Source organism: Puma concolor, chromosome C2 (genome assembly GCF_028749965.1).
Source record: "Puma concolor isolate L17-30 chromosome C2, mPumCon1.1.hap2, whole genome shotgun sequence".
Taxonomy (NCBI): Eukaryota; Metazoa; Chordata; class Mammalia; order Carnivora; family Felidae; genus Puma; species Puma concolor.
The window spans coordinates 37330278-37737116 of NC_141675.1; the positions used below are offsets into that span (position 1 = coordinate 37330278).

Below are 406839 nucleotides of genomic sequence, written 5' to 3' on the forward strand. Positions count from 1 at the left end.
ACGAGGAAAAAAATCCCCTCCGTGTCTTTACCAGAGACTGATGTTCAGTGTGTGACCTTAAGTTACTTAACCATTCTTTTTGAGGTTTCCTTATCTTTTTTTTTTAATATTGTTTCAATGTTTATTTATTTTTGAGAGACAGAGTGTGAGTAGGGAAGGGGCAGAGAGAGAGAGAGACACACAGAATCCGAAGCAGGCTCCAGGCTCTGAACTGTCAGCACAGTGCCCGATGCGGGGCTGGAACCCGAACCATGAGATCATGACCTGGGCGGAAGTCGGACGCCCAACCGACTGAGCCACCCAGGTGCCCCTGAGGTTTCCTTATCTTAAAACAGGGATAATAATACTTATCTTATAGGGTTGTTGTATTAAGTACTAAGACACCTGTAAAGTATTTAGCATGTTGAAATGACGATATAAAACAAGTTCCTAACGTTGTACTTAAAGCACACTGGTTTCTTCTTTGTTTATATCTTCTTCCTTTGTGTATTTACTTTCCTTTGTGTGAGCATTCATCTGGCCTTGCCCTCAGATAAATGAAAGCAATCTGTTAGTTCTGCCCTTGTTCTAGGACATGATTCACTAGCAAAAATCACCAGTTTCATGCAAATTTATGTTGCCATTCAAAAGAAAGGGTCAGCTTTGATATGAGGTAAAACTGATTTCATCTCAGAGTGTAGTTTGGGAAAGGAGCACACATTTCTTCTATAAATAGAACAAAAATATCATTTTCAAAAGGAGAAAGCTTTGTGTGTGAAGAGGGAAGTCCTGAGAGGAGGGTGTGGCTACTTTCCAAATCACAGTAGATGAAATTGCACAGAGACTTTTTTCTTACTGCCTAATATGGATTTGTATATAAATGGCCAAAGGAGGAAAGATGCTGAGCAGTCCTTCCAATGCTCACACCATTTCCAGAGCAGTGCCCAGAGTATCGAAGCCTTCCGTTAGTTGTCCGAAATAAGATCTAAGCAGGACATCCTGAGCATATGAATTAAGTTAGTGCCCTGCACTACTCTTTGCTTTCCTAGAGGGGACATCCTACAAATCACTCTTCAAATCTCGCATCAGAAACTAAACAGCTCATCAGGCCTTCCTTTGAAATGTAATTGTGCTGAGAGACAGGTACCGGTCAAAGGCGCAGGCTAGGAAAAGAGGTAAGTGATCCTTCTGTTCCCCCTGGCTAGATGAGAACAGTGAAGCCCAGCCTCTCAGTTAGAAAGCTTCATCCTGTGCATAATTTTTATTTATATTTATTTATTTATTTATATTTATTTTTTATTATTTTTTTATTTTTTTTTATTTATTTTTTATTTATTTTTTTTTTTAATTTTTTTTTTCAACGTTTATTTATTTTTGGGACAGAGAGAGACAGAGCATGAACGGGGGAGGGGCAGAGAGAGAGGGAGACACAGAATCGGAAACAGGCTCCAGGCTCTGAGCCATCAGCCCAGAGCCCGACGCGGGGCTCGAACTCACGGACCGCGAGATCGTGACCTGGCTGAAGTCGGACGCTTAACCGACTGCGCCACCCAAGCGCCCCTATTATTTTTTTAAAATATAATTTACTGTCAAATTGGCTAACATATCGTTATATGTGCTCTTGGTTTTGGCGGTAGAGTCCCGTGATTCATCGCTTACGTACAACACCCAGTGCTCATTCCAACAAGTTACTTTTATTTTTAAGTAGGCTTCATGCCCAGCATGGAGCCCAACAGGGGTCTTGAACTCATGACCCTGAGATCAAGACCTGAGCTGATCAAGAGTCGGATGCTTAACTGACTGAGCCACCCAGGCACACTTGTGTGCCTAATTTTTTTTTTTTTTTAATTTCTTATCGGGGTACATGGGTGGCTCAGTCAGTTAAGCGCCGGACTTCCATTCAGGTCATGATCTCTCGGTTTGTGAGTTTGAGCCCCACATCGGGCTTGCCGCTGTTAGCACTGAGCCTGCTTTGGATCCTCTGTACCCCATTCTCTCTGCCCCTCCTGTGCTTGTGCTCTCTCTCTCAAAAATAAAATAAACATTAAAATTTTTTTTCTGATCAGTTACTTGGTCGAGGAGAGAGCAAATCTGACCCTTTGTGATGGTTTTGTGAGTTTCCACCAAGTCTGAAATGAAGGGCACTCTGCCCAATGCTGGGTGGGTCTGTGGGGCCTACCCTGTCCACCTTCACTTCGGTAGCAAGTCCCAATTTTTAAAATCAAAACTGAATCCAAAAGTTTGAGGCATTTCCAGGATGTGAAACGTTAATTTTTCAAAAGTTTCATTCACCTGGTGTTTCATACCACCTACACGTAAGTTCTCATCAAATCCTGTAAGGAAAGTGTTCCTGTCCTTGTTTTACAAATGAGGGAGATGAATCTTGGAGCAGTTTTGTCTTTTCCAAGTTCACACGGTGATAAGAAGAGAGCAGAGGTTAGGTCAAACTGACCCTCTGATGTGAAGCCCTGGGCTCTCACACAATGCCCACTCTCTGTCGTGATTAAAAACTAAACCGAGCCAAAATGAAATTAAGTACTGCTTCCTCATCTAGCTGATTTTATCACAGAATCACTGTGACCCATGAGTCACAGGGTACAGGGCACCCACTTTCTCTACGAGGTGGTAGCCATGGCCACCAGTGGTTCCTGGGCCCTCCTGAGGTATTCCCAGCGTGGGAAATCTTGGGCAACACGTGTCTAATGCAAATGGAAGAAAACTGCTCATGTCGCTCTGCCTGCGCCTGATTTTCTTACTATTTTCTTCATGGTTCCTCTATATTAGCTATTAGTAACTTAGGAAGTGGGTGGGGTAGAGGGCATTTCTGTGCCTGATCATCGATCACTTAAAAAACCTGGCCGTCAGTTCCTCCCCCAAGTGCTGTAAACCTCACAGTTGATCCCCATCACTTGCAAATCCCCCTGTAAATTTTTAGCCAGGAATTAAGGGCCTATATAACCTAACCTACCATTCAAAGTTTATTTCCCTGGAATCCTGTGTAATACTGTTTGCCCTCCCTAGCCGGTGCTCCCGGCCCTCCCAATCGACAGCTTCTTACAGTTATATTACTTCCCAGCCTTTAGGCCCTCATTCCAACCTCATCTCTTTAGATGAGACTCCCCTGACCTCTACAACTAGGAGGGATTCCTCCTTCTTCTGAATCTCAGTAGTAATAATGGTTTGATAGCTAACCATCATCTTATCTTATCAATAAATATTTGTTAACTGGATGAGTATTCCCAAACGGATTGTAAATCACCAGAAGGAGGTAGCCAGTTCTTTATGTCACCAATACAATGTGTCTGTTTCAAGGGGATGGGATGGATGGATGGATGGATGGATGGATGGATGGATTGACTGATTTTCCTTCTGGTGTTTGCTGTTTGCATTCCAGGGATTAATCTATTACACCTGGCTCAGGAGCAAGCGCTGGTGAAAACAGTTTGGCCATTTTGTTATATCCTATAAACAATGGTGATTCTTTCTGAGAGCTAATGGTGCTAATGGGGCCTGTGGCCTTCCATCCTTTGGGTGGTTATATGAAGGGACAAATCAGATCTCTCTTGTTCACAGTGCACCGTGTACCCCTCTCAGGAGAATGGAGACCTGTGGCTGTTGTCCTGGCTATCCATCTGTCTGTGTTATCCCCTTCTATGTATGTATTCATTTACTGATGTTCCTAATGGCCATGGTAAAATCTCGGGTGCACATCCTTTCAGTTTCTTGGCCTTTTAATTCCGTATCATTCAGCTATTTGATGATTTTTGGAAGATGATTTTTATATATCACCCATCTTTTTTAGTTATGTTCAAAGGAAGAGTCTTTCAGAAATATTTAGTCCACTGATTTCAAAAATAAAAGTCATGATATTTTTCCCTTTGAAAGGTCAATAAGTAGTGTGTTGCAGCTGTAATGTCACTTTCTTAAATGTTGAATGTGGTGTTATTTTAAATCTTTAAAATTATTACAAAACTAAATGCAACATTAAAGTAATTATGACAGCCAAAAATGTCTCCAGATATTGCCAAAATGTCCCCTAGGGAGCAAAATCATTCCTGGCTGAGAGCTACCTTTCTAACGACAGACTGAGTCCAATGACTTGAATTTCTTTGTTTCTGTTTCCCTACATGAAGGATTCTACTGGAGTCAAATATTTCATAAGGTATTGCATTAGAAAAAATTTGAACATAGAAAAGAGAAATATACTAGTTGATTGAAATACATGAAATCTTAGAAATTCCAGATGTCCATAATGATGAGGGAAATCTAGGAAAAAACTCCTTTGTCACCATTTGAGCCACTTCTTTACTTAAGAAATGATTAAGCATTTAACTTGCCTATCAGGTAGCAACTATGTTGCAGAAACCAAGTGGCTCCAATTGAGAAGGGAAAGGTCACTTTACGGAAGAATCATTTTATAGTTCCTAATGAAATTATTGATTCAAGTAAAGACTACCAATTGATGCTAAAACCTCTATGAATGGGGTATTGGTTATTCATATGGTACAAAAGCGATAGCATTTGGGTTACTTTATGGCCATAAGAGATAAAAATATAACCATATAATGGAGGGATAGGCTAGTGGTCATTTAGTCTAGTGGTCATTTATCCCATTACTATCACTAATAGTGAGACAAGCAACTATTATGCATCTTTCTGATGTGATGTGATATGAAGTATACAACACCACTTCTATTGCATTCTAGCCAAAAGTGTTTACCTTGAATCTAACTGAATGTTTATATATAACTTATTTATGTGAATTATAGGCATATAGGGACAAGCTGAATAGTAATATGGGGAAGCAAAGCTAAAATGTGGCACATTCTTTAGGACAACTGGCCTGGGCTCTTCAACAAATCAATGTCATAAGAAAAGGGACTGTTCTAAGTTAAAAGGTACTTTAAAAACATGACAATTAAATAGAACATGTAGTTCTAAATTGGTTTGTGATTTGTACAAACCAGCTAGAAAGGACATTTTGGGGCCAAATGAGAAAGTTTGAATGTGTGTTAAGTATCAGATAATATTAAGGGGGTCCCTGGGTGGCTCAGTCAGTTAAGTGTCTGACTTTTGATATCAGCTCAGGTCTTGTTCTCAGGGTCATGGTTTGGGCCCTGTGTTGGACTCCACACTGGAAATGAAGCCTACTCAAAAAAAAAATCAACATTAATTTTGTTAGATAGTAAAATGTAATTTTGTCAATACAGGAAGATGTTCTTATTCTTTAGAAATACACAGTGAAGTATTTAAAGCTGTATCAAGAGTTTGGAACAACAAAGATTTATTTCTCACTAACACTACTTGGTTGTCTCAGGTCAGCTGCCACTCTTTATGTCATCTTTAGTCTGTCACGCAGGCTGAAAGAGCTGGTCTATCTTAGCACACTGCTCCAGAAGGAAAAGAAAGATTATAGAACTAGACCATGACTCAAAATGTGGGTTTCACTTCCACTCATATTTATTGGCTAACACAAGTCACATGGCTAAATCTAGCATCAATGGGGTAAGGTATAATTCTCCTTAAGGGTGGGGCAGCAAAATTATTAATAATTAATAAGAAGAATTATTAAGCAGGATTATTAAGAAACCAATGACAATGAGAACAAAGCATCTTAAACTCTAAGTCATAACAAAATTGTTTCTCAGGGAGCAAATTGTAATGTTAAATCCAGATGTTAGAAAGCAAGAGAGACTGAAAACAAATGAACTTAGCTTTCAACTGTAGAAACTAGAAAAGAAATAACATATAAACCAAAGAATAGAGAGGGAAGGAATTAATAAAGATAAGATAGATAATATGAAATAGAAAACCAAAAACAATAGACTTAAATTCTATGTTTTGACAAGATCAAAACAAAGAAAGCCTTTGGCAAGTATTATCCAGTAAGTAAGAAAAAAAAAAAAAAGACACAATAAAATGAGAAATGAAAACAGGATGCAGAGATTAAAAAATTTTTTTTATTGAGATTAAAAAAATTTTTACATGCTATGTGCAACTTTATTCCAATGACTTTAAGAATCTAGACCCTGAAGAGTGACTTTCTAGAAAAATGTAAATTACCAAAATTAACTCAAGAAATGAACTTACTTACCAAGGGGTGCCTGGGTGGCTCAGTCAGTTAAGTGTCCAACTCTCGGTTTTTGCTCAGGTCATGATCTCACGGTTTGTGGGATCGAGCCCCTTGTCATGCTCCAGGATGATAGCACAGAACCTGCTTGAGATTTTCTCATTCCCTCCCCTGCTCACATAGGTGCTCTTTCTCTCTCTCTCTCTCCCAAAAACAAACAACAACAACAAAAGTCCACACAGCCCATAAGGGTAAGTACTACTAAGAGTTTAAGGGGCAGATAAACTCCATAGAATATGAAATGTCTCATGGCTTAGTAAAAGTACAAAGCTTACCAATGGCAGATGATCACTTTTTAAAGATTCCATATGACTAAGTTCTGGTCAATGAGATGGAACAAGAGGGAGAGGGGGGTATGTGCTTTGGGGAAAGGTTTTCTTCTCCAACAAAAAGAAAGGGATGTCTCTGAGGAGACCCTACTCCTTCCTCCTGGCCTGGGGACATGTCCCTGTGGATCTGCTGCAGCTGTCTTGTCACCCTGAGGGAACACATGGCTGACCCACTGAGAATGAGATGGGAAGCCTTGGATTCTCCATGATGTTGTTGAGCATTGAACCAACTCTGGAACCCCCACGTGAGAAACATGTATTTTTGTTTTATGAGCCACTTTTAAAACAGTGGTTTCTGTTACAGGCAGCTGAAAATACCCTAATTAAAATGTGTGAGCCCTATCAAACTTCTACAGCATAAGTATCCCAAGTAATATCAATGGTTTCAGAGCCCAGAAAAAAATGCAAGAGCTTTACAGCTCATTTTGCATGTGTTTGTCTTATATAATGTTCATACTGCAATGAAATATTTTCATATATCATTTCTAAAGGGAATTTTTTCTTTTAAATCCTGTGCTGTCATTGGTCTCTTGAACCCTTTCAAAGGTAACATAGAGACAGAAAGCCCTTTAAGAAGATCCAAACGAATTATTATCTCTGAAGTTGAAACACATTTTTTTTCTGCCAAGATAAACTTAGAGATGAAACAGAATATATCATTTTCACATCCGTTTTTTTGCCTCCTGTTTTAAATAGCAAGATGATTATGACAATTGTTATGACTTCAATGATTATTCTTTTTTTTTTTTTAATTTTTTTTTCCAACGTTTATTTATTTTTGGGACAGAGAGAGACAGAGCATGAACGGGCGAGGGGCAGAGAGAGAGGGAGACACAGAATCGGAAACAGGCTCCAGGCTCTGAGCCATCAGCCGAGAGCCCGACGCAGGGCTCGAACTCACGGACCGCGAGATCGTGACCTGGCTGAAGTCGGACGCTTAACGGACTGCGCCACCCAGGCGCCCCTGATTATTAGTTCTTAAACTTTTTGTCTTTTATAAAAAATGAAAATGGGATTCTTGACCAAATGGCTATTACAGTAGGTTCATATTTTATTGAAATGTTTGTCCATATCTTTATTGATCTTTAAGGTTCTTTCTGATTATATTATGAGGTGTTAGGTATTGCCAAGTTTATGTGGCCTGTCTTATTTATATTCTTGTCAGCTGACAGAATTCAATGTAAATAAGTTAATGAGTTGTTTTCAGTGAGATTCAGGGCATTCTATAAGTTTAATGGCTCAGGTGTGAAGTTTTCTGTTTATTAAAAATAAAAAAAATTAAAGCTAAGTCATATATATACCCCAAATGAAAATGCTAACACTCTCCTACCTGCGTTAGGTAAGTGATTGCATGCCAAGGAGGGTGAAATGTATGCAGAGGACGCAAGCAAGCATAGTTTAGGACTCAAGGTCAGACAAATCCAGTTACTGGAGGAAACCGAGGGCAGTAATCTCACTGAGGGACTGGGAGGGAAATGCAATTACTGAGGACTCAGGAACAGAACAAGAGTCAGCCATGAACAAGAAGGTAGGCAAATACCTCGTTACTAGAAACCTGGAAACAAAGGTCGAAGCAGTGGCAGGAAAGAGCAAAACCAACTGTATCCTGAGCCAGTGAGTTTACCACCAGGGCTCTAAAGACCTCATGCCCACAGGTATTGATCCTAGGGTTGGAGGCAAGGCTGATCCTGGAGGTGGGAGGTGGAGATAGTTAGGAACAAGGCAAAACTTCCAAGTCAAGTTCATTACACCAGACAGGTGAACTACTTCTTCAGAATCTCAATTGCAATCAGGAAAGGGTGACAAACTACTGCTATAGGGAGAAGACCCATTTATCTCCTGGGTCTAAAAGGAGCTGAATCTGGAAAAAATTATGAAGACATCACATCTTATGTTTAATGTGTGTAAACCCCCTTCCAACCCCCAAGTTAACTCCAGTAATCCAAATACATTCATTTTATTTTGACATTTATTTATTTTTGAGAGACAGAGAGAGACAATTCACAAGCAGGGGAGGGGCAGAGAGAGAAAGAGAGAGAGATGCACACAGAATCTGAAGCAGGCTCCAGGCTGCTAGCTGTCAGCACAGAGTCGGATACGGGGCTCGAACTCACGAACCTCGAGGATCATGACCTGAGCCGAAGTCAGATGCTTAACCCACTGAGCCACCCAGGTGCCCCCAAACACATTCATTTTAGAAGGCTGGCTCCCATCCCGGAAGTCCAAAGTGCTTGAAAGACATCACCGAAATTAAGCCCTTCTTACGAAGCTCACAAGTAAACACCTCGCCCCAACTTCCAAAATAACTGTTTGAGGATCAGCTCTATTTGTAAATCTGCAGGACCCAAAAGGGAGTTTAGTGTCTGCTGGTATTAGCCTGTTTGAGAGAATCCATCCCTAAAGGCCACAGGTAGCAAGTTCAAATGTCAGCTCAGAAGCCATGCTGTTGGGAATGTCCTACAGAAGAAGAGCAGGGAAGCAGGATGGAGACTAAAGCTTGGATTTGAGTTTCCTCCTGGCCAATGTGCGTTTATCTTAAAGATCCCACTTTTCTCTTGCGCTGCCATTTTTCCTCCTCAACAATACCTAACGGATTTCCACTAAAATATTTGCTGAAGATACGGAGTCAAATCTTGGTAAAAATCAAGTTACATCTTTTTTCCTACTATTTTGCAAGTTGGGTCAAAGGCCTGCTGTTGTCTTTCTCTACTTTTCCATTTTCTTCTCTTTTGCATTTCCTCTCTCACCTTCCAAGTGTACGTTAGGTGTGCCTGCTCCCAAGCAAGGGCGCTGAACAAGTTTACACTAGGAAGATCAGAGCATCCCCGTTGAACACCAAAACATTTACTCCCCCCAGAAAAGGAAGTAGAAAGAATCCTCAAGGCCCATAGATCTAGTGAGATCAATTTTTTAAAAGCAGCAGCTGTGCTTAATATATGGTACAATCACCAGAGCCCCCCACACCTTTTCATGATGCCCGAGATGTGTAACAACTTCATTTGGTTATTTCAGAATGTTTTGTAAACAGGGCACAAAGAATGGTTAAAAACATTTCAGTTGTATTTGTCTCTCATTTTCTGCGTGTGTTTTCCCAAAGGCTTCTTTCTCAAAGTGACCCTGGAGAGGGGCCTTAATCATCTGTTCTCTCTTGTTGCTTCCTGCTCAGTCAGTGGGAACATTGAAATATATGAACATGCCTTGTCCCTTCCTATTTTGTATAACCCATGTGCTCAAGAGAGTAAGTTTTCAGATCTAACTCCACCCGGGACTTGGGTGGCATTTGGGAACCCAAGTCCAACCACTATATACTGTAACTACCTCTCCCCTCAACTTAGGTAAACCTTAAGTAAGTTCACCTTAGGTAAAAGTTGATCTCGCCCAAGAAATAGAATGTGCTTGTCTTTCTTTGGCCATTCAGAAAAGCAAGAATCTGTTTCAAATGTCACTGTCAAAACATAATATCATTGTAAATCTTATATCCAAAACTGGATCACCTGTATATCTTCATGATAATATTAGCCTAAGGGTTCTTAACCCTGGGCCTGTGAATGGGCTTTAAGGAGTCAACCTCCAAATTGTAAATGATACAGCTGGAAGATATGCCTGGGTAGGGTGTGTGGATAGTGGGATGCTGTTTTCTCTTCCTTTCCCAGAAACCTGAGAATGTAAGGAATGCGTCCTAAAATATGGAGGTTTTGGGAAACCAGTTTTCTTCATCTCTCTCATAATTCTTCCCCCAATCTGAGGTCCAATTCTTAGACTTTCCTCTTGCTTTTAAAGGGGAACCTGGAAATGGAGTGAAAAAAATGGAGTCAAGACCTCACATATAGGGGTGCCTGGGTGGCTCAGTCGGTTAAGCATCCAACTTCAGCTCAGTTCAGGATTTTGCCATTCATGAGTTCAAGCCCCATGTTGGGCTCTATGCTGTCAGCACAGAGCCCACTTCAGATCTTCTGTCTCCCTCTCTCTCTGCCTTTCCCCTCCTCGCTCTGTCAAAAATAAATAAACTTTAAAAAAAAAAAAAAAGACCTCACATATAGTGAGCCCTGAAAAAATGTTAGTTGAATGAATCAATGAATGCACAAATGACTCTAGGTTGAGATGCTAGTGTCTGAAGGCATTTAAATAGAGGGCTGTAGGATTGGGGTGCCTAAGTGGCTCAGTTGGTTAAGTGTTGGACTCTTGATCTCAGCACAGGTCTTGATCTCAGGAGCATGAGTTCACACCCAACATTGAGCTCCACACGGGACATGGAGCCTACTTAAAAAAAAAAGAAAAAAGAGGATTGTAGGATTTATCTCCCTTTCCTTCTCCCTAACACTATTTGGAAATTTCTTTTTTTGATTAAAAACTTTTTTTTAACTTTGGCAGAGTGCATGCAGCATGAGTGAGAGAGGGGCAGAGAGAGCAGGAGAGAGAAAGAATCCCAAGCAGGCTCCCTTTGTCATCACACAGAGCCTGACATAGAGCTCGATCCCAGGAACCATGAGATCATGACATGAGCCAAAACCAAGTCGGACATTCAGCAGACTGAGCCACCCAGGCTCCCACTATTTGGAAATTTCTTAATCATGTGTTTGAGAGGGATTGACCCCACCCCAGGTGGACCCTTCTGGGCTAATCCTATCAGCATGTCCCATCTCCCTGGCCTTCACAGTTGGTTTAGGACAAATATAATCATAAGTCAGGGAAGTGAGGAGCCAATGAGACTACATTTGGGAGTTTTTATTTAGATTGCTAAGTCTCTTTTCTGCTGGATATGAACCTGGAAGTATGTAGGTCCAGAAGCTTCTGGAAACTGACCCTCAATAATGAAAGCAAGAATCCAGGATTTATTTAATCCATTTGGGCCCTGAGTCAAACCTTTCCTGAAGCCGGGAAAACCTCTGGATTTTAAGCTATGTTCACCTGTAAATTCTCCTTACTATTTAAATCCATCTGAGTTTGCTTTCTGTTTCTTGATATGGAAAGATCATTACCCAACATAAACTTACGTGCTTTGCAGGAAGTTGAAACACAATATGCATTTATGGGGATTTCCTAACTCCCAAACCATCACTTAACCCAAAGACCACTTTCCTCCTAATATTGCCAGTAAGGCAGAATTATATACTTGTACACAATGAATTAGAAATAATGAATTTGTGTAAAAGTAATTAAGTTATGGTCATAGAGTGAGTAGGTTGCAAAACAATAATTAGAATCAAGGAAATTGGATTCCCACGCCCCTGGAGACATTATCAAGTCTCTTAGGAAATAATGTTGAGATATTGCCTAAAGTGACATTTAAATTTTCCCTCATGTTCCTCTTAGTCAGATTGTGACAGATAGTTCCTGCTTAAAAGAACATAGTCACTTCTCTGACACAATTATTTTCCACTAAGAACAAAACATCACACTGAAGGGAAAAGAGATTGTAAATAATAAGCCAGCTATTTATTAATGCTATCAGATAACACAATCCTGCCTGAAACTAGAAAATTGGATCCAAGTTTTGAATTGGTCCCACTTTGCCCTAGGAGTTGTCTGGCAAATGCACCAGAAGCCCACAGCTTATTTGAATAGAGGGAAATGAGTCTTGATCATGATTTGTGAGATATCTTTGTTCAAATAAAGATGGAATATGGATAGATAGAACCTTCTATTCTTTCAGACCACATTTCCTTATTCATAGAAAGATGCCCTAGACTTCAGGATATGGAAAGAATTTTGTTTACCATCATTATTCCTGACCTCTAAGGGGCAACATTTTTTTTATTTATAGAACTTCTGGAGAATCATAATTTTCCAGATTTTCAAAAGCCCCTTTTAAACTACTTTCTTGGCTTTTAAACACTGATATTTTTGATGGTGAGTGTTTGAGTTAAGGAAACAACAGTATAACAAATTCTCACCAGGAGCTGAACACTCTTTGGTCACTTTATATGTCTCATTAATTTTTTTTTAAGTTTTATGGATTTATTTTGAGAGAGACAGAGATTGCACAAGCAGGGGAGGGGTAGAGAGTGAGGGAGAAAAAGATAATCTCAAGCACTGACAGTGCAGAGCCAGATGCGGGGCTCAAACCCATGAACCGTGAGATCATGACTTAAGCTGAAACCAACAGTCAGATGCTCAAACGACTGAGCCACCCACGTGCCCCTATCTCATTAACTTTCTGTGGAGACTAAATTTCTCAGTCTCTGAGCATCAGTTTCTTCATCTACGAATAGTGGGGCTTAGACCAGCTGATCTCAAGGGCCTCTCCCTTAGAGACATAGCAGTCTATGAGCAATATGCTTATCCTACTGTAATGTCAAGAACTAGAATCTGAAACTACACATCCTCTGTAGCTTTTAGTATTTCATGGTAACAATCAGAAATAAACTGTCACATACAGAATGAAGGATTCTTCATGAAGGACTCTTAAGGAATCAAGTACCTCAAATTTGGCAGAAGCATTTATTTGAGTTTTATAAACAATAACAACAAAAGTCCTAGAGCTAACTTGTGAGATTTAGATGCTATCAAGTTATGCTATAAAACAATTATTAAATATGAGACATTATTCTTATAATTTATTTATTTTTGAGAGAGAGAGAGAGAGTATGCATGCATGAGCAGGGCAGGGTCGGTGTGTGTGGGGGGGGGGGTGGTGAGGCCAGAGAGAAGGAGAGAATCTCAAGCAGGCTCCATTCTTTCAGTGATGAGCCCAACGCCGGCCTCAATCTCAGAAACTGTGATTGACCTGAGCTGAAATCAAGTGTCGGCGCTTAATCAACTGAGCCATTCAGGCGCCCAGAGACATGATTCGTAAATCTGTTTTGCCTTTATACAAGGAAATTGTTTCTGGCCCCTCTTTAGTTAGCACTCTTCATGAAAGAAGTAAATTGAAAAGTTGCAGTGCATGTATTAATTCAACATAGCACATGTGCAAGGAGCCTGACTATTCATTAGATGCCTTCATATGACACTCTTTTAGTTTCAAATTTGTGTTAAATTAGCATGCTGCGTTGCAACAGACATGTGAGACAACCAACAGTCACTGGAGACTGATGGCTTAGCTCTTTTCTTTTTTTCTTTTCTTTTCTTTCCTGGTGCTTTCTACCTATGATTGAAAGTTTTGTGTTTTTGACAGAGTCCTGTGGGTTAAAAAAATTTTTTCTTAGTTAAATTAAGTAGGAAAATCAATACAGAAACTAAATGGTGTATAACAGCCTATAATTTTGGTTTTGGCTTCATTTCCACACTTTTTAAAATGTTAGTTCTTACCCTGTCACTGAAGAACTTGTATCTTCCTTTAAAGAGGGAAAAAAAAGTTTGCAGGTAGGGATTGTGAGTCTCAGAGTTTTTAAGGGGACTCACAATCCCTACCTGCAAACTTTTATACTAAAGTGCTTTTACCCAACCCCTTAATTTCAGCTATTAAAGCAGTACAACACATACATTGGTTTAAAAACAATTAAATAGTACAAAAGGATTAAAAATGAAAAGTACACATATCCTGTCCTCCATCCCACTAGAAAAACATGATATTCATTGAACTCCCTAGGAAATGACTTTAAATCCTGTCTAGCTTTATTTTATATGGTCACTGCTATGGTCTGAATGTTTATGCCTCCCAAAATCCATATGTTCCAATCCTAACCCCTAAGGTGATGGTATTAGGAGGTGGGGGCCTTTGGGAGGTGATTAGATCATGAGGAGCCCACATGAATGGTGTTAGTGCCCTCATAAAAGAGGCCCCAGCTCCCTCCCTGTTTGACCATGTGAGGATACAACTAGAAGTTTACAACCCGGAAGAGAACTTTCACTCAATGCTGGCGCTCTGATCTTGGACTTCCAACATCCAGAACTATGAGAAATAAATTTCTGTTGTTTATAAACCACCCAGTCTATGGTATCTTGTTATAGCAGCCCAAATGGTTAAGAGAGCCACTGTCTCCTTAGCTCTAAATTACATGCTTATATACCTATTCTTTTTGGTCAGTTTTAAACACTGTTAACTCCCTGGAGAGGAAGATGATAAATGAACTATTTATGTATTATATCCTACTTCATCCTCCATCTCATATTTTGTTAGTTGCAGCATTATTTTAGTATTAAAAATACACAGCATTTACTTTTTTACTTCTAATTTTTGAAAAATTTACTATTGGGCACCTGGGTGGCTCAGTCGGTTAAGCGTCCAACTTCAGCTCAGGTCAGGATCTCACGGTTCATGAGTTTGAGCCCAGTGCTGGCTCTGTGCTGACAGCTCGGAGCCTGGAGCCTGCTTTGGATTCTGTGTCTCCCTCTCTCTCTGTCCCTCCCCCGCTCATGCTCTGCCTGTCTCTCAAAAAAAATAAACACTAAAAAAATTTTTTTTAATTTAGTATTTATTTTTTCTATTGGTTATATATTTACAACTTTAAAGAATATATTTATATTTTCACTTCCAGCTCTACCATCTTTAAACTCTTAACATCTCTCTCTCTCTCAATCTCTCTTTTTTAAAAAGACACATTTATTCAGTGTCATGACCAGACTATTACATTTAGCAATCAACAGCAAGTGTTCCAAAAGAGAAAGGAAGAAAGAAAGAAAGAAAGAAAGGGAGGAAAGAAAGAAAATCTACATTAAAACTTTGTTGGAAAAGCGACATTAAAGGTTTGTTGGAAAGCTTTACACTTTCCGTAGAATAGAAACTAAAATAACCTGTTATACAATTAGTCACAAATACAGTCGTTGAGTTTTTTGCCCATACACATGAGTAGTGCCTAAAACATGTCTTCTTTGTTGCAGCAAGGCCCTGCCACCACTTGGCTGTTGTAGCCTGTAGCTTTCCTTGTCACTTTTCTGGCTTTTCTCTCCTGCTAAATTAAGTAGAAATGTTTCCTGGCAGTAATTAAAACCTTCTGCCACTGCCATAGCTGCTGCTGCTGCTGCTGCTGCTGCTGCTGCTGCTGGAACCGCCATAGCCACCTTGGTTTCATGGTTTGGCAAAATATTGGCCTCCACCACCACAGGGGCCAGAGCTTCTGCCTCCAAAATTTTCTCCTTTCATAGGTCCAAAATGTGAAGATTGATTGTTGTAATTGCCAAAGTCATTATAGCTTGTGTCATCTCCAAAATTGCTTCAACCATTACCAAATCTGTTATAGCTGTCCCCATCGCCACTATATCCACCACCACCTTGACTTCTACCAAAGCCACCTCATCAGTGAAGTTTCCTCCACGATCAAAGTTGTAGTTCCCACTAAAACCACTTCCATGACCACCAAAGTTTCCAGAATCACTTCGACATCTTTAGCTGGATGAAGCACTAGCCGTCTCTTGCTTAGATAGGGCTTTCCTTACTTCACAGTTGTGGTCATTCACAGCATGGTATTTTTTTAAATTTGTTTATTATTTTGAGAGAGAGTACATGCAGGGAAGGGGCAGAGAGAGAGAGAGAGAGACAGAATCCCAAGAAGGCTCTCACAAACAATGAGATCATGACCTGAGCCAAAATCAGAGTCAAACGCTCAACTGACTGAGCCACCCAAGAGCCCCCAGTATGGTATTTTTGAATGACAATCTTGTCCACAGAGTCATGGTCATCAAATGTCACAAAAGTAAAGCCTCTCTTCCTGCCACTGCCTCAGTCAGTCATGATTTCAATTACTTCCATTTTCCCATAATGTTCAAAATAATCTCTTAGATGATGTTCTTTAGTGTCTAATGCCACCAACAAAAACCTTTTTCACAGCTAAGTGGGCACCAGGTCTTTGAGAATCTCCTCTTGAGACAGCCCTCTTTGGTACCACAACTCTTCCATCCACCTTGTGTGGCCTTGCACTCATGGCTGCATCCACCTCTTCCACAGTGGCATACGTGACAAACCCAAAGCCCCTGGAGTGCTTGGTGTTTGGATCTCTCATTACCACACAGTCTGTGAGTGTTGCCCATTGCTCAGAATGGCTCCTCAGACTCTCATTGGTTGTTTCAAAGCTCAAACCTCCCATGAAGATCTACCACAGCTGTTCAGGCTCTTTGAGAGATTCTGACTTAGACATGTTGGTAGTGGCAGGGGAGACTTTAATAATACTTGTTAGCATCCACGGGCAGAAAGCAACTCTTAACATCTCTTACCTTATTATTTATTACGTAAGACAAAGAACACATCTACATTTCCCTTCAACTTTCTTCCTTCAACTCTCTCTCCATAGAAATCTCTTTTCACAATTTTTCTAAAGTTTATTTATTTTGAGAGAGAGCAAGCGAGGGAGCATGGAGGAGGGGCAGAGAGAGAGAGAGAGACAGAGAGAATCCAAGGCAGGCTCTGTGATGTCAGCACAGAACTGTAAAATCATGACCTGAACGGAAACCAAGAGTTGGACATTTAACTGACTGAACCACCCAGGCACTGCCCCCTCCATAGAACTCTTGACTTCTGTCAACTCCACCATTACTTTCATATTGTTAGAATTTATAACATTTACATCTTGTTCTGTGAATGGCCATGCAATTGACACTAATTATTGAAAGTCAATAAACTGTAATTATACTATTTTGCTTATGTAAATAGCATTTGCTGTAGAACAAAAGGCATTAGTTAGAATAGAAAAGGCAAATCTATATCACTAGCCCGTGACACTAGGAGGGATTCTTCAAACATCAGGATTATATAATTAGACTTTCAAATACTCCATGAGAAGGAACAAATAATAGCACATTTTAGTTTGCTTTATATTTGTTCATATTTCTGCTAGTTTTAATTGCTTTCCATTTTTCCTCTTAACAAAGGAAGCATGTGCCTTCACCATATGACTAAATTTGTCTAGGATCTTAATCCCAGTCTTTGTAGCATGGAATGCACTTTCTGCCTGAGGACAGACATTCTTCTCAAGTTCAGTATCAGTTGCTCTGTTAGCCTGCTGTACAGCTATCCTTCTAGGCCTTCCTTTCATTTGGTTAGGGATTAGTGTTTCTTGGGTCTCAAGTTTTTCTTATTTGTGAATTCCTTTCTCTTTGTACTGATTGATCCTTAATTGATTTTTTTCAGAAAGAATTTTTGAAAGGTGAGCTTTCTGAGTTCTTCATGTCTTCATTTTATCCTTACAGCTGAATGATAGCTTAGCTGGTTATGATATTCAGATCCTCAGAACTCTGAAAGCCATGCTCCACTGTCTTCTGGCACCGAGTGCTTTTGATGAGAAAACTATGAGTACCGATTGTCTTTATTCCGTTATAATTGACCTGTTGCTTGTTCTCTGGAAGCTTTTAGAATCTTCTCTTGGTATTTAATGTACTATAAACTCACAAGTTTATAGTGAAGTATGGGTTTATTTTCATTTATTTTGCTTGGCACTCAGTAAGCCCTTTTACTCTGAAGACTCCTATCTTAACTCTAAGAAATAGTCTTCTATTATTGCTCTCGTTATTTTTTCCCCTGCATTTTCTTGTCTCCTTCTGAAACTATTAGCTGGCTATTACCCTCCTGGATTTGACCCTGTATAGTCTTTGGACTTTTAAAAATATTTCTTCCCCTCTGTATTTTTGCTTTACACTTTGGGAGATTCTACCAACCTTTTCTTTCAGCCCTTATGTTGATTTTTTTTTAATTAAAGGACTTTGGGATGTCTGGGTAGCTCAGTCGGTTAAGCATCCGACTTCAGCTCAGGTCATGATCTTATGGCTTGTGAGTTTGAGCCCCGTGTAAGGCAGCTCAGAGCCTAGAGCCTGCTGTGGATTCTGTGTCTCCCTCTCTCTGCTCCTCCCCTGCTCGCGGTCTCTCAAAAACAATATTAAAGAATTTTTAAAAAGGAATTAATTATATTTTAAATTTGCAACAATTCCTTTTTTCTTTTCTTTTCTCTTTTCTTTTCTTTTCTTTTCTTTTCTTTTCTTTTCTTTTCTGTCTCTGATTGCTCCATATACATAAACTTGTTTTATGGATACACAGGCTTCTCAAATTTTCCTTAGGTCACTAATAAGAATACAAAAAAAAATAAAGTAGTTATCTATTTCCTCTGAAGTCAGCTTCTTTTTAAATAGTTCCTTTGAAAATATTAAAATTATACCTCCTTGTGGTTATTTTTCAATTAAGCGAACCAGAAAAATGTATATCAGGAAAATTGCCTAAACTTTTCTCAGTTAAAAAAACAAGTTCTATTTTGGAAAATTTCAATCATATACAAAGTAAACAAAATATAATGAACTCCAGTACTCATCACCCAGCTTCAATAAATATAAACATTCTGCCATTCTTGTTTCACCTGTACCTTCCCCTTCTCCTATATATTTTTATAACCAAATTATTAATTGATCTTCCACAATGAGTTAGTCATTTGAATTTATTTTTCATTTAGTAAACTATCCTGTTATATCGTATCATACATTTTTTCATAAGTCACCTAATATAGTGAATGACAGTATTAAAAATTATAACAAAACTCCCTCCCATTTAACAGAGCACTTTCTATGCCATATACTGTGCTCACGCTTTAAAAAAACACTGGTTCATTTAAGATGATTAATAATGTAGGCGTTGCCCTTTAATCTGCAAAGGATGTAGAGATGTTGTTTGTTAAAGGATTAATCAAAAATTAAAATTGAAACCGATGTTTCCATAAAGAGAATTGTGTGTTCATGACTTTGTTTCTTAGGTATAATAAAATGCCAACACAACTGGAGATGCTGTTTGTAAGGAAGGACTAATTCTAAAGAAATCTTTTTTTTAATGTTTTATTTATTTATTTTTGAGAGAGAGAGAGAGAGAGAGAGAGAGAGAGAGCACATGTGAGTGCAAGCAGGGAAGGGCAGAGAGAGAGAGGGAGGCAGAGAATCCAAAGCAGGTTCCAGCCATCAGCACAGAGCTAGACACGGGGCTCGAACCCATGAACTGTGAGATCATGCCCTGAGCTGAAATCAAAACTCAGACACTTAACTGACTGAGTCATCCAGGTGCCCCTCTAAGAAAACCGTAATATCTATTCTCTAAGGGACAAATAATGGTCTTTCAGTGATTTAGTACCGTATTAGCATGAGTTATATACCAAATTATAAATAAGATGCTATAAGAACTGAAATACTTTTTTACTGTGTACATAATTCTAAAATTCAGGAATAAACCAAGAGTTTTAGCAAATTGAGAGCCAAAATATCTTGTTTATGCCCATAGAAGGCAGAAAATGGGTTCTGCTGAGGGGGGAAAATATTTAACTAAGTGTCTCACAACCGTTTCTCTCATTTTCTCTCATTCTGCCTTGTTTAGCTTTATGAAGTTTCCCCAGAGCTCTGCCATCATTCGCTGGTGAACCAGTATTGGGTAGTTGAGGGAAGATGGGGATTTGAATCAATATACTGTTTTTTGATAGCTTTTTGACTATGGGCAAGTTACTTAATTTCTCTAAACCTCAGTTTCCTCATTTACAAAATTAGGAAAACAATACCTCCCTCTTAGAGTGTTTGTAAAGATTAAGAAATACACCACACTAAGCAAGTAGTACAGGGCCTAGGACTTAAATATGTATAAATGATCATTATTATTCCTGTGGGATTCATAGGATGCTCTATGCTACAGGCAGGGTAGCCAGATTTGGCAAATAAAAATACAGGATATCCAGGTAAATTTGAATTTCAGGTAGATAATAATTTTTTATTATATCTAAATATATCGCAAATATTGCATGGAATATACTTATACTAAAAACATTATCCATTGTCTATCTGAAATTCAAATTTGAGTGGGCATCCTGGCAAAATAGCTTCTCTTTTTTTTTTTTCAACATTTTTTATTTATTTTTGGGACAGAGAGAGACAGAGCATGAACGGGGGAGGGGCAGGGAGAGAGGGAGACACAGAATCGGAAACAGGCTCCAGGCTCTGAGCCATCAGCCCAGAGCCTGACGCGGGGCTTGAACTCACGGACCGCGAGATCGTGACCTGGCTGAAGTCGGACGCTTAACCGACTGCGCCACCCAGGCGCCCCTAGCTTCTCTTTTAAAAGGGCAACTTTAAAAAAATTTTTTTTTCAACGTTTATTTATTTTTTGGGACAGAGAGAGACAGAGCATGAATGGGGGAGGGGCAGAGAGAGAGGGAGACACAGAATCAGAAACAGGCTCCAGGCTCTGAGCCATCAGCCCAGAGCCTGACGCGGGGCTTGAACTCACGGACCGCGAGATCGTGACCTGGCTGAAGTCGGACGCTTAACCGACTGCGCCACCCAGGCGCCCCTAAAAGGGCAACTTTTAAAACAAACTTATACGGAATAAAGCTGTGATTAAATTTGATATTTCATCTGCTCATACTTGGTAGTCTCCTTCCTCCAATACTCTCAGTATTTTCTCTTCCAGGTAACGCTCAAGCATCATATATCAGAGAAACAAACAGTGCTCGTATTTTGGAGCAGAATATCGACTTTTCCCCCAAATTGAAATCTGTTGGATCGGTTACTCTCCTAAACTATGCATGGGTTTTAAAACTACTTACTGAATTATATTTGCATTTAAATCTTTATTTGGAAAACCACAAAGCACTACATAGGATAGTCATATTGAGGACCACTAAAAAATATACAAACTACAAATCCCTGACAGCGCTCAATAGCTCTGAAACACTATTTCAAATGTTCTCGTTTTCTTTGTGTGCACCATGTTTTCTTTGTGTGCACCAGGTTAATTATTTTTCAAACTGTGCTTGTGACTAGCACGGAGACCCACAAGATAAATGAAGCAGATGGGTTTTACATTTTATTCCAAGCAGACCGTACAGCTTAACCTCTTAGCTAGACTAAAAAGCCTGTTATCCTACCGGTATTTTGGCTAATTTGTAGTTAGATTTTTTAAGGAGATAAAATACAGCTTTCCTAAGCGCAGGGGTTGGGAATTACTTTGTGGTAATATATTCTTCTATCTCTTTTCCACTTGCGGGAAATGTAATCCATAATTCCTTGCTTCAACAAGCAACGTGAGGCAATGAGAGACGCCGGAATGTCTTCATCCATTTACTCCTTTAAAGCATTTGCAGGCTGTGTTTAAACTTCCAGGTAGATTATAATGCAATTATTCCAAACGGTACTATATGTGCCACATTTATTTCCTCATTCATAATTTATTTGCCAGTACACTAGAAGCAGTGCTCCATTTGTTTTTCCTTAAAAACACGCACCTTCTGCTCAAACTCCCTATTTCCTTTCCTCCCGTCGCCAACAGTCGCAGGGCGCTGTACTCTTCAGCTCCATCTCGTGTAGAAAAATGTCGACTGCACCCTCAGCCCGGACCAAGGGGCGCATCCACTAGTGGAAAAGATGCAAAAGCCGGGAACTTTACTTAGGCGTCACCACTAAACGAAGAAATTATTTCCTTTTAGATGCTGTCTCAGAAAAAAGCAGGTCTTTAGAGCTGACAGGAACCTCAGGAAAGCATATATATTGATCTCCTTGATAAATTCAACCGAATCTGGAGAAAAGCATACTCCGTTTCATTAGTACTGACGTAGTTAGAGTGAAATTTCCATCGAGCTGCGATTCCTGGCGAAATCCTTCCGAAGAGCCAAGTAAGGGCATTCTCTGAGCGGCAGTCGTACTACGCTGGATGCCTCACGGGATCCTACAGCAGAGTTTACGCACGTCAGAGAGCCCAAAGGAGAACGCCTCGAGGCGGCTTGGGAGGCCGGTCGGCGAGAGGGTGGTGAAGTCCTCTCCTCGGTGAAGACGACTCGAGCAGACAGGAGTCGTTTCCGCGTTTTGGCCCCACGCTGCCGCAGGCAAGGAGCTGAGGGGCCGCCGGGCCCCGGTTGCCCACAGCATCTCCCCAGAGTTCTCCTCCTGAGAAACCTGCGGGTCACGGACGCCCACCTTTTGCTTGTTAATGTAAATGTGCTTATGAAGCCCTCGTGATTTTTAAAGTTGCCATGTGTGGTTTTTGCTTCCTCGGACCAGGGCAGAGGGAGCCCCGAGCGTCCCTAAGCCTGGCGGGGAGGCGCGGGGCGAGGGGGGCGGGGCGAGGCGGGGCCGGGGCCTGGGGCGGGGCGTCCTCTCCGAAACCGGCCGCTCCGGGCGGCGGCGGCGGCAGCGGCGGCGCGGACCGAGCGGCGCGCGGATTGGTTGCGGCGGGCGGAGACGTCAGGCTCCCGCGGCCCGAGCGGCCGCCGGGCTAGCGCGGCGCAGTAGGTTCGAGTGCGTACCGCAGCGCGGAGGTGTCCTTTGCCGTCCCGCTTTCCGCCGCCGTCGCCGGGCTGTGCCGCTTGAAGCGGGACGCGCCTCCGCGCTCCTCGCCGCCTCCACCCGCGCGGCCGCCGCTCCCCTCGCCGTAGGCACACGCACCATGACGAAGAAAGAGAAGAAGTCCTTCAACCAGAGCCTAGCCGAGTGGAAGCTCTTCATCTACAACCCCACCACCGGAGAGTTCCTGGGGCGCACCGCCAAGAGCTGGGGTGAGCGGGCGGCGGTTGGGCGCCGGGACCGGCAGCGGTCCGGGGGACGCCGGGCGGGGTGGGGTGGGAAAGGAAAGGCGGGAGGCGGCTCCCCGCGCGGGGGCCCCCAGAGCAGCCGCAGCCTCCGCCGCCCACAGCGGTGTTCGTCCCGGGCCGCCAGACTGTCGTACGGGCGGTGGCGGAGGAGGGGCAGCGCGGCCCCATTCATTTCTAGCGTGGCGGGCGGGCCGCCGCTCGCTCCCGAGGCAGCCGGGCCCGCGGGCAGCCTCGGCCGGGCCGCGCCGCGCCGGTTCCTTCCTCCCAGCCGGGAGCGGGGCGCACGTGCTGCCCAGGCCTGCGGCGCCGGAGGCTGGGGACCCCTGCCCGGAGCCGAGTCCCGAGCGTGCGGCAGCCGAGAGCCCGGGCCTCCTTTGTACGGAGCGCGCGGTCCGGGAGAGGCCCTGGCTGAGGCGGCCGGTGGCGCCGAGCGGTTCGGGGAAGCCAGACCCTGCCCCACGCCCGGGGAGAGGAAATTTCCACCCTCGCCGCTATCTTGTGACTCGTCCACGCTGCCACCCCGGTCGGAAGAGTGTGAGTGAGTGTTAAGTGTGTGGGTTGCATCTTTGTGCCGCGGTTAGTTAATCACGCAAGTACTTGGTACACGCAAATGCGCTTGAATTCAGACAGGGAAAAGACCATTAAAAGGGTTGGTTCCTGCCTAATTCCTTTTTAATTAGAGACGTTTTCTTCCTGGCAGAGAGGCTTCTTTTGGGGAAAGTAAATCCCAGGGGGAACAGTTTTTGTGCCTTCAAAACATGTGATGGTTGTGTATGTTAGCAGTTTTTCTGTGTATGAGTTCTTTGTTTTAAAAGGCATATTTAAGCCATCCACCAGTGGAGTGCTGCTTTAGGGTGCGTTTTTGCTTTCCGAAAATTTATATTAATTTATAATTTATATTGAATAAGGACTAGTGTTTTGTTTCGTTTTTGCCTTTTAAAGAACACCTTGTTAGTAGGTCTTGACCTTTTTTTTCTGAGTGAGAATAAATTTCTAGAGTTGAGAACTATTTGGGCACGACATTTTTAAGAGAAACAGGGAGAGGGTAAATTAGCTATGACTCAAAAAATAAACTGTTGCTTTTGACTGAAATTGGCTCCTCCAGAGTGGAAAGGAGGCTTAAAGTCCTATCACAAGCTGAAAGGGGCCTTGGAGGTTTTTTAGCCCAACCCCCAGTTTAGAGATGAGAAAAATGAGATCTAGAGAGGTTGTGATTTTGCTTTGTGTAAAATTACATATTCCACAGAGCCAAGAAAAGAACCCAGTTGTCCTTTAATCCTAGTCCAGCAGTTTTATTATTTTACAGATGCCTTGCCTAACTAACACTCACGATTTTTATTTAGATAGCTGTCTTTTGGGAACCCACTAATGTGAAGAGGAAATAAATCTTGCATCCGGAGTTAAATGGGGGAAAAGTGGTGAACAATTATTGCTTCTAGAATGTGCTACCATTTTGCTGAAGGAATTTTTGAGTGGTGGAGAGGGATTAACTTTTGTAGACTACTTCCCTCAGTGCCTTCTTTCCAGTAATAAGTACCTTCATTTTATGTTAGAATGACATTTCTTAATGCAGGTAGTACTTCTTACCTAACCTTTGTATTTATATGATGTTGAAGTTGAGATTTTATTGAGTATATGTATTTAAGTAAATAATAGGCACAAACTGTCAAAGTGTAAAGGCATTATATAAGAGTTATAGTACTACAGGTGAAGTTGGGATTAGTTTTAGAAGGATTAAGGGAGACTTATTCAAAATTGAAAATAAGGGTTATTCTTTTTTTTTTTTTTAATTTTTTTAACATTTATTTATTATTGAGAGACAGAGAGACACAGAGCATGAGCAGGGGAGAGGAAGAGAGAGGGGGAGACACAGAATCTGAAGCAGCTCCAGGCTCTGAGCTGTCAGCACAGAGCCCGACGCGGGGATCGAACTCACCAACTGTGAGATCATGACCTGAGCCGAAGTCAGTCACCCAACCAATTGAGCCACTCAGACGCTCCAAAATAAGTGTTATTCTTATCAACAAATAATACATTTCCGTGTTTATTGGAGTAATAGTAAACCAGTGCAAAATGGCATAAATTGCCATCTATAATCCTATCCCAACATAAGGGCATCTCTCTAAGGATATATGTAGATGTGGTGTGTAGAGGCTGAAGTCCATACTCCACTCTCCAGGCTGTGTACCCTTGAGCGTGGGGAGTCTGCCTAGAGAAAAGGGTATCTTGTTCTAGTTCTAATTCTTAGAAAGGCACTGTATGGGCTAGCTGCCTGATCTCACCACCACAGAGATACCCACTGTTAATATTTTTGATACATATCTGGGCAGACTTAAATGGGTATAATGTCAATTTTTTTTTTTTTTTAACAAAAAGAGATCCTACAATAAGTGTTGCTTTATAGTGTTTGGAATATATTGTGGGCACCTTCCCATGTTAATAAAAATCTGTATCATCATTTTTAATAGCTCACTAATGTTCTATTATATAGGTCCATGTACTACCATGATTTTTTAAAACAAACATGTTGATTAACATGTATATCTTATGGATGCATGGGAGATACCCAGGGAAATATGAGTAACTCCTGATTTTTTTTTAACCAGTACTTTATTGTATGTACTGGTCTCTCCTCCGCCCATTCCCTCCAGCCTTGCATGTACATTTCTGCAAATTTATTTCTTGATATATGTTTCTACTAGTGCAATTTCTAGGTTGTATTTAATATGTGTACCCTTTACATTTTGGAAATAAGTTACTTTTTTTTTTTTTTTAAAGAAACTCATTTGCAAATTTTTTCTAGTTGCTTTTGAATTTCATTGTAGGTGTAGGGGGGAGATGGTTATGTGTTTGTTTTTTGGGTTGACTTTGGTAAAGTTGCAGTGTCTGCTGGCCTATAGAAAAAAGCCTTCTCTACCTCAAAGATTTTTTTTTTAATGTTTATTTATTTGTGAGAGAGACAGAGACAGAATGCAAGTCGGTTGGGGCAGAGAGAGGGAGGCACAGAATCTGAAGCAGGCTCCAGGCTCCGAGCTATCAGCACAGAGCCTGAAGCGGGGCTCGAACTCACGAGTTGTGAGATCATGACCTGAGCCGAAGTCGGTCGCTCAACCGACTGAGCCACCCAAGCGCCCCTACCTCAAAGATTTTATAAAGACATTCATTTAACATATTTCCTAATTTTATTTTTTACATTGAAGTCTAGTACATTTATCCCATCTAATTTGAGGTTCTTCAATGCGTGGGATATATTAAAAGCACTCATTTAAAGAGCAATTTTAGCATTTATACTTGGGATAGAGAAAATACTGGAGGTTATACCATATTGTCTTACTTTATAATATTTTTAAAAACTTCATTCATTTGTGAGAGAGACACAGCGTGATTGGGGGAGGTGCAGAGAGACCAGGAGAGAGAATCTCAAGCAGGCTCTGCACTGTCAGCACAGAGCCCGATGTGGGGCTCGAACTCACAAAACTGTGAGATCATGACCTGAACCAAAACTAAGAGTTGGACGCTTAACTGACTGAGCTACCCATGTGCCCCACATTGTCTTATTTTAAATGACCATATAAAAGGTTTTTTTTAAGATTTTATTTTTTTAAAGTAATCTCTATACCCAATGTGGGGCTCAAACCCATGACCCCAAGATCAAGAGTTGTGTATGCTGTACTGACTGAGCCAGCCAGGTGCTCCTATATGAAAGATTTTGAGCTGCTGCTTGTATGTTTGGCAGTTTCAAAATGCTCGCCGATATAAAATCACTTCAGTTGATTTTCACAACAACCTTCTAAAATGAAGTGCACTATGTAGATGATCAAAGTATACCTAGAGCTGGTTTCTTATGCTGAACAGTAATGACACATCAGGAATTAGTAGTTGCCATGTATGAAACTGTACAAAAAAATAGCATCTTGTGGCTTATGTTGCAAATACTAAAACTAAATGCATTAAATACAATTAGAGTGAAAGATAGCTTAGAAATCATCTATTATTTAAACTGTAACAGACCATGTGTTGCAATTAACATTTTTAAGAATAATGAAATAGAGGGGCGCCTGGGTGGCTCAGTTGGTTGTGCATCCAACTTCCACTCAGGTCATGATCTCGTGGTTTGTGTGTTCAAGCCCCGTGTCGGTCTCTGTGCTGATAGCTGGGAGCCTGGAGCCTGCTTCAGATTCTGTGTCTCCCTCTCTCTCTGCCCCTGCCCTGCTTGTGCTCCGTCTGTCTCTCTCTCTCAAAAATGAATAAATGTAAAAAAAAAAAAAAAAAAAAAAAATTTAAGAATAGTGAAATAAAATAGTAAAAATACCAGTTTATTCTGCCTGATAAGTTTATTCTAAGGAAACATGTTCCATGAAACTTTTCTGTACTTTATATATACAGATACCTTGAGTAAAATGTATTTCTTATTGTGGCTCACAGTCAAAAAAGCTTGAAAGCCACAAATGTAGCCCTGTGTCCTCATTTCATAGGTGAGAAAGTTGAACTCGTAGATCTGATTTGTCCACATTTACTCAGCGATAGAATCCTTGGCCTTTAAACTACCTCCAAGGCCAGAGGCTTTTTTTTTTTTTTTTTTAACTATGCTGTGACTTGATGTCATTTAATGACATCTGCTGTGGGCTTCTTTGGAGTTCATTATCTGAGGGCTGTCAGTAGATGCTCTATATTAATATTAACTTAAAACTTGAGTTACTGATTTCCAAGCATACTCGGGATTCTGGACCAAAACTATTAACATCTACGTTTTGTTCATGTGTCTTTTCTTTTATTATAGATTTACGAAGTGCCATTTTCTGTCACCTGCTCCCATTCTGGGTCATGCCTCAGTAAATGCTCTGCTTTGGAGATCAGACTCCATCCCATCTTGGGTGTCTGACTGTAGGGGAGAAGGCAAGTGTGTTTATTTTCCCAGTATCACATAGTTTTGTAAGATGTTGTTCTTTGTCCTGTGGAGTGTGACATACTAAAGAAACTTTACAAAAATGTGCGCTGTTGGGAAAGTAACAGGACTTGCCTTACCCTGTGTGCAGGCTATAAATGAAGGTCAGTGGTGGGTGTGGCAGCGGCAGCAGCAGAGGCATAATGAGCCATCACCCAGCAGGAGACAGCACTTCCTGGACTGGTAGTGGAAGGGAGGGGACGGGGTAAGTTTGTGTGTTATGTTCTAGATGTTGTAATTACAGTAGTATGTGCTTTACTATTGTTAAAGACCAACCTTCCTCTACCCCCAAAATTTGATTCTTTGAAACTGACTTTTGAATTTATATCTGTAGAATAAAATTAATTATATTAAAAGAAGTTTAAAAATCTTTCTATCTTTAGTCACAATATTTCCATGATTTGTCGTGTTTAAGGACCAATCGTGTAATGGAAAGAGAAACATTTAACGTTGAAAGATAAGTTTATTATTTTCTAATTATGCATTTATTGCATTAATTTTGAAGTAAAATTAATCTGTAATCTTTAACCACTTAGAATAAGCACTATTAACATTTTAATAGTCTGTTTCTTTTTTGTAAATAATTTTTTTTTTATGTATAAGTAAAAATTTAAGTATACACTTAGATAGCTAGTTTTATCTTAACTTTTGATGTTTGAGGGGATGGTTTTTACTCCTCTGCCACCTTGAGGGCATAACCTTGGGGTTATGTGTTGGGGATAACCTTGCCCCACTCCATCACCTCTGTGGGAAATGTTCACACTTCCTCTTAGAATTTATGTATTCTGGTGTCTTCAGTTATTCTATGTTGAGACTTCCAAATCTACATCCCTAGTTTGTATGGTTTTTTTTATTTTAATATAACCAACTGCCTGTCGGAAATCTTCAATTGGATGTTTCATAGGACTATGGAATGTTCAGTACACTTCTTGTGAATAAATCTCCATTGTCCTCAGGGGCTCCTTAGTATGACACACACACTATAACCTTGCTGACTTATTTCTCTGTCTACCATTCTCTACCCCTTCTGGGCCTGTTTCCTAGCTTCTGAATCTCTCTCTTTGACCTTGGCTTGGGTATTCAGATGTCAGCTTTGATAGCCTGATCTCTGGCACATCTTTGAATGCCTGTTTGCCTTAAGACTGCATCAAGTGCCTGTGTATCCCACAATATTTTTTTCTATTATAGCATTTATGACTTTATGTAGTAGTGTTGCCTGTTTACTAGACTATACATTCTTATTTACTCGTCTTTGATTCCCTAACATTGAGCCTTTTGCCCAGCACTTAGTAGGAAGGTAATAAAAATAAGTTGAATGAGTGAGCTCTATTATGAAGTGTTCCCATGTAATTAGTCTTTTACAACATTTTAAAAACTGTTTTGGTATTGGTGTATCATAGTATAAAGGTTCCCGCATGTTTGGGCGTCCCACTACCCACCCACCCACCCCCCCCCCCGTTTTGTTTATTTGTTGGTTTGTGTGTTGTAACATAGGCTTCATGCCCAGTGTGGGGCCCGGACCCATGGCCCTGGGATCAAGACCTGAGCTTAGATCAAGAGTTGAATGGGGTGCCTGGGTGGCTCAGTCGGTTAAGCGGCTGACTTTGGCTCAGGTCATGATCTCGCGGTCCGTGAGTTTGAGCCCCGCGTCGGGCTCTGTGCTGACAGCTCAGAGCCTGGAGCCTGTTTCGGATTCTGTGTCTCCCTTTCTCTGACCCTCCCCTATTCATGCTCTGTCTCTCTCTCTCTCAAAAATCAATAAACGTTAAAAAAAAAAAAAAATTAAAAAAAAAATAAATAAATAAAGAGTTGAATGCCCAACTCACTGAGCCAGCCAGGTGCCCCTACCACCCCCACCTTTTTAATAGCATTGTGAGTTTTCATAGAAGTTCAGAGGAAGCATCCACTTAACTTTCTTGTTGAAGATTCAGCTGAGTTTGTGACTGCCTGAGTGGGGCATCTGATTAGGATAACAGAAACAAGGTGATTATCCAGGTCTCCTGCTTCCTGCTTTATTGCTCTTTTTAGCCTTTTATACTGCTCTTATGAGACCTGCATAAAGGACCTGTGTGTGTGTGTGTGTGTGTGTGTGTGTTTTAACTTTTCTCAGATTTAATGGGCATTTATTTAACAGTAATGTCCTGCGTCCTGCAGGGTGCTTTACAAATAATATTTCTGAAAATAATCCTTTAACTTAGCAGCCTCCCACGTATCTGTTTAAACTTTGTTACTGATTGTGGACTGGCTCTTATTTGTGACTTCTTAGTATTTTGCTGATGCCATAGTAAGGTATGACTCACCCTCATCCAAAGGTACTTTTCTTTAAAAAAAAGTTTTTTTTAAGTTAATTTATTTTGAGAGAGACAGAGAGCTAGTGGGGGAAGGGCAGAGGGAGAGAGAATCCCAAGCAGGCTCTGGGCTGCCAGTGCTGAGCTCGATGTTGGGCTTGAATCCACAAAACCGCGAGATCATGACCTGTGCAAGAGTCTGACGCTTAATGGACTGAGCCACCCAGGTGCCCCAGCATAAGGTACATTTCTGTTGGTAGATTCTGGCCCATAAATAGTTGCCCTTTGTGTGCCCTTACCACCCCCCTCCCCCAGTATCTCTCATAATCATTTTCCTGATTCACTCCAGTCTGTTCTACCTTGTTTCCTAAACGTGTATTTCTCAGGTGCTGTCTTTGGCCTTGTTTTTTCTTCATCTTCTTCCCTGGCAGTCTCATAAAACAACTGCAAAGATCACTCACACATTTTACTTACTGGTTAACATCTCTCTCAGATACAGTTGCATCCTGCATATCCCATAAACCTTGAGAGAGAGAGGCTTAGATATCTTGACTAACTCCGTAACTAAATTATCTTATATGTCACCTTGCAAACAGAGCTCTTTTTTCCTTCCTCTACTGAAGTTCTGAGTTGCTCCTGTATTTGCAATTTTTGAAAAGAAGGTCACTATCTTTTTTGTCATTTGGGCTCTAAACCTGTCCAAGTCATGCCAGTTCTATAATGTCTCTTAAGTCTGTGACCCACATCCTCATTGCCACTGCTATAGTTAATTCAGGAATTAATTTACTCTGCCCTATTCCTCTCCCATCCCCATATCTTATGAAAACCCACATTCAGAGGGGGTGCAGGGTGCTCGTTTTTATAGCTTCATAATACTAACCACCTGTTTCAAATGTCATAGTCCTTAACACTTGCATCAACCCTGTCTTCACTGTATCAGGGTCTGGTAGTGCCTTTTCTTATAAATTCCCTGATGAAGGCACCTGGGTAGCTCAGTCGGTTAAGTATCTGGCTCTTGTGATTTCGGTTAGGTTATGATCTTGTGGTGGGATTGGGCTCCGCTTTGGGATTCTCTCTCTTTACTCCTGCCTCTCTCTCTCTCTCTCTCTCTCTCAAATAAACATTAAAAAAACTATTAAAAAAATAAAACTTAAAGCACCAGATGAAGAGCTTTCATAACTTTTCCAAAGTTGTTCCAAGTTCAAATAGACCATTGGCTTTCCAGCTTCTACCTGCTTCTTAAAACAAAAAAAGCTATAGTGTTATTGACTTTGGGGAAGCTCATAACTTCTGATGCATCTCCATAAAAACCCAAGGAATCAGTTGGAATCATTGTGACCTAAACCACTTCAACTTCACTGCTGTCAGGTTATTTTTAAGGCTACAGCTTTGATCATGCTACTTCCCATACCCTAAAATTGTATTTGGATCCCCACTGTTTTCAGAAAGTTTAAATAATTTCCAGACAGCCTGGCATTCCGGGCTTATTACATACTGGGTTAGAACTAAGTTTCCAACCTTATAACCTGTCATTTCCCACCGTACTCTACATATACCACATGTCATAGCCCAAATGGGTGGATCTGAGGGCCCTTGGTCTGGAATGCTCTGCTCATTCCCTCCCCCATGCCCTTTCATCTCTGCATCGAAAATTCTTTCCTACTTCACAGATCTAGCTTGAGTATCAGCTGTCATAAGCTTTCTCTGATGTGCCCAGATGAAAATAATACCACATTTATCTCCTGTAACACCTAAAACTTTGTATCCTGGATTATAGTTGTTTATGTACATTGCTCTTACTAACTAGATGTTCTCACACATCAGGATTTCATTTGCACATCCCTGTAGCATCTGGCACATAGTAATAGTAAAGCACTTACCTTTTTTTTTTTTTTTTTTGATGCACAAATTGTCATTTAATCAGTTTCATCTTGAGATTCACCTATTCCTTGGGCTAAAGTTGAAAGTATTGTTGGGCTAGTATGGCTATACACTGTGAAAGTCTTATTCGTGGAGATACTTGTACATAAAGGCATAATTCCCCATAACTTACCATGATTCTGCCCCACTAAAGTAATTCATTTTGAAGTTTCCACATAGGGCACTGTAGTAAAAGTGAGCCTGTGGGCATATATATTTTTTTACTTCATGAACCTTAGAAGTATATCAGTATTCTGAGATGACTAAACTAGGACTCAGAATATAGACCTAATTTTTGGTACCACACATCCAGCTAAGCTTAGATAACCCATTTAAAATCTCTTGGCTTTAATTTCTTCTGTAGGAGAAAAGTTGAATGAGAGAGTTTCAAATGTCACTTTGAAATGAAAAAAAAAAAATGTAAATGCTTTAGAACAAGAGGTGGCCAACTTTTCCTTTAAGGGACCAGGTAGTACTTTAGCCTTTGCCAGCCCACTGGTGTCTGTTGCAACTACTCAACTCTATTGTAGCTTGAAAGTAGCTATAGACAATGTATAAACTAATGGACCTAGCTATGGTTCAATATTTGATTTATAAAAACAGGCAGCACCTGTGGTTTGCTGACCTCTTTAGAGGTTAGTGTCAGTGTAGGCTAACTCAAGAAGTCTGGACTAGTATTAGATGTAGACTCTTGGCTTTGTTCCTTTTATATAATGAAAGTAACCCTGTTGGTTGAATTTTTACAATACAGATGTGAATAATCAGTAAGTCCACTGTCTTCTTCAGCTTCTTTCCAGGGTAACCACTGTTAACAGCAATGATTTTTAAAATGTAATACATGGTATATCCACTTTGGATAAAGGTCTGGTAGTTTTTTATAAAAGTAAACACACATCTACTCCATGACCCAGCAGTTCTACTCCTAGGTGTTTACCCAAGAGAAATGAAAACATAAGTTCACAAAAATACTTGTACAAGAGTATTCATAGTAGCTCCAAACTGGAAACACTCCAGGCGTCCATCAGCAGGAGAGTAGGTAAACAAACTGGTATGTCCAAACAGCAGAATACTATCCAACAATAAAAAGGAACGAACTATGGACACACAAAACATGGATGAGTTTCACAGTCAGGCTGAGCAGGAAAGAAGCTTTGCCTAAGAGAACACATATTATATGATTTCATTTATGTGAATTCTAAAACAAGCAACACTTATCAATTGCTGGAAAAAAGCCCAGAATGGTGTTTACCTCTAAGCTGGTGGTTGTGGGGATTGGGAGGGGGCACAAGAGAACTTGATAGGATGGTGGTAATGTTCTGTATCTTACTAGGGACTTGGATCATACAGAATGTAGTTGTCAAACAACCCCCCCCCCTTTTTAAAAATTTTTAAAAATTTCGTTAACATACAGTATATTAGTTGTAGGTGTACAATACAGTGATTCATCAGTTCCATACAACACCAAGTGCTCATCACAAGTGCATTCCTTAATCCCCATCACTTGTTTTACCAGTCCCCCTACCCACCTCACTTCTGGTAACCATCAGTTTGTTCCCTGTAGTTAAGTCTTTTGTCTGTCTCTCTGTCTCTGTCTGTCTCTCTTTTTCCTTTGCTCATTTGTTTCTTAAATTCCACACATGAGTGAGATCATATGGTATTTGTCTTTCTCTGACTGCCTTATTTAACTTAGCATTGTATTCTCTAGTTCCATCCATGTTGCAAATAGCAATATTTCATTCTTTTTTATGGCTGAGTAATACTCTGTGTGTGTGTGTGTGTGCGTGTGTGTTGTGTGTGTGTACACACGCGCACACACACACCCACACTACTTTATCCATTCATCAACTGGAGGACACTTGGGCTATTTCCATAACTTGGCTATTGTGGATAATACTATAAGCATTCTGGTGCATGTATCCCTTTGAATTAGTATTTTTGTATTCTTTGGGTGAATACCTAGTAGCGCAATTCTGGATTGTATGGTAGTTCTTCTTTTTCTTTTTCTTTCTTTTTTTTTTTTTTAAGATTTTACTTTTAAGTGATCTCTACGCCCAGTGTGGGGCTTGAACTCACAACCCCGAGATCAAGCGTTGCATGCTCTACTGACTGAGCCAGCCAAGCACCCCAGTAGTTCTATTTTTAACTTTTTGTGGAACCTTCATACTGTCTTCAGAGTGGCTGCACCAGTTTACATTCCCACCAACAGTGCAAGAGGGTGGTTCTTTCTCCACATCCTTGCCAACACCTGTTGTTTCTTGTGTTGTTGATTTTAGCCATTCTGGTAGGTGTGAGGTGATATATCACTGTAGTTTTGATTTGCATTTCCCGGATAAGTGATGTTGAGCATCTTTTCATGTCTTTTGGCCACCTGTATGTCTTCTTTAGAAAAAATGTCTATTCATGTCTTCTGCCCCTTTTTGGATTATTTGTTCTTTGGCTGTGATGGTCAAAACCTGTCTAATGGCACATTAGAGACTTGTGTATTTCATTAAGTGTAATTTTTCCCCTCTGTTTTAGTTATTACGCATGATGAAGTGTTTAGGAGTGAAGTGTACATACTGACGTCTAGAACTTGAAATGCGTTTAAAAAATAAGTGGTGAATAGATAAAAGATATAGTAGAATGTTAACGGTAGAATCTAGGTGAATTTCTGGATGTTCATTGACATTTGACCTTACTGTGTATGTATAAACAATGCTAATAAATACTAAAGAAAAAAAAATATGAATACATTTATGTGTTTCTCCTGACTGCTTTCCACCAGTTGTGGAGTCTCTCCTATAGAGAATGATTAATGATTGTTTTATCAGTTTTCCTGCTAGTCCTGTTTCAGTGCATTTAGATATATGTATATACTTATTTGTGTATGTGTATATATATGGAATATGTAGGAATAAGTAATTTTCCACTTTTACATGAGTAATAGGAAGAATGTATGTTTTTAAACTTGCTTTCTCCCTTCCCCTGTCACTTAATGCGATTTGACTGTGTTTCCATGTCAGTATTTATTTCATTCCTTTGAATCATTGTATAATCCATAGTGGAGAGATATATATCCAAGACATATATTTTCTGTTATGAATATTGAGATTGTTTCCAGTATTTCTCTTAAAAATTGCTGCTCTGCATGTGTGCCACAATTTATCTGGGCTAGATACTGAATATGCCACTTTATGGTAATGGAATTACCACTTTATAGTATATGCTTTTTTTTTTTTTTTTTTTTTTTTAACTCGAGAGAGCACAAGTGTGGGAGAGGGGCAGAGGGAGATAATGAGAGAGCATCTAAAGCAGGCTCCTTGCTGAGCCTGGTGTGGGGCTTGATCCCACAACTCTGGGATTATGACCTGAGCCAAAATGGAGTTGGACACTCAACTGACTGAGCCACCTAGGTGCCCTAGTATATGCTAATTTTTATATTAACATTTACTGTCCTCCAAAAAAGCTGTACCAATTTATACTTCCACCAGCAGTGGATGAATGGACCAGTTTCCCTTCAACTTTCTGAGCACTGGATATTATTACTCTTTAAAAAAATTTTTTTTGCCAGTTTGATGGGAAGGTAACATCTGGTTGGTTTATTTTGCAATCTCTCTGATAACTACACCTGAGCATATTTTTGTTTGCCCAGTTTCCTTTTTTTTTTTTTTTTTACAGTCCCTCATCTCTTTGCTCCCTTTTGTCTAATTAAATAATTAATTTTGATGCAGAGACAGTGCAGGTGGGGGAGGGGCAGAGACAGAATCATAAGCAGGCTCCCAGCTGCCAGCCCAGAGCCCAGGGGAGGGCTTGAACTTGGGAAACTGTGAGATCATGACCTGAGCCCAAACCAAGAATCAGAGGCCTAACCAACTGAGCCACCAGGTGCCTCTTAATTTGTTTATTTAAAAATACTTGTTTTTCATTAACATTATCACAGATTTAACATTTTTTTATAATTTATTTAGTTTATTCACTTTGGGAGAGAGCACCTACGCAAGTTGGGGAGGGGCAGAGGGAGAGAGAATGAATACCAAGCAGGCTCTGCACCATCAGCGTAAAGCCTGGTGTGGGGCTTGAACTCACAAACTGCAAGATCGTGATCTGAGCCGAAGTCGGTTGCTTAACTGACTGAGCCACCAGAAGTTTAATAGTCTTTTAATGGGCTCTTCCTAATCACTTACCCCAAAAATATGTTGAATAATCCATCATTTCCTCACTGATCTGAATTGCCAACTTTCTTACATACAAAACTTCGTCTTACGGATCGTTTCTTGGATTTTGTTGATTTGTGTCTCTGTTCCTGTGTCCTTATCACACTGTAGTATGTAAGCTGTATGTGAGCGTTTGTGAAATAAAATACATGTGTGAGGCATGCCTCTTCGGTGGCGCAATCAGTTGAGCATCTGACTCTTGATTCTTGAGATTCTCTCACTTCCTGTCCCTCTGCCTCTCTCCTCATGCACATGCATTCTCTGTCTCTAAAATAAAAAATAAAGTGGTGAAATTTGTGTGGATACTGAATGTCCAGTTTTGGTATCCCATAGGCTGGCCTTAAAGTAGGGGTGCCTGGGTGGCTCAGTCGGTTAAGTATCTCTGACTCTTGATCTCAGCTCAGGTCTTGATCTCAGGGTGTTGAGTTCAAGCTCTGTGTTGGGCTCCACACTGGGCATGAAGCCTAGTTTAAAAAACAACAACAAAACACTTAGGTAACTTACAGGGCATACTAAAAATATAGCTTATCTGTAGAAAGAGTCTATTCTCTGAAAATTGGGAGAACAGTTAAAGCCATTTGGACGTGTATGTGTTTTAGGGGTAGAGCTCTGTTTATTTTTTGTAAAAACTTCTGATTTGGAAATGTTTATTTCCTAAAACAATCGTATTTCATTTATTCTCAAGTTTGCTAATTGAAACTGGTTTTACTGATCAAGTTAAATATTTTTGCATTTCTATTTTCATCTTTATTCTTCCCTTTCCTTGAATTTATTTTAGTCTTGAATTAAAAACCTGGCTTGTTGTTGTTGTTAATCTTGTGTTTTAGTGAATGAATGTAAGGATTTTTGTTTGCTTTCTGCTCTGAATATATTATTGTTTTGAATTTTGAATATTTCAGGTTTCATTATCTTTTTTTTAAATTTTTTAAATGTTTTATTTATTTTTGAGACAGAGAAAAGATGGAGTACTAGCAGGGGAAGGGCAGAGAGAGACAGAGACAGAGAGAGAGAGAGAGAGAGAATCCGAAGCAGGCTCCAGGCTCTGAGCTGTCAGTGCAGAGCCTGACGAGGAGCTAGAACTCATGAACCATGAGATCATGCCCTGAGCCATAGTTGGAAGGTTTAACTGACTGAGCCACCCAGGCATTCTTTTTCATTTTTTTTCTTTTAACGTTTATTCATCTTTGATGATGGAGAGAGACAGAGCGTGTCAGGGGGAGGGGCAGAGATAGAGGGAGACACAGAATCCGAAGCAGGCTCCAGGCTCCGAGCTGTTGGGACAGAGCCTGATGCAGGGCTGGAACCCCCAGATGGTGAGATCATGACATGAGCTTAAGTCAGATGCTTAACTGACTGAGCCACCCAGGCATCCCAGATTTGTCTTTTTAATCCAAGGACTAAATAGAAATCCATTTTCTAAATTTTTGTTTTAATTTCTAATATATTTACTTAAATTTTAAAGAATGTGGCTTTGATTTTTTTTAAGTTTATAAATTTGGGTTTTTTTGTGTTTTGTAACTTGTCATGATCCCTTTAGGGACAGTGTTGCAAGTTTGTAAAGAGTTTATTTTCTGGTGGCTACAAAAGTTCTGCATATATTAGGTAACTGTTAGTTGTGTTTTAAAAATAGTTACTGTCCTTTTTGTTATTACTTACTTCATGTGTGGATTTTTGGGAGAGCTATGTTAAAACCTCTATATAGGATTGAGGTAATTTTGTAATTTTGCCTTTGCTTTACATATTTTAAGTGATTTAGCATCACAAAGGCTCATGGTTGTTATGCTGCATCTTCTTGATGTGTTTGTATTTTTATTAATAAGAAACATGTTTGTACTGTTCATGCTTTTTGACTTGAATTCTAGTTTGCTTAGAGTCATAATGTTACATCTAGATTTCTTTTTGTTAGGCAAGACCTACTTTGTTTTCAACCATTAGGTGGTATAATTTTAGGTTTCTTCCATTAATAGCATTCAGTGGATTTTTTTAACTCACTTTAAGAATGTTTTTTAGGGGCGCCTGGGTGGCTCAGTTGGTTAAGTGGCCCGGGTCATGATCTCCCGGTTTGTGAGTTTGAGCCCTGGGTCGGGCTCTGTGCTGACAGCTCAGAGCCTGGAGCCTGCTTCCCATTCTGTCTCCTTCTCTCTCTGCCCCTCCCCCACTTGTGCTCTGTCTCTCTCTATCAAAAATAAATAAAATGTAAAAAAAAAAAATTTTTTTTAAAGAATTTTTATTATTTGACTATTAATTTTTTGTCATATTATTTTTGGATTTTGTTATTAAATTTAAACAAATTAAAATTTTTAACTTTATATAAAATATTAATATAGTGACAAAAGGAGATCATTGCTCACCTGGCAAATGATGTGTGGATTGCAGAGGGGCACAAGGGCTCTTTGGAAGTGATAGCAATGTTCTGTATCTTTCGTGGTAGTTTCACAGATTATGCAACTGTCAATACTCACTGGGATTATACAGTTAAAATTGATAAAAGTTATTCTATCTAAATTATTCCTCAAACCTGAAAAGGAAAAGAAATTAAAATCAACACTTAGATGTTGCCAGTAAGTCTTACTGGTTGCTTTGCTCACCATTGTTTTATGTATTCCTCTTAGATTTTTAAAGAAAACTTTAAAAAATGGAAATACACAACTTATTTTGGAATTCAGTCTATGATCTTTGTCCTCTTTTTGTGAAGTTAGATATTATGTAAATAAATTGTTTTTCAAAAAAAGAAAAGAATGATGGTGTGCTAGAACTCAAATCCTCCTTGGCTACATCCCCAGTCCCAATCCTGAACCCTTCTTCCCTTATTCAGAGGTCACCGCTGTTTATGAATTTGATTTGCAAGTTTCTGTTCCATTAACAAAGACACTATTTTGTGTATATTTATAGAAATATAATTCTTTTGAGTGTTTTAAATTTAAGTATGTGGTATATATCATTTTGAGATTTTTTTCCACTTGGAGTTTTTGAAATCTGTTTCATTCCTTTTTTAATAACTGTTTATAGTTCTCCATACATTATGTTTTATTTCTTTGCTTTGTTTGAGGACACTTGCATTGCTAGCAGTTTTTTTGCTATTGCCCTTCAGTTTTTTGTATTGCATAACCAATTCTTACAGTTAGGATATGAGGTTAGTAAATTTTCTGAGTCTTTGTATGTCTGGAGATGTCCTTTTGTTTATTTAGTTGGTTGATCTTTTAGTTTACAATCATTCTTCCTCAGTTTGGAATATATCTCATTTTTGGCCAAGAAGATTCAATTACAGTTCTCTGTCTTAGGTACAGCCTGTTTTATTTTTTTAGAAGCATTAAGAAATTTCCTCTTGTTGGTATTCTGAAATGTTTCTAGGTATTGGATGTTTTCCAGCATTTTTCAGTCTTTTCCAGTCTAGACAAAATTTGTTACTTCTTTGAGCATTCTTTCACTTCTCTTTTCTGATGGAATTCCTATTAGATTTGTTGATGATATTCTGGTTCTGTCCCCCATATCTCAACAATTTCCATACATTCCCTCCCTCCTTTTGGGGATTGTTGTAGAAAATCTTGGCTTGATCTTTTAGCTCATTGAATTTTTCCTTAGCTGGCCGATTCACTAGGTTAGTCTTCTGTTTTTGTTATTTATTTATTTATTTGTTTTTGGGAATAATTTTTGTTAAGTTTTTATTTATTTATTTTGAGAGAGAGAGAATGAATGCAATTGAGAGTGGGAGAGGGGCAGAGAGAAAGAGAATCCCAGGTAAGCTCCACACTGTCAGCGCAGAGCCTGATGCTAGGCTTGAATCCATGAACTGTGGGATCATAACCTGAGCTGAAACCAAGAGTCTGATGCTTAACCAACTGAGCCACCGAGGGCCCCCTCCTGTATTTGTTTTTTTAAACAGCTTTATTGAAGTATAATTGACATATAGTAAGCTGTACATACTTAAAGTGTACAACTTGAGTTTTGACATATACTGGCATATATGTGTATACAATAGTGTACTCATGAAACTATGACTAATCAAGATAACAACCATAATCATTACCCCCCAAATTTCCTATTGCCCCTTTGTAATTGATCCTCTCTCCCTACCTCCCAAGTCTCCAGGCAAAAGTAGAGCTGCTTTTGACACTTCAGTTTGTATTTTCTGAAAAATTTTTTTAAATTAATTTATTTTTTTTTTAACGTTTATTTATTTTTGAGACAGAGAGAGACAGAGCACGAACAGGGGAGGGGCAGAGAGAGAGGGAGACACAGAATCTGAAACAGGCTCCAGGCTCTGAGCTGTCAGCACAGAGCCCGACGTGGGGCTCGAACTCACGGACCGTGAGATCATGACCTGAGCCGAAGTCGGACGCTTAACCGACCGAGCCACCCAGGCGCCCCTGTATTTTATGAAATTTTAAAAACATGGAATGTAGTTTATACTCTGTGTGTGCAAGAAGGGGATGACTTGTTTCATTTAGTATGATTATTTTGAGAAATAGTTTAAGAATAGTATTCCATTGTATGGATATACCAGAATTTACTTATTAATTTATTCATTGATGTGCATATGGATTGCTTGTACTTTTTAATAATTACAAATAAAGCATCTATGAATATCCATATACCTTACTTTCTGAACACGTGCTTTTTATTTTTCTTGGTTAAATATCTAGGAACGGATTAGCTGGATCCTATCATAGATGTATGTTGCTAATTTCAAAAAATTGTCAAACTGTTTTTATAAAATAGGGCTTTTATTTCTTTTATACTTCTACTAGCAGTGTGCGAGAGTTCAGTTGGTCCACTCCTGAGCCACCACTTGGTACTGTCAGTCTTAAAGTTTTCCAGCATTTTTGGTGGGCATGAGCTAGTGGTGTTGGTTTGCCCTTCCTTGATGACTAGTGATGTTGAGCACCTTTTCTTGAGCTTATTTTTTGCAATCCTTACATCTTTGATGAAGTTTTGTTTCAAAACTCTTGTGCATTAAAAAAAATTTTGTTGTAAGAGTTCTTTGCTAATTCTAGGGGCAAGGAAGTCCTTTGTTGGTTACATGTTTTGTAAAAGTTTTCTCCCAGTCTCTGGTTTGCTGTTTTATTTTCTTAGGTGTCTGGATTTTTCTTTAGAGTTTAACTCTTCTCCAGGTCAGCTTATCTAATGAGCTTTTTATTTTAATAATCAGAATATGAAATCTGATTTTTAAAAATTGTCCTTTCACCTTCTGTATTTTAAATTCACTATTTTTTCCCCTTTGTTTTATTTGCACCCACTTCTTCTGGGTATTACTTTTCTTTGTTGAGCTTGGTACTTTATCAGATTAGCTTTTTCTGAAATCTTTGGTACTTATTGGGGGTGTACTCCTGCTCTTTGTATTTAGACTTTCCTCTCTCGAGAAACGGAACTGTAGGTAGCAAATGTTAGTCGAGAGCTGGTCTAGGTATGGGAACTCTCTACTCCGTTAGGTTCTCACCAATCCTTCCGGACATTGCCAAGTTTTTCAGCCCAAGCATCCATACTCCCTGCTCCCACTCTGGAGTAGATGTTATTGCTACTATTAGTAGTTGCTTGACACTGGGAGCAAGTGTGTATTGGGGGGTAGGAGCAAAGTTGAACACAATCTGGCTGTTCCTCCTATGGAGTCCGCTAGTCCTCTGGTCTTTGACTCAGAGCTCACTCCTCTTCTTCATCTTTGGTGAGCCAACTCACTTATTCCTGGAGGCCTTCTCTGATGAAATCCTTTTCTTTCCTCTCCCTGCTAGAGACAGTTCATTCTTTCTCTCTCTCTCTCTTTCTCTTTTTTCCTCTAGCCCTTGATGTCTATAATTTTTTGCTTATAGGTCTGTCACTTGTGATAACTGAACTCTTGGAGAGAAGGAACAGATCTTACTCTTTGTAAATTTCTATCACCTGGAGCAACACAGAATGCTTGAAAGGTAGATTTTTCAGACAATGGGAGTTTTGATTATGAAAGGTAACAACTTGGAGCATGTGGCTGGCTCAGTCAGTAGAGCTTGTGCCTTTTGATCTCACGGTTGTAAGTTCACGCTCCACGTTGGGTGTAGAGATTACTTAAAAATAAAATCTTGGGGTACCTGGATAGTTCAGTCATTTAGGTGTCTGACTCTTGACTGGTTCAGGTCATGATCTCACGGTTGTGAGATCTAGTCCCACATTGGGCTCTGTGCTGAGTGCTGAGCCTGCTTGGGATTCTCTCTCCCCTTCTCTCTCTGCTCCTTCCCCACTCACGCTCTGTCTCTTTCTGTCTCTCTCTCAAATATGAGTAAACGTTAAAAACATTTTTTTAAATTAAAATCTTTAAAAAGTTAACAACTTGAGGCCCGCCAGGAAGAGCAGACCAGGTAAAGGTACCACATGGAGAGGTACTGCTCTGAATGTTTCTCTTATGGTAGGTTAATCTTCAGCAGGTTATTTAATCTTATTTAGTTATTTTATGCTACCATGATTTTAATAAATTATAAAATATGAGTGCAAGTGTACATATACATTTTTTTATTATAAAGATAGTATATGCCCATTAGTTTAAGAAAACTTTTTCAGTAGGAACAAATGTTTTGTGTTTTTTTTTTTTTTTTGTTAAGATTTTTAAGTAATCTACACACCCAATGTGGGGCTCAGATTTAACAGCCCTGAGATCAAGAGTCACATGCTCCACTGACTGAGCCAGCCAGGCACCCTGGAACAAATAATTTTTTGAACAAGTGGTACTGGGAAAACTGGATATCCACATGCAAAACAATGAAATTGAACCCCTTCGTTATACCTTATACAAAAATGAACTGAAAATAGATCAAAGACCCAAACCTAAGAGCTAAAAAAAAATCTTAGAAGAAAACATAGATGCGCGTCTTCATAACTTTGGATTAGGCAGTGGTATCTTTTATTTTTTCTTCATTCTTTTTTTTTTTTTTTAACGTTTATTTATTTTTGAGACAGAGAGTATGAACAGGGGAGGGTCAGAGAGAGAGGGAGACACAGAATCGGAAATAGGCTCCAGGCTCTGAGCTGTCAGCACAGAGCCTGACACAGGGCTCGAACTCATGGACCGTGAGATCATGAGCTGAGCCGAAGTCGGATGCTTAACCGACTGAGCCACCCAGGCGCCCCTAGGCAGTGGTATCTTAAATATGACACCAAAAACACAAACAACCAAAGAAAAAAATAGATGAATTAGACTAGTCAAGATTAAGAACTTTTCCAGGGTGCATGGGTGGCTCAGTCGGTTAAGCATCTAACTCTTGATTTTGGCTCAGGTCATCATGATTTCACCAACATTGAGCAGTGGAGAGCCTGCTTGGGATTCTCTCTGCCCCCCCTCCCACCTCCAACTTCACTTGCTTGCGATAATACATAAATATATGTATTTATATACATATAAATAACATTTCTAAGTTTTAAAAAATTTAAGAACTTTTCTGCTTTTTTTTTTTTTTTAATGTTTATTTATTTATTTGTGACAGAGAAAGACACAGTGCAAGTTGGGGAGGGGCAGAGAGAGGGAGACACAGAACATGAAGCAGGCTCCAGGCTCTGAGCTGTCAGCACAGGGCCGGTTGCGGGGCTTGAACCCACGAGACGTAGGATCATGACCCGAGCCGAAGTCGGACGCTTAACTGACTGAGCCACCCAGGCACCCCTAGAACTTTTATGCTTTTTAAAAAAGTTTCTAAAATGTTTATTTTTGAGAGAGAGAGAGAGCACAAGTGGGGGAGGGGCAGAGAGAAGGGGAGACACAGAGTCTGAAGCAGGCTCCAGCCTCCAAGCTGTCAGCACAGAGCCGGTCATGGGGCTCAAACCCATGAATTGTGAGATCATGACCTGAGCCAAAGTCAGACGCTTAACCAACTGAGGCACCCCAACAATTTTTCTGCTTTAAAGGACACTATCATGAAAGCGAGAAGCAACCCATAGAATTGGAGTCAACGGTTAGATATCTGATGAGAGGCTTGTATCTGTACTATATATAAAGAACCTTAGAACTCAAATAAAAAGATAACCCAATTTATTTTATTTTATTTTTTTTTAATTTTTTTTCAACGTTTATTTATTTTTGGGACAGAGAGAGACAGAGCATGAACGGGCGAGGGGCAGAGAGAGAGGGAGACACAGAATCGGAAACAGGCTCCAGGCTCTGAGCCATCAGCCCAGAGCCCGACGCGGGGCTCGAACTCACGGACCGCGAGATCGTGACCTAGCCAAAGTCGGACGCTCAACCGACTGCGCCACCCAGGCGCCCCAAAGATAACCCAATTTAAAAATGGGTGTAATACAGGATGTAAATACACAGTTCTCCAAAGAACATACCAATGGCTGATAAGCTCATGAAAAGATACTCGACATCATTAGCCATTAGAGAAATGCCAGTTAAGCCCACAATGAGATACCACTTCACACCTACTAGTATGGCTGTATAAAAAGACAAGAAGTGCTGAGGAGAATGAGGACAAATTGGAACCCTGCTGGTGAGAATGTAGAATGGTACAGCTGCCTTGGAAAACAGTCTGGTACTTAATCTAAGTTACTATAAAACCTAACAATTCCAGTCACAGGTGAATGGACTGTGAATTATACCTCAATAAAAAGCCACTTTTAAAAATTCAAATATACAAAAGATTTTGAACTTGCACTTTTCTATGCCATTGTGTTTTTTTATTATTATTATACTTGCCTCTCTTTAAAAAAAATTTTAACTGTGAACAGAATGCTAATTTATTTACAAAGAGGAAGTAGTTTCTAGTCATCAGAACTCTGAGGAGAGGAGTCTTTGTAGTAGCTGGGGTACCATCAGGTAACTAGGAAGTTTGCAGAAATTAGGGAATCAGATCACATGGTCTTAAAGTGTGTTGAGAGGATATGTATGTTCAGGCCTTGATAAAGCCTAGTAACTCCCTTGTGCCCAGGTTATGTGTGCTGGTATTGTGGAATAAAGAATTTTTATGGTCTTTTCCCAGGTGCCTCGAGTTTTGAAAAACCCTTGGAATTCCAGACTGGAGTGTCTATGTTATGCTAGCAGAGTGACTCCTGGTGGGCCCCTTAGTAGCTTCCCTGGAGGCTGGTCCTTAGAAAGACCAACCCTATGATTAGAGGGCTGGGACTTTGAGCTAACCTGACTGAAGGGAGGGAAGAAGAGGGGGCTGGAGATTGGGTTTAATTACATGGCCAGTGATTTAATCACACTCACATAATAAAACCCCAGTAAAAACTCTAGACCCTGAAGCTTAGTGGAGCTTCCAGGTTTGGGAGCAGATTAATGTTTTGGGAGGGTGATTCCCAGAACATTCCTGGAAGATTGGGTGTCAGAGACTGCATTCCATCTCAGACCCCTCTCTGTTTGTGTGGGTGTCCTTTATAACTAATCTTAAGTAGAGCCCTTTCTGGGTTCTGAGTCATTGTAGCCAATTCTGAAATCTGAGGGAGCATTGCAGATCTCCTAGATTGGTAGCCAGTTGGTTAGAAATTCAGATGGCATCTGAAGTAAGGGCATTCTTGTGGAGGGCCATGCCCTAAGCTAGTGGAGTCTGTGCTACCCTGGGTGGTTAGTGCTGGAACTGGATTGTTGAACACTCGTCGGGGTTGAAACAAAGTGGCCGGTCAGGACCTATTTCTCCTTCCCTTGGGTGATACAGAATAAACCTTGGCCAGCTTTTTGCTGTTTAGTTTTCTTTTATAGAATCCACATTAATCTCATTTATGAAAACATTTTTTTTAGAGTAAAATGCAATTGATTAGGTTAAGATTTAAACCTTAAATTTAGCCTTAAAGCCTAGTTGCAGTATCATTCCAAAAATATTTCTAGTTTTGTTGTTGGCCTTTTTCCCCCGTGAAGTTTGCTTTTGTCAAATATCTGGACTTTTACTTGCCTTTCTATAATGTGAATAATTAGATAGGTACAACCGTCACCCCTTTTTTTCGTATGGGAGTAGATACTTGCCTAGGGTCACAGCAGAAAAGTGGCCAGGCCAGGATTTGAGCCTAAGTCTGACTCTAGCATAGCCTGTGCATATACCCACCCTGCTCCATAACCTCCTGCTGCATCTGTCCTGTCACCCTTCCCCTAAACAAAATTAAAATGAGAGAGAAGAAAGGGATTTAAAAGTTGGGGCTTCTCAAGGAACAGAAATGAGAGCAGAGGAAAGTCTGTTCCTGTGTTAGAGAAGGGTAGAAGTTTAGTCATTGACAGTTCTGTAATGTGCCCTTAGATCTAAGAGTGTAAGTACAGAAGTAGCATTTGTTGTGCTTCTATATATGCTGTTAGAACAATATGATAATATAAAAATACCAATTACAACACGAAGCTTTTTGGTATTTAATATTTATTTAAAAATTTTTTTAACATTTATTCGGTTTTGAGAGACAGACATAGACCGTGAGCAGGAGAGGAGAAGAGAGAGAGAGGGAGACACAGAACCTCTGTGCTGACAGCTCAGAGCCTGACACGGGGCTCGAACTCAAACTGTGAGATGATGACCTGAGCTGAAGTCAGAGGTTTAACTGACTGAGCCACCCAGGTGCCCTGATATTTATTTTGAATAAACCTCTTTGGTTATAATTCTCTTGACCTCAGACTATTCAAAATGCTGATGTTTCTTCAGAATTTAGTGCATGCCAATTTCTTTTGTTCCTTAATGACTTAAGGAAATTCTTGAAGGATTTTAAGCTGGGAAATATCAGTAGTATAATAAGCACTATTTAGGCTTCATTTGCTGTTTCCTACTTACATTAAGTAAAACTGAGGCAGACGTGGCACACTGAACAGATTATGTCAGCACCATCCATTACTGACTAGGGTGCCTCCAATTTGATCCCCATCAGTATGTTTGCTAAGCCTATCAGCAAACTGCCTCTAAGGAACTATATATAAGAGCGGTAATTGACAACTTGTGTTTTTCTGGTATTTTTCTTAGTAGGAGAAAAGAGGTTAAAAGTTGATAAAGGTAGGGGTACCTGGGTGGTTCAGTTGGTTAAGTGTCAGACTTGGTTTCGGCTAAGGTCATGATCTCACAGTTCGGGAGACCAAGCCCCACGTCAGGCTCTGTGCTGACAGTGTGGATCCTGCTTCGGATTCTCTTTTTCCCTGTCTCTCTGCCCCTCTGCCACTCATACTCTCTCTCAAAATAAATAAATAAACATTAAAAAAAAAGTTGATGAAGTATTGCTACCCTTGGGAGTGATCCTTCATATATGATATTCATAAGAGATTAATTTTAAATATTAGGTGTGGGTCTTGGCAAAAGGAACAGATTCAAGTAGAGAAAACTCATTTTAGTGCTGGAAACCACGTCTATATTCTTGTTTCTACACTCCCTACATTCAAAATTGACTTAATAGCCACTAGTATATGGCATCAGATTTGGGACATGGTTCTTAATTTGTGTATTTTATGAACATAACTCTTTATAGGAACTTTCAACACTCTTTTTCATTGTGTAGTGGTTCTTTCGAAAGCCTGTTTGGGTATAGCTTGTTAATGTCTGTTTTATGTTTATTTGCTTTGTAACTTTTTATAAATTTCATTTACATTATTTTTCCTGGAAATTGAAAATCAGATTTTGAAAATGGTATAATATTTTGGGATGACTTAAAAACACAGCTAAATAATTAAACTCTTACCACTTTTGTTTTAAACTTCTCCAGTTTCATACTTACTGCATCAGTCAACATACTACTATGGCCTCATTCCACCTGTTTTTGTAGTTTTATTGAGTGTGGAACAGTCTACACTTGTTACATTTTATATATTTTTTAAATATTTTAATATAGTATTTTATATATTATTTTATAATGTATAAATATATGTAAATATATATATTTATATAAATATTAATAACATAACCCTGGTCTGTTGAATGCAGGATTTTATCTGTTCCTATAAACATCGAGATCTGAAAGAATCCTTTCTCCTATATCTTATTAAATTAGCTTTTGGACTCTGCATGTGTTTCATTTCCCTGTATAGTAAATTGAGCACTACTTTGATATTGGTCTTCCTTTTCTTTTTCTGCAACAGGATTGCTGTATGTGGTAGGATAGTGATGCTATCTGAAGGTCCTCCTGCTGTCCTATCTTCCTTCTGTTCTCTCGCTCCCTATTTTGGCCTGCTGGTAATTGGGGCAAGGGAGGATGGGTGGATTAAGATGAAATTGCTTTAACTCTTTCCCCTTTACTTGAAGGGAGGGGGCCAGTCTCCTGCCCACATTTAAGAAATAAAAATTATCTAGTTTTCGGCACAATCTGTTTTGGGGTTGTGGAGTCTTTTAAAAATCAGAAAAACATTGTAGAGCATTTTTCCGGGAGGAGGAAAATGGATATATTAAGAAATATATTATTATAAGAATCTCAAACTCTGAAGGTAATCCTTGCCTGGGGGTGGTAGGAGTCCTTAAATTATAGGTCAGGAACCTCTGCTGTAGCCCCTTTGCTGGTGATAGAGTCAGGCAAACAAACAAGTAGGTTATTAAGACTAGGAAGTAAAGCTGATGTTAATTCAACTCCGGGGAATTAGTGTTTCTCACTATTGCTGTATCTGGGGATTTATTATCCTTTGATCAATTTTTAAACACTTAAATGTAAATGTGTGGCTTTAACAACATATACTAATATGTAATCTTCATGGTGAACTCTTCTGATGTTGGAACTTTGAATGTGGACATTTGAGAAAAGTAATTGATTTTAGATGTTCCTAAAATAAATCACTGGCTTAGGATAGATCTGTTTTAGTGTTTCCAGATTTTGAAGGAAAAAAAGACTAAGCCCCAAGTTGAAACTTGGCTATGCCAATTCTTGCTTTGTGCTTAGCAGTAGAATTGTGAAGTCCCATTGGTTGGGTCACTTGTCCTATCACTGCTTTTGCATGAGCCTTCCACTTGACTAGTGTTTCCTAAACATCATTTATTGAATACCATCTTCATGATTTGCCTTCTGTGCACATTTCCTGGCTGTTAAGTCCATTCACTTTATAAAACTTAAATTTATGCAAATAACTATTGTGAAATATGGGATTGAAGTGCTAATTCCTTTCTGTTTGCCACTTAAAGGAATATGTGCATATAGGGGTTTTATTCCACTGAAATCATCTTTTATCTTCCTATAGGACAGCAAGTCCATCTTGGGAGACATTCCCCATGTGCTAGAATTTTAAAGCTCTGACCTTGAACCAGAGTATGATCTGTAGAAGCTATCTGTACTTGAAAGTATCAGTGGAGATGAGGGGTCATGGGATGGGTGGGTCCTGCCTGCTGAAATACCCTTTGCTTGGGCAAATGTGTATTGTTCTGAATATGGAGATATTTGGCTGTGTGCATGGCAAAGCTTGGAATCCTAGCTTTACAACAGTTGGTTTCTTTAACGTGTCTGCCCTCCCATTACCCCCACACATATGCACTGTGTGTGTGTGTATCTAAATTTCCTAAGTTTTATTTTCTTTTGCAGGTTTGATCTTGCTCTTCTACCTAGTCTTTTATGGGTTCCTGGCTGCACTCTTCTCATTTACAATGTGGGCTATGCTTCAGACTCTGAATGATGAGGTTCCAAAATACCGTGACCAGATTCCTAGTCCAGGTAATTATATTGCAGTTATTGTGGCTTTTAACAAAATTTGGTTATATTTTTTCTTCACTGTAAATTTTTTACATAGGTAAAAAGTTAAGCCTTAGGGTTAGGTAATGTGAAAATTTTGATTTTTGTTGTTAAATATTTACATACTGATAAAAAGACCTTTTATATTTACATACTGATTTGAAAACCTATTCTATTTACGTAGTGATATAAAGACCTGAGCTGATAAATCTTGAGTCCTTTGCCAGGAATAAGCAGAAATGAATATTGACAATTATAGTGAAGCCAAATTTGATCAGTATGGTCAATGGATGGCTTTTGCGAATATTGTATAGCATTTTCACTTGGCCTTGAGTAATTTACTTACAAAGTAAACATTTTAGCTCTAGCTTGGGCTAGAGCATCAGTCTTACAAAGCTTCATAGTTTTAATGGCTTAATATGGAAGTGGTAAGAAAAATAATGATACATCAGAGAATAAAATGAGTATACTGTTACTGTGTTCAATTCTTCTCTGTTGTCTTAAGGAAAAAATATTCTCCAGGGTTGTCCACTACAGAAGAAAATCTCAACTGAAACACTAATTTGAATGCCAGCTTTACCTTCGTTATTGGACATGGCCGTTCAAGGTGCTGGCACTTTCTATAGAGGAATATAACAACGTGCAGAACTCCAGTATAAATAATTCCCAAAAACGTGAACAACCTTTAGAGATACTAGAGAAGGGCAGGCTTCTCATGGAGGACTGGGATTTGGACAGCAGGCAGGGTGGGCAGGCAGGCCAGTGAAGGGACGAGTGTAGTAGAATGTTTCCTTTTGGAGCAGTGGTTCTCATCCAGCAGTGATTTGCTCCCCAAGGGCCTTGTGGTTGTATCTGGAGACAGTTTGTATTGTTACACCTCGAGAGATGCTGCTAATGAGCAGAGGTCAGGGATGTTGCTTAACATCCTACAAGGCACAGGACAGCCCCCTGCAACAAAGAGTTGTCCAGCCCAAAAGGTCAGTAGTGCTAAGGTTGACAAACTCTGAACTAGATCTTGGCTCATTGTATGGATTTATGAGCCATATCAACAGCCAGACTACACCACTTTCCCCAGCCATCTTTTCTTGAACATTTTGTTCTAATGACTTTTCCTTGGTTTGCTGTTAACATTTGTGTAAACATCAGGAATCACTCTTTTCTCTTTTTTAGTTTATTTGACCAAGTATCAGAGACTAACTCCATACTCATTTTCCCTCACCTCTCATTGTAGCATTTTCTTCTACCTAGACTAATCCTAAGATAACAATTTTTCTTGCTAAGTTGTGTGACTTTATTACCAGTGAACATGATCTGATCTATTTCAGAAATAAACTGTTTACAATTGCATGAATAATATAAGCAATAAGATGTGTTCCATATATTCAAGTTTCAAACCAAGTTCCTTAAAATTATTTATAAGTATATTATAGTACTTAAAGTCTTATCATTACCTTAAATAAATATATATGTACACACATACATATGTATATATAACACTGGATGAATATACATTAGTTTGTTAAAATATTCTCTTTACAAAGGGATTAAGGATAATATTTTTTCTTCCTACTTGTACGTTCTGCATTATATGCAGTATTTAATACACTGGTTTTTTTGCATTGACCATATTTTATTTTTATTTAAAAATAATTTTTTTTAACGTTTATTTATTATTGAGAGACAGACAGAGACAGAGCGTGAGCATGGGAGGGGCAGAGAGAGGAGGAGACACAGAATCTGAAGCAGGCTCCAGGCTCTGAGCTGTCAACACAGAGCCCAACGTGGGGCTCGAACTCAAAAACCGCAAGATCACGACCCGAGCCGAAGTCGGATGCCCAACTGACTGAGCCACCCAGGAGCTCCTTAATTTTATTTTTAAATAACATTATTTCCATAATATTGTTTCTACCCGGTAAAATAAATGCTGGTTTGAAATTGGTACATAAAATATACATACATATAACATAAACCCTGCCCATCACACCCCAACAAACATGTACATTGTATGCACACATTCTCATATTCCAGTGGTTTAAATTGTAAGGTGATAGAGGAGTTATTATAGTTTTTGCATTCCATTGATGATCTTCATTTTGAGTAAGATAAGACTTTATTTGGAGGACTTCAGCATACCGTGTATAAAATCCACCTGTACTGTACATGCCTGCTTTGGTTTTTTACTTAAGAGTTTCAAACACGTTGTTAAATAGCAAGTTACTAGGGCTCCAAGAGCGTTATTAGGCAAGGTCTAAGAAGTAATGGGTATCAGAAGTTCAGTTTTAGGGGCACCTAGCTGGCTCAGTTGGTAGAATATGTGAGTCTTCATTTTGGGGTTGTAAGGTCAAGCCCCACTTTAGGTGTAGAAATTACTTAAAATAAAATCTTGGGGCACCTGGGTGGCTCAGTCAGTTGAGCATCCGACTTCGGTTCAGGTCATGATCTCACAGTTCATGAGTTCGAGCCCCACATCAGGCTTTGTGCTGACAGCTCACAGCCTGGAGCCTGCTTTGGATTCTGTCTCCCTCTCTCTCTGCCCCTTCCTGGCTCATGCTCTGTGTCTCTCTCTGTCCTTCAAAAATAAACATTAAAAAAAAATTTGCTGGAGAGAGTGTTTAAAAAAATAATAAAATAAAAATCTTTTTTATTTTTTTAAATTTTTTTTTTCAACGTTTATTTATTTTTGGGACAGAGAGAGACAGAGCATGAACGGGCGAGGGGCAGAGAGAGAGGGAGACACAGAATTGGAAACAGGCTCCAGGCTCTGAGCCATCAGCCCAGAGCCCGATGCGGGGCTCAAACTCACGGACCGCAAGATCGTGACCTGGCTGAAGTCGGACGCTTAACCGACTGCGCCACCCAGGCGCCCCTAAAAATCTTTTTTAAAAATTCAGTTTTAGACTTTCATGTCTTAAAGTTTTTGCAAATTGAATCATTGAAAAATCCCTTAGGAGCACCTGGGTGGCTTAGCCATTAAGCGTTTGACTCTTGATTTTCGACTTAGGTTATGATCTCATGGTTCATGAGATCAAGCCCAAACATTGGGCTCCCTGCTGAACAGCACAGGGCCTGCTTGGGATTTTCTCTCTCCCCTCTCTCAAAATAAATACAATCAGTCATGTAGGGGTGCCTGGTTGGCTCAGTCAGTGGAGCATCCAGGCTCTTGATTTTGGCTCAGGTCATGATCCCAGGGTGGTGGGATCGAGCTCTGTTGGGCTCTGCACCAAGTGTGGCACCTACTTAAGATTCCCTCTTTCTCTCTTTTCCTCTGCCCCTCTTCCCTGCTCATGTGTGTGCTCTCTCTCACTATCAAAAAAAAACCCATTAGTCATGTAAAGGAATGTAATCTTTTGTATAAAACACAGATATCTTCATGTGTTTCTTTAAAATTTCTTTAGTTTAGGGACATCTGGGTGGCTTCAGTCGGTTAAGCATCCAACTCTTGATTTTGGCTCAGGTCATGATCTCACGGTTTGTGAGTTCGAGCTCCATGTGGGGCTCTGCCCTGACTGTGGAGCCTGCTTGGGATTCTCTCTCTCTCCCTTTCTACCCCTTTCTCACTTGTGCTGTCTCTCAAATAAACTTTAAAATATATGTGCCTACATATAAAATAAATACTTAAAAAATTAAAGTAAAATTTCTTTAGCAATCTGAATATTTTATGTTGGGTTTTTCTTAAAATTAGGGGTTTTTAATACAGTTATTTGCAAGCTGCCTTGATTCTCTTACTTTTTTACTTGCACGATATTATATCCTATTCCTGCTATAAAACCTTAAAAATAAAAGCAAACAATTTCAGACATATACAGATGGTCATTTAATATACTGGACTGTAAGATGTATTATTCATTAAATACTTTTATAAGAAGTCAAGGGGCGCCTGGGTGGCGCAGTCGGTTAAGCGTCCGACTTCAGCCAGGTCACGATCTCGCGGTCCGTGAGTTCGAGCCCCACGTCGGGCTCTGGGCTGATGGCTCAGAGCCTGGAGCCTGTTTCCGATTCTGTGTCTCCCTCTCTCTCTGCCCCTCCCCCGTTCATGCTCTGTCTCTCTCTGTCCCAAAAAAAATAAATAAATAAAAAAAAAGTTAAAAAAAAAAAGAAGTCATAAAGTTTTTGCCTAGAGATGTTGCAGTGGATGGAAAATCAGGCATAGGGGATTATCTAAATCCAAGTGATCTCTGGTTTGTTTATGTAAGTGAATAGGGAGTTTAATTGGGAGGTCTTTTGTGTTGAATATAGAAGATTTGCTCTGCTATTTAGGAACATTGTTTCATCATATTTAGGTAGCATTGCATCTAGTTTAACTCAAGATCAATGCAAACCAATACAGGCAAGGATTTAAAAGAAACTGGATCTGATCTAAAAGTTAACACTATTTAAAAAAACAAAAAATAACAAAAAAAGAACTAGAGATCTGTGAGCAGCAGTTTTAATGGAAATTAAAACAACCCTTGTCATTTGTATATTTTCAGATTCAGTGCAAGGCATAGCATCTCTAGTAACTTTGGTATGGGAAATGTTTAGAGGCTAGTGAAAATGTTAGGATTGTTCTTAAGCCTGGGTGCAAGGCTGAATTAATAATCTAGATCGGATGCTTTTAAAACAAAGAAAGCGTACATTAAAGTTGGAAGCCTGATTATGTTTCCTTACAGATAAATACGCTTACATTTTCTTTTCATAAACTCATGCAACATGTTCTGTATACATGGGTGTTGACTTGATATGAAATTGTTGGTTATATGCCAAATTCAATATGTGAAAACCACATTTGAATTATAGAGCAGTGTTTATTATTGAAGGAAGAATATTCAACCATAGAGTTAAAATTTTATAGGCCTCTTCCACTGAAAAAGTTTTATGTATGTTTCCATACAGTTGTAATTTGAATGACTAAAGTGCTGAGACTGATTTGCTAAAACTTTTCTGATTAATAGCAAATTGACAAAACCTAAAAATATTTGATAGAAAAATGAGTGTAGGAAGTAAAAAGTAAAATTTGCATCTTTTAAAATCAGGAACAGAGCAATTATAATTTAACTGTAGATTATCAGATTTCAGGGAGGTTTTTAATTGGTAATGCCTGAGATGATTTTGCAGATTTCCAATTCTGTTCATTTTAGATGTCTGTACCTTCATAATCAACTGAGAAGTTCTTGATAATTTCAGCATACCTATGAACACAGTTGTCCATGTAATTTACTGAGATCTGCCCCTTAGGTATAAGAATAAGCAGAAAGAAGGGAATTTGCTGCAGTTAATCTTCCCCCTTTTATCTCTGTATAGGACTTATGGTTTTTCCAAAACCAGTAACTGCATTGGAATATTCATTCAGTGCGTCTGATCCAGAGTCCTATCAAAGGTACACTGAAGACCTTAGGAACTTTCTAAAACGTAAGTATTTTTCTTAGAGTGAGGTAAAAGATTTTAGGTACTGAGAAACTGGTACCAAATAATGATTACTTTTAGAAACCTCTTTCTTAGAGTCTGTTTTACCTTTTGTTTTGTTTTGTTTTTCTCTTAAACTCAGTCAACTGAGAGGACTGGCAAGTACATTTTATAATTAGTCATGAGAATATTCTAACTTATGAAAAGACATAGGGGTCTAAGCTCAATGGGCAGTTGAATTTGACTTTTCTGTATTAAGTATATGAATAAATCTATTGAGACATGACATTTATATCTGCATTAAAAAGCATTTGACTAATAAAGCAAACTGAATTATACAAAATAATGCCTCTAAGCATTTGGATCTTTTGAATCCAATGTAGTACTTACTTGTGGAGGGAACAAGGAATGATGTTTGTTATTTAAAAACAAAACCAGGGGTGCCTGGGTCGCTCAATTGGTTAAGCATCCAATTCTTGATTTTGGCTAAGGTCATGATCTCCCGGTTTGTGGGTTCAAGCCCTGTGCTAACTGCACTGAGCCTGCTTAGGATTCTCTGTGTCTGTCTCTCTCTCACACACACCAAAATAAATAAGTAAACGTAAAAATAGAACAAAACCAGGGGTGCCTGGGTGGCTTAGTCGGTTGAGCATCTGAATCGTTATTTTGTCTCAGGTCATGATCCCAGGGTTGTGGGATTGAGCCCCACAGCAGTGTGGAGCCTACTAAGATTCTCTCTCTCTCTTCTTTTGCCTCTCTCCCCCACTCATGTTCTAATTTAAAATAAATAAATAAATAGGGGTGCCTGGGTGGCTCAGTCACTTGAGCATCCAACTTCAGCTCAGGTCATGATGTCACAGCTGGTGGGTTCCAGCCCCACGTCGGGCTCTGTGCTGACAGCTCAGAGCCCGGAGCCTGCTTCAGATTCTTTGCTTCCCTCTCTCTCTCTGTCCCTAACCCACTCACATTCTATCTCTGTCTCTCTCAAAAATAAACATTTTTTTAAAAAATGAAAATAAATAACCCATCCAAATACATATCTGCTGTGGGTTTTGGAGTTGCCGGTCTGTAATGCTTTCTAATAGTTGTCCTAGCCCAGTTTTCCTCCTGTTTGGTTTAGCCTACCTCTTTGGTGTTACCATTCACATGAATAATCATCACATGCCCTGGCCTGTTGGTTCATGATCACCTCACCTCTTCCAGATCTACATTCATTCCTTAGAACACGTAGGACCCCATTGCCAAAATCACTGAGGCTTTCCTGACACAACCTTGTAGTTTAATTGTTTAACTTTCCCTCACTATTCTACCTCATTGGGACTTCCACTTCACTGACCCTTTTATTTTGTCCCATCCTCTTCTCCCTAACTTCCCTTTTTACTAAGCTTATTAATTCCATGGTTTTTCATTTCACTTTCAGTTTTGCCAGTACTCTAAAATCCTTTGCCTGTCAGTCTGTCATAAAATGCACATGGATGAAGCCACATAGTTCTCCTAGATGAAACCATATAATTCCTGAATGAAGGCCCTTCCTTTGAGCCTGTCCCGAGCAGGCTGCTGAAGGCTTTCCATGGGACTATTTAGCACTGCGAATACTTGACCACCTCCCTCAAATATTTCCTGGCAATCCTGCTGAATTTCTCTGGATAATTCTTAGAGGATTATTTCCAATTTCTATTCAAACCTCTAACCCTTTTCCTCTATATAGAACTCACTTCATATAACTTGCTTCCCTGCTTCAAAAAGTAATGGAAGGACTCAGATGGGAACTCCTGCAGTTTCCTCATTACTAGAAAAGCCAACCTACAGTTACAGCCATTTTGTGTGTGATATTTCTCTTGCTCTGAGGCCCTTCCTTGCATAGGCCACTTGTACCGGTCCTGCTTTGGATCTCTTCCTCTTCCATGGTCTTGGAAGCATTGTTTACTCTCCTTTTCCTGTATATTTAGCCTCTCTTTATTGGATCCTTCTTGTCAGCATGCAGAATTCCTCAACTTCCTATCTTAAATCAAAAACCTCAATCCTACACCATCCACTTGACTTTCTAAATCTTTCCTTGATAGTTCTTTAAGGATGTTTTAGTGAGCGTATAATCCATGGCTTAAAAATCAAATAGTAAAGAAAGTTCTGTAATGAAAACAGTTTCCTGCCCTACTCTTTTCTAGCTGCAGTCCTTTTAATTTCCTCGACAAATATTTTTTCAAGGCTGTCTTTATGTCACGCACTCTTTGAAGTTTAATCAGTGAACACAGGAAAAAAATGTGTGTTCATGGAGCTTGTAGTCCAGTGGTGTACAGGAAGGTGATGAGTGCTGGGGAGAAACATGAAGCAGAGAACGGAGATGGGAAGGGTTTTAGTTTTGAACAGGGAGGTCCAGGAGGCCTCATGGAAGGGGGCCCCTAAGGAGGATATCAAGATGAGGGAACTGACCTGAAGCTTATTTATAATGCCCAGCACATTCAGGGTTTATCAGGAAAGCTGGAGGAGCTGGATGGAGTGAGCCAGGGCAAGAGTTTTAGGAAGTTAGGGAAGTAAAGGATGGGTTGTGTGGGTCCTTAGAGGCCATCACTAAGTTCTTTGGTTTTTACACTGACCAAGTGGGAGGTTTTTAAGCAGGGAATAACATCATCTCACTCCCAACTTTTAAAGGATCACTCAGGCTGCTTTTTTGAGACTGTGGGTTGAAGGGTACAGGGAAGCTAGTCAGGAGGCCATTACACTAACCAGATGAGTAGAATGGTGGCTTGGCAAGAAAGGAAGCAATGGAGGCTGTAAATGTTTTTTTTAACCTTTATTTATTTTTAAGACACAGAGAGCAGGAGAGGGGCAGAGAGAGAGACAGACAGACAGAATTGGAAGTAGGCTTCAGGCTCTGAGCTGTCACCACAGAGCCCAACTCAGGGCTCGAACTCACCAATTGTGAGATCGTGACCTGAGCTGAAGTCGGACTCTCAACCGACTGAGCCACCCAGGCCCTCCCCCCCTTTTTTTTTTTAAACCTTTATAGGTTGTGAGTAATTTGATTCTGGATACATGTTCAACAGGAAAGAACTTCATGCTCTTGAAATTTCTCTTACGGTATTTTTTCTGTATTTCTGTTATACTTTCCTTCTAGCTGTTGATTTATCACTTTTATATATTGTCTTTACTTCCTGCCATGACAGATGAGCATTTACTTCACATGCCTCAGACACTCCACCCTACAACCCAGTTTAGTAATTATTATTTTTAGTTTTGCTATTGGTTGCCTTTCTATACTTAATCTTTATGTCTTATTCCATCATCTATAGACACTCTTCTTGCTCCCTTATTTGCACACTGTTATTTGAGGTACCCTCTTAAGTCCTTTTTTTTTTTTTTTTTTTTTTCCCTGGAAAACTCTTTAGAGCTTTTCCCTTCCTGCCATAGTCTGTACTAGTAACTGTTTAGAACTTTACTATACAGCTGTCATTTTGGGACTCTTTTTTTTTTTTAATCACTTTAGCTGGATCCACTGTTTCTTGGCTTCTGCCTTTTTTCTTAATTTACTGCCTAGTTTTGGTGGAGTATATTTATTCTCAACTTCATAAGAAAAGATACATGAAATGTAAATTTTGAGTCCTTTCATTTCTGAAAATGACCTCAGTCTGCATTTATAGGTGGTAGTTTAGCTGCATCTAGAATTTTAGTTACTTTGTATTGCCTTTTTCTCCTCCCCAAGGCTGGATTTTTACTTTGTTTTTATATGTATTTCCTTGGGGTTCTAAAATTTACTTTAGTTTCAGTCTTTAAAATACCACTTTACTGGGGGGCACCTGGGGTGGCTCAGTGTTAAACATCTGACTCTGGATTTCACTGTCTCACAGTTCATGGGTTTGAACCCTACATGTGGCTGTGTGCTGACAGTGTGGAGCCTGCTTGGGATTCTCTGTCTCCCTCTCTCTAAACTTAAAAAATAAAATAGAACTTTACTGGGAACTTGATGGAGATCTTTCAGGATGAAGGCTTAGGTTAATAAATTATTATCTTTCAAAAATAATTTCACAGAAATTACCTTCTATTAATTACTTTGATCATTTCCACAACTCAGTTTTCTGGTTCTTTCTAGAACTGTTCTCTTAGTTGGCTCTTACATCTCTTGTTTTTCTCTCATTTTCTACTTTTTCAGTTGTCATTGCTGAGTTTTAGGAAAGCCTTTCTCCTGTTAAAGTGTACCATCTCTGGTTAAAAGATACATTGTCTTCTTTTTTCTAATAGATACTGCTTACAATTTGAAGTTTCATTCTGTTCAAATTACCTCTTTACTTTTAGGTCTTTATAGACACACCCACTCATTGACCTTTTTCTTATTTTAGACTTTGCTCGGGTGTATAGGGCTCTTTGGTTACTCTGTCTGGGGTCAGTGACCTGTCTGTGTCCCCATTATACCTTGGACTTGGGGGTAGGGGGCTCTTCATAATGTGACCATCATACAACCCCCTGCATTGTGGTTTTCTATGGAAGTAGAACATGGCACAATTAATACAAAAGTGGTCACTGAACGAATGGATATATTACCAAAAAGTGTATGCAGTAAAAGCCCGTGGGGAAAATTGGTGAAAGCCTTGAATATCTCTTGCAAAATGATCTTTATGATTGTGCCACCAGAGTCAAAAAGTGATGAATGTCATATGATAGGTACCTCTTGTGTTATAAAAGTTTACCCCACCTCCCAAATATTTGAATCATTCTTTTAAATGAGTACATAATTCCAATTATCATCTAATTTTTTATATATATAAGATGAAACTAAAGATTTTTGACAATTTTTCCCCCAAAGTAAAGATCTGCACTTTCTTGTAAATACATTTACTTTGCAATTTTTGTTCCTGTTTTGGTTGAATTCATTTTAAGTGACCTTTTTCTGGTACCAGTTGTACCCACACACCAACAGTTCTTATTGAGGCACTGTGGTAGATCTTAACTATTTATTAGTATCTTTCAATAAACACACTCATTGAGGGCAGGGACCACGTCAGGTTTGCTCACTGTTGTGCCAATTTTGCCTAATACTGTGCCAGTGTGGAGCAAACAGCAGAAAAACCATCGTGTGTCTCTCCCTCTCCTTTCTTCCCCATCTCCAAATTGTAACCATTTTACCCCTTTATCACTGAGTTTATCTAAGATGTTACCTCTAACTTAATATTAACTCACAGGTACCTTTGATGCTCAGCTTTGTTGTAGTCCCTGCTGAAGAGCATTCCATAGCACTCTGTGTCTGCAGGCCCTTCCTTCAGTTAAAATTGTGTGTTTTCCCTGTTACATTGTAAATTCCATAGGGGGAGAAGTGGCAATGCCTTTTTATGTTCTCACCTTTCTTTTTAATTTGGTGTATAGTTTACACATAATGTTACATTAGTTTCAGGTGTACAGCATAGTGATTGGACAAGTTTATAGGTTGTCATCTTTTTGCGCCATGAGCTTTCAGATAATGCAATAGTCATGGCTGGCGCCACCTGATGGTAACAGAAGACATTGATCTGTAATCCAGTTTGTTATTGTTGAATGCAGTAAACATCTGAAGTGTTACAGCTTAGTAAATCTGTTAAAAGTTGGACAAACTTAACATTCTTTACCTGGAATAATAATATGGTAATTAGCATGTTCTTTTTGTTTTTGAAGAGTGTTGTCCAAAGGATGATGTGTTCCTAGTTGTATTTAAGATCTATTTCTAGCTGATCTATATACGCATATGTTTTCTTTTTAGCATATGATTTAGAAGAACAGAAGAATCTCACAGCTTGTCCTGACCGAGTGCTTTTTGTACAGAAGGGTCCAATTTATCATGCATGTCAGTTTCCTGTTGCCTTACTTGAAGCGTGCAGTGGTGTGGATGATCCAGAGTTTGGCTACTCCAGAGGAAATCCTTGTATTCTTGTGAAAATGAACAGAGTATGTACCTATATTGCTGCTGCTGCTTTTTTTCTAATATCCTCTATTGAGTAGCTTGGAACTGTTTTTTTCTCATTTAGAGGTAACTTGCATAAAAGGTTAGCAGTGATATTAATTGACCTTTAGAAAGTGAATACAGCAAAAACCAAGACTGGTTTATTAAATCAATCATGGATTAGGGAAGTAAAACAACTTACGCTTTTCCCTTTTTAGTTACATGCATTTAGGCATGGGTTAATGCGTCAAGGGGCAGGTATTCTGGTTGTCATACATAAAGCATGGTTTTATTAACGTGCAGTGCTCATCTTTGAATCATCTTTGAGTTCGGTTATAAATTTAAAATTCCATTGAGAATCTATTAGGCTTTAGTTTAAACTTTGAATATTTAGTAGCAAAGCATAGTTTTATAGTGTATGTACATATAATTAAAAAGTAGAGATACAAATAAAATTGCATTATAATGAGCTCAGTGGGGTGTTACAGTTGTAACCAAAGTAGTAGCATTTTGCTTTGGTGTCCAGAAGATGTTCCTGAATTATATAGCCATTAGAAAATTTTGAAGCTCATTAGCTTCTCTGTGTGTAAGTATGACCTGGGAGTCATTGTGCAAAAGAAGATGCTTTTCTTATGTAATAAGTGATCTCTAACCCCTGTACCTTTCTGCTCTATAAATATTGTATTGCAGAGCTGTGTTCTGACACAGTTACCCTATTGAGGCCTGCAAGGTCTCCCTTGAAGAATGAGGTTATTCCTGATCATTTACTCCAAGAAAAGGCAGTTTCTTAAACAGGTGGAGACCTCTCAAGATCATGAGTTTATCACTAAAGTTACCCTTGATAAGCCAATTGCTACCATCTCTTGGCACTGCTAAATAAAGTGTTTCCTATAGGAAGAGCCAGCTAAACCCTGATGTACCCAGACTGACACCCCTCCGGTCTCTCCTCCTTTCCCCACATGGACAACGACAAGTTCCTAATTATCCCATCGTACTCTAGAGATCGTTCTGAAACATTGCCTGACACATAGTAGGTACTCAAGAATAATTATAGTCGGATGTTTCAGCAAGACTTCATTAAATTAAAGTTAACCAAATAAGCCAAGAGTAATGGGAAACTTGACAGTCTAGCTTGTAAGATGAAGTAAATGTATTTACCTTAACAGAAATGCCTTTTAGAATCCCAGCCTTCCAGAAGTGAATATCTTCATAAAGTCTAGATTCCTGGAAAATCTATTCCGAGTATAAAGCCAAGAGAAGTTCCAGTTCCTTCTCCTACAGGACCAACCTTCCAAGCTTGTTTTTCTCTTTCAGTATGTCCTCTTTGAATGCAGAGGGTCTGAGATTATACTTGGCTGATGGGACATGGCTTTACAGGGCATGACAAGATGACAACATCAAGCTCAAGTATGGATCATTCATGAGCTATGCATGCTGAGTGTAGCAGGGGATTTAATCCCAGTAGAGTTTGTTCCAAAGTCCTCACATAGGCAACGATAGTTAAAGATGTTGATATTATTTAGGTTCCATAATACTTACCTCTTGGGAGGAATATTTACATTTACAGGCATTCACATGTAAAATGAATATAACTTCAAAACATAAAAAGATCCTCCCACAAAATAAATATCTATTGCCATTCAGAGTTAGTTATATCAGCTACATACATGAAAGTAGCTTTATTACGTGGAACTGAATGGTACTGTGTCTTAAAATGGGATTCACCCCAGTGTATGCATTTTTGTGGAATAGATCGATGGGAAATACGGTAAGGCTCCATGCAAGCTTTATGGAAACAAATGTTGAGGGTTTGACCTAATACAGTTTCGTGAAAAACAGTTTTATTGTGCTTCTGCAATTCTTACATTTGCATTAAAAGTTTCTGTTTGCTTCTTGGTTTAAGGGTAGCAAAGTGCAATACTGTGTTTTATTCAGGAACTGATTTATTTTCTGCACTGCCCCAATACAATAAGACAGCAAATTGGTAAGATTATTATATTAAAAAGTCCATTGTAATCCTCTACACAAGAGTAAAAGGCAGATGTAATAGGGTTTTAATACCTAGAGTTGATATGCATCTCAACCCTTCCATCTCTGGGTCCCTAGCAACAACGCAGGAGGTTCTTTCATATACATTTGTGATGTTTCAATTAGTTTTTCTTTTCCTTAGATAATTGGATTAAAGCCTCAAGGAGAACCAAGGATAGAATGTATTTCAAAGGTTAGTATTCAAAAAGCTTTAGTATATCTGAATATTTTAAAAGTCTGTGAGTCTTAGTCATTGTTTTTTCTTCCTGTCCCTTTTTGAAAGTCCTCTGTAGTGCCAATCTTAGAAGAATAAAATTCCACCGAACTTTGGGTGTAGAGCCCTTCTCTACTTGCAAATGATAATTCCTAAAGACGTGTTTTCCATGAGCATTGATTTCACAGACACTGCCTTTGCATATACCATCTTTCATTGATTCTGAGATCACTTTTTTCTAGCTTAATAACACTGAAATCGGGGATGGCCTTATAGTTAATTGCATCTTAATACTGTATCATAAGAGTTTTTTCTATCTTAATAGTACATAAATCGGTGTACATCAATGGCATCTGAGATTTCAGGAAACAGGATACATTTTCCTTAAGGTGGAGGCAGTATTTTTCTCTCCTACCCCTATTTTATTTTCTTCCAGAGTGCTGTGAAGTTTTCATCTCATAACTTCTTTTGTTTTCTCTCCATGCTGCAAGTGCAACTAAGACAAATATGTAAATTGATGGGTAAGAGTTCTAAGGAGAAATGTAAAGTTCTACATTTAATTTTATTGTTGTGCAAAATATTAGCATTCCAGCTCTAAATCTATGTCAAAGGTATTTTACTTGAAATGTTACTTTGAAATCACTTCTCAAGTTGTTTGTGAAGAAAATTATATTCCTTTTCGCCTTGAATGGATTTCTTATGTGGGCAGAAATCTCTTGCTCCGTGGTTCTCAAATTCATTCATGCATCAGAATCACTTGGAGGACGTTTTGGGTCCCATTCCCAAAGTTTCTGACTCCCTAGTGTTGGGGTGAGGCCCAAACTTGGCATTTCTAACTCAAGTTTCCAGGTGATGGTGATGCCGATGGTCTGGGGCTCATGCTTTGAGAATTTCTGCTTTAGAGTATCCTTACTTCTTTTGAGTATTCACTATTTAGACTAGAATAAAAAGCCAGAAAGTTTGTGGCTTCTCATCTGGGTTGAAGTATAAGTGTGTGAATCCTCGGCAGTTCCCTTTACCTCCTTATACTAACATAGCTCAGTCAGTATGCTGCTTACAACCAGATGCTACATCTAAGCTGAGCTTTTCTTGATAAATCCTGCTGAAAATGAAGTAAGCATATGCTAGTATCTCTTAAGATGAAAAGGAAGCATTATGGCTATGAGATACATTTAGAAAAAGCAACTATTCTGTTCTTGCTTGCAAGCTTTCCAAGTAGGAAGTTTCTGAGGCTCAGGTGCCAGGCTCTGGCCAGGTTAGATGTGCTACTTTCGTGACCACATAGGACTGTGTATCTGGACGCAGGAGCTTTTGCCTTTGTGTGTGAGTGGACCACACTGATAAGCTTGGAGCAGGGGCTCTATGGGGCCAACGCTACTAAGAAAGGAAAGCACATTTTGGCCAGAAGGCCAAAAGCTTTAGTAAACTTCTTTCCTAAGATTTCAATTTTGTGAACCTTTGGGCAGTGTAAACAACTCCATGTAACTGTTCCCTTAGGGTTTAAACTGGACTTCTATCTATTGGATATCCTTTGCTTCTAGAATAGTTGGTGGAAATGTTAATGAAAAATCCTGGTCTAATGACTCAGATTTCAGTTTGTTGTCCCTTTTGCTTTCAAGAGTTATGTGTAAAGTACATAAACTAGATGGGGATTTTGTTAATTGAGTTGTAGAATATTTTTGTTTTTAGAAAGCTTGTAAAATTTTGCCTAGTACTCCTAGGTTAGTCACAAAGGAGTAATAGGTGGGGTGCGTACATTTTAGAGGTGGTTCTGTAGGGCAGATGGCCGCATTTATTGCACATCATCATAGTTGCTGTTTTCCATTATATTTGTCTTGTATCTTGTACTCTTAAATTTGATCTGCTTTAATTGCATTTATGTAAGAGTTCTGAAAATACTGAAATATTGAGGACAACATGCTCTTGAGCATTTAAAAGATGGTTCCTACAAAAGATGGAATATTCCTTTTGTCATTTTTTCAATTTTTTCTATAAAAATAAATCCTATTAATATAGAAAAATGCAGAAGAAAAAGGTAAATGCCTACCCATTTCCAATTTGTGTTCTTCAAGTCTTTTAAGGGTGGCGACTGTATAAAAAAATGTGATTTTAAAACTTTGTTTTCAGTGGAACTTAGTGACTGTCAGTTGCTCCTAGTTTCTAATATGATGTCATTCATATACTTAGAAAACTGTGACATGTATGCTTCACCCTAAGTATCTCAGTATTCAGATATGCATAATTTCTAAATGTTTATTTTAACAGAAGGTATAAAAAGTACAAGTTTAAATAAAAGCCTGCCAATGTTATGTTTTTGGTACAAACCAAGAGAACAATGAAGAGTCACCCTGGGTGATCTTGAGCATGTCCTCTTAACTGAGCCTCGGTTCCCCTCTTTGTAACTGATCCTGCCCACTTAAGGGTGTTGGACCTAAATGAGGTCAGTGTAAGTTAAGTGTGGTGTCTGGCTGGAATTTCCAGCTCAGTAAACTATAACCCAAAGAAAACCTCCTTTATGTGTTGGGGAACATCTCTGTTTCTGTGAAGTAGGCTCATGTATTAAGAGAAAATAGGTTAAACAATTAGTACAGAAGGGCACTCATCACAGTGATTATTTTTTAATTATAGAGTAAAAATGTGGTGACTAAACATGGTTTTTACTGTTTCTCTTAGCCTTGTCAGCTTCTGTGGGGTAGCATCACTCTGTGCTTTGTGCCGTCTTGCTTTGTCACTTGTTCCTCACACGTGCTACTCGTGATAGAGAAGCAGAGTAGGACTTCTCCTTAGAGGAGATTCTTAGTTTTGCTATAGTGTTTCCTGTGTGCTTTACAAAATAGAAATTAGGATGCAAGCATTTTCTAATATTTTAATTAGCGCTTAGTAAACTTCCACTGATTTTAGTCCATGTCATCTACTCATTGTGTGTTAAAGTTACTCATTAAAATTAGTCCTATTCAGAATGTGTTACTTGAGAATTCTCTATCAAGAAGAGATGATAATAGAGATATCATCATGAGTTGGATTGTGAAGGATTAACTTGTATATTGTATGTCATGTTTATTAGTTTAAGTACATGGAATATAATTCCAGTAATTTCAGTACTTTGATTTACACGTGCTCATAAATTCAAAGGTATTTAAATTGGTTGAGAAGACTTTTGTCACTTGCATCATAGTTTACCCTTCTGGTTACCATTACTAAGCACGGAAAACTTTCGGACCTGCTGCCTCCTAGGCCAGCCACACATTCTACAGTGTGGAAGCACAGTATTTTAAGTCATTTCAGGAATACACTGGTCCATACAGACTGGTGCCTTCCTGCTGTCAGTGGCTGGAGAAGTGGCATTTTAGTAGTTAGAGGCAGGTAAGATTTTAAGACAGTGTATGAATAGATGTTGGGCTGTGAGTTAGAAGGGACTCTCATGGAACAGCATGTAGGGTCTATCAGGAAATGTAAAAAGAATCAGGATAGTTTATGTCCAAGGATTTAAATCAAGATTAGCACATCTGTTCTCAAAAATACACTTGTAATTAATGCAGTTGGGATAGCATTGTAACATCATCATACTGTTTATAATTGATACTGCCTTAATATACATTTTGGTTTTTGTGACCTAAAAAGGGGTTTCTTTTGTTTTCTACTTTAGAGTGAAAACACAGCAGCTCTATCAACTTATCCTCCCAATGGAGCTATAGATTTAAAATATTTTCCATATTATGGGAAAAAACTGCATGTAAGTACTTAGAAGTTCATAAGTGGTTGTGACTCTTGGGAAATTGGTACATCTGTACTAAAATATCACTTGTCGGCAGACACATGTTCTGTGTAATTTGTGTATCTTCTATTCTGGTCTTCAAATGGTGATGCCAAGTAGAGGTTCCCCACCGCCAATCTACAGTTCAAAACGTAAGACTTACGATAAATTTTCAAAATATCATTTTCTCTTTCGTTAAGAATTTGCTTAGAGAGTATACAGAGGTGAAAAAACAAAACGGATAGAATAGTACAAAGAATTTCTGTAGACCGTTTACCTAGATTTCCCACATGTTAGTATTTTACCTCATTTGTCTTTCCAGTCTCTGTAATTTTTTTCCTAAACCATTTGGGACTAATGAAACATGTGCCTCTTGCCCTAAATGCTGAAGTTTTATTTTCCTAAAGACAAGAGGACTGTCATCCAATCTACAGACCTAGTCAATATTTTACTAGTTGTTCCAGTAGTGCCCTTTATTGCAAAAGAAAAAATGTTTTCCCAGTGCCGGATATCTCACCGTTACATTTTTGGTCACCTGTAACCTGGAACAGTTCCTCAGTCTGTTTCATGCCCTTGTACTCTTAAATGAACACAGGCCTTTTGGGGCCTGTTTTGTTTACATTCCTCAACTTGAGTTTGTCTGATGTTTTTCATGATTAAATGTCAGTTTACATCAAAATGTAAAATGTACATTTTTTTGCAAGAATGCCTCAGAAGAAATGTTTTCGGAATTAGCATATCAGGAGGGATGTGGTATTGATTGGTCACATTAGTGGTGATAGTAGATTAAGGTGTTATCAGCCCGGTGTTTTTTTGCTTTTTTTTTTGTAATCAGTAAATATTATGTGGAGAGAGTAATTGGAGAGTCTACACAGTTCTGTTTCTCCCTTCACTTGAAGCATGTATTGATTCTTGCCTGGGTTCCCAGATGTTTTCTAATTCCATCTTTTCCTTTCTCCATTTACAGGGTGGCATTCTGTTCTGAGAAAGAGCTTTACCTTCTTGCCACCATTTATTTCCATCTGTATATTGTCATGGACTCATTATCTGTTCTGTTTATTTTGATGCTAAAATTGTCCCAGATTTGGCCAGTGAGAGACCTTCAGGCTGGTTCCTATGTCCTTTAGACATGCTTCCATGATTGTTTCTAGCACTGTAAGACATTCCAGATTCATCTTGTAGTTTCTCTGCCCCAGTCCTGAAATCAGCCCCCCTAGTTCCTTTCAGTGAAGAAATGTATCTAGAAACCACAGTGATGGTAATATAGTTAGGAATATATTTGCATCAGATTATACAGCAACCGTAGTAAGGATATAGGAGATCTGGGTAATCAGTAGAGTAGTCCTTGGGTGAAAGAAGAAACTCAAACCAAGATTATAGAGAATGTCTAAAAAATGATCATGATTGACACAACCAAATTACAACCTATGGGATACATCTAAAGCCTGATAAAAGGCACAGAACGTACATGAAGTTACTGTAGCATTTGAATTAATGTGTTTTCCTTTATTTGCCAGGTGAGTTATCTTCAGCCATTAGTTGCTGTCCAGGTGTCCTTTAATGCTAGCAGCAGTGCCGTAAAAGAAGTAACAGTCGAATGCAAGATTGATGGATCACCCAACCTAAAAAACCAGGATGATCGTGACAAGTTTTTGGGACGAGTTGTGTTCAAAATCACAGCACGTGCATAGTAGGAGTTAGGATCTCCACAGAGTAAATGTCGTGTTGTCTGTCTTCGTTTTGTATCAGCTGGACCTGCCATTCTAGAATTTTGAGACCACCTTGGAGAAAGGTGGGGTGGTGCATGACACTGGGGTAACATCCTAACATGCTTCCAGATCATAGTGTTCGGTGTCCTCTGAAGTAACTGCCTGTTGCCTCTGCTGCCTCTTGAACCAGTGTACAGTCGCCAGATAGGGACCATGAACACCGATTCTGAACATGTAGTACAGGGGGCTTATTTTTATGTGGTTTAATTGCCAAGTGTCTAAAGCTTAATGTGCTGTGCTATGTAAATATTTTATAGATTTAACACTGGTTAACTTCCTATTTTGATGCCAGCAAAGTTGTAGGGATAAAATGGTACCTGAACAACATCAAGTGACTTTCATAGCTGCAAGAAATGTGGTGTGAGGAAAACTTCTGTGAGGAGGAAAAAAGAAAATAAAAGTGGATTTGAAAGGTTGACTTGGATGTTTTGTAAAATTATTTTTTACATGCTGAATTAGTCTGTGGATCTTTTTGATTAAGAGCACAAACTTTCTGTTGTAAAACATGTAAAAAATATATATATACTGATGGGTTTATTTTTAGTGCTGGAACTAAAATCTCTTATCAAGTATTGTAGACCATAGATGAAACAGCATTTTTAAGTTAGCCACTATGAATATGCACCTAATTTTTTATGGAGTTAAATTCATATGATTTAAATTGTACAATAGTTTGTGAAATATATTGTGACTGCTTTTATTTAGCAGACTGTGGACTCTAATAAAAAATATAAATTGTGAAATTTAAGAACTTGGAACTTATTCAAAGCTTCAAACCAGCTTTATTTCAGCATGCTTTAGTGTCGTGAAATGTCTTCTCCTTCAGTCAATGTTTGTAATGGTATGATTGTCATAATGTGAGCTATTTTCTCCTCTGTTGAAAGGTATGCTTCCTGTATCATCTCTGGGTTTTGTTTTTTTTTTAAGCCAGTTTTGATTTTTATCCTTAATGCTAAAGCTGATAATCTTGAGGTTTTCTTTGTGTTGGTACAAGCCAGGATGACACTGGTTTGTGACACAACCCAGCTGGTTCAGGAACAGCTATCTGGAGAGAACATCAATGCTCCAAGTGGTCTTGGCTAGCCAAATGACCTTGTTGACCCAGTGGCAGCCTCTCTGCCACTAAGATCTTCGTGATAACAGATTTTTGTTTTAGAAGTCTTCTTTGCAACTAAAGAAAATGATTCTTGGAGCTGTTAATGACGGAAACAACTTCTGGGCTTTGATTTTCCATTCTGCCCTCTTTTAAGAGTGGAAAACAATTTCAAAAATGCTACAGTGCTAAAGCAATGCCATGGGCTACAGCTAGAGCATCACTTTAGCTGGTCCCGTGTGAACAGGTCTTCAGTTGTTGGTTGTGGAATTCATATTATTATGTATTCAGTTAAATTTGTATTTTTGTGTCTTTGGAGTATAACACAGATTGAAGTTGTGTTCTAATGAGCTTAGATAAAAACAAACTAGTTCTCAGAACATGAAACAAGAATGGAGATAACCAAAATGGGGAAGTGGGTTTTGTAGAGAATACAAATAGGATATTCACAGAAGTGACTAAATCATATTTGTGCCTCCCTGGTTCAGGAGTTTGGGCATGGCTCAGCCCCTGATTGCTGCATGAGTTCAGCTGACCTCCCCAACTCTTCCTAGCTCTCTTCTACTGAAATTAGGGGTTTTTAACAATGATCACAGGCCTGCTCTGTGCCAGGTTAGTGATGTGCCAAACTGAGGATATAGAGATGAAGACATGGTCTGGAAAATGAGAGGGAACTAGAACAGGCCCTGGGACAAGATGTGGTGTAATTACAGTAATGGCAATTTATGTGCAAGGGTCCAAGGAGGTGGGTTATGACTCCTCTACAAAGGTCCCTCTAGAGATGTGTTTTGTGGAGGGGAGGGTTGGAAGGAGCTGGGCCTATATGATGAAGATGAAGAGTTTGGGAATGAAAGGGACTCTGGACACCATCTGAGTCTGCATTTCTGCTTCATTTCACGTTTTCCTCAGAACTTCACCAGACCTCTTACATGCAGATTGATTCCATAAGAGACTCTATATGCAACAATTTCTTAAGTCACGGCTATTCTGCTTATTCATAGATCACAGTTTGAATAACAAGGGACCAAAGGAATAAAGACAACCAGATTTGCATCCTTGGTGATTGGATCCAGCACTGGTTTGACTAGTGGATGGAGAAAAATTCAACTGTCAGCTGACTTTAGCTAATACTTAAAAATCCAGCAGGTTAGGGGCTCAGGGTCCAAGATGGCAAGGTAAAAGACCCTGAACTCCCTTCCATGGACACAACCAAATTTATACCTATTTATAGAGCAATTTCTCCTGAAGACAGCTAACTGAATAGCTGTAGAACAAGACAGACCACATAGAGAATGGTAAGAGAGACAAGACTGTAACAAAGGGAAACCCCAACCCTGATGCTTGCCATGGGGTGGAATAGTACTACAAGACTGAACACGTATGTCTGAGGGCACAGAAAAAAAAAAAAAAAGAAAGAAAGCTGTGATTTAAAAGGGCTTTGAGAGTATAAAAATTAATAGCACTAGAACTCTACCAAATGGATGGGACCTGTTGGAACTCTCAGGGTTGGAGGGACTGGTGATTGCTACCATCTACATTCACCCTTCACCTTGATATCAGATGGGAGCAGGGTCCAGATGGGAGCAGGGTCCAGGCACTGTCATCAGCCTACTGTCAGCCCGACTACTTGGCACCCCTTAGCCCAAGGCAGCCCGGTGTGGTGCACACCAGAACACTCCTGATCAATGCTCACAACAGCACCTGTCTCAACAAGGTGACCAGTCTGAAGCATCCTGGAACACTCTAGACCCACACCACTTAGGCTCCAGACAGCTTGCTAGGACACTCCAGTGGAGAGTCCCAGGACCTCCATGCTCCTGCTCATTTTGGCCCCTGCCACCCCATAAATGTGCCCCTAGCCCATGGCACACAATGACTCCAAGCTCCCCACCAGGACACCCTGGTGTGCACTCACTTTAGCTCTAGCTGTCCTGCCAGGGTGCCTTCTAGAGAGTCCCAGGACTGCCATGGCCTGTGCCAACATCAGCTGTCAGGACACTGGATGGAAACTCACAGGACCACCCCACCCTGTGCCCACTTCAGCTTCAACATCCCAAGGGCAACCCCATCATGGAATACCCCCAAGAACCCAGCCCATGCCACCACAATTCTAGGCAAACAACCAAAGTTGCCAGAAATTCAGCCTGCACAAGGGGACAAGTATACATGAGACCAGTCCTTCAGTCCTTCAAATTTAGGAGAAGTAGCTATTCTAATTCAGAGAAAAACAAAGTCAACCAAAATGATAGGAATATGCTCCATATTAAAGAGCAAGACAAAACCAGAGGGAGAAAATGAAATCAAAAGGAGATAACCAGTCTACCTGATACAGTGTTCAAAGTAATGGCCATAAAGATGCTCACTGGACTGGAGAGAAGAATGGACATGACATATTCACAATTTCAAAAAGAGTATTGAAAAGAGCCAATCACGGTTGAAGAAGAAAATGAGAAATGCACTAGAAGGAATCAACAGATTAGAGGATACAGAAGAAAGCACTAGTGATCTGGAGAACAATCAAAAGTAAACACCCCTCAAAATAAGAAAAAGGGGGAGGAGTTAAGATGATAGAGTAGTAGAGGGACCCTATACTTGCCTCATTCCTCAAACACAGCTAGAGAAGTACCAAATTCTTAACATCCAAGAATCAATCTGAGGACTAAGAGACAAACTGCATAACCAGAGAGAAAAAATAGGCCACATCGTGTAAGATAGGAGATGTGGAGACAGGACTTGGGAGAGAAAAGAATTTCAGGTACTGTGGGCAGGAAGGAGCCCTGACCATGGAGAGCAGAGAGCAAGCGAGCACAGCATGCAGGGCACTGCATGCAAAAGACAATTCCCCAAAACCATTGACAGGGAAAATTAGAGGGGCTGATTATCAAATTTTTACAAGCAGCTGAACTAAAAGTCTGAAGTTATAGAAGTCTGCACCATTGCTGGGGTATAGCCTGGTTGGCATAGCACTGCTCCTGTAGCGAAGGAGGGCAGAGGCCCAAGAGCAGACAGTGTGGTCTGAGGATCCCCTGGGTCACACTTGGAGAGACCATTCCCCTTGGAGTGCTTTTGGAAGAGATGGCACTGGTTCTTGGGACAAAAGAGGTGGTGGATGCCACTGAGCTGCCCTGTTCATTCGTGTATGAGTAGAGGCACCTACTGAGGGCAGTGAACCTGGGCACCTGCTTTTTGCTGCACTTTACCATAAACTCTAAGCCCCTGTGCATTCCTGCAACTACCTTTCTAAGACAAACCAGCACCAGCAGCAGCATAGCAAGACCCTTTCCCAGAGGATCAGTGCTGGTGTGCACCATGCCAGGTCCTAAATTTGACTTTTGAAACCCAGCCAGTGTGCCTGAGATGAAACACAGGAGCACTGTGCTGCTGGGTGGGCAGATGGCTCAGATGCAGACAGGGTGAAGGCAGCGATCTGAGGGATGCCTGGGACACATGAGGGAAGATTGTTCACTCTTCCGTGAGCACTTCCTGAATAGTAGAGAGCACAAACTCCCCTCTAGGGTGCCAGAGAGCCAGCTGACACCATTTTTATCCCTGCCCATCAACATGGACTGACTTTAGTGAGCAGCACAGCATCTACAGTGGAAGCTTGAGTCACTTACACAAACGTTCCCCTGAACTCTACTGGTTCTTCTGGACTAGGGCAAGTGTACCTGAGAATCAGAGCAGCAGCAGGCCTCTCCCCCAAGAAGACCAGCACAAACTGCCCCCCAAACCCTCACATGCACCAAGTCCACTGACCACAGAGTGCTCAGCTCTAGGGGAAATAGGATCTAGTTTCTTGTAACAAACAGACCAAAATACACCTAGCTAAAACTTCCTACACGGTGGACAACGTCCCAACAGTCCCCACTGCAGGCAAGAAGCTCTGCACAAGACTGATCTGAGAGAAAGAGTAGCAAAAACCTAACAGCCAAGTGCGCACAGCATACACCAGAAACACTTCTGATGCGTCAGCCCCTGGACAGAATATGACTTTTTTTTTTTAATGTATTTTAGTGTTTATTTTTGAGAGAGAGAAAGAGAAAGGGAAAGCAGGGCATAGAGAGAGGGAGATAGAGATCCAAAGCAGGCTCCAGGTTCTGGGCTGTCAGCACAGAGCCGAACACGGGGCTCAAACTCACAAACCATGAGATCATGACCTGAGGCGAAGTCAGATGCTTAACTGACCGAGCCACCGAGGCGCCCTTTTTCTTAATGTAGTCATTACTCTCAGGAGCAGGAAACATAACTGGCATTCCTAACACACAAGAGACAGAGACCTAGACAAAATGCCAAGATGGAGGAATTCATTCCAAAAGAAAGAACAAGAGGTCTTGGCCAGGGCTCTAATCAAAACAGATATAATATGCCTGAACCAAAATTTAAAATGACAATCATACGGATACTAGCTGGGTTTGAGAAAAGCATAGAAGACACCAGGGAGTCCCTTACCACAGAGATAAAAGACCTAAAAACTAGTCATGCCAAAATAAGAAAATGTTGTAACTGAGATGCAAAACCAACTGGATATAATAACCACAAGGATGGAAGAAGCAGATGAACAGACAAGTGATAGACAAGATAAAATTATGGAAAATAATAAACTGAAAACAAGAGGGAAAGAAAAATAATTGGATCACAAATGTAGACTGGGAACCCAGCAACTCCATAAAGCATAGTAACATTCCTATCATAGGAGTCCCAGAAGAAGAGAGGAGAAAAAGGGACAGAAGGTTTCTTTTAGCAAATTACAGCTGAAAACTTCCCTAATCTGGGGAAGGAAACAGACATCCAAATCCAGGAGGCACAGAGAACACCCATGAAAATCAACAAAAGCAGGCCAACACCAAGACGTATCATAGTAAAATTTGCAAAATACAGAAATAAGGAAAGAATGCTGAAAGCATCAAGGGAAAAGAAATCCCTAACTTACAAAGGAAGAAAAGGTTAGCAGCCAATCTCTCCACAGAAACTTGGCAGGCCAGAAGGGAGTGGCATGGTATTTTCAACATGCTGAATTGGAAAAATATGCAGCCAAGACTACTGTATCTAGAAAGGCTGTAATTCACAATAGAAAGAGAGATAAAGAATTTCCCAAACAAAAACTAAAGGAGTTTGTGACCATTAAACCAGAAAGATATATTAAAGGGGACTCTTTAAATGGGAAAGAAAGAACAAAAGCAACAAAGATTAGATGGGAACAAAGAAAATCTAAGGAAACACTGACTTTACAGGTACTACAATGGCACTAAATGTGTATCTATCAATAATTTTTCTGAATGCAAATAGACTAAATGCTCCAATCAAAAGACATAGGGTATAGAATGGTTAAAAAAAAATCTATACGCTGCTGCCTACAAGAGATTCATTTTAGACCTAAAAAGACCTCCAAATTGAAAGTGAGGGGATGGAGAACCATTTATTATGCTAATGGACATCAAAAGAAAGCCAGAGTAACCACACTAATGTCAGACAACTAGATTTTAAAACAAAGACTGTAACAAGAGATGAAGAAGGGGCACTATATCATAATAAAGGGATCTATTCAACAAAAAGATCTAACAATTGTAAATATTTATGTCCCTACCTGCAGGGAACCCAAATATGTAAATCAATAACAAATATAAACTCATAGATAACAATACAGTAATAGCAGGGGACTTTAACACACCACTTACAACAATGGACAGATCATCTAAGCAGAAAATCAACAAGGAAACAATGGCTTTGAATGACACACTGGACCAGATGGACTTAACAGATCTATTCAGACAATTTCATCCTAAAACAGAATACACATTCTTTTTTGGGTGCACATGCAACATTCTCCAGAACAGATCACATACTGGGTCACACATCAGGCCTCAACAAGTACAAAAAGATTGATATCATACCACGTATATTTTCAGACCACAACACTATGAAACTTGAAGACAACTACAAGAAAAAATTAGCAAAGGCTGCAAATATATGGAGGTTAAAGAACATCTGACTAAAGAATGAATAGGTTAGGGGCGCCTGGGTGGCGCAGTCGGTTAAGCGTCCGACTTCAGCCAGGTCACGATCTTGCACTCCGTGAGTTCGAGCCCCGCGTCGGGCTCTGGGCTGATGGCTCAGAGCCTGGAGCCTGTTTCCAATTCTGTGTCTCCCTCTCTCTCTGCCCCTCCCCCGTTCATGCTCTGTCTCTCTCTGTCCCAAAAATAAATAAACGTTGAAAAAAAAAAATTAAAAAAAAAAAATGAATAGGTTAACCAGGAAATGAAAGAAGAAATAAAAAATATACAAGGAAGCAAATGAAAATGAAAACATGACAATTCAAAACCTTCGGGAGACAGCAAAAGTGCTAAGAGGGAAATATGGAGCAATACAAGCCTACCTCAAAACCAAGAAAATTCTCAAATACACAACCTAACTTTATACCTAAAAGAGCTAGAAAAGGAACAGCAAATAAAGCCAAGAGCCAGCAGCAGAAGAGAAATAAAGATTAGAGCAAAAATAAATGATATAGAAACAACAACAACAAAACCAGTAGAACAGATCAATGAAACTAGGAGCTGGTTCTTTGAAGAATTAATAGAATTGATAAACCTCTAGCCAGGCTTATCAAAAAGAGAAGGGACCAAATAAAATCACAAACGAAAGAGGGGAGATCACAACCAACAGCTCAGAAATACAATTATAAGAGATTATGAAAAATATGCCAACAAATTGGGCAATCTGGAAGGAATTAATCAATTCCTAGAAACATATAACTAACAAAACTGAAACAGGAAAAAACAGAACATTTGAACAGATCCATAGCCAGCAAAGAAATTGAATCAGTCATCAAAAATCTCCCAAGAAACAAAAGTCCAGGGCCAGATGCTTCCCAGAGAAATTCTCCCAAACACTTAAAGCAGAGTTAATACCTGCTCTTCTCAAACTGTTCCAAAAATAGAAATGTAAAGAAAACTTCAAAACTCATTATACGAGGCCAGCATTACCTTAATTCCAAAACCAAAGACCCCACTAAAAAGGAGAATTATAGATCAATGTTCCTGATGAATATGGATGCAAAAATTATCCACAAAGTACAAGCAAATCAAATCCAACAGTACATTAGAAGAGTTATTCACCATAATCAAATGGGATTTATTCCTGGGTTGCAAGAGTGGTTCAATATCTGCAAATCAATGTGACACACCAAATTAAAAAAAAAAAAAAAAAAAGGAACAAACACATGATCCTAATAGATGCAGAAAAAGCATTTGTATTTGACAAAATACAGCATCTATTCTTGATAAAAGCCCTCAAGAAAGTAGGGATAGAGGGAACATACTTCCACATCATAAAGGCTACATATGAAAGATCCACAGCTAATACCATCCTCAGTGGGGAAAAACTGAGAGCTTTTCTTCTATGGTCAGGAACAAAACAGGGATGTCCACTCTCACCACTGTTATTTAACATAGTACTTGAAGTTCTAGCCTCAGAAATCAGACAAGAAAGAAATAAAAGGTATCCAAATTGGCAAGGAAGAAGTCAAACTTCCACTATTCTCAGGTGACATGATACTCTATGTTAAAAAAAAAAAAAAAACCCAAAGACTCCACCAAAAAATTGCTAGAACTGATACACAAATTCAGCAAAGCCACAGGATACAAAAATCAATGTACAGAAATCTTACATTTCTATACACCAATAATGAAGCAGCAGAAAGAGAAATCAAGGAGTCAATCCCATTTACAATTGCACCAGAACCATGCAAGATACCTAGGAATAAACCTAATCGAAGAGGTAAAAGATCTGTACTTTGAAAACTATAGAACACTTATGAAAGAAATTGAAGATGACACAGAAATGGAAAACCATTCCATGCTCATGGATTGGAAGAATAAATATTGTTAAAATGTCTCGGGGCGCCTGGGTGGCGCAGTCGGTTAAGCGTCCGACTTCAGCCAGGTCACGATCTCGCGGTCCTTGAGTTCGAGCCCCGCGTCAGGCTCTGGGCTGATGGCTCGGAGCCTGGAGCCGGTTTCCGATTCTGTGTCTCCCTCTCTCTCTGCCCCTCCCCCGTTCATGCTCTGTCTCTCTCTGTCTCAAAAATAAATAAACGTTGAAAAAAAAAATTAAAAAAAAAAAATAAATAAAATGTCTCTACTACCCAAAGTAATCTACACATTTAATGCCATCCCTATCAAAATGCCAACAGTATTTTTCACAGAGCTAAAACAAATAATCCTAACATTTGTATGGAACCACAAAAGACCCTGAATAGGCAAAGCAATCCTGAAAAAGAAAAGCAAAGCTGGAGGCTTAATTCCAGATTTCAAGCTGTATTATACAAAGTTGTAGTCATCAAGACAGTATGGTAGTGGCACAAAAACAGGACACATAGATCAATGGAACAGAATAGAAAACCCAGAAATGGACCCACAACTTTGTGGTCAACTAATCTTTGACAAAGCAGGAAAGAATATCCAATGGAAAGTCTCTTCGGCAAATGGTGCTGGGAAAACTTGACAGTAAAATGCAGAATGAAACTTGACCACTTTCTTACACCATACACAAAAATAACTTCAAAATGTATGAAAGACCTAAATGTGAGACAGGAAACCATCAAAATCTTAGAACTAACATAGGCAGCCACCTCTTAAAAAATTTTTTTAATGTTTATTTTTGAGATATAGAGAGACAGAGCATGAGTGGTAGAGGGGCAGAGAGGGAGACACAGAATCTGAAGCAGGCTCCAGGCTCTGAGCTTCAGCACAGAGCCCTGTGCAGGGCTCCAACTCATGAGCTATGAGATCATGACCTGAGCTGAAGTCAGACGCTTAACCAACTGAGCCACCCAGGCACCCCATGGCAGCAACCTCTTTGACCTTGGCCATAGCAACTTCTTACCAGACACATCTTTGGAGACAAGGAAAACTAAAACAAAAATGAACTATTAGGATTTCACTATGATAAAAAGCTTCTGAACAGCAAAGGAAACAACGAAAAAAACTAAAAGGCAACCTACAGAATGGGAGAAGATATTGGCAAATGATATAGCTGATAAAGGGTTAGTATCCAAAATCTATAGAGAACTTATCAATCTCAACACCCAAAAAAACAAATAATCCAGTGAAGAAACAGGCAAGACATGAATAGACATTTTTCCGAAGAAGACATACAGATGGCTAACAGATACATGAAAAGATGCTCAATATTACTTATCATCAGGGAAATATAAAAACCATGATGAGATACTACCTCACATCTGTCAGAATGGCTAAAATGAACAACACAAGAAACAACAGATGGGGAGGAGCTTGAAAACTCAGCTGACTCAGCACTGGGCTAGCCAGGAAGTCCAGTGATAGCTTGACTGCTGCCCTTAAAGAGATAGCAGCCTGCACAGAGGGGCAACATAAAAACAGCAGTTTACCCAATGTCAGGCGCAAATGAGAGGTCTATTCATTCTGATTTTGGAGTGTGTTGGGGGACTGCTTTGAAAACAGGGGACCTGGCATCCACCATTTCCTCCCCTGCCTCTCAGCTTCAATACAACCACCTGTGGGAGGTGGGGCTGCACAGACACTTGTAGCCTAGGCCCAGGGCTCAGGGAAAATTTCGTTAAAGCTGCATATGCACCATGTCAAGACACTGGCTACACATCCATTTCTGCACACCAGGTCCAGCTGCACCCAGCCAGTGCATCACATCCAGCCATGTGCCTGCAGCCACCATGGTGCACTGGGTCTAGCTACACCCAGCCTCATAGACCCCAGAAACTGCACTACTTTGTGGCATTCAGCATACGACTAGTGGCCCAATGCAGATTTTGCTAACACTGCTGCGCAGCTCCCAAATTATCCAACAGGCACACCCCCTCAGCACTGGCCTAAGTCCCACTACCACCAAAGAGAGGAAGCACAACACAAAACAGGCAGAAAGGAAAAGTGACTCAGACTCAACAGCAGGGTAAAAGCAACACACATAGAATATTCTCCTCAAGCACCAGGTTCTGGTGTGAACAGAGGATACTTCACTGCAGGGCACTCCAGGACTTCCTCTTCATACAGTCACTACTTTCTAGAACGAAGACACAGCTAACTTTCTTAACACATGGAAACGGACACAGAGAGGCAGAGACAGATTTATCCCAAGTGAAAGTACAGGACAAGGTCACATCCAGAGATCTAAGCAAAACAGATCGAAGTAACATGCCTGATAGAGAATTTAAAGCAATGAGCATAAGCATATTCACTGCATTTGAGAAAGGAGTGGAAGACACAAGTGAGATCCTTAACACAGAGATAAGGAATAATATAGCAGACATAAAGGGATCAATAAACAAAATAAGAAACACACCTGATGGAATGAATAGCAGATGGAAGAATCAGAGAAATGAATGAGTGACCTAGAAGACAGAGTAAAAGAAAGTAATTAAGCTGAGCAAAAAAAGAATTGCAGAAAACGAGAAGAGACTTAGGGAACTCAGTGACTCCACCAAATATAATAACATACATATTATAGGAGGAGGAGAAGGAGAAGAAAGAAGAAGAAGAAATCAGGAAGAAGAAGAAGAAATCAGGAGGAAGAAGAAGAAATCAGGAGGAAGAAGAAGAAATCAGGAGGAGGAGGAGGAGGAGGAGGAGGAGGAGGAGGAGGAAGAAGAAGAAGAAGAAGAAATCAGGAAGAAGAAGAAGAAGAAGAAGAAGAAGAAGAAGAAGAAGAAGAAGAAATCAGGAAGAAGAAGAAGAAGAAGAAATCAGGAAGAAGAAGAAGAAGAAATCAGGAAGAAGAAGAAGAAGAAATCAGGAAGAAGAAGAAGAAGAAATCAGGAAGAAGAAGAAGAAGAAGAAGAAGAAGAAGAAATCAGGAAGAAGAAGAAGAAGAAATCAGGAAGAAGAAGAAGAAGAAGAAGAAGAAGAAGAAGAAGAAGAAGAAATCAGGAAGAAGAAGAAGAAATCAGGAAGAAGGAGGAGGAAGGAGGAAGAAGAAAGAAGGAGGAGGAGGAAGAAAGAAGAAGAAAAAAGAAAGAAGAAAGGAAGAAAGAAGAAGGACTAAGGAAGAAGGAGGAAGAAAGAAAAAGAAAAGAAAGAAGGAAGAAAGAAGAATAAAGAAGAAGAAAAAAGAAAGAAGGAAGAAGAAGGAAGAAGGAAGAAGAAGAAAGAAGAAGGAAGAAAGAAGAAGAAAAAACTAGAAAAAAGAAGAGAGAAGGAAGAAGAAAGAAAAAGAGAGAAAAGGGGGAAGAAAATTTACTTGAAGAAATAATAGCTCAAAACTTCCCTAATCTGGGGAAGGAAACAGACATCCAGATGCAGAAGGCACAGAGAACTCTCCTCAAAATCAACAAAGCAGACCCCCACACCAAGACATACTGTAATTAAACTTACAAAATATAGTGATAATAAAACAATTTTAAAACACAAGAAGAAGTCATTAACTTACAAGGGAAAACCCTTAAGGCTAGGAGATTTGTCGACAGAAACTTTGAATATATCATGCTACTCCCTTCTGGCTTGCAAAGTGCTGAAAGGGGAAAATCTGTAGCTAAGAATGCTTTATCCAGCAAGGCTGTTATTCAGAATAGAAGAGATTAACAGTTTCCCAGACAAAAACTAAAGGAGTTTGTGACCACTAAACCAGCCCTGCAAGAAATGTTATTAAAGGGCCTCCTTTGACTGGAAAGGAGAGACCCAAAGTGACAGTATACAGGTAGAAAACACAAAAGCAGTAAAAATAAATATTTCTGAAAAAAAAAATCGGTCAAGGAACTCACCAAAAAAGAATATAAAATAACATACCAAAAATGTGAAGAAACAAAGGATTCAAACTTAAATGCTCATCAACTTATTATAGACTGCTACATGTACAAGAGGTTATAAACAAACCTAAAGGCAACCATATGTCAACAACTAATCAAAATGCGAAGAATAAAGAGAAAGAAATCCAAATATATCACTAAAGAAAATCAGCAAAACATGAAAAAGAGAGAGACAAATCAAGAAACAGGCGCTTAACTATAGAGAACTGATGGTTACCATAGGGGAGGTGGTAGGGGGATGGGTGAAATAGGTGATGAGGGTTAAGGAGTGCATGCACTTAGTGATGAGCACTAGATGATGTACAGAAATGTTGAATCATTATATTATACACTTGAAACAAACACTAAAAAAGTAAAATAAAAAAAAAAGAATTTTTAAAATTAGGATATGGTAGGTTAAGCCATCACTTTGACAACGTTCAGGTTATATAGGACCCAAAAGGAGAAGACCAAGAGAATGAGTAAGAGTATTTATTTGAATAAATGACAGCTGAAAATGTCCTTAACCTGGGGAAGGAAACACACATCAAGTTTCAAAAAGCACAAAGAGTTCCAAAAAAGATAAACCCAAGGACATCCACACATGACACATAATAAACAAAATGTTAAAGACTGAAGATAAGAGAATTTTTAATGCAGCAAAAGAGAAGGAACTTGTGATGTAATTTAAAAACAAAACACAATGGCTAAGGTGGTGGAGGGGCAGCCAGCCCACCTAGCAAGACAGAGCCCCTGAGTCTGGCTTGCAAAAGTGGAGGGGCTGGTCGGAGTGTGTTCCGACAGCCAGCGGGACTTAACATCTGGAATGTTATAAGTCAACAGTTCTGCTAGGAGAGCGGGAGGGAGAGTTGTTGAGCCGCAGAGGACAGAGCTCAGCTTGGCGGGGAACAAAGGTGCTGGGAAGTGCCATCTCCCTCGCCCATCCCCCAGCCAAAATCCCAAAGGGAATTAGTTGCTGTCCCGGAACTTGCTTGCACAGCACAAACACCCAACGTTGTGCTTCTGAGGATCCATCCCTCCGACGATTCTGCCTCCCTCCTGGCACCACAGGGCCCCTTCCGAAGCAGACCACCGAAGGCAAAGCAAGCTGAGTCTGCCCCTCCTGCCCCTGTGCACTTTGCAGATCCACCCCAGCTAATACGCCAGATCCCATTGAAGCAGCAACACAAGCCTGGCAGTGTGCAAGTAGCCCAGACAGGGGCCACACCACTGCACAGTGAGTCCTGCCCCTGGGAGAGCGGAAGATAAGGTACACACCAGTCTCACTGTGGCCCCAGCAGTGGGCTGGGGGCACACATTTGGTCTGAGCGCGGCCCTGCCCACCAACACAAGTTACTCAGGACAGCATAGGAGAAGTGCCCTGCAGTTTGGAGCCACCACAGGGACTACCCAAAATGACAAAACGGAAGAACTCTCCTCAAAAGAAACTCCAGGAAGTAGCGACAGCTAACAAACTGATCAAAAACGATTTAAGCAATATAGCAGAGAATGAATTTAAAATAATAGTCATAAAATTGCTGGGCTTGAGAAAAGTATAGAGGACAGCAGAGAATCTATTGCTACAGAGATCAAAGGTCTAAGAAACAGTCAGGAGGAGCTAAAAAATGCTATAAATGAGCTGCAAAATAAAATGGAGGTGACCACAGCTCTGATTGAAGAGGCAGAGGAGAGAATAGGTGAATTAGAAGATAAAATTATGGAAAAAGAGGAAGCTGAGAAAAAGAGATATAAAAAAATCCAAGAGTATGAGGGGAGACTTAAGGAACTAAGTGACATAATTAAACGAGATAATATATGCATAATTGGGATTCCAGAGGAGGAAGAGAGAGGGAAAGGTGCAGAAGGTGTACTTGAAGAAATCATAGCTGAGAACTTCCCTGAACTGGGGAAGGAAAAAGGCACTGCAATCCAAGAGGCACAAAGAACTCCCTTCGGACATAACTTGAATCGATCTTCTGCACAACATATCATAGTGAAACTGGCAAAATACAAGGATAAAGAGAGAATTCTGAAAGCAGCTAGGGATAAACATGCTCTAACATATAAAGGGAGACCAATAAGACTCGTGACGGATCTGTCTACTGAAACTTGGCAGGCCAGAAAGCAATGGCAGGAAATCTTCCATGTGATGAACAGAAAAAAATGCAGCCAAGAATCCTTTATCCAGCAAGTCTGTCATTTAGAGTGGGACAGATAAAGGTCTTCCCAAACAAAAACTAAAGGAATTCATCACCACTAAACCAGCCCTACTAGAGATCCTAAGGGGGATCCTGTGAGACAAAGTACCAGAGACATCACTGCAACCATGAAACCTACAGACATCACAACGACTCTAAACCCATATCTTTCTATAATAACACTGAATGTAAATGGACTAAATGCTCCAACCAAAAGACATAGGGTATCAGAATGGATAAAAAAAAAAACAAGACCCATCTATTTGCTGTCTATAAGAGACTCATTTTAGACCCGAGGACACCTTCAGATTGAAAGTGAGGGGATGGAGAACTATGTATCATGCTACTGGAAATCAAAAGAAATCTGGGGTAGCCATACTTATATGAGACAAACTAGACTTTAAATTAAAGGCTGTAACAAGAGATGAAGAAGGGCATTGTATAATAATTACAGGGTCTATCCATCAGGAAGAGCTAACAATTATAAATGTCTATGCGCTGAATATGGGAGCCCCCAAATATATAAAACAATTACTCACAAACATAAGCAACCTTATTGATAAGAATGTGGTAATTGCAGGGGACTTTAATGCTCCACTTATAGCATTGCATAGATCATCTAGACACAGGATCAATAAAGAAACAAGGGCCCTGAATGATACACTGGATCAGATGGCCTTGACAGATATATTTAGAACTCTGCATCCCAAAGCAACAGAATATACTTTCTTCTCGAGTGCACATGGAACCTTCTCCAAGATAGATCACATACTGGGTCACAAAAGAGCCCTTCATAAGTATACAAGAAATGAAATCATACCATGCATACTTTCAGACCACAATGCTATGAAGCTTGAAATCAACCACAGGAAAAAGTCTGGAAAACCTCCAAAAGCATGGAGGTTAAAGAACACCCTACTAAAGAATGAATGGGTCAACCAGGCAATTAGAGAAGCAATTAAGAAATATATGGAAACAAATGAAAATGAAAATACGACAATCCAAATGCTTTGGGATGCAGCAAAGGCAGTCCTGAGAGGAAAATACATTGCAATCCAGGCCTATCTCAAGAAATAAGAAAAATCCCAAATACAAAATCTAACAGCACACCTAAAGGAAATAGAAGCAGAACAGCAAAGACACCACAAACCCAGCAGAAGAAGAGAAATAATAAAGATCAGAGCAGAAATAAACAATATAGAATCTAGAAAAACTGTAGAGCAGATCAACAAGACCAAGAGTTGGGTTTTTGAAAAAATAAACAAAATTGATAAACCTCTAGCCAGGCTTCTCAAAAAGAAAAGGGAGATGACCCAAATAGATAAAATCATGAATGAAAATGGAATTATTACAACCAATCCCTCAGAAATACAAGCAATTATTAGGGAATACTATGAAAAATTATATGCCAAAAAACTGGACAACCTGAAAGAAATGGACAAATTCCTAAACACCCACACGCTTCCAAAACTCAAACAGGAAGAAATAGAAAGCTTGAACAGACCCATAACCAGCAAAGCAATTGAATCAGTTATCAAAAATCTCCCAACAAATAAGAGTCCAGGACCAGATGGCTTCCCAGGGGAGTTCTACCAGACATTTAAAGCAGAGATAATACCTATCCTTCTCAAGCTATTCCAAAAAAGTAGAAAGGGCAGGAAAACTTCCAGACTCATTCTATGAAGCCAGCATTACTTTGATTCCTAAACCAGACAGAGGCTCAGTAAAAAAAAAGAACTACAGGTCAATATCCCCGATAAATATGGATGCAAAAATTCTCAGTAAGATACTAGCAAATCGAATTCAACAGCATATAAAAAGAATTATTCACCATGCTCAAGTGGGATTCATTCCTGGGCTGCAGGGCTGGTTCAACATTCACAAATCAATCAACGTGATACATCACATTAATAAAAGAAAAGATAAGAACCATATGATCCTGTCAATCGATACAGAAAAAGCATTTGACAAAATTCAGCATCCTTTCTTAATAAAAATCCTCTAGAAAGTTGGGATAGAAGGAACATACTTAAACATCATAAAAGCCATTTATGAAAGCCCACAGCTAATATCATCCTCAATGGGGAAAAACTGAGAGCTCTCTCCCTGAGATCAGGAACATGACAGGGAGGTCCACTCTCACCGCTGTTGTTTAACATAGTGTTGGAAGTTCTAGCACCAGCAATCAGACAAGAAAAGGAAATCAAAGGCATCAAAATTGGCAAATATGAAGTTAAGCTTTCACTTTTTGCAGATGACACAATATTATACGTGGAAAACCCGATAGACTCCACCAAAAGTCTGCTAGAACTGATACATGAATTCAGCAAAGTCGCAGGATACAAAATCAATGTACAGAAATCAGTTGCATTCTTATACACTAATAATGAAGCAAAAGAAAGACAAAGAAGCTGATCCCATTCACAACTGCAGCAAGAAGCATAAAATACCTAGGGATAAATCTAACCAAAGATGTAAAAGATCTGTATGCTGAAAACTATAGAAAGCTTATGAAGGAAATTGAAGAAGATATAAAGAAATGGAAAAACATTCCGTGCTCATGGACTGGAAGAAGAAATATTGTTAAAATGTCAATACTACCCAAAGCTATCTACACATTCAATGCAATCCCAATCAAAATGGCACCAGCATTCTTCTCAAAACTAGAACAAGCAATCCTAAAATTCATATGGAACCACAAAGGCACCGAATAGCCACAGTAATTTTGAGGAAGAAGACCAAAGCAGGAGGCATCACAATCCCAGACTTTAGCCTCTACTACAAAGCTGTCATCATCAAGACAGCATGGTATTGGCACAAAAACAGACACATAGACCAATGGAATAGAATAGAAACCCCAGAACTAGACCCACAAACGTATGGTCAGCTAATCTTTGACAAAGCAGGAAAGAATATCCAATGGAAAAAAGACAGTCTCTTTAACAAATGGTGCCGGGAGAACTGGACAGCAACACGCAGAAGAATGAAACTAGACCACTTTCTTATACCATTCACAAAAACAAACTCAAAATGGATAAAGGACTGAATGTGAGACAGGAAACCATCAAAACCCTAGAGGAGAAAGCAGGAAAAAAACCTCTCTGACCTCAGCTACAGCAATTTCTTACTTGACACATCCCCAAAGGCAAGGGAATTAAAAGCAAAAATGAACTACTTGGACCTTATGAAGATAAAAAGCTTCTGCACAGCAAAGGAAACAACCAACAAAACTAAAAGGCAACCAATGGAATGGGAAAAGATATTTGTAGATCACATATCGGACAAAGGGCTATTATCCAAAATCTATAAAGAGCTCACCAAACTCCACACCCGAAAAACAAATAACCCAGTGAAGAAATGGGCAGAAAACAGGAATTGACACTTCTCTAAAGAAGACATCCAGATGGCCAACAGGCACATGAAAAGATGCTCAACGTCGCTCCTCATCAGGGAAATACAAATCAAAACCACACTCAGATATCACCTCAGGTCAGTCCGAGTGGCTAAAATGAACAAAACGAGACTATAGATGCCAGAGAGGATGTGAAGAAATGGGAACCCCCTTGCACTGTTGGTGGGAATGCAAACTGGTGCAGCCACTCTGGAAAACAGTGTGGAGGTTCCTCAAAAAATTAAAAATAGACCTACCCTATGACCCAGCAGTAGCACTGCTAGGAATTTACCCAAGGGATACGGGAGTACTGATGCATAGGGGCACTTGTACCCCAATGTTTATAGCAGCACTCTCAACAATAGCCAAATTATGGAAAGAGCCTAAAAGTCCATCAACTGACGACGGATAAAGGAATTGTGGTTTATATACACAATGGAGTACTACGTGGCCATGAGAAAGAATGAAATATGGCCTTTGTAGCAACATGGATGGAACTGGAGAGTGTGATGCTAAGTGATATAAGTCATACAGAGAAGGACAGATTCCATATGTTTTCACTCTTATGTGGATCCTGAGAAACTTAACAGAAGACCATGGGGGAGGGGAAGGAAAAAAAAAAGTTAGACAGGGAGGGAGCCAAAACATAAGAAACTCCTAAAAACTGAGGACAAACTGAGGGTTTATGGGGGGTGGGAGAGAAGGGTGGGTGGGTGATGGGTATTGAGGAGAGCACCTGTTGGGATGAGCACTGGGTTTTGTATGGAAACCAATTTGACAATAAATTTCATAAAAAAACAAAACAAAACAAAAAACCCAATACGGTAGGGGTGCACCCGGGTGGTTCAGTTGGTTGAGCGTCCAACTTCATCTCAGGTCATGATCTTGCAGTTCGTGGGTTTGAGCCCCACGTTGGGCTTTGCACTGATAGCACAGAGCCTGTTTTGGATTCTCTGTCTCCCTCTCTCCCTCAAAAATAAACATTAAAAAAAATTTTTTTAGACAACAAGGCTGACAACAGATTTTTTAAAAAAGAAACACTGCATACCAGAGGGAGTGCCATGGTGTATTCAAAGTGAAGAAAGGAAAAAAACTAAAACTAAGAATACCCACTCAGAAGGGTAATTGTTCAGAATTGAAAAAGAGTTTCTCAGAAAAACACAAGTCAAAAAAATATATTATTACTAAAAGAGCCTTACAACAAGTTTTCAAGAAACAAAAAGTAAAAGATAAAAGGACATAAACCATAAGTAAGAAAATTAGAAAAAGACAAAATTTTGTGAGTAAAAGCATATAGCAAAGTTACTAGATAAATAACATAAAAGCATTTACAAAGGTTTAAAAAAAGTACCAAAATCAATTATATCTTAAAAATTAGCTATGGATCTCAAGATATAAGAAATATAAAATAGGACATGTAAATAAATTGAGTATGGGGGAGTGAAAATGAAGTTGACTGAAAATATATTCAAACTTAAGTGACCATCAACTTAATATGTACGGCAATATGCTTAGGATGATATATATAAACCTCACATTATTCACAAAATAAAAAGCTATTATACACACACACTATACGCATATATATATATACACACACACACGTGTGCATGCAAGCATGACATGAGTCACTAATAACAATCAGAGCAAGAAATGAACTATAAAAATAATTTTTTACCAAATTAGCAAAAAGTAATCAAGTATCAATAATTACATATAGTGTAAATGGTCTAAATATTCCTGTCAAAACCATAAAATAATTCAATAGATTTAAAAAAAAATCTGTATGAAGCAAACAAGAAATTCACTTCATACCTAAAATCATATACACATTAAAAGTAAAGAAATGGAAAATATCCTATGGCATGGATGGAAAAAAAAAAAAAGAAAAACCAATACTTATACTAGATAGTGAGGGTTTTAAAAGAAAACAAATATAAAAACACACTGATGAACAATACATAATCATAAACCCAAAAAAAAGCCCTTAAAATATTAGAGACACACTGAAAAATGTTCAAAAGTAGGAGGAACACTTATAGCAAAAAAGAGTTAACCCATAAAGCAACAACAACAACAACAAAAATTCAACCCATCCAACATTATGCTGAAAATTACAAAGAGACGAATGAACAAAGCCCCAAGTCAGCAGAAAGAAGGAAATCATAAAGATCTGAGCAGAAATAAAGAAAACAGACAGAAAGAAAAGAAGAACAGAAAAGATCAGTGAAACCAAGAGCTGGTTCTTTGTAGAGATAAACAAAAAAGATAAATTCTTTGGCCAGACTCATCAAGAAAACAAGAGGGAGGACCCAAATAAAATCTGAAATGCAACAGGAGAAGTGACAACTGACACCACAGAAATAGAAAGGATTAGAAGAAATTACTATGAAAAATTATATGCCAACAAACTGGAAAAGCTAAAAGAAATGGGTCAATTCCTAGAAGTATACAGTTTCAAATGAATCAAGAAGAAACTGAATCAACATACAGAATCAACTGAATCATACAGTTTTCAACTGAATCAACAGACCATTTGGTAACAAAACTGATTCAGCAATCAAAAAACTACCAACAAACCAAAGTCCAGGACCAGATGGATTCACAGCTGAATTCTACCATATACTAAAAGAAGAGTCCATGCCCTTTCCCCTCAAACTATTCCAAAAAATACAAGAGGAAGGAAAGCTCCCAGATATATTCTAATGAGACCAGCATTAACCTGATACCAAAACCAAAGACACTTCAAAAGAAAAAAAAAAAAACAGGACTAAGAAGAAGAGGAAGAAGAGAATGAAAAGGGGGAACAAAGGTAGGAAAGAAGGGAGGAAGGCAGCAAGAAGGAAGAAAGAAAACTACAGGCCAATATCACTGATGAACGTAGATGCAGAACCCCTCCACAAAATATTAGCAACCCTCATTCAACAATACACTTAAAGGATCATTCACCACCATCAGGTGGAATTTATTCCAGGGATGCATGGATAGTTCAGTACCCACAAATCAGTCAATGTGATACAGCACTTAACGAAAAGGAAGGATAAAAATCGTATGATCATCTCAACAGACAGAAAAGACATTTCACAAAACATCTGTTCATGACAGAAAACCTCAGCAAAGTGGATTTAGAAGGAACACACCTCAACACAATAAGGGCCACCCAAAACAAAACCCACAGCTAACATCGTACTTAGTGGTGAGAAAACTGAGAGGTTTTCCTCTAACATCAGAATGGGAGAAGAATGTCCAATCTCACCACTTGTATTCAACACAATGCTGGAAGTCCTAGCCATAGCAATGTGACAAGGTAAAGAATTGAAAGGCATCCAAACTGGTAATGAAGGAGTAAAACTATTTGTACATGCCATGATACTATACATAAAAAATCCTGAAGATGCCACCAAACAGCTAAGGAAACTCATAAATGATATCAGTTACGTTGCAGTACACAAAATTAGCATACAGAAACCTACTGCCTTTCCACACACTAAGAATAAAGCAGCAGAAAGAGACATTAAGGAAACATTTGTGATTACACAAAAAGAATAAAATACCTGGGGACAAACCAAGCCAAGGAGGTGAAAGACCTGTGCTTTGTAAACTTCAAACATTGATGAAGGAAATCGAAGATAATACAAAACAGCAAGATGTAGAATGCATGCTCATGCTTTGGAAGAATATCATGAACATGCCTATACTACCCAAGGAAATCTACAGATTCATCACACTCCCTGTCAAAATACCAAAAGTATTTTTCATGAACTAGTGCAAATAATCCTAAAATGTATATGGAACCACAAAAGACCCTGGCTAGCCAAAGCAGTCTTGAGAAGAAAGAACAAAGCTGGAGGTATCACAACCCGAGATTTCAAGGTATACTACAAAGAATCAAATAGTAGGGCATGGATGCAGAGGTAGACACACAGGTCAATGGGACAGAACAGAGAGCCCAGAAACAAACCCAGGCAGATATGATCAATGAGGTGAGAATAAACAATGGGGGGAAAGACAGTCTCTTCCACAAATGGTGCTGGGAAACCTGGACAGCTTCATGCAAAAGAATGAAACTGGACCACTTTCTTACACACCATACACAAAAATAAACCCCAAATAGGTTAAGGACCGAACTGTGAGGCCAGAAACCATAAAACTCCTAAGCACAAAGGTCTTTGACAATGGCCTTAGCAACATTTCTCTAGAGATGTCTACTCAGGCAAGGCAAACAAAAGCAGCAATGAAACTATCAGAACTACACAAAAATAAGGACGTTTTGTGCAGACTAAACGAAGAGGCAACCTACCAAAAGGGAGACAATGTTTGCAAATGATATATCCAAGAAGGGGTTAATATCCAAAATATATAAAGAACTTATTCAACTAAACCTTATAGAAACAAATAGTCTGATTAACAAATGAGCAGGGGAACTGAATAAACATTTTCCCAAAGACATGCAGAGAGCCAGCAGACACAAGAGGGAATGCTCAACATCACTAATGGTCAGGGAAATGCAAATCAAAACCATCATGAAATATCACCTCACACCTGTCTGACTAGCTTGAAGCAAAAAGACAAGAAGTGACAAGTGTTTGCTAGGACATAGATAAAAAGGAGCCCTTGTGCACTGTTGGTAGGAATGTAAATTGATGCAGCCATTGTGGAAAACAGTATGGAGATGGTTCTTCAAAAAATTATAAAGCACACCTATGCTTACTACAGCATTATTTACAATAGCCAAGACGTGGAAGCAACCTAAATGCCCATCGAGAGAGGAAGAGACAAAGAAGTTTATACACTCCAATGCATACGCACACGGACACACACAATGGAATATCACTGAGCCATATAAAGAATGGATTCTTACATTAGCAACAACATGGATGGACTTACTGGGTATTATGCCTAGCAAAAAAAGAGAAAAAGACAAATACCGTACGACTTCACTCATATATGGAATCTAAAGTATAAAACACACAAACCATAGAATTAGGTCCATAAATACAGAACACCAACTGAGAATTTTCAGAGGGGAGGGGCATGAGGAATTGGGCAAAGTAGATGAGAGGTGCAGGCTTACAGTTATGGAATGAATAATTCATGACGATGAAAGGTACAACACAGGCAACACAGTCAATGGCACTATAATAGTGTTCGATGGAGACAGATGGCAGCTATCCTTGGGGCTGAGATTAGCATAACTAACAGAGTTGTGGCATCATTATGTTGTAGACTTGAATCTAATGTAACAATGTTTCTCAATTATACCTCAATAAAAAATAGAAATTTTTTAATAAAATAAAATTCATTAAGTATATTTTATTTCTAGTTCAAGGATAATTGTGCATTAATTTCTGTAGATATCCGTGCTGGTTTATACTTGGAAATTTTTTTATACTCTCTTTAATTTTGATCACTTTAGTGGGTGGCAAATAACATATACGGTATGGTTTATTTGGTCCCATTTTGTATATATAGGCATTCACTCTTACACCGTGTTTAGTGCCTCTTTTAGGTTTTTCTGTAAAAGATATTCTTTAAGTAGGTCTTCTGTAGTTTGTCCTGTACCTTAAGCTCTGTTGTCCTTTCTCAGTGCGAATTTTCCCCATGTGTGCAGTGGTGAGAGGAGAAAAGCTTGTTTGCCCTCTTTGCATAATTCAAACAGAACAGGACTGCCCATCACTGCAGTCTGTGCAGAAGGTACAGTCTGTGAGGAGGTGTTCCCAGGTTCCCTATAGAGTCTGCTGGAAGAGATCACTTCAGCTTAAATCCATGATCACTCATCTTAGAGAAAGAGGAAAGTAGTCTTGGCTTTAATTCACATTTACAGGGGCGCCTGGGTGGCTGTTGGCTAAACATCCAACTCTTGATTTTGGCTCAGGTCATGATTTCACAGTTGGTGAGATCGAGTCCCACACCAGGCTCTGCGTTGACATTACAGAGCCTCCTTGGGATCTCTCTCTCTCTCTCACTGTCTCTGTCCCTCCCGTGCTTGTGCACACTCTCTTAAAATAAACAAACTTAAAAAAATTATCATTTACATTAGATCACTTAGAAATGTGAGGCAGATTATTTAACTTCTGCTCTGCAGTTCTTTCATGGTAAAATGAGTGTAATGCCATCTTTCAGGGCTGAGCAAATTAAATGAGGAAATATATACATGGTGCTAGCATGTAGAAGTTTACAATTGTTAGTTTCCAAGGGCTCACCCTCCTTAAGTTTACAGATTTGTCAGGAGTGTTTCTTTTCTGATAACTGGAAACAGTGTGCACCACTGCAGTGTTGACGTGGAGTGATTGTTTATCACGCACACAAAGAAGTGGTGAAAACGGGGTTGAAAGTCTTCTCTGCCTGCCTACAGCTTTGTGCAGAAGGTATGTAAGACAGGAGGGGGTCACAAATATGGGAACCTGAAAGTTACTCCATATGGAATTTTTAATTTCACTTGCTTTTCTTGCTTTAGTAAAGTTGTCAGTTTGGAATTTAAAGAAGACTTAAAGAGAGTTTGCTAAATGGTTTTCCAGATCCATTAGTTCCCACAAGGAAGGAGCTGTGTTTTGAGCAGTGTATCTGCATGTGATCCTCAATGAGATTAGCCTGAGCATGTGCTAGTGCTTCAGGAAGGGAGAATCTGCCCACTGGATGCCTCTGTTCATGCTGTTGGTTGCAAAGGTAGATCAGAAATGACTAGAAAGCAGTGTGTTTGCTCTCTGAACAATTTCCTCAAATCCCAGTGACTACTGTCCTTCAAATAAGCTTCTTTAGACCAATTACGCTATCATGTTTCAAACTTAAAAACATTTTAGGAATGGAGGCGCCTGGCTGGCTCAGTCAGTGGAGTGTGCGACTCTCGATATCAGGGTTGTGAGTTTGACCCCCATGTGGTATGTACAGACTAGTTAAAAAATTTTAAATCCTTTTAAAAAAATCATTTTAGGAATGATATTTGGATTTCCTTTCAGGAGCCTGGAGCACAGTCTTTGACCATTGTCAGAGGTGGCAGGATTTGATGGGCTTGCTTTTTAGAAACAATCAAAAACATGGGGTGCCCAAGTGCCTCAGTTGGTTAAGCATCAGACTCTTGATTTCAGCTCAGATCACGATCACACAGTTCATGAGATGGAGCCCCATGTCAGGCTCTGTGTTCACAGTATGTAGCCTGCTTGGGATTCTCTCTCTCCCTCTTTCTCTGCCCCTCCCGAACCCACGCATGTGCTCTCTCAAAATAAATATTAAAAAATAAAGAAACAATCAAAAATCACTTGGGAGTCAAGACCAGTAAGGGTTGGTATTTAAGCATGAAAAACAGAAAACAAAGTAATTCATAAGAAAGTGTCCCCTAAATCAGTCTTTTCAAATTATTTGTGTGGTCTTGAGGTAACTCTTAAGGGCCTTCATGAGAACAAATTGGATGTGACTGGTGACCAACCAGCTAGTGATAGACTATTAGCTTTGGATTTGTTTGAACACATGACCAGTCTATCCACTCAAACATGTGTCTCTCTGGAATTCGAAGAATTTACAATCCTGTTAATGGCAAGAGACCTCAAGAAAACCAGGAGGCTAGGCTGCTTGTTTAGGTGAACTGGGGTGGTGCAGAGCTCCTGGAGGCCTCCTGATGACCCTTATGCTTCCAGTCTCCTTATGTCCTTCTGTCACATCACAGTCCCAGGTCTCTAATGCAGGGGACCAACGGTGAATGAAATGGCAGGCATGGGTTGCCACATTTTTTGAGACTTTTTCCTTGTGATTCTTCCTCTGGGTGGCTGAGAACAGCTAGGAGTGGTGTGGCAGGGGATGGACTATGCAGAATTATGTGTACCCTCAAATAAGAGCTCTCCTGGGGTGGAAGAGAATCGAGATATGCTGAAAGACACTATATGGCAGAGTGGAGGGTGGGCAATGGCTAACTGGAGTGAAACTGAGAGCCAAGGAAGAAGAAACAAATGGGGTATGGCAGGTAGAGAAGCGGACAGAGATGAACAAAGACTCAGAGCCTTTGGGAGTACCCTTTTGAGATGATTAATCTCAACTGGACGTATTGCTGATGATCATTGTGCTAGGCAGAATTTTGGCCCACATGACCTTCATCTTCGGATGTCATGCCTGTGGTTATGTTATATCACCTAGCAAGAGGGAAATTAAAGTTATAATCAGCTGATCTTACAGAGATTATCCTGGATTATCCAGGGGAACCAATGTAATCATGGGAGCCTGAAGCAGAAGTCATATCCAAAGTATGAGAAGTTGCTGTCTTGAAGATGAAGGGGGCCACACACAAAACAGGATAGGGAAATCAATCCCAGAAGCTCAATACTCCTCAAGCCTTCAGAGGAGACCCCAGCCCATCCAACACTGTGACAACAGCCTTTTGACACCGAGCATAGAACCCAGAAGAGGTACACTGGGCCCAGAATGCTAAACACACAAATGGGAGAGATAATAAGTGAGTACTGTCTGAAGCCACTAAATTTGTCGTCATTTGTCATGGCAGCAAATAGAAAGCTAGTACGATCATTTTCTCAATGAAGATTATACACTCCATCCTAGTACTTCTCAAACCTAGTGTGCATGTGATTCATCAGGAGATCCTGTTTAGGGCGGAACAGCATGGAAGTGTTTTTTGCATCTCTCGTCCCCAAAATGCAGCCAGATCAACAGTAAACCATCTTGCACACCCAGAAAACTGATTTGAGGATTAAGACAACAATCTGCACAACCTGAACCACAGAACTCAGCAGGTACGTGGCATAGAGAAGTGAACTGGGGGAGAGAGAAGCCACCCAGGGCAGGGAGCTGTTTTTGCTTGTGGAGAGAGGACAGAGACAGGGTGAGAGTACAGGAAAGCACCACCCCTTGCCCAAAAGCAGCTGGAGAGAAAAGGAAGTACGCAAGGGACTGAACAAAAAAAGGGAGAAAGGAGAGGGTTTAAATTCCATTAAGACTCTATAGACAGGAGGAATGCAGAGTCTGAAACTCTGCAGCTTGATAGCTGGTGGTGCTCTGGCAGGAAGGGTGAATCCCCAAAAGCAGAGAGTGTGATCCTCAGGCCACACAGGGAGAGGCAGTTCCCCTGCTAGGGAGACATTTGGTAAAGGTTGTGCGGTCTCTCCAGAGACCAAAGTCCCAGCGAACCCTGGAGAACAACCACATTAACTGGTGTTGGAACAAGGACATTAAGGGAGAAGCCTGGTGCCAGAGGCATGTTGCAATTTACCATAATTGAAACACTGCTGCTACACCATTGCGTGAACTTCTTCTGGGGCAGGCTGGCACCCAGCGTCAGCCTCCAGTCATCAGCAGCAGTGTGGTCTCACAAATGTCACCGGCGGTGGGTACCCAGTCAGTGCTCGATGAGAGCCTCCCCCAGAGGGTCACAACGGATCAAAGCTGCAGTCCCTCAGAAGTGAGGGGTTAGGAAACACAGTTGCATCTGAGATAAAATTCAGGAGGGAGGTGCTGCCTAGCAGCCTGATGGCTTAGTCATGGACAGTGTAGAAGTGGGGAGTGGACAGAAGCTGGAGACAGAGGAGGGGTGCTTGATTGCCAGTCGGGGAGAACAGATTTCCCATACTAGAGACTGGGTAGTTGGGTGATGCCATTTTCACCCCTCCCATGCATGCGCATACATGTCTACATGCACCACAACAGTCCACCCCAGTAAGCTGAGCAGTGCCATCTAGTGGAGAACGGAGCCATTAAACTAAGCCCCACCCTACTGGGCCAACAGCACTCTTGACAAGTCTCTCTGTCTGCTTAGTTTATGGACTATTAAATGCTTCATAGTTTGACTTCTAGGGGAAACTGATGTAATTTCAATCGTATTTCAGTCTGTTCACTGATATATCTATTCAATGAATACAGAAAGAAAATATTTTTATTTTCCTTTTTTATTAAAAATATTTTTGGGGCGCCTGGGTGGCGCAGTCGGTTAAGCGTCCGACTTCAGCCAGGTCACGATCTCGCGGTCCGTGAGTTCGAGCCCCGCGTTGGGCTCTGGGCTGATGGCTCGGAGCCTGGAGCCTGTTTCCGATTCTGTGTCTCCCTCTCTCTCTGCCCCTCCCCCGTTCATGCTCTGTCTCTGTCTGTCCCAAAAATAAATAAACGTTGAAAAAAAAAAAATTAAAAAAAAATATTTTTAATTTTTTCTACTGTATTTTTTTACTTTTTGGTAAATTTTTAAAATTCTATTTTACTTCCATCATTGCATTTTATTGTATTAATTTTTTCAAATTTTCAAATGTTTTCACTTTTTTTTTTTGCTTATCTTTCCTTTTTTTCTCTCATCTACCAAGCTCCTTTCAACAACCAGACCAAAACACACCTAGACTCTAGCATCCTTTGCTTTTTTTGTCTGTTGTTTTAAAATTTTTAATTTTTTTTTACCTTATTAATTCCTTTTATTCCTTCATAATGACAAAACAAAGGAATTAACCCCCCCCCCCAAAAAAAAAAGGAACAGGAAGAAATGACAGCCGGGGACTTAACACAGATACAAGCAAGATGTCTGAACCAGAATTTAGACACACAATAATAAGAATACTAGCTGGGGTTGAAAATAGATTAGAATCCTTTTCTGCAGAGATAAAAGAAGTAAAATCTAGTCAGGATGAAATTAAAAATCCTGTAACTGAGCTGCAATCTCGAATAGATGCCATGGTGGCAAGGATGAATGAAACAGAGCAGCAAACTGGTGACATGGAGGACAAACTTACGGAGAACAATGAAGCAGAAAAAAAGAGGGAGACTAAGGCAAAAGAGCACAATTTAAGAATTAGAGAACTCTGACTCATTAAAAGGAATCATAGGGGTCACAGAAATGAAGACAGAGAAAAAGGGGTAGAAGGCTTATGTGAGCAAATCATAGCAGAAAACTTTCCTAACCTGGGGAAAGACACAGACATCAAAATCCAGGAAGCACAGAGGACCCCCATTATTCAACAAAAATGGACCATCAACAAGGCATATCATAGTCAAATTCACAAAATACTCAGGCAAAGAAAGAATCATGAAAGCAGCAAAGGAAAAAAGTCCTTAACCTACAAGGGAAGACAGATCAGATTTGCAGCAGACCTATCCACAGAAACTTGGCAGGCCAGAAAGAAGTGGCAGGATATATTCAATGTGCTGAATCAGAAAAATATGCAGTCAAGAATTCTTTATACAGCAAGGCTGTCATTCAAAATAGGAGAGCTAAACAGTTTCCCAGACAAACAAAAACTAAAGGACTTTGTGACCACTAAACCAGCCCTACAAGAAGTTTTAAGGGGGACTCTCTGAGGGGAGAGAAGATGGGGGGAAAAAAAGAAACCAAAAGCAACAAATACTAGAAAAGACCAGAGAACACCACCAGAAACTCCAACTCCACAGGCAACATAATGGCAATAAATTCATATCTTTCAGTCCTCATTCTAAATGTCAATGGACTAAATTCTCCAATCAAAAGACATAGGCTAACAGAATAAGAAAACAAGATCCATATATATGCTGTTTACAAGAGACCCACTTTAGACACCTTCAGATTGAAAGTAAGGGGATGGAGAACCATCTATCGTTCTAATGGTCACCAAAAGAAAGCCAGGGTAGCCATACATATATCAGACAATCTAGACTTTAAAATAAAGACTGTAACAAGAGATGAAGAAGGGCATTATATCATAATTAAGGGGTCTATCCATCAAGAAGATCTAACAATTGTAAACATTTATGCTCCAAACTTGGCCACCAAGAAGATGTAACAGTTGTAAACATTTATGCTCCAAACGTGGCCACCAAGAAGCTGTAATAATTGTAAACATTTATGCTCCAAACATGAAACAACCAAATATATCAATTATTCATAAACATAAAGAATCTCATTGATAATAATACCATAATAGTAGGGGACTTAAACACCCCACTTAACAGCAATGAACAAATAATCTAAAGAGAAAATCAACATGGAAACAATGGCTTTGAATGACACATTGGACCGGATGGACTTAACAGACATAGTCACAACATTTCATCTTAAAGCAGCAGAATACACATTTTTCTCCAGTGCACATTCAACATTCTCCAGTATAGATCACATACTGGGACACAAATCAGCCCTCAACAAGTACAAAAAGATCAAGATCATACCGTGCATATTATCAGACCACAATCCTATGAAACTTGAAATCAACCACAAGAAAAAATTTGGAAAGGTAACAAATACTTGGAGACTAAAGAACATCCTACTAAAGAATGAATGGGGTAACCAAGAAGTTAAAGAGGAAATTACAAAGTTCATGGAAGCCAATGAAAATGGTAACACCACAATCCAAAACCTCTGGGATGCAGGAAAGGTGATCCTAAGAGGAAAGTATATAGCAATCCAGGCCTTCCTAAAGAAGGAAGACAGGTCTCAGATACACAACCTAACCTTACACTTTAAAGAGCCGGAAAAAGAACAGCAAATAAACCCCAAAACAAGCAAAGGACAGCAAACAAAAATTCAAGCAGAAATTAGTGCTATCAAAACCAAAAAAACCAAGAAACAAACAAAAACAAACAAACAAAAAAAACAGTTGAACAGATCAATGAAACAAGAAGCTGGTTCTTTGAAAGAATTAACAAAATTGACAAATCCCTAGCCAGTTTGATCAACAACAATAAGGATCCAAATAAATAAAATCAAGAATGAAAGAAGAGAGATAACAACCAACACAGCAGAAATACAAGCAACAATAAGAGAGTATTATGAGCAATTATATGCCAAAATGGGCAATCTGGAAGAAATAGACAAATTTCTAGAAATATACAAACTACCAAAACTGAAACAGGAAGAAATAGAAAATTTAAACAGACCCATAACCAGTAAAGAAACTGAATTAGTAATCAAAAATCTCCCAAAAAACAAGAGTCCAGGGCCAGATGGCTTTCCAGGGGAATTCTACCAAACATTTAAACAAGATTTAACACCTATTCTTTTGAAGCTGTTCCAAAAAATAGAAATGGAAGGAAAACTTCCAAATTCATTTTATGAAGCCAGCATTACCTTAATTCCAAAACCAAAGACGCCACTAAAAAGGAGAACTACAGACCAATTTCCGTGATTAACATGGATGCAAAAATCCTCAACAAGATACTAGTCAACCAGATCCAACAATACATTAAAAGAATTATTCACCATGACCAAGGGGGATTTATACCTGGGATGGTTCAATATCTGCAAAACAACCAATGTGATATCACATCAATAAAAGAAAGGACAAGAACCACATGTCATACCTCAAGATCATAAAAGCCATATATGAAAGACCGACCGCTAATATCCTCAACGGGGAAAAACTGAGAGCCTTCCCCCTAAGGTCAGGAACAAGACAGGGATGTCCACTCTCACCACTGTTATTCAAGATAGTATTGGAAGCCTTAGCCTCTGCAATCAGACCACACAAAGGAATAAAAGGCATCCAAATTGACCAGGAGGAAGTCAAAGTTTCACTCTTCACAGATGACATGATTCTCTATACAGAAAACCCAAAAGATTCCACGAAAAACTGCTAGAACTGATCAATGAATTCAGCAAAGTTGCAGGATATAAAATCAACACACAGAAATCGGTTGCATTCCTATACACCAATAATGAAGCAACAGAAAGAGAAATCAAGTAATCAACCCCATTTACAATTGCACCAACAACCATAAAATACCTAGTAATAAATCTAACCAAAGAGGTGAAAAATCTATACACTGAAAACTATAGAAAGCTTATGAAAGAAAATGAAGACACACACACAAAAAAAAAAAAAAATGGAAAAAGATTCCGTGCTCCTGGATAGGAAGAAGAAATATTGTTAAAATGTCGATACTGCCCAAAGCAATCTACATATTTGATGCAATCCCTATCAAAGTAACACCAGCATTCTTCACAGAGCTAGAACAAATAATCCTAAAAGTTGTATGGGACCAGAAAAGACCCCAAATAGCCAAAGCAATCTTGAAAAAGGAAACCAAAGCAGGAGGCATCACCATCCTGGACTTCAAGGTATACTACAAAGCTGTAATCATCAAGACAGTATGGTACTGGCACAAGAACAGACACTCAGATCAATGGAACAGAATAGAGAACCCAGAAATGGACCCACAAACGTATGGCCAACTAATCTTTGACAAAGCAGGAAAGACTATCCAATGGAATAAAGACAGTCTCTTCAGCAAGTGGTGCTGGGAAAACTGGACAGCGACATGCCGAAGAATGAACCTGGACCACTTTCTTACACCATACACAAAAATAAACTCAAAATGGATGAAAGACCTCAATGTAAGACAGGAAGCCATCAAAATCCTTGAGGAGAAAGCAGGCAAAAACCTCTTTGATCTCGGCCACAGCAACTTCTTACTCAACATGTCTCTGGAGGCAAGGGAAACAAAGCAAAAATGAACTATTGGGACCTCATCAAAATAAAAAGTCTTCTGCACAGCAAAGGAAACGATCAGCAAAACTAAAAGCCAACAGAATGGGAGAAGATATTCTCAAACAATGTATCAGATAACGGGTTAGTATCCAAAATCTATAAAGAACTTATCAAACTCAACACCCAAAAAACAACCCAGTGAAGAAATGGGCAAAAGACATGAATAGACACTTCTCCAAAGAAGACATCCAGATGGCCAACCGACACATGAAAAAATGCTCAGCATCACTCATCAGGGAAATACAAATCAAAACCACAGTGAGCTACCATCTCACACCTGTCAGAATGGCTAGCATGAACAACTCAGGCAACAACAGATGTTGGCAAGGATGCGGAAAAAGAGCATCTCTTTTGCGCTGCTGGTGGGAATGAAAGCTGGTGCAGCCACTCTGGGAAACAGTATGGAGGTTCCTCAAAAAATTAAAAATAGAACTACACTCTGAGCCAGCAATTGTACTACTAGGTATTCATCCAAGGGATACAGGTGTGCTATTTCAAAGGGGCACATGCACCCTAATGTTTATAGCAGTGCTATCAACAATAGCCAAAGTATAAGAAAGAGCCCAAATGTCCATCGATGGATGAATGGATAAAGAGATGTGGTATATATTTATACAACAGAGTATTACTCGGCAATCAAAAGGATTGAAATCTTGCCATTTGCCACTATGTGGATGGAACTAGAGGGTATCATGCTAAGTGAAATTAGTCAGAGAAAGACAAAAATCATATGACTTCACTCATGAGGACTTTAAGATACAAAACATGAACATAAGGGAAGGAAAGCAAAAATATAAAAAGGGGGGGGGAGGACAAAACGTAAGAGACTCGTAAATATAGAGAACAAACAGAGGGTCACTGGAAGAGTTGTGGGAGGGGGGATGGACTAAATGGGTAAGAGGCATTAACAAATTTACTCCTGAAGTCATTGTTGCACTATATGCTAACTTGGATGTAAATTAAAAAATAAATTAATTTTTTAAAAGAGAGAGAGAGAGATTGATCCTGTTTAAAATGCACATGCTGAGGCGCCTGGGTGGCTCAGTTGGTTGGGCGTCTGACTTTGGCTCAGGTCATGATCTCACAGTTCCTGAGTTCGAGCCCTGCATCAGGCTCTGTGCTGACAGCTCGGAGCCTGGAGCCTGCTTCAGATTCTGTGCCTCCCTCTCTCTATGTTCCTCCCCTGCTCTCTCTCTCCTTCAAAAATAAATAAAAAACATTTAGAAAATTAAAAAAAAAATAAAATGCACATGCTGATTCTGCACAATCTGGAGTGAAGCCTGAGATCTGCACTCCTAACAGCCTTCCACACTGCTGTTGCTCTGAGGAGCGCATTTGAGCACAAGGCTCCTGTGTACCACCATGGCCAGTGCAGTGCCTGGAAATTCAGAGCCAGAAAAATGAGGGAGAAAATGGGAATCGAGGGAAGAAATGCCTGGGATAGCAAGTGTTAAGCTGTGAAATAACATTCACGAGTGAGAAGGAGAGGTGCCCTGGGTTGGTGGGCCCCTGGCTTTGGCATCTTTAGGTCTTTGGCCTACAGCACTGTTACCCTGGTCTGTTCAGCCTAGCAGACAGGGCTTGGCTGTGGATGGGGCATTTTCATGTCCTTCGCTCTTTTCTGTGTCCCTTTGTAGGGACAAGGGCCTGTAGCTATGGGTCCAACTTCCTAAGGATAGCATGATGTATACTTCACTGTTAACAAGGTCTTTGCCAGCACCCCTTTTCTCCCAACTGAATAGGAGATAAGCTTCTGGAGGCTACCAACTGGGAGATGAAGAGAACTCCCCTCACTGACCAAGAAAACTGTGCAAAGTTGCAATCAGTCTTGCAATTAGAGAAGGAATAGACACACTCATGAACAACAACTAAGTTTAGGGAGCACCCAGTGTCTGTCAGTACCATACCATGAGCTTGGGACACGCCGGGGATTAAAATAAGATTCCCGCCTTCATGGAGCTGACAGTCTAGCAATTACAGCCTGGGTGACACTACTTCTGGTAAGCTGAGTGGGGTCCTCTCCGCTCTTACAGGAGGGTGATGGTCTCTGGAAGCTACAAGCTGAGGCCAGAGTAAGCTTGAGGTGCTTGCCCTCATGCTATGCTCACCTCCTGTCACCAGGTAGGCGGATCTGGCCCTCAGCCAGCACTGAGTAGGTCTGTGGAGCCTCTTACTGAAAAAAGTGTGTTGAAATGGATTTTAAATGCCTTTAAGTTTCATTTATTTTTGAGAGAGAGAGCATCAGGTGGGGAGGGGCAGAGAGAGAGGGAGACACAGAATCCAAAGTACAGAGCCCAACACTGGGCTTGAACTCACAAACCGTGAGATCATGACCTGAGTTAGACACTTAACCAGCTGAGCCACCCAGGCTCCCCTAAATGCCTTTAAATCCAGGACCACACAGAGGGATGGCAATAACCATAACAACATACCCATGATCTCCGGGATGCTTGACTTTTACTTTAAAGATAAGTTTTACTCTAAAACAATAAAAGACTGTAGAAGATTCTATCAGATCCTTAACAAATAACTGCAACGGACAAAGTTAGCCTATGCAGCAAGCAGAAATTTAAGCTCCTATGAATTAGAAAAGAATATGCTGTGTTGTTGGTTCACAGTCTCAGGAGCTTCCTGGGTGAAATCTGAAATCGGCCCCCGTATGCGGAGGGCAAGGAGAGGCAGGAGAAAGAAGCAGCTCACTCCAGGTTGGTAGGTGGCAGTTTTGGTAAGCAAAGGGAGCTTAAATTTAAGGCTCATCCTGGGTGGTGGCAAGATGAGTGAATCCCCACACCTGTGTGCCAAATCTTGAGGTGTATGGAAAGGCCTTAACTAGGATCAGCCGTGTATACCATGCAGGTGTTCTCGACAGCACATCATTATCTTAAGGCTATGCCCTGCAGCAGCCTCTGGGAGCAGAAAAGGCAAATGGAACCCTTACATTTCAGGGACAGGGGAGGGGGCGAGGAGCCCAGGCCCAGCTCATGGGCCAACTGGTGGTCATGTCTTTTCAGCGAGCTTCCCCAACATGTTTGCAGGTATGTTGCAAATATATGAAACCAAGACGTTATGGTTTAAAAGGAGCACAAGGGCTCTTTGAAAACCTCATATATGATACTTTGACTATCATCAAAGGACTAGCATCCTTCAGAGAAATAGCTACTTTAAAGAGGGGCTGTCCCAGAATCTATCCAAGGGAGTTTGTTAATAAGCTATCTGAAGTAAGGTGGTTCCGTAACATAGAACCCCCCAAGCATCAGCCAGATTCCGGGAGCCTTGGGCTTCTGTGGCAGCCTCACTAGAGGAACCCCAGATGGTGGTTTCCTCCTGTGGTGAAGAAACTGCAGATGCAAACAGTAGCCACTGGCTCATGTTCTCTTCATCTGAATGAGTTTTCTGGGATGTCTTTTCCTCAGTGAACCTTCTGATTAGGGGTGGCCAGGTGGTGGAGGAGATGGTCACAGTCTGTGCTCTGAGCTCTCACAGGGGCTGAGTGCAGACACACCCAATCCAGTCTTTTAGATGATGTCTTGGAACGCTTTTAACTTCTCCAAGTACTAACTTGCCATCTTTTGTGGATCTCTCATAGGGTCTTTTCTGATGGAGCGCCCCATGTCCACCATGTCTGCTGGGGCTGCGGCCCTGACTGCCCCCTGCCTTCTAGCAACGTGGCTCTCTCTCCACCGTGCTGTCCTGCCCCGGGGACGTGGCTCAAAGCTCATCCACGCTGTTCCAAGGCCTGCCTAGTGCAGGTGGTGGCCCTTTGCTGATAGGTGTTTCTTTGTTGAGTTCAGACTTGACCATTCCTGCTATTTTGTGACGCCAAATCGTAAGTCTTCAAAGTATTTTTCTTTTCCTGTGACTGTCAACCCCTCAAGGCCAGAAACCTGCACTCTAGTGGTCTTTGTTCTCCCCTCACAGAGGATACCAACTATAACATCCCAGCATCTAACGCACTCCAGGCACATGCACTTGTCACCCGTTGTACTGACTTTCGGCCATATTAGCTTGGCCCTACTTCCTTAGGGATTTTCCTCAGAATTCAACATTGCACTATAGCACCAACTACTTTCACCTGAAATGCATGTGAGGCAAGGAGGCAGAGTCGAGGCTGCCCTTCTACAAGGGTGGAAACTGAAGCCAGCAAAATGATGTAACAGCCCAGGGCCCTCTCTGGCTTTTTACTGGAGCCCACACTGGAAATTCTGGTCTTAGCTCCAGACCTACTGTCCCATGAATTCCAGCATTTCGATTTGATATTAGAAAGTATGCATATCTTTATAAGCACCTCCCTGCCCCCGTGCACTCCACTGTTTAACTTCCTGTTTTTTTTTTTATCCTGTGCAACTGTCCAAACCGCACAGATCTTTGGACTGGACTTGACTCCTTCAAGACCCAGAAAACTGACCACCCCCCGCCACTACCACCAACTCTTTGCCAAATGACAGACAACCTGTTTGACCTGGATTTTTTTTTGTATAAAACATAAGCAGTACACTTACCAGATTTGAAGACTGCCTTGGAGGTGCTTGGAGTACAATCCTTAAGAGCACAATTTGGAGTGGGGTGCCTGGGTGGCTCGGTTGGTTGACCATCCAACTTCCACACAGGTCATGATCTCTCAGTCCCTGAGTTCCGGCCCCACATAGGGCTCTGAGCTAACAGCATAGACCTTGGAGCCTGCTTCAGATTCTGTCTCTCTCTCTTTCTGCTCCTCCCCCACTCATGCTCCGTCTCTGTCTCTCTCTCTCAAAAATAAATATTAAAAATTTTAAAAAAGCACACAACCTAGAACTAGACGGAATTAACCTTAAACATAAAACTGCCAGTTAGTTTATTAGCAAAAACGGGTTTATTCCGGGGCACCTGGGTGGCTCAGTTGGTTAAGCATCTGACTCTGGATTTCAGCTCAGGTCATGATCTTGAAGTTAGTGGGTTTGAGCCCCATGTCAGGCTCTGTGCTGCTAGCATGGAGCTTGCTTGGGATTCTCTCTCTCTCTCTCTCTCTCTGCCCCTCCCCTGCTCGGGCTCTCTCTCAAAATATATAAACATTAAAAAGGGGGGACTTATTTGGAAATAGCAGAGAATTGCAACCCAGAACAAACAGGCAAGGGCAAAACCACAGAGAAGTTCAGAAGACAACACAGAGGAAAGCTCTTTTATAGTGGAAAGGGGGCAGCTGGGAGATGCTGTTATAAAACAAAGTCAAATGGAGTAAAATGGGAGCTCACAGTATCGTGGCTTTTCATTGGCTGAATTGTGACAGTCTCTCATTGGCTGGGCTGTTGCCAGGGGGAGGAGGAAACCTTTCTTTAAAGGTTTTTAAAGGATAGTAAAGTGGTATCGCCTTGCAAGGAGCTTCTCTTCCTGTTGGGGCTGCAATCCCCGGCAGTGGTAGGGCATGAGAACTGCCTCTCCTGGTCTCCCAACTCCATTCTAAATGAGTTGCCTTTTTATTAATTTTCATAACTGTTTAGGTTTAAATCCTTTCTCAGCCCCTTGCTCAAGCTGTTTCTCAGAGTTTGGGTTTGTAAAATAAAGCTAAGTGCTTGGAACAGTGCCTGGCAATTAATGCTATAGGTGTTAGCTATCTATTATTGTTGTTAAAGATTCGTTATTTGGGAAACTATTTCTCCCCTCCTGTGCATCGTGCTCTGGCCACAAGAGCCTTCAGTTTGGCTAGGCACATTCCCTACACTCATCACCATCAGCCATTGGCTCCAGTGCCAGCTCTTCAGCTTTGTAGACTTGCTCTGGGTGTGTGGGAGTTCCCTGGGGAGTGGAGAAGCACTCAACCAGTCAGATTAGTCACTAATTCAATTTACAAACTAGTGGCTACAAGAGTTTCTCCTTAAGAGAAGTATATCTCTGGCCTATTTTTTTGTTTATTTATTTTGAAAGAGTCCAAAGGATGGGGAGAGAGAGAGAGAGTCCCAGGCAGGCTCTGCACCATCAGCTCAGGGGCTCGAACTCACGAACCACGAGATCATGGCCTGAGCTGAAATGAAGAGTCCGATGCTTAACTGACTGAGCCACCCAGGTACTCCTATCTCTGGCCTATTAACACACCCATGGGTGCAGAGGATAGGAGGAAAACAGGCTGTATGTGACCCAGGAGGCCTTTTAAAATGGGCATTTGACTGATAACCCTGGATTCAGTTGAAATTTTAAGCCGGGGATCTAAACGGGACTGCCTTTGAACTTAAGGATGGAAGTGGGGTGAATGTTTGACAAACCTCTCAGAACTCAGGCTTGGAGCAGTAGCCTGATGCCTTGTGTTGGCCACTCTAGTGTAAGGCTTTTCCCCCTCCCTGGATGCAAAGATTGGGTGTGGAGACCTCTCTGGCTGCAACTCCAGGGTTGAGATCCTCTCTCTGCAAATGATTTGGTCTCTTCATGAACCTTGGGATGGTCACACACCTTTTCTACTGCTAGAACTTCTCTTGGGAAGCTATTACAGATAAGCTCACATGGAAACCAGCTGGGAGGTATTACGGACTTTTGGATGTAGTTCTGAGTCATCTGTTTTGAATATATAAGAAGCTCATTCCCTCCCATGCGCTCTTCTCTAGGCAAGTGTTCTCTTGTTAGCAGCTGCCCACACTTAGGTATGGAAAAATCCAGTGGCTGCCGGTTAGAACAAGTGTGTTAATGGCAGCAAGCGGACAACTAGCTGGTAAAGGACTGGGGGAGGGGAATGAAGCAGCTGTTTCAGTTTTGAAACGTGGACCATACTGGCTTGGGACTTATCAAAGATCTGCAGCCCTCATACTTCCATAGTGTTTTCTTGGCTCATAGCAAATAAACTACTGACCTTTCCAGGCAGGAGAGAAAAAGAGTACAGTTTGTAGGGGCCTGGGTCAGTCGGAAAAGCAGCTGGATTGGTAGGCTAGTGCTAGAAAAGATGAGGCAATCAGTCTCTTAGGAAGCAGAAGCGGGGTGACCGAGGTCCTGTGCCTCCTCACATTTCCTCCCTAGGAGTCAGGGTATTTTTTCTGCTTAGATCAGCTTATTTGCTACTGCTACCCACTTGCTTCCAGAGCCAGGCAAATGCCTCACCTTTGCAACTTTTCACTCTTTTCTCTGTCCTCTCTTGACTCAATCCAGCAGAAGTAAGAACACAGGGTGGTAAGGGGCCAATTGTTCAAACCTACCCAGGTTTTGGCCAGATCATCTGTGCTGAAGGGGAGATATTTGTTTATTCAAAACTAACCAAAAGGTGAACATACTTTGAAAGAGTGTATAGGTCACTTTTTTCTTCATTCATGCATTCAGTAAAGACCAAGAACCTATCATTATATATCAGCTGCTGGACCAGACCCTGAATTTACAAAGATGAAAGTCCATGTATAACAAACAACTTCATGATTATAGGTTACTGTTAGAGAATTTCTAACTTCCAAGGAAAAAGATTTTCACTGGTTTCCCTCACGTTGACAAGTGAAGCTTGAGTATTCCCGAGTGGGGTGGGCACTGGCTTATGATTCCTAAGCTTATGAGCAGCAGTGACCTTTCCCCACTCCTCTTCCAAGCAAGTGTTCCTGCCATGGAGGACCTTCACACATCCCCAACCACCCACAATGTCTGTGTGCATGTGGAGAGAGGGCCACATGCACGCAGATATGCACAGTACCTCGTAGGAAGGAGGAAGGCCGGCGAGGGTGTGTAAAGTACACTCCCTACTTTCCCCTACTGAAGGGTGTCTCTGCACTTAAAACTATGCCAAGAAAGTTAACAGACTGTCAATCGCAGAGTGTGTTCTAACACCCCTTACTGAACATGACAAAATCCTACAGAAAATTTGGAATTTGGTTATAGGATTATGCATTATTTTATGGGATTTGGAATTTATGTACATCTATGCAAAGAAATGTCACCAAAATTTCTAAAATGGCAGCCCATGCAAGAGCATCAAATGAGTAGATTGTGTTAATGGCTGGTCTTGTCAATTCATTAATTTACACTCAGCAGGACTTTAATTCAATCAGGGACTCCTAGTGCAGCAACTAGTATCGTTGAGTCTTGCAACAACCTAAAGAAAACACAACACAAAGGGGATTGTGCTCTGTTTACCAACCGCTACAGCTGGTGATGGTTTTCATAACCTGCCCACCTGAAGGAAGACAGAGCTGCTGGTTGTTGATGGGCCATTGCCCTCCAGCACCTCTATGGTCTGCATGGCTGGCGATATATGGGTGTTGCAATCTTTAATTCCTATGCTTATTCTGCTATGGTAGTCAGCTGAGGAAGGTCATCGAAAAGACATGGCCACCAGTTGAGCCATGAGTTGGACCCTGGCATTCAGAGGCTCCTTACTCCCTCCCCTGTCCTTGGAATGGGGGTTCCACTTGCCTTTTCCACTCCCAGAGGCTGCTCCAAGGACACAGCCTCGATCTAGTTGGGAACACCTGCACGGTGTGCGTGACTAAACCCAGTTAAGCCCTCTTTATATGACCTTCTAAGATTTGGTGAGTGGCCGTGTGATCCATTCATCTTGCCGCCACCCAAGACAAGCCTTAAATGTAGGTCCCCTTTGCTTATTAAAACTGCCACCTACCATCCTGGAGTGGGCTGCCTCTTTCTTCAGCCTCTCCCAGCCCTCCATCTATGAGAGCCAGTTTCTGATTCCATCTGGGAAGCCCCAGGGGTTGTGAACCAACAATATCTCCCCAAACTTTTTCTCCCATCCGTTTCTGTGTCTGTCCTTTGTCCTGATGACAGGGAGCAGTCACAGCCTGCTCTAGCAGGCACCTACATCCCTGGCCAAACCCCAACTCAGCAACTTGCTTATGTTTTTGCCCTCCCGGCTCTGAGAAATCTTTCAGAAGGGATTCAGGATGGGGAAGAGATGGGAGGGAGGAACTCTCCTTAGCAGGAGAGTTTGGCCAGGCCTGTCTTTAACCTGTACAATCAATGTATAGACAAGTTTTCTGGCACAGGCCCAACAGGGAGGTAATGGCTGCCCTTGGGATAGTGATCCTTAACCAAGAGGTTTTAGAAATGTTTTCTTGAGAAACCGTCTCTAGAAGCCCTGGGATGGGTGTTGTCCCTTAATATGCACTGTCTGTCTCTGAAGACTCCTCAATAGGGGTTTGCATCCTTGAAACCAAGGTGAGGAAGCCAGAGGCCTGGGACCTTTCAAGCTGCCTGCCTTCCCCACCCTGCTGCCAGGGTCTGAGTCAACACCACAGTGAAAGTAGTAGGCAGTGTCTCACACTCTGCCCTGACTTGTCCGCCTGAAGAAGGTAGAAGAATGACAGGAACATGGAGCCCCTAGTAGGAAAAGTGGTTTGATGACCTGCGTCTTTTTACATGCCTTTAATCTGACTTTCAAGAGGGCCTACTGTGCTCATGTTTGGTTCTTGTTCTTAAAAATAATTTTCAAAAGTATTCGTTAAAATAATCTGTCAGGGGGCGCCTGGGTGGCGCAGTCGGTTAAGCGTCCGACTTCAGCCAGGTCACGATCTCGCGGTCCGTGAGTTCGAGCCCCGCGTCGGGCTCTGGGCTGATGGCTCAGAGCCTGGAGCCTGTTTCTGATTCTGTGTCTCCCTCTCTCTCTGCCCCTCCCCCGTTCATGCTCTGTCTCTCTCTGTCCCAAAAATAAATAAACGTTGAAAAAAAATAAAATAAAATAAAATAATCTGTCAGGGGCACCTGGGTGGCTCAGTGGGTTGGGCATCCGACTTCAGCTCAGGTCATGATCTCGTGGTTTGTGAGTTCAAGCCCCATGTCAGGCTCTGTGCTGACAGCCTGGAGCCTGCTTCAGATTCTGTGTCTCCCTCTCTCTATGCTCCTCCCCCACACACTCTCTCTCTCAAAAATAAACATTAAAAAAATTAAAAAAAAATAATCTGTCATTCTCATTCACATCTTTAACTGTGAATAGTGATTTATAAACTGAATTTTGAGAAAACTTGAGCAAGCTGTCCATCTTTTAGATGACGACAGGCAGGCTAGAGCCCTTCATGAAGGACAGCTGGCCACTGCTCTGCGGGGAAAGGCCTTGGCTCTATTTTAGGGACACATTACAAAAAGCAGACATTACCTAGATGTTTTAAAAACACATCCTGATGGGGTGTCTGGGTGGCTCAGTCAGTTGAGCATCCAACTTAGTTCTGGCTCAGGTCATGGCCCCAAGGTCATGGGATTGAGCCCCACAACAGGCTGAGCACGGAGCCTGTTTAAGATTCTCCTTCTCCTTCCTTCTACCCCTTCAGCCAGCTCAACGTTTCCCTCTGTAAACAAAAACAAAAACAAAAACCATCCTATAAAGGCACTTTTTGTTGTGTCTGAATTGAAGATCCATTACAAATCTGCATCCACTGGAGGCTTAAAAATAAGTCTATTTATTTATTAGCAGAACTTGAGAATGATTCCCCAAAAGATTGCATCTTTCAGGATCCTCATTTTCTTTCTCTTTTTCTTTCTTTTCTTTTTCTTTCTTTCCTTTTCTTTCTTTGTTTTTTTTTTAATGTTAACTTATTTTGAGAGAGAGAGAGGGAGGGGCAAAGAGGGAGAATCTCAAAGCAGGCTCACAGCTGTCAGTGCAGAGCCCAATGTGGGGCTCAATCTCATGAATCATGAGATCATGACCTGAGTAGAGATCAAGAGTCAGACACTTAACTGACTGAGCCACCCAGGTGGCCCAGAGAGCATGATCTCATTTTCAAACCTGAGTGCAATTCTTCTCAAAATTTCTAATTGAGTCCTGGCTTTTAGGAGCCATGGCCAAGTGCTAGGCATGAGAGAAGAAAACAAATCTCCTGGACTTAGTATGGTTGGCCTCTTGAGCAAGGCAGGAGATAAGCAAGCGAGAAGGAAACGATTGGGAGATAGTCACTGTACCTGGTGGCAAAAATGTCATAACATGATTTGCATGAAAGTGAGAAAGTGGTTATGACTAATTCTACTTTGCATTAAGTGGGATTGGTTTCACCACCCTCTGATACAGTTCTTCACCACGGTGCATTATATACTCTGAAAAGATTTCCTGAAACAAGTTTAAGCAAGGAGCTGGAAAGGTCTCCCAGCAGGAAGGTGGAGCTGGCAGTGTTCATGAAGCTCCTGGGCATTTGGCAATTGTCCACAGCAAGAACAACAGATGAAGACCTCCTGACAGGCAAGAAAGCTGGGAATGTTGGTGGTGTCTTTGGGCGTAAGCATTAGTAAGCAGAGCTAGTGCTCAAATAAAGGTGCAGAAATGGAAGAGGTATGGAGCTACAGAAGTAGTTCATCTGTCAGAAGGAATGGGGAAAAAACAGCTTCTATGAACAGGAATCTAAAAAGACCAGTTGAGGGGCGCCTAGGTGGCTCAGTCAGTTGAGCGTCCGACTTCAGCTCAGGTCACGATCTCACGGTTCGTGAGTTCGAGCCCCACGTTGGGCTCTGGGCTGATGGCTCAGAGCCTGGAGCCAGCTTCCGATTCTGTGTCTCCCTCTCTCTCTGCCCCTCCCCCATTCATGCTCTGTCTCTCTCTGTCTCAAAAATAAATAAACATTAAAAAAAAATAAAAAAAAATAAAAAAAATAAAAAGACCAGTTGATTGTCAGATGGGTTCGGACTCTGGAAGGAGACTCTCTCAGTTGAGGCTGTCTTCACTCTGATGATTGCCTGATGATTGCAGGCAAGCCCACCTCATCAAAAACTGGTTTTGAAGGGAACCAACTCCTGGGCTCTGCAGACATCTCCCCTGGTCAGTGCTGTGTCTGGCGGCTGTGTTGATGGCTACCAACAACACTCCCAGCAGTCCTTCTCAACATCCCCCACATGGCCACAACAGCTAAAGCACTTTCTCATGGTCAAAGAATCCAGTAGTTACTCCCATAGGTCCTTGGACACATTAACCAAATGGCTCCAAGAAGTGGCTACTAGGGGATGGATAGAAGGAGCAGAGGGCATACCAGCTCTGGTTTACCACTCCAGGAAATCCCTGGGACAGGAAGTGGGCATTGGCTCTCCATTTCAACACTAGGTGTTCCACACCATCACTTACTTGGTCTACTGAACTCAGGTGAGTCTTTACAGGAAGATACCTTCTGGGCATTAACATTCAAGGGAGTGCTTCCTCAGCCATTTCCTAATGTCTCAAGACCTGGCCCCATTGTATGGTCCCCAAATTGCTCTGAACCCTTCTGTACCTTCTTCCTATCCATGTGCCGACCATATACTCTGCTTAGCCTGTTGGAACAAAGGAGACAGACATTACTGAGAGCTCCTGCCTCTCCCTGAAGCAAGCAGACTGCTTGAACAGGTGCTGAGGGGCTATTACGGTTCCTGAGGCCCGGAACCTTGACATTCCGCTTGAGGCCTGGGAGCATCGCATTTTGTACTCATCATTGCAGTTCTCACTGATCCTGGTTTGGTGTAAAGAGAAGTTAAGAAAGCATCTCCCCCCCCTCCCCCCCCAAATGTATTCAGGCCAATGATTTCTGGCACTTTGAAGACATTATTCTTTGTGCTACAATCTTCACAAGTGACCTTAAAAAGATGTACAATCATAGAAAAACCTTTAAAATATCTGACATATTTCCATCACAGGTGGGACAGGTGGTGTCCATGTACTGAAGAGTGCTCCTGGAAACACCACCTGCAGAGTGGGGGAAGCAGGAAGCTGAACCATGGTGCAGTTGTTGGAGGAACTGCCCGGTTCCATGAGGAATTCTGTAGTTGGGAGGGTGCTTCAGATACCCCACACTGGAGCAAGGAGGCTAGGCTTTAATACCCTCACTGGCTGCATGTGGGCATAGCTTCGGGAAGGGTAGCTCTCTCCTGAGGGCACTTCCTGGGTGACTGAAAGGGAGTGTCGTGGTCTAAAGGAAGGGAGCTGGGCAGCAAACAATATCCACTAACCCCCCATGGGCCCACTAATAACAAGAGACCAACATCATTTAAATGATTTATTTTTTCTATAGTACATCTCATTCAAATCATAGAATAGTCTGACCCATCTTTTTTTTTTTTTTTTCCTCAAGCACAACTTACACTCATCTCAGATGTTTTTTCTTTCTTTCCTTTTTTAAATCTTACAGGATGGATAAAGATACACTTTAATGGACAAAAACCATCACTCAGAGTTTTTAAAAATACAGTTTCCCAGGGTCCACTCCCAGAGCTTCAGAGTGTCCGGGGTGGGTCCTAGGGAGGCAAAATCTTAAAACTCTCCCCATTAATTCTGCTGCAGGTGGTCCTTGAACCATCCTTAGAGGAACACTGCCTAGGACCTGTCTGTTATCTATTGGAAGCAATTTCAGGAAATCCAGGAATAATTAAGTATACAGAAATAGCTCTTCTATAAAATTTCCATATAAAAATAACGGTATTTATTTACAAAGTTTGAGATGCTATAAAATAATACATCATATTAGGTTAGGTACTTCAATCTAATAAAGTCTACATTAGGCAAGTCAGATGTGGTGTCTGCATTTTCCCCTTCTCTTGTTTAAACTGCTTAAAGCACGTGGCACCACAGTGTTTCCTTCATGCAGAAAAAAAAGCAGACCTATACTTTCTGGAAATAAAACCCAACAGCACATGATCAGAGTAAAGCATCTCCAAATGAAAAGTTGAACCAACTTGTGATTTGGGCTCACAGCCTCTTTTTGTCTAAAAGTCAGGTGTGGTGGTGGTAAACCAGATACCTCAGGGAACTCAGTGCTGAACCATGGTCCTCAGAGCTCAGGCCTACCTACCAAGCAGCCAGCACAGCTGGCTGGTTGCGAGTTTTGCTTTCAGGACACTGAAAGGCTGAACCTGCCATGGTACTATGAGGAGAAAGAGAACTACAGTGTGCTCAGAGAAGTCTTTTAGCAGAAAAGTATCTGGGTCCTCTACATTTTAGTACAAAAAAAACAACAAAAAAAACAAAAAAAACCTTTGAACTCAGTCATGAACAAGCAAAATAAAGAATCAGGCCATTTGTTATTAGGTGGTGCCTGGAACGCTGAAGATGATGCATGGTAAGTGCCAACATGGTGAGTTTGAAGCGATAAGGGGTTTTAAAACCCAAACATGATCTGGGGAAGTTTCCTGGTCATGCTGAGAGACATGGACAGAAACAAGCTAACGTGGTACACAAGGGTCCACTGATAACCCAACCTCTCAAGCCTCCTACCAATGACCATCATGCAGGATGGTCTTTGCTCGTGAGGAATGAATTTCTTCCCAGGCGTGAGGTCTAAGCCTGGGGTCTTCCAAGTTGACAGAGGCCCAAAGCTGACACCATGGCCTCATGCTGGGGACTTGTGGGTGGAGTCCCACTTCTCCTCAGCTGTTTAGCACTTGGTGTGACAGAGGACTGGTGCTAATCCAAAGGCTGTTTGGAAGGACCATGGTGAGGGTGTGGTTTCCAGGAGGCCGTGTGGCCCTCAGCGGAGGAAGACATTCTGGGTTGTGGTACAGACTCTGCCAGATAAGCTGAGGGATGTCAGGCAAGTCAAGCTCTCAGATTGTTTCTATGAGTGGGGTGGAAGAGATGTTCTCTTCCGTCCTGAGACCCTTAGTGGAGAATGGGGGAGTCCGGCTCCTCTGTTTCATCTACACTGGCTTCCAATGCAGCTATAAGCTGGGAGGCCCAAAGTCCAATCTGCTGCATTAGCAAGGGGTGAAGACAGCATTGACTTCTACAGCCCTTTATGTAAAGCAAAGGCTGCGTGAGAATGATACAAGATTTCACCTTGACTGAGAGAACAGCTGCACAGAATGCACATAAGAAACGAAGAAACTTTCTGCTGTCTTAGTCCTATCACGAATGGACACCTGCTGCCATCTAAGTTTCCATACTTGTCAGAGGTCCCCAAGGCATAATGGGAGGGTCAAAGTTTTGTGCCCCCCACTTTTTCTTCTTTAGCATGGAGTGAATGTAGATGTGGGGGGGAATCTCAAAGGTTATGGGAGTGTAACTTTTCAGAGATACCTTGGAGGGGCTAATTCCTGAGAAAGATTATAATTTATGTGGGTATTCAGTTTGAATTTTTCTTAAAAAGGTAAGATCTTAATCAAACATCAGACTTTCCCCTTTGGAGTAATAGCGTGGCTTGGCAGGGAGGCACATTTCTGAGGGTCAGACAGCATGGTGCAGGCCCCTGACACACACTCCGTGGGTCTTTGACAATGCCTGGGACCAGTGCCTTGGGTCATGAAAATGGGGAACCTATTTGTGAAAACATCCTCAGGGAGTCTGTGGCTCCACTAAAGCCAATCCACATGCAGAGTAAAAGATTACCTTTTGTGTATCTAATATAAAAAGAAGACCTTTGCGTATCCAACAGCTTGAAAAACTAGAAGAAAACACCTAGAGAAATGATTGCTTTTTTATGGTATAGGTTCCATTGCCAGCTATGGAGCTAATAATGAGAACGTCCTGGATTAGTTAGAATCTTCTCTTGGTCTATGGATACTGCTGGTAGCTAAGTTTAGTTTTCTTTTAAATCTTAAAAATTCCTTAACAAACTCCAAAACGTATGCTTCAACCTGGAATGGTGTGACTTTGGAATTCAGTAGGGATTCCAAGTACATGTTACGGGACAGAGTTGTGTGGTAAGAACATACAGAGACATCAATCTTTTCAATTGTCTGACTCAGGACAAACGTCACTTTCTCAGGGGGGCCTTCCCTGGCCACCCCCAGGCAAAGTGGCCTTTCCCCCACTGTCTCATTACCCGGTCATATTTTCCCTTAGCACTCATCATTCTCAAATGTTTTCTGTTCTGTCTTCACTCAAATACCTACTGGAGGATTCAATCTTGCCACTCACTGTCCCAACTCCCACCCAGTACTCCCAGCTAAGGAGGCACAATCTTAACGTTCACATCAGATTTGTTGGGTAGAGACCCTTCTTCCATAGGCCTGTGGATAGGGAGCCGGAGAGGTATTTAAAGGGCCCTTCCAGTGAATCCCTGATAAAGTTAAACAGGCTTCTCTCTGAGTGTGGTTATGAGAGAAACAGCTCTGGCAGCTCCCTTCCTTTGTAACTGCCCCCAGGAACAGGCACTGCTGCTGCGTTCTGACTCCCCGGGGCCGAAGTGACGTCTGTACTTGGAGCAACACTGTTGTCTTTTAAAAAGAGTCATGGCGAGGGCACCTGGGTGGCTCAGTTGGTTAAGCCCTGAATTCAACCCAGGTCATGATCCTGCACTTAGTGCGTTCAAGCCCCGCGTCGGGCTCTGTGCTGACAGCTCGGAGCCTGGAGCCTGCTTCAGATTCTGTGTCTCCCTCTCTCTCTGCCCCTCCCCTGCTTGCACTCTGTCTCTGTCTCCCCAAAATAAATAAACATTAAAACATAAATAAAAAAGTAAAAAAGTCGTGGCTTAGCAAACAGCCGAGTGATAGATGGCTAAAGTGGGCCACGTCTTTGTGAAATACCTCCATTTTAATTTTTTGATAGGAGCTCGTTTGCATTTGAGGACTGACCGTGGCTTTATTTTTCAAGTATGGCAGGGTTATGATTACAACTGTAAATTTTGCGAATGAGCGGAGTTATCCTCTTTCATCCTGGTAAGATAGCAGACATGTCGTAGTACATCTATAAAGAATTAAACTGAAGGAAACAAAAACTGTGGACATGATCTGTGAAGTCTTCCAGGGACAGTGCACATCACGGAGGTGAGGAATCACTGTGTTAGCACCTCCATTCCTGCCCCCTCCCTGACACCCGCTCTGATCATAAGGCACAATTCACATCAGCACTTACTAAAGCTGTTTTCATCATATGCAAAGATTAAGTGGATGAGACAAATTCTTAGTGGGTAGGGTGAAGGGAGGCTTGGGCAGGTACCCGGGTGCCTTCAGCACTGCCGTGGACTCCGGCAGCGTGGCCTTCCCACACAAGGGTCAGATGTGGCAGGTCTGGTGCCCCCTGTACAAGTGCTGAAGGAAACAGGAATTTACTGACCGAATGCTACTATGCACTTGAAAGGGTTAATAGCTGAACTGACCCTTGAGGAGGAAAAGGCCTCTTAAACTCCCCAAAGAGTAGAATATAACCAGCACCTTCGGGAGGGGTGTGTGAGTGCGTGTGTGTGTGTGTGTGTGTGTGTGTGTGTGTGCGTGCGTGCAACCCCCAAGTGCTACTCCTATAGAGAATCCTGGATATGGTAACAATCATTTCCTAACATTTTGTTACTTTGCTTTCTAAATGGAATTGTGATTAAGTGCTGAATTTTTCAAAAATCTGTTTGTGAGAGACACAGAAGAATAACAGAAGTTATCTTTCTAAACATGTCAACCTACTTTTCTGCTCAGGCAAGGCTTTACGCCAACATGTACTGGAGACTACGGTGCGGTGCCAACAGATGTCCTCCGCGGTAACCGAAACACCTTATCGAGGGACGGAGATCACCTCCCACCAAAGAGCACACACTTATAGCCAGCGATGGGACACTAATAATGTTGAGAGTCTTTGGTTGCTTTAAAAAAACAAACAAACCTATATTTTATCAGTTTGAAACACTACTGCAGCAGAGACAGAGAGAGAGAGAGAATAGAGAAGGGGGTGGTACCCCAAGAACTCCAGCAAGGACTTTGCTATTTGGTGGAGGAATGATTAGTGTACCTATCACAAACACTGATGTACAGGTCTTGGGACCTGTACACCATATTTTGAAGACTAAAGAGCTAGCTGTGGCCCTTTGCTCAGGGCTCCCTCAAGTATAGGGATGCGGGTACTAAAGGGTCAGTAAAGGAGGCGGCAGTTTGGAAGGAAACTTGGCTTTACCCGCCCGTGTAGCTGATGGTCTTCAAGTCAGAAGTATCTTGGAGGCCCTCAGGGACCTGCTGCAGCCTCTGCAGTATTTCGGACCCCTCTCGTCCACCCAGACTGAGATGCCCCAGAACTCAGGCTGAGACACAATTCTCTAAAAGCTGCCTCAATCTCTCTGCGCCCTTGACCCCTCTTGAGTTTGCACTATGGCTTATTTCTGACAGAATGAGTGTTGTCTCAAGGAACTTCAGTTAAAGCTGCAGGTCCTTGTGTATTAATTTTCATGGCCTTAGTAACAAAATTTTAGGTCAGCCAAATCTTTCACTGCTGGCTCACTCTAAGCAGAGTGGCAGAACTTTAAGAAGGCATCAGAAGGCATCTGTACTTCCCCCATGGATTTAGAAAAGAACTGATTTGGGATGGGCTTGGTGCTGGGCCCAAAGGTGTTAGATGCATAATCCAGAGGCATATCCAAATGAGTTGAGTCGAGTTATTTTCCATTATTATTTGCTCTTCTCAAGGCCTTAGTGTGAAATTAAATCGAGGTTAGGCCATGCTGGCGGAATATTCACTCCCCTGAATATTCAGAGGGGCAGGAACTGTGAACACACCAGTGCAGTATGCCCAGCGGCATCTTTGGCTATGAAATAACAAACTGTATACCGCACTGCTATAAATCCAATCGTTTGGAGTGATCAACATTTGTCGGTGTCCCTGTGAAACGGTGAATTATCGGGTTAATGTGAAATGCAATTTAGCCAGGAATAAACCTGATAAGGTAATTTTGATGAATGACAATGTACAAAAGGTGACATGTACAGGAGAACGCTGCTGTTCATATTCTTGAAACAGACTTTAAAGACAAGTAATGACGTTTGGTTCATGTTCACAAACTGCACATCGAGTGGAATCATACAAGTACTGCAGGGAACTAGAAGCAAGCAATTCGGTCACAGGAATCCGTCTGTTTTGTTTTAAATGAAAAAGCTATATGAAATGCACAGCTTTGATTAAAACTATAGGTACAATTTCCTTCTCTGTAAAACTCCAGATTTAGAATGCTGGCAAAGGCAGTGCTGGCAAAGTATTTAATGCACGTGGAAATGCTATTCTATTTTGGCTTCCAGAAGTAGCCCTAAAAAAATTCTATGCACCAATGCATTGGCTAATAATGATCATTTCAGGTTTACTATAAATTATTCTACATGTCACTTAAGTACTTAAGAATCAGCGCTTGCTCCTTTCTAGAAGCCGTCTAAGGCAGCTGATGCGTAAAGCACATCAACCAGGCTTTCAGCTGGCTCAGCGGTTCAACCTGTGCTGCTCACACCACGAGGACTGCCACCTCCGCCCTGCGCTGTCCCGCTCACCCGCACTGGGATCTTCTCTCGTTCATTTCTGCTTGTAAAAGGCAGCCCAGGCAAGGAAGAGAAACACGACAAACATGATGTCAAGGACTGTTCATTACAGCAATCCTGATTCTAAGGAGGGTTACGTGGGTGTGGGGGAACACAAAGACCCCACCTCGTGGAAGATAAACGAGCTTCATTCATGCTGCCAATTCCTTAGGGACTGTCCCCTCTATCACCTCAGAAAACCGCTTTGTCTGTGGTGTGATCTATTGCTCTGTTGTTTAAAGTTCTCGTTCACGCTATGTTAGCTTTTTTCATCTCAATCCTCTCAGCCTTCACAGAATTTGCTTATTGTGTTTCCCTAGTTTTCACTGAACACACAGTGCAAACAAAGGCAAAGACTGAAGCAATCATTTCAAAAACAAGAGCTCACACTAAAAACACACATGAGCATCAACTAGTAAAACGTGGGTTTTCTCCTGGCTTTATTCTGGGGAGGAGGAATCCTCCTCGTCATCTTCCTCGTCTTCGTCGTTGAAGGAACAGGGGGTCTCGCCTCGGGACTCAGAGCAGTGAGAGGCCGCACTGCTGGACTGGTGACTGTTTGGGGCAAGGAACTGCCCGGTTGCTAAGGCCACTTCAGCATCCAAGCACAACCCTTGGTTTACGCTAGCAAATGATTAAAAACACAGAAGCTCATTAATGTGGCAAATGTTTTAAGCACTGTAAAATGTAGGAATCAAAACATGGGAAAGGAGGTGCCACTGGGGAGTTCTGCCAAAAGCTGCTCGAGACCTGGGACGGCAGTGACACCTGCTCTCCCCCACGGGGAGGGTCAGGGCCGCATGGCTTCTCTTCCTAACCCTGAAAAAATACGTACCTTGATTGGGACAAGGTGGCACCAGTGGTCAGGTCTAAATTTGAAACTGATTGGGTAGAGTTCAAAAGTAGTCCCTGATTTAACCAAGAAGGTCCTGTGGAGATATCTATAGGAAAAAACAAAAACAGAAGATGTAGGCACGCTGAGAGCTCTGTGGCTGCTGCTGTTACAGTCTTAAAGAAGCACAGACAAGTAAGGAGACGAGCCTGATTTAAATCACAGCTAGGTAAGTCTCCTGCCCCGGGGAGAACCCAGGTTTCTTCAGAGCGGAAAAAAAGAAATTTCTAGGACATAAGAACAGGAAGAAAATACAGGAAGGCAGACTACAGTGAGGAAGAATTCAAATTAAACCAATCACAGACACCCATTCTTTTTTCTTAAATAACACCTGGAGAGGGTAGCTCAGAGTACAGTGATTGCTGAACTATTCCCGGACACCTACTGGCCTCACCACCAAAGACTCTGGTGTTAAAAGTCAAGCCAGGAGTGGGTAAAAGAAAGTCAAATCAGAAACAGGTAAAGAAGGACAGACACATACATGTTTGCTAAAACCCCCACTGTACCATCTTTTCACATGTCCCTGAGTGAACTCAGGGCTATTACTCATCAACGATCCATTCTTTATCCTGGTATCCTTGGCTTTATAACTCAAACAAGCCTTATTTTATTTTTTTAACATTTATTTATTTATTTTGAGAGAGAGCGAGAGAGTGTGTGAGCAGGGGAGGGGCAAAGAGAGAGAGAATCCCAAGTAGGCTCCAGGCTCAGTGTGGAGCCTGACACGTGGCTCAGTCTCATCAACCACGAGATGATGACCTGAGATGAAATCAAGAGTCAGACACTCAACTGACTGAGCAACCCAGGTGGCCCAAACCAGCCCTGCGTTAAAAGCCCTTATGTTACGCAGTCACATTTTTAACGGGGGTGAGACAGGCATTACTGTTTTAGTCTGCAGAAAAGTATATCCTTGCAATCTTATTTTCTGTGCATATACCATATTTCTCCAATCACAACCCTGATAAATTCTTATTGTAATTTTATTTAATACTTGTCACATTATCCAGAACATTAGCTCAAAGAAGGCAGTGACTGGAACATGTAAGATCTAAATGTTACTGAAGGCATGACATGAGTATAGTCTCTTCCAACAGTAAGTTTACAAAAGAGGTGGAAGAAATAATAAAAAATGTATTCCTAAAAAGAAATTCTTTGACTTACATGACATTACAAAATAAGACTGAATGTATACTCAGAAAGTATAACCTAGTAATGAACGTTTATTAGGGTTAACTGAAATTGTTTGGTAATTAATTACTGTGCAAAAACAACAACAAAGCAAAACAAAAAAGCCCCACCACTCTATGGACTGGGATTAGGAACCCTGCTATCCTTGTACTGTCTGACCAAGCGAGAGGCTTCCTATGTAGGAAAAAAGGATACTGAATGATTAATTTTAGAATGGCTGTGTGAACCTTTTCTTTAGAGGCTAAGGCAGCTGTGGAAAAAAAAAATTCAATTTTAAGAGGAATAGCAGACTTTAAATATATTAAATAAGAACAAGCCTGTGCAAGATGAAATTAAAGCCAGAATCCTGTGGTGAATATTAATTAGTATATATGGAAACTTTGTGTCAGAAGACAGCTATTTACTTGTTTCCAACTGCATACCACATTAAATTTTTCTTTTTCACAATGGCTTTGAAAAGCCTACATTTCTTTCACATTATCATAAGATCCACACAATAGTTCTCACAATCTTACTCAAGAGCCATTCTGTCCCTTTGCACACTAAAGGCACACATTTCTTCTTTTAAAGTAACCAGAAAGTCTACATCCCAGTCTGCAAATGAGGTCACAAAGAGATCAAAACCACAGAGCCCGCCTAATTGCCCTGTGCCTTTTCACTGAGAATAAGTTAAAATAAAGTTCTGGTGATTTATTGAGTAAACCCTTTCTTCAGACCCTGCTGGACTGCCAGTATGACTGGGCTGCTAATAAAACAGCAGGGCCTACTCTGGGGTGGGGGGGGGGGTGGGAGGAGAAAGGAGCATGGGGGGGTGAAGATATGGAGCGAGTTGACTGAGGGGCAAAAGAAGGGATCACACTTGCAGCAGGTGGATGGTGCCAGTTTTAAGAACCAAATCCAACAGAAGCCAAATGTCAATCAACAAACTCTTGTGTTTTGACCAAAGGGCCAAAACCATAAAACAAAATAAGAATGATGGGCACCTGTCTGGCTCAGGTGGTAGATCATGCAATTCTCGATCTTAGAGTTGTGAGTTCGAAGCCCACACTGGGTATAGAGATTACTTAAAAATAAACTCTTTAAAAAAAATAAGAACTACCTCTTTGCTTATATTTGATGTAATATACCTTAGAGCTAATATTACAATGCTTTCAGAAAGTGATGTGACATTCTAGGTGGTAATACTGAAGGAAACTAGCAAAAAGCAAAGGCAGAAAGCATTGTTTATGCATCCAAATTATATGTGCAGAATATACCACAGTCTTAAGAATTACGACAATCATAAAGATTTCTGAATCAGTGAAAAAAATATGAATTATAGAACACGCAAAACATACCGTTTTTGTTTTCTAGTATACTCGGTACACTCTTTTTATTATTATTTTTTTAATGTTTATTTATTTTTTGAGGGAGAGAGAGACGGAGCATGAGCACAGGAGGGGCAGAGAGAGATGGAGAGACAGAATCCGAAGGAGGCTCCAGGCTCTGAGCTGTCAGCACAGAGACCGACGCAGAGCTCAAACACATGAACCATGAGATCATGACCTGAGTCGAAGTCGGATGCTCAACTGACTGAGCCACCTAGGTGCCCCTATTCAGCACTCTTAAAGCTCATAATAATAATAAAAAAAAAACCTGATGCAAAAATGGGCAAAAGATCTGAATAGACACTTCTGCAAGGAAGATACACAAAGGGCCAATAAGCACACAAAAAAGATGCTCAACACCATTAGTAATCAGGAAAATGCAAAATAAACCCACAGTAAAATACTACCTTTTGTCTACAAGGATAGCTATAATAAAAAAGATGGACAATAACATCTAAATGAAAAGTATGTGGGCAACATGGAACCCTCACACACTGCTGGTAGGCTTATAAAATGGTACAACTGCTTTTGGAAAATAGTTTGGCAGTAACTCAAAATGTTAAATATAGAGTTACCATATGACCCAGCAATTCCACTCCTAGGTATACAACCAACAGAAGTGAAAATTTATGATCACACAAAAACTTGTACAAGAATGTTTATAGCAGCATCATTCATAACAGCCCCAAGGTGGGAACAATCCAAATGTCTACCAACTAGTGAATGGATAAATGAAACATGCTTTTATTCATAGAATGGCAATAAAAGGGGGGTGAAGTACTAACACATGCTACAGCATGGATGAACTTTCAAAACATAACACTATGTCAAAGAAGTCCATCACAAAGCCTACATATTTATGAGCCCATCTATATGAAATATCCAGAATGGACAAATCCGTAGTGACAAAGTAGATTAGTGGTTGCTAGGGCTGGGAGGAGTGGGGAGTGTGCTAATGTGTGTGGGGTTTCCTTCTGAAGTGACAAAAATGTTTCAGAATTAGTGATGACTACACAACCTTGTGAATATACGAAATACCACTGAACTGCACGTACCATCGAATGGTGAATTTTATGGTAGGTGAATTAAGCCTCAATTAAAAAAAATTAGGATACCATTTCATATCCACCTGATTGGGAAATCAGAACACTTCCATCCTGTAGGTGAGAATGTAACTTGTGAAATCAAGCTAATAAGGCTCTGGCATCATCTGGTACAGCTGAAGCTGCAGGTGCCTCTGACCCAGCAATCGGACGCTACACGCGGGCATGCGTGCACTAGGTTATCACTAGAGGAAGGTTCAAAGCAGCACTGCTTCGGAACACCAACAAATTGGAAACAAAACTAAAGGCTTATCACCAGTAAAATGAACAAATCAATCATGGTATAGTCATAGAATAGAATTCTACAGACCAGTAAAAATCTATGAATTACAGCTACATGAAATCATGTGGATGGATGAAAAGAACATGATGTGGAGTGGAAAAAACCCCTATCTCTAAAGAATGCATCACTATGATCCCATTTACATAAAGGGGAGAAATAGGTAAAACTGAACAATAAATTGTTTCCAATTTATTGTATGTTTGTATCTCTAAAAAAAGCAAGTGATGATAAAAAAGAAATTTAAGAGAATAGTTACATTTAAAGGGGCAGGGAAGGACACAGAATGGACTTCAATTTTCTATGAGGAAGGTTTTAACAGGTCGGGGTTTGGCATTTAATCAGGGACAACGTGTGAAAGTGTTAATTAACATACCTGTGATATAACCTTCTAACGCCTTCGGCACCAGTGATTTAGCAAGTTTCAGATCCTCTAGAGAGCATTTGCCTGACTCCAGGCCAAAGGACATTCCCATCCGCTTCAGTACTTCTATGTCATCATGGATCTCAAAGGTGTTGTCAAAATTAAAAAGATATTCAAACCTGCATCAGAAAACAAAGTTAGAATGTGTTTCAGTGGTATAGAGGACATCTGCACAGTGCTGTACTCTGTACATTATATAAAAGAATGAGGGCCTAAATTCATCCTCAGTACTCGAAACTTATCGTTCAGAGCAGTAAGAGTCATTCTGCTGTGTTCAGGGGAATGACATCTCAAATACGCCACTTGCCCAATTAAAACAACTTTCTTATGATAGACAATAGGAGTCCATAAACTTCAGCCCTCATTAAGCTGCTGCAAACAGGGGTCAGAAACTTTGGTCTAAATCTAGCACTATTCAAAGTTGCCTTCAGCTTTTTCAAAAAGGTAAAATAGTAAGAAAGCCTTTCCAGTTTAATATAAGACATCCCTACTATGAATTGGCCTATATTAGGTTTGAGAAAGAAAACCATTTTGAATGCTTACTTCATGTTCATGAATCAAGTGTTAGCTGTACCATACTTTAGACAAGTAATAAATGGAAGACTTTTAACAAACGAACCAAAACTCAAATCCTGTCTTAAGAGCCTAAGAAGTGAAATATCTTAAGGAAAAAGTACCACATAAATATATAGCACATTTTCCCAAATGTTCTTGAAAATTACCAAATCAGGATGCCCGGCTACCTGATACATGCTTAAAAAAAAAAAAAAAAAAAAAAAAAAAGGTTAATGTAGGAGAACACGGTCCTTTTGACTCCTGGGCTTGGCCCAAGGGCACCTTCACCTACAGGCCTCAACCCTACAGGGACACAGTGCAGATGAAATGTTTTGGGACAATGGTGGGTTTATGCTGTCATAAAATTCTTAATTAAAATCATATGAAGGTAAAAATTATTTATGCTAGATTTTAGATCAGGGCAAAAATTCCAATTGAAAGTAAAATGCCATGTTTAAATAATCTGAAAAATATAAAGCTGAATAAAGGACATTAACAAATTTTCATAAAAAAACCCACAAAACAGAAAATCTTAAGTGTGTGCCTGTCATAGGGATGACCCTTGGCATAGGTTAAAAACAGATGGCTTTGTAAATTTAATCCCCTACATGAAAAAGCCTCCAGGCTAATTAAGGGGGAAAGACTGCATCATCAAAGTAACTGAAAGACAAGGCTTTAGGGACCTACCTTGAATAACAAGTTTCTACAAGCAGCTCAGAGCCTCTTCCCCTTACTCAGGGAAGGGCCGGGCAAAGGCAGGAGTCAGTAACCACCCACGGATGGAAATCTTACCAGGCCCTAGCCTGGGGTGAACAGAATCTATAATTCCCTGAGACCAATGGTTCCCAGATATTCCTGCTACCCTTTTTAGACTTAGAAGACTAAATGATGAAGAGAATTTAATAATCCCTCACAAAACAAGAGGTAACTGGAGAGAGGAAGTAGAATTCTAAGTGTGTTTCTCCTAAAAATATGTTAAACATTCTCTAGGATTCTCAGTTTTATGAGAATATGTTAACACAGTCCCTTTAGATGTAGGTTTTTGTGAAGATTTACAAGTGTGTGAATAACACCGTCATGCACCATTTACTGAGCAGTGGGCTAGGTCCTTTAAGACTTTATCTACAACTTTTGAAAATCTGCAAGTTAAATACTGTAATTCTTACTTTTGTGGAAGAAGCACCAGATCTCAGAGAGTTTAAAAAACTGTAGCTAGAGGAAAGACTGAAAAATGGAGATTCTGACTTCATAGCCTACTGGGTCCCTATTTCTAATGGGGTCTAGGGTCTTAACTATCAAATACTTTTGAAATCCCTGCTCACTGTTTTTCTTCTTTTTCTTTTTGGCACCTTCTTATTTAAGTGACCTAGAATCTCTGTACGCCATCAAGATAAATAGGGAAGCAACACTGCCCTAGAAAAGAGTGGTAAAGACAAGGCCAAGCCCAAGGGCAATGTTGTAGCTCAGAGGAGACCAGAGGTCCCGGTCTCCGTGGACAGTTTTGGGCCATGTCCCTGGTACTGATGTAATTACTGAGCCCTCTTTCGCTTTCAAATGAATCCCAATTTGGTCAATAAGTTACATACTGACTCCTTGTAACAGCAGCAAATATTTATAAAGGGCTTGCCTTGGGTCAGATCCTTTATAGACACCATATTATTTAATCCTCACAACAAGGCCATCATGTGATAGAGGCCTTGGAATCATCCCCTTTAGTTCTTCAGAAAACTGCTCGGAAGCAGCTAAGTGGGGGGGAGCCACAAGCCACACTTGGATCTATCTCCCTCTACACCTTATTCCCTTCACTATCTCAGGACCCCAGTTGCAGCCTAAAGTCCACTACTTTTTCATGAAGGGTAAAATAAATTACAAACTAATTCTTAGCAGTACTTTCTAAAACTGCTACTTCTCACTTGCTATGATAAGTATCATCAATCTTAGTTAAAATGTAAAAACATTACAAATAGAACTACCATATGATCCAGCAATTCCACTTCTGGGTATATATCTGAAGGAAATAAAATCACTTTTTTTTTTTTTTTTTTAAATTTTTTTTTTCAACGTTTATTTATTTTTGGGATAGAGAGAGACAGAGCATGAACGGGGGAGGGGCAGAGAGAGAGGGAGACACAGAATTGGAAACAGGCTCCAGGCTCTGAGCCATCAGCCCAGAGCCCGACGCGGGGCTCGAACTCACGGACCGCGAGATCGTGACCTAGCTGAAGTCGGACGCTCAACCGACTGCGCCACCCAGGCGCCCCTAAAATCACTTTTTCACAAAGACATCTGCACCCCCATGTTCACTGCAGAATTATTTACAATAGCCAAGAGACACAGACAACCTGACTGTCCACTGACATACGAATAGATAGAGAAAATGTGGTGCGTGCGGTGTGGGGGTGTATACATGGAATATTTGGCCATAAAAAAGAAGGAAATTCTACCATTTGCAACAATGTGGATGGACCTTGAGGCATTATGCTGACTGAAGTAAGTCAGACAGAGAAAGACTGATACTGTATGATTTCACTTATGTAGAAAGACTGATACTGTATGATTTCACTTATGTAGAATGACTGATACTGTATGATTTCACTTATGTATGGAATCTAAAAAATAAAAATGAACTCATAGATGCAGAGAACAGATTGGTGGTTGCCAGAGGCGAGGGTGGGAAGTGTGTGAAATAGCTGAAGGTGGTCAAAAGGTATAAACTTCTAGTTATAAAATAAATAAGAGGGGCGCCTGGGTGGCGCAGTCGGTTAAGCGCCCGACTTCAGCCAGGTCACGATCTCGGGGTCCGTGAGTTCGAGCCCCGCGTCGGGCTCTGGGCTGATGGCTCAGAGCCTGGAGCCTGTTTCCGATTCTGTGTCTCCCTCTCTCTCTGCCCCTCCCCCGTTCATGCTCTGTCTCTCTCTGTCCCAAAAATAAATAAACGTTGAAAAAAAAAATTTTTTTAAAATAAATAAGAAAAAAAGAAAGCAGAGAATGCATCTAGCATTTTCATGTCCATTAATTAATAAACAGAAGCACACTCAACTACGGTACAGCAAAACAAAGAAACAATTGCTTTAATGCCGCACACTCATGTATAGTATTTCTACAATAAATGAGGAAAGTGAATCACCAGTGACCTTACCTTGTCCCAGGCCCTCACGCATGGTCTATTTTCAGGCAGTTACTTGCCCAGAGTTAGCACATAAGCGTACATATGTGCGCATCTTGCCTGGGCTCCAGGCTCTATTATGTATCTAGCATGGGCAGAACGGTGCCAGGCACACGAAAGGGCTGCAGAGAGTGAGTGAGGAAGAATGCTCCATGTCTGCAAAGGTGTTTCTCCTGCCCCAGGACGTCAGCCTTGGAGGCCTCACATTAGGAAGTACACCCTTCTTTATGTTGCAAATGATGGGAATACATTACCAGGAGGCCGGCCCTACTCTCTTCCCCTAGTTCTCCACTCACTTGTCACTGGAGATGCTGCAATCTATGACTGTTTTCCTGCTTGTATTGATGATTATAAATGGCAGCTGAATGGTGGAGTTCAGAGCTGGAGGGCCCTGGTTCTGCTGTTCATTTTGCCGATTTCTCTGAACCAGGTTTTTGAAAGCGATTTGCTGTAATGATCAATAAAAAGAATATGGTCATTTGATGTGGATAAATGAGTTAGAATTAAGTGAATTAAAATAAATGCATTTAAGAAATAGTTTAAAATTAGAGTATTTAATAAGGCCTTCCACCTATGAGTTCATTAAAATTAAATATTTAGGAAAGAAGATTAGAATGATCTAACTCAGATACATTTCAAGGGAAAAATTACGTTTAAATGATGGTGAACATCATCCTAATGTAAATAATGGGGCCCATGGTTTCCACCATCCACAGAAACAGGATCTTACAAATCTGGGAGAGCCCCATAGCGCCTCCAACTCAGAGTGACGCAGAGAGAATGACACTAAGTTGAACTTACATCTTCCATTTATCTAGCACAGACTCTTGGGAGTTTAGGGTTCAATACAGCTTTCAGACAGTCTAGCTCAGGGATAAAGCCAACTATATAAAGCCACAGCATCCTTTCTTCACACGAAATCTATGGGACACCCACTATATAAAACCCACTATATAAAAGTAGCGTTGCTCTGGCTGGTGCAGTGGGGCAGGGAGTCCAGAACTCAGCTGATCTCTGCCCTCGCTCACCCTTTAGGTTCCTAGGGTACCTCCACAGCCTCCACAGCCTCAGGGCACAGCTGGAATCTGGGTCAACCAGCTCCCCACCTGACATCTTCCAGATGAGAAACTGAGGCTTAGCACTCATAAGATATATCAAGGCCTGAACCTTTATACTGAATCTTGCTGCTACTTTTAATATAACCATTACTTGCAAGTCAAAGAAATGAATGTCCATCCCACTCCCTTTTAATAAGGCAAATGTGTCATAGAATTCCACAGCTAGAAAGACCATGCAATTCAACTTTTCCATCTGCTCATGAAACAGAGTGGTTTTAAATGCTCCTAAAGTCAGATCCATTCATTCCATCAGTGTGTCCCATCTTCTCACCCAGTAGGGATGAATTTAAGGTACTTTCTATGTTTCAGCAATCTTATCCTAGGATTGTTGATCTTAGGTTTAGAGCCTTAACAAGTTTGATTAAGATTATTTTTATCTTAGGGGTGCCTGGGTGGCTCAGTCGGTTAAGCCTCTGACTTCAGCTCAGGCCACAATCTCATGGTTCCTGAGTTCGAGCCCCGTGTCGGGCTCTGTGCTGACCGCTCAGAGCCTGGAGCCTGTTTCAGATTCTGTGTCTCCCTCTCTCTCTCTCTGCCCCTCCCCTGCTCATGCTCTGTCTCTCTCTCCCTCAAAAAGTAAATATACATTAAAATATTAAAAAAAAAGGGAACATTTACTCTTAAAATGCACAAAACAGATGGGACACCAATTTATTCTAGCCCCAACAGTGTGTCCAAAAATCACTATCAATATCAATCACTATCAAAAAACTATCACTGTCAGTACTATCAAATGTCATCAAATACTATCAATATATTGTTATTTTCTGCTGAAGAATGAGGGCTGTTATTGCTTAATTTACTTAATGTTGAAAGGAATATGCTATTACTGTAAACCTGAGAAAAAGAATGAAATGTCTGCCCTTCCTCCAATGCCATCAAATGATGCTGTTTGGAAAAATTTCCCAGCAGTTGTGTGGCTTAAAGAAACTCCCATGGTCATGTGACTGCAGATACTTCTGGGGCTGGTTGAATGCAGTGTTTCATAAAGTGGATTATGAACGCATCAGGGATGTGGGACCCGATAGGGCAGCATCGGAGTGGCTCCTGCACTGTGGGGCCATGGTGCGCTACCACGGCCAGGAGAGGTGGCAGAAGGACTACAACCGCCTCCCCACAGGACCTCTGGACAAGTACAAGATTCAGGCAATTGATGCCACTGACTCTTGTATCATGAGCATTGGATTTGATTACATGGAGGGCCTACACCATGTTGAAAAAATAAGGCTACGCAAGTGTCATTATATCAAGGATGACTATTTGGAGAAACTTGGTAAACTTGAAAATTTACAAAAGAGCGTATTGGAAATGGAAATAATTTCATGTGGGAATGTCACAGATAAAGGCATCATTGCTTTATATCACTCAAGAAACCTGAAATATTTATTGTTAAGTGATCTTCCTGGAGTAAGAAAAAAAGAAAACCTTATCCGAGCCTTTAAGACAGCACTGCCTTCTCTGGAACTAAAATTAGACTTGAAGTAAAATAATCATATTCAAGAAGTATCGTATTTCAACATAAAGTATCATTTGAAATTGTTGATCCTAAACATCATAAATATTCTATAATCATCAACAGACCCTAAGGATATCCAATCATGACATTACAGAAGCAGAGTCCATCATGTAGAAAATAAATATTCAGACATGACTCACTGAAGTTACTAAGTTGGAAGTAAAAATATATGTACATTAAATCCTTCTAGGAAAAATGGAAACAAGGTAGCAGTTTAATTCTAATATGTTCCTCATTTTATATAGAAATCAGTACAGTATGTAGATACTGACAGAGTTCTTTAAAGTGATTTAAATGTGCAACACAGATATTCTTTATTGTATTTTATCAGTAATTTATGTTACATTGTACTTTAAAGCTATTGAAGCATGTTACTATAAATGTATATTTATGAAAAACTGAAAGCTAAGTTTCAGATTCATTGATGAATTATGAAAGGCAGTCATTGGTTGCTGAGGCATCCATATTGCTTCCCAGGATTTGCATTCATTTCTCATGACGCTATGTTCCTTTGTTCTTTATAACCTACACCTTTCTCTGAACGAATAGTTTCTGACTAATTTGTCTATTTTGTAAGCTTAGTCGGGTGTTTTATTAAAACTAGACATAAATATTTGGCTGAATTCAAATAGTTTTGCCAACTGCAGTAGAACAAAGGAAATAGTCATGAAGATCATACTTTTTGCTTAAATTAAAATATTGCTTTAAACCAAAAATTTTGACATGCCAATTAGAAACTAATTTAAATTTCCCCATATATGTTGGGTACTGCTTCCTATGACTTCAAGGGACATCAAAAAGAAGTATAAACACAAAATTCAATTTATATCTAGAAAGCAGTGATAAAGAATATCACAAATAGGTAAAAACAGATCTTTATTTTCACCTGCCTGAAATGGCCCTGGTTCTATTATTGTTAATTATAGGCCAACTTGTCTGTAGATTTCTGTATGTCTGGTTCTGGAATATAAACTATAAAGTCTTGAATAGAACCTTAGCTGGAAATAATTTTAAAATGAACACTGTATGATGCAGAAAAAAAAAAAAAGAATGAAATGTTTGAATACTTCTGCCTAGATTCTCTTCCCTTCTACTAGAAAAAGCATCTCAGGAGATGCTCTCATACTTTGCCTAGCTTTGTGGCCCTAGTGCCACGAGAGGGTCTCAGTATAGGAGGGAATATAAACAGTAAGAAATAAGAGTTATTATATATTTATCACTCACTGTTCATTGTTATGTACACTGAACAGCATCAGAGATTTTCCAGGTGAAGAGAGCAGTAATAACATACACAATGTTACTTTGATAGAAAAAAGAAGAATCAACTCCCATTTGTTTTGGACTGATTTCCTTATTTGTTGCCCTTTGATTGATTTCCTTTCAGCCTTTTGTTCTTTTCCAGGCTCATTAACAGCAATTTCAGAGGCTGAACAGTTTCAGGTGTGTTCAGACATTCATTTTGTTGTGCACTATTAGCAGGTCCTGGAAAAGGTTTCAGGGCTGGTAAGGACAGTTGTATGGATGAAAGCAGGATATCTGGATTACTTATAGGTGTAATTTACTCAGGTCATTCCTTTCCTACACTTCCAAGGATAAATGAGAGGTGGTGGCAGGTAAGTAGAATTTACCTGTGTCACATGATGTCAGTGAAGTGTGACATTAACTTCTTAAAAATCAAGCTAGTTTTGCCATGGCAAATTATTAATGTTCAGGCATGTGTTTAATTTACTTTCTATGGCAACTTCATGAATGTTATTTGATGAAGGAGAGAAAAACAAAACACTAGCAGGAAATAAGCTGTATGTCTGTCTACCAGAAGACCAGATAGTACTTTTTCACTTGGGCACCTGGGTGGCTCAGTCAGTTAAGTGTCTGACTGGCTCAGGTCATGATCTCACGGTTTGTGAATTCAAGCCCCGCTTCGGGCTCTGTGCTGACAGCTGGGAGCCTGGAGCCTGCTTCAGATTCTGTGTCTCCCTCTCTCTCTGCCCCTTCCCCCACTCACTTTCTGTCTCTCTCTCAAAAATAAATAAACATTAAAAAAATAGTGCTCACTGTACAAAGATAAGCAGAGGAAAAAATATTCAACTTGATTCTTTTTATTTTTTTTTAAGTTTATTTATTTATTTAGAGAGAGAGACAACAAGCAGGGGAGGGCCAGAGAGAGAGAGTTCGGGGCTCAAACTCACAAACTGTGAGATCATGACCTGAGAGTAAGTCAGATTCCTAACCAACTGAGCCACCCAGGCACCCCTCAAATTCATTCTTTATGAAGGCTATCTAGGGATGTAAACGTCCCACATACCTGAGGGTGATCGTGCCTAGTACCATTCTTACAGATAAACAGATAATTACAGGCATACTATAAAAAAAAAGGTTTTTTTAGTAACATTATGTCAAAAAGTAAGCTCCAAAATGTTCCAGGAAGGTTTTGAGGAAATCTAAGGACGACATGGCACAGAGGTGAGAGACTGTGAGCTAGTGGGAAACAGTGCAGCGACAGGGACAGCAGAGGCAGCTGGGGAGAGAAAGTGACAGTGTGGGTTAGAAGCCAGTGCCTGGCAGGCCAGATCTCAGAAGGGAGAATTCCACAAGGAGGAGCACAGGAATAAACCGTCAGCTTTCAAGTTTGTTTTTTATTTTCTTTTAAGCTGCAGAACACTCTCTTCAAATTTTTTTTTCAATATATGAAATTTATTGTCAAATTGGTTTCCATACAACACCCAGTCCTCATCCCAAAAGGTGCCCTCCTCAATACCCATCACCCACCCTCCCCTCCCTCCCACCCCCCATCAACCCTCAGTTTGTTCTCAGTTTTTAAGAGTCTCTTATGCTTTGGCTCTCTCCCACTCTAACCTCTTTTTTTTTTTTTCCTTCCCCTCCCCCATAGGTTTCTGTTAAGTTTCTCAGGATCCACATAAGAGTGAAACCATATGGTATCTGTCTTTCTCTGTATGGCTTATTTCACTTAGTGTAACACTCTCCAGTTCCATCCATGTTGCTACAGAGGGCCATAGTTCATTCTTTCTCATTGCCACGTAGTACTCCATTGTGTATATAAACCACAATTTCTTTATCCATTCATCAGTTGATGGACATTAGGCTCTTTCCATAATTTGGCTATTGTTGAAAGTGCTGCTATAAACATTGGGGTACAAGTAACCCTATGCATCAGTACTCCTGTATCCCTTGGGTAAATTCCTAGCAGTGCTATTGCTGGGTCATAGGGTAGGTCTATTTTTAATTTTTTGAGGAACCTCCACACTGTTTTCCAGAGTGGCTGCACTAGTTTGCATTCCCACCAACTGTGCAAGAGAGTTCCCGTTTCTCCACATCCTCTCCAGCATCTATAGTCTCCTGATTTGTTCATTTTGGCCACTCTGACTGACGTGAGGTGATATCTGAGTGTGGTTTTGATTTGTATTTCCCTGATGAGGAGCGACGTTGAGCATCTTTTCATGTGCCTGTTGGCCATCCGGATGTCTTCTTTAGAGAAGTGTCGATTCCTGTTTTCTGCCCATTTCTTCACTGGGTTATTTGTTTTTTGGGTGTGGAGTTTGGTGAGCTCTTTATAGATTTTGGATACTAGCCCTTTGTCCGATATGTCATCTGCAAATATCTTTTCCCATTCCATTGGTTGCCTTTTAGTTTTGTTGGTTGTTTCCTTTGCTGTGCAGAAGCTTTTTATCTTCATAAGGTCCAAGTAGTTCATTTTTGCTTTTAATTCCCTTGCCTTTGGGGATGTGTCAAGTAAGAAATTGCTACAGCTGAGGTCAGAGAGGTTTTTTCCTGCTTTCTCCTCTAGGGTTTTGATGGTTTCCTGTCTCATATTCAGGTCCTTTATCCATGTTGAGTTTATTTTTGTGAATGGTGTGAGAAAGTGGTCTAGTTTCAATCTTCTGCATGTTGCTGTTCAGTTCTCCCAGCACCATTTGTTAAAGAGACTGTCTTTTTTCCATTGGATGTTCTTTCCTGCTTTGTCAAAGATTAGCTGGCCATACGTTTGTGGGTCTAGTTCTGGGGTTTCTATTCTATTCCATTGGTCTATGTGTCTGTTTTTGTGCCAATACCATGCTGTCTTGATGATGACAGCTTTGTAGTAGAGGCTAAAGTCTGGGATTGTGATGCCTCCTGCTTTGGTCTTCTTCCTCAAAATTACTGTGGCTATTCGGGGCCTTTTGTGGTTCCATATGAATTTTAGGATTGCTTGTTCTAGTTTTGAGAAGAATGCTGGTGCCATTTTGATTGGGATTGCATTGAATGTGTAGATAGCTTTGGGTAGTATTGACATTTTGACAATATTTCTTCTTCCAATCCATGAGCACGGAATGTTTTTCCATTTCTTTATATCTTCTTCAATTTCCTTCATGAGCTTTCTATAGTTTTCAGCATACAGATCTTTTACATCTTTGGTTAGATTTATCCCTAGGTATTTTATGCTTCTTGGTGCAACTGTGGATGGGATCAGTTTCTTTGTCTTTCTGTTGCTTCATTGTTAGTGTATAAGAATGCAACTGATTTCTGTACATTGATTTTGTATCCTGCAACTTTGCTGAGTTCATGTATCAGTTCTAGCAGACTTTTGGTGGAGTCTATCGGATTTTCCATGTATAGTATCATGTCATCTGCAAAAAGCGAAAGCTTGACTTCATCTTTGCCTATTTTGATGCCTTTGATTTCCTTTTGTTGTCTGATTGCTGATGCTAGAACTTCCAACACTATGTTAAACAACAGCAGTGAGAGTGGACCTCCCTGTCATGTTCCTGATCTGAGGGAAAAAGCTCTCAGTTTTTCCCCATTGAGGATGATGTTAGCTGTGAGCTTTTCATAAATGTGTTTTATGATGTTTAAGTATGTTCCTTCTATCCCGACTTTCTCGAGGGTTTTTATTAAGAAAGTTGCTGAATTTTGTCAAATGCCTTTTCTGCATTGATTGACAGGATCATATGCTTATCTTTTCTTTTATTAATGTGATGTGTCATGTTGATTGATTTGTGAATGTTGAACCAGCCCTGCAGCCCAGGAATGAATCCCACTTGAGCATGGTGAAGAATTCTTTTTCTATGCTGTTGAATTCGATTTGCTAGTATCTTATTGAGAATTTGTGCATCCATATTCATCAGGGATATTGGCCTTTTTTTAATGGGTCTCTGTCTGGTTTAGGAATCAAAGTAATACTGTCTTCATAGAACGAATCTGGAAGTTTTCCTTCCCTTTCTATTTTTTGGAACAGCTTGAGAAGGATAGGTGTTATCTCTGCTTTAAACGTCTGGTAGAACTCCCCTGGGAAGCCATCTGGTCCTGGACTCGTATTTGTTGGGAGATTTTTGATGACTGATTCAATTTCTTCGCTGGTTATGGGTCTGTTCAAGCTTTCTATTTCCTCCTGATTGAGTTTTGGAAGCGTGTGGGTGTTTAAGAATTTGTCCATTTCTTCCAGGTTGCCCAGTTTTTTGGCATATAAATTTTCATAGTATTCCCTAACAATTGCTTGTATTTCTGAGGGATTGGTTGTAATAATTCCATTTTCATTCATGATTTTATCTATTTGGGTCATCTCCCTTTTCTTTTTGACAAGCCTGGCTAGAGGTTTATCAATTTTGTTTATTTTTTCAAAAACCCAACTCTTGGTTTCGTTGATCTGCTCTACAGTTTTTTTAGATTCTATATTATTTCTGCTCTGATCTTTATTATTTCTCTTCTGCTGCTGGGTTTGGGGTGTCTTTGCTGTTCTGCTTCTATTTCCTTTAGGTGTGCTGTTAGATTTTGTATTTGGGATTTTTCTTGTTTCTTGAAATAGGCCTGGATTGCAATGTATTTTCCTCTCAGGACTGCCTTCACTGCATCCTAAAGTGTTTGGATTGTTGTATTTTCATTTTCATTTGTTTCCATATATTTTTAATTTCTTCTCTAATTGCCTGGTTGACCCATTCATTCTCTAGTAGGGTGTTCTTTAACCTCCCTGCTTTTGGAGGTTTTCCAGACTTTTTCCTGTGGTTGATTTCAAGCTTCATAGCATTGTGGTCTGAAAGTATGCATGGTATGATTTCAATTCTTGTATACTTATAAGGGCTCCTTTGTGACCCAGTATGTGATCTATCTTGGAGAAGGTTCCATGTGCACTCGAGAAGAAAGTATATTCTGTTGCTTTGGGATGCAGAGTTTTAAATATATCTGTCAAGTCCATCTGATCCAATGTCTCATTCAGGGCCCTTGTTTCTGTATTGACCGTGTGTCTAGATGATCTATCCATTTCTGGAAGTGGAGCATTAAAGTCCCCTGCAATTACCACATTCTTATCAATAAGGTTGCTTATGTTTGTGAGTAATTGTTGTATATATCTGGGGGCTCCTGTATTCAGCGCATAGACATTTATAATTGTTAGCTCTTCCTGATGGATAGACCCTGTGATTATTATATAATGCCCTTCTTCATCTCTTGTTACAGCCTTTAATTTAAAGTCTAGTTTGTCTGATATAAGTATGGCTACTCCAGCTTTCTTTTGACTTCCAGTGGCATGATAAATAGTTCTCCATCCCCTCACTCTCAATCTGAAGGTGTCCTCAGGTCTAAAATGAGTCTCTGATAGACAGCAAATAGATGGGTCTTGTTTTTTTATCCATTCTGATACTTTATGTCTTTTGGTTGGCGCATTTAGTCCATTTACATTCAGTGTTATTATAGAAAGATATGGGTTTAGAGTCACTGTGATGTCCGTAGGTTTCATGTTTGTAGCGATGTCTCTGGTACTTTGTCTCACAGGATCCCCCTTAGGATCTCTTGTAGGGCTGGGTTTAGTGGTGACGAATTCCTTCAGTTTTTGTTTGTTTGGGAAGACCTTTATCTCTCCTTCTATTCTAAATGACAGACTTGCTGGATAAAGGATTCTCGGCTGCATATTTTTTCTGTTCATCACATGGAAGATTTCCTGCCATTCCTTTCTGGCCTGACAAATGTCAGTAGACGAGTCTTATAGATCTCCCTTTATATGTTACAGCACGTTTATCCCTAGCTGCTTTCAGAATTTTCTCTTTATCCTTGTATTTTGCCAGTTTCATTATGATATTGTCGTGCAGAAGATCGATTCAAGTTACATCTGAAGGGAGTTCTCTGTGCTTCTTGGATTTGAATGCCTTTTTCCTTCCCCAGATCATGGAAGTTCTCAGCTATTATTTCTTCAAGTACACCTTCAGCACCTTTCCCTCTCTCTTCCTCCTCTGGAATACCAATTATGCATAGATTATTTCTCTTTAGTGCATCACTTAATTCTCTAATTTTCCCCTCATACTCCTGGATTTTTTTATCTTTTTCTCAGCTTCTTCTTTTTCCATAATTTTATCTTCTAGTTCACCTATTCTCTCCTCTGCCTCTTCAATCCGAGCCGTGGTTGTCTCCATTTTATTTTGCAGATCATTAATAGCATTTTTTAGCTCCTCCTGGCTTCCTTAGTCCCTTGATCTCTGTAGCAATAGATTCTCTGCTGTCCTTTATACTGTTTTCAAGCCCAGCGATTAATTTTATGACTATTATTCTAAATCCACTTTCTGTTATATTGTTTACATCATTTTTGATCAGTTCATTAGCTGTCGTTATTTCCAGGACTTTTTTTGATGGGAATTTTTCCGTTTTGTCATTTTGAATAGTCCCTGGAGTGGTGCGGGACTTCGGGGCATTTCCCCTGTGCTGTCTTGAATAACTTGTGTTGGTGGGCGGGGCCACAGTCAGACTGGTGTGTACCTTCTCTTCCCCTCTCCTAGGGGCGGGATTCACTGTGGGGTGGCATGGCCCGTCTGGGCTACTTGCACACTGCCGGGTTTGTGGTGCTGGGGATCTGGTGTATTAGCTGGGGTGGATTGGCAAGGTGCACAGGGGCGGGAGGGGCAGGCTCAGCTCGCTTTTCCTTCGGTGATCCACTTCGGGAGGGGCCCTGCGGCACCGGGAGGGAGTCAGACCCGCCGCCGGAGGGATGGATCCGCAGAAGCACAGTTTCTGTGTTCGGTGTTTGCGCGGTGCAAGCAAGTTCCCTGGCAGGAACTGGTTCCCTTTGGGATTTTGGCTGGGGGATGGGCGAGGGAGATGGCGCTGGCGAGCACCTTGGTTCCCCGCCAAGCTGCACTTTGTCGTCCGCGGCTCAACAACTCTCCCTCCCGTTGTCCTTCAGCCCTTCCATTCTCTGAGCAGAGCTGTTAACTTATAACCTTCCAGATGTTAAGTCCCGCTTGCTGTCAGAACACACTCCATCCGGCCCCTCTGCTTTTGCAAGCCAGACTCGGGGGCTCTGCTTTGCCGGCGGGCTGCCCTTCTGCCCTGGCTCCCTCCCGCCAGTCCGTGGAGCGTGCTCCGCCTCTCCGCCCTTCCTACCCTCTTCCGTGGACTCTCGTCTACGCTTGCCTCCGGTGAATCCATTCTGCTAGTCTTCTGGCAATTTTCTGGGTTATTTAGGCAGGTGTGGGTGGAATCTAAGTGATCCACAGGACGCGGTGAGCTCAGCGTCCTCCTACGCTGCCATCTTCCCAGAAGCCTCAAATTTTTTTTTAGTGTTTATTTTTGAGAGAGAGAGACAGCGTGAGCGGGGGAGGGGCGGAGAGAGAGGGAGACACAGAATCTGAAGCAGGCTCCAGGCTGTGAGCTGTCTGTCAGCACAGAGCGTGATGCAGGGCTCGAACTCACGAACTATGAGATTCTGACCTGAGTGATATCGGGCACTTAACTGACTGAGCCACCCAGGCGCTCCCAGAATACACTCTTCAAATATAACCTTATTGGAAATCCTGTATGAAAAATACATAAAATGCTTGCTCCAGCACTAGCTCCTCAGGTAGGTCCAATGGGGTTCAGTGTGAAAAGCAGACACGGAACAATAAGGAAGAAAGAAATGGCCTAATCAGGGTGGAAACATCACCTCCGGGGCTTGCTGTGTTTGGGCAATCTCTGCTCTGTCTGGGGCTATTCCTCTCCCGGCCCTACTTCCTTTCCTATTTCCTTCTCAAATTATACATAGGCCCCTGCAAGGGCTCAACGGTCTTCTCTTGCTGCTCTCGTGTATCATGAACGTGAAACAAATGAACAAATATTAGCATCTAGAAAGTAAAAAACAAAAATGTGGAATATTTAAAAATACCTAACCACATTGTGTCCATTAGACAAAGGGAGTGCTTTAGAAAAAAAACCTGCAAAAAAAGAAAGAAAGAAAAAAACCTGCTACGATATTTGGTAACTTGTTACCTTTATTTCTGAAAAGTGGATTACATCAAAAATTAAATAGGATCTAACTTTTGTCAAATCAAAGTGGATTTTATGAGTGGTTGAAAACTCTTCATATACAGACAATTTGCTGATAAAAAAAAAAGCATAAAGACCCTCTGGCTCATTTTAAAAAGGGTTTCTGATTGCACTGAAAATGACCCCAGTGTACTACTCAAAGTGAATTTTCGTAGCAAATGCAATTACCAAAAATAAATTTTAAAAAAATTACATGTGATTCTACTTCACATGACTTTATACATTGGCTCTATTATATTGAAAAAAACTTCAAATTCCAGGCAATTATCCAAAACACTATAAATATAGGGATCCTTATTACACTATAAAAATTAACTTTCTTAAAAGAAAGGCATTTTAGCTTTTGGTATTTCTACGAAGCTTACTGAATCATTACATGTTATTCTATTATTTACAGATAATAAGTATGACAGGTGGATTTGATTATTTTACTCAAAGAGCCTGAAGTGTAAGCAGTCTTACTTCTTGACATTCCAAATCAGGGCTAACATAATAAACACACAGGAAAGGACTCCTGATATGGTTTCTGTTCAGAGTAAGAATAAGTATCAAAAGTAAACCGTTGCATATATAAGTCACACACAGGGCAAGTGAGCTGCCAGGGAGCCATGATGATGGTGAGAGGTGGAACCTTCGTAAAGCTAGACCATGGAGACGGTGGTGAGCTCAGATGTGGAGAGGTTGCCCTAATGTGGTCCCATCAGGCACTACTCAAGGCACCCAAAGTATTATACACTGACTCTAAAAGCAAGTAAACAGAGCAGCAGAATACAGGCAGGGAAGAGAATGAAAACTATCCTGACATCTTTACCTGCAGGAGAAGTTCTTGCAGCTGGGCCCGCTTCTGCTTTATCCGTTCTATCCGCCTCTGCTTCTCGATCTTTAAAACATGGGTTATGAAAGAACATGAGCATACGTGGAGTATAAAGTACTGCCTACCTTTCAGTTATCTGAGTTATCAAGAACTTTCCTTCAACCTCCATCCATTTTAACTACCAATATCATTACTGAGGAGCAGGGTTAGGGTTAGGGTAAGCAAGTAGGCATGATAGCAGAATTGTGGCAACTATTATCTATAATGACATCCATACACTTAACAAATACTTGGCATGCAGTACTTGTTGCTATTGTTACTCAAGTTCTAATCAGAGTAATAGCTAACATTTAGTGAATACTTACTCTAGGTGCCAGCAACTCAACCAAGCACTTTACACACATTATCTTAATTCATCTTCACAAAACCCTATGAAGTAAGAAGTACTGCGTTTTGCATGTAAAGAAACAGAGGTGTCGAGGGTTAAGGAACTGCCAAAGTTCACGTAGTTACTAAGTGGCAAGAGGCAGGATTTGAACCTAAGCCACCTGGTTCCAGAGACTCTATTATTAATTACTTTGCTACATTAGCCCCTCACGTAAAGAATCAGGGAAGATCTCATTTAAGATCGCAGTTTAACTGACTTTTAAGTGGGCATAGCTCCTAATACAGTTAGCCTGCATACTCAATACACGATTCCAACCTGTAGTAAGGAACATGCTTATGGGGCAAATTTCCCAGCTTCACACAACCATTATTTTCCTCACTCTTTCTGAATTTTCTCTCAGATGACTTCCTCACTGTGTCTTTGGGCAAAAGTCAATGACATCAAATATAACATTTTTCTTGTCTACTCCAACCACGTTTCCTTTTTAAAAAAAAAAAAATTATTTTTGAGAGAGAGAGAATGAATGAATGGGGGAGGGGCAGAGAGAGAGAGAGAGAGAGAGAGAGAGAGAGAGAGAGAGAGAGAAAGGATCTGAAGTGGGCTCTGAGCTGACAGCAGAGAGCCCGACACAGGGCTCAAACTCCCAAAATGTGAGGTCTTGTCCTGAGCCAAAGTTGGGTGCTCAATTGACTGGGCCACCCAGATGCTCCCCACCTCCTCTTTTTTTAAATGACAAGCATGTTTCTTATTTGCTCTGTATCTACTCTAGTATGCACCGGGAGCATCCTCTCATCCTCTAACCACTATACCACTTTCATCCTAAATTACTTAACATTCACTCGAAAATCTGTGTGGCTTTCCATATCTGAAAAGATGTTGTAGGACTTTGTATCTGTATCTACAGCTGGGACAGGCCAGGCCAAGCCACTACCTGCCTCTCATGACCCCCATCTAACACCAGGCTAAGATGTATCGATTCTACCTCTAAAACATTTCTCCAACTTCAGGCCACTGACTTGACTCAAAACATCTCCAATCCACCCCCTCAATTTCCCTCCTCATCTTCCATCAGTTCAACTTCCATCAGTTCAACCCACCAGCAGGGTGATACCTTAGAATGTGTCCTATCAGCCCTCTTTATAATTCTTTCCACTGCTTACAGGATCAAGTCCCAAAGCCTCGCACTTAGAAAGCTATCCCCTTTAGCCTTGCCTGCACTCTGCTCACACCCAGCTGTGAACAGCCCATGCGGGGCCTCTGGAAGGCCCTCCCTGCCCTAAGCCTCTGGGCAAACACCTACATCTCCCTCATAACTGAGCTCAGCAATTTTCTTCTTTCCTTCGAAAAGCCCTCCATTATCTCCCTTTCCAGAGCATCTGTACATATGTCTTTCACAGGAGTAATCAATCAGTTTTGGTAACTCCTTTTGACTATTTTTCCTTTTATCAGAATGAAAGCTCCTGGGGTCAGAGATTTTTGTCTCATATAATCTTTGGGTAAACATGCAGGAACTGCTAAAAGATTTTTGCTTATTGAGTCTTTGTTATCAGCTTAATATTACTGGCAATAAAAATGATCCTCAAATTCCACTGCATGAGAAAGAGAAAGAGAGGTCATTTCCACTGTAGTGTATGTATAACATCCCATAACTTTTGATGAATGTCTAATTTCTCCATCTACAAGTATAATAATACCAAATAAGTTTTGATTTGCTGAGGGGAAAAAGGGATGGAGAAAAACATGAAACTGACCATATTTATCTCCAGAAACTATAGGTAACCTCAATTTATGGCCATGATAGTACAATTATGTCAAACCAATTTAAAATCAGTAGGTTGGGGCACATGCTCATATAGGACAGATTTTCTATAATGATTAAAGTTAATGGAATAAAAATGTTTCTGCAAACATCATCCCAAAATTCATGCAAGCTGAACATTGTATCCTTTGTGATAAAGATACCAATGAAATACCATCTGGTTGTTACGGATTCTAGGGTCAAAGATAAAAGTTTATTTATTTATTTCTTTTTCTTACTTTTTTTTTTTTTTAAATGTATGAAATTTATTGTCAAACTGGTTTCCATACAACACCCAGTGCTCATCCCAAAAGGTGCCCTCCTCAATACCCATCACCCACCCTTCCCTCCCTCCCACCCCCCATCAACCCTCAGTTTGCTCTCATTTTTTAAGAGTCTCTTATGCTTTGGCTCTCTCCCACTCTAACCTCTCTCTTTTTTTTTTCCTTCCCCTCCCCCATGGGTTCCTGTTAAGTTTCTCAGGATCCACATAAGAGTGAAAACATATGGTATCTGTCTTTCTCTGTATGGCTTATTTCACTTAGCATAACACTCTCCAGTTCTGTCCACGTTGCTACAAAGGGCCATATTTCATTCTTTCTCATTGCCACATAGTACTCCATTGTGTACATAAACCACAATTTCTTTATCCATTCATCAGTTGATGGACATTTAGGCTCTTACCATAATTTGGTTATTGTTGAGAGTGCTGCTATAAACATTGGGGTACAAGTGCCCCTATGCATCAAAGATAAAAGTTTAAACACAAGAAGTGAACAGCCAGTTTGATCCTATTTATTTTTTTTGGGGGGGGGGATCTATACAGCAAGCATTTCATCAAATATTATTTCTATTCATGAATTATCAAAAATCTATTGTATAGAGTGCTCAGAATTAAACTATAATAAAGTAAGTATCTTCTCTAAGAAACAGTAAAAATCAAGTCATTTAATTTCTATGTCCCTCAGTTTCATCAGGAATTCAGTCAAACTATACATCTTTCTAAATCTCCTTCTAGTTCTAAAATCCTACACAGAAGAGTCTGCTTAAAAAAAAAAGGAAAAAAAAGGCATAGTATACATGTACAATTAGAAATATTTTAATATTATATGTATTTCTAAATTAAAATGCCTCTTATGTAAAATAAAGCAAACTACTATCTATAAACAGATTTTGCTCACTTACCTCAAGATTTTGACATTCCTGAGCAGAATTGGTAGGCAGGCCAATCCACTTGATTTCTTTTTTTTCCTTTGAAATTATGTTCATTGCCATTAGCACATTTAAAGCATCATAAACTCTTCTCCTAATATTCTTCTGGTCATAGGCCTGCTAAAAAATAATTTTTAATGAGTGATAAACTTCAAGGGTTAAGATATAGTCACAGGATATTAAGATATTTAACTAATATTATTATTATTGTACCTTCAGAGTGCTTAAAGAATTCCATAGCCAGTGAAATACCCTTCAAAAGTAAAGAAGAGATAAAGATACTTCCTAACAATCTAAAACATAAAACAATCTCAAAAATAAAGATTATGACACCCACAGATCTAAATTAAGAAACACTAAAGGGCCTTCTTTAAGCAGAATAAAGACGGATAGGATCTAAGATGGGAGTTTGGAGACACAGTATGTGGAATGAAGACCACTTGAAAGGTAAATCTGTGGGTATATCTCAATTAACCTCATTGTATAAAACAATGCGTCTTGTGGAATCAAGAATATATATAGAACTAACATACATGACAACAGTATGTATATCAGAGGGGTAATGTTAAAGTGGGCTGAAACCCTGCATTGTCTGGCAGGATATTAGACTCTGAAAAGAATGCATGTTTCAAGCTCTAGGTGAACAGTGCTTTCAAGTATGTGGTCCAAGGACTAGTACTGATCTGCAAACTGTTACTAGTCTACAATGAAAACAGGGAACTTGCACAAAACATCATTACATAGAGCACTAAAACACAGTTTACTTCAGCTGATTTTTTGTTTTGTTTTGTTTTGTTTTTAATGGCAGCAAGATTTTCTCAGTGAAAGAGACTGTTTCAACTTAGACTGTGGAAAAAGTCCATTTTATTGTGGACAAGCAGTTCCTAAGAACAAAATCCAATCAATCAAATGCCATGATAATAAAGGATGCTGGAGTACACTGAATCCATTTAAGTACAGAACTAAACTTATATAAATAGGAGATTAAAGTTATAGAACTGAGTGTAAATATTAGAATTCCTGACACTGTAGGGGCACCTGGGTGGCTCAGTCACTTAAGCATTTGACTCTCGATTTCAGCTCAGGTCATGATCTCATGGACCGTGAGTTTGAGCCCCATGTTGGGCTCTGTGCTGACAGCGTATAGCCAGCTTGGAATTCTGTCTCTCTCTCTGCCCCTTCCCAGCTTGTGCGCGCACTCTCTCTCTCTCTCTCTCAAAATAAATAAATAAACTTAAAAAAACCCTGAAATTCTGACACTTTAGAAATAACAATAATATTGGGGCGCCTGGGTGGCTCAGTCTGTTAGGCATCGGGCTTCAGCTCAGGTCATGATCTCGCGGTCCGTGAGTTCAAGCCCTGCATCGGGCTCTGTGCTGACAGCTCAGAGCCTGGAGCCTGTTTCAGATTCTGTGTCTCCCTCTCTCTCTGACCCTCCCCTGTTCATGCTCTGTCTCTCCCTGTCTCAAAAATAAATAAACATTAAAAAAAAAATTAAAAAAAAAAAGAAATAACAATAATATAGTAAAAAATATGAGGAAGAGGCAACAAATTAAGTCTGCTTATGTTCTCCTTGATATTTTAAAGGGTTTGGGATTCAACACAGATGAACTATTCAGACAGATGAACTAAGTAATAATAGAGGTTTGGCACAATATATTCATTTAAAGTCATAATAACAACCATAATAATATTATTCTTTTAACAATTATCACGAATATAGTCAATCTGAATCCTGTGGTAGAGAGGAAAAATAGGAGATATAGTACATATAAATATATTAACTTTTTCCTCTCTATAATCAACATACTGGTACAGGTGATAACAAACAAAAGAAATAAAATATTGAAGTTACTTAAAGTCATAAAGATAATCAACTAAAGAACTAAAGACTACAAATCTTCCAAATTATCAAAAAAAATAATGCAGAAGGGAAGAGAAAAAAACCCAACCCTTGCTTCTATTCAGGGGTGGGGATAGGGATGGTTAGTAAAAATGTTGATGATGAAACATGCTAAGAAAAAATGCCTCAGTACAGTGACATCTGAGTGAAAACTGGAGGAGAAAAACCATATGGTTCCTTAGCAAAGAGATTCAGACAAAAGAAATAGCAAGTGTAATAGTCTGATAAGGAGCATATCTGGCATAGTCACCCCAAAACAAAAAAATAAAAAACCCACCAATCTCATTCATGACCAGTGTAAAACTCCTAAATTTTCAGGAAATTATACAGAATTTGATTGAATTCAATATCCATTTCGGATTTGTTTTAATTAAGAAAAATGAAAGAGGGGCGCCTGGGTGGCTCAGTCGGTTAAGACTTTGACTTCAGTTCAGGTCATGATCTTGCAGTCTGTGAGTTCAAGCCTCACGTCGGACCCTGTGCTGACAGCTCAGAGCCTGGAGCCTGCTTCAGATTCTGTGTCTCCCTCTCTCTCTGCTCCTCCCCCGCTTATGCTCTGTCTCTCTCTCTCTCTCTCTCTCTCTCTCAAAAATCAATGTTAAAAAAAAAAAGTTTGTAGAAAAATGAAAGAAATGTTACGTATGCTATAGTGTAGTAACTGAGATGGTGCATAGTAGCAGATGAGATCAGAGAGGTAATGGTGGGCCAGGTCACATAGGGTCTTGTAGAACATTTTGAGAACTTTCACTTTCACTCAGAATCAGAATGCCATATATCTTCTCTACAGATGCCAGAGAAAAGAAACATCTAATGGCTCACAAGAAAAATCTCAAAGTGATCCAAAAAATATAAATAGTTCCACTCACAGTCTCTGAACACAGGTAATAAAAGTGAAAATTCAGACAAACAAACAAAATTCCCTATCACCTGGAACTATAAAAATTCTAATGCCATTCTTAGGTCAGAGAGGAAATTAAAACCAAAGTTGCAGAATATCTAAAGTATAACATTATATCAGAATCAATGGGATATGGCTAAAGCAGCGCACAAGGAAAAGTCACAGCCATAAAGATTTTCATTACTAAACAAAAATAATAAAAGTAAATAAAGTATACATCAGAGTCTACAGGGTAGAAAAGTAACAAAAGTAACTTCAGGAAAGAGAAGAGAATATTAAATGAAGATTAAAAAAAAGAAATTAACTGCAAAACAGGAGGGTCAGTACAAATTCAAGAGATGGTTTGTTGGGAAAAATAACTGCAAATAATTAAAAAAAATTTTTTTTAAATTACTGTTTATTTACTTTTGAGAGAGTGAGACACAGCATGAACCAGGGAGGGGGAGAGAGAGAGGGAGACACAACTGAACTCACAAACCTCAAGATCATGACCTGAGGTGAAGTCGGAAGCTTAACTGACTGAGCCACCCAGGTGCCCCTGCAAATAATTTTGAGAACACGAATGAAATGGAAGATTTCCTAAGAATATATAAAACACCAAACTGAATCTAAGAGAGAAAGAAATTTTTTTAATGCTTATTTCTTTTTGAGAGAGACAGAGTGTAAGTGGGGGAGTGTAGAAAGAGAGGGAGACAGAGAATCTGAATCAGGCACCAGGCTCTGAGCTGTCAGCACAGATCCCGATGTGGAGCTGGAACTCACAAACCGTGAGATCATGACCTGAGCCGAAGTTGGAACCTTAACTTACTGAGCCACCCAAGTGCCCACAACTGAGTTTTTAATAGACATGTTCATGTATTATTTTTTCAATTAAAAACAAGACAAAATTTTCTGATTGACTTGGACACAAAGAAACACCAAAGGACTCAGAAACATCTCCAAAGTCATTCAAATATAAACGTTTCTTTTGTAACCCCCAAAACTACGTTTTAAAAATACATGTTCATCTTCATGTTTAAGTATATAATAAAAGAATCCTTTCTAAAACAAAACAAACAAAAAGTCAACAACAAAAGAACTCCCCAGAAGACAATATGAAACCCTCAAGTAAAGGAGTTGGGGATTCCCTAGCTTGTCCGAGTCCTTAAATCAAGGACATAGTCACCCCAGAGATACACTGTTTCATCACTCATCACATCAACGTCAAGGGAATGATCTACCTACCGAATCAGCTGCCAAATGGTTATTTGAATTGGTGAACTCTGATACCAGCTCATCAGCCACTTCATTATATGATGTTGTACCTTTCCGCTGAACTTTCTCACACACTTTCATGGAAAAATGTCTCAAGCCTTTTCCATTTTTATCTCCTTTTTTGCTTCGTTTACTAAAAGAGAAAAATATATTTATACACCAGACTTCCTTTACAAAAATATAAAGTAATGTGAGAATATAGTAATTTGATGTTTGTTTCAAGTGGTAAATTTTAAAGAATTAAAAAAAATTTTTTTTGTTTATTTATTTATTTTTGAGAAAGAAAGACACAACGTGAATTGGGGAGGGGCAGGGACAGAAAGAGACACAGAATCCAAAGCAGGCTCCAGGCTCTGAACTGTCAGCGTAGAGCCCGATGTGAGGCTTGAACTTGTGAACTGCGAGGTCATGACCTGAGCCGAAGTCGGACGTTTAACCAACTGAGCCACTCAGGTACCCCTCAAGTGGTAAATTTTAAACTGAATTAGAAATGAAGAAACGTTTTTGAACTTACAATGTTATATATAAACTTATAATGCTTTTGCCTTACAAGCTTAATAAAGTATGAAGTTAGAGTGCTTTTCTACACACATCATTCATTTATCAACAAGTATTTACTGACCAGTAACTTACTATTATGTGCCAGGTACTGTTCTACACACTAGGAATAAATCCATGAAAGGAACAGACAAAAACACTGCCTAGCCTAGTAGAGTTTACATGCTTACCTTTTGGTATTCTATGTATGCTACAGTTCTATTTCACCTAAAATTAAAAGTACCACTTTCATCAGTTTCATTTATCTACTAAATTTTCAAACAGAGGTCATACTATTAATAACAGATCTAAGTCTTCAATTACTTTAAGTTTGGTTAATGCCTAGGCCCAAACTTTGATAACTTACTAACATTTTCAGGGGTTCAATTTAATTCTACTAATTTCTGAGTGCCAACTATATGCCAAGAACTGGAATAAGGACTAGAGCACACAAACGACAATTGAGGCAAAATCTTTTCTCTCAGTACTGAGTCTTGGCAGACGGGAGAAAGACAAAACAGACCTAAAAGGACAGAGAATTCCAATATAGTAAGGTAAGTGCCACGTCAGTTACTTACAATGTTCATGGGAATTAGGAAGAGGGACACCTCATCTAACCTAGAGGAGGAAGACTTGCTGGGGTAAAAGCCAAATGAAAACAATAAACAAAATGAAAAGGCAACGTACGGAATGGGAGAAAATATTTACAAACCCTTTATCTGATAGGGGGTCAATATCCAAAATATCTAAAAAATTCCAACAATTCATTAACAAAAAAACCCACACATCCAAATTAAAAAATGGGCAAAAGACATGAATAGAAACTTCTCTGAAGAAAACACACAAATGGCCAACAGCTATATGAAAAGGTGCTCAACATTGCTAATCATCAGAAAGCTGTAAATCAAAACCACAATGAAGTATTATCTCACACCTGTTAGGATGGCTATTTTTAAAAATTGACAGAAACAAAAGGTAGGTGTTGGTGAGAATATGGAGAAATTAGCACCCTTTTACAAATGGAAAATGGTACAGTTGCTATGAAAAAAGTATGAAGGTTCCTCAAAATATTTAAAATAGAATTTCCATAAGATCCAGAAATCCCACTTCTGGGTATATATCCAAAAGAATTGAAATCAGGATCTCAAGGAGGCATTTGCACTCTCCTATTCACTGTAGCATGATTCGCAATAGCCAAGATATGGAACCAACCTCAATGTCCATAGGTAGATAAATGGATTAAAAAATATGGTTTATACATACAGTGGAATATTATTTGGCCTCAAAAGAGAATGAAAGCCTGCCATATGCAGTAAACAAGGATGAGCCTGGAGGACATTATGCTAAGCCAGTCACAGAAGGACAAATAATGCATGATTCCACTTGTATAAGGTGTCCCACACAGTCAAACACATAGAGGCAAAGAGCAGAATGGTGCTTGCTGGAAGGAAAGGGGAAATAGGGAATTGCTCAACAGGTATAAAGTTTCATTTACGCAAAATGAGCAAGTTCTAGAGATCTGCTGACACAACCTAGTGTCGGTAGTCAATGATAATGTACGCTTACAAATTTGTTAGTGGTAAATCTCATGTTAAGTGTTCTTAACACCAGCACCAGCACCAGCAGCATCACCACAAAGATAAACATGCACTTGATCATGTTCCACTAGTATAATTATATTCACTTATAAATTATTTACATGTTCTGTGTTACATACCTTAAGAAATAGACTAAATGTATTTTTTAAAAGAATGAAGTAAGGATATCTACTTTCTTTTTCCCAAATTCCCAAAGAATCACGTGGCCATTCACTGTGGTCAGACTACTGCTGAAATACTGGGAAGACATTAAAGGTGTTAAGTGGGGGAGTGACACAGTGAGATTTTTAGTTAGGCAGAGATTCTGGCTGCAAAGTAGAAGATGCACTTACGAGGGGCAAGAGCAGAGACAGGAAGAACAGTTGAGAGGCAAGCCAGGCAAGAAATATCAAGTCCTGAAACTGGGGCAACTGGTAGGGCTGGATAAGAAGAGACGGCTTTGCATAAATTTTAAAGATAAAAATCAGTAGAAGGAAGTGACTGATGTGAACGGTGAGAAAGAGGGAAATAAGAGAATGACCCTCAGGAAGAGGCATCATTTACTGAGATCAAGGAGACATGAACAAGTTCATGAGTTCCATTTTAAACCTGCTCATCTGCACAGTCCAATACCTAGGTATACTCACATGCAGCTACTGAGCACTTGAAATCTGGGAAGTCTGAATTGAGATATGTTTTAAGTATCAAATACACACTGAGTTTCAAAGCTTGTATGAGAAATCAATGTAAAATATCTGAGTAACCTTTACATTAATTAATGTTGAAATATATTTTTTTTTTTTTTTTTAAATTGTTTTTATTTTTTATTTTATTTAAAAAAAAATTTTTTTTTTCAACGTTTATTTATTTTTGGGACAGAGAGAGACAGAGCATGAACGGGGGAGGGGCAGAGAGAGAGGGAGACACAGAATCGGAAACAGGCTCCAGGCTCTGAGCCATCAGCCCAGAGCCCGACGCGGGGCTCGAACTCACGGACCGCGAGATCGTGACCTGGCTGAAGTCGGACGCTTAACCGACTGCGCCACCCAGGCGCCCCTATTTTATTTGTTTTTTAAGGTTTATTTTGAGAGAGAGAGAGATTGTGGGTGAGCGGGGGAGGGAGGGAGAGGGGGAGAGAGAGAGAGAGAGAGAGAATGTCCCAATAGGCTCTTGACGGTCAGCACAGAGCCTGACATGGGGCTCAAACTCATGAATCATGAGATCATAGCCTGTGCCAAAATCAAGAATCAGACACTTAACTGACTGAGCCATCCAGGTGCCCCTGAAATATAATATTTTAGATACACTGGATTAAATAAGAGATATAAAAATTAACTTCAGGGGTGCCTGGCTGGCTCAGTTGGTAGAGCACGCAGGTTTTGATCTTGGGTTTGTGAATTCAAGCCCCATGTTGGGTGTAGAGATTAAAAATAAAATCTTGTCCCGAGATCATTATTACCCTATATATTAACTAACTTGGATTAAAAAAAAAATTATCCAGACACTAAAAATAAATAAATAAAATCTTTAAAAAATTAATGTCATATTTTTTATTTTTTTAATTATTATAAAATTAAAAGTCACATGTGTCTCCTATTACATTTCTATTGTGGGGCACCTGAGTGGCTCAGCTGGTTAAGCGTCCGAGTTTCACTAAGGTCATGATCTCACAGTTCATGAGTTCGAGTCCTGTATCAGGCTCTTCTGTGCTAGCAGCTCAGAGCCTGGGACCTGCTGCGGATTCTGTGTGTGTTTCTCTCTGTCCCTCCCCTGCTAGTGCTCTGTCTCTCTCTCAAAAATAGTAAACATTAAAAAAAAAATCACATTTCTATTGGTCAGCAATGATACAGAGTCTGACATGTCAAGAGAATTTCCCAATCAATATATTAAATAGATAGTTAAATATGCAAGTCTCACTTTGTAAGTGAGCTTATAGGATAGGTCACTTACAAACTTATCAGCATGTGTACCATGCCAACCTTCTTCCTATCAGTCTCAAAGGATTAGGTATTCCTCTTTGTTTTTAAATCTAAGCTCCTTTTTTAAAGATAACAGCTTTATTGAAATATAATTGACATACCATAAATTCCATTTTTTAAAGTATACAATTCAGTGGTTTTTAAGAATTATGAAACCATCACCACAATCTAATTTCTTCACCCTAAGAAGAAATGCTGTACCCACTGACAGTCATACCTCACTCCCTAGCCCCTACTATTCTACTCTCTGTTGCTATGGATTTGCCTATTTGCCAAAGTCAACTTTTCAACTTGAGTTTTTTCACTCCAGTGCTTCTGTTTCTGTATTTGCTCTCCTTTGAGCTGTTCTATCCAGTGTTTGTTCTTAATATATAACTTTATTGTGAACCTGGAATCTGATAAAGACTTCAGATCCAACTGCCACTTTAAAGGTAATACCAAGGACAGAAGAACAAGTTAAATTACACTACAGGGATGCAATAAGCAAACTTTTTTTTTTAAGTGTATTTATTTTGAGAGAGAGAGAGAGAGTACACATGAGTGTGAGCAGGAAATAGGGCAGAGAAGGAGGGAGAGAGAATCCCAATCTGTTTAGCATGGAGTCTGACGTGAGGGGCTCATCTCAGGAACCGTGAGATAATGACCTCAACCGAAACCAAGAGTCAGATGTTTAACCAACTGAGCCACCCAGGTGCCCCAGTAAGCAAACTCTTTAGGCTTTCTCTTTAGGATACATAAAGTGATTTCTTCAATTAAAAATCTGTAAGGGAAAAAAAGAGGGAGGGAGGGAGAGAGAAGGGGAGTTAGGGGGGAGGATAGATACAGAAGGGGAATCTACAGATTTTATAAGACATATAAATTTATTTCAAATAGACTGTAACACACACACACACACACACACACACACACACACACACACACACACCAGTTATAGGGGACTCTGGGAAAACAGCAATACCAGTATAGTTTTCAAACTCTCCAAATCCCCATATAAAAAGAGAACAACTACACAGCAAAACCAAAACTCCATGATAGCACTCACAACAAAAGGAAAGGGGTCAAGCAGTTATCCTGCTTTCTTATAGGAACTGTACCTGCAGGTAAATAAATAGTAAAAGAGAGAAAGTGTCTTTATATAAAAATAGTGCCAGTAGTTAGAATAACACTAACTGCAACTCACAAGAAATTAAGAGTTATAACCATTAAACACTGGTTGTGTTACCATCATTAAAAAAAAGAGACAATGGAAGAACACACATCATCTATAGTCTTGCCAAGGATCAAACACCAGTCTACAAAGCCACTGAATCCTATTGCCAAACTACACGAAACACCGAAAACAGGAAGATACTGAGATGCACATGAGTATGAAATCAAGAAGATCTAGACTGTGGGAAACTGCAGAGGCCAAATAGCCTAGTTTCAACAACTAAAGTATAAGGAAAATAAGGGGACAGAAGGGAAATCTATATATAAAAGATAACTTTTTTTTTAAACTTTATTTATTTTTGAGAGACAGAGAGACAGAGCATGAGCAGGGGAAGGGCAGACAGAGAGGGAGACACAGAATCTGAAGCAGGCTCCAGGCTCTGAGCTGTCAGCACAGAACCCGACACAGGGCTTGAACCCACAAACTGTGAGATCACGACCTCAGCCAAAGTCGGGCACCCAACTGACTGAGCCACCCAGGCATCCCTCAACTTTTTAAAAAAATGGACAAGACTAAAATGTGCCAAAGGATGCACATTTAGGTAATAAAACTATTTAAAAATGCAAGGAAGTGATTACTATAAAAACAGGGATAATGGTTAATTATAGGGGAGAGAGGGTATAGTTATTTGCATGGGACATGGCTTCTGGGTTATACTTCTTGATCTGGCGATGGTTATAAGACTGTTTGCCTTCATTAGTCATACATTTGCTTTTCGATTTTTCTGTAACTGGTATTTATTTATTTTTTAATTTATTTATTGTTTAATTTACATCCAAGTTAGTTAGTATATGGTGGTGCCACAATGATTTCAGGAGTAGATTCCTTAATGCCCCTTACCCATTTACACCATGCCCTCTCCCACAACCCCTCCAGCAACCCTCTGTCTGTTCTCTATATTTAAGAGTCTTTCATGTTTTGTTCCCCTCCCCATTTTTATATTATTTTTGCTTCCCTTCCCTTATGTTCTTCTGTTTGTATCTTAAATTCTTCATGAGTGAAGTCATATGGTATTTGTCTTTCTCTGATTTCACTTAGCATAATACCCTCTAGTTCCATCCACGCAGTTGCAAATGGCAAGATTTCATTCTGATTACTGAGTAATACTCCATTGTATGTATGTATGTATGTATGTGTGTGTGTATATATATATATATATGTATGTATATACATATACATATATCACACACATCATCTTTATCCATTCACCCATTGATGGACATTTGGGCTCTTTCCATACTCTGGCTATTGTCGATAGCACTGCTATAAATATTGGGGTGCTCATAGGCCTCTTCGAAACAGTATATCAGGTATCCCTTGGATAAATACCTAGTAATGCAATCGCTAGGTCAGAGGATAGTTCTATTTGTAATTTTTTGAGGAAACTCCATACTGTTTTCCAGAGTGGTTGCACCAGTTTGCATTCCCACCAGCAGTGCAAGAGATCCTCTTTCTCTGCATCCTCGCCAATATGTTGTTGCCTGAGTTGTTAATATTGGCATTCTGACAGGTGTGAGGTGGTAACTCACTGTGGTTTTGATTTATATTTCCCTGATGATGAGGGATGCTGCGCATTTTTTCATGTGTCAGTTGGCCATCTGGATGTCTTCTTTGGAGAAGTGTCTATTCATGTCTTTTGCCCATTTCTTCACTGGATTATTTGTTTTCTGGGTGTTGAGTTTGGTAAGTTCTTTATAGATTTTGGATACTAACTCTTTATTTGATATGCCGTTTGCAAATATCTTCTCCCATTCCGTCGGTTGCCTTTTAGTTTTGCTGATCGTTTCCTTCGCTGTGCAGAAGCTTTTTATTTTGCTGAGGTCCCAATAGTTCATTTTTGCTTTGTTTCTCTTGCCTCCAGAGACATGTTGAGTAAGAAGTTGCTGCGGCCAAGATCAAAGAAGTTTTTGCCTGCTTTCTCGAGGATTTTGATGGCTTCCTGTCTTACATTGAGGTCTTTCATCCATTTTGAGTTTATTTTTGTGTATGGTGTAACAAAGTGGTCCAGGTTCATTCTTCTGCATGTCACTGTCCAGTTTTCCCAGCACCACTTGCTGAAGAGACTGTCTTTATTCCATTGGATAGTCTTTCCTGCTTTGTCAAAGATTAGTTGGCCATAGGTTTCTGGGTCCATTTCTGTGTTCTCTATTCTGTTCCACTGATCTGAGCGTCTGTTTTTGTGCCAGTATATAACTGAATTATATTTTACAAAAAAAACCCAGCAAACAAAACATGACATTTGAAACAGACAGAAATTTGAATACTGCATATTTGATATTAAGGAATTATCATTAATTTTCTTAGGTATAACAATGATATTGTAGATATATTTAAAAAGGAGTTTTTTTTTTTTTTTTTAATTTTTTTTTCAACGTTTTTTTTTATTTATTTTTGGGACAGAGAGAGACGGAGCATGAACGGGGGAGGGGCAGAGAGAGAGGGAGACACAGAATTGGAAACAGGCTCCAGGCTCTGAGCCATCCGCCCAGAGCCCGACGCGGGGCTCGAACTCACGGACCGCGAGATCGTGACCTGGCTAAAGTCGGACGCTTAACCGACTGCGCCACCCAGGCGCCCCTAAAAAGGAGTTTTTTAAGATACCAGTACGGAGATTTATGATGAAAATGATAGGATGCCAGAGATTTGCTTTACAATACAGGAGGGAGTATATACAAAATGAGATATGCCATGAATTGATTGTTGTTGAAGTTCAGAGATGTGCACACATAGGGGGTTCACGATACCAGTCATCTACTTCTGCATTTTAAATTCTCTAAATTAGTCTTTTAAAAAGAGAGAAAAAAGAATGGTTTGAGCATATCTTTGATTATTTACAATGGTTTAGTCCTATCCTCAGTTTCCTATACTCAGCTCAGCTTTCTCAGGAAGGGGTGTTTAAACATCACAATACCCTATTAATATAAAGGACAACTCAACATGTACAATATGTAACTCTGGATCCTACTGCAATTCTCATCTAGATGAGTGACAGAACCATCCACCCAATCATCCTAACCAAAAACCAGATTCATCCTACGTTCTTCTAATTCCCTTTCTAATGAATCAATCTAATTGTATTAAATCTAATCTACTTCAAGGCCTAACTAGCTTTTGAATTTCACTTCTCTAAGTTCTCACTGCCCTAGGTTCAGGCCCTCATCATCTCTCTAAGAATATCACTAGAGCCTTATAAGGGTTCTCCTTTGTGCTGTCTAGAGGCATTCCAATCCCTCCTCCATAAGGCCATTATGGTGATCTTTCTACGTAAACTGGATCACGGCCTATTCAGTTTAAAATCAGTGGTAATGGCAAATAGTAAATACTTACTGAATGCTACGTATGTGCTAGTTACTGTTCTAAGTAATTTCATTTTTTAAAAGAATCTACCAATTCCCATTTGCTACATATACTTTCACACAAAGCCCACTCTATGCTGATTTGCCCTCAGTGTTTGGGGTACTTAGGATACAAATGGCTAGCCATATGTAAATATGTATAATTAGTACAAGGTAGGCAAAAAAAGGAAATAAGAACTGTTAAAAATAGTGCATGAGTTATTTCTGAAAGAAATATGTTGTGTATGGGGTTTTATATTTATGCTAAGAAGTGGATAATGGTTTAAGTAAATAAAATTCTCAACTCCATGTTTATAAACTTTTTAAAAGCGAGGGATGGAGCAGGGTTGTTGTTTTTCATGTAATTCTAGGTCTTTTTTAAAAAGGGAGCAATAAGAGGCGCCTGGGTGGCTGAGTTGGTTAAGCATCCGACTTTGGCTTAGGTCGTGATCTCACAGTTCATGGGTTCAAGCCCTGCATTGGGCTCTGTGCCAACAGCTCAGAACCTGGAGCCTGACACAGATTCTCTGTGTGTGTCTCTCTCTGCCCCTCCCCCACTTGTGCTCTCTCAAAAACAAATAAACATTTTTAAAAAAAATAAAAAGGGAGCAATAAGATAATCATAGCATAGTGTAGGGCGATCACCTGACTAATTTGCCTTCTATTGTCAGACATGGATAAAATTTAAAGGAAGAAACTAAACACAGTCCTTAAATAGGAAAAACTAGACTTTCAATAGCTGATGAACATGACCTTGAAACAAATACAAGACCATATATAAGAATTTTATAAGATTAGTTGAGTTAATGAAATAAGATTTAATTATAAAATATAAATAGAAAATAAAATAATTTTATAAGAATTTTTAGGATTTTATAAAAATATATTTTTACAGATTTTATAAAAATATAAAGATAAAATAGTTTTATACAATCAGTTCATGAACTTGAAGAAAACTGGTTAAATACCAACACTGGTAAACTATTTATTAGCTATGTGTTTTGAACAGTTTACTTCATTTAGCTCTGACCCATGATACTCCTCTGCCTGAAAAACAGAAATACAAGTGCCTGTCTCACAAGGCTGCTATGAGGAAGGATTAAACTCTTCATGAGTTACCAGAATTTTCATGAGCAATACAAAACTGAAGGATACTACTCAGCCCTGGCTGAATCAAGAAATTAAACTTGGCCAATAAACACATAAAAAGACGCTTAACATCAATAATCATTAGGGAAATGCAAACAAAACCCCAATGAGATTAGGATGGCTATTATCAAAACCAAAAAGAAGTGTTGTGAGAATGTGGAGGAACTGGAACCTTTGTACATTGCTGGTAACAATGTAAATGGTGCAGTAGCTATAAAAAATACTACAATGGTTCCTCAAACACTTAAACATAGAATTACCATCTGATCCAGTAATTTTACTTTGTGTTATTACAGCTAAAGAAATTAATAATAGGGACTCCAACAGATACTTCTTATACCCACCTTCACAGCAACAATATTCACAACAGTCAAAAGGTGAAAACAACCCAAATGTCCATCAACATATGAATAAACAAAACATAGTACATGCATATAATGGAACATTATTTAGCCGTAACAAAGAATGAAATCCTGATACATGCTCTAACATTAATAAACCTTAAAGACATGGTAAGTAAAATAAGTCAGAGATGAAAGAGTAAATACTATATGATTCCTCCTACATGAAATAGAAATAGTCAAGTTCATAGAGACAGATAGTAAAACTATGGTTACTGGAGCTGGGGGAGGGGGAAGTGGAAGTTATTGTTTACTGGGTACAGGATTTCAGTATGGGATGGTGAAAAAGTTCTGGAGATGGATAGTGGTGATAGGTGAACAATAGTTTATTATTTATGTACTCAGTGGTTCTTTTGGTTTTAAACTTATTTATGTTTTGTTGTCTTTTATGCTTAAGTGTTGATGGTGTCATGGCTTCATTAGCCACTATATTTTTGTAAAATAAGGTGCCATGGTTTTAGCATTTTATCATTAGTTATGGCTAAAAACCCAAATTCAATATAGAAAGGATCATGCCTCTCAGCAAAACATTTACAAATTCTATTGTTCTTCATTCTTTAAATCACTCCCACTTCAAATCTGGTTTACTACTATCAGGGTCACATTCAGAAAAGGTCTGCCTTTTCTTGAGAAAATAGTTCAGGAATGCTCGCTTCACCATCATAAAATGAGAGTTAAAGACAAAATAGTATAAAGTTTGCTTTCTAATGTAGTTAGTAATTTTATTTTATTTTATTTTTTTTAAGTATATTTTTGACAGAGAGTGTGCGCGTGTGCGCACGCACGCGCATGAGTGTGGGAGGGGCAGAGAGAGGGAGACACAGAATCTGAAGCAGGCTCCAGGCTCTGGGCTGTCAGCACAGAGCCCGATGTGGGGCTCGAATTCACGGACCGCGAGATCATGACCTGAGCTGAAGTGGGACGCTCAACCGACTGAGCGACCCAGGCACCCATGTGGTTAATAATTTTAAATAATAAACTTAAAACTAGGCCTATTTAAAAATTTTACATAATTGTGAAATGCTATAAAAATAAATGCCAAAAAAGTATACATTTCACATGTATTCTGTGTGATTTTAAGTTACGTTACACAAATTAACCTTAAAGAGTAACTCAAATTAGGTCAAACACCTAAATGTAGGAGCAAAAACTATAAAACTCTTAGAAGAAAACACAGGCTAAGGCTTCATGATTTTGGCTTTTTCAATTGTTTTTTAAAGATGACACCAAAAGCATAAGCAATACAAGAATCAAAAAACATATATTAAACCCAACCAAAATTAAAAACTTTGTATTTCAAAGGACACCATCAAGTAGGTGAAAAGATAACTGAGACAGAATAAGACATTGTTTTGCAAATCATATATCTGATAAGGATCTTGCCTCTATAATACATATAGAACTCTTACAACTCAATAATTAAAGACCAAAGGATTTAGAAAGACTTTTTCAAAGAAGATATATAAAGGTCCTATAAGCACATGAAAAGATGCTCAACAGCATTAGCCATTAGGGAAATGCAAATCAAAACCATGATGAAATATCATTTCACATCCACAAGGATGGCTCCATAAAAAAGACAAATAATAAGTGTTGGATAGATGTGGAGAAATTGGAAGCTGTTGCTGGTGGGAATGTAAAATGGTACAGCCACTCCAGAAGACAGCCTGTCAGTTACTCAAAAGGCTAAAGAATTACCATATGACCTTGCAATTCCATTCCCAGGTATATACATAAAAAGAAAAATGAAAACTTGTTCACAAATGTTCAAAGCAGCGTCATTCGTAATAGCCAAAAAGCAGAAACGACTCAAATATCCAACTTTAATGAACAAATACACAAAATGTGGTATATCCACACCATGGAATAAAAAGGAATAACACTAATATATGCCACAACATGGATGAATCTTGAAAATATGCTAAATAAGGGGAGCCTGGGTGGCTCAGTCAGTTAAGCATCTGACTTCAGCTCAGGTCATGATCTTACAATTCGTGGGCTCAAGCCCCATGTTACCTCTGTGCTGACAGCTCAGAGCCTGGAGCCTGCTTCAGATTTTGTGCCTCCCTCTCTCTGCCCATCTTCTGCTCATGCTTTCTTTCTCTCTCAAAAATAAATAAACATTAAAAAAAAAAAAAAGAAAATATGCTAAATGAAAGAAGTCAATTACAAGCTTAACCAAGGCAGAGAGTCCTATTTCCTTGATATCAATTCTGTTAAGTTTCAGCCCTGGGGAAGAAATGTCTTTGGTGTAATATCTATGTGTATGGAGATGAAATGGGAGGTACAAAGGGATTTGGAAGATTGGCAAGCTTCAAGTTGCTAGGTGCTCCTTGGATAATCTTCATTTCAGTGCCCTCATTACCTCCCTCACTAATTCATTCTCGCTTTTTTAAAATTAAAAAAAAAATTCTTTAATGTTTATTTTTGAAAGAGACAAGTGTGAGTAGGGGAGGGGCAGAGAGAGAGGGAGACACAGAATACAAAGCAGGCTCTGCACTGCCAGCACAGAGCCCGATGTGGGCCAGAACCCAGGAATCGTGAGATCATGACCCAAGCCGAAGTCAGATGATCAACTGACTGAGCCACCCAGGTGCCCTATTCTTGCTTTTTATACTTGTCACCTCTAAGCCTAGAGCCTCTCCATTTCAGTCAGTATAGGGAAGAATGGTTTCCATTTCCAATTCTGACTTCTCCAATGCATATTTTGGGATGTGAAATTCTCTACTACCACTTGTCCTTTATTGTAATCACACTGGCTTTCATCTAATTGGAAAATCTATATCTTTACCACTTTTTATAGCACTTTTAGAGATATACTTCCTTTTATTATTTTTTACATGAAAATTTCGATAGGATTTTAGGGTTTGGGGTATAAACATGATGTTCAGTCTATCATCTTAAATTGGAAGCTCACTATCTTTTTTTTTTTTTTTTAAGTAGGCTTCACGCCCAGTGCAGGGCTCAACACAAGGCTTGAACTCTCAACCCTGAGATCAAGACCTAAGCTGAGATCAAGAGTCCGATGCTTAGGGGTGCTTGGGTGGCTCAGCTGGTTGAACATCCAACCTCAGCTCAGGTCGTGAGCTCATGGTTCATGGGTTTGAGCTCTGCATCAGGCTCTGTGCTAACAGAGAGAGCCTGGGGCCTGCATCAGATTCTGTGTCTCCCTTTCTCTCTGCCCCTCCCCTGCTTGTGCTCTGTCTCCCTCAAAAATAAATAAACCTTAAAAAAAATTAAAAAAAAAAAAAAAAAAAAGAGTCTGACATTTAACCAACTGAGCCACCCAGGTGCCCAACTCACTATCTGAATCTGAGAGTTTACTTTACTAAGTTTTCTCAGAATCGAGCTATTTGGAACACCAGGACCCTCTTTCCAAATAACACCAAACTATGGCTATAGGGTATAAACACTATGATCTCTATTAGTTTATTAATCTAATAAAGAAACCAGTAGGAAGTGTTCTTTACCAAATAAAGCCAAATTGAGAAAAAAAAAAAGGAAAATAAATAGAAAATAAAACTACTAATATGGTATAGTTTGAAATGCATGTTAACTTTTATAACTTCGTTTGAAGAATTCAGATGAATTATACCCAAAGAATATTATCTTTCCAGGTGCTTAACTAGAACCTATAACCACTGTCTTTTTATATTTTCCCAATAATTTATTTTTATTTACAAAAGTAATGAAAACTTCATTTCCCACTTAAATGAGCCAACAAGAATACGTAAATCAGCAAAATAATTTCATGTGGTAACTTAGTAAAACAATTAAAAAAAACCTCTTTACTTTCCTGGAAGTATGTATCCATTGTGTTGGGTATGGGTGGAAGAGGAGGTGTGAAATGGGAAATAAATATTTATTCCTTATGGATCTTCATTCTCTCCCTCCTTGGGTTGTATCATTTAGGCTTGCGACCACTTATGTGCTAATGATACTACTTATATACTAATGATACCATCACTTAGATAACTAATAAACTTATTGAACTTCATTATGTCTAAAACAAAATTCTTCCCAAACCTACTCCTAAATACACTAAATGTAAATGGCATCAATATTCACCTAGCTGTTCATGCAAAACAACCAAAGCTATCCTTTATTTCTCCTCTTCCTTCCTTTAATCTATCAATACATTTTGTTGGTTCTATGTCTATCATTTATCCATTTTTTTTCCCATCTCCACTGCCAGGCCACTGTCCTCTGCAATAGTCTTCTGATTTTCCTGCTTTTGTTCTTGTCTCCTTAGAATCCATTTACCCCTCAGTAGCCAGTGACTTAAATCATGCCATTCCCCTGCTGAAAATCCTCCTTAGAACAGAAACCAAACTCCCTACCAGGACCTACAAAGGTCTTTCATCATGATCTGAACACTGCCTACCTCTCCACCCTCATGTCATATCACTCTGCTTTTCAAACTATCTCCAGGCCACTGTGCTTCCCCAAATACATCAACCTGGTTGGGAGCTTTACATTTGCCACTGCCCATTGCTCTCAGTTGGGAGCTTTACATTTGCCACTCCCTCTGCCCAGAATCCCTGTCTCCCCCACCTCACCTAATCTATTTAGCAGCCTGACTCCTTTGCATTCAAATATCACCTCCCTTGTGAGGCTTTCTCCAAGGTAGCCACAATCACTTTTCTTATTTTTTTTTGTATACCACTTACCGTAATCTAAAAATCATCTGGGGTGCCTGGGTGGCTCAGTTGGTTAAGCATCTGACTTTGGCTCAGGTTATGATCTCACGGTTGTGAGTCTGACCCCATGTCAGGCTCTGTGCTGACAGCTCAGAGCCTGGAGCCTGCTTCAGATTCTGTGTCTCTCTCTTTCTCTCTACACCTACCCGGCTCATACTCTGTCTCTCTCAAAAATAAACATTAAACAAAATTTTTAATAAAAAAAATAAAAATAATCTTATTTGCTTATTATACTCCCCACCCCCCCATATAAACTCTCTAAGGGCAGACTTACCTGTCTTGTTTATTATTCTCTCCAATGCTTAGAACATAAGTTAGTAGATATTAAAAATGTTTGCTAAATGAACAATTTCATAAACATCATTGAAGCTGTACACATATTAACTATACTGATTTTGATTACTATTAGCTTATTACAGTTTACATTAGTTAATTATAAATTATTAGTTTATTAAAAATAAGTGGAATTCTAACTTTTCCACCAACAAAAAGATATTGAGATTACATGAGCCTGCAGGAAGAATACAACACTAGCGTGCCAAATCTTCATTTAAGACAAGAACAAAGAAAAACACCCACAAGCTGCCATTGCCGCCTGTGGGGCACCCAGGACCTTCTGAATCCCTCAGCAGAGGTCCAAATGGAAATAGATCTGGAAGAGATGCATGTAGAAGACACCATCAGATTCTGTCCAAAGGAAGAAAGAGAGAGTGAACAAACATGTTTCAGGATTAAACCCCCAGACAAGAACAGAAAGGGGATTTTCACAGCTTCTTCTACGAGCTCTCTGAAAAGAAGTCCAGTGGATCGGAATACAGGGAAAAAACTAAGGAGAATCCCTCAAAGGATCCTTTACCTACCAAACAAGATTTCTTCAGAAACTGACTTGCTCTCACAAATGACCTTGACAAAGGAACAGTTGTGTAAGACATACTTAAAGTTGCACTGTCAAGTGGTAAGATGAGGATAAAAACATTGAACGTATCCCTATATACTGATGTATAAATCCCTGAAGAAAACAAATACAAATACTTACAGATATAATACTAAATCAACATACAAAACATTGAAGAGATAAAGACTAGTCTATGGTTGAGAGCTGGCTTTTTGAACCTCAACTCTGGGAGAAGGGAAACAAAGATGTTTCACAGCGTTACAGAAGAACACAATGCATTTGGAGGAAAATAAACATTTGTAAGAAAAACAATAGGGGTGCCTGGGTGGCTCAGTCAGTTAAGTGTCTGACTCTTGATTTCAGCTCAGGTCATGATCTCATGGTTCCTGATGAAGCCCTTGTTGGGCTCTGCACAGACAGCATGGAGCCTGCTTGCAATTCTTTCTCTCCTCTCTCTCTGCCCCTCCCTTGCTTGCAATCTCTCTTTCTCCCTCTCTATAAATATAAATAAATAAACATTAAAAAAATCACATGTAGTAATCTTTGTGACTTGATTGTGGGGGTGGGGGTGGGATTCATTGCAGAAAAGTTACATTAAAAAATAAAAAGAATAAAAATCACTAGAAAAAAAGATCACTGAATCATATGCAAAAAGGAAAAGTTGAATCAGTGTTTATACCAACAAACTCAATCTGGCACTTTTATATGTGATCTTTAGAGGTCTCTCTTATGAAGGAGTGTAAATAGAATCATGTTTTTTATATTGTTGGCAGTACATAAGGGCCACCAATCATAACAAATGAAAAGTACTATTTTAAGCCCTTATGCATTGCTGAATACATCATAAGAACTTGTACTGCTGCCCTTTCCAGGGATAAACACAAAGACAAGCAGGAGCTAGAAAGAGGAATTTCCATTAGGAAGAAAAGAATATATTTCCCCATATATTTCTATATGATATAGCAGTTTCTCAGACATGATTTTATCTGTTCAAAACAATTAAGAACCAAGAAGCAAGCAACAAATGCCACAAAGGAACAGAAGTACAGCCAGTCCCAATGCAAGAAAACACACATTTTAAAAAATATATATCGCCTCAAGGTCCTCACTCAGAGTCTTCTCATTTTTATTTTAGACTGAATGTTAACACATTTGGCTACCTAGTTTCTCAGGGCACAGCAAATCAGAGGTGGCAAACTAGAAAAGAGATAAGACAGAAAACTATTTATTATTCTGAGAGCAAATGACCTAACAAAAGAACAGAGATTAAAACACCACTGGAAAAAGGAGTTAAAAGATCTTAGAATCAAAAACCAAAAATCAAATTTAGAAAGCATAGCTGGGGAAGTTTTATTTAAGACAGTAAGTAACAACCTTACAGAATTCCTGCCTCGAAGACAACAGGTCTTATTTTAATATAGTGCCACACTGGGGCACTATAGAGCCCCTGGTGGCTCTTATATAGAGCCACCTGGGTGGCTCAGTTGGTTAAGCATTCAACTCTTGATTTTGGCTCAGGTCATGATCTCAGGGTTAGTGAGATCGAGCCCCACACTGGGCTCTGTGCTTACAGTGCAGAGCCTGCTTGGGATTCTCTCTCTCCCTCTCTCTCTGCCCTTCCCTGCCTTGTGTTCTCTCTCTCTCTCTCTCTCTCTCTCTCTCTCTCAAAAATAAATAAACTTAAAAAAAAAAAACAGCACAACATTAATATGGTACCTCATGTAGTGGCTTGCATGGCATACTGAACTTCAATGACCCTACATGATGGTTTTTATTCCTGGAATTTCTGACTTGGTAGACATTCATACTGCGTTCAATACTCCACAGGTGATTCTTTTTTTTTTAATTTTTTTTTTAACGTTTTATTTATTTTTGAGACAGAGAGAGACAGAGCATGAACGGGGGAGGGGCAGAGAGAGGGAGACACAGAATCGGAAGCAGGCTCCAGGCTCTGAGCCATCAGCCCAGAGCCCGACGCGGGGCTCGAACTCACGGACCGCGAGATCGTGACCTGAGCTGAAGTTGGACGCTTAACCGACTGAGCCACCCAGGCGCCCCTCCACAGGTGATTCTGATGCACACTGAGAAACACTGTCCTAATAGTCTAAGGAAATGTTATACTGTACTCGACTTATTAGTTAAGAAAGAAGTGAGACTTTACTACAATCTTTAAATGTGTTCAATAAAACTTCTTTTTAAAAAATCTGGGCATGTTGAGGTAACATCGAATATTCACTTTGGTAGGACACTTCATCCTCCAAAAGGAGGGAAAGGGCTAAATAATACACTACCAACAGCCAATCTACTAACAGGATGATTTCTTTTGGACCTATGTAAATATAATGAATTTATGTAATGACAAATGAAATACAACACTCACTGAGGTATAAAATAATGGCAGAAACTCAATTAAGTCCTGTGAAGAAAAACATCTCTAATTAAACTAGAATCGTCCAGACATCAAACTCCTCTCTACATAGTAGCATCTCTCAAACAAAACACTTAACGCTTATACTCACCTTTCTGAAAAATCAGAATCTATAAATTCTCTAGCTCGTTTTCTATCACTAAAAAGAAAAAAAAAAGATAGCATAAAAAGAACAGGTATTTAAACACAACTTTATTTTATGAATAATTTACTGTAACTTGTCTAGTTTCACAGCAAATATATGCAAACACAAAACCTAACAAACATGAAAGATATGTCCATAAAATAAAAACTATAATTTTATCATAGGAGTAAGAGATCACAACATAATAAAATTTATCATAGGATCAAAAAGACCACAATATAATACTGTAGGCTGAAATGAGCTCGAGGAATATGGGAAGAAATGTTGCAGACTTAGAAAGGCACAGAAAGTATGACTCATTCCAGAACAACAGAGCAATCATTCCACCCCTAATATGAAACACAGCTGGGCTGAAAATACCCAAACCCTGGCCATCTCCAAAGCAGGCCAACACGACTGGCACAGGCGTGGCTTTCATGTTATAATCTCTCAAGGCTGTGCAGAAATCCGAGGTAACTTCTAGGTCCTCGTGTATTAAGGACTGAATAGAGGCCATGGGATTACAGGTGATGGTGTTTCATCTCATTTGATAGTGGAAAAGGATGTATTCATATGAAACTATTCTGTCTCTAATGTGTGTTTATATGTGTATACACATGAACATGTATATGGCTTAAAACACTTTGCCAGGATTATTTAACATCCTGGGAACAAGAAAGCTCTTACACAACCAAAATTTACTGTCTGCTAACTCACAATTGTAAGTCAAACAGAACTACGAGTACAGTATGTCACCATGAAAATAACTTCTAAAGTGACAAAATGAAGTTTTGAGTCCTTTATCTTAGGATTTTTTTCTTTTACAGGACGATCAAATGGTAAAATGATAAGGAGCAGAGAAAGCCTGGGTAAGGGTATCTACAGGCAGAGATGAAACATGTAAAAGTTTAATACTAAAAGTGGCAAATGAATAACGCAAGGGATATTGATTTAACTGTCCAGTGTTTTAAAAGGATCAAGAAAAAACTCAATAAAAATTTTAATGTATTTGGCTTCTTTTCCCTAGTTCCTTTTCTGGTTTTGAAGGAAATAAAAAGTTACAGGAAATTCGGAGGATAGCCAACACTTAATATGTAACTCTTTGCTTATGTTTATTAAAACAATATAGTTCGTGCATCTCCAAAGCAGCTAAATGTGATAATCATAAAAACAGTACTTTTTGAGAGGTGAAAAAGTCAGAAGACACAGGTACAAATTATTGTATTTAAAAATGATTGTTCCATATTGTATTTAAAAATGATTGCTTCATATCTGAGATATAAAGTGAAATAAAACAGGTGATTTTAAAGGCCACACATTAGTTTTTAAGGACTAGACTAACATGAAACAAGAACAGAAGACAAGAGAGTGAGAGGAAAAGATCACAGCTTAAAAAAAGTTTTAAAAATGGTAACTTGCAACAACAGTCTTACCCTGGGACCCAGCCAGTAGCTTCTGCTATGTGTGTCTGAGTAACCATTGCTGGTGCAGGGGTATATGGACTCCCAATCAGAACACTTCCTGAACTGGTTAGTCTCTGTGGTGTGCTTATAATCTAAAAAGTTAGGACACAGAAAATAATATTCTTAATTATAAAGAAAAGCATACATGTAGAAAATCATGTTGACTGCTAAGCTACATATAAGGAGGAAATCTCACTGCCTAAAATGTACTTAATATCAATCATCTAAATCATAAACTTTGATTTGCTTATATTCTAGGATCTTAAAGCACAAGTATCTTGAATAGTGATATGGTTTCAGGTTTCAGCAAGTGAACAGCAATTTGGAAGGATTAAGTTGGTAACTAACAATGTTTTAAAAATCAGAAAAGCAAGAAGCTTTCTTTGAAATTACAGAACCTAACTGCAGTTGAACTTGATGTATTCAAACTAGGGCAACAGTAAATTGGATCTTCATGTCCAAATATATACAAAGGCATTATGCAATTTAGCTTGTTATTATATTTATTTAAAAAATTTTTTAACATTTATTCATTTTTGAGACACAGACAGAGTGTGAGTGGGAGAAGGGCAGAGAGAGAGGGAGACAGAATCTGAAGCAGGCTCCAGGCTCTGAGCTGTTAGTACAGAGCCCAATGTAGGGCTCCAACTCATGGACTGCAGGATCATGACCTGAACTGAAGTTGGACGCTTAACTGACTGAGCTACCCAGGTGCCCCATGTTTTAAATGTTTTTTATTTTTGAGAGAGAGCATGTATGTGCACATGGGAGAGTGGGGGAGGGGCAGAAAGAGAGGGAGACAGAGGATCTGAAGGGGCTCTGCGTTGACAGCAGAGAGCCCCATGTGGGACCTGAAGTCACAAACCAGGAGATCCTGATCTGAGCTGAAGTTAGAAGCTTAACTGAGCCACCCAGGCTCCCCACAATTTGGATTACTATACAGAGGCAATTTTATCTTCTTTTTCAAGAGCATTTCCTCATGTCATTAAATATTCTTTGAAGACATTTTATTTGTTACTAATTTTTTTTTAATTTGAGAGGGAGCGTGAGGGAGAGCCTGAGTTGGGGAGAGAGAGACAGAGAGACAGAGAGAGAGACACAGAGAGATAGACACAGAGAGAGAGAGAGAGAGAGAGAGAGAGAATTCTAAACAGGCTCCACACTCAGCTTGGAGCCCGAGGCAGGGCTCAATCCCATGACCCGGTGATCACACCCCGAGTCGAAATCAAGAGTCAAACACTCAACTGACAGAGCCACCCAGATGCTCCTCTTCAAACACATTAAAAAAATTTTTTTTTTCAACATTTATTTATTTTTGGGACAGAGAGAGACAGAGCATGAACGGGGGAGGGGCAGAGAGAGAGGGAGACACAGAATCGGAAACAGGCTCCAGGCTCTGAGCCATCAGCCCAGAGCCTGATGCGGGGCTCGAACTCATGGACCGCGAGATCGTGACCTGGCTGAAGTCGGACACTCAACCGACTGCGCCACCCAGGTGCCCCTCTTCAAACACATTTTAATGGTAAAACATTTGATTTACTGTTCCCTACTGTTAGATACATATGGATATTCAATTATCCAATAGTATAAACAATACTGTGATGAACATTTTTGTACAATGATCTTAGCCTTAATTTCTATTTCCTAAGGACAGACTCCAGAAAGGTAACTAATGGAACTAAGGATACAGACATTTAAAAAAAGTTCTTTGATATATGTTACCAAAATGCTTCTTAGACTTCACTGGTAAATAGACCATGTTTCTTTCCAAAAATGTTTATAATAATTAATACAAAAAACAATTTAGTATTTTAGTAATATCTTTAAAAGTAATTTTGTCAAAAAATTAAGGGCATGCTCCAGTGAATGGGGATGTTAATGAAACAATATTGGCCCCATGTGAATAACTGTCAAAGAATGAGCTGCTGGGCACAAAGGGATGCTCTTTCTTTTTTTTTCATTCCAATCCAGAGGCACAGGACTGCCCCTACCTGGGCAACCCCAGATCTTTGGATTTTCTAAGGGAAGAGATTCTATTTTTGTATACTTTTGAAAATTTCCATAATAGTAAGGTTCTGTTTAAGTCCCAATTAAGAGAGAAAAGCATCTATGTGAGCAACACATAATTTTTAAATGACAGATCTTAAAAGAAATAATTCTACTTCTACTGCCTTATGTAGGTCAAAATATTAATTAATTTTTGTCTCCCTGATCAAATGACACCTGTTTCTGCAAGCTGGGTCTAAGTCTAGTCATTAAGTTAGTTGTTAATGTGCTCCATAAAGAACAAAGAGAAGGATCCATTTGCATTTCAAGTTCAGTTCAGACTTGGTTTTTAAATGTTTGTTTATTTATTTTTGAGATAGAGTACATGCAGGTGCATAAGCAGTAGAGAGGCAAAGTGAGAGGGAGAGAGAGAATCCCAAGAAGGCTCTGCGCTGTTAGCACAGAGCCGACCTGGGGCTCAGGCCCATCAACCACAAAATCATGAGCTGAGCAGAAATCAAGAGTGTGGGGTTTAACCAACTGAGCCACCCAGAGGCCTGCAGACTTGGTTTTTAAAGTCTCGTCAGGGTGCCTGGGTGGCTCAGTCGGTTGAGGGTCTGACTCTGACTCAGGTCATGATCTCACGGTTTGTGGGCTGGAGCCCTATATCAGGCTCTCTGTGGTCAGTGTGGAGCCTGCTTTGGATCCTCTCTCTCTGCCCCTGTCCTCGTTTGCTCACACATGCACGCGCTCTCTCTCCCTCAAAAACATTAAAAAAAACAAGAACTTATTAAAAAAAATAAAGTCTTGCCAACATTTATTCATTTGCTAAATATTTAAGAACTTTAGTTACCTCTGTTTGTGTGTATTTTGCGAATTTGGGGCTAGGGAGATATTACTATATACAAATGTCTAGGAAATAATTTTAGTAAGTTAATTCTATAGATAAGAAAATAAAAACAAAAGACAAGAAACACTGATAGGTATCTGGGGAATTCTGATTCTCTACTATATTCCAAGGACTATTAAATGAGGAATTCAGAAGTTTACCTCATGAAAAAATATGAATACTGGACAATGTGTTTGTACCTCCTACCCCCTCTACACATTCCACCTCACCTCCGCACCTCCATTTCAGCGTACCATCTTTAAGGGTAGAGTGAATGTTTGCAGAGCCTCATACACTGCTAGGAGATATTCACAGAAAAGGCACAGCAAATACTTAATGAACTGAAACCAAAGACTTAGCTCTTAAAATGAAAATAAAGGAGCTTCTTTATTCACTGGTATGCCAAAGGTCTACATAAAATCCAGTAAGGAAATACTCTACAATATAAAGGATATCATTCTCAACAATCACTACATCACACATTCAAATGTCCTATATCATGCCAACCTTGAGTGTGAAGCTTAAGAAGGAAAATTTGAGTATTTGATGAGTCTTTGTCTACTCTATTTCTAGAACAGGAGACAAAACAAATCTAAGCATTCCGATTTACCCTTGAAATAGACTGCATAATTTGTGCAGTATTATGTTTTTTATTTCAGAAAACGTGCAAGTGGGGGGAGGGGGCAGAGGGAGGGGGGGAGAGAGAGAGAGAAAGAGCATCTTTTTTTTTTAAATGTTTATTTATTTTTGAGAGAGACAGAGAGACAGAGCTCGAACATGGGAGGGGCAGAGAGAGAGGGAATCCGAAGCAGGCTCCAGGCTCTGAGCTGTCAACACAGAACCCAACGTGGGGCTTGAACTCACGAACTGCAAGATCATGACCTGAGCCAAAGTCAGATGCTTAACCAATTGAGCCACCCAGGAGCTTAGACTTTTAAGAAGACTCTACGCTCAGCATGGAACCTGATGCAGGGCTTGATCCCACGACTCTGGGATCATGACCTGAGCTGAAATCAAGAGTTGGATGTTCAACTGACTGAGCCACCCAGGGGCCCCTGTGCAGTATTATTACTAAATTCTTTTTCTATATCTGTTATTGGTAGCCTACAGGCTCAGTTTACCCGATTTAAAGGGCTTTGTAGAAAAGTAAAGATGAAGAGAGGATGAAGGAAAATAGGACATAGAAAAAAACTAGTTATCATTACTGAGAAGGGTATGTTCTGGCTTATTCTTTTCTTCCTCAATGTTAAACTGTCAGCTGATATTCTTTGCTGATCTGAGAGTGATTAACAATACTCTATTCCTTTCTCTCAGCACAGTGCCTGGTGTGTCCTTAATAATAGAAATCCTTAGTAAACATTTCCTGAATGAACAAATTGGAGGAATGATGGACTTGAACTAAAATGACAATTTAGAAGTTCATGTGAGATGCAATGAGTTCCTAAATTAGGACAATGACAGTGAAACTTAAGAAACAAAATCAAAGAAAAGTCAACAGAACTTGATCAACCACTGAACCCAGGAAAATTACATAGGTGATGGTCCAGATATGCTTTATTAAAACTGAACCATAATTGTGAAATCCCAAGTTGAAATTAGAGGTAATTACTTCCTATATTCTGTTGATCTAATAAGGAAAATGAACACTTATTTTAAATTTAAGTGCCCACCTCTCCCCATGCCCAAAGACATCCTTAATTTAAGTGTAATTATGTGGTTTTTTTGACAATAGATTACAGATGGGTTATGAAAATCATACAGCAACTGAACCTCATTCTGAAGATTTTCTGCCTTTAATCAATATATCTTACGTACTACTGCCATCTACAGTAAGAGCCAAGAGACTGTAGTAGCCTTGTACTGTAGCTACACTGGTGGGGAACAGCATAAAGTATGGACTTGTCCAATCACTACATTGTACACCTGAAATTAATGTGATATTGTGTGTCAATGATACTTCAATTTAAAAAAAGAAAGAAAAACTAAGGGAATATCTGTATTCTGAAGGGAAAAAATCTATATAATTATAAAGGATTATAATAAAGGATTTCATTATTTCACAAAACTTTAGTTTTCACTATAAGAAACATGTACTTAAAAAATTTTTTTTTAATGTTTATTTATTTTTGAGAGAGAGACAGAGCACAAGTGGGGGAGGGGACAGAGAGAAGAAGACACAGAATCTGAAACAGGCTCCACGCTCTGAGCGGTCAGCACAGAGCCTGACGCGGGGCTCGAACCCACGAACCGTGAGATCATGACCTGAGCCAAAGTTGTATGCTTAACTGACTGAGCCACCCAGGCTCCCCAAGAAACATGTACTTTTTAACCATGTTAAAATACAGTTATGAGATTATCATACATACGCTGTGTGTGTGTGTGTGTGTGTGTGTGCGTGTGTGTGTGTGTGTGTGTGTGTGTATAAAACAGGATACCTTTAAGTAGAGGGCAAGTATCCCAAACTAACACAGTTATTGCTAAACTAGTTTCTATTAACACAGAAAACTACTCTCTTCTTGGGGCTATTTGAAATTTCTATCTACCATTAAGACTTGGCTTGCAAGGAGACATGTGAAATTTAAAGGGCAAGTGAAGAAAGACAACTGTAAGAAGCAAATGGGTGAGGTTTTAGTCAAGAATTTTTCAACTTAAAAAAATGCTTTTTTAATCATAGATGAGAGATTGAGGGTGAAGGGACAATATTCGGAAGAGACAAGCAACAGAAGAGAGAAATGACACTAAGTGGGATTCTACAACAATTAGGAGGTCAAAAAGAAAGCTCTCATTCCTGTCTAAGAACTAAGAACTGTAAAAAGCACCTCAGAATTAAGGAGACAAATTAAGGCCTGGCTTAAAGAGCCCCAATCTCCTTCCCTTCTTCTGACCTTTGTTTTGCTGACTCTCAGGTTTGTAGTAATGGAGTAAGACCACCTATCATCATCAAAACTGAAGTATAAAATTACTTCCATACACATTAGTTCAAATGGACAATGGAAAGAAAAACTGTCGCCAAAAGAGGAATTCAAATTTGAGCCATAGCAGTATCACTAAAATACTGACAGGAAACAGTTTCTCAAAACAGAGGAGTACTGTAAGGATGAAACTCGTAAGAGTTTGGGCATGTTTATTTAATTTTTGTGTTTATATAAAAGCCTTTCAAAATACAAACTTTAAAGTCAGGTGCCGTATCTCATTTGCACCCACTGCAGGGGCTGGTGAGAAGCAAAAGCGCAGTAATGTCTGAAACATACCCTGAACTACCTTCAAATGGGGACACTTACCTGAGTTTAAGTCTCCATGTGGTTTGGAGCTAGATTACATTCTGCACATACTTAGAGTAAATTGTGTAAGATCTTTGGCTTGAATTTTTTAGATAATTAACAGTCCTCAAGTGATCAAGAAAAATGTCATTTCTAGAATGTCTTAAAATCTCAAAGATTTGCTGAAGTCACTAAGTATGTTAAAATATATTTTTGCCTGAATAATGTTGCACTCAACAGAGTCCACAATAGTGAGTATTATGGGCAAAATGTATCCTTATTGCTCTATAGATGAGAACATATGCAAGAGCTGACAATGAAGGTTTACTATTCAAGAGTTTACATACTTTTGCTAAAGGTGGGTAAGACCATTACAGTAAGTAGTTTTTAGAGAAATTGCATGCAACTATGTTTATAAATAAAGCTTTCTAAAAGTGCTGTATAGTTCAAGCTCTAGCATAATTAAATAATTAATGGAATACCTTCAGAGAGACAGTTAAATATTTTTCATTTTTCATTCATTATTTCTACTGCCAAAGATTAATTGCTCTCAATATAGATGAACTGCTGGGTCATATTCAATTTATAGGAGAGTACGCAGTTTAGGGCAATAGAAGTTATTTTATAAGAAAAAAGAGAACATAAAACATAACAGATTTGAACCAATGTAATCAAACAATTTAAAAACAAGAGAATCCTCACACAAGGAGCAAAAAAACCTTGATATTACACATCCAGAAATCACATATTCAAATACATGAAAATTAAACACTGAAGAGCACAGTGGCTTTCTTTTTCTCAAGATTTAACCAGTTATATTCAGATGAAAACAAAATTTTTTCAAAAAGTGACTGAGTTAAGAAATGAACGGGAATTTTTTACCTACAGCTTTAAATTTTAAACTTTAATTTTAAATTAGTCTTGCCCACGCAAAATTTCCAATTCTAAGATTTGATGATTTTCTTACCATTTGGGGTCCAACATTCACATTTATTGGTCCTAAGGTTTTCGGTAAAATCTTTGTTGGTGAGTTGGTGCTGGAAACTGGAAACGCAACAAATGAAATGTTACCTGAAATGATACCAAATATGAGGTTAATGTCTGCAATATCAAGGCCACCTTCTATCTATACATTCATGCTCCTAACCCCAGTTTTGCTTTAGTAATCATAATTATCTTAATAATTTAAGTTATATATAAGAAGCCTTACTGAAAAGCCATACTAATGATTGCTTTCTTGTAGTGAATATGATTACTTCTGCTGAATAGGAAAACTATAAAATAAATAGTTCAGTCTGCCTGACAGTTAGACTTTTAGTGGGTTCTTTGAGGAAAAAACATAATGCAATACATAATGCAAATCACAGTTTATATCACAGTTGAGAAATCCAGTTAGGTCTTTATTAGGTATCATAGAATAAAAAGAAGTATGAAGTAGAATATGAAGTAAAATATCCATTAGAATTTATTTATATTTATAGTAAAATAGAAAATAGTTATACTAAAAATTAACATGTTTTCAAAATGAGACCGTAGTTTTTTGAGGTTTTATACTAGAAAAAAAAAAAATATGATGCTACCTAGTTAGTGATATCGGAAACTATGGGATGTGTACAGTGTTTTCAAGTGATTTCAACACTTTATTTATTTATTTTTTTTTTTAATTTTTTTTTTTCAACGTTTATTTATTTTTGGGACAGAGAGAGACAGAGCATGAACGGGGGAGGGGCAGAGAGAGAGGGAGACACAGAATCGGAAACAGGCTCCAGGCTCTGAGCCATCAGCCCAGAGCCCGACGCGGGGCTCGAACTCCCGGACCGCGAGATCGTGACCTGGCTGAAGTCGGACGCTTAACTGACTGCGCCACCCAGGCGCCCCTCAACACTTTAAATCCAAAAAAAAATTTTTAATGTATGTTTATTTTTGAGAAAGAGAGACGGAGCATGAGCAGGGTTGGGCCAGAGACAGAAGGAGACACAGAATCCAAAGCAGGCTCCAGGCTCTGAGCTATCAGCACAGAGCCCAAAGTGGGACTCAAACTCACAGATGGAGAGATCATGATCGGAGCCGAAGTCAGATGCTTAACAGACTGAGCCACCCAGGCGCCCCTCTTTGAATTTCAAATTAAGGCAGCCAAGTGCTACTCCTGAGATGAAAAACTAACCTATAATTTTCTGAACTGTATCAATTATTAACTCCTCTGGACAAACTTCAGTTTATCAATGTTTTTCTTAGTAACCTAATATAACAAAAGAGATCACCCAAGAAAGTATCTGAAAAAGGTTCAATATTGAAACTCTGGGGGGAAAAAATGACAATTAAGGAAACCAGGCCATCAGGCTATATTATAGCTTCTCTTCCTGGACCTGTGAACCTATCTGCACCCTCACATATTTTTACTTCTTTCTGAGTGGAAATTCTCAAATTACTTTAATGTCTCTGCATGTCCTGTCTTCTCAGGGGTCTCACTCATCAATTATTTACTCTGTCTCCTGAGTTTTCGACTGCAGCATTGGCTTCTCCCCTTCAGTTTCTTTCTCTGATCCTCTATCATTTTCCCTCAATACCCACATTTAAAAATAAAATTCCTTGGGGCGCCTGGGTGGCTTGGTCGGTTAGGCGTCCGACTTCGGCTCAGGTCATGATCTCACCATCCGTGAGTTCGAGCCCCACGTCGGGCTCTGTGCTGACAGCTCAGAGCCTGGAGCCTGTTTCAGATTCTGTGTCTCCCTCTCTCTCTGCCCCTCCCCTGTTCATGCTCTGTCTCTCTCTCAAAAATAAATAAACGTTAAAAAAATTTTTTTAAATAAAAAAATAAACAAATTAAATAAAATAAAATTCCTTATCTTTTTCACGCCCACTCAGCAAGGTCTAATACACAAACCTGCTTCGCCTTCATGTCCTCAGTCTTGGTATATGACTGAGTCTTGGTAATACGATCAAAATCATCCCAGTGACCCAATCCAGAAATAATCAACCCACCTCATTCAACTGACCACTGTATCCTACTTGTTATCTTCTTACTCTGGTTCCTTTATGCTGCTAGCACTTGTTTAATTTGCAACTTTATTAAATCTGATTCGAATTACATATACCCTCTAACTCAGTGATTCACCATGGTGCCTGTGTGATGGAATTATCTGGGACTCAATAAAAAATACCAAGGCCTCAGTCCCACCCCCAGAGCTGCTGATAAAACTGACTGGGAGTGAACCTGGGCATCAGACTGTTGAAAGTTCTCCAGATGGCTTCAGCATTGCAGCCAGGGCTGAGCACTACCATTCCACCTGGAAATGCTACTTCAAACAGCTAACCCTAACCCTCCACACATCTGTAACAAACCCGTCTTTCAACTGGGGAAACTGCTCTGGACACTCCCCTACTTTAGGCCTTTAAAGATTCCAAACATGTCCAATGCCTCTCAGACTCCTCAACATGGCACAACAGCTCTTATCTGGAGATCTCACCCCTGCCTCCCTTCGCAGCTTCATCTTCGGCTACTTCCTCCACTCTAATCAGGTTAAATATTTTGCAGTTCCAGAAAGGCTCCAGCTCAACCACTCCAGCTTTGGCACACTCCTTTCCTTCTGCTTGAAGTCTCTCTCTGCTGGGACAACTTCTACCTCCCAGCACTTCAAAATGGCATGCCATACTATTTCCTAAGTCATTATTGTGTGCCAGAGTCTGCTCCAGAGGCTTCCTATACATATGTGTGTGTGTGTGTGTGTGTGTGTGTATATCATTATATGTTATATACATATATAACATATATATATACATATATATATTATATGTACATATATATATCATTAACACTTAGGACAACAGTGTAAAATGTATTATTAGAGACTCCGTTTTACACATGAAGTAATGGAGACAGAGTGAGGATAAATAATTTCTACAAGGTGGCTATAGCTCCACCTCCCAAGCCTCTGCTCTGTGTGTCACCTCTTCCTTAAAAGCTGTCCCCAGCCTCTGTGGTCTAGTTCCTGGATGCCCTTCTGACTTTTCACAAAACCTATGATAGTTGCTTGTTCTAGCTACCATTTACATAGTTCTAAGTGGGCTATGTCTCTAAGCTTTGTAATCCTAGCATCTGGTTTAGTCCCTGGCACAAAACAGATGCACAAAGCTATATAACCATTTGATTAGCATAGACTGGAGCTATCTATCACCTTTTCTAATCTGGATACCATATTTCCTGTAATATAGCCTAAGCTTCATTTTTTTTTTTTTTTTGTGACTTTTTAATAGGTGCCATTACTTATACTGGGTTTGAAATAAGTTAAAATGCTAGGTCCTTTGTTTATTATTTTGAACTGGTATATCAAATAAAGTTTCCTTGCTCTGTAACCATGAAACTGATTTTTGTTTTTTATATAAGATGCATATCTTACCAATTGCTAAAGATTAAGGTTATATCAAACATCCTAAATATAGTTGTTCACCACTTTAGAATTCACCCTAACTGGATAATAATAACCTATGATTCTACAGGGAGGAACAGCTATGGAATTGATAGACCAGTGCCATAAACTCAGTCCCAGGTAGGACAGGCATATGAGGAAGAGCACAACACTGAAAAGTCTGATTCTCAGATTTATTTATTATAATTATTTTTTAATGTTTACTTATTTTTGAGAGAAAGAGAAAGAGTGAGGGAGGGAGGGAGGGGCAGAGAGAGAGGCAAACAACAGAATTCAGAATTTGAAGCAGGCTCCAGGCTCTGAGCTGTCAGCAGAGAGCCTGACGTGGGGCTCAAACTCACAAACTGAGATGATGAACTGAACCCATGTCAGACGCTTAACCAACTAAGCCACCCAGGTGCCCCTCACATTTATTTTTTTTAATTAAAGTATGGCTGACACACAATATTACATAGTTTTAGGTGTACAACATAATGATTTGACAATTACATATATTACAAAATGCTTACCATGATGGGTGCAGTTACCATCTGTCACCATACAACATTACTACAATACTATTGACTACATTCCCTTTACAACCCTGTGGACTTACTTATTTTATAACTGGAAGTTTGTACTTCTTTTATTTTTTTAATGTTTATTCATTTTTGAAAGACAGAAAAAGTGTGAGCAGGGGTGGGGCAGAGAAAGAGGGAAACACAGACTCTGAAGCAGGCTCCAGACTCTGAGCTGTCATAACAGAGCCTGACGCAGGGCCCGAACCCACAAAGTGCGAGATCATGACCTGAGCCAAAGTTGGACGCTTCACTGACTGAGCCACCCAGGTGTTCCTGGAAGTTTGCACCTCTTAATCTTTTTGACCTGCTTCATCTATCCCCCACCCTGTTCCCCTCTGGCAACTATCAGTTTTGTTCTCTGTATTTATGAGTCTGTTTCTGCTTTTATTTGTTCGTTTATTTTTTAGATTCCACATGTAAGTTAAATCATGTGGTATTTGTCTTCTCAGATGATTTTAAAAATTGACCTCAGTGCTGTTGAATGTTTAAAATGAGATCATCACTGACATACTGGTAGAAACAAAAGTCAAAAACTTGCAAAAAACAGTGGAACAAGAAACACAAAAAGACAATTAAGGTTAGGGAACAAATTGACTCCAATTTTAAACCTAACAGTAAAGAAGAATTAAGAGTATAAAACTTTGGTCAAAACAAAATGAAAAACATCACTAAAGCCAAATCTGTTATGTCAGTTAATACCAAAAGAATTTAGAGGGAACTTCATAAATTTGACAAATTGATTCTAAAGTGCATCTGGAAGAATAAAGACAAAGAGAACAGCCAAGAAAATTAAAAAAAGGAATAACAGGGAAGAGGGGAACTTTAGCCTACCAGATTTCAAAATTATTACACAGCTGAAGTGATTGAAATGTGCTATTGCTAAGAAGCAGATAGAAAAACCTTGACAAAACAGAAATTAAAGTCCAGAAATTATTGCATGTATACATGAAAATTTTATATATGGCAAAAGTAGCATTTTCAAATCAGTGGGGAAAGGGTGGATTACTTAAAAAATGTTTTTGCTTGCACATCCAAAAACTAATACAACATTGTATGCCAACTATACTTCAATTTAAAACAAAACAAAGACACACACCTGAAAGAAATGTTTCTGAGACAAGAAGTGTCCACCTGGATAAAAGAAACCTTAGATTTCAATTTCTTATCTTGTACAAAAATCAATTCCAGAAAGATCAAACACTTAAACATAAAAATTAAAGCCACAAAAGTATTTAAAGAAATATAATAATAGTTTTTTATAATTTGGGAATGAAGAAGGTCCTTCTGAGCATGTTACAGAATTTAGAAATCTTTAAGTTTATTTACTTTTGAGAGAGAGAGAGAGAGAGACAGAGCATGAGCAGGGGAGGGGCAGATAGAGAGGGACACACACAGAATCTGAAGCCGGCTCTAGGCTCTGAGCTGTCAGCACAGAGCCCAAAGCGGGGCTCAAACTCACAAACTGTGAGATCATGACCTAAGCTGAAATCAAGACACTTAAGCGACTGAGCCACTTAGGCGCTCCAGAATGTAGAAATCTTAACTGAAAACAGACTGACAGACGTGACTACCTAAAAATAAATATTTTTCTAAATAGCAAAAGACCTAATATACTTAAAAGACAAGTCTCAGACTTGGTAAACAAATTTGCAACACATAGGTCATCCTTAAAAACTTTTATTTACTTAACTTCCCACTTATATGTCAACAACAATAAAACAGTACCTCAATACAAAAATAAGCTGAGTACATGAAGAAACCCAAATTATCTAGGATATGAAAAGATTCTTGATTTTAATGAAAAATTTAACACTTTTTAAAAAAATCTTTTCAGGGCGCCTGGGTGGCTCAGTCGGTAAGCGTCCAACTTTGGCTCAGGTCATGATCTTGTGGTTTGAGTTTGAGCCCCACGTCAGGTTCTGTGCTGACAGCTCAGAGCCTGGAGCCTGCTTCGGATTCTGTGTCTCCCTCTCTCTCTGCTCCTCCCTGACTCACACTCTGTCTCTCTCTCACAAATAAATAAACATTAAAAAAAATAATAAAAAAATAAAAGAAACCTTTCACCTACCAGGTTGATAAAGATGAGTAAGTTTGATAATGCCCTGAGTTGGTAAAAATGTGGCAAAATGGGTGCATTTAAAAAATATTTACTTGGCACCTACTATATGTTAAGTACTTATGCCAAGCATTATGGATATTCAGTGCAAATGACACCATCCCCTGTGCTCAAGGGGCTAATACCCTAGTGGTGGAGGGGGTATTAAAGAGTCTTTCTGGAGGACAGTAATTAGAGAGGAATAATGGGTCTGTGAATTAGAGTACAAAATTTTAAATAAGCCCTTTAAAAACAATTATATACATTTTAAAGCTTCTTTCCACTTCAACAAATGTCCTTTCAACTGCCCTCCATTGCCTAAGTGGCAAGCTGACCCTTGGCCTCTTCATCAACATCACAATTAATAATGGGAACATCCTGTGACCAGCAATTCCTCTGCTGGGTATATATCCTAATAAACCAAGCCGATAAAAACAATTATACATGTCCTAGGATTGCAGCATTATAGATACAGGCAAAAACCTAAAAACAATTTAAATGTATAAACATCTTTTGGTACATGTCTATGATGGAATATTCTACAGTCCCTAAAACAAAATTACAAGTATATGTTTGCCATGGAAAACGTTCTCATTATAAGAGATTATGATTAGCAGGATTCCATTTACCTACCTACATATACACATAAGTTTATATAAGCATATAAGGTATGGCAAGGTAAACAACAAATGTAAGAGAGGTTATGGTGAGGAGAAAGGTTTTACTTGGTTTACACTTTTTTATTACTTGAAAAAACATTTTATGAACATGCATGTACTTGTTTTATAATTTAAAAAGCCACTGCCATTCTGGAGGGAAAAGATAGAGGGGAGGGAGGAAGGGAAAGCACGTGAGAATCAGTCATAGATGTTGAAACAACATAAAGATCTAGAAATGAGGTATCTGTGTTTTATAATTAGTTAAAATGAAATCTGCTTTGGAAGTAAAGGCGCCCCACTGAGATTTCAGTAATTGTAATATTCAGAAATAAAAGCCATGTATTTAGATGTTGTTCACTTTCATCAAATCATTTAGGTTCAGCAGCAGAAAGAAATGTTTAAAATTCTGACTCCAGGGGTGCCTGAGTGGCTGAGTCGGTTAAGTGTCCGACTTCGGTTCAGGTCATGATCTCACAGTCCGTGAGTTCGAGCCCCGCATCGGGCTCTGTGCTGACAGCTCAGAGGCTGCAGCCTCCTTCAGATTCTCTGTCTCTCTCTGCCCCTCCCCCACTCACACTCTGTCTCTGTCTCTGTCTCTCTCTCTCCAAATATAAATAAACATTAAACAAATTTTTCTTGAAGATTAAAAAATTGTGTGACTCAAAAGGATGTATTTAAATAGGTTATAAACATCCAATATCCCCAAATTTCAGTCAGGTCAAGAGAAGTAAACCAAAGCAAGTCTAAAGAATTTTTCCTAAGTACCTGGCCTTAATTCACAGCTCCTTGGCAACAGGGGCCTGACACTGTCCAGAAGCCAATTTCTGGCAGTTGGTGTATTTATTAAAAACAAAAATTTAAAGGCCTTCCTGGATTTTGGTTCTGGCAATTCCCTGAATTAACTAAATAAGATCAATCACCTAGGGAAGTGGCTTGGAAAAACAGCTGAAAACTTATGCCAAATCTTGGCACAGGCACACAATTTTGGCTCAAAATTTAATTTCAATTTTCTAAGTAATTACAGTCTTTCTGTTTTCCATTAGAATTGTCTAGACACCAAAGATTTCTTTCACTCGTAATTCTTTACAGGGTTCCAGTTACAGTTAGTCACCTTCAATATTCAATTAGAATGAAAAATTCAGTGAAATAACTGTGGTTTGTCTACATGATGCCAGTATAAGTTATTTTTTCACAGTACTGACTCTCTGGGGAAAAAAATTTTTTTGGCTTGAATTGATTTTTGGAAAAACCTTCACCTAAGCCTATATCACATCCTTTCTAGAAGAACCAAATTAGTAAGTTACCATAAGAAAGAATATGGCTATTTTATGGGTTTATAAATACCTCAAATCAGAAGTAGTGGTATATCCCATACACATACACAGGGTCCAACTTCAGCTCTAAATAGTTAGAAAATGGCCTAGCTTGTGGTGGTGTAGGTGTTCATCCAAGTTGTACAACTCCAGGCTAAAAGGACTAGGATTTGTTCCATGCAAATTATACCTTACTAATAAAAATGATGGGAAAAAAGTGACTTAGGCAATTTCATACTCATTAGTAAGAGGCTAATTATAGATTATGCAATCCTTTTGCTTTCTTCCCTCAGATAGTTACTTGCCTTATTCCCTAGCTTTATTCTAGTCTCTGGTTGGTCATCATTTCAGAGATGCCTGACCACTGTATACAAGTACTTCCTAATTTACTATGGTTTTTCACTGGAGTACTTATCTCTATATGATATATTGCTTATTAATATTTACTTGCTGTGGTGGTTATTATCTGCCTGCCCACTCCCAGAATTTAAGTTCCATAAGGACAGGGGCTTCATTATCTCATCCACTGCTCTATCTCCAGCACCTAGCACATGGTGCCTGACAACACAGTAGAGTTCAACAAATATTGCTACATGAATGAATGAATACATGAATGTTTGGATGGAAGCATATGATACAGATTCAGGAGACGCGTAAGTCTCGTCCCATCCCCAACCACCACCTAACCATTCCCTTTCCCAGTGATAGCTACTGGTGCCAAGTTGTATATAACCTTCCAGAAGGATTCTAAGCATATACAAACATATATGCACAACATTCTTTTTTCCTTCCCATATAGTTGTTCCCATATATCAGTTTGCATGTGCTTTCTTCCCCACTTAATAACTGTATCTCAGATGTCTTTCCAAACCCATATATATACTTTTGCCTCAATATTTACTTTGCTAGCTACACAGTATTACTTTTTATGGTTCTAGAAGTTTGTTGATCAATCCCTTAGTAATGGAAAATATTTTAGTATTACAAACATTAACAAAATCTTTTATTACTGCAAATAATAATGCAATGACTATATGTGTCTTTACACACACTGGTTGTATGACTGCAGCAATTCACCCTCCATACAGAAATATATAAAAATGTTCATTTCCACATATCCTTACCATCTCAGTGTGTTAAACTTTGTCAACTTTTAAATTGAAAACAGCCTCTCATTTTATTTTGATTTTAATTTATTATTATGAGTAAGGCTGATAGGTTTTAAGTCATCTAAATTTTTCTTCCTGAAGATTTCCATCTTTCTATTGGCTGTTGGTGATTTCTTTTTTATCGGCAGACCCTCTTTAAATATTAAAAAAAAAAGTATATTTTGTTATATCTGATGCAAATATTTTCCCCAATTTGACATTTGCCTTTTGCTTTTATATATGATTTTCTAAGCACATTTTTAAAGAAGGTGGTCAATTTTATAGTAATTCTTTCCTTTTGTGACATTTGTGTCATACATAAAAAGGCCTGTAAGTATGTTTAAATATAATAATGAAGGTCATAGCAAAGTTTATTTATCTTTATTCTCCTTCTTGGAGGTGCACATTATACATAGACATACTACATTCTACTTATCTTACAGGCTTGGTATTTCCAGTTGGCTATGCTGTTCTTTGAAATTAGCTATCATTAAGATTGTATTAAACACACCCCATGTTTTCTTATACATTAATGCCTTCATTTAAAATTTTACATCCTTGCCTCATCTGGAATTTATTCAATGTGAGAAGTAAAAGATCCATTCCCCCCCCCCCCCCAATGGTTACTTTTAATAATCTACTTTCCCTCCCTTATGCTGATATGAAACATTACTTTGATTGTTTACTCATTTGGGTCAATTTATTAACTTTCTATTCTGCTCCACAGATCTGCCTATTTATGTGACAGAATCACATGCTTTTATTTCATTCGTGATTAACATTTCCACCAGAGAGTAAGCAGAGTCAGAAATGGAAAGTGTCAAGCATTTCTTTCTTTCCTGCACTAACCTTTTAGCTATTTGTTAGTAAGTGTTATAAAGAACTATCAATTGGTTTCAAATACAGTACTAATGAGGTCAAGTCACAGGTTGATTCTAGAATAGGCCAATTCATTTTGCAAACAGAAAAGACTCCACACCTTAAGACTGTAGCTCTAATTTCAGCCAGCCATCTAGAAAGCCATATACATCACTGAAGAGTGGACTAGAGAGAAACAATACGGATGGCTTAGAGAATATCTATCACTTTTATTTGACAAGTAACTCAGGCTCAATAGTTCCACACACTATCTTCATAAATAAAACACATTAATAACTCATAGTTATTTGAAAAGACAGCATATCCAAATGGAAACACCAAAACTGTAAGATAAGTAAAATAGAGCATATCTACATAACCATAACCACAACATTGCTGCAAATGGGAGGTATGAGAAACAGAAGATAAATTTCCTAGTATCTCCAAAGTTTAATAGTTAAAGTGACCTCTAGAATCTCCCCCTCTGTACTTGGTTCTAAAATGGAATTCAAGCATTCTATAGTGCAGAGATAAGGACAGAAGATCTGAAATGCACATTCCTACAGATCATAGGCAGGGAAGAAAAGCCTCACTGTTTTTGCAGCTGTTAGAACACAGAACTTGTAGGATTCCCCCAAATGGACCATCTAACCAAAATCTTTCCTGGATCCAAAGAAAGAACCCTTGAAATGGCCCTAACAAGAAACAGGCTCTTGGCCCTAAGGGCATGCTCCTAAATGGATCAATAAATCTTTCTGTCAGTCTTTCCTACATACTTTGCCTAAAGGATCAAATCTGTTCTCTTGGCTTTGATAAGCATTTTTACATGGAGGACACCTTTGAAAATGATTTGCTGTTTCTCTGGTATCTAAAACCATAAATGCCCTGGATTCTTCACTTTCAAAGGAGAAAAGAATTTCTTCCTTCACCTTCCCATATGCCAGTATTTAAACAATGCCTCTTCATTTCTTGAATGAACTTAATTCAAGCTCTGATATCTGGAATATTATAGTTGTTTTCATTTAGTTCCTCAAACCTAAAACATCTTTGAACTCATTTAATCCATTCTCACTAGGTTTTCTTTGTAGGACCTTTTCCTTTCCTAAAATATATATATTTTCCTTTCTTTTCCTTAAATATATATTTCCTTAAAATATATATTTTTTCTTTTCCTTTCCTTAAAATGTATATATTTTAAGTTTATTTATTTATGTGGAGGGAGAGGCAGAGAGACAGGATCCCAAGCAGGCTCCACAGTTAGTAGAGCCTAACGTGGAGCTTGTACTCATGAACCATGAGATCATGACCTGAGCCAAAATCAAGAGTTGGACACTTAACTGACTGAGCCACCCAGGTGATCCCTTTTCAATATTTTTTAAATGTCTATTTGAAAATATTTGTCTCATCTATAGGTTTAATCCTATTGCTTTTTCACTGGCTTCTTTATCTTTAGTTAAAACATGTCATTTTGTCCTTTTTCTATGATCTTGCTCACTAAAGGAAACCTTTAAGTCTTAATTTTCTCATTTCTTTTTACATGCTTGATTAGAATTTTCCATTTTTTGGACAATATATCTTCTGATTAATACTTGAATAAGTTTACCATATGGCCTCAGACAGCTTGGCTCTTCCAATCTTTCATAGCAATTCTTCCCAAATGTGCCTGGTCATAAGATGCAAAGGGGGTGGAGGGGGCTAGTGTGCTTTCTATTCAAAATGCACATTCCTGGGCTCCACTCAACATCTAAAGAATCAGAAACTGGGTGGGAATGCATATTTCTAACAAATATGGGAAAGACTGCTTCAAGGTTCCTTTTTCTCTTTGTTCGAATTAAGGAAGTAATAGAGTATAAATAGACTCTCTATTACACTTATCTCTGTTTAAACTTTAAAAAAAAGAAAGGTCAGTGACCCTTTCTTTAGTCTCTCCTTCTTAAATGGTACAACTTTTCAATGTTTAGCATACATTTAACCACTACTTCCAGCACCATCACCACAGCCAATACACCCACCAGATGGCACACGGGCACTGCGTGCATGCCTAGTAAAAGAGTGAGAGGAAGACAGCACATTTTATCTTACACCAACAGCCACTGAATGGCTAGAATAGATCAAGGCAGCTGTGTGCAACCACAAGGATCAGAATTTACAAGGATCAGAATATACAAGCACTCTTAATCATCCTCATGAAGAAGCTCACAACCCCTTTAAGATGGTAACCTGCCCCAGACCATGTTAACAAATGAAATCATTTAAAATTCACAGTCAAGAGAGATATTATCCTAATTTTATAAAAGATGGCAATGACTACAGATGGACCTACAACTTAAAAGTTGCATTCTTAAATTTAAAACTTTAGGACACCTAAACTCAAAAAGACCAAAGACCACCCATGAATTAGAGTTTTTCAAAGCAGTTCTGTTCCCTAGCAAATTAAAAAGGGCATCAATGTATTCCATAATACAATACTCAAAATTGCAATGATCAATATTACTTTACCGATACGTTCCATTTGAGAGCTATTATCAAAGCTACATCTAAATCATATTTTGAAGAGCAAAAACATCTTAAAGTCAGACATCAATATCAACAATAATCCTTTAATCAAAATCTTATTCATTAAAACATTAAAAAAAAAAAGATTTTGCAAATTTTTAGAAATAAGTTCCCTGGGTCTACTTGACACACAGTAAGCGCTCGGTTAGCAGTCTCTTCATTTTTCTGCCAAACTGCCAAAAGAGTGACAAACTTTGCACCATAAGTGAGCAAAATGTCCAAAACAAAGGCCCCTACTGATAGTCTTTAGCTTCAGAGTCAAGATCCAAAAGTTTATTTGCAAACTACTTGCTTGAAACTTGGTAGAAAGAAGTAATGCTACCATTACAGGATAGGTTCCTGGATCCATCCACAAGAGTTAACTCATAATATACTTGAAGCACAATATTCATACTATTTTATCTGCTCCTAAACAACGATGTAAAAGATTTTCTTTTCCGAAAAATGCAGGGATCAGGCAAATCTTCCCTCTGACCTCCACTTCACAAAAAAAGGAGATTTCCAGGTTGCTGTTGTTTCTAATTGCACACATATATGTAAGGCAGAAAGAATGTCTACACCAGTCACTCTCTGGGTATTCCAACTTGGAAAACAATGCAATAGGTAAGGCTCAGAATCCCCCAGACCTCAGGTTTGTCCTAAAGAGTTCAAATATACAAGGCAAGAACCACAGATAACTCACTCTAGAAGTCTGCTTTCAGTGTATTGCTCTTAATTTGAAGGGTTAACAGTCTCAGAGATTTGTGTTGTTGTTGCTAATGCTGCTAAGTAATCTACTGCCATGCCTACACTTATAAGCACAAGTGATGCACATTTTTGATAACTACAATCTACAAATTTTGATAACTGTATCACATGTGGGGCCGTCAATATTTTTTTAGGGCTATTTCATCAAACTTACCTATTACTTTGGTCACAATTGTAAAAGTTCTTACTTTAGTCATACCTGTATAGTTTGTAAATCCATTTTAAACTCCATAAATTATTTTACTTATCCTAGAGGAAAAACACCCCTCAACTGCTACCTACTGCTATTCCTTACAAAAGCAAAATATATGAAGATCAATTTGAGAATTGATATAATTATAATCTTAATTAAAACAATGATGCGAAAAGCTTCAAAATCTCTACATTCTGTCATCATTTGAAACAAAGAAAACCTTCAGGGACACCAACAGATCCCAGCTAAGAGCAAGGGAAATTTTTAATAATCTCCTTGAATGTTGATATCTTTTCCTGTCTTCTCTTTATACCAATTAAACATTCAGAAAACCACTCAATATTTGCTCCTTACACAAACTCTGAACTGTGGTTCACAGAATTTTTTGGCTATTATCTATTCTTACACTGTAATTTTACAGTGTAGGGCATGGCAAAGTTTTACTAAGTGCCTAATTTGTGAAAGATCTGGTGCTCAGGCCTGGTTTTTCAAGAGCTAACTCTAAGAAATGCATCAAGTTGTAATGTGTATAAATGCACACTACACAATAGCACGGAACTTCTCTTTGTTACTTGCAAATGGAAAGGTTTTTACTCATTATGAATTCCACAAATTCAAAAACTTTTTTTTTTTATTTTGACTGTTTTCATTACATGCATATTGCTTCCAAGCTCTTCCTTTGCTGCTTTTTTTTTTAAGCAAATAAACATTCTTCTCTGTCCATTAGCAACCAATCTAAGCTTACTATCTTTCTTTTTAGAGGCTAATTTTAATTAAACTTAAAATGTTTCTCCCGCATTTCTTATTCAAAGATCTTTTTTGGAGTAAGTCTCATGCTTCTTACTGAAGATAAAAGTCTCTCTCACTGTATGTAAATAAGGTTTCATAATGAAATTTCATCTTGAGCCTCAGTACCTATTGTGCAATTACAAACTTTTGCAACCTAAGTATTCCTTATATATTTTATAATACTAAGTTTTTTTCCAAATATTCTTTAGCATTTAATGATGAATTTTTTTCCATAACTTAAGTGCACTAAAGTTAACTTTCTCACATTTCCATTAATTACACATTAATTTTTTAAGATTAAAAAAAGCCTCTCCAAAAGGTATGCTACTCAGAATATGTTACTCTGATTCTCAAATTCTAAGTATAAAAGAATAAATTTTAAATGACTAAGTTCTATTTATCCCCTGATTAAGTCAGATTTATGATCTCCCCTCCCCATTCCAGCTACTGTGAATTTTGAATAAAACAACCTCAATTGTAACAGAAGAAACATCTGTTGCTTTTTTCTTCATAAGGGCTTTCCTAACTGAAAGAAAGGCTCTCTGCCTGACCTCCTCTTCCACTCCCCCTTCCCACCCACACTAAGTTCCTTAAAACTCTTTTTTAAGTAAATGTATTATTTAAAATTTTACTGTATCTACTTAAAATGTCATCATTTATCCAGAAACATTCACTTCCTTATTAAAATTCAAAGAATGAGTATGTTATATACATCAAAAAATAAGGGATGTGACTGGTAGAATATTAATTGTAACTGAAACGCAGACTTTCGAGAGGATACTTGAAGTGATCAACTCAATCAAGTTGTCACACATTCCGGGCTCACTCAGTATTGTTTAGGGTTAAGATTTTCTTCATATGGGATCTTGCATGCTATATTTTCTTTGCCAATCTAACGCTAACATAATGGCAGTCACTACCCCAAGAGGCAGACACCAAATGGTGCCACCCACACTCTCACACTGTGCCTCATAATAAACCATAAAGCAGTGGAATGCACCGGCCCCTTTATGAGCAAACAATGCCTGAGCTTCATTAGAATACAGCTGACATTTTCAAAGCACAAATACTTTTAAGAAAAAAGTACTAGGAAAGAAAGGAATGAAACAGCTATAAAAGCTGAAATATTTTTTTTTAAGTGTCAGGTTTATTTCAAAGATCCCGAGGAAGCATATTTTGCTGTTGACAATGTAAAAGTTTTCATAAATAAAAAAATGTAGAGTTAAGGTCAAAGCTTATTTTATTAACTACTGGAAAGAAATGAAAGTAAAAACTATCATTTGAATTGCAGTCACAAGTAATAACTATAAAGTACCTTCAGAATTATTCAATTCCTCAAATGCTTTCTTAGTTCTTGAACGAGGAAAAGTGAGCTCCAAAATTATTTTCACATTTTAATTGATTTATATAAGTAACTGAGTGATAAACTAAGCTTAATCTACCCCTCCCCCCCCCCCCACCCAACCCAACCCCCATACCCTGTAGTTTTCCTGTCTGCAACAAGCAAGGACGTCTTGAATTCAGCGTGCTCCTGGCTGTTTATCAACTTAATATTGCTGCTGTTGGAAGAATATAAAATAAACGCGGTAAAAACTCACCCAGCACTAAGAAACAAAATGATCTCTCTTACCTGGTCTAAAGAAGCATGCCTCTCACTGCAGTACCAACAACACTCTACAGTCTTTGTTACCATTCAGTGGAAACTTGAGACTGTGTCAGACATAAGCAATCGAGCGCAGAAAAGCTCAATTTAAAATACTCAATAAAACTAAAAAGATGCTCAAGAAAACCGTTTAGGTAACTGGCTTTCAAAAGACATAGGAGAACTGTCTAATGCAACAAAGATCATTCAAAAGAAACTGGAAGTGTAAGTCTAAAGACACAAAGGGGCTTTTTTTATGTGCAGAATCTTACTTTCTCATTAATTAAAGGTTGTTTTAAAAATATGCCTAAAATAAAAGTGGTAAAACGATAAAATGGCTAACTTCAAGCTAACATACTTTAAAATATCATTTGAACTTTAACTAGCTAAAAAATAAGATTAAACTTACTCACGAAATCTGCATAATTCGACCTGTGCATGTCAGGGTATTTGCTGGCTCCAAAGCAGTCACAAAGCAGGAGACCTTAATGCATCTTGAAAGCAGAGCAAAACCACCCTAAGGAAGGGGGGGGGGGGGGGCGGGGGGGGGTGGTGGTGAGGGGGCTGGGGAGGAGAGACTCTTGAAAACCTGGCTGGGGCTTTTCAACCTGTAATAACTGTCTAGCTCCTCTGGGAGGGGGAAAAAAAAAAAAAAAAAAGTCCTGGTCCTGCCCCCTGAGATAGGAGGCTATGTTTCAATGCCAAAATGAATGACAGGCCCATTTCTGATATCAACAAAGAGCAGCTTAGTTGTGCTCCATTTTTTTTCACTTTCCCACACAGTTAGAAGTTCCAAATTTTTCAGGTTAGTATCTTTGTATCTAGGGTTAAGTACCTTTGTCCATTTTCTCAAGAGAACCCAATTATGTTGTCCTAGTTTTAAAAATGATTAATTAAAAATATATACCTAATCATCTTACTCGGTTTTTCCTAGGCAGGAAGCTAAACAAAAGATGACCTCTGAAGTTCCTTTCTAAATCTACCCTTTGCAATATAAGATCACCGTATGACTATTAATATTAATAAGCTTTTTCTGCATCCTGACATGTGGGCACAAGGGGAAACTAAAAGTAGGTAACAAACATAGAAATAAAGTAACTGAGATAAAATTTTCAGTTAGCTAGATGTAAAAATCATTTACTAAAGTACATGTGTATGATTATACAAATTGAAATCAATAAACACTTTGAACAATGACATACATTTACTTAATGCCTATTATGAGCCAAGCACTACTTGGAGCTCTGAGGATATAGCAGTGAACACAACAGACAAAAGCCAAACAAAAATCCTTATCTTCAGTGAGCTTATTAGTTTATACTTCAGTTCCCTGAATGTACAACTCTCCTAGATAGACTAAGATAGCTCTCTGCTTCTTTGATTAGTTCCCATCTAATCTGAAATAGTCCCCTCTGAAAGTATGTCTTGACAACAGCTTCAGGAAGGGCAAGGATTCTGTGCTTTCTTCAGTGTTACATCCTTAGTGTCTAAAACAGTGCCTATTAGACCTTCAAACAGATATATAGTAAATTAAATAGATCAAAAAGAGCTTTTCCTTAGTCCATCTCTGCAGACTATGCACCATGTATTATTACACTTACATGCACGAGGGTATTAATTAACTTGGGTTGCAATTACATAATAGCTTAAAACTGAAAACACAACCTATATGGCCCTGTACCTTTTCAGAGTCTAAAATCTGTTTTTGCAGGGCACCTGGGTGGCTCAGTTGGCTAAGCGTCAGACTTCGGCTCAGGTCATGATCTCATGGTTCGTGGGTTGGAGCCCTGCGTCAGGCTCTGAGCTGATAGCTCAGTGCCGGGACCCTGCTTCAGATTCTGTGTCTCCCTCTCTCTCTCTGCCTCTCCCCCACTCGTACTCTGTCTCTCTGTCTCTCTCTCAAACAAAAAGTTTAAAAAATAAATAAATAAAAATAATAATAAAATAAAACCTGTTTTTGCTATCAAATGTGAGGTCACTGTATTTGAGTAAAAGAATCATTCAAAAAATTCTATGCAGTAACTTTTTGTGGATTACCAGATTTTAGAGCAGTCTGAATAAAAAAAGAATCTTGGAAATTACATAGCATCCCATCAGTTTTGTGTGTGTGGAAATAACTTTAAACTCTCCTTCTCATCATTCTTGATTGTCTTACTGTAAACCAGTGAGACACAGAAAATAAGTGTACACCTCTACCCTGTCAAATCAGCCAGAAGTCTTGCACATGTCACTCAAGGCCAGGATATTCAAGGGCTACATACCGTCACACCTATTCTGGTATAGTCTTAAAACAAAAGGAAATTAAACTTCTCAGCACTCAGATACACTCATCATACTTCCAAACAGAGTATTCCTCCCTCCCTCTGTCCCATCTCTAGAGATGGACGATGATTTAAAGTTCAAATATAAACTACCTGGAATATTCACATACTTAGCATGTGTTCTAACAATAAATCTAACAGCATCCCAAGGTCAGGAAGACATGCGATGACTGTAGTCAAGTCATGGGTGAGATAAGGTGGAGCCAAAGCAGGATTTCGTCAGGAATGGCTCCTGCAGAAGCGAGTTTTCTTTTCCCTAACCATCACTCATTCTTTCCTTCAAGAAGTACTTATTAAGTACTTATATATCAGGCACTGAGCTAGGCAACAAACTGATCTGCTCCCTAGAACCCCCATATCTACTCCATAGATGTGACCTTAAGCCTATTCCTATTCCTCCATGTTTCTGCTCCCTATTTGCCTTCATTGCCAGTGCCCCTTCTTTATCCAGTCCCCAGAACTTCACTTACACTGCCCTTTGATCTACTCCCAAGCCTTTAGGCAGGCAGCACAATTAGTAGCTTCTGTGTTCCCTTATGACCGTATCACACACTGGGGGGGAATTAGGAGTCTTCCTACCAGCATAAGAAAATGCATCTTGTGTGGGTCGTCTCAAACAATTTCTCCTTAATCTTACTTAGAAAATCCACTTAAGCATTGTATTATTTATAACTACTAAATATCTAGAAAACACCAAATGGGGCTAGGGATTCCTTCCCTCAGGTTTATAAGCTAATTCATTCAGACTAGAGTTTGCTATGCTTATTGGTAACTTGATCCCTTTGTGATTCTATAAGCAGAAATGATACTATGATAGTACAATAATAGTTTTTATTTGCCTATTCCTGCTAAAATAACTACCTATCAGATCCATACTGTGAGGGAGTGGAAATCACCTATGCTAATTTCTTATACTCAATCACCTTCTGAAATAAAATGTCTAATCTTCCTGATGAGAACTACATCTAATGCAAAGGGTTCCTGCTACCTCTTGCAGGAACCTATTCTTGATGCTTGTTTCTTTAAGATTTGCATTCCCTCTTTATTTATTTATTTTTTTTATTTTTTTTTTTAAATTTTTTTTTCAACGTTTTTTATTTTATTTTTGGGACAGAGAGAAACAGAGCATGAACGGGGGAGGGGCAGAGAGAGAGGGAGATACAGCATCGGAAACAGGCTCCAAGCTCCGAGCCATCAGCCCAGAGCCTGACGCGGGGCTCGAACTCCCGGACCGCGAGATCGTGACCTGGCTGAAGTCGGACGCTTAACCGACTGCGCCACCCAGGCGCCCCTGCATTCCCTCTTTAAAGGGTATTAGCTATTTCTCTGGCTTTATCACCACTCTGTAGATGACAATGAAAATTTATACTTCTACCTCTAGGCTTTCCTATTCTGCTCTACTCTAAACTCTTATTTATAACTGTCTACTGGACATCTCTGTCTCTATGTCCCACACTCTCAAGTCAATTTCTGCAGTAGTGAACGCCATGTCTACCTTCCCAAATCAGCTCATCCTCCTATGTTCCCCATTCTCATTAAAGGCATATTCATCCAAAATAGAAAGTGATTTTCTATTCTTGTCTCTTCCTCACCATTCAAATGCCCACATTGTTTCCAGTGTTTTTCCTAAACCACACATCATTTTCCTGGTTTAAAAATGAAAGAAATAAGAAATACAACTGATGACCTCCGGATTACTCTATCAAAAATAGTGGTAGCCTTAAGCCACATGTGGCTATTTAAATTTAAATTGATTAAAGTTAAATAAAATGCAAAACTCAATTTGTCAGTTGCACTATATACATGTTGGGTCCTCAACAGCCACATGTGGCTAACAGCTTGCAGATACAGAACATTTCCATCATCATGGAAAGTTCTATTAAACATCTCTGGTCTAGACAATAACAGCAAACTACTTAAAACAGTAATCTAAATTTTCCTTGATTTGGCCCATTATCTTCTATCTTAGAAGGTATCAAACCTTATCTTCTACCTAAAACTTAACCACAACAAAAAACCAAACAACCTGATTCAAAAATGGGCAAAGGACTTAAATAACCATTTTTCCAAAGAAAATATACAAATAGCCAATATGCACATGAAAAGATTTCAATATCTCTAATCTCTAGGGAAATGCAAATTAAAATTATAATGAGGTATCACCTCATAAGCATTAGGATGGCTACTATCAAAACAACAGAAAATAAGTGTTGACGAGGATGTGCGGAAATTGGATTCTTTGAGCACTGTTGATACAATGTAAAATGTACAGCTACTATGGAAATCAGAATGTTGACACCTCAAGAAATTAAAAACAGGATTACCATATGATTCCACTGGGTCAACTCCACCTCCAGGTATATAGTCAAAAGAATTGAAAGCAGGGCCTAATAGAGACATTTGTACTTCCATGTTCTTAGCAGCATTATTCATAATGGCTAAAACACAGAAGAACCCCATGTGTCCACTGATGCACGAATGATAAGCATAATGTAGTAAATACATACAATAGAATATTACTCAGCCTTAAAAAGGAAGAAAATTCGGGGTGCCTGGGTGGCTCAGTCTGTTAAGTATCCTACTTCAGCTCAGGTCATGATCTTGCACTTCGTGAGTTCGAGCCCATTGGGCTCTCTGCTATCAGCATGGAGCCCACTTTGGGATTCTCTGACCCCCTCTCTCTCTGCCCCTCCCCACTTGTGCTCTTTGTCCCAAAATTAAATAAACATTAAAAAAAAAGGAAGAAAATTCTGAGACATGCTACAACACAGATGAACCTTAAGGACAGTACACTATGTCACATAGAGACACATTGTAGGATTCTACTTACATGACTACTTAGAGTTGTCAAAATCATAGAGACATAAAGCAGAATTGTGGCTGTCAGGGGCTTAGGGAGGGGAGAATGGAGAGTTACTATTTAATGGGTAAAGAGTTCAGTTTTGCAAGATGAAAAATTATGGAGATGGATGGTATGATGGTGGCACAACACTATCAATGCATTCGGTACCACTGAATGGAATCTTTAAAAATGGCTAACAGGATAAGTTTTATATTATGTCTATTTTACTCTAATAAAAACATTAAAAAAAAAAAAACAAGAGGCGCTGGGTGGCTCAGTTGGTCAAGTGACTGACTCTTGATTTTGGCTTAGGTCATGATTTCACAGTTTGTGAGACTGAGCTCTGTGTTGGGCTCTGGCTCCACGCTGTCAGCACGGAGGCTGCTTGGGATTCTCTCTCTCCCTCTCTCTCTGCCCCCCCCCCCCCACTTGTGTGCACACTCTCTCAAAATAAATATGTTTTAAAAATTAAAAAAAAAATGTAGGAACAGGAGCAGAGGGCACATGGGAAATCTGCACCTTCCCCTTAATTTTACTATGAACCTAAAACTTTGCTGATAAAATAAAGTCTACTTTTTAAAAAACACATACAACAGTCTTGTGAAAATGTCTTTTCTCCTCTGCTTTACTTCTTCAGTCTACCCACTCCTCTGCATCCATTAGTAGCTCCACCTCTATTATAAGAGCTTCTTTTACTTCTTGAGTCTAACCCAACCTCCTACCTCTATATTCAACATTAAATACATTAAAATATCAAGACCAGGACAGCTAAGATCAATGTGTTATAAAAATAATTTTGGTACAATCTACATTAATTACATGACGATTCTGGTTTTTTTTTTTTTTTTAGTTTATTTATTTTGAGAGAGAAAGAGAGAGAGTGAGCTGGGGAGGGGCAGAGAGAGACAGAGAGAGAGAGAGAGAGAAAGAGAGAGAGGGAGAGGGAGAGAGGGAATCCTAAGCAGGCTCTACGCTGTCAGTGCAGAGGCTGATGCGGGGTTCAAACATGATCATGACCTAAGCCTAAATTAAGAGTTAGACGCTGAATGAATTGAGCCACCCAGGTGCCCCAAATTACGTGATAAATTCTTGATGAGATGTAAAATTAAGTCAGTTCATTCATTCTATGCATATTTACTAACTGTTCACTAACTGTTATGCCAGCCTTAAGCAGGGGATCTAAAAATACACTGGAGAAGGAAAAAATATAATCCTTAGCCTCAGGAAGTTACAGTTTAATGGAGGAAACACTATACACAAGCAAGCAAATATAAAAATGCCAACTACATCCATTACTAGGAAAGAAACTAGTGGCATCAGAGAGCTGGGAAGTGATATTCCACGTGTGTTCTTTAGACAAAGTGTTCTAGGAAGGTCTCTCTGAAGGAGGTGATATTTAAGCTGCAACCTGGAGGATGAGGAGGTGTCAACATGGTAAAAGCAGGGAGAGGAGCATTTCAGGCAGCACAGAACCGTGAAAAGGCTCACATAACACCTATAATCTTAAAAGTAAAGCAAATAAACTGAGGAAGCCAAATAAAATTCACATGAGGGATTGGCTCTAGGAGAAAAGTAACTGACTAATTTTTATCTTTTGCACAAAACAGTAGAAGGAAACTATTTCTTATTTTCTTGTCTGAGGCTACAGCAAAGAACATGGGGAATGAATCAGGATTATGGATGCCATTCTGAGAATTCTAAAAAGAAACACAAGGATTATCAGACCTCAACAAATATTCTCTAAAACACATCATGAATGTACAATATTCCACTGTGCAGATGTGTCATATTTTATTTCCCTATAAGTGGATATTTACACAGTCTCTATATTTTGCCATTATACATAATTATGTAGTAAACACTTCTACACTCAAATCTCTTATTTTTTATTTTATTTTTTTGTATTATTTTATTTTTATTTGAGAGAGAGAGAGACAGAGAGACTGTGTGTGTGAGCAAAGGAGAGAGGCAGAAGAATAGAGGGAGAGAATCTTCAGCAGACTCCACACCCAGCATGGAGCCTGACATGGGGCTCGATCCCATGACCGTGAGATCACAACCTGAGCCAAGATTAAGAGTCAGACGCTCAACTGGCTGAGTCACCCAGGTGCCCCTCAAATCTTTAATTTTTTTCTAATGACAAACTCTCAGAAGGGTTTTTACTAGGTGAAAGCATATCAACTGTTTTCAGGAGTTTGATGTGTATTACCAATTTGCTATTTGCTTCTTGGAGGACTTATACTGACACTCCTAACAGAAGTAGATATGAAGAATAAGAAATAGATAAGAAGATGAGAATAAATACAAGTAGACTAAGAAGTGGATAAGAAGAGGTGCCTGGCTGGCTCAGTCAGTTAAACATCCAATTTTGGCTCAGGTCATGATATTGCAGTTTGTGACTTCAAGTCCCATGTCGGGCTCTGTGCTCACAGCTTAGAGCCTGGAGCCTGCTTTGGATTCTGTGTCTCCCTCTCTCTCTCTCTTTGCCCCTCCCCTGTTTGTGCTCTGTCTCTCTCTCAAAAATAAATAAACATTAAAAAAAAAAAGAAGTGGATATGATATGAAGATACCAATTTCCCACACTTTTGCCAACAAGGTCAAAATTTTAAAGAAACTTTTGTTAATTTGACAGAGGAAAAAAGATTTTTTTTTGAAATAACTTTTTACATGATGTTCAAAATTTGCACATGCACATTGCAGAAAAACAGAAAATACGTAATTAAAACACCCAGAAATAATTATAATTAATGTTTTACATACATATATCAAGTCTTTTCCTATGCTACATATTTTTCTTTTTCTAAAAAAAGCAGGGGGAGTGATCATGCTATATCCATGCTGGTTTAATTTTTTTAATATAATAAATTATTTAGTTTGTAACATCTATAGAATACCATCATACAACAGTGTCACAATGCTCAACTAATTATCTAACTGCTTCCAATTTTTCATTCTCATCAACAATGCTGTGGTAAATATTCTTTGCCAAAATCTTCCCACAGATCTTCTTTAATCAGGATAAATCCACAGAAGAGAAAATCTGAGCCAGACTTTGCCTATTTTGAAGATTTTTGATAGGCACTGAGCAAATTATCCTCCAGAGAGGTTGTATCACTCTGAGTCCCTAGACCATCCTCTACTACCCCAAGGTGGGTATTAACAACAACAAAACAGCAAAATCTTTGCTGAACTGACTGGCAAACATTGGCTTTTGTTATTTAAATTTGCATTTTGGGGCGCCTGGGTAGCTCAGTTGGTTAAAGCGTCAGACTTTGGCTCAGGTCATGATCTCACAGTTCGTGGGTTCGAGCCCCGCATCAGGCTCTGTGCTGACAGCTCGGAGCCTGGAGCCTGCTTCTGATTCTGTGTCTCTTCCTCTCTGGGCCCCTCCCCTGCTCATGCTGTCTCTCTCTGTCTCTCAAAAATAAATAAATGTAAAAAAAAATTTAAAATAAAATAAAATAAATTTTCATTTTGATTACTGGTCCGGTTGAATACATGTTTATATTTTTATTATCCATTTACATTTCTTTTGTGAATTTTCCATACTGCTACTCTGTTTTTTTCTTATAATGCCAATATTTAATGTATTTATTTGTTTTATATGTAGTTATGTTTACTAAGCCTCTGCTGGTTTGTGAAGTTTCTCAAATCTGCCTTGGTTTTGATGGCCTTGACAGTTTTGAGAAGTATTAGGCATTTTGTACAATGCCACTCAATATGGGTTTGTCTGATTTTTTCTCATTGTTAGACTAGGGTTATGAGTTATAGGGAAGAAGATGTCATCACATCATATCAAGGGCACCTGCTATCAACATGACTTATGGCTGAGAAAGTGAACTTTGAGGATCAACTGGCTAGGGCTATTTTTCTAGGTGTCTCCACCATAAAGTTACTCTCCCACCTCCACCCTTTGTTCCCATAAACTACAATTTGGAAACACCACACTAAGTGCAGCCCATATTCAAGGCAGGGTTGGAGAGTTTACACTCTACCTCCTTGAGGGAGAAGTGTCTCAATCAGTGTCTAAGTAAATTATTTGGAATTCTGTATGGAGACTTGTCTCTTCTCCCTCACTTATTTATTCAATCACTATTTATATGAGTATGTACTCATGTATTTTTATTTTTTTAATGTTTATTTGTTTTTTGGACAGGGGAGGGACAGAGAGAGAGAGACAGAGAGAGAGACAGAGGATGTGAAGCAGGCTCTGTGCTGACAGCAGAGAGCCCAGTGTGGGGCTCAAACTCATGAACCATGAGATCATGACCTGAGTGGAAGTTGGACACTTAACTGATGGAGCCACCGAGGCGCCCCTCACGTATTTTTATTTCATACCTTAGGTTAAAATCCAACATCGCCCTATTTATTTTGCTGCTCAAATTGCTCCACTTTTGGCCACTGGGAACTTTTTCAAGTTGGCTCCTGTGTCGCTCTGCAGGATCCACTTTCTTTGGTAGCACTTCCTTACTTTCTGGTATGATAAGGCACTCCAGCTTCATCTTGTGTATTTCCTACCCCAAACCTAGATTAGCTATTTTTCTATTTTATTTTTATTTTTTAAAATTTTATTTTAGAGAGAGAGTGTGAGAGTGCGAGTGGGGGAGAGGCAGAGCAAGAGGGAGAGAATCTCAAGCAGGCTCCAGGTAGCACAGAGCCCAACTCGGGGCTGGATCCCATGAGACTTGAGATAATGACCTGAGCTGATATCAAGAGCTGGACACTTAACTGATTGAGCCACCCAGGTGCCCCTACATTAGCTATTTTTCTAAGGAGTCTTAGAGAATAGTATTAGAAACCAAAATCTGGGGGTCCCTAGATGGCTCAGTCGGTTAAGTGTCTGACTTTGGCTCAGGTCATGATCTCACGGTCATGATCGTGAGTTCGAGGCATGTGTCGGGCTCTGTGCTGACAGCTCAGAGCCTGGAGCCTGCTTCAGATTCTGTGTCTCCCTCTGTCTCTGACCCTCCCCTGTTCATGCTGTCTCTGTCTCAAAAATAAATAAATGTTAAAAAAAAAAAAAAGAAAAACAATTGCTTTTTCTGTATATCACAGCAATAATAGTAACTTAAATATCACTTGGCATTTCCTTCATCTGCTAATACAAATATTCCAGACCTTACAAAGTCTCCAACAGCCCACACGGATTTCTGTGAGCCTCTAGAGCAGTGATCCCCAGCCCTGGCTGCATATTAGAATCGACTAGGAAACTTACATCCAAGTCACACCTCAGAGCAACTCCATCTGGATCACTGAGGGCAGGACTAAGGCATAAATATGGCTCTAAAGGAATCAGATGATTTTAGTGTGTATCGAAGCTAAGAAACACCACTTTAGTCTTTTACGTGGCTTCATTAAAAGCTCATTCCTAGTAAGTATTGCTGAGTAATGCTGCCTCCACTAGGAACAGATCACCTCCCCCTTCCTCTGTGGGAACACTGGTAGTCTATGAGATGCCAAAGTTTCAAGTTTTGCCTTTTCTGAAATAAGGAAGAATATTTTGCTCCCTTACTATATTATATTACCCTATAAGGGATACACATAGACAGTACTGCTAGTGAGTTAATAAGATCACTCTCATGAAATTATATTTTAAAAGCTAATTGTTTTGTTGTTTCATAAAAATTTACACCTACCCTATTCTCTTAAGAGTCACACATGACTTGAATAGGTCTGGCCATAAGACAAACTCTACTACCATTATGCAGTATTAAGAATTATTTCTAGGGGCGCCTGGGTGGCGCAGTCGGTTAAGTGTCCGACTTCAGCCAGGTCACGATCTCGCGGTCCCTGAGTTCGAGCCCCGCGTCAGGTTCTGGGCTGATGGCTCAGAGCCTGGAGCCTGTTTCCGATTCTGTGTCTCCCTCTCTCTCTGCCCCTCCCCCGTTCCTGCTCTGTCTCTCTCTGTCCCAAAAATAAATAAACGTTGAAAAAAAAAAATTAAAAAAAAAAAAAAAAAAGAATTATTTCTAGGGCACCTGGGTGGCTCAGTTGGTTAAGCATCTGTCTCTTGATTTCAGCTCAGGTCATGATCTCACAGTTCATGAGTTCGAGCCCCGCATCGGGCTCTTGTGATGACAGTGCAGAACCTGCTTGGCATTTTGTCTCCCTCTCTCTCTGTACCTCCCCACCTTTTCTCTCTCAAGAATTAATTAATTAATTAATTAACTAATTAATTAAAAAAGAATTATTTTCCCTTTCTAAAGACCAACATTTTTCTTGAAGGTTCAACCTCTTTCTTCTCTTGACGCACACTGAACATAATCACAGCAATACTAGAACCTAAACCTAGCTCAACTTCTGACTGACTACCTCAATCCCATAAACAAATGGCCTAACAAAAGAAGTGTGCCATTTCCAGGCATAGGTACTATTTACTTCAATCTCCACTGTTCTTTTATATGAAATGTCTGGCATTAAAACTGTAACACACCTACAATAGGGGGGAAAAAACAATTGCAAGAGATCAATCAATCAATTGAAACAGACTTATATATGACCCAGATTTTAGAAACATAAGACAAGGGCTTTAAAATAACTATTTCAACTTTCTCATTATTAGACTGGACAAAAATTTCTTCCTCTCTTTAATCTTTAATCACTTTAAGAGATAAGTGAGAATATAAACCAAAACACTAACAATGTATTATAGGGTTGTAATAATGTAAAAACAAAATGTATGCTAACAATGCACAAAAGATAAGAGAGTAGAAAAGGAAGTATACACGGTATGGTAACATTCTTTGAAAGTAGACTGTGACAGGGGCACCTGGGTGGCTTAACTGGATGGTTAAGCATCCAATTTTTGACTTGAGCTCAGGTCATGATCTCACAATTTGTGGGTTCAAGCCCCGCATCGGGCTCCACACTGAGAGCAAAGAGCCCACTTCGGATCCTCTATCGCCCTCTCTCTCTGCCCCTCCCTTATTCTCTCTTGCTCTCAAAATAAATAAATAAAACTTAAAAAAATTTTTTAAAAAGAAAGAGACTGTGGTAACTTAAAGATGTACTCTGTAAACCTTAGTGCAAACACTAAAAAAAAAAAAAAAAATTAAAACGAGGTATAACAAATCAGCAAAGTAGAAAGTAGAAATAAAATGGAATCACAATAAAAATACCTAATTTATCCAAAATAAATAAAGGGGGAAAAAAAGGAAAGGAATAGAGAACAGAAGGGACACACAGGAAGAAAAAAAAAAACTAGCAATATGGCAGATTTATTTATTTTTTAATATGAAATTTATTGTTAGCAATATGGCAGATTTAAATCCAACATCTCAATAATTACATTGAATATAACTTATCTAGAGACCCTAATTAAAATTCATAGATTCCCAGAACAAGCACTGTTACCAGGGATAAACATGGGTATTACATAATGCTATGAGAAAACAGCACAAAAAAACCAAAATAACATATAACAATCCTGACTGTGCATGTACCCAACAACAGAGTTTCAAAATATATGTAAGAAAGTGACAACTCAAAGAAGAAATAGAAAAGGCACCATTAAAACTGGAGACCAACATTGTTCTCTCAGTAATCAACAGAACAAGTGAACACAAAATAAAGATATAGAAATTCTGAGGGCACCTAGGCAGTTCAGTCAGTTAGGTGTCTGCTTTGGCTCAGGTCATGACCTTGGAGTTCATGGGTTCAAGCCCCATGCTCGGCTCTGTGCTGGCAGCTCGGAACCTGGAGCTTGCTTTCAGATGCTGTGTCTCCCTCTCTCTCTGCCCCTCTCCTGCTTGCACTCTGTCTCTCTCAAAAAATAAACATTTTTTTTAATTTTAAAAAAAGATATGGAAAATCTGAGAAACACTAGCAATCAAGCTGGCATCATTAATATTTATAGAACACTCCATTCAACATCTGCAAAATCCACAATCTTTTCAGTACACTTGGAACATTAACTGATATACGCCATATGACAGATCTTGAAGCAAACTTCAAAACTGTAAAACAAAGGATGGTCTCTGATCACAAAAGAATTAAATTAGAAATCAATAACAAAGATTTCTGGAAAATTCCCAATTAAACAACACATTTCCAAATTCATTGAAGGATACAAACTACCAGAGCTCACTCAAAAAGAAAAAACAAACAAACAAAAGAAACCCCCAAAACCAAAAAAAACAGACAACCTGAATAGCCCCGTACCTATTACAGAAATTTAATTCCCAGTTTAAAACTTCACCACAAAGAAAACTCTAGGCCCAAAGGTCTTCAATGGCAATTTCTACCAAACATTTATGGAAAAACTAATCTAATATTATACAAACTCTTCCAGAAAACAGAGGGGTAGAAAACATTTTCCAACTCATTTGATAAGGCCAGCACTAACCAGATACAAAACCAAACAAATAAATTACAAGAAATTCCAAACCAATATCCTTCTTGAACACAGTTGCAAAAAACCAGTTAATTAAGCCTTAAAAAGGAAGGAAATTCTGATACATGCTATAATTAGACAAACCTTGAAAATATTATGCGAAGTACAATAAGCCAAAGAACAAATAACATATATCTCCACTTACATAAGTTACCTAGAATAATCAAATTCATAAACACAAAAAATGAGACCCAATGGTTACTAGCGGCCAGAAAAGGGGGAATAGGGAATTATTATTTCATTGGTATGGAGTTTCTGTTTGGGATGATGAGAAAAATGGTGATGGATAGTGGTGATAGTTGCACAACAATGTGAACGTACTTAAAGCCACCAAATTATAAACTTGAAGATAGGGGCACCTGGGTGGCTCAGTCCGTTAGTTTGACTCTTGATTTCAACTCAGGTCATGATGTCACAGTTTGTGAGACTGAACCCTGCATCAAGATGCTATTCAGCATTGAGCCTGCTTGGGATTCTCTCTCTCCCTCTCTCTTGGCCTCTCCCCCGCTCACATATTCCCACATATGTGCTCTCTCTCTCTCCCTCTTTCAAAATAAATAAATAAAGTTCAAAAAGAAAATGGTTGAAATAGTAAATTTTATGTTATGTGTATTTTACCACTATAAAAAAGATCCTTAACAAAATGTTAGCAAATGATACAGCAATAGATAAAAAAGGATATTACATTATGAGCACATGGTGTCTATCCAAGGAATGCTGGCTGGCACAGACACTCCAAATCTATTTTAAAAAGCTAGCAAAAGTAATAAATTTTAGTAAACTAGTGAGTTTCACAAGGTTGCAGGGCTCATTATGTATAACATACAAAAAACAGAAACGAGTAAACTTTACTGCATGTAGTTACCTCAATAAACCTGACTTAAAAAAAAAAAACAAGGGCGACTGGGTGGCGCAGTCGGTTGAGCATCCGACTTCAGCCAGGTCACGATCTCGCGGTCCGTGAGTTCGAGCCCCGCGTCAGGCTCTGGGCTGATGGCTCAGAGCCTGGAGCCTGTTTCTGATTCTGTGTCTCCCTCTCTCTCTGCCCCTCCCTGTTCATGCTCTGTCTCTCTCTGTCCCAAAAATAAATAAACGTTGAAAAAAAAAATTTTAAAACAAAAACAAACAAAAAAAGCAACAGAGGGGTGCCTGGGTGGCTCAGATGGTTAAACATCAACAGTGAAAAAGCCACCAAATGACACATTTGAAAATGACTGAAATATAGGTGCCTGGGTGGCTGAGTTGGTTAAGCATCAGACTCTTGATTGTGGCCCAGGTCAATAGCTTGAGGTTGTGAGATCAAGCCCTGCACCAGGCTGGGTGTGGAGCCGGCTTAAGATTCTGTCTCTCCCCCTTCCTCTGTCCCTCCCCGCTACTTGTGCATGAACGCGCAGGCAATCTCTCAAAAAACCAAAAACCAAAAACCAAAACAAAAAAACAAAAACAGAAAACCAAATAAATAATAATGGTGCCGGTGAACCTTCTTATCTTGTTTCTATTTTAAATGGGAATTCTCTTTCTAATGGAAATGTTTTTAACATGATATTGGCTAATTAACTTGAAGATGGACTTTTAGGTGACTCAGCTGGCTAGGTGTCCCACTCTTGATTTCAGCTCAGGTCATGATCTCACAATTTGTGAGTTAGTGCCCCGAGCTAGGCTCTGCCCTGATAATGTGGAGCCTGCTTGGGATTCTCTCTCTCTGCCCCTCCACTGCTCTCTCTCAAAATAAATAAACTTAAAAAAAAAAAAAAAAAAAAAGATGGACTTTTAGAAAATATATAGTTTAATCTTTTAATTCCTACTTCATCGAGACTTTTTAAAAAGTGACCCAATTTTTAAAACTGTATCCCGTAAAGTATTTCAGACAAAAATATGGCTCCCATTTATCTACTTATATAAATGTATTATCGGTAATTTCTTATCATACTTTCTTGAAACAAATTCTATCTGGTTCATGCTATATAGTTCTCTTATGATAATGTCAATTTTATTTGCTAATAATTTGGTTGTTTGCTTTAATAGGTGTGTGATTGGTTTGCTACTTTCTGTACTGTTACATTTTATTATGTGAGTTAAATTAGTTTTTCATGCAATGGAAGCCTTTGGTTTTATAGTCTGCATGTTTTATCAGCTGAATTATATATTCACAGCAACAGGAGAAAAGCTTACCCATTAACACTGTGAGAAGAGTCTTTTTAAAAGTGATTTTGAGGCGGGCGGCGGGGAACCTGGGTGGCTCAGTCGGTTGGGCGTCTAACTCTTGATTTTGGTTCAGGTTGTGATCCCAGGTCTGTGAGATCAAGCCCTGTGTCAGGGTCCTTGCTGAGCATACAGCCTGCTTAAGATTTTCTCTCTCTCTCTCTCTCTCCCCCTCTGCCCCTCTCCCTTGCTTGCATGCTCTTTCTCTCTCTCTAAAAAAAAAAATGAGTTTTGGGGATAATAATATTTATTATTTCTTCCAACATATTAGAATTCAAGTTTTCTACTTTTTAAAATAATCAATTTTGGGGGCACCTGGCTGGCTGAGTCAATACAGCATGTGACTCTTGATCTCGGGTTCAAGCCCCATGTTGATGGTGTAGAGTTTACTGAAAAATAATAATAAAACAGACTTTTTTAAAAGTCTATTTATTTTGAGAGAGAGAGAGAGAGAGAGAGAGAGAGAGAGAGAGAGAGAGAGAGAATGAGTGGGGGGAGGGGCAGAGAGAGAGAGAATCCCAAGCAGGCTTCACGCTGTCAGTGCAGAGTCCAATGCAGGGCTCAAACTAATGAACTATGAGATCATGACCTGGGCAGAAATCAGGAGTTGGACACTTAACTGACCATCCAGGCTCCCCAAACAGACTTTAAAAAAATAGATTAGAGGTATGTAAATGGCTCAGTCAGCTAAGTGTCCGACTCTTAGCTTCAGCTCAGATCATGACACCACTTTGTGGCTTTGAGTCCTATGTCAGGCTCCAGGCTGACAGTGCAGAGCCTGCTTGGGATTCTCTCTTTCCCTCTCTCTCTGCCCCTCACCCTTCCTTTCAAAATAAACAAACTTTAATGTTAACATATTCAATTTTGATCATTTATATTTCCCCCAAATAATTTCTTTCATCAGTATTTTCAAATTTTTAACATAATTGCTATATGGTAATTTGATAATTTTTAAAAATTCTATATAAAGATTCCTCTAATATTCTAACATTACACTAAATGACTTCCTAGAGTTTGTTTATTACCAGGCCAATTTACCTGGATTTTTGTTTTACCACTTTTCTATCTTCTGATTTTGCTCAATTTTGTCTTTACATTTATATATTCCTCCTCTTGCTAACCTTTGTTTAACTTTGGGAGGTGAATTCATTGTTTCATTCCATTTTATTATTTTTTTTTTTGAAGTTTATTTTTCTAGAAATCCCTACACCCAATGTGAGGCTTGAATTTGCCACCCTGAGATGAAGAGTTGCATGCTCTTCCAACTGAGCCAGCCAGGTGCCCCTAATTCCATCTAAAATTTTTTAAATTTTATTTTGAAGAGAGAGAGAGAAAGCATGAGTGGGGGAGAGGGGCAGCAGGGGAGAGAGAGAGGGAGAGAGAGAATCTTAAGTAGGCTCCACGTTCAACATGGAGCCCTACATGGGACTGGATTTCATGACCCTGGGATCATGACCTGAGCTAAAATCAAAGAGTTGCATGCTCAACCAACTGGGCTACCGAGGCACCCCTCCCTTTATTCCATTTTAAAATAATAAAAGCACATAAACAGCTTTGGCTGCATCCCATATATATGTGTATAGGTATGTATAAATAAAATTATGATTTCCTCTTATTTTTAATAGTTGTTGCAGTTTAGTTTTCCGCTTTGATTTAATAGCTTTTTGGAGAAAGAACTGACAAATGGGCTTCATTCATTAATTTCAAGTTTATTGCATTTTGGCCAGATACAATGGTCTATCACATTTCTGCTTAATAAGCTACATTGATATTTTTGTCTTCTAGTATGACAACTGTCTGTAAATACTCTATGAATGCTTGAGGAGAGGGATTATTCTCTGTTTCTAATGTACTCAGTTTCAGAGTTGAATTAATGTGAGGAAGGTTTTCATTTAGGGCAGTGGCAGAGATGGGAAATTGGCTATATATGGGAAATTAATCACATAAGTAAACACCTAAAGGATAATGGAAGACAGGACTTCTCGAAGACTGTTTAGCTTGAAAGCAACTACCAAACTGTCTTCCAAAGTGCCTGCATCATTTTGCATTTTCTGTAACAATAAATGAGAGTCCCTTTTGCTCCACATACTTATCATCAATTTGGCATTGTCATCTTGTTGGATTTTAGCCATTCTAAAAGGAGTATAGTGCTATTTCACTGTTGTTTTAACTTGCAATTCCTTATTGACAAATGATACTGAGTATCTTTTCATTTTCTTCTGTATACATCCTTTGGTGAGGTGTCTGCCCACTTTTCAATTCAGTTGTTTGTTTTCTTATTGTTGTTGAATACAATTCTTATTATTATTCTTTTCATATTTTGGATACCTATTTAGGTAGTCAAGAATTTCTTACCCAAAGAGAAGTCTGGCTTTTGTCCTTAGTTCCTGGGAGGTAATCTCTAAACTCTTTTTTTTTTTTTTTTTTATTTTTGGGACAGAGAGAGACAGAGCATGAACGGGGGAGGAGCAGAGAGAGAGGGAGACACAGAATCAGACACAGGCTCCAGGCTCTGAGCCATCAGCCCAGAGCCTGACGCGGGGCTCGAACTCACGGACTGCGAGATCGTGACCTGGCTGAAATCGGACGCTTAACCGACTGCGCCACCCAGGCGCCCCTCTCTAAACTCTTAAAACGTCTTGCCTGATAAAAGTGTTTAAAAATATGATAAAGGGTGGAGGCTTTGAGTCATATCAACAATGAGACTTAGACTGGGGGTGTTTGAGTCACATCAACTAACCTACTGAGGGACTGGAGACAAATGAGTCACATGAACTGCTAGTCAGGTTTAGGTGACTGAACCCCAAAAAAGACTCCAGACACCAAAGCTCATGTGAGTTTTTCTGGTTGGCAATACTCTGTGCAAAGCTGTCAAGCATCAATATTGGTAAAGTAACATTGTCCATGTCTCCATGGGAAGAAGACAACTGGAGGCTCCACATTGGTACTTTTCTGGACTTTGGCCTATGTGCCTTTTCACTTGACTGGTTATTTTTTCCATTTGAGAGAGAGAGAGAGAGAGAGAGAGAGAGAGACAGAAGGAGAGAGAGAGAATCTCCAAGCTGAGCATGGCACCTGACACAGGACTCAATCTCATGATCCTGCGATCATGACCTGAAGCAAAATCAAGAGTTGGACACTCAACAAACTAAGCCACCCAGGTGCCCCATTCACTTGAATGATTTTAATTTGCATCCTTTAGCTGTAATAAGCCATAACCATGAGTAAAATATCTTTCAATGAATTCTGTGAGTCCTTCTAAACCTACCAAACCTGAAGGTAATTTACGAGACCCTTGAACTTGCAACTGATGTCAGAAGTAAGGGTAGCCTTTTGTGCACTGCTCCCTAACTTTGCAACTGGCTGACTTTGTAAAGTCCTTCATCAGATATGTTTTGCTGTTGTATCTAAAAAGGTGTTGCCAAACCCAAAGTCACCTAGATTTTCTGCTACTTTTCTTCTAGAAGCTTTATCTTTTTAGGTTTTACATTTAAGTCTATTAATCATGTCCAGTTAATTTTTGTGAAAGGTGTAAGATCTATGTATAGGTTCATTTTTTTGCATGTAAACTTCAATTGCTCCTGCCTCATTTACTGAAAAGACTCTCCTTTCTCCACTGAATTGCCCTTCCTCCTTCCTGATCTTCCTCAAAGATCAGTCAACTATATTTCTGGGCTCTATATTCTGCTTCATTGATCTAAATATCTTTCTTTCACTTATACTACACTGTCTTGATTACTGTAGCTTTATAGTAAGCATCAAAATCAGGTCATGTATGGGGCGCCTGAGTGGCGCAGTCGGTTAAGCGTCCGACTTCAGCCAGGTCACGATCTCGCAGTCCGTGAGTTCGAGCCCCGCGTCAGGCTCTGGGCTGATGGCTCAGAGCCTGGAGCCTGTTTCCGATTCTGTGTCTCCCTCTCTCTCTGCCCCTCCCCCGTTCATGCTCTGTCTCTCTCTATCCCAAAAATAAATAAACGTTGAAAAAAAAAATTAAAAAAAAAAAATCAGGTCATGTAAATCTTGGATATTGTTTTTTTGACCCAACTTGAGTCTCTGTCTTCTAAATGTATATGTTAATGTATTCATTTTTATTCTCATTGATGATAAGGTGGTCTTACATTCTATCACTCTATTATTCTTGCACCTCTTTAATATTATCTCCTTTATTTTCTGCCCTTTATTAATAGGCAAATGTGCAGACATTTTCCTTTTCCTAATAACACCATAAATATTGTTCCATTGTCTTTTGCTATTTAATAGTGAACAGAAACTCTTTGATTAGTTTTATTTAAAGCTTTTGTAGCAGTCTCCTTTTCACCTTTTGCCTGGATGCTTACAACGTATCTTTTAATCCTCAAAATTTTCAACCTGATATATCTCGTATTCATATATCACAGTGAAATCCTTCAAATTACAAACTTAGGCTTTTTTAAGTTCAAGGATGTTGTCGTCTACTTCACCTTTGATTATTGCTTCTCTTCTATTTATTATTCTTTTATTCAGGAATACTATTCATCTACACATTGAGTCTTTATTCTTTGTACCTGTCATTTTCATCTTTTTTTTTTTAATGTTTATTTATTTTTGAGAGAGAGGGAGAGAGAGCATGAGTAGGGGAGGAGCAGAGAGGGAGACAGAGGATCTGAAGCACGCTCTGAGCTGCCAGCAGAGAGCCTGATGAGGGGCTTGAACTCACAAGCCATAAGATCAATACCTGAACCAAAGTTGAATGCTCAACCAAGCCACCCAGGCTCCCCTTTGTCATTTTCAACTTTTTGATCCTTTTCTACTGCTGCATTTGAGAAGACATCCTCCAATTCTCTTCCATATCACTGACTTGATTTTCACACTATCTTTTGACCCCTTCATTGTGAATTTTAAAAGTATACTGAATTTCAGTATTTTTATGAGTTTTGTTGAGTCTTGAAGAAATTTTAAAACACAGAAAAATACCAAGAATGATTCAAGAACCTTTGTCATCATCCTTATTTCCTCTAGCTCAAGAGCCCTGGAGTCAGTCTATATGGAATCAAATATGAGACCTCCCTCTTACTAGTTGTAGGATCTTGGGGAAGTAATTTAAACTATTTATTTAAATTTTCTTGAGAATACTCATTTAATTAGATTTAATTAGCTAATTCATGAGCAGTTTTAATACAGTATGTTATACTCAATAAATATTTAGGTATTATTACTATAATCTTTGCTGATATCTTGACTGGTTCCCTTCTATGTCAATCTGTTGTCTTTAACATTCCATTTCAGATTCATTAAATAACTTTGAGAAGAAAACAAGTACCACCTAATATCTTGTTTTTTTTCAAGTACAATTTTGCTCTGTGTGTCAAGTATAAGATTTATTTATTTTGCAGTTTCTTAATAAGCCCATGATGGCTTTAAAAAAAAAAATCAATTATTTGAAGGTTGAGCAAACTATCCAGATTTGGTGTTTGCTAAGAAAAAAGTTAGATAAATTCTAGTTAGTTTCTCCCCTTTACTATCCACTTCAGTATTACTTGACTTTTAACTCTCAGTTCTTTATCTGGAGAAAAGATTGATTCATACAACTCAGTCAACTATCTGGTGATATGCAGTCATATACTATTGTGGCTCTCATCTATTTTGGAAATTAAGGATTCTTTGAGGATCCATCAGAATCATATACTTTCTCTCCAGCACAAAGAATTTTGTTTACCAGTTTAGTCTGTCATGCCTTGAAGTCAATACATGGATCCTAGGTTAAGGATCCCGTGACTTACCATTTGCTCTGATGAACTAAGGAAGGCTCTCCTGATCCTGTTGCCTGGTTATGTGGTGTATACAATTAGCAGTTTAATCCCGGATACTTTGAAACAGGACATAGTTCTTCCCTAATCAAAAGCAGAGCTTGGAGGGGCACCTGGGTGGCTCAGCCGCTTGAGCAACCGACTTCGGCTCAGGTCATGATCTTACGGTTCATGAGTTTGAGCCCATCATGGGGTTCTGTGCTGACAGCTCAGAGCCTGGAGCCTGCTTCAGATTCTGTGTTTCCCTCTCTCTCTGCCCCTCCCCTACTTGCACTCAGTCTCTGTGTCTCAAAAATGAATAAACGTTAAAAAAAAAAAAGTTAAAAAAAAAAAAGCAGGGGTTGGGGTATTTGGGTTAAGCATCCAACTTTTGATTTTGGCTCAGGTCATGATCTCACAGGTTCATGGCATCGAGCCCCGCACCAAGCCCCGCATCCAACTCTGCACAGACAGTGCGGAGCCTGCTTGGCATCCTCTCTCTCCCTCTCCCTCTTTGCCCCTCCCTCTCTCAAAATAAATAAATAAACGTTAAAAAAAAAAAAAAGGCAGGGCCTAACTAAGTAAGAGTTGTTTAAGCTGGTGGCTGGTACAAGAGAGTTCATAAACTATCCTCTTTACTCTTACACATACTTGAAATTTTCCAAAAGAAACACTTCATTTGTGTTTATTTGAAGTAGGGCCTGAAAAAATGCATACCAGCCCCATGGATTTTCTCCTCTCTGTCCTTTCCTACTACTATTCCCTTTACATCTGAAAAATGTGCCCAAACAAGTTCACTTCTGCCTTTACAGAACTGCGGTCACCAAGGGAAGTAGAGAGGTAATGATAAGAGAGATGGGAGGGGAGAAAGAACCCTGGATGCTGCAGATAACAGTTGCAACACACAGTGGGTAGTTGCCAAGTTTCTGGTTGGCAAAGACCCTACTTCCTTAAGTTGTAGGTATGCAACAGAGATGGGTAGAAAAATCTACCTTTTTCCTGCCTGTCCTTGCTACTGGCACAGGAATCTGTATTCTACTGACAGAAAATCCTCCTAATGCCTGATATGTTCTAATTTGTACTTCTAGTTGTTCATTCTATTTATAACTCTGTTTCTCTATATTTTCACCTATTTGACCATGGGATAACAGAGAAGATTAAGTTGGGTACTTTGGTTAAGCATCCGACTAGCTGATTGCCTGCTAAGCCCAGCTTCCCACAGTTGAATTTTTGAGGTTAAAAGGTCCTACACTAATCTGGCACATATGCAACCTGGGAACAACAGATAGGTGGAAGAGATAGCTTCTGATCTACTCTTGCTTCCTTTAACTCTCACACATACTACAATTTCACATATATAGAAATGTTTATTGATATTATTGAGCATATAGAATAGAGCATAGAAAAAAAAGAAAAGTATTATTTTCTCTCAAGGAAGCTCTAGCCCAGATTAACAACAGCTAGAAACTGCCAATAGACGTAAGGTTTAAACAGAAGCATTATAGCAACCAATTAGAAATATTCAAACTCCAGGGCATCTGGGTGGTTCAGTTGGTTAAGCGTCTGACTCTTGATTTCAGCGTAGGTTATGATCTCATAGTTTGTGGGTTCGAGCCCCACGTTGGGCTCCATGCTGAGCATGGAGCCTGCTTGGGATTCTCTCTCTTCTCTCTCTCTTCCCCTCCCCTGCTCGTGCTCTCTCTCTCTCTTTCTCAAAATAAACATTAATATATATATATATATATATATATATATATATATATATATATATATTCAAGTTCCTCCACAATAAAGTACACATGATAAAACTTAGAAATTGGTGAGCTAGTATGCCAATTATCAGAGACACTCTCAAAATAAACTAAAAAACAAGTTAGCATACAAATAATATTAAAACCAATTAATATAGTGAGGTAGACTGAGATTACTTTGAATTCCCTTTGCTCTCATCAATAATGTTGTGTTCATAGTCAAAGATTTCTTGAAAAAGACATGAACATAGAGCAATGTGTTTAAAAAGTCTGCCCACCAATCTGAAACATGTGATTTGTTTATTTTATTTGAGAGAGAGAGACAGAGAGAAGGACAGCATGAGTAGGGGAGAGAGAGAATCCCAAGCAGGCTCCATGCTCAGCATGGAGCCAGATGAGGGGCTCAATCTCATGATCCGGGGATCACGATTTGAGCTGAAACCAAGAGTTGGACGCTCAACTGACTGAGCCACCCAGGCACCTCTGAAAGATATGATTTGAACTTAGTGGTTCTGAGTTTCAGTTTTCTCATCTCTAAAATGGATATAATAATAGTACTATCCTTGTAAGGAAGTTGTGAGGATTCTATGAAATATCGAACATCAAGAGCTTAGCACAAGGGCGTCTGGCTGGCTCAGTCTGTAGAGCATGCCACTCTTGATCTGGGAGTTGTGGGTTTGAGACCCACATTGGGTGCAGAGATTACGTTAAAAAAAAAAAAAAAAAAGAGCTTAGCACAACTTCTGGCAAATAGCACTTCAACACACAACAGACTTTTTGTAGTAAGTAAATTGGCTTCCTCTTTCAGGGTGCTAATCCCTTGAAAAGTGCTGAGATAAAACAAGGTAGTAATTAAGGTCAAATGGTAGTTCAGGCAAAAAGTAAAATCAAAAGGAAAAAAACCCAAAAACATAAGTAAATAGAGACCAAGATCCCTAAAAAAATCTAAACAAAATTTTAGCGAATTGAATCCAAGAATATATAAAGAGAAAATATATCATGGCTAACTGGAGTTTATTTCAGGAATCCAATGTTGATTTAATATCAGAAAAATTTTTTAAAAAGAAAATCAATCTGTGTAATTCACTGTGTATCAAAAGAATAAAAAAGAAAAACTACACTATCATCTTGATAAATACAGAGAAGATACTTGACAAAATTCAATAACCATTTGTGATAACAACTTTTAGTAGTCAAGGAATAGACATGAATCTCTTCAATGTGCTAAAAAGGGAACTACTGAAAACCTATAGCTAAAAATCACACTAAATGGTAAAAAAAAAAATTGTTGCTTTCTCCTTATGATTAGGAACAAGACAATGATGCCTATTTTCATTAATTCAACACTGAAATATTCTTCATGCAGTAAGTCAAGAAAAAGGAAAAGAGACATAAATATAAGAAAGGAATAAGTAAAACAGACAAAATGTTGGTCTATGTGGAAAATTCTATGGAACCTATAACATTTTACTTACACTGAGTTTATTAGCAAGGTCACAGGCAACAAGATCAATATATAAAAATCAATTATAGTGGTGCCTAAGTGGTTCATTCAGTTAAGCACCCATCTCTTGGTTTTGGCTCAGGTCATGATCTCATGGTTCATGGGATGGGGCCACACGTTGGGCTCTGGGCTGACAGTGCGGAGCCTGCTTGGGATTCTCTCTCTCTCCCTTTCTGCCCCTCCCCAGCTCACATTCTCTCTCTCTCAAAATAAATAAATTTAAAAAATCAATTGTGGGAGCCTGGGTGGCTCAGTCGGTTGAGTGACCGATTTCGGCTCAAGTCATGATCTTGCAGTCTGTGGGTTCAAGCCCCACATTGGGCTCGCACTGGAGTCTGCTTCATATTCTCTCTCTCTCTCTCTCTCTCTCTCTGCCCCTCCCCCGCTCACGCTCTCTCTCAAAAATAAAAAAACATTTAAAAAAATCAATTGTATGTCTGTATTCCAGCAATTAAAAAATCAGATACTGAAATAAAAAGATATAATTTATAATAACATGAAAAACATAAAATACTTAGCAATAAATGTAACAAATATGTGCAAGGCCTATATAATGAAAACTACATTTTGCCATGACAAACTACAGAAGAAATAATGGACAGATAAACCATGCTTATAAATTGGAAGATTCAGTATTAAGATGTCATGTGTTTCCAAGTTTATCTACAGATTCACCTCGATTCCAATCAAAATCTCAACAGGCACTTTTGTAGAAATTTACAAACTGATTTAAAAAGGTATACAAAAATGCAGAACACCTAGTATAGTCAAAACAACTTTGAAATAGAACAACGTTGGAGGACTTACACTGCCTGATTTCAGGACTTTAATATACAGGTAAAGGAGAGTTTCTCCATGTTGGTGCTACTGACATTATGGACTGGCTAATTCTTTGTGATGGGGAACTGGCCAGTACACTGTAGGATGTTTAGCATCATCCTGACCTCTACCCCTATCAAAGGCAAACTGTTCCCCTGCCAGAGTTGTAGCAGTCTAAAATGTCTCCAGACACTGCCAAAGTCTCATGGGGGGCAAATTTGCCCTTTGTTGAACTACTGAGCGACATGAAGAAGCGTGTTATTGACATAAAGATAGACATTTAAATCAGTGAAACAGGCAGACAGTCTCTCCTCTGCTGTCCTTCCCACCACTCCCTCGTGGCATATTCAATAAACTTCTATCTCCTTAAAGCACACGAGTAGGGGAGGGGCAGAAAAAGAGGGAGACGGGATCTGAAGCAGGCTCTGCACTGACAGCAGAGCCCCGGATTTGGGGCTCAAACTCACAAACCCATGATCTGAGACCAAGTCAGATGCTCAACCAACTGAGCCACCCAGGCGCCCCCAAACTATTTTTTTTTTTTAATTTTTTTAATGTTTATTTTTGAGCAAGACAGAGACAGAATGCAAATGGGTTAGGGACAGAGAGAGAGGGAGACACAGAATCGGAAGCAGGCTCCAGGCTCCAAGTTCCAAGCTATCAGCACAGAGCCTGATGTGGGGCTCAAACTCACGAACTGTGAGATCATGACCTGAGCTGACGTCGGATGCTCAATTGACTGAGGCACCCAGGCGACCCCCAAACTATTTTTTTAATTGATAAATTACACATTAAAATATAAACCATGTTTGTGCCCTAAAACTTACTGTTAAGAACATAAAAAGGCAAGCTACAGGCTGGGAGAAAATATTTGTAAAATACGTCTGATAAAGAACTTGTATCCAGAATAAGACAATAATCTGACAAAAAACCCAATAAAGAAAAACGGGCAAACAATTTAAAGAGCTGCTTCACCAAAGAAGATATGCTGATGGCAGGGCACCTGGGTGGCCCAGTTGGTTAAGCATCTGACTTCAGCTCAGGTCATGATCTCAGTTTGTGAGTTTGCGCCCCATATTGGGCTGTCTGCTGTCAACATAGAGCCCGCTTTAGATCCTTTGTCCCCCTCTCTCTGCCCCTCCCCTGCTCATGTTCTCTCTCTCTCAAAAATAAAATAAACATTAAAAAAAAAAAAGAAGATATGCCATGGCAGATAAGCGTATGAAATAGTCATTAAGGAAATGCCAATTAAAACCACACTGAGATACTATATAAACCCACTTAAATAGCTAAAATTAAAAAAAAGGCCAACCATACCAAGTGCTGACAAGAACACAGGGCAACTAGGACTCTTGTACATTGCTGATGGGAATGCCAATTTGTATAGACAATTTAGGAAACATGTTTGGCAATTTCTTATAAACATACACTTACCAGATGACCCAACAATTCCACTCCTAGGTATTTACCTTAGAAAAACAAAAACTTGGGGCACCTGGGTGCCTCACTTGATTAAGAGTCTGACTCTTGGTTTCAGTTCAGGTCATGATCTCACAGTTTGTGAGAGTCCCGCATCAGGTTCTGTGCAGACAGCATGGAGCCTGCTTGGGATTCTCTCCCTCTCTCTCTGCCCCTTCTCTACTCACTCACACTGTCTTTCTCAAAATAAGTAATTAAACATTTTTTAAAAATAAAGAAAAATAAAAATTTATGTCAACACATAAGCTTGTATTCGAGTGTTCATAGCAGGTTTATTCACAGTAGTCCACAAGTGGAAACAATACCAATATTCATCAACTTGTGAATGGATAAACAAATTGTGATACATCCACACAATGGAATACTAATCAGTAATAAAAAAGAGCTACTAACACACACAACATTAATAAATCTCAAAAGCATTAACCTCAGTATAGGAATCCAGATACAAATGGTATTAATAAAATATCCAAAATTATTCTATATAGCTAAAAATAATTCTGATTTTCAGTAGCTTTTTGTAGTTATACTAATCACTGGCATTTAACTACTTTTTATTAACTTACGCGTTTAGCCTCAAATCAACTATAAACCTTGTGCCATAGGGGTTATTGTGTATGTGTGTGTTTTTAATGTTTATTTATTTCTGAAAGAGAGAGAGACAGTGTGAGTGGGGGAAGGGCAGAGAGAGAGGGAGACACAGAATCAGAAGTAGGCTCCAAGCTCTGAGCTGTCAGCACAGAGCCCATTGTGAGGCTTGAACGCACGAACCATGAGATCATGACCTGAGCCAAAGTCGAATGCTTAACCGACTAAGTCATCCAGGCACCCCCATAAGGGTTATTGTGTATCTCCGCACAGCACTTCACAATACTACTACACATATGTGTATCAATGCACAGGCTCCATAATTCTCATTCAATAAAACAGTGGAATGTAGTACACATATTACAATAGAGTCAGAACACCTGGGTTCAGATCGTAGCTGACTACATGGAGTAACCTGGGGTAAGTCATTTAATCTACATGAGATTCACATTCCTCATTCATTAAACCGAAAAGCATTGGGATGAAGCGCAGAAAGAGTGTTGGGAACCCTGGAGTGGTACAATCAGTAATCCCAATGTATGTGAGGTCATAGTAAGGACAGAAATCTCCTGAAGAGCAAAGGGCCAAAAGTCACACTCAAGCTTGATTTTTCAGAAGAACCACAGACTGAGAAAGGGGGGGGGGCTCATGACCCTTTTGGATGTTAAGCAGAAGATATCAGAAAAGTTACTATAGGGATAACTGGTTTGTGGCAGACAATCAAAGAAGCATCCATTTTCGAGCCAATATAATTTTTTTCTATCACTGGGAATAAGATTCAACAGACCCTACACATAGGGAAAATTAGCTGTTTTAGACTGATATAAAACAGGTTAGTTTACTCTACTGACGTATTATTCCCACAGTAACCTATTTCAGTAAAAGAGAAGTCACAGGTTCTGATATTTGGTATATGAAATTGGCTGAGAATCTACAATTAGTGGAATTATGAAAGCCTGTAAAATCAAAAGCCAGAATCACTCGAGGAATTACAATATGGTGGGACTGAGAAGCTTCATAGGGATTTCCTGTATACCTACCATGTGTCAAAAACATGTGCAAGGTTACATATTTTATCATTTAATCTTTTACACTAGCCCTTACAAAGTAGTTATTTTAGAGATGAGATTATCATTCCTGTTTTAGAGATGAGAAAGTTGACATTCTGAAACGCAATTTAGTAATCTGTCTAAGCAGTCACCATTAGTATGTGGCAAGGCTAAGATTCAAACTCAGCGTTTGATTCCACGTCCTTACCATTACTTAAAACCTATTACCATTATATAAAAAGTCCAGCTTCCAACTATTGAAGCTAGCACAATTCCTAGAAAATAGCAGGCATAATAATCTTTGCTTTTTTTCCAAGGTAGATAGGAGGCAGATATTATCTTAAGGCAGGCAGGAAACAGGTATTACCTCCAGCTATCAGAAGGGGAAACTAAAACTTAGATATAAAGTGATACAGCATGTTTCTAAATCATGGCATTCTAAATCATGGCGTTTCTCTGTATTAGCATTCTCTGACCTTCATCCTGATAATGATGATGAAGGAGAAAAAATGGAGGAGGAGAGAAGTACATGCAATTACAAGACCAAGTGATTTCATTCTTTGAATGGCCCACAGATATTTATTGAGTACCTATAAACGTCGTCAAGCCAGTGCTTGGCACTGGGGATACAACAGTGAATAAAATCAACAAGACACAGTTCTTACCCATAGGGAAGTTTTACCCTAGTGGGAAGATACTGACAACTAAATGGAAAATTTAAATATAGTGCAGTAATGCAGAAACAGGATAGCACAGGGTGCCAAAGGGGCAGAAACAAGACAACTAAACACAGAAATTTAGTAGGGTTGCAGGACATTCAGTTAAATTTGAATTTCAAATAAACAATGAATACTTTTTCAGTAGAAGTATGTCCCAAATACTGTCCTGTATTTTTATTTGCTACATCTGGCAACCCTAGGTAGGGATGGTATTTAGAAAAGTATCTCACAGGAAATGATATTTAAGATGAAAACGGAATTGTTACTTGTCTCGAATGAATTTGGACGCTGAAAATGTTTATCAGTTGTTGGTCATGTGGCAAGGATCTGAAACCTCCTGCCAACAGCCAGTGAGGAACTGAGGGCTCTTACCAAGATCCACGTAGTAAGCCATCTTAGAAGTAGGTCTTCCAGATGTAGCCCAGCCCTCAGACACTAAAGCCCTGGTCAACAGCTTGATTACAATACATGAGAGACCCTGAGGCAGAATCACCTCATTAAGCCATACTGACCCTCAGAAACTGTGTGAGATATGAAATGTTTGGTGTTTTAAACTGTCAAGTTTCAGGATATCTTGTTATGTGGCAGTAAGTAAGTAATGTTGTGCCCACTAGAGTTCTGCATCCCAAAATAATGGGCCTACACTAGGACCCCATCATGCTCATTCATTGCTGAAAACAGCCACAATTAGTGTGGGTGGCCTCAGCAAGAATGAGGTGGTGGATCCAGAAGGGCCACAGCTGTGACTGTCACTCAATTACACCTCCCATGAGGAGATCTGAATGGTGTATTTCCATGGTCGCTACAGCATCATAAAAGCTTATGAAGGGGAGCAGGTCCTTCCAAAACAAAAGAAAATCTTTCTAAAAGAACAAAACAGAAATATTTCTCTGAGTGCAGCTCAGTCACCTGAGAGAACTGTGTAAAAACAGAAGGAAAAGCAAAATAACAGAGTAAAGTAATAGAGCAAAGAAAAATCCAGGTCTTGGATTAGCTGTGGTTCTCAGCTTGATTTCATGTGTGCTAAGAATTAATACTGCTCTCACAACCAGGAAAATAGTTCGTTCCTGGGTACGTTGTGTTGACTCTCCCATCCAGAAGGGAATTTCTGAAACTTAAGGATAATGTACAACTGAAGAGCTGGGAGCTGTGGTTAATTAACTAATCCAGAATTTCTAAGAGTACTTTGATGAACCAATTTGAGTGTTATAAATTCCATAAATTATTCTATTCCAACAGATCAAGTTTAAGTGATTTCATTCCAACTATCTAATGTAAACAGAAAAATTTCAGAGAAAATCATTTCTCTTTTTTTCCCCCTAACACAGGATGAGTTGAAAGGGAGTGGGTAATAAGTGTAGAACCTAATATGACTATAGGCAGATGCCAGAAATTTTCTTTGACCACAGCCCCCAGACTCAGCCCTTGGTTTTATAATAAAGTTTTCTATCCAAATTATCTCAGAGTTCATGCTATTATGACATATTTTTCCCCAGGCCAGTTGAATACCAACGAGCGTAGTATGTTAGAATCCTTTAAGGTCTGTGTTCCAGATATATCAGATGTCACTTTTTTCTTTATGGCCTGCAAAACAGTCACAATTGTTTTACAAGATCCCCAATTCAATATTCATAGAAACTGAGACAAGGACATTATCTTAATGGACTTACATCTCCAGGATAGTTAATTCACCAATCTACATAAAGCCTTATCTAACCTGTTTTCTAGAAATTTTATGTCAGTTAACATTTTTCGGTATTCTATTTTAAAAATACCCAATTCATTTAAAATTTACCTTGGTATACTAATCTTAGATATGAAAAGAGAGAACACAGCAATCAAAGCAAATAAAATCTAGAGTATCTTTGAATTCGAGTAGCTGATACTATAAAGCAATAGTTATTCAGTTATTTTTCTCCAGAATTAGGTAGCAATTTTATATATTTGCTTTGATTAAATATATAAAATTGATACACATATTAAACAAAGCCCTGAAGTTTCAGGCCTAAGACCCATGCATTTTCTCTATGGCTATGCTAACACATATGGTTAAGATTTTCCAATGACTTGTATCCAATGTTTCTTAACAATTGTTGGTTCATACTGAGGTCTAAAGATCTGGAACCAAAAACCAAGGAAAGCTTTAAAAATTAGCCAGCAAAACCATCAACAATTTCTCGAGGATTAGCTGTCTTTTCTAACTAAACAATACACTATACAATATTTTGTGATCCAGAGTAGAAAAAAGTTGAGAAAAAAAAAATTCAACACAAAATTCATTAATATCATCTAGGATAACAGATGCTACTTAGACACGGTTTCATTGTTCCTACTCTCTCTGCCTCCAGCTTTCTTTCCACATATTTGGAACTTCTTTAATTTTCCTCTTCATAAAACATCATTTTTTTCTAGTTCTCTTCATTCATAAATAATTACTATATAATGTAGAATTTCTTATTTCACTGATTATCTTGAGAGAAAGTGCCACTTTGAAAAACTTCATTAACAACAACTTTCTCTTACTCACCTCAAATACTCCTTTGTAAACTAGAGAGCCAAAATTGGAGGGGAGGAGACAACAAGTGGAAACACCAACAAAATGTGAAAAGAGAAGAACTTCACAGAATTTCGTCACTGTTTCATCTACTCAATAAACAGATATTAAGCTCCTGTGAGTCAGGTATTGTTTTAGATACAAGTCCTACTTTATCTCAAGAGCCTACCATTATAATTTAATCTTAAAATACCAACAAGGCTAATAAAATTACATGTATATCAAATTATTTTAAATATACTAAATACACTAAAATTTTTATGTATCTTAAATACATTAAAATTAGCTAAATATATTAAGTAAAATTATACATACACACACACATAGTTGTTTTGGTGGAGAAGTTTAGAATTGTTTTGTGCTTTCCACCTTGTTCTAAAGATTCTGACAACAGAAGAAAGGAATCAATTCTGATAATTATACATGTAGAGTTAGGAAGAAGGTATTGGTTGATAAAATGAAAAGAAAACCAAGATGTTAAGAACATTTCAAAGTTATCAAAGCTCTAAAAGTGATATAAGAATCTGTGTAATGCTTTATAAATATTTTATTTGAGTCTAGCAATGTTCCTGATTACAAGAACCAACAAAGTCTATCAATCTACTCATTTGTTTTTGCCAAAAAACTTAAAACTCATTCTGCTGAAAGGTTTTCATATGAGAACATATCTTCAATTTTATAACTGAAGTCACAATGAAATAAAATTCAATTATAAATATACACTTGACAGATTTAAGCCAAATTTCAGTAGATGTCATATTACAGGTCATTATATTATTACTTCAGTCTTACTTCCAGTATTAAATGTATGCTATTTTAAAAATCCACATCCATGGCCTTGACTCATTATAGTATCCTTTAAATGCACATAACGCTTGTAATATAATTCTTGAAATTCATCTCCCTGGAATGAAACGAAATATATCTGGTACAGAACTATACACTACAACAATGTTTTATCATAATTTATAGCCAAACTATGGGAAAGATTCTTTACCTCATTAATCGTCAGGGAAATGTGCACAGTGCATTACCACTACGCACCCACCAGAATGAGTATAAGGAAAAAGATGAAAAATACTAAGATTAACAAAAATATGAGCAATTGGGAATCTTCATATATTGCGACCTAACAGGGTAAATTGGTAGAATCACTTTGGAAAAAGTCATCTGGAAATATCTACTAAAGCTGAAGACGTATATTCTAACCAAACAATTCCAATCCTAGGTATATGCCCTAGAGAAATTCATGCACGTGTTCATCAAAGGACAGAGATTAGAATGTTCATAAGCTCATTAACTGTAATATCCAAAAATTGAAAACTCCCTAAATGCCTAATGACATTAGAATAAATAAATAAATTACGGTTTATTCACACAATGGAATATTATATAGCAATGAGAAAGCATTAACTACAACTACATACAAAATGGATGAATCTCAAAAACATAATGTTGAGCAAGAGAAGCTAGTTACAAAAGAATACCATATGATTCCATATATAAAGCACAAAAACAGTAAATAATAAATTATGCTATTAAAATCCAAGACAGATATAACTTTAAAAAAAGAACATTTTTATTTACTATATAATTTATAAAGAAGAGGAGGAGAAACCAGATTAAACGTCAGATTAGGCAAATTGCTAGATGCAATTTTAAAAACACTGTGTTGGCAACAAAGTTGTTTAATATCGTTAAAGCATGTTTCTTGATATTTTGCCTTTGGATTTGGCAACTCATGCACATTTATGTTGGTCACAAACAAGACAAATTCAAAAATAAAAACATTTAAGATGTGAGTTTCAGAACTAAATTCAAACTGGCAATCAAAATGATCTTCCCTTAGTGTTGTGGGTTTGAACTAACCAAAACAGCTGTTACCAATAGTAAGCAAGATGGCTAGCTCAAGTTAAAGCCTTTATAGAAAAGGTTTTCTTCCATGAGAATACAATGGGCCATATGGGAATAGTAAACAGAACAATCAGATCAACTCCATTTTAAAAATACTAAGTAAATAATAAATCACATAAAGAAAGACCTTTTAATTTCAACACTACTCTACTCTGCCAACTGAGTTATAAGGTAATTCACTGGAAGTGAATATTAAAATAATATAGAAACAAGCTTGCAGATATCCTTTCCTCCCAAAAGAAGAATATCAGTTTATCACCTTTTCATAAGAAACAATGATTTTAAGAACTATAAAAAAAATAGGCATCATCATATCATACTCTTTATAACAAAGCAATTTATATGAACTACCAGAATAGAGAATAAAGTTATTTTTATTCATTTGATTGTGACTCACGTATAACATACTGCATTATCAAACCTATTTATAAATCTACAACATGCAATCAAAACACAAAGCAAAGTTATGTAATTCTACCTAACCACAATATACATTGTGAAAGCAGTTAACAGGAAGATAAAAGATGTGGTAACCACAGCCCATTTTAAAACACTTTAATTTTATTTCCAAAAGGTAATTCTTATTTAATTCTAGTGTTTAATTACTTAATATGGCAACCTAACACTATTATTTAAATGAAGCTTTCTTGTAGACAAATATAGGAAAAATACAAGAGAGAAAAAAGATCAGATGATACAGGTTCTTCAGGAAAAGCAAGCTACTGGAATGAGCAGGTCAATAAAACTATTTGTAGAATGGGATAGTTGTCTATTTTCAGATCATTAAGATATTTTTAAATATCCTGAAACCAAACCCAGATTCAAAAGGCAAAGCCAGAACCATTCACTGTGTTTATTAAAACACAATCTCTTACTAAGTCTTGCACAGTAAGAGAGGCCAAACTCACCCTAACATGACCTTAGATTTAGAACCCTGCCAAAGAATCTTTATAGAAATAGCAACCAAATGTTGCTTATACCTACTGTTTATAGAGTAAAATAAAATAAAATAAAATAAAATCTTACTAGATATTTCAGGACTTAAATCATTAAGTAAACTCCGAGAAAGAGCCTATGGGCAAACGTTAGTAGCCTTTTACATTAAACATACAAATCTAAAATATGTAAGCTAATTTACTTTTAAGAATTTGAACAGTGAAATAATCTTTAACACCAATTCCTTACCTTTTTCACCTTTCTAACTCCTTTTACATTTTTTCTTATCAAGAAATAAAGTGCTCACATTCCTTTCTTGGCAGAAATGCACTATTAAGGTCCCTATAGGGAGCCATTCCAGCAACACTTTTTGTGAAACTGTGAATTCCTTCTGTTCCTACTGCTTTGCCCACAAATTCCTTTATTCCTGTTCCCAGGCTATGAAGATCTGTTCAAAAATGTTACAAAACCTGAAACAATTAGTTTCACTACAGATATATGTACTCTGACCCTAGCTGGTTCCCTGTTGCTACTCAGGGATCCTACAATAATCTCTTGACTGGAAAGGATTAAAAATAGCACAGAACAGGTTCTAAGCAATAATACTCTCCAAATGGAGAATTTAAAAGATTCTCTCATAACTAAGTGGTATTTGTCCAGGGAATTCAAAGTTTTTGTGACATGTAAACATCAATCAATGTAATTCACCATATTCATGGGCTACAGATACCCCCCCATATAATCATTGTAATAACTTAGTACAGAAAAAAACAACAAAATCCAACAACCATTCGTGATCAAAACACTCAGAAAACTAAGAATAGAAGGAAACTTACTCAACCAGATGGAAGGCAGCTATGGGAAAGCTCTACAGCTAACATCATACCTAATAACACAGACTAGATGCTTTCTTTCCTCCTAAGATCAGGAACACAGCAAGGATTTCTGCTCTCACCATTTCTATTCAACTTTGAACTGGAAGTCCTAATCAGTGATATCAAGAAAGAACAAGAAATACAAATTGGAAAGGAAAAGTAAAATTGTCTTTAATCACAGATGACATGACAGTATATGTAGAAGATTCTAGGGAATTTATCCAGACTTCAAGTTATATTACAAAGCTGCAGTAATCAAAACAATATGATACTGTCACAAAAACAGACACATAGATCAATGGAACAGAATAGAAAACCCAGAAATGAACCCACAATTATATGGCCAATTAATCTTTGACAAAGCAGGAAAGAATATCCAATGGGAAAAAGGATGTCTCTTCAACAAATGGTGTTGGGAAAATTGGACAACAACATACAAAATAATGAAACTGGACCACTTTCTTACAGCATACACAAAAATAAACCCAGAATGGATTAAAGACCTAATGGGAGACCTGAAACCATAAAAACCCTAGAAGAGAGCACAGGCAATAACTTCTTTGACATTGGCTGTATCAACTTCTTTCTAGATATGTCTCCTGAGGCAAGGGAAGCACTAGCAAAAATAAACTACTAGGACTTCATCAAAATAAAAAGCTTCTGCACAGCAAAGGAAACAATCAACAAAAGACAAACTATGGAATGGGAGAAGATAATTGCAAGTGACATACCTGATAACAGCTTAGTATCCAAAATATATAAAGAACTTAGACAATTCAACACCCCCAAAAGGGAGAGATGTTCCATCATGGATAGGAAGATTCAATATTGTTAAGATGTCAGTTATTCCCAATTTGATGTACAGATTCAATACAAACTCAGTCAAAATCCCAGTAAGTTATTTTGTGGATATCAACAAACTAATTCTAAAATTTACGTGAAAAGGCAAAAGACTCAGAATAGCTAACATTGCCACTATTCAACTTTAAGACTACTATCAATCCACAGTAATGAAGACAATTCGGTATCAGCAAGAGACCAGGAAAATAGATCAATAGAATAGAAAAAAGAGCCTAGAAATAGAACCCCATATATATATTCAACTCATCTTTGACAAAGGTCGAAGGAGATTCAGTGGAGAAAGGAGTCTTTTCAACAAATGAAGCTGGTAACACTAGACATCTACATGCAAAAAAAAAAAAAAAAATTAGAAATAAATCTTACACCTCTAACAAAATAAAACTCAAAACGGATCGCTGACCTAAATGTAAACAGCAAAATTCCTAGAAGAAAACCAGGGGAACCTGGGTGGCTTAGTTGGTTGAGCGTCCGACTTTGGCTCAGGTCATGATCTTGAGGTTCGTGAGTTCAAGCCCTGCATCGGGCTCTGTGCTGATAGCTCGGAGCCTGGAGCCTGCTTCAGATTCTGTGTCTCCCTCTCTCTCTTTGTCCCTCCCCTACTCGTGCTCTGTCTCTTTCTCAAAAATAAACATTAAAAAAAAATTTTTTTAAAGCCCCAGGAGACTAGGAAAGTGCTTTTGAATTTAGTAATGACTTTTTTTTTTTTTTTTTAAGAAGTCTCTGCACCCAATGTGGGGCTTGAAATCATGACCACAATATCAAGAATCACATGCTGTACTGAATGAGCCAGCCAGGTGCTTGTGGCAATGACTTTTTAGATACAACCAAAAAGCATGATCCATGAAAGAAAAAACTGCCAGGTTGGACTTTATGAAAATTAAAAACTTCTTTGTGAAAGACACTGTTTCTCTACCACCAGATAATGAATGTCAAGTCTTTGTGTTTTCTTACAAGAAACATTATGTGTTTGTATTACACTTCTATTTAAACAAATGGTTATATATATAGTACACTGTTCTGCACTTAATAATGTGTCTTTGTAGATCATTCTATATTAAAAAAAAATTTTTTTTAAGTAGGCTTCACACCCAGCCCAATGTGGTGCTTGAACTCACAACCATAGATCAAGACCTGAGCTGAGACTAAGTAGGATGCTTAACTGATGGAGCCACCCAGGCGCCCCCATTCCATACTTGTACATAGCATTCTCATTCCCAAATTTATATCTGCATAAGTATTCCTTTGTACATATTGAACACTATTTAATCAAATCTTACCAATGAACTTAAGAGTTTCCAATATTTTGCCATTACATGTAATACTGCAAACATTAAGCTTCACTTTCCCTATTTGCTAGCACATCAGTAGAATCAATTCTTAAAACTGGGATTGATGGGTTATAGGAAATGTGAAGATAAATCAATTACAGTACTGTGAAATTGCTTCCCATAAAGGCTGTACTAATTTATGCTCCTACCAGCAGTGTAAGAGAACATGTTACCTATACTCTTCACAACAGTGTTTTATCAAACTTCTTAATACTCACCAATCTTATAGAGTGGAAAGTGGTATTCAGTGTACTTTCAAATTACACGTTTTATGAATGAGGTACAGTACCTTTTTATCTGTGTAAGAACCATTAATATTTCTTTTTCTGTAACTGTTTATTCATAACTTTCTTTTTAATGTTTATTATTTTGAAACAGAGACAGAGTGTGAGAGGGGGAGAGGCAAATAGAGAAGACACAGAATCCAAAGCAGGTTCCAGGCTCTGAGCTGTCAGCACAGAGCCAGACGTCGGGCTCGAACTCACAGACCATGGACCACGAGATGATGACCTGAGCTGAAGTTGGATGCTTAACCAACTGAGCCACCCAAGTACCCCTTATTCATAAGGTTTGCCCATTTTCTAAAAATTTGGTTGTTGGTTGGGTTTCTTCCCTTGTTTCACTATACAATATTCCTTTCTTCCCTTTAATGCCTTGAGGCTTTTAGTGTATTTTATTTGATATCAATATTGTTTTGCTCATTGTACATCTTTGGCCATTTCTTATTTTCAATCTTTCTTAGATTTAAGAATTCTGAATATATTTTTAGTTCCAAAACAACTTTTTCTATGTTGCAACTGTATCCTCTTGAGAGTTTTCATTCCCTTTTCTATCACAGCTTTCTCTCATCTTTTCCATTAGCTCTGTTTCCACAGGAGGAATCTGTTTGATTATTCAGTGATTCCCTCTTTCAAGTTGCTGAATTCATTTTAATAGGCTGAACTTTTAATAGCCATAGGGTATTGCAATCTCTTGGATAGTGGAGAACTGGCAGTCAGTATAAGATATGCATATTTTAAATTTGATGTGCAAGCAATGAAGGAGCTGGCAAAGTGGAATTGCTCTGCTGAGGTTATAAAGGAACAAGCGGGGAATATATGGCAGACCTCACTTGCCTGCAAAGACATGAGCAATTCATCCCACAAGTGCAACCCTCCTAGCAGCTGCTGATCAGGCAGCTTCCCAGGGGACTGTGTATAGCGTGCAGGTAAGTACGGCCTCTTTCCACATGCAGAAATATCAGAAATATCCAAACGTACAGACCACCCGACACCATGCACCTCCCAGATAACTAAGAGATCCTTGGTCTTCACCAAAGATACTGATGGACTTTCAACACCACACAAAGTGAAGTTGTATGTCACAGGATTTTTACCTTTCGTTTTCCTCAATAATGCACAATTACATGATTCATAACCAGGACATACAAATACTCTATTGCTTTTAAATCCTCTACTACTCGCCTGGTTATGACTGAATATAATTATCTTCAGGCTTGTTCTTATTTTAATTTTTTTTTTTTTTCAACTTTTTTTTAATTTATTTTTGGGACAGAGAGAGACAGAGCATGAACGGGGGAGGGGCAGAGAGAGAGGGAGACACAGAATCGGAAACAGGCTCCAGGCTCTGAGCCATCAGCCCAGAGCCTGACGCGGGGCTCGAACCCACGGACTGCGAGATCGTGACCTGGCTGAAGTAGGACGCTTAACCGACTGCGCCATCCAGGCACCCCAGGCTTGTTCTTATTTTAATCAATTAGTAATTTTTAAGCTCCAACTCTTAGGTATGTGTTCTAAGACAAAAAGTTCAGAAACCTTCCTCACTCTAAATTCCTTAACACTTTGTTCAAAAAGTTTTAAGGTAAGTTCCTTCTACATTTACTTCTCAACGTTTAGATAAATAAACATTTTTATTACAAGTCTGGAAACATGGCAAAACAAACTCTTACAATTCAGTATTTACTGAATATAACTGTGCTAGACACCAAGCGAGATTCTGAAGACAAAAATAGGAAAAAGGACCCTGCTCTCAAGGAGCTCAAGAATTTAGCAAAAGAAAAGGACAATCTATAAAGAAATACAATCTAATGTGATAAGGACAATAATAAAGTATGTACAGGGTCCAAAGGTTAACTAACAGAAAGGAGCTGTAGTAACAAGGAGCTACAAAGGAATTCGTGGTCAGCTAGATTTTAAAGAGTAAGTAGGAATTTGCCCAGTGGTCAAAGAAATTATAGACAGAAGGTAAGGACATAACATTCTTTCAACAATGTTCCTAGTTTGAGACAGATACTGTGGGATAGATACTTTGAAATACTTGTCCTAGAGATACAATGATGAATTAAGAAAAAGTCTTTGACTTACAGAGTCCAGGGAGGGGGACAAATAAGTAAACGAGTCATTAAAGTACAGTGTGATAAATACTACAAAAGGGATAAGGAGAGAGTATTAGAGGCTTATGGGCCAAGTGGAAATAAGACCTAAACTCAGATGTGAATAATGAACTGAAATTAGCCAGGTGTAATATGTGTCAGGAGTGGAGTAGAAGACCATGTCAGGGATCACAGAGTTCCAGGCACAGAGAGGTGTGTACAGATGGACGCAGACAGACAGAGACAGAAAGTGAAAGAGAGAACGTAGCTCAAAGTGGCAGAAGAAGAGGTATCTGAGATAAGGCTCTGGATAAAAGCAAGAACTCTAACATGAAGGATTTTTTATTTGACTTATTTTTTTAAGATTTTATTTTTAAGTAATCTCTACACCCAACATGGGGCTCAAACTCACAACCCTGAGATCAACAGTCACATGCTCTACCAACTGAGCCAGCCAGGCGCCCCAAGGATCTTTCAAATCAGAGTTTAGACTTTATCTTGAAGGCAATAAGGAACTACTGAACTAATTTTTTTTAACATGGAAAGACTGTTGAGGTTTGTGTTTGAGAGCTATACTACAGTAATGAAACAGAAAGAAAGAAATCTGGAAGTAAATACAACAGTCGCAGTAATCCAGGAAACGGTTTATTGTAGTCTGACCTAAGATATTAGCAACAAAGATAGAGAAAACGGTTGGGGAGGACTGAGAGACTGAGGACGCAGAACCAACAAGCCTTATAAATGATTTGACTGGAAGCAGAGAGAAAGAAAAGGAATCAAATATGAGACCTCAATTTCTGGTTTAGGCACAGGGTGGATGGTACTACTATTCAGTAAGATAAGGAAAAGGGGAAAGCAGGTTTTGAGAGGATGAAATAATTACTTTAATTCTGGAGTTTGAGCCTGAGATGCTTTAAGTTACTCAGTGAAGGCATCCAATAAGCAACTGGCTATACAAAATCTCAAGACAAATTTGGGTCAGAGATATAGATTTGACAACAGTCCATATACAAAGTAAATGATAACTACAGCAATGATGAATAGATGAAATTGCCTGTGGAGAATTTACAAAATGAGAAAAAAAACCTAAGACAAAACCCCATGGAAAACTAACATTTAAAAAATTTGTTAATGTTTTTATTTATTTTTAAGAGAGAGAGAAACAGAGCACAAGCAGGGGAGGGGCAGAGAGAGAGGGAGACACAGAATCCGAAGCAGGCTCCAGGCTCTGAGCTGTCAGCACACAGCCCGACGCAGGGCTCGAACCCATGAACCACGAGATCATGACTTGAGCCAAAGTTGGACACTTAACTGACTGAGCCACCCAAGTTGCCCCTGGAACATTAACATTTAGGAGACAGAGAGAGAGCTAGCAGAGTAGACTGAAAGAGAGCAGATAAAAAGGAAGATGAAAATATTAATATGAGGAAAAGGAGCAAGCACTTAATGAATGCTTACTATGTGCTAGGTGTTGGTTGTACTAAGTGATTTATGTGCACTACCTCATTTAATCCTTAGACACTCTCTAAGCAACTTATTGCTACCTGCTTCATTATAGATGTGGATACTTTGGTTTAGGGAGATCAACTTGCTCAGGTTTACACACTTGGTTGGGTGTAAGAAGTACAACCAAGATCAGATCACACTGAGTCCTCTAGAGCCCTTGTTCTTAACTGCTACACTATACTGCTTTCTTATGAAAGTCTTAAAAAGTGTGGTATCACAGACACATAAAAACCAGTGATTCAAAAAGAAAGACACCATCCCAGTAGCAATGAGTTCATCCAGCACCGAGATCTTGGTTTCTAATAACATTCTCCATTAAAAGGAATCAGGAATCTTTGGGAAAATGGCTGATCTGAGAAGTAGGCAAGAAATAATGTAAAATGAGCCTGGAACATCTTGGAGTGCTAAAGAAATAAGTGCTCAAAACAAAAACAAACACAAAACCACACCCACAACGAGGGACATATGCCAAAGGAACACAGAAAACCAACTGTGGCCACAGCTGTATCAACTCAAGCAGAAAATTAAGTAAGTATTGGACTATAACCCAGAGTATAAATGAAATATCAGGTACAAACTAAATAATATAAATCAAGCATTAAATAAATAAGTGAAGAAACAAGAGAGAAGAGACAAATCTAGGGTGCAAAAGAATTCCAAATAAATTATGTAGATACTCCCCCTCCCAGAAGTAGAGCAACCTCTCCACTTCTCAAATATGGGTTCCACATAATGACTTCCTTCCAAAGACTACAGTATGGAAAGGGGGAGAGGTTAAAAAGTCACTTTATAGTACAGAAGCAGGACAAACATTACCTCAGCCAAGTGATCAAAGTTCACATCGACAATGATAAGTCATGTTGATAGTATGGACCTTTGATATGCTGTGATGAGAATGGCACTTTATCTCTGTGGTTCTTCTCAAAAACTCGTAACTCCAATCTAATCATGAGAAACACATCAGAAAAATCCCAATGGAGGGACATTCTACAAAATACCTGAACACTCCTCAAAACTGTCATTAAAAACACAGAAAGTCTGAGATACTGTCATAGCCAAAAGGAGGCTAAGGATGATGGTCATGAAATGTAATGTGGTATCCTGGATGCTCTCCTGGAACAGAAAGAGAACATTAGCTAAAAATTAAGGAAATCTGAAGAAGTTGGACTTCTGTTAATTAACATATGTTGATTTTGGCTCATTAATTGAAAAAACTGTACTAAACCAATGTATGATGTTAGCAGTAGGAGAAACTGACTAAGGGGTTTATGAGAACTCTCTTGAACTCTCTCTATAATTTCTCTGCATATCTAAAACTATTCTAAAAGTAAAATATTATTTAAAAAACAAGAGGGGAAATTAACTGCATGAAATGCTGATAAACAACAAAGAAAAAAAAACGAAGATCAAGAGCAGTTTCAGTGGATTATTGGAGTCAAAGCCAGATTACATTGGGCAGAGGAGTAAATTAAAGCTGAGAATGGGATTATAAGTGTATAGCTTTTTCCACAAGTTTGACAATGAGGGGAAGAACAAATCAGAGCTGGAAACAGACATCAAGTTAAAGAAAGTGGTTGGTGGTTTTTTTTTTTTTTAAATAAAGGTATAATTCACATACCAAAAATTTATTTTTGTACTTTTTGTATTTTTGTGCTTTTAAAGTACAATTCAGTGGTTTCCAGTATGTTCACAAAGTTGTATAACCATCACCACCATTATCTATTTCCAGAACATATTTCTTACTTCAAAAAGAAATGATACAATCAAACAGGCCCTGAATATATGAAATATTTTGATGAATAGGAGGACTTCACATTGTTAAGGTGTCAATAAAACTAAAGCGATTTACAGATTCAATGCAATCTCGATCAAAATTCTAACAGCCTTTTTTTTTTTTTTACAGAAATGGAAAAGCTGATCCTCAAATTCATGTGGAATTACAAGGAATCCTAAATAGCAGAATAATCTTTAAAAATAATAAAGTTAAAGGGCTCACACTTCTCAACTTTGAAACTTATTACAAAACTACAATAATTTAAAACAGAATGGTACTGGGGGTACCTGGGTGGCTCAGTCAGTTAAGTGTCTGACTCTTGGTTTTGGCTCAGGTCATGATCTCACCATTCTGTGAGTTTGAGCCCCACACTGGGCTCTGTGTTGACAGCACAGAGCTTGCTTGGGATTCTGTCTCCCTTTCTCTCTGCCACTCCCCCCTGCTCTCTCTCTCTCAAAAATAAATTAATTAATTTAAAAAACCCCATTATGGTACTGACATATGGACAGACATATATACTAAGGGAAAATAATAAAAAGCCCAGAAATAAACCTTCACATATATGGCCAACTTATTTTTGACAAGGGTGCTAAGACCTTGACCTCTATTATAAACAGTAATGGAAAAACTGGTTATCCATATGCCAATTTGATCCTTACCTTATATAAAAATTAACTCAAAATGGATCAAAGACCTAAACTAAAGAACCAAGACTATAAAATTCTCAGAAGGAAGCACTGAGGAAAATCTTCATGACACTGGATTTGGCAACCATGTGATGGATGTGACAAGAAAAGCACAGACAACAAAAGAAAAAACAGATGAACTGGACTTCCACTAAATAAAGAACTTTTGCACATCCAAAGAGATGATCAAGAAAGCGAAAAGACAACCTACTGAACAGAAGAAAATATCTGCAAATCATTTATCTTGTAAGGGATCAATATCCAGCATACATAAAGAATCCCTAAAACACAACTCCAAAAACTGGAGTAGACCTTTCAAAGAAGATATATAAATGGCCAATAAGCACATAAAAAGATGCTCAACACGACTAGTTACTAAAGAAATGCAAATCAAAATTACAGTGAGATATCACTTCGTATCTACCAGGATGGCTATAACAAAACAAAAAACAAATAAATGTTGACAAGGATGTGGAGAAACTGGAACCTTTGTGCACTGTTGGTAGGGATGTAAAATGGTACAGCTACTGTGGAAATCAGAATGGTAATTCCTCCAAAAAATTAAAAATAGAATTACCATATGACCCAAAAATTCCACTTCTAGGTATATACCCAAAAGAATTGAAAGAAGGGTCCCAAAGAGATATTTGTACTCCCTTATTCATAAAAGCATTATCCACAGCAGCTAAAACACTGAAGCAACCCAGGTGTCCAGTGATGGATGAATGATAAGCAAAAGTGGTATACATACACAATGGAATAGTATTCAGCCTTAAAAAGGAAGGAAATTTTGACATATACTACAATATAGATGAACCTTGAGGACATTATGTTAACTGAAATAAGCCAGTCACAAAATGACAATTACTACTAGGATTCCACTTACATGTGGTACCTAGAGTAGTCAAAATCATAGAGACAGAAAGAACAGTGGTTGCCAGAGACAACAGGGAAAAGGAGAGTGGGGGGTTATTGTTTAAAGAGTATAGAATTTGAATTTCACAAGGTGAAAAGAGTTATGGATATGGATGGTGGTGATGGCCACACAACATGAATGTACTTAATACCACTTAAAAATGGTTAAAGTTGTAAATTTTACGTTCTGCGTATTTTACTACAATGACAAAATTGGGGAAAAATGAAAAGCATTAAGGCTTGTGGTGTCTCTTTCACTGTTTCATACACATAATTAAATTCTCACAGACATTCTCATTATTAAGCTAGATTTTTTTTATACTGAAATACAGACTTCTCTACTCTTCTCTCCAGAGCATATAGCCTACCTTGGATATAAACCCTTTGAGGAAGCTGATGTTTCTCTCATAGCTATGAGTATATAATGACATCTATTTTGTTCCTACCTTTATAATGAAAAATTTCAAACATATACAAAGGAAGAGAGAAAGGAATAATGAAACCCCTTACAGCTATCCACTCAGCTTAAAATACTTAATCAACTCATAGACAGTTTATCTATAATTCCACTCACTTTACTCTTCTTCCCCCAGTGGATTATTGTGAAGCAATTCCAAACATCGTATCATTTCAACCATAAATATTTCAGTATATTATCTCTACATACTAAAAGATACTGATGAAAGATACATACTGAAAGATACAGACAGTGTCCTGCATAAATTCCTGTACTGGTGGGTCAGATTTCTGATATAAGCATTCCTCCAGGAAACCATACATTAGATACAGAAATGTTATGTATATTCATTCATTCTACTGTACTTCCTTACAAGTTAAACTACTAGGATGTAGGACTATCAAACAAGAAAATCAAGAAAAAAAGTAGCTTGAACAGTTACTTTCAACAGCAAGAGGATCATTTATCAAGGGTGGTCTTAGAGACCTCTTAGGAAAGAGATGGAGAAAAGTAACACAAATATCACACACACTCAACCTCACTCTCTCCCCACCTCTCACAACGGACTTTTATATGATATAAGTTATTTGGTATATTATAACACAACCCAGTGATATTATATAACAATCATTATACGTAAAGTAATACTCATAGCTGCATATTTTATAAAACAAATGCAATCAAACTGGCTCAATGCAGAAAATTTCTATTCAACTGTCCTTACCTTTTGTTGGACTGAGATTCTGATCTATAAATCCTCTTAGTTCTGCATTTGTGGAAGGCAAACCAACCTGAATAAAATAGTTTTAAAAATTAAAAATAGAATCTTAAGTATTATGTGATCATTTAATAAGTTATTTTATACCTTCCACTGGAGATCCCATGTAAAATAATAAACACAGCCACATAAAAATGAATTAATTATATCAACAATAGGAGTAGAAATTAAAAGAAAATGTTGCTTGCAATGGGAAAAGCAGGAATTGTACAGATTAAGATAAAAATCAATGAAATAATGTTACTTGTGAGCAGAACTGAGACCTACAGATTTTACTGATGGTTTTTTTGAAAGCAAGTTGTGGCAGCCATGAAGCTGCCAACAGATTTACCAAAATTCCATTTTCATGTTGCCCTTAATTTTTACTATTCATAATCACTGCCTATTATGTGTTTTTCAACATTATGATATGTAATGGATCAGATAAAGACCATTAAGACTAAACCACAGAGGTGATATCTACTGGTCTCAAATACAACTGCTTGGGCTCATATTCTGGTTCAGTAAGACACATGGTCATGTTCGGGGCGCCTGGGTGGCGCAGTCGGTTAAGCGTCCGACTTCAGCCAGGTCACGATCTCGTGGTCCGTGAGTTCGAGCCCCGCATCAGGCTCTGGGCTGATGGCTCAGAGCCTGGAGCCTGTTTCCGATTCTGTGTCTCCCTCTCTCTCTGCCCCTCCCCCGTTCATGCTCTGTCTCTCTCTGTCCCAAAAATAAATAAACGTTGAAAAAAAAAAAAAATAAATAAATAAATAAAATAAAATCTTTTAAAAAAAAAAAAAAAAAGACACATGGTCATGTTCAAATCACACAAGCTCTCTATACCTCAGTCTTCTGAACTGGTGCTAGAAGTGCTTATCAGTTTAGGTTATTAGAAAGATTAAGATAATTCATATAAAGCATCTAGCCCAGTGTAAGGCACAAAGTGCTCAATTCATGTTAACCTTCATTACTATTAATATGATACCTGGGGGCTATCTATAACAAGTGTAACTATAAATTCACCTTGAGGCAATTTATTTCATTTAATGTGATGGCCACTGGACTTCTTGGAATCATAGAGCTAAATACAGTAGTATCATCAGAGTTTAAAAAATTTATTATAGAGCCAGGAATGAAAAGACTCTACATTTTTGAAAACTTGACATAAAGCAAGATTCTAATAAATTGTTCTATTACTATTATGCTATTGTTTTAATCCTTGCAGATTTGTAATCTACCAAATGCTAACTTGGTACCTCAAACACCCTTTCAAAGTACTACCACACTGAAAAGATTTTAAAGCACACAAAGGTTTATAACTTTATGTCTGTGCACTTGTGTTGTTTTTAAACTACACACTGTATTAGCATTATATATTCTTCATGAGAACTCATTTGATACTTGACAATTTCACAATGTAAGAGCTAATTATTTCATTATTTAATAATTCAAATGCACTACTAATAGCTGTTTCTTTTTGCCAAGAGATATGTTACCAGAAATATTTCTACATATCATTCACATCATGGAAAAGTAATTCTGATGCAAACCTATTTCTCTCATTGAATACCAAATTTTTATGACAGCAGCTGAGCAGAAGACATCTAAAATGCAGCTTCTTAATCCTACGTATATAATGGTGCAGATACTTAATTCTATCTAGCTTCTTATAAGTATGCTATTAGAAGTAAACCCTTTGCAACAAAATTTGCAACAAATTACCACTACATGGATCTCCAGAGTTGTTCACAAATATTAATGGCAAGCGTTTACTTGTAAATGCCAAGAGTTTACTGTGGCATCACTAACATGCCGCCCTTTTATAACAAAATTTTTTGCTGTAAAAAGAGAAAGACAAAACTTTCATTGGTGTTCTACTGTAAAAAGAAAGCAAAGAAGGCGAAGACAGACTTTAATATTCCAACGTTAATACAATGTGATCATTTAATACATGTGTTACAACTATTTCAAAAGCATTAGTTTATACCTTTTTGTTACTAAACAAAGATAACGGCAAAAACCTCAACTGAAACCACATATTCACAGTGGAGAGAGTTCACAGTTACTGAGTTACTGTTATGCTTAAACACCTGCTCTTAATGGCCAACTTCTGCAGAGTGAAGCAGTGAATCAATTTGGTAACTTTTAAACAGAAGTACATTTGCATCTTAATAACCAACAAATTACACACTAAGAAGACAAAGGTCAGTTGTGGGTCAATACTATATGCTGATTTGGGTCTAGTAGATGGAGAAGTGTTTGTATCTAGACTTTAAATAAACACTAAAATTAATTTAATTAAAATTTCAAAAATGCAATAATTTCTGCTTTCATAAACACTTTATAGTTTAAAGATAAAGAAAAGGATTATTTGAGAATAGAAAAAGTTGGCTAGGAAAGGCATTTAAAAACAGCCTTTTTCCTTCTTCTACTTAAAAAGGATATAATAGTAATGGTTCACAGAGCAAAAGAAAAAAGTGAACTCACTTTATGTAAAATTTTTTACCTAACAAGGTCCTGAGAAAAGTCTTCTACTGGGTTATTCAAACACTGTACTGCACACTGTAAACAGTCACTAAATGTCTGTAGAATAAAAAATATCCAAGCCTAGTTTTTAAGAATAAAACCATATTTCCCACTAACAACATTATAATTTCATTGACAATAACATATTTAGATTGACAAAACTGAAAGACAACAAGATTCAGAGTGAGATGATTTGTATTCCAAGTTCAGCTCTGACATTTACAAGCAAGGTGATCTTGGAACAATCACTGCAAAATGGAGCTGACAAAACATGTGCACAACAAACTCAGAGAGCTCCTTAGATCAAATTAAATAATTATGTGAATATGATTATTAATGAAAGCAATGCTCAAGTGTGGATTGTTATTCAAATGGTAATGGTAATGGCTTTTAACTTTTCAACACTGACAGTCAATTCATAGGAGATGCAAGTGACCAATGAATGAATGAACATACAGCATACCAGTCTGACCTAGCTAGTAATGAGGGAAATGAATAAATTACATACCATTTTTTGCTGGTTATACTGACAAAGATTAAAAAGAAAATAACGGGGGGGGGGGGGGGGGGGAGGGGGCGCCTGAGTGGCCCAGTCAGCTGAGCTACTCAGGTCATGATCTCACAGTTCATGAGTTGGAGCCTAGAGCTCACTGCTGACAGCACAGAGCCTGCTTCAGATCCTCTGTCCCCTTCTCTCTGCTCCCTCCCCTGCTCGCATGCACGCTCTCTTTTTCTTTCTCTCAAAAATAAACATTAAAAAAAAAAAAAAAAGAAAGGGGAATGGCACTCTCATATACCACTGATGAATATATAAATTGGTGCAACCTTTCTGAAATGCAATTTAGCAATATGAAACAAAAGCCCCCAAAAGCACACACCCTTTCGGCCAGTAATTTCATTAAGACTTTGCCTTATGAGAATAATCCAATGAGTAAGCAAAAAAAAAAAAAAAAAAAGAAAGAAAGAAAGAAAGATAAAAAAAAAAAAAAAGGAAATAACTTGGGGTGCCTCAGTGGTTCAGTCAGTTAAGCATCCGACTTCAGCTCAGGTCATGATCTCACAGTTTGTGAGTTTGAGCCCCACATCAGGCTCTCTTCTTTCAGTGCAGAGCCCGCTTCAGTTTGTCTGTCCCCCTCTCTCTTCCCCTCCTCCACTCTCCTTCACTCTCCGTCTAGAAATATAAATAAACTTAAAAAATATAAAAATAGAGGGGCGCCTGGGTGGCTCGGTCAGTTAAGCGTCTGACTTCGGCTCAGGTCATGATCTCAAGGCTTGTGAGTTTGAGCCCCGAGTCAGGCTCTGTGCTGACAGCTCAGAGCCTGGAGCCTCTTCAGATTCTGTGTCTTTCTCTCTCTCTGCCCCTCCCCGCTCACTTTCTGTCTCTCAAAAAAAAATAAACATTAAAAAAATTTTTAAAAATATATAAAAATAGAAATAACTTAATGGCCAATATTAAGAAAGTATAATGCCTATTTAGTAGATAACATAAAACAGTCATTTAAAATGATGTTGCAGAGATATTAAGATAAGAAAAGACATTCATCAAAGAGATTAAGCTAAACAGTAGTTTACAAAACAGCATGACATTTTTATTAGAAATATATACATATATTTTTTACATACACACACACTTGTATATATACCAGATGTCTTCCTAGGCAAAATTCTGCTGCTAATCTCTATGCCATTTCCTTATCTGTATTTTCTAATTTTTCTATAATGAGTATCATGGCTTACATTTTTAAAAATGTTTTTTATTTATTTTTGAGAGAAGACAGAGGGTGAGTCGGGGAGGTGCACAGAGACACACACACACACACAAAGAGAGAGAGAGAGAGAGAGACATTGAATCTGAAGCAGATTCTAGGCTGTGAGCCATCAACACATAGCTCAATGCGGGGCTCAAACCCACGAAGCATGAGATCATGACCTGAGCCAAAGTCGGACGCTTAACCAACTGAGCCACCCAGGCACCCCAAGTCTTACATATTTTTTAAAAGATTATTTGACAAGGCTCAAAATACACATCAAATTACCTTCCACATTCTTGATTGTATATTGAGGGAGCTTAAGTGAGAACACACCAGCATTTGTGGTCATGAAGCGTATCAGTGGCTACCAGATACCATTTGACAACAATTTTACCTCGGAAACAGTGAATATATTGCCAGCTTTACAGAACTTACTTTTTGCAAAATGACCCATCCCACAATCCACGTAGTTCCAGTATGGCTGTTAATCCTTGAGCTTCAATTGTGCTATTTCAACAAAAGTGGACCCATGACCCAGACCTGGCCCACTTCTTTCTCTACTTGTCTAACTGAACATGTGGGCCAAGCAGGGTCAACCAAAGCTCCTCCATGGAATCTGAAATATACATGCTAAAAAAGAAAAGTTCCCTCTCTTCTTCTCATATAAGAATTATAAGGCCAATATAGGGTATTCTGCTACCATATAGAGCCAAGAGATGGAAAAAGGGAGACTAGATCCCTGACACCATCATGTGATCCCCTGAATCCAGATATGTTTGAAGCCACACTACTCCAAACTTTTCAGTTATGTGAATCAACACATTCCATTTTTTGCCTTAAGCTATTTTGAATAGGGTTGCTATCATTTGTAATCATGAGACCTACTATGGCATGGATAAGGCAAAAACAACTCTTCACAAAAAACCTGCTCTCATAAGAGAAATGTAACATGAGAAACAGAAAATAAGGATGTAAATATTTGAGTATGTGTTTACTAATGCCTCTCTAAGACCTGCGTGTGTGTCTCAACTACTGAGTTAAGTGCCAAATGAGTCTCCTGCTTCTACTATGCCCCTCTTCAATCTATTGACTCAGCAGTCAGGACAAACTTTCTAAGATGGTAAGTCAGGTCATGCAATTATCCACCAATCTCTAATGGCTCCTTACTGACATTTCAAATATACCCCCAACGCCCCAGTCCTTGAGGGTCCACATGATCCAGCCCCTGCTTCCCTTCTGACTTCATCCCACACCACTATCCCTTGCTTAGTCTGTTCCACTTATAAAACTGGTCACCTTGCTGTTTCTTAAACAACCACACCTTTTCCTGCCTCTACCTGGAATGATCTTTTCCCATATATTCATATGATTGGCTTCTTCTTGGATTGAGACTCAAGAGCATTGTCTGAATGTCATGCCCTTAAAGAGAACTCTCTGAACACCTGAGTTGAAAGAGCTCTCCCTTGCTACCATCACCCTCTTTCTTCTTACCCTATTTTATTTTTAGTCGTGACATTTATCATTACCTGACAGTATATATGTATTCACTGTCTTCTCTCACTACACTATAAGCCCAAAGAAGGCAGGAGCCTAGAACAGGATCAGGTACATATATTTGGTGGGTGGGGGAAGAAGGAGAATGAATTGTTTGTGGCACTGTGAACTAGTATAATCCTTTCAGTAAGTATCTTGACAAAACATATTAAAAGCCACAAAAATGTTCGTATCTATTGCAGAATAGGTAGTAAACTTGATTGGTTATTTTCAGACAGTCTATTCCAATTCTTTCCCACATACATTAGCCTAATCTGAGGTTTGACTTCTCCATGTCCCTAAATCAAAGGTATCAAAAGACCATCAGCTCATCACTTATCCCTCTCCCCCTAGGATGCCATAGCAGAAAGAGAAATATATTGCTCACTGTTTGATTTCTTCCAAATATACAAACAAAATAATGGGAGTATAATCATCACTGGTTCAAATGTTTTATGCTACTTTAGGGAAACAACTTTTAATATAGTGTATTGTACATATGACTAAGAAGATGATATTTAATTCAAGGCATATTTTAAGCCAAAATATGCTTGCTATTTGAATGTTAACCATCTTGTGGTTCAGGATAACTTTTACCTCCCCTTTTTCCTAAAGGAGAAAAAAAAATCAGGATAATATCCTATAAGAAAATTCCCTATACACAGACTAAAACTTTGTTTCTTCTTTCCCCCCAACAGCACTTTCACAAATATGTAATATGTAACAAATATGTAACAAATATGTAGATTAAAGCCTACTACTCCTGATAATTTATCCTAATGAAATTAATTAAATGATAATGAAACAAAATCTATATCTGCTTACAGCTACTTATAGCATGTCAAAAGCAAAGTTAATAATAGGAAAATAGAGACAAATAATTAAGGTGGTTTTTGTTTTTTTTTTTTTAATGTTATTCTTTAGATATATAACAGGCAGTATTTGGAACTGTCTGGCTTACAAAAGACCTTTCCACACAACAGAATGCTGGCTCTTCCTGGTCACAATTAACTAAACCACTAGTAGACGTCACACTTGAGCAGTGTCAGAGGTCCACCCCAAGGAGTTTGGAATTGGAGCTCACGTGGGCAGACAGGATCTGTCAAGCTGCCTCCTTCCTTTCCTTCACACCTCTCTCTCTCTGAACAGGCTGGCTCTGTAACACGTATATTGAGATGCTGCCTGGAAAACTAAGGAGCATGATTTGCAGAGAGAGAGAGAGAGAGTATGAAGCAGATGCACACAGACAAGCAGAGTTAATAAATGGAAACTAAACACTGCTTCAGTTCCTGGTAGATTTCAAGTTCCTGTACTCAGATCTTTCTGAGGGCCCACTAAATTCCTACTCATAAATTGTTTGAGACATTCCTGTATCTTTATAATAAATTCCCTTTTTAAGGTAGCCTAAGCTGGCTTCTGTTACATGCAATCAAAGATTCCAACATCACAATCTGGGAACAGTAAAGCAATTGTAAGTTATTTCCCTAAATGTTGTAGTATTTATTTTCTAGCATAATCCTCACATAACTGGAAACAAATCCATTGATACAGCCTGACAATAAGAAAATAACTTGAAAGGAAGTAGATTCAGAAATGATAGCCTCAAGCAGAGGAAACAAACTGAATAAGTTCTCCAAAAAATCCAAAATCTAATGTCCCCTCAGGAATCATCTCATGGAAGATAGCAAGCTTCTTTTGAACAATATCCAGTATACATATTCCCTTATGTCCACAAGAAAAAAACTGGGCCAAAGAAAACAGTGATCTTCTAAGTAAAAATCTCCAGCAAGCACGAAAACAAATTTATTACAGTACCAAAAAAGGAGAGGGGTGGGAAACTTTCTACAGATGGAAATTTTGCAGCTGTTGAGAAGACACAACTTGGCAGCAATTTATAAGAATGCTACCGTGTCCAGTAGAATGCTATATTCAACAGCACTAAAGTTTACTATCTTGTTCTATGCATAAACAAAAACAATTATAAATTAATGCCAGTAAAATGAACTTGATTAATTAGAATAGTGAAGAAAATGTACATAGGGAAAAGTACAACTCACATTAAGAATACTTACATTTAAAAATTTACAAATACTTACATTTTTTGCCGTCATGTCAAACTGTATTCGATTTAAAATTCTGTAAAGCCATTAAAAAACAAACAAAAACAAAAACAAAAAAACTTCGTCTTCAATAACTCCTTAAAAGAACATCCTGTTAAAAGGGGAAAAGAGAGGGAACAGTAATATAATAACAATAATAATAGGCAATGTTCATGTCATATTTACCAAGTGACATGCATTGTTCTTTAAGGGGATCATTTAAATTAATCTTCACAACACTATGAGACATACACCATTTTAACCCTCATTTTCCAGGTAAAAATTTGGGCTTACAGAAGTTAAAAACTTTGACCAATCAACTCAGCTAACAAGTGATAAAACCTGGGCTTTGAAATATCATACTATGTTACTTTAGATAATGCAATGAAAGAAACACCAAGGCTCATTGGAGAAATAGCCAATTCCAGAGCTGGGGCAGGAGATGTACAAGATATGACTAGAACATTTTATTGTACAGTAAGGAAGAGCTCAAGAAATGATGGAGATATATCAAAAGTATACAGGAGCCAGCCTAAAGGGCCTACATACAACTGGACAATCTGGAACAACTGAGCGCCAAAGTATACAGTGACAGTAACTGATTATGACTATAAACTCTTTGAATGAAGTAACGATCCAGGACTGCATACTGATAAAAAGCAGATTAAACGAAATAATGAGGAGGAAGGGAAAGCTCTTCTTTGCAATTCAATACCAACTAGTAAATAGAAAGGAATAACGACGTAAGAAAACCACCAATTTGTAAACATCATAATAACTGATTAGACAAGGATCATTATTGGATACTACAACTAGTGGGTGAAAGTGGGTGAGAAAAAGGATATTTACACAGTCTTGAAATATCACCCCACAAAATACCTACTAATTCAAATTTTACAGTGAAGAAATCTGACACACACCACATAGCCAAAGTAATCAAACCTATCAAATAACCACCAACAGTGGCACAAACCAACATCAGGCGTCTCCACAAGTGCACGGAGATGGATATAATATCACTTCTGAGGTATTTCCATCCAAATGCATAACCTAAATCTAATCATGAGGAAATATCAGAGAAATTTAAATGGACGGTCATTCCATAAAATAACAGGTGAACTTTTCAAAAATGTTACTGTCATGAAAGAAAAAATAAAAAAACTTGACTAACAGTCCGATTTAAAAAGACAAAAATCACATAAAAATTAAATTCCAAGTATGATCCTGAAGTGGACTCTGGACCAGAAAAAAATACTTACTATGAACACCATTATTAGGGCTACTGGAAAAATTGAAATAGAGTCCATCGACTGGGTAATAGTATTGTTTCAGTGTTCCATTTCCTGCTTTTGATCAGAGAGGACCATGGGGCTTTTTAGGTGGATGTGCTTGTTTTTAGAAAACACACACCGGGGCGCCTGGGTGGCGCAGTCGGTTAAGCGTCCGACTTCAGCCAGGTCACGATCTCGCGGTCCGTGAGTTCGAGCCCCGCGTCAGGCTCTGGGCTGATGGCTCAGAGCCTGGAGCCTGTTTCCGATTCTGTGTCTCCCTCTCTCTCTGCCCCTCCCCCGTTCATGCTCTGTCTCTCTCTCTGTCCCAAAAATAAATAAATGTTGAAAAAAAAAATTTAAAAAAAAAAAAAAAAAAAAAAAAGAAAACACACACCAAAATATTTAGAAGTGGAGAGGTATGATAGCAGCAACTAGCTTTCAAATGATGAAAAAAATATATATAATCTGTATATAGAGATAAAGTGGGAATGATAAAACAAATGTGGCAAATGTTGGCAACTGGTTAATCTGAGAAAAGGGTATTTAGAAGTTATTTGCCCTACTTTTCCAACTTTCCTCTTATTTTTTTTTTTTTAATTTTTTTTTTTCAACGTTTATTTATTTTTTGGGGGACAGAGAGAGACAGAGCATGAATGGGGGAGGGGCAGAGAGAGGGAGACACAGAATCGGAAACAGGCTCCAGGCTCCGAGCCATCAGCCCAGAGCCTGACGCGGGGCTCGAACTCACGGACCGCGAGATTGTGACCTGGCTGAAGTCGGACGCTTAACCGACTGCGCCACCCAGGCGCCCCAACTTTCCTCTTATTTTACCATCACTTCAAAATTAAAGCTTTAATAAAGAAATTTAAGGGGAAGGAAAAAATAAAATTTAATTTGGAAAAGACCATAAACAATAGGAGCTTGAAGAAACAGGAACTCCAAAATGTCCATCTCATACACTAGAATTGGAATCTATAAAGTAAAACTTTGTGGGGGGGAAAAAAAAAGTATTCTTACTTTTCTTATTTTTTAACTTTTTAAAAATGTTATTTTAGAGAGAGTCCACGTACACAAGAGCAGAGGAGAGAGACAGAGGGAGAGAGAGAATCCTAAGTAGGCTTCACGCTCAGCACAGAGCCTGACATGGGGCTCCATCCCACAAACTGGTGAGATCATGACCTGAGTGGGAAACATGAGTTGGACACTCAACCAACTGAGCCACCCAGACACCCTGAGCATGGATTTTTTTTAATTTGGGCTCAATCTCAGCTCTGACACTTAGCTGTGTGACCTTGAACAAAGTGACTTAACCACTTTGAGCTGCAGTGTCCTCATTTGAAAAACAGGTATACTGAGTTTTTCAGGGTTATGTTAAGCAGTAAATTAGGTACAATCTGTCCAAATGAAAATCATCAGATCCACCAAGTTAATACACCAAATTTTATTCATAAACACTGAACATTCCTAATCACAAAGAGTCAATTTTATTTTAAAAAAATTTTTTAATGTTTAGTTATTTTTGAGAGAGAGAGAGACAGAGTGCGAGCAGGGGAAGCGCAGAAATAAGTTCTGGGAGACATAGAATCTGAAACAGGCTCCAGGCTCTAAGGTGTCAGCACAGAGCCCGACATGGGGCTTGAACTCATGAACCACGAGACCATGACCTGAGCTGAAGTCGGACACTTAGCCAACTGAGCCACCCAGGCATCCCACGAAAAGTCAATTTTAAATATTCCTAAGATTACCTTCTGACCTATTGAAATGTATTTTTTTATTCTTTTTTTTTTTTTAACGTTTATTTATTTTTGAGACAGAGAGAGACAGAGCGTGAATGAGGGAGGGTCAGAGAGAGAGGGAGACACAGAATCTGAAACAGGCTCCAGGCTCTGAGCTGTCAGCACAAAGTCCGATGTGGGGCTCGAACTCACGGACCGCGAGATCATGATCTGAGCTGAAGTCGGACGTTTTAACCGACTGAGCCACCCAGGCGACCCTGAAATGTATTTTTTTAATGTTTATTTATTTTTGAAAAAGAGAGAGACAGAGTGTAAGCGGGGGAGGGGTAGAGAGAGAGAGGGAGACCCAGAACCCAGGGCAGGCTCCAGGCTCCAAGCTGTAAGCACAGAGCCCCACACAAGGCAAGGCTCGAACCCATGAACCGCAAGATCATGACCTGAGCCGAAGTCAGAGGCTTAACCGACTGAGCCACCCAGGTGCCCCTAAACGTACAACAAAAAATAAGGAAGGGTTTTTCATTCAAAGTTCCTGTTACATTTTAGAAACCTGCTAGATCTATCTAAGGCAGATATTGTTGCCTATCCAGTATCTTTCCCTCTTCTTCCTTAGGAGAAGTTGAAGGTGGCAATATGCCCAACTACAGAAAAGTACTACATTCTCACTCTCCCTTTCAGATGTGCTGACTGTATGACATAATCCTGGTCAGTGAAATATAAGCAGACATCATTGGGTTGAGCTACCAGATTCAACTAGTAAATGTCCTTTTTCCCTTCTCCCATTTCTTCATTCCAGAATATGGTTGTAATGGTCAGAATTGCTTCTAGCTTCATTACAATATTCAGTATTCAGTATGGTACTGTATTTCCTAATGGCTGGGCTATTGAGCAACACTGTGATATTCACCCAACTAAAAGAAAAAAAACTAACAGAGCGTTATTATTTCAACACACAATAACAAGTGGCTACCAATAAAATACTTCTTAACCACATTAATTAACTTAATTTTGTTTAGTATTCCCTTTGTATCCTCTCACCAGAACTAAGTACAAATTAAAACTTCTAAATGTTACCTAAATGATAAATGTTTGAAACAGAGCCAAAGCACATGGATTTCTTGAGTAAATTTACATTAACATCTCTGTGCCTCAATTTCTTCATCTTCAATATAGTAATAAATAGCACTTAATTCAACAAGTCAAGATAACACATGGCCTAGCACAGTGTAAGCCCTCAACGTTAGAGAAAAAAGTAGTTTGCTGTTTTCTCATGACAAATTAAGGTTTCTTCTTCCAAAGTAAATAATACATAATTCACATGCAGTAGAAGTAAAAAATACCACACCATAAATCTAGTTTAAAAAGGAAACAATGTGTCTAATTGTGGTTAAGAAAAACTCTTCTAAAATTAACAAAAGTAGGCAATAACTTTATTCATTGATTTATTTATTCATTCAGTAAACACTGAACACTATGTGCAAGGCACTAATCTAGGCACTGAAGACATCGTAGTAGATGAAAGAGCAAGCATAAACCTTCAAATGTAATTTAAATTATGTAAAATTACATTAAGAAAAATGTTATAAAAAGAAATGGGATTATGATAGAGATCTGCCTCATTCAATTAAAAATGAAGAAGTATGCTATACTGCCTTTGAGTGAGAGCGTATAGCCTTTGATTTAAAAATACACATTTCTAATAAAAAATTTTTTAAATACTAGATAAATAAATAAACAAACAAACAAACAAACCCATTTCTAGGGCACCTGGGTGGCTTAGTAGGTTAAGCGCTGACTCTTGGTTTCGGCTCAGGTTATGATCTCACGGTTTTGTGGGTTCGAGCTCTGCATCAGGCTCCACGCTGACAGTGCAGAGCCTGCTAGGGATTCTGTCTCCCTCTCTCTCTCTGCCCCTTCCCCACTCGCACTGTCTCTGTCTCTCTCAAAATAAACTTTTTTCAAAAAGTAAATAAATAATAAATAAAAATGCACATTTCTAAGTATTTTTAAAGCTTTTGCTTTTATTTTTTTTTTTTTCAACGTTTTATTTTATTTTTGGGACAGAGAGAGACAGAGCATGAACGGGGGAGGGTCAGAGAGAGGGAGACACAGAATCGGAAACAGGCTCCAGGCTCTGAGCCATCAGCCCAGAGCCCGACGCGGGGCTCGAACTCACGGACCGTGAGATCGTGACCTGGCTGAAGTCGGACGCTTAACCGACTGCGCCACCCAGGCGCCCCTAAAGCTTTTGCTTTTAAACATTGTCTTCAATCTAAAATTTATTTGCAACATATGATTAAAACCAAGTATCTAGAAAGTAAATACACATGGCACTGAATATTTCAAGAAATTGCCATCTTTGGTGGCACTGGTGATTTTCAAAGATAAACCAGCCATGTGCACTGATGTTTTATCCTAGCTCAACAACTGTATACTTTTTCCTGTCACTAAACTCTTCAGTTGGTTAAAAAATAAGTTGGATTTCTTCTTCCAGCTTCATGAACACATTATGTCAAGCTCAAAAAGTCAATCTTTGTGACCTCGCCATCTGCCATGATCTCTTGTCAGTTTCAAACAATGCAACTCCCACAGATGGTCTCAAAATGCAAATCCTTTTCCTTCCCAATCACAATTAGCAGCTCTGGCCACAAAGCCTTTTAAAATGGTACAGCACTAATCAAAATAAGGAGAAGGAATAATTATGGGTAAGTCTGTAGGATTAACATCACCTAAATCTGGGTATGTAGACTTTCTAACACTGCTGAAAAAGAGGCTATGAAAAAATTACATTTCAGCAAAGGCAGCACATTTAAATGAAGACATTACTAATTTTAAAAATATGCCGATGTTTCAAAGTCTGGAGAACATACAAAACAATAATCAAATATCTAAAGAAACAAATAATCAGCCATGATCCCACCTCTCAGAGGCAACTACAATAAGCTTTGGGTATAACATCCTTCGGTGTTCTCTTTCTGCACTCTGACTCCCGTAAGTGGTATTAATGAGAAGATATTTTCATACAAAGTGGTAGTATGTAACTCTTTCTTAGGTGATGAGCATTTCCAAACACTCTCCTAAATGCTTCACAGGCATGATTTCATACCATTCATACCACAACTCTATCAGATAAATATTATTACATGTTTAAGATGACAAAACTGAGCTTTAGAGAGTTGAAGTAACTTGCCTGGTTAACCAACTGTGTAAATGGCAATGCCGGTATATCAACCTGGGATCTCAGACCAGTAGACATGTTCTTAATTATTATGCTAATTTCCATAATATATCTGACTTGAGATATAATAGATTCTCAAAATATAACAAAATATGCAATTACTATTACAATACATGTACACAAAAGGATAATTTACTACACCAACAACATCCTTGAAAGTTTCATATGGCACAGGTCACATATCTTTGGGTCAGGTTTTAACCTTTTTTAGTTCTTTCTCTTTTTTAATTTCAATATTAAATTGAAATTTTCTTTATTTTTGAGTACATAAGTAAACTTCATTTTTTTTATAGCTACATAGTATTCCTTTACATCATTGTACCATAATTTATGATATAGTCCCCTAGCGACGGACATTTAGATTTCCTAAGGCTACAAACTGGTGTCAGTAATCACATTTTAATGACTCAATCCTTAATGTTTGATCTGGTCTCCGACTACCTCTCCATCTCTGTGTTGAGTCACTTCCTCTCTCTGATCTAATTCTACTGGTCTTCTGTCAGTTCCTCAAAAACATGCTCCTCCTGCCTCAGGGCCTCCACACATGCTGTTTCCTCAGCCTGAAATATTCACCAAAGTTAATTCCTATCCTTTAGATTTCTTCTCAATGTCACTTCCACAGGGAAAACTGTCCCTCTCCTGCTACCAGACTAGGTCAGGGTCTCCCTCTATTTACCCTCTCGTACGTTCTTCTTTCACAGTACACACCAGCTTGTCATTATCTATTTATTTGTGCGATTATCAGAATGTGGTCTATCTCTGACAACTAAAGTATAAGTTTCATGAGGACAGTGACCCTATCTGTTCACTATTATATATACCCAGTGTCTGGTACATGGTTGGAACTCAAGTGATATTTGTTTTTTGTTTGTTTTAAAGAAAATATTTATTGGATGAATTACATACTCAATGTTTTATTTTTTTCATCCTTTAATAGCATGATAATCTCGGAGCACCTGGCTGCCTCAGTCGGAACAGTATGCAACTCCTGATCTTGGGGTTGGTCGTGTTGGGTGTAGAGACTACTTAAATAAATAAATAAATAAATAAATAAATAAATAAATAGAATGATAATCTCATCTAACAATGACTTGAAAGCAGAAAATGAAAAGGTTTTTAACCATATAACACATTTACACCTCTGAAATGTCATTAAGCTATATAGGATAATTTTGAGTGACAATTTTCTACCATGAACAGAAAGGTTTTTTTGGATCCAGCAGTGTATTTGTGTTTCATTAATTTTTTTTTGTTATAAGAAAAATATTTATAAAAGGGCATATTTAATTTCACTAATTTTTAAGGTGAAAACAACAGTACACAAGCGTAAAATCTGAAAAACACTTTTACCAAAAGCTACTCTTCCAAAGAACCGTCAACATTTTACAAAGGAAAAGAGGGGCACCTGGGTGGCTCAGTCGGCTGAGGGTCTCACTTTGGTTCAGGTCATGATCTCCCGGTTCATGGGTTCAAGCCCTGTATCATGCATGCTCTATGCTGACAACTCAGAGCCTGGAGCCTGTTTCAGACTCTCTGTCTCCCTCTCTCTCTGCCCCTCCCCTGCTTGCAGTCTGTCTCTCTCTCATGAATAAATAAACATTAAAAAAAAAATCTTTAATTAAAAAAAAGGAAAAGAAAATTGGTTTTATGTTCATTGCTTATTTTTTAAGTTGAAAAAAATTTTCCAGTGTTACATAAGCTTTTATTCAGGATCCTGAGCAACAATAAAAACTGATTAATACTATAAGCAATCAATAACAACTTTTAACAGTCTTCTACAGACATGCAGTGAAATGATGAATAATGTTGTCTCAGCGCTACTCATTCATTTACTTATTCAATAAATACTTACTGAATGTCTGCTGCATGTCAAACACTAGGCTGAGCATTAAAGATACTACGAGAAACAATAACAGTCCTTGCCTTTGTGGAACCTACATTTAGGCATTAAACATGCATTTTATAATTAACTACTTTATGACAATTACTGTAGGTGCTACTACAGTAGGCAAAAAAGATGCAAAGGAAATATGTACACTAAAGGACTGGGCCTCCAGTGGTTTTAGAGATTTCTTTCAGGAAGTGAAGTCTGAGCCAAACTCAACAAACAAGCAAAGTTTGTAAACCAGAGGCAAAGACAGAGGGTACAACACAGCCAGAGGGAACAACCAGCAGCACAGGGAGATGAATGCTCATGGGAAGAAAAGCCTATGGGAAGTTGCAGAAACTGAAGGAAGATCTAGGTACCTGAAAACATAGGGCAAATGGGAGGGGAGGGCTGCTAAGAGATGACACAAAAGCCAGAAAGAACAAAAAGGTGCACAGTGAAACGTCATCTGATTAGTGGGAAGCCTCAAAAAGATTTTAAGCAGGGAGCCAAACATCTGAACCAGAGAGATACTAAATTATGTTCACCAAAGATTATGTAGAAATTACTTGCATCCTAATTATTTAAAAGCTAGCAATATCAGCTATATTCTGGAATTCTTTAGTAACTGAAATGCTCGCTCACTTCTTGGGTACATCAGATAAGTTTATAATTACCATCCATAATCCATTTATCTAACAAACTTGACTCAAAGAAACAAAACTCAAAGCAAATCCCAGAAATGAGAGGAAAAAAAAAAAAAAAGGTCTCCAGTCTTCAAGTTAGCTTTCACAAAACCCATGCACTAGTCAGTAACTCAAGTCCTCAGGCTTTCCTTCATGTTATTAATTTTATTTTTTTTAAAAATTTTTTTTTTTCAACGTTTATTTATTTTTGGGACAGAGAGAGACAGAGCATGAACGGGGGAGGGGCAGAGAGAGAGGGAGACACAGAATCGGAAACAGGCTCCAGGCTCTGAGCCATCAGCCCAGAGCCTGACGCGGGGCTTGAACTCACGGATCGCGAGATCGTGACCTGGCTGAAGTCGGACGCTTAACCGACTGCGCCACCCAGGCGCCCCATCATGTTATTAATTTTAATTAACATAAAATTCTTATTAAATTTGCTTATCTTGATTTTCAGGCGTCAAGCCAATTATATCCAGTAGAAAAGATGCAGTAATAGGGGAACAAATGGTTAGCTAGTGTTAGGGATGAGTACATTAGCAAAGTAATTCACAACTGATAGCTTAATACTAAAGAAAGATTAGACATAGAATTACATTTCACCAAGTAAATTCACTGAAGTACAATTCCTTCCTTATTCCCTGACAAAATTGGGACTTATGACATGTTCCTTATATGTGCTTCTATATTGAAACCTAAGTGATATATTTGTTTCAAACATTTTCATAGATTATAACATTTATTACCAGTTCTCACTCATTGAAAACAAGTCTACCCTGATCAAAGAAGCAATGTTAGAAGATATCACCCAAATTTAAAACAAAATCACATTTCAAAATCATGCCAAGACCTAACAGAAAGGTTCTTTAGTGCAAGCCAAATTTTTTTTTTTTTTTTTTTTTGCAAGGAGTGCAAGCCAAATTTTAAACCATTATTCATTTATGTACAATGACAACACGGATTCAATCACTGGCTGCACATACGCTCTTCAGCAAAGTCACATTTCCAGATCAACACAGCTTTAGATTAGTAGTACAAATGTTAAGACTTATCCCAACTTGATCCATCACAACAGGCCAGGTGAGTTTTTAAAATATCATTTGGGTAGTAACAAATTTAGACAAAGTACTGTACAAAGAACTATGCAAGCATCAAACGTTCAATGTACCCAAGAGTGCACAAAGACAAAATTGGAGGCAATCAAAAAAGGAGTAATCTGTGAGGAATATAGTACAATTTCCAATTGTCATTTGGAATACCACCGTACTTATATAGGTACCTAATCTATATTCAAATGAAAATGAAACAATTTTAAGATCAGCATCATCATAAGAGCTATTTACTATATAAGTCCTCAAAATAACTGTGCAGAATAGTTATTCCATTTTAGGGGGTGGTGGTGGGGGGAGAGGTACTAAGTCAGAAAGCTTAAATAACTTTCCCAAGGTCACAGAGAACCAAAATTTACAATGAAGTTTACAGAAATGAGATGTTACTATATATATGTTCGATGATATCATGAAAAGATGAGTTCCAAGCAGTTTTCATTTTACATTTAAGATTTTTAGGAGATTGAAGGTTTGTGTTATTTACAAATGTTGAAGAATATAAACTAAATACTACAGTTTAAAATGATCTAAAAGCGACTTCTGGGAAAATGGCAGGTCATAAGAACATTTGTCTTACGTGCATGAGCTCCCATCCTTAAAGATAATTATTGCATAATTTTTAATTTGATTTATTTAGTATTTACTAAATATTTAATAATAAACCAAAATTAACATTGATTAAAAAAAAAGAGGACAGGAAAGGTAGAAAGTACAAAAAGGTACAGAGTGAAACGTCATTCTCCCAATGTTATTCCTCCATCTGCCTATTTCCTACCTATCTCATTTATACCTCTGTATGGACAAGTCTCAATACTTAAGTTTCTGATGTATCTGCCCCAGGTTTTTTTAAGCATATACAGGTAAAATGAAAATGGTCTAGTTTTCCTATTTTTTAAAAAAGCTAACATTTAGTTCTGTATCTTGCTTTTTTTACACTTAACAATACAGCATTGAGATGCCAAATCAGTACAAAGAGAATATCCTTATTTCCTTTTACAACTGCCTGTAATATAACATTTAACCAGTTCCCTCTTGTTAGAATTTGGGTCTCCAATCTTTCCTATTATAAGCAATGGCTCAATGAATAACCTTATGCACACATAATTTTGTATGTGGAATTCTTTGATCTAATGATATATATACACTTATAGAAATGTTGCTAAATTGTCCCCGACAGGTGTGAAAATTTGCATCCCAACCAGCAGTATATAAAAGTACTTGTTTCGCCATAGCTTCACCAGTACAGAATGTTTATTAGTGTTTATTAAAAGATTTTTTAGATGACATTTACTTGCAATTTTTTTGTTCTTTTTCAGTTTATTTGATGATCATTACTTGTCTACTTTTTTTTTTTTATGTTTATTTTGAAAGGGGGAGGGTAGAGAGAGAGGGTAAGAAAATCTCAAGCAGGCTCCCTGCTCAGCATGGAGCCCAACATGGGTCTCAGATCTCATAACTGTGAGATCACGACCTGAGCCAAAATCGAGTCGATCACTTAACCAACTGAGCCAACCAGGTACCCCTACTTGTCTACTTCTTGATTTAGCCTTTGCAATATGCATCTCCAATTCTAAGAAAAAACCAAAAACCAAAAACTTGTCAGTGTTTTTACTGGATGTCAATCCTCCCTAAATTAACTTAATTTAGAAGTTTCACATCTTAAAAATGTTGAGTCCTCTTACCTAAGAACAGAGTATATATTTCCATTTATTTAAATCTGCTTTATGCCCTTCAGGGATATTTACAATTTTTCCTCATGTAGGTGTTATGGGTGGAACTGTGTCCTGCAAAAAGATATGTCCAATTCTTAATTCCTAATCCCTGATACCTATGATTGTGACCTTATTTGGAAATTAGGGTTTTTGTAGATGGAATCAAGATAGGGTGAGGGCACACTGGAATTAGGGTGACTCCTAATCCAATATGACTAGTGTTCTTTAGAACAGGAGAAGAGATATAAAGGGGCACCTGGGTGGCTCAGTCGGTTAAGCGTGTGACTTCAGCTCAGGTCATGATCTCACGGTTCATGAGCTCAAGCTCCACTTCAGGCTCTATGCTGACAGTTTGGAGCCTGGAGCCTGCTTCAGATTCCGCGACTCCCTCTCTCTGCCCCTCTCCTGCTCACACTCGGTCTCTCCTTCTCTCTCAAAAAATAAATAAACCTTAAAAAAAGTAAAAAAAGTAAAAAAGAACAGAAGAGATAAAGACAAAGACACAAAGAGAAGTCAGCCATGTAGAGATAGAGGCAGAGACGGGAGTTATACTGCCACTAATCAAGAAATGCCTGGAGCTACCAAAAACTGGAAGAGACAAGGAAGGATCCTCTCCTAAAGGCACCAGAGGAAGGATGGTCCTGCCAACAGTTTGATTTTAACTTCTAGCCTATAAAACAGTGAGAGAATAAACTTCTATTGTTTTAATCCACCTAGTGTGTGGCACTTTGTTATGGCAGCCCTAGGAAACCAACACACTATGTTTTATACATTTCTTTTTATAGCTATCCCCAGGTTTTGCTGTTGTTGTTTTAGCTGGCTGTTGTCCTTTTACACATGGAATTCTCCATCATAGCCTCCAAGCTGTTTGTATGTAATAAAGTTACAGATTTCTATTTGCTAATTTTATATCTCACTACAAAACTGAATTTTTTACTATCTGTGGTAGTTTTTCACTTGACTCTTGGGTTTTTCAGGTATAAAATTATATGAAACTAGGGATTACTGGATCTTTCGAGCTTATAGAACAATGGAGGTAGCCTGATTACTAATCTCTCTCAACTTCCCCAAACAGAAAATAAACAAGGAGAATAAATAAAACCACACAGGACTCATGCCTTCAACATTATCATTACTAAGAGGCAGAGATTACAGCAACCTTTAAGTTAGGTATAAGTAAAGGAAAACAAATAAATTCTCTACCTTCTTTTAGTCTGTGGATACAGAGAGTGAACGGAGGCTATGAAGATTCAATGAAAAAGAGCACAGGGGTACAAAAAATTCAGAGGAAACGCATACAGAATTACCCCAAAGAGTAAAATAATTAAGGTGAAAATACTGAACACAAGGTTAGGACTATATAATAGTTCAGAGCTCTAGTGATGTGAAAGTATCTAGAAACCACTGAACCAGCAGTGGTAGCCCCCCAGAAACAGTGCTTCTGGTGGGGAATTGCGTATACAGATAGAGAGAGGAGATGGTAACTCTTGCAGACAAGGCATTTAATGGAAAAAAGGCAATAAGAGGGAGAAATTAATTACACATCCTACGGAAACAAAATGGGAACACGACATACCAACCCTTCTTCTACCCTTTTCCTGCACCACCAAAACCACAAATTCATTAAAAAAAAAAAAAAAAAAAAAAAAAAAGAAACGAACAGAATAGGGAAGAGTAGCAGAAGAATCTTAAAACTAGACACACTTTGTTCACAGAAGGAAGAGACACAAAAGTAAGTATATGCCTACTAAAGTATTGCAACAATCAGAAAAATACAAACAAAAGGTTTTCTGTTGATAGTTTTCTCTCCCAGAACCAATCATGGAGTTGGGAAAAACCAGCACTCACTTCAAACTGAATTAAATATCTCCAAACAAGAATTTGAAGATCTGAAAAAAACCTTGAATCAGAAATACAAAAACAAAGAATCAAAACAGACAAAAACAGAAAGAAATTAGAGTTGAACTCCATAAACAGAAGAAAAGACAAAATCATATAAGAAATGAAAAATTAAATTGCTGGGGTGCCCAGGCGGCTCAGTTGGTTGAGCATCCACCTTCGGCTGAGGTCACGATCTCAAGGTTTATGAGTTCGAGGCCCACATCAGGCTCACTCCTGTCAGCGCAGAGCCTGCTTCAGATCCTCTGTCCCCTTCTTTCTGCCCCTCCCTGCTCATGCTCTCTCAAAAATAAAAATAAACACATTAAATTTTTAAAAAGAAATGAAAAATAAATTATAAGGCACACATGAGAAAGAATAGATTTTAATGAAAACTCAATAAATGTTGTTGAAGAAAAGGAAGAAAATGATAAAGAGAATGAAAATGACATAAAGAAAGAAGCAAAAGCGTCAGAAAGAAACTGTCTGAAATGGGTAACAGGAAAAGAACATTAGTATTATTGGTGTCCCTAATGAAGAAAATGAAATTAATGGGGCAGCACTAACATTGTAACTATAACACAAGAAAACTTTCCAGAAATAAAAGGCCTGAATCTACATATGGAAAAGGCCTATCAGATACTTGAGAAAACTGATCCAGAACGATCAACTTGGACACATATCCTTGTAAACTGTTTAAAGAAAAAAAAAAAGCAAAACAAAATTTTATGGCATCCAGGCAAAATGATAAAACAATTCACAAAGATAAAGGCAAGGGAATTAGACTAGCATGAGATTTCTCAAAAATAACATATAAAGCAAGACAACAGTAGAGCAATCTTTTCAAGAAACTTAAGGAAAGAAAATGGAAACCAAGGATATTATACCCTGCTAAGCTGTACTTCAAGTTTCAAGGACATCAAAAAGCAGTTTTGGGGGTATGCTCCTTGACATTGGTCTTGGCAATGATTTGGGGGGGGCGGGGTTTGACACCAAAAGCAAAGGCAACAAAAGCAAACATGAACAGGTGGGACTACATCAAACTAAAAAGCTTCTGCACAGCAAAGGGCACCATCAACAAAATGAAAAGGCAACCTACTAAATGGGAGAAAGTATTTGAAAATTATATATGTCATAAGGGGTTAATATCCAAAATATATTTTAAAAAGCATGGAGTTGAAAAACAAAAAACAATCTGATTTTAAAATGGGCAGAGGAACTAAACAGACATTTTTCCTAAGAAGACATACAAATGGCAAAAGGGTAAATGAAAAGGTGCTTATCACTAATCATCAGAGGAATGCACATCGAAACCACAATGAGATACCATCTCACACCTGTCAGAATGACTGCCATCAAACAGAAGAGATAAGTATTAGTGAGGATGTGGAGAAAAGGGAAGCCTCGTGCACTGTTGGTGGGGATGTAAATTGGTGTAGTCACTATGGAAAACAGCATAGAGTTTCCTCAAAAAATTAAATTAAATTAAATTTTAAAAAATTAAAATTGCCACATGATCCAGCAATCTCACTTCTGGGCATATATCCAAAGGAAATGAAATCACTAAACCCACTATCTCAAAGAGATATCTCCACCCCCATGTTCATTCAGCATTTACGAAAACCAAGACATGGAAACAACCGAACTATTCATCAACAGATAAATGGATAACGAAAATGAGATGTGTATATAGAGAGAGTGGAATGTTATTCATCTTTTTTTTAAAAAATTATTTTAATGTTTATTTATTTTTGAGAGAGAGACAGACAGAGTGTGAACAGGAGAAGGGCAGAGAGAGAAGGAGACAGAGAATCCAAAGCAGGCTCCAGGCTCTGAGCTGTCAGCACACAGCCCAACTCGGGGCTCAAACTCACAGACCACGAGACCATGACCCTAGCTGAAGTCGGACACTCAACTGACTGAACCACCCAGGCGCCGCGAATGTTATTCATCCTTACAAGAGAAGGAAATCCTGCCATTTGTAACAACATGAATGACCTTGAGGGTGTTATGCTAACTGAAATAAATCAGAGAATAACAAATACTGTATAATCTCACTTCTATGTGGAATCTAAAAAAACTGAACTCATAAAGACAGAATAGATTGGTTGCCAGAGGCAGGGGGTGGAAGTTGGCAGTAAATTAGATGAAGGCAGTCAAAAAGTACAAACTTCCAGTTATATATTCTGAGGATATAATGTACAGCATGGTGACTACAGTTAACAATACTATATTGTATATTTGAAAGTTGCTAAGAGAATAAATCTTAAAAACACTAATGGCAAGAAAAGAATTTGTATTAACTACATGAGATGATAAACGTTAACTAAAGTTACTGTGGTCATTACTTTGCAAAATATATACATATTAAATCATATGCTGTACACCTTATACTCAGACAATGTTACATGTCAATTATATCACTAAAACTGGGGAAAAACCCAGTTTGAATATGATGTAACCTAACAAATACTATGCACGTGTGCCCTTTCTGAGCAATCTATTAAAGGATTAGCTTTATCTAACCAAATTATGTCTGGAAAAATTTTTCAAGAGGACTTCCAGTGAGCATTTTATATACTCAATTGTAGACGTAAAACTAAAACACGACTGGGATCATGGAGGGAAGGACAATATGTAAACAGTACATGCTTTGACAAAGTATAAAAAATGCAACTAAAAACTGTTAGGAGAGAGCAAAGAAAAGGAGGAAAGTAAAGTAACATCATTGATTGTTACATATTTAATGGGTGAGAGTCAAAGAATACCATTTAAAACTGATAGTAAAAAGTTAAGTTTAAAAAAAGGAGATGAGGATGTGGACAAAGTGGAGCCTGGTGCACTATTGGTAAGAATATAAAATGATGCAGCCACAGGGACACTGGGGTAGCTCAGTCGGTTGAGCACCCAACTTTGGCTCAGGTCACGATCTCATGACTCCTAAGTTTGAGCCCCACTCTGGGCTCTCTGCTGTCAGCACGGAACCCGCTTCAGATCCTCTGTCCCCCTCTCTCTCTGCACCTCCCTCACTTGCATTCTCTCTCTCAGAAATAAGTAATAAACATTTAAAAAAATGGAGCAGCCACTGTAAAAAACAGTATGGAAGCTCCTCAAAAAGTTAAAAATTAAAAATAGAGGGGTGCCTGGGTGGCTCAGTCAGTTGAGTGTCCGACTTCAGCTCAGGTCACGATCTCACGGTCCGTGAGTTCAAGCCCCGCGTCGGGCTCTGGGCTGATGGCTCAGAGCCCAGAGCCTGCTTCCAATTCTGTGTCTCCCTCTCTCTCTGCCCCTCCCCCGTTCATGCTCTGTCTCTGTCTGTCTCAAAAATAAATAAACGTTAAAAAAAATTAAAAAAAAAAAAATAGAATCGCCACATGATCCAGCAATTCCACTTGTGGGTATACACCAAAGAACTGACAGGAGGGTCTTGAAGACATATTTGTACACCCATGTTCAGAGCAGCATTATCCACAACAGCTAAAACATGGAAGCAATCTGTGTCCATCAATGGATGAATGGATAAGAAAAATGTGATATATACAGAAAAACTAATAGTATCCAGACTTTAAAAGGAAAGAAATTATGACATGTGCTACAACATGGATGAATCTTGAGGATATTAGGCTAAGTAAAATAAGCCAGTCAAAAAAAGACTAGCACCAGAGGCTGGGAAGATAGTAGAGTAGGAGGACCAGAAGCTCACCTCATCCCACAGATACAACTAGATAATGCTCACATCAGCAAAAATAACCCAGAAAATGACCCGAAAACTGGCACAACAAACTCTGCAACCAAAGATCGAGTAGAAGCCACATCAAAGAAGGTAGGAAGGACAAAGGCTCAATTTGGAAGAACAGACCATGGCTATCTGCAGTAGGGAGGGAGCTGTGGTACAAGGAAGGGGGAAAAACAGACTAGCACACTAGGGAGACTGCACATAAAAGATGAATCCTCATAGCATCTGGCTTTGAAGGTGAGAGGGGCTGGGGCACCTGGGTGGCTCACTTCGGCTCAAGTCATGATCTCAAGGTTTGTGAGTTCGAGCCCCTCACTGCACTGACAGCAGAGAGCCCACTTAGGATCCTCTGTCTCCCTCTCTCTCTGCCCCTCCCCCGCTCACTCTCATTCCCTCTCTCAAAATAAATAAATAAACTTAAAAAAAATTTTTTTTACTGAAGTTAAATATTTTTTCATGGTTCGTGAGTTCGAGCCCTACATCGGTCTCTCTACTATTAGCACAGAGCCCACTTTGGATTCTCTGTCTGCCTCTCTCTCTGCCCCCTACCCTACCCATGCATGTGCACTCGCTCTCTCTCTCTCTCAAAAATAAATAAACATTAAAAAAAGAAGAGGAAAAAAAATCTTAAAAAGAAAAAAATGAGAGGGGCTGAATTTCATGTGTTCTTAAAGCCAGTGGGACTTAAAGGCTGGAATTTGAAAACTCAGCAGGCTCAGCTCTGGGAGAGACCTAAGAACTAAGGAAGTTGATGTCCCATGCTAAAAGAGACAATGACAGGGGTACCTGGGTGGCTCAGTTAGCTAAGCATCCGACTTGGGCTTAGGCCATGATCTCATGGTTTCTGAGTTCCAGCCCCGCACTGGGCTCTGCACAGACAGTGCTGAGCCTGCCTAGGATTCAATCTCTCCCTCTCTCTGCCCCTCCCCTGCTCGCTCCCTCTTTCAAAAAAAAAAAAAAAAAGACCAGTGACAAACAGCCTCCAGAGATACAGCATAGAAGCTACAGTTTGAAAAACTCCTGGGGCAGACAGGAGGGAGTTATTTACTCATCTCAGAGCAGGTCCTAGAGACGCAGTGATGCAGGGAGAGAGACCTCTCCAGGAACAAAGGTGCTGGCAGGTGCCATTTCCCTCCCCTGCCTCCCAGCACAAAGCACATGGCTACCTGTAAGAACCACGTCAGCACCAACACTCACCACCTAACTTGCTCACAACAAGCCTCGCTCCTCCATGCTTGGGCAATCTGCCCTTCCCAGTCACACTGCCTGAGTCCCGGCCCTGCAGGTCCCTTCCTCCCAGACGACCAGTGCAAACCTTGCCAACACCATGTAACCAACATGAGCATTCTGCAAAGCCTAAGTACTGGTGATAGCAGCAGCAGGTCTCATTTCACAAGCAGAAGTTTTGGCTGGGACCAAACACTGCCCACAACAGGTAAAAGGAGGTCTGCAGATGACAGGACTGAAGAAAAACGCACACAAGACACAACAGCAAGGCACAGGCAATATACACAGGAGACACTCCCTGAAGCACCAGGTCCTGAGGAATGGGACACTGCACAGCAGGGCATTACAGAATCTCTTCTTCACATGGATATTATCTTCAAGATCAAGAGATGCAGCTCACTTTCCTAACACATTGAAACAGACACAAAGAGTTAGACAAAATGAGGTGACAGAGGAATATATCTCAACTGAAAGAACAGGACAAAAACCATAGCAAGAGACCTAAGCAAAACAGATATAAGTAATATGCCTGACGGAGAACTGAAAGCAATGATTATATAGATACTCACTGACTTGAGAAGAGAGGAAGACATCAGTGAGACCCTTAACAAAGAGATAAAAAAGAACCAATAAATGATGAAGAACACAATAAATCAAATTAAAAATACATGATGGAATTAATAGCAGGCTACAGGAGCAGAAGAACGAATTAATGACCTAGAAGACAGAGTAATGGAAAGCAATCAAGCTGAGTGAGAGAAAAAAGAATATGCAAATTGAGAACAGTCTTGGAACTCAGTGATGCCATCAAGTGCGATCACATTCACATTAGAGGGATCCCAGAACAAGAAGAGACAAAAGAGAGAAGAAAATTTATTTGAAGAAATAATAGCTGAAAACTTCTCTAATCCAGGGAAGGAAACAGATACCTAGACCCAGGAGACACTGAGATCCCCCAACAAAATCAACCCTAGGAGGTCAACACCAAGACACATAGTAATTAAAACGGCAAAAAGTAGTGATAAAGACAAAATTTTTAAAGCAGCAAGTGAAAAGAACACAGTTGCATACAAAGAAAACCCCATAATGCAAGTAGGGGATTCTTAGGCAGAAACTTTGCAGACCAGAAGGGAGTGGCATGACACAGACAAGGTGCTGAAAAGGAAAAATCTGCAGCCAAGAATACTCTGCCAGCAAGGCTATCATTCAGAATAGAAGCAAAGATAAAGAGTCACTCAGACAAACAAAAACTAAAGGAATTCATGACCACTAAACCAGCCCTACAAGAAATATTAAAGGGGTTCTTTGAGTGCAAAGGAAAGACTATTAGTGAGAGTATGAAAAGCTGGAAACACAAAAACAATAAATATAAATATATCTGTAAAAATCAATCAAGGAGTCCACAAAACAAAAGGGTGTGTAATATGACACCAGATACCCAAAATGTGGCAGGGAGAGAAGTAAAGAATGGGCTCAAACTTAACTAACAATTAACTTAATACAGACTACTATATGCAGATGATATCATATATAAAAACCTAATGGTAAAGAGAAGTCAAAAACTAGTAATAGATACACAAAAAATAAAGGGAAAGGAATCCAAGTATATCACTAAAGAAAGCCAGCAAAGCATTAAAGGATCAGAGAAAAAACTACAAAAACAACCACAAACAAGTTACAAAATGGCAATAAATACTATCTATCAATAATTATTTTGAATGTAAATGGACTAACTACTCCAATCAAGAGAGATAGGGTGACGGAGTATATTTAAAAAAAAAAAGACTAGTTTAAATGCTACCTTCAAGAGACTCATTTCAGACCTAACGACACCTACAAATTGAAAGTGAGGGGATAGAAAAACATTTATTTTGGAAATAGACACCAAAAGAAAGCTGGAGTAGCAATACTTTTATTGGACAAAACAAACTTTAAAGCAAAGATCGTAATAAGATATAAAGAAGGACACTATATAATAATCAAGGAGACAATCCAACAGCAAGATATAACAATTATAAATATTTATGTACCTAAAATGAGAGTACCAAAATACATAAAACCATTAATGACAAACATAAAGGAACTAATCAATAATAATAATAAAATAATAGCAGGGGATGTGAACACTCCACTTGTATCATTAGACCAATCATTCACACAGAAAACCAACAAGGAAACAATGGCTTTGAATGACACACCAACCACATGGATTTAACAGATATATTCAGAACACTCCATCCTAACACTGCAGAATATGCATTCTTTTCTAGTGCGCATGGAGTATTCTCCAGAATAGATCACATATCAGGCCACTAAACAAGTCTCAACAAATTTAAAAAGACTGAAATGATACATGCATCTTTTCTGACCTCAACACTTTGAAAGTAGAAATCAATCACAAGAAAAAATCTGGAAGGAGCACAAATAATGGAGGTTAAATAACATGATACTAGGGTGCTTTGCTGGCTCAGCTGGTAGAGCCTACAATTTTTGATCTCAGGGTTATGGGTTCAAGCCCCACACTGGGTATAGAGCTTACTTAAAAACAAACAGGGGAGGGGCGCCTGGGTGGCTCAGTCGATTGAATGTCAGGCTGTAGGCTCAGGTCATGATCTCACAGCTCTGTGAGTTTGAGCCCCGCATCAGGCTCTGTGCTGACAGATCAGAGCCTGGAGCCTGTTTCAGATTCTGTGTCTCCCTCTCTCTCTGCCCCTAACCCACTCGCATTCTGTCTCTGTCTCTCTCATAAACCTTAAAAAAAATAAAAAAACGGTGGTGGTGCCTCGGTGGCTCCATCGGTTGAGTGTCCAACTTCGGTTCAGGTCATGATCTCACAGGTTCATGAGTTCGAGCCCCATACTGGGCTCTGTGCTGACAGCTCAGAGCCTGGAGCCTACTTCGGATTCTGTGTCTCCCTCTCCCTCTACCCCTCCCCCACTCACGCTCTTTCTCTGCCTCTCAAAAATAAAAGAAACGTAAAAAAAAAAAATTAAAAAACAAAACAAAACAGGGGCACCTGGGTGGCTCAGTTGGTTAAGCATCTGAATTCAGCTCAGGTCATGATCTCCCAGTTCTGGTGACTGATAGTCACCAGAGGGGAAGTGGGGAGGGATGGGTGAAATGGGTGATGGGGATTAAAGACTACGCTTAACGAGATGAGCACTGAGTAATGTACAGAATTGTTGAATCACTATATTGTACACCTGAAACTAATATAACACTGTATGTTAACAATACTGGAATTAAAAGACTTAATTTAAAAAAATCAATACATATTATATATTATAATATGTTAAGAAATCCAATATACATTATAACATATAATATGTACTGAATATTATAACATGTAATATATTGATTCTACTTACATGAGGTACTTAGAGTAGTCAAAATCACAGAGACAGAAACGAGAATAGTTGTTGCCAGGGGCTGGGGGATAAGGGGTGCGAATGAGGAATTACCAATAGGTATAGAACTTCAGTTTTAAAAGATGAAAGGAGTTATGGATATGGGGGTGGTGGTCGCAAACATTACAGATATACTTAATACCACTGAAGTGTATATTTAAAAATGGCTAAAATGGCAAATTTTATGTTATGGGTATTTTAACACAATACAATTTTTTTTTTAATGGACAGAAAACAAAGTCGATCCCAAGCCAAAAAAAAAAAAAAAAAAAAAGTATATAAAAAAATGAGCAAGAATAGCCAAATTTTGGAAACACAGAGTAAGGTCTAGCCCCACCCAATTATTAAAACAAGTTATAAAATTACAATAATTAAAATATTATACACTGTAAATGAAAAGGCATATAGTTTGATGGAGAAAAAGTCTGATAATAAACCCAAATCCTTATGGATTTCTTTATCGAAATTGAGTGTGTATTAAAATTGACTCTTCAAATCAGTGGGGTTTAAGTGGCTTAAGTGTATTATTAAATAAATAGTGTTGAGATAAGAGATAATTGAGTAACCATCTGACAAAAAATTAATTGGAACTATAATTTTCACCTCATTCAAAATAATTCCAGGTGGATCAAGAAATTTAATGCAATTTGGGGGGGTACTAGAAGAAAACATGGGAATTAGAGTTCTTAATCTCCATGTGTGCAAAACTTTCTAACTACAAACCCAAACCCAGAGTTTATAAAAGAAAAAAACCTGATATAAATACAAAATATGTGTATATATATTTTTTTGCCTTTTAAAGAAAACACCACAATGCAAGCCATAGGAAAAGTCAACTGGAAAAAAGCGTTTGTAATTCACATTACAGAAAAAGAGTTAATTTCTATACTATAAAAGCTATAAATAAATAGAACATGAAGAGCCTTAAAAAAATGGCCAAGGCTTTAAAATAGAAAATACAAATGGCTTTAAACAATTTTTTTAAGTTTGTTTCTTTTTTTAAATTAAAAAAAGTTGTAATCTTATTTTAGAGAGAGTGGGAGCAGGGGAAGGGGTCGGGGGGAGACGGAGGGAGGGAGAGAGAGAGAAAGAGAGAGAGAGAGGGAGAGAACCTTAAGGAGGCTTCACACTCAGCACAGAGTCTGACACGGGACTTGATCCCTTGACCCTGGGATCATGACCTGAACTGAAACCAAGAGTCAGATGCTCAACCAACCTTTAATGTTTAAAGGCCCCACAAATGGCCTTTAAACATAAAAAAAAAAAAGTTCAACCTCTGTCATAAGAAAAATGCAAAATAAAGTTGTAATATTCAATATCAAAAATATTGAAACTAGTATATTATATTGAGAAGGATGGAGAAAAACCAACTTTTTCATACTTCGCTGGTGGTAGAATAAATAGGTACCATCTTTTCAGCGGGTAATTTCACCATGTCACTGAAAATCATAAATACGTATATCCTGAGTTTTTTTTCTATGGAGTCACATGATACTATACACACACACACACACACACACACACGTATATACACATACACATACATATATACACATACACACAAGGATAATCACAATGGTGTCATTTTTAGAGCAAAAGATCTTTTGGTTAGGTAACAGTTAGATAAACCCTAACTGTTTACCAATAGTACACTAGTTAAACAAATCAAGGCCTAGAAAAAGGAATAAGGGAGCACACTGTGTACTGATTGAATGACCTCCAGTTTATTCAGTGAAAAAGACTAAGTAATAGAGAACTATGTGTGGCATACCGGCATTTGTATAAAAAGACCATCTCTGAGACCACAGTACTGGCTGGATATATGGCAAAGAGTAGAAAGAATACATTTTTTTTTCTTTTCTTTGATTAATACTAATGAAATAGTAAGATGAGCTACTGATGCCCTTTCTACATTTTGTATTTCATACCATGAACAAAAACTACCTACATAATAAACTTAATTCTTAAAATTCTCAATTTTCCTTCATATAGAAACAATGCTTGTTTTCATGATATAAGAAATAATTGTCTGAGCTTTAGAGAAACAGGGTATGGTTTTTGTAATATTTTAGATAGAATCTTCTCTTGGGAAACTTGAAAAGACATAGTTATTATATTGTAATCAAATCCTGTGTAAAGAAAAGTCTTTGTCTACAATAGCACAGAGAACAACTAAACAAGACCAAATTCACTAAAGCTGACACACACAGATAAAATTACAGAACACAGTTTTTAAAAAGCCAGAAGATGGCGATATTAGCTCATTAAAGTCCCACTGGTACCAGTCTCTAAGCTTCTGATCCTTTGTTATTAACAAACCTGATTTTCTTATGTCTCCCTCCTTGCCTTCCTGCATTCCCTCCTATATTTACCTATCCTTCTACTCTTCACCCATGATATGAAACTGAAATAAACATAAATGGAAAAGGAAGATAGAAGAAATTCCTGAATTTATAACAATACTATTTTTAAGCAACTATAACTAAAATGTATTATAAGGTTGTTTTGGTTAATTATGAACACACAGGTTTATATCCATTCTCTCCTGAAACTACACTAAAATGATATGAAACGACTGAAAAAGGATATAGCTATCAAAAAACCTTTCTGTACATCTATATAATGAAAGGGAACCACAGCCAATGAGAGACATAAATAAAGCTGTTTGAAGCTAGATAGAGGACTGGTGAATAATAACTGACTTGGTAAAACACACAAGCCAAACCTGAGCATATGACAGTCGGTGAAGGTATGAAACCACTAAAAAGCACAACAGAAATGCTCAAGAATTGGAGACATTGGAAGGTAGGAGTGTGGCTTGGGGCTGAAAATAAGAATATCAAGTTAAAAGTTTGAATAAGGGATAGTTTTTACCCAGATGCCTTACCATGTAACCAAGAAACTACCTCTTGTGCACCCTAGCAAGACACAAGTGTTTATGTTCTCAAGGTACTAAACCAGACAAGATGTAGAAATCAAGTACACACAAGGTTGTGTGTCACATGATACCACAAAGAGATTAAATGAAGATTTACATGCTGAATGGTGGACCAAGCCTTATTTTCCAAATCAGCTTCAGAACACAGCCCAATCAAGCAGATTCCTCCATGGGGAATCTGACCCAAGAGAAAAGACCTGCAATCATTCAATCACGCTGTGTTAAGACTTGCAGTTCACAGCTCCCCATACACAGAAATTTTACTCAGCTTTTTTTACTCCCTCATTCTTTAATCTGAACAGATGGCTAAACTTTACTGAACAATTGAGAAAACGCCTTGAATGTGAAATGAAGAGATCAAATAAACAAAACAATGGTAGACCAAATTAATAAACAAAATACAAAAGAAAGAAAAAAGAAAAGAAGGAGAGGGAGAAAGAAAAAAAGCAAAAGAAAGGGTAAGAAACACAAAGTAGAACAAAATGTTAAAAAAAAAAAAATTAGAACACCAATTCAGAATGTCCAACTACAAAAGAATTACAGAAAAGGAAAAGAGGGAAAAAGGAAATAAATTATACAAAAAATATGAGATTGCTGTTTCTGGCAACACAGTGAAATAAATGATCTGTAAACTTCCCCTTAACAAAACATCTAGAAATGGAGAAATCAAATAAATACTCCCTCAAACACTGAGCTCACAAAAAAACAAAGCTTTCAGCTGCCACAGAGGAATTTGTCAACGTAAATAACCAAAACTTTTGTTTTTAATGGCTTTACAGTGACAAGGGACAAGGCCTTGGGAACCACATGAAGTTAAGAGTTAGAATTGAGGCTCTCCACCCCCTTAAACACATTCTCAGTGAAAGAATGGACTAGGGAGGGGAGAAAAAAATCAACCAACATTAAAGAAAAGACAAGAAAATGTCTCCCTCTAGCTCTAGACTCTGGGAACCAGGGGAATAAAAAGATCTAAAAATCCAGATTCAGGTTTCACAATGGCCTCCAATTAAAAACAAAACAAAACAAAAGCAATTCATCCAGACACAGCAAAACATTAAAAGAGATCTTAAGAGCAGGCAGAGGATGATACCAAAAGTATAAGCAAAAAAAAGAGAAACAGGATTTCTTGAAAACTTTAAAATTTTGTGCATTAAAAAACACTATCCATGGGCATTTGGGTGGCTCAGTTGGTTAAGTGTCAGACTTAGGCTCAGGTCTTGAGCTCGCGGTCTGTGAGTTCAAGCCCTGCGTTAAGCTCTGTGCTGACAGCTCAGAGCCTGGAGCCTGCTTCACATTCTTTGTCTCCCTCTTTCTCTGACCCTTCCCCACTCACACTCTGTCTCTATCTCTCTCTATCAAAAATAAATAAACATTAAAAACATTTTAAAAAATATTTTTTAAAAAAACACTATCCACAAAGGAAAAAGGCCACCCCCAGAATGGGAGAACACATTTGCAAATCATATATCTGATAAGGGATCAATATCCAAAATATAGAGAGAATACCTCAAACTCAAAAAAAAAAAACAACCTGAGTCAAAAACAGACAAAAGACTTGAAAAGACCTCCAAAGAAGATATATAAAGATATATAAATTGTCAACAAACTCATGAAAAGACACTCAACATAACTAATTAAAGAAATGCAAAATAAAACCACAGTGAGGTACCACCTCATACCCATTAGGATGACTACTATCAAAAAAATAAAAGACAGAAAGAAAACAAAAAGTGTTGTGAGGATACAGAAAAACTGGAATTCTTATGCATAATTGGTGGGAATATAAAATGGTACAGTCTCTGTGGAAAACAGTATGGAAGTTCCTCAAAAAATTAAGAATAGAATTATATGATCCAGCAATTCCACTTTTGAGAATACACTCAAAAGAACTGAAAGCAGGGTCTCAAAGAGATACTTGTACACCCATGTTCACAGCAACATTATTTACAGTAGCTAAAAAGTGGAAGTAACCAAAGCGTCCATCAACGGATAAACAGACAAGCAAAAAATGTCATATATCCGTACAGAAGAATATTATTATTCAGCCTTAACAAGGAAGGAAATTCTGATATGTGCTAAAACATGGATGAATCTTGAGGACACTATAACAAGTGAAATAAACCAGTCAGAAAAAGACAAATACTGTATGATTTTACTTATTTAACTTACATGACCACTTAGAGTAGTCAAAATCATAGAAAGTGGAATGGTGGTTGTCAGGGGCTAAGGGGAGGGGAGAATGGGGGGGGATTACTATTTAATGAAGACAGAGTTTCAGTTTTTCAAGATGAACAGAGTTCTGGAGATGGTGGTGATGGTAACACAACAATGTAAGTGCACTTAACACTGAACTATACACTTAAGAATGGTTAAGATAGTGCGGCACCTGGGTGGCTCGGTTGGTTACCTGTCTGACTTCAGCTCAGGTTGTGATCTCATACTTCCTGGGTTTCAGCCCCACACTCTGGTAGTGCAGAGCCTGCCTTGGGATTCTCCCTCTCTCCCCCTCTCTCTGCCCCTCTCCGACTTGCTCTCTCTCAAAATAAATAAGTAAACTTAAAAATAATGGTTAAGGGCGCCTGGGTGGCGCAGTCGGTTAAGCGTCCGACTTCAACCAGGTCACGATCTCGCGGTCCGTGAGTTCGAGCCCCGCGTCGGGCTCTGGGCTGATGGCTCAGAGCCTGGAGCCTGTTTCCGATTCTGTGTCTCCCTCTCTCTCTGCCCCTCGCCCGTTCATGCTCTGTCTCTCTCTGTCCCAAAAATAAATAAACGTTGAAAAAAAAAAATTAAAAAAAAAAAAATAATGGTTAAGATAGTAAGCTTTATGTTTGTGTATTTAACTATAATAGTAAAAATAAATAAATAAATAAACTCTGGGGAAAAATCAGGCAGAGAGAAAAACAGACAGTTAGAAATGTCTGTTAGACTGCAGAAGAAATGACAGACTGCAGAAGACTTCTCAACATTAAAAGCAAAAACACTGTGAAGTAAATCCTCAAGGTGCCAACTAAAAGAAAATAATAGCAAACTAAAATTTTAAGCTATTTTTTTAAAAATAAGGGTGAAATATGGGGCGCCTGGGTGGCGCAGTCGGTTAAGCGTCCGACTTCAGCCAGGTCACGATCTCGCGGTCCGTGAGTTCGAGCCCCGCGTCGGGCTCTGGGCTGATGGCTCAGAGCCTGGAGCCTGTTTCCGATTCCGTGTCTCCCTCTCTCTCTGCCCCTCCCCCGTTCATGCTCTGTCTCTCTCTGTCCCAAAAAAAAAAAAAAAAAAAAAAAATAAGGGTGAAATAAAGGCATTTTCAGTGAGTTTATCATCAGTAGACATTCAATAAAGAGATATCCAAAAAATATACTTCAGGAAAATGGAAACTAAACTGAAACCTCAGTAGAAATTCAAGAAACAGGAACAAAAGAATTAAAAAACAAAGGAGTATATATAAACAAACATCATCTGTACAATAGCTACACTGAATAATTTTAAAAGATGAAAAAGGGGCAGGGGGGAACAGGAGGAAATACAGCTTGGACAACAATAACATAAGAAGGGAGAAGTCTGATCCGAATGAAAGAATTCTAAGGGCCTGGTATTGTTTAGGAAATACCATGGTAAATTAAATGTGCTCACTAAAAATGTAAAGGCAACCAATGAAAGTATAAAAGAATAATCAAAAGCATGCAGGAAAGGAGAATAGAAGCAGCACAGAAAAAGCAGTATAAATAGATGGTAGAGAAACACAAATATATAAGTACACTCATTAGTTAAAAAATTGTCACACTGGGTTTAAAATAAACAACAAAAAGCAAAACAAAATCCAACCGCTCTTTGCAAGAGGCATGCCAAAAGCATACCTTCAGAGAAAGTAATAGAATGAAAACAGAAAGACAATGTGACTCTATAAATAGACAAATGGTCTTTATATTAAGAGCATTACAGAGGATAGAGAGGATATAATGATTAAAGGTTCTTTACAGCAGGAAGACACAAATACTCTAAATTTCAAAGTATTTTATAACATAGTTTACAAATGTTAAGGCAAAAAATGAGAAACATACAAGGAGAAATGGAGAAATCTACAATTATATAGAAAATTTTAACATATCTCTTAGAAATGATGAGCCAAATAGATACAAAATTTCATCAACACACTTAGTTTGAGCTAAGTAAGAGGCATATATAGAAACCAGCCCCCCTCCAAATGAAAGAGTACACATTGTCTTCCAAAGAATTCTCTTCCAAACAGTGCCTCATTTGATGAGGTCAGCATAACCTTTACACCAAAACCAGGTAAGAATAGAACCAATAGGGGCACCTGAGTGGTGCAGTCAGTTAGGTGTCTGACTTTTGATCTCGGCTCATGATCTCACAGTTCATAAGTTTGAGCCCAGCATCGGGCTTTGCGCTGATGGTGTGGAGCCTGCTTGAGATTCTGTTTCTCCTCTCTGCCCCTCCCTGCTTGTGCTCTGTCTCTCTCTTACTAAAAATAAATAAATAAACTTAAAAAAAATAGAACCAATAATGTTAAGTTACAGTTGAATTTAACTAATGTATAGCAACAAAATAAATACAGAAAAACAAAAAAATCAATGAATACTAGGAGGATTATAATGGTAAAGACAACCCAATAGCAAAGATGAAATACTTAAGAACAGATTATTAGAAATGTATAAACCTTGCATGAGTTTTATGTATGAATTGAAAACATAGGTCTACACAAAGCCTGTACATGAACGGTCATAGCAGCATTATTATAATAACCAAAAAGTATAAACAAACCCAAATGTCCGCCAACTGATGAACAGAGAAACATAATGTAGAATATCCACACAATGGAGTATTATTTGGCAATAAAAAGGGGATGGAGTACTGATACATGTTACAGCATGTAAAAACCTAGAAAATATTATGTTAGGTGAAAGAAGCCAGTCACAAAAGGCTGTATGACACCATTTACAGTAAAACCTTGGATTGCAAGTAACTTGTTCTGAGAGTGTTCCACAAGACAAGCAAACATTTCTAATAAATTTTAACTTGACAAACAAGCGATGACTTGCAATACGAGTAGTACACGATACCAGATGTCACATGATCACAATCAAGCCAATGGTTCTTCTCTCTCTCTCTCATTGCAGGATTATGGGTGATCATCTCCCATGTTTGGATGCTCAGTCTCAGGCCATGGTGTTTGGCAGAAATCAGTGATTTTTTTAGAATATTGGAAGGTGCCCATAACTGGTACTAGTGTATTTTTTGTCACTTCAAAGCACCTGTGGACAGTCCTCTGCTTTTCCATACAAGAGTAAGCTTAGGAATGATTTGCTCCATTCTAGGTCAGGCTGCCAGCAGATATAGACCCATGCCTCTGCTGCCTTATTGCCAGTTACTTTAAATACAGTATATGACAAGAGTTTAATACTATACAGTAGTCAACATCTGTGTGAATGTATACAATGACCACTAACCAGAAAAAGGTTGAAAATAAAGACAGTAAGAAGGTGAAGATGATTATATGGTGAAGATTATGGTGGAAGTTAAGAAGGAAATCAATGAGAAGTACCAATGAGGTATGTGAGTGGCCAAAATTGCAAGAATTTATAAGAAGTCTACATTGACCATACGCACAATATTAAAGAAGAAAAAAGAAATAAGGGGGCTAGATGCAGCAAAAGGAGTCACGCAAGTATCAAAGCAACGGCCATGTGTTCTGGAAGATGGAGAAAAGCTGCTTCTGGTTTGGATAAATGAGAAGCCACTAGCAAGTGATACTGTGACCAAGAACTTTATCTGTGGGAAGGCAAAGGCTTCCTACATGGACCTCGTAAGTAAACTGCCAGGTATGTCAACAGAAAACAAAGAAGGCTTCAAGGCAGGCAGGGGATGGTTTGATAACTTTAAGAGAAGAAGTGGTATCCATAGTGTTGTGAGGCATGGAGAGGCTGCGAGTTCAGATGCTAAGGCAGCTGAGGCGTTTGCTACCAAGTTCCAGAAGGCCATGGTTTCCGAATGTTACCTGCTGAAGCAAGTTTTTAACTGCAATGAAACAGGGTTTTGGGAAAAGGTGCCAAAGAGGACCTACATTACAGAAGAAGAGAATGTAATGCCCAGTCACAAGCCCACGAAAGACCATCTCACCCCCTTGTTTTGTACTAATGCAAGCAGGGATTTCAAAGTCAAGCCCTTGCTCGTGTATCACTCTGAGATCCACAAGCATTCAAGAAATGCAAGGTGCAGAAGAGACAGTTAAAGGTTATGTGGAGGTTCAACAGCAAGGCTTGGGTCACTCATATCTTGTTTGTTGAGTGGATCAACAAGGTCTTTGGTCCTGCACTGAAGAAATACCTTTTAGAAAAGAATCTGCCACTCAAAGCCTTGCCGGTTATGGATAATGCTCCTGCTCATCCTCCAGGCTTTGAGGACAATGTACTAGAGGAATCTGAGTTCATTAAGGTCAAGTTTCCTCCCCCCAACACCACTCCAATCCTCCAGCCCATGGATGAGCAGGTCATTTCGAACTCTAAAAAGCTTTACACCAAAGCACTGTCTCAGCAATGGTTTGAGGTGACCAAAGGAACAAACCTTACCCTGTGAGAGTTTTGGAAAAATAATTTCCACATTGTGAACTGCTTCAAGATCATCAATAAAGCCTGGGATGGGGTCACCAAGAGAACCCTCAATTCTGCTTGGAGAAAACTGTGGCCTGATTGCATTCTTGGACATGACTTAGAGGGCCTTGCAATGAACAAACAGGAGCCACCAGCTGTCGATAAAACTGTGTCCTTGGGGAAGAGCATGCGACTGGAGGTGAATGAGGATGACTCTCAAGAGCTGGTGGAGGAACATGGCCAGGAGCTGACCACCGACGAACTAATGGATCTGCATCATTAGCAATAGCAAGAGGTTTGGAGGAGATCTCGTCTGCAGAGGAAGAGAAGAAAAAGGAGGAGGAATCCCTCACTTCAAATGAGATTAGGGAGATGTGTAAAATGTGGGAAACAGTGCAAAATTTTGTAGAAAAGCACCACCCAAAAAAGGCTGTAGCAGTGCAAGCAATAAATCTGTTTAATGACAATGCAACGTCACATTTCGGCAAAATTCTCAAAAGGAGGCAAAAACAAGTATCATTGGATAGGTTCCTTGTTAAAGCTGCACAAAAAGAAAAAGATTCTGGGAGTACCTGGGTGGCTCAGTCAGTTAAGCGTCTGACTTCGGTTCAGGTCATGATCTCACAGCTCATGAGTTCGAGCCCCATGTTGGGCTCTGTGTGGACAGCTCAGAGACTGGGGCCTGCTTCTGTGTCTGCCTCTCTCTCTACCCCTCCCCCACTCACTCTCTCTCTCTCTCTCTCTCTCTCTCTCAAAAATGAATCAACATCAAAAATTTTTTTAAGAAAAAGATTCCAGTGAGCCAAAAGATAGCAGTGATTCCATAGTGATAGTGAAAGTCGTCCTACACAATAACCCTCCTCTCTCTTGTCTCTGTCACACCAGCCACAAAGGTTTTCAAAGGTAAGGGCAGGTTAATTTGTTTTCTTTATATTTTGTATTTTCTTTATTATTTTGTATTATATTACAGTGTTGTAATCATTTCTATATGAATATTTTTGGGGTGCAGAACAAATCATCTGAGTTTCCATTATTTCTTATGGGGAAATTTGCTTTAATATCCAAGTGCTTTGGATTACAAGCATGTTTCCAGGATGAATTACGCTCGCACACCTAGGTTTTACTGTATATGAGATATTCAAAATAGGCAAATCCACAAAAACATAAAGTAGATTAGCTGCCAGAGGCAGGAGGGAAAAGGGGCCTGGAGAGTGACTGCTAATGGGTACATCACCCTGAGATCAAGAATTGCATGCTCTACCAACTGAGCTAGCCAGGCACCCCTAAAATTTACTATCTTAACCATTTTTTAGTACGGAGTCCAGCACATCGAGTACATTCACACTGCATGTAACCAATCTCCAGAACTCTTTTCGTCTTGAAAAACTGAAACCCTATAACCATTAAACAATAACTCCACACATACTCCTTTCTCCCCAGCCCCTGACAACCATCATTCTACTGTCTCTATATTCTGACTACTCTAAGTAGAATATAAGTAGAATCATACAGTATTTGTCTGTTCTAGAATTGGCTTATTTCACTGAGCGTACTGGCCTCAGGGTTCATCCACGTTATAGCATGTGGCAGAACTTTTTTCCTTAAGTCTGAATAATATTTCATTTTATGTATATGCCACACTTTGCTTACCCAAATTCATCTGTTAATGGACACATGGGTTGCTTCTACCCTTTGTAAACATGGGTGCACAAATATCTCAAGACTCTGCTTTCAGTTCTTTCGAGTATATATCCAGAAGTGAATTGCTAAAGCATATGGTAATTCCATTTTTAATTTTCTGAGGAACTTCCATACTATTTTCCATGGTAGCTGTTCCATTTTATGTTCCCATCAACAACAGTGTACAAGGGTTCCAATTTTTCCACATCCTCACCAACACTTGTTATTTTCTTTTTTTTTTTTTTTTGATAGATGCCTTCCTAAAAAATGTGAAGTGGTATCTCATTGTGATTGTCATTTTCATTTCCCTAATAATTAATAATGTTGAGCATCTTTTCATATGCTTGTTGGCCATTTGCATATCTTCTTTGGAGAAATGTCTATTGAAGTCCTTTATCCATTGTTAAATCAGGTTGGTTGTTTTTTGGTAGGAGTTCTTTATAGAGTCTAGACACTAACCCCTTAAGAGATATGTGACTTATAAATATTTTCTCCCATTCCACAGGTTGTCTTTTCACTCTGTTGTTGGTGTCTTTTATAAGTTTTAAATTCTGATGCAGTCCAATTTACCTATTTTTATTTTTGGTACTTGTGCTTTTGGTATCAGATCCAAGAAAACTTTGCCAAATCCAATGTCATGAAGTGTCTTCCCTATTTTTTCTTCCAAGAGTTTTGTAGTTTTAGCCCTTAAATTTAGGTCTTTGATTCATTTGGGGATAATTTTTGTATATGATATCAAGTAAGGTCCAAGCTCATGCTTTTTCAAGTAGAAATCCAGTTTCCCCAAAATCATTTGTTGAAAAGGCTGCCAAGGGTCTTAGTACCCTTGTTGAAAATCATTTGCCTATACATACAAGGGTTTACTCTGGGCTTTTTATTGTATTCCACTGATTTACATGGCTGTCCTTATGCTAGTACCATATTGTTTGATTACTGAAGCTTTATAATAAGTATTGAAATTGAGAAGTGTGAGACCTCCAAGCCTTGTTTTCTTTCAAAATTCTTTTGGCTATTCAAGGTCCCTAGAGATTCTATATGAATTTTAGGATGGATTTTTCTGTTTCCATAAAAAACATCATTGGGATTTTGATAAGGATTGCATTGAATCTACATCTCACTTTGTGTATTTTAACAATGTTAAGTCTTCCAACCACAAACACAGGTTGTCCATCTATTTGTGTCTTCTTTAACTTCTTTCGGCAATGCTTTGTAGTTTTCAGCATACTATGTTTTGCCTCTCTGGTTAAGTTTATGCCTAAATATTTCATTCTTTTTCATGCTATCTTAAATGGAATCTTGTTAATTTCCTTTTAGAATTGTTCACTGTGTTAGTGTACAGAAATGCAACTGATTTTTGTGTGTTGTCTTTTTATCCTGTAACTCTGCTGAATTTATCAGTTCTAACAGGTTTTTGTCTGCAAAATCTTTAGGATTTTCTACATATAAGATCTTACTGTCTATAAACAGAGATAATTTTGCTTCTTTTTCACAATTTAGATGCCTTTCATTTCTTTTTCTTGCCAAATTGCTCTAGCTAGGAATTCCAATACTATATTAAATCGAAGGAGTAAATGCAGACATCCCTGTCTTACTCCTGAACTTAGAAGAAAAGCTTTTAGTCGATCACCACTAAGTGTTGATATTAGCTGTGGGCTTTCCCTATATGGCCTTTATTTTGTTGAGGAGCTCTCTTCTGTTCTTAGTTTGTTGAATGTTTTTATTATGAAAGACTGTTGGATTCCCTCAAATGTTTTTCTGTACCAGTTAAAAAGATGAATTTTTAAAATTTTCTTTTAATGTTTATTTATTTTTGAGAGAGACAGAGACAGAATGCGAGTGGGTTGGGGCAGAGAGAGAGGGAGACACAGAATCCGAAGCAGGCTCCAGGATCTGAGCTGTCAGCACAGAGCCCGACGCAGGGCTTGAACTCACGGACTGTGAGATCATGACCTGAGCTGAAGTTGGACGCTTAACCGACTGAGCCACCCAGGCACCCCAAAAAGATGAATTTTTAAATAAAGAGGGCTAGGTAGTCATTTTGGAAAAGAAAGTTAGAGCCATATCTCACTCCATACACAAAAATAAACTCCAAAGGATTAGAGAACTAGACGTAAAAAATGAAACAGGTATCCATCGATTTAACCAAGTGGCCAAGGTAAACATCACTAATGATAAAACACATTGACATGAACCCCTTGAAATGATGCTCTATGAAAGAATGACACATCATGTCAGAGTCATGCAACAAAGAAAAACTGAAGACTACTGGAGAATAGAGAAAGCTAAATAGAAATAACAACTAAATGCAATGTGGGAACCTGGATAGGACCCTGGACCAGAAAATGTTAGTGAAAAAAAAACTGATGAAATTCAAATATGGTCTGTAGTTTAGCTAACAATATTGTACCAATGTTAGTTTCTTGCTCTTAATAATTATACTATAATTACATAAAATGTTAACATTAGGGGAAATGGGCTGAGGGATACAATTAAACTCTCTATACAACTTTTACAACTTTCCTGTAAGTCTAAAATTAGTTCAAAATAAAAAGCTTTTTTTTCAAAGAAACACAGCAGTAATTACACCATTAAGAGTGATAACCATCAAAAGAACTAAATGTAGATGTGGTTAAAGGTAGTTTTACCAATCCATGCTGTTAGAGATTAGGATAGTTCCCTGGGGGCTGAGGGGTTCATGAGTGCAAAAGGATACTAGGGTGCTAATAATAGTCTGTTTCTGAATCTAGGGTGCTGGTTACGCAGCTGTTGCTTAGTTAGTGAAAAATGGCGGAATTTTAAAAATCAACCACCTTTCAATTAAAAGAATAGTTTTTTAAAAACATGATTTTAACTCTAGAGAATGGGACTAAAAATATGAAGAAAGCCTTTCTTTTAGAAAACTTTAAAATTGGTAACAGTTAAATATTAATGTAAGAAGTCAAAAAGTAAACCTGAGACCCTAAGCCCAGAAGAATCCAGAAAGCACAGTTGGCTGACTTTATTTCCTCACCCTTAGCCACCAGATCTCCTAGAACACACTCTTAAAACTAACAGTGGAGCAGGGGGAGGGGCGCCTCGGTGGCTCCGTTGGTTAAGGGTCCAACTCTTGGTTTTGGATCAGGTCATGATCTCACAATTTGTGAGTTTGAGCCCCACACTGGGCTCTGCACTGACAGTCTGGAGCCTGCTTGGGATTCTCTCTCTCTGTCCCTCTCATGCACTTGCTCGCTCTCTCTTTCTCTCTCTCTCAATAAATAAACTTAAAAAAAAAAACACTAACAGTAAATAAAATAGGCAGTGTCTTAATGAGGACTATCAGACACATAATATTCACACACAGTAAGCACCAGAAAATGTAAACTATAGAAACTTCCAATACTGGACATACAAATATTACCAACCACAGACTGGTTAATTAAAATAGATGTAACTATTTAACTGCATAAAATTCATCGAAACAGCTTTAGCACAACATGAAAAACTGCTTCATATTCTGCCTATTGTTCTAGCAACCCTAGTAAATAATTACATGGTAGGCTGAAAATTATTCTAGAATCCCTTGAGGTAATTAAGATGATAAAAAATAATGAGGAAAAGTTTTACATAAAAGTAAGTTAAATGAATGTAATAGCTGTCTATTTTCACTCAAAGCCAATCTGAATCAAACTGTTTCTTTCCAGGGTGAAACTCTGGAGTGAATTTTACAGAAACAGGAATAAGTATTAATAAGTCAGAGACTTTTCATACTAAGACAGTAGATAAGACAGCCAATCTGAGCTCCATTCAGCAGTTTGTCAGAAGGCTTCGATATATGCCTAAAGTCAAAAAGAAAAAAATCTTTTTGTGCTATATTTTCTACTTTGATGAAAGGATACATACTATCATTCTTATTTTCGAATACATTTATTTTCTTGTTGCATATTCAATTTACCAGACACAAAATGAATTAGCCACCATATCTGTGATTATGAACTACATGGTGCTCCTGTTCTGTGACTAACAATGAACACTGTCACTATTATTTGCTATTATATTTTTATTCTTCTTACTTTCTGAAAACACTTTTAGCCTTTTTCTCTTCTTTCATCACAAGTTCAAGATTTTGCATCGTTTCATTATACCCATTTTATCTTTTAGACTACATAATTTAATTTTTGAATAATTCAAAAGGACAGGTGATACAATATAGAACTCACAATAAAAGAAAAATTTTTATATTAAAAGAAGTTAGGTTCATGTCTTATCTAAGTGTGTAAATTTTTTTTAATTTTTTAAATGTTTATGTATTTTTTTGAGAGAGAGACAGAATGTGAGGGGAGGGGCAGAGAGAGAGGGAGACACAGAACCTGAAGCAGGCTCCAGGCTCCAAGCTGTCAGCACAGAGCCTGACGTGGGGCTCAAACCCACAAACTGTAAGATCATAACCTGAACTGAAGTCGAAGGCTTAAACAACTAAGCCACCCAGGCGCCCCAGAAGTATGTACTTAATTTTATTCACAGCAAACAAGACAGTATAATAGATTCCCATAGCTCATAATCATGATTTAACCAATTAACTGAAATACGGCTGAATTTAAAATATCTGTCATAAACATTACACGTAAAGAGAAACAAAACATCTCTTTCTTAAAATATAGTAAAAGACCCCGAATAGCCAAAGCAATCTTGAAAAAGAAAACCAAAGCAGAAGGCATCACAATCCCAGACTTCAAGCTATACTACAAAGCTGTAATCATCAAGACAGTTGGGTGCTGACACAAGAACAGACACTCAGATCAACGGAACAGAATAGAGAACCCAGAAAAGGACCCACAAACGTATGGCCAACTAATCTTTGACAGAGCAGGAAAGAATATCCAATGGAATAAAGACAGTCTCTTCAGCAAGTGGTGCTGGGAAAACTGGGCAGCGACATGCAGAAGAATGAACCTGGACTACTTTCTTACAAAAATAAATTCAAAGTGGATGAAAGACCTCAATGTAAGACAGGAAGTCATTAAAATCCTCAAGGAGAAAGCAGGCAAAAACTTCTTTGATCTTGGCCACAGCAACTTCTTACTCAGCATGTCTCCGGAGGCAAGGAAAACAAAAGCAAAAATGAACTACTGGGACCTCATCAAAATAAAAAGCTTCTGCACAGTGAAGGAAACAATCAGCAAAACTAAAAGGCAACCGACAGAATGGGAGAAGATATTCGCAAACAACATGTCAGATAAAGGGTTAGTACCCAAAATCTATAAAGAACTTATCAAACTCAACACCCAAAAAACAAATGATCCAGTGAAGAAATGGACAAAAGACAGGAATAGACACTTCTCCAAAGAAGACATCCAAATGGCCAACCGACACATGAAAAAAATGCTCCACATCACTCATCATCAGGGAACTACAAATCAAAACCACAGTGGGATACCACCTTACAGGTATCAGAATGGCTAACATTAACAACTCAGGCAACAAGAGATGTTGGCAAGGATGCAGAGAAAGAGGATCTCTTTTGCATTGTTGGTGGGAATGCAAGGTGGTGCAGCCACTCTGGAAAACAGTATGGAGGTTCCTCGAAAAACTAAAACTAGAACTACCCTACAACCCAGCAATTGCACTACTAGGCATTTATCCACGGGATACAGGTGTGCTGTTTCGAAGGGACACATGCACCCCCATGTTTATAGCAGCACTATCGACAATAGCCAAAGTATGGAAAGAGCCCAAATGTCCATCGATGGATGAATGGAGAAAGAAGATGTGGTATATATATACACCATGGAGTTTTACTAGGCAATCAAAAAGAATGAAATCTTGCCATTTGCAACTACGTGGATGGAACTGGAAGGTATTATGCTAAGTGAAATTAGTCAGAGAAAGACAAAAATCATACGACTTCACTCATATGAGGACTTTAAGATACAAAACAGATGACCATAAGGGAAGGGAAACAAAAATAACATAAAAACAGGGAGGAGGACAAAACAGAAGAGACTCATAAATATGGAGGACAAACTGAGGGTTACCAGAGGGGTTGTGGGAGGGGGGATGGGCTAAATGGGTAAGGGGCACTAAGGAATCTACTCCTGAAATCATTGTTGCACTATATGCTAACTAATTTGGATGTAAATTTTAAAAAATAAAAAATAAAACTACAAAAAAATAAAATAAAACATAGTAAAAGAAAAAAATATATAGTAAAAGAGTGACACAGTGAAAGGATAATCAAAAACAATAGCTAGGGGCACCTGGGTGGCGCAGTCGGTTAAGCGTCCGACTTCAGCCAGGTCACGATCTCGCGGTCCGTGGGTTCGAGCCCCGCGTCGGGCTCTGGGCTGATGGCTCAGAGCCTGGAGCCTGTTTCCGATTCTGTGTCTCCCTCTCTCTCTGCCCCTCCCCCGTTCATGCTCTGTCTCTCTCTGTCCCAAAAATAAATAAACGTTGAAAAAATTAAAAAAAAAAAAAAAACAATAGCTAATTTTGAAGTCACTCACTTATATGTGGATGAATTCATAACACTCTAGAAAAAACAGAAACTATACTGGAAAGTCCCAACTAAGAAGCTATAAAGATTCTGGGCTCGGGGCGCCTGGGTGGCTCAGTCAGTTGAGCCGCCGGCTTCAGCTCAGGTCATGATCTCACAGCTTGTAAGTTTGAGCCCCACATCGGGCTCTGTGCTGACAGTTCAGAGCCTGGAGCCTGCTTTAGATTCTGTGTCTCCCTCTCTCTCTGCCCCTCCCCCACTCATGTTCTGTCTCTCTCTGTCTCAAAAATAAATTAAAACATATAAAAAAATTAAAAAGAAAAAAAAGATTCTGGGCTCTTGAATGTTACAGGTGTAAAACAGTATGTTAGCAAGGCAATACAGTGAAGCGGCTAGCATTACAGTCCTACAGATTCATGTTTCAGCCCCAGCTCTGCCATTACTGCTTTTCTGATCCCAGTAAAGCAACCTGTGTCCTTATCTGTAAAATGAAAGACAATAAAATCTATCTCATACACTTTGGGGGAAGTTTAAATGAGATCCTTATCACATAGTAGGTATTGGGTAAAGTAAGCCATTAGGAATTCATAATGAACACAAAGTACCCAGATTATGGATCTTTATCTTCTTACTTAATCCTAAAAAAATATATCATGGTCTTTTATATTTTTCAGATTATGAGGAATGGCCTTGTAAACAAGATTTAATTTTTCTCAATGAGCTGCTTATATTAACAGAATCTCTTATTTTCTTTACTTACTATGATCTCTCTCACATCTCTCTTGGAATCTCCTTGTTACAAGGAAGAAGTGTTTTGCATGTAGAGATCCCTTTCTAAAAATTCATTTCCTTAACATTATTTCACATGATTTTTGCTTAGCATTTCAGTTTCTTGAAATTTATTCTTATTTTTTGTCACTTGTGTCAAGAGAAGAAACTCAATTGTTTTGAACTCTTTCCCTAGAGCATAACTTCAACTAACCTACATAACTAGTAACTCAAAATAGATCTTTCTCAGAGTTGTAGTATCTGATATTCCAGATTACCTCGAGAATAGCAATAACAGTAAAAGATACAATAACAATAAAAGAAAATAATTTGATTTGGGAAGAGAGAATAGTAGCTATGTTTACAACAACCATGATACAGTATGTATGGGACAATATGAACTTAAAAGCAAAATTTCAGGCAGAATGTTAGTATCAGTAAAAATTTTATTGCTTTTCATACTTAATGATGGAACTTTTCACACAGAGTTTCAGTTTATGTTTCTTGGAATGCCTGCACAAATTACCTGTTTTTCTATTATTCTGTTACCTACAAACACTGATTTATTCAACTTAAAAATACATAATCAATCATTAGGCTTACAAAATTTTTCTACTTGTATAGATTTTAGAGCTAAAAATGTATCAATTAGTGCAGAATTACCTACCTGACAGGTTTTTCAAACACTTATTAACCTAGAAATCACTTTATTGACCATCATTTGTTACTTGTATATGTTATTACAGCAACTGCTTATCATCACCTTTCTTTCCTTTGAATAGTATTAATAAATCCTTCTTTTTTATACTTAGTTTTATATTACCACCACAATTCCAAGGATGCTGTGAAGAAAAACTTAATAAATTGATTTTTTAAGTGTCCACTCTGAAGTGGACTATAAGAGAAGTTAGTGCTACCAGTTTTTTGGTTGTCTTTTTTTTTTTTTTTTTTTTTTGAGGGGGGTCTGTCATTGTGTACTTCAGAGGATGGAGCCTCTGAGAAGTAGGAATCGGTTTATATAACCACTTTTCTGCTTTTATTTATTTATTTTTATTTTCTTACCTTTTTATTGAGGTATAGTTGACACACAAGGTTACATTAGTTTCAGGTAGATAACATAGTGACTCAACATCTCTATATGTTATGCTGTTCTCACCACAAGTAAAACTACCATCTGTCACCATAATTATAGTTCCACTGACCATACTGCCTATGCTTACTCATATACCTGTACCTCCCACTCACCTTCACCCCCTTTTGCCCATCCCCCATTCCCCTTCTCCTTCTAGTTTTGATTAAATATTTTATTTTGGCAGTTCTGAAATACATACTATTTTCCCAGATTTATAGGTTTGCCATTTTACAATCTGATTTAACTCAACTAGAATTGAACTGGCCACTTTAACAAACTCATCCTTAAGTAACAACATACTTGGCTCTTTTTAAAGTAAAATGGAGTGGGGCGCCTGGGTGGCGCAGTCGGTTAAGCGTCCGACTTCAGCCAGGTCACGATCTCGCGGTCCGTGAGTTCGAGCCCCGCGTCAGGCTCTGGGCTGATGGCTCGGAGCCTGGAGCCTGTTTCTGATTCTGTGTCTCCCTCTCTCTCTGCCCCTCCCCCGTTCATGCTCTGTCTCTCTCGGTCCCAAAAATAAATAAAAAATGTTGAAAAAAAAAAAATTTAAAAAAAAAAAAAAATAAAGTAAAATGGAGTCTGTTAAAAACTTATTATGCTTATGGGTATTAAAAAAAAAAAGATTTCTGGTTCTTCAAATACTTTCCTCTATTCTATCTTTCCCTGCATTTAGAATTCTTGAAGGGCTGAGTTTGTATCATGTTCCTTTGTCAACTCAGTGCCTACAGTGTCCATAACATAGTAATCACTCCATTATCTGTCTACTAAGTGACTCACACAAAGACCAGCTGGTAGAGAGCCACCATCTCTCCATGCCTATCTGCCTGATGGTTCATATCATCCCTAAGAATAAGAAAAGTTAAAAAGGTGGAGGGGGGTTGAATTTAAAAGGACAATAAACAGGGGCGCCTGGGTGGCGCAGTCGGTTAAGCGTCCGACTTCAGCCAGGTCACGATCTCGCGGTCCGTGGGTTCGAGCCCCGCGTCAGGCTCTGGGCTGATGGCTCAGAGCCTGGAGCCTGTTTCCGATTCTGTGTCTCCCTCTCTCTCTGCCCCTCCCCCGTTCATGCTCTGTCTCTCTCTGTCCCAAAAATAAATAAATGTTGAAAAAAAAAATTTTTTTTTAAAAATAAAAGGACAATAAACAGAACAAGCTAAGGAAGTTGGGAATTACTCAAAGTCAGAAACTGAATTATTCCAATGAAGAAGAAAAGACTTTAAAGAGATGCATGCATTTAATTTTTTTCAAATGTTTATTTATCTTGAGAGAGAAAGAAAGAGAGAGAGAGAGAGACAGCACCAGTGGGGGAGGGGAAGAGAGAGGGAGACACACAATCCCAAGCAGGCTCCAGGCTCTGAGCTGTCAGCACAGAGCCCAACGTAGGGCACGAACCCACGAACTGTGAGATCATGACCTGAGCTGAAGTCCGACGCTTAACTGACCGAGCCACCCAGGCACCCCTGACATCCATGCATTTTGTTTTATTATTTTTTTTAATGTTTGTTTACTTTTGAGAAAGAGACTGAGCACAAGTCAGGGAGGGGCAGAGAGGGAGGGAGACAGAATGGGAAGCAGGCTCCAGGCCCTGAGCTGTCAGCACAGGGCCCGATGTGGGGCTCAAACTCACGAACCACTAAGATCATGATCTGAGCCGAAGTTGGGTGCTTAACTGAATGAGCCACCAAGGCACCCTGAGATCCATGCATTTTTAAAAATAAGGATGCCAAGGGCTATAATGCTTAAGCATTAGAAACAAAAAAAAAGATTAGAATAAAGAAGGTCAATAGGAAGCTACTGCTGCTGTCCAGAGAAGAAGGCCCAGGCTATGATAACAACAGTAGTAACAGAGAGAAATGGATGTGGATTATTCCTTTGCTTCAGCCATCTCTATTAGGAAACATTCTCTCAGATTGGATGGGGTGAAACAAACACTGGTATTGTGTGTAAAAGGGGCATTTAATAAATTTAATCAATGAGTTAATGAAAACCAAAGCTCAATATGAATGAGAAGATTAGAGAGAGTTCCTAACTGCTCCAAGTAAACTTTCAATAAGGTATATCGCTCCAGATGAAATTTCCACACAGCTGCTGGCAACTGTTCAGAAACTATGGAAAGCAGGAGAGGTTACCATAAGACTAAAGACAGGATATGTAGTACTGCTCTTCAAAAAAGGAGAAAGGTGACCCTGCCAACTATTGATCATTGAAGTTAAATGTAACCCTAGACAAGATTCTAGAATCATTACCAAGAGAAGTTTGAACACAGAAAAAGATAGTAGCCAACATACACTACTGGAAACCAGTATAGTGGTTACGGACAAATAATGACAGATTAGTGCTCTTTTCCTGACAGTTACTGAACTGATAGGATTTTTTTTTAATAAAGTATATAAAATTATTTGGGTTTTAGGAAGGCAATTATTAAAGTTTCTTATATATTCCTTGTGAAAACTTGGAAATATCTGAGGTGAATAATGTTAAATTAGCTGGATTTCTAACTGTCTGAACAACTTGAACCAAAGAATTAATTAGTTTTTTTATCACCCTTAAGAGAGGTCACTAGCAGAGCAAGAGCTCTGTTCTTGGCCCTGCCTACTCAACATTTTAATAAGATCTGCAGGAAGGCAATGTCAGCATTATCACACTTACAGTTTATCAAATCTATTGATAAATAAATAAACCCATACATATCATATGACCAAATCAGTTTTTTAAAAAAAATTTTTTAACTTTATTTATTTATTTTTGAGAGAGAGAGAAAGAGAGAGAGAGAGCATGCAAGAGAGTGTACGTGCACGCACAAGCAAGGGAAGAGCAGAGAGAGAGAGAATCCCAAGCAGCCTCCATACTGTCTGCGCAGAGCTCAATGCAAGGTTTGATCTCAGAAACAGTGAGATCAAGAGTCAGACACTTAACAGATTGAGCCGCCCAGGTGCTCCCAAATCAGTTTTTTTTTTTTAAGTCAACAGAATATAACCAGTCTGACAAGATAAAGTTTAATATGGATAAATATAAAGCCCTACCAAAAAAACACTCTATTAAAGAATTGGAAGAACATAAACAAAACAACTCAAGAATTTTAGTTGACTACAAAATCAGTATTAATGGGTAATGTATACAGCATTTAAATGTCAGGGACCATTCTAAATATTTTACATATCTTTCATTCATTCCTTGTAACAATCCTATGAGATAGGCACTATTATAAATCCCATTTTAGAGATGAGAAAACTGTGGCCTAAAAAATGTTTACATAATTTACTCAAGGTCAACCAGCTGATAAACTGTAGAGCTAGGATTTAAACCCAGGCAGGCTAGCTCCAGAGTCTGTCTTCTCCAGGGCATTATTTTGAATTAACAGTGCAATATGGTTGTCAAAGAAACAAATCTACTCTTAATCTTAAAGTATATGATTTAAAATCAGAGAGGTAACTTACGGTCTTCTCTACAGGTTAATATCTAGGAGTATCACACTTTTAACAAGAATACGGACGAACTCAAATCCACAAATAAGGCATCAGTATTGTGAGAAGACTCAAATCAAACCAACAAAATGATTAGAAGAGGTTAAGGACAGAATATTTTGTCTAGAGAAGAAAAGAATTAATGGGACTATAATAAGTATCTTCAAATATTTGAAAACCCACTAATGGAACAGAGAACTAGAACCAGTGAGAATGTAATTTCTGATTCAGCAAAGGAAATCATATTATAAAAACTGGAGTTGTCCAAATACTTTTGCCTCAGAAACTAGATAACTATGAATCTTCTCTCCAGAAAAATACACAAGTACATATAATTTTGCATAAAATTACAAGAGTTCACAAATCTACTTTTAAATCCCCACCCCTAGAGTAATATATCCCAGATCAAAATGGAAAGGATTCAAGAAAAGGCAAGTATATTTAATAATCTTTAAAATTCATTACAACTTACAATTCTATTATCTAAAAAACTCTCAACTCTATGCTTTCTAGTTTCTTCTGAGACCCATCATAATGCACATTGCAATAAGAGTTTAAACTATGACAAGGTCAGAAAAAAACTGAAATCAAATTTGCCAAGTGACAATATAAACTTGACTGTGAGTAAATTCATACATATATGGCTTATAATTTAACCTTTTAAAAAAATACCTAAGTTTAAAGATTAAAAAAAAAAATGCTAATGTACTACTCTCTCTATAATATTTAAGGCCCAAATTAGCAATTTCCCCCCTCTGCTTTTAAAATTTCATTTTAAACTCTCCCTTTCTATCCTTTGTTCTGGGTTAACTGTTAAGATTGACAGACAAAGAAACAATAAACTAGAAGTCAGAATATTTAGGTTCTAATTTACTACCTTTGCCATGAATTTGATTTTTGCTTAGTTTGTTTCCTCACTGTGTTCCAAAAACTTTCAAATATCTAAAAAGGGCTTTAAATATACTGTTTTGCAATGTAAATATAAATAAGTCGTCCATTTTTTACAAAACATAAATTATCAACAGCCAGAAAACAAAGCCAGTCTTCCTATCATGTTTAAGGGAAAAAAAAAAAAAGAAAATGTGCATTCCCATTTCAATTCCTAATTATAAAAAACAATCTTTGAATCCTTTAGGGTATCTTTTAGTGTATAATTTTCATCCACAAATGCTTCTCACATTAAGGATAAACATCTGTACATCCAATTCCAAGCTGTATTGAGAGCACATAACTCAGTTAAGATTTTTGGCTGCCAGGGAAAAACTTGAAGGTGCCAGTTGGACTACATATTTAAAAGAGTTGGGAGAAAGTTACATGATCACAGAATGGCAATATGAAGCATTACACACTTGAAAATTCTGTTTTCCCTCTTAAGCAACTAGAAATAACGAGAACCCAAAAGTAAGTTTAATAAGTGTTTGGCCTTTATTAAATACAGGTGCCACATTGCTGCAACTCTACCGCCAAAACAGTGCTACAGACACCATGGCTGCCAGTTAGACTAGACTCTAGTTCCAGGCACAAGATGTTCCAAGAAATAACAAAAGCATCCAGAGCCAGTACATAGGGTGGGTCTAGGCATTTGGTTTTTTTCTCCTGGTGCTACTTGAGAATGGACACTACTATTAAAGATTTATTACAGTAACTGGACAGTGATAAAGCTTTAGCTAAATTATAGGCTAACCAAGGAAATGGAAAAGCAACATGGGATGTCAGATCAACTAAGTTCCTTTTACATTTACCTTTGAACACAGACTGGGTCATGATTACACTGTACAGAGGACAGATGAATAACTGTAACTATATTTATTAGGTGAAGATAATTTCAGACCATTAAGAGAAAAGGAGAGTGGCCCAGAAAAAATTAGGCTATAGAAGTCAAATGAAAAGACACAAAACTAAGATTTAGGGGAGAAAGGGGAAGGAAGAGAATGAGCTAACTAACTTACTAAAAAGAGAGCAAATAAGTGGGACAGGGAGCCTTAGCCCTAGGAGACTGAATGAGGAAGAGAAACGTATCAAAGGCTCAAAGGGAGCTTCAGCAGTAAATATGAAAAGGGATGAGCCTGTTAACCGTTTCAACAGAAAAAGAGAAACAACGCGGGGCACTTTTCTGAACGGGCATTCATGGAAGGCCATTATAAAAATGCCTAACTCATGCAGGGCACTTAATATGTGGTGCGCCGTTCCAAACGCATTCCACAGATTAGTCCATTTACTCCTCAAAACACCCGTAATAGGCAGTAACTACTATTTTACAGATGAAGAAGCTGAGACCACACAATGCAAGATAACACAAGCTGGTACCAGTGACTGAGCGCTCATCCACTTAGCTGAACCGTCTGAGAGATCCTACAAAACCTTTATACTTTTCTGTGGAGAGGATTTGGCTCTCTGGAATTTCTCAAAGGAGTCTGGGCCCCAAAAGCGATCCTCTACTTTAAAGAAAAGTTCCCTTCTGCGGGATAGGAGGTTCTTTCAAGTTCAAAGCTTTAGAACTCTGAAATACACCTGGTAGAAACAGATGGAGGCGTGTGACTCATGAAAGGATGAAAAGTCAGAAAACCAGACTTAGAAGCCATCGTTCTGCCCTGAAGACCTGCAGAGACCGAGAAAGTAGAAAGCAGCCCTTCCTCTCTTCCACGAGGCATGACACGGGGACATTGCCTCCTCCCAATCTGCTGTGTGTGTATGGGGCGGGGGAGGGGGGCTCGCCGGTTTCCGACTCCCCCCAGACACTCAGGGGTTACTCGGCCAGGCCTGGGAGAACGCGTGGGAATAAACAGATGGAACTCGCGGTAACGAGGGGGCCCCGAGGCGAAGGGAGGGAAACCTGCCCAGGAACACGCCGGGCCGGGTCCAGAGGCCCTCGGCACGCGGCCCCGCGCCCTCGCCCTGGACCTTACCGCCGCTCGGCTGCAGAGGACGAGGCGGCCTCTCAGGGTTGTTCTTCCGAGCCTGGGGCGCGGCTTCGGCGCCGCCGCTCCAGTGCCGCCCGCGTTAGGCGGCGGCTGGGTCCCGGCGGATACAGACTCGGGGCAGGGGTGGGCGATCCGCGGCCTGCCCAGGGGAGGCCCTGGAGTTCGAGGCCGTGGGACGCCGACCGTGCTTGCGCCTGCGAGCCTGCCCAAAAAGGAAGGGTCAGAGCGCGGCCGCGTGCCGAGCAGCAGTGGTTGCTGCAGCCTAGATCACAGGCTGCTTCGTCCGCCCTCACCCAACCCTGCCACTGCCCCGCTTCCCCCGCGCAAGCTTTGGCGGCGGAGCAGCACGGTGGGTGCCGATTGGCTCCCGGATGTGTGACGTAAGGCGCCGGTCCCTACGGATTGGCCAGGTCGGCGGTGCGTGCAAGGAGTAAACAAACCCCGCCCCCAGGCTTCCCAAAGAGAGGAGGGGGCGGCTAGGTGAAGGGGCGGGACCTCAAGCAACCCAGTCCCAGCCTTGGGTGCTCACAGGAGCTTCCCAGTGGGCGCCCCGCGCTGACACCAACACTCAGTTACCCGGCCGCCTGCGGGGCGGGCTGCAGGCCTGAGGCCTAAAATTTATAGACACGCCCTTTTCCCCTTCCTTTACCTCGGGCTTGGGTCGGAATCTTGACTTTTCCATCCAACCCCATCCCCCAGGCTCGAAGCAGGAAAACCCCATCTGTGTTGGAAAAGGGGGAACTAAGGTGGTAACATCTGGGTCCCCAGGCCTTTGCTGGCTCACCCCTAGGGAGCAGCGAGGAGGGGGGTGGGGAGGAATAACTCTGAGGCACGTGTGGGGCACCCTGAAATTAATTATTCAGACAATGGGTTAGGGACCACTGGGGACGTGAGTTCTTCAATATCCGGGCAAGCAAGATCCACACCAGTCCAGGTCACCATGTCACCTAGAAGCTAAAGAGAAAATTGCGGCCCACACTCCCAAATACCCATACATTTTGTTCAAAAATGAGAACACTCTGCCTATTAATTCAGCGCCTGTGTGAAAAATCACCTATGAGCTTACATTCTAGTGAGTTGGGAAAGAAAATACGCAAAAGAAATAAGCAAAATGTAAACTATTACATGCTGATAGGTGCTATGGGGCGGGGGGAATAAGCAGAGAAAGTGAGGGATGACTTTTTATTAAATAGGGTGCTCAGGGAAGGGCAGAGAAGATGCCATTTAAGGAAATACCTAAAGGAGGTGAGGGAGGTGAGAGAGTACCTTTGGACTTTTCTCTGGGGTGGGGTGGAGACAATTTCTGCATAATGGTACATAGATAAACTCCTAGGAGTTCAAGAATGCCAAATGCAGTACTCCTCCTCAGACTGATTCTAAAATGCAAAAGCCCCAGTGGAGTGATTACCGAGCATTTTCCAGTAAAAAATCAATAGGATTAGTCTAGTTTTGACAGAAATGGTATTAAAGTTTCAAGTTAACGAATACTTTTCAAACACTCTATGCATGATACAAAAATGAGCAAGACAGAAAAAAAAAAAAACAACCCTCCACCCTCAAGGAACTCAAGTCTATCAGGGGAAATGGATTGTAAACCACTTCACTACAATGCGTAAACCACAATAGACACATGTACTAATGCGAATAAGATGGGTGGATGTTATTAAGGAGCTGTAACTTTCGCAGGATTTATCTATTGTGAAAATTCAGTGCTTAATTTTGGAGGAGGGTTATGGCTATTAGGGATTCTCTAATCTCTTTATAAGTTTCTAAAATGAGAGTCTGAAAACAATATTAAGTTGAACCGTATGAATTGCTAATATTTGGCAATTTTCATATGGCTCATATATAAAGTTAATATAAGGATTTTGCTCTGTAATATATATATGTAGTAAGTGTTCAATAAATGATGGCAATTATGATCAATAGATAATACTGCTTTTGAAAAAAACTATTTAAAAGTCAATGTTTCTTCCAGCACTATGAAATAAAATGGGCAGTGAAAGTTTCAAATTTTCCATATACTGGTTTGATCTAGCTGTGAATTTCCATGACCTAATCAGGGTATGCTGTAAAAGACACTAAATGCTAGTTTCACAGCAGGCCAAGAAATTCAGAATAAGGAACAGCTTGGTTTTGAAGCCAAAAACTGAAAATTCTCCAGAACAGAATAAATTGTCAAGTTGCCTCTGGGAGGAAAATTCATGTAAATCAATTTTTCGTTCCCACTCACAGTTCCAATTTAGCAATTTGCACAACAGTCAGCTCTCTTCCTTCTCTTTTCCCCATTAAGGGATCTTATTTCCTTTGAAAAGGAAAATAAAGCTTCCACTATCTCCCATGCCAGAGAGTAGATGTCTGAAATATGACAGAACACATATTGATTCTGCAAACACTTATTAAGCACTTATTGTATGCCAAGAACAGTGCAAGGCTTTGGAAATACACATATAAGTGCCCAAAGAGCTCCATTCACGGGTATTCCTTGTGCTTGGAATAATCCCCCAGTTCACCCACATCTCACCTACATATATGCCTTCTCATCTAAGCTGAGATTACTTTCCTCTGACTTCCCATCTCCAGCTCTAAAATTTTTTGCTTTCTAACATTCACCAAACTCGTAATTACTCATTTAGTATCTGTATTTTGGAAGCTCCTTGATATTCTGATTCATGTCATCCTATTCACTACCCTTTCCTCAGTGCTCAAGGGAAGCTCAGTAGGTTTTTATTGAATGGATGAGAGTGCCACAGCCCAGCACAGTTGGAAAGAGGAAAGAAGCATAAATAAATAAAGTCTCTCCTTACAAATATTTGGGCCAACAAAGAAAGGATCATGGAAGAGACAGATCTGTTACAGTTAAACCTGAGGAGCTTCTATGAGCCGCCCCCTCTCCTGGTGCTGAGGCTTGCTTGCTTTCTCTTTCTTTCTTTTTTCTTTCTTTCTCTCTTTCTTTCTTTCTCTCTCTCTCTCTCTCTCTTTATTTGAGAGAGAGAGAGCGCGCGCGACCAGGGGAGGGCCAGAGAGAGAGGGAGATATAAGAATCACTTAGAGATCTTATTAAAATTCAGACTCTGAGTCAGTAGATCTGATGTGGGGTATAGAGTCAGCCTTTCCAACCAGCTTCCACCTGGTGCTGGTGCTGCTACACCAAACATCACACTTTGAGTAACAGGTCCTTTGATGACACCTTTTTATTATACAAAAAGATCTGTGGTTGTCTGGACGGTTGCAGATATGACTTTTTTTTTAACAGCATCCTGTTTTCACACCTAATCCATCCAGTGACTGACAAAAGAAATAACACTTAAAAATGTATTAAATCAAGACCTTGTCTTCCAGAAACTGTCCTATTATGCACAGTTTAATCACGTTAATAGGGCACAGGAGAATCTAAGCCTTGGAATTTTCTCAGCCAGGGACACAACCTTCTTTTCAGTTCATTTCTGGAATGACTTAGTTGGTTAGGCCAGTGGAAGGATTTCACAGTCACTCTTTTTTTATTTATTTATTTTTAACGTTTATTTATTTTTGAGACAGAGAGAGACAGAGCATAAATGGGGGAGGGTCAGAGAGAGGGAGACACAGAATCCGAAATAGGCTTCAGGCTCTGATCTGTCAGCAAAGAGCCTGATGCGGGGCTTGAACTCACGGACCACAAGATCATGACCTGAGCTGAAGTCGGACGCCCAACTGACTGAGCCACCCAGGCTCCCCCACAGCCACTCTTAATAAAAGTAACCACTTCTTAGTATCAAACCTAAAATCTTTTTATGATAAAATATTTTATCCTAAAAATATAAAGTATAAGGAATAATGATAAACCCTATGTACCAGCTTAAGAAATGGACTAGTAACACCACTGGGGCTCTGTGTGTGCCTCCCCAGTGTGACCCTCCACCTTTCTCTCCCCAAAATAACCCTATTCTGAATTGCAATCTTCTTGGTTTTCTTGAAAATTTTAACACATAGGGGCGCCTGGGTGGCGCAGTCGGTTAAGCGTCCGACTTCAGCCAGGTCACGATCTCGCGGTCCGGGAGTTCGAGCCCCGCGTCGGGCTCTGGGCTGATGGCTCGGAGCCTGGAGCCTGTTTCCGATTCTGTGTCTCCCTCTCTCTCTGCCCCTCCCCCGTTCATGCTCTGTCTCTCTCTGTCCCAAAAATAAATAAACGTTGAAAAAAAAATTTAAAAAAAAAAGAAAATTTTAACACATATATATGTAACTCCAAGCAATATATTGCTTAGTTTTGCATGTTTTTGAACTATGTATATTTGGGGTCAAACTTTATTACTCATCTACAAATTATTGTTATTATTTGCTCATTTCCTTTGAGTCATCTGTCTTGACATAGTTCATTCATTTTCACTGATGGAAAAAACAACAAAATTTACATAATCCATTCTCTGATAGGTATTTGGGTTTTTTCTCTATTCTGCTGTTATGAATGTACTTGTACAACTCCTTTGGAGATGTGAAAGTTTCCATAGGATTTTAGTTATGTACAGGGGTGAGAGTCAAAATATTTAACAACTGGTAATACATAAATCTTTACTTGCTCTCCTTCCCCACTCCCACTCTGAGACCAATTCTTCTGTGCAGGTGGTTTATTTTGGAAAATGATTCCAAGGAACAGGAATAAGGGCTGGGAAGCTTGAAACATGAGGGAGGAAAAGCCAATCCAAGGCTATTTCTGAGATGATCACCTGCTGGAGGCCACTGAGGCTTGATAGTGAAGATTCTGCAAGGGCCTGTGAAGAACACACCTCAGAATTGTCCACTTAAGGGGTGTGTATTTGTATACTGGCTCCCATCCCCATTGTTTAAAAGATGGACCATAGGGTGCCAACTCTCTAGCACCTCCTGGTTTGACCATAGGTGAAAATGACAGAGTGAATTCAAATCAGTTCCAAGTTGTGAGGCAGAGAAAGCCCAGCCCAGAAATTATGGTGATGTCAGGGTATACCTGGACAGCTGATTGCTGCAACAACTGGAATAAAAAGGTGGGCCAAGAAGATGTCAAGTGGACCAAAAGAAGAGCAGTACTGATACAAATAACTGAATAATAAATGGAGGATAAGAGACAGCTCTTCCTTATGGTAGAATTCTAACAAATAAACGTAGAAAAATAATGTAAGTAGAAAATCACGATTATTAGGCAAATAGTACAGGAATGATCGTTGCCACCAAGAAACGACCACAAAGGCTTAAACTAGTGAGTGAAAGTGTAATGGGAAACAGGATGTTTACATCGTCTAAAACGATCCCACAAGACACTTATTAGCCACAAAGGGGTGAATAGTAACCTTACAATGTCAGATCAAGGTTAATGTCATCAATAAGACTACATGCTAATGGCATTGAGAAGGCCACATCACTTTTGCAGCATTCTAACAAAAACGCAGAGCCTTAACCTAATCCTAAGAAAATATCAGGCCAACCAGAATTGAAGGGTATTCTAGAAAGTAACTGCTAGTACTCTTTAAAAATGTCAAGAAAAAAGAGACCGAGGAACTGTCAGATTGGAGGAGACTAAGGAGACATGAAAATAAGTGCAATGTGGGATCCGTGATTAAATCCTGGGCCAGAAAAAGGGCAGTAAGTTGGAAAATTGACAAGATCCAACTAAGATCTGTAGATTAGTTAATCCTCTTATATCAATGTGAATGTCCTGGTTTGAGTAAGATGTTAATTAGGGGAAGCTGGGTGTTGGGGGGAACTCTGTGTGCCATTTTCACAACTTTTTTGTTAAGTCTAAAATTATTTCAAAATACAAAGCTAAAAAACTAAATACTGGGGGGCGCCTGGGTGGCGCAGTCGGTTAAGCGTCCGACTTCAGCCAGGTCACGATCTTGCAGTCCGTGAGTTCGAGCCCCGCGTCGGGCTCTGGGCTGATGGCTCGGAGCCTGGAGCCTGTTTCTGATTCTGTGTCTCCCTCTCTCTCTGCCCCTCCCCCGTTCATGCTCTGTCTCTCTCTGTCCCAAAGATGAATAAACGTTGAAAAAAAAAAATAAAAAAAAAAAACAAAAACAACTAAATACTGAGGGAATCTTATGAAAATACAGAATCCAGGGGCACTTGGGTGGCTCAGTTGATTGAGCATCCAACTTTTGATTCTAGCTCAGGTCATGATCTCACAGTTGTGAGATGGAGCCCCGTGTTGGGCTCTGTGCTGTCAGCACAGACTGAGATTCTCCCTCTCTCTCTGCCCCTTCCCCACTCACATGTACTCTCTCTGAAAATAAAAAACAAAACAAAATAAATAAAATAAAATAAAATAAAATAAAATAAAATAAAATAAAATAAAATAAAATAAAATAAAATAAAATACAGGATCTGATTTAGAAGATCTGGAATGGGGCCTGAAATTACGTTTTCTGAAAAGCACTTTGGGGACACTAAAGCTACTGGTCTCAACAACGTATTTGGGACTTTTCTTCCCCCCATTGTGTTGAAGTGAAACTGATATGCAATTAACTTAAGTAAACGTAATTTGGTGAGTTTTGACATATGCATACACCCATGAGACCACTGCCACTATTAAGATAATGAATTTATTGTTGAGAGTCAATTTTACATGGCTCTCTCATTTGTTTGTCTTACAAGAAGAGGCACTGAGGCCTTTGTCCCAAAATACACATCTCCATCCAGAACAGAGGGCATTTTTGCTTATTATCCACTATAATAAAAATAGTTTCCTCTGGAGTAAGCATTGGACATGTTTACTTGCAGCCCATTACAAAAGACTCAAATTTCCTCGGCTTGAGAGTCCTCAGCTGTACAGAAGACTCAGTGTGTGCACAGCATCAACCTGGACTGCTCCATGTAGGAGTTGAGTGGCAAAGGAAACCAATGTAAATAAGAAGATTGTGATGTTTGCTATGCCATGAGTAAAAAGTCCTTAATCTCTGACCCAGGAGTCTCCTATCTTCTGCCAATATCCATAGAACTGTGGGACACTAACTTATTACTTTCCAAGTAGAGTAAAAAAAAATTTTTTTTGCCTTTCTTATTCTTTTTTTTTTTTCCATTATATGAAGTTTATTGTCAAATTGGTTTCCATTCAAGTAGAGTAAAATTTCAAACTCCTTTTCAGTTCTTGACAGCATTTGGTGAGGAAGCCGAGATGCTGACAGAGACTGGACTTTCTAGGAGAGACAGGACGAGAGGCTTGTGGACTGCATGAGGATACAGGAATTTCCTAGTATCTGCTAGCTAATGTTCTTACCCAAGTGGCAGGTGAGAAGGAAGGGAAATTAGCAAATCTAATATATCTGCCCTAAAATCTTCACCTCTTAATGGGTTCTGTTCCTTTTTCTAAGTAGTAAAAAAACCCATCATTATTCCCTACCATCCCCATTTTTTCCTACAATTTTTTACAATTGCAAGGTTCTTTAAAAATATTGCTATAAAATAGATAAATTTCGGAAAAGTCAGCTCCACATTATCTCCATAATAGCCCCTTTCCTTATCCTCCTCTTTAGACTAATATTACTTTGACCTAAGATAAAATTAAAAGAAAACCCCTTTACTCTATTAAGTGAATGTCTATCATCCTTCAAATATCCTACTTTGGAATGATACCATGGTCTCCATTACAGTCAAGGAATGGAATCCAGACTGACTGAATCCTTCACCATCTGGATGTCACTTCACCATACTGGATGTGTATGTGTGCAAACCCGAAGCAATGAACAGAGAAAGACTAAATAAAAATGGCCTTAAAACATAATATGTATAGAAAAATCATTTACTTTTTCATTGTAGTTTCCCAAATAATTTTAGGTAATTTTCAGAAGGGATTTTTAACTACTAGGTTGATTCTATCATATTAGTATTTGAATTTTTCCTCATTATTTAAAATCTAAGTATTTAAAAATACAGTATATTGTCACAACAAATTATAGCATCTTTTTCCCACCGCAAAGGATTAACCCTCTTCTCTAGTAATTTCCCTTGTGCAAGAATGTAGAATATAGAATAATAAGTCTAACATGATCTAAAGAGGCAGGGTTACAGAAAACCTTTCTTCTCTGACCGTATTAAGCTCACATTTATCTTGAGTAACAATTGAGTAACATATGCTTATTTCTCTGTGACCTTCTTAATGTGCAAAAACCAAAACAGGAAATAGTATTAAAGAATTTCCAGGTAAAATTAAAAAACAAATCCAAAAGTTAAAGTGGAAAAAAGGTAAGGGAAAAACTTACATAATATATTTCTATTGCAATGCATCCTAGATTTTAACTGTAGATCTTAACATTGATTTATGAGGTTCTCAATGACTATTTAGTATAATTCTGAAATTTGTAAAGAACATCAGAGAAATAAGATTACAAATTTGTTGATGCATATGAATTACAATCAAAATTGTCTTGCACAAATAGGGAAATTTCAAATTAGTTTTCCACAAAATCATTCTGAAACATTTATACAAATCAGCTTATTTTAAATAAAAATGATTACAAACATTATGATAGCTTATGTACAAAATATGTATTTGTACACCCTATTTAACATTCTAAGGAAAAGTATCCTTGAAAGTTTTTTGCCATTATACAATATTACGACTATACTACACGAATACAGAAAGAATGTGAGAACTCTTCTGTTCCCTACATTATAAAATCACATTCAAGTGCTGTATACACTTTGCCTAGAAGGATTTAGGAATGTTACTTAATGACTTCTTAAGTCACTGGACTGATTTTAAAGTTGTTTTTTTTTTTTTTTAAGAGATTTAATCTAAAGATGGCTCATTTAGCAAACACCCCAATTAGCAAATGGACAAAAGATATGAACAGGCATTTCACTGAAAAGGATAAACAGATGGCAAAAAAGCACATGAATAGATGTTAAGCATCATTATTAATTAGGGAAATGCAAATTAAAACCACATTGAGAAAACTTCACACCTATCACTGTGGCGAAATAAAAAATTGTGACACCAAATGCTGGTGAGGATATGGAGAAACTGGATCTCTCATCCACTGCTGGTTGGAATGTAAAATGGTACTGCTACTCTCGAACAGTCTGAAAGTTTCTTGGAAAGATATGGCTCATTTAAACTCAAACCTTACATCATTTATATTCTAAATAGTATAGATATCTGTACAGATACAGCCACTTTATTTCAATAAACCAAATTTATAATAAAGGGGGGAAAGGCAGTAGAAATAGAATACAGAGAACTTCAGAAATAATCTGACTGTTCAGGTTCCTGTCTCTAACATTCCCACTCCCAAGATCATTCCTGCATTCCCCTAAGGGCAAAGGTCCCATGGGAATGTGGTGACAATATAGCCAGTAACTTAGAACCGATGCTGGTACCAAAATATTTATGGCTATGAGGCTCCAAAACTTAAAAACATGTGATTCTGGATCACCTATTTGACTTCTCTGGGGTTACTATTTTGACTGGTTTGAAACAGATGCCCCAGTATTGGGTATGCAAGATGATTCTGGGACCAAGCAAGTCCAGAGTATGTTTTAATTCTAACTGAGAAACATGATCTAGATTTCCCAAAGGGATTCAGAGTCTTTGGGGGTAGCTCGGAGCCTTCTAGGCTATCTCTGGATGACTCTAGAATCACTTCAAGTCGAAGAACTCCAGGGTCCTCTTTTCAGAGAATTATAAAATTCTTGCCAAACTCTTGGATTAGATTACTTTTAATTAAAGCCTGGTCCCCGGTAGAAGTCCTCTGCAGAAGGGGCTGTTTCTGAAGTTACTTCCCTCTAATGCCAGAGGGCTTGGTATTCTTAAGATTCAATCGGTGAGCTGTATACAATCAAATACACAAAACCTGTGAATGAACAGGCTTTAACCATACCTTAGAAAGTTGATATAACTATGTGTATTTATAGATGTGTATCTCTACACAAATATATATGCAAATATATAAACATGAAGAATTTAAAAATAAACAGTATGATATGAGGATTCTAGCTCTCCTAAGTTGACCCTTGAACAACATGGGGGTTAGGAGTGCTGACCCCCTGTGCAGTCAATGTATAATTTTTGACTCCCCCGAAAACTTAACTAGCCTACTGTTGACCAGAATCCTTACCGATAATATAAACAGTTGGTTAACACACAGTTTGTATCTTATATGTAGTATACACTGTATTCTTACAATAAAGTAAGCTAGAGAAAAGGAAATATTAAGAAAATAATAAGGAAAATACATTTACAGTATGGTACATATATTTATGGAGAAAATCTGCATATAAAGTGGACCTGCACAGTTCAAACCCATGTTGTTCACGAGTCAATGCTGTCCTTCTTAATCCAACAAAACATATTTTACGTGCAACAAATATAAGCTACTTCCTATCAACAAATGCATGTAAATCAAGGATAAAATATATGCACAAAAAAAAGTTGCACTTATAAAGCAAAAATTCACCCAACCAATAGGAAGGCACAGAGTTAAGTTGTGGAAATAGACATGGTTTCTGCTTCTGGGAAGCTTCCAGTTTGATAGAAGTGTTGCAAGGAGGCAGATAAAAGAGTGATCATCTCTTTTGTTCAGAGATGAAAAGGAAGCAAAAAGGCAGATCACATCAAGATGTTTTACAGACTACATTAATCCTATACTGAAGTCATCAACCCACTCTTCAAAACCACAGAGGATGCAGGCATGGGGATGAGGGTGAGTGGGTAAAAACAGCAGAAGGCAATTACAGCATAAGATTTTTTTTTTTTTGCCTTAATAACCAGTAAAGTAGAAACACTATTTAAGATACGACCACCTCTTTTTGCTAATAACCATTTCCTAAGATAAGAGCAGAGAGAAAAGGAGTGTCACAGATACTACATCTGCAGAGTCTTCAATTTTCTTCTAATGGTCTATATTAGTGGTTCTCAATTGGGAGTGATATTGCCTCCTGAGGTCCATCTGGCAGTGTTTGGAGACGTTTTTGACCACCACAACTAGGGGGATGCTACTGGTAGCTAGTGGGTACAGATCAGGGACACTGCTAAACATCCTATAATGCATAGTACAACATCCCAAAATAAAGAATTACTTGTCCCAAATGTCAATAATGTTGAGATTGAGAAGCCATATTATGGTTGGATATAAAAAAATTAAAAATCAGTAAGTCTCAGTATGAAAGCAATTAGTACCACTTTAAGAAGGATTGTACAGAAACATTCTCTTCTGATAAGATAGCTACAGATCTCCTAAAAATACCTGATTGATCCATAATAGGAAAATAAAACATGCTGAGAAATCTTAGTACAATTTTTTTTAACTGCAAATATTAGCATACAAATGAAAACAAACTTGGAAGATGGAAGGGATAATTATTTTGCTCAACTGATTTTGAATAGCAACTGTTTCTACAACTACAAAAGCTAATGTGGTCGTGTTCCTGATTTAGGTCAAATCTGGCAAAAGATTTACTAAACTGTGTCACTAAAAAACAATGCGAGGTAGTAAAAATAAATTAACTCCTAGACAAACAGAAGGAAAAATTAGCCACTGATTTTTGAGATGCTCAATTCTGATGAGACATATTCTAAGTTACTCTCTCACATTATCTAAAAGGTATTTAACCTTTATTTTGTGGTTTTATGATGTAAAGAAGAATGTGAAAAAGAAATGAGCTAACAGAATTTTAAGTATTAATAATATTACAATTCAGTATATCTTAATACAGACAGACAATTCTTTCCTATGAAACCATACCCACTGAGAAGCAGAATCTGTAAGAAATAGTAAAACAGCAGAGATGCTTGCATATGATCTGATTTTGGTTAAAAGGCCTATAAATGCTCACTAAGTTTTGTAAAAAGGACATAAAAAATGAAAAAGAATAAAAGAACACTATCTACATAATGGAATCTAACTTGTTACAGTGAACAAAACACCTCCACTTAACAAAAATATTTCCAAATCTTAGTTAATGGAGTTAATTATACCATTGGCTATAATGATTCCATCAAAAATGTTAATACTTTAAGAAGACATAGTTCACTGAAATAGAATTTGGTGAAATGCAATGTGGCCCCTAGATCTCTATCACATCTGTCATTGAAATAGATACATGTGACAGCAACCACAAAATTCCCCGCAACAGTCACTTTTTAAATTACATTAGTATTTAACAACTAGTTCTAGAACAGTAGGACTTCATGTGACAAAGCCTGACTAAGAGAGAAATAAAGTCATTATTGCTACAAGTCTAAATGGAACCTAGCCCGAATAGAGAGAGGGCCAAACAGTATGAGAACAGGTTGGAAGGTAGTCTCCTTCCATAGGACAATTTTACACCAGGCCTAAAGCTACTCACAACTCTGGTTCTTTTACATTTGTTTCTATCAAGAAAGTTTGATATTGTAGAACTGTCCCTGCTCCTTTCTGTGGAGCTCTGGCCCAGGTGGTTATAGGGCAATGGATATACTCTGATTACCTCTGTCCGCTACCCACTGATGCTATCTGAGAGAGATGAGCAGATTGGACAAAAATAAAAGATATCTGGACAAGTTAAATACCGCAGTGAAGGCAATTCTTATGTCACCAATGAATTAGGGCACTTTCTTCAAATTAAGCACTGTCAATTAGGCACTTAATAAAAGCAAAAGACATTTATGCAAGCATCTCAACAACAAAGATAAAGAACAGGAAAAGAAAAGCAAGATTTATATTCACTAGCTGGATTTTGAAAAACAAAAACAAAGACGGGATGTTATACTTTAGGCAGAAGTTTTTGAAAGAAATGCTGTTTGAGAAAGAAAATATCTTCTTGTTCCTGATGAATCAAGACCCTTTTTAGTTTCATTAACTAAAGTTATTTTTCCAATACATACAGAATGTTCAGATTTTGGTTAAACAAGTAAAAATTAAGGCAGTGTCTTTAAGCCCAATAAAGGAAAGAACTAACAAGTAAGCCTATCTGTGGGGCATATTGAGCTCATATTTGGATACAGTACTGAACAATTATGGTTTTAAATATAAAATAATAATGTTTCAAAATTTCGGCATTTCCTCATTCTTTCTTTCTAGCTGTGTGAACTTCATATAGCCCATTTAATTTTAAAGAATTAAAGGAACACTTGTCACTTAGTTTTGGAACAAAACATGAACGGTGCTTGACCCAGAACTAGTAACTCAGATAGCAAATGTTTGTATAGATCACTGACCCCGTATAAAAAGGAGGAGGACCCATAGCTGTAAAAATATGGCTGGAAATGGCTAATGTCCTTTGGAATTTACTATAAAACAGAAGATACAAAGTTTTGAGGTACTGTTGCCTTACAATTTACCAAGGTTTATATTAAAAAATGAGGGATTTTTTGTTTTGTTTTCAAAAAAGCACTGTTTTTTTTTTTTTCTCTCAGGTTGCAAAGCTCATCTTAAATCTTCTCAGTCATCGTCGTATTGGTTATTATCCCTGAGCTGTGTCTCATCTGCATGTCACGTCAACCAACCATTCCACTTAGTGCTGCATCTTGTTATACCAATTCATGGAGCGTTTCACTGCTTTGACCCAGTTTTCCATACTCATTTCATATTCTTGCCATTTCTTCTGTGGCTTGAAAACCACTTCACTTTGCCTCAGTTTCTTTAGTTCCTCCTTGTCAGTCCAAAACCCTATAGGGAGAAAAAAATTACTCTCAAATTTTAAGGCAAATAAGGAGTCAATAAAGTTTATCCACAAACCTATGTGAACTGGTACACAGATAAACAACTATTGTTTATTTTTTTAACTATTGTTTTAAAACACAATCCAAAATATTTTGCTGCTTTTGAATTTTGTTAGATTGACTATCCCTAGGAATAAATACACCAGGATTTCACAATCTTTTGTTTCTAACTATCAGCTTTATTTCTGTGTGGCATGTTGCCAAAGCATGTCTAGAGCAACCTGACCCTGTCATCATTTTACTTTCATAACTTGCTAGAAGGAAAAAAACAAAAAACAAAAAAAACCCTGAAAACAAACAAAAACAAAAAACCCTCCACAAAAACCAAGTAAGAAAGAGTATACTTTCTTTTTACATAATTAAAAAACTAAAGATAAATTAAGATTTTTGTCATATATCCTGAGGTACGAGGCAACTCCCTGGGATACTCGTAAATCCAAAGTTGGGATTGAATATAATAAGTAGTGTCTTTTTCAAACTACTGTATTTCATCATGATAATATTGCTTTGGCATATATTGTTCTTCACAAAGAGGATCGTGTGATTTATAATAAAAAGCAGGAAGAAAACACATTTATAACTATGACCACAGTTACGATTGAGGTGTCTTGTTAATTAGGTATATCTTACCTACTTTGAAGTACTAACATAGTTGACAAATCTTCATGAAATACATTGTCTGTTACCAATAAAGCCGACACAAAATTCTTTGCTCTAAAATTTTGTCAGGTCACATTCTTTCTAATTTATAAAGTCAGCATTTTAGACTTACCTATACTTAAAGATACTAACTAATTTATATAAGTTATTAAAAGACTCAAAGATGGTTTTTATTAGTATAGTACAGTTAGATAAGTCTAGTCAGGAAATTAATAAGCATCTTCTTAAAATCCTTATTTCCAGAATTATTTACTCTCTAAGGACGTACATACTTTTTTAAGTAATTTTTAAAAATATGTATCAAATAGACTCAGTTTCTAGGTGAACTTTGAATATACAGAAGATGTGCATAGCCTTCAAGTCTCAGATTTCTGAAAGAGAAGCAGTCCAACCAGAAATCTCCGCTTCTCTGACACAGTAAAACTGCTCTCTGCAGTCACTGAAGCCTCTGTGAACTGGTTTGAAATTCAATATAGACAAAAATGAAACAGATAAAGCTCAAGCCACTATATTATGTTTAAGACAAATTTGTGTTTGTTAAAGTATATTTAAAATGTTCAAGAGAATCTGACATATTTAGTCTTACAACATGAAAAGGTACAGAAAAATGTGATTTACCTTATAAATAATATTAGAATATTTATGAGCATTTGATTTACTGTAAATATAAGCTTAATTTCTTCATTTTGCAAAAGCTGTTTAAGTTCTTGAGAAGACTTTTAGTTTCACTTGTAAGTTTGCTCAGTTAGGCATATGCAATTATTAAAAAGAAAATCAACTGTATTCAATTTATATTAGTTGAAATATACAAAGGAATTTAATTAAATTTGTAAATGGGAATAATTATTTAAGAGAAAGTTATTTTCTTCAATTTAAATTTACCACACATTAATCAATGAACAAATGAAAGTGATTGTTGTAATTTTATTCAAAATTAACAGATTTTTAAGGTTTAAGTTGAACTTACAAGGTTTCATGCTTTGGGGATTTATAACTTTTTTTTTTTAATTTTTTTTTTTAACGTTTATTTATTTTTTTGGGACAGAGAGAGACAGAGCATGAACGGGGGAGGGTCAGAGAGAGAGGGAGACACAGAATCAGAAACAGGCTCCAGGCTCTGAGCCATCAGCCCAGAGCCCGACGCGGGGCTCGAACTCACGGACCCCGAGATCGTGACCTGGCTGAAGTCGGCCGCTTAACCGACTGCGCCACCCAGGCGCCCCTGGGGATTTATAACTTTAACATGTTAAATATTAGCCTAAAAATTTTAACTGTAAGATATCCTGTTTTGTATGAACACTCTTCCCTTCCACAGAGGAACACATTAAATATTCCCAGTGCCCTAAGGCAGCAATGCTGCTTCCTAGGGAGCCCTCTAATTGAAGTCCATTCTTCACCCCTCCCAACTAATCCTCTCACTAATTGCCAAAGTGATCGGTTCAAATACAGATCTGTCCATGTCCCTCCCCTGCTTAAAATTCTTCAGTGGCTCTCCAGTGCCTTCATGATAAAGTTCAAACTCTTCCTTATGAGGAGTCCACCCCAACTGGACCTCTCTTCCTCTCCAGCCTTCCATCTTGGTGTTCCTCTAATAGCACTTACCATAAAGGGCTGGGATATTGGCACAAGGTGCTTTCTTTATATTAGACCACTTAGCTCTTATGGCTCCTCACCTCCTCACCTGGCTGTCTGCTAACTCCTTCAAAACTGAGCCTCCTTGGAGAGCCTATACCACTTGCTTAATGCCACGGCTGTTCGCCAGGTTTAACACACAAGTATAATAATTTGTTGACTTGTCTGACTGTACCTAGAGACTCCCATAGCAGGGACTACGTTTTTAAACCTCTTTATTCCCAGCAGTGACTGTCATGCAGCAGGTACTCAACCAATTTTCAATAAATGAAAGAATGGAGTGGTTCCTAATGCCAAAGAAAAGCCTATCTACTCAGAAAGTCTACCCAGAGACCTTCCCTTTGCAGAAGACAGAGCGGCTGAGAATTAATTTTCCCTGCCTCATAATTCTGAGTGAAGAAGTGAAACGAGGATGGAAGAAGTACAACCAGACCATCCACAGAGGAGGTCACAGGAATATTTTGTGAGTAATGTGCATCTGTGTATGGAGCTTACTGGACACCAAGGTTTTCCAGACCCTCTCTATAATTCTGTCATTTGGGAAGAGAAATGCTATTGGCAAGAAACAGCCTGCAAGACAGCTCTCGCTTTTATAAAATCCACACATACCCACAGCAAGGCCAGCTAGAGAAGCTGCACCAAGGCACGACATGTCTGTGTTGACAGGTCTCTCTATTTTCTCATTAATCAGGTCTGAAGTCATCTGCATGACAAAATCGTTCTTACAAACTCCTCCATCTGCCCTGTGGGGAGCAAGATATTTGAGATAAATTATTCCAACAAATGCATAAAAACATTATTCATCCTTTTTAAAAGGGCCACATATGTTTTTTTAGATCCTTGATTTTTTTTTTTAAGCTCAACTTTTTAATTCCAAAATTATATCACTTGGCACTGACCTGAGGATAAATAAAGGGCCTTCCTAGGTAATCTTCAAACATTTTTCCTTATTCCTAACATCAATTTTCTCACCTGTCCTGTTCGTCCTGGGACTAGTTTAAAATAGGCCAAGTAAATTAAGCCAACATAAAAATTCATTTGGACATCCCAGCAAAGAAAATTTGATGTTTCCATGCCAAAAAGATGGCCACACACCCAAAAAAGAGATTTTAAAGATGTTTATGATAGGGGTGGCTAGCTGGTTCAGTTGGTGAAGCGTGCAACTCCTGATCTTGGGGTTTTGAGTTCAAGCCCCACATTGGGGGTAGAGATTACTTAAAAATAAAATCTTAAAAAAAATAAATACAGATCTTTATAATATACATGTGGGTGTTAAGATCATCTTAAATTCTATATTGTGTTATATTCTCTATAAATCCAAAATGAGCTTCCCTTTGCTCTCCAAATTCCTATGACCAAGAATTTTGTTGCAAAGAAGGTAGGTATATGTATATTTTTAATCCTGAATAGTCATAATGATGAAAGCACTAATAACAGTTACCACTCACTTAATTTCTAATTAAATCTATTGGAAACAAAGTTTACGTACCGGACTTTTGTGACAGGGATATTGATCTCTTTCTGCATCAACTCATATAACTGTTTGTTTCTAGTCAAAAAATCAAGATAACTGTTTAGAAGAAATTCATATCATGATAATTCCCTATTCTTTTCAAATTTGAGAAAAAACTGTGGTTTTATATATATGATATTTATAAAATATGCAAAACAAAACAAATATATTATGTTAACTGAAGTTGATATTAGATGGGGCCTTGGGCTTTTCACCTTGATAAAAGGGACCATATTTTTCATTTAGAATTAAATTTAATCTATTATCATTCCTACAAATAAAAATTTAAAGCAAGCATTCATTTAATAGAAAGCTATAAAGATGACATACCATGCATAACACCTAATAGAATTCATCAAATAAGAAATTATCATTTTGTAATCAGAAATTTTTATTTTAAATGTTCCAAGTGTTCCATATTCATGACAGCCACATTCTTAATTTTAATAAACTACAAATGTGCCATAATGAAAAGATCACAGGGAAATATACAAAAAAATAATTTTGGTGATTTAATCTTTGAGCATTATATTTAGAATTCTCCTTTATGAATAAGGATACAAAAACCTTTGAAAGTCCAAAAAAAATAAAAAATAAAAAATAAAAAAAAAAAAAAAAAAAAAAAGGGGCGCCTGGGTGACGCAGTCGGTTAAGCGTCCGACTTCAACCAGGTCACGATCTCGCGGTCCGGGAGTTCGAGCCCCGCATCAGGCTCTGGGCTGATGGCTGATGGCTCAGAGCCTGAAGCCTGTTTCTGATTCTGTGTCTCCCTCTCTCTCTCTGCCCCTCCCCCGTTCATGCTCTGTCTCTGTCCCAAAAATAAATAAACGTTGAAAAAAAAATTTTTTTTTAAAAAAAACAAAAACCTTTGAAAGTCCAAACTTTAAATCTTTTATGCATAAGAAATTAGATACAGTTGACCCTTGGATAACGTGGGGATTAGGGGTGCCAATTCACCACAAAATCAAAAATCTGTGTGTAAGTTTTGACTCCCCACCCCAAACTTAACTACTAATAGCCTACTACTGGTGGGAAGCCTTACTGATAAGTCAGTTAACACAGAGTTTGTATGTTATATGTATTGCATACTGTCTTCCTACAATAAAGAAAGCTAGAGAAATGAAAATGTTATTACTAAAATCATAAAGAAAGTACATTTACAGTACCATATTGTATTTTTTGAAAAAAATTCACATAAGTGGACCGCACAGTTCAAACCCATGTTGTTCAAGGGTCAACTGTATTTTTAAAAATCATTCTATTTTCAGATATCAGATCTAAGTGGTATTGGTACTATTAAATATTAAAAAAAAAGATGTTAAGGAAATTAGCAATAATTATGTTATAAACAGTATGAATTTAAAGGTATAAATGTTCGTTCAAAATTAAGAAATTTCAGGGGCGCCTGGGTGGCTCAGTCAGTTGAGCGTCTGACTTTAGCTCAGGTCATGATCTCACGGGTTCGTAGTTCAAGCCCCACATCCGGCTCTCTGCTGTCAGTACAGAGCCAGCTTCAGATCTTCTGTCCCCCTTTCTCTCTGCCCCTTCCCCACTTGCACTCTCTCTCAATAAATAAATAAAAACATTTTAAAAATTAAGAAATTTCCTAATTCAGTTTAGGAGAAATTAATAAAAGCAAATGGCAATACTGTATGGGGAGAGGTTAGTTTAAGGCCGGTTTTGGTACCTGAAAGCTATTGATTCCAATATTGCTCGTACAAGATGGTATTTACTGGTGGAAGGCTTCAAACCCATAAAAGAGGCACATGCATAGGGGTCATCTAATGGAGCCTAAAGAAGAGATAGTAACAATTTTTATTATTGTTCTAAATTAAATCTATGGACTTAAAGACATACGCGATAAAAACATAGCCATGTTAGAAAAAAACAATGCTTATTTAGAGTTAAGAAGTCTTAAAATAAATGACAGTCCCTAAACATGTTAACTATTAGGATAACTCTCTAATAGGACTTAAACAAGGTTGAGTTATAGATATTGGACTTAGCTATACCTTCTGTTGGAGCTCATACAAAGATAAGGGACTAAAGCAGAGTAACAACTTATTAAATATCTAGCCTTACAAGAGGAAATGAAAAGCAATTCTAGTATTTCTCCTTTCCTCCACGTGTGAAGTTTTTACACTGAAATTGTTTTTGTAAAGTAGCTTTTTGAGGGTATGAGTTAATCTTAGTAAAAAACCATAATGCAGAATGTATGTTTTTCAGTGTCATAACTTACACCTAATATTTTGTCAGACATTCAAACTAAACTCTTCTATTTCTTAGCTTAATAGTCATATTGCCTAATATGAGAAATGACCCAGCCTAACATCTGTCTTTAAAAGAGCCAAAGTCTTGTAGCGTCCGGGTGGCTCAGTCAGTTAAGCGTCCGACTTCGGCTCAGGTCATGATCTCATGGTTCATGGGTTCGAGGACTACACTGGGCTCTGGGCTGACAGGGCAGAGCCTGCTTCAGATCCTCTGTCTACTTGTCTCTCTGTCTCTCCCCAAATTGTGCTCTTTCTCTCTCAAAAAATAAATAAACATTAAAAAAATAAAAGAGCTGAAGTCCTGAGGTGGAATTATGTATCTATCAGATGAATTTTGTATTCATTGCATCCCCAGAAATCCAAGACAATTCTAGGACACAAAGATGAAGAACAAAGACCCTTGCCAGAGCTTATGGTCTCACTAGGAAAGATACAGAAGAACAGTTCCAACATCTGATAACAGGTCATGACAGAGGGATGTGCTAGTGCTGTCAGAAAATGATGGTTCCCAGGAAAAGCACCTTCTAGCTTCAGGGCCTTGACATATCATCTCATTACCTGGAAAACTTTTTACTACCCCTTCTCCTAGTTAATCCTTCTCCTCTTCCAAAGCTTGGCTCAGATTCCTCTGGGAAAACTTTGATCCCAGAGACAAGGCCAAGCCACCATCATTGCTTTTACAGAGCCTGATGAACTTTGCTTCATATCATGTACATATAACTACATACGTTTGTGTGGATGTTTGTTGAAACTCTATCTTCCCCGTGGAAACTCATTTAATGTACTTCCTATGTGTCTCCAGGTCCTTGCAATGCATCTGGCCCCCACAGGGAATCAACACACATTTGTTCAGTCAATGAACAAACAATACTTTTCCTCATTATTTAACTGAAGAAATTCCATATTACATCTTATCGGTACCGTAGCTATGATTTTCCTCCTATTGTGATTTTATCCTGATAATTTTTCAAATTTATTAACATTTTTGGTGATCTACTCAGTAAAAGCTTACTTATACAGTAACACTGGTCTATATCAGGTGGTAGAATACTGTATTAGTGCCTAGTAGTGTGCTATGGTTTTTTTTTTTCTGCATAAAAATTACTCCTTCTAATTAATACACCACATAAAATCCCTGGTATGACCGGCCCGAAATGACTTTTGTAAAAACAGCTATGGACATAATTTATAATTAGTAGTAGGTCAATTTGAGGGGGTAATAAAGTCCACAGACACCTAAACATTTCTTATAGGTTATAATGTCCCTGCATTAGTTAGTCCAAGTGAATCTGTCTTTGGGATGATATGGTAGGAAAAACACTGGGAAGTCCTTTAGGTCTGGTCACATCTCAACAGGGCAGACAGCCTCCAGCCACACCTTCAATCCGTCACTGTCAATCCCTTGAGTAAGCCTCCCAGACCATCAACCAACTAGGAACAGGAAGATTCTGTAAAGTTTTGCTTGGAGCCCTGAGCTAACCTTGCAGACCCCTGCCCAAGGCATAGACTACCAGCCTTGGCAGGCCCTTGTCACCATGGGTATCTTAGCCTAAACTGCTGGGTACTTGTAAGATGGTTAATGTCAACATGCCTCTTGCCCGTTGTCAACCTTGAACCTAAAGGCATCTACTGTGTCTTCCCGTTCTCATATTTTATGTTATAACATGAACCAGTACAACAGAAGAGTTAAGAACCTGGACTCTGGAGTCAGAACAGCTGGGCCCCAAAACCAGCTCTGTTGCTCACTAGCTGTGTGAGACTAGGCAAGTGACTTAACAGCTCTAAATCTTACTTTCCTCATCTTCAGAATGGGATGATAAGAGTATCTTCTGCCTTGCTGAGTTACTGAGGATTAAATGAGACAATGCATGACATTTAGAACTGTGCCTGACACATAGTTCACTACAAATTTTATATTACTCTTCTTGCTTACCAAACCCCTTCCCACTACTGACTTTCTTCATATCCCCTTTCTGTGCCTTCTGAATTCTCCCTTCTATTGTAAATTAATTCTCCCAAACCATAACCGATTCTGAGAAGTTCTTTCTACTTATTTTGTGGTTGCTGTAACAAACCTGCCTCTTTGCTGGGCAAATTGCTTCAGTTGTAGCTATCCAGAGGACTGCCAAGCTTCCATACCACAGGGACCAGAAGAACACTGTACTTCTTTTTTTTTTTTAATTTTTTGTTTAATGTTTATATTTATTTTTGAAGGAGAGAGAGACAGCATGAGCGGGAGAGGAGCAGAGAGAGAGGGAGACATAGAATTTGAAGCAGGCTCCAGGCTCTAAGCTGTCAGCACAGAGCCCAATGAGGGGCTCGAACTCACGAACTGTGAGCTCTAAAACTAAAGGCAGTTCTAATATTCTAAAATTAAAGGCAGTATCACAGATACTTGACCCTTCCTTTCCATTCCCCAATCCCTCGTTTTCTTTAGTTGTTGACATAGGCAGTTTATCAGCGATCTCCCTCCTATTTTCCAAACAGCTTAGAATCAACACACTATTGTCTGAATTAACTTTCGGTTTCTACTTAAGAGTTTTGTGTTACATTAGGAAATACTTGAGTTTGTAGTCCTCCTCCACCCTTCTCAAACCCACCAGATTGCCAGGTTGCAATCATGGCAGGGAAGGGACATATTTTATTAACGTGAAATTAAAAACCGCGTCTGTGAGAGTTTCCTCCGATCTTTTGGGTTTTAGTAATACTTTTTATCATATATTTCATATTATTTTTACAGACATATGGATTGATGCAGAGGTTAAAGACAGCTGCCAAGATAAAGTCACTACTAAAGTCCCCAGCAAATGTTTCAAAAGGGAAGAATATATAGTAGCCTAACTACCTTGGCTGATGACAACTATTCATCTAAAGCTTCCTCCTGAAACGTCAATCCAACAAATACTCTTCGCCCCCTGTCCTATGATGGATGCTATTTAGTTTCCTCACATTACCCTAAAGAGGACCTAGTGCAATCTCTATTATGTCATTTATAAACTTTTAGTCCTTCAGGGTAAAGTACATAGGAGGAAATTATTACAGATACTAAAATAATGCCCAGGGGAACCTGGGTGGTTCAGTGGGTTAAACGTCCAACTTCGGCTCAGGTCATGATCTCGTGGTTTGTGAGTTCAAGCCCCGTGTCGGGCTCTGTGCTGACAGCTCAGAGTGTGGAGCCTGATTCAGATTCTGTGCCTCCCTCTCTCTCTGCGTCTCTCTCTCTCTCTCTCTCAAAAATAATAAACATTAAAAACATTAAAAAAAATAATGTCCATTTAAATGTCTAGTTTGGAAATACTGTATTTTTAGAGATTTGAAACACTCTGATTTAATCCTTTTCCACCAGTTTCTACATTATATTATCCAAACTTTCAAATTTTGGACTTCAACTGATTGCCTGAATATAGCATGGACTAGAAGAGAAATTTTTGTTTTTTGAAAGGAAATAATATTTAAAGAATGATTAAAAGGATAGGATAAGCTTCCCCAAAAAAGGAATTTTGTTCATAATAATATACCTTAAAAGTTTTTTAAAAAGCCTTTGTAATAATATGCTAAAATCAAAGGCAATATCCATAGATCTTTCAAATAATTACAAAGTCAAATATTACAAAGTCATTTCTCTTACTGGGTTCACTTTCTGATTAGGCAAAGTAACCAATATTCCACCACAACCAAAACAAAATTTGATTTTTAAAAAAGTTAATGAAATTTATAACTGCACAATATACCCATACGTGTGTGTGTGTGTGTGTGTGTGTGAGAGAGAGAGAGAGAGAGAGAGACAGAGAGAGAGACAGAGAGAGAGAGAGATCTTAACATTATTTTTCTAATTCTCAACTTCTTCTAAGTAAAAAATGTCAATATAGTCATACATTTTCCCCACTGGGAAATGGTTAATTTTGGTTATGACAAACTAATGCTAAGTCTTATGTAAAAGTTCTATACCAAACCTACCAACTTTTCATTTCCATAAGGATGGTGTTCTAAGTTGAATTTGCTCCGCTTTCTCATGGAATTAATGCTAGGTCACAGCTTCTCAGCCCTGGAATATACCTTCACTTTCATACCGCTCAGTGCCCAAACTTTCAAGTAAGGGAGTGGCAGATAAATAATTTTAAATGTAGGTATGAGGAGAGAAATGTCTGTTAATTGCCATTGACTAAGAAAAAAAAATACCTGCAATCCACTAAAAGATGGGACAAAACAGACTCCTTCAGAATCTTCCAAACTTTTGGCCATTTTTTCAGTCTCAGCAACATCTGTGAAAAGGTCTGCAAAAACAAAAATAACAACAACAAAAATGCTAAAATGAAATGGAGGGGTTGGAGAGGAACAAATAGAATTATGTTATATGACTAGTATTTACCTGCATCCACATTTATTATGAATACAGTATGAAAGGTCGCTCACTTGAAAGGATCAACACCAAGGCCAATCTGCTCTAGTATTATCTGGGCTCTCACACTGCATAGTTTATGAGCCCATGGAAGGTCTTCTTAAATGGGCTCTGTATGCAGCAGGCCTTACTTTTTCCTTTAAAGATATTTGGACTGTTTAAAAATCAATTCTCTGCTTTTTTGGCATTAAAATAAATTATTCTCCTGAAGATAACACCAATCCTAGTTTTCTGAGGAAAAAATCATCTATCTATAGTAACCAAGAGAACCAATTGAAAAACTACTCCACCTAATGGGTTCAATAAGGGGCCGGTAATAGGTAGATATATGAAAAGCCAATCTTTAAAAAACAAACAAAAAAAATCAAGATCTAATTAATTTAATATACTATTTTTACTGAAGTGTATAACATACATGTAGAAAACTGCACAAATCCCAAGTATGCAGCAAGATGAATTTTTAGTATGAATACACCTAGGTAAACAACATCCAGATCAAGATACAAACTTCTTTTGTTTAACATAAAGCGTGTGAAATTCATTCATATTGTTAAAAGTGGTTGCACTTCATTCTTACCCTTGTATAATATTCCACTGTGTGACAATATACAATTTATTAAACTATTCTATAGCTGATATGCATTTGGTTAGTTTCTAGTTTTGGGCTAATATACACAGGCCACTTTGAGCACTCAGACGTTCTTTTGGGTGAACATATGTGTATGTTTCTGTTTGTTATATACTAAGGGATGGTAATGCTAGTCCTAGGGTCTACAAATTTAGGACTAACTTTAGAAGATACTGCCAAACCATTTTCCAAAGTGGTTATACCAAATTAAGGCTCCTGCCAACAGTATGAAACTTGCAGTTATGCCATATTCTTGCCAATAATTGATACTGTCTATGCTTTTCATTTTAGCTATTTTGGTGGATTGCATGATGGTTTGATTTTGTGTTTCTTTATAAACTAACAAAGTTGAAATCCTTTTCATTCATCAGTTGGATATCCTTGTTTGTGAACTGACTCCTGAATAAGCATGTAGGACAGATAGAACAGATCAGATGAAAAAGCTCAAGAATCAGTCATAATAAATATTGAAGGCTTTGTACAGCCTCAAGAAAATTGTTTTAATTTTATTGCATGTTTTGTTATTCTTACAATGAAGAACTGAGTAAAGAGAAAAGTTTAAGAAACACCTATGTTAAAACTCAAGTTAATAAGGCTAGTTCAATAATATCTATAAATTTTATTCAAAATGAATTATCAGATCCATAAATCATATTTATTTGGTCAACATGTTCATACAACACATCAAAATATCTCTAGTACTTCAAAAACTAATTAAAAAATAACATTGGTTTTTAAATGTATACTTTAAACAAATCATGCCTAAATGTCTAAATTTTTCAATCAAAATTTGGAATAATGGCTGGATGGCTGGTTTGAGGAAAAGTTTTTTGGCGACAGGCAAAGAAACAGGAAAAAAAAAGAAATACAGTTAATTTACATTCTTCATTGGCTGTTCCAATGAATATACTTGCTTGAAGAACTTCTCTAAGTAATCTTCCACTTAAACTCTTCTCAAATGAGCTTACAATGTAAAATCTTCGGGAGTAAGCAGATTTCACTCCATCTCTCCCACTGAATACAACTAAGAATCCTGACGGAATGCATGAAAAAGCTATCTGAGGACTCAAAAGAATAAGGCTGGCAGGGAACTTGAAGTAATGCCACACCAGTGGTGAGTTTCCTGTTTTCACTTTCTCTGATATCAGGGACAGCCTAAAACCTAACACTTGGGTCTATACACTGGGTGCACATATGAAGTGCTTCCATAGAAGTACCCCTTTCTGGTCTGAGGTGCAGGACTCAGGAGTCTCTATGGAACAGACAGTAAGTGACAGATAACATTACACACCTATTAGAATTGCAAAAATTAAAAAACAAACTGACAAAAATGACAATACTGAGCACTGGAGCAACACACACACACACACACACACACACTACACACTACACACACACACACACACACACACACACACTACACACACACGCTGCTGGTGAGAACGCAAGATGGTATGGCCACTCTCAAAAACAGTTTGGCAGGTTTTTGTTTTTGTGTTTTACAAAGATAAACTCATACTTATTTGTGTGTATGTTTATATAACACATATAACATCATGTTTATACAAGCCAGCAATCCCATTCTTAGATATTTATCCTAGAAAGATTTTTAAAAAATTAAACAGATGTTCACATAAAAACCTGTAGATGAATACTTATAGTAGTTTTATTTATAATCACCCAAAACTGGAAACAACAGCCCACAGGTCCTCCAGTAGGATAATGGATGAACAAACTGTGGTATATCCATAACATAGATTATTGCTGAGTAATTAAATAAAATGAACTATTGATACATACAAAACATGGATGAATTTCAAAGGCATTACGTTAACCAAAAGAAAGCTTCTCAACTGGTTATAGGATTCCATTTATAAAATATTGTGGATTCCAATATCCATTTATATGATTCCATTTATGAGAGCCATTTAGAGGATACTGTGCAAAAGGTCAAAAGCTTCACAATACGTAAGACTTCTATTTCAGTTCCCAACTTCTGTAATTCATCCAACCAGATCATTCACTGATGTAAAAGATTCAATGAGGAAAGAGGCTATGGGGAAACAGTATCAAACATTTCTGGCTGAGGGGCACCTGGGTGGCTCAGTTGGTTAAGTGTCCAACTTTGGCTCAGGTCATGATCTCAGGCTCAGGTTTGTAAGTTGGAGTCCCACATTAGGCTCTTTGCTGTCAGCACAGAGCCTGCTTCTGATCCTCTGTCTCCCTCTCTTTCTGCCCCTCCCCTGCACTCTCTCTCTCAAAAATAAACAAACAGTAAAAAAAAGTTTAAAAAAAAATTTCTGGTGGAAATACAAAATGGCACGGTTCCTACAAAGAGGAATTTGGCAATGTCTAACAAAATTACAATGTATTTATCCTTTGACTTAGCAATCTCTGTTCTGGGAACTTATTGTAAAAACATACCTCCAACAAAAAGAAAATCCTTATGTACAAGGTTATTCATTGCACCCTATTTGTATTTGCAAAGTATTGGAAATTACTTAAGTGACCAAATACAGGATATTGGCTGGCTAAACTATGTATATACACATACTGTGCAGCTGTGAAAAGAATAAAGAAGATCTCTGTGAAGTAATTCTCAGAATATATTATTAAGTAAAAATGGCAAAGTACAAGAGAGCATATATAGTTTACCTTTTATGTAAGAAATTAGGGAAAATACAAAGCATGTATCCCAAATGTTTTTGCAAAAAGAAATTTATAAAGGATAAACCAAAAACTAATGATTACAAGATGCAGGGAGACAGATGAAGGGACAGGTGAGGGAGTCAACTTCTCTCAGCATATCTTTTTTCATGAGTTTGACTTTGGGAATCAAGTTAAAATTCCGTATCAAAAATATATGGATAATGTGGGGCGCCTGGGTGGCTCAGATGGTTGAGCGCCCAACTTTGGCTCAAGTTATGATCTCATGGTTCCTGAATTCAAGCCCTGCGTTGGGCTCTGTGCTGACAGCTCGGAGCCTGGAGCCTGTTTTGGATCTTTGTGTCCTCCTATCTCTCAGTCCCTACCTCACTCATGGTCAATCTCTCTCTCAAAATAAATAAACAGTAAAAAATCTAAAAATATATATATTGATAATGTTTTTAAAAAGGATGCAGGGGGGAGGGAACTAGAACTGGTAACAGAAACAAACTCAACTCTATTTCAAATTAATAAAATCGTCGAAGGAAGAAGAGTAAGAACTAATCGAAGTAACTTTTGAATAGTGTTCTTTGACCATATACTCATATACCCTTAAAATAAAGGGAAAAAAAACTTGCAAAGGATCTTGAGTAAATATTGTTTGTTGTAGTGGGACAGTCTAGTAATTCTGAAGATCTTTTGTGTATATTTCAAGGGAGAGTAAACGAATGCATATCAATGTTGTTGGGAGCCAGAATTCTCGATGTAGAAGAGATAAAAATATAGAACATAAAAAGACAAGCAAAGACCCTTAGGGGCTAGACTAGAATTGGAGGTGTGATATTTCAAAAATTGTTAATAAACACGCACACACACACACACACACACACACACACACACACACTTCTAGCCCTGTTGAAATCTGCTGCCAATCACTGCTGTTACATTCATTCATTCATTCACTCATTCATTCAAGTAGGCTTGACACCCAGCATGGAGCCCAACACAGGGCTTGAACTCACAACCCTGAGATCAAGAATCAGACACTTGTCGATACTACCCAAAGCAATCTACATATTCAATGCAATCCCTATCAAAATAACACCAGCATTCTTCACACAGCTAGAACACACAATCCTAAAATTTGTATGGAACCAGAAAAGGCCCCGAATAGCCAAAACAATCCTGAAAAAGAAGGGGCACATGCACCCCAATGTTTTTAGCAGCACTATCAACAATAGCCAAAGTATAGATAGAGCCCAAATGTCTACTGAGTGATGAATGCACAAAGAAAATGTGGTATATATATATATATAATGGAATATTACTTGGCAATCAAAAAAAGAAATCTTACCATTTGTAACAATGTGGATGGAACTAGAGTATATTATGCTAAGTGAAGTCAGTAAGAGAAAGACAAAACATCATGATTTCACTCATATGTGGAATTTAAGATATGAAACAGATGAACATAGGGGAAGGAAAGGAAAAATAAGATAAAAAGAGAGAGGCAGGCAAACCATAAGAGACTCTTAAATGCACAGAACTGAGGGTTGCTGGAGCTGGGTGGGGGGATGGGCTAAATGGGTGATGGGCATTAAGGAGGGGACTTGTTGGGATGAATACTGGAGTTATATGTAAGTGATGGATCACTAAATTCTATTCCTGAAATCATTATTACACTATATGTTAACTAACTTGGATTTAAGTTGAAAAATAATAATAAAATTATAAAAAATAGAAAAAAAAAAGAATTACTTAACTGACTGAGCCACTCAGGCACCCCTTTATTTATTTATTTTTAAATTTTACTATTATTTTTTTAAGTAGGCTCCATGCCCAATGTGGGGCTTGAATTCATGACCCTGAAATCAAGAGTCACTCATTCTACCAACTGAGCCAGCCAGGCACACTGCCAATCATTATTTTTCAATACCATTTTCCACTCATAGGAATTAGGGCTTATTGGGAAAGTGGCTAATTCCACTTAGGAAGTAGGAAAAACCTAAGATGAGCTTAAAACATCTTGTGCCAGAAACTAATAAAGTGTTAAAAAAAAAAAAAAGATATGGACATTTAAAGACATAGAGGATAATTTGAGAAGATTTTCACTGGTTAAATCCAGGACAAACTGAACACGAAAATAAAAAGAACTATAAGATTTGTAACCTGTTGAATAAGAAACCATGAGTTTATAGTGATAATTAGTAAATAAAAGGGGTGAAGTGGAAGCTCTTCACTGCACAATAGAATGCTAACTACTAAACACAGAAGGGATAATAGAGTTAGTAAACACCATTTTGCAACCATTGGAATAAAAACTGATCCAGGCAAGAATTATCAATGAATGCTAAATTTAGAGGATGGGGGAAATTTGATGAGAAATGGGGTATCTAGCTAGTTTCAAAGTATCTCCTCACATATTATTTATTACAAAAGTAAAAACAGTAATTATACAATGGAGAAATTGGGAAACATCTTATGCATGTGAACAAAATTTTTTAAGTTTATTTATTTATTGAGAGAGAGAGAGAGAGAGAGAGAGAGAGAGAAAAAATGAATGAGTGGGGGAGGGGCAGAGAGCAAGGTAGAGCACAGAATCTGTGCTAATAGCACAGAGCCTAACGCAGGGCTCGAACTCATAAACCACAAGATCATGACCTGAGCCAAAATCAAGAGGCAGACACCTAACCAAGTGAGCCGCCCAGGTGCCCCACATAAAATTTAATAGAACCAAAAGAAGACTAAAGGACACCCTGCATCTCCAGGTATATATTATAAGAAGGATACAGTTATCATTTATGTATGATATCAGCCAAAACTACGTAAGATGGATCTAGTCACAGGAACCCAAATTAAAGGATATTCTAGAAAATAACTGGCCTATATTTTTAAAAAATGACAATGGCGGGGCGCCTGGGTGGCGCAGTCGGTTAAGCGTCCGACTTCAGCCAGGTCACGATCTCGCGGTCCGTGAGTTCGAGCCCCGCGTCGGGCTCTGGGCTGATGGCTCAGAGCCTGGAGCCTGTTTCCGATTCTGTGTCTCCCTCTCTCTCTGCCCCTCCCCCGTTCATGCTCTGTCTCTCTCTGTCCCAAAAATAAATAAAAACGTGGAAAAAAAAATTAAAAAAAAAAAAAAATGACAATGGCATGAAAAACAAAGCTGAGGAAACAGTTCCAGATTAAAGGAAATTATACCATTAAGCAATTTTGGATTCGATCTTGTAATGGGAAAAAAATGCCATGAAAGACATTATTGGGACATTTGACAAAATTGGAATAGGGATTATAAATTTCATAAGGGGTGCCTGGGTGGCTCGGTTGGTTGAGCATCTGACTCTTGATTTTGGCTCAGGTCATGATCCTACAGTCATGGGATCCAACCCAGCTCAGCATGAAGCCTGCATAAGATTCTCTCTCTCTCTCTCTCTCTCTCTCTCTCTTCCTCTGCCCCTCTCCCCTGCTTGTTCCCCGTCTCTCTAAAATAAAAAAAAAATTAAATTAAAAAAAATTTTTTAAGTATTACAGTATAGCCAATGTTAACTTTTCTCAAGTTTATAACCATACTTTAGATAAGTAAGAGAATATTCTTGTTCTTAGGAAATGCACCATGAAGTACTACAGGAAAAGGAGCATGATGCATGCAGTAGATTCTTAAAGAGCTCAGGAAATTATAAAGATATTTATCTAGGGGCACCTGGGTGGCTCAGTTGGTTGAGTATCTGACTTTGGCTCAGATCATGATCTTGCGGTCTGTGAGTTCAAGCCCCGCATCAGGCTCTGTGCTGACAGCTCAGAGACTGGAGCCTCCTCCAGACTCTGTATCTCCTCTCTCTGCCTCCACCCCTCCAGTGTCTGTCTCTCTCTCTCAAAAATAAATAAACATTAATTTTTTTTTAAAAGATATTTATCTATCCCACAGCATATGGGACAGATGGATGGATGGTAGGTAGACCGATAAAGCAACCACAGTAAAACATTAAAAACCAGCAAATCTGGGGGGTGCCTGGTTGGTGGAAAGTGTAACTCTTAATCTCAGGGTTGTACATTCATTCAAGCCTCATGTTGGGTGTAGAGATTACTTAAAAAAATAAAATTAAAAAAAAAGCAAATATGGGGCAAAGCGTATACAAAAGTTTTTCTGCTATTTTTATGTTTTTTGCTAGTTTTCTGTTAGTTTTTCTGCTAACTTTAAGTTTGAAATTATTTCAAAATGAACAGTTAAAACAGTTCTCATTTTTATCTCTTTCTCACTATATGCCTCACTGTATATATTCCCAGTGAAACATATATAAGGTACCAATTCTTGGATATTTTAAAAAGAGATTTAGTTTATCAATTTTACTATTTACCATTTATCAGTTTTATAATTTGTATATCCTTATACTATTTGGCTGGGAAGTTTATTATGCTTCTCTCCTTTTTCTTATTAATAAGGATTCATCATTTTCCTCTAAGTACTGTTCTTACAGAATTATAGTCATTTTCTATATTTTTTGGACACTATCAAATTATGTTTCAAATGTTTTCCTTGGCCCTATGCTACTCAAGAAAAGACATTTCATATTTCCACGTGGCTAAGTACCATTTATATATTGTTTTTGCTATTCATTTCTAACCATATTACATAATAGGATGAGATGTTCCACTCTATTGCTTTTCAACGTATGGAACTGAGAAAAGGATTTGTGTGTGTGTGTGTGTGTGTGCGTGTGTGTGCGCACCCACGCATATGTGTTTAGAAAGAGATTTCCTTGAACTTGAAATGAAAAGATAAATGAACAGAAAGAAAAAATGAAGAACGGAAAAAATGCACACTTTGTGGTCTATTCTTGAGCAGCACTTTACCCCAGAAGTTATACACCATGGAATTAAACTCATTTATGGGAAGAAGGGAAAAACAAATAAACAAACAAAAACAGAATACATTTTGAAACTTTTAACAGAAAAGTTTCTATAGAATAACCATATATTACACATAAAATATTTAAGCCTAGTTTAATTAGAGGCTCTTTTTAGTGTTAATTTCAATCTCTTAAAGAGATTTTTGTACATTATGTTCCTGATGTACAAAAATAAAGATTTTATATTATAGTAAGATGTCTTTTATCAGTTTGGTATAAGACCAATTCAAATAATAAAGAACAAAATCTGGCCTGCTACTGGGGAATAAAAAATTTTATTTTTTGAAACACACCTTATTTATTATATACTTTGCTTTGCCCATGTTGAGATCTTTGCTCTATTTTCTTTTGGCTAGAGTACCTCCTTGGGTAATTTCCTCAGAAAGTATATGCTGCATGGCCAGAAAATGTCCCTTTTGTACTTAATATGAATGCTATCTTAGCCTGGCACCAGATTATTGACTCCTTGATCTTTTTCCTAATATGTACATGTTCCACTTTCTAAATTTTACAACTACTTCCATGCCAGTCTAGTTTTTTTCTTTAGAAATAAACGGCTCTTCCTATCTTGAAGCTTTTCTTTATTCTTGGGAATCAGATAATTCATACACATAGGACTGTCTTAGTTTATCTTTTTTTTTTTTCAATTTGGTAAGCTATTTCAGTCTGTGTAGTAAGGTCTTTCTTCTGCTCATGGAAATTTATTTCCAATTTGTCGCTTCAATTTTTACATTTTTGTAACTCCATTTCCATAATTACATTTTCATATGCCACAAAAGACTAGTATTCACATATTTTTTTCTCTTATCTTTCCTCTGTACCTCTTACCTCTTAGTTTTATCTTCTATTTGTTTCGTCTTCTTTGTTTTTAAATTTCCCCGATTCCCATTTGGATTTTCAGCACTATTTTTTGTTTTATTAGTATTTCTTTTTACATTTCACATATCTTGGTTTTGTTCCTCAAAACTCTTTATGTTTTCCAGACATTTCTTTGTAATATTTTCTTTCATCCCTTTAAGTTTGACTTTTGTTGGTGTTATTTTAATCTTCTGTTTCTCCCATCCTCTCTGCCTGCATAGGAGCTACCTGTTGAGCTTGGTCACTCCCATTCAGGGTGCTGTATGCTCCTACACTGTGCTCTCTTTCAGGTCAGGCTTATGGGGTTATCAGGCAATGAGAGGTAGGGGAGTGAACCTTGGCTCTCTGGTTTCTGGAGATATGAGAAAGATTAGGCCTCCCCACTCAGATTGGAAGAGGGGCAGTGCAGACCAAACAGTACTGATGTCATTTGGCAGGCTCACCCAGGGATTCGCCAGGCCACCTTTCTTCTCCACATGATAAGGGGATTTTCTCCTGGCTCAGCAGGCTGGATCCATAGAAAACATGTAGAGTGTCTTTAGCAGCGTCTAGTATTTTCACCAATAACACTCAGGTAGTGCCCTTACAGACCCTGGGCCTGCGTTGTCTACTTGAGAACTCAAGGCTTCATTCTTGCTGGGTTTCACTTCAGCTTCAGCAGGAAGCCACACTTCTCTTCCCCAGGAGGAGAGAGAGGCAGGACCATGAACTAAGATCCTATTCATCACCAGTAACATGTATCTGTTCACTCCCTAAAATTAGTTCACATGTGAGAAAATGCTTATCTCATTCTCTCTAATGAAGGATATGTTATCTCTCTTGGGAAGATAACCAGAGAGGAATCGGTTTCCTTATTTCTAGTAAATAAGAGTCCTCGGTATTTTAAATGAGCATGGGGAAGTCTTAGGGGATCGCCCGGAGCAAGCAGATGTGACGTGTAGCAATTAAAAGTGATACTGCTAGGGAAAAAATGTCCCCTGACCTGTGTTACTGGGGCACAGCAGAGAAACAAGGCTATGTAATATACAGGCTGTTCGTCAATCACAACAGCTAAAAAGTGGAAACAACCTAAATGTCCATCATCTGATGAATGAATAAATAAATTCTGGTACTTCCATATAATGGAATATTCAGCAATAAAAAGAAATAAGTACTGATATATGCCATGACATGGGTGAACCTTGCAATGTTATGATGAGTAAAAGATGGCAGTTACAAGATGCCACATATTGTTTGATTCTATCCACATGAAATGTCCAGAATAGGCAAATCCATAGAGACAGAAAGTAGATCCGTGGTAGCTGAGGGGAGGTGGATAGAATAGGAAGTCAATGCCAGTGCATATGGAGGTTTCTTTTAGGGGGAATAAAAATGTTCTAAAATTAGATGGTGGTGATGGTTGCACCGTCCTGAGACATACTAAAGAACACTGAATTTTACACCTCAAATAGGTGAATTATTTGGTTTGTGGATTATATCTCAATAAAACTGTAAAATAAAAGCAAAAAATATTTACATAGACTGTTCTGCAACTGCTTCATCCCCTTCTTAATGTGCCATAGACAGCGTTCTGCATCAATAAGATATACAACTACACCATTACATGTGACTGTACAATGTCCCACTGTATGGATATACTGTAATGCTTTATTATTAGACAGGAACTTATTTCCAACTGCTGCACTAATACGTCTTTGCATATCTGTCCCATTGTTTTCTTAGGAAACAAAGAATAGAATGAGGCCAAAGGGTCTGCACTCTATAAATTGACACATATTGCCTGCTTGTCCTCCAGAAAGGCCATACCAGTTAATATTCATCACAAAGGAGGGGTGCCTGGGTGGCTCAGTTGGTTGGGCCTCCAACTTTGGCTCAGGTCATGATCTTGTGGTTCATGGGTTCAGGCCCTGCATCAGGCTCTGTGCTGACAGCTCAGGGCCTGGAGCCTGCTTCAGATTCTCTGTCTCCATCTGTCTTTCTGCCCCTTCCCAGCTTGCACTCTCTCTCTCAAAAAAAAAAAAATAAACATTAAAAAAACATTCATCACAAAGGAAAACAAGAAGAGTTTTTTCTCTATAGTCCCACCAATGCTGACCATCATCAAACTACTTAATCTCTGCCAATTACAGGTGACATCAGTTTTTAGATGTGTATTTCTTTGATTATTGAATTGAATTGCATTTGTTTTGTTTTGTTTTGTTTTGTTTTTTAGTAATCTCTACACCCTGTGTGGGGCTTGAACTCAAGACCCTGAGATCAACAGTCACAAGCTCTTCTGACAGAGCAGCCATGTGACTCTGAATAGCATTTTTTAATAGTTATTTGATTTGTGATATCTGTACTTCTGTCCTTTGTCCATTTTTGTCATTTTTTTAAAGTTTATTTATTTACTTTGAGAGAGAGAGGGAGAGAGAGACAGAGGGAGAGAGAGAGACAGAGCGTGCAAGCTTGGGGAGGGGCAAAGAGAGAGAATCCAAAGCAGGGTCCGCACTGCCTGACACAGAGCTCCATTTCATGACCACGAGATCATGACTTGGGCCCTAATTAGGAGCCAGACACTTAACTGACTGAGCCAGCCAGGTACCCCCACTTTTTTTCGTCATCTTTATTAATTTTTCTGACGTATGCTACAAATTGTTCTTACCAAGTTGTTTTTTAACTTTGCTTATGGCATCCTTCTCCTTACACATTCTAATAATTTATATAAATTTATTATTCTTTTTCTTTATGGTATCTGGCCTTAATGCCTAGCCTTTTACTATCCCAGTGTAATAAAACAATGCCCTATATTTTCTAGTTCCTTTTATGTCTCATTTGAACAATCCATTCATTCCCTACTGATCTGTAGTCCTATGGCATTCTTGAATTCTTTAAGTGTGGCCTATGAAATCTGTCTATAAGATGACTTACCTAATTGTTGAGCCCATTTTATGACTGTACCAGTGTCTCCTGCATTGCTTTCAGCTAAGCATACAACTTCTTGCCCAATCTTCCACCCAATTAGTGGATAAAAGCCTTAGAAACAAAGAAACAGTATAAGTCAAATATAAATAGATAATTCATCCAGAGATGACTACAGTAGAACAATTTGATTTTCTTAAAAAATAGCAAAGTGGCAGGGTGCCTGGGTGGCTCAGTTGGTTAAGCATCCGACTTCGGCTCAGGTCATGATCTCGCGGTCCGTGAGTTCGAGCCCTGCATCGGGCTCTGTGCTGACAGCTCAGAGCCTGAGGCCTCTTTCAGATTCTGTGTCTCCCTCTCTCTCTGACCCTCCCCCGTTCATGCTCTGTCTCTCCCTGTCTCAAAAATAAATAAACATTTAAAAAAATAAAAAAAAATAGCAAAGTGGCTCTGAAGTCAGTGGTTTCACAAATTTCTAACCTCTTAGCCTTAGTTTCCTCAATTGTAAAATGGTCTACCTCAGAGAGCTACTGTGAGAATAAACTGAGTTAATGCATAAAAAGAACTTAGTGCAGTGCCTGATATGTAAAATGAACACTAAACATTAGCTTTTATTATCCATAGGCATGTCTATGTCTCTAGAAACAGAGGAATAGAACCAACTACACTATCTCATTTATTTGTGGAGGTTCCTAAGTAGAAACAACCTGTTGCAATCAATGATCAGATTTTCTAGCTTCCATTTCCCTAGTTAGGGGAAAAGGAAGAGCTTGAGGGGGGATGGAAGGTAAGAAAAAAAAATATATATATTAATATATATATATTTATATATATGTATATATATATTTTAAGAGAAACCAAGCTTCTTTATTTTTTTTAATGTTTACTTTTGAGAGAGAGAGAGAGAGAGAGAGAGGAGAGAGAGAGAAAGCGTGAGCACGAGTGGGGGAGGGGCAGAGAAAGAGGGAGTCACAGAATCTGAAGCAGGCTCCAGGCTCTGAGCTGTCAGCACAGAACCCAACGCGAGGCTCTAACTCACAGACCGTGAGATCATGACCTGGGCCAAAGCTGGAAGCTTAACCGGCTGAGCCACCCAGGCACCCTAAGAAAAACATTTTAAAATCTACCTTTTAGTAACCACAGTAGGAGACCATAGCCCAGATTAAGAGCCCACAGGCCTCTTAGGGTGTTCTTCCACAATCTAAATTTCTTGGTTTATACATCCTAGGATGTCTTCCATCGGGGAGATCAATTTCTTGCCAATTGCCATTACATATGCATGGAACACTAGTTGAGAATTACCACAAAAAAAATTTTTTTTTCACAAAAAGAATTGCTAACACATAAAAAGAAAATTTAGAGGCCTAGAAAGATGTTTTAAACACATATAACAAATTAGGCAAATATTTGGAAAACTGACCAAAATACCCTAATCCTGAGTTTTTCTATAATAACATCTTTCTCATTTTTTAAGCTTTTAAGGAAAGAAGGGAAATAGAAATTAACTAAGAATAATAACAAAAAAATATATTACAGAGTGTCCTTAATATAAACTGGGAAAACAGTATCAGAAAAGTTAAATATGAAAATAAGTGATATTTGTCAATAAAAAAGATAAATTCCAACTACCTCCAACAGTATGTTGCACGCTATTTCCAGTATTAATATCCAAAAATGTCCCAGTTCCCATGGTAAGTTTCACGTCTCCAGTCTGGAAGCAGCATTCTCCAAACATGGCTGATTGCTGATCGGCGACCTACCAAAAATGTTCAAATGTAAGATGGCTGGTCTTTAGCAGTGGCCTATTTCACTGTATCCCACTGTCTCCTATACTATATTCCCATACTTCAAAATTTTGTTTTCTTTTTTCCTTTTCCTAAAAAAAAAAATCCCTGGAAAGAACAAAGAGCAACAATAAGATAGAAGTCTCTCTAGGGAATGTGCCTCGGGAATTTTTAGTGGGCAATCTACTTTATGATGTTTAAGTGTCACAGGAATGATCTTAGAAATAAAGGTCAGAATAAAAATTGTGCAGAAAAAACAACGAAGATTTTTTAACTTAAAAGCAGTTTCATTCATTAGTTAAATAACTGACCTCACAAATTTCTCTTTTAACGAGTGATAGGTGTATGCTTAATCTAAATACATGTAGGTTGAAACCACACATTCCCAACCATACATTTTTGTTAGAAGAAAAAATATAACATCTTGTGAAAATAATTAAACGTACATATACATTGTTAAGTAACAAAAATTCAATGGGGTAAATTTTAAAGATCTAATTGGCTTTATTAATTGATGCATGAATTGGGCAGCACCCTATCTAGCAGAGGTGAGCTCCAAAGGGCTAAAGAAAAGGATAGTTTTTAGAAGTAGAGAAAGAGCGGAGAAAAAAGGAAACTATTGGCAAAGAATCCATTGTTTTAGGCAAGGTCACCTTCCTAAGGGGAACAGAAGAGCCTATCGTTAAACTTCCTGGTGCTGACCAGGGAATTCCCATGTTGACTGGTTAAGGGTTATATTTTTGGGTGGTTGAAACTGCAGATAGATTAGCTGCTAAGTCTTGGTTAACTGGCTTGGGACCACCATTTGACGCCTGTGGTTTTCTTTTTAACAGTTTCCTCCCCTTTGATCAGACTCTCAGCTTAACTGAGAGATGTGATCAAAATTTAAAGCATTAGCGCCATTCTCTGCCATCAGCTCCAGAGCTGATCAGTTGTTACTGGTCCTTTGTGTGTGGACCTGTGTGACTCACAGGTCATGATGGTTTTTTTGCTTAATCTCTGTGACATTCACAGGTTACAACTTCAGGTTCACAATTTCTAAGTCAATTGTCCTTTTCATTCCTTTTCTGACATTCCAGTCTTAGGGAGATCATTTGCTTGGTGGTTAGCAGTTAACATGCATTTAAAGCTTTTGAGAGAATACAATGTACCAGGGGGATTATTACGATAACTACAAGCAGGATAATTCCCAGTGTTTTGAGAGCACTTCAGAGCCATAGTCCCCAAGACTGAAAACAATTAAAATCAAAGAAAGACCCTGCTGAAGAAGTTATTCTTTTAAACCAAGCAGCTTGCTCAGTGATCTTATGTAATTAAATTTCAATTTCCCCAGAAGGGTTAATCCAGATACAGCAGGTGGTGTTGGCCACAGCAGAGGTACCTCCTTGTTCAGCTGAAAGATATTCAGGGGCTGTCCTACTATTAAGAACAACTTTGGCCAAAGAGTCTAAGGATCTTTGTTGGACAGCAGTTGCTTTAGCAGCAGATTTTGCAATAATTTCAAGAATTGAGAAGTTCCTGATCATAGGTTTATTTACGCTTATCCCTAATAAGGGACGTAGGGACCTACCAAGAGGAATGAATCCTGAATCATAAAAGCCTCCCAGCAGATCCTTTCTAGCTCAACAATGAAACTTCTGGGGAGTTGTCCAAAGAAATGCCTTATTTTGCTTGTGAAAAGTTAGGGGGTCAGTTAGACTTTCTCATGGCCTGAAATAAAAGGTTGTTCTAAATTCCAAAGGTTTACCCCCTTAACAATGGCCTGGGGAGAAACAGATGAGGGCATTTTCTTTCCAGGTCAATGTTACAGTAAAAGAAAGGAGAAGGAGAAAGAGTTTCATGTTTAAAGTTTAAAGTCTTGATCCATAGTCTTGGGCAGAAGCAGGATGCCTTGATGTAAGCAATTTCTCTTCCTCATCATTTTGATTTGGAGGTTTCCAGTGTCTGTACAGGGCCTGGTTGCAGGTGGAGCCTTCACAAGCTGAGAGATATGTACTCAAGGCTCCATCCCTTCTGGTTTTGCAGCAGTATCAGTGATCAGGAGCCCTTGGTAAGATTCCTCTTCAAATGGTGCCTGAGAGCTACCTTCCTCTGATAATGTTTCCCGAATACCTAAATCTCCAGGCTCTACATTGTGACCAACAGGATCATTTGAATTGGAATCTGAGAAGGTTTCTTTAACTTGTTGATGATAGGCTTGAGCATAAGATATTAGAGGTTTACAGTAGTTGGTCTTAATAGCATGAGACAACAAAGGATCAGCAGACACTTGTATACTGATAGAATTTCAATAAGTTTTGCGAGGTTTTCGTTAAGGCTCATAGGATTTGCCCTCTGAAATGGGTGCCTCGATTGCTGGAGATTGTGGAAGGTATGCCCCAAATGGGAAAACGTTTTCTAACAGTTTCTTTGCTACTGTGAGGGCATCACAGCTTTGCAGCAGGGAAAGGCTTCAACCCATCCATAAAACATACAAACAATAACAAGAATACACTGATAACCCATAGTAAATGGCAGTTGAATGAAGTCCAGTTGCAGGTGTTAAAAGGGGCCAGAGCAGGGAGGTCTGAGGCTCTGGGAACAAAATCAGTTTTTCCAGGAGGACCTGACAAATCAGAAATTCCTGGTAAATTGTTTTTGCAATATTATAGAAGTCTCCCTCCCAATGTCTATTCATAATTTGGGTCATCTTAAATGCCCTATGGTGCATGAAGGAATATACAAATTGAAAAATAGTGTTTGCCAGGGAGCTGGGAAGAACTAAGCAGTCATCTTGGTTTTCTGATAGCCCCAACTACTCATTTAATTGGCAATGTTTACCCATCTTAATTTCTCTGACTCAGCACCAGGCTGTTGCCATGTTATAGGACATTAGCATGGCAAAAATCCGGCAATGAGGACTTTTTTTTTCAGAAGCAGAATGGGCTTTATGCACATGTGCCAAAATCTTACAACATAAAGAAGGCTTAGTATTACTTCTTTTTTAAAAATTTATTTACTTAAATTCAAGTTAGTTAACATACAGTGTAATAATGATTTCAGGAGTAGAATTTAGCGATTCATCACTTACATATAACATCCAGTGCTCTACCCAACAAGCGCCCTCCTCAATGCCCATCACCCATTTAGCCCATCCCCCACCCCACACCTCTCTAGCAACTGTTTGTTCTCTGTATTTAAGAGTCTCTTAAGGTTTGCCTCTCTGTTTTTATCTTATGTTTCCCTCCCCTCACCTATGTTTATCCATTTTGTTTCTTAAATTCCAGATATGAGTGAAATCATATATTTGTCTTTCTCTGACTGATTTATTTTGCTTAGCGTTAACACTCTCCAGTTCTATCCACATTGTTGCAAATGGCAAGATCTCATTCTTTTTGATTGCTGAGTAATATTCCATTGTATATACATACCACATTGTTATTCATTCATCAGTCTATGGACATTTGGGCTCTTTCCATATTATGGCTATTGTTGATAGTGCTGCTATAAACATTGGGGTGCTTGTGCCCCTTCAAATCAGCATTTTTTTATCCTTTGGATAAATACCTAGAAGTACAATTGCTGGGTCATAGGGTAGTTCTATTTTTAATTTTTTGAGGAACCTCCATACTCCAGCGTGGCTGCACCTGTTTGCATTCTCACCAGCAGTGCAAAGGGGTTCCTCTCTCTCCACATCTCTCCAACATCTGTTGTTGCCTGAGCTATTAATGTTAGCCATTCTGACCAGTATGGTTTTGATTTGCAATTGCCTAATGATGAGTAATGTTGAGCATCTTTTCATGTGTCTGTTAGCCATCCGGATGTCTTCTTTGGAAAAGTGTCTGTTCATGTGTTCTGCCCATTTCTTCACTGGATTATTTGTTTTTTTGGGTACTGAGTTTGATGAATTCTTTATAGATTTTGGATACTAACCTTTATTTGATATGTCACTTGCAAATATATTCTCCCATTCCATCCAATGCCTTTTAGTTTTGTTGACTGTTTCCTTTGCTGTGCAAAAGATTGTTTCCTTTGCTGTGCGGGGGATCTCATACCCCCCGCTGTTCAGGCAGCCCCCACAGAACAGTGAGGGCAGTCAGCTCACCCCACTCCAGCTCCACAACTCTCCTACATTTTTTCTTTGGCATGCAGCTGGGATTCGAAACCCTAAGTCTTAAAGGACCACGTGGATCCTCTCTCTTCCTCTGGAGTACAGCTAATGAAATTTTGGCTGGCACCTACAGGGTCTTTTGTCCTTGGGGAAGCAATAAACCCTCTTCCAAAAGCCTTCCAGGAAGGGAATGTTCTCTCCCAGTGAACCCTGGAGATCCCTATACCACCCTATGCACTCCATGGCCAGCTCCCTCCTCTCCAGAGGCATGAACCACAGCTCTGGTCCAGAGAAAGTTGTACACTTCCAAAACCTCAGAATTTGAGCTCCAAACATTGTTTGCAAAACACATCTGGGACCCTTAGTATTTCTCACTCCCCAGTCCATGGTCCAGAGAGGTTTTCCCTCTTGTGTCAACTCTCAACCTCTCTCTCTTACCCTCCCTTGTCTCTCTCCACAGAAAGGGTTCCCTCCCCTCAGCAACACCATCATTTTTCTCTCCCCCAGTTCACTTCCATGTACCTCACACTTGCCAAGCTGTCTCCCTCTACCTGTAGGGATTCTTCTGTCACTCAGTGGATAGATTTCCTGGATGTTCCAAGTGATCAATACAACTGTGTTTGAGGGACAAGGAAAATCCCAGTCCCCCTACTTCTCCACCATCTTCAGTGCGACAGCCTCTTAATGAATCTTTTCTTGCCCATTATTACACTGCAACTAGTGATCATTTTGAAATGTAAATTCATTCATGCCCTCCCCCTCACACAGAGTCACTTAAGCCTCTAGTGGTTTCCCAATCATTTAGAATAGCATTTCCAATGCTTACCAGAGAATAGAAAGTCCTGCATTATCCACTATGCTACGCATAGCTTTCTTTAATTTCATCTTCTAACACATTCCTCACGGTCATGAAACTCTGGGTGCTCTGACCCCTACCATCCCCTGATCTTTCTGAAACATTTACTCCCTCTTTGGCATCCACCATTCTCATTGCCTGGTACACTCCTCCCATATGTATCTATGTGATTGTTCATCACTTCTTTTGGATCTCTGCTCAGAAGTCACTCAGAGAGGCCTTCCTTGATTCTCATATTTGACAATGCTTCCCATGTCATTTAACATGTCAAATAAACTTAAATAGTTTAGCAAATTCTTTGGAATGTTCCAGGCCAAAAAGACTTAAGCCAATCCAAAGTCCAAACAAACAGGGGCGCCTGGGTGGCTTAGTCAGTTAAGTAGCTGACTTTGGCTCAGGTCATGATCTCACGGTTTGTGGGCTCGAGCCCAGCATCAAGCTCTGTGCTGACAGCTTGGAGCCTGGAGCCTGCTTAGATTCTGTGTCTCCCTCTCACTCTTCCCCTCCCCTGCTCATTGTCTGTCTCTCAAAAGTGAATAAGTATTAAAAAAAATTTTTTTAAGTGCAAACTTTGTCCTTTTAAAACAGAAAACCAAACTCTAACTTTGTACCAGCTTAGTTTTGATATTAAAATCAACTCATTCCAATGTGAGTCCTGACCACATATACAATTCCTTTCCAGAGATTCCTTTTTCACAAACTTTCTACAACTATTTTTTCCTTAAAAAAAAAAAAAATACATCTCAATTCCTTACACCTTTTTTTTTAAATCAAAAACATATATTTTACTTCCCTTGCATATGGAGATGTTTCCCTTATTATTTCTTTTTTTTTTTTTTTAATTTTTTTTTTTCAACGTTTATTTATTTTTGGGACAGAGAGAGACAGAGCATGAATGGGGGAGGGGCAGAGAGAGAGGGAGACACAGAATCGGAAACAGGCTCCAGGCTCTGAGCCATCAGCCCAGAGCCTGACGCGGGGCTCGAACTCACGGACCGCGAGATCGTGACCTGGCTGAAGTCGGACGCTTAACCGACTGCGCCACCCAGGCGCCCCTCCCTTATTATTTCTAGTAGTGTTAAACAATTGGGAACTGTCTGTTATACCAGCATTCTTTAGATTGGCAAATTTATAAATACATTTTATAATTTTTAGAAGCATATGCCTTTTAAATTTTCCAATGTAGCACTAATGATGTGGGGAACAAAGACAAAAGAAAAAAAAATAATTTCCTTACAACTTCGAGCCCACTGACAAGTCCTTGAGACAGGAAGTAACCTTCCCCTAGGTACTCTGCGGCCTCAATGATAACACTTTGCTAAGGGCAAAAGGCAATTTTAGCTTAACATTATCCTGACCTCCAGGATCCTGTAAGTCTCCTTTAACATATAAAAATTCTTTTAGAAACCTCCTTTATCTCTACGCCCCAGGATATAGGTTAGCAATCATCCTCCAAGCATATGGCTCACTGATACACATCTAAAGGGTCTCATGACTAAGGTTTTACTAGACAGTACTTTTAAATGACCTTTTCCTAACAACAGCTAGCCCTTAAAGGTCCTGGAAACCTTGTTTCCAAAGTTCCTTAGAGACTCATGCTATCCCTAAACCCCTCCCAAGAATGTATATAATCAGTCACCCGTCACTACACTAGTACAGCTCTTTCCTATAGGTCCTGTCCCCATGCTTTAATAAAACCACCTTTTTGCACTGAAGACATCTCAAGAATTCTTTCTTGGACTTGGCTTTGAACCCCAGCATTTCCACATCATTAAAACATCCAATTATATTTTAGTTTTTCTGTAATAAGAAGCCACAAGTAGATAAATCTATGTTCAATAATTAATGTTTTAGTATTTCATGTTATTTACGAATCATCTAGATATTTAATGAATTTAACTTAACTCATTACTTAACGTAACTCAGCAAAACCTTAAGATGTTGGGTTACCAAAAAGATTTAGGAAACTATTTAAAAGTTTACCTAAATTTTTGGGGCACCTGGGTGGTTAAGTCGGTTGAGTGTCTGACTTCAGCTTAGGTCATGATCTCACAGTTTGTGAGTTTAAGCCCCACGTTGGGCTCTGTGCTGACAGCTCAGGGCCTGGAGCTGGCTTCGGAGTCAGTGTCTCCCTCTCTCTCCCCCCCTTCCCCACTTGTGCGCGTGCATGCGTGCACTCTCTCTCTCTCTCTCTCAAAAATAAAAATAAAACATTTTTTAAAATTGGGGCAATTTTGGGACTGGTGAAGAAATAGGTAAACTTTGGATTGCCTCTAGAGCTACATTTTTAGTTTTGTAAAGATTGTAAGATAAGGACAGTTGCTTTCAATTCCTCTAAAAATTGGGTTGTAACTTAAATGACATAGGTTGATCCACCTATCCAACTATATTATTCTTGGTTTGCTTCATTTTCTTCTAGGGACATACTTTGAATTTTCAACATTTCTGGTGGTATTGAATAAACCCCCATGGGTGTAAAAAGGGTCCCCAAAGAGGTGCAAAGGATACTACCTTCCCTAGATCTAAAGTCACTCTCAATGACAGTCAAAATAAAGAACAGTGCTGACAGTGTAGAACCTGCTTGGGACTCTCCTTCCCTCTCTCTCTGCCCCTCCCCATGTGCTATGCTCACGCTTGTACATTCTCTCTCACAAAATAAATAAATACACTTTAAAAAAGAACTTTCATAGGGGTGCCTGGGTGGCTCAGTTGGTTAAGTGTCAGACTTCAGCTCAGGTCATGATCTCACAGTCCCTGAGTTCGAGCCCCGCGTCGGGCTCTGTGCTCACAGCTCAGAGCCTGGAGCCTGCTTTGGATTCTGTGTCTCCCTCTCTCTCTGCCCCTCCCCTGCTCATGCTCTGTCTCTCTCTGTCTCAAAAATAAATAAAAACATTTAAAAAAAATTAAAAATGAACTTTCACCCTTCGCTGGCTCCTGCCAGTTTTTCCAGGAACCCCTCTGCAGGCTCTGATATCTACCAGAGTTTCCTCTTGACTGTTTCATGGAGTAATGTAGCAGTGTTATCAGAAAATCCCTCAGTTTCAACAACTCTAAGAGAGGCCTATTTGGGTTTCCTCCTTTGAAGGTAAATACAGGGGTGTCTATAAGGCCATTAATGTGGTAGAGTTTTGTTTATCATTGTGCAGTCTTTTCAGAGTGGAAAACCAATTCAGACTGAGGATGAGTGGAATGAGTATTCCAAGGTGGAAAAAGAGCGGAGCAGTAGGAGTTACGTCAGTCTTCTGTTTGGGGTACTTCTTCTATCTTTAATTTTTCATTAGCCTTTTGCAATGAATCTTTTAACGAAACAACTTGGGAATTTTGAAACCTTTTGGAGGCTTCTGCTTGCCAATTAAAACAGGTATCTCATTCTGTTTAATTTGGGAATCCTTGCTTCACTGTGCATTTCTTTTTTTTTTTTTCTTTTCAATGTTTATTTATTTTTGAGAAAGAGAGAGAGAGAGAGAGAGAGAGAGAGAGCATGAGTAGGGGAGGGGCAGAGAGAGAGGGAGACACAGAATCCAAAGCAGGCTCCAGGCTCTGAGCTATCAGCACAGAGCCCGACGCAGGGCTTGAACTCAGGGACTGTGAGATCATGACCTGAGCTGAAGCTGGACACTTAATCGACTAAGCCACCCAGGAGCACGCCAAGTGCATTTCTTAAATGATATTATCTAATTGGAATGTTCCCATAACAGCCATTGTATTTCTAGGTTGTAATTCCCTCGAAGGCTGGCAGCAGTTTGGTAGGATTCTAGGTGCAAATGGAGTTAGCCCATATTTCTGTCCAGCCATATGTAGCTGCAAATGGGGTGTAACTCATATTTCCGTCTGGCCTTATTTTGGAAACCCCAACCTGATGGTTACCCAGCCAAGTTCCTCAGGACACAAAACAAGCTTAGGAAGATTGTGCCATTTTTGCAAGACACCTGCAACTGCCAGGACTATAGTTCTTAGACATAAAGTAAGCCGGGTGTGCCAGAAGGTGGCATGCTTGACTATTTAGAATTTAAAGATCCCATTAGCAAGCCTTTGGGTTTCCGGAGCTGAACTAATCCTTAAAAGGGACTTCAGGTTGGGGCTGTTGGGTTGGGGATCATGCATATTTTACAGTGTACCTTACTGTATAGAAGTTTTCTTGAGGTTGGTGGGTGAACTTGTGTCAATCTAACCTACTCTGTGATCAACTTCTTCTATTTTCTTGAGCTGGTGAGCACTCTAACACCCTTTAAATGCTCAACCTGCACCGACCAGTTTTTGCAGTTTTTTGGCATCTTGAGATCTCTGACAGCAATAGCTTTTATCTACACAAAACAAGACAAACATGCGCACCTTAATGTATCAGCAACAACCAAAAGATGTTACTGTGTCCTGGCCAAAAGAAGGCCCTGTGCTCACCACCACCAATTCTTGCTGGGTGGGAACCTTGCTGGGGTTTTCCAGCAATTCCAGGGAAACTGTGGTCTGAAAGGCTAGGGATTTGGCTCTGGGCAGACCCTTTTGTCAGCTCAGTTGGGCTCCAGGCAAAACTGCCAGCCCTGGGCATAACTTTCTGGCAGTTCAAGCTAACCCACCCTGTAAAGGAAAGCCAATTAGACTGAGGGAGCTTGAATGCACAAAGAGCAGAGCTCAGAACCAAGAGGGAACTTACCCACAGCCCTCAGAAATAGCGAGAAAGACACTGAATTCAAAGAGTATGCGGGATACCATGCCTGCTTCTCTTTGTCCCTGAATGCTGCTGGAAATTCACTTTGGATCTTGTTGCTGCCTGCCACCCAATCTGTTTAATAACAAAAACTTTAACCGAGTAAATTTTAAGTTCTAATTGGCTTTATTAGTCAATTCATGAATCAGGCAGCATCCCATCTAGCAAGCAGGGGGTGGGGTGGGGGTGGGGGTGGGGCTCCAAAAAGCTACAGCAAAAGAAAGATTTTTTTTTTTTAGTGTTTATTTACTTCTGAGAAAGAGAGAGACAGAACGTGAGCAGGGGAGGGGTAGAGAAAGATGGAGACAGAATCTGAAGCAGGTTCCAGGCTCCAAGCTGTCAGCACAGAGCCCAACGCGGGGCTCAAACAAAAAAACCACGAGATCATGACCTGAGCTATAGTTGGACACTTAGCCAACTGAGCCACCCAGGTGCCCCAGAAAAAGGAAGATTTTTAAAGGTAGAGAGGGAGTGTAAAAAAGGAAATTATTAGCAAAAAAAAAAAAAAAAAAAAATCCATTGTTTTAGGCAAAATTGCCATACTATGGGAAATTTGCCTATCAGTAAATTTCCTAGTGCTGATGGAAAATTCCCATGTTGACTGGCTAAGGGTTACATTTCTGGGGTTTAAAACTATTAGGCCATGTATTATTAAGTCTTGGTTTACTAATTGGGCCATCATTTGGGGCCTTTGGTTTTCTTTCCTTTCTTTCTTTTTTTCTTTATTTTTTTTTTAATTTTATTTATTTTTAAGGCAGAGAGAGACAGAGCATGAGTGGGGATGGGGTAGAGAAAAAGAGGGAGACACAGAATTGGAAGCAGGTTCCAGGCTCTGAGCTGTGAGCACAGAGCCCGACATGGGGCTCAAACTCACAAACTGTGAGATCATGACCTAAGCCGAAGTCGGATGCTTAACCAACTGAGCCACCCAGGCGCCCCATCTTTCTTTTTTTTTTTTTTAAAGATTTTACTTTAATTTTATTTATTTATTTATTTATTTATTTATTTATTTATTTACTTATTTACTTACTTACTTAGAGAGAGAGAGAGAGAGAGAGAGAGTCAGGGAGGGAGAGAGAGAATTTAAAGCAGGATATAGGCCCAGGCAGAGCCTGATGTGGGGCTTTATCTCAGGACCAGGAGATCATGACCCTCAGGTCATGATCAGTTGGCTTAACCAACTGAGCCACTTAGGTGCCCTAAGATTTTATTTTTAAGGAATCTCTACACCCAATGTGGGGCTCAAACTTCCAGCCCAGAGATCCAGAATCTCATGCTCCACTCACTAAGCCAGTCAGGCACCCATCTTTTTAACAACATACAGCAATATTATAAGGACTAAAACTCCATCTGAAGAATACTTTGTCACTAACCTTCAATTCTTCCAGCCATACCTTAATCTGAACCTGTGTCTACCATTAGGTTGAATAAGTCTAATCCTCTCTAAGTGACCAGGAATTTGTAACTTAGGAATTAAATTCCCCTTCCCTTACCTGATTCCTCCATCTACTGTAGCAACCATACATCTAGGGAAAGATGGTCTGTACTTCCTACTTAAGCTATTATAGGAAATCAAAGTCAAGGTCAGAGTTTCAACACCCCCCCCCCCAAACCAGCTGGTGAATCCTTGAGATTCTCTAAGTTCTAGCTCTTTCATCCAGACAGAACGAGTACAATCAAGAAAATCCTCAAAAACCTGAAACAGCTAATTTTTCTCTCTCCCACAGTTTCTTTACTGGTACACGCTGGCTAAGGGTTTCATACAACCTAAATACAACATTCTTCTTTAAATTGTCTTGTCACTGTTTGGTTACACTGTATCAAATACAACTAAGCATTGGCCCTATCCCTGTTTTTTGTCTCAGAGTATCCAATATAAACCACACGTTACTCAGAATACAACATTTAAAAAAAAATTAACAGTTTTATAAAAAGCAATACATATAGAAGTAAGGAAAGATTATAAAGTGCTTTCACATAAGGCCCAGTGATCCCCTTTCCAGAATACAAAAAAATACTTCTGATTATATCCAGGGCACTTTAACTTAAAAAGAAAAAAAAAAACACTTTAATTTTATTCTGCAAGGACCTTCTATATCTCTTAAATCTAATCCCAACTATTCATATATATTAGTTTATACTCTACATGGAGAAACCCCCAAGTTTTCTACTTACCAAGGCCACTACTGGTATAGGCACACCAAATATCTCTTCATCGACTGATCCGAAATGGTGGCTTCAAATAAAATTAATTAAAAAGTCAGTTATAGCTCTAAAAATATTAATTCTAAAATTTGGCAAATTGATTTTCACATAGGCCAAAAAATTATATAATGGACACACAAGCATCTCAAACAAATAATAAAATGCTTTCCCTACTAAAGTAAAATTTTGCTGGTTTCTGTATCCGATGTCCATTAGTACCTCGTATCCCTCACAGGAGGCAGGAGAGACAGTGGTATTGAAAGCAGGGAGGTCAGGAGCCCACTCCAACACATCTGAGCATAAAAATATATCATCAGATCCCAAGCTAAATGATACAACAATTAGTGACTGAAAAGGAAGGGAAAAAACCCTTACCTTAAAAGGGTCAAATAGCCCAGTTGCACTGGCATTTGAAAAATCCGTGGCAAATTCAGCACCTAAATTTACATTGAAAATAATATATTATCTGATGGTGTCAATCAACAGCTATCCCTGGTTTATAAATTAGACCTTTGGCCTCAAAATCATTCCAAAATGTCTATTTCCAGTACAAGGTGTCCAAAGGAATTTCCCACTTAATCTTTTTGAACTTTTAGAGTTTACAAAAGTACTTTCAAATACATTGTCACATCATGATCCCCAGCTTCAGGATGAGGAAAGGGGTTCAAAGATGCAACGTGATTGCCTAGAGTGACCCAGCTGCAAAGTGGCACATCTGGTATTGAGCTCATCTTACCACTTTTGAAATTAAGACTGTTCCTCCACCTTCTATTTGAGGGTTCATCACAATTTAAATATCACCCTCCTTGGGGTGCCCGGGTGGCTCACTCATTTGAGCATCCGACTTTGGCTCAGGTCATGATCTTGTGGTTTATCAGTTTGAGCCCCACATCAGGCTGGCTGCTGTCAGCACGGAACCTGCTTCTGATCCTCTGTCCCCCTCTCTCTCTGCATCTCCCCTGCTTGTGCTCTCTCTCTCTCTCAAGAATAAATAAAACATTAAAAAAATAAAAAATAAAAATCATCCTCTTACAAATTCAAAATTAAGGTAACTTTACTATTGCATGAAGTTACTGGGGTACCAAAAAGCAATGTATTTGGGATACAGGAAGGAAAAAAAGTAACCTCTATTTTTTTTAGGTGAATGATTTCTGTCATTTCTAGCAGTCAAATTTCAGTTACTTATTGTGGGGGAGGAGTGGAATCCTTGGGTGGCTCAGTTGGTAAAGCATCTGACTCTTGATTTCAGCTCAGGTCATGATCTCACGGTTTCTGAGTTTGAGCCTCACATCAGGCTCTGCAATGACAGTTCGGAGTTTGCTTGGGATTCTCTCTCTCCTTCTCTCTCTCTGCCCCTCCCCCGCTTGCTCACCCACAATAAACAAACATTAAAAAAATTTCAAATCATGGGAATCTACTCTCGAAGCCAAAACTGCACTGTATACACTGTATGTTAGCTAACTTGGCAATAAATTATTTAAAAAAAGTAAATAAGTAAAAAAAAATTTCAGTCACTTGAGACAGATCTATCAGATCATCTTTACCTTTTGTGAGCTTGTGTAACAACCAGGTATCAATAGTCCCAAAGCAGCAATTATCTTCTTCAACTGCCTTTTGCACCTTGAAAACACAATGGCACAAAACTGACTCAAAACAGTTAAATTATTGGGGCGCCTGGGTGGCTCAGTCAGTTAAGCGTCCGACTTCGGCTCAGGTCATGATCTCGCTGTCCGTGAGTTCGAGCCCCACGACGGGCTCTGTGCTGACAGCTCAGAGCCTGAAGCCTGTTTCAGATTCTGTGTCTCCCTCTCTCTCTGCCCCTCCCCTGCTCATGCTCTGTCTCTCTCTCTCTGCCAAAAATAAATAAACATTTAAAAAAAAAAAAAAGGTTACATTATTAAGTATACAATTAAAGGCCAAAGAGTAAATACAATATAATCCCTTTTTTTTTTATAAGAATGAATATATACAGGGGTGCCTGGGTGGCTCAGTCAGTTGAGCATGTGACTCTTGGTTTCAGCTCAGATCCTGATCTCATGGTTTGTGAGATCAAGCCCTGCATTGGGATTCTCCCTCTCTCTCCCTCTGCCCCTCTCCCCTGCTCATGCTCTCTCTATAAAAAAAAAAAAAGAAAAGAAAAAAAAGAAAAAAAAAGAAAATTTTTTAAAAAAAGGAATGAATATATACATAAAGAAACTATTTTTAAAATATACACCAAACAGTTCTAAGCAATTACTATAAGGTATAAAAGGCTTTAATTTCACATGAAGCATATATTTTTGTGATGAATAAACAAATAAACTTTGTTCATCACAAAAGTATATATATATATATATATATATATATATATATATATATATATATATATATACATACACACACACATTCTTTTAGACATAAGAATATGTTTAACTATAAGAGGTCTAAAACAGGGGATGGTACACTATGACCACAGTTCAAATCCAACTCATTGCCTAACTCTGTACAGCAAGTTAAGAATGGTTTTTAAATATTATAATTGTTTTTTTTTTAAAGAATACTTTGTGACATATGGAAAGTACATGACATTCAAATTTCAGTGTCCACAGATAAAATTTTACTGGAACACAGCCATGCTCACCTGTTTATGTATCATCTATGGCTGTTTTCACACTACAATAGCAGAGTAGTTATGACAGAAACCTTATGGCCTTCAAAGTTTAAATTATCACTAACTGGCATGTTACAGAAAAAATCTGCTAACCCTTAGCGTAAAGCATGCCACAGGAAACAAAAGTATCAAAAGCTCTTTAAAATAAATAGCTAATAGAGAAAATGAAATGCTTATTGAATATCATTATTACTATTTTTTAAAGAGGCTCTATGCCCAACGTGGGGCTTAAACTCACGACCCTGAGATCAAGCATCTCATGCTCTTCCAAATGAGCCAGCCAGGTGCCCCCAAGATATTATTTCTTTTCAAGATATTATTAACATAGTAGAAACAGTGCCCTACATCACACTTTACCACCTCTCTCTTATTTGTCCATCAAGACTAGCATTTCCTGGCTTTGCCAAACTTGTCATCCAATGGCTATATTCTGTGTGGCCATTATCTCACAACGTCATTACTTCCTACTAGAGTCTAAGCTACTTAAGAGCAGGAACTAAATTGCATTGATATTTATAAGCGCAACACCTGGGAGGGTTCCTGGCATATAACAGATGTTTAAAAAATGCATCCTGAATAAATGAGATAAAAAGAATGACAAATGAATACACTTAAGGATGGATTATATGTTAAGAGTAGAAAGGATCAATAAAATGAAAATGACATAAATTCCAAAAAAAGAAGTCACTTGTAGATTGTTTGTAACAAGTATTTTGAAGATTCAAGTTTTGTAAAACTTAAGTATGGAGTGCTTAAAGTAATATTACTTTATTTCAAACTCTCTTTAAATTTAGAAATTGTGATTCTAAAATTTGTTCCAGATTAGACAAAGGTTAATCTGTATTTCAGTGAGTAGCAACAATGCCTGGCAAGTAGTAAATTCATCTGTTCATTCAAAAAATGTTTGAGAGCCCAGTCCTCTGATAGGTAGTAGGTCGATATAAGGCTATGAAGACAGAGTTGATATTAGGGCTTCCCAAGGTAGGAGGATCAAGGTCAACTCTCCATGCTTTGGGAGAAGACTCCAAATGCCTCTACTCTATGAATAAGAGTAAACCAGAAAGACAGGTTTTCACAGGAACTGAAACTCAGTTTTAAATCATCTCAGTCACTAAACTGGATTGAGGTAATCCTGGTGTCTAGAAAAATGGAAGACACATAAATCTTATCCAGAGCAAGAAAATGCTATGTTAAGGTTCTCATAGTTTCTATACACAATTTTCCAAATACTATGTCTAGCTGATATACATACACATACATACAAATAAGTAACTAGGCTCACCGAACTCATCAAGTTGTATATATTAAATATGTTCAGCTTTTTGTATGTTAATCATACATCCATAAAGTATTTTAAATTTAAAAGAAATGAAATAATCAGGCATCTGAGGAAACAACAGAACATAAAAATAAAAGAGAGAGAAAGACAGAGTCCATGGGGCTACACATACTAGAATAGTCATGGACTTTAAAATACCATGCTAATTATGTAAAGAAAAAAGTTCTAGAACTAAAAAACTAAGAACTTAATGGATGGGTTTTAACAGCACATTAGAAGCAATGTAAGAGAGAATAGATATGAGAGAGAGGTTAGAAGAAAATATCCAGAATGAAGTACAAAGAGACAAAAGAATGGAAAATATGAAAGAGTGAGAGACAAACGGGATTTAATGAGAAGGTCTAACGTGCATATAATCAAATTTTCTAGAAGGAAAGGAGATAAAGAGAATGGACTAGAAATGCCTTTTGAAAATAATGGCTGTGAAATTTTTAAAAGCAACAGAAGATACCAAGGAATAAACTCAAGACACCCTATAAACCTCAAGTAGGTTGCCACTCTTAGACAATAGGTGCAGAAAATGTATTTAATAAATTTAACATCCACTAATAATAGTCTTAGAAGGGGGGCCTGGGTGGCTCAGTAGGTTAAGCATCTAACTTCAGCTTAGATCATGATCTCACAGCTCATAAGTTAGAGCCCTGCCTAGTCAATATATCCTAGAAGTCCTTGTCAATGTTTAAAAGGAAAAGTCATATTTCTATAACATCTTGTTACATTAAAGAACTGCAAATGAAACCAGTGAGACGCTACTTCACATCTAGTAGAATGGCTAAAATCCAAAACTGGAATCAAATGTCTGCAAGGATGTGGCGCTCTCTTTCACTGTTGGTAGGGGTGTAAAACAGTACAGTCACTTTGGAACACAGATTGGCATTTTCTTACAAAGCTAAACATAGTCTTACCATTGGATCCAGCAATTGCACACCTAGGTATTTACCCAAATAGGTTGAAATTTATGTTCATACAAAACCTGCACAAAAATGTTTATAGCAACTTTATTCACAAGTGCCAAAAATTAGAACCAGAAGTGTCATTCAACAAGTGAATGGATAAACAAATTGTAACAATCTAGGCCATGAAATACTAATCAGTGACAAAAAGAAATGCACTATCAAGCCACAAAAAGACATGGAAAAAACATTGTCTTTATATTTCTTCCCTTCTGCTCCTGTGGGTTCAGTTTGCCATCTTTTGCCAGTGTCTTAAGGTACAATGTTAGATGCTTTGTTAATATAGTCTCTATACATGGGGAACCTGGGTGGCTCAGTCTGCTGAGTGTCCAACTTTTGATTTCAGCTTAGGTCATGATCTCACAGTTTCCGAGACTGAGCCCTGCATTAGGCTCTGTGCTGGCAGTGTGGAGCCTGCTTGAGATTCTCTCTCTCTCCCTCCCCCCGCCACTCTCAAAATAAATACATAAACTTTAAAAATTAAAAAAATAAGGGGCGCCTGGGTGGCACAGGCGGTTAAGCGTCCGACTTCAGCCAGGTCACGATCTCGCGGTCCGGGAGTTCAAGCCCCGCGTCAGGCTCTGGGCTGATGGCTCGGAGCCTGGAGCCTGTTTCCGATTCTGTGTCTCCCTCTCTCTCTGCCCCTCCCCCGTTCATGCTCTGTCTCTCTCTGTCCCAAAAATAAATAAACGTTGAAAAAAAAAATCAAAAAAATAAAAAATATATATAGTCCCTATACATAATAGTCTTGCTATTATTTTCTATTTAAACACTGATCTTGGTGCAACACATAATTTGGTATGTTTTCATTTTCATTCATCTCAACGTATTTTCTAATTTCTCTTAGGATTTCTTCTTTTACCTACTGGTTATTTAAAAGTACATTGTTTGGGGGCACCTGGGTGGCTCAGTCAGTTGAGCGTCTGACTTCGGCTCAGGTCATGATCATGCGTTCATGGTTTCGAGACCTGTATTGGACTCTGGACTGACAGCTCAGAGCCTGGAGCCTGCTTTGGATTCTGCGTCTCCCTCTCTCTCTGCCCCTCCTCTGCCCACACTCTCTCTCTCTCAAAAAATTAAAAAAAAAAAAAAAGTTAAAATATGTGTAAAGTACACTGTTTGATTTTCATATATTTTTGAACTCTCCACATTTTTCTGCTAATTATGTTTAATTATGTTTTTAAGGATTTTATTTTATTTTAGCATTTATTTATTTATTTTGAGAAAGAGAGAAAGAGAGCAAGCACGAGCAGGGGAGGGGCAGAGATTCCCAAGCAGGCTTCACGCTGACAGAGGACAGCCCAATGTGGGGCTTGAACTCACCAACTGTGAGATCAAGCCCTGAGCCAAAACCAAGAGTCAGACACTTAACCAACAGAGCCACCCAGGCGCCCCATAAGGATTTTATTTTTAAGTAATCTACACCCAACGTGGGGCTTTAACGCACAACCTTGAGATCAAGAGTCACATGCTCTACCTACTAGGCTAGCCAGGAGCCCCATATCTGTTATGTTTAATTTCATTCATTATCAGAGAAATATTTTGTATAATTTCAGTCCTTTTAAATTTATTAAGGCTTGTATTATGGTGTAGCATGTGATCTATCCTGGAGAACATTCCATGTACACTTAAGAATGTATATTCTGTTGTTACTGGAGATCTCTATAAAAGGTCTAGTTAGCTTATACTGTTGTCCAAGTTTTCTATTTCTTTGTTGAGCTTCCGTCTAGCTGTTTTATCCATTATTAAAAGTGGAGTGTTGAAGTCTCCAACTATTACTGTTGAATTGTCTATTTTCCCCTTCAATTCTGTCAATTTTTGCTTCATTTGTTTGAGGCACTGTTACTACATACATATATGTTTATAATTGTTATATATTTCTGATGGATTGACTTATCATTACAAAATGTCCTTCTTTATCTCTAATAACATTTTTTGTTTTAAAGTCTATTTTGGGGTGCCTGGGTGGCTCAGTTGGTTGAGCATCTGACTTCAGCTCAGGTCATGATCTCCTGGTTTGTGAGTTTGAGCCCCGCGTCGGGTTCTCTGCTGACAGCTCAGAGCCTGGAGCCTGCTTTGGATTCTGTGTCCCACCTCTCTCTCTGCCCTTCCCCTGCTTGCACTCTGTCTCTCTCTGCCTCTCAAAAATAAAGAAATAAAATAAAAAAAATTTTTTTTAAAGTCTATTTTGCTGGATATTAGCATACCCACTTAGTTTATGGATGCTGTTTGCATGAGAGATCTTTTCCATCCTTTTACTTTTTACTGATTTGTATTTTTGAATCTAAAGTGTTTCTCCTATAGACAGCATGCAGTTGGATCTTCTTTTTTATCAGTCTAAAATCACAATGAGAGAGCACTATTTAAGTACCAAAATGGCTAAAATAAAAAAAAAAAAACAACCTGATAGTATCAATTATGATGGTAAATGAAATAAGAAGTCCTCTCATTGACTGATAGTGGGTATGTGAATTGTCAAAAACTGTGGGAAACTTTTTGACATTATCCACTAAAGGTGAAGATACACATATCCATCCATGCCCTAAAAATTCCGTTCCCATGTATAGATGTAACAGAAATGCATTTATATGTACTTCAAAGACAATATTAGTCATAATTGCCCCAAACTAGAAATAACTCAAATGTACATGAACAGAAGGGATAAACAGATAGAGATATAATCATATATTGAACACTAAATAGCAATGAAAATGTAAGAAAATTAATTTATACCCAATATGGGTATATTTCATAAATATAATATTAAACAAAAGGAGTCAGACACAAAAAAATAAACACGGATTCCATTTATACAAAATTCAAAAAAAATTCAGGTAAAACAAAAAGATAGTGTTAAGAAAGAAACATATAAGTAAAAAAGTGGAAAGGAAATCTGATACACAGTTTCATAATGTTCTGTTTCTTGATTTAAATAGTGCTACACAGGTGTTTGCTTCACAGTGTTATCACTGGGTGGTATAGTTTTGTTTTGTTCCGTTTTCTATTATGTGTTATGACTCACAATAAAAAGGTTTAAAAAAAACCGAGTAAAGATTCCTTGTATTCTATCCCAATACGTAGTGGACGCCTAATTTTCCCTGAAATAATCAAATTATTATCTTTACTCCTTTAATTTTGTCTTTCCTGTAGTCCATACACACACACATACACAGGCACACACAATCTTTCCTTACCTCAACCAGGTTCTGTAAAATCCAGGCCAATCTCAAAGAAACATGCTGGTTTGTAAAACTGAACATACTGACTGCAAAAAATCGTTTACTTCTAGTGAAAAAGTGTAGCACTCGGCAGGAGCTCTGTATCAGCTGTTAAGAAAAAAGATATTTTAGGAAAATGCACTTAATGGTGTTTGATATTTCTATATTAATTCTACACATATGAAAACAAACCCCATAACAAATCATTCAACTACTTCTAGTGTTCTCAGCACCTAAGAACATGAAGTAAAGCAATGTTACCCCAAGTGGACATTTGTATTCTAACATACGAGATATAACACATCTACTCTGTCCTTCTTTAATAAACACAAAAAGCTCAAGATAAAGTCTTTTATTTTATTATTATTATTTTTTTTAATGTTTATTTATTCTTGAGACAGAGACAGAGCGTGAACAGGGAGGGGCAGAGAAAGAGGGAGACACAGAATCTAAAACAGGCTCCGAGCTGTCAGCACAGAGCTGGACGCAGGGCTTGAATCCACGAACTGTGAGATCATGACCTGAGCCTAAGTTGGACGCTTAACTGACCTGAGGCACCCCTCAAGATAAAGTCTTTAAAAAAAAAAAAAAAAAAAGGGAAAGGGACGCCTGGCTGGCTCAGTGAGCAAAACATGAGATTCTTGATCTCGGGTCATGGCTTTGAGCCCCACACTGGGTACAAAGATTACAAAAAAAAAAAAAAACTTAAAAAATATAAAAGAAAAAGAAAAGAAAAGGGGGAGAGTCAAGGGATAGGCTATATTCCTATATGAAATATATTTTGAATGAGGTTACTATTAACCCATAAGAGAAATTTCCCTACACACTAAGTACCTAAAATTGGGATATATGATTTCACTGAACACTACCTATACTTAACAAAATCAAAGATGAAATATACATAGTTTTAAATTTGTTTCTTAGTAAGCAAAATCTTTAGTTAAAAAGAAAAAGCCTCTCACAGAAAACTTGCTTTGAGTTTTAAGGTTTGTAAGACATAGTAAAAAAAAAAAAAAATCAAAAACAAAAACTCTATCCTGCCACCTACTACAAGAATGCCGATGGACAATTCAACTTCTGAAACTGATGTTTTAAAGAATATTCACTTATAGAGAATTTACCGCCTTCTTGCATTTTTCCCTCTGTTATTACTCACCCCTCCCCTAAAAAATAAATATAAAGGTTTGGGTTTATTTACTAAAATAATAAATGTAACAATGAAGAAAATGTATAGACTCAATTCTCTCTACATTTTAGTTTTGTCCTTTGTTTTTTATTTATTTTGAAAGAGAAGGAAAGAGAGAGCGGGGGAGGGGCAGAGAGAGCGAGAGGGAGGGAGAGAGAGAGAATCCCAAGCAGGCTCCTCACTGTCAGCACAGAGCCCAATGTGGAGCTCAAACTCATGAACCCATGAGATCATGACCTGAGCCAAAATCAAAAGTCAGGCGGCATTCAACCTACTGACCCATCCAGGCATCCCTTGTCCTTTTTTTTTTCCTTTTCGTTTTGGTGAAAAGTTCTACTCTTAGCAAATTTTAATTATATAATACAGTGTTATCAATTATAGTCATGTAATACATTAGATTCTCAGACCTTACTCATCTTATAACTGAAAGTTATAGCCCTTTTAACTTCCTTTTCATCTCATTCAGTGCTCAAACTTCCTGTGTTTCTACATATTTTGCACTGTTTATTAAAAGATAAGATGTCCTTGGGGCGCCTGGGTGGCTCAGTCGGTTAAGCGTCCGACTTCGGCTCAGGTCATGATCTCACAGTCCGTGGGTTCAAGCCCCACGTCAGGCTCTGTGCTGACAGCTCAAAGCCTGGAGCCTGTTTCAGATTCTGTGTCTCCCTCTTTCTCTGACCCTCCCCTGTTCATGCTCTGTCTCAAAAATAAATAAATGTTTAAAAAAAAAAAAGATAAGATGTCCTTGGGATGCCTGGGTGGCTCAGTGGGTTGAGTGTCTGACCTCGGTTCAGGTCATGACCTCATGGTTCGTGAGTTCAAGCCCAGCATCGGGCTCTGTGCTGGCAGCTCGGAGCCTGGAGCCTGCTTCAGATTCTGTGTCTCCCTCTCTCTCTCTGCTCCTCCCCTACTCATGCTCTGTCTCTCTCTCTCTCAAAAATAAATAAACACTAAAAAAAAATTTTTTTTTTAATTTAAAAAAAGACAAGACGTCCTTAAAGTATTTAAAGGGACGACCCATAATCCTCCCTCTGATGTGTTATATGTTAACGAATGCCTCAAACTGAAAGAGGTTTTTCTTCCCTAAGAACACTATACTTTCCTCTATTTAAAAAATTAGATTTCATATCCTTCTATTAAAAGGTATCTTCTATTAAAATGCAGATACTAGGGGTGGGGGAGCACACAAAAAGTATTAAGAGTTCTAACACCTGTACTTTTTTTTTTAAGTTTATTTATTTATTTTGAGAAAGAGAGAGCGCATGCAAGTGGGGGAGGGGTAGAGAGAGAGGGAGAGAGACAATCCCAAGCAGGCTCCGTGCTGTGGGCACAAAGCCCAAAGTGGGGCTCAACCCCATGAACTGTGAGATCATGAAGTGAGCCGAAATCAAGAGCCAGACACTTAACTGAGTCACCCAGGCACCCCTAACACCTGTAGTTTTATATAACATACGAACAATTAGCATTTTGTTCTTACATTTAACAAATATTTATTGAGTACCTTCTATGTACCAAGGGACTGTGCTAGTCCTTGAGAAACTAGAGTGAACAATATAGGCAGAGTCCCTGCCTTCTTGAAATTTACATTCTAATGGGAAGAGAAAGACAAGGAATCAACTCAATAAATGAGATAATCTAAGAAGACACCGTAAAATAAACCAATATTGAAGGTACCACCAAAAAAACAACAAAGAATCCTGTTAGTTAAATTACAATGAAATGCTAAGATATAATTGATGGTTAAAATGATTTTAAAAATTGATGGTTAAGAATACATCCTGCTTGGGGCGCCTGGCTGGCTCAGTTGGTGGAATGTGTGACTCCTGGCCTAGGGGTTGTGAGTTCAAGCCCCATGTTGGGTGTGGAGATTAATTAAAAATAAAATCTTACAAAAATATATCCTGCTTAAAATCACCCCTTTTAAATTAGAAAAAAAAAGTATGTCTTATAATTCACACATTGCTGGGGGGAAGGTAAATGATGCAGCCACCCTGGAAAAAGTTTTCTGACAGTTTCATATAAAACAAAATATGCAATTACCATTTGACCTAGCAATTAATTGTACATTTGGGGTATTATCCTAGAGAAATGAACACTTACATTCACATAAATGTCTGTACACAAATGTTCAAAACAGGGGTGCCTGGGTGGCTCAGTCAGTTAAGCGTCCGACTTCGGCTCAGGTCATGATCTCACGATTTGTGGGTTCGAGCCCCATGTCCGGCTCTGTGCTGACAGCTCAGAGCCTGGAGCCTGCTTCGGATTCTGGATCTCCCTCTCTCTCTGACCCTCCCTCATTCATGCTCTGTCTCTCTCTGTCTCAAAAATAAACATTAAAATAAATAAATAAATAAATAAATAAATAAATAAAATAAAATAAAATAAAATAAAATAAAATAAAAACACAAATGTTCAGAACAGCCCTATTTGTAATAGCCAAAAACTGGGATTTCACAGATGTCCTTAAAAAACAGGTAGTGCATCTGTACCCCTGAATACAACACAGCAATAAAAAGAAACAACCTATTGATTCAGGTACAACTTGGATTCTCCAGGGAATTACACTAAGTGAAAAAAGCAAATCCCAAAGGTTTTATACTGCATCATTTTAGGTATATAATATTTTTGAAGTCAGAAAATATTTTTAATGGAGGACAGATTACTAGTTGCGAGGAGTGATGGATGGGAAGAGGCTGGAGAGGTACACAGGACAGAGATGGCTGTGGTTATAAAAGAGCAACATAAGGGGCCCCTGGGTGGCTCAGTCGGTTAAGCGTCCGACTTCACCTCAGGTCATGATCTCATGGTCTGTGAGTTCAAGCCCCATGTCTGGCTCTGTGCTGACAGCTCAGAGCCTGGAGCCTGCTTCAGATTCTGTGACTCCCTCTCTCTCTGCCCCTCCCCTGCTCATGCTCATGCTCTCTCAAAAAATAAACATTAAAAAATTTTTTTAAATAAAAAATTTTTTAAAAATAATAAAAGAGCAACATGAGGGACCTTTGTAATGATGTTACAGTTCAGCGTCCCAACTGTGGTGGTGGTCATACGAACATATAAAAGAACTGTACAGAAGTCAGAACACGCCCACATACAAACAGAAAAGAGTACAAGTAAAATAGGGAAATCTGAATATGATCTACAGATTGTATCAATGTCAGTATCCTGGTTGTGATGCTATACTCCAGTTTTGTAAACTGTTACCATTGAGAGAACCTGCAAAGCCTATAAGGGATCCCTGTATTATTTTTTACAACTGCATGTGAATCTATAATTATCTCAATTAAAATTTCAGTTGAAAAAATTATACATCTCAAAATCTGTGAAATATGATAAGTGCTGTGAAAGAAAGAAAGGGCGGTTTGATACAGACTGGACTGGGGGAAGGGGGTCATGCTACTCTATATAAATAAGATGGCAGGAAAGGCCTCACACAGAGGAGGTGGCAGGTGAGCTGGGCCCGGAAGGATGAGAAGAATCCAGTCATGATGGCAGGAGAGCCCCTTGCAGGTCTGAAGGTCTTAAGGTGAGAGGCTGCTTGGGTGCTACAAGAACAAAAGCAGGCTGGCAAAGCTGGAGCCAGATCCTTAGCAGCTTCAGGGAGGAAGGGGTCTGGGAAATGGTCAGAGTCGTAGACAGAGCTGATCCATGGTAGGGAGTGAAGATTTAGTGCTAAAAGCAAAGAGAAGCCTTAGCAACCATTAAGCAAGAATCAGAACAACAGTGAGAGGAAGCATGGCTGCTGGAAAGACTGGAGGAAAACAATGGTGCCAGGAGATTGCCAACACACTTTAATTACTTCATCATGTTGCTTAGAGCTAGCCCTGACTAAACTGACAACTTTGGTGCCATTTCTGGCACATACACCCTAAACATTTCCAGGAGCCTCAATCAATAAACCATAAGGATCTGGGAGAGGATGGGTGCAGGGTGGGGTTCCTCCACTGGCAGGACAGGCCCTGGAATCATGTGTGCTAAACTGTAAGAATCCATGCACATTTTTTCCTAAGAGAAACCAAGCTTACATCATGTGCATGTTCAATATCAAGTAGATGAAGTGCTTTAAATGCAGAGTTTTGTGTATGAAGTCAGTTTTGTTTTTATTATTATTTTTTAATGTTTGTTTATTTTTGAGAGAGACAGAGAGTGAGTGAGGGAGGGGCAGAGAGAGAAGGAGAAAGAGAATCCCAAGCAGGCTCTGCACTATCAGCATGGAGCCCCATGTGGGGCTCGAACTCACAAACTGTGAGATCATGACCTGAGCTGAAATCAAGAGTCGGACGCTTAACTGACTGAGCCACCCAGGCAACCCTATAAATTGTATAATTTTAAATTATACCATTCAAAGTTCATGACATTTTCTTATAATCATTTTCAACTCCTTAATCACTCTTTCCTGTACACAGCATCTCTCAGTACTCAGCCTTACAAGTTATTAAAGCAAGGTACATCCTCATATATTAAACTAACAAAAGAAAAACCAATGTGGGTGACATTATGGCAAAAGTGTTTCTTTCACTCATGCATTGCTGTCATATTCTATAATATATTCATGTTTGTTTCCATATAAAATTAGTGTCTCCAAATAGTTATTGAGTCAAATCAATGCTCCAGATACTCTCTGAAGCACCATTCTGTAGAGGCACCTGAGTTGAAAAGGCATTTAGCTGTGTGGCATTAGAATATGTAAAATTGCAGCATGTAATATTAATTATAACATCACATATTGCAGGTCTGGCCACATTTGGAAAACTGTCTTACCCTCTGACTCAGTAACCCCACACTTATGCTGCCACCACCACTACTGTCACTGTCATAGTCATAACCATTGTCATTTGCTACCATGATGTGGTAGGCATCAGATGAAGAGCTTGTGGCTGTCAGCCAGTTATGCGTCTTGATATCCATTCTCCACTTTTAACAAAAGATTATGAAATTTGGACATTTCTCTATTTTTTCTGGACATGGTCTGCATTTTGTCCACTTCTCCAAGAATGGTAACATGAATTCTCACTCACATGAGACCCTGGGGTCCATCCTAAACCTTCTTAGGGCTTCCTGAAGTGTAGTTGTTAAGTACTTTAGTCTACCATATATGCTTTTGGGGGACAATTATGAAGTTTCCCTGATGTGTGGAGTGTGCATATGTATATTCTCTTCTCAACGTTCTAAAACAGCACAGGTAGGAGATTATACAGGTAAGGGACATTTACAGGGAAAACAGTAATATCTAAATCACAGAAGATAAGAAAAAGATTACCTTCATTAGGAATGAATTATTCCAAGATTTTACCAGCTCAATAGCTCTTAGGTCTTGCCAACTAATGAAGTTGTGAAAATGATTTCCCGTTTTCCTAAGAACGATAAAAACAGTATTTTGAGACTCAATATAAATCAGAGACTATAGTAAATAAAAGATCTGGCACAAGAGAAAACAAAATTAGAGGCAACACTGGAATATCAAAGTATAATTTAATTAGATGGGGCTTGCCGAATGATTTTTTCATTTTATAAACTGAACACATTTTGTAACAATTATAATGTGATAAATAAAATGAAATTCTAGATCAAATTCTATCAAAAAAGATATTCTTTTTGAAGCAGTACAACGTGCACATGTCTAAAACAAAACACATCTAATAAGAAGGCCTTTAAAGACTTGCTTATACACTTTAAAAAGCAAGAAGCCAATGCTTCCTCCCTTCATTTTACTTGAAACACACAATCGGATAAAAACATCTGTAGCTACACAGAAGAGGTGAAATATTGCCTCACCCTATTTCTATACCTCTCACCTTTGGGACTGGCTTATCCTCTGCAACCTACTAAGCTTATCAAAATTTGTCCAATAAGAAGAAATTCAACAAACTCTGGGTCAACACTACAATAAAAGTACAGAACTAAGAAATATCATAGAAATAAGTCATTTTCCTTTTTGGCTCCTGCAAATTCAACTACTGACATCTACTAATCTCTGACATACAACTCAGGCTTGCTGTCTACCCCATTCCAGGTGCCCCTCTGTGTGAGTTTGGCCACATTCAATTCCCTAGACTGTCATTTCCCACACTTCTTAAGCAGTCCACACCCATGGGCACATCCTCAACTTTATTACCTGGAAACATTCTACACCCGAAATTTTAACATTCCAATATATTAGTCAACACATCTTGCTATTATTTCAGTTCTCTCAATCTTACTCTCTACATACCTTCCCTTCAGGGGCACCCGGTAGCTCAGTCAGTTAAATGTCCAACTCTTGGTTTCAGCTCAGGTCATGATCTCATAGCTTCATGCGTTCACGCCCAGCTCTGCACTGACAGTGCGGAGCCTGCTTGGGATTCTCTCTCTACCTCCCCCACTCCCACTGTTTCTGTCTCTCTCAAAGTAAATAAATAAACTTAAGAAAAAAAATACCTTCCCTTCAAACTCACTGTAACCATTAATCCCTCAAACACTTGTCTTCCTACCAACCTCTCTCAGGCTTCCGTCCTTTCCTGCATCCCATGATCTAGCATACTCTCTACCCCGTGATTCTCTCTCTTTTTAAAAATTGTGGTAAGATATATAATAACATAAATTTGCCACTTTAAGCATGTTTAAATGTGTGGTTCAGTGGCATTAAGTACATTTCACAATGTTATATATTACCATCACCATTATTTCCCAACATTTGGGTTGTTTCTACCCCCTTGCCTTTGTGAATAATGCTGCTATAAAAAACACTGCTATGCAAGTACCTGTTTGAGTCCCTGTTTCAATTCCTTTGGGTATATACCTACGAACAGAATTGCTGGGTCATCTGGTAAGTCTAGTTTTTGAAGAACTGCCAAACTTTTTCCCATAGTGCCGCACCATTTACATCCCTGCCACCAGTATACAAGAGTTCCAGTTTTTCCACACCCTCACCAACACTTGTTGTTTTCCATTTTTTTAATTATAGCCATCCTGATGGGTGTGAAGTGGTATCTCATTGTAGTTGGTACGTGTTTCCCCAAGGACTAATGATATTGTACATCTTTTCATGTGCTTATTGACTATCTGTATATTATTCAAGTCCTTTGTCCATTTATTAATTGCTTTATTTGGGTTTTTTGTTGTTGTTGAGTTGTAATAGTTCTTTATATATTCTAAATATTAATTCTTTATCAAATACATGATTAGCAAAAAAATATTTTCTACCATTTTGCGAGTTTTCTTTCCACTCTCTTAATAGTGTCCTCCCCTTTCATTTTTCACTTCTACTAATGAGAATCATAGCATTCACCTACATTCATGAACACATTACTTCTTTTTCCTTCAGTGATCCAAACAGCCACCATTATCATTAGCACAAATCAGAGACATGATTTTCCTACTGTAGTCCTCTATCTTAGATGAAATTACAAAGCAAACACACCAAGATGCACACCAAGACGCACACCTTCCACATTACAGGCTGTAGTCAGTTTCCAGAAATGTAACTGCACATTTAAGATATCAATGACTAAATTTTCCTAGACATACGTATGTATTTTTTTATCTCAGACTCGCAACCCTGAGATCAAGACCTGAGCTGAGATCAAGAGTCAGATGCTTCACAATCCCAGACTTCAAGCTATACTACAAAGCTGTAATCATCAAGACAGTATGGTACTGGCAGAAGAACAGACACTCAGATCAATGGAATAGAATAGAGAACCCAGAAATGGATCCACAAATGTATGGCCAACTAATCTTTGACAGAGCAGGAAAGAATATCCAATGGAATAAAGACAGTCTCTTCAGCAAGTGGTGCTGGGAAAACTGGACAGTGACATGCCGAAGAATGAACCTGGACCACTTTCTTACACCATACACAAAAATAAACTCAAAGTGGATGAAAGACCTCAATATAAGACAGGAAGCCATCAAAATCCTCCAGGAGAAAGCAGGCAAAAACCTCTTTGATCTTGGCTGCAGCAACTTCTTACTCAACACGTCTCCAGAGGCAAGGGAAACAAAAGCAAAAATGAACTACTGGGACCTCATCAAAATAAAAAGCTTCTGCACGGCAAAGGAAACAATCAGCAAAACTAAAAGGCAACTGACAGAATGGGAGAAGATATTTACAAGTGACATGTCAGATAAAGAGTTAGTATCCAAAATCTATAAAGAACTTATCAAACTCAACACCCAAAATACAAATAATCCAGTGAAGAAAGGGGCAAAAGACATGAATAGACACTTCTCCAAAGAAAACATCCAGATGGCCAACTGACACATGAAAAAATGCTCAACATCACTCATCGTCAGGGAAGTACAAATCAAAACCACAATGAGATACCACCTCACACCTGTCAGAATGGCTAACATTAACAACTCAGGCAACAACAGATGTTGGTGAGGATGCAGAGAAAGAGCATCTCTTTTGCATTGTTGGTGGGAATGCAAGCTGGTGCAGCCACTCTGGAAAACAGTATGGAGGTTTCTCAAAAAACTAAAAAGAGAACTACCCTACGACCCAGCAGTTGCACTATTAGGCATTTATCCAAGGGATCAGGTGTGCTGTTTTGAAGGGACACATGCACCCCCATGTTTACAGCAGCACTATCAACAATAGCCTAAGTATGGAAAGAGCCCAAATGTCTGTCGGTGGATGAATGGATAAAGAAAATGTGGTGTGTGTGTGTGTGTGTGTGTATACACACACACACACACACACACACACACACACACACACACAAACACACACAATGGAGTATTACTCGGCAATCAAAAAGAATGAAATCTTGCCACTTACAACTACGTGGATGGAACTGAAGGGTATTATGCTAAGTGAAATTAGTCAGAGAAAGACAAAAATCATATGACTTCATTCATATGAGGACTTTAAGAGACAAAACAGATGAACATAAGGGAAGGGAAACAAAAATAATATAAAAACAGGGAGGGGGGCAAAACAAAAGACTCATAAATATGGAGAACAAACTGAGGGTTGCTGGAGGGGTTGTGGGAGGGGGGATGGGCTAAATGGGTAAGGGGCATTAAGGAATGTACTGAAATCATTGCTTCACTATATACTAATTTGGATGTAAATTTTAAAAAATAAAAAATAAACTTAAAAAAAAAGGAGTCAGAGGCTTAACCCAGGTGCCCCATAGACATATTTTTAAAATGCAAATTATACATTATGTCAAAATAATTTCAACATGGCTTTATTTTTTATTATTTATGATTAAATTTGGGGCAATTTTTATACTTCAGAGACTTCCGACAGTTAAGAAAATTAAAGAAAAATTAGTTGTCAAAAATATGAAAATATTTTAATAGTGTTCTCTGATGCATAAAAGTTTTTGATATTGATGAAGTCCAATTTATCTATTTTTTTGTTTTATTAACTGTGCTTTTGGTGCCATTTAAGAAGTCGATGCTAGATTCATGGTCATGAAAATCTTCCTCTATGTTTTCTTTAAAACTACAAAGTTTTATCCTTTAAATTGAGTCTTTGATCCATTTTGTGAGTTAATTTTTATATATAGTATGTGGTAAGGGTCCACATTCATACTTTTGCAAATGAAAATCCAGTTTTCTCAACTTTGTTGAAGACACGTTTTTCCACATTGCCTGGTTGGTGTCGTTGTCAAAAATCAGTTGACCACTGTATTTGATTCCTTAGGCTGCCGTAACAGCTTAAGACAAAAGCAATTTATTGTCTCAGTTTGGAAGCTAGACGTCCAGAATCATAATGCTGCCAGGGCCACACTCCCTCTAAAATCTACAATAGAGTCCTTCCTTGCCTTGTGCTGGCAGTCTGTAGCAATCTCTGGCATTTCTTGGCTCATTGCTGCATCACTCCAACCCTTCTCCTTCACATGAAATTCTCCATGGGTCTGTCTTCACGTGGCTGTCTTTGTATGAGGACATTAGTCACACTGAACTAGAAATCCACCCTACTGCATTATGGTCTCATCCTAATTTAACTAATTACATTTGCAGTGACCCTATTTCCCGAGGTCAAATTTTGATGAGCTGTTGTTGCTTCTGTTGGGTTGTTTCCCCCAAATCTCCCTCACTCCTAAGTGTGAGATTACTGAGTCCAACTCCTCATATGTGGCCAAACCTGCAACAGTTGATGTTATAGTCAATATTGCATATTGATTATAATACCACTTCCAATGCCTTCTCAGCTAGGGTGCCTGTACCAGATGGTGCTTCAGGGAGCGTCTGGAGCATTGGTTTGTACTTGATAACTATTTGGAGACATTAATTTTATATGAAAATATTAATTTAATTTATATTAAATTAATTATTAATTTAAATATTAATTTAATTAAATTTAATATTATATATTAAAAAATATGAGAGCAATGTATGAGTGAAACACTTCTGCCATAATCTCACCCAGACTGTTATTTTGTTAGTTTAATATATAAAAATGCGCCTTGCTTTAATAACTTGTAAGACTGAGTACTGAGAGGTGCTATTTACAGGAAAGACAGAGTAATTATGGAGTTGAAAGTGGTTATAAGGAAATGTCATGAGTCCTGAATTGTACAGTTTTCAATTATACTATTTATTATGTGTAATTTTGTATCTTAATGTTTAATTTTAGTCTTTAACAGATTAATTCTCAAACATTCCTTAGGGTGTGACTAATTCCTTCAGTCAGTGAGATGCGTAAAACTTATTCCTTTGAAAATAAATGTGATAACTCTAGAAATCTGGTTTACCCCCTCCTCAGGGATTGCTGATTTTTCTTTCTTGAGGGTTGGAGTTGTCAGTGTGTGACTTTTCCAAACTATTATTGCAAAGTGTGTATTCCTTGTTGTGTGTAGTCACTGAAGTTTCCGTGACTTCTGTTCTCTCTGTGTCAGTGAGCTGACAAAGATTTTCTTAAATGTCTGGCTCCAGAAAAAAACCATTAAATCTCCCAACAGACACTGGTTAAGAAAGCCACTGCAGCTGAGAGGGCTGGAACCTAGGTAAGCAGCTGTGCCAGTCCCGTGGGGCACCACCAAAGCATAAACATCCAAATTTTTGTAGGACAGTGTCCCTACTGCTTGTCCTAGTAGCAGCCACTCACTCCAGTAATGGGAGCTGCTTTTCCCATACCCACAGAAGCACTGAGGAGTAAAAGACAGTGGCCAGTTTGCACACACCCTCTTACCTGACAGTAGTTGCTGCTACTTTCTCCAGCACTCCCCTAGTTGTTGTAAGGCCTAATTAGGTTCTAGAGTTTTGAAGCAGTTTACTACAACCTTTCTTTCCAGCTCAATGGTTGCTTTGACCAATCCTCACAGGTTCCTACTCCATTATTCTTCATGAGGTTCTTTTTACCCCTTACCTTTCAAGTTAACCATCTATCTTCCCAATACCTAACCTGGGATCATTCCAGCTTTCTTCTGTGTCTGCTTTCTTTCTTTTTTAAAAATTTTTAAGTTCTTTTTTAGTTTATTTATTTTGAGAGAGAGAGAGAGATAGCACAAGTGGGGGAGGGGGAAAGAGAGAATCCCAAGCAGGCTCTGCACTGCCAGCTCAGAGTCAGATGCAGGGCTCGAACCCAGAAAACCGTGAGATCATGACCTGAGCTGAAATCCAGAGTCAGAGGTTTAACTAACTAAGCAACCCAGGTGACCCTCCTGTGTCTGCTTTAAATGCCAGAACCTTGTGAACTGGTACCGATCCATATGTATGGAATACAACCTAACAAAGCCTTCAATGTTTCCTCATAACCTCTCATTACCTCAACCAAATGTGATACAAGTACAATTCAGATTTCTCATCATTCATGAAAAGTATATTCACTGTGGTAACCACTGTCTTCCTTATTTCCAGATTTACAGGCTCATTTCTATTTGACTTGACCATTCTGCAATACGGAGTCCGGACCATCACTTCATCCTACCTAAAACTGTCACTTTCCTGGAGTGCCAGGGTGGCTCAGTGGCTTAAGCGTCCAACTTTGGCTCAGGTCATGATCTCATGGTTCAAATCTGAACCCCACTTTGGGCTCTCTGCTGTCAGCACAGAACCCGCTTCGGATCCTGTCTCCCCCTCTCTCTGCCCCTCCCCTGCTGTAGCACTCGCTCTCTCTCAAAAATAAACAAACATTTAAATTAAAAAAAATAACTGTCACTTTCCTAAGCTTCCATGATATCACTGTGCTGTTTCTCCTCCTACCTCTCTAAGTATATGTTCTCTGGTTTCCTCTGCAAATATTTCTTCCTTTGACTGCCAGTTAAATGCTGGTATCTGCTGAGGGTTATATGCTTGGTCCCCTTCTCTTTTTAACTAACTGTTGTCTGTAAAGAAATCTGACCCACACTCATGAATGCTGTCAGCACAGGACTACTCACCCATCTACAACTCTAGGGCCAGCTTCTCACATAATTTCCATCCCCTCACAAATAGCTACCTTCTGCTTATCTCCTAGAATTGCTCCATGCCACCTCAAATGCAACACATCCACCCCAAACCTGCTGCCCCTCTTTCTCTAGTGTGCCACACTTGGGTTAATGGTATCCTTTAGCTGCTTCAGCCAAAAACTAGGGGGAAGTGGGGAGATCATCCTAAGTCCACAGGGATCCTGTTATATCCCTGGAGTTTATATTTTAATGGAGGGGAGAAACAAATGAGTAATTAAAACTATCATTTCATATAAGGATGATGCCATGAAAGAATGCATGGTAAAAGAATAGAGTAATTGGGGGTGGGGAGTGTTTTTAGGTATGAGAGCAGAGACTTGAATAAGCAATTGTCTTCAAAGACACTTCCCCATCTTACTCTCATTCCTCTCAAATCCACTGTCTACCCTGATTCAAGAATATTCTTTCCAGGGGCACCTGGGTGGCTCAGTCGGTGAAGCATCTGACTCAGTTTCAGCTCAGGTCATGACCTCATGGTTTATGGGTTTGAGCCTCACATCGGGCTCTGTGCTGACAGTGAGGAGCTTGCTTGGGATGCTCTCTCTCTCTCTCTCTCTGTTTGCCCCTCCCCTGCTCGTGCTCTGTCTCTCTCAAAAATAAATAAATAAACATGAAAAAAATTTTAAAGAATATTCTTTCTAAAATGTAAATTTGAGGGGCGCCTGGGTGGCGCAGTCGGTTAAGCGTCCGACTTCAGCCAGGTCACGATCTTGCGGTCCGGGAGTTCGAGCCCCGCGTCAGGCTCTGGGCTGATGGCTCGGAGCCTGGAGCCTGTTTCCGATTCTGTGTCTCCCTCTGTCTCTGCTCCTCCCCCGTTCATGCTTTGTCTCTGTCTGTCTCATAAATAAATAAAAAAAACGTTGAAAAAAAAATTTAAAAAAAAAAATGTAAATTTGGTCATATTACCCTTCTGCTTAACAGCTTTTGATAATTTCCCACTACTTATAAGAGATAAACTCTTTACCAAAACAAATGGCCTTTCCTGGTCTGGGACCTTGCCTTCCTCTCCAGGTACAACTCAATCACTCAAACATTTGAAGGCCTACTATGTGAAGGTACTGTTCTAAGTGTGAAGGACCTAGCGAGAATAGGGCAGACAAAAATCCCACCACTGGGGGCGCCCGGGTGGCTCTGTCAGTTGAGCGTCCGACTTCGGCTCAGGTCATGATCTCACAGCTCGTAAGTTCGAGCCCCGCGTCAGGCTCTGTGCTGACAGCTCGGAGCCTGGAGCCTGCTTTGGATTCTGTGTCTCCCTCTTTCTCTCCCCTCCCCTGCTTGTGCTCTCTCTCTAAGATAAATAAACATTTAAAAAAAAGTTTTGTGTTTTTTTTTTTTTAATTTTTTTTTTCAACGTTTATTTATTTTTTTTTTGGGACAGAGAGAGACAGAGCATGAATGGGGAAGGGGCAGAGAGAGAGGGAGACACAGAACCGGAAACAGGCTCCAGGCTCTGAGCCATCAGCCCAGAGCCTGACGCGGGGCTCGAACTCACGGACCGCGAGATCGTGACCTGGCTGAAGTCGGACGCTTAACCTACTGTGCCACCCAGGCGCCCCAAAAAAAAGTTTTTTTTAAATCCCAACACTCATGGAACTTCTTACACCTATGGGAGATATGTAATAAATAAATATTCAAATAAGTAAATAAGAATTTTGGATAATGATAAGTGATATCAAGAAAATAAAATGGTAAATTGATGGGCAAATAAAATGGTCAGGGAAGGTCTCCTGGGAGAATGATCTCCGTGGTGAGGTCAGAATGATGAGAAAGAGGTGAGATCTCAGGTAGGAGCGTTCCAGATAGAGGGAGCAACAAGTGCAAAGCTGCTCCTAATAAAAGTAGGAACCAGTGGGAATGTTCAAGAAACAGAGAGCAGGCTAGTGTGACTGGAGCACAGACTAGGAAGAGGATAGTCAGAGAGAAGATCAGAGTCAGGAAGAAGTCAGAACCCTTGGGTATGGTGCCTTCCCTATTTCACCCTCTGAATTCCAAAGTACCTTTGATTCTTCAGACACTCCATACTCTTGTCCCTCCTGTTTATGCCCTTGATTTGCTCTTTTTACTTAGAAAGCATCTACTCATGGCGTGCCTGGGTGGCTCAGTCAGTTAAGCATCTGACTTCGGCTCAGGTTATAATCTCATGTTTCATGAGCTCGAGCCCTGAGTCAGGCTTTACATTGACAGACCGGAGCCTGCTTTTGATTCTGTCTCCCTCTCTCTCTGCCCCTCCTCCACTCCCATTTCCCTCCCTCCCTCCCTCTCTCTCTCTCTCTCTCTCTCTCTGTCAAAATAAATAAGCAAACAAGCAAACAAACATGAATATATTTTCTACCAGGGAAACCAAATACTCAATTACTCACTTACTTACTACAGGACAAAGTCCTATGAAGGAGAAATACAGAATGCCATGAGTATCCTTAACAGGAGACCTTGCCTAGTGTAAAGGTCAGGAAAGGCTTCTTTGAGAAATGACAACAGAACTGAGCTCTGAAGGATGAGGAGGAACAAACGAGGAGACTGAACATTGCTGACAAAATGTGTTACACATTCGAAGGTTCTCAGGATGAAGCATGGTGTGTTAAATGTTAGCACAGCTGAAGAACAAAGGCATAAGACACAAGAAGAACGAGACATCATTAATTCATAGCATGGTAGAAGACAATCTAGAATACTGATCTTAAGAAGTAACACATATTCCAATATTCACTTAGCAGTGATGTGGGTTTGTTTTACCTATGTCAACAATAAAAAAACAAATGGAGGAAAAAACACGACAAGCAATATGTAAATGAGTTGCCTTAAACCTCTCTAACACAGTGTACCATTCCGTGGTTCCTAATGTATTTCTGTCATAAGTAATTGGAAAGAACCATTAACACAAGTATCAAGTACTACAATAAAAGATATATTTGGTGCTGTGGGAACACAGTCATTTACATATTTGTATTATGAGACTGTCAATTTCTTGAGGGCTGGTCTTCTTATTCATTTTCATATTCAGCTCTGTAGCCAGCACACTGCCTTACTCCCTATAAGTCCTCAAACAGTTACTGAGTGAATCTCAGTTTGCCTGCATGACTCATAGTTTATGTTACTAATTGGCACACACCCTGATCTGAGGTTAGCTGGCAGAAGCCTCCCTGAGAGACACAGGGATTGAAGGAACAAAACAGATCCGATTTTGTAGAACAAACGAATTTAAAACAACCAAAATAGGGGAGATGTACTATAGCTATTGTCAGATACAGGCTAAACACACCACTGACTAAATACATTGAAAAATACTTTAATCTGAAGAATATGAAGAAAAGTCAAGGCCTGTAAAAAGATAATAAACACCAAGCATCTCAAGGAGGGGAAAGGAGGAAAAAAAAAAAAAAGAAAGTTCAATGTTTTAGGCTTACTGACGACAGCAACAGGAAAACAATGTTTCTATGGCCGTGATGATAGAAATGGACAGTGACCGTAGGGGAAAGAAACAGTGAGTTGGGAGGAGGTGCTGGCCAGGTCTGGAATGCACAATAGATTGTGCCAGGGTCCTGTCAATCTCTCTCTAGAAAATGAGCTCAGAGCTGTGCCCACTCACTCCTGTGCTGTATCTCAGCTCTTTGTTGGGGAGCTTGTAGATCTGCCAGCATTATGTGCTACATGGCACATGGTGCCCAGGGAGCACTATTTTAAGACTCTATTATTTTAAGGTAAAAGAAGCACAAAGCTTGTGTGTGTGTGTGTGTGTGTGTGTGTGTGTGTGTGTGTGTTGAATATCTAGTATTTCCTACAAGCAAAGTTTCCAAAACTCATGATGAAAGAATATGAACATCTCAAAAAAGGACAGCCAAGAAGAAAACTCAAAATTAATTGTCTGAGGAAGAAAGCCTATCCTGCCAAAATGACAACACCACCAATAAGGGAAGTGAATGGTCTTGGATGGTCTTGGAATCTGACCCTTCTATTTCTCCTAAAAGTGAGGTATGGTCCTACTGCCACACAAAAACTTTGCATCCTAGTATTTTGACCTTCCTGTCATGAATGACCTGGAATCTAGGTTCTGATGAAAACAATCAATGTGGCCAATGATCTAATCTCCAAATCCAACAAAACATGACACTTCCAATCAGTTGTTTCCCTAGGAACACTCTCCTGCCTCAACTTCCATACCACCCGCTTCCCAGATATGTGTTTGTCCTGTCATGCTAGCTTTTTGCTTTCTGACTCCCAATTAGTTGGGGGGCAGGGTGGATACTCTCTGTCTAAATCCTCAGTCTTCTTTTCTTTTATCCATATAATCTCTACCAGAGAACACACCTACTCTTCTGGACTTTATCTATGTCAACAGTTCTCAACTGGGAGTGATTCTACCGCCCAGGGGACACTAGGCAATGTCTGGTGATGTTTTTGGCTGCCAAAACCAGGGGGGGAGGGTGCTATTGGTACCTGGAAAGCAGAGGCCAGGGATGCTGCTAAACACCCTACAATGCCCAGGATAGCCCCAACAACAAAGAATCATCTGGCCCAAAATGTCAACGGTGCCACTGTTTAGAAACCCTGACCTACACAGATGACTTTAAATCCTTTACTCTTTTATCTGACACGTGTATTACCTATTTAAGACTTGCTGTGCCCAATGAACTGGGTGGGGAGCTGGGGGAAGGCACAGAGGGACTATAGACGCAGGCATCCATCTGAGAAGCATTATACCCTCAAAGAAAGAGCACCTATCTGGAGGAAATGAGCCATGCCTCAGTATAAACCAGACAAATGTTCTAACCACCTTTAGGGGATCTCCATATCCCCATGTCCCAAACCAAACACTTTATCATATTCCCTTCTACCCACCATCATCACCACCTAACTGGTTCCTCCTTTTATGTTGTCTATAATTTCAATCATTATCTTCCCAAACATCACTGGTAAATTTAAACTTCTTCCTCTTGCCCAGTACTGGATCAGAGGCCAAGTCCTTGTGAATTCACCCTGATTATGTTTCTTATACTTATTCTTACCCCTATATCTACCATTTTTCTTCCCCACTGCCCCATGCTCAAGATGCCCTTTGGTGTCTAGGGCTTTATAACAAAGAAACATTTTATAGAGTTTTGCTGTTATCATTTTTATTTTTTTTTATAATTTTCTTTATTTGAGAGACAGAGAGAGAGAGTGGGAGAGGGGGCAAAGGGAGAGGGGGAGAGAGAGAGAGAGAGAGAGAGAGAGAGAGAGAGAGAGAGACAACCCCAACCCCAAACAGGTCCCACGCTCAGCACGGAGTGAGACATGGGGCTCGATCCCACAACCCTGGGATCATAACCTGAGCTGAAATCAAGAGTCGGACACTCAACTGACTGAGCCACCCATGTGTCCATTGTTAATGTTTTTAAAGAAACTCATGTTGAAGGTAATATAGAGGTAGTGGGAAGGGCATATGTTTTGGGGTCAAAAAAGATAATTTGGAATCTTGGCTCTATTTATTAACTGAGTGGCCTTGAACCACTTACTTATTTCGCTAAGCCTCAGTTTCTTTCTCTGTAAAAAGACATATTACATAATACCTAATTAATAAGTATGTTTGTTAGGATAATAGAACCTGAAATATCATAGGTATTCACTATATGGTAGCCATTATGATATTATAATTATGTTTATACATACCTCATATGTTGTAGGTACTTAAATATCAAATTTGGAACAGACTGAAAATATAAACCATAATTATAGAATTGTGTTTATGAAATTTGTTAGAATCTCCTGAATCTTTTTAGATATAAGCTAATTTTTAAGATTTCAATCCATGCTTATTTGAAAAACTCACCTCAAAAGAAAGGAATGGAGAATTGTAATGACAGTAATAATATTTTTATTGTTATTATTTAATAGAAGTCAAGCCCAAACAACATGCAGGGAATGTACTTTAAAACGCCAGAAAGCAGGCCCACTTTCATCCCTCTTAACCCAGCAAAACTCTTAATTCATAAATTTAAAACTCCTCAAAAAGGTCTTACAGCAGCACACTCACTATGGTATGAACCCAGCCACAGAATGTTTATCAAACAACGTACTTACTTGTTCCATGTAATAAAAGTTGCTCTCTGTGTTGAAATGCCAAGACCAACAATTTGATTCATCTCTATTCCTGCAGCTAAAAATAAAGATAGGTAAAACACATGGGGGTAAAAGCCAGTGAAGTTTTCTTTATAATATTATAGTATGGGAAATAGATCATTCAATATAATCTTTAAGAAAAACATCTGGGTTTAGCATTTAGTAACATAACTGGAGCTAATAAAGAAAGCATTACTAAGATGATTTTGTAGTAATTTTTTACTTAAAGGGAAAAAGGTCATATTTGAATAATAGCAAAATGGGCTTTTGCTTTAAATGTTAGGAAAAAAATAAACAATACTCAAGGTTACTTGGATTGTATTTTCTTCTTGTAATACTAAAAGAGTGGATCTTAATTCAAGCAATGATCAACCTATGAAAATTAATACAGGGAAACCTCTCTAAAATGCAGTCACAACCATACCACTGGGTCAATTACAGGAAGACCTATCAGTTACAGACCCCACGAAAAGAATCCTCAGCAGAAAAGAATTGACAATCACAGGTCCTGATAGGAAAAGACGTACACTGCATCTTCCATAACAAATCTACTACCCAAGCCAATGAGAAACCATCATCACCCTAAACTCTTGCTTGTCTCCCAATGGACCACAGTTCAAAACAAACCTTCCCAACTTCTTTCTCCTTTTTAACAAAAGAACATTCCTCTTTTTTGTTTGTTGGAATAGCCTATGGTTTTTGCCATAGCTTGCTTGTCCCAAATTGCACTTCTGCTATTCCTGAATAAACCCCTATTTGCCAGTAAAACAACTTATTTTCAAGATCAACACACCATAGTAGAAGCTGGTTGATGACGTAAAGGAAAATCCCCAGGGAAAGTATTATAATTAGTGAAGCTCAGATCTTATTTTCCATACAAACAGATGCTAAATGCAAATAAAACATGGGTTTTTTTGGTTCATATTTCTTAAAATACAGCTACTTGAGTATTTTTCATGATATTGTTTTAAAAGAGCAATTTATGCCACTAGGAAAAATAGGGACAACTTCAATTTGAGTACTGAGGAAGACATATCACCTCACACACAGTACTTCTCTCAAAAATATTTAACCTGAAGCTAATCATGAGAAATAAATCAGGACAAGCCATAATGTAGGACTGTCTAATAAACTGGTCTGTACTTTTGAAAATTGTCAGTGTCATAAAGAACACGCTCTAGATTAAAAGAGACTAGATAGACTGACTGCTACGTGCAATGCCTCATCTTTGGCCGGATTCTGGATTGGCAAAAAGCTATTAATGACTGAGATAAGAGAGGACTATTGAAGATGAAGCATTAGAAAATATTACTGTATTAATGTTAAATTTCCTCTAAGATAAGTGCACTGTAGTTATATAAAAGAATTCCCCTTTCTTTTTTTTAAAAATATGTTTTAACGTTTGTTTATTTTTTTGAGAAAGAGACAGAGAGACAGAACACAAGCAGTGGAGGGGCAGAGAGAGAGGGAGACACAGAATCCAAAGCAGGCTCCAGGCTCTGAGCTGTCTGCACAGAGCCTGACGCAGGGCTGGAACTCATGAGCTATGAGATCATGACCTGAGCTGAAGTCAGACACTCAACCGACTGAGCCACCCAGGCATCCCGAGAATTCCCCTTTCTTTGGAGATAATGTTCAAGTATTTAGGGAGAACAGGTTATTATGTCACAGCCAATGTTCAAATGGGTCAAATAAAAGAGTTTGCAAAGGATGATAAACACTACTAAACATGTTTGAATCTGGGAAAAAGGTATACAGGTATTCCATGTACTACTGGAACTTTTTAAAATAAGTTTGACATATTTCAAACCAAAAAAGGTAAGAAGGAGAAGCAATTCAATCACAAAAGTGAAGTAAGAGATCTTTTGGAATTCACATTTATAAGTCATCTTTTGCCATGTTTTTAAAGAAAGTTGCATTGAAAATGTTCTTAAAGAGCTAAGATTTCAGACTGTCGCTATGGCCAGGACAGCACTTTGCATCAAGAGGCCACACAGAAAAACAAAAACAGGGGCAGCTGGGTGGCTCAGATGGTTAAGTGTCTGACTTCAGCTCAGGTCATGATCTCACAGTTTGTGAGTTCAAGCCCGGCACTGGGCTCTGTGCTGACAGCTCAGAGCCTGGAGCCTGCTTCGGATTCTGTGTCTCCCTCTTTCTCTCTGCCCCTCTCCGGCTCATGCTCTTTCTCTGTCTCAAAAATAAGTAAACATTTAAAAAAAATTAAAAAACAAAAAAAACCCTTGTCTAACAATAAAGGTATCTCAAGTGTAAATTTCTAACAGCAGGAACTGTGTGTTATAACTTTGTTAATAAATAACCTCTGGTATTTTGTACACAACACGAAATCAAATGAGCACTAACTACAACTAGGAATGAAGAAGGAAGGTGAACCTTTATACTGCAGTTGAAAAAAGATTTAAGCCAGAGGAGAGAGTTGCCATTACCTTTCCTTGACAAAGTGGTTAACGGTAAACCACAAATGTCGGCTGAAAAATACTGGGAAATTGTGACCCCAGTAAAATACTATTTGTATAATTATAGCTTAGGCAACCCACAAAATTCTAAAGACTGAGGAAAACCCTTACTAACACAAAATATACTTTATTATTTTTATTTTTCTAAATCTAATTACCTTTAACAGACTCTTTTATTACAGCAAGAAACTGAAGCCAGAGAACATCAGGATCAATTTCAACCCAGCCAGTTTGAGGATAAAGTCTTTGTACCTATTTAGAAAAAGCAAATAAAAACAACATTAGAGCACGTCAATAATATCTGGGTCTTAAAATTACTGGTTAAAATGATTAACAACATGATTTTATTATCTAATTCATTTTTATGGTTAAAATGCAAAATAGGAAATAAAAAGTTTTCTTTTGTTCATGACTTATAGAAAATTTTAGTTTTCTTTGTCCTTACTTTCCAAATTTATCTTTATTTTTCAAGTTTTCCAGAATGGAGATGTACCATTTTTGTAACAAGAGAAATATCTTTTTAAATATAAAAATCAACAAATCAAGTACCAGGTTCTGCTTCAGACTATGATGAAGGAAGCACACTCCACCCCGTCTCTCCCACTGAATGCATGGAGCAGCTATTTGTGGACTCCACAACTGAACTGGTGGTAAGTTTCCCATTTTATTTCCTGATCTTCCCTGGCCTGGACTCAAGGCAATCCACAAAACCAGAAGTGAGTACCAGGGCGCAGTGGAAACTCCAAGAGAAGCTCTCATGTTTTGGCTAACAGAGAATGGGAGAAGTCCTCCATATTTCTTTTTTCCCCCACTTTGCCCACATACGTTTGTACCTAGGCTATCTTGTAGTAGTGGTTGCACCAGTAATCACAAGCACCTAAAATACCGAAGGAGGTAAAACTTCCTCTCCAATCAGAGGAGCTGTGGCCCAAGACCCTCATAGCTTTTTTTCTCTCTCTGTGCTTCCTGATGCGTAGCCCCAGCTGTGGGCATAGGAAGTGCCAGCAGAGTAGGGTAATGAAAGCTCTAGCGTTCTGGCAAGAGTAGCCACAAGGGGAGGCTCAGGGAACCAAAAAGTACCAGGAAAATCTCAGAGAGGGAGGGGCTTGGGAAAGCTGCTCCAGAAAGTTGTGAATGAATCCCGAGGCTCACCTCAAACCTGCACATGTGTGAATATAATCCTAAACAGCATAGCAAAGATGTTAAGAATAGAACTAAGGGAGAGACCACTACCCAGGTGCCAGACTGACTACTGGGTGGCAAATACACAGGACAGATACAAATAGTACCACCAAGATTTTGGAAATAACCAACAGTGAAACCAAAGTCCACAGAAGGGTAGCCTGAACCCAACTGCATTCATTGCCTGGTGAAAGAAAAATATCAACATTCATCATAAGATTTACACAAGACCCAGACTCTTATAACACAATATTCAAAATTCCATGATACAATCTGAAAATTATAAGGTATGTGAAGAACCAGAAAAATCTACCCTCACATGGGAAAAGGTAATAGATACTAACGCCAAGATGACAAATATCAGATCAAGACTTCAAAGCAGCGATTATAAAAATGTTCCAAGAAAGAAGGGCAAAGTATTTTGAAACAAATGCCAAGATAAAAAGTCTCAGCCAAGAAATGTTAAGACAAAAAAAATATTAGAACTGAAAAATACAATAATTAGGAGAATAGGGGAAAAGGAAAGATGCTGGTCAAAGGGTACAAACTTTCAGATATAAGATGAGTAAGTTCTAGAGCCCTAACATACAGCATGGTAACTATGGTTAATAATAATGTACTGTACACTTGAAATTGCTAAGACAACTGTTGTGAAGTGTTCTCAACATACACACACACATGCACAAATAGTGATTATGTGAGTTACTGGGTATGTTATTTAGCTTAATTGTGGTAATCATTTCACAATGTATATGTATACCAAAACATCATGTTGTACACCTTACATATATATACAACTTCTACTTGTCAATCATACCTCAATAAAGCTGGTAAAATCAATTTTAAAAAAGAAAAATATAATAATTAAAATAGGGGCGCCTGGGTGGCTCACTCAGTTGAGCATTCGATTCTTGATTTCAGCTCAGGTCATGATCCCAGGGTCTTGGGATTGAGCACCGCATTGGGCTCGGCATTGAGCATGAAGCCTGCTTAAGATTCTCTCTCTCTTTCTGTCCCTCTGCCCCTCAGCTACTCATGCTCTCTCTAAAAAACAAAAAACAAACAAAAATCCTGGATGGCCTCAATAGTAAAATAAAGATAATAGAAGAATGTCAGTAAACCAAGATAGATCCATAGAAATTATCTGACATAAATATAAGAAAGGAAAAATATTGGGGAAAAAATCAAATAAAGCCTCAGGGATCTATGAGACAAGAGCAAAAGGTCTAGTATTTATGTCATCAGACTCCCCAGAGAAGAAAAGAAAGAGTTCAGTGAGAAAAAAAAAAAAATTACTCCAGGGAAGTAACAGTGCTAAAAATTTCCTAAGTTCAGTGAAAGATTTAAAATCTAGGGGCGCCTGGGTGGCGCAGTCGGTTAAGCGTCCGACTTCAGCCAGGTCACGATCTTGCGGTCCGTGAGTTCGAGCCCCGCGTCAGGCTCTGGGCTGATGGCTCGGAGCCTGGAGCCTGTTTCCGATTCTGTGTCTCCCTCTCTCTCTGACCCTCCCCCGTTCATGCTCTGTCTCTCTCTGTCCCAAAAAAAATAAATAAACATTGAAAAAAAAAAAATTAAAAAAAAAAAAAAAAAGAAAAAAAAGATTTAAAATCTATATATTCAAGGGGTGCCTGGGTGGCTCAGTTGGTTGAGCGTCCAACTCTTCATTTCAACTCAGGTCATGATCCCTGGGTTGTGGGATCAATCCCTGTGGGATCAGGGTCCGTGCTGAGCATGGAGCCTGCTTAAGATTTTGTCTCTCTCTCTCTCTCTCACTCTCTCATTCTCTCTCTCTCTCTCCCCCCTGCCTGCATGGCCTCTCTCTCTACAATTGAAAGACAAAAGGTTAATGCAGAAGGACAATGAGAAGAGAGCAAACAGGCTCAGACCTAGGTTTTATCAAATGTTGTTAATGATAACAGTGTGTGGGTGGCACATGGCTAAAGAGAGCAGAAAGATGATACTTCACTCCCTACTCAGATTGCACCACATCTTTATTCAACCCCGGCAGAGATTCCATGGTAAATTAGAGGTACCTCCAAAGGTTGGGATGCCAAATGAGGCTGAACACACAAGATCGGTTCAAAGGCTTTATAAGGATCCCCAATCCCCTCCTCCAGCCCCATCACTGCCCCTACCTAACCAAGCAGATGGTAAAAGGTTTACTCTCCAGAGGGACTGATCCAGAAGAGTTCTTTCCCTGCAAATACCAGATATAGCTGAGTGGGGTAAGACTACTGAGTGGTACTGAAAATATGAACAAATAACCAACCAAAGATCGAACATGTAAGAAAAGGACAAAATAAAGAAAAAAAAAGGAATGCTGAGGAGACAGTGACTATGTGGGGAGCATGAGGGTGACAAGGTCTGATATGAAAAAAGAATCCACTGAGTTCTGAGACATATTTAACAAAATCTACTCCCTTTCTATCTAATATTTGCTTTTTTCTAGGCAAGGCTTTCATGACCATAGACAAATGGCTCAGCTGCAACAAACACTTCTTCATCCAAAAAAACTGAAAGTGGACATCACTGCCTCAAGTCTACAAACCTTCAGACTTGATGGTGGTACTCCACAGTCACTCCCCCCACTCCACCAGCCCAGACAGCTCACTATCCCCAAACATGTCACAACAGAGAAATCTCTTGTACTGAAGGAAGACCACACCGATTAGACAAAACTATAACCAAAGCTAACAAGATCTGTTTTGTGGATTACAAACAAAACAAAAAGATAGCAACCAGAAGTTTTCAAGACAGAAGGGTACACAGTAGTAGAGGCCATACTGTTTTCTTTGAAGTGGCCTTTCTATCCTGTTCTTCCCACCAAGATGTTATTGTTTTCCATGGTTTCTCACAATAGCATGATGTTCCAATGGGGAACATGATAAACTTTCTCCATTTTTAAAATTAGAAACATCAAATATTGACATGTGGATTTAGTTTGTAACACCAATATTCAAGAATCTATAGAAAGATTTGCTTTTAAAATACAAATTAGGGGCGCTTGGGTGGCTCAGTCAGTTGAGTGTCCAACTCTTGATTTCAGCTCAGGTCATGATCCCAGGGTCGTGAGATAGAGCGCTGAATCAGGCTCTGTGCTCAGTGGGGAGCCGGCTTAAGATTCTCTCTTTCTCTCTCCCCACTGCCTCCCCCTATGCCTGCCTCTCCCCAGCTTGTACTTTCTCTCTAAAATAAATAAATACATAAAGATAAATAAAAAGTACAAATTATTTTAAAAGCCTAAAAACGTATCTCTGCTGCTAAAAAATGAATGCCACAAGAAATAAAACTGGTCTTCTGGAGGCCTGGTATTAGCCTCCTAACATAAGGGTTCATGTTTGGGATTTCAATTTTATGTAAAAAACTAACACAGCCTATTTTGTTCTTGTCTCTAAAGGGTGATCTCTTCACTTTTTCTTTCTCTCTTTCTCTTTGAAGCTATTTATGCAGCAGCATCAATCGAATCCTATACTAAGAGGTTTTGGGTTTCTACTATTCAGTCTTACCATCATATTAGCAGAGGTGATTTTCATCTGAGACAATATACAAAAGTTCTGTGTCCAAACCAAAGTTTCATGAAGCAAACTTAATTCTTAATACTTTAATTAAATGCAATACAGTGATTTATTCTGTACCCATGAGGTAATAAACCAGGGGCTAAATAGCAATGTAGGCCAATTCTCAAAGAACTCCAGCTATCTGAAGTAAGTGACCAACCAATTGCTGATTGTTCCTTTCTAATTTGTTATGGACCAACAATTTTTTTTAATGTTTACTATTTATTTTGAGAGAGAGAGGGAGAGCATGCATGGGGGAGGGACAGAGAGAGAGGGAAAGGGAGAATCCCAAGCTGACAGCCTGGAGCCTGACCCTGGCCAATCCCATAAACTGCAAGATCATGACCTGACCCAAAATCAAGAGTCTGACACTCAAGTGACTGCGCCATCCAGGTGACCCATGGACCAACAATTTTTTTTTAATTTTTTTTATTTCTGAGAGACAGAGCACGAGAGGGGGAGGGGCAAAGAGAGAGGGAGACACACAATCCCAATCAGGCTCTAGGCTCATCGCTGTAAGCACAGAGTGTGAGATGGGGCTTGAACGCACGAAGGGTAAGATCATGACCTGAGCCAAAGTGGGATGCCTAACCGACTGAGCCACCCAGGTGCCCCTGGACCAACAATAAGACACAATTAAAAAATTTTCTAGGGGCACCTGCGTGGCTCAGTCAGTTGAGCCTCCAACTTTACCTCAAGTCATGATCTCACAGTCTGAGTTCAAGCCCTGCATCGGACTCTGTGCTGGCAGCTCAGAGCCTGGAGCCTGCTTCAGATTCTGTGTCTCCCTCTCTCTCTGCCCCTCCCCTGTTTGCAATGTCTCTCTCAAAAATAAATAAACATTAAAAAAAACCCAAAAAGACACAATTAAAACAATTTCCTAGGGGCTCCTGGGTGGCTCAATCGGTTAAGTGTCTGACTTCAGCTCAGGTCATGATCTCATGGTTTGTGAGTCTGAGCCTGGCATTGGGCTCTGCTGTCAGCGCAGAGCCCGCTTTGGATCCTCCATCCCCCTCTCTCTTTGCCCCCCCCCCCCGCTTGCATTCTTTCTCTTAAAAGTAAATAAAAAAATTAAAATAAAACAATTTTCTCGGAAAAAATTACATACAAAAGAAAATCCCAAGTGTTTCAGTATTAAGGTCAACAGACATAAAATTACTCTACCAAACTGGTACACAAGTTTCTAAATCTTAGTTTCTTTATCTCTACCCCAAATGCCCAGGAACTACACTTTGAGAAGCAGTGCTATAAACTCCTACTACAGTTGGAGAAGCATTGCTAAAAACTCCTCAATCTAAGTGCTTCATCCGTTAGGGCAGGGACTTTTTGTATGTTCATTAATTCACATGTCTTTCCAGACACATCACAGTAGAGAGTGTGAGCAAAACATTCTTTGCTCCTGCTATTCAGAGCAATCTTGATTCAACTTTGGGATTCCTACCTCATTTCTCAAAGGTAATCATTTGCCCCTAATAAAATAGCAACCGAAACTTTGTATTTTCTGACAATCTGTGTCTCCCTTTGGTTCCAAATACTTCAATTCCTTAAACAAACACATACAAACAACAACAAACAACAACAAAAACCCCACGACTGCCTAAAACAAAAGTACTGTGTGTCTAGAATTATGAGGGAGACTGTGTGAAAAGTATCATTGTGTTGTGATAAAGACTCATAAAAAGATAAGACGCATGCAGTCACTGAAGGACAGTGTTCTTTCAGGTTGGAGGAGGGTTGGTGTGTGTAGGTTTCTGCACAGGTAGCCAGAGAAGGGCCCAGCAAGTGGCTGGGCTCCCAGCTCTCTGTCCTGGTCCTGAAACCAGAATGAAATTCCCCCGTTTTCTCAAAGCAGTAACTTGGCTAGACCTACTCCTGGCAAGTGCTATGGTTGAAAAACACTGCTAAGGGGTTGGGAAGAAGAGAGGGAACTGAGCAAAAACAAGAGTCCAAGGGCTGATGGGAATGGTTAGGTAACTAATGGCTCCTAACACGGCAATCAAAAAAGATGTTGATATTGGAAAGAAGGGTAAAAACACCATATCCAATCAACATTATTTTTGGTGCACTTGTAGAAATTAACACTTCATTAAAATAAGAACGGAAGAACACCAATCTGTTGGTCGCTTTACTAATAACAACAAGGAGTTGGGAGGTTTCTCAAATCAGAAAAAGCTATTTTTATCAATGTTCAAAGATGGAAAAGATAGGGCCCCTGGATGGCTCAGTTGGTTAAGCGACCGACTTCGGCTCAGGTCATGATCTCACTGCTCCTGAGTTCGAGCCCCGCATGGGGCTCGGTGCTCACGGCTCAGAGCCTGGCGCCTGCTCTGGATTCTGTGTCTTCCTATCTCTCTGTCCCTCCCTAGTGTGTGCAATCTCTCTCTCTCTCAAATATTAAAACAAACAAAACAAAAAAAATCCAAAGATGGAAAAGATAAAAGTAATGACAGCAGCCTTCAAAACTTATCCAATACCTCCCATATCCATGAAAATCAGTCCCTCAGGTGAGCAACCAGCACTCTGAGAGCAGTTAATGAAGACAAATGAAGAATGGACAATAAATTCTGTTAAGATCTGAAAAATGTAAATGTAAATAAAGACGGGACTGGAGGTCTCCTAAGGAACTGGGAAAAACCTAGCAAGTCACAAAGCACCTTTTGGTTGGATACGCGCGGAGTGCCCTGCCCGGCCCTGCCCTACGAGTCTCCGCAGTCCCACGCAGGAAAGGCTGGAAAGGCGAATCCGCAGGTGATAGAAGCAAGCGAACGACCTGGTCACAAACCCGGCCCCTCCAGCCCTCAGCCAGAACAGGAAGGGCGCACAAGTGTTAGCCCTGTCCGGGGAGGAAATTCGGGTATCTGCCCGCTCCCTGTCCGCGGCTCGGGGCCAAGGGCCCGCCGGTGCTGCAGGTGGTTGCATGCAGCTTGATGAGGCGGCCCCACCCGCTCGCCTCCCGCTACTCGATCCCGCATGCTATGCGCGACCGTGACCCGTGGCCCCGACGCCCGCTCCCCCGTCACCTTCTGCGCGCTGGAGCCGCGGATCAGCGCCGCGTGGTCATAGACGTGGCAGCGGATCACCGAGCTGCCCACGTCCAGCCCCAGCACGAAGCCTGCGCGAGGCAGGCCTGGCGCGCTCTGCTCCGGGCGCCTCTGCTCTGAAACCGCACGCACCCCGACCATCCCGACCCCGCAAACCTCTCCGCAACAACCGCCTACCGAGCGGGCGCGTTTATAAAGGCCCGCACCTCAGGGGCCGAGCGCGCCCAGCCGGGCCACCGCCCCCGGCCCGCCCCTCCGCGAGATCCGGGAAGCGGCCCGCCCCTGCCGCAGCCCCGCCCCTGCCGCAGCCCCGCCCCTGCCGCGGCCCCGCCCCGACGCCGTGACATCACTGCCGCGCAGAGATCCTTTCGGCGCGGGTGCTGGGCGCTGGAGGCTCTGAGGGTTGCGCGGAGGTGAGCTAGTTTTGGGAGGTGGTCGTCGCGTTTCTTTTCACCAAAGTTACAATTTATGACAGTTTTTAAAAATAAAGTGACCTGAAAAGAAGTTAAAAATTCATTCTGAAGTATATATTGATAAGCAGAGCCTAGCTCTCCCGCAGACCACTCTCCCAAGAAAACCTGGTAAAATTTGTGCATGTAATACACATCGATAAATACTTATAAATGAAATAACACACGAGGAGTAAGACCTTCTCCAGCCCTCTGGTAAGGAAGAAGGGACAAAGCGTAGGGTGGCCACTTTTACCCCCCCGCTCCCCACCCCCCCCCCCCCCCCCCCCAGCAGTCTTTCAGACAGGACAGAAAGTCGCAGAAAGGCCTAGGGAAATTTTGAGATTCCTGTAGCTTCCTTTCACCAGCCTTCGCAGAAGGTGGTCCAGCTCCAAAGGTGCAGTCCTGATCTGTAGGGAGCAGGAAGGTGTTAATGCCTGCTTCAGCAGCCTCTCCACTACCACCAGCACTCCAAAAAAACCAGTGCCTGAAAATATTCATTATCTTCTTTTTGTAAAATTATGAAAGTAATATGGATACATGCTTTTTTGAAAATGTTTAACGGTACAATTAAAAAGTAAAGGATCTTCATTTTGAACCAAATTGTCCTTTTGACCAAACTGTCACATTAACCAACTTGCTTTCAGCCAATTTTACCAAACTGGGCTCTTTGGCCGTATTACTTGAAGCTTACAACATACACCTATGAGAGTATATTCTTTTGTCTCTGTACCTTGTTTCTTTCCAGTAGTACTCATTTATTCCAAATGGCCTCAGGATTACTTTCACCAGTGATGAAATTAAGAATTTTGATGAGTCATGTATGTGTTAATCCTTAGTATTGTAACTTGAAATGAATAACTAATGGGTTGTGTACTGATCAGAGTTTCCCAGAGAAACAGACCCAGAAGATTAGAAAGAGAGGAAGAGAAGGAGATTGAGATTTTAAGAAATTGCCTCACATGTTTTTATGTGTGCAAAGTTCCAGAAATCTGTAGGGCAGGCTGAAAGGCTAGAAATTTAGGTAAGAGTTGATGTTACAATCTTGAGTCCGAATTCTACAGACTACAGAATCATATATTCTGGTTCCTCTTCAGATTGCATAACTCTTTCGCCTTTTATAAATTCAAATCAGTTATCCTATTATCAAAGGATGAGAGAATGTGAAAACGAGGACTTCAGCAACCACGTAGTCTAGTGTTTCTTAATCTGTTTCCACTCTTGAACTTTGAGACCCTGATGGATGCTATCTTCTGAGAATATGCTTATAATACACAAAATTTGGCATGTAATTTCAGGTGTTGGGTATGGGATAAACTAAACATGAAGTTCTCAGGTTAAAAATCCAGAGCTGATTTCCCTAACCTGGACAGACAATTGCCTAGGAGAGGGCTGAGTAGCAAAGGGACACTGTGTTTCTTCCATGTTCATTGTTCTCTGCTGGCATCTCTTACCCTGCTCTGCTCTCGGGGCAAGGAGCCTGTGGGCTATAGGGCACAAGGTTCACAAACTCTGAAGGTCCCTTTGATAGTGGGCCAGTCCACTGTTCTTGAATCAGAGGCCACTGCTACTCTGAGCTCCACCACCTGGCGGCCCTGGTCTTTATCTGGCTCCTCACATTCTGGGCTTGGCCTCAGAAGTGGCCCTGCTCTCCCTGGCTCTTTCGCACCACTGTCACTCCTTACACTTTCTCCTCTTACACCAGAGACCAGGATTACCACTCATTGTATCGTCTCGTACACTCCCAAGAACTTGGATTCACTTCCTCAAGACTAGATCAGAAAGTACACAAGGACCACCACACCCTAAAGGGAAATGAATGGTGCTTCAAGGCTGAACCCAGAAACCTCAATGCCTTCCTGCCTCCACGGAAACTAGTCACAGTCACCTGCTAGGCTGACCAACTGCCCCAGTGTGCCCTGGACTGGGGAATTTCTTTAAATTTTTTTTTTTTCAATGTTTATTTATTTTTGGGACAGAGAGAGACAGAGCATGAACGGGGGAAGGGCAGAGAGAGAGGGAGACACAGAATGTGAAACAGGCTCCAGGCTCTGAGCCATCAGCCCAGAGCCCGATGCGGGGCTCGAACTCCCGGACCGCGAGATCGTGACCTGGCTGAAGTCGGACGCTTAACCGACTGCGCCACCCAGGCGCCCCTGGGGAATTTCTTAAAACAGGATTTGAAATGCTAAAACCGGGACAGTCCTCCTCACTACTCAGAGGCTCTTGGGGTCCACCGGTGATTTTCTTTGGGACACTGGCTACCTCATGTGTAGATGTCAGCCACTGCTTTCTAGACATCTTGAGGACAGAGATGGGGGCTTAGTCTTCTTTTTTCCTCCAAGACACACAAAGTAACTGCTCGATGACTGAATGAATAAACAAATAAATTAGTATGTTCAAGTCCCTGTCCGACTCATCCGTGTGACAAGACAGAGAAGTGATACCTTCATAGTCCTGCATGAATCTGGGCATGTTATCATATGGCCGCCAATGCAGACTTTCTAATGTGTAAGGAAGGTGTGGAGTTGTGCCGGCTGCCCTAAGTCCTGTATTTGGAACTGAGCCCTGGATACCCACATAAATATCAAGTCAGCTCCTTTTTCTTAACCTTTATTTTATGCACCCAGTCTGATTTGGAGTGGACTCCTGCCTCAGTTTCCCGATCTGTATTCACTCCTGTGTCTGGAGTCCTAGCCTGAACACCACTTCGAGACAGAGGTAAATGTACCATGAAGTGCATGAAGCTGACGCTTCATGCCCCCTACTTGAAGGGGCCCCTGCCAAGGTCCTGAGAAGAAACCTAGCCAACTTTTCAGAGTTCCATGCTGTATTTAGCATTTGCAAAAGTGAATTATTTTGGTATTTTTTTCTCTTCAAGCAGGCCCCCAAATTTTACAAGCTTCAGATCCCACAAAACCATAATCTTCCAACGCTTGTGAGTCCTCAGAAATTCCCTGTTTCTCAGTGTCTGCACTCACTCTTCCGGACCCCAGGTGGTGGTGCAGAATACTGCCACGCACCCACTCCGACTCACTGTTCTGAACTCCTTGCATACTGACGGCGGAAATCGAGTCTGTCCTCTGTACACAAATCTGAGACATCATGGTGGTAAGCACTGGCTTCCCTTCTTGGGGCCAAATTAATCCACCCCTGCCCACACCTCACCAGTGTTCCGCCAAGGTGCTTTGCCTGCCTTGCTGTTGAGCCCACTCACACCCTGAAGCAGTCAAACTGGAAGGAATAAGAACCAAGAACTTCAAATTCTCAGGCCTGATGCCCATCAGGATCTGAAAATAAAAGAGGACTTTGGGCCCCACCAAAATCAAGGGGAGAAGTGGAAATTGAAAGGAAGAATAACTATACTAAAAAAAAAAAAAAACAAAAAAAAAACAAAAAAAAAAAAAACCCAGACTAGAGGAAGTTACTTCAGAACCCAAATAAATAAACAAAAGTCCATAGTCACATGCATCCTAGCAAACAAAGCATAAAGGAAAATGTGAATTTTATATCTGTCAGAAAGAGAAGTCACATGAGTAATTGCTGTGCCGATTACTGCACTTACACATGTGTGTTCAGTCCTGTGTGTTATCTCAACTTAATTCTCTCCAGAACCCAGTAAGGGTCAGTGTGAACTTGCATGGTTAGTCCATGATGAACCCAGGATTCTCCGCCTGTACTGTGATTCTTCAGTGCACCTGAAACATCAACTGTTCCAGAGGTCAGCAATGAGAACTACTCCTCCACCTGATCGGTATGTCTGTACAAACCCCACAGCATCATTGCCACGATGTGTGGAAGCCTTCTTCCAGCCTTCAGAGAGGGAAGTGAATAGGTACATGGTCTGTCCAAACCTTGAGGGGACCCTGCAGAAATAGTGGCCTCTTTTCACGGCTGAGCTGCTGACAGTCTCAGAAAGGGTTACCATCTAATCTAAAGGAAACCATAGTCACACCTGCCATACCTGCCCAGGTATCTGCCCATCTCCACACTCTTAAGAGGCATCCTGTGTCAGAAACATGAGAAGGCTCATTCCTCCTTCTCTTAAATTCTCCCCACCTGAAGTGTATTAAGTGACAGGAAATCTTTTCATTCACTCACTTATCTGTGTATGTTGTGGGAAGGGAAAGAGCTTTATAATGCACAGGTTTGGGAACATGCCTTTTATGTTTATGATCATCCAGTGTCTGGAAAGTTCTAAAGAGAGGGCATTGCTTAAGAGGAGTATTCTACCTCCCCTTCTGATTTCAATCATCCTGTTTCGCTCATGGTCAGAAGCCTTTTATTCAACTATGGACATTATCAAATCTCCAATGAATGAGTTCTGTGAATTAAGATGAAAACCACATTAGAAAATAGCTAAAAACTTTTTGTTTAATTCATAGATACAAATAAAACTTTGTTTTTTGAGGAAAAATTTAGAAGTTCTGTATAAGGCAATTAAAAATCCAAAGTAAAGAGTGGTCCTGCATAAGAAAATGTGGGAAATTGCTGCTAAGCTTTCAATAATAAAGATTTCTATCTCTGCTTTTTGGCTAAGAAGCCAAAATAAAAAAAGGAAATTTCTTTTCACATATTGCTCAGCTACTATTGTCACTATTTTCTTCCCTAACACCATAAGATTCTCATTTTTTAAAGCCAGGTTTATTGAGATATACAGTTCCATGAATTTTGATGTATACATCTGTGTAACCACCACCACCACTGAGATAGAAAATATTTCCATCACCTGTGAAAACTCCCTTTGCACACAGCACTCTGAATCATTTACCATGAGCATAAGGTGATATATCATCTGCAAACATAGCTCAGAATTCTTGAATTTAGCAGATTGATCTCAGTCATTTTAGATTCAGCCCATTACAAGAAGTTACAGTTTCCAGACTGACTTTAAATGAGCCCATCCTATGACGCATGGGCAAGATGTGTTGACCTAGGGGTTTTCACCAAATGACATACTTGTGTAAAGCTAAGCATAGTAAGTTACAATTCTGGGTTCATTTGTATGACTTGAGTAAATCCAAACTATTTGATATGATTGTTAGCAATGAGTACAATTTAGTAGGCATGTTTACATTTTATGTTGTCAAAGAAGGAAAAACCCTGCTTTGCAATGTAGTTACTACAACCTAGGCTAAGTGAGATAAATCAGACAGAGAAAGACAAATACCATATGATTTCACTTTTATGTGGAATCTAAGTAACAAAACAAATAAGCAAACAAAAAACGGAATCAGACCTATAACTACAGAGAACACACTGGTGTTTACCTGAGGGGAGGCAATTGCGGTGGAGGGAGCAAAATGGTGAAGAGAAATGGAAGATACAGGCTTCCAGTGTATGGAATGAATAAGTCATGGGAATAAAAGGTACAATGAATATAGTCCTTGATAATGTAATAGCGTTGTATGACGACAGATGGTATTTATACTTGTGGTGAGCTTAGCGTAACATATGGAGTTGCTGATTCATTAAACTGTACACCTGAAACTAGTGCAATATCATGTATCAGTCATACTCAAAAGAAAGAAACAAAGAAACGAAGAAAGAAGGAAGGAAGGAAGGGAGGGAGGAATTGGAAGTGTATCATGCTTTAGTATTGTAAAACAGATGAAACTTAGAATAAAATCTAATTCGGAACACACTGGAAAGAAAGAAATAAGGAACCAATAATAATAAACTAGACTTTAACGGAAAAAAAGTACAGTCAAGTCTCATTATTTACAGCAGTTATGTTCTGTAAAGACATCACCAAAACTGAGTTAGCAAACACTGAACTATTTCTCCTGGAGGCAATACAGGATGGGCACCTCCATCAATGACTCAATACACAACCTTGTTTTATGTGTGTTTCTTTTTAAAGATATTTATTATATATTGTTGATTTATTAACATTGAACTCACAACCAAAGTACTATAATTTATGCCTGAATGAAGCTTATCTAACACATGCATTCTCTCTGTAGGACACATCACAACCTTCTTATGCTTAGGGACACTATGCAGCATTTCACTACACACTTAGGAGCCCTTCTAACCGCAAAATCACCAATAAAAAGCACAGATGTGAAAAGAGTGGCACTAAATATTACAAAGAACATCTGTTTACAGTATAAGAGCTGAAACAAGAAAGCAGAATGTTGCTTTGATGAGTGTGCACATCTGTCTCTGTCCCTGTCTCTCTCTCTTTTAAATCTGTTGTATATAGATTTAATAATGTGCTTATCGGTCTATTTGCTCAGCATTGCTTTTCATACCTCATTCAATTTCCATCTTTCTAGGTCGATTTCTTTTTCTTAGATTATATTTGAAGAAGTAGTTCTTTCAGTGAGGATCTTTGAGTAGTAAACTTCCTTTATTTCTGAATATCTGAAAATAGTATTTCCTTACTTGCAAAAGACAGTTCACCTTGGTAAAGAATTCTAGTTAGTTGGACAGTTATTCTCTTTTTTAAAAAATTTTAAATATCTTTTAAGTTTACTTATTTATTTTTGAGAGAGAGAGAGAGAGAGTGAGCAGGGGAGGAGCAGAGAGAGAGGGAGAGAGAGAATCCCAAGCAGGCTCCACACTGTCAGCATGGAGCTCAAAGTGGGGCTTGAACTCACAAACCATGCGGTCATGCCTGAGCTGAAACCAAGAGTCAGACACTTAACGGACTGAGCCATCCAGGCACTGCTGAATGGTTATTTTCTTTCTGCACTTTGAAAATATTGTTGCACTGGCTTCTAGCATTGTCATTTCAAGTAAGTTTGCTGCTGGTCTGATTCTTTGTCTTTTGTGTGTACTCTGTCTTTTCTCTCTGGTATCTTTAAAGTTTTCTATTCAGATTTAATGTTCTGATCTTCCTAGAGGTGGACTTATTTTTTATTTATTCTTTCTCTTTTTTTCTGTTGTGCTCATTTGTTTTGTTTCTTAAATTCCACAGGTAAGTGAAATTATATCGTATTTGTCTTTCTCTGACTAACTTATTTCACTTAGCAGAATACTCTCTAGCTCCATCCATGTTGTTGCAAATGGCAAGACCTCATTCTTTTTTATGGCTGAATAATATTCCACTGTGTATCTACCACATCTTCTTTACCCATTCATCAATTGATGGGCACTGCTTCCATATCTTGGCTATTGTAAATAATGCTGCTATAAATAGATAGGGTTCACATATCCCTTTGAATTAGTGTTTTTGTGTTCTTTGGGTGAAAACGTAGTAGTTTGATTGCTGGATGGTAGGATAGTTGTGTTTTTAACTTTTTGAGGAACCTCCATACTCTTTTCCACCGTGGCTGCACCAGTTTGCATTCCTACCAACAGTGCAGGAAGGTCCCTTTTCTCCACATCCTCACCACTGCTTGTTGTTCCTTGTGTTGTCAAGGAACATCCTGTTGTGACCTGTCAGTCGGAGGACATAGGTCTTCAGTTCTGGAAAATGGTTTGCTTTGTGCACATTGCCTCTTCCCATTCTCTGTATTGTCTTCTTAGGGAGCTCTCATCAGATATTTGATTTGAAAAAACTTATTCTGACACAATTTTAGATGTACAAAAAAGTTGCAGGGTATCACAAAGAACTCCCATATGCCTTCTACCCAGATTTACCAAACGTGAATATTTTGCCACATTTCGTCTATCTTTTTCTATTTAACCATGTGCCCTTTTTTTTGAAGCATTTGAAAGTAAGTTGTAGGCACAACGCCCATTTACTCCTAATACCTGAATCAGAGTTTTCTAAAAACAAATATATTCTCTTACATAATCATCATACACAATACTATTAGCTAATCTAGAGAGCTTATTCAGATTTCACCAATTGCCACAATAATGCCCCTTACAGAAAAAGAAAATCCCAGATCATGTGTTGTAATCAGTTGTCTTGTTTTTGTTTTGTTTTGTTTTGTTTTTAAGTCTTTTATTTGGGACCATTGCTCAATCTTTCTTTGTCTTTTGTGACATTGACATTTTTGAAGAGTATAGGCCAGTTATTTTGTAGAATGTCTTTCATTTTGAGTTCATCTGATGTTTCCTCATGATTAGGTTCAGGTTAGGTACCTGGGTCAGAGTAGCACCCACATGATGTTGGGCTATTCTCAGCAGGGTTGGGACTAGAGTAAGCCAGAGGGTAGGTACTTAATATGCAGAATTTACAGAGATGTTCATTCTCAAGTACAGAATCAGCCCTAAGTGCCTAGCTTGCCTCACCCTAGTCCCAGGCCCGTTTCTCAATACATGGTATTAGGAGATATGTGTTATTATTGGTTCATTGTGATATCTGTTGGACACTATGTTAAATAAAGTACATTCAGCCAGCTTACTTCATTGTGCAGTTACTATAACTTTTTTTTTTTTTTGTAATTAAGAAATGTCTTGGGGCGCCAGGGTGACGCAGTCAGTTGAGCATCTGATTTCTGCTCAGGTCATGATCTCGTGGTTCTTGGGTTTGAGCCCCACATTGGCCTCGCTGCTGTCAGTGTGGGGACCTGCTTTGGACCCTTTATCTCCCTCTCTCTCTGCCCTTCCCCTATTCATGCTCTCTCTCAAAAATAAATCAACTTAAAAAAAAAAAAGAAATGTGTTATAAGGAGATACTTCGAGATTATATAAATATCCTATCACTTTTCAAATTTTTGCCCAGTAATTTTAGCATCCGTTGGTGACTCTTGCCCTAAGCAATTATTAAGGTGGAGGCCCTTGGGTTGCTCAGTCGACTGAGCATCCAACCTTGGCACGTGGGTCATGATCTCACGGTTTGTGGGTTCAAGCCCCACATCAGGCTCACTGCTGTCAGCCTGTCAGTGCAGAGCCTGCTTCGGATCTTCTCTCCCCCGCATCTATTTTCCCCTCTCCAGTTTGTGCTCTCTCTCTCTCAAAAAAAAAGAAAAAACAGTTTTTAAAAAATTACTAAGGTGGTTGCCAATTTTTTTTTTCATTCCCTCATTCTTTCTACATTTATTAGTTGCCTTTCTATGGTCAGGGCAATTTTCCCTTCTTCCCATTTGTTTGTATATTTTAAACATATTTCTTGAAAGTCTGTTTCAGACTGCTGTCTTATCTATTCGTCTTGGAGCACAAATACTCCCAGTAGCTACGTATGTTCCCCCACATTTCCAGTGGTACAGTTTCTTCTGGGGAGCTGTTCTCTCTTAAATTGTGAGATAATACATGGAGAGTTTCTCTGCAATGGAAATTCTTTATGTTGTGGGTTATGAAAGCACTCTTATAAAGCACTTTCAAGTTTGCCTCAGCCAGGGCCTAAAAGAGAGATTGAGAGGAAGAGGGGGAGGGGTAGAGAGAGACAGACAGACAGAATTCCAACCAGGCTCCACACTGCCAGCACAGAACCCATTACAGGGCTCAAACTCATGAGCCAATGAGACCATGACCTGAGCCAAAGCCAGGAGTTGGACAATCAACCAACTGAGCCACCCAGGCAGCCCTCAGATGAGTTTCTATGTTAATTTACCTGGTTGGAGCTCCCACCAAATGCGAGTATTGTGAATTCAGACTCAGCACTTGCTGGTGGGTGGCATAGGGTCAAGCAGTCAAGCAACAGTGCTCAAAAGCCCTAGAGCTCAAAGTCAGCTAGCTCATTCCTAGAGTTCAAAGTCAGCTTGCCACACCTCCATGTATTCAGCTACTGTGGAGAAAAACCCAAATGGATTTAGCACAGCAGGCAGCATGACTTCTTGTGTACATTGGGTCTTCTTGCCCCTGAGGCCCGGGTGGATACTATGCACACAGTGAGTCCGTGTCATAGCTGAGAAGCACCGAACTTAAGAACAACCCCCATCTTTTGAAGGGGCTGCTGGCAAATGTCCCCAACCTTTGCCCCTGAGGACAACGTTATCATTATTAGCCTTATCAGGAAATAAACCTGCCCTCAGATCCAGAGGGAGATACCATCTCTAATCCCCACATCTGTTAGGTATATAAACATCCTTGAAGAGTGTAGGATAAAAGTTGTCACAAGACATATAGAAATGCCATGGAGAATCTCCCAACACAAAGTCACTTTTCCCACCTGAGCAGGAACTCACTGCTCTAACCTTAAGAACACTGAGAATTGCTTTTCTTGGTTTCAAGCATGACAGTATATAAAATATTTTTTGGTTGCTGTTGCTAACTAAGTATTAATCAGAATGTCTATTGATTTGACTGGGAGTGGAAACAGACAAGCTTCTGTATGACTCAGTGCTTCCTCCTTGCCAAATGCCAGTTTTTAAGTGTCTATTTCCTTTCTTAAGCTGTTCGGAGTATAGATCCCAACCAAACCTGCCACTATTTGCCAATGTCCATGCAGTACTACCAATGTCAGACCCCTGTCTCAAGTGTTTGCCCTGAGTGTAATCATAACAGAAAATATAATAGAAAACAATTGGACAGACCCAGACTAAAAGATATTCTGCATAACCAGCCTGGAACCTTCAAAATATCAATGTTGTGAGAGATAGGAAAAGAAAAAAAAGCTGAGAATTTCATTTATATTAAGGTAAATTAAAGGGAGGTGACAACCAAATTCAATGTGCAGTCCTAATTGGATCTTAGATTGGGGGGTGGGGAGTGGTTTTAATATCCTGGAAATTTGCATATGACCTGTATATTAGCTATAGAATTCTATTCACGTTAAAATTCCTCATTGTGATAATTTGTGTTTTTGTATGAGAATGTCCTTGCTCCTAGGAAATATATGCTTAAGAATTTTGAGGTAAAGGATCAGAAAGGGAGAAAGATAAAGAATAAATGGGGCAAAAATGTCAATGACTGGTGAACCTGGGTGATGGGTATGTAGATGTCCATTATACAATCTTTGCAACTTTCCTATAGGTTTGAAATTTTTTATTTATCATTTTTTTAAGTTTATTTATTTATTTTGAAGGAGAGAGAGAGAGAGAGAGAGAGAAAACACGAAGAGGGGAGGGGCACAGAAAATGGAAGACAGAGGATCCAAAGTGGGCTCTGTGCTGACAGCAGAGAGTCTGATGTGGGTTTTTTTTTTTTTTTAATTTTTTTTTACGTTTATTTATTTTTGAGACAGAGAGCATGAACAGGGGAGGGTCAGAGAGGGAGGGAGACACAGAATCTGAAACAGGCTCCAGGCTCTGAGCCATCAGCACAGAGCTCGATGCGGGGCTCGAGCTCATGGACTGCAAGATCATGACCTGAGCCGAAGTCGGTGGCCCAACCGACTGAGCCACCCAGGCGCCCCCTGATGTGGGGTTTGAACCCACGAACTATGAGATCATGACCTGAACTGAAGTCAGACACTTAACCTATTGAGGTACCCAGGCTCCCCTGTTTGAAAGTTTTTAATATTTTATTTATTTTTGAGGGAGAGAAAGAGAGAGAGAGAGAATGCAAGCAGGGGAGGGGCAGAGAGAAAGGGAGACACAGAATCCGAATCAGGCTCCAGGCTCCAAGCTGTCAGCACAGAGCCTGAGGCGGAGCTTGAACCCATGAACCGTGAGATCATGACCTAGCCGAAATTGGATGCTCAACCTACTGAGCCACCCAGGCGCCCCTCTGTTTGAAAGTTTCTAAAATGAGGAGTTGGGGGGGAAATGCTCAACACATTTGTACCTTCATTTATGAAGCTCTTTCTGATAGATTTGAACACTCTTTGCTGTATTTCACAGGGCCCTATAGATACTTCTATCAAAGCATACAGCCAGTTAATCTTCTGCACCCACTCCTGTAACGCCCCCGATTTAGAATCTGAGAGACCACCAAGGAGCCGATACCGATGCAAACGCACAAGGGTTTATTTGCAAGCTAGAGCTTGGGCCCAAGTATACCCGACACAGCGGAGCAGGGACTTGGACCCCTAGGTTAAGAGGCGTAGCAGTTTTATAGGGGCTAGTGGCCAATGAGATTGTAACACACACAGAAAGTTGCATAGTCATGTCAGTCCACACGCAGGTGGCCAATTGAATTACAATTTACCCTATAGTAACTGTTTGAACTAGCCTATCACTCTGGTCAGAATTGGCGCACAAGTTTGGGGGGCAAAAGGCGGGGTTTGCATTCTTTGGCGGTTAGGGGTTCCACATTCCTATATGAGCCGGTTTCCAGTAAGGGTGTGCTCAGCGGCTTGACTAGGGTGGGGGAGTGTCTTAAGCAATAAGTAGGTCATGTGGGGGTTATACATGAGATGGTTGGTGTAGCACAAAATGGAGTTAGTCTTGCTCTGCTTGTCCAGGGGTAGGGGATTTTTGTTAAATACCTTGGGTCCCACACTCCTTTCCCTGGATAGAGACCCTCCTGAAGGCAGGGACTCAGTTTCTTTCATCTTTGTAGTACCACCACCAACTATATAGCCGAGGTGAAATAAATGCTTGTCGAATAGACCAAAGAAGGAAGCAACAATCTCGGAGTTTAGCTAAGCCCTTTTGGAAACCTTTCCCATTTTCAGACCTTGCCAGTGAGCTCCTGGCATTGACTTCCTACCACGAGATGCTCCTGTGATTGACATTTTTATAACACGACAGTTTGTTCATCAAACAACCTAAGTATGTCACCGTGAACTTCCTCACCCAGATTGAGTACCAAAATGTTTAATGAAACAAGGGTTCACTCTGATTCCTGAGATCAAAATCTTCAGTATGAGAGGAATGTGTTTATTCTGGTCCTGTTTCTTATCTGTAAGGCAGTTCTCCCGATAAATTTTCCCTAAAGCCAAGGACCCTTTTTAAAAAAAAGAGATTTTCGGGGCACCAGGGTGGCGCAGTTGGTTAAGCGTCCGACTTCAGCCAGGTCACGATCTCACGGTCCGTGAGTTCAAGCCCCGCGTCAGGCTCTGGGCTGATGGCTCAGAGCCTGGAGCCTGCTTCCGATTCTGTGTCTCCCTCTCTCTCTGCCCCTCCCCCGTTCATGCTCTGTCTCTCTCTGTCCCAAAAATAAATAAACGTTGAAAAAAAAAAAAAAGAGATTTTAGTGTAAAGCCTGGTCACACTGACTTTGTTAGACTAAATAAATTTTATCTTTGTTCATGTGTTTTCTGTCCACTTATTTAGCACTTGAAAAAAAAGTTTAGTGGGACGCGTTGGCCTGTTTTTCCATTTAGAGAAATTATAGTTACTAACTGGGTTGAATTCAAATAGTACTTATGAAGGGGTGCTTGGGTGGCTGTTGGCTAGCCGTCTGACTCTTGATTTCAGCTCAGGTCAAGATCTCACAGTTCTTGAGATTGCGCCCCACATTTGGGCTCTGCAGTGACAACGCAGAGCCTGCTTGGGATCCTCTCTCTCCCTCTCTCTGCCCCTCCTCCGCTCGCATACAGTCTTTCTCTCTCTCACAAATAAATAAAGTTAAAAAATAAACCCCCCAAAACCAAATAATACTTAATAAGAATTAGTTTTTGTTTGTCCCATGACTCTTGGATGTTTACATTTTGGTATATATACCTTTCTTCATATGTATATATGTATTCCGATATACACATGAAAGGTAAAATCCCTCAGTTGGTCATGTTGGCTATGATTTTCCTGGTCATGTTACAGTTTGCCTAATGTAGGCCAAAAAAACTGCCTAGAACTACAAAGGCCAAGACCTCTTCTTATTTTTAATAGTATTAAAATTTAGTTTTTCTTACTATAGCTTGATGAACTTTTGCCCACAATTAAAATATTATTTTGGAGGGTTAATGAGACTCATCATTTTTCCATTCTATTTAACGTCTCTGGTTACAAGAACAGGGTTTTTGCCACCTTTTCTGATAATAGGATTTTGAGACTTGAATTTCAGTTTAACCTAATGCCTCTTAATCAGGATATTCAATTCTTTTCTGAAAACTGGAATAGAGTCATCTGGAAAGTTGATCCTTTCACGTAAACAATGCACACATTTTGTTTAACCATGTTTTTAAAAATGTCACCTGTTGGAATAAACAAACCTTAATCTATTAAATTAAAATTACAATATTGAAAATAAGAGGAAATTATTTGGAAAAAGAAGGCTGCTTTCTGGAATTAAAATAGACTTCATACAAAAAAAGACACACAACCCAATTTCAGAACAGGCAAAGGACTTGGGGCACCTGGGTGGCTCAGTTGGTTGAGTGAATCTTGATTTTGGCTCAGGTCATGGTCAAGCCCCAAGTTGGGCTTGTGAGATTGAGCCCCTAGTTGGGCTTGTGCTTGGCATGAAACCTGCTTAAGATTTTCTCTCTCCCTCTCCCCCTCCCCTACTCTCTCTCTCTTAAAAAAAAAAAAAAAAGTAAACAAAAAGAATAGGCAAAGGACTTGACGAATAGACATCTCTCAAAAGGAGATATATTATAAATGGCCATAAGGTTGCCATAAAACGCCATAAAGTTATATTATAAAAGGCCATAGGTTAAAAGTTGCTCAACGTCATTAAGTCATTAGGGAAATGCAAATCAAATGAAATGGTGGTCATAATTCTTGTTTAATGTTTGTTTATTTTTGAGAGAAAGAGAGAGACAGAGCATGAGCAGGGAGGGGCACAGAGAGAGGGAGACACAGAATCCAAAGCAGGCTCCAGGCTCTGAACTGTCAACAGAGCCCGACACGAGTCTCGAACCCACAAACCATGAGATCATGACCTGAGCCGAAGTTGGACCTTAACCAACTGAACTACCCAGGTGCCCTGGTCATAATTTTTTTTTTAAATGGAAAATAACAACTGTTGGTGAAGATGTAAAGAAATTGGAAACTTCATCCATTGCATCTTACATTTGTAAGATGGGACAGCCATTGTGGAAAACAGTTTGGTGATTCTTCAGGAGACTAAATATCAGCCAGCAATTTCTCTCCTAGGTAAATGTTCTAAAGAAGTGAAAACAAGTGTGGGAATAAAAACTTGTGCCTGAATGTTTATGACAGCACTATTAGTAACAGCCAAAAGGTGGAAACAATGCAAATGCCCATCAAATGGATGAATGAATAAACAAAATGTGGCACATCCTGACAAGGGAATAATAGTCAGCCATGACAAGGACTGAAGTGATACATGCTGTGGCATGAATGAAACTTAAGCACTATGCCAAGTGACAGAAGTCTGATCCAAAAAGCTGCTGTAACACAACATTTCACAAGTGCTGTCTTGAGCCAGTTTTGAAGTCATGGTTAAAATTTTCATTTCCCCTGCCCCTTTGTGGGTAGTTTGCTAAGAACATTCCACCCTAACTGCTTCCTTTTTGGGCTCTGACACTCCTGGGTTTTGACACACATTTCCAGCTGCTAGAGGCCCCTAGGTAACTAACACCCAGGGGTGGCTTCTTCTTGCTTGGACCCACAGAATTATTCAAAATACTTGGTTCTCAGGAAGCTCACAAAACCTCTCTAATCCCACCCTGCTTGTCACTCATAAACTGCCTCCAACAAGTTGGACTTCCAGCTTATTGTTACCTTGTTCCAAGGTGCATCTCCCTGTATGGCCCTGTGAGGCTTCCTTCTTTCATTTGGAGCTATCAATAACAAACACGTCTCTCCAGTTTGTGTGTTCTGTCATCCAAGGAATCTATAATTATACCTAATATCATGTAATATAAAACAACTAACATATTATGTTATTCTACTTATATGAAATACCCAGAATAAGAAAATCCATAGGGGTGCCTGGGTGGCTCAGTCGGTTAAGCGTCTGACTCTTTAATTACGGCTCAGGTCACTTGAGACCGAGACGTGGGATTCTCTATCTCCCTCTGTCTATGCTTCTCCCATCTCATGCTCTCTCTCTCTCTCAAATAAATAAACATGAAAAGAAAAGAAAAGAAAAGAAGAAAAGAAAAGAAAAGACATAGAAACAAAAATCAGACTTGTGGTTGCCAAGGGCTAGGAGGAAGCAGAATGGGAAGTGACAAGTGGAGTTTCCATTTGGGGCGATGAGAAAGTTCTCCAACTAGCTAGTGGTTATGGTCACGCAACATCATGAACGTGCTTAGTACCACTGTGTTGTACACAGTAAAGCTGCTAAGACGGTAAATTTTTCTATGTGTATTTTACCACAGTAAACAACAACAACAAAGCTACAAGGCAAAAAATAAGATAAGACAAGGTCTAAAAATAAAGACTGCACGTATGTGTTTTAAAGTATCCTGGTTTCCTATGAGTACAAGATGACAAAGTCTTGTCAACTTCTCTAAGCGTTGGTAACCTATTTTTTTCTAAAAATAGACTGACTTTGATTGTATTAAATGCGTTTATAAAAAAAAAAATACTCTACATACTAACAGAATGGCTAACATTAAAGACAACCAGGACAAATTATCCTACTTTGGTGGTAGAACATAAGACAGTACAACCACTTTGAAAAAAGGCTAATGGTTTCTACATGACACTAAATATATGCATATCCTATGATCCACAAATTCCAACTCTAGGTATTTACCCAAGATAAATGAAAAACAAATGTCCCCCAACAGACTTATATAAGAACGTCCAGAGCAGCATTATTCATAAGAGCCCCAAACTGGAAACAGCTCAGCTGTTCATCAGCTGGGGAATAAATCACACGCTATGTCCTTCGCACAATGGACTGCTATTCAGAAATAAAGAGAAACAAACTACTGATACACACAGCATGAATGAATTCTAAAACACTGTATTGAATAAAAGAAACCTTGCATGAAGAGTGCGTAACTGCATTTTCCCATGGATACGAAGTGCTAGAAATGGCCAAATTAATTTTTGGTGAACAAGTTTAGAATAGTGGTTGTCTCTGAGTGTTTGGGGGTAGATATTTATTGGAAGAGGGCATGAGGAACTTTTCTGTGTGTAATGTTTAAGTTCTGTGTCTTATTAATGATTTAGTTTGCACACATGCATATGTTTGCTGGAACTTATGGAATTGAACACCTAAGATCTGTGTGTTTCATTTTATGTAAATTTTACCTTTAAAGAAACAGAAAAGGAGGCACCTAGGTGGCCCAGTCAGTTAAGCATCCGACTCTTGGTTTTGGCTCAGGTCATGATCTCGTGGTTGGTCAGTTTGAGACCCACAAGGGGCTCTGAGCTGACAGTGAGAAGCCTGCTTGGGATTCTCTCTCTCTTCCTCTCTTTCTGCCCCTCCTGCGTGCGCGCTGTCTCCCTCTCTCTCAAAATAAATAAATAATCTTAAAAAAAAGAAACAAAAAATAACCACTAAAATACTGAAATAATGACATGCATGCTGAATGCTGAAATATTTTGGGGAAAGTACCCTGATGTCTGCAACTGACTTTGAAATGCATACAAAAGGAAGATGGATTGTTAAATGGAAAGAGAGATGGCTAGATGGCTAGATATTTGATAGAGTGAGAAAAATAAAATATTAATGGTAGAATTTAGGTGGTGTGTATATGAATGGCAACTCAAGCAATTTTTTTCACCTTTTATGTGTGTTGGAAAAATTTTATAATAAAATATAGGAGAAAGTAAATAATAAATAATATACATCACCAAACCCACCCTTCTTATTGTTTGTGGTCTTAAAACTTCTCAAGGAAATTGGACAGATATTTTTTAAAACAAGCCACGTACCTCAAATTCTAAGAAACAATTTTTCTTTGTCTAAAAATCTCCGCGATCACCAGGAACAGCAACAAAGCTTTTTTGTCCATCTTGACTGTGCTGACTTTTGACAGCTGGGCCAAGTGTTGGGAGCCAAAGGCTTGCAAGCTTCTTAGTATCAATTACTAAGCTCTAATAGCCAATTACAGTGTGAGCAGATGAAACCCTCTAATTCAGGAGAATGAATTCTTTATTGCCTGAGAGTAACCACTCTGCAATGTCAGTCTCAATTTCCCTTCCCAGCCAATATCCAACTGTGGTCTTCTTGGCTTGTGTTTTTCCTTTACTCCTACCCTTTCACCCACTGTTGTCATGATATTTCTTAAGAGCCAGCCATGTACACACTATGCAATAGTGTTATACAATAGCAAATGAACAATCCGTGGCATTATAAAGAAAAGATTTTGGAATGAAAGTGAGGAGATCTGGGCTCTAAATCTGGCTCTGCTGCTACATAATAGGTACTTGACCTCAGGCAAGTCACTTAACTCCCCTGAACTTCATTTTATTAATCACTGCAATGGAGGAGGCAGGCTGAGAGGTTCTTCAAGGTAAATTCCAGCCCTAAGATTCAATGGCCAAGTTTTGAAAGTGCTGATCTCCTATCAGTACTGATTTCCTTACTACACGTTTCTCAATATTGTAACATTTCTCCAATTAGCCTTGACATTTAATTGTATTCATTTTTACTCTTATCAAAGTTAAACATGTATGTAGTTTATAGAATCAAACACTCAACAAGGCTTACCATGAAAAAAAAAAACCCAGCAGCACACCCATCCCCACATTTATCCGTCCTCAGAAACACTTAAAAAAATTTTTTTTGAAACTGCACGAGGAGTTGAAAGTATTTAGATATTCATACTTGAATTGTTCTCACCTGAAGGGCTGTTGTTGCCTTCTTACAACACTGCTTCCATCTTTTTCTATGTTTCCTTAATGTCAGACCATCTGAAAGTGGGAGACAGATGTATGACACTTCACTCCTAAATACGTCAATGTGCATCTTCCAAGATCAAGAATATCTCCTACATAATTCTGTCATTGCTATACCTGAGAAAACCCATTCAGTAATATTGCCCATACTCAAAGATCCCCATTGTTCCACAAAATGTCTTATCAATGAGTTTTTTTGTTTGTTGTTTTTTGTTTTTGTTTTTTCCTAACCTAGATCCAGTCAAAGTTCACACATTGTTTTTGAGTGTTAGGTTTCTTGAATCTCTCCCAACAGCTCCTGTCCCCAATCTTCCTCGGAAGAGATCAGGCCAGTTGCCTGGACTGGATTTGTTCCAGTTCCATAAATCCCATATTTTTTGACCGTTTCTGTTCATTAGAGTCAGGACAGACATTTTTGGCAAGAACACCACATTGTAGCTGTTGTGTCTTTCCCCTTGCATCACAGCAAGAACCAGAGAATATCATCAGTCCCCTACTACTCTTGGCAACTACAGGTTCCCCCGCGATCCAAACACCATGGGTGTGAAAACTTTTGTAAGCTGAAATGGCAGAAAGTGAAGAAGCAATTACCATTAACTGTGTGGGAAAAGTTTTGCACATCCCCAGACCCCAAAGATAACCTCTCTTAGGCTTTTGTGATACCTTAGGACACAGCTTGCTGACAGATGCACAAAATAAATGGAGATAAACACGGATGCTCACAGACAGAGTTCAAAGCTGAGGCGGCTTGATGCTGAGATGCTGAGTATCCGCCCCAGGAAGTTGCTGGGCGCGGCCCCTCTTGTTCCTCCCTGCGCGCTGCTTCTACCACGGCTGGGCTGGCTGCAACGCAAGCCTGAATGCCATTTGTGCTTTTAGCCTTTCTTAGTAAAAGGGAGCAAGCTCTTTGGATTTCTTTTAGTTAGCAAAAGCAGATACTAATTAGGTCTTTCATGAAAACAAAGTGGCAGGATGGGACTTTCAAAAAGAGGGATGCCTGTGTGCCAGGCTTGACCACTTGCCCAGGAGAGTGACCACCAGATGTCACGCTGTGAAGGTGTGCTCTCTCCTTTGTACTTAAGTCACCCACAGAGAAATATCTTGAGACTGTGAGAACATCTGATTTACAGATTTTGGATTTCTGAATTGTTCTGGAGGTAGAGGTTTCACGAGTCAAAACTACCATTTTCCGCCCAAGGACCATGAGATAATAGGGTAGGACTGAGAAGAAAGTGAGAGACCTTCTCCAATTGCTTTATTGTTTTATTTCCTTTTATTTTAGACAGTCGCATTAAATCTTTTTGTATTTCTCTCCGTAGGTAACATACATTTTTTTTCCCCTCCAGTTTTGGGCACGATCTATTGATTTTCACCATGGAAAAGTACAGACACATTTCCACCCACCACCACCGCATATCTGCATCCTTTCCATCTTCCTAACACAGTTATAACATGATTTTGTTTGGATCACTGTCTGGTGTTTCCATTATTATAACCATTTAAAAATCCACAGTGGCCTAATGTATCAATACTATACTGTGTATCTTCCGTTTGCCCATACAGATTCCCTCTCCACCCCTTCATTCTGCACGGTGTCTTGGGAGGCTGATATGCATGGACTCCATCATAGGTGTCCCTTATACCATGGTTACGCAGTTGGGTTTGATCAATAAAGGGCACGAGCAGAATATTGAAGGGAAGACAAAATGAGGTCCTAGTATTTGTTCCCCAGCTTTCCTCCGTACGAGGTTGCCATGAGTTAATTGCTTTGTTCTGTAAAAGGCCTCAGTTCTTGTCAGGCAACACTCTATATAATGGCCTCTTTGGGCCAAGCAATGCCATGTTCTTCTTGCCTCTTCAGGCCTGGAGTGGTAATAGTTCCTATGTTGTTATTAGTGTTTTTAAAGTTTGGGCAAATCTGCCTGTACCCAAAAATTATTAGTCTCTTTATGAAAATCTCCTGAATTATGCCATCTATTTTTTTTTGCTGGACATATGTTATGATTATTTTCCTTGCCTGTAAAACTTTTCTATTTTCTCTGGAATTAATATGTGATCTGATTTTTCTTATTGAACTTATTAATTCAACCCAAATACCTTTTATGCTTTTCTAAAGCTCTGAAAATGTTCAGAAACATCAGAAATTTTCTCAAAATCCATTTTTTTTTTTTAGTTTATTTATTGAAAGGAGGAGAGTTATTTATTGCAAGGAGAGAGAGAAATCCAGGCAGGCTCCACACTGTCAGCACAGAGCCCCACACGGGGTTTGAACTCATGAACCGTGCGATCATGACCTGAGCCAAGATCAAGAGCCAGACACTTAACTGACTGAGTCACCCGGACACCCCTCTCAAAATTCATGCTTTTAAAGACATTCTTTTCTGGAGCTCTCTAACTTTTTCTAGTTTGTGGTGGTCAGCCTCTAGGCCTAATGGACAGCTTTCATATGGGGATCTACCTTTGTATCATTATGGAAATTATCTTCACATGTGAACGGAAACCTCTTTCTATTTGGTTTAAATCTTCAGTCTTGGCTTACATTCCCACTCTATTAGTGCATGTCATCTAGTAGTTTCCTGAGAAGGGATACTTACAAGGTAAATTATTTGAGACTTTTTATTTTTAGAGAGAGAAGGAGAGCACGAACAGGGGAAAGGGGCCAAGGGAGAGAGAGAGAGAATCCTAAGCAGGCTTCGTACTCAGCATGTAGCCGGACATGGGGCTGGATCTCAGAACCGTGTGATCATGACCTAATAAGCAAAAATTAAGAATTGAATGCTTAACTAACTGAGCCACCCAGGCGCCCCGATTTGAGACTTTTATATTAGAAAATGTCTTGGGGGCCTGGTTGGCTCAGTCAGTTGAGCTTTTGACTTCGGCTCAGGTCATGGTCTCACAGTTTGTGGGTTTGAGCCCTGTGCTGAGCATTGGGCTCTGTGCTCACAGCCTGCAGCCTGCTTGGGGTTCTGTGTCTCCCTTTCTCCACCCCTCCCTCTCCCCGACTCATGCTCTGTCTCTCTGTCTCTCTCAAAAATAAATAAACATCAAAAAACATTTTTTTAAAGAAAAAAAAATGTCTTTATTTTATCCTAACATTTTATTGCTATTTGGCTAGGTATAGAATTCTATGTTAGAACTTATTTCCAGGGTGCCTGGGTGGTTCAGTTGGTTAAGTGTCTGATTTCGGCTCAGGTCATGATCTCGTGGTCCACGAGTTCGAACCCCACATCGGGCTCTGTGCTGACAGCTCAGAGACTGGAGCCTGCTTCAGTTTCTGAGTTTCCCTCCCTCTTTGCCCCTCCCCCACTCACTCTCTGTCTGTCTCTCTCAAAAATAAATAAACATTAAAAAAAAAAAAAAGAAATTATTTCCTCTCAGTATTTTGAAGTATTCGAACTCATGAACTGTGAGGTCATGACCTGAGTGGAAATCAAGACTTGGATACTGACTGAGCCATGCAGGCATCCCACCCCCACTTTTTTTAAAGAGCCTGGAGTGGTCCAAGACTGGAAGCAGGGAAAATAAGGGACCGTTGCAAGAGGCCAAGTATGAGAGGAAGTGGAGTTGCATTAAGGCAGTAGTCATGAGAACAGTGGCAGATACGGGGGATGACATTGCACCAGGACTTGAGAACCAACTGGGTGTGGCGGGGGAGGAATCAAACACGCCTCGTGTTTGTGATCTATATTCTTTGCTAGTAATAAGTGTAGAAATACCACATGATGACATTATAGCAAACATACAAAAATAATGATTTCCTTCTTCACTTAGTGGCCCTAAGGAAGTATCATTGGGAAAGCATCACCCGATTACCCCAGAGATACTAGTTAAGGCTCTGCTGGTGTTTGATTAAGGTGAAGTGGGGAAAGTGGTTTGTGTGTGTTGAATCAGAAAAGATTTATTATTTAGCAGTGATGGACTCCAGTAAAAAAAAAAAAAGAAAAAAAAAAGAAATAAAAGGTCACAAAAACTGCGTTAATGTTTGTCCCATAGCTGGTGCTGCAGTGTATACATATTCTGGGGTTTCAGTTCCTGGGCTCCTTGCTATGGACACAAGCATCTGTCTGATACTGCTAATTCGGACTCTGCATCCTATTCTCTGTCACGTCCCCTTATGAGGACTCTCTGATAGCACCCCGTAATGATTTGTCCTTTCCAGAGAGGACCAGATAAAGATAATGAGCTGTGACTAACATCTACCATTCTTAAGCATGGACTGTGTGCTCCTTCCCCAGAAGAGAAAATATATTGTTTTGCGGCAAAGTAAAAGAGCAAAATTCCCTAACAAAAGTCCCTCTTTGTCTGGAAATCATGCCAGCTTACTTTTTAATGTTCTGATTAAAGAAGAAAGAAAGAAAATTGCTTTTTAGGATGCTGAATGAGGTAGGAGCATTGTGTTATAAATACACAGTCATTTCTATATGAAGGGAACACAGTCTGTAGGCTGGCTCAGCCCTTAGTTTCTCTTCCCCCTCCTTTGGAGTCCTTCCCCGAAAACCTGAACTTCCTGGCAGTGCCTGGCACATGGTAGGTCCTCAACTAACATACGTGGAACATATTATTTCAAAGTATATCCTTCAAGCAGTGTTGGGGTTCTCCCTTCTGCCCTCCCAGCCCCACTAAATCTACCCCTGGTCCCCGCTGGCAAATCCTCCATCATTTTCTTGCCCTGTGCCAGAAAGCTCTCTTCTCCTAATGCTATGTTACCTCTTGCTTTCTTTGCAGAAGATTTCTGCCCCAGATGTGTGTGGGGAATGCAGACATTGGCCTGTCTGGTATTACGTATCACGGGTCCAACAACACGAATCATTGGAGTGGGAACATGTTCTTGGAATGAACATAACTGAAGAATCCCTACAGACAAAACTGCAAACAGAATGATACATGCTTAAGTTTTGCTGCAAGTTGTCAACACCAGCTTTGAGAGAATCCTCTTTTTAAAACATTGTTTTATTCGTTCATTTTTCGTCATATTCCATTAAAAAAAATCAGACAAGGAGAGATAGAAAACCTGGCAACCTTGTACCTAGAGATCTGTACTGTCTTTTCAGCCTGTTCAACTACAGATTTAGTCACAATAAGGATCCTGACCAGGTCAGATTCCTCCAGGTTCAAAGGAAACAAAGATAGACATACTGTTTTATAAGGCGGTCACTGCCATCTTGGTGCTGCAAACAGCTGCCTCAGTGCTGTTACTCCCG

The 406839-nt window shown here is 38.9% G+C and overlaps 3 protein-coding genes, 1 long non-coding RNA gene, 1 other non-coding gene and 2 pseudogenes across 16 annotated transcripts; 3 read left to right on the top strand and 4 right to left on the bottom strand.

The window, feature by feature from the left end:
* Window positions 1-12856: 12856 nt before the first annotated feature.
* Window positions 12857-20152, bottom strand: LOC112849686 (heterogeneous nuclear ribonucleoprotein A1-like; annotated as a pseudogene).
* Window positions 20153-22465: 2313 nt separating this feature from the next.
* Window positions 22466-69229, top strand: ATP1B3 (ATPase Na+/K+ transporting subunit beta 3). The gene is made up of 7 exons (XM_086674431.1): window positions 22466-22817; window positions 49613-49741; window positions 55040-55147; window positions 60867-61051; window positions 63217-63267; window positions 66935-67021; window positions 68560-69229. Exons 1-7 carry the CDS (start codon window positions 22709-22711, stop codon window positions 68731-68733), a joined length of 843 nt encoding a protein of 280 aa, XP_086530557.1. The 5' UTR covers window positions 22466-22708; the 3' UTR covers window positions 68734-69229.
* LOC147577200 (uncharacterized) lies at window positions 22826-38415 on the top strand. Its single transcript, XR_015240021.1, has 2 exons — window positions 22826-27749; window positions 27890-38415. It is a non-coding gene; the product is annotated as an uncharacterized LOC147577200 (long non-coding RNA).
* A 51981-nt stretch (window positions 69230-121210) lies between the features above and the next one.
* On the bottom strand, window positions 121211-295310 carry TFDP2 (transcription factor Dp-2). Of its 8 annotated transcripts, XM_086674438.1 has the most exons (14): window positions 247140-247259; window positions 241740-241816; window positions 239198-239264; window positions 193275-193359; window positions 176846-176949; window positions 169714-169835; window positions 168248-168295; window positions 149916-150078; window positions 145864-146010; window positions 142490-142558; window positions 130059-130210; window positions 125994-126160; window positions 121623-121728; window positions 121211-121411 (listed from the first exon to the last, which is right to left on the bottom strand). In XM_086674438.1, exons 4-14 carry the CDS (start codon window positions 193303-193305, stop codon window positions 121228-121230), a joined length of 1293 nt encoding a protein of 430 aa, XP_086530564.1. In that variant the 5' UTR covers window positions 193306-193359; window positions 239198-239264; window positions 241740-241816; window positions 247140-247259; the 3' UTR covers window positions 121211-121227. The 8 variants fall into 8 exon arrangements, with proteins under 8 accessions (XP_086530564.1, XP_025769212.1, XP_086530563.1 ...); XM_025913427.2 differs by lacking the exons at window positions 193275-193359; window positions 241740-241816 and adding an exon at window positions 294966-295309 and having other exon boundaries at window positions 145864-146007; window positions 247140-247254; XM_086674437.1 differs by lacking the exons at window positions 193275-193359; window positions 241740-241816 and adding an exon at window positions 294966-295308 and having other exon boundaries at window positions 247140-247254.
* Window positions 131747-132384, top strand: LOC147577201 (ATP synthase subunit s, mitochondrial pseudogene; annotated as a pseudogene).
* On the bottom strand, window positions 233523-233595 carry TRNAN-GUU (transfer RNA asparagine (anticodon GUU)). The gene has a single exon. It is a non-coding gene; the product is annotated as a tRNA-Asn (tRNA).
* Window positions 295311-302711: 7401 nt separating the features above from the next.
* On the bottom strand, window positions 302712-383056 carry GK5 (glycerol kinase 5). Of its 5 annotated transcripts, none has more exons than XM_086674434.1 (16): window positions 382936-383056; window positions 375137-375230; window positions 372466-372541; window positions 359283-359376; window positions 352816-352947; window positions 346224-346299; window positions 345055-345116; window positions 344899-344972; window positions 344650-344710; window positions 332669-332795; window positions 331049-331153; window positions 318883-318977; window positions 314121-314224; window positions 312410-312469; window positions 311530-311663; window positions 302712-308575 (listed from the first exon to the last, which is right to left on the bottom strand). In XM_086674434.1, the coding sequence occupies exons 3-16, from the start codon at window positions 372525-372527 to the stop codon at window positions 308421-308423; spliced, it is 1341 nt and encodes a 446-aa protein (XP_086530560.1). In that variant the 5' UTR covers window positions 372528-372541; window positions 375137-375230; window positions 382936-383056; the 3' UTR covers window positions 302712-308420. The 5 variants fall into 5 exon arrangements, with proteins under 5 accessions (XP_086530560.1, XP_086530558.1, XP_086530562.1 ...); XM_086674432.1 differs by having other exon boundaries at window positions 382738-382956; XM_086674436.1 differs by lacking the exon at window positions 375137-375230 and having other exon boundaries at window positions 382965-382987.
* Window positions 383057-406839: the final 23783 nt, after the last annotated feature.

Excerpts from the sequence above, each read along its gene's own strand:
- ATP1B3 (XM_086674431.1), top strand. The coding sequence starts at position 22,709 with ATGACGAAGAAAGAGAAGAAGTCCTTCAACCAGAGCCTAGCCGAGTGG. Across the intron at positions 49,742-55,039 it reads TGACCAGATTCCTAGTCCAG|GACTTATGGTTTTTCCAAAA; the intron begins GTAATTATATTG and ends ATCTCTGTATAG. Across the intron at positions 63,268-66,934 it reads GGATAGAATGTATTTCAAAG|AGTGAAAACACAGCAGCTCT; the intron begins GTTAGTATTCAA and ends TTTCTACTTTAG.
- TFDP2 (XM_086674437.1), bottom strand. Across the intron at positions 150,079-168,247 it reads GATTCTGATTTTTCAGAAAG|TAAACGAAGCAAAAAAGGAG; the intron begins GTGAGTATAAGC and ends TTTCTCTTTTAG. Across the intron at positions 146,011-149,915 it reads ACCATTTGGCAGCTGATTCG|CAGGCCTATGACCAGAAGAA; the intron begins GTAGGTAGATCA and ends ATTATTTTTTAG.
- GK5 (XM_086674432.1), bottom strand. The coding sequence starts at position 382,899 with ATGGTCGGGGTGCGTGCGGTTTCAGAGCAGAGGCGCCCGGAGCAGAGC. Across the intron at positions 344,973-345,054 it reads GGCTATTTGACCCTTTTAAG|ATGTGTTGGAGTGGGCTCCT; the intron begins GTAAGGGTTTTT and ends TTTTATGCTCAG. Across the intron at positions 318,978-331,048 it reads AAAATGGGCTCAACAATTAG|ACCTTTTCACAGATGTTGCT; the intron begins GTAAGTCATCTT and ends TTGTTTTTGCAG.